The sequence below is a fragment of the Marmota monax genome, unplaced genomic scaffold, assembly GCF_021218885.2.
Source record: "Marmota monax isolate L192 unplaced genomic scaffold, Marmota_monax_Labrador192_F-V1.1 WCK01_AAM20220418_F8-fsc00122, whole genome shotgun sequence".
In the NCBI taxonomy this organism is placed as follows: Eukaryota; Metazoa; Chordata; class Mammalia; order Rodentia; family Sciuridae; genus Marmota; species Marmota monax.
Genome location: NW_026695223.1, coordinates 4,949,271 through 5,462,115, shown reverse-complemented (window position 1 = coordinate 5,462,115; position 512,845 = coordinate 4,949,271). Strand labels below are relative to the sequence as shown.

Sequence of the window (512,845 nt, the reverse complement as noted above, 5' to 3'; positions counted from 1 at the left end):
GCTTGGCATGTTAAAGGCCAGTGTGGGTGACGCAGAGAGTTAGGGAGAAAGGACAGCAAATAAGCTGGGGAGGTGGGCAAGACAGGCCACGAAGATCAGAGTGTGCCTCTCCAGAATATGTGGATTGCTGAGCTGAAAACAATTAAGATTCAGATGCAGGAGAGCTCCCTGCCCTCCCTCATTGTCTTAAAAGCAGGGCACAGATTTACAAAGCTATGAAGTATCCTGACCATCTCTCTCCACCAGGAATTCACTCAGGGGTCTTGGAATCTGGCTTATGTTTCAGATGTCTCTCTTGGCCATAGTGCGCTGAGTTCTAGAGACAAGAGAGTGTCCACAGAGAAGCCAGCAGCAGTCCTGACCACCAGCAGGCAATTTAAATTCTCTGTCCTCAGCCTTCACATTGATGTGGAGACCAAGCCAGCAATATAGATTGCTTTCTCCCCCTCTTACTTTCAAACTTAATTAAACAGCATTCTCTGTGTGGTATGTGGTAGGCTCTGTTGCAGGTATGTCTTCATCTTCATCACCCTTCATGGTCCCTGTCCCCAGAGAGCTTGCAGCCTAATCTCCCATTTCATAGTGTAGGCATGCACCCTGCCTCATCCCCCACAAATGCTTGCAGGAAATGAGTACATCCAATGAGATTATGGTATATTAAAGCATGTTTCACACTCTCATGCTAATGGGGTCACACTGTGGACTTCCTAGCCCTCTCTTCTAAGTTTCCATCTGTAATTTAGGGGACTGAGAAGATCATCAGTTTAAAAACAGTCTTCTAATTCTAAAATGTTATGGTATTATGGGAATGGGAGACAGTTGTTTTCAACTCTTCTTTTCCAACTGTTTCAAATGTTTGTGTTTAGAAGTAAGTTGCAGAACTCAAAGACACCCAGGACTTATTGCTAGATGGCTCAATGGGTAGACTAGCATATGTTTTAGGGATTCAGCAAAAAAACATGGTTCCTGACGATGAGAAAAGCTCAGTGTTGATGAACCTTCCAATCAGAAAAATATTGACAGAAACTTTAAAAAAATAAATCCACATACATTTATGACCATATAAATGTATGCACACATATGCTTTTTGATAGGGCTGACTTTATTTTTGTTTTTGAGTATATGTGCACAGGGAGGACTATACTCATTTATGTTCTTAGGACTTCTAAAGACCAGAATCCAGTATTCCTATAACATCTTCATCACATATGGCTATGAATTTAATTACACAGAATGTTCTAAAGCTAGTAAGTTTCCCTATGATTCTCCCTTAGAACGAGAAGAAACACAACCCTACAGACCCATTTTAGATTTCTGATCCCCCAAACTGTGAGGTAATAAATTTGTGTCATTTTAAACCACTGAGTATGTGGTAATTTGTTACAGTAGCCACAGGAAACTAGTATACACTATCTTAGAATATGCTTCCTGGAGCATATTCTTTCAACACTTTGAGTGAATCACTATTAAAATTAAATTATTTCTGCCTTTCATTTTGCTTGTGTAGGGCCATCTGTGCAGTCCTACTCCCATTTCCAGTACTGTCCTGTAGTGACCACCATTCCTCCTTTCTGCCCATATACTATGATTTGAATGTCCAAAACTCTTGCTGAAATGTCATTGCCACTGTGACAGTAGTGAGAGATAAAACTTTTAAGAAATAATTGGGTCCTGAGAGCTCTGCCCTCATAGATGGATTAATGTCGTCATCATGGGACTGGGTTCCTGATACAGAAGGTGAGTTGAGTCTAAGTTTCCTCTTTTCATCTTGTGCTTTTTGCCCACCTTTCTGCCAAGTTACGATGTGGCACAGTGTCCCTCACCAGATGCCAGCACCATGCTGGACTTCCCAGCCACCAAAAACATGACCCAAATAAACCTCCATTGTTTTTCATCTGTCATATTCTGTTACAGCAGCAGAAAATGAACTAAGACACCAACATTGTCTATGGAGCCTTTCCTGATAGTTACACTGTGGTTCACCTGGCCCTTTCTTAAAGAATGACAGTGCTCACATCACTCACTTTGGCCATTAATCATGTATTTTTATAAGGACAGAAGTATTGAAAATGATGAAGAAATTTCTGCAGGTTCAGAAATGTGTAGGTTATAGTTTGGAAAACCTATACCAAATCTACTCTTTTCCAAATTCGGTTTTACTACCATGTATATTATTCCAAAATAGTCAAGCTCAACTGCTAGCCAGCCTTGAATGGCTTCCAATGGCCCTACAGATACCTGACATTCTGACTTAGGCTGCCGGGGGGAACTTCTGTTGTCAAGGACTGAAGCCTAGTCCCATTTCATGTTAGGGAGAGTCATGAAAAGCATCTTCTGATCCACAATGAACACCTGTGGTGTCAGGGAAGGAGACTCAGTTCTGATACCACAGCCAGGAGATGCCTGGAGCAACCTAAGGCACAATCCCTAAAGCTGGACGGCATGTTTGTGCCACAGGGGAAGCCAAAGAGATTCAGATGTGTACAGCCAGAGAGATGGGCTTGGATTACACTCTTCCTTTCCATATTCTTTCTTCAGTATTGCAACTGCTGAGTGAGGTCCCCAAGGAGTGGAAAAGTAATCCCTAGCAGCTTGTACTGTTAAGGGTAGGAACTTGCATCTCTTTCCATATCTAACATACTGCCACATATGGTACTTTTTATGTACTGAAATAACATATGCATATAAAATATGAATGCCTATGGCCTATAAAATGAATTCACTTTCCCTTGAGGACATTAGAGGAAAGTGACATTGGACATTGGAGATGTCCAGTAGCTCCCAGTATTGGAGAAGCCTCCACTTACATAGCAATATCTGTGGCATTTTCCCAATATGACAGACCATCCTGAGACCCAGTTGCTTCCCATCTGTTCAGGACCGATTCTGAGGTAACATTCTCTTGGTTCAGAAGATGCTAGAGGGGAATAACCTCTGTCTACAAGTAGAATGAGAGGAACTGAGGGGAGTGGCATAGGCAACAGGACGGAGTATTTAAACCCCAACTAGATTGCCCCATACTGTAGAAGAGGGTGAGACCACTTGAGAGTAAGCCACGGGAGAAAGAATCAAGATTGAAGATGGCTCTACATTTTAATTTTTTCCCATTAATAGAATGTAAATACTCAGTATGACCACACACACACCCATACTTGCAAACCCTCTTCCATTGTATTCATCAACAACATAAAGCCAGGCCAGAACAGCAATGATGACATGCCAAATTGTTGTCTGCTGATGACCTGGAAAGGGGACACTGTGTGATCTCACCCCTCAGCTACCTCTCCCTGCCTTTGCCACTTTCCTGAATCCCCTACTGCTGGTCAGTGGTAGAACCCATTGCAGGGGTGGGATTCCGAGTGGCTGGTGAACCCACTGCCCTGGAATCTGAAGTTTACAGATTCAAAACAAAAAGTCAGGAAGAGAGGAAGTCTAGTGGAATAAACAGCATGAGGGTGAGTATAGACTCTTTGAACATTGATTCATAGATGTCCTTGTCACTATGCTGATGTAGTGTACATTTCCTTCTCCAACGTCCATTTCCCACATCTGCTAACATGGACCATATTTTGTTCAGCATCCAGCTCTCTCCTTCCTAGCCCCTGATGGCCTGTGATAGGTAACCCTCTCCTCGTTGATTTACCCTCATTTAAGGTAATCATGGTAACTCCTCTTTCATCGTCAGCCATTAGATTAGGAATTGATCATGTAGTTACACTTAGTTCAAAGAGTCTCAAAGGGAAATCTGCTGAGAAATTTCTACAGGTTTTATTCTTAAAGGGGGCAGGATTCAAAAAAAGAAGAGGTAATCAAGCTTAAAGACACCATGCTAAGTAAAATAAACCAGGAGCCAAAGACTACAAATTATATGGGTCCATTTACATGAAATGCCCAGAATTGGCAAATACAAAGAACGGGAGAATAGATTGGAGTTGCTTAGGGTTGGGGTTGGGAGGAGGTTGAGGAGAAATGGGAAATGACTGCTAATGTGTATGGAATTTCTTTATGAGGAAATGAAAGTGTTCCAAAATATGTGCTATGGTGATGGTTGCATAACTCTGTGAATGAACCAAAAAGCAGTGAATCATAAATGTTAATGGGAGAATTGTAGGTATGTGCATTAGAGCTCATCAAATCTAGTTAAAAAGAGAGAAAGAGATGGTTCCACTTTTTACCCCACCTAGGATCATATGTCCACACGGTGCCTGAAGCGATTGCTGTTACTGCTCATACACGAGGAAAGCCAACTTTAGGCAGAGCCATTTCACAGAGGAATAGGGAGGAAAGAGATGGAAAGAACCCAGGTCCTTGATGACAGCCTGGAGCCAAGTGGTGGTACTGCGTCTGAAGCATGTCCAAACTCTATACACCCTATTATGTACAATAACAAATTCCCTGATGTGTTCAGGAGAAAGTCCTGGGTTTTGTGCTCCTGGGAACCATGAGTACTGACTTGAGAATCCACAAGCCACAAGATACTGGTAGATCGCTGACACAACAAGGACAGTGTTTTAAAATTAATGATGTTGAGATTTTAAGGTGAGTGAAACAGGAGAGATTGGTGGCAGGGGGAAAAAAACTAGTTGACATCGCTGGTATGCTTAACCATTCATAGTACTTGAAATAATTCTCCATTCATTTCCCTGGCCCTTGGACCTATGCTACACTCATTTTCTGTAGATTCTATTATGCCTGGAATAGAAGTAAAAGTTCAGAGGAAAAATGATAGATGCTCCTATTGCCATGAGTAGCCTTAACATGTAGCATCTCAGATGGAATCTGCTTATGGGAACAGATGCTCCAGAGTCAGTGCTTCTATTCTGAAAAATATGCACAAATTCTCTTAACATTCATTTTGGTGTGTTTACTTACTTTATGCATACAGATACTTCTTTAAACTACTTGGTTTCTCCTGAGAAAAAATATGAAATGGTATTCTTGTGATATTTATGCTTAAAATCCTTTCCTTATTATGACCTTTAATATCCTCTGAATCTACTACTACCAGATTGGAAACATGTAAATGAGGCCTTTCAAGAAACCAGTGGCTTCCTAGGAGAGAGAATATTTTCCACATTATTACATAGGATTTTTTAAAGAACCCTCTGTAACACCCATTGTCATCTGGGATCTACACAGCCCCCACCGTTTCCTGAATGTGATGTTTTAGTCAGATTTTTCGTCACTGTGACCAAAATAACTGACAAAAACAATTTACGGGAGGAAAGTTTTATTTTGGCTCACAGTTTCAGAGGTTCAGTCCATAGACAGCCAACTCCATTGCTCTGGGCCCAAGGTAAGACAGAACATCATGGTGGAGGATGTAGCAACTCAGAACATGGCAGCCAGGAAGCAGAGAACACTGTGCTCACCAGAAACAAAATATAACCCCAAAGTCACCTACGTCCACCAAGGACCTGCTTCCTCCAGCCACATCCTACCTACCTACAGTTACCACCCGGTCAATCCATTAGTGGACAAATCCACCAGTTAGGGTGCACCTCTCATGAGTTGATCATTTCACCTCTGAAGATTCTTGGGTTGTCTCACACATGAGTTTGGGGGGACACCTCATATCTAAATCATGCCAGTGACTTTTCTTCTTAAGTGTCTCCTTGTCATCCTTTGTCACTCCTCATCCTGGGTTGAGCTGGCCCTGGTCGGCACTTTCCAGCCAGTTTTTTAATATGAGAGGGAGAAAGAACAAAGGCAATACCCAAGTGAATCCTATCAAGCAAGGTCTCCAATATTGTTTTGCAAAACAATTTCCCTGAGTGATCCAATTCTAAGCATCTGACAGAACGGGAAAATTCTGCCTGTAATGAACTTTAAATTTTTTACTTTGGTGATTGTTTTCACTTTCAGAGAAGCATAGGGCCCATAAATTTTTTTTGATTTATTCATCTCAATCAAAATAGTAATTCTATGATGAGAGGACACTGAGATGAGTTTCAATCAAGACTGTAATTCTATAATGTTATCCTGATTTTTTGCATAAAAAAAATCTGCATCTTATTAACCCCAATTTAGGCAGAGGGCACTTGAGAGCAACAGGCATTTACCATAATGGGATGACGTATTTGGAATTTTGATTCTGGCATGGTAGAGTAGACCCGAAAAGTCTTTGAATTCCAATGCCTAGATATTCTGGGCAAAACATAACAAGATTATTCAAAATACATAACTGAGCTGGCCAGAAAGAAAGGTAGATCCAATAGGGTTAGAAACTAAGCAGGACCAGAAACCTGGGATGAAACATGAGAATGTTGATATAATTGCCTGGGCTGGGGCTGGGGGCTGAGGGCTGAGAGCTCCATCCCAGACTTTAACCATCTAGGAATTTTGGCTCAGCACCCACCAAGGCATAAACCACACTTAGGTCTCCAAAGATGGAGGGTTGCAAGTAAGGTCTCCCACTGAGCTACTAGGAAAAAGCCCTACCCACCAGCTTAGGAAGATGAGGAGGAAGTTGTGTGTCCCTGCCCAAGCTCAAGATGGGAAAAGAAATCCTATGCTAAATCAAACCATCTAACCTGTGCCTCAAATAGGTTTCCAATGTAAATATACACCATGTCAGTAACATGAAAATCTCAAACATAGAAAATTAATACAACAACTGGTCCCAGGCTGATATTCTTTGAAAATCTGGAAGAAACAAATACAAAAGGACCCCGAGGGAAGAGAGCTGTCCCCATATACTGGCCACAAAGGACTCCATCTATTTCCCATCCATAAAATATTTGCTAGTATATTTTACTTGTGTTTTTATTATCTTTTCCAAACTTGCTTTTTATGGTTTTTCTTTTTGTTGTTTTTGATGTTGTTGCTGGGTTTTTAAATTTTTATTTATTAATTTGGGTACCAGGGATTGAACTCAGGGGCACTCAACCACTGAGAATCATCCCCAGCCCTATTTTGTACTTTATTTAGACACAGGATCCCACTGAATTGCTTAGTGCCTCACTTTTGCTGAGGCTGACTTTGAACTCACAATCCTCCCACCTCAGCCTCCCAAACTGCTGGGATTACAGTCATGTGCCACTGCAGTTGGCTTATGTTTATTTGAATTTTTTAAATTTCATCAACTTATCTTAACAGCCAAAGAATAAAATCATTTTAGCAAGATGATATAATAGTAACTGTATCCAGATTTTTTTTACCTTTATCCATTTATTTATTTATTTATTTATTTATTTTTATGTGGTTCTGAGAGTTGAACCCAGTGCCTCACACATGCAAAGCAAGCGCTCTACCACTGAGCCAAAGCCCCAGCCCATGTTTCCATATTTTAAGGCTTTCGTTATCAGTTTGATACATGAATGCTCTTTCTCCAGTAAGGATGATAATCCTTTGACTTATTTGTTGCAAATATTTTCCTAGTTTATTTGCTTTTGTACCATAATGATATGTTTTGATATTAAAAAAAAAAAAAAAAAACCTCTTGAGTTTTCTGTAGAGTTACACTCTTGGAGAATCCTCTCTCCTAGTGATTGGAAATTTATATTTCTTATGAGTTTTCTATGGTTTCATTTTTCTATATTAATCTTTTAAAACTCACCTCTAATTATTTTCTTGCATCCCAATGTACTGAAATCTTTCCAACCTCAAGCTCTTCACTAATGCCGTTCAATTCACTCATCACCTGACTCTGGCTCCTCCTCCCCCTCTCAGTTCAACATTGGCTTCACCCAAGAAACAGTTCCTGTACATCTGTCTAAATGATGTTCCTCAGGGGTGGGGATGCAGCTCTGTGGTGGAGTACTTGCTGAGCATGCGCAAGGCCCTGGTTTCCATCCCCAGCACTCCCAACAACATTAAAAGACAGAAATGAGATTCCTCCTGTTAAACTCTGCTTGTTCTATAAGGTTCATAATAATCTATAATTATATATTTCCTTGTTTGATTATTTTTTCAATGTCTGTCCTAATTTGTTCAGGACTATCCTGAACTCTCTGCCCTCCCACATAAAAAATTCCATGAATATTTCCTCAAACTGAGTACCACACACAGCTTTTCTTCACTGCAGACAAGGAAGAGATTGCTGCCTCCTCCCATCCAGGGCTCATCCATCCACCTGTACTCTAAAGGGCACCTCCTTCCCCTCTTCAAGAAATCTTCCCCATCCGTCATTGCCCCCTCTAGTATTTTCTCAATCCATCTCCACTTTCTTTCCCTCTCAGCAGGAAGCCTACTCAAAACACACCCTCTTCAGCATAAAAATGTACTAATACCTACCCTTCCTCATCCTTGTGCTCCTCACCACATTTAAAAAAAAAATCTATTGATAAATAGTTTACATGCAATAAAATGTACAGTTACAATATTAAATGTAGGGCTGGGGACATAGCTCAGTGGGTGGAGCTCTTGCCTCGCATGCACAAGGCCCTGGGTTCAATCTCCAGCAACACAAAAAATAAAATAAAGTAAAACATTAAGTATACAAATTGATGACTTTTGATAAATGCATACTTTCCCAAAGTGGCCACAGGGAGGACGCAGAACATTCCCATCATTCCTCAAGTATTTCCTGCCCTTCCCAGTAAACCCTCTCACCTCCCTGCAGCACCAGGCAGCCACTCATCTGTGTTCTGTGGCTGCCCAATAGAGTTTCATATAAAGGGAATCTTATGGTATGAAGCTTCTTGTTTCTGGCTTCTTAAACACAGTATTTTAAAGAGTCATCCATGTTGTTCCTCTTATTGGTGATTAGTCACTTATTGGATGGATTTACCATTTATTCATCCATTCACTTGGTGTTGAAGATATAGATTGTGTCAGATTTTTCTATTATGAATAAAGGTGCGTTCAACCTTTGTATACAAGTTCTTCCTGTAGACATGTGTTTGTGTTTTCATTATTTTGGGTAATTAGGAAATTGATGGTAATTAGGTAATTAGGAAAGTGATGAGTGAGTTGTAGGGTAAGTATGTATTTAAACTTTTAAGACTGTCAAATTATTTTCCAAACTGGTTGTATTGTTTTACGCTCTTAGAAGCTGTGTATAAACTTTCCAATGGCTCCATACCCTTGCTGACACTCAAGTCAGTTTTTAAATTGAAGATATCCTAATTTATCTAATTGTCTACAATAAATCTTCTTGGATGAAGCATCTGTTCAAATATTTTGTGCATTTTTAAAAATATGTATTCTTTCTTTTTATTATTGAATTTTAAGAGATTTTTGTTATGCTCGAATTCGGGACCCCCAAAAGACCACCAGAGACCCAAGATCGATGTAAGCAGCAAAGAGGTGTTTATTTGGTCCTCTGCGCGCACACACAGCAACTGGTGACGCTGAGAGGCCCCGAGCCCAGGGTTTGCAGCATTTTTATACATTCTTTGGAGAGGGCAGGGACTTCACATACATTATAGCCTCTTTTAGCAAATCATCACACACCGCGGGAAAATCAAATAACAACTCTAAAACATGATTAGCACATTCACTGGCGGGAACAAGTCGGGTAGGGGTGATTGGTCAGTACAAAAGGGGGATTCATTTGAACTGATTGGTTTAAGCCAAGAGGGGTGTACGTGCTGAACTACATGGTTTTCCAACATGTTATCAACCACCATAAACTACTGGGAGGGTCATCTGGCATCCCAGGTATTTCCCTGTCTCATGCTGATTGGTGGCTGCTAGGGGGCTGCTATGGATCCCCACCTAGCCTGACTGAGTCAGGGACACCTGGCGCAGCAGATATCTCCTGTTATTTGTAGATAAACAACTTAGCAAGGTGGGAATGTGCCTAGGAGTGCTCTGTGGGTTTTTCCAAGGACAAAGGTCATGTCCCTTCCTTGGACAGGCTTTGCTCTGAGGTAGAGGCTGGTTTTTCAATTTCACGTTTTCAAGTTTTGTGTAATTTTTTTCTGAGATGTGGTTTTTTTAAATATTTTCTCCAAGTTGTTTTGTTTGGTTTGGTTTTTGATAATGGGGATTGAACCCAGGGGTGCTTACCCCACTGAGCCATATCCCTAGCCCACCTTTATTATTTTTTTTGAGATAGGGTCTTGCTAAATTGCTTAGGCCTTGCTAAGTTGCTGAGGCTGATTTGTGGTCCTCCTGCCTCAGCCTCCTGAGCCATTGGGATTACAGGCAGGCACCACCATACCTGGCTCCTTTCCCTTTTATTAAAATTTTAAATTTGTTCTAATTAGTTATACATGACAGTAGAATGCATTTTGACACATTGTATACTGTTGGAGGGCACTTCTCCTTCCTCTGGGTGAACATGGTGTAGAGTCATATCCGTAGTGTAATTTTCCTTTTTATAAGTGTACTTTGAAGAGCAACTCTTTAAATTTTGGTGAAATACAATTTAGTAATTTTTTCTTTCAAAACTCATGCTTATGTGGCTGATGGAAACATTTTTTGCTTACTCAAGATCATAAAGATTTTCTCCCATGTTTCCCTTTAAAAGCTTTATAAATATCATTTTTAAAGTTAATTTTTGTGAATGATGTGAGTTAAGGGTTGAGGTTCATTTTTTCCCCTAGAACTGTCTACCTGTTCCAGAATCATTTATCAAAATCACACCATCTTTTCTCCCACTGACCAATGACTGGAAAAATCACTGAATCACCTGTATATAAGGATCTATTTCTGAATTTGTCCTTTTGTTCCATTGGTCTATCCTTACAGGAACACCACGATATCCTGATTAATAAGACTTTTTAGTAAATCTTAAAATTAGGTAATATAAATTGTCAAATTTTGTTCTTTTTAAAAATATTTTTATATATTTTATAAATGTTCTTTGAATTTCTATATGAAGTTTAGAATCAGCTTTTCAGTTTCCACCAAACAACAAACAAACAAGTAAAACCTTTGTGATTTTTATCCTAATCATGTTCAATCTCCAGATCATTTTAAGGAGTCTTGACCCTTTTACAAGAGCTTTCCAATCCATAATCATGGTATTTATTTCCATTTATTTAGATTTAAGTTATCTCATTAATGTTTAAGTGTATAGGTTTTACTCTATATTTTGCTAAATATGTCTCTGTTTATAATATTTTAGAACTATTATAAATGGCATAATTTAAACTTAAATTTCCAATTGTTGCTAGTGAAGCCAGATTTAAAGTTAGGTAGTCAGTGTAGTTAGATAAATCGGGTCTAATATGGAGTGAAATCTAAAATGGAGACCATGCGGAGAATGACTCCTGGAAAACACAGGACAACTCATGGAAGTCCCGAAAAGGCCCTAGGCCAAAGTCCACCTCAAAGAAATGTTAATGAACAGCCCCCAGCAAAAAGGTGCTGACTCAGAAGTCCTTCCTGACCAGATTACTTCTTTGGCCCACCTGTGTCCCACCCCTCGGGCCTTCCAACCTACATTCCATCACCAAAACTATAAAAAGGGGAAACAACCGCACTTCCACGGATTCCACCTCTTGGGTCCCCTTCTTCCTCCGGGAGAAGTCTTTTCTGCTGTCCTTTAATAAACTTCTAATTTCTACTCTGACCTTGCCTCGGCGTGCTTCTTTGGTGTTATTCTTCAACATTGGGGAAGCAAGAACTCGTCACCAGTCAACAGCGGTAACACTAGGACATAGAGACACATTTTTTACCTTCACCTTGAATCCCACAACCTTACTAGACTCTATTATTAGTTGTAATATTTTTTGTAATTTGGGGGATTTTCTAGGTATACAATCATGTCAATCATGTTGTCTACATGTAAAGTTTTACTTCTCACTTTCTAATCTGAATACATCATATCTGTTTTTCCCTCTTGTTACTAAGGGAATAATAATAGATGGTAGGAGTGAATATTCTTATCTAGGTCTTAATCTAAGAAGAAAAGCACTCAGAATTTCACCCTAAGAGTGAAATGTTCTTCATCATGTTCATAAGTTCTCTGTGTTTCCTGTTTTTGTCATGTATGGTTGTTTTTCCCCCCTGTATGTATCTGTGCCTCCTTAATCCTAGACTTAAGGCTGGGATGCAAGTCCCAGGGCCTTAATCCATTTTCTGTTGCTATAAACACTTACACAAGATAATGGATGAAAAAGGGGAAGATTAGTGGGGTTGGGGAGGGGAAGGAACAGGGAGTGAAATGGAGTGGGTCAGATTCCACACATGTATGATTTTGTTGGGATAAAGCCAGCTACTATTATAATCTTAATGCTTTAAATTAAAAAAATGAAAAACATTACATGAAGCTGGATACTTAATAAGAGAAAAGGAGTTCTGGTAGCTGTAAATTCCAAACAGCATGGCAGTGTCTGGTGAGGGGGCCCCTGGCTGACCCACAACATGGCAGAGAAGCAAAATGGGAAATGGCTGTATGCACAAGGGGCATCTGTATGGGCAAGGAAGCAAGAAAACAGAGAGGGGCCAGGATTGCTTTTTTGTAGCATCCACTCTCATGGGCACTAATCTATTCCTATGACACCTGATCCCACTCCAGGGACACAGCATTAATCCATTCAGGGGGCGGACCACCCATGACCTAATTACTTGGACTAAGCCCTGCCTCTTAAAGGGCCAGTCACCTCAACACTGCCCCCCACTGGGAGATCAAGCTCCCAGCATGTGAAATTTCACAGGACCCACTTAAACCCTAACCTAACCATAGGTATGGGGAACACCTAGTCCTCTGACAGAGGCTGAGCAACACAGGAAAACTCAACAGACACATTTCAGGTTAAAGAATCACATGATCTTTTAACCAAATCTACCCAAAGCTATTTGGAATTTTCCAGTTATAGATTTAAATTCAATTATAGATATTCCTGAAGCACAAAAGACCGGTAACATAATGAATATCAACTTGATCAGATTATTTTCCTAACATCAGACTTGTAAACACTGAGGAAATCGGAATGGGTATGAGAGGTAACTTTGAAACTCAAAGCCCACTGGGAAGGGCAGGAAAAGAGGGGCTGCTCCTGTGGAAAGCAACCCAAGAGGAGAGACGATTGTTGAGGGCCACAGCCAAGTCGGGGTGACGCCTGGTGTTTTGCCAGAAGGGAGTGGTTGAGAGGTGAGCCATTGAGATGATGATGGTTATGTTAAGCTTTGCATTCAATTGTATATTAGACCTTTACTGTCCTGCAATAGGGCAGCTCTTGAGTTCCCCTTGAGTTCTCAAGGGTCAGAGAGTAGGCATGGAGCCCGGGGGAGAGCTGGGAGTGTTCCCGGGGAGTGTGTGTGGAGTGCTGGTGGAGTTCGGGCAATAAAGTTTCCTGTTTGAACATACAAGTGCTTTGTGGCGGCTCAGTGATTTGTGTCCAGCCAGACTGCAGCAATGATGAGGAAAGGAAGAGAGAAGCACCACAGACACATTTTACATTTTCATTGAGAACTCTGGCAATAATCATTATACCACTGAAATCCCGTTCTCCTACATTAATTCTTTTTTGAACAAGGATTTGCAAATAAGCATTTCAAAATACAATTATATTCTGAGCTGTTTTGGCAAGTATGACCAAGAAGGTACTCTGGAGCATTGAGTGTTCAGTTCAAAACCGTGTCTTAGTCCAGATCTGTCCAGTTGGACTCTCCAGCATACAACCTTCCAGACCAGCATTCCTCACAGTGGGCTTTATGGAGCATCATTTCAGAGGAAAGTTGGTAGACATGCACACCCCGCACCCCTACACAACAAACACCACTGTGCCAACAACAACGATTCCATGAGTTTGGGAATCACTAGGCTAAGCATGAGTCTTTATGTCAGAGCTTCAATACGCAGACAAAGGGGGTGATTATCCGAAAGGATGTTGCAGTGTAGAGTGGTGGACATAATAAAACAGACTTCTGGACTTTGAAGTGATATGGTAGAAACAATACTAGACTTTAAGACAGAAACCCAGGTTTAATTTTCAGTATTTTTGTTGAGCCTACATCACTGGGGTGGTTACCTACAATTTTTGAGTCTTTGATGTTTCATAAGTATAAACATAATGCTCTAATTTTATCCTATAGGGCTAGTCATGAAGATTAAATGAACTAGTAGATTTAAAATCACCTGGTCAGTATCTAGTGCCAACTAAGTATAAATTCTCTTTTAAAATTCCAATCCATATGTTCATAAAGAAAATTCAGATTTTTAAAAATCCATTGTGGATTATACAAAGAAGATAAAAAATCAATCCATAGTAATCTAAGATTAAAATATATACAGAGAGAGACTTGAAATATATACAGAGAGGGACTTGAAAAGGATATGAATTGACATTATATATAAGATACTTAACATTTATATAGCAAGTCCAATAAACTGTCATTCATATTATGAAAATTGTAGGGAATTCTAGTTCCTGCATGAGAGGCTTAGTGACCCGGGGCCTTTGAGAGAATGGTTGTAAGTTTAGAATAGAATAAGGTTGACTGACCCCTCATTAGGAGACTCTCAATGCATTTGTAGCAAAGCAAAGCAAATATCAAAAAGGGGCACTTTGAGGCATCAGAGCAAAAGGAAAAGAACACTCCACCCAGTTGGTGTTCTTGCCTCATTTATTGGACACTTGACCTTGGGAATTTAATGGAGCCTTAGTCTGGATCAGATTGTCCTTTCTACTTCTCAGCTCCTCATTTCCTTTGCACAGCTTTAACTTTTGATCTTGGCCTCATTGTCCAAAATCTCTCAATGTCCAAAATTTCAAAACGATTTGCAACAAATACAAAATCCTGCTACTAATTATGTATGTAATTGCTGAGATTTAGTTCTGTGACTTTGAATTCTCTGACATTAATCCTAAAGCTCTCAGTTTGCTCGTTGTCACCACATAGTCTCTTGGACCTTAAGAGGAAAGCTTTAATCCTTGCAGCTTTAAACCAGGGCATTTGAGTCCAGGGGCTTTTGTAGTGCAGCCGGCCTGGAGGCTGTACCACTAGGTGGCGCTAAAGATCCAGCTGTAGAAGGTGAACTGGTGAGAAGCTGCACAAGCGTATTTACCTTGGGGTTGGTCCACAGGCAAGCGCCAGGCTGCTATTTCCTTTATTGTCAGGGGTCTTGAGGATTTCTTGGCTTCAGTTGGTGCAAACAGTCCCTCTGCAATGCTCAGCAGTTTGTAAAAGGAGTCTAGGGTTTGGTAACAGTATCTCTGAGGCCTTATGGCAAGCTCATTACAAACCCAGTCTTTTGGCCTCCTCCCTTTCTTTACCTTCCCAACAGTCCCCGGGTCTAGAAGCCTATCCTGTCTTTCTTCAGTCTTTTATGAAAACATCTATTGCATGCAATTTTGTGTTAGGCATATGGCTAGGAATGGTGCAGTTTGAGAGAGAGAGGACTTCACCTTTTTGTTTGTTTGATTTTTAATAGAATATCAGTAGCAAGCACAGGTAGCATGGAATAGTGATTGCTCAGGTTCTGCACTTCGGGGACCAGGCTGTAGGAAGCTGAGCTGTGCTTCAGGGAGGGAACGGAGGGAAACTCTTGTGGCTCTTATATTCAGATACAGCCCATGACCCATCACTCTGCCATCTACACATCTGTATTTACTTAGGTTTCATCCCCCTAGTCCCCCATGTCAAACCGCCCTTCTTACCTTTTCCTCCCCTTAATGTAGCTCTTGATATTTACTTTAATCTAACTCTAAGGCTGCGTAGTCTTTGGCATTCTTTTTTCAGGTAAAATCTTTTTGAGAATGCATCCACATATTGAAATACTATTCAGCAAGGACAATAAATGAACTAATCAAGCCATTCATGAAAGGCCGTGGAGGAACCTTAAATGTATATTGCTGCATGAAGGAAGCCAGTCTAAAGAGGCAATATAATGTATGATTCCAACCATATGACCTTCCAGAAAAGGTAAGGCTATGAAGATGGTAAAAAAAATATCAGTGGTTGCATGGGGTCCAGGGGAGGGAAGAGGAGTTTGGGCAGTGGGGATACTTCATCTGAGACTGAAATGGTGGATACATGCCATGTTTGTCAAAACCCACAGAATATACAGTACAAAGAAGATCACTCGGTATTATGCAGAGATTTACTTGTTGTGCTCAAAGAAATCAAATGACTTTCCAAGGGCACGAGACTAATAAACAGCAGGTCAAGGACTTCCATCCAGGCCTTCTTATTTCAATGTCCAGAGATCTTTTTTCTACATTCTACATATTGGCAGCCAGAGGAACTGGTACCAGTTCTCTATACTTCCTGGTGACTAGTCATTGTTTCTCCCAAGGTTTCGGATTAGCTCTATTCATTAGAGCTATTCTTCATAAATGATCACTGAAGACTTCACACAAACGCTGAAGTGATTCAATGCAAGAATTTAAGAATTCTGTGTGTAAAACAGCATCTACTTTCTTCTTCCAACTCTACCATCAATTCTTTTTCCCAATGTCTTTGGAATCTTTGCTTTCCCTCCACTTGTTAGGAAAATCCATTTGAGCAAGAATCAAAGCACAGAGATCGGCTGAAAGAGACTACTGGTGGCACTTTCTTAGAATTTAGTGCTGAGGATTTGGAATTGTTCTTTAAAAAAAGATAAAGAGAGAAAGAAAAAGAAAAAAGAGATCTTAGTGGTTTGTGATGGTTAGCTGAGCTTTCTAAGAAAGAGGTCTCAGAAAATCAGCATTGGCTGTCAGAGAGCACAAAAGTCTTCAACAGCGGCCCCTTGTGGCAGTTAGGATCAATTGCAGTAGAAAACTGAGGAGACCCTGATTTCTCTCCTTTTGGGCATGGAGACCTTACTGACTCCTCTTGGGAGTGAATGAAGCACCAGAACTCCTAGGTGAGGTTCGCAAGGGGAGTGAAAGCTTCCAAAAGAGGCATCCTTTTCCCTAATTGTGCAACTGAGCCAAAAAAAAAGAGATGTGGCCATTTCTGCGCCCTGATGTTGTGGAGCATTTCACGACGACTGTCCTAAGGAACATAATCTGGAAGAACACATTTTGGAAAGGACTGAAACAGATGTGGAACATCCACACAATGAAGAAACTTGTGTGAGCAAGTGGACAGGTCAGGAGGGTAAAGCAGAGGTGTGGTCCAAGTTTAAGTATGAAGTATCCCCCGAAAGCTCATGTATGAGACAATGCAAGAATTTTCAGAGGTGAAATGATTGGGTGATGAGAGCCTTAGCCCAACCAGTGCCCAATATGATGATGTGGATTCACTGGGTGCTATCTGTAGGCAGGTAGGTAGAATGTGACTGAAAGAAGCAGGCCGGTGGGTGCATGCCTTTGGAGTTTATATTTTGTCCCTGGTGAGCAGACTGCTCTCCCCTCCCCCTTTCTCTCTCCCTCTGCTCCCCGAGTGCCATGTCCTGAGCTGCTTCTTTCCTCCCCACCCTCCCACCATGAGGTAGACTTAGTTAGAAAAAGTAGGTCACTGTGAGCATGCCTTGCAGGGTTTATTCTGTCTCCAAACCCTTCCTCTCTCTGTATCTGCTTCCTGGCCACCATGAAGTGAGCAGTTCGCTCTACCACATGCCCTCTGCCATGATGTTCTGCTTTATCATGAGGCCACAGCAATGGAACCAAGCAACTCTGGACTGAAACCTCTGAAACTGTGAGCTAAAATAAACCTTTCCTCTTTTAAGTTGTTTTTCTCAGGTATTTTGTCACAATGACAGAAAGCTGACACAGAACTGCAGAGATTATTAGTGAAATGTCTTCAGAAGTTTGAGCTTTTCCTATGATAATTTTCCTATGATAATTAAGCCCATGGTTTTAGGAAGTTATAGCAAAGGTAACTTAGTTCCGCATTTGTCCCCACAATTGTTGGGGAACGAGATGAAGTCCCTGTTTTCATGGACTCTATTGCATTATGAGGAAAGAGACAGTCATTCTAATTGGAGCACTGACTGTATGGAAAAGATGTGCAATGTGCTGCTAATTTTTTACCCGGTCTATCTAGCACACCTGACCTCTAACATTGCTATTTCTCAGAACTTCTCTGGGTACTTGTTATGGGTTGAGTTGTATCCATCAAAAAGATGTGTTGAAAGCCAAACCCCTAGTACCTCAGATTCTGAGTTATTTGGAAATAGGGTCTTTGCAGCTATAATTAGGTAAGCAGAGGTCACATGGAATAGGGTGAGCCTTAAGCAAAGTCATTGGTGTCCTTATAAGAAGGGGGGACAGAGACACAGAAGACACACAGGAAGAGGCTAGCCCATGGAGACAGACATGTGGGAGGAGGACGACACCTTGTCCTGAAGGAGGCAGGAGTTGGAACAATGCACCCACCAGCCAAGAACGACCCAGGATGGCAGGCACGCACCAGGAGCCAGAGGAGGCAGAGGAGGATTCTCTGCTGCAGGTTTCAGAGGGAGCAGGTCCTGCTGGTGTCTTGATTTCCATCTCTCAGAACTGTGAAAGTGTGGATTTCTGCCATTGTCACCACTCAGTTGTGGCCCTTTGTCAGAACAGTCCTAGGAAATGAATGCAGCTGTCACCCTGCTATGCTCTCACCATACTGACCACGTCCACTCCCACAGCTCTAAGAACCAGGTGTTGACTCCTAATGCCCAGGAAACAATACCAAGAATTAATAAATGCACAGCATCGAGTTAAAAAGCTTCTGCACTGAAAAGAAAATAATTAAGAGCACGAAGGGAGAGCCTACAGAATGGGAGAAAGTCTTGGCCAGCGACTCTTTCTACAGAGGACTATTGCAGAATACATAAAGAATTCAAAAAACTCCCCACCAAAACCAAACAAATAACCCAATCAATAAATGAACTAAATAGACACTTCTCAAAAGAAGAAATACAAATGGCCAACAAATATATGGAAAAATGAAGCCCACCATGAAGTGAGCAGTTTGCTCTACCACATGCCCTCCGCCATGATGTTCTGCTTTATCACGAGGCCACAGCAATGGAACCAATTAACATTTAGGAAAATACAAATCAAAACTACACTGAGATTTCATCTCGCCAAGTCAGAATGGCAGTTATCAAGAATACAAACAATAATAAATGCTGGGGGGCATGTGGACAAAAAGGAACACTTTGCACTGTTGGTGGGATTGTAAATTAGTACAGCCACTATGGAAATTAGTATGGTGTTTCCTCAAAAGACTCAGAATGGAACTACCATACGACCCAGAGATAGGACTCCTCAGTATTTATACCAAAGAATTTAAGTCCTCATCCTACAGTGATACATGCACACAGATGTCCATTGCAGCACAATCCACAATAACCAAATTATGGAACCAATCTAGGTGTCCATCAATAGATGACGGGATAAAGAAAATGTGGTCTATATAAACATGGAGTTTTATTCAGCCATAAAGAACAAAGTGATGTTATTTGCAGGAACGTGGATGAAACTTGACAGCCAGACCAAAAAAGGTAAGGATTCTATGTTTTCTCTCATATGTGGAAGTTAAAAAGAAAAAAGGATAAAAAGGGTGGGGTAAATTCCTGAAATTGGAGGGGAGACTAGTAGAAGAAGAGGATCAGGGTGAGTAAGAAGGGGAGGGAAAAGAGAGGTACTAGGAAATGAAATTGAAAAAAATACATTATATGCATGTACACATGTTACAGTGTATCCACTATTTTGTATAATTATAGAGTACCAATTAAACACAATTTTTAAAGAGGAAACAGCTGTGTGCTGAGGCTTTCCCGGTTTATACAGTGAAGCTGTGTGAGGTGAACAGTGGATCAACTGTATCCATTTGGCAAATGAAAGAAAAGTCTTACTTTTTCCATGATTCTACTCCTACGAACCAGACTTTGGCTTCCCTGCAGAAGACACTGTTGGGGAGGAGGGCAGGTGGGAGTAGGAGCCACACACAGGGAGAAGCAGCTAATTCCTGATGTGCAAGCTTCTGAAGATGTGTCACAGAGCTACAAGTGGCCTTCAAGGATGGTTTAAGTGCTTGTGCTCTGGCCCTACCTGCTGGCTCTGTAAGTTCATCCTGGGGCCAGCGTGTCTCACAGCACCTGCAGCCTGCACTAACTAGCCTGCTAACTCCCAGCCTGGGGGACTCACCATCGACACATGTTCTAGGATGGCTAGTGGGCATCTCAAACAGCCTTGTTCAAAAATAAGCTCTGCACCTTCCTTCCTCACCAGATTGCCCTATTTCCCCACTGCCACCATGCTCACCCAAGCCATGACAACTTCCCTCCTGGAATTCACTGGAAATAGCCTCATTGCAATCCCTGATTTCATATTTGCCTCCACACATCTATTCTCCACATAACAGTTTGGGCCTACTATTCTGCTTATTATACTCAAAAATCTTCCCTATGTTCCTAGAATAAGCTCTAAAATCCATAGCGTGGTCACAAGGCACCGTGACATCTCCCCTTGCCCACTCTCCAGGCGCACCTTACGTCACCCCTCCCTCCCTCCCAATGCTCCAATCCTCCTGGCTCCTTTCATCCTTCTCACATGTACCAAACTCTTGCACGCCTAGTCGCCTGCCACAGACAGCTGGAACAGGACCCGTGGAGGTGTTCCCAGAGGTGGCTCCTTCTCAACCTCAGGTCTGCAGCTAAAACTTACCTTCTTCATGAGGCCACCTCTACCTGCCTGCTCTATGGCAGGCTCCTGTCCTCCTCCCTTGGCGCCTGTTCTTTCCTGTGGTACTGATTATAATTTGCAGTTAGCTACTCATTTGTTAGTTTCTTCTTTCTTGTCAACCTCAGAAATCCCCCCATCCTACCTACACTATGAGGTCTTTGGGAACAGGGTTCTTGCCTATCTTGTTCATTTGGTATATATTGATGTTGGGCAATAGGAGGTACTCAAAAATAGTTAAAAAAATAAGTGAATGATATTAAAATCTCATAATTGTGGCAAGTATTGGGAAAGACAAATGAAGCTTGCTCTAAGAACAAATAATACCAAGGCCTGACATAACTTGGGATTAACGCCAGGCTGCTCTGAGGAAGCAATGCTTAGGCTGAGACCTGAAGTACTGAATTCAAGTGGCCAGGCAGAAGGGACAGGGGTGGGTAGGAAGCCTTCAAGTTTCAGAGGGAACCATGTGTGCAAAGGCCCTGAGTTAGAAAGGAGCACCTGAGATTGAGCTGAGAGGGCAAGAAGGAGAAAGATTCAGGAAGAGGCTGGTAAGGCTGGCTCAAGTCCACCCAGGCCAGGCTTTCAAGCTGTGCTCAAGTTTGCACTGATGAGAACCATTTGAGCTCAGGACTAACACAGATTGGTGTAATAAGAACAGGGGAGACTGTTAGATGGGGTTGCAGTGGGGCAGGGTAAGGTGTGGATGATGTGGAACAACCGGATGTCCACAGAAGGCCATGCGAGGAACTTGTTTGAGCTGGGAGATGGGGTGGACATGAACAGGCAGTTCCCAGAGATGTTTAGAAAGATGGGCAAATCTTACTCTTTCTAGCGTGGAAAGCATGTAGACTGGCAGAGGACAGAAATCGCAGTAGAAAGAAAAGAAGCAGATGGGAAGAGAAAGGAGTAGGATCTAGTTTGATGAGACACTCAAAGTACTTAGAAGGAAATTCTGGGAGGAAATCTCTGGCAATTGAGGGAGGAAGAAGATCAGGACTGCCCTGCCTAGTGCTCTTAGTCCCATTATCTCACAAACACCCCATATCCCAGGAGCCCCAACACACACCGGTTCCCCGCTGGAGAAAACCATATTTTGCATTAATAGCTTTGGCTTTCGGTCTATCTTCATGCACTTTTCAGATCTGCTCGGCAGATTACATTCTTGTTTGCCTTTTAATTATTGAATTGCTCTTCATCTGCAGCCTCTGACTAGTAACCTTATTATAACAATTGCCCAAGACTCAGAACTGAACGGTGCACAATAAAAGTCCGCAGTAATGAAAATGCTTAAATTAAATAAAAAACCTCCTAACATGTAGCAGAGTGTGCTGGAATGGATTGTGTGAGTCACCGACGGTATGAATGATTTATTTTAGAAGTCATATCAGCTGAAGAAAATCATATTTTGATCTCAACATTCAATACCAGGCCAGCCCTAATACACTCACTCATCACAGAGCCTCTGAATGAAACAGTCTCATGCAGGGATTATTAATCTATAAATAATATCCTAATGGTCTGCTGGTGTTTATGACTTTTGTTCCCCAAAATGCTTCCTGGTGGCTCTATTAGTAGTTTCCCATTCCTTTCCACTATCCCATACATGTTTGTAACATGTTTGAGTGTGTGTGAGTCTATGTGTATGTTTTATGTTGCGAGTTTAATAATGTGGCCCTACTATGACACCCGGGCAAGAATCTGTGTCTGTTTCCTATACTATTTTTAAAAAGAAGAAAGAAAAAAAAAAACTCATGCAATATTAAAGAAAATTCCAATTTGGTGACTTGAGAATGCAGAATAGTTTTGTGAATAATTAATGAGAGAACTGTATTCTAAATTCTATTCCTCCTTAACACAAGAGCAAATAAATAAGTAAATAAGTAAATAGCATACTACCAAGGAAATCCTGTTTTTCCTTCTATACTCAATACTTCTGATGCCAAATGTGTGGGTTTTCCACACCGAGAAGTTCTGCTACTGTCTACCCAGAGTTAGCACAGATGCCACAGATTAAGGACTCAGTCCTACAAGACTGCCCCAACCCAGATGCCAATCACAAATCACGGGGCCCCAGGGAACCCACATTTCTGTCCAACTTGGCCATAAATTGGGGGTTCTTGCAACCTCTTTCCTCAGGTTTGATAATTTGCTATGATGGTTCACAGAACGTGGGGGAACACTTAGGCCTACGGTTTATTATAAAGAATATTATAAAAAATATACATGGACAGCCAGATGAACAGGCACCTGGGGTGAGGCCTGGAGTGGTCCCATGAACCGAAGCTTGTGTCTCCCTGGAGCTGGGTGCACCATGCTCCCAGCCCATAGATGCAGCCAGCAACCCAGAAACCCCCAGAATCCCATATTTCAAAAATTTTTGTGGCAAGAATTTTCATCAGTTGGGCATGATTAATTATTAACTCCATCTCCAGCCCTACCCCACTGCCTGGAGGATGTTGTTGTGGTTGAAAGTTTCAGGTTTCTCATCCTGGCTTGGCACTTCTGGTGACCAGTGACATCCGGCAGCCCACCAAGAGTTACCTCAGCTGAACCAAAGATGCTCCTAACACTCTGGAAATGACAAGGAATTTAGGAGCTCCTGTGTCAGGAACTAAAGTCAAACATCAGTTATGAGCATAAAAGATGCTCATAGCCCCCCATCACTTAGGAAATCACAAGGGTTTTAGGAGCTCTGATGCAGGAACCTGGAATGAAATATATATATTTATTATCATATTGCAAAATTATGCACTTGGAGAGATTTGATCAGGTACTTTACAAGATACCAAACAGACGAAAGTCATGTGAAAAGGTACTCGTCCTTCCTGGTGATCAGAAGAATGCACATTGAAATAGAAACAAAATATCATACAATGAATGATACTAAGCCCTGAACGAGGGGGTAAAGCAACAGATACCCTGAGACACCCCTAATGGGAGTATAATTGGTGCAACCACCGTAGTAGAGTGTTTGACTATAGTAGAGTGTTAAGCTATAGTTTGGATAAGTGTCCCTGAAAGGCCTCATGTTGAAGGCTCGGTCCCAGCTGTGATGCTGTTAGGAGGAGTGGAGCTTTAGGGGGCAGAGCCTAGTGGAAGGAAGTTAGGTCACTAGTGGGGGCAGGGCGTGCCCTTGAAGGGGATTTTGGGACCTGGGCCTCTCTTCTTTCATTTTCTTTGCTTCCTGGCTGCCATGAGGGAAAGAGACCTCTTTCACATGTGCTCCCACTGTGAGGTACTGTGCCACCACAGGCCCAAAGCAACAGGGTCAGGTGACCTTGGACTCAAACCTCTGAAAACATGGGCTTAAATCAATTTTTCCTCCTTTAAAGTTGATTATCTTAGGTATTTTGTCACAGCAATAGAAAGCTGACAATCTATGAAAGATGAACACATGCACATACACTGATTGATTCTACTTTTAAGAATTTAGTTTCATTAACTTCCTTGCACAGCTGATAACAAATTACCATAAACTTTGTGGCATAAAACAATGCAAATGTATTAGCTTGCAGTTCTACAGTTCGGAAGTGGGAAATGGAAATCGAGGTGTCAGCAAGTCTGTGTTCCTTCTGGAGATACTTGGGAAGAGTCCCTTTCTTTAATCACGTCAATTTCCAGAGGTTGCCCACAGTCCTTGGCTGATGGTCCCAAAGCCATGTGGGGGGTGCGTTCTCACATTACATCACTCTGACTTCCCCTCTGGATCCCTCTTCCACATTAAGAACCCCTGTGATTACACAGAGCCACCTGGACATTCAGGATCATCTTCCTATCTTAAAGTCAATTAAGAGACAAATTTACTTCCATCTGCCACCTTCATTCCCCTTTGTCATGAAAGATAACATATTCATAGTCTTGGGGATTAGGACCTAATCATCTCTGAGGAATCACCATTCTGCCTTCTGTGGTAGCCAATGGAAATTTGTCCATGCATCAAAGGACATTTATAAAGTTATTTAGAATAGGATTCTTTGTTGACCAAAAGGTGAAATAGCTCAAATGTATACTAATGGTAGAATAGACTGTTATCTATTTTATATTGTAGCATAGTCACAAAGCAGAATCCTTTACAACAGGGAAATAAATGAGACACAGCTTCATGCTCTAGCTTGAATGAATCTCACAAACATGATGCTAAGTAAGAAGTTAGATGTGAAAAAGTATCCAGTACTCTGTCCATACACAGCTAGGAAAGCATGAAATGTGGAGATAGAAGTCAAGGTAGTGATACGTGTAGTGGGAGAAACAAGGTGACCATTAGGAAGAGGGTGGGGGTTCTGGGATGCTTCTAGGTCATGTTCTATTTCCTAATCTGGTGGTTACATGGATGCACTTTATGAAAATTCATGAAGCTATACGAGTTTTGCACTTTTCATATCTATGTTATGCTTCAATAGGAGTTTTTTTAACCTGATAAGATTGTAGCACTGTTCTTTTTTATTTGTTCTTTTTAATTATATATGACAGTAGGATATATTTTGACATATCATACACACATGGAGTATGATTTCCCATCTTGTGGTTGTATATGATGTGGAGTTACGGTGGTCATGTATTCATATATAAACATAAGAAAGTTATGTCCAATTCATTCCACAGTCTTTCCCATTTCTACCTCCTTTCCCTCCCACATTCCCTCCTGTCCAATCCTGTGAACCTACTATACTCCTCCCTCCCCCTGGCCTATTGTGAATCCGCATCTGTATATCAGAGACAACATTCAGCCTTTGTTTTGTGAATTGGCTTATTTCTATCAGCACAATAATCTCCAGTTCCATCCATTTACCAGCAAATGCCGTAATCTCATCCTTCTTTATGGCTGAGTAATATTCCATTGTGTATACGTGCCACCTTTTCTTTATCCATTCCTCTATTGAAGGTCTCCTAGGTTGGTTCCATAGCTCAGCAATTGTGAATTGAGCTGCTATGAGCATTGATGTGTCCCCATCACTATAGTATGCTGATTTTTAAGTCCTTTAGATATATGCTGAGAAGTGGGATAACTGGGTCAAATGGTGGTTCCATTTCAAGTTTTCTGAGGAATCTCTATACTTCTTTCCATAGTGGTTATACTAGTTTGCAGTCCCACCAGCAACATATGTGTGTACACTTTTTGCCACATCCTCACCAAAATTTATTGTTACTTCTATTCTTGATCATTGCTCTTCTGACTGGACTGAGATGAAATCTCAGTGTAGTTTTAATTTGCATTTTTCTAATTGGAGTGATGTTGAACCTTTTTTCATGTACTTTTTGACCATTCATATTTAGTCTGTGAAATGTATGTTCAGTTAGTTTGCCCATTTATTGACTGGGTTATTTGTTTTTGTTTGTTTGTTTTTTGGTGTTAAGTGTTTTGAGTTATTTATATATCCTGGAGATTAATGCTCTATCTGAGGTGCAGGTGGCATAGAATTTATTCCATTCTGTAGGCTCTCTTTTTCATGTTCTTGATCATTTCCTTTGCTGTGAAGAAGATTTTTAGTGTGATAAAATCCCATTTATTGATTCTTGATTTTACTTCTTGCACTTTAGGAGTCTTGTTGAGGAATTTGGTTCCTAAGCCTACTTTTTCTTCTCATAGGTCCAGGGTTCACTTAGAGTTCAAGTTTTGTGCAAGGTGAGAGATAGGGGTCTAATTTCATTTCATTACATATAGATTTCCAGTTTTTCCAGCATCATTTGTTGAAGAGGTGATCTTTTCCCCAATGTGGTTTATGGTGCCTTGCTAGTATGAGATAACTGCATATATGTGGGTTTGTCGCTGTGTCTTCTATTTTGTACCATTGGTCCTCATGTCTGTTTTGGTGCCAATGCCATGCTGTTTTTGTTACAATAGCTCTGTAGTATAATTTAAGGTCTGGTATTGTGATGCCTCCTGCTTCACTTTTCTTGCTGAGGATTGCTTGGGCTATTCTGGGCCTCTTATTCTTCCAAATGAATTTCATGACTGCTTTTTCTATTTCTATGATGAACATCATCAGAACTTTAATAGAAATTGCATTAAATCTGTATAGCATTTTTGTACTAGGACCATTTTGACAATATTAATTCTGCCTATCCAAGAACATGGGAGATCTTTCCATCTTCTAAGGTCTTCTTCAATTTCTTTCTTTAGTAGTGCTCTGTAGTTTTCATTGTAGAGGTCTTTTACCTCTTTTGTTAGATTGATTCCCAAATATTTTGTTTTCTTTGTGGCTTTTGTGAATGGGCTAGTTTTTCTAATTTCTCTTTCAGTTGATTCATGACTGATGTGTAGGAACATAATTGATTTATGTGTGTTAATTTTATATCCTGCTACTTGCTGAATTCATTTATGAGTTCTAGAAGTTTTCTGGAGGAGTTTTTTGGGTCTTATAAGTATAGAGTCATGTCATTGGCAGAAAGGGATAGTTTGAGTTCTTCTTTTCCTCTTTGTATCCCTTTGATTTCTTTCTTCTCTCTAATTGCTCTGGCTAGAGTTTCAAGGACTTTGTTGAATAGAAGTGGTGAAAGAGGACATCCCTGTCTTGTTCCAGTTTTTAGAGGGAATACTTTCAACTTTTCCCCATTTAGAATAATGTTGGCCTTGGGTTTAGTGTGGATAGCTTTTATAATGTTGAGGTACGTTCCCATATCCCCAGTTTTTCTAGTGTTTTGAACATGAAGGGGCGCTGTATTCAAAGTTTTTTTCTGCATCTATTGAGATCATCATGTATAGCACTTTTCTTCATTAAATGTCTTTACCTGTTGATCTCACCTTTATAGGGAAAACTCATTGAAGGCAATGGTCATATCTTAATTATCTACGTATCCCCAGAGTAAATGCCAAAAAGGATTCATTTCTTGCAAATACTTACAAGGTCGTCAGGGCTTCATCCAAGATGTGTATCACCCAACTCCAGAGTTGGCCGTTCCTCCTTCCCATGCCTCTACATTGGCAGAGCTAATCATCTCCCTGTCCAGTTTCACAGAAATTGAAGCTGAGAGCCTGAGAGACATATTGCAAAATGAGGAAGCAGTTCACATGGTTGGCCTTAATCTGACACTAATCGTAAGTTCAAGAGTTCTCCAAATCACCTTTAGGTCTGATATCCACTAGAAGAACCCACAGGTGTCACGAAAAGCAGTGATACTCAGAGTTATGATTTATTATAGTGTATTACAGATTAAAACCAGCCAAGGGAGGAGATGTATGGGGCAGAATCCAGGGGAGTTCCACACAGAGATTCCACTTGTCTTTGCCTGGGAATGTGCTGTGTGTTAGCCTCCCCACAATGGTGGCCGCCAACACACCTGGAGTACTGTCATCAGAGAAGTTCAGAGAACCCTAGTGTCCAGGATCTGTACTGGGGCTCCACCTCATGTTCATGTAGCTGGCCTAAGTCTTCAGCTCTTCCAGTGTGTAAATATCATGTGACTCAGCCTCCACCATAAATCACATTGTTCTGGAATGACCCAAAGCCCTCAGGTAAACAAGGTGTCTTTGATTACCTGGGAAGTTTACATTTTGTTTACCTGGGAAGTGAGAATTTCCCAGGAGCTGAGCACAGAGTCATAACCTCTCATTAGGCAACGTTAAATTCTTCACTACACACATTTCTAGGGTCACATCTGATGTCAGAGACACATTTGTAACTGGAAGCTTCTGGAAAGGTGGCTTAACACAATGGGGCTCTAGAATCAAAAAGACTAGGGCCCATTTGTTGGTTCTGTCACTTATCAGCTGTTTGAACTTGGGCAAAGCTGTGTTCTTGTCTGCACATAGAGATAATAATATGGTGCTCATAGAGTTATCATGAGCATTAAAACAATTCAGGGAAAGCACCGAGGTAAGTAAAGGGTAGCTGTTTCCCACAAACGCTTGTCAACTCCTGGATCTTTCTCACTGGGAGCTCCCATGCATTTCTCTAGCCCACATGGTATGACCCAATACTTGATGTCACCACAGGGAGCACCTCCTGGCTGCAGGAAAAGATGTAGCCCTTTTCTCTTTGTTACAATGGTGAGAGATGGTTTGTTCATATAAAAATAAGCAGGAATCTCAGCCAGGCAGCAAGTATGCGCGGGGAACTTGGGAAAGGCAGAATAAGCAGGTTGTACCGTGGGGGAAAGTAGCCAGCCTGGCCTCTTGGAGAATGACCCGATAGTGCTTCAGGGTTCGTGGAAAATGGAGGCTTATATCATCTGACTGCCTCCTCAGCAGCAGGACTTCACGTTCTGTTGCTCTGCTGCGGACCTGGTTCAGCTGCACTGCACGTTACCACCCGCTGTATCTTCAGATCAACTGGTGAAGACGGGGAGAGGGTCATTGGCTGGATTCAGTCATTGGCACCTGTGTTGGGCTTCACTCTCCAAGCCTGGGGATTGGATGTGCTGGGGTCAGGGGCCTGCTTGTGGGCCACTCCGCTGCAGCTGGGGAAACAGCATCCACACGGTATCAGGGAGGGAATGTAGGATGAGGCAGCTTCTCAGAGGGCCAGGGCATCCTGCTTCCTGGTGCTCACAGCCTCATTCAACCCCTTCCCTTAAGGGGATTTGCTCCAAGAAAGGCTTGCGCCATAGGGTTGAAAGGTCTGCAGCCTCTGGTTTGCACGTGTGAGGGTGAAGGGCTCAACTGAAGTCTTGGCAGAAGGAAATCTCCTCCTGACTTGCAGGTGTGGAGTCTGGATTTGCTTCAGAAAATTTCTTCAGGCAAAAGCGGTGGCATATCACTTCCAAGACCAGGTTGTGAAATGACCCCCGTTTCCCTCTTGAGCGTTCTCCTCTGTTCTTTTTCTGATCACTCTTTCTAAGGATCCAGCTGTCATCATGAGGCAGTCCACATGTGTGAGTGAAGCAGATTTTCTGAGGCCTGATAATGCCCCCCAGGTGAGCTCTGAGGCCTGTCTTCCCCTGCTGAGCCTCCCATGAGACTGCAGCCCTGGCAGACACCTGTCCTGCTGCCTGGGAGAGACCTGAGCCCAAAGCACAACCAAACCTTTCCCGACCCTCAGCAACTGAGGTAAGAAATGTTTCCTATTTGAATGTTTTCTATTTCTATGGCAAAGTTTGGGGGTAACGTGTGACGTAGTCATAGATCACTAATACAGGAACCACCTTAATCTGTTGCCCACAGCAGAGATCTGGGGGAATCAGTTACTGGGCAGTTCCTACGTCATGTGAAGCAGTGCCCTCTACAGAGGACAAGGGACAGGTTATTGTTCATTCACACGTGTGGTTAAAGAGCAGCAGCACCTTCATTGTACAACAGGTCCAGGTGACAGTGAGCCTGAAGAGTCGTGTCTAGACACCCCTTAGCAAACAGCAGGTTCTAGAAACGAGGCTCACATTGGCTGAGACCCCTGCAGACTCCACACCTGCAAGTCAGGAGGAGATTTCCTTCTGCCAAGACTTCAGTTGAGCCCTTCACCCTCGCAAACCAGAGGCTGCCAGACCTTTCAACCCTATGGCACAAGCCTTTCTTGGAGCAGTTGTTCCAAAGATTGCCTCCCGAGGGCTGGAAGCAAGTGAGTTCTGGGAAGCCACGGCTCCTTTCACCCAGCTCCAAGTCTGGTCCACTAAGTCAGACACCAGGTATCTGCCACTGTTGTGTCCTGCCTGCTGTGCCCCCTATAACCCAGCATGGAGGAGGGTATAACCTCCTGACACCTTCACGCCAGGCCAACGGTTATGTGCCATTGAATCTGGCCACATGCTTTCATGAAGATGTTTCCAAATCCATAACACAGACTGGAGCCCCTCCACCAGCTAGCTAGCATTTTAAAGGCAGGAATTTGGTCTCAAGTACCCATATCTTCTATAGCATTGCAGACAGACGCAGGTGGTTACATGATTCTTGAACTCTTATGAAGAACCACACAGATACACACATGCAGAGATAGGCTTATTGCTATAGTTCACTCAGATATGCCAAGAAAATGTAGCTTTTTAAAAAGTCTCCTATAACTGATCTCTTTATCATCAGCCCCCATTGGGTTACTATGAAGAGGGGAAAAAATGAGAACTTGCTCAGTGTATGTTTTCACAGCTTATTCTGATTTAAATTCTCTTTTTCATATATCACTCGGCCTCTCTGTGGTTTAAAGTTCCGTGTTCCTATAGCTTCCACATCTGGTTCCCTTCAAGGATGGTGCAGAGGACGGTGGAGGAGTCGCTCAGGGCCTGATGGTGGCAGAGATGGGGAGACCAGAACCTCCCTGCAGACACTTCACTCGACAAATATTAACCAGGCCCCAAATATGTACCAGTGGGTTCTCCAGGTGCTGGATTACAGCAGTGAGCAAAGCAAAGTCCTTGTCCTCTGGCCTATGGACCTTACATCTTGGTGCCTGTGAGACAGATAATAGCCTAATAATATATATGTCAGGGTAAGATAAGTGACATGGGGGTGCAGAGGCAGGTTCAGAGGATTGGGGAGTGCAGGGGGGCAGTTGTTATTCATGTAGGGTGGTTGGGGAGGGCCCATTAATAAGAAGACATTTGAAGCTAAGTCCTGAAGAAAGTAAGGGACTGGATCTGAAGGCCTTCCAGGTATGGAGAAGGGCAAGGGTAAAGATAAGAGTGTGCATGATGTTAGAGGAAGAGACAGAAGTCCTGGATGGTTGGACTTGGGGGGTGAGGGCACCAGGATCACAGCAGGCCCAGTGGACCAGGGTGAGGAGCTTCATTTATTCTTTGAATAAGACGAGAATCCACTGGAGGATGTTGATCAGTGGATGTTGAGCAGCTCCTGTTTCGACAGTCTCACAGGCTGCCGTATGGAGAAGAGTCAGTAGGGAGCAGGAGCCGAAGAGGAGAGGTGTCTGAGGAAGATCCCGGTGAGAGAGGATGGCGACTGGGATCAGGACAGCAGAACCAGCAGAGGAGCAGTAAGAATTCCCAATGGTGTGAGCGAAAAAAGAAACCAAGCCTATTCCATGGCTTTTGGTTGAGCAGCTGGGAGATTGGTGTTCCCATATGGAAAAAGGGAAGATGGAGGAGGGGATGAGGGCAGTGAGCCTTGTTTTGGATTCATTGATTTTGTTAAGTAGAAATGTTAAAGAAGGAGCTGCCTCTAATAGCCTGGAGTTCAAGGAGGAGCTGGGCTGGAGACGAGCACGTGAGACTTGTCAGTGGAGGGGCCGTGGGAAGCCACAGCACCGGCTGGCACCCTGGGGAAGAAGTGCAGAAAGCAACTCCAGAGTTTAGAAACAAGAGGAATCGGCAGAGGCACATGAGAAGGAGGCAAGTCCCAGCCCCTTGCCCTGGTCTTAAAGTCTCCGCCCCCGAAGCCCCTTTCCCTTCTCTAAGCCCCCGTCAGCCCCCAGCCCTCCCAGCATCCTCTCTGGGCCAGGTAAGAAGGTCTGAATTGTCCACTCTTGCTGAGCTGATCATGGAGGGCTACAAGTGCTGCCTCAGGACCTTCACCCAGCCCCTTCCTCGTCCTTGTGACTGTCTTCTTGTTACCTGGACAGGTGGGACTTTAGCTGGGGGCTGAGTCTCCTCCAAGGCATGACCAAGGACATGCACCACAGTCCACCCTTCACCTTACCATCTGGAGGTCCCCTGTATCTTCCTCCTCCTCCTCCTCCACACACACACCACACACACACACACACACACACACACACACACACACAGTTAAACAATCTACCCTAGGAAAGAATAAGAATCTGTGGTCTTTCATCCTAACTCTGTCTCTCCTTTATTTTCCTTTATATTAGCAACATTTATTGTGGAAAAGATTAAAAACAGCACTACTTACAATAGCATCCACATATAGTGACAAACTGAACAAGAAAACTGTGCAAACCTAAGAAGATCTAAATGAACAGAGACATATGACATTAAGGTATGGATGCACATGGAATATTCTCTGTCTCCTTAGTCTTCATACCCTTCTTTCTAGCATCTCCAACTCCTGGAGACAGGTCATCTTCTGACATCAAACCTGGTTTTATAAAACTCATCCACCTAGCCAACCAGGAAGGGCTTTCGATCAGTTAGAGGAGGAGAGTCCTCCCCTCTTCCCTTTAAGCACTCAAGACAGAGCTCCTGGGTAAGTAGTAGAGGAAGTGTGACCGACACCCAAAGGCAATTGGTTGCTTCTTACTCCTATAAGGCTCCTGCCTTATGATTCTCTTCTCAACTCAACCATCCATATTCATAACAATTTACCCTTTTGCTTTTTTTTTTTTTTAACTCTCTCTACACACCAAAAATAGAGGGTGGGTAGTAAAGAGGGGAACTGTGAATGGAAACTCTATGGGCAAGTGGTCGGGTAAGTGGGGCAGAGACAGTGAAGGCTTCAGAGAGTAGACAGCCAGAGGGGAGGTGAGAGTCAGCAGCTGGAGAGTGCTGGGAATGCAGGGCAGGGTAGAGGATTCCTCCAGGGTCTTCTCCAGGCTGAGAATGGGCTGAAGAGCGAGAGGGGCGCATTTTTAAGATGCAGGTTGCCCCCCGGAGTCAGGTTCTGAGAGCACCGGAGAGCTCAGTTCTGTGGCTCAGGGAGCCACAGAACTCAGGGAGCTGCTGCTGAGCCCAGCGAGATTGAGCACATTGATTTTTTTCTCCCTTTATTTTTTCCTGGGCACTGTGGTTTGTGATTGAGTGGGGAGGTTGGGGGAGACAGCAAGGCTTTTAAAGGTGCCAATATCCTGGCACAGAATAAGGAATAGTGGCGGCTAGAAGAGCCTAGACGCCCCATTCCACCCTCCCAAGCCTCATCTTTCTTCTCCTCTGTCTTCTTCCTTGGATGACCTGCCTGTCCGCGAGCGGGTCAACAGCTGTGGTGAAGCACAGAGCAGGGGCGCGGGGACTGGCACAGCAGTCAGGAGGCTGACAGGAGACCTCGAGCACACAGCTATGCAGCTCCTGGCTCCTTCCTTCCTGCTTCCACTCTTGCATCCTTCAAATATTCACGGGTTATTTATTATGCACCAAACACTAGGCATACAGCTGTGTCAGACAGACACGGTCCTTCCCGCAAGGAGCTTACCCTCTGCCATAAATGAATGGCAAGAATAGATAGGTGATTCCACGTCACAGGAAGTGCCACTAGAGAAGACAAGAGCACCGCACGGGAGAGAACCACCAGGACAGAGGCTGCCCACTTTAGACGATGGTCAGGGAAGGGAATAGTGAAGCTGGGGCCTGAAGGATGACCTACAATGACAGCCGGATCCGGATCACAACCCTCAGAGATGGTGGTGTGCCAAGGAAAGCAAGATGAATGAGGAAAAGGGCCTAGGCCGACTCCTCAAACCTGACAGAAGAAGGAAGGTTAGGAGCTACTCCCCACATTTTTGTTATGCTTATTCATTAGCATCAACCTGCAAGTTTGCACCTATCAAAGTAAGTCCAATGCCTGAATGCATCCTGCCCTGGGCACGTGCACATTAAGACCCTTGGTGGTATGGGTCTGCTGTTTTTTATTTTTTTTAAAATAGAACTTTGAGGTTAAAAGACCATGTGCATAATGCTATGTTTAGAATGTCAAGTGCTTCTTATAAGCCGTATGGAGATCTTCAGAAAACTTGGAATGGAACCACCATTTGACCCAGCTATCCCATTCCTCAGCATATACCCAAAGGACTTAAAATCAGCATACTATACTGATGCAGCCACATCAATGTTTATAGCATCTCAATTCACGATAGCTAAGCTATGGAACCAACCTAGGTGCCCTTCAACAGATGAATGGATAAAGAAAATGTGGTGTATATATATATATATATACCCAATGGAATATACTCAGCTATAAAAAAATAATGAAACTATGGCATTTGCAGATAAATAGATAGAACTGGAAAATATCATGCTAAGTGAAATAAGCCAATCTCAAGAAAACCAAAGGACAAATGTTCTCTCTGATATGTGGATGCTAACACACAATAAGGGGGTGGGGGAGGGAAGAATAGAAGTAGCTTGGCACAGAAGTAGCAGCCTGGTGGTAAGAGGTAGTGGGCGCTGGACACGTGTTCAAGACAAAGCATACAGAATTCACTAACAAATTAGATATTGGACATGAAAGAGAGTCAAGATGAACTTGATGGTTTCTGGCCTGATATATTGAAAGAATAGATGTTTATTAGGATGGGATAGGTTTAGGGAGGGGCAGATTGGGATCTGGGGATATGGAATGTCCCTGTTGAATTAAATAAGCAGGAGATCATTGGCCAAGGCTGTTTTCAAACTGAGTCCCTGTGAAACAAACTGCAACCTAACTTAGTATAGAAACAAACTGGAAACTCACTTTAAGAGGATGTAATGTTTTCTTGGTAACAGACAGCTAACTCCCAGCCAATCACAAGCAGCTGAACTTGAGTCAATCACAGGCAGCCAACTAATCAGACCATGTCCAAATATGGCCAACACCTAACTGCAACCTAACAAGATATTGCTGTACTTATATTTTTCTCTCCCTACTTACCGTGCACCCTGAGGGCGAAGCTCTCTGGTTCTGAATGTTGCCCAACTCAGGAATCATTCCTTGCTCAGATAAACTCTGTTAGATTTAACAGATTTTTTTGACAAGTTAGATTTAACAGATTTTTTTGACAAGTTAGATTTAACTTGTCAAAAAATAACTTCAATGCTTATAGATCTACAGCAGGAGACATTAATGAGACAAGGGGACTGTGTGTCTGGCACTTGGCAATGCCTCCCTGACTCCCAATATTGGCCAAGTCCTTGCTAGCCAGCCCAGAGTCCTTTCTATCTTGGCCTGGTGCGCCATGAGGCCTTCAGATCCGGGCACTTCCGTCCTCATTCCACACTTCCTCTGGGTTGTCAGGCTCTCCTTCTCTCTGCTTCCAAAGAAAAGATGAACAGGTGATTGGGGAGCCCCCAAGCTTGAAGCATGGCCATTTTAATGCCTCTACTCACTTACCTCCATCAACTCCTTTCCAATACTCCCTCAACAAAGGCAGAAATGTGTGCCTATGCTGCATTTCAGTCAAGGACATAAACCCTCAGGTCTTTGTTCCATTTCCTGCCCACTAAACAAGCTCTCTCTCCCAGGACAAGCCTCCTTGCATACCTTGGTTCAGGGAACAATAGAAACAAATTGTTTTTCCCCTAAAAAGATGTGCTAATGTGAACTTATGAAATAAAACATCTTTATAATTCAGGGTCTTCACACAATAAAAGCTTATTTCACAGTCCAACGTAGTGAGGTCTCTCTCCTGGTGGCTCTCTTCCAGGTGGTGACTCCAGGATCCCAGACCCTCCCCGTGTATGTCTCCCCCACTGCACTTGGACATTGTATGGCTATATCTGGAAGGGGCATAAGTCACTTCTGCCCACATTCCTTTAGCGAGAACTCAATCACATTGTTCTAACTGCAGCTGAGGTTGGGGAGGATAGTGTCCCCATGTGTCCAGGCAGAAGGGTTAGTGAGGGTTAGTGAGCATCTGGCTCATCTCTGCTGCAAACAGTAAATGAATACATTGGCATTCTGGATTTGTCTTCCATTCTCCCGTGTCTATTATAGTGTGACTCTACTATGTGTGACGGCTCCTGGTGAACCAAAAAGATAATGTTTCTGAATCTGCAAAGCTGAACACAAAATCATGCTGACCCCAAAGGACAGTCAGCCCCTTCTGTAGGAAGGCCCCCACATGGGGTGTATTTCAATGATAAAGTGCCTTTTAGATCCTCAAAGCTGGGTTCAACCTGAGAGATTGCCTACTCTGGTGATTTCCTAAGGAGAGAGGAGGACTCAGACAGCCATTGAGGGGAAACTCACGCTGTTCTCATCTGTCGCATCCCAGGCAGGTCGACCAGACAATGGCTCCAAGCCCAGCTGGCCATCAGGATCCCATGGGCGGAGCTGGAACATCTCTGGCTTCTGTATCCTTCCCTTCTCTACTGGAGCTCTCTGTGATGTTAATTTCTTCCAACTCTTTGTCCACTTGATCTTGTGAAGCTTCGTCTGTGCTCCCTACCACACCTTCTTCCTCTTCACTTAATTTCTCAAGATTCTCTGCCCACCGATATGAGTCCCATGCAAGTGCCACAGAGTAGCCTGGACATCTTCATCACTTCCTCTTTACTGTGCACCTTCACATTCTCATTCTTGCCATCCCTAAAGAGACCACCAGCCAGGTAAGTTCTCCCACTATCTCTGTGTATCCAGGTGACACACAGAGAGAGGGTGACTGTATACATTCATCATCAGATGCCAGCTACCACTCTTCCTATGGTCCACTCTGAACCCCTGAGTGTACAAAATGATGTGACAGACACAGTACCTTCTCCTAGGGACAGCTGGACCACATTTAGAGTAATTTATGAACTTAAGAAACCGGCATTGCTGGGGTTACCTCATCACTCACCTCATCCTACAAAAGAGGAAGCCTTCAAGAACTGAGGAGAAGCCCATTTTTTGGGCAGAGTTTTCATGCCTTGTGCTCTCTCTAGTCAGCAGGGTTGGCTAGGGGTCCCTCAGAGAGCCTGATATTTCTCTTGGGGAGTAGCTAATGCACATCTGAGCCAACCTGCACCATAGGCAAAAGACTTGAGGTGCCAGAACAGAGAGACACAGAGACAGAGAGAGAGCACCGTCTCAGAGCAGTGTGCACTGGCCTGAATAGCTGTCCAGTGACAATGTTTCCTGGTGGACCAAACTGTGAAATGGAGAGGAGGTGACCTGGGTCCTCTTCAAAGGGACCTGGCCCATGAGCACTGGCTGGTGGGGATGAATGAACCCAGCAGAAGGCTGAACCCTGAATTTGAGAACTTGAGTGTTGGAGGCTTCGGCAGCCATTGGGAGGAGCCATTGCTTGAGTCATTGAGATAACACTGGAAGGTTCTAGTGGAGAATCTCAGAGAAACCACAGAAGCAAACCTTGAGGGAAGAGTCCACTGGAAAATTTGCCAAGACCAGAGGCCACTAATATCACAGCAGCAAGAATCTGCACCTTTCCCTTAACTCCTCCCACCACCCTCACCAGAGACAGAGATTGCAGCCAGCAGTGATGCAGAAAGACACAAACAGCCACCCCGCCTTTGCCCTGTACAGCAGGTTGTGCAGAGCTGGGGGCAAAGGGACAGCAAAGCTCTAGGTGGCATAATTAATATATGAGGCTGGACATATGAACCATAAAAAGAAATATGCTCTTGTGATTAAAAAGACCAGAAAAATATTAAGACCTACCCAGAATTTGCTGGCCCTAGGGCAAATTCTGCTCTGCCTACAGAGCAGGTTCAAAGGGATACTAAGGAGTTGAGTCCCTCTCATTCAATATAATGAGTACACATATATATGCCTAGACAATGAAGAGCAGTTGACCAGATAAGGGTATATGAAAACGATAATCAGGGGCTGGGGGTGTGGCTCAGCGGTAGAGCACTCGCCTAGCATGTGCGAGGTCCTGGGTTCGATCCTCAGCACCACATAAAAATAAATAAGTAAAGATACTGTGTCCAACTAAAAAAACAAATATTAAAAAAAAAACAATAATTGGCCTCCAGTTACACTTATCAGGAAGGATGTTGGCTTTATATTCTAACTTGGTCATTCCCCCTGCAGATTCTTATGACCAGAGGTTGGACTTACCTACTTAGTAATGGTGGATGCCTTTTTTCTTCCAGGTTCTGGCTTGCCATTAAGTACCTGCCACCCATGAAAAAAGAGGTAACTTGGCCATAGGTTTATAACCCCAACCACTAAGCTTTCTATGGAGTACTGAATAGTATGCATTTCTGCACAAATATACTTTTTGTATACAAATTAAAACCCCCATTAAAACCACCTAGGCATGGATTAGTACTAACTAAACATTAAATTATTATTTTAAGTCATAAATCCTCCATTTCCACAAAGAAAAAAGAATATCAAGATGTTTCCTCTTTATTTCAGATGTTCACATGTACATAAGAATCATCTTAGGACCTTAGGTTCTGAGGCTTTGTGTTTAGAGATGCCAGCTGAATAGTCGTGGGGCAGGACTCAAGAACACGTCTTTTAATAAACTCTGCAAGTAACTGCTGTCTTTCACAATTTTAAAAAAAGATAGTTTTAATTATTGATCATCCCAGTGTTCACTCTAACCCTTTGTTTCCCCCTCGACTTGAATGGAACTGTTTACCATGAATTTTAAAATCTAAATCCTAACACTTTGAGGGGCCTTTCTCTTTAGCAACTTTACCAGATGCTGAGCCTACCAACACTTCTCTCATTTGGGAAACTAACACTTTGCTTCTAATCACCTGCTTTTATTAGAATACACATTTGCCCTTTTAGTGGCTTCTTTTCCTCAGACACAGGAACAAAGAAAAGGACCAGTAAAACTGTAGCTTCTCAGTGGCTTCCCCACCAGAAGCATTGTGCCAATCAATAGCAAACGCTGAGTTTTATTCACTAAACACTTTCCAAAGCAAAATCACACACGGGGGATTAGATACAAGTCTGCTTCCAAAGCAGCTGCTAGAAGAGCTTGGGTTTAAAAATCTAAGTCATCCCAGTCCATTTAATTGGAATTTAACAAGATTTTTAAGCAGATAAGGTAATTTCTTCACACACTCAGAGATCATCAGAAACAGATGCGACTGGAATAGTAAAAATCGAGAGGGAGAAAATCCTTGCAGTTCAAAGCTTTAATCGGAGGCTCTCGCCAATGACCTTTAAGGATCTGTTCGTCTAAGATTCTGCCATTTGTTTTCCACTGTTACATTTCTTCTTGGCTTTGGCCCATCATTCCAGCCTGTTGTGAACATTTGGATTCTTGGTTTTGTCTTCTATCATTTTAACTATTCTCTCAACTTTGATTCATTCTCCAATTTGATTCATAGACCTTTGAAGAGGTTCTTTCAAGCGGGTGATAAAAATTCAGTCCAGGACAGATCCTTAACTTTACTGCAGGGAAATTAGATCCATCCTACAAGCAGCAAAGACTACCCTGCTGGCTCATGGACCATAATATACAACTCTAACTGCACAGAAAGAGAGTGCAGAACAGCAGTAAATATATTCCCTATAGTCAGAGATACATAGAACATGTGAGTTAGGGTCAACATGGGGCAGGGGGTGGTAGAAAGGGAGCCACATGGGGTTGGAAGAAGAGCCTGTGAAGGACCACAGGACACTCATGATAATCAGGAACAATTAAATTAAGCTGCCTTTATGTAACATTGGCCATATGTCCATCAGTGTTTCATCACTGTGCATGCATTATCTCATTAAGCCTACAACTCCTTCAGGAAGGAACTAGTGGCTATAGCATGGGCTCTGGGGCCAAAGAACTTGGATTTGAATCTTTTTTTGGCAGGTGGTACTGGGGATTTAACTCAGGGGCACTCGACCACTGAGCCACATCCCCAGCCCTATTTTGTATTTTATTTAGAGACAGGGTCTCACTGAGTTGCTTAGTGCCTCACTTTTGCTGAGGCTCGCTTTGAAGACGCAATCCTCCTGTCTCAGCCTCCTGAGCCCCTGGGATTATAGGTGTGCACCACCGTGCCTGGCTTTGATTTGAATCTTGACTCTAGAGCTTACTAAGTGTGGCTTTGGAAAAGTTACTTAGCTGCTTGAAGATTCTAATTTTAAAATGACAATGGTAATGAACCACTTGTGGGCTTGCACAATTAGGTAGTGAACTTCAGCTGCTGTGACAGATAAGCCCTTGGATCTTAGTGGCTTAATAAAATGAAGGTTTATCTCTCACACACAGCAGTCTAAGTGGGCGTTTGATGGGCAGCCTTCTAGGTGAAAACTTAGCGACCCATGTTGCTTCTATTTGAGAAATCTGCTAACTGCTAAGTAGAGATCATTTGGGGATGAATGGGGTAGAGGGTAAGGGGAGAGTTTCTGAACCAGACCTAAAGATAACACACTTTCTAGAGTCCCTGGCTCTAGCCACAGGATTACTCCAACTGCATGGCAAAATGGGAAGTGGAGTCTGTCCGTATGTCCAGGAAGAAGAAATTATTTTGGTAACTTGTATAATTGTTGGGAGATTGAACATAAATTTTCTAAAGCAGAACCACGCACACAGTAAGTGCTCAGTAAACCGTGCTGATGGTTGTCTCTGTTGCGCTAGCCTTGCTGAATTCCTGGCGTCTCCCAGCTGCCTGTGCCCAGCTATCTCAACCTTTCTCACCTGTGTTCCCTCAGGCTCTGACTGTCCTGGAGTCTGACACCAGAGTGATGCTCTGTAATTACTGGGATACTTCAGGCATTGCGGCTGGCTCTGTTCTGTGGACGCCATCACCAGCATCTTCTCTAAACCTTAGATCATAACACCAATGGATGCGGGAGGGGGAAAGACAGGAGAGTGTTTTAAGGCGGTGCTGTGACCAAAAGACCTGACGACAATTTTACAGGGGGAAACGTTTATTTTGGGGGCCCACAGTTTCAGAGGTCTCAGTCCCTAGATGGCCAATCCATGGCTCTAGGCCTGAGGTGAGGCAGAACATCATGGGAGAAGGGCCTCAGGAGGAAAGCAGCTCAGGACCTGGCACCAAAAGCAGAGGGCGAGCTCCCCTCACCCCAGACAAAATACATACCCCAAAGGCACACCCAGAGGAGCCCACCTCCTCCATCTGTACCCTACCTGCCTACAGTACCACCCCGTTAATTCATAGGTGTGGGTTAATGTACTGATCAGGTTAAGGCCTCATAACCCAATCCTTTCACCTCTCAACTTTCTTGAATTGTCTCTCACATGAGCTCTTGGGGGACCTTATATCTAATCCATCACAGAGAGCTGTGTGGTCTGGGCTGCTCCCAGAGAATCCAGCAGTCTTTGCATAGCTAAGCCCCCTACCACTCAGCATTCCCAATATGTCACTTCATTAAAGCTAAGGAGGTCTTCACAAAAACCCTTTGCTTGGAAGTGTATGATTTAAAGTTTTGCTGTTTATGCAGTAGATATAATAAACTTGAAAAAGTCAGTCTTGCTTTTGTTAGCATCACATAATAGGATCACACAGATCAGCACTTGAATTCCAGCTCCATATCTTCACTAGCCTTAGTATTGAGGATGAATTACATAATCACTTCAAACCTTGGTATCTTCACCTGGTCAGTGAGGATAACAGCCTCATCACGGAGCGGTTTTGCATGTCACCTGGAAATAGTAAACTCAACAAATGGTAGTTGTTTTTGTTATAATGATGATCTCACACACACACACACACTTCCTTCTCTGTAATGTTGAGGGAGGCACATGTGCTCACCCCCTCCCCCGGCCCCTGTATCAGTCAGCTTTTCATCACTGTGACAAAGTAACTGAAGATCTAGGAGATTCTGACTGCTAGTAGTTTTCTGTTGACCACAGGACTTCTGATAGAGCTTGAGCTGATGAACCATTCTAGAAGAGCCATGGCAAGGGAGCCATCCCCACCTTCAGGAAGAGAGGTCACTTCAGCATAGACGGATGGAGCAAGAACCTTCTACATGCAAATTCTCATCCTGAAGCTCTGGCCAACACAACAGCTGGGGACCCTCCTCCTGCCTCCGAAGCAACAGAATAGATGCTTCAGAGATGACTGTACGAGTTATCTTTCATTCTGTCTCCTCCTATTTTTAACATGGATCAAAGGCATACACACTTATCTCACTGAGATCAGTTCAGTTATTTATTTTCAAGCCTGCCTCTTCTCAATGTAATAGAATTTCCAGTTGAGCTTATGCCCACAACCCTAAGGTCTCACATCCATACTGCCCTTGGCAAGAATCCTTGGAGAGCAGCTTGGGACATACCTAGTGGTAAGCCACCTGCTCTGGCTTGGGGGTGGATCTATTCTAGTCAGAGGTTTTGTGATCTGGACAAAGGAATTGAGCGTGTGCCTGTCAAATTGTCAGGGAATACTAAATTTGGCGGGCCAGTTGAATTCTAGCAGAAAAATCATACAAAATAAGGTTTAGCAATTGGAGAAAATTGGCCCATAAGAAAAACAATTGGATGAAATTCAGTAGGAAGTACACAGCTATAGAATTCTAACTCGAGGAGTACAACTAGCTATGTGACCTTGTAGAATGGGACCAGTCCTCAGATAGAAAATTCAGGGGTATACCACACCAAAATCTTCTGCAATCAAAGGGTCTTTGAGAAGAACTCCCCCCACCCTGACCATTTTATATGCATTAGAAACAAAATATTTCCCCCAACATTAAAAAGGTTATGATTCTAAAAGTTCACTTTCTCTGAGTTTTCCATTGCCCCAATCAGAATTACTTGCCCCCACCCCTCTAGCCCCAGGGGATCCTGTCCATCATCACAGCGTGTGCTTCATTATATACCTTATCTTGTTTATCTGCCTGAGTCCTCTTTGGGTTTGCCAGTACCTTGCCAATAAGACCTTATCTTGTGTTTCTCTGAATTTTCAGAGTGATTACAGTGCTTGACACATAACTGATGGTCAGTAAATCTTGGCTGGTAATAATAAAAATAACTCCCACATTTTTCATGCGTACTCATCACTGGTATCTGTGGAGGATTTGTTCCATGTCCCTTTGTGGTTATGAAAATCCACAGACATGCAAATACCTTACACAAAATGGTATAGAATTTTCACATAACCTACAAAAATCTTCCTGAAAACTTAAGTCATGCTAGATTACTTCCAATATGTAATACAATGTACATAGTCCATGTATAGTTGTTATATTATTATTTAAGGAATAATGACAAGAAAAAGTCTTTACATGTTCAAAACAGATGCAATCATTATAGACCTAATGTTATGGTTTAGATATGAAGTGTCCCCAAAACTCCAGGGCTAATGTGGGAATATTTAGAGGTAAATGGTTGGATTACGAGAACTTTAACCTAATCAGTTCAGCTTGGTTTGAATGGACTAGGTCGGTAATACGAGCAGGCAGGTGACTGTGGTTTGAGGAGGTGGGTCACTGGGGGGTGTGGCCTGGAAGGGCTCATCTTCCCTATAGCCCTTTTCCCAATCTCTCTCTCTCTCCCCCCCCCCTCCCTCCCTCCCTCCTTCCTGACCACCATGAACAGAGCATCTTTCCTCCACCATATTCTTCCACCATGATGTGCTGCCTCATCTTGGGCCCAGAGCAATGGAGTTGAACAACCATAGACTGAACCTCTGAAACCATGAGCCAAAATAAAATTTTTCTCCTCTAAGTTGGTCTTGTCAGGTATTTTGGTCACAGGGACAAAAAGATGACTAACCTACCCAACTACATTTTCTATCTATGGTTGATTGAATCAGTGGATGCAGAATTTGTGAGTGTGGAGGGCCAACTGTATTATGGTCACCATCTTTTCCTACTTCAGATACTCTTTGCTCTACACAGCCTAGTTCAGCAACCCTCTTAATATTATAAAGGGCAGAAAATGAACACAGTTCTCCAGGCCTTGGGCCAGCACAAAATATAGGGATATATATTTGGTGCCCGGATGCCTTACTACCTGGAGAAACACAAGATTGCATTGGCTGTTTTAAAGCCACATCCCAGCAAGTTTGTGGTCAGCTGAAATGCTAAGATGATTTCATGCGGATTTCTGCCAAGCTGCAGCTCTCCCATTCTGCACATGTGCAATTGATCTTGAACTCAAAATGTTGGACTTTGTATCTTTTTAAGTCCAGTTTGAAAAAAAAAATCACTTGGAATTTGATGCTGTCTGTGATCACATTTATAATCCTTCCTAGCCTCAGGTCACAGGCAAAATTGATATCCGTATAGAATTTGTTTTTATCCCACCCTTCAACAATGATGTTAAAGGGATTCAGACTAGGATGAAGCTCTAGTAGTAACCACCTCATTCCACATTGACCTGGACCTACTCAAATAAATTACACGTACCAGTTGCAAGCTGAAAATGCACCCGAAGCACTATCTGACACCCATTATTTCCCATCCTATAGATGACGTTTAAAAAATATTTTCTAAAGAACATAGATAACAGTTTATGGTAGCCCCAAAAACTTGCCAGCCAAGTAATCTATTAAAATATAAATAGAACAAGGCTTATGGTACAATTCCTTAACATGTACATACTAACCCTGCTGGCAACAACATTTCTTTCCAAAGCCTCACAATGACCCTCCTGGCCCCTGCCTCTTAAATCAGTCACCTGTCACTCAACAATGGGAATCCATTCTGATAAATTCGTTCTTTGGGAATTTTGTAGTTGTGCAAACATCAGAGTACACTTACACATGCCTACACAATATAGGCCATATAAGCAGGCTATATGGTGTAGCCTATGGCTCCTAGGCTAAAGAACAATAGGGTTACTGAATTTATTCTAGAGGCAACTGTAGCACAAAGGTAAATTTTTAGGTTTGTGTACCTAAACACCGAGAAATCAGTAAAAATACCAGATGATAGAAATTTTCCCACTGTTTTATAATTTGATGGGACCAGGATTGTATATGAGGTCCATCATTGACCAAAACGTTGTTTACAATGCATTGACTGTAAATCTAACTTACACCACGCTCCAGCATTGATACTGAGCTGACTTTCCATGATTGGATGCAATCTGATGGTCATTTCCAATCTTATTTATCTCTCTTATGATTCCTCAAGAGTTAACAAATTTGACTTTGAAATCACAGATCAAGTTCTTCAAACATCCATTGGTAAGGTTAGTCATACTTGAATATAAACTCTAAAGTCGGCCTTAGGAGCATGGCAGAACCAACTTGGATTCCCCACTTACATGGGCAAGGGTCCACAGTTAGAGATTAATTACTATTGATTCTGACATTTTCCCCATTCTGTAGAATGAGACAATGAAACAGGCTTTGGAACCCTGAACATCTGAAATGCTAAGCATAGTCATGGGGTGAGAAGTTGCTTATCTTCAGCTCGGGAATCTTCAAACCTTTTCCCCAGTTGACTTCACAACATCTTGGTATTTTTCTGACATTTTGATGCCAAAGATATGCAGGCCCTGAATGATACCCATGATACAAGAGGCCACCAAGCTGATTGTCCCAAGGTGCCAAAGGATTAGAGGGTGACATTCCAGGTCAAACATGCAAGAGGTGAAGTTCCCAGGACATTCACTCCTTCTCTGATAATTCCTCAGGTTGCTGTCCTCAGTAGAAGGTGACAAACCACAAGAACTGGAAAATATCTTGATGGAAGAAGTTTTCTTCTTGTAGCATCTGCAGAATGTAAGCCTGGGAGCTGGTGGAAGACATCCTTGTTCTTGATTCCATGAGGTATCAAATATAATGAATTTGATAACACAGCCCATGTTTTGAGAACTAAGACAGGCTTTGTCTTTTCCACCTGACTCTGGGATTCCAAAAGTTTAGAAAGGGGCCAGAAACAAACTCATTTCAGGGCAGAGTATGGAAGTTTGAGTTTTTAAAAGGTAGCTTAGAGATAAAACAGACAAACTCTCTCCTGTTGGAGGTAAAGAAGCCAAAGCTCAGAGAGGTCATGACCTTCCTGAGGTCACATAGTCAACAAAGAGCGGAGCTGGCCCTTGAGCCCATGCTTTGCAGTCCCTGGGTCCCTTTGCTGTAACAAGCTGCTGCTCCTTTTGCTCATGAGGTATAGATTCTCCGTTGTTGAGGGCCACAGCCGAGTTGGGATGACGCATGGCATTTTTGCCAGAAGTAGTGGTTGAGAGGTGACCCGAGCGAGTTCTCGCGGAGTTCCTGTTGAGTTCCAGTTGAGCTCTGGCTCATTGGTTGGGGAAGTGCTGGAGGAGGGATATTTCTGGCTGCTGGTTCCTGGACAAGCCGTGTGGCGTTCAGCAGATTTCTCGGGAGCGTGTGTGGAGTGTGCTGGTAGAGTTCAGAAATAAAGTTTGTGCCACCTTCAGTGGCTCGTGATTTGTGCCCAGCCAGACTGCGGCACTCAGTAAGCCTTTATGTCTGTCCTTTCTAATTAGAAGATGTTTTCTCTTCCTTGACAAAGTGAAAGATAATGGGGATTGAATAATTCTAGCTTCTGCTAATATCATGGTACTTCTCCTAAGAGTGGGAATATATAAGGTGGTAAATTTAGACACAGAGAAGCCAATCATGGAAAACCAGGGTGAGGAAGACCAATTAGGACAGGTGCAAGAGAAAAACACCAGCGAGGTCATGGTTGACCACAGATGAAGGGATGCAGCCATGGAGTGCTATGGCTGAAAAGCCAAAATGAGACTGGGCGGTATTTATAGAAGGATGACATGCAAAGTCCAGGAAGCAATCGTTAGGCTACAATCTGTATCAGTCAGATCTCTATTAAATAGGATGCTCAACTCGTCACACTTCAAAAAGGGAGAAACCAGAGGAAGGAACAGAGTGATAGGAAATCATGACTTTGAGAAAAAGTTAAAAGAATCTGGTTTGATTTCACCCATCGTCTGGTTGCTTGAACAGATAGTAGGAAAGAGAGGTCAAAGGAAAAGGAATGGTCTCAGCTAAAAATTTTTCTCCAACCTGCTGACCTCTTGGCACAGAATTTTAAGGGCTGGTCCTGTGTCCTGCCCTCTGGTCAAGGTTACAAGGCCCTGCCTGCACGTGCAGGACTCGCATCATATGAGTTGCCACCTCTACAGATGGTGACAGGGACTTCAGTGCAAAAGTGACCAAGCAGCCACAGGCTCGTGACTGGAACCCCACACCAGCCACAGCAACCTTGCGGCCTCTGCCTGATTCCTGAGTCTGTTTTCTACCTACGTGTGAAGGATGATCTCGTTCAGTCTTCACCAAAACCCTGTGGGATTGTAAAGCACTACTACCCCACCCTTAGGCACGAGTGCACTTCTGGAAGTTAAAAACATAAGATTCTCCTGATTTGAGACATATTTTACTCAGAATGTGATGATTTTTTAAAACTATTTTTTAGTTGTAGATGGACACAATACCTTTATTTATTTATGTTTAATTTTTACGTCGTACCAGGTTCGAACCCAGGGCCTCACACATGCTCTGCAAGAGCTCTACCATTGAGCCATGGCCCAGGCCCAGAAGGTGATGATTTTAAAGCATTTCTTCTCCGTCATGTCTTTTTTGCTCCTGTACAGATTTTAAACTTATTTTAACCTCTCCCAAGAAAAGAGAAAGATATGCAGGTATGTCATCATTGGGATGGCTTACTAGGTTCTTGCCAGCCAATGACTTCAAGAGGAAAAGTCCCAAGGTTAGCTTTCCCCATCGCTCCCCAGCAGCAGTGGGAGAACTTCAAGGAGCAGAGTGTTCAGTGGCTGACACTGGGTCAGGTCTCCCTGGGCCGATGGCTTGCTTTGGCCCCACAGCTTAGGGGCTTTTTTTTTTTTTTTTTTTTAGTTTATTTGTTCTAATTGTTATGCATGACAGCAGAATGCACTTTGATTCATAGTACATAAATGGAGCACGGTTTTTCACTTGTCTGTTTGCACACCAAGTAGAGTACCTAGGGTAATGATGTTTGTCTCATTCCACCATTAGGGGCTCTTTTTATTTTTTTATTTATTTTTTTTTTTTAAATATTTTTAGTTGTACATGGATACAATACCTTTATTTATTTATTTATTTATTTATTTTTATTTATTTTTTTTTTTAATTTTTTATTGTGGGTTGTTCAAAACATTACAAATTTCTTGACATATCATATTCCACACTTTGATTCTAGTGGGTTATGAACTCCCACCTTCACCCCATACACAGATTGCAGATTCACATCAGTTACACATCCATTGATTTACAAATTGCCATACTAGTGTCTGTTGTGCTCCGCTGCCTTTCCCATCATCCACCCTCCCCCCTCCCCACCTCTCCCCTCCCCTCCCCTCCTCTCTCTCTACCCCCTCCACTGTATAACCCTGAGGGTCTCCTTCCATTACCGTGCAATTTACCTTCTCTCTCCCTTTCCCTCCCACCTCTCATCCCAGTTAAATGTTAATCTTCTTCTCCTGTTCTTCGTCCCTACTCTGTTCTTAGTTACTTTCCTTATATCAAAGAAGACATTTGGCATTTGTTTTTTAGGGATTGGCTAGCTTCACTTAGCATAATCTGCTCTAATGCCATCCATTTCCCTGTAAATTCTATGATTTTGTCATTTTTTAATGCAGAGTAATACTCCATTGTGTATAAATGCCACATTTTTTTTATCCATTCGTCTATTGAAGGGCATCTAGGTTGGTTCCACAGTCTTGCTATTGTGAACTGTGCTGCTATGAACATCGATGTAGCAGTGTCCCTGTAGCATGCTCTTTTTAGGTCTTTAGGGAATAGACCAAGAAGGGGAATAGCTGGGTCAAATGGTGGCTCCATTCCCAGCTTTCCAAGAAATCTCCATACTGCTTTCCAAATTGGCTGCACCAATCTGCAGTCCCACCAGCAATGTACAAGTGTACCCTTTTCCCCACATCCTCGCCAGCACTTGTTGTTGTTTGACTTCCTAATGGCTGCCAATCTTACTGGAGTGAGATGGTATCTTAGGGTGGTTTTGATTTGCATTTCTCTGACAGCTAGAGATGTTGAGCATTTTTTCATGTACTTGTTGATTGACTGTATGTCCTCCTCTGTGAAGTGTCTGTTCAGGTCCTTGGCCCATTTGTTGATTGGGTTGTTTGTTCTCTTATTGTCTAATTTTTTGAGTTCTTTGTATACTCTGGATATTAGGGCTCTATCTGAAGTGTGAGGAGTAAAGATTTGTTCCCAGGATGTAGGCTCCCTATTTACCTCTCTTATTGTTTCTTTTGCTGAGAAAAAACTTCTTAGTTTGAGTAAGTCCCATTTGTTGATTCTAGTTATTAACTTTTGTGCTATGGGTGTCCTATTGAGGAATTTGGAGCCCGACCCCACCGACTGTAGATCGTAGCCAACTTTTTCTTCTATCAGACGGCGTGTCTCTGATTTGATATCAAGTTCCTTGATCCATTTTGAATTCACTTTTGTGCATGGCGAGAGAAAGGGATTCAGTTTCATTTTGTTGCATATGGATTTCCAGTTTTCCCAGCACCATTTGTTGAAGATGCTATCCTTCCTCCATTGCATGCTTTTAGCCATTAGGGGCTCTTTTTAAAGAGAGCTCTAGAGTATGTAAGTCCAAGGAGCATTGGGTGTTGCAGATAATGGCCTAATCCCCAAGTGTGTCCCACCAGAAATTGCAGATCTAACATGTCAGTATAAAAAGGAGAATATACTTTGTGGCCATCTCCCATCCAGGAGGAGCCTCAATTATATTTAAGGAGAAATCCACACACCTTCACAAAATTGCTTGTCATCATCTATAGGATCAAAGGACATGTCTGCTCAATGTTTTATCTTGTACATCTTCCTATACCAACACACAGAGATTGACCTTGATTGTTTTAACCACTGTGGTGTTCCGCTACTTGGCCATATTTATTTTTGTCATTTCCAAGAATGAAGGTCAAGTTGTTTACAATTTTTGCTCTAGCAAACAATGCTGTAATGAATATCCTTGTACAAATATCTGTATATGAATACAGCTGCAGGAAAACTCCCAGGAAGAAAATGTGTGCAAGTGCCTTTAAAGTTTGATACCATCAGACTGACCCTTAAAGGGCGCCCACCAATTCCCCACCCACTAATGGAGCCCATGAAGAATTCCCTCTGACGAGGCACTGTGAAGGAAGGCAGCAGGCCTTCTGAGGAAGGATCTCAACACATCTCCTGTTATTCTGTCACTGTGTCACAAAGCCTGCTTGGTTCTATGGGGGCATCCTTGGATACTGATGCCCCTGACGATGAGGGCACAGTTGTGCCTTTCTCAGAGGGGACATCTGGTAGAATCCCAGCTTATTTTTGGCAATTCAGTGACACGCTCCCTGCACTTCTAGGGGACCCTTGGCTTCCTCAGGAATGACCCATTTGTGGCTGAATAGTTAGCTGGTCTCTGAGTCCTCGTGTCTGTACTGTTATTTTGAAAACCTCCAAATTAGGATCTTATACTATTATTTGGGATGGTGTGTGGGTAAAACCTGGTTTTAATTTTTACTATTCAATACATACAATTTTGTTTGGGGAAGTGGTAGGCATATGTGTAAACAGAGATGCATCCTTGGGCTTCTCCCTGCCTGGCTTCAATGACTGCCAATAACCCACCTTGTCTCTCTGTACCCGACTAGTTCTCCACCTTCTACATGATTTTAAGCAAATCCAAGATATTGTTCCATCTGTAACTTATCGTTTCATCCATATTTGTCTACTTTTAAAATATAAATTATTTTCAAAAGGCATACTCACATTACCATTAACATACATAAAATAAAATAATTTTTAATATACTCAATCCAATTCCTGTGTAGATCTCTAATTGACTCATGAAAATTTTAACATGAATTTTAAATGCCAGTGTTTTTTGTCAACTCTTTTTGCTGCTGTGACTAAAATATCTGACCAGAACAATTGTAGAGGAGAAAAAGGTTATTTGGGAGCTCACAGTTTCAGAGGTCTCAGTCCATAGACAGCTGGCCCCAGTCCTCAGGGCTGGGGGTGAGGCAGAACATCATGGCAGCAGAGTGTGGCTCAGGGAAGTAGCTCACATGATGATCAGGAAGCAAAAAGAGAGACTCCACTTGCCGGATACAAAATATAGACCCCAAATCTACACACCTGATGCCCATCTTCTCCAGCCACACCCTACTGGTCTTCAGTTAACCACTCAGCTAATCCTCATCAGGGGATTAATTCACTGACTGGGCTCTCATAACCCAGTCATTTCTCCTCCACACCCTCTTGCATTGTCTCACATAAGCTTTTGGGGGATACCTCACATCCAAACCACATCAGCAAAGAGTCAGGGTCAGAAGAATGGAGTCTAAGTCTCAGATTCACCTTCTTTCCTGCTGAGTAACTTTAGATAATCCCTTTGCCTCTGTTTCTTAGAATTTAGGGCTGGGAAAGACCAATTAATCTAAATACTTACAGATGATGCTGATGATAATAAAGGAAGAGTCACGATTCCATTGCAAAAACTGAAACTATAGTTCACATTTATATAACTTCTGTATTAGTGACCAGATCAATAAATGTCCACTGAATTCAATAAAAGCCACAAAATCTATCCTCTTTTGTCCTCATGAAAGAGATATGTTAGTGTCAGAAGATCCTTATCTTCTCTTCTTATAGATAAGTGCTTTTCAAGATGAATATCTACAGGAGCTGCTTTCAATTTAAGGCTTTTTTTTTTTCTCTCAGTGCTGGAGATGAAACCCAGGGCTTTGTGCATGCTAAACAAGTGCTCTACCACTGAGCTACCCTCCCAGCCCAAGGAATAAAATCTTTTTTTTTTTTTGAAATTATATATTATTTTATTTTATTTTTTTTTTAAAATTTTTTATTGTTGGCTGTTCAAAACATTACATAGTTCTTGATATATCATATTTCACAATTTGATTCAAGTAGGTTATGAGCTCCCATTTTTACCCCACATACAGATTGCAGAATTACATCAGTTACACATCCATTGATTTACATATTGCCATACTAGTGTCTGTTGTGTTCTGCTGCCTTTCCTATCCTCTACTATCCCCCCTCCCCTCCCCTCCCCTCCCCTCTTCTCTCTCTGCCCCCTCTACTGACATTCATTTGTCCCCCTTGTATTATTTTTCCCTTTCCCCTCACTTCCTCTTGTATGTACTTTTGTATAACTCTGAGGGTCTCCTTCCATTTCCATGCAATTTCCCTTCTCTTTCCCTTTCCCTCCCACCTCTCATCCCTGTTTAATGTTAATCTTCTTCTCATGCTCTTCGACCCTACTCTGTTCTTAGTTACTCTCCTTATATCAAAGAAGACATTTGGCATTTGTTTTTTAGGGATTGGCTAGCTTCACTTAGCATAATCTGCTCTAATGCCATCCATTTCCCTGTAAATTCTATGATTTTGTCATTTTTTAATGCAGAGTAATACTCCATTGTGTATAAATGCCACATTTTTTTTTATCCATTCATCTATTGAAGGGCATCTAGGTTGGTTCCACAGTCTTGCTATTGTGAATTGTGCTGCTATGAACATCGATGTAGCAGTGTCCCTGTAGCATGCTCTTTTTAGGTCTTTAGGGAATAGACCGAGAAGGGGAATAGCTGGGTCAAATGGTGGCTCCATTCCCAGCTTTCCAAGAAATCTCCATACTGCTTTCCAAATTGGCTGCACCAATTTGCAGTCCCACCAGCAATGTACAAGTGTACCCTTTTCCCCACATCCTCGCCAGCACTTGTTGTTGTTTGACTTCATAATGTCTGCCAATCTAACTGGAGTGAGATGGTATCTTAGGGTGGTTTTGATTTGCATTTCTCTGACAGCTAGAGATGGTGAGCATTTTTTCATGTACTTGTTGATTGATTGTATGTCCTCCTCTGAGAAGTGTCTGTTCAGGTCCTTGGCCCATTTGTTGATTGGGTTGTTTGTTCTCTTATTGTCTAATTTTTTGAGTTCTTTGTATACTCTGGATATTAGGGCTCTATCTGAAGTGTAAGGAGTAAAGATTTGTTCCCAGGATGCAGGCTCTCTATTTACCTCTCTTATTGTATCTTTTGCTGAGAAAAAACTTTTTAGTTTGAGTAAGTCCCATTTGTTGATTCTAGTTATTAACTTTTGTGCTACGGGTGTCCTATTGAGGAATTTGGAGCCCGACCCCACAGTATGTAGATCATAGCCAACTTTTTCTTCTATCAGACGGCGTGTCTCTGATTTGATATCAAGCTCCTTGATCCATTTTGAATTAACTTTTGTGCATGGCGAGAGAAAGGGATTCAGTTTCATTTTGTTGCATATGGATTTCTAGTTTTCCCAGCACCATTTGTTGAAGATGCTATCCTTCCTCCATTGCATGCTTTTAGCCCCTTTATCAAATATAAGGTAGTTGTAGTTTTGTGGATTGGTTTCTGTGTCCTCTATTCTGTACCAGGAACAAAATCTTAACACAGTATTTGTTTAAAACCCACAGTCACTCCTTTAATAACCTCATGTTAGTTAGACTGAAAGTGGGGAAGGAATTAATGAAAAAAAGAGGAATTTGTCAATGATTCTGGAAGTGAAGCAATGCCATTGGTAGTTTAAGTGTCACATGAGATAATGGGTGCATAATAAGTTATAAAGTGCCATAAAATTATTATTAGAAAAATGAGAATCTCCAGATGGTTCTAAATTGCACTTAGTATTTTTCCCATTGAATTTCTATTAGCACCAATCATGTTTCTCTTATAAAGAAAAAATAATGTATTCTCTATCAAAATTTAGAAGACAAGATGAAGGAAGTGAAAATAGCCATGTCTTAGGCTGTTTTTTGCTTCTACAACAAAATACCTTTGTAAATACCTAGTCCTGTTATATAGTCTGGATAGTTCATTTGGCTCACCGTTCTGGAGGCTGGAAAGTCAGGAGCATGGTGCATCTGTCGAGGGCCATCTTGCAGCAGCGTGACTAGTAGACAGCTTCATGGTGACACAGAACATGGTGATAACCCATGAGTCCTTTATTTCATTTGTCCATGAGTGGACTAACCCATTCATGAGGGCTGAGACCTTATGATCTAATCCTCCACCATGGGTCCTACTTCCAAATACCTTTGATGTGTAAATTTGGGGATTATTTTTCCAATATGAAATTTTGGAGGCACATTCAAACCATAGCGAGCCAAATGAAGACACATGTTGACAGGAAATCAGAATATTACTTAACAACCTTTGGAAGATTAAAAAGAAAAAGACCACTGTCAATACCTTCTCCTGAATGCCTGCATGTGTCGGGGTGTGGGTGGAGTGGGCAATGGATCTAGTAGTGCAGAGGGAAGAGGGAGGAAATGAACCAAGGTGCACCTGCACTTCTCCTTGGGGTTTGATGAAGGAGAAGGAGAATGGAGACTCTACCTTCTGCACCTGCAGCTGCAAGTGAGACTGGGCTGCCAGGAATGCTGTGCATGCCTCTCCCTCGATGGGTGAGATCTTCCACCAGGAAAAGAGTTTGGGAAGGGCAAGGGATGAGTGCCTTCTCTCTCTTTTGAGTCAGCAGGACCCAAGGTTTGAAGAGGCTGGGTTTCTGCTCTTCTAAGATCTGTGGGGCACACTCTGTCCTTCACCTGAGCTCCAGGGCCCACACATCTACATGTGATCCTTTCACCTAAACGTAGAGAGGACTCTAAAACCCCAACCCTGTTCAAACATCACAGGTGAAGAGTCTGCTGCTTCCTGAGGGGTCCCAAGGAAGGGACAGACTGCAGAGGGGAGCAGGGGTGGGGGTCTCCACATGGACAGTCTTGAGAGAACTCAGGAGGATTTTGCAGAGTCCTGTACCTAGAGCCCTTGGCTGGCTGTGACTGGTCAAGGGCAAGTAGATGAAGATTCACAATTACCTTGACAACCGGGTAACAGAGCCGTTCCTTGGCAGTTTCCAGACTCCCCCTCCCTTCTCCCTGCACAACCACAGAACACACATCCACAGTTTTCCTCTCTTTAATAGGCCTCCAGGATCACAAGACGCTTATATGCGAGGAAATGAGAGAAGATGAGGAAAACAGAGGGATCCCAGATGTGTGGAAGGAGAAAAGGTTTTCAAGCATGGGAGGGAGGTTGTGTCCCAATGGCTCTTCCCCCTGGGACAGGAGGGAGGAGTCAGGAACAAGGCTCAGGTGAAGAAAAAGAGACAGTTGGGAGCAAAGCTGGATATCATGCAGCTCCTTTGTTCGTTGATTTCAGAAACCATGAAAACAGAACAAACGTAGAGGGGCCAGCAGAACTTCTTCCGGCTTCACTACCGTCCCTCCATCCCTCCCACCACTTTTATTATGGAAACTTGCCTTAAGCCATTGGTGCCCACGTGATTCCTGGTACGAGCCACCCTCCCTCTCTTTTAATTGATGCCACATGTCAGGAGTGTGGCGGGCCCTAGAGCCAAGAATTCACAGAGACAGAGTCCCAAGCCTCTTGGGACACAAGTTTTTTTGTGGGGGAGACTAGCAAGAAAACTGAGCTTGGGACTGAGAGAGAAGGACTGGCTTGGAGGGGAGGGGATGAGAGAAGGTCATCTGAAGAGTCATTAAAGCCAAGATCTGAAGGATGATCAGGAAAGATCACCAAAGACAGAGGTGTTGTACTCTGCAGAGGGACCCCATGGGAGGGCACGGAGGCAGGGTCACATGGGGCCTTGCTCGAGGAAATAGAAATGAACTGAGGTGACTTGGTGAATGAGGGTCAGTAGAGAAGGTCAGATAAAATAGGGTCCTGAAGGCCACAGAAGGTGTTTGAATTTTATTCTTAGTCCGACAGCTTAAACCCAAAGTGTGTAAGCCCGAGGATGGTGTCACAGGATACATATTCTAATCTCAGCGTGGCTGCTGGGTGCAGGTGGGACGGGAGGGTGCCAGAGTGGAGGTAGGTGGATCACTTGGTCAATGGTTTTGATCCAGGTGAGAGCTGATGGAGACCAGGTAAGAGAATATATGACGGTGTTCCTGCAGCAGGTCCTGGCTTTCATGTTCTTTTGTGTTTTGTTTGATGATTACCTTTAACTGGAAAAAAAAATCATACACACACCTAAATAAATAAATAAATAAATAAAAGCAGTCAAGACAGATCTGCAGTCCAATCCTCACATCCTCCACTTCCTGAGTGACCTTGCAAGTCACCTAAACTCATGTGTGAAAAACGAGAGTCTTCTCAGAGATTGGGATAATTAATGTAAGGTGATTAGATGCCTGGCATGGTTCAAGGCTCAAAAAATGGAAGCTAATATTATTGGCCATCGAAAACTTCAACTCATGCTGCCCAGTTTCCGCTTTATTGGGCTGAACAGGGAGTGCTTTCTCTCTCCTCAGTAAAAATATGAATCTGCAACAAAATAGGGAGATTTGTATTTACAGAAGAACTCAGAGGGAGCTATCAGAGGGTAATTTTAAATATTTTGAAGTTATAAGCTACATAATGGGAAGAATAGTACATTATGGTCACCAAGGATGAGTTTTGGAGCCAGAGAGATCTGGGTTTTGAATCCTTGATCTGCCACCTGCCAACTGTATGAACCTCAGAAATGTCACATCACCTCACAGAGCCCATTTTCTCATCTGCAGAGGTGACTAATGGCCATGCATTCTGCCTAGGGTCACAGTGAAGAGTGAACCAAAAAATTCACTACAGGTGTTGGCTGGCCTGAGGCATAGGTCCTAGCAAGGGCTCGGCAGATGGAGCCCTGGATAAAGGAGCGAACTTGCACTGGTAAGTTAGGGGTTAGGAAACTCTTCTCCCTCAAAGGTAAAGCTTTTTGAAATGACAGCACTGTCACTGGAGAGCAAAGTCCATTTCACTGTGCTTCTCTGGACACTTGGTGGGTGGGTGTTTCAGTCTGCTAGGACTGCTGCAGCAATGCACCACCTACTGGGTGACATAAACAACAGAGACCTGTTGTCTCCCAGTTCTGGAAGCTGGAAGTTTGAGATCAAGGTATCAGCAGGACTGGTTCCTTCTGAGGCTGGGAGGGAAAATCTGCTCCAGGCACTTCTCAGCTTCAGGCGGTGCCACCAGACCTTGGTGTCCCTTGACACATGGCTATATCACCCTGATTTCTGCCGTCACAGTCATATGGTATTTTCTCTATGTGTGTGATTCTGTGTCCAAATTTCCTCTTTCTATAAAGTCACAAAATTCATACTAAGGGCTGATCTTAATGTCCTCATCTTAACTCAATCATTTGCAAAGATCATATTTCCAAATAAGGTCACATTCTGGGTTAAGGCATCAACATCTTTCTGGCAGGGCCACAGTTCAACCCACAATAGTGGGGATGCCAGCATTGTTCCCAGATAGGATCGAAAAGAGGGTTCTAAGCTAGTGTGAAGATTGGGGAGAAAGTGGGAGCCCCAGACTGATTCTGGGTGTACAAATTATCCTACCTGGAAGGTCCCTCCTTAGCAAGTCAAACACTCCCAAACAGGCAACTGGAATTTGCTCATGTGCAACCAGACAATCACACACGAGTGCACTCTGGCACTTGTAGTAGCTCCTGGACAACTGAGCAAATGTCGGTTTGCATCCTGCTTGGCCTCGAACTTTGCTGGAATTGAGCCTTGGGATTGTGTCACTAGGCCACTGGGGATGTTTTCCAGATTGTGTATTGCACAAATCGAGGGGAGACCATTTACACTCTAGCCTATTTTGTAAGAAAATATGCAGAAATCTTGAGACCACACCAATCCCTACACCCCGGTTACTCTCCTCAACTGATTTTTCTGCTGTTATGTATTTCTGATCTACCATTGGAACTCAGCAGTGTGTGTGTGCGTGTGTGTGTGTGTGTGTGTGCGCATGCGGCGAGTGTGAGTGACAGAGGGGGAGGGGGAGGGAGAGAGGGAGACTGAGACTAGAGGGAGGAAGGGAAGACAAACAGGAGAAGTAGCAAGTCACAGTAGAATATCCTGAATATAATACTTCAAAATGGCTAACAATGGGAAAAGCAAAAGTTTAATGATAGTTCTGACAAGAAAATCCATTAAATGAGGACAAAGAAGCCAACCAGCAGCTTTATTAGTGGAAGAACAATTGTGCTAATTATTAAGAAATAAGAGAGGGAGGAAAATTACAAGTGGAGCTTCTGCTGTGCACTTGACAGCATGTGGGACTTCGAGCTAAGATCTCCAGATCAACCTAGGAGCCGGAGCTCAGAGGCGGGCTTCTTTTCAAGCCAAGGAATTTTTTTTTTTCTTTTTAGTTGTAGTTGGACACAACACCTTTATTTTATTTATTTATTTTTATGTGGTGCTGAGGATGGAACCCAGGGCCTCACCTGTGCTGGGTAAGTGCTCCGTCACTGAGCCCCAGCCCCAGCCCCAGCTGAGGCATTTGATGTTGAAGTAACAAGATGACAAGATCCAAGGATGAAGTATTTAGTGCTGGGAAGAGGGTGCTCCTTGTTTTTATAAGCTGATGTGTCAAATGCAGGCACTGCAAACGCGACATGATTACAACTGTTTTAACGACTCACAAGAAAAAAATACATCAAAACGTTAAGGGTGGTTATCTTTGGGTGGCAGGATATTATGGACCCCTTCTTCTTTCTCTTCCTCCTCTTCCACTTTCTCCTCCTCCTCCTTCTTCATTTTCCTTATTTTCTCAATGAATATAAATTTTAAATCATTTTTTAAAAATTGCAGTGCTTAGTGTAGATTAAATGCCATATCGAAATTTTCCTTCTAAAATGGCTTAAAAGCCATTGCATGTTTTCGTTTTAGAAAAGTCTTTAATGTAAAAGGAACTGGGTTATTCTCAAAGAAAGTGCATATTCCAGGACATGCAATATTCAATAAGACAAACCCACACTTGGCCTTCAAAAAAGCTAAGGATAAGTTTTATTTTCGCTTAGTCCTAATTTTGGTGGAGATGAAGCTCAATCCTTCAGCATTTGAAAGTTATATTAAAAGGCAGACCTCTAGGGGCTAGAAAGCAAATTCTCAGGCTTGGCTAGCCAGTGCACTTTCTGAAGGCCATTTTGTTTTTATGACCATTTGGTTCAGAATTAATGAGAACTACTTTGCATAGGCACCGCTTCACATTCGAAAGCTGTATGTACCTTTTGAGGATTCTCCCACTCACCTTGTAGATATAGATTATCAAAGTTGATTTCTTCTTTGTTCCTAACCTTTTAATGTTCTGGTCTATAAACCTCAGAAATAATTATCTTTTAGGCCCACAATTTTAGAACATCGATCAGGTTATTAAAACCACCTACTGGGCTGCAGGTATAGCACAGTAGTGGAGCACTTGCCAAGGTTCCAAGTTTGATCCCCATCACTCCAAAATATTTTTAAAATAAAAAAAAAACCCACCAGTTATGGTGGCAAGCACCTAAGGAATTTGGAGACAGCTAGAAGGAGCAAGAAACTTGAAAGATGCTATTGAGGGGAAAAAGAAAAAGAGGAAGAGACATGGAATAAAAAAAGTTTCTTTGTCCTGATTCAACACTCACAATTTCACGTCTTTTTAAATGTTTTCTTCTCAAGCAGACATAATCTTATTGTAAACAAGATCCTCAGAAGGCAACTTATAGCAGTTTAAAATTTTACTGAGGTCTTGGTGGTCTTCCTAGTCGCTTAAACCACTAAAATGATTTGTGATCTTTCAAGTGCAGGACAACAGAGTTATGCTGTCATGGATGGAGAACCATGTGCCCTAATCTAGAGGGCTGAGGGCCTTCATGGCCCGTGATGCACATGCCAGACACGTTCATTCTGTTCAAAAGTGTGGTTGAGTGCAAATCTCAGGGGTTTGTACTCAGGGCTAAAGGGAGCCCACGAAATCTTCATTTTACTTGGTAGGTCCAACCCTTACTATGAAGTTGAGAGAAAAACATAAATAACAGCTTATCAATACCACAGTGTGGTGAAATCCTCATGTCAACAGCATGATGAAATAAAGTGGTATAGTACCTCGAGGGGAAGGGAGGTCTACTCACATCATCTTTCCTCCCCCTACCTTGCCTTCCTGAAGTCGGACCCTGGAACACCCTCACCTGTGTCCTTGGAATATGGTTTATTCCCCCACTCTCACCTCCCTCAGGTTATCATAGGGACATCATCTTCTTCACCATTTGAGACCACACCCCGTGGGACTTATTTTTCTCTAATAATTTATCACTACACTGTCTACTAATTTACTTATTTTATAATCTGTCTCCCCTTCACCCACACTAGGCTATCAGCTCCTTGAGGGCAAAGACTTCTATCTGTTTTGTTCACTGCTCCATCCCCAGACCTATAAGTAGCATTGGAGTTTGGGAGTTGTATTGTTTTGCTCCTCTGTGTAATGGAGTCTTATAGCACATGGCCAGAGGAATTCAGGGAGAAGAAGCTAAGGAGATTACCACCTCAACCTGGGTGAATCCCCTCGTTACAACTCAACGGCAGCAAAAGAGCTCTGAAGGAATACTGAAAACTCTGTTCACAGTCATTGCTGCTGCCCTGGGGGTGGGCAAGGTCCTGAGCAGGGCTTTTTATCCCTGCCCCCAAACAGTGGGGAGATTGGGGCACAGAGAAAATACAGAGTGAGTCCAACTTCGGTCCCAGCCATTGGACAGGGGTCAGGAATGTGGACAGTGTCCACAGGGGCTGCATCCCCATCAGTAGTATAATACCCTGATCTGGGACAGGACAGGCCTCAGCCAGTGACCCCAACAGACTCTTAGGCAGACAGGCCCTCCCACGACCTCCAGATACTTGGAACCACCACCAGCTCCACAGTGACGCCATAGAAAATCCTTTCCACTGCTGTCCCTAATGAAAGCTCTATTTTAATGTTTAGCCTTAGTGTCACACCATCTGGAAAGCCATTTGGAGTTCCTTTTTTTTTTTTTTTTAACTAGAGCTTCATAATCATACCTAGTATTTGGGTCCATCCTGACAAACTCATACATGCATGGAATTTGATTTCAGTTCATGATCCCCCCTTTTCCCTCCCATCCTCCTTCCCTGCCCCGATCTCTTCCTCTACTCTACTAGACTTCTTTTCACTTACCTATTTATTTATATTTGATTAGTTCTTTTTACTTATGCACAAAGGTGAAGTTCCCTGTGGTATAATTACATATGCACATAACATGAGTTTTAAAGAATTCATTCTGCATTGCCCGCCCCCCTTTCCCATCCCTCCACTCTGCCATTAGACTTTCAATAGGCCACTTACAATTTTAATTATTTATAAACAAATATGTATATAGTACCTGCTGTATGTCAGTGTTTTAAGCATGTTATTACAGGGATATCATCAAATTTATTTTTTTATTAACATATGTGAATTATGTGAAATATGTGACTATGTGCACAGCAAATATTAACCCATTTTATCCTCACAACAACCCTGCAGGGTAGGCTTATGTTAGCATCCTAGCTAAGGAGGAAGAAAAGCGAGGCATGGAGGTTGGCAGCACGGGTGTGTGGTGCCAGTTTTGCACTCAAGTGGTCTGACGCCGCACTCCTTGCCTATGGCTATGACTACACTGTCCATTCAACTCAGAACTCAAAGTGATATTAGGCGGCTGGGTTGCTAGTCTCACCCTTCAGATCCCCTTGGCTGCACCTTCCAGGGTTTCTTAGGAGGCAAAAGCAAACTCCCCTCCAAACTGCTCTCCCGCGAGGTTTCCATGTGGCTTCCCTCACTCCTGCTTTTTGGGAGAAACAAGGCCCAATTCTGTGACCTTGTTTCCCTGGTTCTTACCCTGACAACCAGTGTGAGACACAGCAGAAAGGATCTTTCTAAGGACATAATTTAAAATGATACCAAAAAAGTCAACCTGCAAGTAGAATAGTGATTGCTAGAAATTGGGAAGGATCATGGTGGAAAGCAAGTTTGCATCTGATAAATGTACGTGTAGGCAAGTATGGATGTATCATCCCAAACCAATTAATAGGTGCAATTCACATATGTTAATAAAAAAATAAAAGATAAAAAAATTATAGCTGCTCTGATGTGGCTTTGACACCTTGGACTGTGACTTATTTTTTTCATTGTACTTTGAAATCTTACTGTGATTTTGATCCTAGATAAAAGATATTAGCATAAATGTTGAAACAAGCTTTCAAACCACATACTTAGGCAAATGAATGCTTCACACCAGTGCATACAAATCACCTTGGGGTCATGTTGAAACACAGGTTCTGATTCAGTGGATCTAGGGTTGTACCTGAGATTCTGCATTTCTAGCTAGATCCCCAGTCATGCTAGTAGAGTTGGCCAAGAAGCACCCTTGGCGTAGCAAGATTCGAAAGCACTTCTCTTACTCTTAGAAAGGAAGAACTCTGCAAAGGGGAAGAGCATGTTCATATTTTCTCCTGAAATAAAAATATTTGAAAGCATGATTTTATTGCTCGGAGCTGTATGCCTGTGTAGGATAGTAATAATAAATAAATGATGGTTGAATACAATAAGTTTTTTTTGCATTTAAATTAGCCACATATCCACTGTCCTTCAGCGTTTGATGTGGTCAGTGAGTGGAGCACCTTTGGGATGCTGAACAGTGTGCACATTTCAGTTCAGAAACTCTTCTTAAGGGAGGAAACGGAAGACCTGCTTCATAAAGAAAAAGGACAAACATCATAGCAGCCGTGAAGAGAGGCTAATGGGTTAAAAAAAATCAATAAAAAAAGAAAGAGGCTAATGGGTACTGATAACAATTTTGAGCCAAGCACGCTCTCATATTTATTTATTTATTTTTTGCTCTCATATTTATTAACTCTTTTGTTTTCTAAAGTAGTTTGGGAGGTAGGTGTTGGAATAATCACTTTCCAAGCACACAGGTTGAGAAGGCCAAGTAACACAACTTGTATGTAGAAGGATTAAAATCCTGATCTGCTTAAGTCTCAAGCACCTGTGTTCTTTCTGTCTCTGGGTTCTACCCCAGCTGCCTGTGTAGGGCAATGGAGATGCTTGAGAAGTAAAAGGTAGAAAGGAGACCATCTGACAAAGAATTTCAAGCTATTGACCTGTGAAGGCCATGGCCAGGCTTGTCTGTAGAGCATCAAGGGAAAGAAGAAGGAATTTAGAATATCTGGGGAGGAGTTCTAGTGGGGACAGGAAGTGGGTTTTGTTTATTCCAACTCATCTTGCAGATTAGTGTGCAATAAGGGGTTGGCTCAGCAGGCCTGGGTTGACCAAAACCTGTATATTCCAAGGAAAGATCTGGCCCTTGGCTGACTCCGGGGAGACATCCTTTATGCCCTGGAAATACCTGCCTTGTGAGAAAAGTCTTTGTTTATCTGGTCACCTTGAGTCAGTCCCACTAGATAGTCTAGTTTTCGTTTAGATCTAGAATGTCCCACAAAACCTCCTGAATTGAAGGCTTGGACCTTCATGCAGTGAGCCTCAGAGGTCAGTTTTGGGGCAGTGATTGGATCATGAGGACTGTAACCTCACCAGTGGATTGATCCATTGATAATTCATAAGTTAATGGTATTATTGGGAGATGGTAGAAATCATAGACGGTGGGCCTATTTGGAAGAGATAAGTCATTAATGGTGTGCCCTGGAAGGGTCTAGCTTGTCCCCAGTCCCTTCCTTTCTCTTTCTCTTTCCTTCTAGGCTGAACTGAGCAGCCTTCCTTCACCATGGTCTTCCTCCATGGTGCTCTGCCTCACCTCAAGCCCAAAGCAGCAGAGTCAGCCGACCATGGGATGAAACCTCTGAAAACTGTGAGCCAAAATAAATCATTCCTCTTTTAAGTTGTTTATGTCACGTGTTTTAGTCACAGCAATGGAAAGCTACGACAGTTTGTATCAACAGTATGATTGATGGTGGAGTCTTGGCTGTGGCGTATCAATTTGACCCCTGGCAGGTCTAAAGACTAAATAACGGTCAGCCACATGGGCACTCCATGTCTACATGACAGAGCACCCAAGATTCCCCGGACACCAAGACTGAGGGGAACTTTGTTTTAACTTTGTTAAACCTTTTATGTGTTGTCAGAGAGTGTGGGAGGCCATCCTCACACTGATTTGAGTTACCTCCCTGGCTGGGTGAGAGTGCTTAGACACAGCTGTGTTAGAGCCTTTCCCACCCTTTCCCAGGTCCGAGGGTTTGTCCATGTGGAGGCGTGCCTGGCCACTGCCCCAAAGACCCAATCGTCGCCTCTGACCTTGGGATGCTGCCCCCCTTTAACTTTCATTGGATGGGACTTTCCTTGGAATTTTTTGTTCCCCAATAAAAGCCCACTCCCTGGCATGTTCTCGCTCTCGCTAGTCTGTTCTGTAAACCTCACCACCGCATTAGATGGCTGGAGGCGGGAGCTAGGAGAAGCCGTCTTGGAGCTGATATTAAAGGTAATGAGAGTCTGTCTCTTCAATTTAAAACTCCCTAGCAATTACTTATGAATCGAACCTTCTTTCAAGAAGCCAGCGCTGGTTGTGTGGCACAAGAGAGCCTCGCTGGAGAATTAAGGGCTGTCCAGTGGAGGTAACACCTGGAAGTTTTGCATCTGGTCTCTCCTGAACTCTGTCCTATGAACATTTTACCCTTGCTAATTTTAATCAGGATCCTTTCAGTGCAATAAACCATAACCCTGAGCATAACAGTTTTTCTGAATTTGTCAAGTTTTTCAAGCAAATCATTGAATCTGAAAGTGATCTTGAGGATCACCAATCACCAATCATTAAGGACCAACTAGAGGGAATGGAAACTAGTTTGCAGACTGGTTTGGTTCAGATCAGTAGGAACTTATTGAGCACTTACTACAAACCAGGCATTACTAGTTATCAGGATACAAAGATGAAGTCAGAATCCCCACTCTTCAAGACAGTTTTGTTCCCAAGGAGATACCAAGGAGAACACTAATTTTTAAGCAAGTGATAAATACACAATACATGGCATGGTAGCATGGGACTAGAGGAAGGTCACTTAACCTGAGGCTGAGGAAGGAAGGCTTCCTGGGGTACCTCTCCAAGGACCACCCTGAGCATTCTGGGGGCTTGGTTACAGATCTTGGAGCTGTCTTTCTGCAATTTAATAGTTCACCGTCGGGATATTTGTGTCTGGAGGCACTGGGTTAAAGTGAAGCCATCTCTAGTTGTATTTTTCACAAACCTAGTTCTCTGCTAAACTCAGCGGATTGCATAATTCATCAGATACCAAAATCAAAGTGGTCTTTCATTGGAAAAAGAACACAAAGAACAGACTCTCTGTGTGGCTTATCCCAGGCTACCTACTAGAATTGGGGGTATTCTGCCTCAGATAACTGCTGGTGTCTCCAAGCACCCCTGAGGTCAGAATGCTGCCACATTAAAGTCATAGGGCCTGGTAGGGCATTCTCCCCAGTCTTATTCACCCCTGTCAGTAGGGAAGAGGTTCTTAAATTCCACCTGTTTTCCTGGAAGGCACAGGGCTGGAAGGTCTTGCTCATTTAAGATCAGGGGTGTTTCATTCTTTCTCACTTCTCAGGGACATTGCTATAAAGGGGGTATATGGGAACAGGATTCTTGGTCTCCCATTTCTTCATGTTCTTCTTTTATAAGTTCCTCACGTCTATTCTATAAGGTGCTAGCCTCTACCCAATACTTATTTTTGAAATGCTTTACTCTTCATTTCCATTATTTCCAAGATGCCTCCTCTCCATGCTTATATCAGTGTGATGTGTCAGGCTAGATCCACACAGGCAATCCTCCTGTATAATGCCCAACAGTGTGGGGATCTTTCCACCGAGGCTACTCCCCATGGCTCAGATCATGACGATTGTGAGTTGTGTCCTGTCCTCTTGACCACTCTTCAGACAAACCACAGAAGTGCAATGATGTACCTCTCATTCAGGAATCTCCCTCTCCCTCCAGTTCTCCACCTCTAAGGGACATCTTTCCTTCTTTGGCTGTCTAGCATCTCTTTGGAGTTCTTTTGCCTACTCTATGAATATTGATGAGAGTCAAAACTCACCACCAAAGAGAAGCTTATAAGTCTCTACACCTATTTCCTTGGCCCCCTTCAATGGTGCACCCACCTGGGATTCTGACGCGAGAGCTGTACCTGAAAAACAAACAAACAAAACGGGAACATGGATTCATCCTGGTGGACTGTAAGATGTAGGCAGAGGCAGCCACATGCATCTCCAGGGCAGGAGCAGAAGCCGGGCAGGTTATACTGAGTCCGATAGCAGCATCCTCAGGATCCCGTCTGCATCAGAATGTGATTCTGGCCACCTGTTACCTCCTAACTGCGTGACAGGTTTCCAGCTATCCAGGTCTGGTCAGGAAATTACCTTTCCATTTCTATCAGGCAGAACCAGTTTCTTTCACTTAAACCTAGAGATAGTGATTGAGAAATAAGACCATTTAAAAAGCGCTTACCTCCTGTCATCTTCCCTTCCCGGGCTTCCGGCTTTCCTAACTAGACGTGAGCCAGAAACTTTTTAAAAGGCAGATGGGTAGAGAGAATGAACTCTAAATTGAGAACAAAGATGCTAAAGATGAGAATTTCTCTCTTCACCGCTAACCAGGAAATAATACAACAAGAGGTTCGAATGTAACTAGTAATTCCAGCTTCTCATAAAACTTTTAAAAATTTATCAATGTCAGTAATAAGGAGAAAAATAAAAAGTTTCCCTCTTTTTGCCTTCTGAATCTCTCTCCATTTTTTTTTCTCCATCTCTTACCCAATCCTCAAAGCATGTACCTTGGGTCTACCCAGGATTGGAATGTGTACTGTCAATTTCCTTTTGGATTACAGCTTTCAGTTGGCTATCTATGTAAGACTTTTACTATCTATTTCTATACAAAACCAGTGAGAACAATATTATTCTTTATCAAATACTTCAGCCTCTGCCCTCCCCATCCCACCCCATCCCACAAGCAGAGAGCAGACACAATCGTTTAAAACACACAACATGATCTTCTTTATTTAATTGTTTAATCAGTTTACATTCCACAACTGACAGATTATTTATTTTATTTTTTTCCATGAACAAGTCATTTAATTAATTACCAGACACTTTTTTTCTTCAATCGATGGAAATACAATATTTCTGCCAATTTGAAAAAGAAAATTGCAAGATGCAGTCAGTTTCAGTGAAGTCCCCAAATGCTCTCTGCTTCCTCAGTCCTTTCAAAGTCACAGGAACCTGGCAATTTCCCTTTTCATTCCCCCCTCCCACTTCCCTGTTAAATTCCTCTTAGAAATCACAAGAGTTTCAAGATCTGGTTTGGATCACCTTTTCTGTAATTAATTAAGTATGAGAAGGAACAGACAGTACAATAGATCTGATAAGATGTAGCATTCTTGTTAAGATTAAACAATACATTTATTCACATCATATCAGAACAAATTAACATAATATTTAATCTTATTTTAGCACCAATAACCACAGGAATTGCTACCTCCAAGGGGAGAGTTGTTAGAATCCTGCAGTATACACCACTCCTTGTCTAACCAATCAGAAAGCACTATGCAAATTAAAGTAAAGGTAAATAAATTTATATTGACTGAGCAATAATCTGGCGGACCATAAACACTCCAGGTGTTCGAGAGTTTTGTCAGCGATGGTCCCTGTCTAATGACCATATATAAAACATACTCACCAAATCAGCTCATTTTCTCTCGCTTGGTAACACAGGGCTCAGAATGTTATATTTTAAACGAATCAAACCTTGTCATACTGGCCTTTTTGAAATGCTTTGAGAATGCCCAGGGGTTGGTTGCTTGTGTTCTATTCTGTTCTCTGCACTAAGATCTTGCTACTTGTCTTTTTCCTGAACAAAAGAGGTTTCTTCAAACCCAAGGAAGGTGTGTAAGCAGAGAGGAGAGGTAGGCAATGGTGGCCTGAGTCACAGTGCAAGGATAGAACTTGTCACTGCCACCTCCCAGGAGACCCAGCCCACCTGTGGCTGCCACTCAGTGTACCTCCTTTTTAGCATTTGATTTTAAGCTAGAAAATTAAGGAATGGAGAAAACAGCTCCGAATATTGGTGAGATGTTCTTAGCAGGCAACTGCACCAGATGACAGATGGTTGTGAGCTCTTTTTTCTTCACAGAGAGAAGGCCTGTCTACCCCTCCCCACTGAGAGATAAAGGACATCATAAGGCAGTGGCTGATGCTCCTACAGCCTAAAAGATCATGACCTGCTTTGCCCTCTAGGATTTGGGTAGGTCATGAGGGTGGGGTTCCCTTACTAAGTAGGTGAAACAGAACTTCCAGAGGCTAAGACAGCAGCTGGACATTGCTCTGTGCTTTCCACTCTCAGCCAACACAGCCAGCCTCCTGCCTCTGTCAGCAGTGATACGATCTTGGTAGTTAGTGATACACAGGGAAGAGTGGTCCGCTCAGTCTCTTAAAGAAGACCCTAAATCTGCCCTGGCCTAGACAGCAGTCAGAAGCCACATATGGCAGCTGGAAATGTGACTGATTCAAATTAAAATTGTTTTGTTTTTCAAAGTAAAATAATTCACACTGGCTTAAGAATATTAAAAAAAAAACATAAAATATCTCAGTGATTTATGTTGATGCCATGTTGAAATGATATTTTTGATATGTTGGGTTAAAATATAGTATGAAAATTAATTTCACCAGTTTGGTTGGGCTTTTGGAAATGTGGCTCTTAGGATATGTAAAATTGCATATGTGACTCATATATTCTGTTGGACAGCAGGGGTCCAAATCACCTACCAGAAACTGGTCCCAGAGATGATCATCATGGATCATCAGAGGAGGATTTAGACTGAAGCTGCCTGTAACCACGGAGTGGAGGGAGGTGCTGTCATTGACCAAGCATGGTGTGCTTCCCCACTCTAGGAAGCTACTCTTCTCCTCTTGAAGGCAGGCAGCATTTGTGCAATAGGATCATCTGTTCCCTGCTCGATCCTGCTTCCTCTTAACTGCAGGGTCACTGCCTTGGGGCTCCTTCTCTGTGCTACGCTGAGGGCATTCTGGTGATTCAGCCACATCTCCATCTGAAAGTCCCCTTCATCTAACCTCTACTCTGGATCCACAGTTTTGCACATGGCCACCACCCCACAACCACCACTGCCTTCTCCATTCCCCTCCGTGGCAACCCTGGGCCAGCCAGACCTCCTGCGTCTGACTTGGAGAGCCACACTTGCAGATCGAGTCACAGATTACAAGGCAACTCACATGCCTCATCTCCTCTGATGCTCCTTCTCCTACCCCGGCCCTGGTGCAGCAAAGCTGTCAGTAGAGATAATAAAATGAGATCGTCAAAGTAGGCGGGAAAAGGCATCTGAGAATGAAAAGGTAGATAAAAGGCTTTGGACTCTGAGCACAAACTGGCTGTTGACTTGAGGTGACTTTCTGAGGAATGAAACTGTGGGTCAATAATGGCCGGGAGAAAAACTCCTGATTTACCTCAATGTAGTAAGTAAGTAAGCACATACCAGCCAGCGTGGGAACAGAGTCTCTAAAAAAATAGCAGCAGAAAGGACAAGGAGACTCGGCATCCCAGGAGTCCTGAAAGCTCCCCCACTCCCTGTTAGGTTGAGAGGACGTGGAGACATGGTGAGGTAACAAGACTCGCCCGAGGCCCCGAGTGAGCTGGTAACAGAGCTGCTGAATAGCCACCTCAGGTTCAGGTCTCTGTGTTGACCTTTGCCATGACCTTGGCCTTTATGACTTTGATGATATGCTCTTACTTTGGGGGAGATAAATTCTACTATCAAGGCAAAACCCTTTCGAACAGAACTCTGACTGCCAGAGAAATGACCAGAAAAATCACCTGTGCCACACCATCCCTCCCCTCAAATGCCACCAGAGTCAGGATTCTAGGGTAGTTCCACCTAAGTCCTCAGAAAACTGAGGGCTACAACATCGCGTGTGAGTAGTCGCAAACCCCTCCCCTTTATTTTCAGTTTCCACTTTTATTGTACATTTTTACAGAGAGTCTTGAATAGCAAAACAGTCACACCGGGGGTGGCGATGGGCAAGGGGGATGGGCGATACCGGAGAGGACTCTGTAAACGGCATCGTCACACTCACGACACAGACACACCGGTACACACAGACGAGGAAGGGTCCAAGGGCCACCCAGAAAGGAAAGGAATGGAATGCTTGGGGTCCAGGAGAGAGAGAGGGACACAGAGTTCCTTAGGAAGCGACACCAGTCCTTGGGAATGAAGAGGAGAGGCTGGCGTCTGTCAAAGGGATGCCAGGTTGAGCTGTGGCCGGGCAATCCCAGGTGTGACCCAGATTTCTGTTTCTCAGCACTGAACAAACACCCCTGAGGCTGGGCAGTTTCCCCCATTCCTGGCTGGGCTATATCAATGGCAAATTTTTGAACTTCCCTAAGAGAAGGTCTCAACACAACATTGATCCACTGCAAAGCAGAAAGTGCACAGACCCTTTTGGGAGTACATTCTTTTCTCATTTAGAATCTAGGATTTAGTTTTTCCCAAACAAGATCATACTTAGAACACGTCCCAGTGTGTGTCCCACCCAGAGGACTCCCTGCAAAAACTTGGAGGCTTCCAATGAAGTCATGGGCTTCTCCAATGGGCAAGAGAAAGCAGGTCCTAGCTCCTTGAAACTTATTCTCATCCTAAACTTAAAAATCATTAAACCTTTCAGAATCTAACTTGTTCCTACCACTTGGGTAGGTACAGCTGGAAATAATGCTAGAATTGGTCAAAACAAACAACTAGGCATTAACCACATGCTTTGATTAAAAGTTAACTGTTTCAGCTCATGGTTTATGTGTTCCATTTTCTCTGGGAATAAGCAAGAGGGACAATAGTGCCCTTTGCAAAACTGGCCTTGGGATGATAGGAAAGAATCTGGGAACATGTGAAGTAAATTCAGGAGCCAATTTCTCTGGAGAGTCTGAATGAAGAAGAGAATCCCATGTGCTTCTGGTGGACAGGTAAAGTCCTATTTAGCAACCAAGATGACCTCTCTCTCTATCCCTTTAACAGCAAGGCACAGAAACTAGATGCAAGAATTCCATTTCAGTGAGGGCTCTGCAGCTGTAGATAACTTGAACCGTGCGTAATTCATACAGCACTTCATGTTTGCAAATGTCACCCTTAGTATACCATGAGGTAAAGTGTTATCACCATCCTCACATTGTAGATGAGGAAGTTCAAGTATGGAGAAGACACAGTGCCCAGAGTCAAATCATTTTAGTGCAGAACAGAAATGAAATTTACAGTAGATGCATTATACAAGTGTAGCTTAATTAGTGAGTTACTCTGGCTTCAGTGCTCTTACACCCATGATTAGATTGAGATGGCACCTGGGGGAAAAAACAACAAGTAGGGGAGATGTGTGTGTGTGTGTGTGTGTGTATACATATATATACATATATGTATTCATATATATGAGAGAGAGAGAGAGAGAGAGAGAGAGAAGTAAATCCCCAAACAGGAAACTTTTAGTCCTGGTCCACCTTCTAGTATTGAGCTTTCATAGGCCTCTTTGTTCTGGGGGCTCAGAACCTGTGCTCCTAATGCCAAGAACAGAGAGTCAATGTGATGCAGAACAGTGTGGTTCTGTAGCCATAAAATGTCCTCATAGTCCCATCTGCCAATCCCGAGAAAACCATGCATTAGAGAGGTTTGGGGCCACGGCCATTATGACGGGGTACACCATAGATGACAGTGTGATGGAATTATGGACGAAATTGTAGCATTTTTGTTTTTCACTTTTATAAGTAAAAAACATGTCTACAATGAGCATGTATTACTCAGGATAAAAAGCTCAATAGCTGATATTAACATATTCTAAGAACCAGAAATCAAGTTTAAGAAACATTTTACACCATGGCAGAATCAATGGAAAGATGCCAAATACAATCCCAGAAGTCAGTGGCTCTGAGAGGTATTAGAATCACTTGTGTTCATCAACTCTGTGGTGGGCTTGCTTAAAAATCTGTCCCCTTTCTCTGCCATACCAACTGGAAGACAGCACCAAAGCCAGTCCAGCTGGTACACACCAATGGTTTCTATACGTGCTGAAATCACCTCTCACTCTGACTCATCACGTTTACCAGGACAGCACTGGATGTATTCACGGGGATGCTTAGTCCCAGGAGCAGACAGAACACTTTCAGAAAAGCAGCTTCACTGGAACTGAAAGAAACAACCGACTGTCACATAAACCACACCAAAGAATGACTAGGGTGTGTATTTCTCCCCACTTCTTCCCTTGGTATCAGTTCATGAACACTCTCAGCATAAGCTAGGTGAATATGTTCCTTTCTAAATGCCTCTAAATGATCTATTTGATTTTTTGAAGTCTGACATTGGCTCAGGTAGACATCTTGGGAATCCTAAACTGCACATTCTTCCACTAAATCAGGACAACCCCACATGATGCTTTCATGCCAGGCCTTTTACCGTAAGTATGGACCAATACTGAGAGACAGTCTCCAGGTACCCTCTCCTCTTGGAAGGAAAGGAAGCACTGCTGGGTGGAAATGCCCAGTGGGAGAATAGACCAACATGGCGCCAGGACCAAGAGTGCTACACAGGGATGTGAGGTCAAGGAAGGCTGGTCTTGATTTGGTGGAGCTGTCCAGTCTTTGTGACTTCATAATCCCTAGAGGTCAAAGGGTAGAGTTGCTGAAACGCTAGGACTTGTGGGAAGGTTGAAACTGGAATGGGTGCAGTCTTTCATTTTTTTAAATTTTGATGCCGGTGAGCCACAGACTTCCTTATGAAACCTAAAGCCACAACAAATAAAGATGGGGGCTACTTGGAGTCTATCTTTACCCTTTCCAGATATGAAGTACTTAACTATTTTAGCTGACTAAGGTAGGTTCAGAGGCAAGTAAAAGAGGGTAGGAAGAGAAGAAACAGAAAAAGAAACCATAACTCACAAAATGAGGGGAGAGAAAAATGGGATCTCTCTCTAGGCAAACATGCCACTTTTCTGAATCCCTAATCTTGGAGGGGAGAAAAAAAAATAAAAGTTGAAATGGGCCCGTGCTCAAGGTTGGCTGGCTTGGAGCTCACAGTGTAAGCTTGATAACATACTTGCATGCACACACCATAAGGAATTTGAACTTGATCTGGATGGGAACTGGGGGTCTTATAGAGGCCACTGACCCTAAGCCCCTCTTTAGGTTTGGTTCTAGTTCAATTTGGAGTTAGCAGCATCTGGCTTTGAAAGCCTCACAGGTCAGGTCTCTTTTTTGCTTCTTCCTCAGCTACCTTACAGTCAGGAGGCTTCAGGAACTGGTCGGAGGGGTGTGGTTTAAATCTATGGTCAAGCCCCTTTGCTGAGAGAATCAAAGTCACCTGGGCTCTTTTCCTATTGGCTAGGACTTGCCTCCTAGAAAGGGGCTTCCATTTTGACCATGTGCCTGGCCATGTTACTGTTCCCAAGCAGGACAGACCCCAGAGTGCTTGTATCTGTACCTTTCTGACCCCAATATCAGAGAGCTAAAAGGCCCTGCTCTGCAGATGTGGAGATGACATAGATGCTCTACTTCCCCAGAGTCCTTCTGACATCTCAGGGATGCTCAGATTTCAAAGGGATGCAGTAAATTTCATTAAAGTTTCAACACAAAGATAAGTACTGGATTGGGCAGATGATATACTTGTAGCAAGTATGTATAGAAAAAGAGGGTATAAATAATGATAGTTCTATGCGCTAGTGTCTTCAAAAATGGTTACTAAAGAAGTTTAAACAGTTGATAGAAATTTGTCCCATTTATAATTGTTTCCCCCACTTTTCTGCAACTGGAAAGAAGCTGGAATTTGCATCTAGTCACAGATAAACCTCTGCCCTAAATGGATGCTCACAGATACTTGCTCTCCCTGTCTAATTCAAGGTGCTTGGTAAAAAGTCACAAGGCCTCTCAATCTGAGATACTATTTTTCACTCTTCCCGTCTCCCAAGTAAGCCATTTCCCTAAAGGGAGAGATCAAACTTTCAAAGAAAAATGAAAATAAAATTCCCAATTAAAAAACTAGGGTTTCCTGAAAATTACTTCCCTTCTCATAAGTCTTAAAAACAATCCTTGGAACCTCCATCAGAAGCCAAGAGCACTTCTTTCTACCCAGCTCTCCTCCATAGCCTGGTACACCCATACCAAGGGCACTCACACACTAAACCTTTTGCAGAAGCTGACTGGGCTCCCTGGAGAGGGAGTCTTGAGTAGGGCATCCACACTTGCGTGCAGGTGTGTACTAACACAGACAAGCAAAATGCACCAGAGATACACACAGCATCTACACTCAAGCCCATTCACGCGCATCAGATGTCATAGCCAGATATGGATTACACACACACCGTCAAGAAGAGCAAATGACAGGCTGGACTTACACGGATGCAAGGTGCCAGGGCCAGTGGTCAGTAGATAAGAAGAGGGGAGAGCTGGTTGGAAGACAGGTGAAGAAACAGCAATGAGGAAGGCAGGCTGCTGAGTGTTGGCAAAGTTCCCAAAGCATATGAGCTATTAAACAGCTAGATTCTCTGCTGCAAGGTTAACTGTGGCTATGTCAGCTCAGGGATTCTCTCCCTGCCTCCCCTGGGGCTGCTGGGCACCAGCAGGGCCCCTGAGGTGACTGAGCTACTCCAGCCCTACAGCATCCACAACTCTGATTTCTCTCCACTCACCGGCACCTGCCGCGCCATTTTGCTCAAGTGGGCCTGAGACGCCGGGGTGGATTTATTTCACCTCTGTTTGGGTGCTAGCTACTAAGACAACTATTTTGGGATTCATGGCCTTGAATATCAAGAGGAAAGGGAAGAAGATGGAAAGTCAAGAGTTCTCCATTAATTTACACAATATCATACAAATTTGAGCCCATGGGTAATGGAGGTGTTCTCTCTGCATGTGACTCATTTTCCTTCATCTGTACAGACGTTACCCCTAGGAAAGGGGTAGATGTCCAGTGACAAAGGACAGCCCCCCATGATGGGGAGTGAAGGTCTTGTTTGGTATACGTACTTGTACAACAGCAACCAGAGGCGACATTCCTTCTCCCTCCTGAACTGTGTGTTCCCCCCTCTTCTCTCACGGCTTTTGTGCCCAGCTGTGTCTTGAACTTCCAAAATTAGAGGACTAAATCCTGTGGCGATCCAGAACTGTAATGTGCAGAGCCACAGGGTCCTCTGGCCCAGTGGTTTTGTTCTCGGTTCTGCTCTCTGGGAATTTCTGTTGTACCAAAAATAATAGAAAAAATGCAACACAGATAATAAAACCTCCCACTCAGGCAGCATCCACCACATATGCGTTCTCTCTCTCTCTCTTTCTCTCTCTCTGTCTCTCTCTGTTTTTCTTCAGGCATCTGCAGCTGCAGCACCAAGTACTGGCATCCATAGAGGCCTGCCTCTCATACTTTCTAGGAATCTGGGCTTCCATCTCAGCCATGAAACCACCATAGTGATAGAGAGACAATGGTCAAAATGCAATATTTCCATTTAAAAGGCGGAAAAGAAATAAAGGAAACCACCCAATGTTCACACACACACATACACACACACACTCACACCTCATCACACCACTACTCCAAGGCTCTGATCTGCCCAGGGAGTGCAGGTGGGGAGGATGGGGTGGCCTCTTGTTAACTGGGCGTAAGGCAGCTGGAAGGTAAGACTGGGCTTTCTGAGCATCCACTGAAGTGTCCTTTTATTGGTGTGGATCTTGCCTCTCAGCATGTTCTCTCCCCTTCCCACCTCTAAAATTTTGTCCGAAAGTTTGGCCACAGAGAGAAAACTTCCTTCTTGGTTTGTTTTCTCGTCTACTCCTTGTGTGTTGCTGGTGGGCCAGGAAGGAGCTCAGACAGGAAGAGCAGGAGAAGTGGTACTGAAAATGGCCTTGAAGATGTGGTTCCGCTCTATGAACTAGGGGGCCGCGCTTCCCTGGGATATGACCGCGGGGTGGTGTCCTCTCCTGCTGGCCCAGTGCGTGGCACTTCCTTCTCACATCTGGGTTGCTCCAGACCACTGCCACTGTCCCTTCCAGCTCCCCACCACATGCTCATGAGTGACGGGGATCAAGATGCTATTGCAGGTGGTGATGTTTGCTTTGTCTTCAAGAAACTGTGAAGCCAAAAGTCAAGAATTGATGGAAGAGCCACAGGATGGGAACACTTTCCCCATCTTGGTGATGAGGCAACACAAAGTCCGGCGAGATGCAGGTGCCTGAGCCAACTCAACTCTACCTTGGCACTGGCATCATCTTGATTTAGTTTTGTTTTATATATGTATATTATATATATATTTATATATATATATATATATGTATGGGTTTGTTTTTTTAGCACACTGTCCCATTCTCGGGTCTGGATTTAGGGCAGTTGGTCCTCGGGACAGGTTGGACAGAAGGGGCCAAGGTACAGAAGAATCCCGAGATTAGCGTGAGGCCCAGGCCCCCCCACGCACAGAACATGGACCATCCATAGCCATGGCTGATGTCATCGGGGAGTCCATACAGGTAGCGTGGGTAGCGTGACAGCTCAAAGTTGATCCCAGCCACACAGGTGCACAGTGAAATGATGCAGAAGGTTCCTGGAGAACAAGGGGAAAAGTTGGGGTGGGGAAACGGAGAAGGAAAGGGAAGGGGAGAGGGAGGGAGAGAAAAATTAGGGTTATTACATTTTCAAGTTTCTTGAGGAAGAAAAATGAGAAGATCCAGGTTAGAGCAGATGATCACAGAGGTCACCATCTGGAATATTCACAGGGAAGACAGTATTAAGGGATCATCACTTCCTTACTCTAAAAATGTCCCAGTCTTGGACAAACTCAGGAAGTCTCTTCTTCTGGAAAACACCCAAAATAACTATCTCGTTAGGAGTTTTGTGGAGGGGGAAGTGAGGCAGGACAGCATTCAGTTCATTTTTCTAAAGCATGTTAAATTCTTTTCCTTTCTTTTTTTAAATAAATATATTTTAGTTGTAGTTGACACAATACTTTTATTTATTTATTTTTATGTGGTGCTAAGTATCAAACCCAGGGCCTCGCAGGTGCTAGGCAAGTGCTCTACCACTGAGCCACAACCCCAGCCCTTCATTTTCTTTCTTTGAAAAGAGAAAGCTTCCCTCTTTGTACTTATTTAAAGTTCTTTCTGATACATAACATCTTATGAGTATTATTTCTCCAATCTATTCACTAACAACTCTTTGGCCAGAAGGAGAAAACTTCTTTCTCAGTTCGTTTTCTCAGATTGCTAACTCCTGGAAGTCATTTTTCATTTCCAATAAGACAACATTTCCTAAAGTATTCTCCATGGAACACCAGCCCTCTGAGACCCTCCTTTGCAGTGTGGGGTGGGAGGGGCTGAGTCAAAACAGTGGGAGCCTGAATATGCTTTTTCACTCAGGAAGACTCACAATCCATGTTGGCACAAGTTCACTCAAATCACCTAGTTCTAAGAGCTTTTTCACAAGCTTGTTTGGTACTGGGGCCTCCTCTTAATGTTATTCATATTGATCATCAATCAGAAGACTGCTATAAGAGGTAGAATAGGATAAAATGTTTTAGAATCAAATCCATTTTTAACCAGTATAAATATTTGGTATACCTAGGATGAATTCAAGAACTTGTTCTCTTATGTTTTTTTAACCCCCAGTGACCTGCAGAAGTATGTACAGTTTGGGAGAGCTGGACTGGGTCAATGAAAGGAGGAAAGAGAGGCATATTTTTTAAGGGGAGGGAACAAAAGTGGTGCATTATGTTTGACATTGACTACACAAACTCCTTCCTGCTTCCAAACAGTCAAGTTTCTTGAAGGTCCAGCCTATGTCTTCCAGAAGATACGTGAAGGACAAAGGGGAAGAGTGGAGTAAGACAACGAGTTTGTGATCATTTAAGTGGCCACAGCAGCTGCAGTGATACCCAGACACAGAGTAAGGGCGTGTGCTGGGAATTATGCTAAGTGCTCAGCAGGTATTGAAACTTTAATTCTTAAAACAACTCTATGTAATGGGTCATATTATTATCCCATTTTACTGATGAGGGTATCAAGGCCCAGAGAGGTGAAGTCAGCCAGACCACGCAGCCAGACCACGGCTTGGGGGCTTCTCCATTTTCTATTTAAGACTGGCCATCAGGCAAGGTGGTCTCTTCATAGAAACACCCTCCCCACGTATGATGGTCCACTTAGGCTCCAGCTCAATGTGGACTGGTGGGCTGTAGTCCTGGAGGGCTAAAGCAGATGGCTAGGTCCCATCCCATAGTCTCAGGTTCACAGGTCTTTGTGCTCTTAACAAGTTGTTGGAGGATGCTGATGCTGAGGGTCAGGTGGCCATACTTCAGAACCATTGGGTTAGGAAAAAGGTTTTATTGAAGAAAGAGGAAATGTAATAGGTCAAAGTTCAGAACACAGAAGCAGAAATAAAAATAGGCAATGAAGGTAAAATTTTACCCATAATCCAAGAATTGAAAGTTCAAAGTATAATGATATGATCTATCAAATGAGTAAATGATATAATCTATCAAATCAGTAAAGTTTTAGTTTGATTTTTGTTTTTGCCCTGTTTTCTAAATGATCATCTCCAGAAGTAGTAAGGGTACAAAAAAGTGGACCCTCCCATAGACTCTAGGGGGACTGTAAATTTGTGTATACAATAGTTATACCTTTGACTTGTGATTTCATTTTAGGTTAAGAAAATAATCCTACCTGGGAACAAAGATCAGGAACAAAAATAGTTTATATGGTGGAGCATGTAGGGAGGAGGGGCTGACAGGAACCCTGATACTGGGATGAGCACTATTTCCTGAGCTAAGAGGTTTGAGCTTCACGTGGAGTCAGTCCTTGGAGGGGTCAAGGCATTTTGATGACTCCAATGTGCATTTTCAGAGACGACTAAGCCAGAAGCGCAGAGAACAATCCAGAGGTAGGGAGACCAGCTAGGAGGCCACTGTGGGCATGAGAAGAGAGGAGGATCTGGAAAGACTGGACCAGAGTCTGGAGATCCTAATGGCTTAGTGAATAATTGCTTCAAGAATGATTAGTTGTAGAGACAACGGGAAGTGATGTGCCAGGACACAAGTGCAGTATGTATATGTGTCATGAATGTCTGTGTGCATGAGTATGTGCTTATGTGTGTTCATGTGTATATTTGTGTGTGCATGTGCATGTATTCCATGTGTGTACATGCTTGGGGGGGCAGCAAAGTATACACACAGCCATTACTTGTGAGAATAGTAAGGATGGTCCCAAATCTGTGGGAGTCGCAAAGCAAATCATTCCCTTGTGTTGTGACTAGTTCTCAGAGTGAATTCTTTGATGGTTCCCAAGGTGGACTAAGTCTCAGCTCAGACTTCCTAAATCCAAATCTCTTGGGGGATAATATGGGCATCATTAGTTTTTAAAAGTTTCACAGATGGTCTATGGCCATACCACCCTGAACGCGCCCAATCTCGTCTGAAAATTTCTCAGATGACTTCTGTAGATCAGCCTTTTGGAACCCTCATGTTGGAGCAGAGGTGCTTTGTACTACCTGGAGACACAGCTCGAGGTAGGAGAGGGCACACGACAGTCCATGGGGTACAGCCAAGGGGAAAGCAATTGCCTGGGTGTGGCAGAGCAAAAGAAAACTGTGTCTTGACATGATTTTCAAATATTCCAAATTCTAACAAACAAAACTGGCCTGTTTGTGTCTCAGATAGTGCGGCTATGTTTCTGACTGCTAGCCTGAGAACCTATCATTGAATGTTCAAGTATAAAATTTGCTAACACATAGATTTAAGACAGAATGAATGTGTGTATGTGCTTGCACACACGTACATACATACACAGTCACCTGCCCAGTGGGGTGAGTTCAAATTTGAGCTGTCCATGGGATGTTCAAGGTACTGAGAAACACGGATCTGGAGCAGTATAGAAAGTTCTGCCTGGAGATGTGGACCAAGTCAGCCTCTTATAACTTGAAGCTCTGGAGGTGATGAGGTCCTGTGGAGACTTTACATAAGCCATATTTACAAAGGACACTTTGTAAAATGGGAACATTTCTTCTCATAGCAGCTGTACTGTCCTCTTCATGAAGTCCAGGGATTTGTTTTGGGGGAGAAGGTCCATCTCAATGGAGTGTCGGCCTTCCCAGGCTGCCTGTGGCTGCAAGAGCTTGATACACACAATTTTCATAGCGTATTCCACCAGCAGAATGGACAAGACACAAAGAATGTGGTTGATAAATTGTGAGTGGAGAGAAGGACCATGTGGACCCAATTTCCAATGGGAAATGACTTCTAGAGAACATACATCTTCTTACGTTATGCTAATGGAGTTAGTTGGGGCATTTTCCTGCCTTCACTTCCTATAAGTTGTACTGTGCCTTTGGAACTTTTCAATATTCCTAAAGATAGAAAAACTTCCATGGCTCTCACTCAAGATGGTCCTCTAAGTTGGTAGGTCTGTGAGAAATGTTTGAGGATAATGTGTAGACCCGTTTCTGGATTTGTCTAAAAGCCCTCTTAATAAAATGCCCAATTAAAAAAAAAAGATGGCCCTTTAAGCCACTTATCTGCACAACTTGCCAGGAAGTTTCCCTGCACAAGAAGAGAAGAGTTGGAAGAAGTTTTGTTTCCACATATGCTACTCTTTCTGTTATGAACAAGGATTTATATTTTTATATACTTCTCTACTAATAAATTCAAACTGAAAAATGTGTTTTAATTGTTAGAAATGGCTAGAATTGGGCATGTACTAGATCCTCAATAAATGAATCAAATGAATAATGAGTTGCCCTTGTTCCTCAGCATTGGATTCTGATAGTTTAAATCACAAGGTGCTTCAACAGATATCAATTGAGTCCTGGGGAGTGGGGGAGGGGAAGACAGAGAAGCAAGGACCCTGCCTGAATGATCTCCATCTAAGGCAATGGGCACAACTCTGCCAGTAAATTGGTGGCTAATCGGGGAGTGTGGGGTGCATAATTCCCCCCAGCAACTTGCTGGGGTTAGGTGGGGGCCTTTGGGAAATTAAACAAAGATGTTAAATGGCTCTGATGGAAAAGATGTCTCCACGAAAGGGCAGCAAAAGGCATCATAGCATGGAAGTTGCAACCCAAAGTCCCATGGGTGGTGGCACAGGGCTGGGGATTGCTGAGGAAACATAAGGGAGATTCTGCTCAGAAAAGTTCAGGTCCAGCCCACTCTATGGGAAGCAGGAAGTAGCAGACATGGCCTCTGAGGCTAGGTCGTTATGCTTGGTCATTTAATTTCTCATGAGTACTTAGCAATAGATAAGTGAGGATACAGGAAAGGCAATAGTAATAACACATGGTACTATCTTCTTAACAATACCCCCCATGGGTTGGGGTTCAGGCCTAACTCTGATCATACTCCAATTCTAATTGTAGTTCTAGTGCAGCAATTAAGTGACAAGAACTCTGCCCACTTGGAGCAAGGCTGTGGTATGTGCTGCAGACGCTGGCTGTGAATCATGACAAGTATGACTCTGGCTAGGGCAATAGTGGTGCTTGTGGTAAGCAATGTCAAGTCTGGGGGTGGGGACAGATTGGCCATGATTGGGTGGAGGGGACAGTTCCTGTGGCAGGGGGCTCCATGGAATTCAGACCAGATAATCAGCAAGTGTTTGTTGAACTTGTATGTTTGTGCCAAGCACTATGCTGGATACTAGGGAGATAAAAAAAAAAAGGAGATGATGAGATGATAAAAAAGAGTTGATAAAAAGACATGATCCCCACTTTTAAGAATCTTTAATTAAATTCTAAAGTAATTTTTTTTTTTTTTTTTTTTACAAAAAACGCTTATGATCTAGTAGGGATAGGAGTCATGCATACCCGAAAAGTCAAGGTTGAAGTGAAGTTGGTGCCAGGCTGGGGCTGAAAAAACCCTGAGTTAATCATCAGTTCCAGAGAGTACATGACTAAAAGGTCCCCTCCAAGCCTAGCAGTCTAGGAAAAGAATGAATAATAAATATCTGGTGGCAAACGGTCAGAATAATTCTGATATGGTAATGCCAGATCAGGGAGGATTTCCCATGGGAAGTGAGTTTGATAGAAGAACAGGATATCTGCAGGCAATAAGCTGAAGGGTCCCTACCTGGTCATTGCCCTAGCTCCATGCCTGGGCTGAGACGGCATGCTGCATGCCCCGACTGCACCTCTCTATTGCAAAATACCCAGTGCCACCACCAGCATCAAGCTTCCCCGTTCCTCACATGAACCACTAGTAACCAGTCACTGGTGTCCTGCCTTCTACTCTTGCCCCATATAGTAGCCAGTGGTATTTTAAATCAGATTATGGTTATGATTCTGTCCTATTGAAAACCCTATAATAACTTGCAATAAATACAATCCAAATTCCTGTATCTTGCCTATATGGCCTTACCTGAGTGGATTTTGCCTACCTCTCTGACCAAATTTCTCACCTTGGCCCGCAACCCCCTACACTCCCACTCTAGCTACACTAGAAAGCTTTCTGTGTCTCAAACTAGCAAAGTGTGTGTCACCTCTGCCTAGAATGGCTCCTCTTGGATCTCAATTCAAATGAATGTCATCCTCAGAGAGGTCCTCCCTGGCCTCTTCTGAAGTGCCACCTTCCCTGGTGGTCTTCAAATCATGTTCCATGGAGACGTCTCGGGAACTGCCAATGGGAAGGAGGAAGAGAACAGGAGAGACTCCTAACCCTCTCTCCTCTCTGGGACCAGTACAGCTCTGTTTTTATTTCTTTCCATGAGAAATTTTGATGGAAGAAAGGATTGTAGTGATGTAAACACTTTCAAAAACCACTGGCCTTTCCCATTACCCATGGGATCTTCATTCAGGTATATCACTGCAGGGACTAGCCTTTGGACAGCAAATCCAATGGCTGTTCTATTAGCGACAAGTCCTTGCCTTTGGCAGAAATAGACCATCAGTCTCAGCCTTCACTCTGGCTGGTCCAGCCAGGAGCCTCAGCCTCCTTAACCCAGTCCTATGGGCAGACAGATGAAACTGGGCAGTCCCAGGTTTCATGACCCTCTCTGTGCCAGGACTCTAGCTGCCATGAGCTCAGAGTTCAGGAGTCCAGTTAGAAGATGTGGCACTGTTCTAGTGTCCCTATCTGTACACTCCACCTGTGAGCAGGAAGCCATGGCCCAAGGGACAATGAGCTGTGTACATATAGGTGCTACCTCTCGGAGGTTCAAACCCAGCACCTGCTTCTTTTGATGACCATCCCACATGAAGCTCTTTCAGGAATCACAATCATGATGTCACCTTTTAACCTACCACCCTGCTCCAGAGCCCACCTCTGTGTGCTGTCAATACCTGCAGGAAGAGGGGAGGGCTCTTGCAGAGTTCTGGGATTGCTTCTCCCCACCGGCCCCCTACGCTCCAGTGAGGGTGGAAGGCAGAAAACTGTTTTCATGCCCAGATTCCCAACTCCTGTTCCAACACCAAATACAGCTTCCTCATCCACTTCCTTCGCATTGCTGCCATCTCTAATTAATGTTTCTTTGGTTGCCAAATACTAGATTCTCGTTTTCTCACTAGTTTTAGTTTATTGGCTGTTGGACAACTTCTGCCTGCTTGGAAATCTCTGCTCTTGGTTTGCAAGCTGCCCCGAGACCAGGCTTCCTGGCACCTCCCTTGCTGCTCCCTCTCAGTCTCCAGGGGCAACTCTGCCTCCATTTACCTTTTCAGACCTGCAGGGCCCTGGCTCTCCTGCTGTCTGGCATCACACACTGTCGAGCAGCACCCTCTTTCTATGGCTGGAATGACCACCAGGACAGGATTGAGATCTCTGCCTCTTTCCTCACCCCATCCCAGGGACACAGCATGTCCATATGTTCCCTGGACACACATTTTCAGTGCTACCCCTATGTTATGTGTTGGAAATTTCACCCACAGATTCATATTTAATGATATTTGAAGACAGGCTTTGGGGAAGTGATTAGGATTAGATGAAGTGATGAGGGTGGCTCCCCCATGATAACGTTAGTGGCTTTGCAGAAGGAAGAGAGAACCGAGCCGGCATGCTTTCTCTTGCCGTGTGATGCTTCCCACCCTCTTATGATGGGCATAAGAAGGTCCTTGTTATATGCTGATGCCATGTTTTGCAACTTCCCAGCCTCCAGAACCAGGAGCCAAATAAACACCTATTATTTATAAGTTACCCAGTCTCGGGTACAGTCATGTGTCACTTAGTGATGGGGATATGTTCTGAGAAATGCATCACTCTGCAATTTTGTGAGTGTCATACCATAGAGGTACATGATGTTCCTTGGAGATAGGACTTTTTGAGCTCCCTCATACTCTTCATGGTTCCCACTGTTATGTATGTCGTCTGCCACTGATCAAAATGTCATGAGGTACAGGACTGCATTTTATTACAGCAACAGAAAAGGGACTAGGACATCCCATTTACCAAAATTCCCTTAAGTTCCTAACTTCTTTTACCCCTGCGGAGACTTACTTTCCTTGTAGGGAGATCAACCATCTCAGTTGGCCTGGGATTTGGGGAAGAAGGTGTCTGAAGTGTAGAACTTTCAGTACTCAATCTGGAGGTCCTAGGCTGAGAAGACACCTTACATACTGGCTTTCTCAAGATCCTGTTCTCCACTCAGGCCACCAGGCAGACTGCAGGGACTGCTATAGTGAATCCCTGCCTGTAGGGTTTAGAAAGTACAATATCTTCTCCAGTGGAAAAACATAGAAAGTTGGATCCTTGGGATGTGTTGTTAATGTTCAGAACTGCCAGGCTGGGATAGCATTGTTTGGGAGCAGCTAATTCTTTTTGTCACCCTGAAAAATCACCTGGGAACACTTAATCAGCAGCCAATAATGATTCCATCCAATGCCATCTTAAAGGTTAATGACCAAGATATTTTTAAGCTGATATTCAGTTCTGATGTTAATTCATCACTCAGCCCACTTCTGAGCACTAATTGCGGGTACATAAGGCAGTCAAGATGGGGCCTCCTGTGTGGTCGTTGCCAGAATACCCTGTGCAGCGAGGGAAGGGTAGAACATGTGTTTCCACACCCTAAGGGAGTCTCAGAGAAGCCACGGCAGTAATGCCACAGCAGTGGACTCTGCGGAGAAATAGCGTCAAAATTTGGGCCTCAGGCTAGGCAGCAGAAATGCTCTTACTAATTCAAGAACCATCTCCTAGGAAACCGAGGCCCTTGTGAGGGTTCTCACAGGGATCCAGAGCAGTTATATATTGTATGCTCAGGCATTTCCCCAAAGATCTATTCCTGATGTGACCAAGTTGGGCCCCAAACTTCCCCAGTGCATCATGTCTCCAGCTTTCTAGAGCTGGAATCCATATGCGGGGCATTTTCGGTTCCCAGGAGTGAGCAATGATGTGCACCTCCCTAGCCCTGGCCTGCTATAGGGAGTGAGGGCCTCTGTGGTGACTGGAAGTCCACAGGTTTCTGTAAAGCTGTTGCTGCAGAAGCCCCGCAGTGAAGCATGTGCCAGGGAGGTCTGGGACAAAGCGTCCCAAGTCTTCTCTCTACCCTCCCCCGCTGCAATCCACATCTGATTTTTAAAACCATAAAGGAGCAAATCAGCAAGCAGGGAAAGAGTCCCTCCTCCAACTGTGGCGCATTCATCCTAGGAAGCTGATGTGTGCTAAATCCTTCCTTTGCTTAGATTAAATGCCCTAGGAGCATTCAGCTCTCAAGAACACCTAATAGCTCTGTTCAGAACTGCACGGAATATAAATGACTGCTGAATTATACACCATTGCATCATCAGCTGCCAACAGGCAGGTCACAGGGTTTTACATCAAAGGTGCCTTAGGGATTCGCTGGGGTGAGGCAAGGGCGGGGCGGGTGTGTTTGGGAAGAGAATACAGGTCCAGGGATGGGACTCTGAGTTAGGGCCAAGTCACCCATCATTCTGCAAGCTGTGAAAATTGGCATAGGCCAAGACACTGCCACGAGTGGAACCTGGAAGCCACACCTCTGGGACAGGCAGGATCTTGTGTTCCTGAAGCTGCGTCTTTACACTACAAGTCTATCCTACATTCTGCCATGTTTATGTTACAATAATGTCGTATTCCCCCAAAAGAACTGGTCCATTCACATAGATTGGCATCAGTGGGCTCTAAAGAGAGTAGACCTAGCCTTTCATGTCTGTGGATTATACAACTGTGGATCTAACCCACCGCAGATCAAAATGTTTGAAAACACAAGATTTTGTCTGCAGTGAACATGTATGTACTTTTGTGATCATTCTCTAAACAGTACAGTGTAACAGTTATTCACATAGCATCTATGTTGTATTAGATATTATAAGTAATCTAGAGATGATGTAAATATATGAGAGGATGTGCACAGGGTTTATATAAATTTCACGAGAGGCTTGAGCATCCAGATTTTGGTATCCATGGAGGAGAGTCCTGGGACCAATCCCCCATGCATACTGAGGGGCACGAACTGTTCATCCAGATTCCTATCATATAACTGAAGTCTTATCCCTTGGTTTTTACATATCCATATGGTGGCCACCAAGTCTAGAAACACAAGTGTATGGACTGAATTATTCCCCTGGAAAATTCATATGTTGAAGCCCTAACTGTCCTTAGTACCTCAGACATGACTGCATTTGGAGATAAGGTTCTTAAGGAGGTAATTAAGTTAAAATGAGGCCATTAGGGTGGGCCCTGATGCAATCTGACTGGTGTTCTTATAAGAAAAGGAGATTAAGACAAAAAAAGAGACACCAGGGCATGCACACCAAGGCACCCTCCTGTGATGAGGCACAAGAGAGAAGCCATCTCTTGTAAAGGAGAGAGCTCTCAGAGGAAACCACTGGCTGGCACGTGGAACTTGAACTTCCAGCCCCCAAACTATAAGAAAATAAATTTCTGTTGTTTAAGCCACCTTGTATGGTTTTTGTTATAGCAGTCCTGGAAAACTAATACAGCAGGTGAATACTTGATAATTGGCTTAACAGCATTGCATCGCAGTATACCATAAAATAAGAATATCTATGTTCCCAGACTCGATGGCCACCCCATAGCTAGAACAGGCATCTAAACAAAACCATATAAAATGGTAGCTGCTGGGCATCTAGTGGGTTGTTTTCTCCGTGTCATCTCTCTTACATATCTGTGTTCACTCCCACTCAACATGTTTAGACTTGATCACAAGGTCACTGGCCACAGTGGCCTCTATACTACACCTAGATCCCTTACAAACTTGTGAAGACATCAAAGGGCTGAGCAAATGGAAGAAAGCATTTATGGGGTGTTCATAGGCTTCATTACAATGGACATTCACCAAGGTCACAATGCCATTGTCCAGCCTCCTTCACTGGACACTGACCTTCCTAACCTCCACCAGTTGACAAAGAGTCCTTGGCTATTGTTTATGATCCATGTATATCCTGAATCTCCTGAAAAGCCTTCCAAAGTATTCCCAGCACAAGCGAATCCACAGTTATTCTGAATCCCTAAAATTTTTGTGTTCTGAATCAAGCAATCCAACAATTAATCACAGAGACTGCCTCTTTCTCTGTTACAGTTTGTGCTTCACAAGAACTGGAATGGTGGCGATGTCTCCTTTGGTGTTACACACCACACAGAGTATAACTTCTGTATCACTGGAGGAAATGGAATTTCTAGTTATGGAGCTGTTAAGTCAAACACGATCTTTGAAGCCTAGAGGAGAATGAAGTAGACACTATGCCTGGTCTTCCCACTCTCCTGGTTCCTCCTAAATTGTGATGTGGTTGCTGAGGTATTGTGCACCTGTGTGTGTGTGTGTGTGTGTATGCGTACGCATGTGCGTGCACGCATGTGTGTGCATGCCCAGGCCTGTATGCATCCACTTTGTATTTCAATTGGTACCTTGGGTTTCAGAGAGTGTTTTTATTTTTGCAGAAATTCAGCATCAGAATAATATCCTCTCTGCAGGATTATTTTGAAGAATGGTAATAATACATGTGAAAAGGCTTGGAGAAGTTAAAATTGCTTTCTATATGTAAGGTATAATATTAGAAATGGCAAGCTTTAAGTGAAATTGAAGAAAAATTGCTCTTAAGGACAAGAAAAAAAATGTGGTTGCTGTTTCCATCTCCATTGGCCACTCCATTGTCATCCAGCCTCACTCTAGGGTAAGTGCTACCCCTGGGGAGTGACATTTCTCAACAAAGACCAGAGGAAGTGCTTGTGCAGGACTCTTCATTCTGTGGACTTCAATGGAACCAGCACCATGGAACCTGGAAGGATCTCAAAATCCACTTCCAAGACAGACCTTCCTTGGAAATGAACTTGTCTTTGAGCAGAAAGAGGTTACAGCCCTCAGTAAGGTCACATGGTGCCCTGGTGGGCTTGTGAAGAGGTTTGTTAGAACTGTGGCTCCACGAGGAAGGGGAAAAGGAATGGTCAGAGGAGAAACACTGGCAATCACTGTTCAACTTGAGTTGGACACCTGTTTTAAAATTTTCATTATTGTACTTTTAATTCATTATCTTCTTAATTGTTAAAAGTTACTGAAAAAAGTTAGAATAAATTTAGGAATGCATGCAATACTTGAAAAGATGTTTTCATTTTCCTGATTGATGTCCCTGCTCCTCCTAACCAATAAATCCACTGCAAACAGTTTGGGTATGTATTTTTTCCACTTCTTAATTTTTTTAAAAATACATTTTATAGGTACTTTTTTTTTCCTTACAAAACCATACTATTTTGTCCCTTGCTTTATCACTTCCTGGAATTTTGGTGACATTCCATATCTAGACATAAAACCTTAACAACCATAAAGCATATCACATTGCATATATGCATTGAGCATGGCCAAACTGAGCATGCCTCCATTGACAAGAGTCTTCACTGCTTCAAATATTTTGTGTTACAAAGAATATTGCCATAAATATCCAAGTTGGGGGGCTTTTAGAAGTGCTGCCACCGAGGATCCAGTCCTGGTTCCTCTGGAATATCGAGGTGGCCTTGATGGGTATCCCATACTGGTTTATTACACAACTGAAATACATTTTCATTGTTTATAGTCTGTGCAGCATATTATCCTTTCTTCTTTTGACTAAAACATAACTGTTTCCCATGAGGAGGCCCCAATTGTGGTCCTAATGATTAGTTCTACCCACTGAGGTTAAGCCTCAGTATCCTATATCTCTTGGGATTGCTGTGATATGTGGATGTGTGTGTCTGTGTGTATAATGTACATATTTTGTATGTAAATGTATTTGTAAACTATACACAATATGTATATATACATATATATGCAAATTATAATGTACATGTGTATTTAAAAGTATGTATATTACTACCTATATATCAAATAAATTATATAATTCACACAGTAATCCTAAGTTAAATTAAATAATTTGCTGGAGATCTCAAATCACATAACAAAGCAAATATTTGTTTTTGCCGTAGAACCTCAAACTATTGGACTGTGGAAACATCTAAGAACTATCCATTTTACTTTCTTCCATTTTTTTTTATTTAAAAAAAAATTTCCCCAGGGGAAGCAACCACTGGCTCATTCCACTTTGCCCACCTGACCTTGGGTATTTCATGCTTCATGGAGCAAGATTTGCTATGCTATGAGTTTTCTACAAAGGGTAGGAAGGAGAGTTCTGGAAAGGAAATGAATTAAGAGTGTAGCATCACATATTTTTCAATGAGAATCTTTGCAGATTCATATCCATCTGGGCCTTGGTTCAGAGCTGAGTTAGTGGGATCCAACTGGCTTCTTAACTAAACTGAGAGTGGCATCTACAGCTGTGCAGAGAGGAACATTCTCAAACTGTGATTTGTGAGCTTCCAAGAGTAAAGCCACTTAGAGCATGCCATCTTCCTGCCCCTGCCTCTCTTTTCTCCTTGTTCTGATGACAGTGGTCCATGCGGTAAACTTTGAGAACATGTAGAGCAGAAGGCAATTCTACCTTTTCTTGCTGGAGATCCATACTTGGGATAATACAAGCCTCCTGCAGACCTTCTCTGGCATGTAGCTTCCTGGTTGCTCTGGTCATTCATCTTCCTAGGCAACATACGAGGCTTGTGCAGAGAAAGTTACATCACCTCCAGGACTGGCACAAAGCCCAGTCAACAGACATGTCATTACACTTGAAGTCCTGTCGCGGTAGTAAGGAGGCTCTTATGGCCCAGGGAGACACTAGTTAGCCTGCACCAGCTTCCTGACAGGACAGTGACAACACCATAGGGATGTGGTTTGGTGGAAAGAGTACTCCACCGGCAATCAGAAAACTGAGTTCTAGTCCCTCTCTGTACCCACAAGTAGGGAAAACATTTCATCTGTCTGGGCCAGTCCCCATGACCATGGAACACAGGGATGGGACCAGATCCCATCTCAGGTACCTTAGAACTCCAGGACTTGAGATGAGAAAGTACCATTCTCACTTGCTCTAGGACTTGCTGGCCATATCTACCCAGCATGAGCCACATGGAGAGGATCCTGCTTTTCACCTCCCGACACTCCAGAAGGGATGGTGGATGAGTCATTAGGCATCAGTATTTGACATCCATGTGCACACGAGGCTCAGCTCTAACATGCCTTGATTTTCAGTGTGGAAGGATGGGGGCCCAGGTGTTTAAGTGTCTGGAAGAAATTGGCTCCTGAAAGAAACCTCTCTGGTTTCTGCCCTGTCTGATCCAAGTCAATGCCATGTTACTTAGGAGAGGAAGCAGCTTGGGGACCACCAAGCCAGAAGATCAGGCGAGACTGCCACCTGGTTTGGTTTATGGTTCCATCCCTGGCACTTTGTCACCTTGGCCCTGGCCTTTCTTTGGGAAGAAAACCTATACCTAAGTGATTTTTCCATGCTGTCACCTCATTGCTGGACTGGTGAACATACACATAGGTTCATGGGGACAAAATGTTTATATGTGATGTTCATATGACAGACACTGTTCCAAGTGCTTTACTTAAGTTGGCTCACTTAATCCTCCAAGCAAGCAACCTTATGAGGTTTAGACAAGGAAATTGCTGAAGGTCACACAGCTAGTTAAGTACTGGAGCCAGGATTCAAAGCCATGCATTATCCACTTATGATGCTGTCATTACGGCTATTTCATGTGCACCTATATTGCCACTCTAGATGGGGCCCTCCAAGGTGCTGGGCCCCATGAACTGGCCCCTCTCTCCATGTCACTTATAAGAGGAAGCAGTCCCTTCTCCTCCTTTAGCAGGAGGACCTCAGAAGCTTAAGTCTGCATTCTCAAAAGTATGGAGTAGCTTCCTACCTTGTGGGCCTTAATGAGATGCTGCAGTAAGCAGAGCATGGCTGGCCAGTCAGCCTGAGCCACTAACTCAGGGTGTGTAAAAAACTGTGACCCAGAGGCTTCTGGGAAATACGATTTCCATAGAACTTATCTGAAAATGTGAAGAGCTGAGCCATAGAAAGCATTTTCATTAATTAGCCATTATTTTAAATAAAACGTAGCTAAGAGTGCAGTAAGATCTCTGAGAAGAGATTGCTAGGTTTTTACAGGGCATCAGGGAGAAGAAAGCATCTACCGGCATTCCTTCCTACTCAGGTCCCAAATTGAGGGATCAAATATCATAGATTTATGTTTCAACTTCATATAAAGTGATCTGACCTTTTAATTTTTTTCCAGATAAAAGGGATATTGCCTCATTCACCAGAGTTCACTTATATGGAGATATTTTAAAAATGCAAATGTATTAGTAACATGTGAAATCCTATATAAAGAATAACAAAAATATATAAAAAAAAACCTTAAATAAATAATAAAGCCTTGCCTACTATTTCTAAAAAGGTGCCAGCTCCGGGGCCAGGAACAGTTTCATTTAATAGACATGAGGAGCCTCTGCAGGGCAAAGGTAAACAGAGGGTGAGTTTACTGATTCCTCCTTCAGCCTCCACCAGCAGCTCCCCTGGGAGGCGGTCACTCTCCCCAGCAGAGGGAGGCTTCCTCAGTGTTCTCACAGTTCCCTCTGTTACGACACAGGCCACCTGCCACCCTACTGTCTGAGTACCCACTGCCTGAGTGGCCCTCCAGGACGGGGCCATGCACATCTTTATTAGCATGTCCCAGAGGCTAGAAGAATACCTAGAAAACAGTAAGCGCCAACTGATGGGTACTGAGTTGATGAGTAACACCGTTAACAAGTGCAATAGGGTTGCTCCAAATATTTGAAAGACGGTTGGAAGAAGTTACTGACTTTAATTTATGTCCCTTTAGCGGAAAGCACCCAAGTGAAAAGTTGAACTACAGAAACCATACGAAGGTTTAAAATAAAGAGGACAAAATGACAACTAGAGCAGCAACAAGGAAGGGACTCCCTGCCACCACAGAGGTTCTGACACATGGGGGAGATAGGCAATGGGCAGAAATCTGCTCTCTAAGCTACTCACAATAGGCAAGTGTCCCCAGAATGATGTAAGTTCAGAGGAAGAGGAAGAGTCTGGACTTAGTTAAGACAATTCAGAAAGGTTTCTGGAAGTTGCTGACTGCAAGTTGAGCCCTGAGGAAAGCCCAGGGCTTCAACAGAAGCAGCGTGAGCGATCTGTTCCAGTGGAGCACAGGACACGTGGCTGAAGGCACAGGACACCAGATTGTGGCTAACACCAAACTTCAGGCTGGGGACACTGGATTTTATTCTATAAACATCAGGGAACCACAGAATATTTTTCATCAGAGAAATGACATGGTAATTGGTGTATTTTAGAAAAGCAGTATGTTGTAAAGGATGAATTCAGTGGAAAGTAGGGAAATGAACATTTATGAAATGCTGATTCTCTGCTAGATGCTTTTGCTCTGTGTTCACTCATTTCATCCGCACAACAGCCCTAGAGGGCAGGCAGCACTATCTCTGTTTTACAGATGAGAAAACGCAGGCTCAGGGCTGGCAACCAACTGGTAGGACAGAGATTTCCACGAAGGGCTAAGTGAGTCCCCAAACACCACAGCAGTCATAAGGGCCCAGATGGAGCTCAAGGCGTGGAAGTGAATGAATGGGCCACAGAGAACACTGCGAAGGAAATATCGGCAGATGTTAACGATTGATGGAAAGGTGAGGGTGAAAATGGAAAAGAGAACAATTACTTGAGTGACAGACTGATCTTCAAGGATGACAAAAGCAGAAGGGAAAAGAGAAGAGCTGACATTGATTGGGAACCTGCAGTAAGTCAGGCATTTAACATGTGTTCCGTCAACATACAACACACGTGTTATGCATGTGTGTAGAGAAAAGACAAGAACAGCTGAAGGCACGTTTGAGATTCCCAGAGGGTAGAGGTGTCCAGCAAACAACTAAAACCGTGATCTGGAGCTCAGACAAGACTGTTCCACACCAAGGTCCAGGCTCATCTGTGTACAGATTGTCTACACCATGAGGGTGGGTGTTGCTGACAGGGGGACACATTTGTAGGGAAAAAGGAAAGAAAGAAACAGAAAAGGCAGAAAGAAGAAGAAAGAACACAAATATGTTGCCTCAGAAGAGAAGAGAGTTTCAGGAACGATGGAGATGGGTGAGCCCTAGGGCTGTCAGGAAGAGGAGGCTCAAGGAGAGGTGACAGGTGGAGTAGTCAGAAGCAAGCACATCTCCAAAAAAGAGCAGTTTCCCTGACACGGTGAGACCAGACTTCAGGAGGTGATGTGGGTTGGTAGTGAACCTCCAGAAATAATAACTAAGGATTATTCTTTTTGCCTCATGAGCCCCAAGCTTTGACTTTTGTATGAGAATATATGAAAAGGTAAGGCCTCTTCCCGTTTCTCTAAGAAGCATTCCATGAACCGAACCAGTCTCCTTTCTGCTGCCCAAGAACAACACCCCTTTTCTGCATGATGAGGTATTTGCATGGGGTTAGCTCTGACTCTACCAGTTCTTGAGTTGTTTGAGGATCATATACATTGGTTGATAGGGGAGAGTGCTGCATGATAATTAAAAGCCCAGGCTTCAGAGTCAAGTGGATTGGAGTTTGAATCCTCGCCTCAGGAACAATGTGCCCTTGAGCAAAGCGCCTGCACGCTCTCAGCAATCGCTAGGAATTGCAAAAAAGTAAGCTGGTGACAAAATGAGCAATTCCAACACAAATGCACTGAGTGCTCACTGGTGCCAGGCTCCGGTGCAAGCATTCTGCACATCGACTTCTTTAATCCTCTCCAGGTAGGTGCAACGTCACACATGGTGAAACTGAGGTGTGTGAATGCTAAGTTTGCCTAAGGTTTCAGAGCTTGGATTCACCCTGACTCCGATGACCTTTGCTTCATCTGGATTTGAGGCTCCTGGGAACATGTAGGTAACAGAAGGGCCTCCCTTTTTGCCTTTCTCTTCCTACCTTCCCACCCCAAGCAAATATCCACCTGTTCCCAGCTGATGGGAGGGGTAGGGGACACTGCGGGTGCTGGTGGACGGATGTAATGGACACTTGTGAATGTCTGCCCTGCTGGTTAAGCCCTAAGGCCTATTTTTTTTTTATCCCAGGTGGCCACTCTCAGCATCCGTTCTTTCCTCCCCCACTCCCAGGAACACAGAAGGAAGAATGGGGATTAGGGTGAAGATCTTAGATTAAGGCCTCACCATATACTTAATTGCATGACTCTCAGTTAGTTCCATGGCTCTCTGGGTCTAGTTCATTATCTGCCAAGTGCGGGTGGTAATACCCTTCTTAAAGGGCAGCTGGTGAGATGGGAGGAGACCGTGCCTAACGCTGACCCAGCGTGGGTGTTCGGCTGATCTCCCCTCTCTGCCTCATCCACCTGCCTTCTAAGGGGGTTGAAGGTCAGTAAGTTCTTACCCTTCCTTTAAAAGCTCTGTGATCTCTAAAGTGCTGCCCAAACCATAAACAGCCCTGTTCCAGGGTTAAGACCAGCACCTTCCCCCTCCAAAAGTGGTAGATAGGTAGACGGATGATGTCCTCTTATCTCACAAAAAGACACAGAATTCTTTTTCTTTTTTATAGTTTGCATTTAAAGGTATGAGCCATGAAAAGGAAAGTAGATAATTTATCACACTAATTGATACGGGTATCTGAGTCCTTTCTAAAGCTGTGAACAGTCCCAAGGCCCCAGTGGGTCTTATTTTATCTTCCATAGCACCCAGGACTTAGTAAGCACTAGACAGCTGGTTGGGCATTTAATGAGTACCGAGCATGGGGCAGGTATGAATGGGTCACTCCAGGGAGGATGGACTTTCTTTTTGCTGTCATAACTTGGATGTCCTTGACCTTTTGATGCTTCTGTATTGAGAGTGCATGAATCTTCAAAAGCCCGAATCAAGACACGAGGTATGGAACACGAGCTGGTTGCGAGAGATGATATTTGAAATCAGGAGAACTATAGAAGGTCAGGGAAGCCCAGCAGGTTTGTACAGGCCTCAGTAGACATGGTTAAGATGCAAGCCACTACCCTCCTGTCCTAGTTGCTCAAATTCTGCTAGGAGACAGACGTATGCTCACCAGAGTAGACTGAATTCACATGTCCAGGACCACAGTCCTAACCCTTTCCCATGTAATGCTCTGAGGTGGCCCCAAAGTCACTCTCCCTTAGGCCTTCGAGCCCCTGTGTAGTATGGACAGCTGAGTGGATTGGACTTTCCAGGCTTCCCCACCTGTCCACAGTGAGGTGGGGTGCAAAGCTGCTGCCCTGGGCCAGGTGGGCCTGGCTGCTCACTGCAGGGGCTGCTTTCAGGCCCTGCCCCTTGGCCCTCTGAGCTGGGCCAGTTCTCTGAGTCTCTAGCACCCAGGAGACCTGGGGGCTGTAACTTCCATTTGTACACACCCATCTGCCCACTACAATAGGCCTGCAGCTTCTCAGGGGTCCCCATGTTGGGCCTGGTCTGGTTTGCTATGATGTCTGGTACCTTGGCTTCAGTCTCTTCCCCAGGTCCTGATGCTTGTTGTGCATCCCAGCCAACCAGAAAGTGGGGTGACAAGGAGCCTCAAGAAGGCAAAGATGTCCTTGGGCCTGACTCTTTGGGGGCACTTCTCACCTCACCCTTACCATACCTGCTCCACCTCTGCGGCCAAGAGAACAGAAATTTCCCCTCACTTAATCCTGCTCCTCCCTCTTGACTACTTCCCGGGAGCAGCTGTTAAGCCTAATAGGAGGGGTCTCCAGCGACCAGCATTTTTCTGGTTGAAAATGACTTGTTTCAAGGGTCAGAAGCTTGCCTGACAAGTTCCCTTTCTCTGAAACTTGCACATCTCTGAAAAAACATCTCAGAAGGGCCCAGAGAGGGGGGATTTTGAAGTCACTTGAGAAATTCCCTGTTTCCATGGTAACAGAGCACTGTGGCACCACCACTGCTTCTTGGGCTTTCATTTCCCCTGGAAGGCTGGTGGAGAAACTCTTCTTCAACCACCACTTGGCAGTGGAGATGGTCGTCCAGTTGCCCTGCCCTCCCCTCCCCTCCTGCCTGTCCCCCTGTCACCTGCTCTTGTCCAATGTGATGAAGCAAGGAACTCCTAACCAGGCCACTGTGGTGTTAATTCTATCCCAGGAAAGACAGAACCTTACTGGGGCTGAGAGAAGGCCTCAGGGTGTCAGAGTCCCAGGCTGGACTGCATTCACTCAATAATTCAGACATGTGACTCTGCTATTCTACCTTTGGAACTGTCCTGCCTAGGTAAATGGCCTAATTAGCCTAAAGTCTACTAAAAGCATCCACAGACTATGTGCCTCTTCAGATTCTCTGAACCCTTTGCTTCTACAACCTCACTTGGCCATTCCCGTTAGTCCCAGATGTTACTGATATATTCTTAGACAATTGTTATGACTTTATTCTTACCCAGCCTTAACCAAATACCTACATTGAAATAATGGCCTTAAACCAAACTTCCAGTTCTTAAAAAGTCCTGGTCCTCCCTCCTCCCTCTGAGATCCCTCAAAGTTTTGCAAGCTGGAGTTCTCTCTTATCACACAAGAAATAAAAGCTTTCTCTTATTGACAGGTGGTTTTCACAATATTTGGGGAGTCTGCTTTAGTCATAAGGAAAAGGGCACACATTTTTTTTGTGATTATTTAGTCATCACAACATCAGACTTGGCCTGACTGAAGGAGAATTAACTATAAGCAGAACAGAGATAGACCTGATATCTTCAGATCCCTGAAGCCCCTGCAGCAAGAAGGCTGCAGGGTTCTGGCTCAAGGTGTCTGAGTGCTTGGGATGATGCTGGAGGCTGAGCTGGCCTCCTGGGAATATGACTTGTACAGTGTCTTCTTGCTTTAATGCTCTGCAATTATACTCTTGAAATTCTTAATAATGTTTGAACAAAGGGTTGTGGTATTCATTTTGCACTGGGCCCCTCAAACTATGTAGCCAGTTCTGGTTGGCACAGAGGGATGCTCCTGGGTACATAGCTGCAACACCTTCTGAGGGTGCATTGTACCACCTTAACCCTAACCTGGTCACCCAAGGCATGGACACAGTGATCCCCTCTCACTGAAATTGGGAGTGGCCATGTTGTACAGAGACACTGGTAAAAGTCTCAAAATATTGAATATTGCCCAGGGGAGAGCCTCAGGACAATCTGTGCAATAAAGGACAAGAGAGAACAGGGATCAATGCCCCCTAAATCAATCAACCCCCTGACCATGGTCTCCAAGGCCCTTCATGATCTGCCCCGTCTGTTTGGTACCATCTTCATCTCAATCCGTATCTACTGCAACTGTCCTCTTGTTTAACTTCTTCAGATCCAAGAAACTCTTTCCCATCCCAGGTTCCTTGCATGTCTCAAGGTTCTTTTTGCAAGAATGATCCTGCCCTAGGTATTCCTCTGGCCTGCTGCTCTTCATACAAGTTCTGAGAGGATTTCCCTCAACTACAATGATGCCACCATCCCTCTCTCTTTCCCAGCCTCCTCTTTATCCACAGTTCTTACCACCTAACCTGTCTCACTCACTTATGGTACCTGCCTTTTGTCTGTCTCTCCAACTAGAAAGTGAGAAGTTAAGCAAGAGGACAATTGCAACAGATATGGATTGAGATGAAGATGGTACCTGGCTTCATGAGGACTCTATCCTCTGTTACACCTGTCACTTACCAGGCAATCAGTATTTATAGAATGGATGGAAGAATGAATGAGTGAGTAGGATAGTGATGAGCTAAGAGACGTGATCTGTCTAAGGATTTCATCTTTCTTACCTCCGTGGCTTGCAGGTGTGTGTGGCATTGGCAGTGCTGGTGTGAGACTGCTCAGAGCAGCTTGTCACCGAAGGGGGCTATTTAAAAAATAAGCTTCTCAGTAGCTAAGATAATAATATCTAAAAATTTACTGAGGACAACACTGGGCATTGTAAGCCCTTCACATGAGTTAACTCTATAATTCTCACAGCTATGCTTGAACTGGATACTATTATTAGCCCCTTTTAATAGATGAGCAAATTGAAGCAAAGCATGAAAGACAGATAAGGAAATTTTCTGCTGTCACATGGATAGTCCAAAGCTCCTTTGGTCCTGGAATAGATCTTCATGAAAAAAATCTGTAGTTTCCACTTTTAACTGGGTGACTCTTCTTCTTGAACAAGAATTATAATCCCCAGTTAGGTGGATGGCAGGTGTGCCAAGGGCCACAGGAGATGAAGGCTGGCTTCCCACACCAGCTCTTCATGGGTAGGATGTCTTCATGCACCACATCCTCCCATTCTCCTCCCAGGCTTTGTCCTGTCTGGGTATTTCATTCTTGCTCTAGAGAACTGTGGCATTGTGGCTTTTGTTTGGTGGGTAGGTTGTTCTGATATGGAATTCACAGACCAGATTTGGGTTCAAAGGACCAAAGCTGCTCACAATTGTCTTCTGAAGCCCACATCTGTAACAGGGGTGGTCCCACTGGGTGGCAAGGATGTAACCTCCTTGGGTCTGTCCCAACTCAAGGTGAAAATGAAGCCTTCTGGCTGCTTGGGTTGCTGAATGACCGATCCTGGCCACTGACTAGACATGAGCTAAACCTAGATGCCATCTACTAATCTCCTAATAATGTGTACCCTCCCCCAAATGTCTCTTACTGACATAAATTTCCCCTCTGGGATTGCTTTAAATGTAAGTATCAAATGCCAATAAATATTCAAATATAAACCTTTCAAGGGGCAAGGTGTATTCCAGGGTGTAAAGGGGCTTATAAAACTCTGCTTAAGATTTTGAAAGATTGTAAGATAAAGAGTCAAGAGAAGAGTTGTGATGTTCTGGTGAAGTCTCACATGAAACCATAAAGCAGATTAGCAGGGTAAGTAGGTGGGTTTTATGCCAGAGTCGCCCTTGCTTGGTCATGATAGATTATGGACACTTCTGTGCTTATCAAAATGGGCTTTACTTATGGTAGATATATGAGAGTAACAACTACCATTTATCATCAGCTTTGTGTCTTGCAAAGTCATTGACCTGCTGAATTTATTCTCCCTGCCCAGGAAGGTCCTTTGCTCCTGGGTTCCCCCTCTGACCCGTGAATCATGAATTCATGATCTAGGGGCCGAATTTCAAGCTTAGGGCCTCCTTACCTTACAGTCACGCTTCTAAGTAGGGCCAGAGCTAGGAACAACATTGGGGAGGGCTTAAGAGGAGCCCCACAAGGAAATCTCTATGTTGTTCTAATTTCTACGACCCTAAAATCACTTTACTGTTCAAATAAAACATCGCCATGGGCTTTGCCTTTGCGGGTTGTAGGTTTTCAAAGTTGGGTCTTCATCAAGGTCTTTTGTGGGGTGCTGTGCGGAGTGTCTGGGTTCACTGCTCAGCTCTCTGCTCTCTGGTGAACCGATGAAGCAGCTACAGATGCTGGCTATGTGGAGTCATTGGTTTGCAAATCACTGCCATCACTCACACCTAATAGCTGGAGCTTCTTCTCCGTTCCCTAAGACTGACTGGGAAGGTAAAGAAGGTCACACTGAGCACAGGTGGGCCAAGAGAAACCCCAATGACTCCCTTTTTCCAATACCGCTCCTGCATATGCCCCCTTTATCTTTCGAGAAAGGAGGAAAAGGAAGGAGGGGACACAATGAGGGGTACACAGGAAGTTGAGGGAGATGGTGGGTGCACTGGCCCCTGCTGAGAAGAAAGAACTGGAGTCAGGCTAGTGTGGAAAGAAGTGTGGCTCAGTGGGGCCCAGGGACCTTCAACAGGGGGTGCTGGAGGCAGCGTCAGTCGGGTGCGCTGCAAGAATTCAGGCTGGGGTCACAGGCCAGGGTCTGGTTCCAGTTCTGCCAGTCACTAGCTGGGTGACCTAGGACAACCTGACATGACCATTCTTATCTGAAACACAAGGAGGTCTAATTGGATGGTGGCTAAAGTCCCTTCCATGTCTAATAGTCTATGACTCCAGGTAAAAGACAGGAAGCTCTTTATGAATGTGGGTGTAATTCATACTCTACCTCCAAAAGAAATTTGAAACATTTCATCACAGAAGAAGACAGACCCTAGGACCTTTCAAATAAAGATAAAAAGAGGAAGAGGAATCTCAGGGAAGTGGAAATGATAAGATCAGGAACTATAGATAAGAGGCTGCTTCCTTGAAGAATAGCTGCTCTATCAAGACAAAAGCAGAACACTTGCTGTTTGTTGCTGATCATTCATTTTTTCAATGTGTGCATCCAACAAAGATTTATTAAGGTACAGACCCTGTTCTCAATATTAGAGATGCCTTTGTGGAGGTGTCCCTTTGCCAAGGCAGATGAGGCTCTGAAGTTTGTGGAGCTTACATCTTAGGGCATGGATAGAGAAAATGATCAAACCCAGAATGGCAAAACCATTTCAGATGCCTACTACCCAGATCTTGGTTTCTAACACCATTCTCCAATAACAAGAAAGAGGGCTCCTTGGAGAGATGGCTGTTTCTAGAACTGGGCTAGGAAATAAACAAGATGAGCCCAGAGTGCCTTGAAGTGCCATAAAGTATTCAGACAAGCAAACAAACAACAAAAACAGTGGAAACCAAAACTCCACATTGATGGGTACATGTCAAAGAGGCACAAGAGCCAATGGAAAGGGCTCTCAATGGCCAAAGACGAAACAAAATTAGGCAGTATTGGATCACAACAGAAGTGCAAAACAAATGCCCATGAACCCACACAGATATGAGTACATGAAAGAAAAAAATAATAAGTGGAGAAGAAACAAATCTCCCATGAAAATAACTGCAGATAATTTATGTGGATAAGAGATGTGGAGATGTGGAGGATCTGCGTCCCAGCACTCCATCTTAACTCCTCATGTGTGGGCTACATGGTGACTTCACTCTGAAGAATATAATTTGGAGGAGAATAATTTTACAGTAGAGAAACCTGACAAACACGACTTCTACCAGGTGATTGCAGCAACCACAGTCATAAATCATGTTGAAATGATGTGATAAAAATGCCACTTTACCTCTGCGATCTCCACCCCCCCACCCACAACTCAGTGTAATCATAAGAAAAACATCAGACAAGTCCCAGCCGAGGGTCATCCTATAATATGCCCAGTGCTCTTTACAACTTCAAGGTCATCAGAAACAAGGAAGGTCTGAGAAACTGCCACAGTCAAGAGCAGCCTAAAGAGACTTGAGAACTAAATGCAGAGTGGATGGAAGCCTGGGACAGAGAAGGACATCAGGTAAGAATAAGGGACTATGAGTAAACTATGGACTTCAGTTAATAATAATGTGCCAATATTTATTCATTAATCATAACAGATGTGTCATGTTAATGTAACATGTTTATAAAGGAGACATTGGACACAGGGGTAGGGGTAAAATCTTAACTCCTTAGACTATCCGCTCACTTTTTTCTTTAAATTTAAAATTGTTCTGAAAATTAAGGGTCTCTAATTAAAGAGGGTCTAGAGGTTAGAGACAGAAGTAGGAGACTCCCTCTCTTGCCAGTCTTGGATAAATAAACTTTTACGAGCTCCACAGCTGTAGGGAAGTGAATTCTCCCCCTGACATGACAGCCTTGGCTGAGGACCTCAAACCTCAGATGAGGCCCAGCCCCAGCTTCAACTCTGATCATAGTTCTTTCTCTGAGATCCTCAACGGAAAACCCGGTTAAGCCAGGCATGGAATTCGGATCCACACAACTTTCGACATAGAAGCATTTATAGTTTTAAGCTGCCCAAATAAAATTAACCAAAATCAAAATATAATAACAAACATCTTAGAATGAATGAATGTGCTGCAGAAAATTTTAGTAATTAAAATGTAGAGAGTCCCTCAGTGTCTTCATGGGAGGTCAAGGGAGCTGTCTCTGAGGGGGGACCTTCCAGTTGGAGTCTGAATCAGGGGGAGGAGCCATTCATGAGATATTATGGGGGAAGCTCTGTGGAGAAAGGCATCAGCCAGCTACAGGGCCTTGAGGTAAAAGTGTGTGTTCCCGAATAGAAAGGCAGTCCGTGTGACTGCAGGGGCATGAGTGTAGGGGAAGGAACAGGAAAGGAGGTCCGAGAGGCAGTATCGGCCAGATTACAAAGGGCCCTTAAAGAAGGGTAAGGAATTTGGGTTTTAAATTCAACTGGAAGCCATTGGACTATTGACAGCAGAAGAGAAGGATATTTGATTTATCGTTGTTGTTTTTCTTCTTTTGAAGTGACGCTAACTTCTCTGTGCAGGACTGATCCCAGAGTGGCTGGAGAGGAGTTGAAGCATCCAGGTAGAGGCTCCAGCATTAGCCTAGAGAACAGATGGAACACTTCCAGCAGGAGGGGTGTGGAGGGCCCTTGCTAGGGCGGGGCATGGCTTGGCTGTCCAGACCTGAGTCCACAAGCTACACCAGCAAGGGAATCACAAGTGACCAGAGCCGTCACATGCCTCCTCGGCTTGCAGTCTTTCCCTGTGTCATCCTGTTCCCGAGCTTCTGCATATCGCTGATGAATCATCAGGACAGTTGCTGCCACCCAAATGGTGCTGTGCCAGTCTGGGCTAGATCCTCCCTGGAGGCTCTGCCAAAAGGGAAACTGGATCCCACCGGCCACCGCCAGCCTCCAGGCTTGACGAAGCTGCCCTGCTTAATTAATTACCTCCTCTGGGTTGAGCATTAATTAAACAATTTGTTGCTAGTTATTACATGGGATGCCAGGTGCCCTCTCTTTAACCCAGAAACAGTGAAACCTTGAATGGAGAAGTGCCCCGTGCAGGCGGCCCGGCTTCCTATGGAAAGGAGACAGGGCTGTGAATAGATTCTTCCGTGTTTATTTCGGCCCTGGCAGCTTCACCTAAAGTCACCTGCAATTCCACCTGTGATTCTTCACTCCAAATGTCCTTTTCTCAGTCTTGCTGCTGCTTCCTTTCCTCCTGCTGGCCACACCCATGCCTGGCCAGCTCCAGAAGCTGCTGCAGGTAGTCCCCACCTGCACATCCCACTTGCAGCCCCATCCGAGCCCTTGGGCACCTGTCTGTGTTCAGCTGCAGACTGTAAAACCCCAACCTGGGTGAAAGCTTAGGCCATGGGGCCTTTTTGTTTCACTCTGTGGGAAACACCTGCAGTTTGGTGACTGATGCTTTGCTGTGTCTGGGAGGTGGCTGTAGAGGGTGGCTTGCTGTTCAAGTTCTTCAGCAGGTTGACAATGGGAGATTAACCCCTAGAGGTGCTCAGAGGGTTGGTGCTGACATGTCTCTGACATACGGGGTTCTGTGGTTCCAGGCCACGCTTCTGGGTTGGCGTCCAGCCTCTCAGATTAGCTCTCACAGCTGATCAGGGGCCCGGAGGCACCACCTTTCTGCCTGGGTCTGTTTCCTCCCTAGTTCCCAACTAAGCCAAGCTCATGGGCCAGCAGATGGCAGCTGCCCTGGGCATCTGGACTCCCAGGTCTGTGTCTACCCCAATTGGAAAGGGCTCTAATTTGAGAAGGATGAGAGTGCCTTCACCCCACCTCCCCAGCGTCATCTTCCAAAGAAGACCATCATTCAAGGGGTCAGCAGCTAATGGCTCTGTTCTCTAGCCCCTTCTGTTACTGCCTGGCCTGAAGGTATCCACGAGCATGTGGACACCACTTCCCTCTCGGCCGCTTGCAGGAAGACACTGCTTTACCTAGGGTCACGGACGACAAAGCTCTAGGGTGAAGTGGAAGCCCAGGCAGCCTTTGGGTCAGATGGATTCACTCTGGCCTGGATGGCCCCCAGTTATCAAGAAAGACCTGTAACAGCAGATCCTGAAAGCTCATTGTCACACAGACACTATCAGAAAGTATGGTTTTGTCATTAAAAAATACAGGGCAAGTCCCACAAAAGCTGACTGACCTGCCCCGCCCCCCCATAATCAGGGCTTGGATGGTCTTTCCAGCAATAACAGGCCCATTAGTACCACCCGATCTTTTGTTGCATAAGGCTTGGAGGAACAATCATGGAAGGCTAGAGAGAAAAAAAAATATATATATATACACACACACACACACATCACATGTAACATATATATATATTTCATGAGAGGCCTTGGCCAACCAGTTGTCCCTAGTACCATACCATATTGGAGCTAGAAAGTACACTAAGGTTCACTTGCTCCACCCATCCCTGGCTCTGTGTGCACAGGCAGACCACCAGAAGCTCTGCTTGGGACCCAATATCAGTGTTTTGTGAAAACTCTTCAGGCAGCTCTGACATGCAGCAGGTGAGCACCACTCGGGGCAAGCAGGAAGCAGGGCTCTCATTCTGCAGCCTGGAGGGAGGGGTTGCAGACTCAGAATCAAGTCTAGCCAGGGCTTTCAGACTGTTTTGCCAGAGCCCCAGGCTTCTGGGAAGTGCCTCAGCAGTGGATGGAAGCTTCCCACTCTTTGTCTCCTCACCCCCTTTGGGAGGTGTCCCAGTGACCTCACCGCAGTCACAGCTTTTGGCCCTTCCACAGTCACCCAGTTCTAACCTGCTTATTGTCTGACGTGCAATGTGTGGCCTGGTCAGAAAGGACAAGCTAGCCAGTTGCACCTGGCTGTTGGTTGCAAGCTCACTGAAGCTGCCCAGAAAGACGTTCTCCAAGAATGGAAAGGCCCCAGGCTTAGCACCTAGGCAAGCTCTGAACCTTGTGCCTACCTGAAGGAAAGAGGACAGTGGAGAACTTGCCCAGGAGCCAAAGAGGAGGAGATGAGAGAGAGCCACCCCTGGGGATTCCTGCTCTGCCTGAGGCCTGTTTGCTCAGCTTTTCTTGGATTCCTGGGAGCCCTCTCTAGACCCTCAGGAAAGCCCTGTTTTACTGGAGCTGTCTTTATATATCCAAAGAAGACTTAGAGAGAGGCATCACTACAAACAGAGCCACTCCACTTTTATCTTTTTACATTTGGAGGTCCATGTAAAAGTTGAATTTCTCTTTGGAGAACCTCCTCTTTCCTTTGGCACAGAATGCATGTGCTTCAAGGGAACGGGGGAACTTTCAGGCTCAAGCTGATCCTGTAATATTCTCCTCCTCCCCCCAAAGCAGAGCTCAGTAGGCTCCAGAGATCTCTGTGTACCAAGAGGGCAAGTTCCCTTTCCCAGCTCGACCTGTGGATAAAGAACCAGCATGGTCCATTTCTCCTCCTCCCACCTCTGCTCAGAAACCCAGAACCTGGCTGTTCTCAAAAGAGACCTGAGCCGGGCATTTATTCGTGTGGATATCTGCAGCCTAGCTGACATCTGTTATCTTGTGTAAGACTCATCTTCCCTTCTTTTCACAAATAATTCCAATTCTCTCTCTCTAAGCCCATTTCCCCTCTACCAAAGTCCACACAATTCATCCACTACCTTTCTCTGAGCATCCCAAACTGTAGCACTGGATGAGACTCAAACCAGGAGACCAAAAAGCACATTCTAGCTTTTCAGAGAAGCAAGAGGCACAAGTAGACACTGGATGAACTTTTATGCTCACAGACAGGATACCTATTCCTATATGGCCATGCAGTCTTCCTGACATACAGCTCCCTTTAGGGAACGATGGTTGGCTCTATGGTTGTGATAATAATAGAGTAAGGGGGACAGAGGCAAGAGAGTGTGTAGCCCTGTCCCACACCACCTCATTGTAAATGGGGGAAATTACGACCATAAGTCAAGGATGAACATAGGCACTTGGAGAGGAAGCTAGCTGCCCAGAGTGCACCCACTTCCTTCATCCACACTGAAGCCCGAGGCCTGGGTGTCTCAGATGCCCAGGCACCTTCTGGGTTCATGCTTCTTCCAGGTCCCAGATCTCTATCTGCCATAACACAAGTCTCATACCATAGTGTGCTTCTTCCACAGCAGGCAGACCCCTTCCCCACAGGGTGGGGGACCGTGTCTTCTTTGCTTCTGCATCCCCAACAGCTGGCTCAGTGGCAAGTGGGAGGGAGGAACTCAGAGAACGTCTGCTGAGCCAAGGGAGGAGTGGGGAGAAGAGCTCTGTCAAGTCATGGCTGTCCTCCATGCCTCTCACATTCTCCCAGAACTCCAGGAACCAGGTCCTTTTTTGTCCCTACCGCATCCCCACCCCTGTGGCCTTACCTCCCATGAGGAAGAGAAGCCCTGCCACATACTGCATAAGGCCTCGGTCCCAGCAGCAGCCCAGCACACCGATGATCCAGCCAAAGAGGATGATGGCCACCGCCATGCCCATGAAGCCGGCCGTCATTCTGCGCAGGTCTGTGGGGAAGCAGGAAGGCAGCAGTCAGCATCAAAGCCTGGGACTCAGAGTTAGGAGCACCCTAGTCCTGGGGTAGGAAGGAGAGTGGTCATGGCGGGGACAGGAAGGAGGCAACCTGCTCTTCTCAGATAGGTTTGTGTAACCCAGCATCCTTGGCAGAGGAGAGTCCCCCCGATGGTAACTCTGACCTGTGCACAAATATGCTAGGCACAGGGAGAGCTCATCATAATACAGTTGTCATTGCTTGGGCATCTCATTGGTGCCAGACCAGTGCTGCCCTCCCCGTGCATCTATCTCAACTTCCAGAGACAGTGCTGACTTAATCCCTCTCTGTACAGGAACAACTTGCTAAAATGCATGCAGGTAGTAAACTACTGACAGAACAGGGACTCAAACTCAGACCCATGTGGCCAACCCAGTATTTGTCAGCCTCTCAGAGAGGTAAGAATCGAGGAGATGGGCTATTGAAGCTGAGCAGGGCCTTGGCAGTCGGGTTGGCCCTGCCAAGGCCTGCCTCCCTGCCAGGGTTTGCTGGTCTCTCTGAGAGGCTGCTGGGAGGAGAAGCTGCTGATTTAGGGGCTTCCTTCCCTTCCAAACTGGCTCCATGGCTTGGTCTGGCTGCAGAGCGAGAGCCACACTGCCTGCCCTCTGTCTGGGCCCCTGGAGCAGTCCCCTTTCTCAGTTCCTCCACCCTTCCACCCTCAGGTCAGCTCTGTATTCAGGGTCAGGACTTTCCCTGTTCCAGGCCTCCCTGACCCATCAGACACAGTCCACAGACACAGATGGAAAGACAGCATTCTCAGCAGGAGGGAGAGGGCAGAGCTTCTGCCATAGCTCAGCTGGCCACTCAGCACCTTGCTCAGCTGGGCATCCTCCCTGGCTCTGCCCTCCAGTCTGCAGAGCTGACCACAGCCATTGCCACGTTCCCTCTCAATGTGCCTGCTCCCCAGCACACTTCCCACTCTTCCCACTCTGTCCCCAGAACCAGGTCTTACTTCCTCCTGGGAAGCACCCCACCCCTGTCTTGCTGGCCCCTCCTTCCACCCAACACCCACCCACAGCTCCTTCTCACCTGCCTACATGGGAGCTCAGACACCAGCCCCAGCCTGCCCCACCGGGCTCCAAAGCGGAGCAAAGCCATTTTATCCACCTCTGCCCCAGGGCACAACTCACCACCCGCCAACAATGCAGGGCAGCCTGGAGGACCCCAGGACAGTCTCCTCTCAAAGAAAGGGTGATGTGTGAGCAGGGCAGGGAAGACACCAGAAGCAAATGATGTCACCACCACCTGATAGGAGCACACACCTCCAGCACACCTGTCTCTTCCCATCCCTGAGAAACCAATGCCCTGAGGATTTCTGCAGGGAATCCCTTGGGGTCTGCTTATCTCTTGAGGGAGATGAGGAAGCCCACCCTCCCCTCCTCCCCCTCTCCAGCCACTCTGTGGAGAACCCAGAGCAAACAAAAAGATCCCCGGCAGAGTTTAGCTTGAGGCTCCTCTGTCTGCCCGAGATCTGGTCTTTTCTTCCTGACATGGAGGATCAGACACTGTGGACCCCCAGCCCAGGGGGGAAGCTGGCTAGGAGGGAGATGTGTGTTGGGGACGGAGACTCCTTTACCTTCCAGGGCTGACCTGCATGCCTGTCCCAGCCACATAGAAATAATACTCGTTACTGTCACCTCTGGGAATTGCCAAGGATGCCGAATTACCATGCAGCACCATACTGATGGCTCCTGTCACCAAATGAGTCATGTGAAGCTTTGTTGGAGCATCCTTTGATTACAATGCTAAAACGTGAGCCCAGCTTCCTGTGCAGTCAGCCACAGCCAGCCCAAAGTAAGGGAAGAGGGAAGGAACATTCCTGCCGGAGAGACTGTCCTGTTTATAGACTCACCCACAGCTGTCCCTTCTCTCCCAGCTGTCCAGATGCACTCACCCCCAGACCCTTGGTTCACCACAGGGACTGAGCTGCCTCCTTTCCCCACAGGTGCCCATTAGACACATGGATCCAACTGGATTGATTCTTGGAAACAGGATACTCTGTGTAACCGATGCTTCTTTACTCTCTACTCTTCAAGGGCAAGGAGGAGGTGGGGAGGGGAAGAGAGGCCAGCTGGTTTCGCAACCTCCCAAAGGGAGGTTTATACCCTCTTCCACAGGAGATGTCAAAGGTCAGCACGTTCTTCTCCTGGGCCCTTCCCTGGGTACAGGAGGGTTTGGGGACAGGGGATCCTGTTCCCTTTGACTGCACTAGCCCTACTGAGCCCCTCTCTGCTGCAAGATGGACTCTCACTTGGCTATGCTCATTGGAAGGCCTCACTGGCCCCCCAGACTCTGCAGATCTGCAGGAGCAATTGAGTGGACAATGGGTCACATCAGGTCACACACTTTGTCCAGAGATGGATGGAAAGGCAGGCTGAGCAGAAAACAAAAGGGAAATGCTAATCAGAAAAAGGATGGAACTGGAGGCTCTCGTGCTAAATGAAATAAGCCAATCCAAAAAACCCAAAAGCCAAACGTTCTGATATGCGGATGCTAACTCACAATAAGGGCTGGGGAGAGAAGAACAGAAGTTCAGTGGATCAGACAAAGGGGAATGAAGGGAAGAGAGGGGGAAAGACAGTAGAATGAACTGGATATAACTTTTCTCTGCTCCTATATGAACACACAACCAGTCTAACTGCACATCATGTACCACCACAGATTGGGAAGTCAGACTCTGTGTATGTGAATATGTCAAATACACTCTACTATCATGGATAGGTAAAAAGAACAAACACAAATAAAAAGGGAGAGTTGTTGGAAGATGAGACCAAAGTGTTTTACTTAGAAGAAAACAGGGAGGAAGGAGAAAGGCGGGAAATGGAGAGAATAATTCCTCTTCCAAAAGTTTGGGGCATCACTAGTTCTCTGGGCTCCAGAGGGACTGCTCCGAGGGACTGCTGCCCTCTCACCCAGACTAGACACACTAACCTGTCTCCCAAGGGATTTGTCAACAGAAGCCTAGGGTTATGCCAAGTTGCTGATCTGGAAACAAGGATGGAAACCAGAGGCCCCGCAGGAGTACTTTCACTGACCCAGGAAGATCCCCACATCCCCCTGTGTGCCTGATTTTGCCTGAGCTGCGCTCGAACAGCTGGCTATTTTGTCCTCAGACCTACAGAGGCAAGCTGCGGCACTACCTCATAAAGCAGGTAGGACAAGACATGTTCCTATTTTACAGATGAGGAAGGAAAGACCTAAAGATGTTAGATAATTTATTGACAGTCTCAAAAGCAGTGAACTACAAGAAGAATTAACAACCGTATTATTAAGTGATGTGAGAAAATAAAATAAAAAATGGAATTAAAGACCTGCTTGGTTACAATAACACATTGAATCAATGTTATCTAGCAGTTTTTCCTCCCAAACCATTTTAAGAGATTTGTTAAAAAAAAAACAAACAGAAATTCACAAGGATGGGGAAAACATTCAGAAAGAAATTGTGACCACCACAAGAACATTGAAGCTCTGGAACTGACAGACTCCATAACTACTTAGTGGAAGGGCCAAATCTAAAGCCAACATCAAGGAGGCTGAAAACCCACCTGCAGAGTCCCCAAAGGTTCACGAAGGTCTCTTGGGATCATGAAGTCAAGCACAGGGGAGGGAGAGCAAACAAGGATTTGGTGGAGGTTATTGGAGAAGAAACTAGATTCCTAGATTCCTGACCCACCTTCCACACCACTGAGGGACACCTCTGTGCCCCCACCCCCAGGGACATAAAACAGAGTACCTAGGAATGGGGTCAACATGCTCAGGTGAGGGTAGACCAGCACAGTTAGGGGTCAAGGTATTGGACAAGAAATTCACAACCAGACCCTCAGGAGGTGTTTGACTATGTGTACACTTGACATTGAACCTCACCATTGAGAGTCCAACTCCTCCACCTTGGCTCCCAGGCCTTTGCCCTCCCTCAGAGATTGGGAGTGACCTCTGCCCCATGCATGGTCCCTCAGACCACTCTACAATGAAGCCCTAAGTTGTCTCGGGATTCCCCAGCCAGCTCAGCGCTCCTACGCAGCTCTTTAGTACCCCGCTTTTAAACGCGAGCACACAACCAATTATCTCCAGATATCTGAGAACAGCCTACAAGTTGGGGGGAAACAACGTGGGAAACTCTGCAGGGAGAATAAAAACATCATTCAAAATTATTATTAACATCCCCAGAGAGACGACAGCAGAAAGATATTGCCTCCATGAAATAAAAACAGAATGCTATTAAAAAGGACAAGCTGGAGAACAAAAACAATACCTTGAAATAAAATAATGGAATCAAAATCTATGAAGTTTATATTATAAATTCAATTCTAACTCACGTATTAATGGTCCTATCATGCTCCAAAATACTTAAGGAGGCTTACAAACTGCTGAAAAATGGCAGGAAAATGAGGAAATGCAGAAAAGGAAGATGAAGCCAGATATTACATTCCCACACAAAACTTGGTCCATCAGCTCGTAGGAAGGTATTATACCTCATATTTGAACTTGGAGGCATTTGTACATTATTTCCATTGTTTTAAAATCTGTTGCTTTTTGTTCGAATTCGAGTGAGTCCCAGCTGCCACTCTGTCTGTGGATGGCCACATGCAGATGGCACCAATGCGGCCCACCTGCCTGGACCTACGTGTCAATCTTCTCTCTTGAGGAGTAAGGAATGACCATTTAATTCTCTGTGCTTTCTCACTGTGCCCAACGCAGTACATAGCTTGTATTTCTCTCCCCCATCCCTTCCTGCCATTCTGGAAAAAGAAGGAGAAAAATAAAAAGGAAAGAAAAAGAAAAGAAGAGGTAGAAAACCCTAATTAACCTAACTCTGAAGATTTGGAAAAATATTTCCTGGGGCTAGCCTAACTAATCCCATTGGAAAGAGTCTTGTACGTTAAGTTTGACTCTGCAGGCAAAGGCCTAGATGAAAAAATCTTTTCACCAGTCGTGTTGGGTTTGAGTCCATTATCTGTATTCCATGACCCTAATATTTAACATTCTAATTTTTGAAATGAGAAAGGTGCATTCTAAACTCTTTTGAATTTGGTTCAGCACTGCGGAAAGGAGTGGGCAGAGGAAGGTTGCTAATGAGGGAGGGTGGAGGAGGAACGGCAAGGAGAACCATTAAACAGAGCCAGAAAAAGCACTTCTCCCTTGTGGAAAAATTTTGATTTTGAAGTTTACACTCCTATTAACATTTAAATTGAAAGGTATTGCTTGCAACTCTACATGGGAAACCAGGATATCTGCATTTAAATAAACATCACTTAGAGAAGGAAAATATATATTGGGCTCTGAATGTCTTTCTATTTGCTCTTTAAAGACCTTGCACAGAAAAATGATGATGATTGGAATTTTTTTCTCTTAAAAAAAAAAAGCAGAAAAGAGGGTAAGTGAGCATTAGGCCTTGCTTCGAGGGTAATGACTGGACCTAGAAAAGGTAGCGCAGTATTAATGGCCCCAGCAGTAAGAGCTCAGAGGGCTGCTTGCAGCTGTATGCCACCCAAGCCATGGTCCTCTGCTGGCCACAGTGGCCTCTCTCCACTCTTCATCACAGAGGCACACAGCCCTGGCTACAAGGGTGGGTGAGGGTTGGCTCTGGGGGGCTGAACACTGATTCACAAAGTGATCAGTCCCCTCTGAATCAAGGTCACTCTGTTGGAGGGCAGAGTGCTGGTGGCCCTGGCAGCAAGCACTACATCATCGAACAGGAAGGGAAACAGGGTTTGATCACAGTTCTTGGTAGAGAGGTTTGCAACAAACTGTCAAGCTATGGCACCAACCCCAGGACAGGGCGACTTAAAGCACAGGACATCACTGCACAGTCATTACCTCTGAAGGAAGTGGGGTTCTGATCCTGGGGAACCATACAGTGATATAACAGGTGGGAATGCAAGGAACCAGGCTGCTCCTGTTCAAATCCTGGTTCTTCCAGCCCCTGGCCACAGAAATGTAAGCAAATTAGTCCATCCCACAGGATCTCAGTTTCCCCATCTGTGTGTGGTGATTACCTAGTTCAAAAAGTTATTAAGAGGATTAAACAAATTAATATGTATAAACAATGCTGAAGGTATAGAAATATGGACAGAAATGGAAGTCACCTCAATTAAAGCAATTCTCTTTTTCATCTGCTCCTTCCTCTGCACTTGACCACAGAAGGAACTGAGGAGCATCCTCCAAGGACTTGATACCCAGAGCGAGTAGTCTTCTGCCTTTCAGGTATCTGGAGAGGTCCCAGGTGTAGGTTTTATTTATGTGTTGTTGATATGGAAATGCATCCACCCCTGAGTGTTGGTGCTGCCTGTCCTCCAAGGACCAAAACAGCTGGAGGCTACCGCACCTAACAGCCGAGGTGCTGGTGGCCACAGAGGCTGTTGGGCCAGAACCCCTGGGCCCTGGCAGCAAGCACCACACCACCGAGCAGGAAGGGAAATCGGTTTTGATGACAGCTCTTGGGAAGATGTCATTGCTTCTGTCCAGAAAAGCAGAAATGATGAAGTATCTGACAGGAGGCTTTACCTAGGACTCTCTTCTAGAGGCTAAGTTGGTTATTTATTTAAGGAACTATTTTTATGCGAAAATAAAATAGTTCTTAGGTTTCCACAAGAAATTGCCTGATGTCAGGTTTTGATCCCTAAAAGGCCCTTTGGATCGTTCCTCTGCATCCCCTGCATCTCCATCCTTCTCCAGGCTCCCCACTGCAGTTCCCTCCTTCCCCCGCAAAGACTCCATGCTCTTATCATGGCTTCCCGCACCCTTCATTTGGCAAGCTTTTATTATCCTTGAAGATTTCCCAAAAAGCAAATGTCTCTGGGAGGCTTCTGTGATACTTTGGCAGCCCCTAAGAACCAGTTACTGGGGCTCCTGTAGCACTTGGTTGACATCACTAACAAATCTTATAATTACTTGTTTGTGCAATTATAATACATTCTAGCGGATTCTGGGCCGTGTTCATGTCTGCTTTTTGCTGTCTTCCTACTCTCTAGCACATTGCCTGACATAAGCAGGTGCTCAACAAATATTTGCAAAATGAGATAACCATGCCACCCTGTAACAATTACCAAAACCTGTGCATATGGAACAACCAGGGTGAGAGGAGCACACCTTCACGACTCAGCCCGCTTCAGTGACTCAAATGTCATCGAGACTTGAAGTCAATTATTCTCCTCGCCAATCTCATTGTTTTAAAAGCCAGCATTAATCATTGCTTAACCATTCAACCTAGTTGCTTATTGTATAAAGGACACATCAGCATGCATCTGGGTTCCAGAGAACACAGAACCATGAGGATTAATAGGCACACACGATACCCCGGAGATTATGAAAGCAGCAGACCCTTCTGCACTGTCCCTCCCCCCGGCCAGGAAAAGACAGTGGGGGAAGGTAGTTGCTGTAGAAACAAGAAGTGGTTTCTGGGTCAGAAGACAGGCTCCATGCTTTCTCCTTCTCAATCCTACCTCCGATTAGAGAGCTGCCATAAATAGGGATATTATGTGACTGCCATATACAAATCACATCCATTGTCAAAACAATGGGAGGCAAATTACAAAATTTGTACCCGCCTGATGAGAGCTGGGCCAGCAGCTAAAGCAAGTGCCTGTAGAAAAGAAAGGAGGAGAGAAAACCCAGAAACAAGAGGCAGAGGCAAGAAGGGCTGGCTTCCTCTGGCGGCACGCTGCTGAGCCAAATGCAGAAAGTACAGGTGGGACCACACGAGGAGAGAAGCAAGTGGCTGCTCAGCCACCCAGGTACAGCTGTAGAGCAGGGCAGGCTCCTCCAGCTGAGAGAAGCTTCCATTCCTGCTTCCTGTATCATGTGCAGACAGTGCCAGAGCACAAAGTCCAGAGATCTGCAGTTGCCTGGCAAGAATGTAACCCAGAGAGTCACCACAAAGCAACCAGAAGATAAGAGCTTTGAAAGAACACAGGCACCTTGGATGTGCTATACAGCCCAGAAAAATGCCGCAGGTGCCTGGGAACCAGTTGATGGTGAAGAATTTGAAAAGGCAGAGGAAAGGGGAGATTGAATAGGAATTAACAATAATTGTCCATTCATTCCATCTAGGTGTGTGATGGGCAATCTGTACAGGACATGTCAATTCCTCTTCCCAATAGTCTAGAAGGTAGATGCTTTGGAAATGGAGACAAGGGGATTTTAACTGACCAAGTTCACATGGCCAGTAAGAGGCAGCTCTGGGAAAGGGTCTTGTCATGGCCTTTCAATTCCTCGGTGCTTTTCATATTCCACGCCACTTCAAACCCCAGAAGAGAACTTAACATTCAATAAAACATAATGGGATATTATTCAGCAATTAAAACCATTCTGTTGAAGAATGTCAATGATCTAGTAAAAGTTCATGATAGAATATTAAGTGAAAAGTAATGCGCAAGACTACACACTACAGATGACCCCTATACTGCAGGTGTGCATATGTGTGCCCACGCGTGTACCCATGTGAGAGGAGCAACGAAGAAATGTACCAAATGTTAACAGGAAGCCCTTGTGATTGTTTGTTTTTTTTTGTTTTTTGTACACTGAGAATATATTCCTTTAAAAATCAGGGGCTGGGGTTGTGGCTCAGTAGTAGAGCATTCGCCTAGTGCGCATGAGACCTTGGGTTCTAACCTCAGCACCACATAAATGCGGATACATAAAGGTATTGTGTCCAACTACAGCTAAAAAATAAATATATATTTTTTTTAAAAATCAGATTTTGAGTTCTTTGGGAGATGTGAGCTTTAGTGATTTTGAACAGTTCTAAGTTCAAAGGAGGCAACTTTCTCTAACAGGAACAATGAGAGAGGACGGGTCTTAGGCTTCAGATTCCTTCTTAGAAGTACTGCCTTTCAAAAGATTCACAGTAGTAACCCCCTTATCTGTGGTTTTTCTTTTTGCAGTTTTAGTCACCTGTGGTCAACCACAGTCAGAAAATATTAATGGAAAAGTCCAGAAATAAATAGAGAAATCACAAGTTTTAAATCACTTGCATTAATGTATATTGTCATAATCGTTCTATTTGGTTATTAGTTATTGTTGTTAATCTCCTGTGGTGCCTATTTATAAATTAAACTTTATCATAAGTACTTATGTATAGGAAAAACGGTATTCCTAGGGTTTGGTATTATCTATGGTTTTAGACATCCACTACAGGCCTTGAAATGTAAGACCTGCAGAAAAGGGGGGATTAGTGTACTGCTGCCATTGAAAATTTTCTTTTCAACAGTGAAAGCTAAAGACCTGTTATGCTTCTCTTTGGCCAACAGTGTGCACTGTGGGCATATTCACTGTTGGAGGTCAGAGTTGACACGGCAGCTCCAGTGCAGGCCAGGAATGGGCCTCCCTGCATTCATAGTACTTTCAGTGAGATATGCATGGTTCCCCGAGTAAGTCTCTCTCACTGTACCCCACACTGTAGGGACAAGGTGTGTTGGGACCCCCCAGAACCTCAAACAAAACTCTCACAGGATCTCTATAGAATAATCTTCTCACCCTCAAATGTCCCTTCATCTACTGGGGTCCCCATGAACAAAGCACAGTGATTTCTGTTTGACAGCATGATGACCTGGGGAAAACAGAACCAAAACACAGAACTTGAGGTTACGGCCCAGCATATGAGTCTGGCCCTGCATATCTTGATTGGAATGCATCGCACAGACCACAACCAAACTGTCTTAGTTCTGAGGCCTCAAAGCTGAGGACAATAGATGACAATCTGCTTTCATAATGATAAAGCTGTGTTGTCCAATATGCTATCCATAGCCATAATCACAAGGATGTTGAGCCCTTAAAAGGGCTATTGAACACTCAAACTGAGACATGTTATAAGTTAAATACATACCAGATGTCAGAAACTCAGCAGGCATGTCTAAAATATCTTTTAATCCATATATATATATATATATATATATATATATATATATATATATATATATTACACGTTGATATGACAATGTTTTGGACACATTAGATTAAGTCAAATATATTCTGAAATTTAATTTTACCTGCTTCTTTTTATGTCTTTAATGAGGCTAATAGAAGATTTTAAGTTGCATATGTGGTTTGAATTGTTTCTAGGGCATGGCACTGTTGTAAAGAACAATGCAGCCCAGGGCTGACCTTGCTACAGGGTGTCTCAACCTTCCTTCCTCTGCAGTTTGTGCTTTCTCTACCTTCAGTTTTCAAAAAACAAGAGACAGGAAGGTTGGAGAAGGAGTCTGGGAAGTGACGCTTTCAGTCTTCTGGGAACTGCATTTCCTTTTCCTCCCAGTGGGGACTTCCCCATTCCTACCCACCTCAAACTCAAGTCAAGGAAAGAGCCCTGGAGAGAATCACTTGGAAAACTGCACTTGGATTCACTGGAGGTTAGAGGATTCAGGGGATGGTACCTATCTGTGGCCTGAGAAAAATGGCACAAGAGGTTGGTTGGAGCTGCCTGTGTAGGTGGAGCTAAGACAAAGCCCTGTAGCCAGAGTTTGCCTGGGGAGGATCTCATGCTGTCTCCACTGGCCAAGCACATGCCAATGGGGACTAACACACGTCAAAAAGACTGTCCTGCAGCTTTGACTGTCATGTTGGGATGACTCCATCAAACATTCTCCATAGGTGGTGGCACCAAAAATGGGAGCTGAGGAGGAAGTGGAGCCAGGTCACCTGGACAATGCCCTGTCCACATCAGGAGACAATAGGGCATTGTCAGTCCCTACAAAGCTTTCTTGAAGGAACCACAAAATTTTCCTACATGAGGCAGAGTCAGCATTTGGCCCTGCGACCTGGAGGGCACCACCTCAGAGAGCAACACAGGGCTCATTTGATCCCTGGGTCTCTCCCTTTCCAAAAATCCAGCCCTGGAGGAACAGGAAATTCTGGGTTAACAGGGAGCAGGTGAAACAAAGATTAAAGAATCTGGACACATCTCTTTTCTTCCTACAGGTTTCCAAGAGTGGATCGATACCAAGCTAGGGAAGAGAAAAGGTTGAAACTAGATATAAGAGTGAAGTTCTGATCTTAGATTTGACTCAAATTTTATTAGCTACAAATGAAAGTTTTTAATACCTGATAAGTTATCAAAAAATCTGTGCTATCTCCCACAGATGTCATCTAGGAATGGAGATGGAAGATCAGACTAGGACCAAACGGGCTTTTAAGGTTATAATAAGAAAAAAAATAAAGTTATGGTCTTTTTTATAAATTAATTACAGGTGACCTTATGCACATCATATCTGAAACAAGAATAATAATGATAGATAATAATAATAATAATAACAATAATAATAATAATAAGGTTAGCATTTTAAATGTTTTATCATGTCCTAAGCAGTATAAAATATACACATGATCATATACATCATCACATTTAATCTTCCCCCAAATCAGTAAGTTCATGATCATTCCCTTTTGCTGATGAGATAATAAGAAACTTCCCTAAGCCGGCAGCTTGGAAGCCACAGTTTAAGGTAGAGAGTCCTGGTTTGACTCCAAGGCTCCTGCTTTTAATCACTATGTTCTACAGCCTGGTAAAGTCATGGATCAAAGCAAATCTGTGAAAGCCCTTTGTAAACTGTAAAGTGCTACCATAAATGCCAGTGATCACTTATGTTGACTGCCAGGCTACAAGACAGGGGGAGTAATACAGTGGACCTCACAGCTATTATCCGTATCATCCAATGTGTGTTTGGCAAACTAGTCTTCACAAACAACATGGGAGATATAATACTAGCAACTTCTTTTTTTTCTTCCCACAAATCATCAAATTCTGCAATTCTGGAAAATTCTGTTTTCCAATTTAGAAGTATGATAGTGAAGGGGCCTAAAAAGCAAGTGCTTACCTCCAGCCACATGTAAGCAGAGATGTTCTCCCAAGCCTTGTGCATGGAATGGTAGGAACAGTCAGTGAGGCAGGATAAAAACGGTACTTTCAAGTTAAACCAAAAAACAATGTGAGATTTTGGTATGTGTTGGCCCAGGGGCTGGGATGGGCTCTGATGGGTTCACTAGTTCTGGTACCTTAAGAAGTCCCACAATTTCTGCATCCATATGTCTAGTTTCTCAAGTGGGGCTAACAATGCCCTTCTGGAGGTCTAGGGGTAGACCAGATGATTCTGTTCCAAGTTATAATTCTCAACACCATTTTTGCAATACGCCAGCCTGTCTGTACCTCGAGAGACAGCGCAGAAGTTGAAAATAAAGAGCTTGTTATTAAAACACTAATAATACATCATGGAGCTGTTTTGGAAGAATGCTGAGGGATCGTAAATCAAGTAGATGATAACAGGGTGTGTACTTCCCACAGAGCTGGGAGTGACTGTGCGTGAGAGAGCAGGGCCATCTCTTCTTCCTCCCTCATGGGAAACACTCCCTTCTCCTGAATGTGGTTCCCTCCCTTCTCGTAACCAGTAATGAACCAGTGACCCAGTCAACCTCTCCTTCCCCAGCCCCTTCTCTGTGGTCCTACTGACTTACTGTCAGCCTGTGACCCAGGCTTCTGTATCAGACAGTAAAAGCTCATTCAAGTAAAAATCTTGCCCAGAAAATGACCCTTGTAGAAGGAAACTAAAGCCTATATCCTATGTCCTGCTTGAAAAATTTTTTTTCCCTTCGGTAGAAATAGAGACATCAAACATTCATTTTATAAATTCATTCAGTGCCTAGTTATCAAGCACTGCAATGTAAGAGATCCTGCAGTGGACAAAACCTGAGTCTTCAGCTCCATAAAATGTGCCCTCCAGGGAGAGACTAACTATATACATGCATGCCTACACATATATGTGTACATGTCAGGTGGGGATGAACACTATGGAGAAAAATAAAATAGGTGATGTGATGGACTTGGGGGGACTGCTATTTACCATAGAGCTCTCTTAATAACATGCCATTCACCTGGGCATCACAGCACACATCTGTAATCCCCGCAGCTCAGGAGGCTGAGGCAGGAGGATCACGAGTTCAAAGCCAGCCTCAGCAACAGCGAGGTGTTAAGCAACTCAGTGAAACCCTGTCTCTAAATAAAATACAAAAATGGCGGGGTGGGGGGGCTGAGGAGTGCCCCTGAGCTCAATCCCCAGTACCTGCCCCCCCCTCCCAAATAAATAAATAAATAAAAATACATGCCATTCAAGCAGATGCCTCCAGTAGGGAAGAAATGGGCACATGGATGTCTGGAGGACAAGCATTTCAGGCAGAGGGAAGAGCAAGTGCAAAGGCCCTGGGAGCAGGAAGGAGGCTACATGTGCTGAATACTCCAGTGTAATGTTTTCACAGAATAATTATTATATATCATGACTTGGACAGTCTTCGTGGTCTTTTGAAAACAAAACAGTTCCTCCTATAACCAGCTGTGTTCTGTCCAGGGAATTAAAACAATTCCAATTTTCCATTGTGATGACTGGGAGCAGAACAGGAGATTGTAGCTTAAAGTGCCTTTGGTGGAGCATTCATTGGCCCATCATTTGCCAGGAACTTCGTATGCCATACCTGGAGTTCAGATTCCATCCAGGTCACAGTGAGCCACAGAAGGATTCTACTCAGGGGAGAAACTGGTTAGGGTTTTGCTCACCCTAAGAAGATAATCAGAGCTGCAGAGTGGAGTGCTAATTGGGAGGGAGGGAATCTAGGGACAAGACAATCCTTTAGAGCGGAAAAATGATGAAGACCCGCACTGTAGCCGAGGACAGGGATGAGAGGAGAAAAATGAAAGGAAAATTATGGCAAAAACATGGCAAGAGCTTTTCAGATTCAGTTGGGGGCCATCAAGGGAGAAGGACTCCAGGCCCCAGGGCTGCCTGGGAATGTGGAGTTTGGACACCTGACGGCAGGCAGCCAGAACAGATAATTACATTGTGCCAGAGACTCAAGATGCATATCAAGAGGTTATTGCTCTGTGGACATTTGTACTAAGTATATATATATATATATATATATATATATATATATATTCTTTTCTGTATCTTCTATCAGTTACACGGCCCCTGTCATACAGCAGCTTGTTCTTTCTCAATTTCAATAAAGGTTCCCTATAAGGGAATTCTTACCACTTTGTAAAACTGCTTGTCCATTTAAGTTCCCACTTCCCTGTCCCTCTTCAAAAACACTGATTCACAGTTATTGGAAACTGTGTCTACCAGACTGCAATTCCTAAGGCCCCAAATAAAGTCTTTTTTAAAAAATTTTTGCAGTCTCTAAGTTTATATTGATCAATATAAAGTAATCAGACTGACAGATATTGGTGACTACATGTGAGAAACAAAGAAATGGGCTAAGCCATTGATGACCTCCAAGTTTCTGGGTTGGATGATAGAAAAACGGCAACATCCTTGACCAAGACACTGAATAAAAGAGGAGACATAGGATTGTCACTGTTTTTCTTGTTCTGTTTTATGAGGGGGTTGCTAAGAGGAAGGACAGAAGCACAAAGCTTGTAAGAGAAGAGGAAGATGTCAAATTCAGTTAATTACTTGTTTAATATTCATGCGTCTAACTGGAGATGCTCACCCATACTGATCTCCTTCTCAGGCACTAGCCCTAGCTGTATGGGTCTAGTGCATGAGAAAGAGATCAGGATTTGAGATACTGATTTTGGTCCCATGTAGTTAAAGCACAGGTACTGAATGCCTGCTCTGACAGAGATATTACAAAAAGTGAGAAGCAGAGCAATTTCAGGACTGAATTTGAGTAGCATTATTGCAGGACTGAGAAGAAGAAAGGAAGAACGAGAATGGATAGTCAAAAAGGATAGGGCTACATCCTACCATGGGGATATCATGGGAGTGAAAGAGAAAAATGAATGGCTGGCTAATGGTGCTGGGATTGAATAAAATCTCAACAAGGATTTTGTGAGCACCAGTTGTATGCCAGCCATCAGGCTAGCCATAGGGAACACGGTTCCTACCATTACATGGATTTGGGCACCAGGAGTTTACCACATTTACAACTGGAAAAGGTCCCAGGTGACCTCAGCAAGGGCTCTTTTAGAGGAAGTCAGTTGAAGTCAGTTAAAGGAGGCTTTCGAATAGCCTGGGATGGAGGTCCAGTTAGGGGGGACATAGTGAGAGGGAGCACTTTTTTGAAAAGTATGCAAGGCTTGAATACATTTCTATGCCAAAGAGAAAAAAAATATGTAAGAGAAGATGAACCTGTAGATACCAGAGACAGCCTTTCACTTGCTCTGAATCTTATCCAAATCAATAAAGCAGACCTACACATAAAAATCAGGAGAGCCCTCCCTGGTTCCACTTAAAAACATGGACAGATGGACAGCAGAGGTTGGTGCTGAAGGACCCTGAATCTGGGGTCCGACTGTCTGGGCTCCAATTCCAGATCGTGGGGCCTAGATAGCTATGTAACCTTCCTGGTTCTGTGGCTCAGTTTCTTCATATTGTAAGCAGGGACCATAATAGCACCTACGTCATCAGATTGTTATGAAAATTACATTTGTATATCACTCAGAGGCTGGCACAAAGTAAGTGCTATGTAAGTGCTCAGAAAGTAAGACACACGCCGTACCCGCACACCCACACATGCACACTCAGTGGTAATTGTTGGCTGAGGGAGGGATAAAGCTTGGTAAATGGAGGGCAGCGGGGACCAGGTGGATAAATTTAGAGATAGAGACATCTTTCCTCTTCCCAGGTAACTCAGGCTCAGCTCAGAGCCTCATCCTTTCTGCATTCTCTCTTGAGTGCTCCTACCCAGAAGTGCCAATCATGGAGCATGGCTGTGGGCGGGCTCGCTCACTTAGTACACGTTCATTCATTTGCTCGCCAGGGTTCGTCTCCCAGCCAGGTGTTATTCTACCACGGAAGATACCAAGTTAGGTAAGACACCAGCTCTTCCCTCGAGAAGCTCTTCCCTGGATCATGGAGCCTTGGGGTTCTACTGTCCTCTCTCTCCTACTGTTTTGCTGTGTCTTCTGCTGTCATTCAGTTGCTTAGGGAACCACCACTTCCTTTTTCTTCTCTGTGTCACTCAGCACCTAATATGAAGAAGAAGCTCTAATTCTCCACAGAGTGAACGGACATGCCCCTTCCATTTGGTAGGAGCATGACTTAGTAGGAGCCCATGGTGTCTCTCCTGATGATCAGTTAGAAAGGGAGAGAGAAGCTGGCATTTACATAGTGCTTAATACGTGTCAGGCACAGTTGATGGTGCACAGTACACAGCTCACTCAGAGCTAGGCGATGAGAAAGGCTTTTCTATTTATTTCGTTGAAAAGTGGTGCCTAATGGCTTCCCTTTTATGTTTTCAAATGTTTTCCATTTTTCTTTGGTGTGCTTTCTATGCTTGAAGTGTCTCACATGACGGGAAACATTTTTCATGCTTCACGTGCAGTCAGTCACTTTTGAATTTTGCTGGTGCTTTGCCGTTGTGTCTTTTGTTAAATAAATACCTGTTATGTGCTTCATGTCGGGTTGGACAAGAGAGGAGCAGCCCCACCCCTTTGGCCCGGGTGTGCCGGTCTCTCCCTCTGCCCTCCATGTTGTCTTTGTTCTGTGGCAGGTTATTGAAGCCCACTCGAGCCAGGTGCTCACTAATGAGGCCAAGGTCATTGGAAGATATGTGAAAACCCAGAACAAAACAGGAAACTTTGGGGCAAGAACTTTTGTTCAGGTCTCCCAAAAGATCAAGTGTTTGATTGACCAGGTTGGAAAAAACACTAAATGGATCATGGAGTTTTTGTTTTGTTTTTTTTAAAGCATGATAGATAAAATATTTGAGGCAAGATGTTCATATATGGATGCCCAGCCTTTTCTGCTCCCAGATGATTTCTGAAGGAATAATAAGCAAGTCATTTATCTAAAACTAATTCATCAGCCACACAACACAATTCTCAAGTTCAAGATTCATTGCTGCCTGTGGAGACACTATCCTGTCAGTGGCGAAGGAAAGGGCGCCAGGGCTTTCTCTGCTTGCAGGACTTGGACACAGAGGTTAGGCAATGTTCCTCAACTCTAGGTGGCTCCTCATGGGTCTGTGAGGAGAGTGGACTCCTGGTGACCTCCAGATGTTCTTGAGGAGGTTAAAGATACGGAACTCATGGTCCTGGCTGCCCTCAGACTAAGCATGAAAGGACACAGGGCAAGATCAAGGCCGTAGAACTGGAAGGATGTGGAAACCTGGCTCCTTCTGGCTCTGCAGCTCCTGACTCACCACAGAATTTGAAAGGAGCATTCCTTTTTATTGAAAGGTGAGGGTTTAAATTTATCTAAACTCTTAATATTAGATCGTACTTCAGCTGCATTCAAATATATGTCACCTACATAAATCAGAATTTAATTTCTAAGAACCAGAGGTCTATTAAGTCTGTCTCAGCAGGGCTGCTTTTTCTCCTGGGCTGCTGGCCTATACCGTCCTGGTTTTCTGGGTGTGTTGGTATGGGTTCTGCACTTCCGGAACCCCAAGGGCTCTCTCTCCAAGTGCTCCTCCCTGTTGATGTTGAGGGATCCCCATTCCCAGGATTCCAAGTCCTGGAGGCGTTTGGAGGCCCACTCCTTCCTGGTCTTCTCATTTCTGGTCATTTCCAAGCTCACCTCATTCTGCCCCCTTGGTACTGAAGGCAGGTCTTCCTCTCATCCCTGGAGACACTGCCTCTGTTCTGGCTCGGGCCCTCCTTCCTTGCCCCTTGGCAGCTCAGTGGAGTCCAATGAGCCTGAGCTTTGGTTTTGTGTTAACCTCTGTTTCTGTCACTTTCTGCCATCTGGGTGGTAGAATGAAAGAATTTACATAAAATGTCTGACTCCTGGCCTGGGACTCAGAGGGGCTTAGTCAGCACCTTTCTCTTTCCTCTTTCTGATCCAGCCCCCCAATCCTTCCGTCCAGGGTTCCTCAACTCTAGTTCATTTTAAGCTCTTCTGCCAAAATTCTCTCACCTCCATGTTCCATCCTAGTGTGGCTTCCCACTGCCTGCCTCAAAGGCCTGGGGTCTAGGTCTTCCATGTCCGACCCTCCTTACCAGCACAACCTCTTTTCTCTCTTCATCTTCACCTGCTCTGGGCTGTGGCCAAGTGAAGGGCTTTCCTTGCCCCATGAACGCTCTCTGCCCTCCTCTCTCCTGCCTTTGCTGGCCCTGAAGTCCTGGGTGCTCTTCTGCACCCTGTGTCCTGTTCACTCAGCCCAACTCCAATCCTTCAAAAAGATGCTCACCTGATAATGACATGGAAGCGGCTGATTTACCTTGATTTGTGGCAAATAGTTGAATAAATAATGATGCACACATAATGATTTACCCAATTTTTGGTACTTTGCAAGGACTGTTGAATTATCAAAGTCAGATAATATTTTTGTTAAGGGGATGCCACTACTAAATATATACATTTGTAGCTCTGTGTATTTGTGGGCATGTGGATACAGATAGATTAAATAGATATAGAACATGGGTAGAGATGGAAGCTAGATACTAGCTTTCTATATAGAAACTTCCATCTTTCTATAGAGTAAATTTTAGAAATAAAAGTCACTTGCACATATTCTCTAGTATTAATTCAAATGCTATAGACTGACCAAACTTTTTATGTGAAAAGCCCATTGCAGATATTAAAACTCTACTGTAAAAACTGAAAACCTTAATTATTCCAAAAATTGGGATATAGTTAAATAAATGATGATTGACTCACATTATGGGCTATTATGCAGCCATAAAGCTGATGTTTTTGAAGAAATTAAGTGATGTTGAAAAAAGAAAGCAGATGCAAAGTTGTATATTTCATCTGCTCCTGGACACATAATTATAATGATTATAAACACTAATGATAATAATAATAAGCAAGAAAAAAATACAAAACAAAATATCCTAAAAGGTTAATAGTGAGGGGAGAGGATTATGGGTGCATTTTATATTCCTTCTTCTTTCTTTGGTTTTTAAAGTCCTAACCAAGGCATGTGTTGCTCTAACATCAAAGACTAAAAGAATTGTTAAAAACCAACACAAAAATAAACAGACTCCTTGTGCTTCGATAAGGAATATAGGGACAGAGGGAGCTCAAACAGCTCTTCTCAGCATTGTCTAGCCAGAAGTTGTCCCTCCTGGAGGCACTTGGTTTCCACAAAGAAGTTTCCTCATCAGCCACAGCAGCTGTGAACCAAACACCATGAGCAGCCGCATACTAAATCCCCCGGTGACTCGACTCTGTGCACGGGCAAGAGGACCCCAAAACACGAGGAAAGCGGATTCAAGGACTTGCAGAAGAGAGTGTGTGCTTCTCCAACACCTCTGTGCATGACTGACAAGGCACACTGGTAAAATCCTTATTTTTATTTATCTACTTTTTCACATGCTTAAGACCAGTCTGCCCTTGCTGCCCAAGGCCATCTTTGACTCAGTCTTCTTGGAGGATCAGTGTTGGGACTGGAGGAGGAGAAAACACTTGGATGTGACATCAGTCAGTTCTCTGTAGGAAAAGAGAAACAGCTGAGCCAGCTGCAAAGTCCTGAATGCCAGACAGAGGAGGGGCGCAGAACATCACTCCAAACATGGCCCGTGCATGCACCCAAAAGGTGCTCGAGTCCTATTCTTGGTTGACAGACGGACACTTTCTATGACATGAAAGATCATAAAGACTTTACCATAAAATGCCATCATGCTTGCTTTTTGGGGCAATGTGAAGCTGAGCATTCTTCCAGAGACCTAAAGAAGACTCAAAGACTTCACCAATCACAGTGAGACTTTTTACCTGCAACTAAACAATGAGAATCTTGAAACCCAGAAGTGTGTGGTGTTAGACTTCTGGGCTAGAGCATTGGCTCTTGTCAGCCATGTGACTTTGGTCATCTCTAAGCCTCGGTTTCCCCATCTAATAAATGGAGCTAACAACGTGCCTTGCCCAGAATGTAAGGATTAGAGAGTGCTATTGTTTGGATATGGTCTGAGTGTGTCACATTTCATGTGCTGGAGGCTTTGTGTCCAGTGGTGGTGTTGGTGATATTGAGGCAGGAACTCCAGGGGTGGGTCCTTAGGGGAGGGGGGTCATGGGGTACGACCCTCAGTGGGGATTAAGCTGCTCTCCCAGGGTGGATTTGTTCTGACAAGAACGGGTTGTTCTGGAGCAAGTCAGTTTCAGGATTCCCTCTCTTGCTTCCTGCCTTCCCATGCCACATTCTGCAAGAGCGCTTGACACTGTCACCAGGAGGCCCCCATCAGAGCCAAGCAGATGCTGGCACCATGCTCGTGAACCTCCAGAACTGTGAAATAAATAAACCTCTTCTTTAAAAGTAAAGCATCCAGCTCCAGGTGTTTTGATACAGCGGCACAGGCTACACCAAGACAGCAGGGATCACGCACGGTGCGCACTGTGCCCTCCATGCCGGCGAGCTATTTGGGGGAACTGAACACTGGTTGAGCTTGACTCCCTCTGAGTTCCACTGAACACTTCCCATTGCTGGCAAAACCAGTTTCTTTTCATTCTCTCATCTGAATCTACCCAAATTCTCTTTAGCAAATGGTTCAGATCAAATAAAACTCAACCTTTTCCAGAATCTAAATGCATTAAGTGAAAGATTTTTTTTTGTCAATAAGCAGCATGAATTGTGTCGTCGACCAGTTCATGCTGCTGCAGATCTCCCGGACCCAGAATTCAAAGGCAGAAATATAAAGTAGGATCATGCTGCTACTGAACTTGCCTTGGTTCCAGGACACATCAGAGCAGGCTGACGGCCAATTTATATTTGAATGAGGCCCATACAGAATTACAACTTTTGTCAGATTTTACACTGGGCTCCTGCATTTCCCCACTCTTATCCTTGGAGTCTGACATTGGCCTGGCTTCTTAACCAGATATGTGCCGAATAAAGCAAGGCTCTACGGACCTGACATTTAATTCATTTTAATCATTATAACAATCTTATGCTTTAGACATCTTGGAGGAACACCCTGCCCACTGGGGCTTCTTCTTATAGGAAAAAAGACAAGTCCATTCAGTCAGAGGGTCTTTGGGGATATAGGAATGAGAGACGGGGCAGGTCACTTCAAGCCCACTGAGTCAGTTTCCATCCAGTCCAACCTCAGAAACCAACAGACCCAGGAAGGCTGCATCTCCCACATGTCCTTCCCTTACATCTTTGCATCAAAAGCCGGACCTGCCTCTTCCCAGCCAACTGAAGGAGACTCACAGACCAACCCACAAAAACAAAGAGATGGTGGACTCCTCAAGTTCAGCAGCTCATTGCCACCTGTAAGAAAAAACATCAGTTTTTTCCAGTTCAACTCAAATTAGTGTGTTTGCACTGATTGGTTTACTCAGCGCTGATCACCAGGTCTCCCCAAGGGCTCCTGGCTGTGCTGGATGGATGGGTAAGCCGTCTAGCTGCACTTGCAAATGCACATATCTACCCAACATGACTTTGTGAACAGCCCACGTTATACGTGATCCATTCTTTTTATATCTTAATACCAAGAGAATGACTTTGAATCAATAAATGGAACTTTCAATGAGTTATTTTTATATATTTTATATTTATGGAGTTTTTTCCTAATAGTCCTTACCCCTTAGAAAATTTTGTCTGTACATAAATTAAAATTCACCATTTTAAGCACTGTTCAACATACAGTGGGTGGCACTGGACTCGTTCATTGTTGTGCCCCCATCACCACCATCTTTAGGACTTTTCATCTTCCCAACTGGAAACTCTGCCACTACGAAACACCAATTCTCCATCCCCACTCCAGGCCCCCTGGCAGCCACCACAGGTACCTCAATCACGGGGAACCATACCACATGTGTTCTTTTGTGTCTGGTTTATTTTATTAGCATCTTTTCAAGGTTCAAATGTGTGGCAACACGTGTTAGAATTTCAGGCCTCTTTTAAAAATTGTGGTAAGAGCACATGCAGAATTGGCGTCTCAGGCATTTCTAACTATACAGCTCCATGGCCACGGTGGTTCACTTTGAACGTGTTAGTCACAGCAAAAGTAACCAGAGATGCACAGTATCTACTCCTAACTTTTCAAAGTTCGATCAGAGCTAAGACAGAGGAGGTCATGGTTGGGCACATGGGCTCTACGGAGGACGTCACAAGGCACCTTGTCTCACTGGCTATTTCTAGGTCTCTCAGTGACTAGATATCAGGACAGAGGATGTGGGTGATAATTACCACCAATTGCCACCCTTAGTTAAAAAAAAATGCCAAGGACAGTCTCAAGGGAAGGAAAGACCGACCAGGCAGCCCTGACGGTGAACGGCCCTGCTGGGGGTTGGGCTGGCGGAGTTCGTGGTGGGTGCACTGGCACATCAGGTGCAGAGAGGGGCTTGTTACCCACCCGGACATCCTGCTGAAGCTCAGGAAGGCATGCCAAGTCAAAGCAGAGTGCTCAGAATAGAAACGCATGTCCCTGGGAGAAATCAGGAAAGTTTCCAGAAAATAGGTGAGGGGGATGTTGGGAAGCTAGAGGACAGCAGACCAAGGATGTGGTGGGGGTGGGGGAGGCATGAGGCTGCTGAGCCCAGGATGGAGCAAGGCCAAAGGGGCAGCCCAGACATGCTTGTCCCCAGGGCTCAGCAGAGAAGAGAGACCACAATTCAAACCCCAAGTGAGAAAGGGCGCATTTGGAAGGAGCTGAGAGCTGGAGCCCACATTGTGTTAATGAACAGAACTGTGATTTGCCAATGAACACGCAGCAGGACCATCACCGCTTGATGGAGGAGCCCAGCTTTCCTGATGGAATCTCAAGTGCATGAGCCATGAAATTACTTCTAAAGCAAAAAGGCAAAGACAGTCAAAGAGGACAAGCACTGGTATTTGTGTACTGGAAGGACTCTAGCTGTTCTCTTTCTTGAAGAAAACAGGCTAATTACAGAGACCAGAGAAGAAACGGAAATATTCAACCATGTCATCTCTCCTGGGAAAGGGGAGTGTGGAGCACTTAGAATGTAGTTGGTGGCATTTTACTTACACTATCCCATGTCATCCTCACTATCACCCACTACCATCCTTATTTCCCAGAGGAGAAAAGAGCAACACAGAGAGCTAATGGTTTTCCCAAGGTCACACAGCAAGGGAGAATCAACATAAACATTCTATCTCCCATTCTTAGACACACAGGAGCACTTATGATTTAAAAAAAAAAAAAAAAAGAGGCCCAAAATGAGATTAGCAACAGTCCCAAATAAAATGCAGCAAAGTTTTTGTCCCTTTTCCCACTGGCCATCTGGCATGCCTTGGCCATTTCTTCATAGGCTCCTGTCATCTCTCACTGCAGTGATATGAGGTGGCCTCGTTCCAGTTCAGAATGTCTGCACAGTCTCACATCTTTCTGCAGTGCACCTCTGGTCTTGCCATTCCACAGCTCAAAATCCTTCAGTGGCCCCCCATTGCCTTAAGGATGAAATCCCAGCTCCTCAATGCCCCTGGAGCCTTTTGCTCTCTAACCCCCTCTCTTCTTGTTCCCGTCTCTTGCCTAAGACTCGACCCGTCCAGCCAGTCATGTCCAACTCCCTCAGTGGGAATTCCCTAACTCATCCCAGGCTCTCAGGTCCCAGGCTGTCCAAACTTTGGGCCTTTTTGCTGGCTGTTCCTTGGGCATAAAGCATCTCCACTTTCTGCCTGGGCCTTCAGAACTGATCCAGGGGCCACCCTCCCTGTGAAGCCTTCTGTCCCCAGGCAGACTTCTGGCTTCTTTCCTTTGGTTCCACACTTCAGTGGTCTTCATGTGTCCCCCAAGTTCCTGTGTTAGAAACTTATTCTCTAACGCAGCAGTGTTGAGACCTTTCAGAGGTGATAGATCAGGAGGGCTCTGTGCTCAGAAACGGTCTAATGTCATCGTTACAGGAGAAGGTTCATTAATTTCAGAGTGGGTTTGTTATAAAAATATGTCCAGCCCCCTCTCACCCATGTGACGTCTTCTGCCACATTGTGACTTAGCAAGAAGGCCCTCACCAGATGTGGCCCCTCAATCTCAGACCTCCCAGCCTCATGATTGTGAGTCAGTAAACTTCTATTCCTTGTAAATGACCAGACAGTGGTGTTCTGTTATAGGAGTAAAAATGGACTGATACAAACACCCTACCCCTATTAGAGCTCTTCCTACACTGAATTGTGATGATCTCTTAATTCACTGTCCACACAGACCCATTAGTCCATCTGTCCATCCACTCACTCACACACACAAGCTCTGTTGAGGACAGGACCTCAACCATCTTGATTAGCTCTCTGGATGTGTCTCTAGTCTCTGATACAGTGGCTCTTGTCCCTGCTATCAGCATGGCCACCTGGGAACTGAGAAATATTATAAATTCAAAATCTCAGTTCCTACCTCAAATCTACCAAGTGAGAAATTCCTGGGGCTCTCCAGGAATTTTAACAGGAATTTTAACATTTGGAGAACCACTGCTCTAACACAAGGTTGGCATGTCATTTTCAGTAAACGTGGAAGGACAGAATGCATGGCTGTCACAAGAAACCAGCCATCCTGGGCCTTGGAGACCTCGGGCTGCTCCATCCTCCCCAAGGAGATGATGGGATTTCTTGGATTATCTCCCCTGTCTCATCCGGAGTTGCTCAGCTCCCCCTATTTTCCACCCTGTGCTAGTCCTGGTGCTGATGACCATTAGCTGGTGACTTGGGACCAAGTCAAGTCAGTGAATCTTTGGGTTATGTGGCCTGGAAATCTACGAACTTCAGAGTCAAGGAACTCAGATAAGAGGCCCCATCCTTGTTCTCACTAGGTGATGTGTATTCTTCTCTTGTCTCCATTCCTCTTCTGAAAAGGAGACGTGTGGCTATCATATGTGAAGTGTTCTCCAAAGACACATGTCTTGAGGGCTCAGTCCCCAGCTTGGGGCTCTCAGGAGCTGGTGGAGGCTTTAAGAGGTTGGGCCCAGTGGAACATCTTCAGGTCACTGGGAGCATGCCCTCAAAGGGGACTGTGGAACCCAGGTCTTTTCTTCTTTTTCAGTCCCTGTTAGGAGGGAAGTCTTGCTTCACCGTGTGCTCCTACCATGATGTGCCACCATGGGCCAAAAAGCAACAGGGTCAACCAATCACAAACTGCAGCCTCTAACACTATGAGCCCAAATAACCCTTTTCCCTTTATAAGTTGACTGTCTCAGGTATTTGTTATAGTAATGGGAGAGCTGACTAATCAACATGCCTACCTCATGGGCTTAGCATGCGTATCAGATAAGGAAATCCATGTGAATGCACTCCTTCAAATTTATAGCACTATTTACATGTTAGTCACTACTGACAAAATGAGATATGCTGGGCTAAGAGTATCCGAGTGCTTCAGTTCTAAAATTCCATGACTCTGAAATCCAGATAAACTCCAATTTCAAGAAACACTATAAAAAGATGTGCTCCTCATAGAGCGGTGGGTCATGATGCAGGTTCAGGCATGAGATTGGATTTTAACCAGCTCTGCTATTTCCAGGTGACATGGAAAAGTTATTTATCTTTTCTGTAATGAAGTTTTCTTATGTGTAAAATGGATCATTATTACCTCCACCTCCAAGGGTTATCTGAATATATGTAGGACTCTCAAAACATGTTGTAAACATTTAGTAAATGTTGGGAAGCATCACTGCTAATGCACTGTTGCTATTGTTAACGGTGATATTTTCATTCCTGAGGGGAATAGCACAAAATAAGAAAATATTTGATCATAAACCATCTATATAGAATAATTTTAGGGAATGCAATCTTCTAAGGATGTGACATCTGATTATGTAGATATATTTGTGATTCAGACTGCGAAGTACTGTCTCTTCTGATTTGGTTGTATTTGGTTGGTTCAAATAACCAACAAGGAAGCCTTTGCAATCTTTAAACACCTCATGGGCGATCACTGCCAAGAAGTTTATCCATGAATGCTAAACAGCACTGTGTCCATGAGCTAGGAGCAGGGGTCAGCAAACTTTCTCTGTAAAGGACCAGTCAGTAATTACTAAAGGCTTCCCAGGCCATGTAGTCTGCTACTCAATTCTCCCGTCAGCACAGACCCACTAGGTAATCTGTGAGCCAACAGGTGTGTGTGTGTCTGGTTCATAAGTGGGCCATATTTTGTTGGCCTCTGACTTAGAGAACCGAGAAGCTAGAGGTAATAGAATAATTTCCCTCTCTTTCCCAGCCTCATTCAAAACATTTTTTTTTCCTAATTCATTATAATGAAACTTGCTATCAACTCTATTCTTTATTCTCTCTAGGCTGGGGGTGTGAGTTCTAGAAATATAAGAGCTATAACAAAACCTCACTTCAACTTCAGAATTTGAGTAATACAGTATTCATTATCAGATTTCTAACTTAACAAATGTCATTTGAAGGTCTAGTACTACAGAACAATACTAGTTCTTTGTCTGCCTACATAGATTATTTCTCTTTCATCCTAGTTAGAATATGGTGGTTGGGTTTTGTGGGGTGTTTTTTTTTTTTTTTTTGGTACTAGGGACTGAACTCAGGGGCACTTGACCAATGAGCCACATCCTCAGCCCTATATTGTACTTTTTTTAGAAACGGTTTCACTGAGTTCCTTAGCACCTCACCATTGCTCAGGCTGTCTGTGAACTCACGATCTTCCTGCCTCAGCCTCCTGAGCTGCTGGGATTACAGGTGTGCACTACCGCGTCCAGTGTAATATGGTGCATTTTTAAGTGAAGATTTAAGTTTACTACATGCATGTCCACTAATCTCTGTCTTTCTAGGAGTTAAAGTTATGGAAACATGGTCCTTTGGATCCAAAATATGTGTGCAATAAGTGTGTAATAATAATGCAGACATTGCTCTCCAGGTGATTGCCAGCAGTTTTGTCTTCTTGGAAGTCGTCAGGACACATGGGTGGCAGAGGAGCTCCCATTGTCACATCAGACTCTGGTACAGTCCGGGAGGGAGGATCAGGGGCTTGGTCAAATGCAGGGTCCAGATGGAAAGCAAGGATCAAGGAATGGGGGAAAAGAAGCAGGAGCTTCCTGACAGCTTCGGGCCTGGAGAAGGGGCTGAAATGCCGGAGATGGAGACCAGAGCCAGAGACCCTCCTGAGAGAGGAAGGAACAGAAATAACCCCTGCACAATGCCAGGAAGTAGACAAATCAGATTTCAGAGGTACTGCTCAGGGCTTCTGACACTCTGGTAATGTAACATTTAACATACAATGTGCAATGAACAGATGTGAGCTGGAAAATGACAGGGTGGAGAGAGGTGGGTGGCAATTTTATCTGCCATTTGAACCTGAACAGCCCAGTTTTAGGAAAACAGATATAAAAAAAAAAACAATAAATAATGCAGCACCCTCCTCTGTGCCCTGTGGCAATGGGCTTCCATTTTAATGAGGCTTGAATGCAACATAGACATTTTGACGCCCTGACACATCCATTAAAATGGAAATCTATCTGTAGAGCCTGTCACAGCGGCTCCTCAACACCAGGAAGCCCCACCTCCTCTCCTAAGGGACCCAAAGGTTTCCATGGCAGTGTGAGAAGGAACCCGAGGGCCATTGTCATGGCTCCTGCCTCCTCCTTCAGGCTAGACCCTCTCTCCTCTGGAAGGTGGGGCAGCAGCCCTTGCCTGGGGCAGAGAGACAGGTGTACAACCTGGTGAAGGAATCCAGCTTTTCAGGAGACCAAGTCTAGATTATGAGGGAGAGGAACTGTGGGGAAAATAAAAAATAATTAATCTTCATGCTTTTGTATAAATCACTTTATCTGATCCTCACAGATTGGGAGACAGAAGCGGAGTATGTTTTTCTCATTCTAAAGTTGGGAAACCAACCCCATGGTCAAAGTCAGGTGGGGTCAAGGTCAAGGTGAGTTTTATAGGTAGCTCACAGCCTGTCTCTGAACTTCAGGAAAGGCCTCCAGGATGGTGAGGCTGCCTCCTGACGCAGAGACACGAGTTCAGTGGTACTGCTCTAGCTAGGCCCCACCCTTGGCATGGACCAGGCAGCTCCCTGTCTCCATGGAGATGAAGTGAGGCCTTTGAAGGCTCATTGGCCAACCAGCACCAGCTGATCAAAGGAGCTACAATTTTTATGCCCAAATTCTCTCCCTTGGGTTAGAACTCAGTGTCTCCAGATCTGGCTGAGGTTCAAGTGCCCCAGTGGACTGGGGAGGGTCACAGAAACAGGTTAGTTTGCATCATAAAAAATCTGCTGGACAGAGCTCCCCAGAGCAGTTAGGAAAGCCTGTATTGATCTCGCCACCAGGGAGAAAGAAAGAAAGGAAGTAGAAAGGCCCAAAACAGAAGGACCACGTGCAAACCTACCACAGGGGAGGGTGCATTCCACCTGCAGCCTTGGCCCGAGGGTGCTGGATGCTCATAGAGGGGGATTCACTTAGGAACCCAGCACAGGACTAGATACCAGTAGGCCTGGGTCCCATCTTGCCTGTGATACAAAGTATTCACACACTGTAGAAAAGACAGGAAACCCGAGTCTTCAATATGGGTGAAGTAGATTGAATTGTGTCCTCCAAAAGATACGTCCAAGCCTCAACCCTTGGTACCTATGAATGGGGCTTTATTTGGAAATAGGTTCTGTGTGGATATATTTTAGTGCAGATGTAACTATGTTGAGGATGTAAGGGACAGCATCCTGGCTTTGGTGGGCCCTAAAATCCAAAGACTTTGTCCATATAGGAGAAAGGAGAAGAAAAATTTGAGGAGACCCAAAGATCCAGGGAAGAAGATCATGTGAACAGAAAGAGAGAGATCATAGTGATGCAGCCACAAGCCAAGGGAGGCTGCAAGAGGCAGGAAGGAGCCTCTCCCCACCCGCAGAGCCTTCGGAGGGAGCACGACTTTGCCGACACTCTTATTTGGACTTCTGCCTTCTAGGAGTGTGGGAAAACAAACTTCTGATGTTTTAAGCCACCCAATTTGTGGTAAATTATTACAGCTACCCTAATAAACTAATAAAACAGGGATAAACAGCTTATCCTGCCAACCTCCCAGGTTGGCCATGAGCTCCAATGTGAATTGTAAATGACCAGCCTTTATGAACTGCAAGGGACATAGTTGTGAAAGGATCCATTTCTGGGAGACTCTTTGGTCCCTCTGGAGAATGGCACATCAATAGTAACTACAGCATCCCCCTGGAGATAAGGAGCTGTCAGAGGGTGTGATTCCCCACAGCAATAGACAAGCTAATAATGACTGAGGTGACTACACTCCAGACACTGAACCAAAATATTTGATGCTGAGTGGATTATCTCACTTAGTGCTTTCACAACTCTCTGAGATAGGTTCCATTAGTATTCCCATTCTACAAATGAGAAATGAGAAAACAGAAATTGAGTACCCAAGATCAGGGTTAGCAAGTAACAGAGGCAAGATCCCCACAGGACTGCCTGAGTTCTGCCCCATCACTGGGTGAATAATCACCAGGCGCTCCCCTCCTGTAGGGCTGTGTCCCCCCAAACAGGCAGCTGGAAGCTCTGACACTTAACTAAATTCTGCTACGAGCATCTACACTCAGCACTGGAAAAGGCTCTTGACAAATTATCAGATGAAATCATAGCAGCCTTAACCCATCCATTTACAGAAAACAAACCGAAGGGTAAAATTGATTTCTGGGATTGCACAGCAGGATCCTACTAGGTCCCTTTGACACCAAACCCTTGCTCTTTACATCACACACAGATCACACAAGGCTGTGTGCAACACTGCCTGCCGGTCTCCCAGAAGTCCCTTAGGAAGACCAGGGATGGAATGGCTCTGTTATGGTGTCTTGCTTTGGCCTTAACAGCCATATAGGTTTATCTCTGGGGTTTCCATGGTCCCAAAGTCGTCTTTTTTTTTTTTTTCTCCTTTTTGTGCCAGGGATAGAACCTAGGGATGCTTAACCATTGAGCCACATCCCCTTTTTTTTTTTTTTTTGGAGACAGGGTTTTGCTAAGTTGCTTAAGGCATCCCTAAGATGCTGAGGCTGGCTCTGAACTTGCAATCCTCCTGTCTCAACCTCCTGAACCACTGGAATCATGCACCACTGAGCCCAGAACCAAAGTTATTTTTTAAATAGTCACAAACCTAGGGCAAATGAAATGTATACCAGCCACAAAGAAAAGAATGACAACATTCCCATTTCTTGTTTGGAACCATCCTCCTTATGATTATAGAAAACAGCATCTGATGAGCTTATCAGGGGTAGTGGGCTCTGTCTCATAGGTGCTAAATAAAAATCAAAGGATCCTAATAATCTGATTGACTCCTCCTCTTGTGCGGAGCCCAGAGCCCTCAGCAGATCTGCGGCTGCTGTCAACACTCAGGCTTTGGAAAGCTTCACTGCCTCGGGTTCACCTTGGCATGGCTAAGTGCCTGTAATAACAGACTGGTTGGAGCTCAGCTAATTACAGACCCAACTAGCCAAGGTTGTGACATTCATCTCCCAGAGTCCGTCCGTCTAGCTCACTCCACATCTGTCCACCTGTCTCCAGGCAACTGCTCAGACACTGGCTTCCCTCCTCCCACCCTTCATCTCTCCTCTCTGCCCCACGCTTGCTTTTGTCTTTGCACGGAGCACTGACACGCTGGGTCCTAGGCTGCTGACGGTGTGGCACTCTGAGTACCGCCGCAGCACCCTGTGGATCACAGTGTTTGATCGCTGCCAAGATGCAGCCCCCAACATGATGGGTGAAATGTCGGCAGGCATGACAGGCATGGGAGGGAAGGAGGAAAGGATCACAAAAGAAATCTGACTCCCTTCTCTGCAGAACCTGCAAAGAAGGGCGCCTCTGTCTCCACAGGCAGACAGCAGACACCCACGCCCCAGACGCCAGGAAAGGAGGTTAGCTAAACCCACAGGCGTTAAAGGAGCTTCCCCAAGAAGGCTGTTCGTTCTTCCTTGCCAGGGTGCATTTTTCTCCCCCCAGAACTTGAATACTACCTGTGCACTCCTCCTTTTAACCCTTCCCTGTAGTGTCATTTAGTTCCTGATCATCACCCTCTGGGGGAGGAGGTGGGGGCGGCGGGGGGGCGGGCAGGACTGTGTCTCACCTTCCTTGTGACTCCACTGCAGAGCAGAATTGCTCGCACATTGAAGAGCTCAATGAATGTTTGCTGTTGTTACTAATAAAGAATTAAATTCCTAGGGCTATCTTTCCTGGTGTTCAAAAAAGTGTCCAGGATATGAAAATGGAGCAAAGGAATTCTTGTGGGTCCTTTTACTAGGGCGTTGGAAGTTGTCTGAGTTAGCTGATTCCTTAGGGGTGTGCACTTTGGGTGGATTTGCTATTTCCTATCGATTAGGATATTTATAACTTGTCAGAATGTAAATGTTGGCTTTTAGAAAACTGATAGTGAAGTGAGTGATTCTGTCTAATAGGCAAAGGAGAACAGTGTTGTAGAGACACAGGTGATTTCTGTCTGTAGAAAAGAACCCAGTGCTTACTGTTTGTTGTCCTGTGGTCTCTTACCTAGAGATCTTAGTCTTATATATTTTAAAAGTCTTTCCCTACAGAATATATAAATGCCTATTCTTCAATGACCTTTGAATCAGCTTTACTATCTTACTGCTTCCTTCATTAATTAATGTTATGAAAATCAAGCTTTGAGCTATTTTAAAATTATTCTTTGACACTGGATAGAATTAGGGGAGGTGGACTTATTCCATAGTGACCCTAGACAATCCACTACCCATGTGAGACTTGGATCTCTAGTGGCACTCTAACTCATGCTTTGGTCCCCTCATTGGTGTTCTGGATGGTCTTTCAGGAGGCCTTCAGAGAAGGTTTCAGACAATAAAAGAGAAGAAAAACTAGACTATTGGGACAACTGGTTACCATCTGAACTGAGGGCAGAGGGGACAGGCCAGGGGCCGTGACAATGACACACTATGCCCTTTCACACTCCCTGTTTCTTGAGTGCCCCATGGGTGACTCCCATACTTAGAATTCTTTCCTGCTCTGCCACTCATACCTCAGGGCCCCATTCAAAGGCTGCTTTCTCCTGAAGCCCCCCTTGAACAGCTGTCCCCCAGGAAGTGCAGGCAGCAGCTTCTTGTTAAGGAGGCCCTTATACTCCAAGAGAACTTACACACCGTTTCTCAAGATTGTGTGGAAGACTTAACTCCAACGTGAGGCTGCGCCTGCCTTAAATGAGAGTTATGGGTAGAAGACACTATTCTGGGAATGGGTGGGTGTAGTCCCAGCCTCAAATCAAAAAGAGGAGATGGAAGGTTCTGGGAGAGAGGGAACAGCCTTGGAGAGGGAAGAGTAAATGGGATCCAAGCTAAGCTTCTTGTCCATCAGGTCCAAACTGAAGCAGTGGGACAAGGCAGAAACATGCAGTTGTGTCTGCGAGAAAAACTGGGCCCAAGGATCCTGGAGCCAGGGAAGGACAGGTAGGGGATGCGGAAACTCCTCTGCACTTCTGAACTCCAGCCTTGGTTAACTTTGATATATCTCTGTTCTTGTCATCTGGCGAACAGATTTAGGAAAGATAAAAAATAGATCAGTAAGCTCTACTCAGCTTGGTCTGAGACGTTAGCGCTCCTAGAGTGCCAGCAGGAGGGGGCCTGCGGGGGCGAGTGGTGACCCCAGCCCTTGGAATGCCGTGTTCTGATTATCTACAGCCATGCTCATTGCTGCCACTTGACCGTGGACTACTAGAGATCAGATATCGGCTTATGCCGGTCTTTGTGTTTCCAGTAGCCGTCAGAGTTTGACACACAGGAGACTGTATTTAAAGTGATTGAATATATATTTTTGTTGCCCACTAAGTTTTCTTTTCAAATAGAGAATACCTGTGCTGTTATTTTTAGATATAACAAGGAAGGAAGGAGAAATGAAAATCCCAAGACCCGAAGTCAGACAGAACTTTAAAATGGAAAGTAAAACAGAAAGTGCCTGGGGCTAGGGAAGGAAGAAAAGGATCCTCAGAGATGTAGTCCTTCCCTGGATGAGTTGGCAGACCGCAAGGCACAGGATTCTCCCTGTGATGTAATTCAACAGGTAAGCAAAGAAGAATGACAAACCAATGCCTAAAAACTATGTCCCGAAATGGCAGGAACACACATCTAGAAAACAGGTAAGAAACTCCTCATCACGCAGAGGCTAAGGGGACTAGCAAACTTAGTTAAAGTCAAATCACTTGCCAATGACATTTTTGACTATCAGGAACATTTCATTACCATAAACTCCAAAGAACCCGCACAAGTTCTCACCAGGCTAGAATGCTGGGTAAAGAGCCCAAGCCCGGAGTCAGACAGCCTGAGTTCTTTCCCTGTCTTCCCATCAGCAAGTATATTCAAAGATGATCCCACCAAACCCCGTATTCCCCAGCACCTCCCCCAACATGCTTTTGTTGACACTTGGGCACAGTGTTGCCCACGTCAGAGACAGACTGAGGCCCAGGGACCCTCTAGATGGCTGAAACTGAAATCTAGGAGGAAGGAGAAAAGTCCTTCTTCCACTGGCTGCAATGACTTGGAGAGGGAAACAAGGTCAGAGTGTTCACATGTGGTAGGCACCTTAAGATGAGAATCGAGAAAGCCAGAGGAAAGTCGGATGGAGGAATTAAATCTGGTCGGCATTTGCATGGATGTTAAACCTTTCCAAAATTAAAAAGAACCTCAAAGAAGGCAAACAAGCTGTTGCATATTTAGTGCACGGTGATTGCAATTGGGTGCTCTCTAATTTGGGACACAGGGTGGTGATGAGCCTTTCTGCTGATGAGAAGGCCCTATGCATGGGCTCTCCTCCTTGCCCCTTGCTTGGAAGTGCACAAGAAGTATGGGTAGTGGCAAACACTGGGGTCAGTGTCCTGCTCCTGTCATTGCCTAGTTCTGTGATCTCAGAGAACTCAGCTCACCTTTCCAGGTCTCAGCCTCCTCGTCATTAGACTGAGAGGGTTGGACAACAGCCACTGCACTGTCAGCCAGTGCTGAAAGTGCTCACCAGAGACAGAGCACAGCTCAGTGGAGCCTTCTGTAGCAGCTCCTGCAGCTTCCAGAAAGCACGGGTTTCTCCATCAAACCATCCTAGCAAATCTTACTTTATGCTTCCTGCCTAATAGTCTAATTTGCCTCCCATGTGCTCTTGCAGATGGCCCAGTGAAAAGACCAAACTAGCATCTGAGGCTCCAAGCCTTGGGGACAAGAGAAACCCCACTGTGGTGGGAAGAGGCATGGAGAGAGACAAATGAGGGAGGGAAATGAGGTGGGGGATGGGCTGTTAGCCTCCGGGTGTTTCCCAGACTCTCTGGCACAGTGGCTGGGTCCCAGCTGCCACCCCAGCAGTGCTACAAAACCAGGGCCCTCTTGGTCTTCCATGTACCTGGGTATAAGAGGTTTTCTAGAAGCTCTGGCATGAAGAGGGCTCTTCCTTTTCAAAATGGGCACACAAAACTTGACTAGACTCCAACGTTGGTTAGACTCTCAGAGTTACTATGAAATTTTAGACTTTAAAAGTCAAGCAAAAGTCTCAAATATCCCAAGTTTGGCCTTTGATAACACACCTCACCCTGGGCAAAACCTCCTTACTGAGTGAACAGAAAGTCCTTCTGTACACCCCGTGGCACCCTCCCTAGCTTGCCCTAGTGACCTCTTGCCCACCCTCCCCATGACCACCCATATTTCCTGACAAAGAACCCGGGTCAGCCAGATTGGACCCTTTCTCATTTCCCTGCTTCCAAAGGCTAACGCTGTGGCCCAAGCCCTCCTCAGAGACCCAGTTTGCCCAGAGCTGCTGCAGCCAGGCCCTGGACTGCCGGAGACAGAGAGGACAGAACCCTCGCTTCTGCCCCTCATTGGGCAATTGGAATACTCATTGGAAACTGGAATACTACTTCCATGGGAGTATTTGTAATAGCATTGCAATTCTATATTATTCAATATAGATTAATAGTAAGTCTTCAGGTGATAAAATCCAGGGCAATAGCTAAATGACTCGCTCCCAGTCACACAGGAGCTAATGGAGGACGGAAACAGAGCCAGGGCTCCCTGCTCCCAGCTCCGCAGGGGATGGGCTCAGCAGGCTCTTAGTAACTGGCTGGGGAACCTGCCTACTATTTATAGCATGGCTCCTCTCATCAAATGTGCTATGAGTTCCAAATCAGCATACTACAGAGAAAATCAGAACGGGCTCCAAGTGGGAGGCCAGCCTTTCTGTATACGGGCTGACAGTCTCAGGACCTGCTGGAGGGTCCAGCTCAGGGAAGTAGCATTACTCCTGGCTGATCTGCCAACAGAGGGAGGATCACAGCCCGGATTCCCTCAGGACAGTGATGTTAAAGAAAGTCCAAGAATGACAGGGGAGAAGGACCTTTTCTAATCTGCCAAGGCCATGTTTAGTTTGATTGTTTTCCTCACCACACTATTTCTAAGGGAAAGAAGCAGAATACAACAGTTAATCACTATGATTATGGACAGAAAATTCCACAGGCTTATGGTTTCAAGCGCCAACTGAAGTTCATCTTCTGTTTGACCCTCAGCCCTTACTGAAGGCAGCCAGAATCTCAGTGCTCCTGGGGTAATGGTGGTGGCCACAGTGGCACTGTTCCCACATCTCCTTTCCCCTGGTCAACACATTCATGGGGGACAAAAAAAAAGTTCAACTTGATGACACCTTGTCCTCCTGGCTCTCTCTTTCTCTTCCCTGAATGACAACAATCACAAATGTCTTAGAGAGTTATTGTCCCCATACAAAATTGATGGAGAGACTTCAATGACACCTGAATTGCAGTGACTATTGAAGTGGGCTTTTCCCTGGCTCCTTCATCACTTCCTCTCTCAGTGTCACTCTGTAATGGTGACCTTCTTTATGATCATTCTGTTGGTATCATGTGGACTTTTAATAGCTGCTAAGTGGTCACTACACCGACTCTCTCTCTGTTAAAAAAAAAAAATTGTTCCTAGAACCTTATCTCACTTTTCTCTTCTTTAAAGCCACAACAGGAGTGCTCCCTTGCCTGTGAACAGATGTGGCTACTAGGAGGGTGGAGGACAGGTGGTGGGCAGCTGGGTGTGACCTAAACCTTTTCTGTGACCAGTCCCACTGCTGATCTTTCTGAGGCTCTTCTCAAGACCTCGGAGGCTCTGCAGGACCAGGGACTCCTTGAGGAAGAGCTGCTGAGTCCTAAGAGATGCCTCAGCAAACAGGCAGGCAGGCGTGGATATTGAAGATGGAAAAGTGGTGGTTCACTGGCCTCGTCTGACATAGGAAATAGATTCTTGGTCTTCTTCCTTTGGTTTTGGGCATCAAACTCCTTGGAGGCATGCAAGAAAACTGGGAACAACTTAAGATGACACATGGGTGTGGCATGCTGGCTTGAGAATGTCACTCTTTCCTCCACCCAAGATACTGCCTCCCTCTTCACTCCTCCTCTCTGGTAGGTATCCAAAGATGTAGGTGCCCCCAAGCCTCTCATGGCATCCTGTCCCATGGGGCGTGGCTAGCCACACAGCTGGGAGGACCCTGAGTCTCCACCATGATTAGAAGGGTGAAGATAATCCTATTAGCCGTAATAGTATGTTGTAAATATTCCATCTCTGCCTGTTAATTAGTGCCACCCCTTCCCTTTCCTCCTGAACGTGAAGCTATGCTGTGTAATCATGGCATTTTGGGGGTGATGCTGTTTATTATATGTGATATTTTAGTGGCTTGTGTGGGAGAAAGAATTAATTATAGCGCTCTGGTTCCAACCCTTTCCCAACCCCCAGCCCTGTCCCCTCTCCCATTCCCCTGATATAGAAACCACAGCAGAGTAAATATAGAGCTGATCTGCTGAGGAGGAGCAGAGCATCACGGAGCAAGCATTTAGCTAGTGACGTGGGCTCAGATTCTGGCACCACCGTGACTCAGTAGAGAGGGTCACTGAATGTCACTAAGCCTCAACTTCTGTGTCCTATGAAGAAAATGGCAAACCAGCCATGCTTCTACTCCAAGCTGGGTGGGAGGCTCAAAACGATGACATCCTGGAGACTGCAAGACTATACATGTGAGGTTCAGCTCCTGAGGTCCACTCTGTGCTCCGCTGGATTCCTTCTGTGGATTCTTCTGGAGGATGTCTTCGGAAGCCAGGTTTCTTTGAATTCTGAGGAGCTAGAATTTAAGGTTGTTTGGAGGATTACAAAGGATATCAGAAAATTCCTCATCTTCCAGAACATATGATAACACAAGCCAAATCATGGCCCCTGCTAGAATACGAAGCTGTGGCACTTCTGTCCCAAGGCTGCTGTCCCTGATATCATCTTCTGCCTCCCCCCGCCCCGTGCTAATGTAGATACATGGTATTTGCAGCAAGTTCTATCATTTTCCATTTTGCATCTATGCTGCGGTTAGTTTGCATATTCTCAGACTCTATGAAGATCTAGATGAAAGGAATGACATAAACAGTTCTTTTTATATATCTGCATGTATTTTCTCCTCAGCCATATCTCACCCCAAATCCTCCTTTGCCTCTCTGCTCTGAATTTCTTCTCGTGTCGGTTCCATTTTGAAGTTCTTGCAGTGTTTCACGAGGGCACTGCCACCTGTGGTACCTCTGACCTTTTGTTCTCTTTCAGCTCTTGGCCAAGCCCCAGCCTCCCACTGCTTCACACCCACTGTGTCCCCCTTACTCATTGCCACGTCCTGACCCTGAATGGCCCACACCTCCATCCCCTTGTTTGTATTTAATTGCTGCTTCAGTCCAGTCTTTGCAGGGTCACCTGCAACATGCTGGGTGCTACTGATTATTAGAGGGAAACCTTAGCCCAAACGTGTAGCATCACTCCGAAGACAAAACCCCCTGGAAATGCAACTGTAAGTCAAGAGGAAGACAAGTGACAGAGCTTGCTAATGATTTATTGAGACTAAAAGAGGCATTCCCTCCACAGCATCCAGTCTTTTGAAAGTAAAGAAATCATAAATTAAAGCAAGAGAGGGTAAACTCTAAAGAATTAAGCTGTCCTTCATGTCCAAAAAGAAAAGAAAAATTCTAAGCTAATCACGTTCTTCCTAAATTAATGTCTTTGTATGAATTCCCCAAAATGGAGTGCTATCAACCTGAAATGAATTTGTCTGGTTGGCCCACTGGACATTCTCCACACCCTACATCCAGCTCCCTAAGAACTATGCACATGGTCTGGGATGCCCACCAGCACACACAATCAGGAGGAATAAAACTAGGTTTCCCTGAGCATACGAGAGCATCTTTTCAGGAGATTCCTGAACATTTTTTGTCTCAGGGGCCTCTCTCTTTGCAGCACCAGCTGCTGACATGTCCCTGACGTGGAGCACCTCCATGAGGAGCACTGGGAGGCAAGGAGAAAACAGCTCTGATTCCACCGTGCTCAGGGCGGGGAATCCTTCCCCTGCTCCTGTCCACACCCAACTCATCCTTCAAGACCTTCAGCCTCCATCTCTTCTCGGAAGTTCTCATGCTCTTGTTCCTCTGGCCCATCTTTGAACATCTGCTACCTGATGTCTTCTTGCTTGAAAGCACTGATTTTGTAATTATGATGCTTTTCTTCCTTCTCTTCTGGTTTTGAGTGCTTTATCTTTCCTCTGACTCCCCTTCAGGGCTGAGTACATAGTTGTCACTCAGTAAACATACTGCTGATTCAGTGACAAATGAAGAATTTAGGGGTGCTTGGTTTTGTGGTAGGGAAGGTAAAGGTGGAGTGGTCCTCAGGGAGAAAGATACCCCACTCAAGCCCCAGGATGGCATCTCTCCCCGGGAACACATTCTCTTTACCAAAGAGGCACGGAGGAGTGCTGCAGAGGAAAATGAGCTACGGTACAAGTTGTGAATTCTCAGTATTAAATGTGCCACAGAAGCACAAGCTGAAATTGCTGCAACTGGCACATTATTTACTTAGATAACAAGACTTGGAGATTGTGAAGGCAGAACTTCTGGTTGCTTGGTAATGACTCACTGTAAGTCTTTTTTTGTTGTTGTTTCAGACATGTTGAAGATTTGGCATAAATAAATGCCAGATGAAAGCCCCATCAGAATATGTATCTGGTCCACCCCAGAGTAGGGAATCCACCCTTCAGTAGCTTTTTAAATCCCCCTCCCCAACACAAGAAGCACTGAGGATCACATGGCCAGATTTCAGTTTGGGTCTTGCCTCTCCCTGCTCAGAACTTCCAGAGATTCCCTTTCACCTCGGGACAGAGTCAAAGGTCTGTGATATGTGATAGCTTGTGATTAGATTCTGGTTTGAAAAGAGGCATCATAAATGACATTTGGGGGACAATTTGGGGGACTCGAATATGAACTATGCATAGATATTAGGAAATTATTATTAATTTTTTTGGATGTGATGTCAGTGTGGACATGTAGGTACACTGATGTATTTAGGGATGAAGGGTCATGATATTTGCAATTTACATTCAAGTGATTCACTAAAGATCAAACATTATTGATAGAAAGATGAAGAGAACATGGCAAGTTATTTACATTTGTTAGATTTGAATTATAGTTGTTCCCTATTGACTTCTAAGGCAGGGAAGCAAAAGTTTTTAAGTAAGTATCAAAACATTGTACATGATATGGGGTTGAGTGCTAAATATTAGAACACAGGAATTAAGATCCACATCTCTCAATTTCCAAACTATATGTATCAAATCTATCGAATGGCATGCTAGGGCTAAACATTTTGAGACTCTTACTTTGTTTGGAATCTAAGTGTTGAGTATATGGGTATTTGTTGTAGTTTTCTTTCAACTTTGTGACTATCTCAAATTTTCATAATACAAACGAGGCAATTTCTCAAGAAATTAAACATAGAATTCGACTACTGAGTATATTCACTAAAGAAGTAAAAGCAATGACTCCAACAGATACCTGCACACACACCATCATAGCAGCGCTATTCACAGTGACCAAGAGGTGGAGCAACCTAAATGTCCATTAATGGATGAGTGGACAAACAAAAGGTGTATGTGTGCTTGTGTGTGTGTAATGAAATATTACTTAATTCTTAAAAGAAATAAAATTCTGACATATGCCACAACCTTAAAGACATTCTGCTAAGAGAATAAGCTAATCACAAAAGGATAGCTACTGCATGATTCTTTTTACTTTTTACCTTTTTTACTTTTTACATGAGGTACCTACATCAGTCTAACTCACAGGGACAGAAAAGAGTGGTAGTTATCTCAGGTTGAGGGAGAACACTTGGGAGCTGGTGTTTAATGGGGTCAGAGTTTCAGTTTTGCAAGATGAGAAAGTCCTAGAAATGGATGGTGGTGATGGCTGTACAACAATGTGAGGGTACTTAAGGGCACTGAGCTGTATAATTTAAGTGTTAAGGTTAAAATGGTAAATTTTATGTTATGAATATTTTGCCACAATAAAAAAAATTCAAAATAAGGAAGTGAAAGAAAGAAACTAAGCACACAAAAAATAAACCTGCCCTCCGAGGCTGCTGTTCTCCTAAGCGGCTCCTCCCCAGCCTCTTCACCCTTTCTTCTTGCAGGCACTCCTCTGAAGTCTCTCCTCCTTTTCACCTGCCAAATCCCTTCCACTTTCAGAGTCAAGCTCAGACGCCACCTCCTTTTTCAAACCCTCCCCAGTTCTCCTGATCATTCTGACTCCTTTCTTCTCTAATGCCTTCTGTACATTATTTGCATTCTCTAAAATGCTTTGTTAAAAACACAATCAATGTTCAGATACTGATTGAGATGAGTACATTGTATATATAGATCACCTGAGATTCCCTTCAGAGGTAGTAGACCATAAATTTTTCCTTTGAGGAAATATGCACATGAGAAAGGTTATGGGTCTTGTGGGATTGAGAGCTAAAGGTCAGATCTGAGAAATTATGATCCCTACCCTCAATCCCAAGCCCTTCATAAAACTGCTAACCAAATGTCATCTCAGAATGAGCCAGGTAATTTGAAAATTTCTGGTTTTGAAAACACAGAGGCAAGGTAAGCTCAACTATAGACTAACTTGCAACTTAAGACCCCACTGGGATACCAGCTGGCCCTGTAAGGCTTGGGACAAGGCTGCCCCTTTCAGAGAGACGATTCTTACCGACAAGTAAAACCGACTTGGTTCTGCTTGGGAGTGGATCCTTCTCAAACTATGTTAATGTATTTCTGTGGAATGAGATATACAGCACATGGAAACACAAACAGAAACTCCCAAAATGTGGGCTTGGGCTCAGAGCCCACAGTGCATGTTATGAAGAAGAGCACAGAACCATGTTCTAACTTCAAAAACAGGCACTCCCCTCAAAACCCTAAGAAAGGAAGGTTGCAGAGAAGCAATGAGTTACCCTTTAATTCAACTTTGCCTTGTCCTCTCTCCTGCTGTCCTTTAAGCCTAAATGATATTCTTTCTTCCTCTTTTTCTTTCTCTCTCTCTCTTTTTGAAGGAAGTTTTAACCTGAAAGGAAATGGATTTTAGAGCTTGAAGTATTGCTAGGTGAAAGGCTAAACTGTCTCTTAGTAGTAATTGCTTGGGCTAGAACAAGATGTTTCCAGTGTACGCTCGGTCCCCAAGGCGACCTCCTGTAACTTCCTGCTCACTTCCCAGAGCACCTGTAGTTTCAAAAGAACAGGGGAGTTTCTTCTTATTTTCTAGACATTCCAGGCAAATCTTTGGGGGTGCTCATGGCAGTTACCCCTCTGAAACACAGAGGTCTCTGGAAATATCATTTCCCCAAAAAATCTCTGAACAAATTCCTGTTCAGATCCACAACTTCCTTGTAAAACTACACAATTTTCTCTGTCTAGATTCATTTAGACATCTCCCCACAATTAATGCTTTTGAGACTGATCAAGGACAATTTTGAAAGCAAAGGGGATTGTCACTCTATTGATGACTTTGACAGCATGGTGCTGCCTAGTGACAGCTGGTATAATTGGTGTGCTGGTGTGTTATTATTGGCTAATCAGAGATTTTAAGATCAGAGGAACATCAGGGCCTCCCACACCCATCAATCTTTCTGAGCTCTAAGTGGTAAATACATAACAGCTATCACCACTGTGTCTTTTACTCTACTATATTAAGTTGTGTACAGCTGTACGCTCTTTCTTCCATTTGGCTACACAAATGGATGTCCAAGCCTGGATATGACCCAGTTTCAAAACCAATTTATGAGAGAGACCACTGTAGAATCCAGAAGGGGCTGTTAGGAGAGCAGATATGGCCTACTCATGGCAAGCTGGTAATAGAAAAATAGATACTCCTTCCCTTTTAAGTTATACATGCCCGTATAATTGATAGAGAAAGCCCAGAATAGCTGCCCATGTTTTACTATGAATTTCCCACTTATACCTCCTGGATCTGATGTGAGCAGTGGTATCAAGAAAACCTGATAAACTGGCTGGTGTGCACATGGTGACTGTGTCCAGGGTAAGGAGTCTGTTTCTGCCTGCTACGGAAACCTTGTTCAGCCCAGTTCCCAGGCCCTATTGCTCAAGAAGTGGTGATACTCTGCTAGATTCAGCTGGGCTTTCGGGACCGAGCGTATACTGGAAATATCTTGTTCTAGCCCAAGCAATTACTACTATGAGACAGTTTAGCCTTTTGCCTTGTGAGGCGCACAAGACAGTCTGTGGACTGTCCCCATACAGTCATGCAGATATACATACAAAATACATATCTAAAACATCCGTAACTCTTTATAAAAATTCCAGAAAGCCACGGGGTGTTTGATTTTGCTTGTTTGAGTAGATTATTGGAAATGAGGGCAAGTCTTCCTGACCTCTCCCTAATCATCCCCAAACTAGTCACACAATTTCTAGCCCTGGGAAACTTTAGGGCAGCAGTGGAGCTGGGAACACGGGGATGCTCTCGTGCTGCAGTGGCTGATGGGGAAAGCTAATGCCAATCTGTCGTAGCTTCTACTCTCATTCCTTTTAAACAGCTCTCAAACCATTTTCGGGACTGGGTTTTGTATATGATGATATGACCCTTCTGATATGCAGGAGGAATGTGGGGAGGGCAAAAAAATAATAATTCAGGGGGGAAGAAATAATTAATTTTCTTTCTTGTTGTTTAGAAAAATTCGGCATAAATTAATTGAAGTGATAAGAATACTTTTCATCTAGGGAAAAGTAGGCCAACCTCCAGTGAGTTTACCTTATGCTCACAGCAAACCAGGTAGGCAGTTATATTAGTGATAGTCAGTGTCTCTGTCTCTCTCTCTCTCTCTCCATATATATATGGCTTTTGTTGTAGCTGGACACAATACCTTTATTTAATTTGTTTATTTTTATGTGGTACTGAGGATTGAACCCAGTGCCTCACATGTGCCAGGCAAGTGCTCTGCCACTGAGCCACACCCCCAACCCATTGATAGTCTTTCTGAAGCAGAAAAGCATGCTCTCATTTATCTCAGGCAGACGTCTCCATGCGAAGCCTGATGGTTTAAGAAACACACCTGGGGTAGTGCATGGCAAGTTCTCACCGAGTATGCACTCCAGCCTGGCATCGAACCAGGTCTGGAGGAAGCAAAGACACACCTGACCTGCTTCCTGCTGAACTCCAGGAACTCCAGAGTCACCTGATAGCACACTTGAGCTAAAATAATTATATTCAAGTTAAAAAAAAATGCTTCTGACTGGCAGAAATGTCCTATATAGTCAGCTAGATGTACCTAAGTGCCTTGGTGGACACAACCACATGCCCACGAAGGTGCACATCCTTGGCTGAGGATCTGAGGTTGTGTGGCTCAGCAGCTAGAGCAAGTCATCACAGGTAAGTGAAAGAAGGCAGGTTTCAACAGCAGGTGCACAGAAGGTGAGAGAGCAACTTCCTGTAGAAAGCAGGAGTGGTCAACAGGATGGCCCTGGGGGGAAGAATCTGCAGGAGTTTTGGGTTATGTGACAGAAGAACAGAGCAGGAGTGGGTGGCTGAGAGTCCCAGAAACGGAACAGTTGTGGGTGTGGCATGTGGTGAGGCAAGACAAGTGTGAGGCCACAGGGAGACGCAGCAGGAGGTGGGCGGTGGGCAGAGTGAGGCCACCCACGGTGTGACAGAAATGGGGGCATGCAGATACCAAGGCTGAGCACTCTTCCCTTTATTAAAAGGATTCTGCTAAATATAGCTTCTCGGCATGAAAACCTCTTCAAAGTCCTCATATGTAGTGTAGAAGAAAAGATGGGCTTCAGGGGGATTTGTCTGTCCCGAAATCCACTGTAGGTGAGGACAAAGTGTCATTCTGTGGTTTACCTCTGATGTATTTGGATCAACTAGAAATCAGATTTCGATCTCCAGGAATTTGGAAGGTGGAGTAGAATTTCTTCCCCTGACTGCAAAAAGTTATGAGGACCGGTTGTAAGAAGCTTGGGGGAGCCCAAGCTATCTTGTTCTCTAGTGGGTGGTTTAGTTTTCTTATCCATAGAATAATAAAAATGGTCATATGCGTTTGTCTTATGTAATTACTACAAAAATAAGATCAGAGTGCATGCAAACTATTTAGCCTAATGTATAACACATGGTAAACATGCATTAATCCAATATAAATATTAACTACCATCCAACTCTGATATTCTCAGATTCTATGAATTCTGTCCAAACAAGTTTTATGTTCTTCCAAAGCAAAAGGACTGGATGTCACAAAATTACATGCAAAGTTCAAGGAGACATGCCTGCCCAGCTCACAAAGATTTTCCGCATCACTGGAATGGTCTCATGCCACACATTGTCCTCATGAGCATCCCACCACCCTGGAAAAGTGGACAGATTCTGACTTAGGCTAGGACAATTAACTTCTTCTCCTGGGGTTTGGGACACATACAGACACTGGGCATTATCTGGGCTGAGTTATTGAAGAGGAGTCCAGGTGAAAACCTCCCAAAGGCCAGTTGCTGATCCCAAGGGATGGCCCTGGTTCTTGCCCTACCCTTGTCTAGGCTGCTTATTTATCTTTCTGAATCCAGGAACAACCCCAGAATTTACATTAGCCAGAGCTGATTCCTCCACTTGCAAACAAAGGGCTGCTCAATGATAGCATGTGTACACATAATCACATTATTTGAGAAGACAATTCACAGCTATTATGATAGCTTCAGAGTATTCCTGACCACCTCTCACCATGGTGAAAAACCCAAGAATTCAAGACCTTCATGTAGTGAGGTCATAGAGAGAGCTCCAAGGAGAACCTAACTAGCACTTCATTTGATCAGCTGGAGAGCAAAGTTCCTGGAGCAGATCTTAATGCTTCTGACTTCTCCCATAATTTGGAGTCCAGGGAACGGTGCTGAAGATCCTGCCAAGTCCCCAAATGGCCCTTTGTACTAGAATGCCACCAATAAACAGATAAGATTTTTAATCGAGTCATTACCCTGGAGAGAAAGGAGCTGAAGGAGGAATTAGGGAGCACTAATTAAACCCATTGCAATCCAGATCCCAGAGATGAAGATAAAATTTTAAAGCCACCTCCACCCCTAAAAATTCTCACACTTTTTTAGAGGCTACCTGCTCCAGGGGACCAGGTTTCTGGTCCACCTGACTTTGATGAACTGATGCTGAAAGGCAGGGGGAGGCTGTGGGAAGTCCAGCCTCACAGAGAGTCTTGACATCATTGTGTGATGAGTTCGAAAGAGACTCCAGAAGAAGGCCCCATCTCTTAGTTTTACAAACAGGACTGGGTGGGGGCCAAACTGGGAGTTTGGGTCATTTTTTAGAACAGCAGAGAATAGAGGGAAGGGGCGAACTTTTTACAGCCATGGGAGTGGAGCTTAGGGTCTGGTAATAGTTGGTAACAGGTCTCCAGGCCACAGCTGATTAAAACCAGCAGGTGGTCCAGGGATAATGGGAGATATTCCAATGGGGTAAGTAGAACGTATGCCTTACAACATGGCTGAAAATAAGTAGGACAGGTAGGGGACAGGAGGTGGATAAAACAGAACAGTCAACCTCCCAACAGAAAGCATTATGGAAAGCTGCTCATAGCCACATAAACATTTGTGGTTTGCTTTTACTAGAAGTATTTTCCCGCTATTCACTCTAAAGTACGAGTTACAATAACGAGAGTCAAAGTTATATGTAATGTGTTTCTGATTTATTGGAAAAAAAATTATATAAAAAGTCTAAATGGCTGATTTGTGTGAAATATCTCTTCAAATCCTAACTGGGCTTACAGAAAGTCTGCCTGTCTTCCAGAATGTTCTAGAAGGAACTATTGTATGGTGGAACATCTTTATATATGTAGTTCTAAATGATCTGGCTCAGCTTTAAGGGTTTAGTCTTATGACATGCTATTTTATTTCAGTAATGGACATATTACACATGCTGAAGTTCTGACATAATCAGGGATCTGGTAACATCAGGAATAGTGTCATGAGATGTATCTTGAAAATACAGAAAGTAGCAGGAAAATTCTTTTTAGTTGAAAAAATAGGGGACCTTTGTAAAAGCCTATATAAATTTGAGTTAGGACACTGACTTGGAGCAACAAGTGTTCAGGGTTTAATTTTGAATTGATGGAGTCATAAGAAACATAGAAGTGTCAGTTTATCTGGGAACAAAGAAATTTGGAAATTGCAATATAAGGGTACCAGCATGGTCTTTAAGAGGTGAGCAGATGAATTATGTATGATGAATTGCTATACTACATCGATTATCAAAACACCAAATGGTCAGTAAGATCTCAAGTACAACTTAACCTACAGAAAGTGGATCCCTGAGAACATATTTCAAAACATAGAGAAGGATGAATAACTATGCTGGAAAAGAATCTCCTCCACATGTTAAAAATAAAATAATTCTGGAGCAATGGTTTGATGTTCAGGAGTAAACTCAAGCAAGGGAGGGCACCAGAGGCCACCAAGGAAATAAAGGTCGGGCGGCAGCCTCTTGCCTTGGCCCAGGGCTGGCACAGCTTGGGGTAGCCATGAGTTTGCTTGCCAAGGTCCAGGTTTCCAAGGGGAGTGAGTGGGAGGACGGGGCAGTGGTGGTAAGGATGGAAAGAAGATGGTGGGAGGGGGCTTCTGTGGGTAGAGGGTGTTGTGATGTCTACAGTTTTCCAGAGACTCCAGAGACACAGAGGAGCTCAGTGGTCTGCTGAGACAAACCTCTGAACTGTATGCATCATAATGTTTGTGGGGGACTGAACTGCCTAGCCAGAGGGAAAGGCTAGCCTGTCACTTGGCAGGGACACATCAATGTTTTAGTTTTGTTTTCCCTTTGTTGTTACATATGTATTGACACTCATAAAATGACTATTTTTCAAAATTGTCTTTTCTGTGAAAAAAAGGTCCATTAAAAAAAGCCAATTGCTAATGCTGGTAATAAATGAGAATAGGTCTTAGAAAGTGATGTTTTGCATAAAATTAAAAAGTGGGATATTGAATCTGGCAGCAGATCAGACATGTGAAATAGACAAGTTCACTTACATGGAGTAGGGAAATTAGAAAATAAAATTTATGAGTGTTCCAGTCAGAGCAAAAACTGATTTATGGGGGATTTTTAGTAGGGCAGTGATGTTCACAAATTGGTAGATTGTCAGAGTTCTCGAGACCTATCTTTTCAGAACTCAGATTCTCAGTTGCAGGAGAGCAGACTTTGTCTAGTCCTTTACAGAATCTTTGGGCCTAGAGTGGTGCTACCACACAGGAGGTTGACGAACCTTTAGCCAAGACCCCAGTACCTAGTAGGTCAGATGTGGCATTAGATATTGATCTAAGTGCTGTGGGAAGCATCCAGGAATTTTTACGTAATTTTGACATAGCATGATTTCTGTTTTAAAAGGCCACCCCGCTCACCATATGGAGAACAGGTGACAGGAGGAGCACTGGTGGAGGAGGTAGGGCAGGTATGAAGGGGTAGACCAGATCTCCCTTGGAGAAGGCTCCTAGAAGACCCCAGGTGAAGGGTCAGAGTGGCCTGAATTAGAGCCAACAGATTTACTGATGGACTAGGTGAGGGACTGAGGAGAGAAGGATAAAGCATAACTCGGGCAACAGGATGGGTAGTGGTGCCACTTATAGAGATTGTCAAGACTGAGGAAGAAACTGGTTTGGAGAAGAAGACTCTGGTTCCGTTGGGGCATTTCAAATTTGAGACAGGTGTTAAACACTGAGTGGAGATGTCACTAAGGCATCCATTAGAAAGCAGAGGTGTCTGATCCTGAAACTCAGAGAAGGAGGTAGAGCTGGAGACTTAAATATAAGACTGAAAAGGAAAAACAGACGTATCAGGTCTACTCTCTGTATTAAAAATAGAAAAGGTTCTAGCAAAGACAAAATAGAGGAGTATAAATGGATTCCATTTCCCTTAGTTAAAGGATAAAATGTATTTTCCTTGTGGGGAAAAAGGGGGAATCTGAGTTGTCACTATCCTGAGACATGTAAGTCCCTCCTACACTTGCCAACCTACCCTAATTACACAAAACTTCAAAGAGGTAGTTAGGATTTGTTTTGTTTTAATGTAGGAAATTTTGACTACTGAGGTTTTCATTTTCTTGATTCACTTAAATATATTTGAGACTCTTTATGTCCTAATCAGGCAGGGATATCTGGAAAGAAAGAAAAATAGAAATAAACTTTTTAAATAATAATTCTTAAACTGAAATATTTGAAACTCAGGAAAGAAAAAGAATATAAAAAATGAGAGTTGCTTCTTCTAAGGAAGGAAAAATTTCACATAATACTTGTGTCTCTGGTAAGCCAAGTGTAGCATAGGAAAACTCAATAGAAATTATTTCCTCTACTATAACAGGGAGCATCTACATCTTTATTCTGAATGGGAGACTGGAATTATGCATTATTCAGCTAAGAATCTTGAAGAACTTAAGAAGTGTGAGCAAGGCCACAAGAAAAAAATCAGGAGAAGCCATTGCCAAATTGACTAGAAGAGTCAAATGGTGTGTGTTGAGGGCACGTCACTGAATTACATGTAAAGGTCATAGTCACATAGATGCTGCACTAGCCCTGACTCCTGGGATTGGGAACTGCCACCCACCCACCTCATTCCCTGTAGCATGGGACAGTGACCTGTGTGTGCAGGTAAGATGTGCATTGTGTTGTGGTTATGAGAAGGGGACAGAGGGTGGAGATGGTGATGGGTCTGTCACTAGGTGCAGCAGCTACAACATTAGCCTCTGTAATACCAGTTACAGGTCTGCTGTCTTCTAGATTTGTATATTTGAATCTGAAATTTCTTGATAGACTGGGAGGTATACATTTCTTTTCGAAGATGATATCCTGCCTCTAAAATGCAGAGAGATTAACAAACCCAGAGGCCTTCACTTTCCATAGGATGATCAGCTGAAGAGCTTTAACAGAGCTGAAGATGATTACAAACCAATGACCTTCTTAAGGAGTAGATGATAAATGCATCCAATTAATATTTGTTTATACAAAGGCACAGGATGCTCCTCCAAGCAAACACATATACGTATACATAACATTGCACAATAAACAGCTGGATTTTCACTGTCAGAAGGGCAGAAAACAGTGCTCCCTTTTAAAAAAATAAATACTGGGCCTGAACATGGCACAAAATAATCTTAGCAGTACACAAGATATTCTATTTGAGTAAGGTACTTGATAAAAGATGTATTCAAAAAAAAATGTATTCCAGTCAGGAAGGCAAAAACACAGATAACCTAAAAAGTTGGGTATGAATCCCACTAAGTGTTGACATTACAAAGAAAGAGTGTGGGGTATCATTTTCTTAAACTGTAGAAAGGTTCCCATAATTAAACATCAACAGGATGGAGTCTCCTATTCAACTGCCTTAAAAAGGTCTTCACAAAAAGTAGGATATGATTGAAAGATTCCATTATTCTCAGTGTTTTGCTATCAATATAAAACATGCAGGTAAATCACATTGTGCACAGTCAACAATATTGACATAATCCACTTTCTCGCTGCTTCCCCACCCCACTAACTACTGTAGGCAGACATAAGGGACCATATGGATCCATGAAGCTCCATGTTGGTGGAGAAGACCTCAGCTGGGTATCATAAAAGGATCCTAGTGTTTCAGAAAATCTAGACTACTGAAGTGCTCAGCAGAAATGTGGAGACTTTGATCAAGTATTCCCTAAAATACACATCTAGGCCTAAAAAGTTTGCCATTGAAATATAGATTTACAAAATTCAACTAAATTTGTTTTCAAATTTACACTTGTGGGTGGGGATGGGGCATTAAGTAATTTCTTAGTCTATGTCTAGAGTGGTAAGAAGAGATGGGTGTTTTAAAAAGTCATTTAATGAGAAGTTCTGTTAGGTTTACATTCCTTTTTAAACTTTCTAATGGGAAAAGAATTTTCTGATAGAATTATAACACACTCGAACAATCTCCCAATCTGAGAAAAAAATCTACCAAAAATTGTTTCAATGTTCTCTTAAACTGGAGGCTTTTGTTTCTCATATAATACTATTTGTAATGGACAAAGGAAGAAAGGGTAAGAAGGGAGATAGATGAGAAAGAAGGAAAGGAGACAGATGTAAGGGACCACGTGGATCTGTGAAGCTTCATGTTGGTGGAGAACACCTCATCTGGATATCACAAAAGAATCCTAGTGTTTCAGAAAACCTAGAAAAAGACACAAACTCTCTAGTGGTAAAGCAGTATAAAAGAGCCGAAAGACTTAGGATTAAAAAATAGTAATAAGCCAAATAGTTTCATACATAATATAATGTGAATGTTGTTGGTTTTCTGGTGATGCTCTGACCATTTTAGAAGGCTCAGGAATGCCCTGTTATCTGGTAGTCTAACAGAGCTCACAAACTGCAAGCCTGGCTGAGCAGAAGACTAGAAACAAAATGGCACCCGCATGGTTCTCTGATTTCAGTGTAGCTCTTCTTGGTCTGCACACACCTTGGCAGAGGATGTTTCTGAGACATTCATGTCTCTGCCCCTTGGTGTTCTTGTGCACTATTTAATAGACTGTAATTGTGTCAGGACTGGAGCCTGAGATAGAAATAACTGAAATGTCGCTTGGCTAATGGCAGCATAGCCCACTTCCCAAGAGTGAAGGGATGTCCACCATGCAAGAGAACTTGGCAGGAAGCTTCCTTTTATCCTCACCATCATCCCCTTTTTTCACTGCTACCCATTTTCCAGTCAGAGTGAAGCTCCGTAGAAATTACATATAGCTCCTATAAGGAAAGACCACTGCTCTAATAAAATGAATCCCAGATTTTTCAAGTTGAGCATGGGATGGAGAATCTCCAAGTTTGGGGGAGGGTCCATATGGAGAAGAGAGGCTAGCCAAGAACAAGGCTTTCTAAGTGTCACCTTTTTCCTAGGCAGCTCTCACTTCACCTCCATTTCTACCAATGTCATGACCCAACTGTCTGTGGTTATCAGATGATGTTCTTTCAAAAGTGGGCAAAAATTAACTCGTCTTAGCTTAGCTAAAATTAACTAGTGTTCTGGTTTACTTGGTGGGGGGTTTCAGAAAGAACCATATGGACTGGATTTAGTAACTCATTTCTAGAATAAACTATGGAATGGGAAAAATAGTAACTAACAAAAAGTAATCAGAAAAATAGGAGAGATGTGACAGATATTACCTCGATCCATTGATCAGGGGTCAACTCTCCCATTGCTAAGTTGTGTTGTTGACCCCCTAATGTAAGACAATAAGAAGGGCACTTGATTTTCATGGAATTCTCTCATAAATCCTATAAGCCCAGTCTGATTACAAGAAAAGAATCCAAAAAATCCAAGGAACATTCTACAAAATACCTTGACAATATTCTTCCCAACTGTCAAGGTCAAGAAAAATTTTAAAAACTGGCAAAGACAAGAGGAGACTAAAGAGATCTTAATGCAACGTGGTAGAAAGAACGTTAGTGGAAAAAGTGATGAAATCTGAATGAAGCTGGGAGTTTAGGTAATGAGAACATATCAGTGTTAATTTCTTAGTTTTGACAAATGTATTTAACATTAGGGGGAAAACACAACAGTGTATTCTTTCTATAAATCTAATATTACTCCAAAATAAAGTTTATTTTTAAAAATAAGTTCCAAAAGAATGGATAAGTCTTGATAGAAAATGAAATCTTAATTCCATTTTGATATTTTATTTATGATGATTTCTTAAAATAACAGAAACAGTCTCATGCATTATAGAAAACTGTAAAATATAGACAAGTAGAAAGTAAAAGTCAAAATAAAACATCACATTACTACCACCTGGAAGTCAGCTGTTACTGCTGTCTTGGGCACATTCTCTTTCTGACTCTTTTTCTAATATTTATGTACATATATTTTTACCAATAAGAGATATTAGAGTACAGTGCCCAGAGTCTTTTTTTTTTTTTTTTTTTTGGTCAGTGATTTCTTTTTTTCGTTTCAGTAAGTTTTCACCATTTTTTAATCCCCACCCCCATTTCCTTACAGCTAGTTTATTCAGTCTTTAATCCAAGGTGGTAGTACTTTTTAAATCTGGCAAGCTCTCCCTTTTGACCCTGGTTTGTGAGGACAACAGGCAAATGGGCCGCAGCACATCTCAGCTACTGGATCTGTATGTTTACTTCCCTGTAGTGATGCTTAACCTGTTCCTATATTTCTCCTAGAAAGATCTATCCTAAAGGTCTGATGGGTTGATGTCTAACCTTTGTGTCCTAAGTGATGCTGCAGAGTTGTGCTGAATTACATCAACGACATACGTACCCCATCAGCCCCTTATCCAACAGTGGTATTAGGATTGGCTACCAGATTAGGGTGATGATAATCTCTTTACTGTGTTGCATACTTAGTGTGTTCTCCTCTTGGGATCAGAAAGAAACATGTAGCCAATATAATTTTGGTAGTATAACAAATGTCCTTTCCCTCATAACTATATATCTAGTGATTTTCATAACAATAATATTTGCCTGAATCAATAATTTCATTGGGATTGGTGAAAATGTTTTTGATACCTCCCATTATTATTAGCTGTAAAGCAGAACTCAATGGGGCTATTAGGTTACTATTAAATACATTCCTTATAGAAAAGACAAGAGAAATGCTGGCTTTCAAAAGATTTAAGCATTTTAAAGATTTAATGGAGAACAAAAGGTACTACAAAAATGTTAAAGGTACTACAAATAGAAAATAGGAACTTACTTTGGCTCGTGAAGATTATGATAGGTGCCCAAAGGACTGCTATAACTTTAGGGTCACCTTGCCTTTGTCTCTGGGTTGCTACACCTGGGCTCCTTCCCTGTGGTTGGTCCCATCTAAACTTGACTTAAGGCCAAGAGGACTACCTACTGCTGCTTACCCAGGATTTGCCCTCTCTGTTTCTATTTTATGTCTAAGAATCTGTCCTTTTCACCAAGAATGGCCTCTCTGTTTAAATGAGCCCCACTGTGTCCTAATTAATACAGTAGAGCATCAAATTTTTACATATCCATGACATGGCCATTTCTAAATACACTCTGAGAACTGTGTCTCCCAAATACAATAGAATAACTGTAGCATCCAATAACAGAATTATTCAGAGTAACCAGGGGGCTCATTTCCTCATGGATTTCTTAACAGAAAATGGTAAAAGAACCCCTGGAGTCAAATTATTTCCCCTGGAACACAACTATTACCTACTGTAATAAGAAATAGGGTATGATACAGTCTACTTCCAACACAGATGTTAGTCCTGTCTGCTAAAATCAGCATCATAAATGGTTTCTACTGTATTTTTAACTCCTTGTCTTTTTCATTTAAAAATAAGAGTCTTTGACAACCTCTATGCAGGTGCAGTCAAGGTAGATGTAATGGAAGGATTCACTTCTTGCAATCCACATGGCACATCAGGATGACCCTGAAATGATGGGGCCAGTATTTGCAGGCTGCAAGCAGTTTCAAATATGGGTCACAGTGAAACCTTTTCATTGTATCAAAGTCTGCCAAAATTATACAATCATAGACCTGATTTGCTCCTGTTAATTATTAAAATCAGGGGGAGATGGAAGAACATGTAAATAGTTTAAAGGAACAAATGAAAGCAAAGAGTCATACTCATCATTCAATATATAAAGTGAGAGGGTAATCTGCCCATCAAGTCTGTAAAATTGTGAAGGAAAAGGATCTGTCAGCATCCAAGAATACATTAAATTATAAACAGGATGGGAAGGCAGACTCTCAAATCCCAGCCAGGGGACATGGGGACACACAGCTTATGACAAATACAAAGGGCATACTGAGTAGAATGCAGGAGGTGCTGAGTGCCCTGGGATTCTGGAAATGCTGTAGGTACCCTGCCTCATGACATCTGGCTCGGGTCAAATCAGGTATGGAAGGTCTCTAGTAATGATCTAGTCTATTAGATTGAATGCTCACAAATTTAGTTCAGATATTGGAAATGAATCTAGAGTCAAACAGAAAACTGCCTGCAAAAATCAACACTAGAGTAAAAATCAAGTGCAAGTTGTTGGTTTGGGAAAGGAAGTCCCATGAATACTGAGGTAATCATCATATGAGATGACATACACAGGAGCACTAAGAAAGGGGCAGTTCCACAAATGACAGACGCTTATAAGGGGGTTTCTGATCTGTACTACTGGGCTTGTTCTCAGTCCACATCCTCCTTTCAGAACCTTATCTCCCAGGAACAATGGCTCTTCCTCACCCACCTACATGCTCTTCTCTCCACTGCAATGCACACAGCGAAGGAGAGCTATGAGAAGGTTGTATGCAGCAGAGCATCTGCAAGTGTGGTCTATACCGTATATCTGTATGTGTGCCTACACAAGTCATGGTTTTAAAGGTGTACCTGGCACCCTGGAGCAATAGGAAACTGTCTGAAAGATGCCACAGTCTCTCCTCTTGGAGCATTGGTGTACTGGTGGAGTCCTGTTCAAATGCTGATTTCAAATCAAGAACATGTATTAAGCACCACCTTAGCACCACAAGACTATGGAGATAATGTAGTCCTGGGGTGTTACAGTCCTGGGGCTCACATCAGAAGTACTAGGAAGAGCTGAGGTCCTTGGTAACCAGTTCAGGGTTCCTGTATCACCAGCTACATAGTAGACCTGGGCTTTTCTTCATAACCACTCATTAAGGCATAAAATTAAATAAGCAGAGGGTCCCTTAAAAATCATAGCCATTTCAAACAAGCCATTAAAAAAATGAAATTCTATCCTTTGCAACAACATGGATAGAACTGAAGATCATCAAGTTAAGTGAAACAAGCCAAGCACAGAAAGACAAATGCAGCAAGTTCTCATATAGAAACTAAAGAAACTGATCTCATAGAAGTAGAGAGTAGAATGGTAGTTACCAGAGGCTGGGAGGGGGAGTGGGGAGGAAGGTATGGAAAGATGGTAGTTATTGGGTACAAAACTATAATTCATAGGTGGAATAAGTTCTCGTGTTCTATAGCACAGTAGGATGACTATAGTTCACAATAATTTATTGTATATTTCAAAATAGAAGAAAGGATTTAAATGTTTTCAAATCAAAGAAATGATAAATGTTCAAAGCAATACATATGCTAATTACCCTAATTTAATAATTACACAGTGTATACATGTATCAAAAATATCACATGGTACCCCATATATATGTACAATTACTGTGTCAACTGAAAGTATTTTTAAAATCACAGACATTCCCTTCCTTGTCTGTTAAAGTCAACCCAACAGAGAAAAGCTTAATACCTAACTAAATGTTTGACCATGTAAGGAATTTAGTGACACAGAGTTTCCTTCCACAAACCTCAAGTCTATGTCTGGACTCTGGTGGAAAAGGGAATTCAGACCTGGATACTGTAGTGCACTACCCAGCTCTCCCCTCAGGACTAAGCCCTCATTCACCTTGTTACAGGGAGTCTTGGCTGTCACATGTCCACAGTGGGGGTCTTCTCCTAGAGTTGCCAATGACAGAAGTAAGCTGCTTCACCTGAGGGAACACCCACTCCCTGAGGAAAGCTGCATCCAATGACAGGTCAATGGAGGTAAAGGGTCCAGTCCCCTAGACTCAACTGGTACTTCTCTGAAGAGTTCTAGAGCACCTCATAAGTTGGCAAAGTCCCTGGTTGCAACTGCATGGCTCTCCAACCCTTCCTTAGCAGGTGTCGTTCCTGAGAGCATCCCAGATGGTCTCCTACATACAAACCTCAGAGTCTCATAGTCAGTTTCTCAGGAAAATCTGACCTACAGCAAGCTCTGCTACCAGCTGCCGCCCTAGGATTTGATCCTAGTCACAGGATTTGTTGTTTTGTTTATTTGAGCCTGACGATCACTGACATGGCCACATCCTTAACCTTTCTCTTACCATCTGCTCTGGCCTCTGTCTGTTCTCAGGGTCTGTGTAACAGCAAGAACATCAGAGTTCACATTTCTAGAACACTCCCAATATGCTGGAAACTGCTGGAAGCACCTCACATGCACAATTTCATTTAATCATTGAAGTCCTGTGGGAAAGGCACAATTAGCCCTATTTTATACACAAAGTAACCAAGTCTCAGAGAGATCAAAAAGCTTGCCTCAAGTCACACAGCTACTCAGTGGCTGAGCTATAGTGGGACTCTAGGCAGTCTTGACTCCAAATCCAATGGTCTCAACTGCTAAACCATTTCCTTCTCTTACTTTTTCAATGCCTCTTTAATAACCTTTTAATTTTTTTATCACCTCTGCCCCATTCCTCATCACTGCTGCCCCAAATCTACGCAGAATCCTGCATTGCTCACGTGTCTAACGGTTCTCCACTGTCGGTACGCCAAGTCTGGTGCTCTCACATTGAATCTAATCACCAAGTTTTTATATTTACTTGGTATATTTCCTTTAGGGTATACAAAACATGATTTTCAAAGCAGCTCTCTGCATTTTCAAAGCAGTTTTCTGAAATTTGGTCCATATTTTTAAAATAATTAAAACTTACATTCCATATGTGAACATAAGACACCTCTAGCAACTTCTCATAGGTCTCTTCTAAAACTCATATAGATGAGGAGGGAGGTTCATCTGGGATTGCAGAGCAATGGATTCTCATCAGGGAGAGGCAATGATCTTTGGGAACCAAAAATGTACCTGCACATGTACATTTTATAATGTAACTACTGCATGAATAGTGGCCCCTAAGAAGGTGATATTTGATTAAAGACCTAAAGAGGTGAGACAGTGAGCCACAGAGCTCTCTGCAGAAAGGAAATATCTCTAAGAAGGTCCTGAGGCAAGAGCATGCCCACCCTGCATGAGGAGTGGCCAGGAGGTCAGGGAGTCCAAGGTAGAATAAATGAGAGGAGAGAAGATAAGAGATGTAGCCAGGGCTCATCAGGTGCAGGGAATGATCCATTCTGCTCAATGAGGCAATAGGCCAGGTGAGGGGACTGAGGATTGACTGCTGGATTGGCAATCTGGAGGCTACTGGCAACTTGTCCAGGGGTAGATTTTGTGAGGTGAGAAGAGGTGAGAAGAGGTGAGTGGTGAAAGTCAGACTAAAGTGAGCCTGAGAGAAAGGGATAAGTTAGAAAGAATGAGGAAAAGCTGACCCTTCTTATACAGCTTTCCCAACAAGGAAAGATACAAGGGACTAGCTGGCAGAGAAAGGAGTTCAAGAGGAAATGGTTTTAGAATGAGAAAATAACAGATACCAGTATGTTCCTGAGACTAGTCCAATGGATATAAAGGAATAAAGAAGAGCAGAGAAGTGGAGAATTGGCAGAACAATGCGTAGACAAGTCACAGGACATGGGACGGTTGGGGGAGAAGGGGGAAGGGGAAGGCAAGTTGTGTAGACATGTGGGCAGGTGGGCTGAGGTGGCTTTGGCCAGTGGACACACGGCACCCTGCTGCTTTAGTGTTCTGATGTCAAACATCTGGTCTCATGATCAGACATGGCTGAGAGATGAAGATCCTAGTTTGTTTTTGGTCTAGTGCCATAGCCCTTTTCCCTTCTAGTCCTACTTGCTCCATGTGCACACAGTAGTTTCTATTGCTTATAATTCACCTCTGCTCATCAACCTGCCCACACTGAGAAAAATTTAAGATCTGGTCACATGAGCTACTTAATATGCCTACCCATGGGACCCTTAATCTGTCACCGTGAGTGTACAGTGCGGCTCTGTTTCTCTGTCGGTCTCCTGAACTTGGTAACTATGCACCCTTCTCAGGACAGATGGATCCCTTCCCAGATCGCTGACAACTCCACTTTCTGAGCCATGCAACTGAGGGCCATGTCCAGAGATTCAGCAGCAGATGCCCTCACCCAGTTGGAGACCAACATGCATGTCCTCCGCATTTGTCTTGTGCAAAGAAGAAAGCTCTTTTTCCTAACATTTATGAACAAGTAATCCACTGCTAAGAGGTCATGCTGGCAAAAAACACCCAACCACCCAATTGCTCTGTGGCAAATGTCACAGAGCCAGAATTTGAAGTACCTTGTCTTTCCTGTCTCGATATCATTCTCCTCCAAGATGTGAATCTTCTTCCTTTCCAGGAAATCCTTTCCAACTGTTAAAGTGCATCCTCCTGCTGAGCACTAATGGAACTAACTCCCTATCTACTGCCCGCCCTGGGACACTTCACCACACACTGTTTTACACTCCACCTGTTGGACATCAGCCTCCGTAGCTGGAGTGAAAGCTGGCTGAGGGCAGATGCCATGCTCTATACCTTTTTCTCATCTTTCTCAAAGCTTAGCAAGGTCCTGCAAGGCCTCTCCTGGGATATGAGATATGCCCTGCATAGCCACTTGGCAATGCCTTCCCAGGACATGTCCTCTGCTCCCTGGCATCACTTCCTACACTGGTGTCCAGGGAGCAACCTGGACTCTCATTCCCCTCTTGCGAGTCTCCTGGCCTCCAGGCTTACCATCCTAAGACTGGGTCTTCTCTGATAATGAATTTCTCTGAAGCTTTCCTCTCCTCCCTGTTGCTATGTCTACTCTGGCTCCCTATCTCTCTGGGGTTCCTTTACAGCTCCCCCTGGGCCCAGGGCCTTCCTACCTGGGCAGACCCTCCTTTCCTCAGTCCTATAAGTGCAAATCCACATGAAATCCATTTTTATTTGGGATGACTGAGGTCCAGGTTGGCCTCTTGCTGAGAGAAAGAAGGACAAAATAAGCACAGGTTTGTTCCTTGCTCTTGCTTTTATATGGTTTGTTTGTTTGTATTTCTCTATGTTGTACGTTCTGTGAGTCTTTTCAACTAAAAGAATATTTTCTCCACTTGCCAGGAATATTTTCATTTTATGGTTTATTTAAAAGTCATGTTTAAAAAGTCATTGTGGAGATGAGGCAGGAAGCAATCCTGGCTCCAGGGGACAGATGGGATGACCCACTGGGATTGTGCCATGTCTGTCCCCAAGAGAGAAAGTGGCAGAATGTATTTGTCTGAAGTGAATTTCCTTCAACCTGGGCTCACAGCCAATCTGCAGAGAGCAAGCGCCATTAGTAATGCGCAGTGGAAGTGCTACCCTGCTCAGCATTCTTGCTCCAGGAAAAAGCAAAACACCTTCCTTTGAATTTTCCATTTTGCTCAGACATACAAACAAGGAAGTAAACAGGAGCCAGCCATTTTGAACAGCTGAAGAAGCCCAGAAACCCAGCAATGTGTTGCTGCTTTGAGGGAAGGGCAGAGCCAGAGATCAACAGAATTATTCCTTCTCTAAGGTGATACACACACACACACACACACACACACACACACACACTGAGAGAGAGAGAGAGAGAGAGAGAGAGAGAGAGAAAATTTAGAGGAAATTCTTAGACTATATCATTTGAGAAACTGCATCTTAATAATTCAACAAATACTAAATAGTCTCTCCTTATGGGAAGGATGGGTTCACTGTGGGAGAAAATAGCAGAGGGAAGCAATCAAGAAACCAAGTTGAGGTTGTTTTAGTCAGCTTATTCACCACAGGGACCAAAAGACCTGACAAGAACAATTTTAGAGGAGGAAAAGTTTATTTGGGGGATCACAGTTTCAGCGTTCTCGGTCCACAGACAGCCAACTCCATTCCACAGCGCCCAACGTAAGGCAGGACGTCATGGCGGAAGAGTGTGGAGGAGGAAAATGGCTCAGGACATCACACCAGTCCCCTCACCACTGACAAACTATATACCCCAAAGGCATGCCCCCAATGGCCCATCTCCTCCAGCCGCACCTACCTGCCTACAGTTAACAATCAGTTAATTCCTATCAGTGGATTAATGCACTGATTATGTTGAGGCTCTCATAACCTAATCATTTTACCTCTAGACTTTCTTGCATTGTCTCACAATGAGTTTGGGGGATACCTCATATCTAAACTGTAACAGAGACTAAAGGGGTGTTTACATCTTTCTACAGCTTGGAAACCTCTTTAAGTAAAAGTCTATTGGCAAGGGTGAGCAGAGGCCACAGACCTTGCTCCTGGCTCAGCCCCCAGGCAGGAGGAGGTGTCCAAGCCTCTCACATGATGTCAGGCACTCACTGACAATCCCTAGCTTAAGAATGTTTCCTTGTTCAGACTCAACTGTAGGGAAGTAAGTGTGAGTCCTCTCATGAGAGAAGCAGGTAACAGAAACCACCAGATGAAGATTCAGGAATGCTGTCACACTACTGGAAATCTAGAGCAAAACAACTCACCTTCCTGCAGTTTGGCAATATGTACCCAAAGCTCTACTATGTTCACACTTGTTTTACTTCTAATATTTCTATGAAGATAACTAGACATGCACCAACATTTACACACCATAATCATCAGTGCACACTGCAACAGGGACCATGAAGACAAAAGAAACATATACAACAAGGAATGGAGAAGTTAGAAGACACCCTGTGGCAGAACGGTAGTCTGTAAATCTCATATTCTTGAAGCACTTTCAAGGTATTCAAAATTGTTACAATGTTGCATTGAAAACAGAATCACAAGTTGGTAAGTACAAAGTCTATCTGTGTAGAAATCTAGTGAGATACACACTTCAGATAAATGCACTTTAAGTACTTTATTGTATATCTCAGAAAAGTTCAAAACATGTAAATATAGTATGATACCAATCCTGAAGAATGGCTTAGTAGTATTTCAGATGACTTTCCTTTTTATATTTTTTAGCATTTCCCTGCTTCACCAGAGTAAGCGTGGCCTCTGCCCCGCCTTGGGTCTTCAGACCCTGCTATCCTGGTCTTAGGTCCTGCTGGTCTTCAGATCTTCACATGCCCCAAGCTCTACCTGCCCTCAGGGCCTTTGTATCAGTGGTCCCTCCATCCCCTCTGCCTTTCCTTGATTGGCTCCATCACCCCTCAGCTCTCAGTTCAAGGTTACTGCCTCAGGAATCGGCAGTCCCTTCCCTCCACTCCATTCCATGAGGTCAGGTGCTCAGCACAGCCTGAATGACACAATGTTTCTGTTATTATTTGTGAATTGACCAATAAGATCTTCTGGTTTTAGAGGAGTGTTTTGCCTAACCTTATGCTCCCAGCACCCAGCTTGATGCCTGATCCCTAGAACAGCTCAAAAAGTAATTGCTAAATCAACGTATGGAATCTTCCCACCCTATTATCAAACAAGTGGTTTGTAAAAGAAGTTCAAACCTTCGGAGACAGACAGTGTCTTTCCCCTACCCTCTCCTGGTACAAGTGGCTGGTTTGGGGGGTTAGTGCTGCCTCAACACAGCCTGGGGGGAAGGCAGCCTTTCCTCTTCCCTCCAGTCATGTGGTCCCCCCCCTAGAGGTGAGGCCCAGAACCTCAGCAGCACAGATCAACCAAAAAACAATAAAGGGACATAAATAAAAAGCTGTCTATAAAGGAGCAGCCCTACCACCAAAACCCTTTGGATTCAATTTAGTGTCAGCAATCTCCTTTAGGGGGCAAGGAGATTGAATAGTTTTAAGGTCCATAAAACAGATTATAAACTGTCACAGAAGCGTGGCAGAGTATATTGTGGGCTGAGCGGCCTACAAGGGCCTTAGAATGAAAAGAAAGCTGAGTTGAGCCCAGGATCTCGTCCAAACCTGATTAAGAAAAGGATGTGAGTGGGAGAAGGGAAAGGACACTTATGTTCTTTAAAGAGAGCAAATGTGAAGTGGGAAAAGGGAAAGGAAAATGGGGGAGGAATATGGAGAGAGAAGAGAGATTTAAAGAAGAAAAACAATGGGAAACCAAACAAAATGGTGGCATAAGGAGAATAAGGGGGAATCCAAGAGAGGCTGGGAAAGGCTGCCCAAGGGCATTAAGGGGCTGAGATGCCCAGAAGTCTGTGCACTTTCTTTTTCTAAAAATAAATGACCTCTGCATGCAGTTTTTACCTTCAAATTTCAGAAATTTGTAGATGTTAAACACAAGGGAATCTATCCCTCTGGCCGATAGGCCTGCGTCTGAAAGCGATACCTTGAGACTAATTTGCCAAGATCCCTGTGTGGCATGTGTTTTCTTTGACAGGGGAAACGGCACCGTCATTTCATTTTCAGGACAGAACTCATGGACATGCTTTCAATGCAGGAAGGAGAGGGGTGGGTCAGGAGAAGTAAAAATGAGAAGAATGTCCAAGGATTCCATCAGCAGGCTCCTTGGCCTCCAGGGATCCAGTGAGCAGGTTATTAATAATAAATACTACAAGCTTTTATTTTTATGATAGCTCCAGAGGAAGGCACACGTTCAACAATCATCATCTCTGACCTTATCACATCCCTTCCAGGGTGAGAGCAAACTACTCTACAGTTACAAAGTGCTCTATGCTTTACAGAAGGATTTCCCTGAATATGAATGCATCTGATCTGCCAAACAACTCCACGAGATGGGAGATGGGTGAGGCACAAAAGACAGACGTGGCATTCCAAGGGTTAAATAATCTGCTGAGATCAATGCTGTGGGTTGAACTGTGTCTCCTAAAAAAGTATGCTGAAAACTTAATCTCTGTACCCTGTGAACGTAAGCTGATTTGGAAATAGGGTCTTTGCAGATTTAATCAAGATATAAGGTAAGATGAGGTCACACTGGAATAGGGTGGGCCTTTAATATGGCTGGTGTCTTTATAAGAGGACAAGAGACAAAGAGACAGCTACACACAAGAGGAGAAGGCCATGTTATCTAATCCCTAGACCATCCTTACAAACTCCAGTGGGGATCATCACTATCCCCATTTTATAGATAGGAAAACTGAGGCTCAGAGGGGTTAAAGAAATGTGCTCCAGTTTATGCAGGCCCTAAGGAGCCAGCATGTAAATCAAAGGACCTTGATCCCAAAGCCCATGATAACCATTACAAGGCATGCTGCAAGACCATCAGATCAGCAGCAGCCAGTGAAGGCCTTCAAGCCTGGCTGCTACATTTTACAAGTAAGGAAACTGTCCTTTATCTTTGCCAAGGTCACTCTAACTTAGACTTTTACCATGAGGGCCAATTTGAACTGTTACAGTTTAGATATGTGGTATCCCACAGAAGCTCATGGGTGAGACAATGCAAGAAGGTTTAGAGACGAAATGATTGGGTTATGAGAGCCTTAACCCAAATCAGTGAATCAATCCCTTGATAGGGATCAACTGAGTGGTAACTGAAAGCATGTGGGGTGCAGCTAGAGGAGGTGGGTCCTTCGGGGCGTGCCTTTTGGGTATATATTTTGTCCTTGTTGAGCTGGGCTCTCTCTGCTTCCTGATGGTCATGTCCTGAGCCTCCACCATACTCTTCCACCATGATGTTCTACCTCACCCAAGTAATGGAGGCTGCTGCCTATGGACTGAGACCTCAGAAACTGTGAGCCCCTAAATAAACTTTTCCTCCTCTAATTGTTCTTGTCAGGTCTTTTGGTCATAGCAACATAAAAGCTGACTAAAACATGAACCCATAACGTCTATAGAAAGGGTTTGAAGACAGCAATCCAGTTGAAAAGGGGGAGTTTCAAAGCTGCATCCACCTAGTAGTTTATGTAAGGCTGAGAAAGCACCAAGTGTCCCTATAAAAGAAGGGAGTTGGAAATTCTGAGATGGGCCTGCAGCTCCACATACCAGGCCTTGGCACTATTGCTGGGCCACAGATGTAGTATGTTTAACCCAAATGGGTTTAAATTTTTTAATGAGTAGTAACATCAAAATGTCAGGAAACATTACCTTCAACTTTTGATTTCCAGAAGATCTGACAGCATCAGGTCCACATTCTCACACAGCATCAGGAGCTGAGGCTGAGAAGTGGCAGAGCATGTTATCCTCAGTTTCCAAAACTCCCCATGGCTCCACACAGGAGCTGAGTGACAGCTGCATTTTACACCCTTCTTGTGGGGCTGCTTTTGTTGTATCTGGCCCAATTCACTCTTTGGGGTTGCCTACTTGCCTATGGAGCGGAGCTTTTAATATGTTATCACTAGTCCAAATTTTTAATGTGTTCCCAATATTTGGGAACAAATAAATGGGGAGAGATATTTGCTTTTAAAGGGGGTATGACCTGGGAGCACACCACAAATTAATGAATCTCTAACTGTACTAAGATGGTACCATTACTGGGAAATTATTTTAGGGCAATAAAGGGAGATTGTTCACCTTGTGCAGTAGGATTTGGAAGAATTAGTTATAGGACAAATCAAAAGAAGTCACTGTTTTTAGTTTAGGCAGAAAACATATCAGTCAATTAATTCAAGAAAATATAAAGTTCTAACTGGATCAGGAATGGTTGATATACATCCATGGCTGATAACCACATAAACATCTCTCAGGAGAGTTGAGGCCATTCCTGGGGACTTATTAAACTGTACATAGCCTTGGGAAGTCGGCCACCACATCCCTTTCTTCCCCTGGGGTTACCTTTATTCAAAATAAAGGTAAGGCATCATAGGCATCGTGAGCACAGCATTTTACTCTGAGGCTTGAGAGATGATCAGGCTACAGCGATGTGTCCATATATTTCAAAACCAAAAAAAGATCCCCTTTGTCATGACTGTAGTTGCTTATTTTCAAATGAGCAACTACAAGGGACCTAACTTCCACAGAAATCTCCTTTTGCCACTCCTGCATATGAAGGAGGCAGGAGGGGTAACTCTTGTGACACAGGCAATAGACCCCGGGATGAAAGTGTTGTGCAATTGCATTTTGCAAAATTAATTTGGCTCTTGATGTGAGATCCAACAGGAATTCCTGTTTACTAACCCAGCAACGGCGAATCCCCAAGGTTTCATGCCAGCCCCATTCATGAGTCACAACATTCTGACTCATATTAAGATTTGTTCACTCTTTTTTTTCCAAACATTAACGAGACACTCTTTTCTAGGCCCGTAGGACTTTTCTAATGATTGTGTCCCTCTAAATTTTCTGCCCTGCCAATTCTCCAAAGTCCATTGACATGGGAGCATTTGGCCTGCTTTGTCCCCAGAGGAGAGATTCACGTTTGCCTTCCCAGCACTTGATATACCTGCCCAAGCCATTTTCCTCTTTTCCTGCAGGCTCTGGCCATATCTGACTTCAATGGAGTCTTTGCCGACGTCTGGGCAGATAGCGGCCTGATCTGGATGGCATGCACTGCCCCCCGAGCACTTGCCTGGGTGGTTTCCTTGTCACCTCCCCTATAATTTTCAAACTGCTCTTGTATCTCTTCCCAGCTAAGGTGAGGGAACTTATAAATGCTCTCCCACCTACTCACAGGTGTCTGGAAGCCAGGCCTCAGGCCAGTCCTTCAGCCAGAAGGTCGGCAAGGTTACCACACTGATGTCCAAAGCACCAAAGGTCCCACAGAGTGCTCCCCACTCTCCACAGCCAACAGATTTGACACTGATCATAAAATTTTCTAGGCCTCCTAGTTCCAGAGAGCTCTTTTCTTTCAGTGGACAAATTAATAGTCTGGCTAATTAACAGATCTTTAAAAAAAAGGTACACACTTTAAGCTTTCAGCTTAGGAGACAATGAAGAGGAAAGCAGCGGTTTCATAGGCATCGTGAGCATAGCATTTTACTCTGAGGCTTGAGAGATGATCAGGCTACAGCGATGTGTCCATATATTTCAAAACCAAAAAAAGATCCCCTTTGTCATGACGCAGTGCCATATGTTTATTTCCTTGAACCGGAATTGAGTGACTTTTGTCCCAGCAAATGGCCCTGGCAGAGGCTAGATTGTCGGTAGAAAGTAAAGGTCCTCCTGCTGACATCCAGGACTGTCTCAGGGCCAGGGCCAAGATTGCCTGTCATGTCTTAATCTGCGTGGCCTATTGAAAAGCACTAATTGTGATCACCAGATAGTGAGTTCCCTCCCATGACTCGGTACACTAATTAGCAATGACATTTGTCAGACTAGCTGTCTTGCAGCAAGGGTCTGGAAAGCTGAATTAATTTAGCTATTGTCGTGCACTAAAGATGCCTTGCCTGTAAGAATAATCAACCTTCTCACCCTCTCTCTTCCAAGAAGGATGAGTTTGAAGGTGTCATGAAGACAAATTTCTATCTGTGGTCTGGACTACGGTTGCAGTGGGTTTGCAAATTCTGAGGCCTACAGGTGCTGGTAGGCAGCTAATTTTAATGATGAAGTGGGCCTGGTATTAGAAACCCACAGCCTACTCTGTCTATTCTTTTGTTTTCCTACTCTTGAAAGAGACAGTCTCTATTATGAGAAAAATAACAAGAGCGATGATAAACTAGCACAGCCTCAGTGTCACAGAGACATTAGAGAGGTGACAGCATAAACAAGAGCACATGTCATGGGTCAAGGGTCATTCTGGTCCAACCAGAGTGCCATGCAGAATTGCAGGCCTAATATTACCAGGATGGCTGACTTTTTAAGAGAGGCCAGACATACAGAGTTTCATATGAAATCTCCTGATTTTTTTATCCACTGGTAACCAGTCTCTTGAACACATAATTGATCAAACAATGTACGTCTTACTAAATCAGGACCTATAGAACTGTCTTACCCTCAGGCTCGGGCTGGTCCTTCTCTTGCTGCTCTCCCCCATCTGTGCCATGGATATAGAAAAATAATAGATTTTTTTCTATGTCAAAAACTTTTTAGTACTGATTTTCAAGGACATCCTTCAAATTATTTGATATTCCACTTGGGCTGCTCATCTACGTCCCACTTCCTCACCCTAAATCCTTGGAAGGATGGTGGAAACAAATGGTCCCGTGGTGCATTCAAGCAGAGGAGTGAGAACCAGCGAAGTCACATGCCACATCGTGAGCCAGTGGCAGGGCTGTCTCAGACCCAGGGCAGGGTTCAAGACCCCACTCCAGACTTCCTCCTTTGAGATAGTTCCTTATTCTGGCACACGACCCTGGAAAATGTCCATGAGAGGCATTGTGTTTCCCTGGTTAACGCATTTTGACCTTTTCCTCTCCTCTGTCTGCTTGGAGAAGCTCCATTCCTTGATTGTTTCTCTTCTTTGAGGCCTTGTCTGGATGAACTGCCCGTAGTGATTAATGTTCTCATTGCTGGCTGCCCTTGTAGCTCCAAAGAATCATCAAACCACCTTCCTTTTTCTTCTCCCAAGGAGGATTGGATGTTATTTTGCTTCCCAAACATCTTCTACCATGTTCGATTTTTAAAACTACATCTGAAAACTAGATCCTAGAATTTGATTCTAACCTGAAGCCCAGACAGAAAAAGTGGTCAAAACACAGTATTTTAAGCCCAAATCAGTGAAGAATGTGTTTGGCTACAAGTATCAGAAATCTGACTCAGGAGAAGTTGATTATTTATCTTACATAATACTTAGTCTGGAATTGGATTATTACAGCCTTAGTGCAGGGGCCCAAGGCTGTCGGGGGCTGGGTCAGCATTCTGCTTCCCATGAGCAGCCCATCCTGCTTGTAAGACAGCTGCAGCCACAGCAAGCAGCATGCATGCACAAAGGAACGGTCAGAGAAGGAAAGGCTTTCCCCTCAGGAGGACTTGGGCTTTTATTTGAAATCAAAGCCATTTCCAGAAACCTCCAAAAGATGTCTCCTTTTCTCTTACTAGCCATAAAAATCCCATGGATGCCCCTAGATACATGGGAGGCTGTAAAGTGGGGGTATCATTTTTTTGTTGTTGTTTGTTTGGTTTGATTTGGTGTTTTTTTTTTTTTTTTGATACTCATGGAATATCATCATAGTTACAGTCAATCATTGCTCATCCTCCAAGATTGTTAAAAGAAACTACCTTCTCACCTTCCCCTCCCCATCCTTATCTGAACAGAATTAGGGTTCCATTAGCAGGGAAAAAAATGGTCACACTGTTGTCATGGGCAAAATGTGAAACAAAACGAATACACATTAGTTGTCAGAGTGAAGTGACATGTACCCAAGACTTCTGAAGGAACTCAAGAATAAAATTGGCCAAAATACACAGCTGACTCCTGTAAATGGCCACCTCCTCTGAATACTGCTTTGTTGAATATGCATCCTCTATTCATGAGAACCCCACAGTGGACCTGGAGAAATGGCTAACAGAAACTATAATAAGTAGATATGAGCCACTGTAAGCCAAATGGTTTCAGTAGCCCTTGTAAGAGCAAGTTATCATCACAATTGTTTACAGACATTATGATTAGAGTAAACGAAAACTGAGTTAATGGTAATGGGTGAATTAGGAGATGCTGGGGTGTGGGCTTGAATAGAGCAAATCTGAGAAGCTGGAGAAGAGCATGGTAGATACTATAAAAAGACGGCAAAGAGAAAGTCAATACAGAAGTTTGGCAATATTTCCAGGTGTATTAATTATGCAAGACCCAACTGCAAGGAGGGAACCAAGCTGGTAGATAATACCCTGGGGCAAAACTGAGGAGTACACCTCATGAGACCAGATGCACTCCAGAGAGGCAGGAAGAAAACAGCATCAATAAAACACTAAGATCATCAATAAAACAAACCATAAATAAAATACTCGGAAGCATTTTTTTTAAAGATACTAGTGCAAGATTCCTGATTCCTGGATTTTATGTGAAGGGATCTCCCCACTTCTTGGCACCATTCCATTCAAACAACAAATGTGGCTATTATTAATTATGGTAACTATGAACAGTCTGTCAGGAATCTGTGCAGAGGTGCATGTATACATGTATGTAAAGACTGAACATTTGGGATAATTGATAAGGCTCTTTAAAATCAGAATTCCACATCCATTGGTGTTTTGTCTAAGCTCTAATATTTATAAAAACATTTATAAATAACAATATTCATTTTAATGCAAAGCTATGAAATCTAAACACTCCCTATTAAGGGAAAAGTCACATGGTTCAAACAAGGGAAAACTCATATCTGCCTCCTTAGAATTCTTTGAGGAGAAAAGTAGAAATGTAAATAAAAAGTGGCAAAATTTCTTAGCCACTAATTAATGGTTCCTCCATTTAATGTTTTTAAGATCAGTTTAATGAATTATTATGGGGCTGAGGAGATAGGATAGGGTTGTGGGTTCATATACAAATAATTGGTTTAAGGAAAAAGAATATTTAAAAAAGTGTCTTTCTCTGCACAGAGAAGTATAAAATGAAGAGATTGGTTTCTCAGAGATGAGACCAGGCCGGTGCTGTTCAGCAATTTTATAAAAGATGTTGAGAAAAGACAGGATTGTCTTGCAGATAACACCAAACTGATGTGAAGAGAGAAGGTCCAAGTGATTGAAAAAGGATATAGAAAAATCCTTACAAGTCTATATACAAGGTAATACTTTTCAATATAAGTAATCCAAACTTCCCAAGTGGAATAAAATACTGAGTATAAGTTAAAGAAAGGATGGTTTCCTAGGAATCCTAGGTCAGTATACTGCTAAGAACTAAGGTCAGTAAAATGTTGATCACCATCAAAATACATGTTGGAAATGAGGCAGAATGGCTTACCTTTTATATAAACTGTGACATTTCAGTTTTTTAAAATGTTATGTTCAATTCTGTCTTCAGAAAGTATATCACAGATCTGGATTTCCAGGTAAGATCAGTCAAAATGGTTTCCAAAATATGGAGCTGTGTATGAAGATAGAATTTCAAAAAGCTTGGTAATTTCAGTCTATAAAACCAGGATTCCTTGCCCTTTTTGTGCCATGGGCACCTTTGATAGTCTGTTGTGCTTGTGGATGCCCTCTCAGGATAAGTTTTTAAATATATAAACTAGATCATGTTGTTAAGGAAACTAATTATGATGCTATCCTAGTTATCAAAATATTTAAAAATAAATTATTGATATAGAGATATATGTGCTTCTTTATTAGCACAGAAAGTAATCAGGGCTGATAGAAGGTATAATAAATCTATGACTTCAAAGTGTGATAAGCATAAATAGTGTTTTAATCTATCAATATAGCATGATATAAAAATATCTGTGGTATCTACTGGTGGTATTTGTAAGGGAAGAAAATATCAAATTTCAATTCAATGTTAAGGAGATTAAAGATGTAAATTTTTTCATCCAAATTCACAAACCACCTGCATTTCTTCCAAAGTTCTCTTGGAGGTTTGGAAACCCCAGGCCAGTACTCCTGCTATAACAGCAAGGGCTGAGAATGACTACACTCTATGCTTATCATGTAAAGAGTAATGCAGAGGAAACAAATCTGTGCCACGTGTCCACAAACATGAAGACAGGGTGAGGAAAGAGCATAAGAACCATGAGTGAATTGAGTTTAGGATCAAAAAGGCAATTTTACAACAAGCTTTATAAAGATGTATACCCTTTATTTCCACAGGTGGTACTAACTGGAAATATGAAAAGATTCAAAAAGGTATGGACAAATTTGTCAATTTTTGGTGAGAAAAGCCTCCTAAGAGATGAGAGCTGGAGGCAACTTAACCTTTAATGGTGACATTAAGGAAGATATCAGAACCTTCATTTGAGGGTGTCATTTGTAGCAGAAGACAAAGCTGGAGACAATGGGTCTGAAGCAATATTGCAAAATTTCTCTCCTAGAAGAGCCCACTCTTGTTTCGAATTGTTTCTAATCTTCTCAATTAAATTACAATACCACCTATAATGGTTGTGTAAGTGCAATTGTTCACAGACCTTGGCTTCAGGTACTGAGCGCTAACACCTCCTCCAGGTGTTGATTTTACGGACCACAAAATACCATATTTGCAGTGAGATTGGCAAAGAGTGATTGTAGGACCCAGAGAAGAAGTTGAGAGAAGAGAAGGCATGTGGTCCACTGGCAAGAGTAGCAAGATTCCAGATTCCAAGTCTGAGACAAACAGGATAAGACTGAGAGGAAGGGGATCTGAAGGCACAGAGGGTCAGCACCTTGGACAGTTCGGTGCAGGTGGAATCCTTTCCCCAAATAATTTAAACCTGGGCAGAATATCCACCTAGGCATCCCCATGTTCTTACTATCCATCACATACCCACCCCACATCACTCAAGAATTAAAAGACTTTGATGTTGTTATTAGAGTTTCTTCCCCACTTTAAGAAAATCAGCAATCTTCATCTGTTCTAGATTGCTCATGGCAGAGCATGCGTCATGAACGTATGGTTGGGAGTCCTCAGGGGTCCCCGTGGCAGGGATGGGAGCCTGTCTGGCCATAGTTCTGTTTTTCTCACAGATTTTCTATCTTTTTGACTCCTTTTATTCCCTGAGTTAGTCACCAGGTCTGAACAGCAGCCAAATCCCTGACAATATTAGCAAGAACATTTGATTCCATTCAATAAAGTTGGAGACAGCCCTCAACAATAATCAGTATTCACCCTGGAACTCTCTCTGCCTTCCCAAGGGACAGTCTTCATCCCTTCCACCCCTTTCATCATAATGCAAAGGGCCTGGTTGAAGAAACTGTTTATTTCGGTCTGGCTGCCTTTACTGAAGTTTTTTTCATTAACATGAATAATTTTGTTTCTTCTAAGCAAAACAAAGTAAAAAATAAAAATTCAAAGGGGAAAACTGTTGATCTTATAGAAAGCACCTAGAATCTCTTAAGTCTGCAAAGATATTCAAACCCAGTTCACAGAAGATATGGAGAGGGCAGAAGACCTGGAGTCTCAAGGAGATGAAAGAAGAGAGAGAAACTCAGAGCAATGTCTCAGGAGGAGGTGATACAAGTGGCAATAGCTCAGGAATAAAGGATATAGAAATAGAGCTGAATGAGCTGCACAAATAAGAACCACAAAAACCACCAAAGAGAAACTAGGAGGAATGAGAGAGATGTAAAGACAGGCTGCTATAGTAAGTGACCAAAGCTTTAAAAGATTTGAGTTTTGAGGTTAATAGTCAAGGGATATAAGTGAATAGGTAGGAAGGGGATATCAAAGAATACAAAAACCTGTTCCCAAATGAAAATCACTTAATTCTCAGGACTCACCTTCTTGTGCACACAAACACTTAAATTCCTGAATTCTCATTTGCCTTAACCATGATGGGATTAATAGTTGCTTCATTATTTTGTCAAGACTGTATGCCATGCCAATGTTGGCATGATGTTCTGGGGTTGTAATGTAGGTGGATGAGAGCTTACTCTGCATAGCATAACCACCACAGCCCCAGAGACACGCCTACTGAATACAGCACATTTCCCTGACACCATAAGTTCTTTAACATTCTTTGGGGATAGCTTATTCTTTAAAAAGCAAAATGAGATAAAAGCAACAGTATTTAAAAGGCAATATTAAATTCAAAATATTTATTAGTACTCAAATTGTATATATTTCTGCTGCCTCCTAGAGACTTTCTAAGCACAGACCATGAATTGTAGAGTGAGAGTCAGGGGAGAGAGACCATCATCTCATTAAAGCCTGCTGTGAGAATTTTGGATAGTTCTCAGCTTTGCTCTGCACATAATTCAATGCTTAATTTCATTCTTCCACTTTATCTTCTATGAGGTAGGAAGAGTAGGTTTATTCTTGTTTAACTAATGAGGAAACCGAGACTACAATGAGACTTCCTTCAGGTCAAATTGCTATTAAGAGGCAAAGCAGCATGTTCTGTCTTGAAGTCCAATGACCATTATATGATACTTTGCTGCCTATCCATCAGTGTAACTAAAACAGACTTCATATCTTACACTTTTTTGTAGTTTGATTTCATTCATTCAATTAATACTTATTAAGTGCTAGTTGCTGAAGAAAGAAGGTTGAAAAGATAGGGTCACTCTCTTAAAGGAGACTACCGAAAATGAAGAAATCACAGAAGAGACCATGATAATGCAGAATCATCCTAGTGGGAAATGAGGTAGGCATAGAAGTCTAGAGTCATCAGAGATAGCAGTAATCGCTGTTTTGAGTATCATGTGCAGTTACTAAATAACACAGACATCTTTTTTGAGGATAACCTGCCCTCAAAGAAAGTTACAGTCTTTAGGCAGACAAGCAGGAGAGGGATTGTTCTTGTCACAGGGAACAAGAAATATATGACACAACATTTGCCGAACATTGGTAAGACCAAGAAACTGTCAATGGTTCGGTTTTTCTCAAGAATAAAATGTAAGATGGTGGAGTGAGAAGATGCCGGCTCAAAAAGGCTTTGCGTGACATGAACAGGTCTTTTGCTATAAGCCTTTTTGCTGAGGGGATCCATGGAAGGACACTCCCAAGACAGTGTCATGGCCAAGTCTGTATGGTAGGGGCCATTCTGGCAGCAACCAGGACTCAGCCAATAGCTTAGCAGAGCAGGAGGGGTGGAGGTGGGGAGACCAGCAAGAAGCTTGCACTGTAGTCATAGCAACAGATGAAGAGGACTGAACTGAGGGGGTGGTGGAAGGGATCCATTGAAGAGGCATTTAAAAGCAAAATCCACAGGACTTTTTGTTTGAATGTAAAATCGAAGGAGAAAAGCCACCTAAAACAATGCTAAATAATTTGAAAACTGGGAATGCCTCCAAAACAGAGACTGTACGATGTTTACCTTCGTTTCTCTCTTTTCTCAAGCCTGACACATCTGGGGGTGCTTGACAGAATTCTGTGAGATCATATTTGTTCTTAAGTTTCTTTTTTATTTTCATTCGCAATAGCGCCTTAAAGGTAGAACACATCCCCGAATTGTTTCTTATCCATAGGAATGACTAGTTCAGGGACATGATGTTAGGAGGTGCCCAAAATTCGATGAAATTAGGAATTTTTCTAGGTTTTCAAAAAATTATGTGAGAAGGAAAAGTAAAGCAGACAGGTAGGTGAAGAAGTGAAATGGTGAATGGTGTCTGTCTCTGGGCAGATTGTTTGCAAAAATGGCCACACCTATTGTCCTTCCTCCTCCTATCAAGGGGGTAGAGTCGATTTCTCCACCTCTTCCATCTTGGCTGATCTTGGGACTTGCTCTTAGCAAAGGAATGCAGCCAAAGTGGCCTTGACCTTGCACACTTTTGCACGGCATGCTGTGGCTCTTCCTCAGAATCCTGCCCTGCAGCCACCTACCTGCGGCTGGGCTGGCCTGCTGCAGAGTGGGAGACCATGTGGAGCAGCGAGCAGTCATTCCAGCTGAGGCCATTCTGGACCAGCCAGCACTTAGCCAAGCTCAGCTGACTGCAAATGCTTGAGTGACTCCTAGAAATAAAAAATTAGTGAGGTCCTAAGCAACTCAGTGAGACCCTGTCTCTAATAAAATATAAAAAAGGGCTGGGGATGTGGCCCAGTGGTTAAGCACCCCTGGGTTCAAAACCTGGTACCAAATAATAATAATAATAATAATAAAAAGAAGCCACTAGAGTTTGGGGTTATCTGTAGCCATAACTGAGAATAAACTCTCTTTGTTAAAAGAACATATAAGGGGCTGGGGATGTGGCTCAAGCGGTAGCGCGCTCGCCTGGCATGCGTGTGGCCCGGGTTCGATCCTCAGCACCACATACAAACAAAGAAGTTGTGTCCACTGAAAAACTAAAAAATAAATATTAAAAAAAATTCTCTCTCTCTCTTTTTTTAAAAAAAAACATATAAAATACTCTTCCCTGACTCTCTACTTTTCTTTCATTCTTTCTTTTTTGACGGGGGTGGGTGGCCGGGGAAGAAGTTGAATCCAGGGCCTTACACATATTAAGCATGTGTCTACCTCTGAGCTACACCACAGCCCCAGCTCCCTACTTTGAAGGGAATCAATGCTGCAGGAGTCAAGTTCCAGAGATAGAATCCTGGTCGTCACATAGCAAATACCACTTCCTGCGGCACACTGCTCTATCTACCATCCAAAGAGTGTTAAGATTTGCTCAGAAGGATACCAGAGAGTAAGCAGGTCATGGAGAGCTAAGAGGGGTTCCACTTCAGCTAAAAGATAAGGGACATTCTTTGCAGGATGGACAAGACCTTCATAGTTTTTAAGAGAACAGAAGCTGCTTGTTACTAAGTTATTGTTATTTTGAATGTTTTGGCACTCAAATATTCTGGAACCTTCAAGGAAGAGATTGAATGTCTGCAGGAAAAATAAAACAAAAAATCTTTGTTAAGGGTATATATGGAAAGTTTACCCACTATTTAAAAACTATAATAATGATAGTATTTTAGATACTGTTCTGTTTGTCTGGAATATTTCATAGAGTAAAATTAAAATTTTTAACCTGGTAAAAATATATTTTCTTTCTGTAATAACATTACTTTCACCTTCTCCCTTATACTGTCCCCTGGGGATTCTACATAATATTATTTTTTCTGCTCACCATTGTACAGGTCACCAACACCCTATTTAGAATATTCCTCTTATAATATTTTATTTATTTATTCACTCTTTAAACAATCTTCATAAGCATCTTTTACATACCAGGTATTGCTCTAGATAATAAGGATACAGCAATTAACAAAGCAATATTTTCTTTTCAGAGCTTACTCTTTATCGAAGGAGAATAAAATATAAATAAAAATTTACATTGCTGGTTGGACTGCAAATTGGTTCAGCCAATTTGGAAAGCAGTATGGAGATTCCTTGGAAAGCTGGGAATGGAACCACCATTGACCCAGTCTTCTCGGACTATACCCAAAAGACCTAAAAAGAGCATACAACAGGGACACAGCTACATCAATGTTCATAGCAGCACAATTCACAATGGCTAGACTGTGGAACCAACCCAGATGCCCTTCAATAGATGAATGGATAAAAAAAAATGTGGCATTTATACACAATGGAATATTACTCAGCACTAAAAAACAACAAAATCATGGCATTTGCAGGGAAATGGATAGCATTAGAGCAGATTATGCTAAGTGAAGCTAGCCAACCCCTAAAAAACAAATGCAGAATGTCTTCTTTGATATAAGGGGGGCGTCTCAAAACAGAGCAGGGAGGAAGAGCATGAGAAGAAGATTACCATTAAATAGGGATGAGAGGTGCGTGGGAATGGGAGAGAGAAGGGGAATTGCACGGAAGATGGTAGGAGACCCTCATGGTTATGCAAAATTACATATAAGATGGTGTGGGGAGAAGAAAAAAGAGAGAGAGAAAAACGTGTCACAGTAGATTGGGTAGAAAGAGGGGAGGGGAGGGGAGGGAGGATAGGAAGGGCAGCACAATACAATAGACTCTAGTATGGCCCTATGTATAAACGTGGCTGTATAACCAATGTGATCCTGCAATGTGTACATGTGGAAAAATAAGATTAAGATTACGTACCCCATTTGAATCAAATGTGTGATATGTCAAGATCATTGTAATATTTTGAGTGACTAATAAAAAAATTTAAAAAAAAAATGTAACACCATCAGAGTGGCATGTGCCATAAAGTAAAGCCTGGGTCATCTATTACGAAGGCCTGGAGGAGGTTCTTCTGCATGGGAAGGCGGAAGCAGGAATGTCTGAGATGAAGCCGAATGAGGGGCCACTGGGGCAGAGCTCTGCAGCGTGATCTCTGGTTTCCTTGCCTATGTATTTTTTTTCCCACTGTGACATCTTGGAAGTAGAGACCATGTCTTCTTCTTCTCTGCCTCTTCAATTCCAGTCCAGTGCCAGGCACAGAGGAAACACAATCTTATTGGATGAACAGATGCATGGGTAGGTGGATGGACAAACAATTGGTCTTCCCAAGATTCCACCAAAACCAAGAACCCAGTCAACATTGAAGGGACTATCACGTCTGTGAGCCTTGCCCTCTCTGTGCTCTTTAATACCACATTCTGTCCCAACCCTTTGTCCTGCTAAATCTTTCCTTTGTTCCACAGCAATGATCATCTTCTGCCATCCCAGTGGTTGATCAATTTGTTTTGTTTATTTGTGTATTTTGTTTGTCTTCATTATCAGAATGGAAGCTCCTGGAGGACAGGGCTCTTTTTCTGTTTTGCTCATTGTTGTAACCCAGGTATGTTGTGCAGGGCTCAGCACACAGCAAGAGCTCAAAACGTAGGTGTTCAGCGTCTGAAAGTGACCTTGTCCATCTTGGTTTATCTGAATCTTGATCTGAAGCCTGCCTGGGTTCCTTTACTCTCTTGAAAGGTGTCTGCTTTTAGGATGATATATCAGTCATTTTTCTTCTACCCAAAGGTTGGAGGTTACTCCTATGAGTAACTGACATTTAAAAGCACATAGAATTTTTTTTTTTTTTGGGGGGGGGCAATCCAAAAAGTCAAGCAAGCTCAAGACAAAGAGAAAATGCATATCAGAAAGAGAATACTTTAAAAGTACACAGCAGTTCTAGTTTATAAACATTAAGTTGTTTGTTTATGAGCCAATAATAATATCAATTAACTATTAGATAAAGTGCAGAGGAAATGTTTGATGAAAAAACTGCAAAAATATATTCAAACTTATTATTTGTTGACTTTTTTCCTTTGCGGTGTATCAGTCACTGTGGGCACGTTGCCTGGTCTTGTCAATCAGTGATACCCTGCCACCAGGACCCTGTCATGAACTCTGCCTGTCACTCTCCACAGGATCCTGACAGCTTCCTGAGTGTCAGCGCTGCCCACTAATGCTCTGATGTCTTTGTAACCTAGTTAAGGTATCATTAGCTTAACTAGGCTAAAGATATTCTTTTACAGACAAAATCAGCCATCCACCCAGGGTGATACACATTAACTAAAATTGCTCCTTTTCTTTACTGGTCCATTTCAAGCTCCTATTCCGATTTCTTGGTAACGTAGTTAAGGTTTCATTAGCTTAACTAGGGCTGGAGATATTCTTGTCCGTGAAAATTTGCTCTCTGCCTGAAATTATATACACTCTTTTGGAAATGGCTGCATTCTTCTCAGTCTAAATTAGATCAGTTCCTTTCAGACTGCGCTCCCCTCCATCACAATTTGCCAAGATGGCCCAGACATGGTCTCTTTCTCCCATACACCTGTCTTTCTTCTACCACTTGACTCCCCACCCTTCTCCTCCTGCCACCCACCTGTCCTCAGAAAAAGTCCAGCAGCTTTGGACCACATGCATGCTGCCCAACTGAAGTGCAAGTTAAAATGCAACCTATCACAAAACTTCTTCAGCAAAGAATCAGAAAATCAGCACAAAATTCGAGCTTTATTACAGATGAGACTTCATTCATTGATTTTGTGATCTTATACCTTTGTAAAACAAAACAACTACAAAATTTAGAAGCAAATAAGCAAAAATCAATTTAAAAAACCCAGTATGGCAAAAGTCAAGATTTTAGGTAAGACAAAAACAAAACAAAATAAAATGATCTTACTGATAAAAAAAAAAAAATCTCACTAGGAAGCAACAGCATATTTAACATTGTTGCTAAATGTGGTTAGATCTGTTCAAATCCTTCCCCTGCCATCTAGAGAATATTGTTTTTAAAGGTTCTGTAGTCATAGATGCAGACCTTTGGAAATTAAATTTTGAAAGGTTTTATGACAGAGGCTGTTTGTGCAATCGTCTTTCCTAGGTAACTAAGGAGACACAGCAAGACTGTCACAGCAGTTTGTCCTGGGGTTGTGTTCATTACGTATGCTTTCCACTAGAATGGATTCCACAATTCACAGGGATGGTAGAGGAGGAGGGGGCAGACAGGGGAGAGAAGGATAAAGAAGGCAAAGGAGAAGAGGAGGAGTGGAGGGTAAGAGAGACATAAACCACAGGTAGACCAAGTGCTTGTGCAGAACTCCATGCAAAGAGCAGAAAGGGACCAAATGAGGAACCATGAACCAGTAGTGGCCTGGAGGCTTCCCTAGTTACCATGGTTCTCAGCTATGAGTATCTTGCTGTACTAAGAATGATGCTGGTGCTTAAAGACACATATTTTTCTACAATGTGGCTGCTGTGGTTGGAATATGCTTTGTCCCCTCTGAAACTCATGTTGAAATTTAATCCTCATCATGAGATAGTAAGAGGAGAGACATTTAAGAGATGATCAGGGCTCTGCCCTCATGAATGGGTTAATCCGTTCATGTGATTAATGGGTTATCTGGAGCGTGGATCTGCCACCAGAGCCAGCTTGGCTAGGTATCTCACACTCCCTGTCTCTTGCCAAGCAATGCCCTGGGCTGCCTAAGGACTCTGCCAGCAAGAAGTTCATCACCAGATGTAGCCCCTCAACCTTGGACCAGAACTACTAGCCAAGATAAACCTCTTTTCTTTATCATTTACCACATCTATGTAAGTGATTGCACAGGCTCCGATATTAGCAACAGAAAATAGATCAAGACACTGGCTCCTAAACCCACGCCATTTGTATCATCTGATGTTCAGCTGATCCAAGGGTGGTCTCTCCCACGCCGAATGAAAACTGGCTCCACTGGGGGTGCTAAGAGACTGTGTGCTGGTCTCCAGTGTGGCACAGCCCAGAGGCATTTCCAAGGAAGTAATTTCCATCTTCCATGCTGATTTTCATCCCACATCCTAGCTTCAGAATCTGTACTCAATCTCATAACCCTACTGCCCACTATATCTGTATTTTATGGAAACTTAAGTGAAACCTGGTCTAGAAGATTCTTTATAAATAAGAAATACCTCTTATTTCTTTGTTAGTAATTTACTTTGTAATGGAAATTTACTTTCTAATGGTAAAAAAATGTAATTCTATTAGTGTGTGACTATTGTGTGTACACTGCTAATAAATACTTATCTGTGTGACTTTCTTTCTTCTCCTTTTTCCATGTGGAAGAGAAGCATGGTGGACTCCAAAGACAGTAAAGAATTAGATGAGTGTGTGTAGGCAGAGGGGTGTGTGTAGAGTACATATGGTGCACACACTAGCCTATAACTGGGATGGCTGGAGTTAGGAAGCACAATTCTTATTCATAATACATCTAATACAAAGCTGGCCGTGAGTCAAGTCCTGGAGGTGGGTCAGGTCCTAAAAGGCACTGATTTTCCAGGTGACATCTTAGATAAATTAAGAAAGAACGAAGTCTGGTGGTAATAGTAGGGTTGATAAATATTTTCCATGAATTTTTCATTGATTTTGAGATCATGAAAATGATCTCAAATTGTACCTAAGTTTTCATTTTATTTGTTATTATCTCTTTATTGTTTAGAATCTCTCTACCCAATTTTCTACAGCATTATTTACTCTTCCCAATATTTATCTCTTTTGGTGAAGAGCTTTTATTATTATATAGTAAATAAATAAATAGAAATTTGATAGGTAAGATCTGTCTTTGAACACCTGGTGACCATATGCCTAAATTGAATTGTATGTCAATTTTGGTTAAAAATTCTTTTAAAGTTTAAAGGTTAAAAATGTCAGCCCAAAGGAAAAAAAAATGGTGGTTAATAGAAAGCAATCAGTAAGACTATTTTAAGTGAACATTTATAATTTAAGGTGATAATTAAACTATCCTCTTTATGAGATAAATATTAATTTCCTGGCCACATCAGATCTTCTTTTGCATTTTTTAAAAACACCAACCATCTGTGCCAAACTCATTACTTACTGAGGATAATGACAAAATCACCTAATACTTGAACATAAAAAGGATAGCATGACCCTAATAAACATCCCATAGCTTACTCTGTGACAACTTTGTCATTCACTATAACAGTGTCACCTTCACTGTGGCATGGTGAGGAAAGAGAACAAGTGTTCTAATAATGAGGACAGCAAATGAAATTAAGGTAGAGGCAGACATCCTACTTTTCTAGAATCTCACTGAAAAATCTTTACTACCAATCTCAGATTGTTGACATTTGGGTGTAAAGGTTTTATTACCGAATTATTAACTCCCTAACTTTCTTGGTAAATTTGGGAGAATTTGATAAATAACCTCTGATTAGTTCAGGTACTACTTACTGATAGTGAGCTTGTTCCAATTTGACCAGAGTTAGCTTAGAATGTGACGCTCTTCTATCTATAAATGGAAAAGTTGGTGTTGGTGGTGGGGTTCCTAAGCAAAGTAGTAATATAAGAGAATGTATTTTTCACTTTTTACTTACTTTAGGACATAATTTCTTTCCAAGCTCTTTTTCATGACACATTTGTATGCAATGACTAGCTTTAATCTCTTCATAAAAGTAGAAACTATTTCTTTACTATATTTTGTTAGCCATTAGTTCGAGTTCATTAATCAACTAATGGTTCCTCAGCAGAGACGTGATAGGGCCCTGTTTATCTCTGTAACTTCACAACTGAGACCATTGAGTCCTACAGAGTTTCCCGATTTGTCTCCAGTCCCACAATCAGCTGGTGGCAGAGTCATGGCTAACGTCTAGGTCCTCTCATCCCCAAAGTTTGACCTCTCTGGTGGCTTTCACATCAATCTCTGAATCTCTAGGGATCTGAGAGGATGAGGTGCTAGGTCTTCTGGGCCTACTTTATTGTTCTTCCTTCTAAGGAGTCTTTTTGCTAAATAAATAAAATCCATGGCTTAATAAAGAGTCTTAGAATCGTATTTTTAAAACATTTCAAAGTGAACAAACTGCCTGAAATATACTGGGAATTTATCATAACTCTTCACTGTAGAGTGGAATTTGTAGAAGCTGGATCTTTAAAATGTCATCTGAAGAAGTTGAGTGACTAAAGGCACACAGGACCAGAGATTCTGAGTTCAGACTTTGAAGTCAGAGTCCTGAGACCAATACCTCCAACTCTGTGAGGACAAATTACTTCACCACTCTCACCCTGGTGTCTAATCTATAAAACGGGACTTTATAAAATCTTATAGTATCAGAGGTTAAAGGAAATAATCCATGTTAATGGCTCCTGATGTTTATATATCCTTATTAAACAATATGTTAATACTGGAGAATTTAGATCAGCATATAATAAGGGACCAATATACTCTATATTTTCAAATTTGCCTCAATTCAAGTTGCCCTTTCCTCTGCAGTATGAACAAGTAGTTTCATGTTACTCCCAGGGAGGTTTGAGAACCTCAGGCCAAAATTATGGACCATGTAGGTTGCAACAGAAGTCCAGGGCTGGAGCAGCACAGTTGCCTTGAAAGAGCAAGTTGAGGGAGCACAGAGGCTTGAGAAAGTGTTCCCATCACAGCTGCAACCTATGACAAGCTTGATTCTGAGCTAAGCAGCTGCAAGAAGGTCAGCAGCCTGGACACCAGTCTGGCCTTATGTTCTGAGGTTGCAAATAAGTCCAAAAGCAGGCCACGGATTTGGGGAGTGCCAACCACAGGCCTCTCTGGGGGGCCATCTGGCTTTGGGAACTCAAAGTCAGTATCTCAGAACCAGTCTGAGGGCACAGAGGTGTCTTGTTTCATTTGCCCAACTCAACATATTTACCATGCATGGCTTTGTCAGATGAAAGGCCAGGATTACAGGACAGGGCTGAATCAGTTCCACGTGGTCCAGTGATGTGGGTGACGTTCGATCCCTGGACCAGCAACATAAGCATCACCCAAGAGCTTATTAGAAATGCACATTCTCAGGCCTCAGCCCATCCCTGCTGAGTCCTGAACCTTCTGTGCTTCGGCAAAGTCTCCCAAGTCAGTCCAGTATTACTGAAGTTGGTGAACTAGTGGTATTGGATGTGTTTCAGAGGAGCAGCTAGACATGAGCAATGGAAAACAAAATAATGACAGGCAGTTGGCATTCCGTCAGAATAGATATCACAAAAACCCCATAGCATGAAGGACCTAGCAGCGGTGGGCAGAGTAGTCAATCAAGCTGAGAGAAACTGAAGACTGATGCAACGTGAGATAGGTCAGAGAGTTTCACACCTCGCTGACTGCAGAAATTCAAATGAAAAAAAAAAAAGCCAGAAGTGATTGAGTCATCCATATGTGAGAAGAGTTTTGCTTAAAGTAGATACTGTGCTTGCTCTTCTCCCTGTCCAAGAGAAGTAGATTTGCTTAAACTTGCCTAAAAGATATTCCTTGTCAACCAAGAGGCAAGCCAGCAGCCAAATGAGCATCAAGCATCATCCTGAATGCTCCAACCAACCCGAAGGTCATTGAGAAGACCTGGGCTAGAAGAAGAAACTTGATCTTAAGGATAAAATGAGCATTAGTAAAAAGAAGTTGTTCTTTAGGCCCATTGCAAAGTCCCCACTCAGAAGGTCTGAGAAGGGGCTCCCTGAATATGATTTCTTAAATATGCATTTTTTAACAAAAGATTTCACCTCTTCTGGCTCAGGTGGTCAAGCTTGAGAAATACTAGTTAGCAATTCAGTCATCCAACAGCAGGGAGGTTGGAACCAATGATACAGAAAGATCTATTATTCTTCATATTCAACATGTTTATTTTGAAATCATATTTCAAACGTAATGTGTGCATTTCTAGCAGAAGTCAAGACTAATTTCTGAAGTGGAAAAAAGTCATTGGAATTCCAAGTGCAGGAAGTTATCTTAAGTCAAGGTTGAAGGGGGCTGGTGAAATAGAGTGGACACTCCCTGAGTTTTTCCAAACAGGAGGCTTGCCATCATTTCTGGTTTTCCAGTTATAAAGGAGATGCATTTGATATGCAGTCCCGTTTCCCCTACGTCAAATGACTATAATGCTTCATCTCCGAATCACTAGGCAGGAAAGCTGGCAGAGACCTCAGTGGGCATCTACATGGCCTCCCAGCTGCTGCAAGCGGCCACTGCTTGGCCTCAGGAGATGGAAGCCACCCCAGTCAGAAGGCAGGCATTATTCTGGCTAGACACGGCCTTCACAGTGAGCCAGAGAGTTACATCTCCTCTCTTAGAGAAAAATGAGAGTTGGGCATAGATCTGTGGTGGATGCTTCTCTTTCTTAAGAGAAGAGGGGATGAGGAACTAAAGACTCTTAATTGAATTATGCAGAGAAAACAGATGTCAAGACAGAAGATAAAACCCCTGTCTTTTTTCTTCTCACATACCTTGATTTAGTAAACCACGGCATTTACTAAGTCATAGTGGCACTGTGAGGAGAGAGGAAGAAAGAAAACCCCATTTTTTTTAATCCTTACATGTCATCTTATTCCTTCATTTTTGTGGCCTTTTGTCTCTGCCAGTTGCCATAGCAACAACAACCAGCAAGCAGTTTGCATCTCTCTCCAGCTTGTGCAGAGATAACTCCAAATGGGGTCAAAAACAGCTCTGGGTTGAGGAAGAAAGTAGAAGATGCATTTCCTCCTCGTCTACTTTTATGGGTGGATTTGTTGGGAAGATGCATATATGTTTCTGTGCATTGATCTCACTCCATATTTTCTGGCCACAAATGGTATTTTTTTCAGAGCTTGTCTTGATTTCTGATCTAGGGGAAGGGAGCAGTAATTATCACATTTAATGACATAGTTAAGAACACAAAGATACCTAGTTAATACTGAAAAAATCAGGAGTAGCAAATGATCTTGCAGAAATAAGAGGCTACAGAATTCTAGATGCATCTGGGAAGAGGGAAATTATTCTGAGTGTCCTAGACACATGTAATATTTATAAAACCCTCAACGACCCACTGAACTATTATTAGGTACAGTTTCATGTCAAGACATGATATTTGCTTAACCTCTACTTTGACTTGTTACTTGAATGTTTCTTATTGCAATTCTCCTGGTGTTTTGTGCTTTCCTTACATATTTTTTCCTAAAGTGAAAACTGTGTTCCTAACTGTGATGGTATGGCCACAATTAGGGTCTGCTGAGAAGCAAACAACATTTATTGACATAGAGGATTTGGGGCTAAGCATGATTTTATTCCTTTTCAAGACATAAATCCTTATTTAAACACAATGTGATTAATATGTTATACATACCAAACTATAATAATAACAGAATTTATGGATGGATGTTCTAGACCAAGCTGTTAAAAGAAACAAATACCTTGGGGAAAAAATGGTACCAGAGTTAGTTTTCTATTGCTGCTATAACAAATTATCTCACAACTCTATCAGCTAAAAACAAAACAAATGCAGTATTGTACACAAAATTTGTAGGTTAGAAGTCCAAATTGGGTTTCCCTGGACTGAAATCAGTGTCAGCTGGGCCACACTCACTCAAGAGTCACTGGGGAAAATCTGTTTCCTTGCCCTTTTCCAGAGTGAATAAACTGGCAGTATTTCTGGGTTCATGGTCCCATCCCACGTCTTCAAACCAACAGCGTAGCTTCTTTGGCTCTCTCTTAATGTAATCTCATCTCCAAAGTCCCTTTGGCTAGTAAAGTGACACATTCACATGTTTCAGGGGTGGAGAGGTGTATACCTTGGGGGACTATTATTCCATCTACTACAGGATCTCTTTCATCAAATTATGCCTAAAAATAATCACATTTAATTTGATCCTGATCTCATTCCCAGACTCACAAAAGGGCCTTTATCAACTTTCCCTAAATCTCATTGTACAGTGAAATGTGCTGCTCTTTGACTTTAAGTCAGGTTCCCAGCAAAAATTTTGCAGTTTCTACTATCAAAAGCCTGTCCATTCAAGGGCAGTCTGTGGCTGTGCCAGGTTTTTCCCTCTCTTCTCCTTCTATCTATGTTCACCTGCATCTCAGATAGATGCTCTCCACTGCATGTCCCCATATCTATAGCATTTAGGATTGGCTTCTGCCACAATGGTGACAAACCCTCAAAGAAGGGGTGAGAATTTGCATAAATGTTCCAATGTTTTTTTTCACATAGCACACGAATGCCTGGGTTTTCTATTTGATTTTATATTTGTACCTTCAACTTTTTGAATTCCCAATTTTTTAAAAAAAAAATCTCCTTTGCTAATTTTAAGTCCTGTGAGTTGATCTCTTGCTGAAGTCCAGTGTTGGTTTTCGGACCTCCTGCATCACCTGACATCTGAAATCCATACCTCCTCTGCTAGTTTTGGTAGCTATTCCCTGATCTAGGCCAATTTCTGCACCTGCGGACTGCTCCGCTCTGGATGCCATGCCCTGGGCCTGCACACTTAGCACACTGCCTTTCCTCCTGGCCCAGTCTGCTGAGTTCTACCAGAGACTGCTGCCTTACCCATCCAGCTACGTGAGAAATTATAAAGAAATGATCTGTCTTTAGCTTCAGACGCTTGTCCTTGGAACAATCACCTGTCCATTCCTGAGTGAGAAGAAAGCCATAGAATGGGGCAGTTCTGGGGCATCGCTATAGCTTTCCCCAACTTGGTTATAAGGAGACTGTCTTACTGAGATTTACAATGCACTTCTATATGTGAAAACCACATGCACGCACGCGCGCACACGCACATACACACCCACCCCCAACCTATCTTCTCTCCCAACACCTGCCACAGAAGTCCCCATATGTTTCTGAAATAACTATTTACATTTTAATTGGTAGCTCTAGCTTCTGGGTCAGAGGTAGATTTCCACCACACAATTATTTATGATGGGTGAGAAATGTACCCAGAGAAAACATCCTTCCAACGTCCTGCTTCTTAAAATGCAAAACAGTGTGACTTTTTATGCAGCAATGTCATCACTGACCAGCCTGAAGTGGTTCTGATATGTGAGGGAGGAAGGATGATCATGCTAGTCCTGTCACAGGGGGCTGCACCCTATCAACCACATGGCCACAGGGGAATTGGGCTACGGCTCTCCCTCCCACTTCCCTCTATGGCAAATATCATGACCCCACTCACAGAGCTAGCAGTCCAGACCTGATAGGCCATGTGGAACTGGGGCCTGGAATCACTGAGTAGGACTTTTCTTTTTCTTTTGTCCCAAGCAAGGTAACAGTCATGAAAAACTTCCTTCCATCCATACAATGTCAAATAGAGGGCAAGCACTCTAGGGTTCCAGGTGTTTCCTTTATTAACCATATTAATGAGATGTTTCTGGCCAGAATAAGAGTGTTCTCCAACTTGAACCTCAAAGATTACTTTTATATGCTTCTTTGATTTCCAGGGAAAAAACAAAGTTAGGAATGAATAGAATGAAAGGTTGAAAGAAAGTTCGATTATATAATTGACTAATTTCTGGCATTTTCCACTGATTATAATTACTTTTAAACAAAATAGACTTATTAGTGAAGGTTTTAACTGCATTGTAATGAAAATTTTACTGCCCTTCCCCTCTTTTACACCTCTACTGCTCTAATTAGTATCTATTATAGGATTTTTTTAAAAAAAGAGCTTGTTTTTTAAAATATCTAACTATCCTGTGGAATATGCCGGGTCTCTCTCAGAGAGTCTCTGCCTCTGTTGTTTGCAATGAATTAAAAAGCTCCCAAGACCTCCTCCTTGTCAAAATGCCAAAGTATGTACTGACCTATATAGAGACACGCATATACACAGACAGAGAGAAAAGCACACACATAAATAACCTGAAAGATGTGGCCAAAAGTGTAGAACAGAAGCTCCATCACCTTTTATTAATTCTGTGACCTTGGGCAGGTTACTTTGTGTCTCTGAGACTCGCATTCGTCATCTATAAAATGAAGGTATTAACATTGAAAAATGAAGCTAATAATATTTGAATATTTCATAGAGTTTTGGTGGGAATTAAGTGAATAACCACATGGAAAACATTTAGAATAATGCTTGGCATATAAGTCCAATAAGAGTTCTTGTTGCTATTTGGTGGGGGGTACCAGGGATTGAACTCAGGGGCACTCGACCACTAAGACTCATTCCCAGCCCTATTTTGTATTTTATTTAGAGACAGGGTCTCACTGAGTTGCTTAGCACCTCCCTTTTGTTGAGGCTGGCTTTGAACTCGCAATCCTTGTGTATCAGCCTTCTCAGCAGCTCAGATTACAGGCTTGTGCCTCTGCACCCAGCTCTTGTTGCTATTTGTATTGGTGGTGATGGTGGTGGTGGGGGTGGTGGTAGTGTTGATGGTGCTGGTGATGCTGATGGTGCTGGTGGTGAAGATGGTACTGGAGGTGGTACTGGTGGTAACAGTGGTAATGATGGTGGTAATGGTGATGTTCGGAGAAATGACAGTAATAGTTCCAGAATAAGTACCTCATTTCATAAAGGAGTGGAAGACCATACATGTGCACAATCTATATTATTTTTGAAATATAATGTCTCATGAATATAATGCTATGATAAAACTGAGATTTTCTGAGCCAATCCCTGGGTTAGAAACTTTACAACACTGGCTCTAGAAATCACAACAGCCCAAACAGGCAGGCATTACTAGATTCATTTTACAGATGTGAAAACAGAGACCCGTAACAGGAAAGTCAATACTGAGGCCACACAGTGCACAGTGGTACCCAGGATTCTGTCATGGAGCAAAGATTCTCCTCCCTGCCAGTCTCTCTCCAAAGCTTAGCGCTTCCCATGGCCTGTCCCTTCCAGGGAAACAGATAGGCAGGGTTCAGACTCCCAGTGTTACCAGATGAGGAAATGGAGGCAGATTCTCTCTCAGAGGCTGGGGAGCTAGGATAGATGCAAGTTGTGGGAGGGTGGGGACCTGGGGACAGGCACGGGTAGAGCAGCTGAGGCAAATGGAAGCCAGTGAGGAGGAGGAAGAGCCTCAAATGAAGTCCTACAGCCTTTGAGAACCAGGGTGTGTCCAGCCAGATTCTCTGCTCGGTAACAGCAACTCTCCAAGTCTGCCTATGGCAAGTGATGATTACTCTTTTTCAGTTGAAAAGACCGTCAAACATTTTAAATTACAATTGTCAGTAGTGAGATGGTGTTTCATCATGTGAAATGATCTAAAGCTGCAAAGCATAAAGCCTTCTTTAAACAGCCAAGGAATGGCTCCCTGCAGAGAGCTAAACCTCAAGCACAGAGCAGGCTCTCTTCTCCCGGAGATACTGGGAGGAAAATTAGCAAGTTTCCCCAGAATGGGAAAATAAACAAGATGGCCTAGGAGCTGCCAGGACACATGCACATCATTGTCCCAGCTTCTGGGGAACCTGCCCAGGCTGCTCACCTGTTAGGCCAAGCTGGCCCGCCAGCAATGGCCATGAAGCTCTGCCGCACACGTTTGGGGAATGCAGACGAGATCCCACCCTGTTGTGCCAACGGGGGAGAGGTGAGGCAATGAGAAGCTTAAAGGGGGAAAAATAGCAATCCCAAGCCACATGCTGTATTGCAACTGTGTTCACAAGCTTCTCTCACCAGACAGCAGTTACTAATGAGCAGCAAAAGTGTCTATTTGTGGGTTCCTTTCTTCTGTTCTTCCATAACCACTGAAGGTGCAAATGAGCCACAAATCTGCAAAGTGCCAGGCAGCAGGAAGAAAGAGAGTGAAGGCAGGCCCAGGATCTGCTGCAGACCCAGACGGTGCCAGATCCCCACAGTCAAGCTAAGACCACGGGGAGAAGACTGAGGGAAGCAGAAAGCAGGGAGGCCAGAGACTGGGATGGCAAGAGGAGGGTGAGCCACAGGCATCCGTTATGTTACCCAGGGCTGCTCCTGAGCTCACCTCTTTCCTGGACACCTGTCCCTTTGTTTCAGGTTGCTCCTTCTGTCCAACATCCCAGCTGCCAGGAGGTTTTCAAATGACAGGAGGCACTTAGATGCTAGGTCCCGATGAATCACTTGGCATATGGGTCAACAGGATTTTCTGAAATTTCCCAAAGCTAAGATAGCCCTTCCTCTACCCAACCCTCCGCTCCACCTGGGAACCTCCTTAGAATAATTAAATCCAGGCAAAGAAGGAAGGAGTCTTCCATTCATATAGCAAATACTTATTGAGCATCTCTGATGTGCCCAAAACTGAGGATACTGCCGAAAATCAGACCACAAAGGGGAAGAGAGAGCATGAACAGCAAACTTCAGCCAGTAGGAGGTGGAGGAGCCAGGGCACTCAGGCCGTCCCCTCAGTTGTGCCCCAGGCTACTGTGCAGGTCCGGTGGGACAGGACCAAGACTATGAGGAAAATCCGGGTCTCCCTTGGCCTCACCTCTCATCTCTGTTCTCAAGACTCAGCTGACTGACATATCAGCCGCCAACACTATTTCCAGAGCAGTCTCTAGGCTGGGGCAGCCATGGGCCCTGGAGGTGGGGGCTGGTGGAGGCAGACAGGACCAAGTGCTCAGGTCAGGTGCTCTTGAGGCTGGGGTAGAGCTGAAGGTCTGGGAAATTTCAGAAAATTCTGTTGACCCACCATCCCCTCCACTCATCCCTAAATGAAGCCCCAAGTCCCCTGCAGCTAGGCCAGCCTTCCTTGGTCCCCTGAGCTCCACTTCCTTATTCAGCTCTGTCCAGGCTGCTCAGCTGGAGTAACCAGCTTGGATTAGAGTCACGGGAACGGCGCTAACCAAGCAGCTGATGTCATTGTCTGCTATTGATTTGGCAGCCCTGAGAGAAGTCGTGGGCACCTTGAAGGAGGCAAAGACAAAGGTGAAACAAAGATCCTCCAGATGGCTTTTTTCCCACCTCTCCTAGGACCTGGCCTGGACTGAGAACCATTTTCCAAATCTTTACCAGCTGCCTGGCAGCTTGCCACAGATCAATAAGTCTTCTTCAGAGTTCCAACTTGCAAAAATATTTACTGTACATAATTTAATAGAACCCTCTCCTGGATAAGGAGCTGACACTTTTAATTACCTCCATCAAGTGCTCTCCTCCTATAGGACACGGCATGCATGTGGCTCGGAATGCCAATTACATGCATTCCTGGGGCTTTGGCTATTGTTGAATTGTAAGAGAAGGAGGAAGAGGGGCCATGGGATGCTGACCTCTATGTGGGCCACAAAGGGAAAGGGTAGCCAGAGGCAGAACTAATGACCTTTTTTTCCATACTGGAAACTTCAAAATACTATCCCATTTCCCCCCAGCATTTTCTTTCCCTATTTCCTATCTAGATCTTTACTCACTCAAATACAGAAAGATCCCCACCACCACCACCTGTTCCTAAGGAATTTGGTTGTGCATCTTTGGGATTTTGCTGGTGAGTTGGTCCCAGGATTCATCTTCTTTGGGTCCCCAGACACATGATCAAAAGTGTACAGCAAGAGCCATAACACATTCTGTGGGTCGGCTACAGTATCAGTCTCTCAAAGTACTCTATTTCTAAGCTGAAAAATAGGCCTGCATGGAGGTGATATTACACCTATTTTTCAGATGAGAAAAAATGAGGCTTAGAGATGTTATCTACCTTATCCCAAGGTCACCTTCTAAGAATTGGTTGAGTGGATCTCAAGTACATCTCAGCTTGACTAAAAGCTGGTTCTGCATCTCAGACCATCCTGAGGAGGCCCCATGCATTTCCAGGGAATCTCCAGAAAACTTCATTCATTTCTATCCCATGGTTGTGCAGTGTAAGGCTGAATAAACACTGGACAATTGAGGAGGCTCTTCTAGACTCCCCTCCCCAAGGGCTTGGCTCTTTCTCTAGCCCTTCACTTTCTGGGGCCCAGAAAAGATATCTCTCCAGCACAGTGGACAGAGCTGGGTCCAGCCTCCACCCAGATGTGGCCCATTCTGGTCAATGTAAGATATCTTGTTCTGCTGCCCCTCCATCCCCCCTGTCACACCCGATATGGCCAGTCAGTCACTGGAACATGGGCATTTCTCCCAAATGCTAATTAATTTCCTTTGGCATCTTAGACCAAAGTAATCCCCCTTTATTGCACCTAAAAATTTGTGGGTGTACAATAAACATTCAACGCCCAACAATTCCCACACTTGCTAATGATCATGTAGGTGCATTTGGTTTCACAGTCAGAAAGCCAAATAACAGACTGCTGACACCCAGAAGTCGCTGCTATGCTGTGACAAAGGGCTGGTGCTGGGGAAGCAAAGAGGGTGGAAAATGGAAACCTCAACACCTACATAAATCATGAGTAATCCCAGGCTGGCCAAGGCCCGCCCACTAATATGCAATGAGCCAAAGCAATGTTCACATCTAATGTTGTTTTCAACACCATAGCATTTGAGAACTGGAGATTCAACTGAGATGCCACTGGGACGTGGAAAAAGTAGATGTTAATTCTGGGCCACCCCTTGGGACTGCTGACACACTAGGAGCAGGGAAGGGTTAGGATAAGGAGGACATGATGGTAAAAACACTTGGAAACATCCTACATATGGCATATTCAAACTGCATAGGGATAATTCTTCTGTTGAGGGTTCTATGATGTGAGCAAAAGAAGAGTCCTGTGACCTATTAAGGTTGGATCATCCAGCAAGAGGGAAATGAGCATCAGCTCAGCAAAATACATCAGTTCTCCAAATGCTGAATAAAGCACTCGGGACAGTTAAATGTAATTTAATTTGCAACATGCACTACAAGGTGGTGAAACACTAAGCAAACCTGACACATTTTTCATCCACAGGTGAGATGGACAATAGACACATTTGCAAGGACGAAGTTACAGGCAGAAAAGAAGCTGGCCCAGCTCTATTCTCTAGGCACACTCAACTGTGAAGTACCTGTGCATGCACACACTGTTATTTTCTCTAATTTGAAAAAAAAAATGCTTACAAGAATGCTTGAAAACCTTCATAGACATGCATGTGACATTTGTGTGTGTCTCTAAATTGATGATACTTCTCTGACAGGAGTTGAAAGGATGAAGAGGGAAGGGAACTGTGTGCAGAGGGAGGGAGGGGACAAAAGCTCAGGGAAAGACGGGGTCACAGTTGACACAGCTCACAGGACTGTGGATTGGTTTGAATGGACAGACCACGTGTGTGTGGTCACATGGATGTGTCAGTACATACATGAAACAAGCTGTTAATAGCCACCAGAGAAGGGTGATGAGCCTAGAGAGGAGATTTTCCTTTTATATACTCTAATTTTTTGCATATTCTAATTCTAACAATATATTATTTGAATAATTAGAAAAATAGATGTAATATTTGGAAGATGAGAAAAATAATTACCACCTAAATTATTTATTAGTGAACAAAACTGTGTGTAGAGATGTGGAAGAGGGTCTTAGACCCTAGGCATCAACATAAGATTATTCAGAACCACGAGTGAGGCTAGGGTTGAGTTGGAAAAGAGATGTGAAGGCCAGAATGATGAAGATGGGGAGTCTCAGACAGGAAGTCATCTCCCTTCCTTTGTGGAAGGGTGCAGCTAAATGTCCTGAGGACATAGGGGAAACCCCTTGAGAGGACACAAGCTCAGGGGGAACTGTTCCAAAGGGAGAATGAGAAGGTCCTGAACAAGAAAACAAATGGGTTAGACCAGAGAAATGGTACAGACATAGAGCATTACAAACAAGGAGACCACCAAGAAAATCCCAGTCTCACTGGTGCAGAAAGCCATGCAATAACTGGCCCCAAATAGTCACCCTTTTCTAAGTTTCAACACATAGTCCATAACCCCACCCATAGCATCTCCACCGAAACTGTGTCCATCAAATACCAGTGACTTCCTTGACCCCCTTCCACTCCTAACCACCCCTCCCCATTTCTCTCCCTCCCTTTAAAGCAAAATCCTTCAAAAGAGATCTCAGTAGTTATTATATCCAATTTTTCTTCTCCCATTTTCTCCTGATACCAGTAGAATCTCAGTTTTCTTCCTCCACTTCCCCAAAACTGTCTTTATGAGCTCCTGCTTGCATTTTGTGCTGCCTAAATCCAATGGAAACTCATGAATCTCTTTTTCCCACCCCATCAACAGCATTTGTGACAGTCTGTCATTTCTTACCCTGGAAACGCTTTGCTCACATGGCTCCGCACGGGTGGGTTTTCCCACTAACACACAGGACACAACTTTTTCCATCTGCTTTGCTCTTTCTTATTCCCTTGACCTCTTAACTTGGATGTGTCCCCAGGTCTCAGTCCAACACTTATCTTTTCTACTTCTATTTACTCCCTTGGTGATATCATCTCGTCTGTGGCTTTAAAGACCATCTAAATGCCAGAGTTCCAAATTTATGTTTCTAGTCTTTACTTCACATTGACCTCAACATTTGTAATCCTCTTGCCTACTTAATATCTCCCCTGGGATATCCCAGACACATATCCAACTTAACAAATCCAACACTTCCCCATAAATCCAACCTGATCTCATCTTCCCCATCTCAGTGGATGGAAATTCCAACCTTGAAGCTGCTCAGGCCCAGAGCCTTGGAGTCAGCCTTGCCTTTTCTTTCACACGTTACATCTAGTCTCTGAGCAAGTCCTATTGGCTCAGCCTTCAAAATAAAGACAGACTTTAACTATCTCTCACAACCTCCACCACCACCTTCCCGTCAAAGCCTGTCAGCCCTTGCCTAGATTATTGCAATAGCTGGTCCCTCTGCTACTGCCCTCTTCTCACCCCCAATGTATATTCAACACAGAAGCCAGAGCGATTCTGTTGAAACCTAAGTTGTCATTCTTCTCAAAGCCTTCCAATGGCTTTCCACATCATTCTCCATCCAGAAGTCAGTGTGAGCTGAGAAATTTGATAATGTTCCTCTTCACCCAAAAGTCCTTGGGTGGGGTCCTGCTGCTCTCAGGATGCAGTCTGAGCTCCTCAGGGCCACATGGCCTTCTTGGTGAGCTCAACCCATCTTCCCCATGCTGTGCAGTGGCAGTCCCAGTGTCTCTCTCCACCATGGGCCTTGATAAGCTCATTTAACTAGCACTGATTCGGTGCATACTCTATATTAATTAACCTGTCATTAGAATAGTTTCTAATGAGCTGCCCTTTTGGGGTGAGTTTGATCTCCCCAACCAGGTTGTTCTTAACTCTTCCGAACTAGGATCACATCCTCTATTTCATTTTCTGTCCCTCTGCCGGCTCCCTGATTATAGCAGTTCACTTGATTCTTGTCTAATTAGCAGGGCAGAACAGACCATATAATGCATAAAGAGGATGCTTGGTAAGTGTTTCTGGGCCATGGGTTGATTTTTCTTCCCCCGACACACCTGAAGTAGCTATTATAAAATGTTCTGTAGAATGGTTGACACACTAGCCATTCAATACAACTAGTTTTCAGTTCCTTTGGGCAAAAACACCCAGAACAAATGACTTTACCTGAATATGTTGCAATGGCAGAAAAGCTTCATCCCCTGGGACAAAAATAAAAGGCAGCTCTGCTGACCTGATAAGTATCAGGACAAAAGGAGGATGATTTGAAACAGTGGTTCAACAGGCTGTTTGCTGGCTTGTAGAATCTGTTACACAGTCATGGGAGGGAATTGGTAATGAGGACAGCAAACACAACACCACGGAGCCAGAACCCCAGCTTCCCTCTTCTTGTCTTACATAGAACAGCACCCAACCTCTGCCCACAAATGCTGCTACACATTTGCACCCTAGGTGAGGTGGGGAGAAGGTATGAGGGGAGCTGTCACTCCACTCACCTTATCATGATATGATTAGCAAAATTCCAAGGAATGTCTTGCAAGATATCTCAAGTTGGACTAGTAGGAGAGCATTAATAGATATTGCATTCCTTGGAGAATTTTAGAAAATCCAGTGTCAATGCCTCAAGTACTCTGCCTCCTTGTTCCAAAGCTACATTTGGGGGGTGGGGCATGGGTTAGTAGATAGAGAACCAATCTGGGAAGAAGGACAGCATGTCAAAATGATCTGCTAGTTACGAGCCCTGATCCTAACCATTAATCCCCTAAGTCACCTTGAGCTGGGCACAGAACCTCTCGGAACCTCATCTGCACAAAGAAGGAGCTAGAAGTACAGCTGATCTTATACGAGCTGGTCTCCAGTGAACGTTGGGGGTCAATGAGCCTAGATTTGTTATAAGGAAGGAAAATGAAAGCCATCTTTGGCCTGGATCATTTAACTTCAGGATGTAAATGTTGATGGCCAGGCTCTTTGGTCTATGCCAAAGAAAATTCATGGCCATAGCTTCAATCTCTCCTCCTGAGCAGAACACAAACTTTATGCCAGGGGTCTCAGGAAGATACAGCACAGGTTGAAGACAGAGCAGTTCACAAAGCAGAGTGTGAGAACTCAGTGAAACTCAGTACACCTCTTCTTTTATTCCTGGCTTAGACCCAGAGGGCTTGAGTGGCCCAATAACATCTTAGTGGCCCAGGTTTATTGCCTCGCAGGCCAGAGCTTTCCTATCACATTTCCTGGTTTCTATGGGCTTGGAACTCTCTCTCGACCTCTAGTCTCCCCCAGGGACAACAAAACAAAGCCCATTTGTTTCTCTTCTTATCAGTAGATTCTGTGTCTCATAGTCTCTTCTGAGATTGTCTATTAAAAAAAAAAAAGAATTAGACGTAAGATGCTAATGGCAAGAACCATGGACAGAATCCCCACATGGCATTCCTCTCCACCTCTGCAGCATGTCACCCATATCTCCAGAAGAAATAAAATCAGCAGAGAGAGAGAAACATGTACTGCACAATCTCCATCAGAAGCAACCTTACCCTTTCCTTCTCCACTTGGGAAAGAGAAATGAGTGTGAAACTGAAGGGCTCATGGCAAACCCACTTATGAATGACATGAGGCCCAGGGAAGATGCACAGTTGTCTTTTTGTTAATACCTGGTCATCTGTGAAGGATTCAGTCTTCCATTCCGCAAGCTGGTTGGCTGCTGCCAATGGTAAGGAGCATATGGGCTCCATGTCCCAGGGCATAGGAAGGAGCCTGGGGGGAGATGGCTCCCTTCAGTGTCTCTCCAAGGTGCTATTAACTCTCACTTAAAAGTTCATGTGGATTACACAATTCTCTACTTTATACAAGTGTGGTGCTGGTTTAAAAGCTGTTTCAACCAGAACTACAACGTTAATAGACTATCTTCTATTAAAAATAGAACTGTACACAATAATGCCTACCAACATTTGGGCCCAATTATGTTCATAATTTAGGATGTATGAGCTTCATAAAAATTCCATGACAGAAATAGCTGCAGTTAAGTTATTGCACTTTTACAGATCACCTATCTCCTATGCCAGTTTCATTTTGCTTATACCTCATTTCAGCTGCAAATGCATTAAAGACACTGAGTAATATACCACCAAGATCTCTAGTAGTAATATAACAAAATTTAAGATCATTCCTGAAGGGCACTGAGATTCTTACAATGCCCTTCCAGTATGCTGCATTAATAATTAGATATCAGAAGGAAAGGAGTAGCTGGGGCTAGATGATATGAGATCATTACCAATATCTGAGACTCTGAGTTTAAAAATTGGTCTTTTTTAAAAGACAAAAAATTACAGCATGTTGCCTAAAATGGTGATCCTATGGCAAAGCCACATAATGTGTGTCATGGCAAATAGTAAATGGTGCCTCAACCTTGGGTTACATGCAGACAAACTGGAAGAGGTCAGATTCAAAGGAAGCAGCCTACTGATGTCAAGGTGTTGTTTAGGGTGAGTGGTACTAAAAGTGTAATCAGTTTGGAAATAAAAGCTTTGTGAGCTCAAACAAGAACAGTAAGCACACCTAGAAATATATGGCTCCCAAGAAAACCATGGCTCTCTGTTAGATCTAAGGGATGTCTATCAAGAAAGCACCTGAGACAAGTAGAATGAGCCCAGATCTTATCCTTGACAATCGTGTGTGCACATAGTGGGCAGAGGATGCCTTAAGAATATGAAGCTCCTATGCACATATGTTCACCGCCCACCTCCAGCTTCCAGCTAAGGAGAGGGGTTCAACATTGTTAAGAGCCGGGTGCAGTGGCACATGTCTGTAATCCCAGCAGCTTGGAAGGCTGAGGCAGAAGGATCATGAGTTCAAAGCCAGCCTCAGCAAAAGGAAGGCACTAAGCAACTCAGTGAGACCCTATCTTTAAATAAAATACAAAATAAGGCTGGAGATGTGGGTCAGTGACTTAGTGCCCTTGAGTTCAATCCCCAGTATCCCCCCCCAAAAAAAAGTAAATAAATGTTTTTCTTCATTCTCTTCTCTCTTTTTCAGGACCTCCTCTATTATCCTCAGCCTTCAACCTGCCTTCCCAGTTCTAGCCCCAAAGCTGTACTTTTAGTTATGATTTTATAAGGCATTGTGAACCTTACCTATAAATCAAAGTTTGGTGATTGAGTTACACATTGTCTTAGTCTGTTTCATGCTGCTATAACAAAATATTACAGAGTAGGCAGTTTACATTAAACAGAAATTTATTGGCTTGTGGTTCCGGAAACTATGAAGCAGCTCCCAAGGGTTTCTGGCTGCATCACCCCATGGCAGAAGGGCAAAGAGAGAAAGGGGGATTGCACTTGACCTTCTGTGAGAAACCCACTCCTGAAGCAACAGCATTAATATATTCATACAGGCAGAGCCCTCATAACCTAAGCACCTCTTAATGCTTCCAGCTCCCAACACCTCCACACTGAAGGTCATTTTCAACCCCGAACTTCAGGGGACCATTCAAACCACAGCACACATCTTGTCCTTCCCATCCCAAGGGGGATTGAAATATGTCTCTCTACATTTTTCAAAATCTATAGTATGCACAACACCAAGAGGGAACCCAAAGTCAACTCTGGACTTTGAGTGACAATGGTGTGAAGGTGTTATCTTTAACAAATACACCTCTCTGGTGGGTGATGTGGATAGTGGGGAGGCTGTGCTTGTGTGGGTAGAGAGGATATATGGGAGTCCTCTGTGCCTTCTGCTCAGTTTTGTTGCCAACCTAAAGCTGCTCTAAAAAATAAAGCTTATTAATTTGTTAAAATGGATTTTACCTCTTTCCTTATCCTCTGTTCAACATTCAATAAACCCTTCCAGAAAGTCCTTCTGTCCCATGGTGAGATTCTGAGTAGAAAACTTTATGAATTCTGTATGTTGTAAAAAGAGGCCACAATCTACCCAATTTACTATAGTTACAACAATAGAATGATGTTCCAATCCAGAGAGTTTGGGGAGGATCCAGAGAAGAGCATCCAGATTAAATAATGGCACAGAAAACAGGAAGACAAACCCAAAGAGTTTCAGGGTCTGGTCTGGAGTTATTACCCAATGAGTAGTCAGTTGCCACATGAGACTGTTTATATTCAAATATGAATTAATAAAATTAAGTTAAAATGTCAGTTCCTCTGTCCCATGAACCACATTTCAAGGATTCAGTGGCTACATGTGGCAGGAGGCTGCCCAGTTGGACATCACAGATAGGCAGGGTTCCATTGTGGCAGAACAAGCTCCTGGACAGAGCTACTCTAGCACAGGGCTCAGCACACTTTGTGTAAAGGGCTCAATAGGTAAATGTTTCAAGGTTTGAGAGCCAAAAGCATCTCTGTTGTAACTATTCAACTCTACTTTTGCAGTGTATAAACAGCCAAAAACAATGTGTACATGAATGGACATGGCTGTGTTCCAATAAATCTATTTACATAATTGGAATTTAGTCTTTAAGCCATGTTTACCAAGCCCTGATCTAGGGGCACCATTCCTAATCTCGGGACATTCAGTACCCATAAAGCCTTGACTACTGCAAGGCATCTACCCATAAGCACTACAAACCATTGCCCAAACTGAATAAGCAATGTGTCCAGCACACCCCTGGCTCTTTATTTATCAGAATACCTCTATATTATTATGAATGATAAAATACAAATTCATTTTGAATCATTCCTACTTTCCAAGGAAAATTTGTCATTGTATATTATTCTCAAGAAATGAACCATGAATTTTGTCTATTTTATTGTGTTTCTCTAATACAAGCAATGTGCATTTGGTTTAGAAAAATGGGAAAGCAAGATTAAAAGAAGAAAAAAAAATAAGAAAGGAAAATCAAATTACCTGAGTTCCTATTCAGATTTTCAACCACTTTATTAATATGTAAATATAAACACATGGTTCCTTTGTTCCCTGCTATATACCTAGAACCTAGGACAGTGCTGAATACATTGACAGACACAATAAATATTCATCAAACGAAAAAAAAATGACTGAATATTACAAAAATAGGATTGTTCATGGATGGACTTCAAGAAATGTGTGGACTTCCTGGCTGCATTAGTAATGCTGGGTGTAGTTTCTGCAGTGGCTGACAGTTTTTGTTGGATTAGCAAAGGTGCCTAGACATAAAAAAGCGAAGAGCGCCTCAGTCATCCCTAGACCTGAACCTACGAGCCTTTACATTTCTGTGTGTCGATGGCCGAGGTCCCTGGAGAGGCAGACATTATTTTCCCAGGCAGTCTTCCATGACTAACCAAAGTCATCTATCTGAATGCAAACCATCCCAGGTGGAAAAGACACTTGGCTTGAATATCATTCACTAGGGGACACAGAGAAAGGGGCTTCTGATGTGGTTTTTCCGAGTCTGAGAACATGGACTCAGCACATAGAAAAAGATCCTCCGTGGGCTTCCCAGGAAGTGCAGGCTGAGTTTCCCTTCTCTGGGCTCTGTCAGTTCAGCAGGCGTGAGCTGTGATGCTCATGAAGTCCAAGTATAAACCCAGTTTCCACAGGATCCAGCTAAAACAGAGGTGTCACCATTGACAAGAGAGGGCCAAGCTGCAAACCCAGGCCTTGGATCCCCAGGACGGTGGGAGGATGAGCAAGGACTTTTCTAGGGTCCTTGGGATGCCCTCAGTGTGGCAGGCTGTGTCTGCTGTCGTCAACAAGGAAGTGAAGAGTTAACCCAGAAATGCTGGGACATTTCTTCCTGATGATGCGTTTATAATCTGGGGGGAAAATGACTTGAGATTTATAGAACCTATTTAGGGTTCCCTCAGGCATTTCACCTGCATCTGTTCCCTAAGATGCAAGTGTAGCTTTCTTTTCACAATCTTCCCCATACAGCAGTCACATCAGGGCCACCGACAGCTAAGTTTAAAGGCCTTTCTGATGCCTAATGAGACCTTTAGGACAGCAGGCTCCTCGGAAGCAGTCTCATTTACAGATCCCCACATTTCCTGGCCTCCTTCTCAGGGAGCACAGGTAGGAGGCAACTTTTTATTTCTGAGAAAAATGACCATCTGCCCCTTGCACTTATTCTACACCTGGAAATCCTAATCCCAACTGTGACATCCTAATCATCCTGGAGAGCAACCACTATGCTCCCACAAAGAGTGGATTAGGACTTCAATGGGAGAATATGGCGAAGAGCTAATCATCATTTCAGAAACAAAAGGCCCTGTTTTTATGTAAATAGACGTAGTTATAAAGAATCTGCAGAGGTAGCTGTCCAAAAATGTAATCTATGGTAAACAGTTTTATGGCTAAAACAAGATGTGTACACACACACAAAAGTAGCAAATGGTTCTTGAAAGAGATGTTATACTCTGATTTAAAACTATGATGAGAAAATCCCTTAAAATCAAACAGTTGCGTTTCTCAAAACTGGGAGCCAACCTGTGACTTAAATGAGACACAGCTGTAAGGAGAAATAGTTCCAAGGCACACTGCATCTCCAACGTCCTTCAGTCTGAAACGCAGCTCCCAACGCCCCTCCAGCTGTGGTTGGAACATGGTTGGCCCCCTCTGGATCTCACGGTGGTGGGGATAGAAACTTAAGGCAACTTTGGTGTTTAGGGGCCTTTGGAAAGCCATTAGGATTGGATAAGGTCATCCAGGTCAAGGCCCTCTGACTGAATGATGATGCCTTTATAAGGAGTGAGACCGACCAGGGGGTGCACACGTGCACACACATATATACACCTGTGTACAAGTGCCCAGGCTCCCATGGGACACCCAGCACCATCCCAAGACTGCCAGCAAGACGGTCATCTCCAGCTACAGCCAGTCCACCTCTGACCAGCCCTGGGAGCCAAAATAACCCACTTTTCTTTATAACTCACCAACTCTGTGGTGTTGTGCTGTCATCCACGAAAGTGGACTAAAACCAACCCCTGCCCTTGCTGTTGGAGTATTTATCCCCATCTCTGTTAATGGCAGCTCCGCCCTCAGGTGCTCAGGACAAAACCCTGGGATCCTCTCCTTGGCTCCTCTCACACTCCACCTCCAACCTGGCAGCAAATCTTGTGGAGTCCAAGTACATCTAAAGTCCTACCACTTCTTCTTCTTTTTTATTTTTAATTAATTGATTTATTTACTTTTGCATTACAATTCTTAATACACCTTTATACCACAATTTATCATATCTCTGATTATACATAAGGTATGTTGACACCAAATTCACATCTTCATACATGTATTTTGTATCCTACCACTTCTTAACATGTCCCCTGCCATCACCGTAACCCAAGCCACCACATCCTGCTACCTGGAATATCTCAGTAGCCTCCCGCCTGTCTGCCTCTGAGCTTGCCCTGCCTTCACATCATGAGCCTATAAAAATGTAACTCACATGACTCCTCCAATCAGAACCTTCCAATGGCTTTCCTTCTAGGAACAAGGGTCTAAATGACCTGCCTCCTCCCTTCCTCTCTTATATCATCTCCCACCAAGCAATAGCTCACTCTGTCCCTGACCTCCAGGCAGTTTCTTGAACATGCCAGCATCTCAATGCCCCCAGGGCCTTTTCACTTGCTGGTCCTTCTGCCTGGAACTCTTGTCTCCTGATATTTCCACAGATGGCTCCCTCATATCAATATCCCAAAGTTCCCCTCTTGCTGAGGCCTTTCCTGACCACCTTTCTCTGACCACCCCACCCAATACTTCATATCCTTTTTCACACTTTTTGTCTTGCTTAGCCCTTATCACTCACTACCCAGCATACTGTATCTTTTATTTATTATCTTGTTCATTGTCTATGCCATGATCAAATTTGGATTTGAGATTTCTGTCTTCTTCTGTGAATGAATGGATCGCTGCTATAGTGCCTAGCCCAATATCTGGCATTCGATAAACACTAGTTAAATATATAAACACTGAAAGTAGAGTAGTCAGCAGTCCAACTGTTAATTACAAGGAAATGACAAAATGTAATTGGAAGAAAATTAGAAACAGCTTAAAGGTCTATGAACAAGAAATTGGTTAGATAAATAATGATGCAGCCATTTAAAAATACACAATGAAGCCTTAAAATAATGATGTAGAATTTACTAATTATTGCAGAAAGATCATCACAATATATTAAGTCAAATAAGAAGTTTGAAATATTACATACATGTGACATACATATGCAACTTATGTGTTTACTACAAAACTCCATTTGTGTGTGTATTTGAGTGGATGAATAGATGATAGGAGATAGAGATGTTTGTATGAGAGAGGGAGAGAAGGGAAAGACAGATCAATCAAGAAAAAGAAGAATTGTAGAAGAGTTTTGCTTTTTTAAAATTTTTTCTGCCTTGGATTTTCTACAACAGGCAGCTTTTGTTTTGTTTTGTTTTGTGTTTTGGTACTGGGGATTGAGCCCAGGGGTGCTTAACCAGTGAGCCATATCCGCAGCCCTTTTTATATTTTATTTAGAGAGATGGTCTTGCTAAGTTGCTTAGGGCCTCCCTAAATTGCTGAGGCTGGCTTTGAACTCACAATCCTCCTACCTCAGCCTCCCGAGCTGCTGGGATTACAGGCGTGCACCACTGTGCGCCTGGCCAACAATGAATTTTTAAACAGAATTTCTTAAGGGGTTTTCTCTCTAACGTTAGCAAGGATTAGCTACCTGCCGAGAGTCTGACGAAACCTAACATCCCATAAAAAGCACCATTCAGACCATTTCAGTTCAACCTTCCAGAAGCTATTTGACAGCTTGTTCTTCAGAATTCCAAAGCACGATTTACCTCCTTCCCTTAACAAAAGGGCATGTAAGGAAATGGTAAAATACAAAAGAGAATTTTAAAAATCAGGACCTGTAAAAGCCAGAAGTCTAGCTCACTGCCTAAAATGTCCTTAGTCCCAAACCTCAAAGTACAATAGAAGAGGGGAGTACAGGGCGTGGGACCAGGCACCCTCACAGGGAACAGCCCTCCTTTCTCAGCCACCTGCTCTCACTCCCCCTGCCATACCTCCCCCCACCTCTCCCCACGCAGCCCTGGGGAGGGGACCCAGGGCTCAACATGCCAGGCACACACTCTACCACTGAGCTGCACCTCCAGCTCTCTTACCCGCCCCCTCAACCTCAGTTGAGGACCTGTTTTAGGCAGGGCGGGGGGACTGGGTTTGCCAGATACCTCATGCACTCTGTCACCTTGGAGTCTTGTTCTCAAATTGTTCTGCCTTGACTGTCCCCTGTTCTTCTAGGCTTTCTAGAATCCTCTTCCTCTGCAAAGCTTTTAGATTCCAGACTCTCAGGATTCTACTCTCACTGCATCTCTCATTACCACTGAAGACAAATTCCTTGGGATTGTTGTTTGTCACTATTATGGTTGTTAATAAAAAATAATAAGTGAGTTACATTTATTGAGTGCCAGTGACACTGACTGCAGGGGTGAGAACACATGAGATGAAGAGAGAGCTGGCCTACACCCCGGTCACTCAGGTCCCTAGCCAGTCTGTTACCTCCCTGGTAACCTGGCCTTGGCCATCTACAGATGCTGAGCCTCATCCAGGTGATGGCACAGGCTTCAGTGTGGTCTCAAGGGCCACAGGGTCCTTGATAGAGAGCAGCCTACTTCCAAGAAGCACATTTTCCTAAGAAGCATGTGAATGGGACAAGGTCCCACCAATGACCTTTGAAGTCTATTCACAATCAAGGACTCCTGGAGATGCCCCAGGTGGGCTAGAAGGGGGAGTATGTAAAAAGCATCCTAAGAAAGGGCCAGTCCTTATCCTGCCGACTCACTCATGCCACAGCCAATGGATTAAGAGCTGGGGTTGACCAGAATGCCCAGTCTCCTTCCCAGGCTACTTACCAGCTGTGTGACCTGGAGCAAGGTACTTAATCTCTCTATGCTTCAGTTCTTTCTCTGTGAAATGGGGACAATTATGAGAATACCTCTGTCATACATAGGGTGTTTTGGAGATTAAATACAGGGTAATATTCAAATAATTCAAATATTCAAAATATTTAACAAGTATTTTTAGCAATGTGCTAAATGAATGAACGAGCACATAAATTGCTGATGATTGAGTCAGCGAGGCCGTCCAGGATTAGTATAGGATGGAAGTGGGCTACATTTCCAGGAGTGAGGGTTTCCCTAGGCTGCAGGAGACAGCAACCAGAGGGGCCAAGGTAGGACAGAGCAGCCACTCGGGCCTGGAGAAAGGCATGACCTTTGAATGCTCAAGGCTTGGGAATTCTGAGTCCTGTTTCTCACTCCAGCCACCGGTGCTCTTTTGACTTTTCCAGTTCAAAAAAATGCAAACCTGGTGGAGTCTTCTGTCTGTGGGCCCAAGCTCAGAGCTAAAAATGGCCAGAAGCTTCCAGGGCAACGCTGTCCAGTGTGTCAGAGAGGCACTATCTTCTCAGAGAAAACCTAATATAAACCAAACCATTGCTCTTTGGAACACAGTTTCAAAAGTCAATTTATTTCTAGAGTGACTCTTCGGTATCTTTATTCTAAATACTGTGATTCACTATCAAATCTCTTAATTTTATGCTATTCCTAAGCCTCTGCTTTCCATTCTGCTTTTTTTGGAGTCAGCCAGAATCACATTTTGCAGTATTTGACAATTCTCTCCAACCATCACAGTCACTTTTTTTTCCAATTGCTTAAAACTTGGTAAAATTGTTCATTTTTTGGCAGAAATGTCTCATATTCAAGCTTGGATCCAAGGTAAGCATTTCTGGCACATATGGTTTTTTTTTTTTTTTTTTTTTTTTAAAAAGATGTCTTTAACTGAATTAAGATAGCATGGGAAATACACATTCATTTAGCCCTTTTCCAAAAATTGATTTCTAGCAGTTTAACAATGTTTGACAGTAAATGATGCACAAGTATTCTCAGCATATGTGATGGAACTGTTATGTTGCTCCTTATAAGATAACATTTTGAAAGATTGAGATGAACCGCCGATCAGACAGACTTCACATAGCAAAGTTCTAGGTGTCCTGTCCAGGCTTCTGAAGCGGTCATAGATTTAGTGATCAAACAACTGGGCAACATGGCACAGGCTTGAAGAGAAGAGGAATATTTTTATGCCCAGTACATCTCTATTTCTTACCGAGTGACATGTCATGTCTGCCCTAAGTGTGGGTGAAATTTTTTAAATCAGATAAAGCACATATTCAAAGAAATGAAGTTGAAAGGAAAACTCGAATGATATTGTGAGTCCACACACTTGGGCTTTTTTCCTCCACTGAATGAATTCAAGCTGGCTTGGATATGTAGACACCCAAGCCTTTCAGCATTAAAACACCCAATTGATTTTTCAGCCCCATTCTCATCCTTAAAATGAGTTGTAAGAAAAGATAGCCAGCCATCATCATCTCTTATGTGTACAGACTCAACATTTAGTAAACTTGTGTATCATGTATATAGGGATTGTCATATTGTAAGCTCAGTGAATCATTACTAGGTGGATGAATAAATGGATAGACAGGTACATGGATGGGTGGCTGCTCTCACATAACATCCCTGCAGCCATGACCACAAAGTCTGAAAAGAAACATATTCAATTAAGAGGTGATTTGATTAAACTTAAAATAAGTCTATCCACCAAACACTATCTTCACTTTTTAGTATCGAAATCTAATAAAATAATTACAAATAAATCTTTTTTTCAAATAAATATTAAGTAGTAGGTAAATGCTTTTGCATTTTACACTTATGGGTATTAATAAAAACCACATCCTGCAGCTATAACAAGCTATTCAGCTATCACAGTTACTAGTTTTTTAGTTGCTCAAGGTACAGCAACTGCAATCTGATATTTATCATTAATCCTTACTTGTTGGCAGCCCCAGACAAATTTTACCCCTCAATTCTGGTAAAATATTCCATTTTAATTCACTCTGAGTCACATCTTGAAATGAAAGAACTCCAAGAACTGGGTTAGGGTTCTAGAGTTTCCAATCAGCTTTATGCCGAAGTCTGGTTAAAGCACCTCTTCCTTAGTCACACCAGGCTCTTCATCTTGGCATCTGATCATTCCTGGGCAGACATCCCAGGAATCTCAGCTCCAGACTAAAGGTCATCTTGGCATTCAAAATCCTCCCAAGCGGCTCCCAAGCCCCAGGATTTTTTTCTCCAGCTCCCGTGCCCTTGCCGCCTGTGTTAAGTTATTCACGCTAATTACAGATCCAGCTTTTGTCTGCCCTTCTTGCCTCCTCACCAGTTAGAAAAGGTCTGCCATTCTGCCATTCTCATGGACTCACCTGCAGCCAGGTGTGGAAGGTACAAGGGGTAGCATTAGCCCCCATGGAAAGCCGTTCTCTACTCCAGCATGAAACACTCTCATTTCCTTGTTCCCACTCAAAAGAAGGCATCCTCCCACTCTTCTCCCAAGAAAAAAGAAAGTCCCCTCCCTCTGGTGTCTTCAGTAATAGCTGTGCTACTAAATGCCACTTTCAAATACAACGGTGCTTTACAGTTCTTTACAGTGGTGCTTTACAAGAAAGCAAAGGGATGGGAACTTCTGCCACTGCCTGGGCCACAGGCAGCTTTAACAAGTTTCTCCCCATTGCCATGGGACACAGAACAAAGCCAAGTTTCCAGAGAGATGCAAGGCCAACAGTAACCACATTCTCTCTGTCTCTTGTATTAAAGGTAAGAATGGAAATATTTGGGTTGGAAAGTTAGAGGATCTTCCCTGATACATCCGAGATGATAAAAAAGTAATCAAGACCTAAGCCAGAATTGTAAGGCCATGGCCCCCGGACCTGTTACTGCTATATGTGCACAAGTAGAATGCCATCCAGAAATGGAGGAGGGGTTAGAAATGTCACTTCCAAAAATAAGGTGACACAAAATTAATGACATCAGCCAGTTTTATAAACACATCAACTCAGTTGATTTTTAAGACACAAAGGAAATGGCCATCTGCAAGGAGTTAGGAAAAAAAGAACTGATGAATAAGTTTTTGTAAGTTTGATGAATACCAATTTCTCCCTCAGAAAAGATGGTGAATTGTTAAATCAAGCCCAGTCTCATCAGCCAGCCAATCTCTCTTTAAAAATCCTTTAATGTAAGTCACTGGGTTCAAGTTGGGTCTGAATTACATTTAGCAGCTGCTGCAGGCAGTATTGCTATTTCCTTCCTTCTCTGGGGTTCAAACATGTGACCACAAGCAATAATGCACCCTGAGCATTCCTCTCAGGCTCATTAGGGAAGAAGAAATGACAACATGTCTTTAAAAACAAGGATCACATTAGTGCATCTCAGCTGTCAATCATCCATAATCAAGCTCACAAATAATAAACAGAACATTTTTTGATGAGTAAAATTTTATTTTTACATATTAATGGCAAGTTGGGGGTAGATAGGTTAAGAAATAATTTTGTAGAGAAAAATAAAATATTATTTTAAAAATAGATCTCCTTGATTAAAATAGAGTAACCTTAAATGTCACTCTGCATTCCAGTGCCTAGTGACTCCTACGTGCTAAGCTTTAATCCTGAAAATGTAGCAAAGCACAAGAAAAAAATGGACAGCTCCTGCCCTCAAGGAGCTGATAATTGTGTCAGAGTAATAAAACATGCCATGAAAAGAAAAAATTATAAATCCATAAATAAAGTGGAAATATCAATAAAAACAACATAATAGACACCAAAGAAGTATATGATTGAGTGTTAGTGCAGAATATGAGCATTTACATGATGGGGATGGGGTTCCTTAAGGCTGGAATATTTATAGGAAGTTTTGTGATAAAAGTAGATCCTAACCTAGACCTTGAACAAGGGGTAAAATTTGAAATGGGGAGAGCAAGAAGGTTCTGGATAAGGAAACCAACACAGGCATGTGTGGGGGGCAGGAGTGCTCTTTTATGTTCTGGGCACGTTTGTCACTCACGTTGGATGCATGGACTCACACTGGCCTGGAGAGGGAATTCTTTAATGACAACCTGAAAGTTGTAGACTTTAGGCTGTTGACAATGGGAAAGCATTTGTGCACAGGATCTGGTGGAGGAAAGAGGTATTCTCGGGGAATTAATCTGAGAGGTATACTGAATCGATGAACAGATCAAAAACTGGCAGCAAGACCAGCTCATGGGCAACAGCAAATCTTCAGGTGTAACTGGACTGAGACAAAGTAAGGAACATAGGGACAGATTGGAGGAACATTTAGGAAAAAAAACTTTCAGGCTTGGGCAACTGATAAAATATATGCCCCCAAATAGAACCCAAGTGGCAAAAAAAAATGAGCCTTAGCTTTTGAGATTGAGAAGCATTAGGAAGAAGGGTCAGGTGTGTATGGAGAGTGACTTGAACTTCAGGAACTTCGATTTCAGGAAGACGGGGTCCAAGATAACAATGTGATATCTGGGCAGACACAGCCATCAAGCAGCTGATCCATATCTGTTGGGACTTCTTAAGAATGAAGTGTAGATGGAGAATATCTGGAGAGCCAATACCTGGCCATTATGGTGACTGAGATTCCAGAGGGAGGACAGTCAGCATTAAGGACTAACTAAGCATCTAGGAAAAGGGAAGAGACCCAAGAGCTATGGATGGAGACAGAGAAAAAGCAGTCACTGAGGTAGAAGGAAAGCCAGATCAGATAGGAGTGGATGGCCACGGCAGCAGCATCAAGCATTGCTGAGCCAGAGGCTGAGCAAGGATGCCCAAGAAAAAGGATACAGGAAGCCATTGGTTCACAGAGTATGTCAACTCAGTAAGACTAGTGAGGACAGAAGCTGAGAGTCCCATCCCAGCACCGTGGGGAAGAACACTTTGCAGCCCCCAGTGGGATACAGACAAAAAAAAAAGAGCCTGGCTCTGCCCCTTCCTACAAGGGCAGCCTTGGATCTCACAAGCAGAAAAATACCTCATGGTACCAATGGTGTGCTAAAGACCTGAAGCCCGCCATTGTGTGAGTGGAGCCAGCGGGCTGCCCTTCCCTCCCTGCAATGCAGATTCCAGCCGGCAGGGGTCGAAAAGTTCCAAGAACAGGAGAAAAGGAGTCTCCTGGGCTTCCCAGCAAAGAACCTCTGGCTGCTGCAACTCAATGAAAGAGAGGTGGGTGAGGGTGACACTTGGTGGAGACAGAGGCTAAAAGGCCCGCGCCACAGGCAGCCAAAAGTTTTTGCTTTCTTTGTTTTCACCTCATTGCTTGCAGATCTCAGTGGCATCGTTTAATGGAAGCTCTATCTGGTTCCTGTCTTGCTCCCTATGAGGAACAGGATTTCAATCAGTGATTTCTGCACTTAGTGATGCCTTTGTCTCATCAGGGGGATCCAAAGCCAAATGTGCCTCTATAGCTTTGTGAAAGAAGACCCCTCCCCAAAGATATGAATGAATAATGAAGAAAGTACAAATGCAGACCCATCTTATAGCATAAAAATGTCTAGAAGGCCTGTATTTGCCCACTGAAAGACACAGTGACATTCTGCTTTCAGGCTATCAATTTGCAGAATGAACTCGGTGGCAACAGCTGTAACTGTGGAGGGCAGCAGAAGCTCAGAGAATGGAACAAAGCATTTAGCCAAGGTCAGTCATGTTTGGAGCCCAAACCTCCTTTCGGATACAAAACATTTTTAGTAGTTGTGTATGAATTAGTGTCCTCAATGCCAAGGATTCATAAAGTTTCCTGGAAAGAAAATGCTTGGGAGTTGATTCCCACAAACTTGCAGGAGGTATAGGGGGATTATGAGGAAGCACTTAGACTAGAAGTTGAGCCTGACAGTATCCTAGCAAGATTGAACTCCACCAAGTGGAAGGAGACAGATAATTATTTGGGGGAAGGACAAGAGGCATGTGGGCAAGAAAGAGCCTAACTTCCAGGGGAAGCCATGAGGAAAAGGGGAATTTTTCATTTATTTATTTATTTTGGTTTGATGAGCTCAGTGGTTTCCAGAAACAGCATGATGAGGACAGAAAAGAAGAAATCACAGCAAAATCTTCTATCCCATCCCTTAGTAACTATAACAAGGTCCTTTCCTACTCATTAAGTGCTAGCATGAAATATGATATTCTTTCATTTTTTCTGATTTTTTTAATGACTCCAATATCTCAAAGTGGATATAAAGCTTCTGTGCTTTATTTTTTTTTCTCTCTCAAAGATTAGACTAGACTAACCTGGTTAAAACTACTTTTACTTGAAGCTTTATGATACTATGGCCCCAGTCGGATCAACCAGTTGTGTTTTCTGTTAAAAAAAAAAACACAATTAAGAGCCAATTCTGCTCAATTGAGATGTTTGAGGAGCTTCTCCCTAAGAGGCATCCACCTGCCTTAGCAACTGCATTTGTCACCCTCCAAGGGCCACCAGGAGAGGATTTAAATTCTGCTGCTAGTTGTTGCCCTACATGATCTGCAGGTGCATCTTCTTAAGAATGCAAATCATAAAAGCAAATTTAGAACCTGTTTTGGAAGAGGTGACCTTTGGAGACTGAATTTGCAAGCTGAAGATGGGGCAGGTTATTTACAGAATCCTTACCCTGGAAGAATCTTCAGAAACCTGTCTCCTAAATACCTCCCAGGCTATTAAAATATCCAGAGCTTTATTTCCCAACTCAGAGAACATCATCTGTTCTATTTCAGCTTTCCTGGGAATCTAGTACTTACTCACCCTCAGCCACAGAACATCTTCATGTTTACTCTGCTTCTCACTGAGGTGTGAATCCATTTCTTCTACACTTACCTTTCTAAAAGTGGTGCTCAGGTGCACCTTGTTAGCAAGCTTACTAGGTGAAGAATCCCTGGAAGAGGGGAAGGTGGATTTTGGGTGGAGGGACACAGGAAGATGATGTGGCCATTTTAGACCATGCTGCCTGAGGGATGAGACAGCAACCTGTTAGTTGTTGGATATATTTGCCTCCGTTTCAGAAGAGAGGCCCAGGTGAAGATAAATACCAAGGAGTAGAGTCCCCAGCATGTCACAGGTCACTGAAGGTGTGGGAATAAATACAATCGGAGGGATGGCAAAAAGCCAAGCAGCCATCTTTCAACCAAGGTTTCTAGTTGTACTTCATCTGTGAAGATTGGTACATCCTCTGGGGACTCATCACTTGATTCTGAATGTCCAGTTGCACAAGCATGCCTCCTCTGCCTAAGTCCTCATTACATTCAGGTAATGTTCCCTCACCCCCAACTTCATATTTTTCCCCTGCCTCCACCCCCAATTCAGCCTCCCCGCCAGTTCAACAGAATAATTAATACCTCCCAGGCTATTAAAATATCCAGAGCCAATTCACAAAGCACTCAGATACTAAAAGATAAAATAGGAAAAAAAAATCTTTAAAATAAGAGTCCATAATTTTTTATTATAGATTGAACAGACATTCAAAGATAATACTCAGGCTAAAAATTTGGAGAAAAAGAAATTTACATATACTTCTGGCCTATAGTAACCCAATAATCCCATTTCTCTGAGTTCATCCTCAAAAAATTATGTAGATAAGATTTATGTGCAAACATGTTATATGTAACATTATTTGTAATAGTGAAAAAATTGTAAGTAATTTAAATATACTACAGTGGAATAGTTAGATAAATTATAGGCTTTAATTATATATTCAATATTTTCACATAGATGCAAAGAGGGAAGATTCATGTATTTAATCTACAAAGAACCTTTATAAATCAACAAGAAATCAGTAAGAAATGAGCAAACATGGACAGGTAATTCACAAAAGAATAATAAATAATCGACAGTTTTTTAGTTTATCAAGTAATGAAAGAAGATAAAATTAATATCTATTCCTAATCTATCACACTGGAAAATATGCAAGCATAAATAATATAATTATATTAAGAGTGCCTACATATGAGTAGAGGAATAAAGATTAGAATAATATTCACTAAAAATGCTAGCAGTAGTTATTTCTGGATACTGAGATTATCAGTGATTTTTAAAATTTTCTTCTTGAAGCTTGACCATAGTATCCAAACTTCTACAATAAATACATACTACTTCTGTAATGCGAGGGATGGTGTGTGTGTGTGTGTGTGTGTGTGTGTGTGTGTGTGTCTGTGTCTGGTAACAGAGATTGAACCCAGGGGCACTAAACTAAGACACATCTCCAGCCATATTTTTTCATTATACACAAATGGAGCACAATTTTTCACTTCTCTGGTTGTATACAAAGTAGGGTCACACCATTCATGCAATCATACATGTACCTAGGGTAATGATGTCCATCTCATTCCACCATCTTTCCTATCCCCACCCGCTCCTCTCCCCTCCCTCCCCTTTGGCCAATCCAAGTTCCTCCACTTATCCCATACCACTCCATTATGGATTAGTGTCCACTTATCAGAGAAAAGATGGACAGAGTCTCTCTGAGTTTCTTAGGGCCTCGCTAAATTGCTGAGGCTGGCTTTGAACTCGTGATCCTTCTGCCTCAGCCTCCCAAGCCTCTGGGATTACAGGAGTACATCAACACACTGAGCAATATTTTTGGCAATATATTGGTGAGAATGGAAAATGCACATGCTATAGTGTTATAAACAAAAGGCATAACATGAAACAACATATAGAACAATTTGACTCCACTTAGGTACATCCACATTACTTATTGGAAAAATAATGGAAAGAGATACGGAGGCATGCCAAGCTTTGACGGTATGTGTCTTGGTTGTGGGAATACGGGTGATTTATTTTCCTCTTTAATTTTTTCTATATTTCCTAGTTATTTTAAAAGGCAAATATATCATTGTTGTGATAGTGAAAAACAAAATTGTGAGCGGCAGCACTTTCCCTCCCTGACAGCAAAACGAAGCCTCGCCTATTTCAAGCTGAAGCTCTGGCTCCTTTCCTCTAGAAAACTCACCTGTTCCATTCTCTCAGTTCTCCCCTGAGCCCTGATGTCTTTCCACCATGTTGGTTTTACTTGTGCTCTCAGGCTGGTCTGGAATGTTACTTTTGTGGGGTGTAGATGAGAAAGGTGAGCAGTCACAATCTGGCCCCTCAGAGGACTGAGTGTTCACTCCACTCCTACCCCTCCTCACTGCCCAGCCTTGGGCAGGTCACACACCCTCACTGGGACTCAGTTCTGTCTTCTTTAAAATAACAAGGTTGGCTGGAGGCATGGTGTCCATGTCATTTTGGGGGGGAGCTGCTACAGAGTGAGTAGGAGGGGGTTCAAGGCCCTACCTTCCACCTTCAACCAGAGCAGCTCCCCACTTACCCACTTTACAATGGGATTCCACATAAAACGGTGTTAAAAAATAAAGGGCTCTTGGAGTTTAACAAAAACAGATTTGACAACTGTGGGTGGAAAATCTCCAACACATTTCCAGTGTTTCCTATCTCTTCCCGCCCTACCTGGGAAACCAGATTTGTCTCATCTGCCGGCCTGGTCCATAAATCTGAGGAGTTAGAATTATTTCTTTCTGCTGGAGTTCTACTCCATAAAAGGAAAACGGAAGGAGTGTGGGTTTTAGAATCAGAGAATCTGATTTCAAGTCTTGGTTCTGCCTCTGACATTTATTTGATGTGTAACTAGGGACAAGTTATTTATCCCACTCATCCCTAGTTTCGTCAACTCCAAATGAAGATGCAAATTGGATCTCTATCATAGAATGTTATAAAGATTCCAGAAAATACCCCAAGTGAAAGTGCTTTATACAAAACGTCTGATGTACAAAGTTAAGTCATGCCCCGTAAAGGACTCACAGCCTCCACACTTGTGTCAATCATTCAAGGATCACTTAATGATCATCTGCTCCAGGTGGTCCTCCTGTTCCCATCAATACCACCAAACTGCAAGACCTTGCTGTGCTTGCATTCACCACGAGGACTAAGTGCGTAGTGCAGCTGGAGCCCTTCCCCAGGGCTGGAATACAGCAGTTAGCCCCTCCCACCACCAACAACCCCTGAAAATGGGGTGGGCTTCCTAGAAAATGAAGAAGAAATTGAGAGCAATGTTTCCCTGCATCTCATTTATCCCATTTTTCAGGAAGGCAAATCTGGCCCCTCTGAGGACAGTCAAAGAACACCCCACACCAGAACGGTGCTCCAGTTCTGCCTCTGAAATGCTAGATTCTGGTGTATAAGTGCCTGTCAGTGTGTGCATGATGGAGCTCCTGTTGGGCTGGGGCCAGGAACTATAAGAGAGGATTCCTACTGAGGAGAAATGGATCCAGAAGATCCTGTGAGAAGCCGCACTCTGCCATGTGCGGTACCTGGGCCCCAGTCGTGGACTAACACCTTTGACAAGTTGCTAAAATAAGCCCTGTAGGAATTATTTGTTACACAAATAATAGCCAGTTAGTTAATGCTTGCTAAATTAATCCATTTAGCCTTTAAAAACAAAAATACTGCTCTCTTAACTGTAGGAAAATAAGATTTCAATAGTCAGCTAAACCAAGCTATAGTATAAGCATTATTATTCAGAATGAATCAGGTTAAAAAAAAAAAAGATACTGACATCCCAATTTTCCACTACTTAACAAATTAATCAATATCTAAAAGGAAAAAAAAATCTATGTTGTATAGTTTCAATTGGTCCAAAGAGCTACTGGGCCAGAGAAGAAATATGTAGTGAGGCCATTGTCCCCATGAAAATCCCAGTCCACATAGCAGACAAGACCCATATCTGACAATGAATAATAGCATATGAGAATATCACTGAGGGTAAAAACTGTGTTACAGACACACATTGGCAGAAATTTGGAAAAGAGAAATGACATCACTGTGGATTGGAGAAGTCAAGGAGAGCTTCCTGGAAGAGGCAGAAGTTGATCTATGGCTTGATGGCCCAGCCCTGAGGCACAGGTAAGAATATGGTTTAAGTTGGGGAATCCAGAACCTGCGGCACGGTGGCTGTATAGAAGGGATGGCACAAAGAGATCCGAGTGCAACAAAGATGAGGCTTGTAGAGGAAGCCAAGGTGGACAGGAACAGCTAAATTAAGGAGACCAGAGAGACTAAGGGAAAGACACAGGCTCTGGGAGGTCAGGGACCCCCAATCTTGTACTTTTGCCTCCAACCCCTTCCTACTTGAAGCTAATATACTTGCAAGAATGAACTGTGTTAATACTGCTTGATTCTCAAAACTAAGTAAACAGCACAAGAAGGACACGCTCATGTTGAGGACACCTTTTCTAGATACAGAATTTCTCCCCTGCTACTTGTGGCATGAACTTGTACCTTCCGGTCCCATGTGTGTTATTAGCACAGCCACAAAAACACATCCATCCTCTGCTTCCCCTCCAGCAAAGGGCATCCCTCCACCAGGCCCCTCCCATGTGTGGCTTCTAAAGAGCACAGATAATCACTGAATACTGATGAGCCAGTGAGAGAGAGGACTCTGTCTCAGCTTGGCATCTTTATTCTTCCTAAGTTGATTGGGTTTATCTAGCCTTTCAGCTAGAGGGACTAGGCTATGGAAATGGCATTAACCACAGCCAAGGAATCTGGAATGTGTCCTACTAACCTCAATCCAACTGACCAAATACATCCAGCACCTACTATTTGCAAATACTTGCTACATGCTGGGGGCAGGGGGGTGCAGATCCAGAGGCGACAGTCCCTGCTTCTCCAGGAAACCAGAAAACCTAACCCACATGCACACATGCCTGCAACATCTGGCCGAACATGATGAGCTCCATGAGAGAGAAGCAGAAACAAAGTGAGCCCCTCTGGTGGGAGGGCACTGGGAACACAGCAGAAGGACAGGGCACCTGTGACAGCCCCAAGGAAAGGGTCAAGTTTACACTGGAGAGGTACGGGGGACAGCTGGACAGGGGAAGAATAAGAGAAAAGGCTCCTGCGAAGGAAAGCAGAGAGCGTGGAGTACACGGGCAAGGGAAGGATTTACAGAGCAGCACTACTCACCAGTTATGAGAGTTAAATGAGCTCATCTATAAAGCGCTTGCAACAATGCTCGGCCACAGAAAATGTCCTATGACCACCAGCCACTGCCTGTACTGCTGCTGCTTTACTGCTATTCCTAGGATCACTACAAAGGCTCTTACTGCTCCTTCTATGTTGGGTTTTAGTGAGGTGATATCAGAACATGAGACTGAGGTGGTTGAGGATCGTAGTTTGAAAAGCCCAAAATGTCCCAGACCATAAACCATTTTTCACAGAGCTTGTGTGATCTGGGTTCTACTTTGGGAGCATCAATCTGGCAATGGGATAGGAAAATGTGGAGTGAAAAGAGGGATGGCAGGAGACCGGATAAGTTATTCTTCTCATCTGCTGAACATGGCCACAGATCAGGACCCAGGGATGCTCATGATGTGAAAAACCCCGGGGGACTGGGGAGGTCTGCGGCAGAGATGCCGAGTGCATAAAAGGAAGGGAGGATGCTAGTGACAGTGAAAAAGTAGAAGTCATAGGGCTTGCAACATGCTAGACAGGAAGGTAGGCGGAAGAGGTGCTGAAGAGGACTGGACAGGAAGGCAGCAGTCAGGGGTGGGGAGGCCCAGGTGCTAGAGCAAGGAGTCAGGGAGACGGGGACTGACAGCGGGCTGGCTCAAGATGCTGAAGGGACTGCCCCACAGGGAGCATGGAGCAGGTCTAGAGACCAGGGGTGGGGCTGCTCATACGGAAATGAGTCGCCCAGATGGTACTGGTCACGGTGGTGGCTGTGGTGGCAGAAGCCAAGTAGTGCATGAGGGCCCTGGAGAGAAGGGTGTGCAGGAGAGGCAGTTTGGAATGCAGCTTTGCTTTGGGAATGTCCATGTGTGGTGGACAGAAGGCAGGAAGAGGAAGGGGGGATGGGGAACAGTGCACAGAGCTGGTGGAGCAAATTCACTGCCTTTGTCCCCAGAGAGCCTAGATTTGGTTCAGAACAAGAGTCCTGCCATCCTGTGGGGACTCTACTCACCTGCCACTCAATCACCTGCCTTTCCATGCTCCTCCACCTCCATCTCTAATCACCAACACGTCCAAGTGTGAAAAATCTCTTGGGTGGGAAGGTGTGCAACATTCAAACAAAACTAGTAACCACATCAATGGGCCTCACTGGTAAATTGGACTAAAGGCAGTGTTTAGGTCTTACAATAAACCCCAGTCCATGAGCAGCTGTGCCCTGCTGGAAGAATATGGACATTTACACCCCAAAATCTGACTGGAATCTTGTGTCTGTGATTTACTGGGCTGTGTGATCTGAGAGAAGTCACCAAACCCCTCATTTCTCTCATCTGTCAAATGGAGACAATGATCCCCACATTCATAGGGGAACTGTAAGGATCAAATGGAGTAATACGGTCAGAGGGTTTACTTAGACAGTTCTTGGAATATAATAAGTAATAGCTTTGGTCTGTTATTAATATTAAAGGAGAACTCGACAATATATACTTTGTCCCCTCCACCACCACCCTGGCTTTAGAAAGAACATCCCATTTTCTCACCCCAAGACTTTCAAGGTCTTTTCTCCCACCAGGTGATGGGGGACTGACGGAGGAAAAAGCAGGATCGTTGATCCTAAAGCTCTCCCTTCACCACAGACGAGCTGCACATCTTGAACAGCAGCAAGGGCAGCTGGGGGATCCCCAATGAATGAATGAATGAATGAGGCCCCTTCAGGGTGGACTTTGGTGCACAGCAGGGTCCTGATGAGTTCAGAGCCCATGGAGTGTGGGGAGGCCGTCTCCAGAGGGCAGCAGGACATGGGCTGGTGGTGTGGACCAAGCTCACACAGGAGGCATCTCACAAGGATGCGATCTGGACAGGTTCTGAATCTCCCCTTAACTGAAGGACAATTGGCCCTGACCCATCATAACTCCTCATGGAAGACCCTGCAAACATGGTGTTTGGCCTTGTAGCCTGGAGGCTACAAGAATCCTGCTAACATGGGCGATTCTTCCAGCTAGACATGTTTCCAATCCCACAGAAAAGCTACAAGGTCACATGATGGAAGAGAAAGGAGGAAGGGTAGCGATGGGCAAAGGCTAGCTAACATCCCCATGACCACGCACGCATCCACAGAGCAGCCTGGCTCCTGGCAGGAGGGAACAGGACGGAATAAAGATGCAATACCTCGAGGAAGAACCTCGTTGCAAATTGGTTAGCCATTTAAATGACCAAATTACCCAAGACATAATTAGGACAGCATCTCTCCCCCTGGAACTCCTATATGTGAATTAATGGACCCTCCTCAGTAAGCCAAGCTAGCACTAATAGCATTTTCTTTCGCTCAGACCATTTAAATCATTAATCCCTTTCCAAGCTGGTGTTTGTGTGGTGTCTTTCATGCCCAGAGGTCAGGTCTCTATCAGGTTGCCTTTTGCTCTCTGGCATGCAGTGATGGTGGGCATCTGTCAAGACAGGAGAGTCCTTCCTAGCTCCTGTGTGCACTGGGCTCCCAGGAAGGTAGTTAACACTAATCGAAAGAGCGCTGGACTGGGACAGTACACAGCTTTGTTGATAGCTTGCAATCTGCCAGGTTTGGGTTTTTTTTTTTTTTTCTATTGTGGTAAAGTACACATGACATAAAATTTTCCACCTTAACCATTTTTAAGTGTGCAGACCAGTGGCATTAAGTGCAGTCACATTATTGTGCGACTATCACCACCATCCAGCTCCAGAACTTCTTCATCTGAAACTCTGCACCCAAATAGTAACTCTCCCTTCTCCCTCCATGGAGTTCCTGGCACTCAACATTATACTTTCTGTGTCTATGAATTTGACTATCCTAGGAACCTCCTTTAAGAGGAATCATACAATATTTGTTCTTTTATGATTGACTTATTTATTATCACATCTTCAACGTTTTTCCTTGTTGGAGCATGGATCAGAATCTCCTTTTGAAGGCTGACTAATATTCCATTGTTTAGACAGGTAGACAACATTTTGTTCATGCATTCATTTGAATTTCTGCCTTTTTAAATGAATGACTAGAAGTTATAAAATTGTTTTCATTATAGTAAAATATTTATAACATTTAACCATATTTTCAGGGTACAGATGAATGGCATTAAATACAGTCACAGTGCAGCACAACTATCACTACCATCTAGCTCCAAACCTTTTTCACTTCCCCAAACTGAAACTCCATACTCATTAAATGAGTATGCCTCCTACTCCCAGATCCTGGCAACCCTGCCAAGACTTCTTTTTTTAATTTATTTTTTTTAGTTGTAGAGGGACACAATACCTTTATTGTATTTACTTATTTTTATGAGGTGCTGAGGATCAAACCCAGTGTTTTACACATGCTAGGCAAGTGCTCCACCACTGAGCCCCAGCCCCAGCCCCTACCAAGACTTCTTCCTCATCGTCATCACAGCCTTGGACCCAGCCATTGTTTGAGTGCCAGCTGGGTCCTGTACACTCAGCTCGGGCCTCCCTTCTCTGTGGGGCAAGGACTCCCTGGTGTCCACTTTACTTCTCTTTCTGGGCTGGTGCTTCCCAGCAGTCTTGGTGGCAGGTGAATTTGGAGGACATGTGGGAGCACACACAGGTCCCATTTGCCCCAGGAAAAGGGGCCAATACTTTCCCATGCGTGAAGGAGCAGAGCTGCCCCTAACCTTTACGCACTCCTACAACCTGCTCCTGGGCTAATTAAACACACTCAGCCCAAGGCTGGGGAATTAGGCACAACAGGAACAATCTAAATATAAGTTCCCATTTGTGGTTTTCTTTTTTTTTTTCACTGCAACCTTTCTGGACCTGAACAAAAAAATTTAAAAGGGAGAATATGTTTTGATTACTCATTGCTATCTCCTATAAGAGGGGGGGAAATTATGAATATCACCCACCTGGTGGTAAAACACGAACACACGAAACTACCATCTCCTTAAAGAGAAAAAAAATAAGTCCCTATTCAAATTAAAGAACTCACTTTTGGCAACAGAGCCAGTTGCAACTTTATATATTGTTCATGTTTATCAGAGTTTAACAAAGAAGAGAAATTTCATGTAATTAGTCACCAGAGGATACCCACACAACCCCATAAATGTAACAGAAGCATATTGACAGCAGCATAAAAGGAAACGCTAATTAAATCCCAATTTCCTCCAAACACTGCCAGATTTTTCAGGTATCAGCTCACTGCCTGGGCTGTGGAGCAGTCTCTCTAATGTCCTCTCTCTCTGTGCCTGGATTTCAGAGTGGGTGCCGCAGTACGCAGAAGAATCAGGAACAAAGCGTTCCGTGAGTCAAGTGTCCCTCCACAGTTGGAGCACACACCTTGCAGGAAAGGTGCCAGTAGAATGGAAGCCAAAGAGGGATGGGGGGTCCTCAGGAAGAGTAGGGCCAGCTGAGGAGTTTTCTAGAAAGACAGACATGTATGAAATTAAGGACAGGAGCGAACAGACAGGGACAGAGAAAGAGAAAAGGAGTGTGGGGCATGGTGAGGTGCGGAACAGTTGGGGGCCCAGGATAGAGTGGGAGAGCTGGAAGGAGCAGGACACCGGAACCCTGTGCTGTCCTGTGTGGGTCAACTCCTGTGGTCAGTGTGAAAATAAAAACTTTTCCCCAGCATCCCCAAGACATCCCTGACACCAGGCCCTGAAATGAACTGTTATGTGCACATGGTGAGGAATGGAAAGCTCCCAGAAACACGGTGGTGGTGATGGTGGTGGTGATGGAGGAGGAGGAGGACGACGACGACAATGACAACCTTGAGGACAGCCAGGGTGACAATCCTTACTCCTCTCTCATGGTTCATCAGAGATTCAGTAGACTGGACGTGAAGGAGCCTAGCCTCATTCTAGTGGACCAGGTGCGCGGCCCACACTGTTTCTCACTCATCTCTCCCACACTGAGAGCTTGCCAGATAAAAATAGCCTTCCCACCTGAGACCGTCATTACTTGATCAAGAGAGTATTCGAGACCCTGAGGATGTGCCCTGAGAGCAGCTCAACGAAACCCACTGGACCATCCTCCTTTCTATTGGCTTCCACGCTTGCCAAGTGAGGCAGGCAGTGAGAGCAACAGAGGCCAGGTCCCGAGACCCTGACCAAAGAGGGGAAATGCATCCCATAGGGAGCAGCCTGCACTTGGCTCTTCCTATTGGCTGCATGAAGAGTGAGACTTTCATGTGTGTAGACAGCAGGCTGTGCCCTGCTCTAAGTTACTCTGTGATGTACAGAGAGTAGTTTTCAGGCTGTGTCTCACCCTGAATCACTCCATCCTCTTATTGTCGGTCTTATGGCAGTAGTTGCCATAGGTTACTCCACGTTGAGTACAAGTGCCAAGGTAGAGTGACTGTACACCTTGTTTGTATAAAGAAACAACCACCATCTGCCCAGCACAACCGTAAGGCAGAAATCGATAACACCAGACGCGGGAGCTTATCAACCTCACCAGACACAATCCCCTAACCTAAGACCCATAAAGGGAGGAGTCCCTCCAAGACTGGACACACCAGCACTCTAATCCTATAACCGGGTCACCTGTCACAAGCCTTGGCCAGGAAAATCCCCACAGCAATGAATCCCTTCAGGAACAAGGACACAGAACACTATCATTCCTCCAGTTCATGATGACAACACATAGGCCACCCCAAGCTGACACTTCAAATTGGTTCTCCAAGCTGACACTCTGAAACTGCCATCTGTCTGGACTCTCTTGACAACTTTGTGGAACTGATTCATTAAAACCCTTATCTGACCACCTATGGTGACTCTCCAACTGTGTGCACTCATATCTCTCTCTCTCTCTCTCTCCTCTCTCTCTCTCTCTCTCTCTCTCTCTCTCTCTCTCTCTCTCTCTCTCCTGTACTTTTAGCACAGCATCCTGTACTCCTGCAGCCATCTTAACCCTTTCTTAGTCTTTCTGTGACCTCACATATCTTTGTGTGAAGTATGATGTGTGACTTGAATGTTATCAATGTTAGAAATTAAGATTGGAATTAAACAGAAAAACTCCTGATTGCCCCACTTATGACCATCAGGTGACCTGTGAGTACTCCATGAATTGCAACCACCAAAAGTGGTGTAGTTTGGGGATTTATTGTTATTCAAAAAATTCTGACGTTGTGGAAAGACACCAACATATTTTGTCTATGTTGATGGCATAGCTCCCTCATGACAATGTGAAATCTGCTCAGTGTTGACAGTGAATTTAAAACACACAAAAGAAGCCACTGAATTTCTGACCTCCAGGTGTGTGGCCAAGAAAGGACAGAAGAGAAGGACACCTTCATTTCTCCTCCTTTCCTCCCCTCAGCAGAAATTCTGACTCAAAGGGCAAGATCAGGTGGGGGTCGTCCTATTCTTGGAGCAGGGAGAAGCCTTGAGGAGAAAGACCCAGCAAGAAGAAGGAAGGACCAGGCCTGACCAAGGGCAGCCTGGGGAAGGAGGACATGAAAAGTCCCCTGGGGGAAGCCTAGGGATTTGGGAGGTGGGGTTCCAGTCCTGCCTCAGGGGAGGCCTTGGGTGTAAGGAGCCACATTTTGGAAACTTTCCAGTAAAATGGTTAATGCAAAAGACCACTGTCATGAACATAAAGAGGCTTGTTCTCTAGGAGAAAGAGGCTGTGGATAAGACGCTGTGTCTTATCCACAAATACAGCAATCATTTTCCCAAAATTCAATCTTTTCCAGTGACATTTTTCTCACCCGCTCCACCCAGAAACAGCTTCCTATTCCCACCTCCTGTAGACAAAAACCCAGCCGTGCCTACAAAATTCAGGTGTGAATTTGTCCTTGCTGGGAGGAGGACAACTGGGAAGAGGGCTGGAGTAGGAGTCCACGTCACGTCTTGTCAAATGAGGTGGTCTCTCGGCATCTTTCTCGGCTTCGTCAGTCTCTAGTGACCTGCTCCCTTGACCTGGCCACGGGCATCGCACGTCTGCAGATGGATGCTACCTGGTGCTTCCGAGGAGCTGCTTCCCTGTCTCCACTTCGACTTGTTGACTGGAGCCCTCCCCCAAGCAGTCCAGAAAAGCTTATTTCGTCCCAGTCCCTCTTCTGATCACCATAAATACCAGATTAGTGAGATAAGAGCCACTGGAGATGCAGTCACACAGATTCAAGAAGCTTCCACTCCTGGCGAATTCTACCCAATATTAGTCTATACCCATTACGACCCTAGACCTCTCCTCCCTGCCCAGAGTTTTTTCAGAGTGCCTACTAAAATGCTTCCATAAAGACACCAGGCCCCGAGGGAAGAGGGCAGGCATGTGCATTGAGGGCACCAGAGTCCCCATCTGACATTGCCCCCACAGCACTGCTCTTGAAAGTCCACCATTATCCATTTGCTCCTTTGTTGAAGGGGAGTTAAAGACAGGGTTGTCGGGTTAGAAAATCTTGGCTCTGCTATTAGCAGCTGTGTCACTTAACCTCTCAGTCCCTGGGGAGATGGTGACAGAAGTATAGAGTTGTCTTGAGAATAAGATACAGCGACACCTACAAAGCCCAGGCAGAGAGGCCACAGCAAAGGCTCAGTCGTGTTACTTACACTATAATAATCCCTATTCCTCAGACTCCTCTTAAGCCAATAATTCTCAGCTCCCTGGTGATGCAGCGTGGTGCACACGTAAATGCTGAGAAAGCAGTCAGGGCTGAGAGCCGCCATTGTAGCCTTCCCCTCTTCAGACCCGCACTCGGGACACAAAAGTCCCCAAGGCAATATCAACGTGTTGACTAATCCCATGACTTTCATTCCTTACTGCAGAGACCTGCAGCGTAAAAACCTGCAGTACTGAGGTGAGGAAGATTCACTTGAAAGGAGGAAAGAAAAAAAGGGATGGGAGACAGCACAGAGAAAAGACACTTGAATACACCAAAAGGTCTGCCAGATAGTACTACAGTGACCCAGGATGTCACCCTTGGGGAAACTGAGTGAAAGGAATTTATCTATGGCTTTTCTTGCAACTGTATGTGAATCTAAAATAATCTCAAAATAAGAAGTTTTTCAAAAGAAGTCAGCCAGAATCCCAAGTGTTTATGATTCTATTAAAAAAAAATAATCTGTATGCCCTCAAAAGGCTGGTTCTCCTGCCACACCCACTCTGCCCAGGGATTCCTGAGAGTAGGGGCCATTTCTTTTCGTCTCTGTCTCCCCAGCCTAGTACTATGCCTGGCATACCACAGACTCATAAGAAATGTTAATTTATGCAGAAAAGGATCAATCCTCTTTCCCAAATCCCTTGCCCCTAAAGACAAGTCAAGAGTTCCCCTTCACCTTTGGCTACAGCACAAACGTATAGGGGTTTGTTACATTTCATTTTTTCTGTCTTTGGAAACCTCGACTAGAAGAGACATGTGTGCGTTGCTGTCAGTGGCAGACGCCAAGCCAGGAAAGGTTAACAGGAATGCAAACTAGCCACCATTAGCATCCGGAGGTTAATGGTACCAGGGCTGCGGCTGGACCATCTTCAGATTTCTGGAAATGTGGGACAAAGGTTAGCCTCTCTTCTGAGCTTGTATTCCCTCTCGGCTCTTCCGCCTGCCTTGGGTTTGGCAGCCAAAATACCCACTCTAATTTCATTCCCTGCTCTTGGCCGTGTGCTTTGTGAATTGCTTCTCTTGACACAAGATAAAGTGAATGAGCAGAAGAATTGGCCCCCTGCAGAAACCAAAGGCAAGGCCAAGTCTGTTTGCTAAGAAAACACTCCCTGCTCACAACCACAGCTTGACAGGTAGCTGCCGCTTTGGCCTCTTCGCAGTGCCTCATAATAACCCTTAAGCATCTGGGCCCCACCAGCCCCTGAGCTAAATGTGCTCACAGATGCCAGTCATCTTCTTTGTGGGGGTGGGAGTGGGAGGAATCACAGCAGACCAAGAAACAGTTAATACCCAGACAAGCCAAGACAAACACATCTTGGTCAGAGGCTCCAGGTTGGATGTCCCTTCTTCCTGTGGGCCTGCCCTGAGGGTCTTCTTTCTTCACCTCTGTGTACACCTTTCCAAGCCAAATAACTCAATTGACAATCCATAGCTATGATGGGGGAATGAAGATTCACCCCACAAAGGCACAACATCTTCTGTAACCCCTGTTCCCCCTCCCAATCTGTATTTAGGTTCTTGGGATCTATTTGCTTTTTCTACCCATGTCTAGTACCATCCAGCCAGTGTGCAGACAATGCCCATCATCTCCATGGCAGGCTCCCAGGTGGGCAGCTCCTGCAGACTGTGTGACCTCCACAAAAGCAAAGACCATTTCACCCTATCATTTCAGACCTGTATCAAGGAAGCAGGGCTGAAACAGTTCCTCCATCATGTGGTAGTAAGACTGCAAAAATAGATGTTCAAGTGGAGTTCCACCAATTGGGGCAGATTGAAAAGGGTCCATGTTTGACTGACATCTGTTCATAGGTGACTGCCCTGATTGACGTCTGTTCATAGAGGACTGCTCTGTCTCTGGTGAGGGTACATCTTGCCAGGATTCAGAACAAATGAAAGAAGAAAGGCCAGGTTTTGATAAGGGGTTCTCAATGAGTCTCCATAAGAGAAAATTGAGAGGAAGTGAGTGATGTTTGGGATGGGTTTTCTCTCATTCCCTTCTCTACATTCTCTCAAGGAATCTGACCGCCAGTGGGAGAAGCATGTAAAAGCCTCTGTCCCTACAGAAACCAAGTTATTTTCTGTTGAATCCAGCTGGGAGCTTGGGGGACCACTGGGTCTATCAAGGAGGAATCCCTGGACTCAGTGTGTTGTCCCCACTTACAAAATATTTAACTGAGAGTCTTTGGTTAGTTCACCTTGTTTTGAAAGCTGTAGTAGTTGAGATGGGGATGTTCATCCTGAGCCTGAGTCAGTCACTTTTAACTGCCTCTTTTTGTTTCTTTCTGTTAAATACCCTTACCTGCTACCATGTCCAAAACAGACCTGTGAGATCCAGAGGCTGTCAGAGGGACAGATGGCGTCCTGCTCCTTCTTGCTTTGGGTCTCAAAATAAAAGGCATGACTTCCTCAAAAGGGCCATGTTCTCTTTTCTGGGTTCAAGTAGCTGAGATCAGCAAGGTTGGGAGGAAAACTCAGGGACCCGGAAACTACACCTTTATTGCTGGTAGTCATCGCAGCTACTACTTGTAAACCAGTTTCCTCCTGTGAGGATCTTTAGAGCATCCTGGGGGTGGGTAAGACCATAACCCATAGTTTACAAAGAGAAGTAAATATGCCCAAGGTCTCCCAAGGTCTCTACCAAGTGGCAAACTGGTAGGATTCACGTCCAGGTCTTCTGATATACACATGCTCTGCCCTCCCACCACCATGCAGCCCCTTCCACTGACTTCAGACCTTTTGGCAATGTCAAACAGAAGAATCTTGACACCTTCCAAATCAAAAAGTTAAAAAAGAAACCATATAACAACCTTACACCCTTTCAGATTTCCTAAGCCTGAAAACCCCAATACAGTATTGAGATGTCAGGTATTATTACAGATTTATCAAGACTCTTCCTCCTGGCTTCTACATGCCAGGCATGGGGCTAGATACAGGTATGTAACTTGACAAGTGTTACACATAAAACCTTCCTGCTGTTAACAAATAAAACTGCTTCCTTTGCTCTCCCAATAACAAAATTAGGGAGAAGCAAAGAGAACCTTCACTGTCCATTATGCAAAACCACATCAAGCAGTTTTGGCAAATGCCCAGCTAGAGACTGAATCTGATAGGGCTGACACCCTCCTCTCTCCCCATGGTCTCAACCTGCTTTCCTTCCTTCCCATTTCCACTGCCTGTACCCCTGTCTTCAACTCCATTCCACTTCACCCTCATCATCAGGGGCGGCAGATGCAGTGACTGTGCCTAAGCTCCTCAGTCCTTCCACCCAAGTGGTCTTTTTCTTTTTTTTCTTCCTTTATTTGCACAGAAAATATAAATAGACATCAACCACAGCCAACAAGGCAATCAGGGATCTTAATAGAAAAGCAGATTATCTAAATGAATGGAATGTCAGAGACCATACTCTGAGTGAGTGTGTTCTCCAGTGGGAAATGCAATCAGGTGAGTGCCTGGAGGATGCTCAGGTCTGCAGGTGCCTGGGAAAGGCAGAAGAGCCCACAAACGGGACTTTTCCTAGTGGACCCCAGTATGATAGACTGAGTTCAGGTATGTTGAGGGCACAGGAATTCAGTCTAAGGTCTCTGCTGATATTTCAAGTTTGTTTCACCACCTGAGATAAGGGCTCCTCCACAGATAGATAAGAGTGATTTGGGACCTCCCCAGTCTTGCCTCCAAAAATAGAACAATCACTGGGGATGAGATGGACCTACAGGTCTCTGGAACACTGTTTCACTTACTCTTTTGCCATGACCCTGGCAATGCCAGTATTGCAGGCTCGACCCTTCCCATAAACAGTGTTCAGAGAACTCAATAAAAAGAAGACCTGAAAGCAAACTTGAGGGGCCAGCAGGGGCTGGGGGTGGTATTTAAAGATGAAATACAGAGAGGCTGCCGGGAAGGACATTGGTTCATTAGTGATGCGAGCACAGGGGCACTCATCTGTGACTTTCAGGACATGTGCCGGTGCCCTCTTGTTGTCCTGCCTGGGGATATGAGCTTGGGAGGACATGCTCCTTTCTCTGTTCCCAAAGATGAAAATCACTTGAGGAAGGATTCTTTACAGTCTGGCTTATTAGACAAGATAAAGGGCTTCTAGACAAGATGACAATGAAAAGATATTTTGGAGAAATTAGAATAAAACCAAAGATAAGAGGGGATAATGTCAAAGAACATGACACAGTAGGTCAAGGGAAGGAGGAGAAATCCAATAACTTTGCAGCTCTGTTCCAGAGGCATCAATATTTTGGATCTTCTAAATAAAAATGGTGTTCTTGTGCTCCAGTTAGTCAAATTCTTGCACAAGTAGAAGGAAGCTCATTAGTGCCCCAGGGGGAACAGGTACAGCAGGGAGCTCCAATGCTCCCTGTGGAGAGGCACAGGGTGGCCGTTTGTACCTGACAAAGCAAGCAGAGTTGTGGTCTTTCTGGAATGTGTTTCCAAGATGAAATAACAGAGAGCCAATAATGAAAGGGAAAAGAACAGGCAGGGCTTTGATATTTGAGGAAAAAAAATATTTCTGTGAGATACACAAATGAGGGTGTAGAACCCCAGGGGGCACCTTTAGATGAGGACCAATGGAGGTGACAGGTGAGTGGCCAAAATGCTAGCTACCTTACAATGTACTGGACAAGACTGATTTTTTTCTTTCATTGTAATGAGATGAAAATTTCAGCACCCCCCCCAAAAAGAAACTTGGCCAAAAGTTTCTGATTTCCAAGTAACTGGAGGTGGGATTCTTAGATAATCTCTACAATTCTGGGCACAGGCCTGGTTCTTGCTCTGCTTGGTGCTGGAGGAAGCCAAGGAAAGCGAGTGAGGTGCTCTTGCCTCTTTTATTACCTCCTCTTGGGGCAGGAATGGTGAGCCCTTGATGTCAATTTTCTTCCTCATTCTGGACAGTGTGTGGTACATTTCTCTCAACAAAGAAAGGAAGCCAGCATGATTACTGAACAAAGAGAGCTTTAAAAGGAACCTTGCGGCCATTATGTGTTCTCACTCAACGTGGTTCTGCCCAGTTTTCCTTCCATTAAAGGGGGCACGAATCTTGGTTTAACCTACTTAAGAATAACAGACAATAGGCACCGTCTGTTAATTCCAGCTGCTTCTCATAAGAAAGGAAAGTCTGCTACACGGTGATGTCAGAAGGCCTCAGGATCATGAAAAGATTTCCCAGAGGGTCCCCTAAAATAGGCCATCTGACCAGAGTCGCTTTGGTTGAGGCAATCGGGTACAAAACCCTCCTCCAGCTTTCCCAGTATAAACGGCAAAATGTTCGCCGAATCCAGCTACAGCAGTGATATCAAGAATCCCACTATCTCCTGGAGGCCCAGCTCTATTACGGGGAGAACATCAAACAGATCCCTTCCTCGTCCTGCTGACAATTTTATCTCTCAAAAGGTAGAGAAAGCAATTAGGGAAACTGCTATTCATGACACAATTCTGACATCAAGGAAGAGCAGCTGGCACTGCGTAAGTGGCAGGAATCTCCTAAGTGACCATTTTATCTTGGAATAAAGTAATAGCTTGGGAAGGGACACTGCATACAGGAGGACGTGGTCATCATCCATAGCCATCAGCCACGAGCAGAAACTGGCGATGGAAGCGCCTGCCTTCCAAGGGCTGCCAGTCTACTGAGACAATAAATAACATCCCTTGTCAGAGACAAGGAAGGGTAGAAGGGGCAAGGTTGGAGAATAGAAGGAGGAAGAGTATCTTGTGGTTGGGATGAAATGGGAGAAAGGTCGCTACAGACTTGAGCTGACTTAGGAGTGGTGATGAATTAGAGTGAGTGGGGGTGTGTATGTGTGTGTGTGAGAGGGAGGAAGGTATGCATTTTTCACACCTGGGCAGTGGCACACCTTTCTGGACTGGGATGAACAGGTGGCAAAGGCTGAACCAAAAGCCTTTCACTTTCCCCCAGGAATCTGGACTGTCGGCTGGTCAGCTGCTCACTGAGTGCAGAAGCTCAGGAGCTCTGGGGCAGAAGGCAGTCCACGGTGGGATAGGACGCAGACAGACAGAGCAGAACAGAGGTGAGTCCTCAGGAAGCACAGGACCAAACCCAGCCCCTTTCTTGAACTGCTCCATCCTGGTCCTCACCCCACTGAGATCTGCTGCTATCTTTGCACTGGAAGCCAGGTTGCCTGAGCTCTGTGACTGCTCCCAAAGTCCAGGTCATGGTATGTGCCAGGCACTGAGCTGAGCACTTCCACAGATTCCTCTCAGTGAGCCCAGAGGAAGAGGCTGTGGGTTCTCCATAACCTGAATAAGCTCCTAGGATGGTGGTGGGGCCAGGACTCGAACCCAGATGCTCTGACTTAGAACTTGTCCCCTCAAACCCGTTGCTCCTTTTCCCTGAGCCTTGCAGAAGGCATGTGCTCTCCAACCAGAGTTAAGAGCAAAGGCTTTGCACTGGTTACTTCAGATAATAAAAACAGTGGAAGATACTTAGGCAAGGGTGGTATGTGCAAGGAGCAGTCTGTACTTGGGAGGAAGATCCAGGCAGTCAGGAGAATTTTTCAGGGTTATCTGAAGATGCATTGGGCTTAATTGGGAAAGAAGCGAAAACAGAATTGGGAGGAGAGCCAAGGCCGTTAGCCCAGAGGGACCAGATATGTCAGTCTGATGGGGGTGGGGGGAGTTTGAGGAAAGGTTGGATGAACAGCTAGGTCAGTGGTCAGGTAAGACCAGGCACTGGAGCAGAGGCAAGGTAAGGAAGGACCCACACAGGGAGGCCAGGGGTCTCACTTGCCCGCAGAGCCTGGTGGGAAGCAGCTCTTTGGCAGAACCGCACTGGAGATCCTGGCTTTAAAGACCTTGGGAGGCCAGAAGTCAGTCTGCAAAGGACCAAGGAGAGAGTGGAGGGGGGGAACAGATGACAGATGGCAGGAACATCAAGCCACATGCGTGTAAACTTGAAAGGAAGGGGAGAAGTGGGACAGTCGCTGGAGGGAATAAGACAATCAAAGGAGGTTGCTTTCTTTCCACCTTTCTTCTTTTCTTTCATTTTAAATATCTCTCTCTCTCTCTCTCTCTCTCTCTCTCTCTCTCTCTCTCTCTCTCTCTCTCTCTCTCTCTCTTTTTTTTTCTTCCTGAACAGGGAGGCTCTGCTTATCTATGCAGGCAGCAGGTAAGGAGCCAGCAAGCAAAACAGACGCTGCACCAAAGAATAAAGGATGGTGTAGCATCCCAGGCAGGCACCTGGACTTTTAAAAAAAATGCGTTGAGAACATTGTTGGCGAGAAAGAGGAGGCACCATGGCTACACAGCCCAACCAGTAAACCACCCATGCAAGAAAGAGCACAGCTATAAAAGGTAAAATCCCAGCAGAATAATCACAAACAATCCCAGAGAAGAAAAAGAGTGGGAGACATCTAAAGGAGGCCACACAGTCACCCAGACAGCTGTCCCCAGAGCCAGAGCATTAAAGAGACAGGTGCAAACATGGGGAGGAGGGGCCCAGCCACAGAGCACACAGCTCCACGAACCACAGGCTCCACGGCAGGGGCCTAGGGTGTCTGTCAGTGGAGCCCAGGGCTCAAAAAGTGCTAGACAGGGGCTGGGGCTGGAGCTTAGTGGTAGAGCGCTTGCCTAGCACAGGTGAGGCACTGGAGTCAATCCTCAGCATCACATAAAAATCAAGAAAGGTATTGTATCCATCTACAACTAGGAAAATACTTTTAAAATTTTTTAAAAAGTGCTAGACAATTTTTAAAAAGACTTTTTGAGCTACGTTTGAAAGAGAAACAAGCAAGAAAAGATGAATCCACTGCTCAGGGAAGATAATTTAATGTTCACAGATGGCAATAAGAAGGCAAAATTCCCATTTTGTTTGCCTTTCCTTAGGAAAATGATCTGGAGAGGGAGGAAGGTAAAGTAAACATCATAAAGAAATAAGTGAAGCGCAAAAGACTGAGAAGATAATAAGGAAACAGTTGGCTTCCTTAAATGAGTTCACCACTCAGGCCCCGACGAAGCCCAGCCCCAGCTTCGAAGGAAGGAGTGCTCACAGGTCCGTGTCTGGGGACGTTTCCGAAGAGATGCCAGCCGACTGAGGAGGATCAGCTGTTGTCCCGATCAGGTGGGCAGAGGAGGAGCTCAAACATCTTCTAAAGCTCGAAGCCAAAAGAGATGCTGTTGATTAACCAGCCTCCAGGACTCCTCAATTGTGCCAAGTTACCTCATTTCACGATTTTAAGAGGGAGAGGCAACTGGATTGCTGTTTGCTCACTGATGCCCCATCTCCTTCCAAAAAGGACTGAAGGTTGATTAGAGGGACACCCAAAATCCACCAGGATATTGCAAGTTACAAAAACATGAGAAAGAAAAAAGAGGAAACAGAGGAAAGGAGAGGTATAAAAACAGAGTGATAAATTAAGACCGATATTAAAATGTGCAGCATAGCGCTGTATCCACTTTTTAAAGTGGATTCTATTCATTTGCTAAAGATGGACCACTGATTTGGCTCTAAGTACTCAATCAAGCAGCAACAAAAGAGAAACCTGATCAATTATCTATTCTACACCATCTACAAAATTTAGAAAAGGAGGTAGGAAGTAAAGCAGCAGCTAAGGGAGGAATTACAGAAGGAAGGAGGAAAGACAGAAACAAGAAGCAAAATTATTCCCAAGACCGAACCCACAAGAAGTTTCTCTGGGGGATCCTCAGAAAGGGTTGGTATATAACTGTAGTAAACAAACACTTCAAGGACTCTCTAATAGCCAGCTGTAACACATAACCTCCATGAATCCACCTAACTCTATGATTATTTGTAATTAAAATTTGAGTAAATTTCATTAAAAATCCTGGTATTCTCAGCCTCCAATGTTGGCCTGATTACTGAGAGCAACATGCAGCACAGATCAATTATAGGACAAAGCAAGTACCAACACAATACACTCTAGAGGACTCTCCAGCTTCTCTCTTTTTTTAATATTTATTTTTAGTTGTAGTTGGACACAATACCTTTATTTTATTTATTAATTTTTATGTGGTGCTAAGGATCAAGCCCAGGGCCTTGCACATGCTAGGTAAGCACTCTATCACTGAGCCACAACCCCAGCCCCTCTCCAGCTTCTCTTGAGCTGTAGCTCAGGGTCACACATCTTGTGTGTTTTTCTGTCTGGGGCACTGCTCTGGGAAGACTCAGGGGCCTCTCACCCTTGGGGACTTGGAGTAAGGATGTTCCCTCTTGGCTGGGCAGGTGATTTGGACAGTCAGCAATTCATGGTGGGAAGGGTCCTGGGAAGCCAGCCTCCCTGCCTTCCAGCAATACTAAGGCCAGGCCTCTTCTACCACTCAACAGTTCTCTCCAGAGGGCTCTGCCAAGTCATCATATTAAGCAGAGAGGTTTCGTGTCAGGAGCTGCCCTGGATGCAGACACCTTTAAGTCCTGATATACCAGGTTCTGAACAATTAGACTTAGCAGGGTAGTGCCAGGTCGCAGTAACTTGGGCGTTACCCCAGCTCAGATAACAAGTCTTGGCTCCAGGTGTAGGTGACACCCACTGGGGCTGAGTTACACTCACCTGTTCCTCTGTAATTCTACCCCTTTGCCCTTTTTGGGATAGAATATTCCAAGGAAATTCCCCCTTGTGTGTCCCCTATATAAGAATAAAGAATTCAGTGGCTCCATCTGTTTCCATGGACCCTTAAGGTCTCAGAGCCATCCCTGGATAATTAAAAAGGTACTTCTGTGTGTTTGTGTGGTTTCTTTGTCGTTTTCTTAAGTTATTGGAATAGTCAGATTTTGTGAACCCAGCATTAGGTCACCAGCTAGGAGAGATGGTGATAAGCGAAACAATCACAGGTGTTTCGATTGTTGGGATCAGGGCATAAAATACCAGGAAAACGCTAGACTAGGAAGAAAAGTTGGGTCCCGTTTCTATATTTACATTGATGTGAATCAGTCTAAGCATTGAACTTTTTGGGGGGCCACCCTCTGTGAAACAAGCAAAAGCATCATATACTTATATGACTATTAAGCATCCCTTCTAAGCTAATATTCAATAGTTTAGGACTACAAAGTGAAAAAATGTGCTTAAATATGTTCCATAATCATCAAAGACAATATAGACATTGCTGCTTATCTTTTAAATGTCTTATATAAACCATTTGATTTACAAAAATCCAATTTGCTATGCATTCTTCAGAAAACTGGTGATACACAAATAAACAATGCAGTTTTAAAAAGATGGGGCAGGGAGAAGATGCTGCATAGGTACTGTTCTAACCTGGCAGACTTGAACTTTCATTTCACAGCCAGTCCCCCCCAAAACTGTGAGCCTTAGAATCCTTATCTCCAATGTGATCCATCTTTCTTGACTGACCTTGACCTTTGCCCTCTGAACTATTCCCAACCAGCCTGGCACCCAACAAAATCCCTGCATACAGCCATGTTGCCCCTGGAATCACAAAGTCCCAACCACCCTGATAGCCTTGAGATAATACTGGCCAGCCCAGGCCTTACGGCCAATGGTCTGACTCACCCTTCATATTGGATGGGAACAGAGAGTAGTATTTAGTGATCATTTCCTTATCTAACAAGCCTCCCTGACCTCATACTGTACCTTGTATTATTCTGTCCTAGGACACTTTGGAACAAGACCATGGCATTCTATGATAAATACAGCTTTCATGCTCAATTCTTGCTAAAAACAATAGGATCAGAAAGATCAAGAAAAGGGCAGCTAAAATCAAAAAAGTCTTGGAAAGGGCTGTGGGGGAACAGCATAGACCAAATTCCAGAATACCAGACTGAGGCATTAACCCTCAAATCTTAAAACAGACAAATTGAGGGCAGTTAGAAAGAAACAATAACAACAACAACAAAACTCATGACTCTGAGAGATGGTAAAACTGAAATGAAAATTTAAGGGAGGTTTAGGTAAAGCCATGAAGAATCTATGTAAAAACATTAAGAGGAGATCAAACATCTCCAAGTATGGAGACAAGTTCAAATCCATATTGCTCAGCTCACCACCAACAGCTGAGCTCTCCTAACTGTTGCAGCTTACAAGAGTCACTATTTCTTTAAGACTTTGTGTTGCTCCTGTGTTGCGAGAATCATCTGTGCAAAAGTGTGCAGCTCAGTGCCTAGTACACCAAAACTCATAAAAAGCGGCAGCAGTAGCCGTAATTATTATGTAATTCGACTGAATGAAGTTGGATCCCACTCGAGGTAACAGTTCTTCTGCTGAGTCATTGTTGTCTCCAACACATCCACAATTGCCATTTTTCAATAATCAGATTCTGCTGTCAGGTCCTTCTTGGCTCAATACTTCGGATGGTTCTTGGGCATTCCAGATAAAGCCCTTTGACAATTAGGAAGATGATCCAGACATAGAAATTTTGCAATGTCAAGATCATTCTGGTCCCAGAGAAAATGTTTTTGGGAAGAATAAAAACACGTCAGACATTTATCTTTTGACATGAGACATAATAAAAGTGAAAGATAAAAAATTAAAAGGTGACTAATAAGAAAAAAAGGTTTCTAGACAAATGGATGGAAAATTAATAGCAGCACAGTATCCATGCTGGGGAAATGGCCCTCCTCACTGCAAGAGACAATGTAGGAAATATTTAAGGAGAGGGAAAACATGGCTGAGGTCCCTCTTTCTCTACCTCAGGCCAGGAAAGCAACTCCCAAACAGTGGACACCTGTGCCCTGAAACTTGCCTTCTGTTTCCCCGGTTTGGGAGACTGGTATGATCACCTTTAGTCCCACTGGTCATAAGGCACATTAGCTGGGTTCCCGGGCCAGGTACAAAGGCAAGCACAGAAAGAAAAAGCTGTTGAATTTTACAGCCAAAGAGCTTTTGTATGGTATTTCGAACCAACCTCCACCATTTGCTGATAAATAAGCAGAGGGTCACTATATTTAATTTGAATTTAAGCCTGGCTCTTCTGACATGGTCAGGTCTGCCTGAGTCCAGGGGTCATGACAGCTCTGAACCGGCCTCCAAGCTCCTCAGTGCCAAAATGGAGATAATAACAGTTCCTCCTTCATAAGCTGTAGGAACCATTGGATGAGATTGTTCACAAACTGTACTTAGCACAATGTCCAGCACCACCTAAGCACACACGATATGTTAACCTATTATTCGAGTTCTTCATGGTCATTTCCTTTCCTCCTTTCTCATCTCCATTCAATTCAGGAAGAAGAATGTACAATGAGAAAACATTTAGACTATCTGCTGTCTGCTGTTCCTGCATTTTTAGGCATTCCTTGACTTAAAAGGCTATGCCTTGATTACAGTCCTACATGGGTTTGAATTTACATTCACAAGTATGTTTGAATTTCACTAGCATCCTTCTCCAGGGACTCATGCTAAGTCAATACCTCTTATCTGATAAGGCTTAAATTGGTGTTGTAAACTACCACTTGGACTCAGGTAACAGAATTGCTAATGGGATGATAATTAATGAATTTTCCAATTATTTTCCTCTATTCCAGATTTATCTTACTCTGCATCTTCAGAGTTGTCTTTCACCCTCAAGAATATGGCGCGGAAATAATGGGCAAAGAGCATAAACAGGGAAAGCCCCATTGACTACAGGCAGGTGATTTAATTCCACAATCTATTCTTCCTGGTTGAGTAATCCTAGCTTCCTCCCTTCATCTTCTGTTCAGCCACAGCGATGTACTTCTCCCAACCCCAATAGATGTTTGAAAACTGTCCTTCAGGGCAAGCTTATAGAGGCCTCGTAACTGGTAAACCCATGGCTAATTTTCAAGACTTACAACCATTTCCTTCTTTAAATTTTCTCCTCCCTTGGTGCCTGGTCCTTTCTCTTATTCCTCTGACCATGCCTTCTAGATCTACAGTGTCTCATTTTCTTGTACCTCTAAAGCATCTCATCTTTGGTGACCCAACTTCATCCAATCCTCTGTCACTGCTCACCTAGACTGCTGCCATCTTTGTCGAACAGATTTCCTCGTTAACCCTACACATCTTCCAATACCATCCCCATTCCACTGGCAAAATGGTCATTTGCCAAAGCAAATCCAATCATTATTTCTTGTTCACCTACAGAATAACATCCAGTTGATTCCATGTATCCAAAAATCTGCTCTTGATTTAGCCCCACCAGGCTCCCCCGTGGCATTTCCTAAGGCTCCCCCACATTTTTCTCCTGTTCCACCAGCTCTCCACAATGCCATGTCTTTCCCCTGAGCACATGGAGTTCCTTCTTCCAGAGGCACCTTTCCCCCTCTTCTCCACTGGCAAACTCAGACTGGGGGAAGGCTCAGCTCCAAAGTGATTACCCAGCATGGCCACCAGGAACCACACTTGACCCTGCTGTGCTTGTTCTCCCACCTTTACATTAGGCTTGCAGGCCAGGGACCATGTGGGACCCACTGTGTACCCAGCGTCAAGCCCTGAAGTCCTCGGTCCCTCACAGGCAGATGGTGCGTGTAAGCTGCTCAGTACCCAGCCAGAGCCATGATAAATGACTGTGAGGACAGACAAGTATCCCTCCACAGAGGTATTTTTAAACCCCAAAGAAGAAAAGATGACAGAAGCCCTGTGTCTGCTCACGTGAGTGGCGCTCGGCAGGGCCTGCAGGAGGAAGAAAAGCCTTGTGGGCCTAACTGATGGCACCAGAAGAACAAGCCTGTCCCTGAGGCGCTATTTAAATTCCACTCAGTGATTTTCTTTCTAATTCATTTTTATTCCAGGTGCAGCCCTGCAGCTATTTTAAAACTGAGACTTAAAATAAAGTAATACTAATAGCTGGAGTTATCACAGGCTCCCGCAGTAACAGGGCGCCTTGAATCCCCCCAAAAAAGCCCTTTACAGAGTTTTCACAAACCCCAGTATCCCTTCCCCAGGAGAGGGTAGAGAGCGAACAAAAGCAGGCTCCTCATCAAAGGATTGTGCTTCCCTCTGCAAAAGCATTCACTCCGAGACACTGGGAGAGAGCTCTCTCGGTACCTTTAACCATTCCTTGTCAGAATGAAGGGAAGATGAGAATGCTGGGAGGAACACAGAAAAACACCAAGCAAGACACGCATCCTCCCGGATTGGCCAACAAACCACCTGTGACAGGCACCTGAGGCCCGGGCACAGAGCACAAATGCCAATTCCAGGCCCCACCTGGTCCTGAGGAGTCCAGACCTCTGCTGGGAGGAAGAAGTGTCTTTTCTGGAAAGAGTGTCTTCTGGAGAGCGAGTCCCTGCTCAGGGACAACTGCCTCAGGGAATGGAGTTGGGTGCCGGGTGCCCAGAGACACAGCCCTGCCCCTGGCCTGCTTGTGTCAGCAAGAACCAGGCTTGTTTCTTTCAACTCAATAATGAAAAACACCATGCTTTCATTACTGGCCTCAGCCAGCAGGAAGTCCACCAGATCAATGCTGCCTGCACAGGAACTTCTCCAAACATGAAATACCAGACCCTTCCCCTTCTCCCAACATGGGGGATTCCTTTCTCCTTATCTCTGACCCAAATGCACAGCACAAAGGAGAGAGGACAGTTGGCCTGCCCTCCTCAGCAGGCAGCATCATAGTGGAAGGAAAGGCACTGGACTCCAGCCAGCACCGAGCGTTCTGCTCCAGGATAAGCGCAGGACAGTGGTGGGCAAGGCCCCAGACACCCTCCACCTTCCTCTCCCATGCTGTGGAAAGGGAGCTCGTGACTTGACTGAGTTTACCCAAAATTGGTTTCTGTCACTTGCAACCAAGAAAACCCTATGTATCACGCAAGGTTACCCAAGTTAAACGGGAATCCATCTGAGTGTTGACTTCCAGGATCTCAGAAGCGAATCAAATGAGAACAAAGCCATGGCGGTGTAACGCAATGGGAATCCTTCAGTGGCTGAAAGACGGCCACCCAAGAAGAGGTGACCCTGCTATTTGCTCACAGCCAGCTTCCCCAGCCCCAGGGACTATTGGTAAGTTGGTCACTGTTGTGAGACTCAGGCTGGGGGCCTCCCTAGCAGCACCCTGCTGAGGCCTGCCCACTGCAGAGGCCCAGAGCAGCCTCTCTTCCGAGTCAGAGTGCACATCTCTGTCTCAACCTTTTTTCTTTTTAATATTTATTTTTTAGTTGTAGTTGGACACATACCTTTATTTTACTTATTTTTGTAATGTGGTGCTGAGGATTAAACCCAGGGCCTCGGCAGGTGCTAGGCAAGCGCTCTACCGCTGAGGCACAACCCCAGCCCCACTGCCTCAATCTCTTTAAGGGAACATGTCCTGTTGCCCGGGATGGGAGTGGCCATCTCTCCCCTCTATGAATTTCCACAGCAGTTGTTCTTTCTACCACTCATTTGGCTCTGATTTAAAATCTATGACAGCCTTCAAGTCAGAAAGAGAACCAATCACACTATTTCCCAATTTTTAAAATTTCCCAGGCCTATAGAATCCCATGAAAGACTGCCAATACAGTCTCCCAATAAGTAACATGGTTTTAAAAATACAACTCAACTCATTAATGCCATCCCATCAAAGGACATTCTCATACCAAAAAAAATAAAAATCACTTGAAAGATGATCTCAGAATAAATGAATTAAAGTTGTCTCTCTTGCTGCCTCCTGCTTTCCTCCTCCTCCTATTTTATTTTCTCATTTTGGTTTGGACCAGAGGAGAAGTCCTCTCAGACCGGCCCCAGCCTGCCTGATCAGCAATTCTGAGCTACTCACCGTGGCCATTCTCTGGCCCCACCATGGTAAGGGTCCACTGCTGTGTGGCCTCACTCTGCTCATTAGCAACAAAATCTTGCCTTGGTAAGAAGTTTTAAGGTTACAAAGCACTCATACATGCTTTTCCCTCATTTAATTTTGTTCCCTTCCCATTACAAGACTATTGTACAGATGGGGAAGCTAAAGCCCTTGACTGCTCTGTCACAAAGTTCTCCTTATTTGGGGGCCAGGTCTGCCTTGCTTTAGTGTCCACTTTTCAGCCCCTATTTTACCCTTTGGAACTTTCCTGCTGCATGGTTGTTTTTGAATTTTGCCCTTACGTGCTGTTTTCCAGACTCACTAGGCTCCTCCTGGAGTTTCTTCAAGGACGGTAAGCTTCTGTCTAAACCCTAACACATTCCACAGCACGGGTTACAGTGGAGACACTCAGGAAAGGTTTGTAAAAGAGCAGGCAATGAACCCTTCCTCATCCTACATGATTTCGGAAACCCTGCACTTCCCTGGCCACGCCCCTCAAGAGGCATTTCAAGCTTTATGCTTCTTATGGTGCCCTGCCCAGAACTGTGCCAGGGGCCAGATGGGCTCAGCTGTGTGGCATGCCAGGGCTCCTGGGCCCTCCTATCCTGAGTACCAGCCTTTATTCTGAAGCTTGAGATAGTTTGTACTTGCTTTTCTGGAAATCAGTTCACACTCCAGCTCCTAGGAAAAAGTAGTTAACTGAAGTTCTTGGATGTTCCCAAGTCTGGATCTGTTAATTTTAAATCCAAGATCAGGTCTTTCACATTTACCCCTATTGTGTTTCTCATTGTTATTTTGCAAACTCAGTGTCTTCCCTTCTCATCTTACTCTCCCATCTTCCTATCTCAGCTCTCCAACTAGATTATAAGGTTCTTGAGGTAGCATCTTATATACTTTTACAGTAGGAATAAGCATAAATGTTCAGCATGGTGACAGACAATAGATATTTGTTGGTTCATCGAGTTCTACTTTTATCCTAGTATCCTTCTGTTCAGGATGTTCAACTTGTGAAGACTCACACCTGTGTCCCAGGAGCTAGACCTGAACCCGTGTGTCACCTGCCCTTTCTACCCACGTACTGCAGCTGGGACTCCTGCTTGTCTCCATAGGACTCAGATGCCCTAGGGTGGTGGCCGCCTCCACCCACCTATGCCCTGCCCTCCCCGTGTGACCGTCCCTTCCTCAAACCCACCTCACTGAGCCTGACCACAGCACCGCCCCATGTTCTCTCAGCCTCTCCAGCACAATTCATGTGCAAGAAACAGCACAGGTAAACATTTAGTTAATCAAAACAGAGGACAAATCACTTTCTTTAAAATGGAATTCTCTCTGTACAAGAGGATTTGCCATGGAATTTATTTTTATGAAAGACCCCTTTAGTGTATTTGAAATATGACTTGATGTGCTCATATGTGGTTAACATGTAGCTGTCCATGAACACATCCATTGTAGAGGAAGAAGTCTCTGGACCATCACAAATAATTGTTCCCTGCAACAATACTGTTTCACACACCAGCCGATGGCCTTGAGGAACATGCTGTCATTGATTGAGTATAATGAACTCTGTAAAACAAATAACTATGGATGTAAGTAAGTAGTGCTTTCCCTGGACTCAAAATATGGCATTTTTCCCCCATGAACCTCACAGGGAATTAAAGAAACCATAGAGTCTTATATCTAGAAGGGACCTTGAGTATGCACATGAAAGGCAAGGAGAGCAGAACTAAGAATTGGGGTTTACAACTACAGGCGCTCTTGGACTCATGATGGGGTATGTCCCCACAAATCCATCATAAGTTGAAAATGCACTTAACATGCCTAACCTACCAAACACCGTAGCACAGCATGGTCTAACTCAAACATGCTGAGAACACTTACATCAGCCTACAGATGGGGAAAATCACTTAATACAAAGCCTATTTTATAATAAAGTGTTGATTAGCTTGTGTAACATATTGAATACTGTGCCGAAAGTTAAAAAGAATGGTTGTATGGTGTTGCACCATCGTGAAGTCAAACAATCATGCTGAACCATTGTAAGATGGCACCCATCTGCATCACTAACAATTCTTCAATGAAGAACTGAGCCTGTGAGCGCCTGTGAGCGCCCCTAGTGGAAGCTGAAGTTGGTACTCACATCCTTCCCCTACAGAGTTCAAAGATTCTTACCAATTAGTATTTCATAGGAGAGGCTGGAAATCAGTCCCCCTTCATCTAAAGCTTCCATAGACAAGTGGGGTGTTTCATGGCAAACTACTCAATTTTTCAACATTCCATTACAACAAAGTAATCTGGAGGCCTTGTGGCATGTGTCATAAAAACTTTAGTCACGTGTACCTTTATTTATTCCAATATTGCTTTGAACTTGCCTTCTCTTGGGAGAGGCACCGTACTTGGCTAGAAGCTTCTTGGGACCCTTCACAGTTCCTAGGACAGACCAGGCACAGGAATTTTGGCAGACCTACTTGCTTGCTTATAACTGGAGCTAATGAGGGAACGAAAACATAATTATAATTACTGCTCAACATACTGAAATAGTATCAGTTTAGATGGCTAATAATCCCTGTTCTGTTATTTCTAGAATGCTGCTTTGTTTGGGTTTTTAATTATGTCTTAAGTCAGTCTTTCATTTGCCTTAATGTATTTTCAAAAATGCCTCTATTTCTCACTCACTTATTATGTCCCAAGGATCCCAAGAGTTTGAAAATGTTTCTGTAGTGTTTTTTTCTAATTTAATTGACAATAAAGACTGTATATATTCAAGGTGCACAATGTGATGGCTTGGCAATGTGTACATTGTGTAGTGATTATCACAACCAAACTAACTTACACGCCCACTACCACCCCTCTGTACATCAGTGCACCAGAGTTTGTTCACTTTCTAATGAAAGTATGTACCCTTTGATCAGCATCTCCCCACTTCTCGGGCTCCCCAGCCTCTGGTGACCGCCATTCTACTCTCCACTTGTATGAGTTTGTCATCTTTTTTGATTCCACATATAAGTGCCTTTCTGTGTCTGGCTTATTTCACTTTGCCTAATGCCATCCAGGTTCATCCATGCTGTCATGAATGGCAGAATTTTCTTTTTTTATGGCTGAATAATAGTCTACATTTTCATTATCCGTTCATTTGTTCTCAGACACATAGGTTGTCTCCACTGCGTATTTGCTATTGTAAATAATGCTGCAGTGAAGATGGGCATAAGGATATCTCTCTGAGATACTGACTTTATTTCCTTTGGATACAGAAGTAGGATTACTAGGTCATATAACACTCCTAATTTTAATTTTTCAAGGACTCTCCATGCTCTTTTCCAATATGGCTGAAATACAAGATGCTGTTACTTTATCTGAAAATCATTTTTAAAGATGCATATGCTGCCCAGGGTAGGTGGCAAGGGGAGCCTGCTGGCTGCTGGACAGAAGGGAGATCTCAGAATCTATGGGTTTGAATCAGAAAATATATTATACCTTCTTATATAATCCCCAGCACCAGGCTCTCAGGACCTCTGGTGGAACAACCCAAAAGTAGGCTTCAAAATGGGGATTGGGGTTTTTTTTCTTGTTAAATAGTATAGTTGAGGGGCTGCGGTTGTGGCTCAGTGGCAGAGTGCTTGCCTCACGTGTGTGAAGTACTGGGTTTGATTCTCAGTACCGCATATAAATAAATGAATAAAATAAAGGTCTATCAACAACTAAAAAATATTTTTTAAAAAACAGTACAGTTGAGACTGGGTGTTATTTGTAGTTTTGACTTGAGCAGACTTAACCATTTTTCTTATTTCCAATGGATCATTTCATAGAATTAGCCACATATTATTCCTTCTTTGTTTTAGAGCCAAATTACTTATTAAATAAAGAGGGATTGGAAAAGTGAGTTATGTTAGCAAAACTCTCAAATTGCTTCACACAACATCAATCCAGTGAGAAGGATTCCTGCCTTCATAGGTAATGGCCCAAACTTAAAGTAACATAATCAGAAACCAAGATTTGTTGGACGTATACCACAGGAGAATGTATAGTCATCACTGTGGGAGATGCAAAAATTGAAATTGGCCTCTGAAAACATGCCCCCCAACTGGAAACAGAGACGTGGAAATGAACTACAACATCGGGCTGTGAATGGCAAGTAGTCGGAGCTACGTGCTCTACAGAGTCCATAGAAGAGCTGACTTCTGTCTGAGGTCTTGATGGAAGGGGTGGGATTTGAGCTGAGCCGTGAAGTGCAGAGAGAAGGTAGCCACATCAAGCAAGGGACAACATGTACAAGAACATGACGGTGAGGCAGCACAGGGCAGTCTGCATGATGGGAGAGCAAATTTAAACCCTGACACCTAGGTTCTGTGTGACCTTGGGTTTCTTGACCTTCTCTTCTCCCTATAAAAGTGAGACTCTAGAGGAACCTCGCTCACAGAATCCTGAAGCATCAGGGAGATAATGCAAATGCAGTACCTGGTTTCCCCACATTTGGAACTGAGGGAGCCCTCAGGAAATATTAACTCTCGTTATCTTGGGTTGAACTCTATACTGGAGTCAAGATCAATAACAGAGGACCTTGTTTTACAACATCCACTTTATGGCCAGAGAGAGTAAATGGGCACAGAGCTGTGGGGTGCCCGTCATGGAAATGAACGAGAGGGAATGACACAGGGAGAGGGGTCCCGGTCAACACCATCTAACTTGCCTTGCACTGGGGCCACCTGCCAGCAGAGTCCATGCATTCTTGCCCTGATCCTCAACCACTACACTCTTTAAACCAAAGGAGCTTGCAAGAGGAACGTCAGGAGGAAACCAGCCCAGAGAGACCCCTGGGAAAGGTGCCCTGCGAGCACCACTCTTCACTCCCCATCTCAGGAGTCCACAGGAAACCAGAGTTATTGAAAGCAAAGATGACTGGGAGAAAATGCTGGAAGGTGGGGAGCACGGACCTCCTCACCCCAGCCCCAGCCTCTGGCAGAGACACAGGATCACAGGAAAGACACTCAGGGAACAAGATACAGCAGCTTGTTTCATCCACAGCCACTGCAGGGGCAGGACCTTCTCTGATACAAAGGGCAAAGGGCAAGCTGAGGAGACAGCTGTCCCTTCAAGGGGAGGCTTCAAGAGCCCGTATCTGCTGTATCTAGCTTAGAGCGAGGGAAGCAAGAAAGCCTGCAATGCAGCTGCCTGTTGACCAGGGCCAAGAGCCTCAGTGATAAAGAGGGCATGGCAGAAACATACAGAAATGAGAGAACCAGAAGCTCAGGAACCACAGACAGGGGGCTGAGGGGCTGACCATGCTTGGGCTGAGCAGGTAGCCGAGTGGCCAAAGTGTGGTGACATCTTCTTTTCTGATACTAGAGATGCAATGGCAAGGTTCCTGAGCAGGAGGGAATGTTCCACACCGAGGGCCAGCAGGAGTTGTGGCTTTGGTTTCTAGAAAGCTTATAAAGACAACTTGCCTTTCTTTGTGTCATTTTGAATAAGCTTCCACTTGAATTGTGCAGTGTTTCTGAAAAAGTCCATGTTTTAATTAGAAATGATGCTTCAAGCAAGGCTGGCAATAATAGCAACAAGAAAATAACTGAGAGTAGTGAAATGACCCCTGGTGCACACGTCTGACAGACAGGAATGTGCTCGATATATCTGAATATTTCTGCTGAATATATCTGTTGCTAAACTGCGTGAATCTTCAGCATCAAAGAGAAATCTACCCAAAGAAAATCTCTGAATGCTGTTTCTTTTTGTCACAGGGTCTCCTTTTTCTAGAGCCTGAACCACATGCCTCCCAGAGTCACAGACTGCCCACGCAAAACTCACAGGTTGAACCAGGTGCCTTCCCAAAGGTCTTACTCTGGCTGCTAGATCCTAACACCACACAATTCTTATAGTACTTCAGGTACCATAGTGCTCTACTCAAAAGACACAAAGCCACTGATGCCAGATGAACCTGCCTTACCATGAAAGTCTAGTTTCATATTGTCACTGGTTTCATATTGTTGACAAGTGAAAAAGCTGAGTCAAAGCGATTCTGTAGCTCCATAGAAACAGTGGTGTGGCAGGCAGCACCTGAAATGGGGCGAAATCAGCCTTGTGCTTCCTCATCAGGGACACTGACTTTCAGGGTCAACTTTGAGACTGTGTACTAAGCATGTGCCAAGTACAAGCACCAGCTAGGGCCAAGGAGGAGATGGCTATCAGCCTGGCCCCTCCTTTGCCTGCCACAGATAGGTGAGGAGTAAAGAAAAGGCCAGAAAAGTGTAGGTGGTCTCTACAGAAAAGCTTCATCCAGTCAAGGATGTGACATGAATTAAATATAAGGATATCCCAAATGCTGGCGCAGGAAAGTTGGCCAAGCCCAGGGAACAGCGTGGCAGTGCCAGCGAAGCCTGTCTCTGGGCTTTGTCACCACTCCAGCATCTCTGCAGATGGGCTCGGCTTCCAGCCTGATGCGACTGTCAGTGAAAGCGTGGAGGCCCACCTTTAGGCCTGAGCCCTAGAGGAGGTTGGTTCCAAACCAGGGCCAACCTGGCATGAAGGACAGGAGGCTGAGGGGAAGTGACAATAGGGTGGGCTAATGAGGGTCACCTAAATGTCTTCCCATCTCCACGGCCTCCAAACCCACGGGGGGCTGGTCCTTATTTTGAGTTAAGCACTGTCTTCTCTTTTTCAGTTCTTTTAAAAAGCAAGAACTATATTGTGAGTGGAAATCACTACGTAATGCTTTAGGTAGATAGGAATCACCCTCTTACTTCAGTGCGAATGAATCTAATAAATAATTCAACTCCTTGTTCATAAAGATGGGGAAACCTTTGGCATAGACATGAGGTAAGTGGAGGGACCAGAAGCCAGATGAAAAGGCCAAGGGAAGTGACAGAAAAGGGTTCCCTTCCTGGCCGCTTTGGCCTGGGTTGACCACACCTTTACTCCAGGTCAAATATCAAGGTGGAATTTTTTCTGTTGCCCTTCCACTCTGTACTCACCACTTTGGGGAGCAAGGAAAGGCAGGTGACATACCTGGGGTCCTGCTCCTGTTACCCTGGCCAGGGAAAAAGCTCCCAGGAGCATCACCTGGGTTCAGTGAGATGAGAGGCAGGTGCCATGGACTTGTGGACAGCATTCTGGAGAGAGAGCCTGGGCTAGCCACAACTTCAGAAAACACTGTGTGTGCTAAAAACTTTAAATAACCCTAACTCGGGCTCCTGTATCACAGTTCATAGACAAATTTCTCCTGTAATTGACAATTTAGACATTATCAGTGAACAAAAACGCAGTACTTTCTCAAAGACTGTCTTGTAAATAATATCCACCTCTTAAGGGCTTTGCCCTATCCAATTCATCGCCAGTCCCGAGTCTCCTGAGGAGACTAAGGGCAGCAGTGGCTTACAGAGGAATCGTGACCCATGGTGCAAGTCCTCTTCACAATCAGCAAAGGCAGCCCCTCACCCACTAGAAGTTTCCAGGCCTTCGCCACACGGAAGACCACTAAGAACCTCCCTCCAATTGCCCCTCTACAATAGGAGTACAAAGAGCCAAACCCACAAGGAATACTGTGTTGACACAGGGTTTTTCATGAACAGCTCTGAGTGTACAACATTTACTGAGAAAGGAGTACACCTGGTGAATTGATGGAAATCCCAAACAAGTTTCCTCTCTCTACTCCACAGTGCGGGTGATTGAAGAGGTGTCTACTCTCAGATGCGCCCCCTACTGGTCAGGAAAACAGTTACTGAATGTGGTCCAGGCAGCCTTAGAAGGAAGATGAATGAAATGATCCTCTCCACAGAAGAAAGCTCAGATGAGTCACACCATAAAAGAGGCCACTCAAGGCTACAGCACCCCTGGGGTTTCAAGTTCCAGTACTTTCTTAAGGAACTTAAGAGAGCCTTTGGGATACTTTATCTCATCTAGTCCTCTGTGGTCAAGGTCTCCACCATCACGAGCCCTGGCCACATTTCACAGTAGACTGGGTTATGGAACAGGATGAACTGCATGGGATGGAGGAGCCCCAGACTCCCCAGGACAAGCTCACAAGGGGCCCCAACCCCCAGCAGGCACCGCATTCAGGACCAAGGCATTCTGGTGAGCTTTAGTCCAACCAGAAAAGAATCCTCAGCTGGGGGAAACCCAGACCTTTTGTCCCAACAACACCCTTCCAATCAAAGTAATCCTGCAGTCAGGAAAGAAGAGTCGTTGGCCATGACAACAACCATGTTCAAAGTTGGAGGAACATCATCATAACCTGTACCTGCCACCATCTCTGGGGTCCTAGAGAGAGCACTGGGTCTGTGGTCACAACATCTTTGTCCTCCACATTATGTGGCCTTCTGCAAGCCCTCACCTAATACCTGTGAACCTCAAGCCTCATCTAATGATATGAAATGGATACAATAAAATTTAGCTCCCACAGACGTTGTAAGAATCAAATGAAAGCACCCTAAAGCTATGAAGTGCCACAAAAATGTCAAGAATTATTCTGAAAGTATTTAGGAGCCTTTTGAAAACATACCGAGGGGTGGAAAAGCTGATTCTGCTGCTTTAGTCTTCATCCGACCCAATCCCAGAAAAGATATGCCTGCAGCTAACTGCCCTACATAGCTATGCATTCATTTATTCAGCAAACGTTCATCAAACATCCATAGTGCCCTGCATTGTGCTAGATGCTTGAGACAGAACAGTAACAAGACCTCTGTCTTGCCATCAGGGGGCACAACTTGAGAATTCCAACACTGTTTATTCCCACCTCCATTGTATATTTTTTCTCTCTGTTTTTTAATTTGTTCTAATTAGTTATCCATGACAGCAGAATGCATTTTGATTCATTGTACACAAATGGAGCACAATTTTTTATTTTTCTGGTTGTACACAATGCAGAGTTGTACCATATCTGCAGTCATACATGCACCTAGGGTAATGACCATTGTATATTCCTCATCTGCAAGTCCCATCCCACCAAGATCTTTTTTCTCAGGAGCAAATATACACTGTCTCTTCCTGCTGTAGATGAAAGGGCCTAAGTAGGCAACTCTACCCTGTGAGCCAGTGTGTCCCCTGCAGTTAAGTCTGCACCACTGTTGTGAAGCCATGAAACTCAGCCTCCCCAACCCCACCCTTCATTGTGGTCCTTTCAAATCCTTTCTATGCCAAAACCTGAGGGTCCTGGTGCACCCAGCCTCAGGCTTAGCTGAAGCCCTACCCTTTGAAGACATTTTTGAGGAGTACTAAACCATAAGTCAAAGGCTTATCTCTATTGCCATGTCCATCATAAAGACTTGCAGCACCTTAAGTATAAACATGAAAGTCACAAGGATCTGGGTTTGAATCTTGGCTTCATCACCTGCAAACCTCCCAGCTAATTGATGGACCAGTCCAGCCCAATTTTCCAATTCATTGAACTCAGTCCATAATACCTACCAATCAGTGATAGTGAAACAACTAAACGTGATAATGTTGGTAAAGTACTTAACAGTGCTTAGCACTTGGAAGCACTCTGTAAACGGCAGCCATCATTATTTACAATTTTAACAGTATGATTGACATGCTCACAAAACAGCCCATTCCATCCCATGCCCTTGATATCTATCTCTACGTGTGTGTGTGTGTGTGTGTGTGTGTGTGTGTGTCTACAGAAAGCAAAACTTCCATTGACTGCAGAGCAAGTTAGTTCTAACCTAATTCATGGACCCCGATTCATCTTGCCTTTTTGGCAAAAATAGCTCAGCCCTGAAGGTTAAGACATTATTTATCCTTGGTTTAATACCCACTTGATGGACAAAATGAAAGAATAAATCACAACCTAAAACAGTATTTCACTTACCAACAAATGCATTGGGTTTCACATCTCCTGCTCCATTCATATACACTATTGCAGAACACATCACAGAGATCCCTTCCTTGCCAACGACAGCTTTTTCCTCACTCCCCACCTCCCTCATTTGTGGTTCTCTCACCTCCACCTCCACTCTACCAACTCCAGAACCCCCTGCCTTGACAGAACACATGCCTGCAGCTGGTGAAGGAAGTCCCAGAGGAGATACAGGCAGTCAGAGAGAGACTGTGTAGAGCATTAACCTTGCCCAAGAGATTTTGGCTTCTTCCCTGGGCTTCTGAGAAGTCATCACTATGTCCTTGGAAGGAAAATGCCTCACAGGAGTGTCTATGGTTGTCTGGGGACCTTGAGTCATGAAGTAGAGTATAACAATCTGATGTAGAGTAGGGGATTTGGTCTTCCTGGGTCAGTTCAACCTCTGAAGGGGCTGGAGATTGGAGTCAACCTCTCCTACATGATGGAGCTTGCTAACCAACATCCCCCCCAAAATACCTAGACACCAAGGCTCAGGTGAGCCTCCCTGGTTGATAAGATTCTATGCAAATGGTCATACTTTGATGTCAAGAAAGTATGCCTTTCCAGATAGAAGACCATTAGGGTGGAGGAAGGGGATCAGGAGGAGGAAGGATGGGAGGAGAAGGGGTAGTATTGGTGAGTGAAATTAATCAGATTGCATTATGTGCATGTATGGACATAGCACAGTGAAACCCCCTATCAGTATAGTTAATATGCACCAATTTAAAAAATTATAAATACATAAATAATTTTTAAAAGAAAGTATGGTTTCTATAACTCCAAAAGGAGAGGAATTCTATATTTGGAATTCTCCTAGACTCTGCCACTCACTTGTGCCTCTTCCCTTGGCTGGTATTATCTGAACTCTTTAACTGAAACAAAGGGTAACCATAAGCATAACTGCTTCCAGTGCATTCTGTGAGTCGTTCAAGTGAATCATGGAAAGTAAGAGTATCTTGGGGATTCTTGAACTTGCAAACGGTATCAGACGTGGGAAACTTTCTGCAGTCAGGCAGCCAGGTTCCAGTGCATCCTAAGGAACCCTGTAGGAATTGAACAACCACAGCTTTGGACCAGTCCCTGTCATCATATAGCAAACTTCAAAGCCTAGTTACTCTATATCCACTTCAAGACCTGGGTGGGAGTAGGCAGGAACACCAATGACTGACACTCCCTGAACTGATGTGTGCACCTGGGACTTCCCTCACCTGGCCCTCTCTCTGTTCTCTAACCTCCATGCACAATGTGGGAGAGATCCTGCCTCTAGGTCATTTGAGATTTGCAAGTCTGGCATATCACAGTTGGTGAGATTGGAAGGGACGTCATATGGAAGACTGTACATGGGAAACTTCCATCTGTGTCCATGTATCCCTTCTGCCTGGAAAACGTTATAGCCACCATTCCACTGAGCTTAATCCTCAACCCAGAGGACAGAGGGAGAGAAAAGAGGAGTCGGAGTAATGCATGGGGAAACCAGAGGTCAGCAAGGGTGCCATCACACCAATGTCTAGAATCTTCAGGAATCATGCCTGTACAAGGACACCTTCCCCAGGTTCCTAGGCCCCTCTGCTCAGGAACAAAGCTCTTTTTTGAGGTTACAGTGCTATCTGGAATGGTTTGGTGTCCAGATAGCTGGAAAGCAAAGAGGTATATTCTTAAGTCAAGACTCATGGGGAAAATATAGGAAGAAGAAATGTCAGCATTTAGGTACCAATAGAAATGGAAAATCTCAAAAATAGCAAAAAGGAAAGAAAATGTACTTTGGTGATAGTGGGTCTACAGTGAGCGGAGGCTGGCTGAATGCTATATTGGATCTGAACTAACCACAATATCTTCCTTTGTTAACCTTGAATCCCAGTCAACTGCCCCAAGAATAGCGAGTAAATTGAGGGAACATACTGAACCCCATATGTTTAAAATGAAGAGGTTTCAGGGCTGTATCAGTCACTTAAGCCTAATATTTGGATTTCCTTTAAATTGCATTGTCGTCAACGGCTGTTCAGGCTGAGTTGCTTAGACAGTAAGTTCTGGTTCTAGCTGCCATTTCACATTATGCTAATGTATGTGAGAAGCTGTCTCCCTGGATACCGTAGCAAATTGCTAGCTGAATCATAGAAATGCTGTCACCTTTTTTTTTTTTCAAGTTTTCCATTTTTTGCTTTGCCATTGTGTGTAGTCAAGAGAAACCAGGAAAGACACATATACATTTTTTTTCTTTTCTCAAGCTTCCATTGGATTGGTTTTGCCTCTTTAAGAAAAAAGCCATAGCTTTCGCCCTTGTTTCTGAAGCAACCCAAATGCCTGCCTCCATTTTATTTGAAATTTGTTTTTTGACTCAAATATCCCCAAATATTCAGGGAATTAGCCAGTGAGCCAGCAGAGGGCACCGAACTCTGATTTCCTATGGATTGCACCCAAAATCAGAGTTGGAACAAATGGACATTTGCTGACCTCAAAGAGAAATATGCAAATCAAATTGATTCATTAGGTGAGGGTATATTTAAAAGACGGCCCAGGGCTCCTGGTGTGCTGCAAACAACCTTGGCTTACAAAATGGTTCAGTTTGGGCACTATTATCCTCTCTCCTGGGATAACCCAGCTGCTGTGAACAGTTCCTTTGTAAAGTAGAGAAGGGACCTGGATGAGCTATGAGGTCCTCATGGCTCTCCTCCTATCCAAAGTCCCTAGAGCTCTTTTCTGTCCTGAACTGCCCGTGGCACTGAGGATGACTTCTTATTATGTTGGACGTGGTGATGGGCCTGAGAGCTCAACAAGTTTCCATCTAGTGAAGCTTATAGAGCAAAATGGGTGTCACGGTTTGGCTCCAAAATGTCCCCCCAAAAGCTCATATGTAAGGCAGTGAACAATGTTCAGAGGTGAAAAGACTGGATTGTGAGGATTCTGACCTATAATTCAGTGGATTAATACATATGGTGGATTAATAATTTCAACGGACTTACTGGGAGGCAGTGAAAATGTTAGGCATTGTTTAAAGAAGGAGGCCGTTGGGGACTGCACATCACTGAGGGCATGGCCTTGGGAACTAAACCTGTCCCTGGTCCCTCTGTCTGTTTCCTGGATGCCATGAGGGGAACAGCTCTCCCCTGCCGTGTCCTTCTGCCCCACTGCTCCGCCTCACCTCAAGTCCACGGCAATGGAGTCGGCCGAGGCCTCTAAAACCTCTAGACCAAGATAAACTTTTCCTCCTCTAAGTTGTTCTTACTGTGTGTTTCTGTCACAGCAACAAAAGCTGACAACACAATGGGTCATCTCCACTGTGAACAGATGACAGAGGCCACTGGTACCTGCAAGGGTTAAGGACCGAGCCCTCGTTCTGTCTCCCTGCTTCTTCACCTTAGGACTCCAGCCCAAAACACGTGCCCTCACCGGCCTCTTTCTAGTGAAGCTTATAGAGCAAAATGGGTGTCACGGTTTGGCTCCTGGGAGTTGTGATGGGGGCTGAAGCACCAGGGGACAGCCTGGACCAGGCAGGAGCTGAGTCTCTGGGATCCCTGATGATAACCACATTCACTTGCCACTCTAGAAACTCTCTTGGTCTCAGACTCGCTGTCCTGATGGTGTGTTAGCTCTGGAACAATGTGAGATGGAGATTCCTGCCCTGGAGACTCCAGTCCACGCCACAGTTTCTTTGCCCAGTCCCATTTTTAGCCAACCAAAAGTTCCCATGCCCCACAGTCCACTTGTCCTGAAAAGATTCTAACTTCTGTTTCATCCTAGACCTCACCTAGAATTCTAGAAATTCAAGGCGGCAAATTCAAATGGTTTGGGGAGACAATCAAGAAAACTAAACATGTCAGGTTGCCCCGTTTGAAGCAATAGGGAGAAGGACTAGAGCTCAGCAGAGCACACCCCACACACTCACAAACAAGTCATTCAAATGGAGTTTTCACAAACCTTGTGCCTGTGGGCTGGATGTGAAGCTCAGAGGTAGAAAGCTTGCCTTGCATGTGCAAGGCCCTGGGTTCCATCTCCAGCACCATAAAACCGAGCTTTGTGCCCCAAACAAAATGATTATGCTCAATTTAGGCCCCAACTCTGGTTTTTTTTTGTTTGTTTTTTTTTTACTTCAAGCGATCTTCTTAAACGTGGATTTCTTTTTAAATATAAGAATATAATTGCATGGAGAATTTACGATTCTTTGTCAATGACTAAATCTCAACCAGGGTAAGCATTTATATTATTAAAAATAATTTTTTAAATTTAATAAATTCCAAGATTTCTCACTATAAAGCCTGTCTGATCTTTTATTAACTTTTAAAAATAGAGTCTCTATAGCTGTTCTGTGATTTTTCATGAAAATACTCCTGGAAATGAAGTTATACATGTATAGTGGCGCCCAAAGTGTAACCATTATATGTAAAATTTCTCAGAAGTCTTATGGTTTTACCTGAAATGATGCAGTATTTCTGTGAATTTTACATTCTACTTTATATCTGTGTTTAGTTTGAAAATTAATGTTTTTAAAAGTATTTACCACCCACTGAATTCTTCCCTCCAAATCTTCAAGCAGAACGAATATTTCTAGAAGATACACACACTTATTCTGTGATGCCCCAGATGGGACCCAGGTTTCCCTGTGAAGCATAAAAAAAGATTCTTTCTTCCTGTTGCTTGCTTCCTAAGGATGAGGTCGAGGCATGGGTTTACACACCGTGGCAGATTCAAAGATGACCAAAAGGTGAATGTCAGTAGCAAGTTTAGCAAACCTTTCCCCAAAAAAATCAGTTGAAAAAATGGTCATCAGCAACAGTATGAGCATTTGGGTCATCAACCAAAGACATACAGCAAGTTAAAAAAAAATATTTATTCAAGAATCACTAAATCGGGGCTGGGGCGGTAGCACAGTGCTTGCCTGGCATGCGTGAGGCACTGGGTTCAATCCTCAGCACCACATAAAAATAAAAACAAATAAAGGCAGTTTGTCCATCTGCAACTACAAAAAAAATTTTTTTAAAGAATCAATAAGTGGGATGGTATCAAACTAAAAAGCTTCTTCACAACAAAGGGAACAATCAAGAATGTGGACAGAGAGCCTACAGAATGGGAGAAAATCTTTACCACCTATAGCTCAGATAAGGCATTAATCTCCAGGATATATAAAGAACTCAAAAAACTTAACACCAAAATAAATAAATAAATAAATAACCTAATTAACAAATGGGCAAAGGAACTGAACAGGCACTTTACAGAAGAAGAAATATGAATGGTCAACAAATATATGAAAAAAATATTCAACATATCTAGAAATTAGAGAAATATAAATTAAAACTACACTGATCTGGGCATGGTGGAGCATGCCTGTAATCCCAGTGGCTCGGGAGGCTGAGGCAGGAAGATCACAAGTTCAAAGCCAGCCTCAGCAAAAGCGAGGTGCTAAGCAATTCAGTGAGATCCTGTCTCTAAATAAAATACAAAATGGGCTAGGGATATGGTTCAGTGGTCGAGTGCCCCTGAGTTAAATCCCCAGTATCAAAAAAAAAAACAAAACTATGCTGAGATTCAATGTCACTCCAGTCAGAATGTCAATTATCAAGAATACAAGTAGCAATAAATGTTGGTGAGGATATGGGGGGAAAGGTTCACTTACACATTACTGATGGGACTGCAAATTGGGGGGCAACTACTCTGGAAAGCAATATAGAGATTCCTCAGAAAACTTGGAATGGAACCGCCATTTGACCCAGTTATCCCACTTTTCAGGTTATACCCAAAGGACTTAAAATCACCATATTATAATGATGCTGCCACACCAATGTTTATAGCAGCTCAATTCACAACAGCTAAGCTATGGAACCAACCTAGGTGAATGGATAAAGAAAATGTGACATATATACACAATGGAATAAAAAGAATGACTTTATGACATTTTCCAGAAAATGGATGGATCTGGAGACTCTTATGCTAAGTGAAATAAGGCAAAAAAACAAAGATTGAATGTTCTCTCTGATATGTGTATGCTCACACACAACAAAGGGGCTTGGGAGAGGAGGAATTGAAGTTCAATATGGATTAGAAAAAGGGGAAATGAAGTGCAGGTGGGTAGGACAGGAATAGGAAAGACAGTGGGATGATTCTGACATAACTTTCCTATGTACATATATGAACACACCACAATGAATCTACATCATGTATAACCACAAGACTGGGATCCTGATTAGAATAAGATATACTCCATGCTTATATAAATAAGTCAAATTAAACTCAACTGTTATGTATCACTAAAAAGAATAAAAATAAAAAACAACACCAGAACCATGGGAGACAGCCAGGTGTTGGCCTGGGGATGGTCCCATTCCTGCCTCTAGAACCAAAGATGCAGCATTTCTATTAAAGTAGGCAAGACATGAAAATCATCAGTTTGGCTGATGGAAGTGGCTGACTTGATGGGGTACGGAGTACAAGACATGAGCATGCACATACATGTGTGCGTGCGCACACACACGCACACACGCACATCATCCCCTGAAGATTGTCCATAACTATAGTAATCTTGGTAACAAATGAGGAAAGTCAATATTTAAGGTAGCCTGAAGTTGCTATCCTGGTTGAGGCAAGCAATTAAATCAAGCTAGAAATAAAACAGAGAGGTCTAGAGAATAAAGCATTGATGGTAGATCTTAGTATGTGCCCACATAACCTTAGTATGTGCCCATATAATCACCATCAATGCTTTATTCTCTAGACCTCTTTGTTTTATTTCTAGCTTGTAAGTATTTGCAAACCTACACATGAGCCCAGGAGAGTTTGGAGAGAGCCTAGCTGTCTACATATCCCTGGCTGAGTGTGAGGCCTGTACCCATACAGAAGAGACACAAGAGGGCCTATGGGAAAGTTAAAGCTGTGGAGACTCATAAACTGACTGAACTTTAAGGGTATGCCCCAATCTACATGCATAGATGGAAGCTTTATCACATCGAGGTGTTGAGGACAAACTCTGACCAATCTTTGGCAGACCACTAGACTGTGCCAATCCAGAGATGACACCTAGAAAACTAGACTTAAAAATTAAAGTGAGAATTCAAGTAAAAAAAAAAATGAGCAGAGATATCAGCAGCTATATATTGTGGGGGAGACAGATAGCCCAGACAAGTTACCAAACAAACAAAAAGCAACAACCACCACTCCAGGGGAAAATCAGAGCCCAGAGGTGCTATATTTTCCAAATTCTCTAGTTTTCATCAAAAATCATGAGACATGCAAAAAATAGGAAAATGTGACATACACTTGGGGGAAACATAGTCAATATAAAGTATCTCCAGGGAGCCTCAGATGTTGGAATTAGCAGATCAAAGTGACTATTTAAAATATGTTCAAAGAATAAATGTAAACCATGCCTAAGAAATTTTTTAAAATATGACAACTATGACTCATCAGATAGTAACAACACAAAATATTTTTAAAGGGGTTTCTGGGATTGAAAGATACAATAACAAATGAAATTTCACCAGAAAATGTAAAGAATATTTGAGGTGGCAGAGAAATTAACAAATTTAGAAATTAGGATAATAGAAACATCGAATCTAAAGATCAAGAGAAATAAATATATTGGGGCTGGGGTTGTGGCACCACATAAAAATAAATAAGTGAAATAAAGGTATTGTGTCCAACTACAACTAAAAAATTAATATTTTTTTAAAAAAGATAAATATAAATGAAGAGAGCCTCAAACATGGGTGGGATACCATCAAGCACACATGTAATGGGAGTTCCAGAGAAAGAAAGAAACAGAAAAGAACATCTGAAGAACTAATGGCCAAAGCCTCAAAAATCTGATGGAAAACATTGAACACAACATTCAAGAAGCTCAATGAATTCCAAGTCAGATAAACACAAGAAGGTTTACACTCAGACTCATTAAAGTCAAAGTGCTGAAAGCCACAGATAAAATCTTGAAAGCAACAAGATAAAAATGACTCATCATATAAAGGAACAATAATCTGAGCAACAGTGAACTTCTTATCAGAAACAGCAGAGATCAGAAGGTAATGGACTGACATATTCAAATGAAAAAAAATACAATCTTTTAATGAAGAATTCTATATCCAGCAAAACTATCTTTCAAACTTGATGGCAAAATAAAGACATTTCCAGATAATTTAAACAAAGATTTCACTGCATCAACCCTGCCTTACAGGAAACAATAGAAGTCCTCCTGACTAAAAGGGAATGATACTATTGAATATAACTTGAATCCACATTAAGAAAAAAGAGCACATAAAGGTAAATGCATAGGTAAATATGAATGCTATTTTAATTGTCTGTCTTAATAGGTTTTAAAGGCATAAGATTTATTAAACAATAAAAACTATGTGGGGTTTAAAAAATGTGACTATGGAATATATATGACAATAATAACAAAGGAGAGAGGAAAAAAATGGAGTTTTATTGGCACAAAGTGCCTCCATTTTACCAAAATTAAATCAGTATTAATTTTATGTAGATTATGATAAATTCAAGATCATAATGTAATCTCTAGAGAAACCACTAAGAAAATAACACAGGAAGATACAGAAATGTTTTTTAAAAGGAATTAAAATGGTACATTAAAAAAATCTACTTTGGGGCTGGGATTGTGGCTCAGCGGTAGAACGCTCGCCTAGCATGGGCGGGACCCGGGTTCAATTCTCAGCACCACATAAAAATAAAGGCATTGTGTTATTGTGTTGTGTCCATCTACACCTAAAAAAATAAATATCTAAAAAAAATCTACTTAGCTGGGCATGGTGGCCCATGCCTATAATTCCAGCCGCTCTAGAGGCAGAGGCAGGAGGATCTTGAGTTCAAAGCCAGCCTCAGCAACTTAGAGAAGCCCTAAGCAACTTAACAAGACCCTTTCTCTAAATAAAATATTAAAAAGGGCTAGGGATGCAGTTCAGTGGTTAAGTGATCCTGGATCTAATCCCCAGTATAAAAAAAGAATCTATTTAACACACGCAAAAAAAAGGGACAAAAATGAGGGACAGAGAAAGAAAAATGATAGGAGACATACATAAAAACAATAGCACAATGGCAACCATGAATCAACCATATCAATGTCTACATGAAATGTGAACTGATGAAAAATTGCAATCAAAAGGCAGATACAGACTAAATTTTTAAAAGGATATAACTAAATGTTGTTTATAAAAGATATACCTTAGATTCAAAGACATAAACAGATTGAAAATAAAAATATGGAAAATGATATACTACCCACCAGGCTCCCAAACCTAGCACAGGACAAGAAGCCTTGGAACCAAGGTCTTCCCCTAACTTTCTTAAGCACAAATAGAACATCTTGCCCAGCGGACATCTTGCTTCTCCAGCTCTGGCTTTGCTGTTCCTATAGCACACATATCAGGAGCTGAGGGACTAAAGGGGAAACCTAGAAAGAGCTTTTGCATCAGAATTGGAATAACTATAAAGTGCTCTATGATCTGGGGATGGGATTTTAAGACTTCAATGTCATTTGGTTGTTAGAAAGAAGCAAACTGCAGAACCTCAACATGTCCCAAGAGACACTCCTGAGAAACCCGATGTAAGTTGAACCCAGATATTCAGGAACACAATTCCTACACGTGTTTGGTCAACTTCTATAGCAAGAGGTATTTGGAGTACAGTATGCCCTGAAACTGAAGGTGGTACCAGGAAGCAAGGGAGTGTGGGGCTTACTTCCATGGTCATCAGGAGAGTATTCACTGGGGCTGAATTCTCTGGTCCTGAATTTCCATCTTTCCCAGCGGTTCTGTCCATTTGAAGCACTCGACCACTCCCTCCCCACTTCTTGAAATGCCTTCTTGGGCTTCTGCACCATCAATGTCCTGGTTCTCCTCCTGTATCACTGGACATTCCTTCCTGGTCCCTTTTCTTGGATTCTTCCTGCATCTCAGTCTCTGTTTCTGTTGGTACCCTCCTGAGACAGTCAGTTTTCCATCATTATAAACAAAATACCCAACAAGAACAACCTAAGGGAAGAAAGGTTTATCTGTGTACAGTTACCACCCAATAATCCATTGAAATTATCAATCCCTCAAGCCAATTAATCCACTGGTTAGGTGACAGCTCTCACAATCTAATCGTTTATAGCTCTCATAATCTAATTGTTTTTCCTCCTGCATTAACACAAGAGTTTGGGGGGGACATTTCATATCCAAACCATAATACCTCCCTTCCTAGGGGATCTCAACCAGCACCAGTACTACTACCAAACACCATGCCACACTACTGACTCAGGTGTGGCTCATCTACACTCAGAATCTTCATCTGGATGTCAAAAAGGCATTTCTTGGTGCTGCACATCTTAGAAACTAGCATCCCTTTTCCATACCCCATATCCAATCCTGTTAGCAATATCTTGAAAATACATCCCCAGTCCAACTTCTTTTTAGCATTTCCACTACGGCCTGGTCCAAATCACCACCATCTGTCACCTGGCTAAGTACAGTAGCTCCAAACTGTCTATCCCTCTTCCTTCAATTCTCCTCCTAGTGGTCAGAGTAGGACTTTTAGGCATTGATGTCAGCTCCTCATGCAGAACTCTCCAGGTCTTTCCCATCACAACTGAAATGCTTATGAAGGCTGACCTTGGCTTAAGGTTACATGATCTTGACCTTGGCTACCCCAGCAAACCTGCTCCTTTCTTCTGTCCCCTTCAGCCATTGCACTCCAGCCACATTCGTCTCCCTGGAGTTACTGCATATTCCAAGCACCTCCTGCCTGAGGGCCTTGCCCTTGCTCTTTGCTCTACCTGGAAGGTTCTTCTATCAAAACCCATTTGATTTCCCTCATCTCAGCTTAGAAGGTTTTTCTATCAATTGTGAATAAACTTTTAGTTTTGTTTTTTTTTTCAGAACCCCATTACTCCTTTAATTAATTTTTTACTTGATTTTGGTCTTCTATTTCCATTGGAACATAGGAAAGCTAAAAATGTCTATTTTGTTCACAGCGGAATCCCCAACATTCAGAATAAACCCTAAAACAGGTAGGTACTTATTAAATACTCACTGAATGAATACATGAATGGCTGAGTGGATGGATGAATGGATGAAGAGCTGGCCAATCTCATCCCCAGGCAGAGGAAATATAAGTAATATCAGCAGAGACCCCCAGCTTCCTCAATGACTGGTTTGTCCAAAACCTTTGCTTTAGTTAAAGTCCCCAAATGCCAGCCTTCAGATCCATGCAGGTATATGATCAAGTTTTCCCTCACCCTGGGGGTAGGGGCAGGGTAGAAAAATAATAAGAAAAATAATAAGAACAATGTGCTGGATTTTTCCATTGAGCAAAGTTTTATAACTGCTCTTTATTCTGAGATTGTCCTCCTCCTACTAGAGACCCTGATAAGAGCAGAGAAAATGAAAAAAAGCAGGCGGAGCCTGACATTAAGCTCCTGAAAACTGTGTGTAAAATAAGCCTTTGTATATAAAATCCTGTCTTCCCATTGACCACATAGTTACTTCTCTTCTTTCAGGGTTGCATTTCAAAAGTCCGTGTACCCTAATAGGCGAACTTTTAAGTTCCTCTCATCTCTACTGAGAATCTGTGGTTTGAAACACTCAGGGAGATAAGAAACTTTTCATATTATAAAGTGAAAAATTGTTTCATATGGAGAAAGACTGCACTCTGGTTCATATATTTTATCAATCTACATTGTGATTTATCAGCTGCTGTTAAAATTGGGTCACCTTTCCTTAGATTCTGGAATCTAAGGACTCTGCATACTGAAGATCACCACACGATATCACTCCTTTTCAATTCTGCTTGCAGTAAACAAGCTTGAAAAAAGACAAGGGGAGTTGAGCGGCCTCTCTGGGGGACCTCGAGGTAGTACCTGCAGGCAGTGGCAGTCATCTCAGTGATGGAGCTGCCTGGTACTCAGGCAGTCTCCTTGACATCACCTGTAGGGGCTTATCTCCAAAAGACTTTGCTTGGCTGAGGCGGTGGCGCACGCCTGTAATCCCAGCGGCTTGAGAGGCTGAAGCAGGAGGATTGTGAGTTCAAAGACAGGCTCAGAATCTTAGCAACGCCCTAAGCAACTCAGCAAGACCCTGTCTCTAAATAAAATATACGAAAGGGCTGGAGATGTGGCTCAATGAGTAAGTTCCCTGGGTTCAATTTCCAGTACCAAAAAAAAAAAAAGAGAAGAAAAGAAAGAAATATCATTGCCCATTGCCCACCCATACTGCCTCTGTGCTTTGGTGGGATTACCTACCTTGAGAAGCCATCCAAGCAAGAGAGAAACTGGTTATTTCTTTCTTAAGAAACAAAGAAAACTTAAATAACTGTTTTTCTTTTCCATAGAGAACATTCTTTTCTATTTTGCTAAGAGTCCAGGTAAGCCCCCTTTTGGAAATCTTTTTGAAAAGCAAAAATCCAAACATAAATAAAAAGTTGGAAGGTGGAGGGGGAGAGAATAAGGAACAGGAATAGGGAGGCATAATTTCCTTTACCAAAAGAGTTGAAACTTTGTGCTCAGGTACAAAGATAGGTCTTATTCTAGAAGGAGGCCCTTTTTTTCTGTTCAAGATGGGATTATAGGTTCCTAGTTTGGGAGCCACTGTTCATTGGAGAGCCTTCAAAAATGAAAGAAAAATATGTATCTGAAATGAAAATAGAAAAATAGGAGCTCAGCTAATAAATGCGTTATTGGGGAAGGAAAAGCGTTTGTCAGTTAGGATCATGAAGTACAGAGAGTTAAATGAACAGAATTTAAAGAAGAGGCTATGCAGACTTGTGCAAAATCAAAGGAATCAAAAAGGGAGGCGAAGTACCCAGGTTTGGGTAATAAGGGGGAACTGTTCCTGCTTCTGCCCTTGAGGAACAGAGAAGGAATGGTGTGTGCCCAAAGTCTGGCAAGACCCAAAGCTACAGTAGAGGGGCCTTCCCCAGGAGCACAGCACTGCCACACTGAGCAGAGGGGCGCAGATAAAGATGACCTATCTTTGTACCCGAGATGTAGCTCAGTGGGTAAGTGCCCCTGGGTTCAATTTCCAGTGAAGAAGAAGGAGGAGGACGAGGAGGAGGAGGAGGAGAAGAAGAAGAAGAAATATCATCGACCTACGGTATACTACCAAGTAGTAGAATCCCATAGTTTTAAACCTGTCTTCTGGTCCTCTGGTGGTGCCCCTCAAGGACCAAACCAAGTGGAAGGCACACAGAGGGGAGATCAGGCAATGCAGTCCAGCCTCCCCAGACACAGCGTACAGAGCAGAGGCAAACGCAGCAAAACCAACAAAGAGCTCTGGACTGAGGGCCCAGACACTTGGGTCCCACTCACCACTACTGACTTGAGTCTGGACAGCCCTCGACACAGCTAGACCTTTAGGAAAGAGACTATACTAGACGGAGTCTATGGTCTCTTTCAGTTTTCACAACCTGTGAGTCGGTTTATCCTAGAAATGATGTAGATCTGAGGAGTATCCATATCTAAGAGATACGGATAATTAGTAGTGACACTTTAGCTACCATAGTTATCATAAGGCTTTAAGCCAGAGCCCTTCAATCCATGAAACAGTCTGTTTACCATCTCCAACATCTAGGTAGATATCAAATCCATGGGCACAGAAATACTGGCCAAAGGAGGTCTCATCTCTTGGATCTCAACAACTTTGTCACCAGAGCTACATTCACCTCTTGACTAGCTTCCCTTTAGCCATCAAAGAGTCCAGAATTCCATGTGACCCATGGTCCTTTTGAAAACAGCAAATCTGCGTCTATTAAAAGAAGAGGTTTGGGCTGGGGATGTGGCTCAAGCGGTAGCGCGCTCGCCTCGCATGCGTGCGGCCCGGGTTCGATCCTCAGCACCACATACAAGCAGAGATGTTGTGTCCACCGAAAACTAAAAGAAGAGGTATCATAGACTCCAGAACCCCTGAGGCTGTGTGTGCAGGAGAGAGGGTTCAGACCCCCAAAGTGACAGAAAGGGACTAAAGGTCCAGTCCTAAATGTCACAGACAGCCCCTGCCATCACAAAGCTCCCAGGACCTTGCACCCTTTTCATCTGTGGACTGGTGACTGTCCCCTGCCAACCAGCAGGGAAAGAATCCTATGGCCTAGAGGGTCACACCCCTTACCTCTAACCAAAGGCCTTACCTCTAACAAAAGGCCTTCTGCTTTTCCGTTGTCTCATTACTTATTTCCAACTTCAGTTCTATAATTTTACAATAAAATATTTATCTTGTTATCTCAAAGCAGTTTGGGAAGGTATACTACCAAGTAGTAGAATCCCATAGTTTTAAACCTGAAGAGAGCTGAGAGAAATCTCTCTTTTAAGGAGAAAAAAAAATAAGTGATGAGACAAATGTTGAATACAATTTCAGAGACATGATTTCCCTTGTCCCCCAGGAACACTAAAATGTGTTTTCCCTTATGTGACTGGTGAGGTACTATTGAAAACCTCAGGTGAAAAGCCAGGGGAGTATCTAAGAGAAAATACAGTTTAAAGGCCAAGGCTACTACTAAGTTAAAGAAATGACAGCCTGTTAACCTTGCACAGAGGGCCCTGGGTTAGGACACACCATGACAAACAGTTAAGTACAATGTAGGACAGATAAAATATACCTGGGTAATAAAAGCTCAAATTTTGTCTTATCAGTTTACTATGGAGTTATTAGTGTCATTATTTTACTTAATAATTACGGCCTAATGGGTTGACAATTTTTACTTGTGCAGGAATCTTGAGGGCTAACATAGTCACCTGAGGACTCTGCATCATGCACCCAGCAGGTCCTGGCAAAAAGTGTTAATTGTGACGTTTGCAGCTGCGGAGCTCTAGAGGCCCTGAGAGCGCCTTGCTCTTTCCTCACTTCTTGTGCCCCTCAGCCCTGTGCAGTGCACGGCCTCTCTGTGGCCCATCCTCAGAGGCACATATTCTATGTGTCTCTGCACATCTGTCCACGTGCATTACCCAGGTCCTTCTGTTTGCTGTTTTTGAAGGCACTTTTCTGACTCTTGTAGGTATGTTGATCATTTGTTTGTTTTCACCTCTGGTATAGAAGTTTCTGCCAAAAAGACTGCATCCCCCTAAGGAATCAAAGACCTCACACCAGTTAGACTGTGAGCCTCTGAGATGAAGGGCTTCTCTTACCCATCACTTGTCCTCGGGGCCTAGGCAAGGGCCTGCCTAAAGAAAGTGTATTAAGCTAAACCAAGTTCTAAGTCACATGGAGCCCAGCTGAGCCTTCAGGGAAACAGAGGTGAATGCAAAGTCGAGGTCCAGGAAGGGAGCTTGGAGTTCTGAGAAACGCTTTAGAGTGAGGTGCTGTGTGAGATATTGGACCCTGTGGGATGTGAAACCAGCTGGCGGGAATGATGGGATGGGGCTGATCCGGGCTCCACTTGGTGGGAATAGTAAGAGTAATGAGGACAGAAAAACTGATTCAATGCATCTTGAGGAGGGGGGATGAGGGACGAGCCCAGTGCGGCCAGGTGCTCAGCAGGAGCCTCTTGCTGGGAGAGGCTGATTGTGATAAATGTCAAGATGCCTCAAGGAGATTAAAGGAAGGCCAGGGCAGAGCTCCCACTTTGCCCACGAGTGCGACAAACACTTCATCCTACACTTTCCTTTGAGTTTCTGGAACGAAGTGGCTCTCTCTACTCCATCATGTTTTTCCTCCTTAGCGATACATTACCTTCTGGTCCCATCCCAGTTACGCAAGCAGGGACCTACTGCAGTGGGAAAGAGCACTATTTCTGGAGCTAGACTGCTTAGTTTAAACCTTTCCTCTGCCACTCAGCTGTGTGACCTTAACAAGTTATTTAACTTCCCTGTTTTTCAACTTTCTCTTCAATAAAATGGGATGATAATGAGAGTACCTCCTCCTAGGGTTTGTATGAAGAGTCAGGAAACAAGCGCATGCATGCTGTGCAAGTGGCTTGGAAGCTCACTTGTCCAAGCAACTCCTCAAAGCTCAGTTTCCACAAGAGAAGTTGTGTACCACTGGCCAGCTAATAGCAGCATCTTGCAGAGCGTTTTAGAAGGGTATAAAATGCTAGACATACAGTGGTTGCTCAATGCACAGTAGCTACTAGTATCTTACCAACTGTTAAGTGTTTGGGCCTGAAAAGTCTTTAATTTGGGGAGTTTTATTTCTTTAAAAAGAATGCTTGTGGCATTGGTTCCTGCTATGATTTGAGCATGCTCTGCCCAACACGACTCATGTTGTGGCTTGTTGCTCAACGAGGCAGTGTGGGTGAGGCCTAGTGGGAGGTGTCCAGGTCATGGGGGTGAACCCTCATGAAGTGGGTTTCTCCCATGAGTGGGTTTCTACTCTCCCAGGACTAGGCCAGTTACTGTGACAGTAGCTACTCGTGCCCTTCCAGCGTGGCTTGTTCTCCACTCTTTTTCTATAAGGAACAGGGAGGCTGCCCTCCAGCCCAGCCCTCATGTTTTACTCTTCCACACACTGCCTCATGCCCTTCTGCTTCCCACCGTGAGTGGATGCAGCACGAGGCCCTCACTAGAAGCTGAGAAGATGCCGACAGCATGGTCTTGAACTCCTCAGCCTCCAGAACTGTAAGTCAAAATAAATCTCTTTTTTTAAAATTTTATTTTTTAGTTGAAGTTGGACCCAATACCTTTATTTTATTTTTTTTATTTTTATGTGGTGCTGAGGATCGAACCCAGGGCCTCACACGTGTGAGGTGAGCGTTCTACCGCTGAGGCATAACCCCAGCCCCAAATCTCTTTTCTTTGTAAATTATCCAATTTTAGGTATTCTATCATAGCAACAGAAAGAAAAAAAAGAAAAGGAAAAACTAAGAGAGTTCTGGTAAGTTTAAATTTTGCTTCCTTAAAGCAAAGAATATGTGTTGTTCTTTTGTTTGTTTGTTTGTTTGTCTCTTAGTTGCTGATGGACTTTTATTTTATTTATTTATATGTGGTGCTAAGAATCAAACTCAGTACTTCATGCATGCTAGGCAAGCACTCTACCACTGAGCCCCAGCCCCAGCCCTAGAACATGTGTAGTTAAAGCCTGAAATTGTCCCTGAAAGGCTCGTGTGCTGAAGGCTTGGTTCCCTAACACAGCAATGTCCAGGGCAAGGCTTGTGGGAGTGATTGAATCACGAGGATTCTGATCTCATCGATGGAGTAATCGATTGATGGGTTCCTAATTGAATGCACTATTGGGAGGTGGTGGAGACTGTGGGAGGTGGGCCTACTTGGAGGAAGTAGGCCCCAGGGGACGTGCCCTGGGTTGATCTTGCTCACGCTTCCTCTTTTTTTCTCAGACTCCTGCCATGAGGTGAACAGCCCTGCTCCACGCACTCTCTACCGGGATGTTCTGCCTCAAAGAACCAAAGTGAGTGGCCAAGTGGCCACGGACTGAAACCATGATCCAAAATAAAGCTTTTCCTCGTTTCCACTGAGTTTCTCAGGTATTCGCCACAGAAGTGAAAAGCTGACTAACACACCTATGTTGAATTAATAACTTCCACTGGAGCCTGCCTCTGAATTATCATAATGATATTAGATGGAGGTTAAGTCTCAGATTCAATACCGCCACATGCAATTTCTTTTTAAAATTCTGCTATTCTGAAATGCGTCTCCAGGGAAAAGCTGAAATGCTATCAACAACTGTTGGAATGGAAGAAGGTGAACTTCCCATTTAGAGCAGAGAAAGGACTGTAAGTGGGAGTCTCCTGCCATTTTCCCCTGGCCAGGCACATCCCAAGGGGGCTCATTTCTCATCTCCTCCCCTGTGATCACCAAAGGCACAGAGTTCAGCACCAGTGTCCAGCCTGCACCTTCCCTGAACTGGGCTTGCTTCTGTCCTTCTAGCATCAAGCCTCTCTTGCCCTTGCGGCCTGGCTTGTTCTCTACTCTTTTTCTACAAGGAACCACTGATACCCAACATTATATGCAACTCAGAAATCTCAGAAGAAGCTCCAAAGCCACTAAAGAAGAGATCCCAGCTCTGTGCACACAGTAAAATTCCCATGATCTAAGAAACAACTCGCAGTGTGCTATAGAAATGGGTTCAAAGGAAGGAAAGGCAGAAGACTGTCACATGCATGTCAACAGAGGACTGAGTTAGTACATGTGATGGTGCCTCTGGGGTTCCAGGCGCAGACCCTTCAGAGGGTCCTGAGATCCGGATTAAGGTTGCCAGATTTAGAGGAGAAAAAAGAAAATGCAGTAAACTTTGAGTTTCAGATAACAACCAAAAATCTATGTCCCAAGGATACTTGAGTCATACACTAAAGGATTATTTGTCATTTGTCTGCAATTCAAATCTCACTCGACATCCTGTACAGCATAGCAACAACACTTCTGATTACACCCTCGTATTGGCTGCTCCCCCCTCTGGAGAAGCTGCTAGAAGTTCTCTCCCAATCACTCCTCCAGTGCATTCTCCACTGGAGACAAAAAGGCAGATAAAGCATGTTCCCATCCTCTTTCCCTTTTCTCACAGACAAAAAGAATAAAGATTCTAAAGAAAAACCCTTCCCCAGACGACAGAGAGAGAAATGAAGGATACAGCATTCCAGAGAGCGGAATTCAAACCACTTGAGCAGAACATGTGATCTTAATCACATTTCAGGGTCTTTCATGGGTCTGGGCATGGGTGCAGGGGTGTGCTTTGGGTAGATGTGTCCTCCAGAGCTCATGTGTTGGAAATGTAACCCCCAGTGCAGCCCTGTTGAGAGATGGGACCTGTGAGAGGTGATCGGGCACTAAGCTCTGCCCCCCTGTGTTGCTATCACGGGTGTGGCTTCCTTTCTACAAGATGGAGTTTGTTGAGACGAGTGAGCTCAGCCCTTTCTAGTGCACTTGCTCTCTCCACTGTCTCCCTTCCCCTGTCTCTCTCACCCCTTCATGTGCTCATGCATGTGCACATGCTCTCTCATTCTTACACCACGGGATAACACAGCCCAAGGGCCTCCCCAGATGCTGGCATTTTGATATTGGACTTCCAGCCTCCAGGACTGTGAAAAAATAAATTCATTTGTTTTCTTTATCAATTACCCAGTCTGTGGCCTTCTGCTATGATAACACAACACAATCGAAGGGTATTTGGCCAATCTACATTATGTGCAAAAATGTGCAAATGCGCATTTCACAGGGATGGATAAATCCCTGAGAGGGAGGCGGAGAGGGAGAGGTGACCTGTCAGGGTTTGTTCCAGATGCTGGGAAGGGTCACACAGGGAATTAGATAGACAAGGTCCCTGACCTCATGGTGCCCACATTCTAGCAACAAAGAGGATCTGAAAAGAAGTAAGCAGATGAACAGCTGTTTATTTCAGAGAGCAACAAGCTCTATAAAGAAGCCACGCTTGGTAATGGAGGTAATGGTCATTGGCCTATATGCACATCTTTCCAACCCTCAATATCTTTTCAAGTTTTAACCCTACAGGATCCACACCATGATCCACCTCCTCCGGAAAGCCATCTCTGGTCACTGTGTCACTTAATAATATTCAACCTCCTCTGAATTATTAGCTTGTAGGCTCCAGCAAAAGTGCCTTACATGTCTGGATTAATTATTTCAAAATCCTTTCTTCAAGATATTATCTATCTACCTATAACTTCCTGTAGAATGGTTACCATTCCAAATACCCTTTTCTAGTTTCAAAAACACCTCACAATGCACAGAGTCTAAGAAAGAAAGGAATTATGAATGAAAGATTTGCCACTTGCATCAATGTGGGGAAATGGGTCATTACCCTGCAAGAATTTTTCAATTCCATTTTACTCAGGGAATAATAAATATTTGATAATATGATTTGATTTGAATTAAAATAAGCATAGCTCCATTGGGAAGAATATCAACAAAAATGAACCCAATTTACTGTTTTCTTCAGTAGCTGTCCAGGACTTGGAAGAGATCTGATTCTTACCCAGAATCATTTCCTCAGAGACAGATTTGGACAGGATCTAATTGTGTTAGGCCTAAGCTAAACATGCTTTTACTAAGTCCACAGATATCTCCAGAAATTATAGGTTTAATCAGAATTCAGAAAACAAACAAACAAAAAATTGCCAAATTATTATTTCCATCCTTACCCCTAAAATCTTTCCTAGTGATGGTTTCTGAAGTGTGGTCCAAATAGTGCTTATCTACGTGTCATGTAGATTTATATCTGTGTTCATATAGTATTTTCTATCATGGATCATAATGAAATTCAGAGGATAATTTTTACAAAGCAAAGAACATGGGACTCGGGAAATGTTATGATTTAGATAGTAGGTGTTGCCCAAAAGCTCATGTGTGGGACAATGCAAGAAAGGTTAGAGGTGAAATGATTGGGCTATGAGAGCTTTAACCTAATCAGTGCATTAATCCCCTGATAGGGATTAACAGGGGGTAACTTCAGGAAGGTAGGGTGTGGCAGGTCACTGGGGGTGGGACCTTTGGGGTAGATATTTTGTGAACTGAGCTTAGTCTCTTTCTGCTTCCTGGTGCTAAATCCCCAGCTGTTTTCCTCCACCACACTCTTCCACCATAATATTCTGCCTCACCCCAGGTCTGGGAGATTGAGGTCAGCCATCTGTGGATTGAGATATCTGAGACCAGGAGCCCCCAAATAAACTTTTCCTCTCATATTGTTCTTGTCAGGTCTTTTGGTCACCGCGACAAAAAAAAAAAAAAAAGGTAACTTAAACAGGAAAGGTCTGGAAGCAGACCTACTCACCACATGCTGACTCTTCTGTCCCTATTTCAGTGGGAAAATGTATAGACATTCCCAAACCACATGGAGCTCCAACAGGGGAGCTGGCTTATATACACAATGTGGCTGCAGTTGAGCTTGAGGACAAGTGAAAACATATGAGCATTATTACAGAAATGAGAGTTTGCAGAAGAGGATCCTCCAAGGGGAAAGGAAGCCATTCTGAGATCTTGATGATCTCTCTCCTTGCTAGAAACTCAATAGGCTCTCAGACACTTTTTTGTGGTATTTTTCTATTTTGTAGAGTGTTCTCAAAAGAAGACCCAACCTCTATAGCAAAAGTTTAACATCCAGCCTCTGAGCAAGATTATCTGTAAGTATAACATGAACACATCTTGATCCACAAATGTCCTTTCCTACTCCTGCAGAAGCAAACTGGGCTCTGCTTTGGGCCTGTCTATGCTTCTGGTTTTCCTCTCTTCCCCAGCAAGCTGCCCACATGGAGAAATGGCCCTGCCGGACCCCTCTACATGATGCTTCTTTCCTTTCCTCCAACCTCTCTGGCCAATCCTTCTTGTGCCCTTTGCTGACCTCTTTCCCACACGGTAGCCTGTGTGCACATAAGCCATTCTGGCCCTCACTCTGTGATGCCCTCTATTCTACAACTCCCCTCACCCAGTTCTTCATCACAGTCCAGTTCAGGAGTCCAGAGCATCTAACCTCATCATCACAAGCCCTACCTGCCCCAACTGACTCATTATCTCTATTCTCACTGCTCCTCCTAACAGCCTCCCTTGTTTCTGTCCCCCAGACTTGAAAGTCTGGAGTCATTCATTTGCTCACTCAATATGTGTGTCTTTTATTTTCTATGCCCTTTGTGGCCAACCAGAACCAAAGTTTTAGCCCATATTATTCTTACTCAAAATGCTATCTTCCTCCCTCTCCATTTATCCCAATGATGACTGTCTTTAAGAGTTAAAATTGTCTCCTGTCTCCCTTCACTGAATGTTAGGGGCCTTTATTCACCATATTATCATTTGGGAACTTAATAAAACATTGCCTTGGGCTGGTACCAAAAGATATTTCTTAAAGAATCTTTTGTGAAAATATACATTGTGAGTTACTTTACATATGTATATACTTGCAAGCTTCTGGTTAACGGGCACTATGTGATTTTTTTTTTTTTAAGAATTCATCAACTCATGAGAAGAAGATTAACATTAAACAGGGATGAGAGGTGGGAGGGAAAGGGAGAGAGAAGGGAAATTGCATGGAAATGGAAGGAGACCCTCAGAGTTATACAAAAGTACATACAAGAGGAAGTGAGGGGAAAGGGAAAAATAATACAAGGGGGAGAAATGAAGGTCAGTAGAGGGGGCAGAGAGAGAAGAGGGGAGGGGAGGGGAGGGGAGGGGGGATAGTAGAGGATGGGAAAGGCAGCAGAACACAACAGACACTAGTATGGCAATATGTAAATCAATGGATGTGTAACTGATGTGATTCTGCAATCTGTATATGGGGTAAAAATGGGAGCTCATAACCCACTTGAATCAAAGTGTGAAATATGATATATCAAGAACTATGTAATGTTTTGAACAACCAACAATAAAAAATTTTAAAAAAAGAAAAAGAAAAATAATTGGGTATTAAATAATAAGAATTTGTGTATATAAAGGTTATCTAGAGAAAAAATATATATTACAGGTTAAAAAAAAAAAGAATTCACCAACTCTAGCACATAGTGAAAGAGCTGACCTAGGTAAGATGGCTATTGTGTCACCTGTTAGAACAAAAGCCTAAAACTAAAGGCTTGGAAAAAGTAATGATAAACACTTGGTATATTGAGTGAGACGGAATCACACAGGCTAGGCACAGTAGTGCATGCCTGTTACCCCAGCTACTTGGGAGGCTGAGGCAGGAGGATTGCAAGTTCAAGGCCAGTTTCAGAAAATTTAGGAGACCCTGTGTCAAAATTAAAAGGGCCAGAGATGTAATTCAGTGGTAAACACTCCTAAAGTCAATCTCCGGTACTGATCACATACACACACACACACACACACACAATGCTTCCTCCAAAATCTATAGCCCCACTTCTGCCTCTTCTACCAGTTTTATGGAAAGCTAGCAGCATTAACGGGTCATAACTGGCCCAGGTATTCTAGAGAACATGAATACACGTGGGCACTTAATGGCAGATACATGTTTGGGTCTTGGCGGATCAAGCCAAACAGACTCATACAGACTAGAACTATTTGTTAACTGAAAATGGAACATGGAAGTTTACTAACTACTGTTTCCTTCCCTGGGTGCCTTCCTGGCAATGGGAATGGCAGTTCTGACCCATGGATCTGAGGCCAGCACAGTAGAGAAAACATACACAGTGCACTTGACAAGGAGAAAGTAAAGTGGGGCCTGGTGGGGACAGCCACTTTCCCAGGGTCCCACCTCTACTGGCCCAACTTAACCTAGGCCTCTGCCTCACCCCCACCCTTCCCCACCTCCAGCCGCCATTCTGTGATGCACCCAGCCTGGCTGACTCTCCCTCAGCCCCATAGCACCTGACCTCCTCTGCTAAAATGCTTTTTTGCTACCTCCCAGGGCAGCCATAACCCCACCAAGAAGAGGGAGAAGTGACTTCCTTCTACCCCTTGCAAGAACAAGAACTCAGAGCCTCCCATGATCTTGGAAATCTCCAAACAGAAGCTAATTGTTAGAGTCTGACACCAAAACAAGTGACAGACCTGCAGCCCTCAGCAAAATGCCAGAGTCCCCAGCTGACCTCCCCGGATTCAACAGCAGGGACATTTTCCCCTTCATCTGTCAGGGACCCGAAAGCAAAGGAAATCAATCCAGGGTCACACACGTTTGGTTGTTTAGGTTGGTATAAATTTTACTTTAGACTGAAAAGTCTAAACTGACTCTCTTTGTTTATTATCAGGAATTCAACATTTAAAATGCATCAAGTATATCTGATATAAAAAAAGAACGATTTTTAAAAATACAGACTGGGGTTAGTTCATGAAGAAAGCCAGCTGTGAAAGGAGGAAAAGGAAGCTGCAAGGTTAAACGGAAGGTGAAGGGGAAAGTGACCTCAGAAAGGAAGGCGGCAAGCTGGGTACAGAGGCACATGCCTGTGATCCCAGGGGCTCTGGAGACCCAGGCAGGAGGACAGCAAGTTGAGGCCAGCCTCAGCAACTTAGTAAGACCCTAAATTAAAAATTAAAAGAGTTGAAGTGTCACTCACTGGTAGAGCACCCCTGGGTTCAATCCCAGTACCACAAAAAAAAAAAAAAAATGAGAGAGGAAAGGAAAGGGAAGGGGAGGGGAGGGGAGAAAGAGGGGAAGGGAGGGAGAGAGGGAGGGAGAAAAAGGAAAGTGGGTTACAAGATTCATCACAATTAAAAGACAGAAACTTGGGCTGGGATTGTGGCTCAGCGGTAGAGCACTCCCCTAGCATGGGCAGGACCCGGGTTCGATTCTCAGCACCACAAAAAAATAAAGGCATTGTGTTGTGTCCATCTACACCTAAAGAAATAAATATTTAAAAAAAGACAGGAACAGTAAACAAGGACTCAGGAAGGCTACTAGCAGAGGTGCAAATGTGAACAAACTAGTCATATAGAGAAATATTGATAGCAGATCAAAAGTGCTGTTCTGTTTATATTGAATTCTTTTCTATTTAACACTACTTTAAAATATTCCAAAGAAGTCCCATGTGGTTATATAGTAGCTGAACTATGAATGAGAAAGTGAATTTTTAAAATTTTAATTAAACATAAATTTAAATTTTAAAATTAAAGCAGTATAAAGTCTTTTCTCACTGAGCATGACTTTATTTTTTGCTGTGCTTCAATGTCAAATCAATTCTTCTAAAAAGGTAAACTAGTTTTATTAATATGTATGTGAATATTAAAGAAAACTATTTTTTGGTAATCAGTATAGTTATTGAAAAACTTTTAAATACTTTTGGAACAACTTGGATATGTAGATCCACATTTCCAATGTTAAGTTTTATGAACTCTACAGATCAAGCATGTCTGATGAAACATTTGCATCCAATTCAGAGGTGCTTTAAATGTAAAATACCACCAGATTTTAAGACTTTGTACCAAAAGAGAATGTAATATATCTCACCAGTAATTTTTACCTTGATTAATTGTTGAACCAATCCTTTTTATATAGAGAGTTGAATAAAATGCATTATTAAGTGTAATACCTTTTTACTTTTAATGTGGCTGCTAGAAAATTTTCAGTTAAATCTGGAGCTCACATGTTTCTACTGGACAGCATTGCTACTCTTAAAAGGTCTGATAGAAACTAACATCACCACAGCACCCCAGGTTTTGCTGGAGCCTTGGTAGCTGAGGAGCCAAATAAAGTCTAATGAACACGCAATGCTGGCTCCTGGCTAAGAGGAACCAGGAAATACGAAACTTCTTCAGATCAAAAGGGAGCCCAGAAGTGACAGTGTTCTCCACTCCTGGGCAGGGCTTCTGCTGGCTGCCCACCAGGAAGAGCCACTGAGGCAGAAAGTCCAGAAGTGCAGCTTGGCCAGCACCCACCTTCCAAAGGAGGAGAGAGAGGGAGACAGAGAAGCAAAAAGAACACAAAGAGACCCAGAGCAGTGGAGAACAAGGGAGCACTGCTTTGTATGAATGATGGCCAAATGGTGCTTTGGGCTGTGCGCTTGAGCCTGGAAAACTCATCCTGGTGTTTGCCAAAGGCAAGGATAGTTTAACTGCCTTCTAATAGTGTTCTCCTTGGGGTGAAAATACAATCCAATCAATTAAAAATTTTGTCCCAAAAATGTGTAAAAGCAATATTTGTAATCACAGGAATTCTTGTCCTCATTTACAACATGGAAAATCATTAACTTTCTACTTTGGGAAAGTTGAGGATATTGTCACCTACAGAAGACAGAGAGTATCTTCTACTTTTGCAGCCTAATCTAACATCCTGAGACTTTTAAAGGTGCAACGCTAACATTATCAAGTCCAGTTGCCACCATGTGTTGGTTTTGCAATTAGTCAGAAACTCTGTCACCTCTGGAAACTGGACTGCTGAGCTGTAGGATTGCCCCCAGCCAAAGATGGCAGCTTCACCAAGTTAGACCTTTCCAAGCAGCACCCTGCTTTCAATGACAGGTCCAAGGCCTGGCATTTGCCTCAATGCAGGAAACTCAGAGCTAGGCCAGCTCCAGAGCCCCTTGGGCTGGCTGTGGTCTTCGTTGCAATTCCACTGCCCCTCAGGCATTCTCTCTCCTGGCCCTGCTTCCCCCAGGAAACTCCCCAATATACTCCTGCGTGTGGTGCTCTGTATCAAGGTCTGCTTCCAGGCCAAACCACCTAATATCTCCAAATGTGATGAACACATTACAGCAAATGAGTACGCACCTGCACACATGTGTGTGGGAGACACAGGCACACACACAGAGGGTACTTTATCTACTCAGCCTTGGGGCCCAGAAGTGATGTCAGGATATTTGGGCCAGCTACCACACAAAAAAGCAAGCTGCTACCAGCTCCTGCAGGCTCCCTGAGTTGGGATGATGACTGTGGTACGTTTGCCAGTCCCTGCTCTGCTAAGCAGAGAAAGGAATATACCCAAGTGCTAACTCCCCGTGCAGCTGGTCATGGTACCTATTTACAACCCTTTGCTAATAATTAGCCCAAGGTGTCAACTCCAGCTATCTCAAGGGGGCCTATTACTTTCATTCTCTTCTTTGACCACAGGCTGCATTCTTAGGCACACTCGTTGTTGGTCACAGGGAGGCTGTGTGAGAACACAAGCTTGCGTGGACACAGTGACCAGGTCAGGTGCGTCTCACAGGCACACCTCCACAGGGGCTGCCCAGCTGTGTTTCTACTGCAGTCTCTCTAGTTCACCTGCTGCGGCTTCACGGACAGGAGAGATTTTTCTCCCAAGCGTGACTCTTCTGCGTTCCCCGTCCTTCTGTTTGCTCTTCTTCACTGGAACATTACTTCCCTACGTGGTCCGCTTCAGTCCTGATATTTTCTCTAAAATATGGAGGATCTTGGGGTGCAGGTGAAACACAGTTGAGACCTATACAAGTGTGGCCTTTTATTACACACTCTCAGACCAGGTGAGCCCAAGAGACTGTCTTCCAGGTCCCCCCCGACAGCACATTTTCTCAGGTCCTCAGGGATCCTATTCTCACTTGTCCCAATACTATCCACCTCCGTTGCTGCCTCCATTGCCTTGATAGAGAATAGTAGGACCACTGTAGTCTGGACTCAGACCTGATGCTTAGGTGTCAGGCTAAGATCTTCCTCTTGTCATTGCCTGCCCCTCTCTTGAGGCTTGGAGCCTGAAGACAGTGACATGATTTGCTAACTCAGCTCCTGAGCATGACCCTCCCCCAAATCATCCTGATCCCCAACTCTGCTCTGACTGTGCCCTCTACCTCCCCCTGTCCTTCCCTTCAAAACAAGGAATTTGGTTTTGTTGTTGTTTTACTGCAGTGACTCACCTGCTTACAGGTAAAAATGCAAACAAACTCTTAAAAGTTGTTCAGAACTGTTGACATTTTGGTTTATTACCTTGCAGCCCTTTCCCATGCATGTGTATATGTATTTCTTTATAGAATTTTAGTTATTTAACTCTACATGCAATTTTGCATTCTGCTTCTTTCGATTAATATTCAATATGTAAGCATTCTTACATGTCTAAAAATTCTGCACAAACATCACATTTAATGGTTACAGCACACTCTACTGTATAACTGAATCATAATTTATTTAACTAATACCCCCATTTTTGAGCACTAAGATCATTACCAACTTTTAGCGCATGATTTGAATATTAAACTTTCTGTGTATTTCAGGTGCTTTCCTTAGGATAAAGGCCCTTAAATGAAATTACTTCCTCAAAGAGTATGAACATTCTAAGACTCAATAAATATAGCCAAATTGATTTCAAGGAAGGTTATCAATTTAATGTCCCACCAAAACACCAATAAGGAATGAGAGTTCTCTAATTTTGTTAGGAAAAAAAGACAAATCATTAATATATATTAATTGTCAGATTAGACTACCTGGTAAAACTGAATTTTTTTCATGTTTGTTGGAAATGTCAATTTCTCTTGGCAACCTGTTCACTCCCTTTAGGAATTTGGTCACTGAATTCTGTATTTATTTACGTGGCCTCTTAATACATTTAGAAAGTTAATATCTTTCTATCTTGATTGTTGTAGGTATTTTCCCTGTTTCTTTGCCTTTTATTTTTTATTAATTTTTGGCCCACACAATTTTTAATTTACAAGCAAACAAATTTATCAGTCTTTTCCTTTGTCATCTTCCTTAAATTTAGAAAATCTTTTCCCCCATCAAAGTATCAGGGGGAAAAAAGGACTGTTTTGTTTTTTTTCTACTTTAATAGTTTTCTATTGACTTCTTACTCCCAAGGCATTTCTGGTCAGCTTCTGTCTGGCCTTCCCTCCCTCTGGATTATTTCATCCCAACTCCTCACCCATCCCATGAGCTGTAATTGTTCTAGGAGGAGGAATAGAGATAATTCCTTTTAAATGACTTCATATGTTTTGGGGAAGATGCTGGCTTCAGGCAGTTGGTGACCAGGCTCTGTTGTTATCTTCCAGTATTGTGCTCAGTGCCCCAGGGCACTCTAGCCTTCAAACACTGCATCTGTTGTGGCCCTCAGTCTAGGAGGGAGCAGGCACAGGGGTTACTACTCAGGGCTTCTGGAGACCCTTCTTAGGGCCCCTGGGAGCCCACACACCCATACATACACTCATAAATACCTGCTTCCTCCTCTTTCCTATCTGTCCCTTTCTCTGCTTGTCTGCACTAAACATTTGTAACTGGGACTGGGGAGCCTTCCTACCTGGGGCCCACTCAGTACAAATCCACCCTGAGATCAGGGAAGCCGTCCACCCTGTCCAGAAGCTGGAATCGAGGAACATCATAGCAGCTCTGGCTGCTTCTCTTGCCCCAGCTCTTGCTGGAGATAGCAGGGAGGAGAAAATCCCTCTTGTATGCTTCTGTTTGCTCTTATGAGAAGAGTAAACAGAGGAAAAGCTTAAGAAACATCACACACCTAAGGCCGAGCTGGGTCAGACCACACTGCCCACAGCCAACAGAAAAGCACTGTGTACCTGGGGATCAGTATAAGATCCCAAGGGCAAGGACCACACCCTTCTCGTTCACTGTACCCCGAGGCCTTGGGAGTGCTGGGAATTCTTAGAGCTCAGTCAAGAATTGTTACAGAATGACTAGGAACATCCATCCTCTCCATCATGTACGTACCCCTATAAAGCACAGTGACTAAAACATGTAGAGGGACAACTGTTATCCAAGAGGACTTTCTGGATTTTTGTTTTTCTGTTTGTTGGGGTTTTTTTGTAAACAATGTACATTTTTCCCCCTTGGCTAGCCCATGCCCTACAAATACACTTTGAGCACTTCATCTTCAAGTTTCTTAACTTTCTCTGGGCCTCATCACTAAAATGATAAAGTTAGATTAAATAATCTCAAATGTCACTTCCAGCTATAAAATTCCATGATTAAATTAATAACTTAAAGATGAATGCTTTTATTGATGGTTATAAATTCTGTTCTGTCTACATATGGGCTTAGAGTACATGCCATAATTTACCTCTGACTGTTCTTTACTGGAAACTGAAGTTCAAAAGGGAATTAGAAACATGAACGACTTTTCCTAGCCTACTGTGTTCACTGCAACATGGCCATAGAAATTATGCTTTGAGAAAGCAGTCTTACACCAACCAGGAAACCATTACTAACATAATAACATATTCTTTACTATAATAAATCAAAAGCCCTATTCAATGGTTCTGAAATTTGGGAGCAGTTATTCTCGGCTTTATGAAAAATCAATGATAAAGATGTACAGATTGGCGGGGGGGAGGGGGGTGGGGGTTGTGGCTCAATGGTAGAGTGCTCACCTAGCATGTGTGAGGCCCTGGGTTCGATCCTCAGCAACATATAAAAGTAAATTAATAAAAAAATAGGTGTTGTCCAATTACAAGAAAAAATAAAATATTAAAAAAAAAAGATGTATGGATAGAAGCCCATTTGCCATAGAAGGCTACCATGATGGGAATCACTTAATTCTGACCTTCTAGAATGTTCTAACTAGTATTAATGTAAGTAATTAATATTAAAATGAAAATTGATCATCTGATTTTCTTTTACATGGCCTTAGAGTTTGGTGGCATGTGTTTAGAGATGCCAACTCATTTGAATATTTGCCTAATTAGGAAGGTAAATCTGCTGCTCCCGCTGCCAGCAATCATGTCGTGAGTTTTAAAGCCAAATATAAATGCCTTTGTATCACCCACTGATTTGGATTATTCACCTCCCACGTCTGCATAGACAATGCAGAACTGACCAAACTGTTCCTCTTCTCTGTCTTCTTTCTCTCCAAGGCATGGCTCCAACACACAGAAAAGACTACAGATGCCACAGAACTATTTTTGAGGACATGGGGTATGAGGAAACACATGGGAGTCGGGATTTGATTAACAAAGTGCGAGGACATGTGACGGTCAAGCCCCTGGACCATGTTCTGGACCAGGGGATGTGATGATGATATCCAATCCTGCCAGGAAATATTGACTTGAGAAATGTCTGGTGTGCCTGAATTCTACCCCTGCTTTGGTCTCTTCTATGGTGAGGCCTTCAGCATCCTCCTTTCTAGCCACAGGTGACTCCTCCCTGCCCCTCAGGCACCCCTCCTTCCAGCCTCCTCATCTCCAGGACTTGACTAGAGCTGTACATCAGTCTAAGAATATTTTGTTTCCCACATCTGCCTGGGAATTGCCAGCCATTCTTCAAGGACCACCCAATTTGACCCCCACCTCCCATCAAACTCTCACTGGGTCATCCTAACCTCAGGAAAATGATTTCTCCTTCTTCCCACCCTTTATGGCATGTGATTCGCCTCAGGGTGCTCTTCACAGAGGTGATTTATGTATAAATGATGGTACTTTAAGTTTTAAGTAACAGAGGACAGACAGAGGCATTATCTTCCTGATATTTTTTGCTAGGCCATGCCTATCATAATCATTACATAAAACTACAGACCAGCAAGAAGCAGGCCATAGAAAGAGAGCAGTTACCTCTTCTTGATGCCTCTGGGCAAGAGAAATTTTAGGAGTATCACAGAGGCCCACTGCTTATAGGGAGGACATGCCCTAAGTCAGGAGTTATCCAACTTTAGCTAGCACATAAAAGTCTTCAAGACTTGTTAAAATGCAAATTCCTGGGCTGCTTAAGATCTTGATTTGAACTGGCAGACTAAATTCTGCCTGTGTTTAAATGTATAGGAACCCCTGAGAAAGACCAGCCCAAAGTGGAAGAAGAACTTATGGTCACATGTGGCTTTCCACCACTGGGAGAAAGATTCTCAGGGTTAATACGGAGAAAATTCATCCTCAGAACAGCAATATCAGTTCTACCTTTGGCAATTCCCTGGGTCTGTACTATTGTGCTTTGAGCTAATCTTGTATCTATCAACTACATTCTCATATCTTTAATTTCTTTTAACGAATTAAAGAAACATCTCTTATGCCTACTATGTGTCAGACATCATACTAGACCTTGGGATTAAACGATGAATAAGACATGTTCCTTGCCCTAGGGTGGATAAGCACAGCATTAAATAACTGTACCTTAAGTAGAAAGTATGCAGATAGCGAAACACACAGGAGGTGCCCCACTCTACCTGGGAGAGAGAAGGATGGAAGACTGAGACCCAATCTCAGAATTGATAGACTCCTCCAGGATTACCAGCCAGGAATCAATATGAGCTCCCTCCATCTTGCTCAGTTACAGAAGAATTTTCCAACTAAAGGAACCAACATCACCTATTCCTCTCTGGTTATTAGGGAGGGCAGCTCACAGCTATGCTCAGATGAACTCCTCAATCTTTCTCATTTGGGCTACGAAGCCTTCATTACTACCCCTGCTCCTCAGGCTGGGCCCTGACTGGTGAGTCCCCTTGGATGTTGAAGCAGAGGACTTAGGTTCCTAGTGGTGTATGGACCTGCTTGCCATTAAGGGGAGGTGAACACCCTACAGCTAGGGAAATTCATACAAGTTCATTATGGTTAATTTATACTTTCACTTTTTTAAGATTAAGAGTTAAGTTATATAGAAAAAGCAATACTGACTCCATCATGTGGTCAATTACCTAAAGCACCAGCCAGCCACAGAACTGCCTGACCATGAGAGCCACACTCCTCTGCAGATCCCAGAAGGTAGCAGCAGCTCTCTACCTTGCAGACAATGTAAAAGGGCCCTTTGAGCTTTCAGGAAACAGCCCTTCTACCCCTAAACAGGAATGCTGCAGAGGCGACGCCATGTCAACTATAAAAAGAAAATAGAGAAATGGCTGGCCCTGAGTGTGGGATTATTTTACTAAGTAAGTGTTTATTTTTACGAGGCATCTGCAATTTTTCTTAAGGTTACATACTGAGGAACTGCAATCATTGACTACATTAATGGATTACCTCTGGAGAAGGAATCTAATTACATTTTTGCACAAATTGCAAAATGTAGATTAATTTCAAACTTCCTTGGCAACCCTGTTGTTCTTTTCTTGAGCTCACTGGTGGGGCACTGGGTCAGGAGACCCAAATCATGGCAAAGAAGCTGGAACCTTCAGAAGGCTGTGTTCATTCACACAACAAGTATGCACTAAGCTCCTTCTGTATGCACCAGCTCTGTTCTAGGGGCTGAAGGTACAGATGCAAACAAGACACTGTTTCACTCCTGGTGGAGTTTCCCAAAGTGTTAAACAGCTTCAAGAGCCATAACACCTGCTGGGCTTTATTTCTCAGCACCAGTTAAGGTTGATGCCTCTAACCCAGGGTTGTGCACCTCCTTGTCTCTGAGGGGAAAATCTAAAAGAGTGGGAAAAGGACTAAATAGGAGAAAATGGAGAAGGGAAATGTCAGAGGGCACACTGAAGCCTGACTCATTTACTCGGAAATGGCAAAAGCAAGGTGACAGAGAATCAAGGACAAAGCAAAGGAAGGGAGGACTTTAAAAAGAAGAAATGCAGTCCGGTGGTAATATGTCCAAGCAAATGAGCTTTCCATATGGTGCATCCTGACATGTATTTATTCCACTTTTCCTAGAAATAAAATAGTGAATGTGATGATACACTAAATTAAGGTTACAGAACTGTGAGTAGAAAAGAAAAAGCTCTGAATAATCTTCTTGACACTGCCTTCAACCCCTTCAGGACCCAAGGTGATAAAGCACTGTAGATTTATTTTAATGTGTAAGAACCCTGCTCTGTTCCCCTGGGAGATGGTAAAGAAGACACTGGGAAGCTCAGGGATAGTTTATATTTATCAGGTAAAATGCTCCTTCTCTATTCTAGGATGTGTTCTAAGGAGAGGCTGAGACTGCCCAATGTTCCTAGGTCCAGGACTGGACTAGATAAATGAAGTTCAAAGCTATGTCAACTAGTGACCTAGGCCCTTTCTTCTACCAAAAAATACCAGAATCATGACAAATATCTTCATGGTTCTCTATTTACCTTGAATAGCTCAGATAATTGTTTTAACCCTACATTTCACTTAATTATTAAAAATCCATTCATTGAAAAAAAAAAAAGAAAGAAACTGTATTTTCGCTGTGTGGATAAAGGGAAACCCTCTAGTTTTTGGCATACTACCCTACTTTCTCTAAATAAATAATTACTAGGTGAAAAAAAAAAGAAGAAATGCAAATGCATAACAACCATCTCTTAAATTCAGCCCTTCTCATGATCATAGAAATGAAAATTTCAAAAATGAATAACTCCTCTTTATCAATCAAATTAGCATATATTTAGAGGAAAAGGATTCTCATTGCAGGTGAAGCTGAAGAGGACTATAAACTGGTTCAGCTTTTCTAGAAAGCAACTTGATATTATCTATCAAGAACCTAAACTGGCAGGGTGTGATGGCACATGCCTGTAATCCCAGCAACTCAGGAGGCTGAGGCAGGAGGACTGAGAGTTCAAAGTCGGCCTCAGCAACTTAATGGGGCCCTAAGCAACTGGGACCCTGTCCTTAAATAAAACACAAAATAGGGCTGGGGATGGAGCTCAGTGCTCAAATGCCCCAGAGTTCAATCCCTGGTAAGGAGGAGGAGGAAGGGGAGAAGGAGGAGGAGGAGAAGAAGAAGAATCATCTAAACTGAATGTTTATATCTTTTGAATGAGTTGTTCCTATTCTGGGTATTTATCCTAAGAAAATTGTCAGAAATATCATAAAAGATTTATGTACAAGAATTATCACTATAATATTATAATAACTCAGAACTAGCTAATATAAATATTTAAGTTGAAAGGAAAGGTTAATTGAATTATGTGTATCCATTTGGTAGAATATTATGAAACCATTAAAATAGTTTATTAAGAGTTTTGATGACAGGGGAAATGTTTATCATATCATTATAAACAAAACTTGGGACACCAAATCATATGTAAAGAATTATTTGTACTGTGGGGAAAAATGCAAAGGATACACTCCACTAGGTCATTTATCTATTGATGGCGACTAGTTAGGTGACTTTTTCCCTGTACTTTTATGCTTTTCTGTCAGATTTTTCTATAATAATTATGGTTTATCTTAATAAGCAGGACAAATAAAATAGGCTGATGAAAAAGAAGAGATAATATAAAAAGAGGGGGAAATGTTAATATAATGAGGAAGAAAAGCAGATGTCTCCCCTGCTCCATGGAACTGGGATTGGTGTGGGTGGTTTTAGAGAGGGATTGAGACCAGAGGCTTGAAGAATTCAGACGATGGGCAAATGCTTGCTGTCCAGAGTAGCACTTGCTGATGTCTGTTTCAAATTCCTTTCCTCATCTCAAAATTAACTGGATTTACTGTTAGGTTTCAATCTCTCTTTTAAAAATTTATTTATTTACTTATTCTAATTAGGTACATATGACAGCAGAATGCATTTTGATTCATTGTACACAACTGCAGCACAACTTTTCATGTCTCGGGTTGTACATGATGTAGCGTCGCATCATATGTGCAATCATACATGTACCTAGGGTAATGATGTCCCTCTTGGCAACTTGTAAATAAACTTGGTCTGAGTCTATGGGACTCTAAGTCTTACTTGGTTCCACCATTTTCGGCCCCAACTTGAATTCTAGTTGGATCTTTGAACAATATTTTGAAAAAATGAAAATGTTTCAGAAGAACTAAGGCATTTTTCAAAAAACAATCCCTAAGTGTATAATAAAAATTTTTCTCAAAAATAAAAAAAAAAAAAAGACAGTAGTGACTGTAATCAATTGACTCTTAGATTCTTTCTCTGGAGATTCCATCCCACTGAGGGAAATGAATTAGATCGTCTTGGAAAGCTTCTAAAAAGGGTGCCCCATCTGTTCAGCACTTACCTTTCACTCAGTCAACCATAAATACTTAATGATGAGGCCCACAGTGATGACTAAGTTGATCAATAGTGAGCATGGGGGCGGCCTTCCGTCTCCCTGCACTCCAGGATGGACGCCGGAAGCTGGGGAGTGGAGGAGACCGCACTTAGAGGAGACAGCCGGCTGCTCCTCCGTGGCTCTCCTTCGCACACTGGTCATTCCCCACCCCTGGCAGCTCAGTGGCCTCAGAGCAGAGTGCTGAGGTTGTTCCAAGATGTGCTGGAGGCTCTCACAGCCGACATGGAGCATACCTACCATTTCCTCACGAGCATCCTTGGCCCATGCAATTTTAATAAGCTCAACCTCAAGAAGGGAAAAAGGAGCCTGGGACCATTATTGAATTATTCACCACTCCAACCCAGCAGGGCAGAGGAACCCCTCTTCCAAGAGTAAGCGATAGCTACTTATTGATTTCTCCTCCTCATGACCCCTAGACAAGAATCCAGTTTTAAAAATGAAAGAAGAAAAGATGTCTTCTTAAATCTGAGTTTGTAAATAATTAGTGAGTTTGTGAATTGTTACAGGTGACTTTTTTTCTCAAGAATAATTTTGTTACTTTAGACTTGATTAGAAAGGCAAAAAGAAAAAGAAGTAAGGACTTTGAACCCGGTATGACTAAATATAGCACATATACACATATATGAAAACTAACTTTTATGCATTAATGACTATGATAAAAGTGGACTTGTTTAATAATAAAATAAAAATGATGATTAGCCTTGAGATGTATATGCTAAAATGACATATGCTTCATGCACTTACTAGATGCCTATCTTACTCCATTTTCTTTGCTATACTAAAATGCCTAATATTGGGTAATTTATAAAGAAAAGAGGTTTATTTAATCCATGGTCCAAGAACTTAGAGACCAATGAAGGATTTCATGCTGCTTCAAGTTGTAGCAAAAGTGGAAGGGTAAATGGGTTCATGAAAAGGAGACAAAACACAAGGGACTCACTTTTTAACAACCTACTCTTGTGGTAACTGATCTACTCCCAAGAGAAAGACATTAATCCCTCTTAACATCCTCTCTCAAAGGCCCCCATCTCCCAGCACCATCACAATGGCGACCAAATCTCAACAAGAATGTCAGAGGGGACAAACCATATCTAAATGCCTGGGTTGAAATAGCTTTCTAATGTAATAATAAACAAATGCACACACCTTATTTCAGTGTATGGAAAGAGAAATGTAAGCCCAACCAAAACATAGTTATTTATTCCCTGTGCTTCAAGGAGCTCTCACTTTCTAGAGGGTTTCCCATATTCCATATCCACATTAATGCTGATAAGTGTTGTTCCCAGAGATAAGGACAACACAGGAGCAGGCCAGAAAACAACCACAGAAACTGAAAACAACCCTTATCCACAATCAGGATCTCAGCTTCCCACGAAACTCATCTGTAAGCATAAGGAGGAAGGTACACTTACACCTCCTTATTCTATCAAGTCACACATATCCACTGTGGCAAGTCTCAGCCAGAACTGTTATCCTACATCTAGAATACCACGGGTCTTCACAGAGCCCAGACTCTGCCCCCTCCACCTGTCCATCCATCCATCCATACATACTGGCTGAAATGAATTCCCTAAATAAAGTCCTATTTCTCGTGCAAGAGGTTCTTCCATGAGTTATTTAACCTCTGTTAGCCTCAGTTTTCCTATCTGTCAAACAGTTAATATGGACCTTATGGCACAGTTGTGGTTAATGTGAAATAATGTGTGTCAAGGACTTACAACAGCCCAAGGCATATGTTAAGCATTTGTATTAGTTCAACTTTTGTGACCAAAAGACCTGACAAGAACAATTTTAGAAAAGGAAAATTTATTTGGTACTCATGGTTTCAGAGGTCTCAGTCCATAAATGGCTGACTTCATTGCTCTGCACCCGAGACAGAACATCAGAGTGGAAGAGTGTGGAGGAGGAAAGCAGCTCAGGACATGGCAACCAAGAAACAGACAGAGCTCCACTCACTAGGGATAAAACATAAACCCAAAAGCATGCCCCTGTGACCTACCTCTCCTACAGTTACCACCCAGTTAATCCATATCAGTGGATGAATGTACTCAATTTGGCTATCATAACCCAATCATTTCACCTCTGAACTTTCTTGCATTTTCTCACACATGAGCTTTTGGGGACAACTCATATCTAAACCATAGCAGCACTCAATACGTAGTAGTTATTATTGTACAAGAATACAAGCTCCATGAGGCAGGGATTGTTGACATTTCCATTCACTGCCTAAAACAGTTCCTAATGAGTCACAGGAACTCAACACATTTCACTTGAGTAAATGACTGAAGTATTTAGGTCCATTTCAAATGCCACCATTCCTGCCTGTCATCCTGCTTCCTTCTCTGGAAGCTGCCAGTCAGCGTTGTATTTTTCCACATCTTGTTTTTTTTGTTTGTTTGTTTGTTTGCCATTGGTCCCCAAAGTCCTGAATTTGTGTCACTGCTCTGTGAATCAGGAGATTGTGGCTCAGTCATCTCACTCACTCCTATCCCCAATGTGATACACACCCAGATCCTCAGAAAACACCAGGAATGAAGGGCAAGGTCATTGCAAGGACAACCAAAGGCAACCCCTCACTAACCAGAACCACAAAGCTCTAACCGGGACTGTAAACACTCAGAATCCCTGTCCCTCTAATTCAAGTTCATGAGGGAATGGAGCTGGGTTAGTCACTTTTTTTTTTTCATTGCATGTTTCTGTTAGCTCAGCCAAGCTAAATAAGAAACTGAATTTCAACTCTTACCCATAAGCCAGAGGACTCTGCTCACTTCCTAAAAATGAAGAGCCCCCTTGAGGGTGGGAACTGATGGCAACACAGGATGGGGCATAGTGGCATATAGTGCTCATGTGACATTCAGTCAAGGCAATGGATGGGAGAGGGATGGGATGGGAGCGCTGGCACTTGGTTTCAGCATTACACTTATCGACAACTGCCTAAACGGATCCCTTCTTCCTCCTTTACCTGTTCTCCCAGGAGGATGTACCTGTGAGCCTTGAAGAAGAGGTAACCTGTATACAATTGCTTTTCCTGGTCTCCTTGGCAACAGGGCAGCATCTCAAAGCTCCAGGAGCGAAGCAGTGGGATGGGGTGGCATATGGAATATAGATGCTAATGTCAGTCAAATGTGTCACCTCCACACCCATGTTTAGCACCCTCTCAGCTTCAGAAGTTTACACGCACACCTCTAACTGCTCATTTCTAATTTGGTGCCAGGTGCCCAAGCAAAGAACCTCAGGGAAATGTTACGTAATTAGTCTCATTTTACTAATGTGAACTAAGGCTGGGGCCTGAGACGGAATGATCCCGAGTACCAAAGATGCTTGGTGTCCTCTGGTTGGATTTGGGGATTTCATACAAGCCTACACAAGGCACATTAGGAACATTCATTAATTTTGTATCAGCAGCTAGTTATGGGCCGACAACAAGAGACAGGGTGACTCAGCTTGCGCCATGGGGGTTGAGGGTATCAGATTTGGGGGATCCAACCTAAGAATAACAAATATAGGCAGAGTGGGAATGGTAAGTCCATTCAGAGGCCACATTGCCTAGAAAGTAGAAAGATGTAAAGTCTCCAGCTTTGAAAGGAGTTCTATTCTAAAACCTCATTTGTGAGTCACTTATTTAGAATTCAGAACCCATTTCCAGAGAAGTCATGTGGGTTATAAATGATGATTGGGTTTTTAGGCTAGTCCACAAAAGCCTACTTAACTCATAATGTAGATGAAATACCATACATTTGCAATGAAAAGCAATAGAAAAAATCCTGTTGTGATACCAGTAATTAAATGAAAAGAAAACATAGAAGTGGGAAATAAATAGCCTTCTTTCACTTCTTTTGAACACTAGAGCTCTTGGATGGAAGGGTGGCTGGCCTGACTGCTCCTGAGGGGAGGGTTCCTCCTGTACATTAGGTGATGGGATGGAGGTGAGCAGCTATGGCAGGGGAGGGCTGGAAGAGGAGGCTGATCCTTGGGGAAAAGAGATGGAGAGTGGACCTACCTCAAGTTGTACATGGGATTTCTGGGTGGAGAAAACACATGAATTCTACAGTCACAACAGCTTGAACTTTAGTTCCATTCCTATCTCCTATAGCTTATAGATTATACTAGATCTCTTGATCTCAATGACCTCCCTACCTGTTGGCTTCCGGCATAGGCCTGCACGTGGTGCATAGGGCAACCTCACTTCATGGAAGGACTTGCTGCTCAGGTTCCGGGAGGGCTGTGAGCCTCCAGTGGCCGACCCCTTTAGGGATGACTCAGAATAGAGAGCCACACATCCAAGGTCACCCACTTTCATGGCCCACATTGCAAGAAGTTACCAAAGTGGAGAAATAAGGGCCTCACTATTTCAGCCTAACTCTGGAAGCTCTGAAGGGCGGCTGTTGAACCAGAGCCCTCCAAGGGGTATAACTGCACTGCACCCCAGACTGGCTTCTCCACCTGCAAAGTGCTGCTCCCTCCCATTCTCTTCTACAATGTAGATCCTGAGGCTGTCCCCAGGCAACCCAGCCTTCAACAGCCTGGTTAGATTAGCTACTGGTAGATGATGAGAACTTCTTCCTGCTGTCTTTCCTTACCTGCACAGGACCAAATTACCAAAATAGCCTACTAACACCCAAGGTGGCTCTGGTTGGTGCAAGCAAAGATCCGGAGGATCTAAAGAATTGTGCACATCTGTGCCCCTAAAGATGGCCCAAGTGTATGGATAATCTATAAGGTTGTATTTTTAATGTACACATGTTCAAGAATAAAGAGTTTGTAATTTGGAAGCCAAATCTATATAAGAAATAGGAAGATTGATTGTTTAGAACTGTTTAATATAGTAGTCACTGGTCATGTGTGACTATTTAAATTTAACTTAACTTATAGTATATAAAATTTGAGATTCAATTTTTTTATTGAAGTTGTCATATTTTAAGTGCTCAAAAGCCACCTGTGTCTTGTAGCCACCATGTTGGACAGTGCAGGTTTTTATCATAACAGGAACTTCTATTGGTCAGTGCTAACTGGAACATTGAGTTGAAACAAATCTAAATATTTTTAAAATGTATCCTGTACTGACCTTTCATGGAAGGCTCCTCTGTTATATATGCATGGAGATTGAAGCAAGTGCCACTAAGGTTTCAGTGTCTCAAGCTCTCCCCAGAATCCTAGGCAAAATCCCATGGAGAAATACATCAGATAGTCAGGATGACACAGAACAACGAAGATCTCTTTGCTTACTATGCCCTCCAAGCTCAACAGAGTTTAACATCAGGGAAAGATAAAGAGTGAGAATAGCAAAGAACATCAGTCCTAAAGCCCAAGAAGAAGATCAGCTCCCAGAAAGATCCATGGAGGCACCTATGATATGTCCCCAACACTTGAGCCCCACCTGGTAACTCCATCACTAAGATGGTGCCAATAAATTTTCACACTGAAAACTCAAGCAGCTGTTCTTCTCATTCATGAGCAGAGAAACCTGTTCTACTAAAAGCCAGCACTGTCAGTCATGGTGACTTGATGACCAACAGCCGAGTCTGCAGCCTCAGCAGTGTTTCATGGTCCCTCCAGGTGACACCACACACTCCCCTGACCTTCATTCACTTTGGATCTGGTTTGGGCCTCCTGCCCCTCTGTGGATCTGCACTTCAGATTCACCTTGCTTCCTTAGAACAAGGACTTAATTTCCTTCTCTCCCACATGATTACAGCTGCAGCAGTCCCAATAGCACTCGGGTCCTGCCCTGAATGCAGAGGGGTCCTGTGCAGGCAGAGCTGTAGCCTTCCTCTCCCCCAATGGATATCTCATAAGCATCCTTCAGGGAAACCCATCTTTCTGCAATGCTTGGTTCTTCTAACTTAGCTACACAAAATGGGTAGAATCCATGACCACAACTAGCAGCAGCCAAGGGACCCCTGATGGGAGGTGAAAAGAAGACATCCCCTTTCCTCCGATACATAATCCACTGCCACTGCCTACCCCAAACACAGCTGCTTTCCCCTGCCTGGACCCTGCTTGCTATATGCCCCCTACATTCTCCCAGGACCCATCTTTGGGATGTGTTTTTTACTTCTAGACAGAAGAGGATCTTTTCGTAGTACATATTAGAGACCACAGGCTTCCCAATAGGGCTGGGCTATAACAGTTAGGAGAGATCTTCCGCCACTTCCCTCAACACTCTCAGTATAAATGCATTCACATTGTATTTGTCTTCAAAGCTCTGAAATGTTACATTTTAGACACTGAGTACATAAATCTTCTTTTAGAGACTCCTGTTATTGTCTAAACAGTGTTCTTATTGGACATAACTGATAAATTAGAGGGCTGCTTCTGCGGCTGCTATCCCACTGAGGATCTCAAACACTGATGATTTTCTGCTCTGAAACTCCTTTCACAATATGCCACATTGTTGCCAGCAAATAACACTCTCAGCCACTTTCTACTCCTACACCATAAACACCTGATGCAAGCTCCCATCACATACACCTGTGCAGACAGCAAACCAGCAATAGGCCCACCAACACACACAGTCACATACAAGCCAAACTCACCTGCATGGGCTGTACAAAGGAACAAGAAAGTCCCTGAGTCAATGAAGAGTCAATTCATAGACATTGCCCCCAGATCCCGTGCATTGCATATTTTAGCACCAATGTTGGTTGGCTCAAAACTTTGAGGAGTTACCAAGAATTTTGTGGGAATTATTTTATTCCATTTAAACTTTATAATCACTCCCAAGACAGGTATTGTGACCTCCATTTCTCAGATGAGTGTACTGGGTTCAAAACACTTAAGCAGTTTGACCAAGATCATACACCTAGAAAGAAGAGCTGAAACTCAATCCAATGTCCCCTGTCCTCTGTTTCTGAGTGAATGAGTACATTGGACTCAGAAGATAGAGATTTGAAGCTATGTAACAAGACAATGCTGTTGGTTAAAACACACAACACAAAAAAAGGAAATTCACCTCACTATTTCCATGCTGTTTTATTCAACTAATAAGAAGAAATGTGGATGAAAGTTGAATTTCCAAAACTACAACTAAATAGAAACAATTAACAAATAAAAGCTCTGCTTCTGTGTAAGAGGTTGTGTTAAATGCAATATTCCATCTCCTGGTTCTCACCCAAAGTCTATCCAAGCTCTCTCCTGCCCTGAGCCTTCTTTGACCACAACAGTCCACATCAATGCCCTCCATATCAAGGGTTTTCAAACTTTAATGGGTTAAGAATTGCACAGGCTCCTGGGCCCCACCAGTAGAGATGTTGATTCAGTATGTTTGGACAGGGGCTCAAGAATTTGCATTCCTAACAATTTCCAGATGATACTGGCTACTAGGCCATGGACCAGTTAGTAGCCCTGGTCTTGATGCTCATAAGACCTTTACTACACAATGTAGAACTTGGGTACTTCTTCTGTTACACCATCCTGCTCCCCAGCTGCTTTCCCCCTTCCTCTCCATAGTCCCTCCCATATTGAGAACCCCCACCCCAAAGCCCAGGACCATCCTGAATCCAATTTTGGAGGGATACTCGGACCATAAACAAAATGGCATCCCATTTTGTTCTTGTTCTTGGCATAGTACTCCTGCCCTGCATGCTTCCAGTCTCATAATGGGGCTTCTCTCTTAGCCTCTGTTCTCTGTTTCTCATTCCCCCTCCCTGATACTCCATATTTCTTCCTTCCTTTAGCCAACCTTCCTCCCTGTGAATTGTACCATAAATTCCTGAATCCCAAAGTAGCACCTACTATCCTCTTACCTGCTGCCCCACTGCCTTGATGTCTACCCAGACACCCATATCTCACCTAGCCCATGAGCTGTCCTTGCCTACTGGAACACTCAGCTCCTGGTCTTGTTCCTCCTCTTCCCTGAAGCAGTTTGCCTGGATGCCAAGCTCTGGATTGTCTGAACTACTGGAAAGAAGAATCACCTGCCATTTTGAGCTTCCATTTCAGCACCTATGGCTTGGACAGTTCCCCTAGAGGGTCAAGATAGGCAGCCCCCAGAACATCCCCACTTTTTCCTTATTCTAGAAAACAGAGCATGTCTCTGTGATATGGCAGTTTAGTGTTATTGTTTGCTTTTATTTCCCTCATAATGCATCCTTGATGATTTAAGTATGGAAGTTGGGACCCGTGATGTGTACAAGTTGGCAGCATTAGCTGTACTCTCCGGGTAGTCAATAAACATTAAGCAACAACCAGTTTGATCCCTTGCTTGGTTGGCACCTAGAAATATATCATCCAATTTGGAAAGCAGAATACCTTTTAATATCCCCTCCAGCACCTAACATGGGGGTTTTCACAAAACAGACACTCCGTGAATATTGAATGAATAAATGAACAAATGGATGAAGGAGGCCAGTCAGGTTGTTCCCAATTCTCCATGGTGGCATCCAGATCAGTATGCTCAGCCAGAAAAAAACAACTTCCAATCTGCAGAAGCTGAGAGAATGCCTCTAGGCGAGACTTCCAACTAATTCCCAGCACAAAATTGGACCTGCACATTCAGATGAATTGTGGCTTGAAGAGCGCAATTACCCTAGCACATAGTTCTCAGATATTTTTTTCAGTACATGAATGTCTTTAATACAAAAGATTGCACCATATTTCACCCCACCCCTACTCTAAGCCTCCTCTCTTCCCTGCCCCTAAGGCCTTCTCAAAAATAAACTCTCCCTGTTGCCCACTCCATTTTCATCATTGACCCCAGCCAGGCCAGCTATCTAAGTGCTGGAATCAATAGCTGCATGCGTGTTCGTGATTTTAAGCTATCTCTATACTCTGTGTATCAATTACCTCCCCATTATTTCTTTGGACGTAGCTCCCAAAAAACAAAAAATGCTACCCAGAGAAGGATCAGCTATGAACACCTTAGCTCAAAAGGTTCATCAAACTAGTGAACCTATTCACTAGAAGAACTGGGGGAGTTGGACAAAACAGAGGGAAGTTTGGGGAGGAAGGAAAGATGCACAGAAAAGGAAATGTCCCTGCCAGAGTCACTGCAGCAAAGGTGGCAGGTCCAGGTATCATATCACATCAAGGGATTTGTATTCTCTGCTGGCTTGCTGCAGGAACACCAAGTGAGCTCGGGAAGGACAGGCACAAGGCAGCCTCTGGGCTGCGGTTGGAGTGCCCCAAAGGTTTACAATGTTCCCCACAGGAGCTAAAGCAGAGAGATGTGGGATGGTTTGCAAAAAGCCAAGACTTTTGGTTACTGGGCAACATATGGCAATGCTGTGTTGGTGAAGTTTCTGGGCTACCAAGCTTTCCCGGTTCTGGGGATGGTTTCTTTCTACTGTTGACCCCCATGGATGCCAGTCTTGCAAGCAAGAGGCAGCTCATGACAGATTGCACACAGTGAGAGCCTCACACTGGCTGGGCTTAGAGCGGAAGCAGGAAAAGGAAAATGGCTGACACTGCAGGGGACCTAAGCTCCTAATGTCTGAAATGTTTACCTCATTAGGCTGTTTTACATAACATCAGCCAAAAACAGAAAGGAAAAAAAAATAGATGGAAGCCCAATGATCAGTCTTACATTCTGAGTCCTCATCCTCAGGCTCCTGTGAGGTTGTGATGGGATTGCTGGGCAGCCCCTTCCTCCCTGGCCTGTTTACATTATCTGCAAACAAACCATAACAGTGCAGACTGGGCTCCCGGAGGAAATACCAAGTCACCCTCCTAGTTCCAGGAAGATTACAGCCAATGTGAACAAAAAGGAGGTTTGCCATGTCATTATTACTGGTGGTCTCATCCCAAGTCCTTTGGTCTACAACATTCATCTTATAACCAGGATGGCAAGGACAAAAGGGACAGGAATCAAGGCTACTCTGTGCTAAGGGGAAAGGTCTGAATGGAAAGAGTCCAGAGAACAGCCAGCCATACATGAGCTGTGCAGGCTAGGAGCTGCCGAGTTAGTTCCCTGGGAAAGGAAAGGCTGTGCTATTAGGCAAAGAAACAACATAACCACAAGGCCAGAAGGCTGATGCCCGTGGGGTAGGACAAGGAGCCCCTAGGGCCCAAGGGATGGGCAGGACCTAGGGCAGCTAGAGAGAGACTGGGGTTCAGGGCAAGACCCTTTAACTCTGAAAAAAAGGAAAAGATAAGGAAACGGACATAGGAGAGGACAGATTAAGGGAATGATTAGGGTTTGGCCAAGCAGGATAAGAGTCCGCCCCACCATCTGCACTGCAGAGTCCAAATGTGCAGGCTTCTTACCACACACCAGCCTGGGTGGGTGCTGGGCCCTCAAGACAGAGCTAATCTGCAGGCAAGAGTGAGAGATGAAGAACTTCGGGGAACTGAGAAGTCACTCAGGTGTCTAAGCAGGCAAGATGGTTCTGGATTGTGATTTCTTATCCCTCTTAGTGGTGGGTCCACTCAAATGTGCTTGGTCATCCACAAAGTCTCCATTTCCACCACCCCCCACCCCCTCCAATTTCTGCTCCTCCTTCTTCTGGCCAAGCTAGACTTTCCCATGCTCCTTTAACCCAGCTTCAAGATGACTCCTTGGTACTGACATCCTCTGCCCCACTGGTAACAGGACAAAGGGGCAGGACTCTCCACTCCCTTACTGTAGAGGGAGGCACCTGCTCTGCTTGGTTCTGTTTCCTGCTGGGCACACCTGAGGCACCACTGCAGGTCTGCCCTGTGAGCCTGCGCTGGGTGTGGTTGCAGGCTGGGACCAGGGAAGTCACGAGAGGAAAGCACACCTCTCTCTCCCCGTCCCTCCCTCCAGTCCCAAGCCAGCTGGAAAGGTGCCCTGTGACCACCCAATCTAATTTGTTGAACCCTCAATTCTGACAGATAGAGACTTAAAAAAAAAAAAAAACAAGAACTTCCAGCATCCTTTATTTGCAGCTTCTCAAAAGATAAGGGAGAAGCTCTGACCGCAGGAAAGTGGAGCCCCAGGTTCTGGATTCTCATGGCCAGGGACTATCAGCTGCGGGCTAAAACCTCCATCTTGCCCTCACCAGGCAGAGTGAGAACCCTGAGCTCACAGCATGGTGACTGAGTCCAGGGCTCTGACCAGGGATCCTTAGTTACAGCTGCCCTCTGTGTCCCTGCCAAGCAGATCAGATCAGGGCAGGAAGAGCCACCCTCCTCACACCTGAGAGCAGGTGTATGCCCTGCAGCCTCAGACAGGCTCTGTCGCAGTGGCCCTGTCAGCCCACCACAGCTGCCCAGTCCCTGTCACAGGCCACCCAGGCTCCCCTCTCCCACTTGCCCTGTCACTGATCCAGTGTCCAGGCCAAAGGATGCTGTGGCAGCTTCCTGAACAAAGGCAGAGCCACTTGGAATGGCCTCCAGGGCTCTTGGGGTTGCTCGAGGACATAGAATTCTCCAAACAAGGGCTGCTACCTCAAACTGAGCCATAGGTTATGAGAAGCCTGTGGGGACACAGCTAGTGAGAGGAGAAGCAGCGCCACTTCCACTGCCACTGCAGGGCCAGCCAGCTTCCCTGCCCTGGTGACCAGTCTTCCTCATTCGAAGCAAATCAACAACCCAGCCAAAGTGTGGTGTCTGCCAAGTTCACCTCCTGAGGCTTCCTGTCCCCTCCTAACTGGCCAGTGATACTCTCCTGTCCTGCTCTGGCCCTGGAGATGTTAGGAAGATCTGGGCAAGGAGATCAGAGCACCTGCAGCCCCCCACAGAGGCACCCACCCATCCCTGCTGCACACCTGTGTCACCAGGACTAAAGGAGGGCAGCAGTGAACAGCCAGGCCTGGGCGGATGAGGACATGGATCTCACATCTGGACACTCTGCTTCTCCCAGGGAGGAAGGACAAACAGGCCCCCATGGTACCTCAGCAGCAATCCCTGTCCCAGCCAGGGTCAGAACCCCTGGTCACCAGCTCACCCAGAGAACTCAGCATCTGAACCTCGGACACAAAGATCACTCCCTTCCCGCTCCCACCCTCCCCAACAGGTGCACAGCTCTGATCCTCAGACCTTTGGTTCCCATGGGTTTAATTCTGCACACTTGGATTTGTAAGCCTAGTGGTCTACAGATCATTTTATTCTCTCACCTTGTCTTCACCTGAGCATGAGGTGATTGAATGCAGCAGTTGAGACTGCAAGTGGTGGGGTTAACTTTTCAAAAATTTTAACATAGTTCAAAGCCAAATGTGCTTTTCCTATCTAAAAATGTTTTTTTCTACAATAGTGGTCAGACTATATGCAAATTCCTGATAAAAAATTATGCAACCAAGGTTAACCAAAGTCCAAACATTTGCCATATAGAAGTTGTTTCACAAGAAAACAAACAAACAAAAAACCAACAACCCTCAAATTTCCTTCCTTGGGCAATCATTATCTACTGAGAAAAATTATAGAATGTAAGATATTACCAACCTAGTATCAAATGAATTTATTTGATCCCACTTAAAGAGCACAGGACTCTCAAAACACATAAAGAAATCAGTTTTCTTTTCATCTTCAATACTTGACCATAGGAGTTTGCTAATTTTTAATTGCTTCCACTTTATTTCAAAGCCAGCTTCTGTGCCCATTTCCCACCTCATGTCATCACTGCTTGACCTTTGAATTCTAACATGGATACACACTGAGCTTCGCTATCATTCAAGCATTCCTAATTATGCTTGGTACCAACTTCAATTGTGACAGATGCTCACCTGCCCTCTGGCTAAAAATAGCTGTTATCGATGTCAAACACAGCAAATGTTCTCTGCCTGGTTAACAACCTGTTGGGCAACTTTGTCAAAGAAGCAGATGAATCCCTCACCAAAGGGGAGCATGGGCTTCACCCGGCACCATGTGCCGGAGACCTTGACATGTATCAATGGTTGACATAGCTTTTATCAGTTAAAAATAGATGTTAGCACCTCAATTCGCAGCATAAGCCGCACACTAGACTTTTCAGAACCCAACAGCACTCTAGCTGGAGAATGAGCACCCTGGAGACACAAAGAGGACCCCACAAAGCTCTCTGTCTTTGCTGATGCCATGTGACATGTTCCCAGTGATGCCTCCATGGGTAACCTCTCTGAATTCCAGACATCTACAGTGTATACAGCCAAAAGAGTTCTACCAGGTTTCCCTTGAAGTTTATTTGTGAAATCTACACTGAAATAATTCTACCTCCTGCTGAAAAAAAAATTCCACAAACTATCTTAATTGCTTGAAGCAATTCTACTATATTGTAATTATCTCATTGCCTTGTAATTATTTGCTTTGTGAATGTTTCTCTCCAACCCCCCACTTCTCCACCCCCGACTCGAGCTTCTTAAAAGAGCTCCCTGTGGCTTTGCTATCCACTATGTGCCTGGTACATAGAGAAACTCCATAACTCTGGTTAAACTGAGTTCATTTGAATTGAAACCACAGTGTCAACAACTTCTTCCTTCTGAAATTCTGAATCCTCTTGTGAACACCATAATCTGTTATTTTTAGATGGTTAATCATCAGGACTTATGTCTCTTGAACATTGCATTTTGAATCCTATTAAGTGGCTATACTAGACCAATGCATTATGGGAAATAAGCAACTATTATATTATTTCTATTTGGGTGTGCTTACAGATCTACCTCCAAAAAGAAATTAACACCCCTAATTACTAAACTTTCTAAGGCAAATCTCACATTAAAATGAAATAAGTATGTGGCATGCTTAGCTCAATGTCTAGCACATGGGAATGCTCTTTAAACATTAGCTCTGTGTCCCCATATGCTGGTTAGTGTCCCTCCTAATAGCTATATCTCATAGGAGCAACAGTAAAGCTGTCCCATCTGCTGGCACTGCTCTGTCATTTCAGGCCAGAAGCATTGAATAACAATCATCTGGACACCCAATTTTTTCCTGAGACTAATGAGTGATCATTCTGTTTTAGCTTTATTTATCTCTCCCACCTCCCCACTCTCCATCCCCAAGTTAAACCAAACACTGGTGACCCCCACCCCCCCCCCACACACACACAAATGATACCTAAACAACAATAAAGAGAAGAAAGATGCTTTGGCCTGAAGAGCTGCCTTCTTCAAATCTCATCAATTAAGCGATCCTTAATACAAGGAAACAATAAAAGAATGCACCTTCTCATGAAAAATGCAATCTCAACTTTAACCTTGGTTAAGGGCCTTGGGTGAGAAAAAAACAAATGGAATAGGAATGTCTAACAAATGGAACAGAGGTGGCACAGTGCCTACTCATAGGATGAAGGGGTTGGCATGAAGAGATGTGCCAGCGACAAGGGAGAGCTCTCCTGCCACAGACAGGCAGCAGATCCTCATGGAGCAGAAGAGTAAAAATAGCCAACTAGCTCTGTTTACTCATTAAGTCAGCCATCAGCCTCTCACTGTAATTTAAGTCTCTGGGTATCTCTGGCAAAGAAATTCCCTAACCAATGGACACGGATAATCTGACCTATGCTGAGCAATCACAGGTGAGCCAGGCCCAATGTCTATCATTCAAAATAGGGATGTGACAGAAATTTATGAGGCCAGGTCTACCTCTCAGTGACCCTACCCAGGTGCAAATCCCTGCATCCACTAGCCACTCTCACTCTTTACAAATGATGACACAAGGGACTAGCAGGTTGCCACAATGATGTTCCAAGCAACGTGGAGACATGCTGGAGTGAAATCCCAAGAGCATGTTCAGTCAGGTAGGTGAGATCCTAGATGCCTACCAGGACAGGGACATAAGGACACTGTCTAACTGCTAGTGATTTGCTTTTGGTTTGGTTTGGTTTTTTTCTTAATTTTAGAAACAAACCCCCAAATTTCAAATGCAATCAAAACCAATTGAGGCAATTTTGACCTCTAGATATCAGCACGTAAGGACCCCCACAATGACCTGAGACTATCCACAGATCCCAGAAGGAGGTCCCTCCAGTCTTTTAATCCCTCCAAAAGTGACCTCACAGCACAGTCACAGGCAAAGACACAGGTGTACTTACGCAGGGCATGCCACTCGTCCTGACGGATGGTCTTGGTGATGTTGAAAGTGAGGTTCCTGGGGATGGTTGCTGAGGAATAGTGGTACTTGATGTACGTGCAGCGCTCAATTTCTCCTGGAAAAGAGAGACGGAAGCCAAATGTTAATGAGGCAGCAACCACTTCCGGAGCAGTTCTGGAATCCATTTTTTTTCCATCCTGGAGAAAGAGATTTGTTTTATATTGTGCCCCGTGATACCTAGAGTCTATACGAAGTGATAACTGGACTCAAAAACAGCAAGAGAGTGTAACCACAATCAAACAGCATTGATTTAGACAGAAAAATGTATCTCTGGGGTCAAAGCAGAGGTGGGAAGAGCCAGACTATAGGCTGCTCGAAGCTAGTTGTTCAAAAACAACACCCAGAGGAAGGTCCTCACACTTCAGATAGAGCCCTAATATCCAGAGTATACAAAGAACTCAAAAAATTAAACAATAAGAAAACAAATAACCCAATCAACAAATGGGCCAAAGACCTGAACAGACACTTCTCAGAGGAAGACATACAATCAATCAACAAGTACATGAAAAAATGCTCACCATCTCTAGCAGTCAGAGAAATGCAAATCAAAACCACCCTAAGATACCATCTCACTCCAGTAAGATTGGCAGCCATTAGGAAGTCAAACAACAACAAGTGCTGGAGAGGATGTGGGGAAAAGGGTACTCTTGTACATTGCTAGTGGGACTGCAAACTGGTGCGGCCAATCTGGAAAACAGTATGGAGATTCCTGGGAAAGCTGGGAATGGAACCACCATTTGACCCAGCTATTGCCCTTCTTGGACTTTTCCCAGAAGACCTTAAAAGAGCGTACTACAGGGATACTGCTACATCGATGTTCATAGCAGCACAATTCACAATTGCTAGACTGTGGAACCAACCCAGATGCCCTTCAATAGATGAATGGATAAAAAAAATGTGGCATTTATACACCATGGAGTATTACGCAGCACTAAAAAATGACAAAATCATAGAATTTGCAGGGAAATGGATGGCACTAGAGCAGATTATGCTTAGTGAAGCTAGCCAATCCCTAAAAAACAAATACCAAATGTCTTCTTTGATATAATGAGAGCAACTAAGAACAGAGCAGGGAGGAAGAGCAGGAAGAAAAGATTAACATTAAACAGATACATGAGGTGGGATGGAAAGGGAGAGAAAAGGGAAATTGCATGGTAATGGAGGGAGACCCTCATTGTTATACAAAATTACATATAAGAGGTTGTGAGGGGAATGGGAAAATAAACAAGGAGAGATATGAATTACAGTGGATGGGGTAGAGAGAGAAGATGGGAGGGGAGGGAGGGGGGATGGTAGAGGATAGGAAAGGTAGCAGAATACAACAGTTACTAATAGGGCATTATGTAAAAATGTGGATGTGTAACCGATGTGATTCTGCAATCTGTATTTGGGGTAAAATTGGGAGTTCATAACCAACTGGAATCTAATGTATGAAATATGATATGTCAAGAGCTTTATAATGTTTTGAACAACCAATAAAAAAAATTAAAAAAAAAAAAAGAAAAAGAAACTCTTTCCTTCCAAAGAGGAAGATCAGCACTGAAAGCCAGGAACAGATTCCACACAGGGACCAGGCCTCTGCCTCAGTGGTGTTATTTGTGCTGTTGGTACACAGTCTTCTGGAACAGTGAGCTAAGGGGGCTTCTCCCCTTTTCTACCTCCTTCCTTTTCAACCTCACCTCTGACCAACAAAGCACTCAAATCAATCGGTATCTATCTCTTGGAATCAGTCCTTTCTCAGGTTTCTTGAACAAATCTATGGGCCCTTAGACTCAACATCTGGTCCACTTTCTGACAAATGGTTATGAACCAAAGCATGATTTGCTGGTCAAATGATCAAAATGTTCCCATATCTTAGGGCAGAGATTCGCAAAATGTGGTCCCAGATCCAGTAGCAGTAGTATCCTCTAAGAGCTTCTAAAAATGCAACTTCTGAGACCCAACTCCAAATCTACTGAATCAGAAACTCCAAATAAAACCTGGATGAATCTTTTTAAGCCCTCCAGACAATTCTGTTGCATGCTGAAGTTTGAGAACTTGGACTTCAGGGAATCTAAAGAACTGTCAATGCATTCATTCAAAAATCCACCATGTTTGCAAATTCCAAAAGGAAAGCTCAACTGGGAAGTTTTCCCTTGTTACTTTTGGTCTCCTGCAAGCATTTCTATTGACGTTTGCTTATCTGAAGGATATTAAAACTCAATGTCAGGGCATTGTGAAGAATCAGGAAAGGGGTGTTTTTTAAAGGTTAGGGGTTTTTGAAATTTGGTTTTGCACCTGAATGGATTTTGATGGTAATCCATTTTGCACCCCACTGATTTTCAATTTATAACCAGTGGCACCTGATTGAATTGTTTGACCCCCTGGCCCACTGTCAGCAAGGAAACTGGCAATTGGTGAGGTGCAATAATTTAGACAGTACCTCATGCAACTGATGCCTTATTGTAAATCATAGCTGGACAACCGCCCACTTGCCAGTTATTGGCAGACATTCCTCTAATAGGACAACACTATCCAAAGAGATAAAGTTCTAGAAAGTAGTTTGCACTCTCTTGCTTATGTCCAGTTTCTCAACCCTCTACCTCTGTCCCCTTAGCCCACAAACTCCTGCAGCCTCTCACGTGCTCTGGTATTTCTCCTGTACACACCTTGTCACACCTGTGTCCCTCCATCCTCCTTCCTTGACTTGCTAAACTTCTGGAACAGGTGTCCACCAGTCCCCACTTCCTCTACTCAGATCCACACCTCAAACCTGCACACTCCAAATTCTCAGAAATTTCCATTAATAGCATCACCTCCATCCAGTCTACTGTGTCGACCCCACATCTCCTCCTCCTCCATTCTGCCTCTGCTTCCTTTGGAGACATCAACTGGTCTCAAATTCTGTCTGTTGTACTTCAGAGTGTAGTCTCTCCTCTGTTCTCACTTCCACATAGTAGTTGTCCTGGTATAGCCACGTGTGGCATAACGTTTCAGTCAAAGCCAGGTGCATATAGGATGGTAGTCTCTTAAGATAACATCACCTAGAATATACTATGTAGACAACCAGAGATATGAAAAATTGTGCTCTATGTGTGTAATAAGAATTGTATCTCATTCTGCTGTTATATATATATATATATATATATATATATATATATATATATATATATACACACACACACACACACATAAAGATTACATCACCTTTTAATGCCACAGCCTCCCACTCGAAGTGTATTCCACAAAGGAAAAGCAACCACACCATCCCTGCTCAAAGGCCTCTGGTGGCCTCTACTGCATGCAGGATGAACCCCACACTCCTCAGGCATAAACCCCCAGCCTCCCATTGGGCCCCAACCTCCACACACCCTAGGATCCAGCTGGAAAAACCTTCCCACCACCTGTGATGTGACCCATCTCGCCACCTCACCTGTCCTCCCTGCTGCCTTCCCCTGAACACTGGTGTTTGGTCTTGTCCTCATGTACACCTCCTATAGGGCGGCTCCAGGGCAGCTCCTCATGGGCACCTGGGAGCGTCCAACAGCAGCACGCACTTGGGGCTGCTCCGTTCTCCTCCTTGCTCCCTGAGCTTCCCCCTCTGCAGGGGACACGTGGAGGGGCTGTGATTTATCCGTCTACGCACTTCGCTCCCTTACTCGATTGTGAGTTTCTCAAGGGCAGGGATGTTGTCTTATTCATTCTTCTTGATCTTCCCGCACAAGGTAAACACAACACCAGGTGCTTGGAAGAAAGGATTGAGAAATATGAGGTGCCCTTGGCCAAGACCGCCGTGGGCAAAGAATCCACCTGCTTTCATTACATGCAAGGATTTAAAATAACCGAGGCCAGCTAGGACGTAGTGAATAAGAGGAGTTGATTGCCGCAGATCTCTAGGAGACTGTAGCAAAGACCTCTACCCTGGCTGACTTAACAATCACACTGAGGTAGAAGAAAACCACGTATGATCACAAGACAGTGTCTCATGTACGCGGCAAATGTAATCCAAGGGCAATGGTCTGGTGTGGGGGGAGGAGAGTGTAGAAAAGAAAAAGAAGAGGAAGACATAAAGAGTAGAAATAGTAACAAAAATACATCAGCAACTGCCTTGGACATGTACAGTTGGGCATGTTGTACCCTGCACAAGGGCCCCTCCTGGGGATAATTGGGTGTTGAAATTTAGCACTGCTGTGCTTGCCAAGCCTTGCACTATGGTGGGGTGTGGGAGGCTGCTTTTGGGAGAAGGGCTGCCTTATATAATTTTTTTAAAAGTGCCATACAAACTAGCAGCAGCCCTCTGTGCAATGATTTCAGGATGGAACAAAACAGTCCCTGGACCTATCTTTGGAGTACAAAACTGGATTCCACTCTCGATAGCCTCTAGGATGCCTGTCAATCGTGTCTGAGAAAAGTACCTGGTTTTTTTGCTCTCAACCTCAACACACTTAACAAGTCACCACAGGTTCCAGGTGAGCTGCAGACAGAACCTGTAGCCTCTTGCACTCAAAGCCCTCCCAGCCAATGAGGGCAGAGGCCACTGGACTCTGGGCCAGAGCAAGAAGCAGAAGAAGGGGCAATGCAGGGGCCGTCAGGGGCCAGGGGAGCAGCCCGGCAGCCCGGCTGGAGGCCCACACTATTCGCTCTGCCTCAGGGGTGGTAAGCATCCTGCCTTTGACAGCAATTAAATTTGAAAGACTCAAATATTGCCTAAGAAGAAAGGCAAAATATTTATCCATGTGTCTGCAGGTCCTGTCAGTGTGGTGGGCTTTTGTAAATTCAGGACCATCTGGGCACCCAATACGTGTGCCCAGAATATGGGCTTCCAGTCCAAACAGGTTTTCCTACAACACAAGATGCAGAGGGGTTACCTGGAAGGCAAAGAGGAAGCCCACAGCCTCACCTGGAAAGGAGCTCAAACCCCCTACCAACGCCGTATTCCAGCTCACTCTCGCAGCCCCCCCGCCCCAAGGAAGCCACAACTGGAACTGGGTGGGGAGCCTGGGCATAGGCCCCTCCTGCCGCCTCAGTCATGCTCTGCCTTCTGAGCTGGTTGACCCTCCTAACCACATGTCAGGGTCTCAGCAGGACACAGGACACTCAAACAGGTAACCAAGGCTTTAAAAGATGACAGCCTAGTTCAGTGGCATATAATACAATAACCTGATTAAAAGTAGAAAAGGGGTTTGAACGGACCTTTCTCCAAAGAAGACATTTAAATGATCAACAGGTACACAGAAGGTGCTCAACATCACTAATCACCAGGGAAATGCAATTCAAACCACAGTGAGCTATCACTCTACACCTGTTACAATGGCTACTATCAAAAAAAAAAAAGACAAAAGATAACACATGTTGGCAAGGAGGTAGAGAAATTGAAATCCTTGCGCTCTCTTAATAGGAATGTAAATTGATACAGCCACTGTGAAAAACAGTATGGAGGTTCCTCACAAGGTTCTACTTCTAGTGTAAAACCAAACGAATCACAATCAGCGTCACAAAGAGATGTCTGCACTCCTGGGTTCAATGCAGCATTATTCACGACAGCCAAGAAAAATACCCACAAAGGGGGAATGTATAGACAAAATGTGGTGTGTGCATACAAAAGAATATTATTCAGCCTTTAAAAAGGAGATGCTGCCACACATGACAACAGGGAAGAATCAAATTTGGCATAATTCACTTCTACAAGGGGTTTAAACTAGTCCAACTCATAGAAGCTGCCAGGGACTGGGGGAGGGGAAATGAAGAGGTATTGACACAGGCATAAAATTTCAGGCAAGATGAGTAAACTCTAGAGTCTCCTGTGCAGTGTGTGTCTAGGTAACAATACGGTATCACACTAGAAATCTGTTAAGAGGGCAGATCTCGTGTTAAGTGTTCTTTCCTCAATAAAAAAAAAAAAAAACCATTGGTGGTGGAGGACAATTTACACAGCTGAGCACAGGATATGAAGAGACCAGAGAAGGGCTGTACAAGGGACCTAACAGAGGCTCAGCTACTGGAATAGCCCTGCGGCTGGAGGGCAGAGGAGGGAGCTGTCGCCAGAACATGGAGGGGGTGGCCATGTGGAGGGAGGGTCACAGCCAGCCTGCGGTGAGGGGCCAGGGAGGAAACACCCAGCCTCTCACTGCTCCCATGTCCCGTCTCCTGCCCACTCCGCCCAGGACTGCAGCCCCTGGGAGCCAGAGTGCAGGTGAAGGTGCTCAGAGCAGGTGCAGAAGGCGCAGGGCAGGCAGAGGGGCAGCCGGAGCTCTTTCCCCTCGCATCTCCCTGGCCCTCACCCCTTCCAAGTGCATCCCTCCAACTTCCCGGGAGTCCAGTGCTTCCTCAACTTCCACCTCTCAGGGTCACCTCGTGGCCAGGGGAGCCACGAGGAAGCAGAAGTGAGGAGAGGCCACCGTTCCTTTTTCTCCGCTGCAAGCCCTTCAAGACCCCAGGCGCCAGCGTGAGAGCCCCCATCCAGGGCCCAGTGGAGGTGCCAGACATCTGTGCCGTGAGCTCTGAAGAAGCAGCTCTGGGGAGGGGCCAGCGACGGGCAGGAGCCTGAGTGCTGGACAGAGGGTCCTGGGTGCTGGGCACACCCCACAGCAATACCAGCAGGCAGTTCCCCTCTCCCTGCATCAGCTCTCGACCAGGCGTGGTCAGAGTACTGTCAAGGCGTCTCTCACGGAGGGTGACACACAAGCAGGCCCTTCCTAGACAGAGCGGATTGAGAGGCAGGGCTGGGGCCTGATCACCCCACATAGACTCATCCTCCCTAGACAGGGGCCACGGTCCTTCAGTCTCCCCTACAGAGCACTCCCTCTGCGTCCTATATTGTTCTCTTAGCCTCTCATTTCCAAAGCTTTTAAAAATCAGTCTGAAGGGGCAATCCTGAGTTGCTAACCTCTAAGTGTGAATGAGATTCTAAAACCTCTTCCTCCAGGCCAGAGGGGCCCTCAGCTGCAGAGGACCCCTAGAGAAAAGAGATGCCCAGCAGAGCCTGAAGGATCCAAGGTGGCTCTGGAGGAAGTGGAAACTGTGATCCACAGACACCTGCACCTGGGGCTGCCCTGGGCAGCCTGAGGAAGAACCCAACAGAGGACCCCGCCCCCTCCCCCACTCGCTCTAAAAGGGATGAGGTGGGCTGGGCATGTGGTGATCAAATGTGTTTAGAAAAAAATTGTTTAAAACAACTTGTAAAAGGTTTACTTATTGCAGGATTCTAAGAAATATATATTGTGACTCCCCCAAACAGGGACAGTTACACGATGCAGACATTCCTAAACTCATTTAACCCCAAATCATTTTTCATTCCAACAGCAATTTGTAGCCCTGGACTGTGAGTTCATCAAAATCGGAAACTATGCCTCTTGATTACCTTCCGCCCCAGGCCAGGCACAGCAATAGGCACATGGAAAGTCCTCAATACACATCCGAATGGATGAAAAATGAACCTCAGGATTTGTTACTTGATCATGTGGTCTACCTGGGAAATTAAATAACTGGCTCCAAGTATCTGCTGATCTTTCCTATGAAGCCATGTCTGGGAGCTACCAGCAAAGTAGCACCAGGGTGTCCACTCACAAGCTGTGTCGGCAGGACACCTTGAAATGAGCATGGCATGTCTGTGGACAGAACTGGAGCCTGCACCACAGCCCCACAGCCCTCCTGTGTTTCCGGCTACAGCTGCTGCTGCAGTGGACGCTCTGGGGCAAGCTGGTGGCACCCACCAAGTCTCCCTCCCTGTCTAGAGGACCTAAACTAAGAACAAGGACTCAGAGGACAGTAGCGGATTTGGCTCATATATGTGAAAACCCTGGGAGTGGAACCTAGTAAAGGAATTGGTGCATTTCAGTCTTGGGGTTACTTTGAAGGGTCATATCAGCACCAAAGAGAGGAGGGCCCCCTCCTTCTTTTCAGTTCCACTGTGTTCTTTCCCCCTCTGATGTTCACACAACTCACTGACACCGAGGAACTGGCCCACTTCTGAGAATCCATGTATTTACTTCATCCCAAAGTTGTGTTCTTGAAGCAACAACAACAACAACAAAAATGAATCCATGCCTAGCAGATGCTAGATGCTCTCATAACATCCCATGTCACCACAACAGCCCAGGAAGAAAGCATGACAGTACCATCCCTACCTGACTGCAAAACAGAGAGAGTTTGGAAAGGTGAAGGCCCTACCCAAAGCCACTCAGCCAACAAGGAGGGATGCAATTCCAGCCTCCCTCACCCCAGGTCTCAGACATCAGAGCCAGGATTCACGCTTGCTGGAATTGTTGCTGGGAAATAGGATTCTTTTTGTAGCCACAGCCCTTGCACTCTGAAGGAACCCCTCCTCTCACTGATGGAGGAAGACGAAGAGGGCGGATGGGCAGAGGAGGGAAGTGACATCAGTCCTGCCCTGCATGTGGCTCCCATTTCCCGGTGCCCCAACCCACCTGGGCTCTCCCGCTGCCAGGCCCTGGCCTGCCCCCAGGTCAGCCTGGTAAGTCTCACCGTCACATCGGTGTCGCCCACTGGGCTGACAGCCTGAGGCCTAGCTAAGTGCTCTGTGCTTAATAAAGAAAGATTAAATAGAAAGCAGAAAGAAGCCACGGAAGGAAATGGAAAGCCAACAACAAAAAGAGATGAAACCCGTTGGAGCTTCAAGACTCCGACTTTGTCTCCTCTTTAAAGAGCATTTTCTCCAAGGGGAAAAAAAAAAGTCAAAATTACATCTTAGCAGGGAGAAGAAGCGGGGAGAGTTTTCTTTAGTAAATTAGGAAAGCCATTTCTCATTGTGTCGAATTCTCAAGAAGGCCACAAAGTGGGGGAGGGGTGGAGGAGCAAGGCGTTCAGGGGGTTCAAGGTTTGGGATTAGAAGCAAAATCTTGTCAGTGATGAAAAGTGCAAACCAGGGCCATTCCAAGAGCCCGCAACCCCCTGGGTGGCGAAATGGGAAGAGGCAGGGAAGGCGGTTGCAAGCTCTACGGACCAGCAAGACCAGGGACTCTGGCAAGGGCTCTCCTTATTGAAGAGGCAACTCTTCACAAAGGCTCATTATAAGAAATCTCCCTGTCACCTCCCCCTGTCTTCTCTTTAGCGCCTTCTGCTCCTCCCAGATGTTCTGAGATGAAAAATTTGCAAGGCTTATAGCTGCTGCAGGCCCAGCCAGAAAGAATGTTTTTCTTCTCCTCAGTTGGAGGAAAAGTGTTAGCTACGTTTTTATTTTTAATGCCTTCAGAGGCACTCCATTTGTGGGCGTTGTTGTCTGTGCTTGTGGAACCGGCCGGCCTGGTCTTTTAATGTGCTTTTGCTTGCAGTGCGTAGATGGAATCCTGAATATTTAATTCCCTTCCACTCCATGTTACATTAATGTTTGTCATGAGTAGTGTTCAGGGGACCCTCCAGATCAAGCGCACAGAATTTCACTTCCTAAACCGTCACCCCTCATCTGCACTGCCACCCCCTTTCTGACCCTTCACCTAAATGCCTTCTGCTGGCTGCTGTTACAATAGTATAGTTATTTGTTTATGAATCATGTATTTCTATCTATAGAAAAAGCTTTGAGATAGAGGTGCTTTTTCATCTTTGTCCTCTTGATGGCCAACACGATATTTTCAGTATTGTCACTCATATTAACAATGGCTGCTGTTACGTGAATGTTGTCTGAATTAGGTACTGCACAAGGTCTTTTATGATACATGTTCTCACTTAATCCTAAAAGCTGGGCACTGTTATTAGCCTCATTTCACAGATGGGGGCATAAAGGTTTAGTGAGGTACCCTGCTCACGAGTGGCACAGCTGAGGTGGCAAAGGTGGGGCTCCAACCTGTGACCCACTTCTATGCGCTCCATGACATTGCATGTGTGAAAGAGATTGGGAAAAGTCAAGCTCTTCTGAAGGGAAGTGGGGGACCTTTCCTAGGTTTCTATGTTGCCTTTTATACAAAGCAAAACTTTTCCATCTGCAGGGATTTTCAGCATCTACAGATTCTGCTGCTCTATTCAGAGTAAGACAAAGATGTTTTCTTCCACAGCTCCCCAACCGGCTGGAGAGAAGCTGGCTCTGTAGTAACACAGAAGTACAGAAGTGAAAGACAGCTGACAGTGTGTTTGCCAGCCCTGCACAGGATGCCGGGATCTCAGCCACATCCCAGTCCACACTCCCAGGACAGCAGGGGCCTTTGAGGGAGTTGCTCAACCACTCAGGCCTCCATTCCTTCATCTGCAAGAATGCAGATAATAATAGCACTCAGCACATAAGATTGATGAGGAGTAACAGATAACCCTTGGAAAGCCTGCTCCAAAATGAGCATTCAATAAATGCTCACATCATTTATTAGTTATGCTGCTGGAGTCCCACACCTCTCCCATGTGACAGCCCATAAATATTTAAAGACAACTGTCGTGTACCTCCCTACCCCCAAATCTCCCTTTCCTCTAACTGAACACTCCCAAATTCTCCCAGTCACATGGTCACACCCATCATCACACGGTCATTCTCAAGGTTCAGACCATGAGCCACAATCTCTCCCAGTGTCACACAGGATACTGGCCATGGTCATTCCCATGCACAGTCAGACCTGTGCAAATCCACAGAGACATGGGCTCCTGGGTCTGGGTGGCATCGCTCTAGGGACACAGCCTGGCTCCCTCTGACAAGGCCTCATCACCCAGAGCTGAGAATGCCACAGTGGTTCCCTTTGCAGGGGCTCTGCCCCATCCTGTGCTTAGGAAACTGTCTTTTCTCGTTTTTTGGTTGTTTTTATCTCTTGGTTAGTTCCAGCCCCTGAAGAAATGTTTAGATCATGATCTTGTCATTCTACAAATTAGCAATTAGTCCCACATGCCGCATCAGCAGGCCATCCCCATCTCGTTCCACCGTCACTACATCCTCCCACACACGGGCGTTGAAGGCAGAGCTCTGCCCAAGCACACACACCGCCACTAGGAGAGAGCTCTCTGGGTGTGACCCTTCAGCCTGCCTTGCGTCCGTCTCCTGACCTACCTCCTGTGGGCCCACTTCCCCATCTTGTCCATACAAATATCATGAGAGACTCTGCCTACATAGCTCACCCCGATCGACATGGTCCCCAAAAAGGGACCGAGGAGATGTGGCATAGTTTGTTGGTTCCCTTGGCATCACGGCTTCTTTGCTGAGCACTCACCTGCCATCTGGTGAAGAATCCCCCTGGACGGTTTTCCACAGTTCCTTCTACCTGGCCGCTTGCCTGAGTCCACAGCATTCCCTGATAGTCTTCTCCCTCTGGGAAACTCAGGCCACAGGGACCTGACTCCAGGCTCCCAGCCCCAGGGAGTCCACAGCTCCCTCTCACCATCCTGTCTCCCTCCATAAATAAGATGGCCATAGTGGAAAAACCACCTCTCATGTATCTGTCTGTCCACGTCATCAGGTGGTCAACACTCCAACTAAGATATCAAAATGAGGCCCGCTCCAGGTGACCACCATGCATTTCTCTCACAACAACTCATTACGCCACAGAGCACCGTGTCCACTCCTCTGTCTCCTCGTTCTGTGGCTAGCCAGGCTCCTCTCATCACTTTACCAAGAGACTTTCCTTGACTAAATATTGTAGCACGTAACATTCTGCAAGTTTCCGTGCTGAAGATCCTCTCATCTTTTGTGGAGCTACAACATTTTTAGTCCTAACTTCTTCACTCCTGGATACTGAATGTCTTTTCCCTTCTCTGAGTCTTTTTGTATGTTTTAAACAAGACATTTTTTAATGTCATTACATAGTCGCTTCCTCACAAAAGGAAATAAAGAACGAGCTGTCACTGAGATTGCCCCATCGTCCCAGCTAGCTACTGGCTGCTTTTCCCCATTTTGCTCATGAATTTTCCAGCTCGAAACAGATTTTGTGGCAAAGAATGAGAAAGTGAGGTATGACTTAAAATGACCGTTTGGGGTATAGTAAATAATCTGTTTCCTTATTCACATCACATCCCTAATCACCTTCCAGAAAGTTCAGAGCCAAGAGCCGCCATGCCCTGACCGCGGCCCCCTCCCCACCATCGTGCAGACACCCAAGGCAGGAGTCTGCAGCTCCTCCAGGTACAGTTTCCACTGGCGGAAGGATCATCCATCTCCAAGCTCTGACAGACAAACGAGGCGAGAAGGAGGCCAGATCTGGTTTTTCACTGGAAAACAATGAGCTCATGCTTTCTCTCCAGGGACAGAGGAAGTGGAGACAGATCTGGAGATGGGGAGACAGTGGTGGAGGCAGGCAGGAGTGATGAAGGATGGGCCTGGAAGAGGAGGGAGGCCAGACTGGCACTTTTTTAATGTCACTTTTGATAAGAATCCCCAGCTCTCAGGCCAGAGGGAAGCATCCATTTTCCTTAAATTAAGGATTCAGCATGAGGCAGTCATCCTAAAGGGGAGGTATGGGGAGAAGATAAACAGAGTTGGAAATTCGTCATTCCTGCTTCTTCAGACAAAAGTAAAATGATGGTTCATGAGTCACCAGAATTGCAGATGTCAGGACAGAGACAGATCCATGGTCTCTCCCCCTGCTGCCTCTGGTGTGGGTAAAGATGCAATGGTGGATGGCTGGGCCATGGGGACCTGCCTCTCTCCACTGTGCTTCTCTCTGAGGCCAAGAGTTGTCCAGACAGCTGCCCCAATGTCTCCAACCAAACTTGATGTCAAGTGGGGAGAAAGATATCCAGACTCCCGAGTTTTCCACTTTTCATTTGCAAAAGGAGTTATATAACACTGATTTCCCTTTTTTACCAGCTAATTAAAATAGAAAGAGACAGAGAGTACACACATGCATGTGTATGTGCTCGGGACAGGACTGGGGGAAACTGGGTTGTATATGAGAAACCAAACTCAGATTGACTGATTCTTTTCTCTTCAACCTGTTGTATGCCTTATTAAAAACTGAACGGAATAAAAAGATCACAAGAAGAAGGGAGAAAGTCCAAATAGATGAATTATGCTTGTCTTTAGTCCTCTGCTCCCAAAATTGTCTACTTCCATGCTGAAGTTAAATAGCTAGGTTAGAGATGTTAATTGAAGAGTTAACTTATCCTGATTCCTGAGTTGCTTTCAAAAACAGAAATGAAAACAGGACTGGTGACTCACTCACTGTTTCCCTACTGTGCTAAGAAGCATTGTGCCGGGGTCAGAGCATGAGTTCTACAGCAGGCTTGTCTGGGCTCAGATCCTGCCTTGAGACTTTCTGGGTGTGTGATCTTGGCCAAATGAATGAACCCTTCTGTGCCTAAGTGTCTTCACTTCAAAGGAGTGTGGATACGAGTGTCTATCCTTGTAGGGGTGTTGTGAATTAACAGAGGTAAACAGGGTGAGCACTCCCTGTTATTATTGCTATGGTTACACTGCACCACCATAGAGCACACACATTTGTTATATATGTCAGACACGGGAATGTCCTTTAACACACACAGCAAGCATGTATCTGGCTGGTTTAACAAAAGAAATGGATGTCCCAGGAGACAGCTTCCTGTCCACCTGTCTTCCTCTTGACCCGTGGACTGATTCTCAGTTTCGTTCTCAGCCACGTCCTTGACATCTTTCCCCTTTCCCACTCCCAGCTCAGGAATCTCCCCTTCCCCCATCCTTGCTTCTGGCTTAAGGACTGAGCCCACTACCCCTTCCCATTTCCACCCCCTTGAATACCAGAATCGTGACTTCAACTGTGCAACACTAAGTGTGGTTTGACATTTGACACACCCAGGAAAGGAAGGATGGAGGCCTGACCTTTGACCTGCAAAGATGATACTTGGTAATTGAACACATGTTCCCAAGCCCCCAATCCAGCTGCAGCCTGACGAAACATGAACCCAAACCAAATGAAACTTCACCTCCTTCCAACTTTCCACCTTCCAAACAAAACAGAATTGGGGTTATCAAAGTTTGGTAAAGACACTGGGGGAAACTGGGTTGTATATGAGAAACCAAACTCAGATTGACTGATTCTTTTCTCTTCTGTTGGATGCCTTATCAAAAACTGAACGGAATAAAAAGATCACAACAAGAAGGGAGAAAGTCTAAATAGATGAATTATGCTTGTCTTTAGTCCTCTGCTCACACAGGAAGACAAAATTTCAGACACTGTTTGGAATATAAATTGCTACAAACACCTGACAAAATCAAGTAAAAGAGAAATATATACACTATGGCCCAAAATTAGACTCCTAGACAGAGCCCTGAATGTGTGCACAGAAATGTGTTCAAGAACATTCACTATAGCCCTACTTGAAAGAAAGAGTGAAAAACAAATGTCTTTCAATTAGGAAACAGAAAAAAAAACCATGGTCATATTCACATACTAGAATAGTATCTGATAGTTTAAATAATTGAATTATAACTGTGCATATTAATATACACAGAAAGACCTCAAAATACACAGGATGGCAGGTTGAAAGAGTCTGTGTATGTTAATTTTCAAGCAGAGAAAGCAACTCTATCTGCTGCTCAAGGGGACATCACTATGAGAGAAGCATGAATGTGAAGGACATGGACGGGGTTCAGGGAGTATCCCTGCAGAGAGGAACTGGAGAGGTACTCGAAGACGGCTTCAACTGTGCCTCCATGTTTTCTTGATGCTGAGAAACATTAGCATGGGATGAATCTCCCCAGCAAGTACAATAGTATTTATTATATTCTTTGTACTTTCATGTATTATAAATTTTTTCTCCTACACAATACGATCCCTTGGGGCCAATGAGAAAGAAGCCAAACATTTCTCCAAAGAACTGCACTTACTCCCTTCACAAAATCAAAACCTCATTCTTCAAGGTAGGGAAGGGCTTCTGGGATCAGAACTGACTCTCTGCCCCTGACCTTCCCAAGGCTTCTCACCAGCCCCCTCAGAACCCTCCACTCCTCACCTAGTGCCATGTGCGCCCAGGCCCACTAGGTGTGCAGTTGTGGCCCTAGAGGGATGGATGCCTAGCAGGATGGGAGACAGGAAAGCTAAGAGAATACAGGACAGGGTGGGTGCTGCATGTGCCAGGGAAGATGAGGGTAGAAGGTCACAGGTGGCTTACGAAACCAGGGAACTTCAGCTTGGAGGAAGTGGTACCCCAGGGCTAGACCACAAAGCCTGGAGGTCTCTGTGAAGACTTGACAGGAAATGGGGTTTCTCCAAGAGCCAGAGCTGGATGGAGTACTGCAGCAAATAGCTGGTGGGGACAGAGCATTGAGGGGCCTGGACAGCAGCTGTGTGGCTGTCCAGGCACCAGAGTGGGAGCTGAGTACAGCTGGAGAGGTGGGCAGGGAGAACACATGAGAGCCCTTCTTTGCATGTGGCTTCCTGGCCCCCTTGAATTTGACCTGCCCCTTGCAGAGACAGGCCCAGTCATGGTCTCCTGCACACTAAACCTGCCCTCTGCTGCTGCTAGTCAAAAAGCAGCTCTAAATTCCTGCGTGTAGGAGACAGAGAGGTGACATGGGTACCTGAGGTCCTGGGCATCCAGACTGAGTGAGTGGAGAGGATCATCTGGCTGGGGTAAGCCAGCTCCTCCGGAAGAGCCTGGTTCCTGTTCTTTCAGGCCCCTTAGCAACTGTAATCAGGGCTTCACTGGAGTTGGCAGCCAGCAGAGAGATAAGACAGACAGCTGTCTCTAATCTCGTTTTGCAAGGCCTCAGGGAGCCACTCCGATTGCTGCAATGAACAGAAATGGTGCCACATCGGCCTGGCAAGGAAGCTTCCTCAAGGGGACCTGGGATCCAGGAAGCAGAGCCAAGAGCAGGAGTGGTTCAACGGAGAGGCTAGAGGTGGGGAGCCTAGGGGCAGGGCTGGGCTGAAGGGTTGGCCAAGGAGTTGGGGGACAGAAGGTGGGGAGTTAGCAAGGGTGGGACAATGAGGTGGAGGAGAGCCTGGGGAGCTAACACTGGAGAAATTTCCATTTACTTTTATTTTTCCTACTTAGAAAAGACAGCATACATGACAATTTTTTAAATACAAATAAATATCAAATAGTAAGATGCCATCCCTGGAGGGTTGGTACTCCAATATGTACATCACAGAGATGTTTTTGGAATACAGCAGCAGATAACAAGCCATCAAAGCAACTGAGCTCCGGAGACAGACGAAGCACACACCCAAGAATGAGGACTCTAGCATGGACAGTCCCCTTCTTTACTTCTTGACCACTTGCAGCAGCCCCCAGATAGCCTCAGGATATCTGTTATAGGGCTTCCTTTTGCTGCACAAGCCACCCTGTCTCTCCCTTCCCCAAGTGATGTCATCCGTGTCCCCCTATGCCTGGCCCTACTGTTCTACTCCCACCTCACCAGCATCTCAGCGGACCTCGGCTCCTCCCTGCTCACTTGATACCCTCTGCCTCTCCCCTCTCCACAGCTCCTCTATGCTTCCTTTTCCCAACAGGATCCACTCTCCCTGTTTTTCAGGAGGTGAGCAAAGCAGCGTGGTACAGAACTGGACCAAAACTCAGAAAACCCAGGTTAACCCCAAACACCTGAGAGTAATAGCAGGATCTCAAATCGGGAGGGGAAAAGATGGTTTTCTTCAATAAATCATATTCAACTAGGTACCTTCTGGAAAATAAAATAAAATTGAAGTTGTGTTTTGCAATTTAAACAAGGAAAAATAGCTCAAATATTTGTTTGAGGGGAAAAAAAAGAAAGCTAATTCACAAACTATTAGAAGAAACCAAGAGAAAGTCTTTATGTCACCTTAGAGAAAGCATTTGTAACTGTGGCCCAAAGTCCACAAAAGAAAATATTGACAAATTTAACTGAATAAAAATACAAAATTTCACACAGAAAACCCACCATAAGTATAATCAAAAGACAAACTGAGGGAAAATTTGCAGCTCGTGTTGCAAAGGATTAATTTGCCTCAAACATAAAAAGTACCTTCAAATTGATAAGAAAACTACCAACCAATCCAATTTAACAATGAGCAAAAGCTACGAAGGGATAGTTCATGGAAATAAAAATGTCTCTTAAACAAATGAGAAGATGCTCAAGAGCACTCAACATAAGAGAATTACAAATTACATCTGCCCTGTGGTGCCATTTGCAATTATCATTTTGACCAAGGCCCAGAAGTTGGATAGCACACTGAATGGTTTGGGTATGGAGAAACCAACATTGTCACAGGTTGTGGTTGGAGTGCAAATTTTGTAAATTTGTTCAACCTCTCTGGAGAGCAATTCATCAACATCTCTCAAAATTACAAAGGCTCAACTTGACCCAGAAATTCCACTTTTAGTAATTTGTCTAAGAGATGCAATCTCACAGGTGTGAAATGACATATGGACAAGGTTATTCACTGCCACTTCGTTTAAAAGAGTAACCCAAATTTCCATCAATAGGAGACTGATTAAATAGCTTCTAGGAGATCTGCACAATAAAAGCCAATATAACCAATTTTTAAAAAGACAAAATTCTTTATAAAACTGATATGAAAAGCCTTATAAGATAAATTAAGTGAACACAAGCAAGGTGCAGAATAGCATGTAATATATACTACATTTATATAGTAAAAGGGGGAAAGAGATGATAGAAATAATAGAAATGTAGATGTGGGTATCTATTTGCCTATATTTAAAACATCTCTGCATGGAAGCATAGGGAATATTGGCCGTCTGTGGTTAGGCAAATGGGAGGCAAAGGAAAATGCGAAGGAAAGAAGTATGTATATCCTTGAGAACTATACAAATGTATTGCCTGTATTTAAAAAAATTCAATTATAATGCTAAAATCAAAACAAGGTAAAATTAACATCATTTAAATATATATATATATATATATATATATATATATATATATATATATACACACACACACACACACATATATATATAATTTTTTAAAAATTTAATATCATGTAAAAAAAATAAAGGTAGCATCTGTCATAGCTCCTCCCAGGAGGATCTGGGGGCAGCCTTACCCTCTCTAAAGCTCAGAGTTGTATAGAGCCTGTGTCTTGGTGGTTCTTAGTGGAGACCTTGCCATTCTGAGGGCAGAACTCAGAGCCCTCCTCTCCCCACAGCCTAAAAGCAGGACTGACCTTTACCGGAGAGACTTTAGAGTTGCTGATATAGTCCAAGTGCAGTCTGAGACTGAGGTAGGGCCAGGACCCTCGTTCCCATGCTCGCCAGTCCTGGTAAATGGGCCTCTGCCTTAGTCACCCATGACTGAGCCCAGATTGTGACATTAGCTGGAACCCCCAGTTCCTCCAAACTGAGGACCCCACCTCTCCCTTGCCAGACTCCAACAAGGCCAGATTCCTGGCCCCAGATGAATCCTTGGAGGCTCAGTCACTGGCGGCCAGACCTCCTGCGCAGTAGACAGTACCCAGCAGTAGACAGGCTGTCCCTCAGATCCTGAGCTCTGTCTGCTGTTGATGGTCTTGCAGGACGGGCTGGCCCAGGTGGACTTATGTTAGTGGCTGCCCTTCAGGTGGCCCTCCTGCCACTAGTTGGGAAAGCTCTGCTCTTGCTAAGATGCCTCTCATGGCCAACACACTGAAGCTTTGCTCTTGAAAATGGCTCTTCAGGTCCTGCCCTCTGGCACTGTTCTAGTACATTGTCTGAGGGATTCTCTCCCATCCTCTGATGTTCATTCTCAGTTACATTAAACAGCTCAGCAAACCTTTTGTGATGTCCTCAGTGCTTGGGGACCATGTTGTCTAAGGATAAGACAGGGCTTCAGGATAGATCTACAGAGCTATGCCAGATTCACCCACCTGACTTTCCAAAAGACACAGAAACCACCTCAGTTTGGGCTTCCAATTTCTTGCCTTCTAATTCAAAATCATGTCTCATGGCCCCAAATCTTCCTCAGGGAGCAGGATCCAGGTTCACCTTCCAGCTCAATATTTCTAACAAGTAACTCCAGCTATTTACAGGGTTTCCTGGGTTTGGGCAAATACGTGAACTTGATTCTCTCCAGGCTTATCTTCAATCCACAGCACATCCCAGACTTTGCAAAGCAGCCTGTAATTTCTGTGTGTCCTCTTGTGTGAGTACTTCAAGGTCACAATCACCAGTGCAGAGCAATCAGCTCTCAAATGACTGTCTTAATGGATGGTGTTTGCAGCTTATCCTAACTAGAATGTAAGCTTATTTCTGTTTTATCTCTCATAACACCTAGGGAAGCACAATGTTCTGCATGCAGATGCATGACACAGGGCAGGAAGAGGCTCAGGACTAAAGTCAGAAGGCCTAGGCCTGAGTCTCCCACCTGCCTGTTTTATAACACTGACAAGGCTCTCAACTTCCGACTCAAGTTTCCTCATATGTAAAATGAGAGCAATAATACTGACTTCACAGCTCCACAATCCAGTGAATTCAGGTAGATAAAAGTGGGTCTGGCCATTATATACAACCCAAAAGCTGTATGGATTCATGCACTGAAAGTCATTGTATAGGCATCATCTCAAAGGAGCTGTTTCAGGAGATATGAGCTCTGTGTCGTCCACAGGCCCTTGCACTGCCTCTCCCTGTCCACTGTTACCAAGAGAACCCCTCTGCAACAGTTCCCACAGTCCCATCTCCTAGAGGACAGAGCAACCATGCCTCAGCCACCCACAACATAAGGCCAGCACGAGATACTGGACCAGAACCTCCCCCAAAGGAAAATATACCAAAACACTGAAAGAAACAACTGATGTGGACAGTGTGCCATGATATTAAGCCCGCACCAAGGAAAACAATCAAAGCAAGTAAAACCCCAAAAACTCAAAGTTAAAGTTATGAGGGAGACAGGCAGGGAGGACTCTAGGTCCAAAGAGCAGATGAAACCAACAAGGTGGTGCTCACCTGTAACCCTAGCTACTCAGGAGGCTGAGGAGAGGGGATGTCCAGTTTGAGGCCAGCCTAGTGAGACATCTCAAATTAAAAGAAAAAAGGGACTGAGTGGTAAAGCACCCCTGGGTTCATCCTCAGTGCCACCACCACCACCACCATCATCATCATCACAATAATAATGCAGATGAGGAGGGAGAAGCAGAATCCCGGAGAGGGAGGACAGGACCCAGGGTGTCCCTTCCCTTGGTTCCCAGCTCAGGTGTAACCTTCCGATCAACCCTGTTCATCTGATGTAATCTTGTGGGTTTCCTGATACCAAGCCAGCCAGATTCAAAAACTTCTGGTACCCTGAAAATGTAGCCAGCTTCCGAAGCCAGCTTCCTCTCTAGTCCACAGAGGCTGGCACCTCCCTCTCAGCGCTTGGCACCTACTTAGACCCTGTAGGATCAACACTGGTTTCCACAGTGGGCAGGAAAGAAGACAAGTTAGTAAGGATCTAAAAGATTTCAAGAAGTTGATATTTCGAAAGGAAAGAATTGCCGGAAAAGCTGATCAAGGACCAAAGTCCACACTAACATCAATTAAGATCATCTTTGGTGCAGCCCTGGTCTGTGCAGGTGTATGAATGAGGCACTAAATACTAGCGCCCCCCAAAAAACAGAGCAAGCGCCCCTGGAGCTGCCAAAGCCTGGACTGCCTGGGGCTTTAGACATGTCTGGGCACGTCGGGGGGTCAGCGGGGCAGCTGCAGTTTAGAGCTCGGCAGTGCTGAGTGGAATTCAGAATAGCTGCAGTCTCGTTCCAGGATTACCTGCTCTTCCCCTCTCTGGGCCTTCCTGAAGTTTATGTGTACCAAGGACCAACAGACTACAGGGGGAATATCCATCCTGAGAAAAGGGTCACTGGGCAAGCTGGACCCAAGGTCAGAGGTTCAGAGTGAGGGGAGGGTTGTTCCAAATGCAGAGGGGTGCATTGCTCTGGAGTCGCCAGGCTCCTGGCTCCAGGGAGTTGTGCCAGAGCCCTGGGGAAGAGAGCTTTAATAAAATACACAAAAGAACAACTGCCTGTAAGACACTGACACACACAACCAAGGCAGCACAAAGCGAGCAGTTCTTCCTCCTCTATGAACCGAGAGCCAAGGACCTGGAGGCCAGGGTGCGGCAGCAGGCCGGAGTGGCCTAAATCCAGAACAGCTAGAAGAGGCTCCCACACAGACAAGAGTACAGAGGGACAGCCTCCCAGCACCTCCCAGGGCAGGTGTCCCTGACATTCTAAAGGAGATGTCAGAGCCCTCCAGCCAAAAGCACTTGGAAAGCCATGAGACATTCCTGGAGATTTCTTCAACCCCATGGGAGGAGATGCAGGGTCCCTAAGGAACAATCGTAGGGAGGAAAGACAAGAAAATGAGGACAACCCAATCCACACTGAAACCTTGAATGAAAACAATACAGCAACTGCAGATCTACCTCTCACAGCAGTAGGTAAAATTCAGTCAAGAACCGAACCACTGTGCAAAATAGCATGCAAGACAATGGAGGAGAGATGCCTCCCGGACCTCACCATACAACCAAGACCCCAGCGTTTTCTTTAACCTTTAAAAGTAATCACTGCTCTCCTTGGTCATGGCTAACAGTCTGTGCTTTTGCAGCAAACCCATGAAGCAAAGAAAACCCCCAAGAAATCCACAGGAGGGTCTCTCCTTTGGGCAAAACCCTCCAAGGGAAGGGAAGAGTCTCCATGAAGCACCAGTGTTAGAAGCCCAGCTTAGAGAGTCACCAAGCTGGAGGCAGGCCTCGGAGAGGTCTAGTTCATCTAATTCATCTTGTCTGAAGGTTCAAGATGTCTTTGTCTCAGCATTCCTTTGCTGAGGCCAAAACTGTCTGCTCTGCAGACCAAGGAATCCAGCATGTGGAGCTAACTCAGCCACAGACCCCCTCAATGGCCACTTCCAGAAAACCCTCTTGTTTGTTGAGCAGCCTAATCTTATTATGTTCATAATTATCCATCATTCACGTCTTCAGGTATCAGGCACAGCACAAGAATTAACAGAGCAGTGTTGGTCTCTGCGTTTATAACCTACAGTCATGTGCCATTTAACAATGTACAGTCAACAACCATGTGGACCATGGCAGTCCCGTAAGATTATATCGCCTAGCAACCTTGTAGCCATCTCAGTTGGTGTAAGTACACTCTATGATGCTCACACTAAAAAATCACCAAAGGATGCATTTCCCAGAATGTCTCCCCAACCTTAAGCAATGCATGACAATCATTTGCTTTGAGGAGAGCAGAAAGGTGGGTGATGAGAAAGAGGGAGAGGAAAATCAAATCTAAGGAAACCTTGCTTTAATAAACATAAAGAACTATCTGGTGACTCATATATGAGTGATTAGGAAATAAATCAGTGCTTCTAAATTGTTTGAAATCAGAAAATGACACCTATGTTTCTAATACATTCAATTATTTTTTCCTAGATACCACAAAGAAAAATCCCAATTCCAGCCCTGTCTGAAGAATGCGGAAGTCTGACTTAATAAATACCAATTTTTACCATTTACTGAGTTAATTCCATGTTCATTTTCAACAATTAAAAACAAAACAAAGTCTGGAAGTTGAAAGCAAACATTCAGACAGGGGGTGAGCTGCAAAGGAGCTGTAGGTTGAGAGATGTCTCTTCCCACCCTTGGCTTTAAAACCCCAGGATGCTGAAAGATTTTGCTCTGGGAAGAGGTCAGAGAGGACACAATATTGACTCTGAGGCTCTCTGGCCTCTGTATTATGATGTAGAGTCCATATTGTATTTACGGTCAGGAGTTTCAGCTGGCTGGGATGCTGCACAGATTCATCCATTCAAACTAATAATTCTCTGGTAAAAAATATCTGACAAAATTAAGGCCTGCAATGTCCTTTGGACCTATCATTTCCCTGACTTATTTCAATGCTTTGATGAATACCATTTCAACATGTTGACCACTCAATGCCAAGGTCCACATCATCTTTTCCATTTCCCTCACTGACTCTTTGCCGTCAGGTGACCCTTTTCTTTCCTCTTACCTGCATGATTTCCAGTGGACCATGCATGCTCTAGAATTGAACCTGAACCCAGAAGAAAGAGTCTGGAAAGCTTCCTAGCTGCCCACAGAGTGTCTTTAGTTGTACAGGTCTTTTCAGTATTGAGACCACTGTCCAGCAAGCAGGCCTGAGTCTCTCCTGGTGTCCAGGACACTTGCCTGGTTCCAAAACCCTGACTTCCCAAGCCCCCAAAACCTCTACTTGCTAACTCTTTCTCTGTGTCATAATTCTTGTAGGTCCAGCTTCAAGACTTCTGGAATAAATTAATTGGGAAGGGTGTGGATGAAGAAGAAGCAGGTCCCGTGGAAAGACTACCCAATTCAAGGTCTAGGCTACGTAAGAATAACCAATGGTCCAACTATCACTGTCTCTAGTGTTCACTAGATGGTTAACAGGCAAGGGAACCAAGTACTGGGGTGGACTCTAGCAGCAGGACTCTGGACTGATTTGAATCTCCTACTTGGACAGCTGATGGCACCATGATTCTAGAGAAAGGGATGTAGATCGTGGACAGGATAGTGCCCAGGAAGGAAGATTTGCCAAGAGTTTAGAAAATAAGGACGTAATCTAGCATGATGAGGCCCAGTGGTAGAAGAGGGATGCTTGCTGGTCCCCACTCCTGGCTGTGAACCTCAACATACGGTCACCCTCAGTATTGGCATTGACAGTTAAGACAAATTGCAGATTTGAAATGACCAGTACATTCATTTGCAAAGAAAAGCAATGTTAATGAGTAGCATCCTTCTAGAACTAGAGTATGGGATACAACCTCCCAACCCACTCATCTCAAAAATTTTTTCTGGGAAACCAGTCTACACTGAGTCCCTCCTGTACCATCCTACATCTACCCTTCCCTAGTCAGCAGGTCTACACTGGTCACCCCTGTATTGCATACGCCTACTGTATATACTTTATCATGAGTTTTAACAAAGTATGAAGAACTTATTGTGTGTTAAGGTCTCAAAAGGTCTACAATTTAATTATAGGTTTAAAAGTACATTTATGAGCACATCATTACAGTGATACAAACTTGAACGATTTTCTAGCCTACTGTATATCTCTAATTTTATCTAATATTAATAGTAAATTCCATAGAGAAAGGATCATACCTTCTATGACTTTCAAATTCTCAACATCCTACCCTAGGCAGTTCACTATCATTTTTGCCATGTGAGAAATGGGTAGGAGGATGGTGGGTCCAGGTAGATGGTGGATGGGTGGATGGACGGATGAATGGATGGAATTTTCCTTATGTGGAGCCCTTTTGAAATGGGATTTAGAAGCACCAGAAAGCCAGGCATAATAAAATCTAAAATGTTAGTTGGAATTTATCTTAAAGATATTTGGTTATATTTCTCATTTCATAGACAAAGAAACTGAGGGTCAGAGGAATTAGGTGATAAGTCCTAGACTACACCAAAGTAACTCTTAATTACAAAATTTGGGAGCTAATAGAGACACTATTATCCTTTACAAGATAGTATTAGAAATATTAAAAGTAAAAGGATAATACTTCCAGTACAACCCATTGCATTTGGATATACCAAGGTAAAATCATTCCTAAAGAATGACCAAGTCTCTCAATTTGGCAATTAAGTCCACTGATACAGTATTAATTTTGTTGCTGTGAAGAACTAAAGGAAGAAAGAGAACATGGCCTCCAGGTGCAGCACGCAGAGCACCAGGTTGGAATGACCGGCATGCTTCTGCATACATTTATTTTCTATTAGATTCAAAAGTTTAAAAACCACACAGACTTTCTCTCCCCTCTACCATTTTGACACACTGATAAGCACGAAGGAAAACAGCACACCTCCTCCATACATTTTCCAGGCTTTGCTTCATGGAGAGTCAAAGCCCACCAGCTATTTACATGTGAAGTCGGTTTAATTAGGTTATTTTCCTCTTACAAATGGGCTGAGATGGGAGGAACAATGGTGATGGGTTAGCAGCAAAGGTCACCAAAAGTGTGTGTGATGATGGGGGTTTAGACAAACCAGAGGGACCAAGAGACAAAGAAGGAGCTGGTGGGAGAAGAGAGTAAAGTACATTAAAGGCTAAAAGCACAAAATCAAACTTCATCTCCTTTGCAAATTGGCCAAGGGTCAGCCTGGCCCTGGGCTCTCATGTGGCCCTGGGGACAGAGGACACTTGTGCAGGAGGCCTGCTCTGACACCAGCATTAGAAAGGCATGCCCCTCAACCTCACCCTTCACACCTCTCCCTGTCCCTAACCACTTAAATCCCACTCCCTACAGCCCTTTCTCTTTTAAAGGTCATTTTAAATTCTAAATGTTGTCAAATAGAACCTGAACTGCAACTATTTCTCTAGACCTAATCTTTTGCTGTCAGCAAGTTCAGAGGGAAAAAAAATCAATAAAGGGATTAGCTGCAACTGACATTGCATATTACAGCATTAGCACCTTGCGTCCACGCTGAAGGACTTGCTGGCTGACTAATATTATGCAACCATTTCAAATGAAGACTTGTTATCAAAAAGCCTCTCCTCCCCTCCTGTCCCCCAGAAGGAAAAGAAAAAAACATTAATTTACCAAAAGAATGCCTTTTTTCAAAATGTATTCTTTTTTTTCCATTTGACAAATGCTTCCACTGGGTTGCCTAAATTATTATTAACACTTCATATCCTGTATTAACTTTTGCAATTTTCTGATAGTCATACAGCACTTTATCCAAGAAACTGAATCCTTAGATTATTGAGGGGTGGGTTGGAGGGGAGTCTTTTCTTCCAAACTTCTGAGAAGCTAAGCACATTCTAGCAAGTAGGGCTCCCTCTGTGGCAATTCCAGTCTGGAGTCTTACTCTCTAAACCAGTGGTTTCCAGTTTGACCTGGAGGGCTCACTCACAAAATCAGTCAATGGCTTGCAGCCCAGTAATACCTCAATCACCCGGAGGCCCTTACAGAGAAACCTCAACTAAGCAAAAGCCAGATAAGAACCCAAAGTGGAAAGAGGCTCCAGAGTTGCTCTCTAGACAAAATTCTAGCAAAGCTACCTTATATGATTTCGGAGGGCACAGGAAATTATAAACAGAAAATGACAAACTAAAAGAACTACTGCTCAAGGCTGGCAAAGTGACTGCTGCCATCAAAGAAGGATTCAGGATAAAGACCTGAACAACATGGAGCCAGCCAGCGCAGGGGCGAGCAGCCCATGCCAAGAAGGACATTTGTGTTACAAAGAAAATGCAATGTTTAACCCAATGGTGGTGACAACGCGTCACCAACAACACCTTAAATAATGGCTGGAGCAAGCTGCTCACAGAGAAAGAGGATCCTGCAATCCTGTCTACAATTATTTCCACATTTTTTTTTAAGTTTTAAAATAAAGCTTAAGAAATCTGGAAATTTATATTCCAGTTCAATTCATACCTCAGTGATTCTAGAAGAAATGATTAAGTATTTCAAAGTGAATACTGCTAGACTGGTTCTGTTCCTATGTCTTCCCCGATGCATAACTTCTTTCTGATAATTAATGTGTTTCAAGAGAGTGCTTCCAGGAGGAATATCTTCAGAGCCTATTCTGTCCATTCCCTCTGATGAGAAATGTTTTGTGATGGGAAGTTGACTGATGAGGGAGGTAGAGACCAATTCTCCCACCTGCATGGTCTCTTTCGCTTATGTGAATTGGGGACCAACACATCGCCAGGCCCAGCTACCCAGGATATATTTCTTTACCCCTAGATATGGAGTTAAGGCAAAAGTAAGGAGTACGGGTTATGTTTAAGAACTCGGATATTTATAAGAGAATGGATAATGTGTGCTAGAATTGCCACCAGAGCCCCCCACAGACACAGCATAGTGAGCATGGCCAATCAACCCAGCATCATATAAGACCTCGGAATCCTTCCCTCAGCACACCTTCTAGATTGACTGAGGCTGATATTCAGAAGCAAATGATCCCTGGACTAAGTCATTGCTGAATTATGGGAGGCCGACTAGCACGCGACCGTGTTTGTCTCCTCTTCTGATTGGTGTGGCATCGTTGGTCCCTCTGTGATCTGGTTGCCTAGGTAACTCAGGCAGTAGCCCCGATCTTTAGGGTCTAGCGACTGTGTCTTCGTGCATGGGCGTGCCTCCCTACATCCCCATGGGTGGAGCTACGCTCACCTGTTCTTTTGTGATATTACCCCTTGCCCTATTTGGGATCCCCTTCTCTTACTATGCCCTTGGGGTGGCCTACCTAGATGTCAGTCAACCTGCTGACAGCAGACATCACGAAGCTAGACTCAGCCCCCTAAAACCTGACCCTTGCCTCATTTGAATGGCTTCTCCTCAATAAAAGGAGTCAGCTCTCTCTCTCTCTCTCTCTCTCTCTCTCTCTCTCTCTCTCTCTCTCTCTCTCTCTCTCTCTTTAGTGTGGTTATTCACACAGCCCAGTTCCCCTGGAGTGACCCCTGAGTGTTTTAGTCGCGAGCTACCCAGCACTGAATGGCTTCCAATAAGTGTTGTGAGGATAGCAAAGTTTTCACATCAGACAAGCTATCTTCTTGGTATCTCCATGTCCCCAGTCACAACCATAGTCCAGTCTTTAAGATCCTTCTGAAATACCCCCTCCTCAATGAAGCTTTCCCTAAAAACCTAAGACAGGTAGGCTTGGAGACAGGGTGACAAGGGAGTAAGCGACTGGTTCCATTCTGTTTCCACATGTTATATATTATCATTCAACTCAATCAAGAAATAATTATTGAGGATTAACTTAATATCAGGAACTGCTAGATACTGGAGATACAAACTCACTCATGACATTACCTTCAAGGGACTTACAGTCCACATTACAGTATCCACCTGTTTAGAGTTTCATACGTGGAAAATCTATATCCTATTCATCCCTGGATCCCCAGGGTCAAGTGCAATGTGGGAGACTTAGCTGTCCCCCACTTCAGGGCTTTAATGGTCATACTGAATCTAGACTTCAGTAGTCATATCAGTGTGCATAGGTGCTCGCACACACGAGCTCATACACACACACACACATACCACAATACATCTGTACACATCTCATCTATAAAAAATACCACAAGGAATAATTCAACTAGGATTTAATGAGCAGAACAAAAGAATTAATTGACAATGACTATCTCTGCTTTGGGATGGAACTCACACATAATTATGTACAGCAAACTAGCAGCACTACACCTTCCACATCTCAGAACCACCTCCCCCTCCCCTTCCCCCCAAGTGGCCGAGGGGGTAGGTAACTGTTCCTGTGCCCATACATCCGGTTGTGCCTTCTTCCCAGGTCCTCCCCTGTGGACCTCCACAGGTCCTTCTACACTGCTGGGAGGCAGCAGAGTCTTGGCAGTGACATCTGAGGAGGCTCGGCAACCAGCCCTTCTCTCCCAATTAGGGGCAAGCACCGCTTTCTGAGGTTGCAGGGCCCTGTGTGTCACTCTTGCTGTGTTTCAAGGGCCACTGTTCAGCCCTGTGCTCTCTGCAGCACTGTGTGTCTAAGACAGTTTTGTTGGTTTCCTTTCAAAAAAAATAAAATAAAATAAACCTCCCAACTTAAGTTCAAGTTTAAAAACACTTCTTAACACTCCCCTCATGGTATTTACTATGCAACGTTATTAATATCCTCCCTGGAGGCAGTGAATCAAAGGTTACTCTTTAACCCAGTGCCTAACACTGCGGCTGGCACCTAGCACAGGCTTTCAATACACATTTATGAATGAATGAATAAATGAATGAATGAAATGAGGGAATAAACAATTTCATGCTCATTGTCCTATTAGTTAGACTCTTGCTTCCAACTCTGTAACTCTGAGGCTGGTATTTAATCTTTCTAGGCCTCATCTGTAAAAGAGCAATGCGTTAACTTACAGCATTGCTTAGGAAGAATGGAGACAAGGTATATAAACACCTCCTGAAATACTCAGAATAGAGCATGCCCATAGCAAATGGTCATAGTCCCAGCATTAGCACATAGTAGGTACTTGACAATACTTATTGAAACAAACAAGTGATAATTGCAGGCACATATTCCCCTGGCCCACATTCACATATGTGCACACTGCCCTCCTCAACCAGGTGCACTCTGAGCCCATCACCTGGCTCTCCCCGACACACAGCCCTCCCCTCTGCATGCAAGCATCTCTCAGAAAGCAGTATCACAAAGGAGAATGAGGCCCAGCAAATGTGGTCATGTGTCCCTGCTTCAAACAAGTTGTGGGCATGGGTCTGGTCAAGCCCAGCCTGAGACTCAAAAGAGCTGAATATTTTAAAGACCTGAGTTCTGCTGGGCACAGTGGCACATGCCTGTAATCCCAGTGGCTCAAAAGGCTGAGGCAGGAGGATCTCAAGTTCAAAGTCAGCCTCAGCAACTTAGCAAAGCCCTAAGCAACTTATTGATGCCCTGAGAAACTCAGGGAGACCCTGTCTCTAAATAAAATATGAAAAATGGCTAAGGAACTGGTTCAGGGTTAGGTGCCCCTGGGTTCAATCCCCAATATTCCTCAAAAAAAAGACCTGAGTTCTAACCCCCCTCCATCAATTGCCAGCTGGGTGAGTGTGGGCAAGTTCTAGAGCTCCCAGACTGTTTCCCAATCGATAAGAGGGACTCCATAGGGCTGCCTCGTTACAGTACTATCATTCGGATAAAATAAGATAATGCACATAATACAATCACATAGTGAAAACGCTAAAACATTAGTTATTTTAAAGTTGACAATATTAAGGAGCTAACAGTAGACTAGAAGATTAAAAAGGTAAAGAGTTATACTTTGAACATTTATTTCATATTTAGAATGTGTGAGTGTATGAAGGCTGAACCTGTAATAAGCACTGGCCCATTCATAAGTTATAGATTAGCCACTTAGAGAGTGAACTAGAAAGCAATAAGACATGTGGCATTGATTGACAGATGAATGCTGACTTTCCCTTGTGTGTGAGGGCCCAGCACGGGACCTGTGATAATGTGGGTAATTAGGGAGCCATGCTGTGAGATGAAGGCCTGACCAACAGGGACTGGTCTGGGATTAGTTCTATCCTAGGCACTTCCAGACCTCTCCCCATTAGCATATGCATCGGCCTCCACCCTGCCATCTCCACCCTGGTATAGCCATGGACTGCAGAGTCCTTGTCAGCTAGTGAGGACTCGGTGGCAGTCATTCTAGGAACCCAAGAGGCAATCAATTGCATTGTCTATAATGGCTTCTTTTTGTATCCTCTACAGAGCAATTCCATGAGTTCTCTTGTTCCATCCTCAGAGTGACCCGAAACAACTGATGCACCTCATCTACAGATGAACAACAGGAGGTGCTCTCAGGTTAGGTCACTTATTCCCGATCTCATCCTTGGTCACCTCACAACTGAGAAAGAATTGAGAAGAATTATAATGAAAGGAACGAGGTTCAATCTTCCAGAAGAGAATTCCTTGTTATAAAAGGAAGGGACCCTACCCATGGTCAATTCAGGTCACAACAAATTAACTCACAATAAATTAATACAACCATATGGATAACAATGTGATGGTATCTATCAAGAACCACGAAAATGTTCAGTCTCTGACCTGGTAATCACACTAGAGGAAACCCAGACCGAGGAAATAGTCCAAAAGAATTTGAAAGTTATGTGCAAAAATACAATGTTTATTGTAGCTGTATAATGGCAAAAATGTAGAAAGCTAAGTGTCCAGTAGTAAAGGAGACAAAGCACACAAAACAGACCCACAGACACCTGGTTGTATCTGTGCAACAATGTGAAAAAGATTTGTATAATATTGAAGAAAATCATAATTCATGCAAAAAGAAATTATGTATTCATGTGGACACAAAGTGGAAGAGAACATGGGCTATTATAAACAGCTTGAATTGGCAGAGAAAAAACTGTGGGTGAATTTTTCTTTCTTTCTTTAATTCAGAGTTATACAAATATTGCTAAACATTACTGACATACCATGCAAAAGTTTAAAAACCAAAATGAGGGAGAATCGCTGGAATCTCTAAGGTTTCTAATAGCTCCGATAATCTTTGTGAGCCTCGGGAGACCAGGATGAATGTCATTTTCATGTTTGTATCACCAGCATTTTCTGCAAGTGACTGGACCTCAATAAATCTGAAGAAATGTAAGAAGCAATCATGCAAATGGTTCTTGGCTGATTGTGGGAATGACTGGGTCAGTCAGAGCCCACATCACCCCAAAAGCCATGTGTCGGGATATTAATTAGATGAATTAAAGGTTCAAGAAAATATCCCAGAGGGACTTTTTTTAAAAAGAGGAAATCAAAGCAAAATCTAAGGAACAGAATACTTGATTCAAAGTTCCTCAGTTTTGAATTACAGTTACACATGCTACAGTCCCCAAGACCAGGTACACAAGCAGAGTAGCTCTGGTTCCCATTCTCTAAGATCTAGGGACCTTCTCCAAGTAAAGGCCATGAAGTTGAATTCAAGGTCACCAGAAGAACTAAATTGCACCAAGTCAAAAGTGGGAACTGTCAGCTCTCCTAGATTAGAAGACAGTTCTCTAGGTAGAGGACCCTCTCCACTAACATACACAAAGTGCATGACTTGCCTGGGACTCAGATTCCTAGTCTCTGTCCTGGCCATCTCATTGGATGTCATAAAAAACAAACATGTAATGAAAATATATGTGGAAAAGATACCTTGACTTCAAAGTGCTCTCTAAGAGCCTGGCCACAGTAAGTTCTCAGAGCAAGTGGGTACACAAAAGAATGAAAGGAAGCCAAGGGATTTTGTGATCTTTACAGAAATGTAGGGGTAAAACGGTAGGGTAAAAAGCTGGTCTGTGTTCCGAGCAGCAGGACATATCTGTTTCCCTGGGGCATGATGGGAAGGAGCCCACAGAATGCCACTAAATTGGCCTTGGCAGAAGCCACCCAAGGTGCTCACAGCCCTGCCAGGGCTGCACTTCTTCAGGAATCCAGCTACACCGTATTCATTAATTATGCATTTGAGGACAGCACAGACATGGGCATTTTGCAAAGTGTTTTCAGTTTAAGGGATTGGAAGAGAGCCCGTCGTGAGAGGGCATGTCAGGCACCTTCTGTGATCAAAGGTATAAAACAGAGCAAGAGACGTCAGTGACATAGATCCAGGAACCTTGTACGTGGTGACGTGATTAAAGGCACACATGAGCTTCAGAGTTGGCATTTCAAATAGAACCTGACCTGCAGACGTACGGGAAGCAGCACTCCTGGCACTGAGCTGAAGGGCATTGTGGGTAACAGATCATGGGCAAGAAAGGTGATTTCTTAAGCCCGCATTGAAGGACAGGGTGCAGTGTTCTTGGGCAGCTCTGGATACTGTGTCAGGCGACTGGGTCCACGTGCCCTAAGTGCAGGGCAAAGAGCCCAGAGCTGCTTTTGCTGGAAGGGATGGCCATGGATCATGTGGGTCAACACCCTCATTTTACAGAGAAGAGATGGGTGCCCAGAAAGGTTAAATGACTAGCTCAGGGCCACAGAGCAAGCTACTGGCCACGACCTTTAACACCATCACTCTCCAAACAGAATATCATGTGACAGGTATGACTCTGCCAGAATTAACTTCAGGGGGGCAGCCACGGCCAGGCCGGGCTCCAGCTCTGATTGCAGGGTTGGGATCCCATCTGCCCTTGGTTTTTCTCTTTGTGTTTGCCTTTCAAGACTGAAAACCCAGACAGGACTTGAAGTGATCTAGCCCTCGGCCCCTGTTCTTTCTTAGCCCCTCCTGTCAACAGAGGATACAGGTGGCTCTGGTCTTCTCCAAGCCGTCCAGCCCACCCCATCTCTCATGAAACCATTCCAAAGGAGCCGCCTTCCCTTTAAAAAGATCAAAGGTTTTAAAGAAAGTCAATATGTCAGACACTCCCAAGTGGACACAATGCTGCTTCCACCGACAGTGCTGGATTGAACCCTTGAAACCTGTCCCCACTGAGGCACAGAGGAAAGCTGAGTGCCCCCCACCCCTGTGATCGAGTACAGCCAGCGACACCCTTAGTTCCTGTGACCTCTTAGCTCTCTTCTGGTGCAGCCTGTGCTTCTCTCCTGGGCCTAGAGTGACCACTTGGAGAGCAGTGTGGATCCTGTCCAAGGAGATGCACACTTGGGAAAAGTGATCATACCACAGTCCCACCTACTATCAGTCTAGTGGCCCAGATCTTGAGTGCCTATGGCAGATGCTGCTGGCTGTCTCGGAATATCCAGTCTGCCTTTTCTTCCTTAGTAACAGCATCTCAATTTTTAGCTAGCTGGGTTTATTGCTTCCTAGACTTAAAGAAAAAAAAAAAAACTAAATGCCAGCTTCACTCACAGCTAAATGTGGCCATAGTATATGATTGTGCCAATAGCTACCAATCGCAGCAACTGAGTTAAGCTCAACTTGAATCTACATACGGAACTGACTTGACCTCATGATAACCTGTGAGAAGCAGAGTTATTATTCCCTTTTTATTTTTAAAAGGCAAACTGAGACACCAAGAAATGAAGTGACTTGCCCCATTCATACGGTTAACGTGGCCGAGCTGTGATGTGAATTCAAGCGGCCTAACCCCATAAAACTCTTCCCCACTCATCACGCTACACTAAATCCTTGCCACCAGAGCATAGGTTCTGTGCAGCACTTCCAGGGCTGTGACTTTCATAGGAGGGGGCTTCAGGTCCTGGCACTTAGTCCCCCTTCCCTGGAGTATAAGTCAAACTTAGAGACTGACTTGGAACCAGGATGGCCAGAAATGGGAAAGGCAGTTATTTGACAGTAGAGAAACCTAGCAGACACCACCTTGGGCAAGTGATCAAGGTCACTGTGATCAGCCATGAGACATAATAGTATGTATCTTCAATGACAGGGACTTCACCTCTATGTAATTCTGCCCTCAAACCAATAAGCCAGCCTCATCCTGAGAGACCATTAGATAACCCAAACTGAGAAACTTTCTAGATAATACCTGACCAATACTTTAAAAACCTATGAAGGTTATGAAAATCAAGGAAAGATGAAGAAACTGTCACAGACTGAAGAAGACTAGGAGGGCGTAATGATCAGATGAAATGTGGGATCCAGGACTAGATCCTGGAACCAAAAGGAGACACTAGTTTAAAAACTGGTAAAATCCTAATAAAGACCACGATGATGAAGGTTATAGTATCATACTGTTTTGATCAACATATCATGGTTCATAGAAGAGGTAAATGTTAGGAAAAGCTGGATAAAGGATGCATGAGAAAAGTGTACTATCTTTACAACTTTTCCATAAATCTAAAAGTATTTCAGAATGAGAAGTTTTTCCAAAGGGGGGAGACAAATACTTTATCCTCTCACCCCAGTTTCTCCCTGTTGCTGACTTTTTAAATGGCAATGATTACTGGAGCACCAGCAGTCATTTTGATCCCTGAGGCAACCTTGAGGTCACCTTGAAGGTGAAAGTCATGTCCTGAGAATGACAGAGCAGAAATGTAGAAGTCTGGACCTGATGACACTCATCTCCATCTTATCACCCCTTGACTCTGAGTTCCAAATTTCTATTTTTAAATGAAAAAGATAAATAGCTGTTACTTTATATAAATCATTTATCTGAGGATATCTTGTCAAATGCAGCCCAAAGTAATCTTTATTTATAACAGTGAAAATCCGTGTAATTGCTCTCACTGATATAAAAACTAGAATCTTATCTTAAAATTGATCTTAGAGTCCATCAAGCCCAACCCATCATTTTTAGGCTGAGTAAAAAAGAACCAGAGAAAAACCAAGCACCCAAGCCCACTGCCAGCTGCCGGTGGCAAAGCAACAGTAGAACCCAGGTCCTGCCCCAGCTCGGCTTCCTCCTGGGCCTCGCTGCTTGGCAAAGGTCCCCAACACCAACACTGCAGCATTGACACCGTCACACAGGGAAAGTCAGGGCAAGATGCTGCAATGCAGGTGCCTCCCGGCCGTGGCACGGAGCTGCCTCCCTCAGACAGTAACGTGCTTCTGTTGTACACCTCTGAATCAATCACCAAACACAGCAACACATCTGAAAACGACATTGTGACTCTGAGCATCTCATATTTTACTTTCATGAACAACTTAGTACTAAAAATGATGCTGCTGTTATGTTTTCTTGATTTTATTAAAGGGAAAAATCACAAAAGAAAATATGAACTATATGAGTACTGTGCCTGTGAAAGAGAATCATACTCAGAGAAAAAACAGGGCTCCAAGGGTACAGTCACTGGTCACCTAAGGACCCTGAGCAAGTTGCTTCCGTAACCTGAGCTGCAAATTTCTTGGTAAAATTAGAGGTTTAGCTAGGATTTGATTTCCTCTCAGTTTCCTTCTAATTCAGATCATGCCTAATTCCAAACACTAAACTGTCACTTGATTTCACCTCTGTAAAACTGATTGTCTCAGACACATGCGGAACACGCTGTTGCCCAACCAGGAGTGGATTCTTTAATGGTCCCCATTCGTCACTCCCTCCCTTGCCATACAGTCCCACATCACTTAACAACAAGGATAATTCCGAGCAGTACATCCTCAGGCCTTCTTGTTGCTTTGCGAACACCATAGACGACACTTACACAAACTCAGGCCGAGGGGTACAATGGCTCACCCCGCCTCTTGGAACACTGGAGAAGAGTGGCAGACTCAACTGGCATAGCACAGCAATTTGTTATCAGCAGAAAGAGGGAACTCTAAAAGCACAAGAAAGTCTACAATGGCAAATACATAAGCCAGCAACACAGTGGCTTCTTGGCCTCCTCAGGTGTCACACACCACACCCAACCCTGTGTGCTCCAGTCCTCAACAACCGGCAAAGCAGATTTTCTACACCAGAGTAACACGTGGTGCTACAATAGACGATGGCTATGACATCACTGGACCATAGGAGGTTTTCAGGTCCATTGTGATCTTATGGGACCACTGTCATAGATGCAGTCTGTCACTGATGGACGCATCATTAGATGATACGTAAGAGTGACTCTGGAGTCTCCCTCATGGAGAAAGCAGGCTAGTTCCTCACCCCTTTGAATCTGGGCTCAGTCGTATGACTTGTTTGAGCCAGTGTCATGTGGCAGTTTCGAGCCCAGACTTCAAGAAACTTAGATGTTCCCATGTGGGCTCCTGCATCTCCATCCCTGCTGTGGGGGGTAGCAGCCAGCTTGCTGGTCCTGGCAGGAAGAACTGTCCCAGACATGACACCCCAAGCCAGCCTCCCTCAGTCTACAAATGCAGGAATGAGCCCAGCCATCCAGCTGGGCCCAGATCAGAGCCACAGCACCCCAAGACCTTAGAGAAGTCATGATGATCAAAAGCCACGGTGGGCTTTATGGTTGGTCATCCCGCAGCAAAAGCCAGCTGACACACTGCTTTAAAACCTCGACTTTGAAGGGAATCTATTTCTGGCAAGAACTGGCTGTGTGAATTTGCCATAAAACGCTCTGCAGGAAATGGACTTGGTTTGCTAGTGAAGTGCTGCATCCACACGCCTGCTGGGCAGCACGCTCACGGCCAATCCTTCACCCACAAAAAGATGGGAAATCTGCCTCCCCTGCGGATGCTCTCTGGAGCGCCATTCTCCACTCCTATGAAAACACATCCAAATGCTGAGTTAGCCACACAATGCCGCCTCTTAAAATCATGATTTCAAAACCGGTCCCCATCTTTTGCAGTGACTAAATTCAACCAGATGTTGCCCATTTTGATTAATGAAATGAAATGCTAGTATTGGTGCCACGGGAACGGTAAGATTCTTTTCGAACTCCACATTGGTAAAAAAACGAAATTAGATGTCAACATTCTATAATGGGCTGAGCATTCCCCGAGTCCCCTTAGGCAGTGGTGGTAAAAAAGCACATGTATTTAGCTGGGCTCAATTTGCTTGTTTTTAAAATATTCCGCAAGTACTTATTAAGCATCAACTCACTCTGCACAGACTGCTCAGGTGCCAGCCCAGGTGTGGGCAGCGGTTGGAACCAGAAAAGCCCAGGGTACATCACGTGGTGGCAGCAGCGCAGACGAGGTGCCAGCAGGCCCTGCGGGGGTCAAAGGACAGCCAGGCCACGGAGCCCAGGGACAGCTGAGGGATGTTCAACAAGAACAGAACAAGCGGAGAGGTGGCGGCTGGAGGGAGGGACAGGACAACAGCGAGCAGAAGCTACAGGGCATGAGGTGTCATGCGTCAAGCTCCAAAAGGAAATGACTTCCTGCTCCCGTGCCGGGTGGCTCCGTGGTTCCTGCAGGGAAAGGGGAATCCTAGGGGACCGGGCCAAGCCCGGCAGGTGGCAAGGGCGGCTGCTGGCACCTGACTGCAGGGAAGCTGGAGATGAGCTCCTGGCAAGGGAGCCGTGCTGCTGAGCTCGGGAAGATCCCTCCCCTTCTGCCTGCATTGCACACAAACACACACTCACACCACACACTCGCACATCCACAAACACGCTCACACACATTCTCATGCCCAAAAGCATATATTCACACTCTGACACACACACCACACACTCTCCCATGCTCACACACTCACACAACCGTACATCCTCACACACACACTCTGACACACAGACACATTCACACACTCACACACCACACACAGACATACCCCAGACACTCTTACCCAACCACACATTCCCCCACACTCTGATGCACACAGCACGCACACACCCTGATACATACCACCCGTTGTCACTCACACATACCACACGGGCACATGCATATGTAGTCTCGCTCTCAACACATACACACCCTCTCACAAACCACACTCTCATACACACACACCACACACACCACACTTCAGCTACAACACTCAGACACAAGCACGCACCTCCTGCTCTCTCACCATCGCACGCTGTCCACACAGACCTGTCAAGCTTCTCCAAGGCACCTCAGAAGGCCCTCTCGCCCTCCGCCAGTCCCTCCTACCCAGGCCACGTCCCCCTCTCCCTCTTCACCAGAAGGGCAACTGGGTCTAACTGGGGCACTGCCACCAGCCTTGCCACCCACCCCGCCACCCACCTGCCATTCCCAAGTGATCTTAGTAAAGCTCAGCTCCTATCTCATCACCCTCTGCTCCTGACCACCCCAGGGTTACTGAACGCTGGCCATGCCATGAACAGGCACTCCAAGCCCTCTGCTTTCTGGCTCCAAAGGACTGGCCCTACCAGGTCATCCCAGGCACCACTGCGGCCTGCCCTGTCCTCCCCGTCCACATCTCCAGGTTTGCTCCTGTGTCACCATCCAGGCATCCCCTACCTGGCAGAATCCCCCCACATTCTCCACTCACCTCCCCGCACAGCCTTTCTCTGGAGCCTTTCTGGAGGCTGATGGTGGAAAGCATCACCCGCCTCGCTCCAAGCCCTCTCATGCCATTCGCCACCACTGCCATCACCATGGCCTGGCTACTCACATCTTCATTGTGTCGAACTGGAAGAAGTTCTTTGAGGCAGAACCTGTGTCTCATTCATCTTCATAACTCTCTGCCCCTTCCCTAAGGCCTCAAGCATAAGAGAAATCCAATAAAAATATGTTGGATTCCAAGTTAATAATTTAATCCTTAGGAGGGTCAATTAATTTTGTTCGTCTCACATGGGGCCAATTTCCATCGCTGATCACAGCAGACTGGACCAGAAATCAAAGCTGGGTCAGCCTGACCCAGACCCACAGTGAGGAAGAGCTCAGTGTGGTGCCCTCTCTGTAGCCACCCAAAAATAGGCACCAGGAAATACTTCGCCCAGCAGCTGGGGGGCACCTGTCCTGTGGCAAGTGCTCCACCCACTGCTGGGGGACAGGTTAGGGACACAGACAGGAACATAATTCATCTTAAAGACAACGAGATTCTGAAAGCCAAATGGGGTAAGTAGGACAATCAGGGTGGTGACCTCTGAGCTAAGACCTCACCCCTGAGAAAGCATCAGCCATGCAAATTTTTTTTCTGGGAGAAGACATGAAAAGGCCTGTGGAACCACAAATACCGAGAAGCTTAGAGCCCTCAAGAAGGAGAAGAGAGGAGCTGGGGACATGGCTCAGGTGGTCCAGTGCCCGTCTTGTATGCACAAGGTGCTGGGGATTGAACCCAGCACCACCAAAAAAAAAAAACGAGAGAGAGACACTCACTAGGAGAGGGCCAGACCAGGTAGAGACCTGTAGACTGAGGAAAGGATGAATGATTTTTTTTAATCGTGGGAAGACATGCATGACATAAAACTTATCATCTTAACCATTTTAAGTGTACATACAGTTCAGTCATAGTTATTCATTCCCGTCATGGCATAACCAATCTCCAGAATGCTTTATGTCTTGAAAAACTGAAATTTTACGCCCACTAAACAAGAGTCCCCCTTCCTCCCTCTTCCCTGGCACCTGCCATTCTACTTTCTGTCTCTCTGAATTTGTCCTCTCTAAGTGGAGCAATTATTTCCCTTCATGTGAGCAGAATCACACAGCATCTGTCTTTTGCGACTGGCTTACTTCACTTAGCATAAGGTCCTCAAGGTTTCTCTATGTTGTAATGTCTGAACTTCCCTCCGTTTTAAGAAGGGAAATATTCCAGCAGGTGCAATGGCCACACCCAGAATCCCAGCCTCTCAAGAGGCTGAGGCAGGAGGATGGCAAATCCAAGGCCGGCTGGGGCAACATAGAAAGACCGTGTCTCAAAATAAACAACAATGAAAGAAAAGGCTGAGGATGTCACTCAATGATAGGGTGCCCCTAGGTTTGATCCCCAGTACCCACCCCACCCTCCAAAAAAAGAAAGGAAATGCTCCATCGTAAGCACATGGGGCATTTTGTTTATCCATTTACCCACTCATGAGCACTGGGGTTGGGCCTCCCTTCTGGCTATTGCAAATAATGCTACTTTGAACCTGGGTGTATAACTATCTCTTCAAGACCCTGCTTTCAGGTCTTTGGGCATATACCCAGAAGTCGAATTGCTGGATCATACGGTATTTCTGTTTTCAGTTTGGGGAGGAACTGCCATACTGTCTTCCATATTAAGGAGTTTGGCTTTTATTCTAGGTAAAACTTGAGGCCATTTGAGGGTTTTGAGTGGGAGAGTGATAGAACTTTATTTAGGTTTTTAAAACATCAGTCTGGCTTTGGTAACACATGGAATGGGTTGTAGGGAGGGAGAGGAGCTGCAGGGGGGCTCTGTAGCTAGAAAGGCATTGTGGGAGCCCTGAAAAGACATGAGGGAATGGACACAGGTGAATCTCACACGAGGGACAGAATGGGGGGCGGGGGTAGGAGGTGGCACAGAGGAGAGCGCTTGGGTCTGGGGCCTGAACTCCTGAGGGCAGAGTGATGTCATTCATAAAGACAGAATAGAGCCAGGGACATAAGTATCTCTAAATAGTTCACAAGAACTGCCAGAGCTCTGTCCTCCTTTCCTGTCCTCCCCGCCTCCAAATTTTTACAACCCTAAATCTTGATTTAACCTTCACCTCTCAGACCTCCCTGTCTGACTCCTCCCAAGAGGTCACCCTCAGGACCAAGCTCTACAAAGCGAGTAACTGCTACTGTAGAAGGGGCTGGCCAGTACACCAACTCCAGACCAGACTCCACAGGCCTGCAAAGCCAGTCCCTTTGGCATGCAGGCTGGCAGGAAGTCAGACAGCATGCACCTCCAGACAGGCCTGAGAGCTGGCCAGTCAGTGGTCTAGCAGCTTATCAGCAGTTCCTCATGCACAGGGGGGTCACCTGAGACCACATCACCAGGACCAGGCTCCAGTGGAGAGTGACCTTGTGCACAGGTCTGGTCTCTTATTCAAAGAGTCCCCGTGAGTCTTGTTCTTCCTGCTGGTCTTCTTGTCCTTGTCATATCTCATAGATAAAGGACAGCTTGGCAGAGAGAGATTCGTTTTTAAAAGGTGTTCAACAAATACTCACTAAGCACCCAGAAGTTCTTAGCAATGTGCCAGTGGAAGGAATAGAGATGGATCCCACATGGATCTTGCCCTTGAATAACGCCCAGGCCCTTCATCCACAGGCAATATGAAGCCACACTCAGTCAAATGCCAAATGTTAAAAGAAAGGCTCATCGAGGGCTGTCTGTGAGCACAAGAAAGTGGGACTCCTGCTAGTCTTCAAGGAAAAACACAATTTGGACAGAGAAATAGGGAAGGAGAGGATGCACCAAGCTTCACCAAAGACGGAGAAACAGAAAAAAGCAGAGCATACAAGGAGGGCCGCAAGAGGCAGGGTGGAGGGTCAGACAGGAGACTGCTGTAGCATCCAGCCAGGAAAGAGAGGGGCAGAGAGGGGCATGGTGGGAAATGTCCTCCTGATGCCTACTTGTCCCAAGCATGGAGCTGAAGCTTCACTGCCCTCTCCCTGCTCAGTCCCCACAGCCACCTGAGGGTGAGGTTGGGGGTATTACCCCCACTTCACATCTGTGCAGCTGAGGCTTGGTTACGACTGAAAGCATTTTGAGACAAGATTTCCAGCTTTAGGACTTGGCCTTCAGCCACTGAGAGAGGCCAGGAAGCAGCATTTACTACACAAGCCACAGCCCTCCTGCCTGTGCTCCGACTATTGTCACCGTGGCTGGACTGTCTGGGTTTTGCCTGCTTGCTAGTTGGTTGGTTGGAGTGTGCAGGGCCAGAAAAGAGGATCGACCTGCTCTTTTCTTTGTTCCTTGCCTTGAAGCCGTTGTATAGATGAGAAGGACTCCTCTCCTAGGACCACAGCATGAGAGAAGGAAGGTATGGTTCTCTCTGGGAGCTGCACTGCCCTTTCCAGTTCTTCACCCCTCCTACGGTGGTGACTTTGCAGTTTGTCATGAGAAGTGGAGCACGCATCCCTGCTCAGGACTTCCTGATTTGGCCAAGTGGCTTGCCAAAGCAGTCACTTGCCAAGCAGAAGTGGCAGTGAGCCTCAACTCGGCTAGATCTCCAGAGACATCGCGTACTTCCATTCCCACCATTGCTAAGAGGAAAACATGCTCAGTGTCACCCTCCGATCCCAGAAAACCAACACCAAGAGCCAGATGGAGCACACCTGGACCCATCTACAGCAGGGAGCCTCGACCCGCCCAGATCCTCAACATGAAGAAATGCCCCGGTACTTCCCACCGATCTATCCCAAATCCCTCATTTTCCAATAGATACATGAGGCCCAGACAGGAGAAATGGCGTATTGGAGTCTTACAACCAGATGGAAATTGGGTCTCCTGATTTCTAATCCACTGCCTTTTCATTGTACCTTCCCTTCCCATCAAAGGGATTCCCTGCAGACTGCAAGAAAATAGAGGAAATCTGAGATGTCAACCAGGTAAGTAATTAAGCAGAATAGATGCATTCAAAAGCATGAAAGCAAGATTTAACCTGGATAATCCCTCTATAATTTAGAGTTGATCTGTCTAAAAGAGTTCCTGTTGATTTCCCAGGAGGATCTTTCATCTCAAGCTGGAGCCACGGGGACCATAAGAACTAAATCTATTAACCCTATCATCGTTCAACCTGTCAGTCTTTTGGACCTAAGAAATGGGGCCTGTTTTTTTTTTCTTTTGGAATTTGTGTTTATTACTGAGTTCTATGTTACTCAAAAATAACAGCTCTTTCCCAGATGACTTTGCATGTTCTTCTTGGCTTCACACAGATTGTGAGCCAGCCTGAACACTGCCTTAGTAATATCATTCCTATAAATATTGCTGTCATCCAGAGAGTCTTATAATCCTGGGGAGTTAGGGCTGGAAAGGAACTCAGAGATCATCGGTCCTCATCTTGTCATTTTAGAGATCAGAACACTGAGGTCTGAGGGGAGGGAAACTGATCTTCCCAAAGTCACACAGCTAGTTAGTAGCAGAGGGCAATCAGTGCCAGGAGAGAGGTCAGGGGCCCACTATAGAAAAAAACAATCAGCTCCACTGTTCCAGGTTGTCACTGAAAGTGGGTCACTCCACATCTGTTAAGATGCCCAGTTCCAGACACCCGCTCAGGCTGGGAAAAGGCTGAATCACAAAAGAAAATAACCCTGAAGAGGAAGAAACGGAGACGTCCCCTGAAAGGCTAGCAGGTCACCAGAGCTCTACTGAGCTCAGGTCTGCAGAGCAGCTCAGCCCTACCATCTGACATGGGCTCTGCGAGGCCTTCCAGAAGGTTCTGCCTGCCTTCAGGGTGCCACAGCCAGCTCCCTACAGCTCCTGAGAACCAACAGCTGAACCTGTGAAGCAGCTATTCATCCTGTGGTATGGTAAAAGGCAACCAGGTGGGAGCATTCATACCACAGAAATTGGCAAGTGCTACAAATAGAGGGTGTGGTGATTGTTTCCTAAAGCACACCACGGGGTACTGTCCCTCTGCCAGGGACTGATGGCCTCCCCTAAAACTAAGAAGACCCTTCCCACAGACAGGAATACTCAAAGGGGAAAACAGAAATACCAAGGATAATAAAGCTATTACCCTTCTATGGAGGAAGTGCCCAGTGTTTACTGGAAAACTCATGTGAAGAACTGGCCACTGTGACTCAGAAGGTCAGGACTCTGAAAAAGAGCCCACTGTATAATCAGCTTAGGGGGCGGGTACTATACTGCGGATCTTCAGTGTCTCCCCAAAGCCCACGTGTTAGGCTTACTCCCCACAGTGGTGCTAATGGGAGGATGTGGGACATTTAAGGGGTGGGGCCTAATGGGAGGTCTTCAGGTCATTGGAGGTGTGCCCTTGAAAAGAATAATGAGGGCACAGCCCCTTCCTGTTCTGTCTTCTCTCTTCATGACCATGAGGCAAACATTTGGCTCCACCACATGCTTCCATCTGGGGGCCACAGGCCCCAAAACAATGGGTCCACTTGATCATGGACTAAAACTTCTAAAACGTGAGCCAAAATAAACCTTTTCTCTTTATAAGTTGATTTTCTCAAGTATGTGTTATAGTAATTGAAAGCTGACTAACACAAGCTTTCTCATCTATACCAAGCCACCTCTGAAAGATCAACTGCACAGAGAAGAAGCCAACCAATGACTCCAGTGGCTGCAGCCTTGTGTGTATGGTAAATGAGGGCCCATACCTGCCCTCCAGGGCCAGCTTCAGGAAGGAGGGCCTTAATGGCCCCTGTGCGATGAGCCAGCCTGTGGCCAGGGCCCTTGGATTTTACAGCCTCGTCTCTTGATGATATATCTTCCACTGGGACAGAAAGCCATCTGGCTCAAGCTTTAAAATGCTGGTTTGATTACAGAATTCTCTTCTTTATCCTTTCCTTCCATGGAAGGCAGTGTTCAGTGAGCCCCAGCTGACCTAGTCAAGAAAAAGCATCTTCATAGAGCCTTTTCTGTTACTGTATTTAAAAATACATTTCAGATAGATGGAAAAGGCAAATAGAAGAGAGAAACTTGACCTGTTTACTTTCTTAAGTGTCCCCAATGCCTAGAAAGCTTGAGGGACAGAGTGGTACTCAACGAATATGTGTCAAACAAATGACTTAAAAATGAGTAAAAGAATTCATTGTTATAAAAGGAGGGTACCTCTAACACCCTGCATAAAACCAAAAGAAAAAACAGTAAAGGTAAATATTGAAAAATTTGATTACCTAGAAATTCTTAACTTTCATATGTTAAAAAATTATAAGCTAAATGTGCATGTTGTACATCTACAACACTTATAACAAAAGGTTCATGTCATATGTAAATAGTTTATCCAAACCAACATCCTAATAAAAATAAAAGCAATTCACAGAAGAACAAGGGACCAATAAACATGCAGAGTCCAATGCCATTAGTAATCAAAGAAAAATGCTTTTCACCTGAGAATACTTACAAAGTTTAAAAAAAACATGAATTACACAGGGTTAGCAAAGTCGTGAAGAAGTGGGGACTCAGCTAGTGGGAAAGAAAATTAGTGCAAACCTTCTGGAGAGTGTTTTTGCAATCACACCAAAAGCCTTTAAATGCATTTGCCTTTTGAGGCAGAAATAGCACTTCTAAGCATCTATCCTCAGGCAGTCTTCTGAGTTGTATGCAAAAATGTCTGAACAAAGTTGCTGGTCATGGCGTTATTTATAACAACAAAATTTATAAGCATCCTAAAGTTCTGCTAATAGGGAGAGGTTTTTGTAAATTATGGATTCCTATATAATGAAATACTTTGCAGCCATTTAAAATCAAGGTGTGGGAAATATTTGTGGGAAACATTGGAAAATAGATTCAAAATATAATGCAGAGTGGTGGAGAGAAGCAGTCTATAAATCAGTACTTAAAGTAACTTCATGCTTTTAAAAACTACACATACACATACGTAGAAAAAATATTAACGGTGGTTATCTGTAGATAGAGAAACCATGGATGATTTGACTATTTTTGACTTTCTGTGAAATTTTTTTAGAACATACAAGTTGGCTTTTCTTTATGTTTTGCAAATTTTCTGCCAAGCGCATGGTTTTTTTCTTTCTCAGTTGGAGGCAGCACAAGTTAAGCACTCAGACCTCGTTCCACAATTTACCAGCCATGTGACTTAAAATTAGTTATCTACTCTCTGCACCTCCATTTCATCATCTGTGAAAAAGGGATTCTGGTATCTAGTAATGTCGACCAGAATTCAATAAAATTATCTCTGTGAAGTGCCTGGCACACAGGACCGTCTGGTAAACATCAGCTACTGCTATTAGGAAGAAGGAATTGTGACTAGCATTTAAAAATGGAAAAAGAACATATTTTAAGGTTTGGCCTTGAGCTCTATGGGGCACAACAGAATCTACCTAATACCCTGTCCAGTCAAAATTCCAGCTGTGTCCCAGGGGAGAAAGACCCCCAACTGGTCAGAGGACCCCTGCCAAGTCACGCACTGGAGCCATGACTACCTAAGATATTAAAAAATAAATAAATAAAACCACTGCAGAACCTTCTAAGTATCCTAGTCAGGACAAAGCCAGTCTGGTGACATAGAAGTGATATGTGGGGGGCTGGGGCTGGGGCTCAGTGGCAGAACGCTTGCCTAGCATGTGTGAGGCACTGGGTTCAATCCTCAGCACCACATAAAAATAAACAAATAAAATAAGGCATACTGTCCATCTACAACTAGAAAAAAAAATTTTTTTAAGTGCTATATGGTCATACGGTTCCCTAGGGTCTCAGGACTCATGGAAATCTATTGTCTGTAAATGAGCATTAGGAAACAAAAAGAGGCAATAATTATCCTCAAGGTGACCCCCATTTTGTGAAGTCTGGAAGTCAAGTCAGCACAATTTGTCAGAACCTTGAAGTGCTCCCTCCGAGAGACAGTGCCCAACACCCCATGCCACAAAGAAGGGGTTCCCTACAGAGAGCAGCCCACCCTGGGTGGGGGTGGAATGCTCTACACTGGAAGGGCATGCATGCCCAGCCCAGGCCAGGACTGCTCTCTTCTTGGCCTAACTCAGAACAGCAGCTGCTGGAGCGCCCTCCAACTCTCAGGGTGCCATTCCTTCCAGCACAGGATGACTCACTAGCCAAGGAGCCCCTCTTTCCCTAAGAGTCACCATGACATGCAAGCCCTCTTTCTGTCTTAGCTCACAGCCCCCACTGTAGCATGCTGTCTGATGGCTGGGACACCACCTCGCAGGCTTGGCTGGTGGAACCCAGCTGCCAAGTCCACACTATGGAGCCTGCAGGATGCAGCCGTCATGGCCAGGAGGGGCGAGGGATGAGGAGCACTATAAGAAGTGAGGAGTTTGACTCTGAAAGAGATCCTCCCCCTGTGGCAGACACCACCACCCACATAACTATGCAATAAGAAAATGTCCCAGAGTGGGGCAGCCCTCCTGTTAAGGGCTATTTGGTCAATGGAGGGGCTTTCAAGATGGCACAGATTAATCATGAGTATGGATCTGCCTGACCTCTCCCTCCCTGCTGAGGTTCACCAGGTGCAGAGCGAAATTAAGAGTTATATCTCCACAATGATTATCCATTCTCCTTATGCTAACTGCCCACCTAGTAGAAGAACTCCATCTGACCACAGGATCCACCAAGCACAATCTAGAGCCAGGTGAAGAATTAGTGGTCAACAGAAACCCTGGTGGAAAGAGTATATAAACGTAATGGTCAGGCACAGCTGGCCTATCCCTTTACAGTTGTGTGTGATCCTGACCCAGCCACATACCCTTTTTAAGACTTGGTCTCTATTAGTTGCGGTGGTGCACACCTTTAATTCCAGCTACTCAGGAGGTTGAGGCAGAAGGGTCATAAGTTCAAGGCCAACCTTGGCCACTTAGCAATACCCTGTCTCAAAAATAAAAAGGGCTGGGGGTGTAGCTCAGTGGTAGAGCACCCTGGGTTCAATTCCCAGTATCATAAAAAAAAAAAAAGACTAAGTTTCCTCCTCTATAGAATGAAGCATAATCCCTACATATAGTTGCGATGAGGTTTAAATAAGAAGATGACTATAAAGTATAGGACATCCAGGAAGAGATCAGTCAATGGTGGCCATTCTTAACATGAACCACACTTCCTATCTCCAAGCAGCCCCACACACAGTGATACTACTCAGTAATAAATCCCAGGAGTCAGTGACAGCATTTGGAAGTATTCATTTATTCACCTCTGTGTCCCTCACCTACCACCCCGTCAAGCATATTATAAGCACAGACCCTTAAACATTTTTTGAAGGAATAACTTAGTGAATGCCATTTGGTCTCTGAAATGTGCCTTCTGTATTTTATCATTTCATGAATGATGTATTATTCCATGACCTTTTGGATTTCCATTTAATCATGCTTCTAGGTTAAATCCTGATTTATTTCTATGACCCTGAACAGCATACAGTTCTTTTCCTCCATATTATCCATGGATACAAGCTCTCCACCAAGGCATCCCTTTGTATAACCAACCACCCTGAAAATTCGTAGCTTAAAACAACAACTGTCCCCGCAGTTCTGTGGAACGAGTAGGCGCTCTTTCTGCTCCTCCCACTTGGACTCGCTCATTTCAGTCAGAGGGCAGCCAACAGGCCTGGCCCAAGATGGCCTCACTCTCGGCTCTCACTTGGGCCTCTCCCTTATCCTACAGAAGCTGAGGCCAGGCTTCCTTACATGGCAGCAGAAATGGAGAGAGGGCAAAGGCATAAGCTGGAACCCTCTGGAAGCTCAGGGTTACTCCAACAACAGTCCTCAGTGGAAGCAAGTCCCAAAGCCAATAGGTGTTTTAAGGGGTGGAGTTTGGAGGGAGGAACAGACTCCACCTCTTAGTGAAACTTCAGAATAGTCTGGCCAGGTTTTCAATTCACATCAGGTAAAATAAATACACAAAAATTAACACAATCCATGGAGAGCTGAGGGAGGTGCCCACATACCCACTTGGTTCCACAGCCAAGAATACCTGACATTGGAAATATGTTTTCTCCACACAAGGGCTTTTCAAGGCCAGCCAGAGATGCCTGAAACTTCCTCTCCCTGGGTGATTTCATTTACTCTCATTATTTCAATGCCATCTATATGCTAATAACCTTCAAATTTTACCTCCGGCTCAGCTTCTGACTCATAGAGCCAACTTTTGATTTCCCTCCCCAAACTTGCTCCATCCATACATAGTCTTTTCCATCTCCAAAAGGAGAATCATCAACCTCCTGATGCTCAGGCTACAGATCTAGTTGGTCCTCAGTTGCTCCTTTTCCTTCACCTCTGGCTTTCAACCCATTAACGAATCCTGGCAGCTGTATCTCCCTGCCACCGCTACCCACCTCCACTACTGAATCAGTTTCCTAAGATTGTGTTCATAACAAACTTCCTCAAGCTAGATGGCTTGACACAACAGAAATGTATTGCCTCACAAAAGTCCAAAATCAAGGTGCTGGCAGAGCCATGGTCCCTCTGTTACCTATAGGAGGTAGGTAACAGACAGCAGCTGATGTGGCTTCCTGGCTTCAGGTGGTGATCTCTTCCTGGCTTCGGGTGGTGGCCTTGACATTCCTTGGCTTGTAGTTGCATCTCTCCTGATCCCTAATCACACAGTGATCTCCCTGGGTATCTCTGTATCTATGCAGCCAAATTACCCTGTTCTTATAAGGACATAAATCATATTGGATTAGGTCCACCCTAACCCAGTATGACCTCATCTCATTACATCTGTAAATATCCCATATTCAAAATAAGGTCACATTCACAGGTACCAGGGGTTAGGACTTCAGTGTATCTTTTTGGAAGATACAATTCAACACCTAACAACTACTCTAATCCCACTCCAAGTCAAACTGTCTCTCCAACATGTATGACTTCCTTGCCAGGCATTCAAATCCCAAATCCATGACCTTCCCAGTCTTTTCCAGTCTCATTCCCTATACCTCCCTCTTTACCCTCTGACAGACACACTGAGTTCTTCTGTGTCCCCAAAAATCTAGGATAGATGACCCCACCCAAGGGAGAGTCTTTTTCCTAGCTGCCTCCTGGAATGGATGGAAGCACGATGCACTATTAACCCAAGCAGGAGACCTAAGGACTCCCTCTCTTGCACCCCAATGTCCAGTTGATCTCTAAGCCCTACATGTAAAATGACTCATTCCTGTCGGTCAGAAGTAGGCTTAGATGTCACCTCTTCAGAGATCTTCCCAGTCCTTCTCTTTCACACTTGTCCTCTGTTGATTCCTCACAAAGCATTTTAACTATGTGATTCATTGCCTGTCTGTCCCAACCAGGAAGTGAACAAGACTGGGCCTCCATTCCTTCTATATTCCTCACACCTAGAATAGTGCCTGGCACAAAGTAAATGTTCAATAAATCCTATTGAATGAGTGCATGAATTGCTTCTTGATTGTCAAGTCCAATGGAGATTTTTCAATTTTTATTTTGCAGAACCTATTGCATTTGACAAGAATGATCACTCCCTCTTAAAAATTCTGAATCATCTCCTTCTACCCAAGGCCATCTCCAATTTCAAGGTCATGGTCTCCTGGTTCTCTCTACTGTAATTTCTCTGCCTGATTTGCTCACTCCTCTTCCTCTTCTGTGTCTTTAATGTTGGTAATCCTTGGGGTTCTGTTTGAGTTCCTTGTGGAAGGCAGAATAATAGGCATCCAAGGACATCCTTGTCCCAATCCTTGAAACCTCTGAGTATGTTCCCTTACCTGGTGAAGGATCCATACTGGGGAAATTATCCTGAATTATCTGAGTGGGCCCAATCCAATCACAAGGATCCTTACAAAAATTAGGCAATAGAATCAGAATAGAGAAGATGTGATGACAAAAGCAGATGAGTAGAGACCAGAGGAGTTAACAAAAGTGGCCACGACCAAGAATATGGGTAGCCAACTGAAAGGGCAAAGACTGGGTTCTTCCCTGGAGCCTCTAGAAGAGATGCACTTCCACTGACACCAACAAGACATATTTCAGACTGTTAACCTCCAGTGCGTAAGACAGGAAATTTGTGTTGTTTTAAGCTACTGAGTTTGGGGTAATTTGTTACAGCAGCCATAGGAAACTCATACTGCTCTCTCCTCGTCTCCTTCTACTCATTCTCTTTAGATAATTATATCTTTACCCATAGCCTCAATGATCACATATATAGATACTTCTCCTCTAAAACTCGGACTTCCATCTCCAACAGCTTATTTGACATCTTTAACTGGATGTCCTATGGGCACCCCAAACTCAACCCATCCTCTGCTCAATCGCCCTCCTACTCTGCCCCAGCCTATTTCTCCCCGGTTCATTCAGCAGATGGTAGCATGATGCACTATTATCCCAAGCAGGATACCTAAGGATACCTACTCTCTTGCACCCCAGTGTCCAGTTGATCTCTAAGCCCTACTACTACTTTTATCTCATCAGCTTGTCGCCTCCCTTCATTGCTTCTGTCACAGCCCTCTCCACCTCCTGCTTTAATTTCCTTGAAGCCGCCTACCTGGTCTGCCAGCCTCCACCTTTAAACCCCTCAAATCCCTCTCAGTGCTGCATTTCTCATTTTAAAATGCAAATATCTCATCACATCCCTCGGTTCATAGATTCCTCTGTGATAAAAGTCAAGTTGCTAAACACAGCCTACCAGCTCTCCTCAGTCTGCCTCCCGCCCCCATCACCCCAACCTCACCTCCTCTGCACCAAAGCCCCGGCTTCCCACTACCCAAAATGCACTCCTCTGTTGGAAGACAGGGAAGGGAGAGGGGAAGAAAGGTTGCTTTCCCTAACAGAACCTTCCTTCAATCACTGTGCCCCCTAAAACACCAATCTGACTGATTCTTGATTCAAGGGGAATAGAAACACCCCTCCATCTCAGACACTTGCGCACATATATCATCTCTTATATGTCCTCGTTTCTCCTCCATGCACACCCAACAAAAGCAAAATCACACTCCCAAATGCAAATTCATGTACTATTCATTCCCTTATAGATATGCCCACCCACGGAAACACACACCCAGAAAACACAGACAGCTGCTCATCCAACTGCAAGTGCCTTCCCATAACCTCCCTCAAAACCCTTTTATGCAGACGCAGCCTGAAATCACAAATGTCCAAAGTAGGAAAGCAGAGAACTTCCATGGGTGAGGGAGAAAGAAAGCGAACACAAGAGGTTGACAAAGATGATAGAAGGCTGAAGGGAAAGGGGGGTGGGTGTGACTCTAGAAGAGTCACCTGGGATATATTCACTCACTAACTTCCCTGAGCCCCAGTGAAGCCAAGTGTCAGCTGCTAAAGAAGAGGCATACAGAGATCCTTGTAGTGGTAATGGTAACAGTACCTAACAATAGTGGTCCTTATATACCAGGCGCTAAATGGTGAACTTTTGTTAACTTCTCTAGTGTCCACAGCAATCTCATGAGGTAAATATTATAATAACCCTTAATTTATACATGAGGGAATTTGGTACAAAAAGTGAAGTGACAGGTCCAAGGTTTTTGCCACCCAGGGTGCTAGGTTCCAGACACTGTGTTTCTTACCCCCCTCACAATACACAACCCTGCCCAGGAGTAGCTCACAGGCCACTGGGCACTCATGTGCAGATACGGGCGGTTTGGTGTCTTCTTTCCTTGAGGAGGAAGCATGGGATAGAATGAGGCAACAGATACTAGTGGGATGGCCACTGGCCTGAAAGTCTAGTGGACCTGGACCCAAACCCTAGCTCTGCCACTCACTAGCTATGGAATTTCAGACAGCTCCTTGACCTCTCGGAGCACCAGCTTTTTAATCCATATGTGAAGATTCTAATACCTACTTCACTGAATATTGCTAGAATTAAATGAAATACTGTATGGAAAGTGCTAAGTACCGCGCTTAACATCCAGTAAGCACTTGATAAATAAGTGAGCCCTTCCTCTTGTTGCTCCAAAAAATAGTTTTTCCTCAACTCCCCAAACCTAATGATTTCCAGAAGCATTAGAAGAGCCATTGCAAATTGTAGCCCAGGGACATGTACATTATTGGACTAGTAGAGTACTTTAAATGGCACAGTAACGGGGAAGAAGTTATAATGACCACAAAACAAGCAGCTCAGCACCTTGCAGTTACAGATGGTCTCCCCCACCCGCAAAAGGCAATGCAGTTCTGAACTTCTGCATTAGAATCAAGGCAGCCAAAAAAAAATTGGCTGCTTCATAGAATAAAATAAGGGAAAGGCGAAGGGAAGGGTCAGATAACATAAAGATAAAGGGAAGATCAGTAGTACAGAAGAAGGAGGTCGAGAGGCAGAGTGGAGGGGTGGGAAAGGGAGGCAATACAGAATGAGTTCTTAAAAATCATGTTATGTGATGTATACATGTATATCTCCACCTTTATGCATAGGTAGAAAGAGCCAATCAATATAAACAAATAGATGAGCCAAAGGAAGTCTAGGAGAGGCAGGAGAAGGGAAGAGGGGAAGGAGGATGGGAGAGGAAAGGGAGATCATGAACTGAAATGGATTTCCATGCATGTGTGACTTTGTCAGGATGAACCCAACTATTTATGTACAACTATAAAGCTCTAATTTAAAAAAATAAAATGGCTGCTTCCGACCTACAGCATCACATTTTCCCAGGGAGGGTCCTGGATGCACTATTTAAATTCTTGTCCAAACTCACATTTGAGAACCACTGAATTAGAAAGAGACACTGTGTTTTTCAACAAGATGCATGGCCCAGGGGTGAATGAGCTGACCTACAATGCTGCCAACATTGGATGTTTCTTTTACCCAAGACAAGAAATAAACAAAGACCATTTTTTCTCTTCCTGGAAAGAAACGGCCCTCTTAAACTTAGACTGTCCAGGAAAATGTCCAGGAGAAGTAATTGTATGTCCCTTGACAGGTTCCAGAAGCCAGGAAAACTACACACAGCAGGGGCCCAAGGGTTAACTCCACCAGGCCTGGCCCTGGAGGGAAGAGGTAGATCTGAGGGAGGAGAGAACAGAATCCCAGACTGTGGAGCCAGAGTGGGAAGGGAAACTGCTCACTCAACTCCTCTCAGGAGCCAGGAAGGGAACTCTGGTGACCCAAGGCTCCAGGAGCAGAGCCCAGGGGCAGCCCAAGGGTCTGCTGGGCTTGTTGAACACAGGTATTTCTGTTGCACAGGAACAAAGCTTTGAGTCACAGCATCCCCCCACCCCCACCCCAGCAAGTCTTGCTGACTGACTCAGCATGCAGCCTAAAGTGACCTTAAATCATTTCCTCTGAAAAGTAATTATGCCAGAGCTAAAGGTCAAACAGCAAACAAACACCCCAGCCTCAGGCTTACATTTCCCCTCCACCTAGAGTTAGGGTCGAAGACCCTGGCGCCCCAAACTGCCCTGAGCCTGGTCAATGATAGGAATCAATTAAGGTGCCCTGGTCCAAATGGGCGTGGAGTCTTGAGTCTGCCCTGCAGGATCCAGCCCTGGCATCAAGCCCTGGGCCCTGGCTCTCATCTTGAGCTCCATTGCTGGTGAATGAGTCCCTGCTTCTTTTGTATCCAGGCCTCCAGGCCCGGCTTGCCTACCTCTGCCCCTGTCCTTGAAAGAAGAACTATTCCTGAGCCCCTTGGCTAAATTGGGGGCCTTGCTCTCCATAGGCAGAGAAGACGTGCAACACCTAGTACTCACACTTTCCAGCAGTGTTTTTGTCTAGGTTCTGCACTATAAGAATAGGGTGCTCTCCTGGGGGCACTTTCTCTCATGCTGACCTCCAGGAGCCTGAAAGCCTTCCAGTTCCAGCCCTTGCACCCAGAGTTCCTGCATAAGCGCCCCACCAGCCCCACCCAGCCTGTCCCTGGCTTCTGCTTATTGTTGTTGTCAGCATAAGAAAAATCTTCTGTCTTTATTATGCCTACGAGCAACTAAAAATGCATTTCCACTATCCAAATATCTCACATAGAGAGAACAACACTCAGATAGACTTCATAGATACCTTTTCCTATCATAAAGCTTAATTAGCAAGCTGCTATCTGCATGTAAACATGAGCACAATTAATGAACTTGTAAGTGCTGTACATATAAAGGGAACCCTCAATTTCATATACTCAGCTTTTTGCCAACCTAATCTTTAATACTTTGTACGTAGAAACCCCTAAAATGTTAACCACTGCTCATACATTAAATTTGGGCTTTAATTCATTAACTATTGGATGAACTTTGAAAGCTCTCCCATGAGAGTCCTGCTTCCCTGCCAGTAATTTATTCATTTTGTCTTTCATAAGTGTTTCTTGAGAGCTAACTATGTGTTAGGTACTATGAGTGAAATATCACATCTGACCTCAAGCAGTGACGACATAGGTAGAAAGATAGACATATAAATAAGAACCAAACAAATAAATCGTAACACACTGTAAAATTTAGGCATGAATGAAAGAATCTGAACACTACAATAAAATTAAATGGGAGCTGGGTGCATGGCACATGCCTGTAGTCCCTTGGGAGGCTGAGGCAGGAGGATCACAAGTTCAAGATACGCCTCAGCAACTTAGCAAGGCCCTAAGCAACTTAGTGAGACCCTGCCTCAAACTAAAAAATAAAAAGGGCTGAGAAATGCCTTAGTAGTAAAGCACCCCTGGGTTCAATTTCCATTACAAAAAAAAAAAAAATGTAAATGGGGAATACCCCACCCCAGCAGCAACAAGCATACTTAAGGCCTAGACCTTGGTTTCCAATCCATTCTCTAATCACAGGAGAAATGACTGATTCTAAGACCAGGTCAGGAAACATACAAGACGATTCTGGAGCATTATGTAGTACTAGAAAGTAAGAAGATGCTTTAAATTAAAAAAAAAAAAAAAAAAAAGGTGGGGGGGGCGGATCAAGTCAAAAGATCAAGGTAAGCAACTGAAAGAGCTCCCAGTAGCCAAAGTTGGAACAACTGGAGCAATGAAACAAAGTTATATTGAATTATAATCCAAAGTATAAATAAATATGCATGAGTTCATACCAATATGAATCAATGATTGAACAGATTAGTAAATGGAGAAGAGACAAATACCTCATGCAAAAAATTCCAAATAAGTTATGAAAATACAGGATGGGGCTGTGGCTCAGCGGTAGAGCATTTGCCTCTCACATGTGAGACACTGGGTTTGATCCTCAGCACCACATAAAAATGAATTAATTAATTAAATAAAGGTATTAAAAATGAACTTTATTTATTTATTTATAAAGATACGCCAACCTAAGGGAAGGGGAGCATAACCTCCAGCTCCTTAGGACTAGGACATGCCTAGTGACTTCCCTCCTAAGAGTGCACTATGGGAAGGAAGAGGAAAAAATAACTGTATGGTAAAGAAATCTGACAGACATGACTGCAGCCAGGTGGCCAAAGTCAACCACAATGGTTCATCTGTTGACAGGACACACCTTTGACAATAATGTATTGAAAACAGCACTTCCTCTCAAAAACTGCCAGCCCATTCGAATCACAAGAAAAACCTCAGATAAGTTCCAAGAGAGGAACATCCTACAATGTTCCTGACCAGTACTCCTCAAAACTGTCAAGGTCATGGAAAACACGGAAAGTCTGGGAAACCATCATAGCCCAGAAGAGCCAAGAAGACATGGGAAGTAAATGCAAAGTGGTGTCCTGAATGGGATCTCCAAATCAAAGGAGGATCTCGGGTGAAAACTAAGAAAATCTGAATAAACTGTGGACCTGAGTCAATATTAATCTTTCAGTGGTGGTTTGTTAATTGAAACAAGTGCAACACGTAAGACGTAAACAATAGAGGAAACCAAGGGCAGGGACTCTCTGGAAATTCTCTATACTCAATTTTTCAGCAAATCTAAAACAGTTATAAAAAATAGAGTCTATTAAAATAAGTCAATAAAGGGAGAAGGGAATCTAAGTAGGGTGTTCTGAAAAATGCCCATTGAGGAGTTAACTTTAAGCCTGAACTAGATAGTTTGGGTCCTGAGAAGAGAAGGGAAAGAATATTCAGAGCTTGGGAAACAGTATGTGCTAAGACCCTCCAGCAGGAAAGAGTTCGTCCGTCAGAGGAACTAAAAGAACATCAGGTGCCATTAACAGAGGTAAATACGGCCGAGGGAGAGTACAGTGAACAAGGCTGAGGGCATATGCAGGGGCCAGAACCTTCCAGGCCTTGGCACTGCCTTATGGAGAAGAATCTCATTCTGAATGCTATGGAATTATCAAAGGAGCAGCATTGCAATAGTACAGTCCTCTTACGGAGTAGTGCAATTATGGAATATTTTATTATAATCACTCATTGTACAAAAGTGAATGGGAAATGATAGATGGAGATAAAAACTGTAGCTCTCATAAACATATCTGAGCAAAGATAGGAACCATGAAGCAAACTGAAAAGGTAAAAAACTAAAGGTGAAACCAAACTCATCTTCTTACATTCATTGAATTTAAGCTGATTGTGTGATGGTGGCAAAAGGAAAAAAAATAAAGAACATCTAGAAAATGCTCAGAAGATTTCATTGAAGATTATTTCTAAAAGGTAAAGTTTAACTTAGGCTTTCATAATTTGTTATCTCTGAGAACAAACTCCTCTTGAAAACATGCAAGTCATCTTTTGTACATGATTTTAAGAATTAAAGAAACTAGAGAGCTGTTTTTATATTTTCTACACACAAGTCTTATCTTTAACAGCTTGACTGAATTTTGAAACAGGTCATTTTTTTTTCAATGCCTTCCCTCCTGCACTGTGCTTCCCAAGTTCTGCATTAAGTTCACATTCACCTCCCAATCACACCCAGATGCAGCATCCACCTCAGACAGACAGACACAGCACACCCCTCCATCCTCACCCTCTGAATGGTGAGGCCCCTGGTCGAACCCACCTGGGCCCACTTCTCATTTCCTGTGTGTTCTTTCCCTAAACCTGATGAAGGAATTGGCAGTGAAATTTGTTAAACTAATTCTCTATAAGAATGCATGTGGATTTTTCTCAAAAATCTGAATTTTAAAAGAGATCTCATGAAATTAAGAATACCTTAAGCCAAGAAACAAGTCTTGACTAATATGAATTTCAGGAGTTCTGCCAACCTGCTGGGAAGGATATACTGTAGAGGAAATTTGTAGCAGCCCTATTCCGTTGTACCACATGGACAACCAAATACCACGCCAATACAGAGGTTCCATTTTATCATTAGTAACATCAGTTGTTTATTTTCTTTGGTTTTTCCATACCCTTTTCACAGAATCCTATCCATTTTGTTTTTAAGGGAAAAAAAATTAGCTTTGGCAACTATCAGAAACTCCTAATAAATAAATTGCTAAATGTTGATTACAGTGTAAAATGTTGACTTTCATAGTTTTAAAATATATTCATTAAACAAATATTATTACATGCCATCACTGTTCTGAAAGCTGAGGATACGCAGTAATGATGATCACTACAGACAACGTCTCTACCCTTACAGAGCTTATCTTCCAGTTAAATTTGGTTAAAGTCAAAAATCCAGTAGAAAATGGCAGCAAGGCCTTAGAGGCCCAGTAGGACAGCTGGGAGGTATTAAGAGTCTTATTTTCTTAAGCAAAGAAGACTGAGCATGCAATGAGGTCCCGGAGAGAAAGAGAAGAAAATCCTTAGCATCACTCAAACAAAAGTCCTAGGGCCACAAATAGAGGCTCAAGGTCTTCGTTGAGAGAGGAAGAGGAGGGGGAACCATCCAACGCAAATGTTGGAGCAAGCTGTACGACAATACCAAACACCAGTAAAGATGCGAGATAGCTGAAACTTTTATAAAGTAAAATAGTTCACCCACTATTGAAAACTGCCTGTTTCTTAAAAAGTTGAACATACACTTGCCAAATAATCCCACTCCTGGGTACTTACCCAAGAAAAACAAAAACCTACATCTACAAAGAGACTTGTATTAAAATGTCTATAACACTGCCAGGCACAGTGGCATGCAACCATAGTCCCGGCTATTCAGGAGGATCACCGGAGCCCAGAAATTCAGGGCCAGCATGGGCAAAATAGCAAGACTCCATCTTAAAAAATAATAATTGATAATAAGTGTATTCAAGTTATCCAAAAACTGGAAACTATCTAACATCCATCAACAATGACTGTTCACATAAACAAATTGTGAATTATTCATACAATGGAATATTCCTCAGCAATAAAATGCACACAAGGGTGAATCTCAAACACCATGATAAGCAAAAGAATCCAATCACCAAATAGTACATACTGTGTTTCCATTTATACGTAGAACAAGAGCAGGTAAAATCAATCTAGAGTGAAAGGAATCAGATCTGCGGTTGCTTGAAGTTGGGACAAGGTAGAGAACACATGAGGGATTATATGAGTTACAGAACCATTCTGCATCTTGTTTGGGGTGATACTTACACTTAACTGTCAATACGTCAAACAGAACACTTAAGATCTGGGCATTTTATGTATGTCAAAGAAAACTTAATTTAAAAAAAAAATTAAGCTGCTGAATATCAAGCTTACAATAAAGTGGGGGGGGGGGGAATACAAGCAAACAGCTGAGCTGAGAGAGGTGATCTTGTGGAAGCTCAGAGTACAAGAAGTCTTGGTGGGGAGCCTCAGCATTCAGGTCAATTGCAATAGGTCCAGTACACTGCTCCAAGAAAACATTTTGCAAATGTCTTCTGATATTCAAAAACAAACTGCTTACAATTAATCTTTTAGAAAATAGCTCTCTTGTTAGTAAGAATATTCACTAAGAGTCTATCAGGGCCAGGCAGGGAACTGGGTGCTGGGAACTCAGCCCCAAATCTGATGAGCTCCTATTCTAGTCAGGGAAAGAATGGCAGCGAGGATAGAGGGTCAATTATAAAATAAACAAAAAAGTTAAAATTAGGTCATTCAGATGCTCACTGATTGTACTCAATTTGTACTTAAAAGATCATCTTGCTTTTAAGGTTTTTCCAATTAAGGTAAGAAGTTGGAAGACAGATGGCTAAGCACTGAAAAGGATACCCAAGATCTGGCTGTAGTGCATTTACTTAATTGCTCACTATAATTCCTCACACACAGTAAGCTTCCAATAAGCCTCAGTTGTTATTATTATCATTATTATTTCTCTCTTCTCCCTCCTTTCTTATAAGAAAAACATGAATTTTGAGAATATATGTGCAATTAAAGATACAAACAAAAACATTCATAATAGTTTCATTCATAATAGCCAAAATTGGAGACTACCCAAACAGTGGAATGGATAAATAAATCATGGTATATTCACACAATGGAATACCTCCCTGCACTAAAAGAACAAACTGCCGCTACACAGCAATTAATAACTTGGATGAATCTACAGATGTAATACTTAGTGAGAGAAGCCAGACATGAAAAACCATGTATTACATAATTTCATTTATACGAAGTTCAACAACAGGCAAAACCAACCTATGTGACAGAAGTCAGAAGAGTGGTTATATTTGGCAGAAGTTGCTAGCTGGAAGGAGGCACAAAGGAAATTTCTTGGGAGTTGGAAATGCTCTTTATCTTGATCTGTGTGACATAGTTTTACATGTGCAAAACAGATCTGAGTTCCTTACTCTTATGTATCTTATACCTCAATATCAAATTTTTTAAAGAACATAAATGCAACTAAGCAAAATAAAGAAGTACATTTGGAAACATGAATATTTATGTTAGTGCCTCAATTATTTTCAGGCACTGACAGATGCAGTGAACGGGAGCACTGGACCTCCTCTGTCATAAACAGCTCATTCATTCAGTACACATTTCCTGAGCATCTCCCAACTGCCAGGACCATGCTAAGTGTTTGGAACATGTGACTGAACATGACATCACAATCCCTGCCCTTGAGGGCATCCCTGAAATGGGCAGTCAGCCATGTAACCCATTGCCCTAAGGCAACTGGTGGCAGCTTCTCTACATGTGGCCACAGGGTCTTACAGGAGTTCACTGCAAACCTAGACTCTAATTCTAATCCAGTAACGAAAATGTCATGCATAGTCATCTTCTTCTGAGGAGGAGTATGGTTTATACATCTCAGATCCTGGTGTTTAATTGCAATGGACACTTCTAGGTCATTGGAAGTGATGGCAAACATCCTCCTTGAAGGCTTCTTTGGTTACAACAGCAAAGGCAAAGGGGTTAACATTAGAGAAGTAGCCCATATTCTATCCTAAGGAGGAAGATCCAACAGAAAGTTTTTTTTCCTCTTGGCAGCAGTAGTGTGTGGGAATCATGAGACAATGTCACTCCAGCCACTCTCACCAGCCTCATCATAAGCCCTGGGATCTGCAGTGCACAAGGTTCCAGAGGTAGCCTCACATGATGTATTAACACATGAGACATGGTAAGTGCTTCTGCTTCTGGCATAAAGTAAAATCTGTTTAACATATTCTGGGTTTTGTCTTTTCCAGGACTCAAGTTCATTGCTGTTGTGGACAAACCAGCCTGATTTTCTTGCTCACTGTAAAGAAGCATTTTTATAATGCTGACTGGTAGAAGTGGGAACAAGTAAGGTGGCCTCTTGTCCTGCCATGCCAAAGAAGTCTGAAGGCCACACAAATCTGATAACTCCTGAGCTAAAAAGAGACCTGCAGAGAGAGCAAGTGTGCAAGAGGAAGGGGATTTGAAAGGCCAACGGTTCCACAAACATTGCTGCAGGCCTGGCTCCTCCTGATAATTGCCAAGCAAGAAATTATTCCTAATTTTAATATGGACAGGACCAGAGGGGAGGCCCAACAGGTCTAGTATTCAGGACCTAAACAGGACCACAAGAAGGGTGACCAGATGTTCCAGTTCTCCTGTGACAGTCCCAGTAAACACCTGTTATAAATACAACAGTGCACTCTTTCTGAAGAGTCCCAATTTGAACAATAAATTATATGTCAGCTTATCAGTAAGGGAAGCAATAGATGGTGAGCTAGAATTGACAGTCTTTTGGGGAAAGAGACCAGATCTGCTTATATTCTGTGATTTGCCCACGGCCCACACAGATAAGTGCAGATTCCAGGACCAACAGCCACTATAAGGAAGCAAAATGTAAAAAGAATTGCTCTTAAAACATAAAACTCATAATCTTCAAGCATGAAAAACCTCACAGAGAAAGAAAAGTAAAAGCTTCTAGAGAAACAAAGACAACTCTGCAGGGTGGCTAATGAGGCTTTGCCACAGAGAGGAGAGGAGGCTATACCCCATGATTGCTGCATTAGTTCTCCAAGACTACCAACTGGGTGCCTTAGAAAAACAGAAGCTTATTCTCTCATAGATCTAGAGGACACGCGTCCAGAATCAAGGTATCAGCAGGGATGGTTCTTTCTGGAGCCCCTAAAGGAGAATCTGTTGCAGGGTCTCTCCTAGTCATGCCCAGCACTCTGACACTTCAGTCTCTGCCTCTGTCTTTAGATGGATTCCCTTTTGTGTGTCTCTGTGTCTATATCCTCGCTTCTTCTGGGGACACTGGGCTATTGGATTCAGGGCCCACCCTAAATCCAGAATGATCATCACAAGATCCTTAATTACATCTGCCAAAACCATTTTGCTAAAGGAGGTCACATTCAAATGTCCCACAAATTAGAACTTGGACATAATTTTTCCGACATTCAGCCATAGACACACACACACACACACACACACATATATATATATATATATATATATACAAAAAAATTATATCTTGGGGAGTCAGAGTTCACCAAATATTTTTGAAAATATTAAAAAGTTTTTCCAAATTAAGTTTAAAATAAAAATAAAAAGATCTAGATGCCCTGCAAGAGAGAGGGCATAAGTGAACCAAATGCCCAAGGAATGGAGACACTTTTGTGGCCACTGTGTCCAGGGAGAACTGCTGGGATGGCTGGAGGTCACTCCCCACCTCTAGCTAGCCAGGCCCTCCCTGGTTCACTCTGAAGCTCAGCCACACATAGGATCACAGGTGTGAGTGGTAAATCTGGCACAAAACTGTGTGGCCCTAAAGCCTCCACACTTCCCACTTTTTGATAACAAAAATATCAGCTGGCCTCCCACGCATACTTTGGGGGATACCGGAGAGGAAATGGGACTTCCTCCTCAGGCCACATCTGTCAGGAAAGATAGGTGACTTCAATCTCAAAATTTCCCTGGGGTTCTTCTATACAAAGATCCCACCAACCGTGTCATTTTCACAAGAAATACCAATCCAGCTTAGGATGTCTAATGTCTTCCAAATGCCTGTGACTATAAACAAGACAAAATTAATAGAAATTGAATTTATAAATAAGTCATTGTGTAAACATCCTCCAAGACATGTCAGTCCCTGCCAGCTCATGTCCCTATACCCCTTGCTATACAACAGTATTTTCTCAATGGTTTTCCATTAGTTCCAGAACAGGATTCACACCAGGAAAGGGGGGGCCTTGAGAGAGACACTGCAGATTCCTACAATACTTCTACCCATTTTTATGCAGCAGTCTTCCATGTAAGTTTCCATTTTAAGGAAGAATTCTAAGGCTAAATAAGGAAGGAAGGAAACTACTGATCTAAGGCATCAAGATCTTAGCCCCAAATGCAGGGATTTTAATAAATCAGCCCCCTGCGCATCTCACCTGCCTTAGCTGTCCTCAATCCCCTGCTTTCACCATGCTCCCACCTACACCATTGTGCCCACACACACTGTCCAGCTGTGGCACATGCGATTCCTCAGCCTAACATGTTCACCCCAGTCCTTGTCACCTACCTGCAAACCAGGGATGCTATCAGGCTTCTTCCGACATGATGTCTTCTCTCTCTACTCCAATCCATAACCACCTCTTCCTTCCTGAACTTCTGCACACTGATGATCTGATCATTCATGCCACACAATCCGGTCATCTCCTGAAATGTGTCAAGCCCCCTCCTGCTCCTCCTCCTCCTCCTAAGTACCTCAAAGCCCTTTAGGAAAGGGAGTTCTGAGCACCAGGCACAGTGGCTTCCCCTTAGCGGTCTCTCAATAATGTCTACTGACCAAAGACAAGGTTACTTGAGGGTCTGGGAGAAATTCCAGAGCTGGGCTTTAATAGGTAAGTATAACTTTGTATTTGGCTCATTCTTATTAATTTCCTGAGCTTCTAGTGCCAAAAGAAATTTTCTAGCAAGCTGACTTCCCTCACCTAGAGAGTTGTAAATGCCAACAGTAATTAAAATAGCAACTTCATTTTCCAGTAAGTTTCAAATGACAGGTGGCACCGGACTTCACTTCCAAATAGTTAGAAAACAAGTTGTTTAGTGGTTTGTTGTTGCTGCTATTTGTTTGTTTTAGTTTTTATTGTTTGTGAGATTTTATAATAGCTTTCTTCCTCCAAAAATGATATATGGCACGTCTGTTTAAACCAAAGGAAACTAAAATTAATTTCACCATGAGAATTTTTCAAAATGTTTCAACACCTCTTGAGCTAATTGGAAACACCTGAGAATGTCAACTATCAAAACTGGGTTAAAGTAGGAGAGAGATTGTCTTCTAAATCAAACACAGACATTCTCTCAGAAGTATTTTTTAATTCCTTGTACAAAAAACAACTAATTAACATCCTGATAGGGGGCCTTAGATATCCCTTTTATCCTTGGTTAACTTCCAACAAACCAAAGTACAAAAAAGACAGAAAAAAAGAAGTGGGGTAGGTGGCCTTGGTGATTCTGGAAGCTTTTTTTATATTTTCTCTTTTGATTCTGTTTAGTGAGACAAAAGGACTTGAAATTCTTGGGAAGGGGAAAGTGATGAGTAATGAGAAAGAAACCAGCTTTGTAATCTTCTTTGAAAGGTTTTTATTTCACACAGTATTTTCCCCCCTTGGGAAAAATAAAATACAATACTCATAACCCTACCTTGCATATGTTGCAATTTCAGACATTCACAATACTCAGAATGCCATATGTTTGGCATTCAATTCAACAAATATTTATTTCTTTTTTAGCACTGCACTAGGTGCTAGGGAAACAAGATTAGTAATAGGTGATCAACTTTCAGCACTATGGACAGATCCGAGGAGCTCTCCAACACCAGGCAAACAGGAGCCTGCCCCCGCGGAGCTTGCAGTCTAGGGGACAATGCCCTATCAATAGTTTTAAAGGGCAGGAGGAGAAAAAAGAAAGCTCATTGCATCTACTGTTTGGTGATTTTTATCACATAGACTAATCAGTGTCCAGAGACAGAAGTTCATTTCTCTGAAACTTTTAAAAATTGAATGCTTCATATCACTTTAAGAAAGAACTAACCGGTATGCAATCCTAGCATGTACACTTGCCTCTAGCTTCAGAGTATATTCTAGTTCAAAGAACAGAAGCAACCTATAGCTCCACCATTGCACAGTCAAAGAAACCAAGTCTGCCTGAGTTCACAGCCATCACCATTGTGGACAAGGGTCTGAGGCAGGTACACCATCACTAACAGCTGCCCTAACCTCTATGTGATGCTTCTTCCCATGGACTCCAGGAGCTCTGGGCTGATGTGACAGGATGAGAGGAGAAAGAGCCACTTTTTCTCCCATTGTCTCCTCCATCTACTGCTGAAGGACACCCACAGCAGCACAGCCCTTGGGGAACCTTCAGGATAACCGAAATAACACCATTGACACTAGTCATAAAATAAGGAAAGAGGGACCTCTGTGTCACCTGAACACCCAATCTGTCAAAGCTCAGTTCTCCCAGACTTCTCTAATTCTAAAAGTCTCTCTCCACACAATTTGGTCGTAAGTCCTATGTTTCTGTCTATTCCTGATAGTGCACCAAGAGATGGAGAACAGCCAGACCAAGGCAGTGAGACAAGCAATCACTACACTCAGAAGAACCTTAAAACAGAGAGATGATAATAAAAATAATTAAAGGAGAAGAAGCAGAGCGATATCAGAATGTTGATCATAGAACAGAGTCTGAAACTGGACTGGAATTTTCCTGGCTGACCAAAGCTAGAACTTCCCAAGTTTAGATGGTCCACTTTCTGACCAGCTGCCTTGATCTGCCGGCAAATGGATGAGAAATAACGTGTTTGGTTATGAAATCAAACGAGCTGTAATGGGTTGCCTTTATAGCACAAGCAAACAAGCTATTATGGTTATCATTCATTCAGAGCCTTCTGATTTACAAAGAGGAAACATAGTAAAGAAATAAGAAAAGTAATGGACAAGATGAAAAAGGAAAAAGCCTTTATCCATAATTTCCTCCCTTCTATCATGATATATTACCCTCAGGTAATCATATCTAAAGTTAATCCACAGGCGCCATACAATTCATTCACATGGCACTGGACCCTGTGTTTCATCTTTCATGATGCTGGTCTTTTCCTCTGATGAATGTGAACCACTCTTCCTAGGACAGGTGAAATTTATTTTGCATAATCAATATGCTTTGTTTACAACCCTGTGTTCTTAGGGCCCTCTGGGGCCAAAAGGCACAGAACTCTTATATGTTACAGCACTTTTTTTAAAAATGCTATAATAATGGCCCATTGAAAAATCCATTATCAATAACAATTTCCTAATTCACAATATCTGCACCACCTGCGTTAGACAGAACTGGATTTCAACCTTTTTTCCTTCTTGATATGTGACTTAAAGTCCCTCACTGGGCATGGATGGGTGTAGATCAGGGGTGGAGAGCTTGCCTAGCATGTAAAAAGCCCTGAGTTTAGTCCCAACACCACAAAACAAGACAACACCAAACAAAAAAATCAAAGTCCTTCTCTGAGGCCCGTCTTTCCCACTGAGCCCTCTTCCTTCATTCTTCCATTTCTTCTTTTCCTTTGCCTTATTCTGCCTCTTTCTCTTCTTACCCAGCAAGTCTTATTGACTTGAAAGACCTTGACCTTTACAGTGAAAGACGGACTATATTACATTCCAGTTTTTCAGGAAGTTTTTCAGGCTGTTCTCAATTATTTCTAATAATAAAAACTTTCTGATTGGACAGAACAAATCAAATAACACCTGTTTTTCTCCTCTCCACATGAACTCCTCCAAAGTAAGAAAAGGAATTAAGAAAGAACAAAGTCTACCATCCCACAAAGACAAAGACAGCCAGAGTGGAGACATCAACAGATGACAAATTTCAAAGGTTTTTGGGGAAAAAAGAAAAGACAGTACCCGACTGAAGAGAGCAAAGGAAGTTAGGACCTTGGCAAGTCAAAGGGGATGTTAGAGCTGCACACCCCAGAGCCAGGAAAGGCTCAAAACTTGACAGCACTAAGTTCATAGCGGGGAAAGAACCAGGTCTCATACAAAAAAGGATGTCACATCTGTCACTACTCGGAAAATAACCTATTAATGCTTTCAAAATTGACATAATTAATTTCAACTTAGAATTCTTCCCAATCAAACTATTAGCCAAGACTAAGGGAATAATAGTATTTTCATGCAATCAAGGACTCAAAATTGCACACCCTTTTTAAAGAGACTACTATAGGATGTGCAACGGCCAAAAAAAAATGGAAGTAAACTAAGAAGACATAAGATAGCACCAGGATCTAACCAGAAGAGTGATCCATGAAAGCCTAGGATTACAAGACTGCACAGACAGCCTAAATCTTGACAGCTGATTATTAAGTTTCAAAACCAGCTTGAGCAGGAGTGGGCTCTCAAAAGGGGAAATGAAACTTACAGATTAGCTGACATGTTGGGGTGTTTGGAGAACAATATCAAAAGTATTGGACAAATCTACTAGAATCTTTGGGGAAGTTTAGCAATAGATAGACACATAAAAAGTTAAGCACAAATTTTAAAAGGCAATTACTATCCTAGAAAAACAAAATAATGCACTAAAAGTAAACATAACCATAGTTCATAATTTGGCTCAGAAGTAAATGTTATTAGTGAGAGAAGGAGATCAGGAGGAGGAAGGAGGGGAGATTAAAGGAAGATTCGGGGGTGAAAGCCATTGTTCTGTATAATTAAAACACACTAAAACCAATTAAAAAATAAAATAAGCAAATAAATAAATGCACTGTCATAATAATGTACATTATTATATTTACACTGTCATAATAATGTAAAAACTGGCAAGGAATTTATCCAAAAACTGTGATATGATTATACTAAGCAAATAAGAAGGAAGTGGCTGAAGGGTGGTAAATAAGGGCTAAACAACTGTCAGAAAGTTAATATGCAATATCTAAAGCTGTCCAAGAAATAGCAGCATGACTATTATTTTTAAATATATGACATATCAGAAAACAGCCAAAAACCTCCAAAGAGACTGCCTCTAAAAAGCTGGCTTGGGAAGTAGAAGTCACGTTATGTTTTTTTTTTTCTTTAAGACACCTTTAGTTGTATTTTACTAGCACTATTCTACTTGATTAAGAAGTTTAATAGAAGTAAAGCTAAATTTTTAACACTGAGTCCCATTAATATATACTTTGAATGAACATTTTATAAAACCTGCAATTATCTTGAGAGCAGCATAACTGTATTATATTGCAACATTTTATTAAAAGCATTTTATTAAATGTAAACATTAAATATTCCCCCATTAGAAAAATTACATAGATATGAGTGCTTTATAAACAGATTCATTTGCTCATTTAATCTTCACAATCATCCCTTTACCCCTGGTGACAGCAGAGCCCTGTCCTGCCCCAGTCCTCCAAATACCAGGAGGCAAGGAGAGGCCACAAGCCCTCTGTGGCCTCCCTGCCTCACTGAAAGCTGCACGTAGAGGAGACCCAACTTGAGGACCCCTCACACTCCAGGAGCCTCATCTGCCTCTTTCAACGGCCAAACCCTGGCTCTGTTCCCCAAGCCCTCCTCCATCTCACCCTGCCCCAAGACTGGACCACACAGGAAGACGGGGATTCCACCCAAAAGACATTTAGCAAATAGGTCCTCAAGCTGCATAGAAGTATGTTCATATAAGTGTCTCCAAGTGCCACCCTAAGGTGTAAGTATTGCACAGAGGAGAGACTGATAGTCTGCGTAGTTAGCCATCTACATCAGAGGACACATTTTATAATATCCCACTCCAACATTCTAGTCTAGAACAGGATGGGAGCCCACGTCAATGCCAGGCCTATGTCAGTGCCCTGCCCATGTCCCCAAGGGCTCCTCAGGCCTCACAGGTCTGTCTTATGTCTGTCACCTCCCAGTACTATGCCTGAGAGTTCCCTCTGGCCACCAGAGCCCACTGGGACCATGCAGGACAGACTGGAAGTGTCAGGCAGTTAATGCCTCGACCCACAACAGGCCTCAACAAATGACTGAGCAGAACGATTGGACAAGAGGATAAATAGCCAGTACCTTCCCAGGTCAGCTTCACAGTAACTCAATGAGTTTTCTGCATTGCCACCCAGAGTGCCCCAAGGGACGGAGCCCCAGATGCCCATAGAAGTAATCTGCTCAACTTCACAGCTCCTGGCTCCCTTCCTTCCCAGGCCCCCTCCAGAGCTCCCTCCATCCTACTTGCAGGACTTCTGGGGAACTCAAGCTACCACAGGGCTGTCTGACTCGGCAAAATGAGAGCCAACTGTGCCAACTGTGCCCAAGAGCATCTTCAGGGAGCTGCTGTAATAAATAGATAAGACCAACAGATAATCAGCACATCTGTTTTTAATGCAAAATAAATATTGTCAGAAAGTAAGACTCTCTGAAGTACCTCAGACAAAGCCCTTTTAATTTTGTTTACACTGTTATTTTCTTCACATCACTTCTTCATTACCCTTTCTTCTCTGCAAAGGCAAGCTCTGACCACAAGGTCCAAATAAGCAAATTAACCAGGTCCGAAATAATGAGTGGTTTTAATCATAAATATATATATATATATATATGCATATATATACATACATATATATATATGCACACATATATATACACTCGCATATGTGCATGTGTGTGTGTGTACATATATTTATGTGTGTGTGTGAATTTTCCGGGTACTGTCTCTTTGTAGAGTCTTCTGAATGGTCAGCCATTCATTGCTCCTGAAGAGCCTGTAAAGACTGTACAGAGCAGGCCCAGAGCTTCCCCTGTAGCCACACTTCCCTGAGTTAGCTGCCATCATTGCCACCATAATTCTCTGTCATAGCCCTTACTACACGCTGGGTGTTCCAATCACTTCTCACACATTACACATTTCATCCTGTGAAGTAGGCGTGATTAATATCCCCATCCTACAGATAAAGAGACTGAGGCACAGAGTTTAAAAGCAAGTCCAATGTCGCACAGGAAATGGAGACACAAGATTGAAACCCAGGCCACCTGAGCATGGATCCTGGGCTCTCGACAGGCACCCACACTAGGGTCTTGATTTTAAGGGCGAAGGCAGACTGCAGCCTGGGCCAGAGAGAGGCCTCCCCAGGTCTAGAAATCAGCTCTTGGTCACCTGGGACCAAGGCAGGTGCAGGACGGAGCAGCTGATGGAAGCTTCTGTTGTGCTGATCAAGTGCTGTCAACTCAACTTTACAACAAAACTCCATCAGAGTTTGTTGAAATACAATAATTCACAAAATGGTACAAGAGATAGTAAATAATGTAACTTCTCACCAATATTTTACCACCCAAGGGATTCTGGTCCCCTGATCCAGAAAAAAGTCAGAAACTTAATGATCAAAAAATTGGCTTCAGCTCTCCAGCTAAGTAAGTACTTGACTGCAGTAACCCTCTTCATCCTGGGAGATGCCGTGGGTTCTCCCCAGGCCTCTTTCTTCCTCCCACCTCCATCTTGGAGTTTCCATCCAGTGCCTCCTTCCCACCCACTGCTGAGCAACGTCAGCATCTACTGCTGCCTGTACCCATGGCTGTGTTAGCATAAACAGCAGCGTTTTCATTGTCTCTGCTCATGAGAACAGAACAGAGGCGCTTTAATAGGTAAATAACGCGTTCAGCCACAAACAGCTGTTCAGACAAAGGTTTCTCCATGGCTCAAAGAGAAGAAGCCAAAGAAGTCACGGACAGCCAGGGACACCCTGAACTCCGAGTCAAAGCTCAGGCTGCCAGGGGCACACTCATTTGCCAACAGCAATTTCATTTGAGCAAAGACCATCATCCATCACATTAAATTAATGTTGTTAATTTGAGTTTTATTGAGTTTTGTCATTTCATTTGTTTTTAATGTTGTAAATTTCTTTTGGTTTTATGGATAGATAAGAACTTTAATTGCTAGAAGTTTACACCTAGATTTATTTTAGACATATTTAAATAACATTATAATAAAAATAATTTAACTCTGAGATCCCTATGAATTTCTTCCCTTCAAAGCTGCTTTAACCTCACTGGGACAAGCCTTTTTCCTGCAAACCGGGTGCCCCTTGTTAAGGTGGCCTCTCTGAGTTCTCCACGGAACATTGCTCCCAACAGATGTTTGATGACCTTTCCAACTGAATGGGTCACTGAACTTGGCGGCTTACTCACCTGATCCCTACTTTCATGAATTGGAGGTTTCTTATCCCTTTCCCTTCCTTCCCTAGCCAATTCTCCAGAAGTTTTCAAATTCCACATATTAGTTCTTAATTTTCCTCAGATTAGGGGGAAACCCTAAATCCTATGAAGTCCTGGAATTCAAGAGTCCCCGCAGTGTGGTAACTCCAAACATGACTTTCACTCTTCCCTTTATTCTCCCTGTGCCCAACCCACCTTCTGCTCACTCTTCCTTGACACCCCTGGAGCTTCCTCTGTCCTCCCTCCCCGCCCACTCAAATCTCCAGACCCTGAGCACCTCACCCAGCCCACAAGCTCCTCCCACACTTCTTCTTTCTTGGACAGCCCTCACCCATGAATCGCCCATTTTAACCTCTACTGCACATTCTACAGTAGCCCAAAGGCCCACAACACTTCAAATCAAAGGGTAAGCTCTGGGGGACAGAGGCAATATCTTGTTTATTCCCTGACAGCCTGGATTCCCCCCAAAGAAGAATCTGAGAAAACAGCATCCGTGGGGCAGGGTGTCTAGGTGGAATTCCAGGATCAGGAGTGAAGCCCTAGAGAAGAACACAAGAGGACAGCCAGCCAGTGTAAATCATTTTCCTTTGCTCACCTATGAATACACGACCAGCGAAACTCCACACCACCTACAACCACAAGAGTGGGATCCTAATGGGAATGGGTTGCACTCCACATAAGTATAATTTGTCAAAATACACTCTACCGTCACGTATATCTAAAACCAACAAATAAAAATTTGATGAAATTTAAAAAGAAAGAAAGCCAATGTAAAGGTGCTTTTATAAGCTGGTGACTGTGTGGCTGAATGTGACTCAGCCCCATTGGGACCTTTGAAGGAAATGAATACTATATGCCTCGGAATCATCCACCTAAGGGACAGAGAGAAGCTGTATTTTATTGTCAACTCCTATCCCTCATGAGTCAAATGTTGGCCCACAGGCTGCTGACCTTCACAGGTAGCACATGCATGAAGGAAGTCCATGGGTGTCCCAAGGATAGCTCCCGGAAACCCTGGGGCAGAAGGGGAAAGAGGGACCGAGCAAGTGAGAGGAGGTGCCATCCAGCCGCACCTGTGCAAGGCTGGTTGCCCAGCAGCGGCCAGAGTGAAAGATGACACCGAAATGCCGAATGCCTCAGCAACTAGTGCACATTATACCTAAAGGAGTAATGCTTGGAATTCATTCCACCCTTCCTCTCAGGGTCTTCACACACTAATCAGTTAACAGCTGTGGTCATCCACCTTCAAACCCAGAAATCTCCAGGCTTCCTCTTTACACCAATTACAAACGGCTTTGATCTCCATACTAAAATGCCCTTAACTGTGAAAACAGAAAGACAATGCGACCATGACTTTAGATTTTTAAGTAGCACTTCCATACACTAACCATATTATCTAAATAACCTTCTCCCCCTGCCTAAGGGAGCACAATTACCATATTCAGAAACCTGAGGTTATACAGCTCAAATGATAATTAAATGGTGACCAAATAAAATGGTCACCTCAGTTCAATTCTGCAAACTTTTGCTGAATCCCTCTGATAAGCAACAAGCCTTGGTAGGTGCTGAGGGGAGATTAACAATGAGTGTGTCATGGTCCCTGGCCTCAAGAAGCCTGCCTTCAGCCTGGCAGTGGCTCAGCTCACTGCCCAGGTACACACCAAGGGAAGCCCCAGAGAAAGAGATGTATAAATGAGTTCAGAGGGAGGGGGGACTGGGAATGGCTTCCTGAAGCACAGGGTGCTAGGTGGGCTCTGGCTACCTGGAAGTATCCTCCCAGAAAGACACACAAGAACAGGAAGAAGTAAGGGTCCCAGCAGTTGCAATTGGCCAGGAAATGTCCTGGCCTGAGCTCTCCACACCCTTCTAATCTAATGATGTTCAAGTCCAAGGGTTTCAAGCTGTGTGGTGTGCAGTCTCAGGATCTCAGGGAATAGATTTGACAGATGGGACAAGGTACAAGGGCTCTGAAGATCCCCCTCCCACTTCAACTGGAACAGCTGAATTAGAACAAAATGAACTCCACTGCTGAACAGCATTTGAGAAGTAAAAAGCTCACTTAGAGTTAAAAGCTTCAGTCTGGGAGTTAGTGAGACACCTCGGAGTCTCACAGGGCCAGGATTTCTCCCTCTCATCCTTCAGCTGCTCTCAATTCACCACCGATGAATTGTTGGGCAGCTTGAAGGGAATCCACTTAATATTTGGATACCTGGTGAAGGATTTACTGGGACCTTGTGATGTCCCTCTGGCTAAAAGACAAAGGAAGTTCTGAGTCACAATAGATTTCACCTCCTTTTACTCCTCTTCCCCACATGAGGGGCTTGAGCAGTAAGATAAATGAAATACACTTCTTGGCCACTCACCTAGCAAAAGCCATTTATCATCCTGACCAAGGGGGGTGAGTGGCTATTTGCAGAACCGGACACATGGTTTGAGAACATCCAGGTGAATTCTCTCCTCTCTGATAAATGAAAGGAAGGCCTACCCTGTGCTGTGGCTGGCCACATTCACCCCGCTGGAGTTGCACATTTGGAGAGGATGGAGAGAGGCCCTCACTAAATGTGCAGGAAACAAAGGAACTACTGGTCTTCTGGCCACTATTAATATGTGGTGAACTTACAACCCAGGAATAAGATAGTCAGTGAGGTGGTTTCTGAAAATAAACTGCTTTGAGGTGAACAAGTCTTCCTGATTAGAATTAACCCAAAAAGCCTATGAAAATATGCCTATGTGCATTAATTCTTCCTATGTGCTAATATATGTATATTTTTGCATACATATGTGCAAAATTTAAAGATCAAATATAAATAAATAGCAGGAAAAACATTTATTGACTTCATAAATTGTGCATCCTTAATACTTCTACTCTAGAGACCGATGCTTCTAGCTTTGTCATGAAACACCAAATTTGTTAACTTCAGCTGCTTCTATAAATTAGCACACAGACTTTAGTTTATTGAGGGTATAATCAGAATGAAAATATTGATATAAGCAAACACTCATTTCTGGCAATAGAAAAGTAAATATAAACACAATTCATGGCAGCTTTGATCTGTCCTGCGCCTTCTCCTCCCGGGATTTTTATAAAGTGTTCTCACACGATTTTATCTGAAGACAAGATAGAAAGTCTTTTCAGTTCTGATCCTTCCTCCCTCTATTTTTCTTTAATCTAGAATTAACATCAGCAAATCCCTCCAGCCTTTTAACATTTGTCTTCTCTGATCTAAGCAAGCCGGCTCCTCATAAGGCAAGAAGCATCAATCCATATTTAAGGGACAATTCCTAGGCCAATGAACTGTCAGCAAAGACAACATTTTTGAAGCAATTTTTTAAAACACAAATGGAAAATTAGCACATTAGATAAACAGAGGTTAACAGATGATACATTCTTTAAGTTATAGACAAGTTTCCCAGTGCCTGCATTCGTCGGCTCTCTGCGGATTAAACCACAGATATTTTCTCACAGCTCTACAGACTAGAAAGTCTAGGATCAAGGTTCCAGCAGGATACATAAATCTACTAGGGGAAATTTCACATTTATGTACAAGTAAAAAGAACCAATCAAAAATCAATAAATAAGTAGATGAACAAAAGGTAGCCCAGCAGAGTAGAGGAAGAGAACAGGGGAGGGGAAGTGGGGATCCTAAAATGAAATCGAATTCCATGTATGTATGATTTTGTCGGAATGAACCCAACTACTATGTATAACTCTAATGCCCTAGTAAAAAACAGAAAGAAAGAAAAAAGAAGGTTCCAGCAGGATTTCCTTTCTGGAAGCTTCTCTCTCTGGCTTGTAGGTGGATGCCTTCTTACTAGGTCCTCATCTCCCTTTCCTCAGTGTGTCTGAAGAGCAAGAGGGTAAGCTCTCTGGTAACTCTTTTCATAAGGGCACTGATCTTATCAGATGAGGGCCCCACCTTATGACCTCATTTAATCTTTATTACTTCTCACCCACACTGGGGATTAGGGCTTCAACATATAAATTTTCAGGTGAGGACATACATTCAGTCCAGGTCTACGTCTACTTCAATGTATATGGGGAAATTTATTATTCTCTGGAATTCGGGTAAATTATTTACTCAGACAGTGAACATTTATTCCCCACTGCGCACCAGGCATTTCCTTGATGGGGAAAGAAAGAGAAAAAAGGGAGAAGACGTATTTAGAGGAATAAGCATTGATATCCTAACTACTACCTCTCTTCTTCAGATCCTTTGTATGTTAGCTTTGAGTGTATGTTTATTGACTCTCAAAATGTTGGCTTTACACATCAGGTATGGTGCCTCAGGTGGAAGCACTACAATTCAAATCAATACTTCTTTGTTCTTCCCAAATTGTGATGCTACTATATATTCCAAGTTGTGTGCTTTAATTTCTACTGCTTATTTATCAAAAGAATTATTTTTCCAATCAGTTATTATAATCTGTAAGCCTTGAGGACAGGGGCTTTGTCTCACTGCACTGAAACCCATAGCTACATAGTATCTGATTACATAATGGTCATTTGTAAAACTGTTGAAAGAACAAAGGAACAGAGAGAACCATACACAAAATTAAAAGATGTTATTTTGAATAAAATGATTAAGGAAATAAACTCCTAAAATCCAACCACTGTTTTTCCTACCTGTTCCTTCTTATTCTCATAAAATCAGCTTTTAAAAATATATACAATTCTGTCTTTTAATGAGTAGATGAGAAACTGCATAAAATCCCATTTGATTTTTGCTGTAAAGGGCCTGGGATTGTAGCTCAGTAGTTGAGCACTTGCCTAGCATGTGTGAGATTTTTGCCGAAGAATCAATTTTTGATTCCTGTGTTGATGACATCAAAAGCCACAGCACCCAGGTGAACAGTGTCTACCCCATTTCCCACCACAGGTTCCTTTCAAATTAAACACAATCAGCATGTGGCTTACTTTTCATTCCACAATTACTCATCAAGCTTCTGCTCATTGCCAGGCACTGTCCTAGACACGGGGGTATTAATGATGACGAGAAAAGACACCGTCTCTGCCCTTGTGATACTTACAAGCTATTGAAGGAAACAGTCACACTAACTAATGTGTAATTACAAACTGAATTAAGTGTACTGAAGAAAGGAATGCAGGCCTTTGAAAACTGAGAATAAGGGATCAGCTAAGAATTCAAAAGCCTTGTCTCACCAATGACTGTAACTCCTCCATAATCACAATTTTCTATGGCACACTGTCCACCACTTCATGAGTTTCCAGTTAACTTGCTTCCTCCACTGGTGCATCTCCATCAGTCCTTGGATCCTTCCAAGATTTGCAATCCATTGATCCCATCACCTTCATTCCACATATCCCAGCCTAGAGTCCACTGCCAATCACCATACCAATCTATTCCTGTGCCTCTCTTTCACTCTTCATACTCTATTCTAGCAAATTACTGGTTAACTCCAACTCTCTGCCTTCTGCAAGCATTTGTCCATGCATTAGAACACTGCTAAAGAAAAATACACAATCAGCCAAACTAGTCTCATGTTCAATTTAGTACCACAAGTCTTTAAATCAGCCCTAAAGCTTTCCCACAAGGATATTGTAAGTCCAAGTCCACTCACTTGCTCATGCACCTAGACAATTATTTCACACTTCTTCCTTTCTCTTCAGCCCACCATTACCTGTGTACCCATCCTCTCTCTGGGGTGATGATCTTCTATCCTATATCACCAAGAATTGATGCAGTTGACAGAATTTACAAACTTCAACTACATCTACCTACCTACTAACCCAAGTCTACACACAGTATGCCTTCTCTCCTACAGACAGACCTCCCATACACCTGCCTAATGCACACTTATGCACCAGATCCCGTGCCCTATGCGTATGCAATGATACCATGCTAAGAATTCTCCCTTTCTATCACATCAGAAAATTCCCCTGTTCTATCGGACCATTCCCATTATCACTAAACATGGTATTAGTTCTCCCATCTCTGAAAATCCCTCTCCTAGATACCTGTATGATTCCAACTAAGGCTCCATTTTTCTACCACCTGTATAACAATTGCCTTTGAAGAGTTCTCTCCATTCACTGTTGCCAATATTTCTCCTTCCATCCCCCACAAGCCTACTCCATCAGGCTTTTATTCCTCTACCACCACTGCCAGCAGTAATCTCCAAATTGCCACATCCAATGGTCAAATATCAGTCCTCATTCACTCCACAAGTGATATCTGACCCAGACCACTTCTCCCCTCCCCAAGAAACCCTCTCCTCACTCGATTACAGAACACCATAAAATCTAGCACATAATCCATCCTTCTTAGTCTGCTTTGCTGTTCATTTTCTTCTCCAGGACCCTTTGTGTTGTAGCACCCCAATCCTCAATCATTGGCCTTTAATCTTCTCTCATCTACTCCCTTGACAATCTTCTCTAATTGCAGCTTTAAATACCATCTGTGCTAAAAACTCTCAAATTTCTATCTCTAGGCCAAATTCACTCTACATAACTGTGGGCACATATATCCAAGGACCTACTCTTGCGGTACAGCAAACATCTTCAGCTTAACATGCCTAAAATCAAACCCTTTATCTCCTCAAAGCTTGCTCTGACCATCGTGGTCCCCATTGTGGTTGATGGCAATTTCATTTGTGGTCAAGCAAAACTGTGGCTCCTTCCCTGAGTCCCTTCTTTCTCTCACATTCTCCACATCCATCAGTAAATTCTGTTCACACTGCCTTTTAAATATCTCCAGAGTCAAACCACTTCTCCTTCCTCCACTACCAAAGCAGTGACCTACCTTTACCCCTACTATCTGCTGTCAACACAACTACCATAATGATCCTTTAAAAAACAGAAAGCAGATTATATTACTGGTCTTCTCAAAATGCTCCAATGGCTTCCCATCTCAAAGTCAAAGCCAAAGGCTTTACAATGGCCCTGTAGGAACATAACCTGCTCCTTCTCCGGCCCCACTTACTCCTCTCCATTCTACAGCCCTCCCAACTATTTCTCAAATAGGCCAGGCACAATCAGCTTTAAATATTTTGGATAGGCTGTTCTCACACTCTTCCTGATCTTTCCCCAGAAATCTATATTTTTTAATCCTTTGTTTCCTTCAATGTCATCTTCTCTGTGACATCTTCCCATCCAGCCTATTTGAAATTGCAAAGCCAGTGTCCCAACTTCACACTCCGTATGTCCCTTACCTTGCTCTTTTTTTCCTGAAACACCCATCAGCTTTAGATGCGATACATTATTCACATATTCTGATTACCATTTCCCTGTTAGAACATGTTAGAACTTAACTCAGGGAGGGATTTTGTTTATTCTAGGTAACAAGCATCTCAGATACCTAGAACACTGCCTGGCACATTGTAAGTATCCAATAAATACGTGCTGAGGGAACACGTTCAATAAGAGGCAGTAATGTCATCATAAAAAGTCACAATTAAAAGGTGCATAGTGTTTCCAGGAGTAAAAATGGGAATGGTGGGAAAGGACTACTGTGTTCCCATTAACAGGCTGGTATTTATTAGCACATTTACACAAATGTGTTTATCAAATTATCTGGTTGCTATTTTGGAAAGTAGCCCAATGCAGAAAAAAGGCTTCCAAATACCTAATATCTCTGAGAGAGTATGAGTGCTTCTAAAACTTTCCTATAATCCCTTAAGCTCCAAAGATTAAATGATTGTGAATGTATACTCAGGGCAAATGAGGAGTGGGTATATAGCACACCAAACCCTAACTTTATTTAAATAATCATGTTTTAGCTTTAAAAGTTATATACAGTTTTCATTCCTCACTATAATATAGCTATTTATTGGGTTGGGGTTGGGGTTGGGGTTGTAGATCAGTGGTAGAGCACTTGCCTAGCTCGTGTGAAGCACTGGGTTTGATCCTCAGCACCACATAAAAGTAAATGAAGGTATTGTGTCCATCTAAAAAATTTTAAATATAGCTATTGATTTTAATACAGAAATAATATTATAAAGATAAAGGGAAGACCAGTAATATAGGAGATCAAGAGGCAGAGTGAAGGGATGGGTAAAGGACTGCACTGCATATTATGTGCATATATAAATACACAACAGGGAACTTCACCTTTATGCATAGGTAGAAAGAACCAATCAAATATAAATTAATAGATGAGTGAAAGAAAGTCCAGCAGAGTAGAGAAAGGCGACTGGGAAAGGGGATGGAAGATAGGAGGGAAATGGGGAGGAAAAGTGGGGGGGCATGAAATGAAATCAAATTCCATGCATTTATGAGTTTGTCAGAATGAATCCAACTACTATGTTCAGTTATAAAGCGCTAATAAAAATAAATAAATAAAATAATCACAAATTATTTAACTACTCAATTCATCAACTTCCCAAACAATCATACAGTAAACTATGCAAGTCAGAAAAGGGTTCCATGTTTGCTCTGGGAATCACACACTCCCTAAAAAGGCATGAGAACCCCAGTTTGAGACTCACTGGACATTTTTGAACTACCAAACAATAATTATGAATAATGAAAAACGCAAAGCCAAATTGAAGCATAAATATCAAACTCACCTATCTCACAATCTTTAACTGACCCTAACTAATCTTTCTTGAAGGTTTTATTAAAACATACTGAATTAAGTGAACTCTATGTAAATTTCTGACTTTGCTTTCATAGTCTTCTAATGACCAAACACTTTGTTCAAAAACTATTTAGACGTTTTATGTTTTATGTTTTTTATAACATCCTTAGCATTTCTAACTTGGAAGAAGTCATTACAAATGATGAGAGAAATTAGAGAGAAAAGTATTTTAATGAAAACGATATTAATGTGCATTTCCACTTGTAACTACATATAAAAAAAGAAATAAATGTTCTATCTTTTAGATAGAATCTTAAAGTGGAGGGAGGTTGAACTTGAGAATTATAGTTTAGCCAGCTAGCCCTTCCTCCCTCGTACTGATTCCTACTTTTAGCCCTCTTTTCTCCCTCCCTGTTCCATCCATCATGCCTTAACTTTTAGAGGAAAGGCTACATTGAGGTTAGGATTAATTCTTTGCTATTGGTGGGTTTAAGTCAAACCTCTGACTCTCTCTCCTTGGAAATGTTCTTAAATCCATGAACAGTTCAGACTTTCAGCCCATTTTATGGGCTGGATGGTGTCCCTCAAAACTCTTATGTTGACATCCTAACTCTGGTGCTTCAGAATGCAGCTGTATTTAGAAATAGAACCTTTACAGAGTTAATTAAATTAAAATGAAGTCATAAAATGGGGCCCTGATACAGTGTGTCTAGTATCTTTGTGAGAAAAGGAGATTGAGACACAGGTACAGAAGGGTGGCCATGTGAAGACAGTGGGAGAGACAGTCATCTATAAGCCACGGAGAAGGGCCTTGGAAGAAACCAACCCTGTGGACACTTTGATCTTAGACTTCTAGTCCTCCAAATGAATTGGGATTGGAAAGGAGTGAAGGTTGTTGATGACAGTGCTCACCAGGCAGACACAGAACAGCAGACAGAGGGAGAATAAAATCCTGAAACTCTGATTGAATTTTTAGACCCCCCCCCCAAAAAAAAAGAACTCTGACTTTGTTATAGATAAGTTAGTTCTGCCTTGGACCCACTAATGTATCCTTGCCATCTGGGAAAGAATCTCACCTCTCTTGCTGACAGAAGGCTTTCCAGGGCTCCCCCAAGAGCCCACACTAGTTTCCACAGATCACTATGCATGAATTACAGGTTGAAAACAGGTCCCTTGGCCCCTCCAGCAGGAGCCCCCACAGCCCACACCCCAAGCCTCCAGGTAAATAAAGCAAAGGCTTTGTCAGCTGCCCAAGATGCAGCTTCTGCATCTCAGGAGGACCAGAAAAGCAAGTCCTGTTTGTTTCACATTCAGAACCAGTAAAATTTCTGACCTAGATCAGATTAACTAAAACACTGGTAGCCAGAGCTCTAAAAATGCATGAACGTGTTTTTGATTGCATGTGTCAGGGAGTAAGTGGCAAAGAAAGAAAGTAGTTTCTATTCTGCTAAATAAAACTAAGTTGCCCCAAGTGAAGTAGTGTTTTTTTCAACAGTGATTATGTGGAAGAATTGGTTCCTGAAAGGATCCTGAATCCAATCAACTCTGTTTTCTTTGCAAAGATAAGGGTTTACCAGAGAAAATCCATAATCCTAGCTCTAATACAGTGTTACTAAAATCGGCCAATAAATCTTCAAAGAAAATGTGTCAGCAATGCTGTTATTAAAAAGATGGGAAAACATATTACATGGTACAAATTCAAATAATGCACCTCATTATTGTATAAATTCAGGTTTCTTCCAGGTCAAATTGTATTCCCTAAAGTGACGTGGAATCCAAAAAATAGTCCTAGTCCTCCTTCCAATCCCAGTGTTAAAAAGTCGTTCAGTCAACCTGCACTTACTGAGTACCTATTCTGTGCCAGGCAGGGTGATAGAAATGGGAATAAACAAACATATAAGATATGGTCCCTACCTTCAAAGAACTCATTATCAGGTAAGACAGATACATAGATCAATAGGTTATAGAGTAGAACAATACATGCTCAATAGAGGCAAAGTGAAAGAAAGGGTGCAAACTGAAAAAGGTGAACCTTATAATTGTGATTCTGAAAGGAATGGATTTTAACTTCTGATTAGAGAAAATGTAAGCCATAAATCCTGCTGGTTTTAATGCTTTATAATCTCAACTCAGGCTGATAATCAATGTCCATAAGCAAATGTTCCTCTCTTCCTGCCCCACAGCCTACAGCACAGCTGTGATTTGGCAGGTCTAAACTGACCTCTGCCTTTTGAAGACCTCAGAAGAAAAGAGGGAGTTGGGGAACAATCTTTCTCTCTATATCTCTTTATATCTATATCTATCTCCATGTTTGAAAGAAAACAAGGCAGTGGGAAAATGATAGATATACAGTAGAGAAAACCCACCAATAACAAGAAATGCTACTCTGGGTTTCTTTGGGTTCCTGGATCTAAGTGCCCTCATCAACACAGGCCTTGGGCGCAGTAAGGGTGGCAGCGGCCATGGAGAGAGTTACAGGTGGTGACTCCAGAGACCTGATTCTACCCACCTCAGCCACTTAACTGAATGCACTGGATTTAATCCTGTAAATGTCAACCTTCTCCTCTGTAAAATAGTGTCATCTCTCCGACCCTGCTCACCTCACAGGAAGCTTGGGAAATCAAGGCAACTGTGATAAATGAAAATGCTCTTAAGCCTTAAAAGCATTGTGCAAATATAAGAGAAGGTTATAATTAACCAGTTACAAAGCTGCCTTAGGGCTTGATTAAAATACACTGTACCCCTCTGGATCGACAAAGTGTGAATATGGTTAAAAAATAGGGACAGCTACTCCTAAACAGAGACAGTTGGTGTGTGGGCAAAGCCCCATAAGCATTTTCTATGCCAAGAAACTTGCATATGCTTAGAAACTATCACGTTTCTGTTGGCCTTATAGCAGCAGTGTAGGAGAGCTCACAAAACTAAATCTGTAACAGGCAGCACCACTGCCAAACACAACTGTCCCAACTCCCAAGAAATGTGTTGAACACCAACCCCTGTCAATGGAATAAAATACACCCTGCATAGTAGGCAAGGGAACCCCAGGCAGCAGACAGGCCCTACAGACTCAGGCAAACAAGGCCTCCAGCAGAGCATCTGTGGCCCAGACATTTAAAGCCTATGAGTAAAAACCCCTTTTAATGAGAGAAGCATTCCAGATAGGCAAGCGCTTTCCCCAACCTGACAAATGATTCACAAAAACAGTACTTTTTCTATCTGATTACAGTAAATTTTCCAATACAATAAATGCTTTGTTTGGCTGAACCATTTAATAGTCATTCACACTCTCTAATGAAACTACTAATTACAAAATCTCTGCATTGCAGGCAATAAAAAAGGGTTGCTAACCTCTTTACAGTGCTTTAGTTCTCCCATTAAGTAGCAATTACTCTTCCAAGGCCCTCCCTCTTTTTCACTGATTCTCACCTCAAACATCCCAATCACACCTGCTAGGGAAAAAAATGTACTCATACACATAAGTAAGCACAGCACACATGTATGTACACACACACACACACACACACACACACACACACCCTCCAGGAACTTGAAGAAGAAAAATAGGGTGTAATGACAAGGACCTAGTAGACCTCTGGATTCAGACTGGTTTTACAATGGCTAATTCAGCAAGAACAGGGTTTCAGCTCACTGCACACTGGAAATGTGATTTCTAATAATACAGCCATTAAAACTAAACTCTTCCACAACAAAAATATTTGATACCTAATGGAGTTGGTTGTATAGAACACACTACATATATTTTTATTCATAGATAGATAGCTGATATTGATCAGTCTTTCCAGCTGCTGTCACCAATCAAAATAGAGGGAAGCTCTAAGGCAGCATAAGACATGCTTGTCTCTAAACTATTACCAATATGGCAGCTTCCAAGCCAGCAGAACCCTTATAGAGTAGCCAACATCCCATTACGCAAGCTTCAGTGCCATCTTCACCTGTACCAGAGAAAATAAAATTAATCCCTTCAACCATTCCAACTAAGGCTCTTCAACCAGTAGTGAGGGCTGCGGCTGAAGAAATCAACTTTCACCAGAAAAACACAGGCAAAAAGTCAGAAAGAGGTAAAAAAAAAAAATCTATTATTCTAGGTTTTAAAGATTAAAGAAAAAAAAAGCAGAAAGACTACATGAAACATTTTTGTTGTAGTTCATTAATTAATTAATCAAAGCTAGTCAACAAGCAACAGATTTAGAGTAACTTTTGCCAAATCCAAATTAGGTTCGAAAGAGCCAAAACATTTTTTCCCAGATTCGTAGGTGATAGGCTTGGAATTTGGTGACTTAGCAAATGTTTCAGAGGATGTACCTCAAAAGGTTATTTTCAAAATTTAGAAAAACATTCAAATCAAGCTTTTAGAAATTAATTTTTCTCCTCTTCAAAGATTTGTGAAATATAGTAAGAGCTTTGAAAGTACCTAAGTCAAAATACATAGCCTACTAAGTAGACTCCACATAGGGCATCTATTTGTTTGAACAAACAACAAAAACGTGTACATTCAGCTGAGTGGTCCTCATAGACAGGCAATGATTTACATTTGAGGTCTACATAATTCTTCCACAACTCAAAACACATTTGGAATTCTGAGATCATTTTTAGAATTAGTTTATGAGCTACACAAAATCAGCTTATTGTCACACACTGTACATAGATATGCATGTGTACAACACAGTCAAACCTCATTTATGTCTGTAGAAGAGCTTGAGAATCTAAAAGTAACTTCTATTTGGTTGAACATGCTTTTGGGTCTTATGTAATAATATAAGTATTTTGAAACTTTCTGTAAATTTATGTTAATTAAAATAACACAACCACATTTGACAAGGGAGCCAGATTGAATCAGGAATATCCAGGAAGCTAATCAGTTGTCCTGTCTCTCTCCACAAAAGCCATTCTGCTCTCTCTGCCAAGCTGGTTATAGAAAACGCTAGCATCTCTCATACTTCCCAAGGAGAAATAAAACGTGACAGTGTTTATGCTTATACAGAGCACAGAATGAGAACTTGCAGGGAGAAAATGCCCACTCAATGAAAAGTCCCAAAGGAACTTAAATATGGATCTATCCAGTAATTCCCAATCTGGACTTTTATAGAACTTCTGACTTAATTAAGCCCTAAATGCTATAGTTTAAATACTGAATGTCCTCCAAAGGCCCATGTATTTGAGAGTTTGTCCCTAGACTGTGGTTCTCCTGGGAGATGGTAGAACCTTGAAGGGTAGGACCTGGTGGAGGGAAGTTAGGTCATTAGGGTTGTGTACTTAGAAGGAATATTTAGACCCTGGCCCCTTCCTGTATATCCCTTTGCTTCCCAGCCATCATGATATGAGTCACTTCCTTCACTATGTACTCCATGGTGATGTGCTACTTCCCCACAGGCATAGAAGCAGCATGGTCAACCAACCATCCATAAGCTGAAACCTCTGAAACCATGGGCCAAAGTAAACCTTCCCTTCTTAAGAGTTGTTTATCTCAGATATCTTGTCACAGTGACAGCTTACTTGCACACTGAATTAGAAGCTGATTTTTTTGAACAGTAAATGCTGGCAATGATAAGGGGGAAAATGAAGCTTTATACACTATTGGTGGAAATGTAAATTAGTACAGCCACTATGAAAATCAGTATGAAAGTTCCTCCAAAAAAAATAAAATAAAAAAAGAACTACCATATGGGTATATCCTAAAGGAATTAAATTCAGCACACTATAGAGATACCTGTATAGCTATGTTTATTGTGGCACACTTCACAACAGCCAAGTTATGAAGTCAGTCTAGACACTCATTAATGGGTAAATGGATAAAGGAAGTGTGGTGTATATGCAGAGTGGAGTATATTCAGCCACAAAGAAGAACAGTTTCATGCCATTTGCATAAAAATGGGTGGAACCAGAGTTAAGTAAAATAATTCAGACTCAAGAAGACAAGTATTATGAGCTTTCTCTCATATATGGGATCTATGTGGGGCCAGAGACTCTATAAAAGTAACAGGGAGGGCTGGCTGGGGTTGTGGCTCAGAGGTAGAGTGCTCATCTAGCATGCATGAGGCACTGGGTTCAATCCTTGCACCACATAAAAATAAAATAAATGTATTGTGTACACCTACAACCAAAAAATAAATGTTAAAAAAAAGTAACAGGGAGACTATTAGAGAAGAAGAGAATAAGAGGGAGTTAGAGAAAAGATAAAGGAATGGTAATGAAGGCAGAGCATATGATCAAAGTATATTATTGCACATGGAAATATGCCACAATGAACCCTAATATTCTGTTTAATTAAAATGCACTAATTAAGTTATTTTCTCTTAAAGAAGTAAAATAGAGCCAGGTGAAGTGGTGCATACCTGTAATCCCAGCAACTCAGGAGGCTGAGACAGGAGGATCATGAGTTCAAAGCTAGTCTTAGCAAAAACAAGGCACTAAGAACTCAGTGAGACCCTGTCTTTAAGTAAAATACAAAATAGGGATTGGGATGTGGCTCAGTGGTCAAGTGCCCCTGAGTTCAATCCCTGGTACAAAAAAAAAAAAGTAATATGGAGGTCTGCGAATCTGTATATCCTCAAGCTGCCCAGGTGATTTTGATTGCAGCCCAAATTAAAAGATACCATTTCCATTTTACAGACAGAAGCTCCAAAGAATTTAATTCCTTTAGGATATACCCATATGGTAGTAGGAGTAGGAGTCAATGCTTTGACTCAACCCAGCACAGTGATCTTTCAATTAAATGTCACCAAACCTGTGATTAAGGACCATAACACATTAATTCAGTAGATACATATGGAACTGTGATTTATTAAAGTTCTACAATGGTACAACTCAAGCCCCTGTGTTCAATCAAGAGATCAGAACATTACTAGGTATGGCGCTTTATTCTAATCTGCATCCCTCTTTGAGAGAACTCAGTCTAAGTTCTATAACAATAAATTGCTAGCTACATTTAAAGTCCATTTAGCAAATTGACAACTCAATTCAGAACTAATTAATGTGTAAACCCTTAATCAGAGCCAGTCATGTAAGAAAGTAAAAAAGGTAGCTATTTATAATATTAGAAAGAAATGTGTGGCCACAAAATACTCATCCAACCTAATAGTTAAACATTCACAACATAAATGTATTACTTTACCTTAAATCTTAATCTCCATATCTGAAGCAAGAACTCCCAGGAAGGGACAGGCGTTGAGCCTCATTGGTTATTTATAATTGAAAGTAAAGGATCTGCTCAGATTCTTTTTAGAGATGAAGGACTGTGTTTGGAAGGAAGACAGAAAAGTGTTCCAATTCACAAGAAAGTGATTTTATCAAAAGAAGAAAAGATTCTGGTACAAGAGGATGGGATCTCCAAAGACAAACTTCACAGCTGTCCCTCGATGCAGTTCTGCCATGGGTGATGATGATGATGGATGCTCAAACTGGCTTAGCAAAGTCACAAGAGTTTTACTTGGGGGAGAGGGGGAAGAGATTTTTTGTTTATTTTTGGTTTCATTTGATTTTTGTAAATAAAGTTAGCCAAGACAGGCCTAAGACAGATTATTCAAAAAACAAACTTCTAAAAGGTGAAGTCCCAAATCTCAAAAGCTGTTACAACTAGGAATGTGGACATAGGTCAGTGGTAGAGCCTAGCATGCACCAGGCTCAAAAAATAGAGGGGTGGGGGTGGAGAAGGAGGAGGAGGAGGAAGAGGGGGAGGAGGAAGAAAGAGGAAGAGGAGGAAAAGGAGGAAAAAGAAGAAAGAAATTACAATTGGACACTTTCATGCTTACCCACAAGACACTGCTAGCAACAGAAAACATTTGGCAACTATCTAATACAGAGACCTATATATAAATTGTTCTGTTCTCTCCAGTCTATTTTCTTGTGATTTTTAAAGATTGTGATAGTATCAGTCTATACTTACCATGCATCAGTGACTGTTCTAATTCATTCAACTATCACAACAAATATAAGGTAGAGTACAAATACAATTTGTGTTTTACAGATAAAGAAACTGAGGCATCTTAGTAATTTGCTCAAAGTTACACAGAGAGTAAACAGTGATGCTGAAGTTTGAAAGCAGTAACTCCAGTGTTTACATTCTTAATTACTCATACTCTACAAGATGATATTGAAAACAGTATCCTAGACCAACCACTTTATACATAAATGTTTTAAAATGCAGTGATGCTGAAAATATTTTAACATCTTCATTTTTATTAACATGTATCAATTGTACATATTAATGATGCTCAGTGTGATATTGAACACCTGCATACAGCACATATTGATCAAACCTAATACCCTTTTATCTACCCTGCCCCTACATTCCAACCTCTACTAATCACTATTCTATATTCAGGTCGACTGTTTTTTAGCTTCCAAATATAAAAGAGAACGTATGGCACCTGTCTTTCTTTGTCTGGCTTTTATCACTTAACATAATGTCCCCAGTTGCATCATTTTGCTAAAAATGACAGGATTTCATTCTTCTTTATGACTGGGTATTATTTCGTTATGTATATATACCACATGCTCTTTATTCTAGGTTGATTTTAAGTTTTAGCTATTGTTCATAGTGCCACAAAAAAAAAAACATGGAAAAGCAGGTTATCTTTTTGGTATGCTGATTTCATTTCTTTGGGAAATATACCCAAGAGTGGGACTGCTGGATCATATGGTAGATCCATATTTTTAATTTTTTTAAGAGCCTCTATACTGTTTTCCATAATGACTGTAGTAATTTACATTCCCACCACTAGTGTGTGAGAGTTCATTTTTCTCCATATTTTCCCTAGCATTTTTTATAAGTCATTCTAACTAGGGTGAGACAGCATCTCATTTGTAATTTTGATAATAATATTGAATTTTTTCATATATTTGTTATATTTCTTCTTTTGTGAAGTGTCTATCAGATAATTTGCCCATTTTCTAGTTAGGTTACTTGTTGTGAGTTTTTTTAGATCCTTTGTTAATTGGCAAACATTTTCTCCAATTCTATAAGTTGTCTCTTCACTCTGTCGTTTCCTTTACTGTGCAGAGGCTTTTGAGCTTGGCATGATCCCACTTATCGACTTTTGTTTTAGGTTCTATCTGTTTTCTTCTAATAGTTTCAGGGCTTATATTTTGATCTTTGATCCATTTTGATTAATTTTTGTAGAGGGTGAAAGCTAGGGGTCAAGTGTCAATCTTCTGCATATGGATATCCAGTTTTCCCATCACCATTTCTTAATACATTTATACATTATTTCTCTAATGTATGTTTCTGGTGCCTTGGTCAAGAATCAGTTGGCTGTAGATTTGTGGGTTTATATCTGAGCTCTCTATTTTAGTCCATTCGTCTGTGTGTCTATTTTTATGACAATGCCATACTGTTTTGGTTACTATGACTCTGAAAGTATGTCTTGAGACCAAGTATTGTGATGTTTTCAATTTGTTCTTTCTGTTCAAGATTGCTTTGGCTACTGAGAATCTTTTGTGCTTCCATGAGAACTTTGAAAAAATAAAATACCTAGGAATTAGTTTGAGCCAAGGAAGTGAAAGACCTCTAAAAATGAAAATTACAAAATATTTATGAAAGAAATTGGAGAAGTCACACAAAAATGGAAAGACCTTCATGTTCATAGATCTGAAAAAATGAATATTATTAAAGTTTCCATACTATACAAAGAGATTTACACATTCAATGCAATTTCCATCAAAACACCAATGACATCATTTACAGAACTAAAAAAAATACTTTCTAAAAATTTTGTTCTTACAAGCCTGATAAACCTTGGATTTAAAACTCTAAGCCCTTTCAGGGAGTACTTCTGTATTTAATCTGGTGTGAGTGATTAGGATTCCAAGAACATTTTCCTACCAATATTAGAGAAATGTTCCAAATCAAAGTTTCAAGTGGCACAGACTCTAACTTTAAGTGAGTATAAGTAAGTGGTAAAAAAGGTAATAAACTGGAGGAAGTTTTCTGACAGGAAAAAGTCATAAGGATTCACACTGCTGGTAAGAAAACTTGTAGCATGCTGCTCTTTTGGAAACATGAATAGAAAACTTTGGCAAGCTCAGATGAAAGAAATGAACAGTTATTTAAGAAAAAATAACCAATCTATAGATATGTTCTATTAATAGAAGTTTCATACATGCCAAGGGTGATAAGGGTTGGAAGACAGTATAATAAAGCTAACAATAAAATGTTAACACTTATTGTTGTTTGTATTCTTAATAGCTGCCATTCTAACTAGAGTGAGATGAAATCTTAGAGTAGTTTTGATTTGCATTTCTCTAATTGCTAGAGGTGTTGAACATTTTTTTCATATATTTGTTGGTTGATTGTATATCTTCTTCTGAGAAGTGTCTGTTCAGTTCCTTTATTGATTGGGTTATTTGGTTTTTTGGTGTTCACATTTTTGAGTTCTTTATATATCCTCATGATTAGTGCTCTATCTGATGTGCATGTGGTAAAAATTTGTTCCCAAATTGTAGGCTCTCTATCCACCTCACTGATTGTTTCTTTTGCTGAAAGGAAGATTTTTAGTTTGAATCCATCCCATTTATTGATTCTTTATTTTAATTTTTGCACTATAGGAGTCTTATTAAGGAAGTCAGGGCCTAATCCCACATGATGGAGATTTGGGCCTACTTTTTCTTCTAATAGGTGCAGGGTCCCTGGTTTATTTAACTCCTAGGTCCTTGATCCACTTTGAGTTGAATTTTGTGCATGGTGAGAGATAGGGGTCTAATTTCATTTTGTTGCATATGGATTTCCAGTTTTCCCAGCACCATTTGTTGAAGAGGCTATCTTTTCTCCAATGCATGTTTTTGGCGCCTTTGTCTAATATAAAATAACTGTAATTGTGTGGGTTAGGCTCTGTGTCCTCTATTTTGTACCATTGGTCTAAAAGTCTATTTTAGGGCCAATACCATGATGTTTTTGTTACCATCACTCTGTAGCATAGTTTAAGGTCTGCTATAGTGATGCCACCTGCTTTACTCTTCTTGCTAAGTATTGCTTTAGCTATTCTGGGACTCTAATTTTTCCAGGTGAATTTCATGACTGTTTTTTCTATTTCTATGAAGAATGTCATTGGGATTTTGATTGGAATTACTGCCTCACTCCAGTCATAATGGCAGCTTTTAAGAATATAAACAACAATGACTGTTGGTGAGGATGTGGGAGAAAAGGCACACTTGTACATTGCTTGTGGGACTGCAAAGATGGAAAGCAGTATGCAGATTCCTTAGAAAACTGGGCATGGAACCACCATTTGACCCAGCTATCCCCAAAGGACTTACAAACAGCATTCTACAGGGACACAGCCGCATCAATGTTTATAGCACAATTCACAAAAAAAAAAATAGCTAAACTGTGGAACCAACCTAGATGCCCTTCAGTAGATTAATGGATAAAGAAATGTGGCATACATACACAACGGAATATTATTCAGCATTAAAAGAGAATAAAATCATGGCATTTGCAGGTAAGTGGATGGAGTTGGAGAATATAATGCTAAGTGAAGTTAGCTAATCCCAAAAAAACAAATGCCAAATATTTTCTCTGATATAAGATGGCTGATTCATAGTAGGGTTGGGGAGGGGAGCATGGAAGGATTAGATGGACTCTAGATATGGCAACAGGGAGGGAGGGAAGGGCGGGAAGGGGAGGAGGAATGAGGGTAGGAAAGACAGTGAAATGAGATGGACATCATTACCCTAAGTACACGCAAATGGTGTGTCTCTACTTTGTGTACAACCAGAGACATGAAAAATTGTTCTCTATATGTGTACTATGAATTGTAATGCATTCTCTGTAATATGTAACAAATTAAAATTAAAAATTAAAAATATTAACACTTTCATGACCATGGACAGCATCCATAGAGCTCTACTAGCCACAAAGTCTCAAGGTAGGTTGATCCTCTTCAATCTTGAAATAATAACCAGGATTAGGTTAAGCAATCTTTGATAATACTTTAAAATTTAGAGGGAAAAGTACTTAACTGATCTTTCATTTCTTTAAATCTTGTTATAAATGCACATAGATGAAAACATATATAAACAAAAAAATTACAAAGTTGCCATTAGAAAAAGGATCTAGTGTTTATTGTGTTAACCTGTAGAGAATTTATATGTTGTCTTAAGGGTAGCTTGCAATATAGATTTCCATATTGGAAAAGGAATGATTAGGTTATTATACACATGAATAAATAATAATACACTAGTTACTGTAACAGACTCTAAAATCTCACTGGCTTAACTAAGAAGTTTATTTTTTGCTCACTAAAGTCCATTTTGGTTCAATTCTCAGTACCACAATAACAACAAGATAGAGGAGGTCACAGTTTCTTTCATGCCTTGCCTTCCAATGTCACTCCAAGTATTAGCATCCAAACAGAAGCTATAAGAAGAAACTATATCACACAGAAGGATTTTTTGAGACAGACATGCAGGTAGAATATACCACTTATACTCACATATCATTGGCCAGTCACATGGTCATGGCTAAGTACAGATGCTGCTAGAGAAAACAGGCTGCTGTTTACCCACAAAGAAAAGGAAATAGGTTTAGTACAGCAGACAGCCACTGTCTGTTCAATGGACAATCATTTGACCTCAATATAATTTAAAGTATAATGCAGCAGAATATTTATACTGGAATACTACTCTGTCAAACTATTTTTCCCTCAAATTGGTGGAAATGCCAATTACAATAAGCAAGAGAAAGAATCTGGCCAAGAAAATAATCATGTTGTATCTTCCCCTCCAGACACCATGTCTAAGGCCATCAGTACCAGTGAAGACATAGATTGGTTGTGCTGGACTGTCATCAGCACTTACACTTCCCTTCACACACCTAGTCACTCCTATGGAAATAACAACAAAAGACAAGTGTATTAGTTAGCTTTCCAATACTATAACGAAATTACTGAGATTATTAGCTTATAGAGAAAGGGTTTATTTTGGCTCACAATTTTGGAGATTCCAGTCCAGGATCAGGCAGACCCTTTACTTTGATCCTCTGATGGGAGTGCCAAATAGCAATGGCAGAGCAAAGTGCTACCCCATGGCCAGCAAGCAAAAGAGAAAGAGGAAGAGGCTGAGGTCACACAATCCCTTTCAAAGGAATTCCCCAAATGAATATGCCCCAAAAGGAATATGGAAGAGGCACCAGTCCTGATCTGGTTCCACCCTTTACCAGCCAAATGACTGACCAAGTTTTTAGACTCTTGGGTCCTCCATATGTAAAATGGGAACAATCAACTTCCTCCACATGCCATACATATTGATAAGATGTTAAAAAAGGTACTAATGGAGGGACATGATTGAGAAAATAAGCAGATTCTGAAAGAGAGAGCAAGTAGGTGACAGAAGACTAGAGAGGAAAGCACTCTATGAAATAGGCCTATTATCTGTGGTGGTTGTAGAAAAAAAAAAAAAAAACGCAATAATGACAAGGAAAAACCACAAGTTAAAATGTTTCCAAGGGGTGAAAAAACTAAAGTTGGTCACAACCCCCACCCAAAAAGACATTTTATGGAATTTCAGAACATATATGCTGACAGATAGAATCAAACATATTTTTAGACACAAACTAGAAAGGTAAAAGAAAAGGTCAAAAGTTAGGAACAACTGCAAGTAAGAGTAAATGACTTTTCTCATGAGGTTTCCAAATTAGGACTAGTTCCCCCCACACCTATATTTCTGATTAGGAGGCAAAGGTGAAATGATATCTCCCTGCTCTTCTAACAAGAATCTATTACTCTGTCTTTAGAACTTACAATGTTTCTTAGAATTTTGAGTCCTTATAATCCTCAGGGACGAAATAAAAGAGAAGAATGACATCTACACCTTTTCTTTAAAAACTGCAAAAAGATTGCCTATAAATACGGTCCATATTTTTTGCACAATTGCCAGACTTTGTTTTTTTTTTTTTTCAAAAGAAAAGGAGTGTTTGTGCCTTTAATTCCTGCATTCATTGTAGAAAATATTTATTGCTGAGAGGTTACCAGAAATTCTTGGGGTTTGTTTTCCAGAGAAACTTACAGTATAATAGACAAAGAAGACTAATTCTGTACCACCACAGGTCTTCAGCCGTTTAATCAGAGCCTCTGAAATGCAGGCACAGCACAGCATTTTTAGGATGACAAGGCAAGAATGTGTCTATTCAGCCTGAAAATAAAGCAGCTTTATCTCAAAAAAAAAAAAAAAAAAAAAAGACCTGAATGTCATCAGAGCCACAGTACCCTAAAATTCTAATTAGAATGATGCTATTAAATGAAAAACTACAGAAACTGTTGGCTAAAGAATCCCTATAGGAGGCTGCAACTAGTAGAAGAGGTTTGAGGATGAACTGTCCTATCTTTTGAAAAATGAAACATTTAAAAAACTTTTCAGAGCACCACACATCAAGCCATAGCACATCACATGCCAGCAAAGACCTGAGAGTAAAATGACTCATAATGTCCAATCCAGCTGTTTGGTGCTTAGAACAGCTGGGCTACACTGACCAGAATTCCAATTTATAAAGCAGAAAGCAAAAATAGAACATAGTATGGTTAACTCTTGAATCCTGCTTTCTTCAGAGGACTCCCACTAAATACTACATCATCATCATCATCATCACCGTCATCATCATCAATGGAAACTCTCTACTAAAAAAACTATCCCTCTTTGCTCAAACTATCCCACCAGCTCATAGCAGAAGATAAATGCAACTTTCATCAAGAAAGACAATCTCAGACTTTTCCTCCCCGACTCTCCTAAAACGTGCTCCTTCCTGGGCCATTTCTTTCCTTTTTTTTCTACCTTCTTTCCTTCTTCAAACTTTCCAGCAGTTGCTCCAAAAATTCTCCCCTTTTTTTTCGGGGGGGCCTCAGTTTTGACCTACAAATATGCTTTTATTTCTCTAATCTAGAAAGAAAAACATTTTAATTCTCTCTCCACCTAACTTTCTCAACCCAGCTACCATTCCTTTCTTTACACCAAAACTCCCTTTAAAACTTGTTTACAGTCATTGTTTCTAATTCTTCTCCTCCTCCCATTTACTCTGGAACTCACCATGGTCAAGTCTGGGCCCCAAACACTGAAATCAATGGCCTCCATGTCATGAAATCCAAAGTTCAAGTCTCCACTCTCCCTCACTTGCCCCAGCATTCCACATCGTTGACCTCCTCCTCTCTAGGGCTCTTGTTTCACATGGATCCTAAGACAGCACCCTCTTCCCTCACTGGCTGTTCCTCTCAGTCTCTTTTGCTGATTCCTCCTTATCTCCTTGAATTCTATAAAGCCAGTGTGCCCCAGGCTTAATCCCTAAACAGCTTCTCCTCTCTGTTACTCACTTTCTGAGTGATCTTATCCAGTCCTGGAACAAGATACTATGAGCTCATGACTACTCTGTTTGCAACCCCAGTGAGACTTCGCTCCTGAATCAGGCCTATAAATCTGAATGAGTGTTGGCATCTCCACTTGAGCATTTAAAAGTCTCTCAAAGTAGTATGTTCAAAAGGGTAAATTCCCAAAACAAGATCCTCCTCCAGTTCCTATCCATCATAGTCAATAACAATTCTGCCTACCAGTTCCTCGTGTTTGAAAACCTTGGGACTATCTTTTGATTCTTCTTTTCCTCGCCTGCCCTGTATCTGATCTCCCAGTCAATCCTCACAGATTTCCATACAAAATAGATACAGAATCCAGTCTCTCCTCCCATCATTCAAATCTAGCCAACATCTACGTTGGCTGGCCTCCTTACTTCTCAACATGCTACACTGTAATCTACCTATCAACTCAGCACACCAAGTGACCCTTTTAAACCATAAATCTAATCATATGGCTCCTCCTCTCAAAATCCAACAAGTGCTTCCCCTCTCACCCCTCCTGTGACCCTCAACCTGTGTAAGGTGGTTCTTTATTTCTCTGATATTGTTTGCTTCTTCAAGCCCCCTCGTTTTGCTCTACCCATCTACTCCACCATCCTCGTCATTTTTCTAATATACTAGACATTCTCTCACCTCAGGGCCACTGCTCTTGTTATTCCCTCTGCCTGAAACCCACCCCCATAGCCCTGTTACTATTTCCTCACATCCTTATGGTCTTTACTGAAAAATCACATTCCCAGTGAGATCTTCCCTGGGAATGAACCCACTGCTTCATGCATTTCCCATTCCTTTCCATGCTTTGTTTTTTATCCTTAGCTATTCTCTACCTAAGGCATTACATATTTTATTTACTTCTGGGTGATCCCGTCTATTTTCTCTCATTGGGATATAAGCTCCAAGCAGAGAGGGTTTGGCCTACTTGGTGCTCTACTGTAGTCTAAACTCCTAGTAGAAACCCTGGCATGTAAAGTATTCACCAAATATTTGTTGAACAAGTGAATATATATCCTATGCACTTGATGCATGCATCATGAAGGAGAAACACCAGAGTAGAAATGGCTACTTCACTGGAAAAATCCACCATCATCTCTCATACAAAATAGAACCTCACCTGGGCACAGGTAGATTCTATGTATCCTCAGTCTTCAAGTCAAGAATTTTAGCCAACGCACTTTGCACTATCTTCTGTAAGTTTCCATCGCCCTTGAACTCCATCGACATCACTTTGTTGTCGAATCCTTTACCTTTGCATGTTCTTCACTGATGCTGGACCCAAGCCCACCCAAGTCTTTTAATCAGTCTTCAGATAATATGTTATTTAACTAATAGAACAACAAAGAATAACTATAATCCAGTAATGTTTGGAGCCAAGGGAACAGATCCTGTCTTTCTCTTCCTCAGCTAAACTTTTCCAGCTATAACAGTGGATATAAGACCTCCTGGAGTATATATTTAACATGTTAAAGTATTTCTTATAGGACTCATCACCTTGGGAGAGTCTACTTCTTTCCTCTAAGTAATAAGGATCTAGATACTGGAATATCATTGTTGTTATCCCTAAATGCACTTCACTACCTGGAGACAATCTGTCTTCGGTGAAGAAGCCATTACGGTCTCTGATGCATCTCCCTTTTTAGCAACTTATTGATCTACAAGCACACATCCAGCCACCACACCACTACGGATATGTGTAATAAAAGTTGATACAGGCATGCCACTGGCATAGGAGCATAAATGTCCTCCTTTGAAATGTTAACCACTCTGCTGACCCAAAGAGATGAAATGCCACTTTCAGTTTGAAATAAGCCTCTGGGCTTCTATTGGTTTTATTTTTAAAATATTTTTTAAGTTGTAAATGAACATACAATATCTTTATTTATTTTTATGTGATGCTGAGGAATGAACCCGATGCTGAGGAATGAACCCAATGCCTCACACATGTGAGGCAAGCGCTTTACCACTGAGCTACAGCCCCAGCCCCCCTATTGGCTTCAAAATAAACACATACAATGACAGAAAGTCTTTTCAGGGTAAGTGTTTCCTACCATTTTATAACACTCATATTGCTATATAACTCATCAATAATTTTTACAATTGAAAATTACTCAAAACACAAGCTTAATTGAAATGCAGTCTTAATTTTGATCTGTAGCACTTTTTCTTGAGCAGAAAGTGCTAGAAATTATCTAGCTTAATTCAGCACAGACTTAATACAACCCCAGAAGCTATAATGGTCATAGATATTATTTCCCTGATGTTAATCATTCTTTCAATCTAGTCTAGGGAACCTAGCAATGCAGTTGCATCTATATTTACCTTCTAAGAGCAAAAGAATTACTTATCCAAATTAGATGGAAATGGGCTATGCCCTTGGCAGATTTTATGGCTAAAGGAGAAGACTTTAAAATACTAACTGTGGGATGATCCCACCTAGAAAATAGTCACTGTCATTTCTAAAGATAATCTGCTTGTTTGTGAAACATTGAGGGGTGAGTCTCTCATATTCATTGTCAAACTATAACTTGGTGGTCTTCATAAGTCCCTGTAGGGAATGAATGCTTTGTGAGTAATGTTTACCAACCAAGGGGGCTATGGTGAGAATTACAGACCTTATTCTGATTGATAAACCATGGAAGGGATTTTTTAAATTTTTTATTTATATATGACAGCAGAATGCATTACAGTTCTTATTGCACATATAGAGTAAAATTTTTCATGTCTCTGTATACAAAGTATATTCACACCAATTCGTGTCTTCATACACGTACTTTGGATAATAATGATCATCACATTTCTAACCCCATGCCCTCTCCCTTCCCCTCCCACTTCTCTGCCATAGAGTTCATCTATTCCTCCCATGCTCCTGCTCCCTATCCCAACTATGAATCAGCTCCATGGAAGGGTTTTTAGCAAAATGATAACATGATTAGAGTTGCAGTTAATAAAAAAAAATCACTCTGAATAGGAAGTATTGACAAGAGATGAGATGAGAGAATAGGGAAACCAATCGGATGCTGCGCTCCCTATGATCAGGACCAAGGACAGCAGCAGCAACCACCTAGAATGCACCAGAGAATGGAAGAGACTCTTGGCAGTTTGGAAAAGTGAATGGAAGTATGAACCAAAAAGGGGCAATTATAGTAGGCCCAGTCTATTTTCTAGTCATTATCTCACCAAAATCACTATCAGAGGAAATAGGAGGAAGCTGCCCTAAATAAACAATTAAGAAGGAGGACTCACTGAGACAACCTGAAAATGTTCTTGATGATAAGTATTAGAAAACCTGGAAATTAGTCCCAAGAGAATGGTCAGACGTGCAACAGAAGACCCAGAAAGAAGTGCAAATTCTTTAAACCACGATAGAAACATAAATGGAGATAGCCTACCTTTATCCAGTAATGTTCTGGATAGGAGAACCAATCTGGGAAGGAGTACAGAAAGTGGGCAAGATCAAAATGAGGAGGTCTAATCCATGCTTCAAATTCTCCTCTTATGAATCAGAAATATGAGTGCTTTAAGAAACTACAAACCTTAAAAAGAAAACAAATTGAAGTTTGTCATATGTATTACAAAACAATTCATGATAGGGTTCTGTTTAATAGTGATTTCCCCCAGCCCCATAAAGTACAGATCTTTTAAAGTGAAGGTTCTAGATCTAGTGCATTCACTGAGGCGAACATCATTCATTTAACAAATATTTATTAAATATCTATTATGGCCCATGAATCGCATCTATGCATTATATAAAACTCCATGGACAAAAAAGACAATAAAAATAATTCAAAAATTGTCTAAAGGAGAAAAACAAGCCAGGTTCAGTGGCTCATGCCTGCAATATCAGCCACTCGGGAGGTAGTTTGAAGTCATTCTCAGCAACTTAGTGAGACCATGCACAGATTAGGAAGATCCTCCCTCAAAATACAAAATAAAAATGGCTGAGGATGTGGCTCAGTGGTAGAGCATCCCTGGGCTCAATTCCCAGTATCACACAAAGAAAGGAGAGAAACATGGGATAAAAAATAATAAATATAACAAAATGTCACTGCTGGTAGGAAGGAATGTGTTTGGTGTGTACCAAAGCCTAAAAGAGGGGGAAGGCAATTCTACCATGGAAGTAAAGATGAGAGAACACTGAGCAAGACCAGGAGGACGGGGCATAAGCTGATTCCTAAAGGGTCAGCAGGCACTGGCCAGGCAAGCTTGTGGTGGGGCAGAGAGGGGAAAGACTTCCAGACAAAGGGAGCATCGTGAAGAAAGGTTTTCAAAACATAAAACAGATTCACCTGTTTGGGAATCCATCATGGCTGGAGCAGAGTATACTGTTATGGAGAGAAGGCACGAAAAAGAATAAGATTGCAGGGTTGGGTATACTAGCTCAGTGGCAGCACTTGCCTAGCATGTACAAGATCTTGGGTTCAGTCCTCAATTCTGAAAAAAAAGAAAAAAAGAATAAGATTGCAAAATGGGGAAGGGGACAGGCTCACTGCCAGACCTGTGGGGCCTTAAGTGTCGTGGTGAGGATATGGAACCTTATTCTGACTGGTAAACCATGGAGAGCCACTGAAGGGTTTTAAACAAACCCACAATTAGAGTTGCATTTAAGAAAATGCTCTCTGAATAGAAGGCATTGACAAAAGATGAGATTAGAGAATAAGGAAGCCAAACCAAGAATGCTGTGAGAGTCCAGCACCCAAGGACAGTAGCAGTATTAGGAACAGCCTGGAGAGATGGGTGGAAAATTTATTAGGAGTGACTTGTTCATTGCATGGATGAGGAGGGCAGGAAAGAAAAGAGCCTTTAGAACAACCTGACAGTTTCTGGCTTAACAAGGAGAGAAGAGTGATGCCACATCCCAAGATGGAGAAAATTAAGGAGAGATGAATCTGGGGACAAAAGGATAGAATAGGTCCTTTGGGACCCATGGATGATCCCAGTGGAGATATCCAGTCCTCAAGATGTTTAGACAGGAAGTCTAATCTGCTTATACACCGTGCAACTACTCATAATCATAAAAGAAAATGGCCCTAGAGATTGATCAAGGAAACAGTGAAGAACGAAAAGAGAAAAAGAAGAATCCTGGAGAAGATACACACAGGCTGAGAACGAAGAGCCCGCAAAGGAGAGGGTGTAAAAATGGAGCTGTAGCAGAGCCAGGAGAGAATGATGCCTCAAAAGCCAGAGGAGGCAAAGTTTTCAAAGAGGAAGAGCAGTTCCAGATGGGAATGGGTGAGGGAGCCACGCACACAGAAGGTAGACATGAGGAAGAGAAGAAAGCAGGCGAGGAGGGAAGCCACCACTAACAGGCACTCCCAACACACCAAAGAAGAAACAAGGAAGAGGAGGAACAAGCTGAAGATACACACGCCAACCTTTTCCAAATGGAAGGTCATTCATTTGGAATGGAAGTGCGATGTGCCCACGCCCTACAGAGTGCACTGAGTCTGATAGTTCATTCTGGCACCCTGTTCAGGGCAGATCTGTCCAGGGCTGCCTCTAGGCATCTCTTCCAGTCCCTTGGTCACTGAAATACAAACATGGAAGTCATTCTGCTCCAATACTCCTGAAATCCCAAGGGATTTTCATGATCCCATAGTAAGATCAGGCCCAGTTTTGGTTTTTGAAAGCATTGCCAGGTGAAAATGGAGCCCTTGATAAAATTTGGATGGGATTTTTCTGTTCCAGTTTGTGTAAGTAGAGCAGACATGATATAATCATACCACAGGGGCTCTTGGCTGAATCCATCTTCATAATTTCAACAACAAAAAAAAAAATACACACACACACACACACACTGTTCATCAATAATAAAATTAAAGTTTTAATAACATTTTCTCACCAGTTTCAAAAGTGTTATTAAAACCACTAGGAAAACTTCTGATCTTTTTTAACAGTACTAGGTCTCAAACTCGGGGTCTTGTACATGCTAGGCAAGCCCCCTACCACTGAGCCACGTCCCCAGCCCTCTGATTCTTTCTAAATCAGTTCTTAACCTTTTTCTTTACTAGTTCACACTGAATTTTTTCCTTGGTATTAAAATGCCCTCTGAGGAGTTTGTGCTGAATCCCTGGTTTGTCCCTACATTCAGTAGCTAGTACACTCTATCTTGGTGCTCTGTCTTTTTAAAGTTCAATGTCAGAACAACTTAATTGAAGGGCTGGCTTTATGCTAACTTTTTGGCCCTTGGAATTCTTGCTTTTTCTCCACAAGGCACAGGAAATTTAACAAGGGGGAAGTGACTTGTATACTAGTTTCTATTTCAGCAATTATAATCATATCAAAACACTGATTTCCTCTTCTTATACTACATTGGAAAGGAATACAACTTAATTTTATTCTAAAATCTCTTTACTAGTAACTTCAGTGAAACTGTTAGTTGCCAGTTACCTGATTCTCCTCTTTTCTAAACTCCTCACAGACAAAAGTTGCCTCAAAGACAAAGTTTTTCAAGAATTTTCCTTAAAGAAGTGCTCTTTATACACTGAACAGTAGGGTGTGGATAAGATGTTAGCTTTTCTGTCAGAATGATAATAATCTTTCACATAGTTTTAGTGTGCCTATATGGATGGCCATGTTTGCCTCAGATACTTTTATTTGTTTTTAATAAATAAAATACCACAGATGTTTATTAAACCCCCTGGTACCCTTCCCAACTCTATTTCTCCCCTTTCTTGAGAAGAGTAAACATCATCTTTCACTTCATGTTTACTAGTCCCACACATATTTTTATTCATTCAATGCAAAATGTTCCCATGAATGACACCTAATGTTTTACCTATCTTGAATGTTATGTAAATGTCATCCTGCCTTCCATTTCATTATGAATACACTTATTTCACTCAAATTTATGTTTATGCATTCGGAAATATATAGATCTATTACATGTATTTTAAATATACTGTGATAGTTTCCGTTGTACTGATATACCTTACCTCATTATCAGTTTTCTTATTAATGGATGCTTATACTTTTTATTTTGCCTATTTACTTTGTACACAGCCTGGAACAGAAGTACCAGGCTACTAGGTACACGTTTTCAACCTCTCGAAATCATCTCCACCCGCTCTCCTGTGTTGTGCCAGTTGACCTGCACTGTCACATAAGCACAGAGCTTCAAGATAAAAACAACCCTGCCCCTTCCAGGTTTGCAAACTACTCCACTGCCTTGGGGAACAGGAGTTAGGTTGCCTAAATAGAATTGCTATTATAAAGATGAAGAGGCATTCAGGGCAAAACTGAATGAGAGATGCTCCAGAGAAAATAAAGTGTCCAACAGAGTGAGGTTCTGAATACGAAACAGCAGGGCATTTTAAAAAGCAGGAAATGATATAAATGTAGGAAGATGACCTAATATAAAGTAAATTGCCTTTTCTTGGCAAAATACTTTGACGCCAAAAAAATCAATTGATATAATTCAGATACTGCAGTCTCCTATAAAAGCAGCAAATCTGTCAAACTCCTTTGAATGCCAACAGCTTGTACTCAGACTAAACATCACCTGCAGACAATTCCTAGAGACTCCTAGAAGGGTCCTTTAAATGCCATATTTGTGCATACAAATTTACAAAGATAAACATTTTTCATCCTTCAGTCACCTGTTCACTGCCTGCCTTCTATGTATATGTGCTGTTTCAAAATATTGTAAAACAACTACCTCTAATATACATATGTGAGTATACATACATATATATGAGTGTGTGTGTGCGTGCGTGTGTGTGTGTGTATAATCGAGGGTTGAACTTAGGGGCACTAAACCACTGAGCCACATTCCCAGCCCTATTTAATTTTATTTAGATACAGGGTCTCACTGAGTTGCTTTGAGCCCCGCTTTTGCTGAGATTGGCTTTGAACTTGAGATCCTCCTGCCTCAGCCTCCCAAGCCACTGCATTACAGGCATGCACCACCATGCCTGGATTCTGATATAATTTATGAAGAGCTGGTAGCAATAACTGTCTCTTAAGAGAAATGTCAAGGAACCTGGGTATAAGGAAGAAGGATGAAAGACTAAACAAGAATTACCTGGTCAGAATCAGTTAGTAATTTTTAAATGGCATTATGATTTCACCCTATTAATCCACAGATGTTTAAGAATATCTTAGGATCTCATGTTTGCTTTTTTGCAAAGCCTGCCCACACTGTTCTGAAATGGCACCCCATTGCCTGAGCCCCCAACACATAAATCTCTCATAGAACCATGGGGCTTGTATTTGTTGTCTACTCACATGCCTTCTCCTTTTTTTAGCTCCTGGAGGACAGGACCTATGAATTTCACTCAAGATCCTCCACTCCAGGTTATGTACATGGCATAGTTGCTATTCAAAAGATATTTATAGAATAAGTACAGTGAAATGTTCTTTATCATTCAGTGATTTTAAAATGACCCAAGGAAATTATTCTTTACTTCTACTTGTTTTGCATATTGGTGCTCTTTAAAAGTCTTGCTTAGGGATGGAGGCCCAGCTCAATGACAGAGTGCTTCCTACCATGCATGAGGCCATAGGTTTAATCCCCAGCACCTCAAAACAATTTTTTGTTTAGAAAAAGAAAAATCTAGTGCTCAAAAATGTTTAAATGTAAGCCATATAAGAGCAGGAATTTTGTCTATTTCATTAACTTCTGTGTCCCAAGCATACTTGGCCTACTGTCTCACACAAAATAGGTGCTAAATGAGTGAAAAGCCTTGGCTATGAAGTATCTATATACAGAACAGATCCAATTCCTTGTTTTAATTTCTTTCTTTCTTTATTTTATTAATTGAAGGATGCCATAGTCTGTATCTTGAATGTCCCCCAAAAGCCCATGTATCAAAGGCTTGGTCCCTACCTCAGGACACTGTTGGAAGGTGGTAGAATTATTAGGTGGTCTTTAAAAGGAGTTAAGTCATTGGGGGAGTGTCCCTGAGGGGTGCTTATGACCCCTGCCCCTCCTCTTTCCCTCTTATTTGCTTTCTGTCATCTAGAAGGTGAGAAGTTTTCTCTGCCACAGGCTCCCACCATGATGTGCTACCTTACTGACTCTTATGGTCAGGAGCAATCAACTCTTATGGTTTGGATATGGATTATCCCCCAAAACTCATGTGTTGGAAGCATGGTCACCGATACAGCAAGGCCTAGACATGTGGCTTTTAGGCAGTGATTAGGGCTCTGACCTCATCATTTGCTGAATTGTTCCACTGACAGATGAAGAGACTACTGGGAGGTGGGACCTAACTGGAGGAAGGAAGTCAATAGGGCCATGCGCTGGAAAAGTGTGTCTAGTCCCCCGCCCCTTCTCTCTCACTCTGCTTCCAGGCTGCTATGAGCTAAGCAGCTTTCCTCCACCTTCTTCATGATGTTCAGCCTCACCTGGAGCACAGAGCAGTGGAGTTAGGCAACCATGAACTGAACCTCTGAAATCAGAGCCAAAGGAAATCTCTCCTTCTCAGTTGTCCTTGTCAGATACTTTGGTCACGGTGATGAAAAGCTGACTGATACACTGACCATACACTGAAACCTCCAAAACTGTGAACCAGAATAAACCATTCTTCCTTTAAGTTTAAATCATTCAATGATTTTTAAATGATCCAAGGAATTTAGTCAACACGTCTACTTGTTTTTCAGGTTGTTTAATATGGGGCACAGCTCAGTGATAGAGTGCTTGCCTACCATGCATGAGGGCCTGGGTTCAATTTCCAGCACCTCAAAAAAATGTTTAATTTATAAAAAGAAAAAACTCGAATGTTCAAGTATTTTTGTTTCAATAACCGAAAGCTGACTAACACAGGTGAAACAGACAATCATCAGATCTTCTGTCTTAACCATTTGAAACGTGCAGTTCAGTGGCATCAAGTACATTCACGTTGTTGGGCAGCTGTCACCATCTTTCTCTATTAGTTTTTTAGATTTTCAACCCCAAATCTGCAAAATAGCATTTCAAGTCATTAGAAATAGAAAAGGGTAATTTTTCACATGATTGTACAATGGTAAGAAATTAGCTGCTTGGTTTTCCACCTTTTCCTATTTCAAATTAGTGCCTGGGGATGATCCATCTAGAAATCTCTTTCTCTTCCTACCTGTTGCACTCTCTCTTCCCCTCCCCCATCTTCCCATTTCCCTCTTTATATGCTCTCGCAACCATGTTCCTATTATTTATTCTTTTTTTATTTTTTTTTAGAGAGAGAGAATTTATTTATTTATTTATTTAGTTTTTGGTGGACACAACATCTTTGTTTGTATGTGGGGCTGAGAATCGAACCCGGGCCACACGCATGCCAGGCGAGCGTGCTACCGCTTGAGCCACATCCCCAGCCCCTCCTATTATTTATTCTGCACCTAAATTTAACTTTCTTATCACATGTTAGAGCATGAAAGGACTTGGAGGTTCCAGAATCCAAACTCATATTTACATATGAGGAAACAAAGTCGTATTTAAGAATGTATGCAGTCTCTCAAAACCAACAGATGTCCAATGAAGGCACAAGAATAAGTTTTCTGGGACTGGGGTTGTGGCTCAGTGGTAGAGCACTTACTTGCCTAGCATGTGTGAGACACTGGGTTAGATTCTCAGCACTGTGTATAAATAAATAAATAATAAAGGTCCATCGACAACTTAAAAAAAAAATTTTTTTTTTAAGAACGAGTTTCCCTTCTGTTCACACACACTTCCTCCTTTCTCTGCATATTTCTTGGAGCAATAAGTTTGAAACGTATCTGCATTTAAATAAACATTTATGATTCTAATGTCTAACACCTAGAGTGGATAGGTGGTTTTGGTGGTGGTGACGTGTGTGCAGAGTCAAACTAACCAGACTCCGTTTAGCATTCTGACAAACTATATACTAAAAGTGGAGAAGGGAAAAGTATGTTTTAACTGACAATCCAAAGTGGAATAATACAGATCGATCCTCTAATTGATCCTCACCAACTCTACAATAAAAGAATAAGTAAACTGACCTTCTGGAATAGAAATATGGCCCTTGACTTTGTTGACTCAATAAAAAGAGCTCACCCCTGCGTTCCCTGACCAGTTGTTTCCTGATACAGTTGATACAAATATGACCTCCTGAGAAAAAGCCCCATCCACTCACACACAACCACCACTTTGGGAAACTGAGCCAGAGTATAAGCTCCCTTAGGTCAAGGATCAACTATACCTCTGTTCTCCTGGACACCTAAGAAAGAGCTCTGCACACTGCTCCAGAGCTCTATTAATCATCAGGCCTCCCTAGTACACTGTGTTTTAGGCTGATTGAGGACAACAGTGTGTACACTCATAGCATATCAGCACCCAATTAACATGTAGGCATAGGGGTGTATGTCATGTGTAGAAGACCATGTGTGTTTACATGGGTTTATTTGTGAACAGGTATGTCTGGGGTTCAAGATTTATAATCAATCAGAAAACAGTGTTTCAGGACCTAATAAATACAGAGACCCACAAGTTTTAGAAGTAAAACCGTTCCTGGCCTCTGGGAATGTATGAAACCCTCTCCAGTCTATGGAAGGCTTTCCCCCTCTTTTTTCCACCACACCCAAAGTCTCCTTCAACTAAAACTCATAACACCACCTCATTTTTTACATTTGCTTTTCCCTTTTGTGCACTCACTACCTTGTGCTATATTATACCTTGATTAGTTTTATTAGATCTTATTTTTATTCCACAAATAAGAATTTATTGTCTTTCCCATACCCCCACCCAGAATGTAAGCTTCTCCATTTTATCCAACACTGCACCGATGGCCAGCCCATAGGCCCTCAATAAATAACCGTTGAATAGTGACTATTTCCTTCATGTCTATAAAACTTGAGCATCTACTACAGTGAGCAAAGTAAATACCCAAAAATTATATGACAAAATGTATAAGAGCTTCTCTCCATGGAGCTCAAAACAAGGTGTGTAAGCCATTCTAATTGCCTTAATTTAGAATTAAGACTCTTCCATTTTTAAATTTTGAAATAGGGTCTGGGCTGAGTCTTGCAGGCCAGGCTTGACCTGTGACCCTCCTGCCCCACAGCCTCATGAGTGGCCATGATAGTGAGTTGTTTTTAATGGAATCAGGGAAAGGCAAAGAAGAGAGAAGTATGTGAGAATTCTGTGAGTCAATGATGGAAAATTAATAAAATACAGATTTAGGATAAATGACCATGAACTAAAAACCTTCTGCAAACATTCCAGAAGCAGTTTTTTCCTAAAGTATAAAATAATAAACTGAATTTTGAGCCCAAATTACCATGCAAGTGTTCTCATGTGAAACAAAGAATGTGCCTGTTCTTTTTAGAGGCTTTAGACTCCATGTGGCATGGAATCTACTGTAAATGCTCACTGTAATCTGCACTGTCCAATACAACAGCCACTAGCCACATGTACCTATTATGTAGTTGTAATGTGGCCAACACAACCAGGAAAGGAATTCTTAAATTTTCCTTAATTTTGGTTATTTTAATTTTAATTAGCCACATAGGGCTACTGGCTACCCTACTGAGCAGCACAGCTACAGGGGGTTTGATATATAAGCTCCTTGACTGGGTCCTTGCCTGTTCTCTAGCTCCTCTTCTGCTCCTCTCCCTCCCCACAGAATCAACTCTTGCAAGGCCAAACTGCTGTTTCATACCTCCATGGCTCTGCAGACGCCAGCCCCTTTGCCTTAAATGCTCTCCCTATCCAACTGCAAATTTCATCAAAATCTCATTTAGATTTCGTTCCTTGGGACAACTTTCCCTAACCTCCCTATCTCAGCCCACTGCTGCCACAATCCACCATTGCCTCCTCTGTATTTCTCTGAATCCATTTCTGTTACTATTCTCATTATCCTGTAGCTGTAATTTGTTTTCTGTGACACCAAGGATTTACACTAATTTTGAAGGCAGGTCTTATTTATCCCTCCATCCTGGTCATGTGTGGGCCCAGCCATCATATAATAAATCATATAATACAATACATAGTGTTTGCCGACAACATTATTCATTTTTGATCATGCATAATGTTCTATGAAAATAATTTTCTGAGAATTGACAACCACTTTATGGTTACTTGGGCCAATATTTATTAAAAGGCAAATCTTCATACTAATAAAAAGTTCTTAGAGCAATAGTTAAGGGTCTACTTAACTCAAACCCTATCAACATAGTAGTTCAGTAGAAACCAAGAATATAGATGTTCCCTAGCACAAAATCCTACCAATAGCTCCTCCTTCTTTTTTAAAAATATTTTTTAGTTGTAGATAGACACAATACCTCTATTTATTTATCTTTAAGTGGTGCTGAGAATCGAACCCAGGGCCTCACACATGCTAGGCACATGCTCTGCCACTGAGCCACAACCCCAGGCCTAGCTGCTGCTTCTGATGTAAATCTCTTGGATTTCAGAAACTGATCTTGCCATTGATCTGTCCCCAGTGGCTAAGGTGACTTTTCAGGGAGACAGGGAAGAGGTTCAGAAGCAAAAAAAGAGGATCTCATTTAAGACTCTCCATGGTCATGGTCATGGGAATTTAAAATAATCTATCTTTGCTGCACCCCCCCCATCCAATCCTACCTCCAAGAAGGAAATAATTAAAATCCTTTTTAACATGAAAAATAATGACTTTGGGTGATGTGTGTCCATCCAATGACATGTTATCCAAAAGGAATTGTGTGTTCTCCTAATTTCTTGACAAAGATTTTACTCAAGAAATCTTCCTAAAGGGTATCATCATGCATCTTTTGTAATGTTATCTGGCTCAATAGCCACACTTTTAAACTCATGATTTTCCAACTAATTTTTTATTTGGATTCCCACACAATTATTCCTATAGAGTCAGCTCTTGGTGAATACATTGCTGTAAGCCTTGTTTGTATAATTCCCAAATATCAAGCATGTGTTAAATATATCTTACAAATGTCTATTCTTCCTGCCCTCCAGGAAGGTACCGTTCAGTAATGCAAACAAGGAAGTACACAGTGAACAGATACATGCATGCTTGTGGGCACAGCAATAGCAGCAGGCATTGAAGAAAATGGATTTCAGGAAGAATATGAATCCAAAGGACCATATCTTCAAAGTAGATATAAATTTGACTTTTGTTTTATTAATTTGGCAGTTTCATTTTCTTTTTAAAATGCACAAATGGTACTTTTGAATGTAATGAATGATGATTTAATAAATGACTCAGGGCTGTACAATCATTTAGATAAATCTTACATTTTCCCATAATATTAGTAGATTTTAAATAATCTTTTTTCTGGTTTTCCTTTTCCCTTGCCCAAAACAGATCTCCCAGAATCTTAATAGAACGTGTTTCAAAAAGACAAAAGCCAAAGATATCTTCTGAGGATCCTGATGAATAATGTGAGATAAGATGTCCTAAATTCAAATATAGGGACATCAATTTCTTTTTTTAACTTCCTTATAAAATCTGCTCACCTAGGAAAAAAACACTGATTAAGTCTAAAAATTATGTTCTACATTTTATTGGAATTGCCAGTGTATTCTAATATAAAATGCACTTATTTCCAAAATGTATTATTGCTACTTGGAAAAGGCAGATCTGGTTTTCAAAGATGATGCTTTAAGGTTAAAAATGAAGATAGTGACCTCAAATCTCTCACAATTTGTAAGGCTGGCATGCCATCTATCTCAATAATACCTAACAAGAATGTCAAATGGACAGAAACAGCCATGGTAAGCAGGTGCTTGAAGCTGACAGTGATTGCTGTATTTGAGGTGATGGGAACAGCATTTCCATTAGTTCAAGTGAAATACAATGCCCTGCCAACCCTAGGTATCAGTGTATTCAATCCCCCTGCTGTGGGTGTCCATTTTCTGTTGCTGCAATTAAAAATCAGTTGATACAGAGTCAAAATGTTGTACATTCTTCCCCTATCCCTTTCCCTGTCACTGTGTTTCCAGCTTCACCGGAAGAACATGTCACTATGGTAACCAATCCCTCTGGTGCACAGACCAAGTCAACCTTTCTAGTCAGGTTGCCAGGCAGAGTAACACAGAATCAGAGCCCTGGATGGACCCACCAGAAGCCTTGTCTCTAAGTGGAGTTAACTCATGCCAGAAAGAAGGATATCTGTCTTGTTCTAGAAGGTGTTCAAGAATATCCTGCCAGTATTTGCCAGTCATTATTAACATGAATTCTCCCCATGTTTCAGCTAACTTCCTGCTATTTCCATTTTAAAGAAAGCAAAAAGAACAGATAAAATAACACTTAAGAAATCTGAAAACTGTCACCCGTTGTCAAAAACAACTCTACCTCCTTCCTCGTTTTCCTACTTTCTCAATCCAAGCCCAAGTTGCTCTCTTCTGAAATCCCTTAACATCCTGTACATCTTTATAAAGTTGTAGAGCTCCAAATGGGTCACCTGGCTCTAATAAGAACCTGGTCATGAAGCAGATAGGATATCTGTAGTATGAACACACCCGTAACTAAATCAGCTGAAATCCCTAGTCATTCTCAAGAAGCTACAAAGCAAACACCAAGATGGATTCTCTCTCTGAACCCACCTCACCTCCTAAATGTGAACTGGTCTCCTAGACTGTACCCGCTGTCTGTCTTTTTCAAATAATTGACTTTTTAAATTAATTTTTTCTAATGTTTCAACACTTTTGTAAATCAAAGAACATTGGTTCTTACAAATGCTATTTTAAAACATCAGTAACCTCAACAGCATTATGATAGGATACATTAAGAACTGCTTTATGTCCTGGGCTCAAAGCATCTTGCAAATAATAGCATCATTGTCACCTTAGTATCAATATTAGTAGTTGAAGTCAATGAAATATTGAGGAGGGGGCATGACTCCCAAAATCTGCATATCTTCTCAGGCTGCAGCCCTGATATTTCTTCAGATCAATATTAACACACATCACATCCAAAGAATATTTCAGTGGGGTGATGGTATAGGATGGTTCATGACATATAAATCATACAAGATTTACAAGTTGCATCAAATAAGGAGAATTTTTCGTTTATGCTATCATGTTAATGTGTTGAATAAAATGTTATCATTAGCAAATGCAGCTTGTTTTCTGTTTTGGTGTACTTTGTATATTTTTCATGTAAGTCCTCTGAAAACCACATTTTTTTTCTCTGAAATTCCAACTTTGGTATTACTTTTGTTGTGCTTATTAAACCCTGCTGATATTTATTGCACATAACTCACTTTTTTGTCAACCACTTTTTCAAAAGGAGAAATTTTTTTAATTGTGACATGCTACTACCCGGCCAACAGGTTTTGAAATGCTATACACAAAGGTTGGTGATGTATTGATGTTTATATGACCAATGATTTTTCCCTCTGTTTTCCTTGTTTGGATCAGTTCGACATCTAAAAGATGAAGAATCCGAGTCTATTACACGGACAAAGCAGTCTTAGAAGAAGGGCTTCTTCAAAGAACAACGATATAGATTCCCTTCCCTCTCGGAGACTAATGAAGCGTTATCCTGGATAACAACCCTGGACCATGAGATTTCACGCGAGTCTGGACACACAAGAGCAAGACAAGAAGCCTCCACCGCTTTCCATTACTATCTATGGGAAGGTAAGTTCGGGCACTCGGAAGTGCAGACAGGCCTGGGTAAATGGACAGCTGGTGGCCGGGAGCAGAGGCCAGGGGCTGCAGGGCCTACCCAGAGGCGCCAGGCTCTCTGCAGCGCCACGCCTCGCGCCTCCCGCTTACCTTTCCGAATGAGGGCAGCGATCTCCGGGTCGAAGCCCTGCCGGTGGCACTTCCTCCAGAGGCCCATGTTGGTGGAGTTGTACTGTCGGCTGCACTCGTCCGCGGGGCTCATGGCGAAGAGCTGCCGGCGATTCCGGGCCCGGAGGAGTTTGCCCTCCCAGCGGTCCAGGCGTGAGCGGCTGGCCCGGAGCGGCAAGTTGTTGTTGTTGTTGTAAATAAAGCCAGGGTCAACCCGGCGAGTATTGAAGGCCTTGCACCTGTCCCTGTGCTTCCTAGCGTCGGTCTCGTACCAGTGGTCGGAGCAGATGGCCACAGCCAGCATGCCCAGGGCGCAGAGCGCTAGCGAGAGGCCCGTGTAGAGCAGTAACCTTCCGGCAGCCATGCCTCCGCTTCGCGGCTACACCATGGGCATGATCCGCCGCAGCCTCGCCTTCCCTCCGCGCGCCCGGAACAAAGCGGCGGGCGGCCGAGCTGGGGGATGGGGACAAGAGGGGGACTCGCGCCGCGGCGCCCCCTCGGCCCCTGCCTACCGGTGCACGGCCCGGGGACTGCGGGGATGGGGGCGGGCAGCCTAAAAAGTTCTGATCCGGCGAGATTCCTGCGGGCTCCTGGGCATCCTCCGGGGCAGGTGCAGCCTCAAGCGGCGGCGAACTCCACACAGCCGCTTCCCGCCCCCTCCCCGCAGCGCAGAAAGCTACTGCTCCAAGGCGGCTGCCTCGGCGCTCAGCCGAGTTTCGGGCGCCACTGCCCTCGGCCGGGAAACTAAATGCCAAGTGTCCGCAACTGCGGTGGAGCTTGCTGGGATTTCTTTGTGCAACGTAGAGACTGGACCGACTCTCCTGATTTCTGGGGAAGATGAGGGTGGGTGCTGTCAAGAGGAGCCACTAGTCGACAGGATGAATTGAAACACCCCCGATGTGGCCGCCTGGCGAAGGAAACCTCCAGATGCCAAGGACAACTGTCCTGAGCCTCGCCCGGGTCTCTCTCTCTCTCTCAGGGACTCTCCCCCTTTCCGGTCCGTAAGCAAAGACCTGGGATGCGCACCCAGAAATGTTCTTCCTCTCTGGGTCGGGTCTTGAAAAAAAAAAAAATCCGTTCCCTGGTCACCAGCAGGTCCCTTGTTCCTTCTGGCCCACGCGGGGCTCTCAGAAGCGGGCTTCCCACGGACGCACTGTCTCTGCCCACCTTTCCCCGCGAGCTCCCGTGTTGCCTGCCTCTGGCCTCGCCATTCAGGCGTCCCCTCCAGCGGACGGCGTGGACACCCGAGCGGCGTTACGGGACGAGTTCTGGCCTGGGGTTTGCGGAGACTGGGCGGTAGCTGACTGGAGCGGGGGGCGGGCTGCGCAGAGGAGGGCGCACAGCGCTGGGCGAGCAGCGCTGGGCGCTCGGAGCTCCGCGCACAGCGCCTTCAACACCATGGACAGGGTCGCGCAGTCGCTGCGCGCTGTCAGCCCCTCAGCTAGCCCCCGGGGCGTCTTGCTGCTCTCTACAGCGAGGTTTTCTCCTTGGAATGTCCACCGAATGCTTCCAGACCCTCCTCTGCCTCACTTCATCTGGCTTCCCGCATCCCCGGAGCGAGCTGCCCAGGTGCACAGAAATTGCTGCAGGCACGGAGGAAAACCTGGTCCCGGCTCCTCAAAACAACCCGCCCCCTTCTGCCACCTGAGCCCTGGTACTCTAGCACCGCGTCTGCTCTGTCCAACTAGGGTCAGCCGCTCTCAGATTGCACCATTTTCTTCGCAGCCCACTCAGACGCCGACATGCCGGCTCACTCGCAAGCGTGCACAGAATCCAGTCCAAGCCTCGGCGTCCAGCAATCAGGCTCCAGACGCACGATGGTCGCGGAGGTGAATGGGGCGGGGGGTGGGGGAGGGAGGCTGGGTCGCTGGTCTTCCCCTCCCAGCTTCCTGCTCTAGCGGCTGCTGCTCCAAGGCCTCCCAGGCTCGGATCCCTGACTGCGCCCCGGGGGCTTGAGAAATAGCATCGCCCGGGTGTGGGCGCCGGAGGAAGCCGCTGCCGCGCTCGCTTGCTCGGGCGCCGGGCGCTGCAGCCTTGGCTAAAACCCACAGACGAGAACACTGAGCGCGCAGCCAAAAGCTAGTGATGTCATCCGTGCAACGTGAGCCTCATCTCTTATTTTTCTAGCCTTCTTAAAGATAAACTGCACCATTTCCCAGGCACGAAATGTCTAAGCCTTATTCTTTGACCAGGCAAGTCAATGGTGTCTAGGTAGGTATGTGCCCAACCACTTCCATATGTATGCACATATACATATGTGTGGCATGTAGCATGTTTACATGTATATTATAAATTTAGGGATGCTCTTTTTAACCATGGAAAATTCCTTCAAATCCAACACAGTTCTTTGAAGAAAAGACTGCCTATTGCAGAATCGGCTTTTATAGGAGCTGGGCAAGCTCCTGCGTCCAGGTTTCAATAGCTGGTTTGCCTTTGATCGTTGTCTTCTCCTGGGAAGCCACAGGCACTACCTTGCTAGCTACAGGCGTTTCCACCCAGAGCTGAGCAAAGAGTGACCGCCGGGTTCACCGCCCAGCCCTAGTCCAGCCCCAAGCTAGCGCCCCGAACCCCAACACACACACACCTACACCTGCCCTCCCTCCTCGCAGGAAAAGAAAGAAGAAATTTGATCTGTACTTTCAAAACCAGAAAAAGAATTTTAATAAGAGGGGACGGTTAGAAAATATTTTGAAAATGTTGGGGGGCTTGTGCTTTGAGGGGAGGCAGGGTTAAAGGCAATCTCGATGCAGGGTGTGTCATTTTCTGAGAGTGACAGCTGGGTCTGGGTTCTGCAGGGGCACTGGGAGGTAATGCTGGACCCCAGACCTTGATCGGGTGGCCCTCAGGCAAGCCCGTTTCATCCCAACCCCCGCCCCTTCTTCGCTCACGTGAGACCAAGCCGCAAAGGCTGGGAACCTCCCTCCAGCTCCAGATACTGGGGTTTTCACTCTTAACGCTCACCATTCTTTTTCACACTCCAAAGCCAAGGTCCCGCACTGCCGAGTAAAGAGCTGTCCTGGGGGAAAGAGAGTGCCAGGCAGCCTGCTTTGCACAACGGGGATTGCAAGTCAAAATGAGCACACCTCCACCATATTCTTTTTGTCTTTTTTTTTTTCCCCTGCTCCCTGCATTTTAAAAATCGCGAACAAGGCGTTTCAGTGCCATCTAGTGGGGGAGGGGCGTGCCTTGCTTTTCGCTCCCGAATTCTGCAATGGGATTTACTGAAGGGACAGCAGAGCCTCAGGATGTTGCTGGCTTCTTGGGTGCCAGACACGTGCCCTGTGCCAGTCCTCACCCTCGAGGTTCCCTAGGATGTCACTGCAAAGCCAAGTGACTTTGGCCACAGTGTCTTCTCACCTTCCTTTCTATCTCCTCTTACCAATTCTTCCACCCCCTGCCCTGGCCCTGAAAATAGTGAACCACAGCGCACACACTGGGAACACATGAGGCCATCGTAAATTTCTGAAGCTGTTTTCCTCCCTAAAGCCCAGAGCATTTTTAAGGTAAGAGGGAACCTGCATACCATAACAGGAAAGAAGAAGAGGGGTGAAATGACACCTACAAGGTCACTTGGGAAATTCCACCCAGTCAGCATTACAACCTCAGTCTTCTTGTTCCCGACTCTCCCCGCATCCTTAGAACCAGCTTCTGAGACCTTCAGCAGGCAGGCCAGGCAGTGCCTACTCAGAGTAGGAATACCTGCTCATTTGTCACTGACATTCCTCCCTCAGTGGTCAGTTCACCCTTTCTTGGTCTTGCTTTTTAACTTCCCTCTGGCCTGTACCTTAGGCCTGCTTCCAAGGATGTGCCTTGTGCTCTCACCCATGGATCTCAGCAGGCTTGTGTTTCAGTCTTTGCATGGAAAAGGGATCTAGAGGGACATTGCTCTCCTCTTTTCAAACATCACTAACATTCCAGTTTTTGTCCTTGGTGAAATCCTGAAAATCCTGTGAATGATGTTAATCGAGATCTCCTTTGAAGTGCAATTATTTGTGGCCAGCCTTATACCATTTGGGGATGATCTTGGTCTTTGGGGCTCAGAAGATGGTGGATCCTTCTGTTAGGAGATAGGGCACAGGGAAGGGACTGCCCTTTAGGACTCTCAGCCCCCCTCCCCAAAGCCCTCAATCCCCATCCGATAATCTACCAAGCTCCTTCCTGACAAGGGAAACTGAGTCATCTGGAGGTAAAGGGAGGAAGCTAGAAGACCACAAGGGGAATTTCAGACCATGAAGAAAAAGTCCCCTATCTTCTGCATGTGCAATAGCCCAAGGGACTGACCTAAGTTAACTTGTAGCTACTTGACATTTAACTTATCATTAACACTGTGGTTTGCTCCCCCTCTGTGCTTTGGGGGAGGGTTAATCATGTGTAATAGAGAAGAAATTGTGTTAAATTCAGCTGTCATTCAATGTGCCAATCAACCCCACATCCACTCAGACGAGAAGGGGGAGTACTAACACAGTCCAATAGTAGTGAGCTGTATTATGTGGACCTGGCCTTGAGCTACTCTGCAGCTCATCCCACTCTGCTCTCTCAGAGTGTTTTCTTTCAAGTTTACTCCATTCTTTGCGTGGGATGCCAAGAACCTGGACAGGGAACTCCCTGAGGAAGCTTGCCCTTGTGCTAGTAACACTTGCTCTATACTATAGGAATGCATGGTTCTTTTTTCAATTGACTGATCTAGGTTTCTGCCCTCTCTTTTCTTCCATTTCCTTCCACCCTGTTATTACAGCTTCACTGTCTCCATGTTTCTAAGCCATTCCTTCCCACTGACACCAACACTGTCCTAGATCATAAAATCTCAGAATCAGAAGAGACTTTGGAGTCTGCCATACAATAATGCATAATTCTCTCTCAGAACATTTCCCAAAAAGTGAATGGCCAGCTTCTGCTTGCATACTTGAAGAGATGAGAAATTCACTCTATCAGCAAGTGGCCCACTTCACTGTCAGACAGTGTGGATGGTAGTTAGATAGCTCTTCCTCATACTGAGCCTTATTCTAGGTCCCTGTAACTCCTACCCATTGGCCTTATTTTTACTCTCAGATGACACTGATTCATCTTCCATAGAATATTCCTTCTGATACTTGACATTAGCCATCAAAGTCTTCTTTCCTCCATGTCAGATGTCCCTTGCTCATCGATGCCTTCTGCTAACTTGTCTATGGTTTGTGATACCTCCTGTGGTCCTTTTAGTTAATACCTCCTCCATCTCAAGTCATGTGAATCCATGAAGAAGAAAATTTGATCGGTCTGTCTCATTTATACATGACCCATGTAGAGTTCTGATGATCCTGTCTTCCTCTTCTGGAAGCCCACAGTCATGCCCTTTGTATGCATCTTAGAATCTTATCCCAAAATGGCATTAAGATCACTGATCTGATATATGAAGAACTCAAAAAAAACACCAGAAAAACAAACAATAAATGGGCTAAGGTGCTAAACAGACAATTCTCAGAAGAAGATATACAATCAGTCAAAAAATATGTGAAAAAATGTTCAATATCTCTAGTAATTAGAGAAATACAAATCAAAACCACTCTAAGATTTCATCACATGCTAGTCAGAATGGCAGTTATCAATAATACAAGCAACAATAAGTGTGGGCGAGGATGTGGGGGAAAAGGTACACTTATACCTTGCTGGTGAGGCTGCAAATTGGTGCAACCAATCTGGAAAGCAGTATGGAGAATTCCTTAGAAAACTGGAATAGAACCACTATTTGACCTAGCTATCCCACTCCTTGGTTTGTACCCAAAAGACTTAAAAACAGCATACTATAGTAACCCAGCCACTTCAATGTTTATAGCAACACAATTCACAATTGCTAAACTATGGAAGCAACCTAGATGCCCTTCAATAGATGAATGGATAAAAAATTATGGTACATATATACAATGGAATATTACTCAGCCATAAAGAATGGTGAAATTATGGCATTTGCTGGTAAATGAATGGAGTTAGAGAATATCATGCTAAGCCAATCTCAAAAAACCAAATGCTGAATGTTCTTTCTGATAAGCTGATGCTGACCCATAATTAGGGAAGAATGGAAGAACTAGGCAAAGGGGAGGGAGGAAAGGGGAGAGGGAATGGGGGTAGGAAAGATAGTGGATTGAGATGAACATCTTTACCTTAGGTACATGTATGACTGCACATGTGGTACGACTCTACATCGTGTACAACCAGAGAAACAAAAAGTTGTGCTCCATTTGTGTACAATGAATCAAAATGCATTCTGATATTATGTATAACTACTTAGAACAAATTTTAAAAAGCAATACTAAAACCTTTTAATAAAATTGTAATGTGACTTTCAAAAAAAGATGACTGATTTGCTGTTTGTGAAATCTAGATTTTTAGATTTTTTTATTAGTAATTCTATTTGTTCACATGTACCTTTTTTAAAAGCAATGTTCACATTCTGCAAGCTCTATCTAGGTTCTCCAGCAGAGGCTGAGATATTGAAAGCTCTCTACATTTCCTGGTTCACCTAGAGCAAAGGAAGGCTGAGCTACAGTTTGTTCACTCATTCATTCTGCACTGTCTTCATCTACCATATTTACTCTACTCCACACTCCACCTTCAGTCTGAAAATCCTCTTTGACATTGTCAATTGGAAGCAAACTAAAAGTCGATAAAGAATGCTCCCTCTTTGCCATTTATCAATATACTACATGAGTTTCCCAGAGAAAGACCTCCTACATATTCTTATTGTTGTTTTCATAATTGACTTTGCCCAGTTTGAATGTTATGTGTAACCCAAAAGAGATGTTGAGCTTTTACCCTTCCAACACAATTCCCCAAGTCTGTGGCATGCTAGTATCTATGCTTGAGCAGGTACACATCTTTCTTTACAAAGACCTTCTTTCTAAATCTCAGCTTATTAGTCACATTGCTTAGCTTCCCTCCTTCTTTTTCCCCCATAGGATCATTTAAGCAAAAGGCTCTTTTCACTGTGTTCCTGGGCATCTAGATCTATTCCTTGTTTTTATTTTCTTCTTCTGCCACCATCCCACCATATTAATCTCCTTAAATTCTACAGTTATCTTTTATTCAAAATTCTGCATAGTCCTTCTGCCTGCACAACAAAGCCCCAAGCCATTACACCCCTACCAGACCCTGCCCAAGTCTTCAGCCTGTTTTCTAAAGCAAACCTCCACACTAGACACACCCTCCAACATGTCTGAAAAGCCTCATGCTGGCATCATTCCTTTCGCCCATAAATATTTAACTGCTCTGCTTTTTAAAGTTCTTACAATTACAGGTGCCTTATATCAATAGGTCAAAGAAATATCATTTGATCATCTCACTAGAAGCTGAAAAAGCAACCAATTAAGTCCAACAAATATGCTTGATATTTAAAAGCTCTTTCTAAACTAGAAAGAGTTTAAAGTGAATAAGATCATCTCCTGCATACAGAGATATTTCAAATTAGTAGGAATAAAACAAATAGCACAACCTAAAAACAGGCAGAGTTTATTAGAAGACAATTTACAGAAAAGAAAATTCAAATGGAAAATTAACATTAAAAACAGCCTCTCGGGCTGGGATTGTGGCTCAGTGGTACAGTGCTCGCCTCGTGTGCATGAGGCACTGGGTTTGATCCTCAGCACAACATAAACATAAAAAATAAAGACATTGTGTCCACCTAAAACTAAAAACTAAATATTAAAAAAAAAACCTCTCTAGTAAATCTGTAGAATAAAAAAATTTAAATACAGATTTTACCCATCAGATGGAGAAAAAAATGTACATGTATTAATATCAGGTTTGGGCTGGGCATGTTGTCATGTGCTTCTGTAGGAACATGAACCTATGCGGCCACTCTGGAAGACAACATGTAGTCGCTGCTAAGATGAAAATGACACACGTCTTTGACTCCGTAGATGTGCTTCTAGGTATCCAGACTATAAGAATTCTCACACAAAGGCTAACAAAGAGTACCTTTAGGTTGCCATCTGGACTGTCCCCTGGGGCTTCTAGGACGAACTACCACAAATTACATGTAATAAAACTTCAAAAATGTATAGTCTCACAGTTCTGGAAGCTAGAAGTTCAAAATCAATAAGTTGGAAGGGCCATGAAACTTGTAAGGGAAAGAACTTCCTTGTCTCATCTTACCTTCAGAGTTCACTGGCATTTCCTGCCATTCCTTGGCTTAGAGGTAGATGCTTCTCTCCAGTCTCTGCCTCTGTTGTCCCATGACTGTCTTTTTTCATATGTCTTCACATCATCTTCCCTCTGTGCATCTTTGTTCTCCAAATTTCCTTCTCCTCATAAGGACACCCACTGTATTGGATTGGGGCCTATCCTGAAACAGAATGACCTCATTTTAACTAATTACATCTGTGGTGTTTTAGTCAGCTTTTTCACTGCTGAGACTAAAGGATCTGACCACAACAACTATAGAAGAGGAAAAGTTTATTTTAAGGCTCACAATTTCAGAGGTCTTAGTCTAGAGAAGGCCGGCTCCATTCTTCAGGGCTCGAGATGAGGCTGAACATCATTGTGAACTGTGTGGCAGAGGGAAGCAGCTCACATCATGGTGATCAAGAAGCAGAGAATCTCCACTCTCCAGATACAAATAAACACACCAAAGCCAAGTCCCAATTCCCACCTCCTCCAGCCACACCCTACCACTTCAGTTACACTCAGTTAATCCCTATCAGGGGATTAAATCACTGATTTGGTTAAGACTCTCACAACCCTATCATCTCTCCTCTGAACCTTCTTGCACTAACATGTGAGCTTTTGGGGAACACCTTACATCCAAACCATAACCTTTGGTTAATGCTACTTCTAAAAAAGGCCACATTCTGAAGTATTATAGGTTAGGATTTTAACATATCTTCTGAGGGGACATTACTCAACCCATAATTCTAGAAAAAAAAAGGGGCATAAAGAAACATACATGTATTATGATTTATGTAATATGAAAGAATAATGTGAGACCAAGAATCTAAGCAGGCAACAGGAAGTTGACAGCAGAAAGCCACTACCACCCTGGGCTGAGGTCAGACTTACCAGCAACATTCAAAAAACCAGTGCAAGCTCATAGAGGAGGCCCCACATATTGTAGGTCCAAACATTTTTTAAAAATTTTTTTAGTTGTAGATAGACACAATACCTTTATTTTAATTTATTTATTTTTATGTGGTGCTGGGGATTGAACCCAGGGTCTAACACATGCAAAGCAAGCGCTCTACCACTGAGCTACAACCATCCCATGTCCAAATATTTAAAAGTTGTAGGTCAAATGACAGGCTGTTAAATAAAAATATCTCTCCACCCCATACACAGATTGCAGAATCACATCAGTTACACATCCATTGATTTACAAATTGCCATACTAGTGTCTGTTGTGCTCCGCTGCCTTTCCCATCCTCCACCCTCCCCCCTCCCCACCTCTCCCCTCCCCTCCCCTCCTCTCTCTCTACCCCCTCCACTGTATAACCCTGAGGGTCTCCTTCCATTACCATGCAATTTCCCTTCTCTCTCCCTTTCCCTCCCACCTCTCATCCCTGTTAAATGTTAATCTTCTTCTCCTGCTCTTCGTCCCTACTCTGATCTTAGTTACTCTCCTTATATCAAAGAAGACATTTGGCATTTGTTTTTTAGGGATTGGCTAGCTTCACTTAGCATAATCTGCTCTAATGCCATCCATTTCCCTGTAAATTCTATGATTTTGTCATTTTTTAATGCAGAGTAATACTCCATTGTGTATAAATGCCACATTTTTTTATCCATTCATCTACTGAAGGGCATCTAGGTTGGTTCCACAGTCTTGCTATTGTGAACTGTGCTGCTATGAACATCGATGTAGCAGTGTCCCTGTAGCATGCTCTTTTTAGGTCTTTAGGGAATAGACCAAGAAGGGGAATAGCTGGGTCAAATGGTGGCTCCATTCCCAGCTTTCCAAGAAATCTCCATACTGCTTTCCAAATTGGCTGCACCAATCTGCAGTCCCACCAGCAATGTACAAGTGTACCCTTTTCCCCACATCCTCGCCAGCACTTGTTGTTGTTTGACTTCCTAATGGCTGCCAATCTAACTGGAGTGAGATGGTATCTTAGGGTGGTTTTGATTTGCATTTCTCTGACAGCTAGAGATGTTGAGCATTTTTTCATGTACTTGTTGATTGACTGTATGTCCTCCTCTGAGAAGTGTCTGTTCAGGTCCTTGGCCCATTTGTTGATTGGGTTGTTTGTTCTCTTATTGTCTAATTTTTTGAGTTCTTTGTATACTCTGGATATTAGGGCTCTATCTGAAGTGTGAGGAGTAAAGATTTGTTCCCAGGGTGTAGGCTCCCTATTTACCTCTCTTATTGTTTCTTTTGCTGAGAAAAAACTTTTTAGTTTGAGTAAGTCCCATTTGTTGATTCTAGTTATTAACTTTTGTGCTATGGGTGTCCTATTGAGGAATTTGGAGCCCGACCCCACCGACTGTAGATCGTAGCCAACTTTTTCTTCTATCAGACGGCGTGTCTCTGATTTGATATCAAGCTCCTTGATCCATTTTGAATTAACTTTTGTGCATGGCGAGAGAAAGGGATTCAGTTTCATTTTGTTGCATATGGATTTCCAGTTTTCCCAGCACCATTTGTTGAAGATGCTATCCTTCCTCCATTGCATGCTTTTAGCCCCTTTATCAAATATAAGATAGTTGTAGTTTTGTGGATTGGTTTCTGTGTCCTCTATTCTGTACCTGTGTATGGGGTGAAGGTGGGAGTTCATAACCCACTTGAATCAAAGTGTGGAATATGATATGTCAAGAAATTTGTAATGTTTTGAACAACCCACAATAAAAAATTTAAAAAAAAAAATATCTCTCCACCTTACAAATATCTTCATGATGACAAAATTTTGAACTATCGAGTTATATTTTGTGTATGAATAGTTGTTAGTAAAATGTCAACCAAATTAATTATAACTGTTTATGTGTTACTAGGCCAGCAATATTCAAAGAGTAATAAAATAAGGGAAATAGGTTATTATGTATATTTCATAAGACATTTTTCTTGACTTTTTTAAAAAAATCATTCATTCTATTGTTATAATCACAATATTTCACATAACTTACATTCTATTAATGGTAGTGCCAGATGTTTTTGACAAACATTTTAGTTTTTATATAGTTTTGTTATTTAAAATTAATTTCCACTTGGCAAAACTTTACTGGGGCATAAACATTTTCATTGGAAGTGTCAGTAAAATTCTTAAAATAATACTTATATTTGGAATTTTATATGTTCTGTTCAAGCATTATAACAATCACACATGAAAAGTTGTTATTAATTCAGAAAATACTATATCTCACTTTTATTATATAAACATTATCACTTGTATCACTATTTTTACTATCTCTACATCCATACAATATTTCTAAAGTTCTTATAAATATTTCAAGTCTGAAATAAAGAAAACCCAATACTGGAGTATATTGCTTAATTTGTCCTCAGCTCTCTTCAATCAAGACCATATCTTGATCTATAATGATTGGAAAATCATTTCTATAGACATTACTTTGAGATTATGAACCTTCCTTAAAGTCATTACAGGTGCCTTGATTTTCTTTTTTGTTTGTTTGTTTGTTTTTGCTTTGTTTTTGTTGTGGGTGCTATTGTTTGGAACAGGGTCTTGTACATTGTCTATCCTGGCCTTGAACTCCTGGACTCATATAACCCTCATGCCTCCCTCCTGAGAAGCTGGGATTATAGGCACATGATTACGTACCTGGCTCTTATTTCATTTTTTAAAAATATCACTTTGCTCTCATAGGTAGTTTATTTTTATTTTAAATTTTTTCTTTAAACTTTTAAGTATCTTTCTAAAATTATTCTCAAGTGATAAATTAGCATACTTGGGTCTGTTTTTATTTACATTATTAATAGCAAGCAATAATTCACCTCAAAGAATTATATATAGAACAAATCCTAGATTAATTTCATTTTCCACAGAAGTTCACACTTTGCTCTGTATTTGAGCATCTTCGGTTATCTCATTTAGATCTCCTAGTGCATCTTATATCTTTTCTAAATTAAATTTCATGATGTTAGAAGCATTTAGTCAGTTTTTCCATCAAGTATATTAAAATGGCTAACAGGTCAAATTTAAATGTTTTTCAATCAGTGAATAGATTTAAGATATATCAGAAAAAAATTCTTTTCGTTTTTCAAAAAAAATTCATGACTATTGTTTCAAGTTGAGACTACATCTCTAGTAACACATTCAAATTATGTACCATATGTGGTGTTAGCATGTTTCTAAATTTTAAGCCAAAATTCAGGTTAGGTCCAGAAATACACTTATAGGTAAAAGCAAAATGAATTGTTTAATATTGCAAGACATTCCTTAGTTACTGTGTACAACGGTTGTGAAATGCCACCCTACTTTATGTGTAACTCCAGAACTGTGAATTGGAACACAAAAGGAGGAAAGACAATGGATACTCTTCACTTCTGGAAAATGATACTTCCATATTCAAAAATCTTCTGCATGCAGAGCAATCTGGGAGGAAGGAATGACAAGTTAATTGTTTTGTCTTCTCTTGTATCTAAGTGCTTCTACCCCCAGATCCTCTCAGCACTCCAAAGCAGTGTCAACCCCCAAGATCAGCAGCAACGCAACCCACTGAAGTTAATGGCATTCACAAGCAATTGTCTTTTATTTGGAGGACTCAGGATGAGAGGTGTCCCAAAACATTTCCCTTGGACCTGTACTATACTTGCCAGAAGAGCAGATATTCAGGGCCTACAGCCATGGTGTGCCAGCTCTGATGCAGGATCCAACATAAGAGGCAACCATGAATTCTTCAGTAGTTATTTAGTATATCTCTGTGATATGTGGGGCCCTCTAAAATGTGGAATCTGGGGCAGAGGCCTTCTTGCTAGGGCAGCCTAGCTGGAGAAGCACGAAAGGGGAAGGGGTATTTCCTGAACCCAGGGATTAGTTTTCCCACAGAAGCTAGGACCACAGAGACACCCATCTGGCCAGAGCTGGAGCTATAACATGCATGCAGCTTCTTCTGGATTGCTCTCTGTGGCAGAGAATAGGGAAGGAATGTCCTGGCTTCACCTTTTCCTCTGTCAGGATAACTCACTGGCTGCCCCCTGCCAGAAGCCAGCAGACATGGGAGCCTTGGGACACACAACCTGCAGAGTTCAGTTCCCTGTAGTACAACAGAGCAGGGAAAGACAAGGAACAAATCTGAGGAGGACACACAGACCAGAGCGGCCTTTAGAAGAAAGGCCATTGAAACCATAGAAACATTCCCCAAAAATTACAACCAAATTTGCTCTACCACTATAATTTAATAATTGGAAGTCAAGAACATGGTGGGAAACAAATAAGAATCATAGGCACTGGAAAAGAGAGTGCAAAACTATTGTATATGGATAATATGACTGAAAACTCAAAAAATAAACTAAAACCAAACAACCGTACTAATGAGTTCGGTAAGATGGCTTAATACAGGAAAACCACATAGATAACAATACTTTCCAACATAATAACAATTAATTGTTAGAAATATATTGGAAAGCTCTTCCATCACAATTCCAACAAAAACTTTAATCATTAAAGAATAGCAGTAACAAAAAGGGGGACGGTATGAAGGAAACTACAAAACTTAATTATTGAGAGACATAAATGACTTGAAAAGAATGCAGAAACCTAACATGTTCCTGAATGAAACCACTCAGTACTATAAAAATGTTGATGCTTTACAAAATCCTTTATGGTTTTAAAACAGCTCTGATTGAAATCCCAATATTTTTATTTAGAGTATAAGAAAATAATTCTGAAGTTCACCTGAGAAAAAAACTAGCTAAGATATTATGAAGCGGGCTGTGACTGTGGCTCAGTGGTGGAGTGCTTGCCTAGCACATGTAAGGCACTGGCTTCAATCCTCAGCACCATATGAAAATAAATAAATAAAATAAAGGCAGACTATCCATCTACAACTACAAAAAAAATTAATATATTATGAATTATAATTTCTCATCAGTATCTAAATATTTCTGTTAGGCACAATATTTTAAATAGTATGGTACTTACCTATACTAGGAGCCCCAGTAATTTTTATAAATAAAAAGGGGTCCGATCTAATCATTCATTAAAAATCATGTTCTCCATGAATGGTATGAAATTAGAGCTCTTAGTGACTACATTTCCACAAGATCTAGAAAAGAGATGAGTAGACAGCAGCCTCCTAGACAGGCTCTGACCAATGTGAGTGTGCTGTGGCGTCACCCGGCTATGTAATGTCCCAGTGGCCTGAGGAGTCATGTTCTACATGAACAGTGTCCCTTTCTACTCCCCCTGGCATCTCATGAGTCTGGACCCTTAGATCCACATGCTATACCATCTGCTTTGGACTGAACTGTGTGTCCCCAAAATTCATATGTTGAAGGTCTGATGCCCAATATGACGATGTTTGGAGATGAGGCCTTTGGAGGTAATGAGGTCATGATGGCAGGGCCTTCATGATGGGATTAGTGCCCCAGAAGAAGAGGAAGAGACACTATAGCTCTCTCTCTGCCATGTGAAGACACAGGGAGAAGTTCTTTTTCATGCCAGAAAAATAACCCACACCAGAATCAACCATGCTGGCCCTGATCTTGGACTTTCAGCCTCCATAACTCTTAAGAAATAATTTATGTCACTAAAGTTGCCAGGTCTATGATATTTTTGTCACAGCTTCCTGAGCAGACTATGACACCATTGCTCCCACAGTAACTCAAAGGGACACACATGTGAACTAAAATGTGGGGTTTCTCCCCAGTCCTGTTTCTAAACAAGGGATCAGCAGGTTCCTGAGTAGGAGAATGTCGAGGATATTAAATGTGCCCAAATATGCTGAAGGCTTGGTCCCCAGCTGATAGCACTATTGGGAGGAGGTGGAACTTTGGGAGGTGGGACCCAGTTGCAGGAAGTTGGTGATTGGATGCATGCCTTGAAGAATATATTGGGACCCAGTCTCCTTACTCTTTCTTCTCTCTATCCCTCCTTTTCCCTCCCCACCCACCTCTTTCTCTCTCTCTCTCCTTCCTGAACACCATGAGGTTAGCAACTTTGTTTAATCATGTGCTTCCTGCCACAATGTTCTTCCTTACCACAGGCCCAAAGCAATAGATCCAGCCAGCATGAACTGAAATACTGATTTCCTCCTTATAAGCTGTACATTGTCACAGCAATGGAAAGCCAGCTAACACAGATAGCTCTCCATTCCCCTTCCTAGATATTCAATACTTCTTGAAGTTTTCCATATTTGACTGTGGCAGTTAATTCTCTCCCTTCTCCCCACTTTTTTTTTCCTTGCCTTGACCGTCATGGTTGCTGACCTCATTCATTCATTCTACTCTTCTTGGCTCTTGGACACATTCATAAAAAACAAAGACTCCTACCCTCATAGAGCTTATACTCTAGCAGTGGGAGGTAAGTAATAACCAACTTCATAAATAAAAAATCACCTAATATTTAACTTCTGGGGGATACTGAAGATTGAACTTGGGAGCATTTAACAACTGAGCCACACCCTCAGCCCTTTTTTATATTTTATTTAGAAACAGTGTCTCACTAAGTTGCTGAGTCTGGCTCTGAACTTACAATCTTCCTGCCTCAGCCTCCCAAGTTGCTGGAATTATGGTGTGTGCCACTGTGCCCAGCTCACCTAATATTTTAAAAGATGATACATCCTATGGGAAAAAATAAATCAGAATATAAGAATGTTACAAATCAAATGTTTATGTCCCACCAAAATCCATAAGTTACAGCCTAACCCTCAATCTTACTGCATTTAGAGGTAGAGTCTTTAAGAGGTAACTAAGATTAAATGAGGCCATAAGAGTGAGTCACTGATCCAACAGGTGTGGTGATCTTAGAGTGAAGAGGAGGAAATAATCTCTCTTTTTCTCCTAGTCTTTTGTCTCATTCCACATGAGCACAGAGGAAAGGCCGTGTTGGATCCATCAAGAAGGCAACAGTCTGTGAGCCAGGGAGAGTCCTCACCAGAAACCAAAGCCTCTGGCACTTTTATCTCTGCCTTCTAGCCTCCAGAACTGTGAAAAAATAATCATCCGTGGTTTAAGGCACTCATTCCATGTGGTATTTCATTATGGTAACCTGAACTGGCTAAAATGAAAATGGAATCATCCAGGAAAAGACAGAAAATTGTGTAGTCCTTGGAGGGTATCTGACAATCTCACTGGCAGAAGACTCGATTTATCTACCCTCTTTCACACACACATGCACACACCCACAAACACATCCTGGCTCACCACAACAGCTCTCACCCAGCCAACCCCAGACTCAGCTTGGCAGGGAGGGCCATTCTTACTAAGGAGAATGTTGGTTAGGGGTATTTCTCTTTCTCCACCATTCCTGCAGATGCTGGCCTTACTTAGAAGCACCCCACTAGAAAAAAGAAATTGTTTGTCAATGAAGGCAGGTGCAAGCCCTGGAGTACAACCTAGGGCATCACTTTAGGGGTATACCATGGTTGCAGCCTACAACAGCTGACCTAGGCATAGATAGTAACTCATTTATAACACACCAGAAGCTGCCTTTGGTCAAGTTTACCATTTCATAGGTATCACTGGTACCAGAAGGTAATAGAAGCAGTCCTGTCATAGCAAATCCTCCACTTGAAGCATCATTATCATTTAGCCCCATTGAAGTTGACCTTGATGATGCTGCCTAAATATCAGCCAGGACTCAGGCACACTAGGGGAACTTGGAAGTATAAAGTGCAGAAAAGGAACCTATTTTAAGAGTGTAATTGGATAAGTACTCAAAAATGGAGGATCAAATATTTATAGTGAAGTGTTATTTGCAATAGGATTCACAAATATCCAACAACAGCGGTTAGCTGAATAAATCATAATATAGTCATTCAATGGAATTATAAGCAGTCATTAAAAATATCATCTTGGAGGAATGATTAAGAATATAGTAAAAACAAAGCCAGGCACAGTGGCACATGCCTGTAGTCCCAGCTACTTGGGAGATTAAGGCAGGAAGACTGTGAGTTTGGGATTAACCTAAGCAACTTAACAAGACCCCATCTCAAAAGAAAAACTTTAAAAATACATATATACAATATTTATCTATTGCATATATACACATATATGTGTATAAACACTCAGCACATACAGGTAAATATGAAAAGAAGGATATAAAACTGTGAATGAAATGTGATCCAAATTTTGTAAAGAAAAATAAACAGGAAAATACAACAAAATGTTAGGATTTTTTCTAGGTTATTTTCTCTTTAAAGGTTTTTATGTTTTCTAGGTTTTCTATAATGAGCACGTATTATTTAACTGTCTAAAAACAATTCCCATATTAAGACAATAAAGGTAATCAATTCATACATTGTATGATTAATTCTCCATGCAAGGAGACCTCCCTAAGTTCCAAAGGAATAAATTCATTCAAAGGCACATAATCTATAAAACAGCCTCTGACATCCAAAATTAAAAGTACTCTCCTTAGAGATAATTCTGCTTCTAAGTGCATTGAACTGTGTATTTTTCCCTCGCTCTTTTCAACAGTGAAGAGTTTTTTCAGTAGAAAAAAAAATGATAATTTTTCCAGGGTTCTCTCCTCATTGCTTTAAATTTTCCATCCTTTCATGACATCCTAAGTAGCTAAGGCCATCTCCTCCGTCAGCTAGATCATTGTTTTGATCCTAAGGGCACATGCCAAAAAGAGGCACAGGTACACTATAGGACCATGACTTTGCCAAGGTTACAAAGCCAGCTATGGAAGAATTTGATGGAGGCAGAGCTCAAATTTGAGCCAAGTTGGGGCAGGAGGGAGAGTAAATCACCACCCCAGAATTAGTGAAGTCCTAGGAACAGAGTCAAGAAGCAAAATAATGAGATGAAAAACATTCACGACATAAGGAAGAAAAAAATAGGACAGAGAGGAAGCAGGAATTTCAGGCAGAATGCAAGATTCTGTAATAGCACCAGGATAGTTCTGCAAAGAAAATCAGAACCCCTGGAACCAACTCAGCGGGCTGAAAGGAAGAAGGCAGGTCAGCAGAACAGCAAAATTGATTAAGGCCATAGGAAATCATAAGTTATATGTACAGGCTGTGTGGAAATCTGAAAAAAAAACTAGATTAGTCAGAATTGATACTATAAATATCTAAACTTTGAACTTTTGGCAATATAAACTTTATGTGTGTGTGTGTATGTGTGTGTGCACGCACGTGTGTGTGCTTGTGTGTGTGCTCATGTGCACACATGTATAACCAACTTATTCTATAGGTTCACTTACTTAGGATGATGAAAAACTTACTTAGATCTTAAGAAAAACTGCTTTTACCATTGATATCAGCAATTATCAGAGTTTATACAAAATGGGTCAATGGGGATGATGTGGGGACAGGTTTCTGCGTTGTTCTGTCTTCTGAATTTTGCCCGCACAATGGAAATATCAAGCCACCTGAACACTCTACTAGGTCAGGGCCACCTGGACACTCTACTAGTGTCCCCTCAACAGGACACTAGAAAACTTGTGGATTTACCCTCTTTAGCTATTTCTTATGTTTGTTTTTTTTAAAGATATGGTCTTTCTAGCTAGGTGTAGTAGTACATGCCTATAATCCCAGTGACTTGGGAGGCTGAGGCAAGATTACAAATTTGAGGTCAGTCCCAGCAACTCAGCAACAACTTGTCTCAAAATAAAAAATAAAAAGGGCTGGAGATGTAGCTCAAAAGTAAAGTGGTCCTGGGTTCATTCCCAATATCACCAAAAAAAAAAAAAAAAAGAGTAAAAGATCTCATTTTATTGCCCAGACTGGCCTAGAACCCCTGGGCTCAAGGGATCCTCCTGCCTCAGCTTCCCGAGTAGCTGGGATTATAGCATGCAGCGGTGAGCCTGACTTACCTGTGGCGTTACTGCTCCTGTCGGTAGACCCTCGCCAAACCAATAAAGGATTTTTAAAGTCATTTTTTAAAAAAGCATTTGCATGCTTTTTTTTTAGAAAATTTTATAGAATACTTAGAAAACTCAGAGAAGCAAGAAGAAAAAAAATAGAACTCATCTGCCAGCACTTTTCTGTATAGATTTGGAATAGCTAGATATAAAAATAGATATTTATAAACTGCAAAAAATCATTCTCAATGTACTATTTTATCAAGTGTTTTCTCTGCATCTATTTATATGATCATATGATTTTTCTTCTTTAGCCTGTTGAGGTGATAGATTATATTAATCAATTTTCAAATGTTGAACCAGCCTTGCATACCTAGAATAAATTCTCTTGACCATACTATAGTTATTTTTATGCACTGACAGATTTAATTTGCTAATATTTCATTCAGGATTTTTGCATCCATGTTTATGAGACATGCTGGTCTGTTTTCCTTTGTCCTCTGCCTTTTTCTGGATTGGCATTCTTTTTTAATATACACGTTCAAGCCTGTATATTTCTAAGCATGGCTCTCACTGCATTCTACAAATCATATGTTTGTTTTTGTTTAGTCCAAAATATTCTTTCTTTCTCTGAAGACTCCTTCTTTGACTAATGTGTTATTTAGAACTGTATTAATTTTCAAGTACTTTGGGATTTTCCAGCTATCTTTCTGTTTGGGGAATTAAAGAATTCCATTGTGGTCTGAGACCACACATATGATTTCTGTTCTTTTAAGTTTGTTAAGGTGTGTTTTGTGGCCCAAAATGTAGCCCGTCAAGGTGAATATTCCATGTAAGCTTGAGAAAAAAGTACATTCTGCTGTTGTTAGATGCAATATTCTATAAACATTAATTAGATTTAGTTGATTAGGATGAATTCAACTGTGTCCCTACTGACGTTTTGCCTGCTGGCCTGCTGGATTTGTTTCTTCTTCTTCTTCTTCTTCTTCTTCCTCCTCCTCCTCCCCCTCCTCCTCCTCCTCCTCCTCCTCCTCCTCCTCCTCCTCCTCTCTCCTCCTCCTCTCTCCTCCTCCTTTCTCCTTCTCCTTTCTCCTTCTCCTTCTTTTTTTGTACCAGGGATTGAACTCGAGCCTCATCCCCACTCCTATTTTGTATTTTATTTAGAAACAGGGTCTCACTGAGTTGCTTAGCACCTCACTTTCACTAAGGCTGGCTTTGAACTCCTGCCTCAGCCTCCCAAACTGCTAGGATTACAGGCATGTAATCACGGCGCCCGGTGATCTGTCTATTCTTCATGTAGATGTTCTGAAGTCTCCAACTACCATAGTGGATTCATCTACTTCTCCTTGCAGTTCATTCAGTTTGGGGCTCTGTTTTCAGGCAGATATAGATATAGATATAGATATAGATATAGATCTTCTTGGAGAGTTGACTACACATTAAGTATTGTTACACCTTCTTGGAGAATGGGCTATTTACTATTATGTAATGCTCCTCTTTATCACTAATAATGTTGTTTGCTCTAAAGTTTACTCTCTGAAATTAATAGAACTTCTCCAACTTTCCTTTGATTAGTGTTAACATGGTATATCTTTCCCCAAATCTTTACTTTTTAAATATATTTATGTGTTTATATTTAAGGTAAGTTTCTTGTGGGAAACATGGTCTTGTTTTTTTAACCCACTCAGTCTTTGTCTTTGAATTGGTGTATTTAGAACATTGACATTTAAAGTGATTATTAATTAATATCCACCATATTTTTTTATAGTTTTCCATTCATTATCATTATTTTTTGTTTGGCTGGCTTTTTGTTGTCTTCCACTTTTTACACCCTCTCTGGTTTTAACTGAGCATCTTATGAGAATTCATTTTATCTGCTATCTAAAATATCAATTATACTTCATTTTTTAATTTGTGTATTATAGTTTTGCCCTAGCACTTGAAATATTCACTTATAACAAATACAAGTCCACTTTAAAATAACACTCTACTGCTTCACTGGTAATGGAAGTACCTTACAACAAGAGTATTTTCAATTCTTCCTTTCTATAACATTAACACTGATCATTTCACTTATTTATAAGCCATAAATACATTGTTGCTTTTATTATTTTGAACAAACTGTCATCAGTTAAACCAATTAAGAACATTTTTTATTGTATCTTTATTCCTTCTCTAGCTCTCTTCCTTTCCTTGTGCAGGCCCAAGTTTCTGACCTATGTCATTTTTCTCTTAATGAAGCATTTCTTTAAACGTTTCTTGCAAGGCAGGTGAGATAAAAAGTTGTGGGGAATGGGAGCACATTCTGTAGTCCTATGATTAGGTCTCATTCTCTGAGCCTGACCTCCTCAGCTGTGCACTCTCCAGTGTCTTTCAGAGCTGACCCCAACATACACACACATGAGACAGAAAGACTAGAGCACGTGGAGAGGGGTATTTTCCTTCCACCACGTCAGCTAGGATCTGGTTTTCACCAAGGCGGTTATGCACTGGTAAGACAGTTTCCCCTGACGGTGGTTTCAGGAAGGCCTCCGGTTAAGGAGAACAGAAGTCTCTGGGCACATGTCAAATGGTTAGTTTCCCCTTCTCCTGCTGAAGCCCAAGGGTATTTTCCTCTGATCTATACCTAAGAACCTAGTGAGGTTCCCAGAAGTAAAACTTATTAAGAGTGAGGACCCCCACAAACTGGAGTTTTTCACTTTCAAACTTGTCCAAACCAAACCTCTAGAAATTTGTCAATTGCCGCTTAGGTTTTCTTACCCAGATGCTGGCTTTGGAGGCAGACTTCTGCTCTTGGGCTACTGCTCTGGTAATCTGTAGTTCTCAGTCTTCACGTGTCTCCCTATTTCTATGGACAGTAGTTTGCCCTATAACCTAAATTCACTGATGAATCTAAGAATTATTGATTTTCAGTTTGTCCCACATTTTTATTGATAAAAGGATAATACCCAAGTTCCTTAAACATCAGAACATAAGCCAAAAATTATGTATTTTTGTATCCATATTTGCTTCACTATTACCATGAGTATTTTTATACTGATAAAAATCCTTCAACAATCTTCCTTTTAATGGCTGTATAGAATTCCAGTAATAACAAAGAATTAGAAGCTGCCTTTCCTAAAAGTGATGACTCTTCACTTAGGCCTGCAGATGCCTGACAGGTGACTAAAAGCAAGATAAAGCTTGGTATCTCTGCCTTTTTTTGTATGTGTCTTCAGATTCCTGCTCAGCTTTGCACATAGGCATGTTAATCATTTAAGGAGCGATCATATAAAAACTGGAAAGACAAGGTTTATTAGCCCTAAGTTACCTAACCTATCTCATCCTTCTTCAAGACTGAGGCAAAATTTGCAAGGACTTTTTTACAACCTCCTAAGACCTCTGAAGCATCACCTAGAAGTCTCCAGTCATTGCTCTACAACTTCCAGAAACAGCATCGCCTAGTAGGCACAGCATCCCCTACAATGACACTACTCCCCTAAACAGGAATAATACTCTCATGGGAACCAATTGCCCTGTTCCAGGATGACAGGGTGCATAGATAAATATCCTAAGTAGCAAATGGAGATTGCCCCTGAAGTGATAAGGAATTTTCCAGAGCCACTTCACAGAACCAGAACTGAGATGATTATCAACCAGACCACACTTTGAACAAGACTGTTTAATTGTGCATATACCTCTTGCCCCTGCCCCAGTTCTTCTACTTAATCCGAAAGCTCATGTCAGCACCACAAGGCAGGACTGAGATGATTGATCTCACTTTGCCATCCCAATACGGTCACAGTGATCAACGTCCCTTTGCTGCTGTTCACCATTATCTTTCCTGTTTGGTTTCTGGGGTAAGTGGCCAGATCCTGGAGTCAGGCCTCTGGATATAACACCTTAATGGATATACCACAGCTTATGCAATCAGGTCTGTATTTGCTGTAAATTTTCTTCATAAATGTTTTTAAATAATTTTCTTTTTGGCCAGGCATGGTGATACAATCCTGGTGACTCAGGAGGCTGAGGTAGAAGAAATGCCAAATTCAAAGCTAGCCTCAGCAACTTAGCAAGACCTTGTCTCCAAATAAAAAAATAAAAAGGGCTGGGGACATAGCTCAATGGTTAAGCACCTGTGGTTCAATCCCCAGTACAAAAAAATAATAATAATAACTTTCTTTCTAAATATTATTACTGTGATGAACATCCTTTCGCATGTCTTTACATACATCTCTGATATCTCCTTGGAATAAATTCTGTTTATAGAATTGATGAATGAAATAAATGATATGCAGAACCCAATAGCTGTTTAAAACTGTACTTGTTTCATACAAAACAATTGTAAACCAGCCGGGTGTGGTGGCACACTCCTGTAATCACAGAAGCTCGGGAGGCTGAGATGGGAGGATCACGAGTTCAAAGCCAGCCTCAACAAGGGCAAGGCACTAAGCAACTCAGTGAGACCCTGTCTCTAAACAAAATACAAAATAGGGATGGGAATGTGGATCAGGGGTTGAGTGCCCCTGAGTTCAATCCCCATAACCCCCCTCCCGAAAAAAAAAAAAGCTTAAACCAATTTTGATTCCCATGAGAGTTCTTAGTTCTTCCTACCCTTGCCTATCCTGAGTATCTTTATAACTTTTTTTCTCTACGATACTAGGGACTAAACCCAGGGCTGTGCACATGCTACGTAAACACTCTATCACTGAGCTACATCCCCAGCCCTCTTTTAAACCTTTGTCAACTTGATTGCTATGGAGAGGTGAGGGAAATCACATAAACTGTTACACATATCATATATAATGCCAAGTATGACTATTTCTCATTCATTAGAAAGCATGAAAGCCAACATCATAAAAAAGTGTTTTTGAAAATATGGGTATACAGAAGAGAGAATATATTCTCATTTAAAAACAGAATTCTCATCAGTTAGTTTAAGCAAAAAAAATTGATTTATTAAAGGATAGTAACAGTTCACAGAATCATTTGTAGAGGCTACAGAAACCATCTCAGGGCTCAGCTCTGTCACACAAAACTGGACTTCTGAGTCATCTTTTGCTACCACCACCCTCTAAATGCTAGATGAAATTCCTGATCTACAATTATTAAAGCAGGAATAGTTGAAAACATTTTTTAATTCAACTTGAATCAACTTCTTCTCAGAATTGGCATACTGGCTCTTCCACTGGCTCAAGCAAATCATATGAGCAAGTCTGAAAATAGGGTAGAGTAAAATACTTCACCTTTAGGCAGGCACCAGGCAAAGGGGACAAGCAGGGATAGTAACCATCTGTGTTAGTCAGTGTTCCATCACTAAAATAAAATAACTGAGGCTGGGAAGTGTATACAGAAAAAAGGTTTATTTGCTCACAGTTTTGGAGGCCGAAAGTCCAAGACTGAGCTGCTTCATTTGTTCAGCCTCTGGTGAGGACTCTCTTGATTACCTCACAACATGGTAGATCACATCAAGGTGGGAGCACATATGAGAGGCAGAGATCATATAGTGAGACAGGAATCCAGAGCCACAGGAAGGGCCAGTTTAGCTCTTTTTATAACAAATAAGTTCTAAGAACTGACTCCTTGAGAACAATGTTAATCCTTTCTGAGGACATTGTCCCAATGACCTAATCACCTTCCACTAGGCCCCACTCTTTAAAGTTCCATTACCTTTTACATCAATACACTGGGGACAAGCTCCCAGCACACAAACCTTCAGGAACACACTCAAACCATATCAGAACCCTATCATCCTCTCAGAGAAAAGGAACCAAAAGGGAAGAGTTACATAATCTAAAAGCTATTACTAACTACCACTAACCAGACAACTGCTAACGGGATAAAATACTTATCTTTCCTTGGCTTCCACATTTTACTTAGAATTCTAAGTACAATTTTACATATTAAGTCAAATAGTTCACTCACTAAGGAGAATATTAATAAGAAATATAAAGGAAGCTTTGTTTGAAGTGAAAAAATATTTTAAATGCAAATAATCTTTCCCTCAAATAGCCATTTCATAAATCTTACTTCTTAAATACCAGCCTCTCTTAAAGTGAAATTTCTTTAAACATTGCTGTTTTTCTATATCTATGAGTACAGAAAATCTAAAATGTAAATGTCAGTAAACTAAGAATCTTAGGGAAAGATCAAATTTTGTTTTAAAATAAACAAATAACTAGAAGATTTCCAAAATTTTCATTTTGCTTTAGTGATCAAATATATTGGAACCATAATTCACTCAGGAGCATGGATATTAGATATGAAAGCTTTCAAAAAATCTGACTTGATGAAATGCCAGGGAAAGGAAATAAACTGCAATAGGACTAATGATGAAATAATGAAAGGTAGTTAATCCTTGGCACTGGGGATTTCACACTCAGGGGTTAGTCTACTATTTAATGATCATTAAATCCACATCATGTAATAGTACAAAATTTTGCTAAAACATTATTTTCATAATCCTGTGCCCCAAGTATCTAGTGCATGACCCCCAACATTCACATCTCACTACAGACATTTGCCCTTGACTTGTTGCTATGGCCATATTCACTCTCATATGCACTTGGGAAGGAATTATATGTTATAATGTCAATTAATTAATTAATGATTCATAAAGGTCTCTGGAAGGTCTCTAAAACCACAAAGGTTTAGTATCTTTTTTAAGAAAAAAATAAGTAAAAAAATTTTAATATATATTTTTTAAGAAGTAGGTGGAGATTCTGGGTTCGAGACGGGGAAGGAAGCAGTCCATCTCGGTTCTCCACACCGGTCAGACCACAGAGGAGGCCAGCAGCCACCATGTTGGTAAACTGACGTCACCACACCTGTTTTTGACTGACCGCAGCTCATTCAGCCATAGAACAGGTAATTTCAGGCTGCAATTCGCCTGCGGCTTGCAGACAGATTGCTAGGGTTCAGCGCCTGGGGGCTTCTTAAAATCTGATCTTATCGGAGTGAACACGGAGCGCGGGGCGGCCGAGTCCCGGCTCCCGGAACCGTCCCGGAACCGCCCTGGCTCCGGGCTGCGGAGCCTGCGGAAGCTGCTTCTTGGACCCTGCTAATATCAGAGCAAACACGAAACACCAAGAAGCCGAATTCCAGCTCCCGGAACTGAGCCCGCGGGGACTGCTTCTTGGAGCTTACACTTATAGGAGCTTACACCGAGCACAGAGCGGCCGAGTTCCGGCTCCCGGAACCGTCCCGGAACCGCCCTGGCTCAGGGCTGCGGAGCCCGCGGAGGCTGCTTCTTGGACCCTGCTACTATCAGAGCATACACCAAACACTAAGCGGCCGAATTCCGGCTCCCGGAACTGAGCCCGCGGGGGCTGCTTCTTGGAGCCTACACTTATAGGAGCTTACACCGAGCACGGAGCGGCCGAGTTCCGGCTCCCAGAACTTCCCTGGACCGGGGCTAGGAGCCCGCGGAAACTGTGTCTCGGTCCGGGTCCTGCTGAGGGCAGGTCAGGACTCACCCATTGCTTGGGTTGCCTGGCAAGGGGAACGAAATGCTGCCATTCGCATAGGATACCAACATGGCAGAGATCTGATGTCAGCAGAAAGCGGTGGAGGAGAGATCTTCATCAATACCAGCGGTGACATAAGCAGTTGGTCTCCTGGTAAGGGGGGTGAGGCTCAGTCACCCGAGTCTCCTCAATTTGTCCTCGAGCCAGAGGGAAGGAGCCGGGCCGCCGCCAGCCCCCGGAGCAGGCCCAGCGGCTCGCCAGCGTGGTGACCGCGTGACCCCAATTGGAGAGGGGGCGGAGCGGAGCCGCCACCCACACCCGCCAGGTGGGCAGACCCACGACCCAGTAGTACATGGGCGTGGTAGGAGGGGCAGGGCAGAGCCGCCCTTCGCGCTTGCAAGGTGAACAGACCTGTGACAGCCTGGCGGGTCAGGCCCAGTGGCCTGCCAGTGTGGTACACACGTCACCCCAACTCGAGTAGGGGCAGAGCAGATCCTTATCCCACGCCCGGATCAGGCCCTGCCGGTGTGGTGGTCACGTGACCCCAATTGGAGTGGGGGTGGAGCGGAACCGCCACCCGTGCCCGCAGGGTGAGCAGACCAGTGATCAACCTGCAGATCAGGCCCAGGGGTCCGCAGGCGTGGTAGGAGGGGCAGGGCAGATCCGCCGCCCGCGCCTTCAAGGTAGGCAGACCTACAACAGACCGGCGGATCAGGCCCAGGAGCCTGCCGGCGGGGTACAAACACCACCCTAATTGGAGTAGTGATAGAGCAGAGTCGCCTCCCTTGCCAGGAACAGACCCAGCATCCTGCAGGCGGGGTAGTCACGACACCCCAATTGGAGTAGGGGCAAAGCAGAGCCTCCACTCGTGCCCGAAAGGTGGGCAGATCTGCGACCGACCAGCAGGACAGGCCCAGTGGCCTGCTGGTACGACAGACACGTCACCCCAATTGGAGTAGGGGCAGAACAGAGCCGCCACCAGCTCCCAGAACAGGCCCAGTGACCTGCCGGCGTGGTAGCCACGACACCCCAATTGGAATAAGGAGAGAGCAGAGCCGCCGCCCGCACCTGCAGGAAAGATACGCAAGCAGTATGAAAAGACAAGGAAAGAAAGGACCACAAGCAATGCAGGTCAACGCAACTTTAGAAGAGGTAACAGCTGCAGCAGATGGAATGTCAGATAAAGAATTCAGGATATACATGCTTCAGATGATCTGGAGTATCAAGGAAGACATTAAACAGCAAAATCAGACAATGAAAGATCACTTCGACAACGAATTACGCAAACAAATCCAGGAAGCAAAGGATCAACTATACAGGGAGATAGAGGTTATAAAAAACAAGCAATCAGAAATCCTAGAAATGCAGGAAGCAATAAACCAACTTAAAAACTCAATGGAGAATACTACCAACAGAGTAGAACACTTAGAAGATAGAACATCAGACAATGAAGACAAAGTATTTCAACTGGAAAAGAACATAGACAGCTCAGCAAGACTGTTAAGAAACCATGAGCAGAACATCCAAGAAATATGGGATAACATTAAGAGACCAAACTTAAGAGTCATTGGGATGCAGGAAGGTACAGAGCTCCAAACCAAAGGAATGAGCAGTCTATTCAATGAAATAATACAAGAAAACTTCCCAGACTTGAAGAATGAGACAGAATCCCAAATCCTAGAAGCCTACAGGACGCCGAATGTGCAAAATCATAAGAGATCCACACCTAGACACATTATAATAAAGATGCCCAACATACAGAATAAGGAGAGAATTTTAAAAGCTACAAGAGAAAGGAAGCAGATTACATTTAGGGGCAAGCCAATCAGGATAACAGCTGATCTTTCAACACAGACTCTGAAAGCTAGAAGATCCTGGAATAACATATTTCAAACACTGAAAGATAATGGGTTCCAACCAAGAATTGTGTATCCAGCGAAATTAAGCTTCAGGATGGAGAATGAAATTAAAACCTTCCACGATAAACAAAAGTTTAAAGAATTCGCAGCTAGAAAACCATCTCTTCAAAACATCCTAGCCAAAGTATTACAGGAAGAGGAAATGGAAAATAACAATGAAAACCAACAGTGGGAGGTAGGACAGTAAAGGGGGGGGGGGAAACAATCAAAGAGGAAAACAAACAATGTTTAGTAACAGAAATAAACAAATATGGCTGGAAGAACAACCCATATCTCAATAATAACCCTAAATGTTAATGGCTTAAACTCACCAATTAAGAGACACAGGCTAGTAGAATGGATCACAAAACAAGACCCAACAATATGCTGCCTACAGGAGACGCATTTGATAGGAAAAGACATACATAGGCTGAAGGTGAAAGGTTGGGAAAAATCATATCACTCATATGGACTTCGGAAACAAGCAGGCGTGTCCATACTCATATCAAATAAAATAGATTTCAAGCCAAAGTTAATCAAAAGAGATAAAGAGGGACACTACATACTGCTTAAGGGAACCATACACCAACAAGACATAACAATCATAAATATTTATGCCCCAAACAATGGTGCAGCTATGTTCGTCAAACAAACTCTTCTCAAGTTCAAGAGTCTAATAGACCACCACACCATAATCATGGGAGACTTCAACACACCTCTCTCGCCACTGGACAGATCTTCCAAACAAAAGTTGAATAAGGAAACTATAGAACTCAATAACACTATTAATAACCTAGACCTAATTGACATATATAGAGTATACCACCCAACATCAAGCAGTTACACTTTTTTCTCAGCAGCACATGGATCCTTCTCAAAAATAGATCATATATTATGTCACAGGGCAACTCTTAGACAATATAAAGGAGTAGAGATATTACCATGCATCTTATCTGATCATAATGGAATGAAACTGAAAATCAACGATAAAAGAAGGAAGGAAAAAGCATACATCAATTGGAGAATGAACAATAGGTTACTGAATGATCAATGGGTTATAGAAGACATCAAGGAGGAAATTAAAAAATTCTTAGAGATAAATGAAAACACAGACACAACATATCGGAATCTATGGGACACATTGAAAGCAGTTCTAAGAGGAAAATTCATTGCTTGGAGTTCATTCCTTAAAAAAAGAAAAAACCAACAAATAAATGATCTCATACTTCATCTCAAAATCCTTGAAAAAGAAGAGCAAAACAACAGCAAAAGAAGTAGAAGGCAAGAAATAATTAAAATCAGAGCTGAAATTAACGAAATCGAAACAAAAGAAACAATTGAAAAAATTGACAAAACTAAAAGTTGGTTCTTTGAAAAAATAAACAAAATCAACAGACCCTTAGCGATGCTAGTGAAGAGAAGAAGAGAGAGAACTCAAATTACTAGCATACGGGATGAAAAAGGCAATATCACAACAGACACTTCAGAAATACAGAAGATAATCAAAAACTATTTTGAATCCTTATACTCCAATAAATTAGAAGATAGTGAAGGCATAGATAAATTTCTTAAGTCATATGATCTGCCCAGATTGAGTCAGGAGGATATAGAAAACCTAAACAGACCAATATCAATTGAGGAGATAGAAGAAACCATCAAAAGACTACCAACTAAGAAAAGCCCAGGTCCCGATGGGTATACAGCAGAATTTTACAAAACCTTTAAAGAAGAACTAATACCAATACTTTTCAAGCTACTTCAGGAAATAGAAAAGGAGGGAGAACTTCCAAATTCATTCTATGAGGCCAACATCACCCTGATACCTAAACCAGACAAAGACACTTCAAAGAAAGAAAACTTCAGACCAATATCTCTAATGAACCTAGATGCAAAAATCCTCAATAAAATTCTGGCGAATCGGATACAAAAACATATAAAAAAAATTGTACACCATGATCAAGTAGGATTCATCCCTGGGATGCAAGGCTGGTTCAATATACGGAAATCAATAAATGTTATTCACCACATCAATAGACTTAAAAATAAGAACCATATGATCATCTCGATAGATGCGGAAAAAGCATTTGACAAAGTACAGCATCCCTTTATGTTCAAAACTCTAGAAAAACTAGGGATAACAGGAACATACCTCAATATTGTAAAAGCAATCTATGCTAAGCCTCAGGCTAGCATTATTCTGAATGGAGAAAAACTGAAGGCATTCCCTCTAAAATCTGGAACAAGACAGGGATGCCCTCTCTCTCCACTTCTCTTCAACATAGTTCTCGAAACACTGGCCAGAGCAATTAGACAGACGAAAGAAATTAAAGGCATAAAAATAGGAAAAGAAGAAATTAAATTATCACTATTTGCAGATGATATGATTCTATATCTAGCAGACCCAAAAGGCTCTACAAAGAAACTATTAGAGCTAATAAATGAATTCAGCAAAGTGGCAGGATTTAAAATCAACACGCATAAATCAAAGGCATTCCTGTATATCAGCGACAAATCCTCTGAAATGGAAATGAGGACAACCACTCCATTCAAAATATCTTCAAAAAAAATAAAATACTTGGGAATCAACCTAACAAAAGAGGTGAAAGACTTATACAATGAAAACTACAGAACCCTAAAGAGAGAAATAGAAGAAGATCTTAGAAGATGGAAAAATATACCCTGTTCATGGATAGGCAGAACTAACATCATCAAAATGGCGATATTACCAAAAGTTCTCTATAGGTTTAATGCAATGCCAATCAAAATCCCAATGGCATTTCTTGTAGAAATAGAGAAAGCAATCATGAAATTCATATGGAAAAATAAAAGACCCAGAATAGCAAAAACAATGCTAAGCAAGAAGTGTGAATCAGGCGGTATAGCGATACCAGACTTCAAACTATACTACAGAGCAATAGTAACAAAAACAGCATGGTACTGGTACCAAAACAGGCGTGTGGACCAATGGTACAGAATAGAGGACACAGAAACCAATCCACAAAACTACAACTATCTTATATTTGATAAAGGGGCTAAAAGCATGCAATGGAGGAAGGATAGCATCTTCAACAAATGGTGCTGGGAAAACTGGAAATCCTTATGCAACAAAATGAAACTGAATCCCTTTCTCTCGCCATGCACAAAAGTGAATTCAAAATGGATCAAGGAACTTGATATCAAATCAGAGACGCGCCGTCTGATAGAAGAAAAAGTTGGCTACGATCTACAGTCGGTGGGGTCGGGCTCCAAATTCCTCAATAGGACACCCATAGCACAAAAGTTAATAACTAGAATCAACAAATGGGACTTACTCAAACTAAGAAGTTTTTTCTCAGCAAAAGAAACAATAAGAGAGGTAAATAGGGAGCCTACATCCTGGGAACAAATCTTTACTCCTCACACTTCAGATAGAGCCCTAATATCCAGAGTATACAAAGAACTCAAAAAATTAGACAATAAGAGAACAAACAACCCAATCAACAAATGGGCCAAGGACCTGAACAGACACTTCACAGAGGAGGACATACAGTCAATCAACAAGTACATGAAAAAATGCTCAACATCTCTAGCTGTCAGAGAAATGCAAATCAAAACCACCCTAAGATACCATCTCACTCCAGTAAGATTGGCAGCCATTAGGAAGTCAAACAACAACAAGTGCTGGCGAGGATGTGGGGAAAAGGGTACACTTGTACATTGCTGGTGGGACTGCAGATTGGTGCAGCCAATTTGGAAAGCAGTATGGAGATTTCTTGGAAAGCTGGGAATGGAGCCACCATTTGACCCAGCTATTCCCCTTCTTGGTCTATTCCCTAAAGACCTAAAAAGAGCATGCTACAGGGACACTGCTACATCGATGTTCATAGCAGCACAGTTCACAATAGCAAGACTGTGGAACCAACCTAGATGCCCTTCAATAGACGAATGGATAAAAAAAAATGTGGCATTTATACACAATGGAGTATTACTCTGCATTAAAAAATGACAAAATCATAGAATTTACAGGGAAGTGGATGGCATTAGAGCAGATTATGCTAAGTGAAGCTAGCCAATCCCTAAAAAACAAATGCCAAATGTCTTCTTTGATATAAGGAAAGTAACTAAGAACAGAGTAGGGACGAAGAACAGGAGAAGAAGATTAACATTTAACAGGGATGAGAGGTGGGAGGGAAAGGGAGAGAGAAGGTAAATTGCACGGTAATGGAAGGAGACCCTCAGGGTTATACAGTGGAGGGGGTAGAGAGAGAGGAGGGGAGGGGAGGGGAGAGGTGGGGAGGGGGGAGGGTGGATGATGGGAAAGGCAGCGGAGCACAACAGACACTAGTATGGCAATTTGTAAATCAATGGATGTGTAACTGATGTGAATCTGCAATCTGTGTATGGGGTGAAGGTGGGAGTTCATAACCCACTAGAATCAAAGTGTGGAATATGATATGTCAAGAAATTTGTAATGTTTTGAACAACCCACAATAAAAAATTAAAAAAAAAAATAAATAAATAAAAAATAAAAAGTAAAACTTTGTAATTCAAAAAAAAAAAAAAAAAAAAAAAGAAGTAGGTGGACACAATACCTTTATTTTATTTTTATGGGGTACTGAGGATCAACTCAGTGCCTCACACATGTTAGGCAAGCGCTCTACCCCTGAGCCACAACCCCAGCCTAGTAAAAGTAGTTTTTAAAAAAAGGAAAAAAAAAAAAAAAACAGTAGCACAAGCTACTATGGATAACACAAACCCATAGACTGATTGTCAGATGCAATAGCAGTTAAGACTCTTCCTGTTGCAAGTGACAGAACCTCAACTCAAATTGTCGTAGGTAACTGGTTTGGGCCTACTGAAGAGTCCCAGGAAGAGTTTCAGGCCTGACTTTATTTAGGAGCCCAGGTGATATTGTCAGGACTCAGGTTCTTTTATCCCTCAGCGCTCTCTCCTATCCTTTGCTGGCTTCACTCTCCTTGTCAACCTACCAGCTCTCATCTGTCACCTGCAAAATGGGATAAGAGCAAGAAAAAACCCGGTGCAGTGGTACACACCTGTAATCCCAGCAGCTCCAGAGGCTGAGACAGGAGATCACGAATACAAAGCTAATCTCAGCAATTTAGCGAGGCACTTAGCAACTCAGAGAGACCCTGTCTCAAAATAAAATATAAAAAAGGCTGGGGATGTGGCTCAGCAGTTAAGCACTCCTGGGTTCAATCCTTAGTACCCCCCCCAAAAAAAAATAATAATAACAAGAAGAGCTCACTGTCTCCTGGATAGGTCCCTGGATCCACATGGACAGATAGATCATGGGTCCCCTGATCATTCCTGATTGATCAGGCCTTCCTCATGCATGATGCCTATGAAGAAAGGAGTCCCATTCATTCCAGGATCCACATGAATGGAGTCAGAGAGAAATAGTTCTCAAAAGGAAATTTGGGGTATTCTGACCCAGAAGAAAAGTAAATGAATAATGGATACCAAAACAGTAAAATTTGCCTGCTGATATTTAAGACAAAGCTGAAAAATATCTGCAGCTTCAAAGTATGAGGGAGGGATTCTAAGCAAGTGCAATTTCAGTTTCAGACCCTCCCCATGTGGAAGGGAGGGTAAGAGCCCAGGGCCCTAAGAAAGAAAAGCATTCTGAGAACTGTGGCAAAGTGTGGTTGCTTTGTGGCTCTCCAGAAAAACACCCTTGAAATTTGTTAGTATCTGTTTCCTCTTTATGTTCAGAAATTTAACAATTAATGTACTTGTCAGAAAAACCCTGCCATCAACTCAGTATTCTATGCCTGAATTCATAACCTCAGTTTCCACTGAGCTAGCCTTTAGTATTTCCAATGTGTTTATTTTTTTGTGACTAGCAAAACCCAAGAGTGCCTACATTTGTTAGATATCCATTTTTTAGTTCTTAACTATATCTTGGAATAAACAGTTCAACAGATTTCAGCAAAGAGACTTATTTTGTGCTATTTAAACTCTTGAACTAGAATTAAACTTGGAAGAAGATTGACACTATGCATTCAGTGTCTCTGTCTCAACTAGAAAAACAACCAGGGCATGTACACTTTAAAGAGAGTCCACCTTTATCTCAAAGAGATCAGTGACTAAAAAAGTATTCAGAACCACCAGCTTAAGCCCATAACTCACAGAGCACCACTGCATCCATCTCAAACAAGACATTAAGAATGGTGGTGATATGCAAGAGCTATGAGGTAAGTCTCAGAATTCAAATCCCGGCTCTATTCTGTGACCTTGGCAAGTTGGTCTCTGTCTCGTTTTCCTCATTGGTAAAGAAAAGGTAATAATCACTCCTACCTCAAAGGAGTATGGTAGAATTAAATGAGATAATTTGTGTTAAGCATTTATATCAATAGCCAATCTGTAGTAAGTATTGAATAAATGCCGATTATTAATATAATAACTACAAACATTTGGTCTTCATGTTCCTTTTCCCTGAATTTTCAAACTCTGCTATAATAAAATTAATCCATGGGCTGGGTTGTGGCTCAGTGGTAGCGTACTCACCTAGCATGCGTGAGGCACTGGGTTCAATCCTCAGCACCACATAAAAATAAAGACAATAAAGTCCATCAACAACCTCAGTTTCCATTGAGCTAGCCTTTAGTATTTATATATATATATTTTAAATATAAATTAAAATAATAATAAAATTAATCTATAGTTCATCCAACCTGAAGAGGTCAATCACCTACCATTTATAATTACATATTGAGGACATTTCTCCTGAAACTATCATGGAGAGCACTACTTGTGTTTTGAGACTATAACTAAACACTTTAGTATCAATCCTAATAATAATCCTGTTGGGTAGGTTCTTTCATTACCTTTCACTTACAGATAAGGATGTTGAGCCACAGAGAAATCAGATAACTTGACTAAGGATACAAAGCTGGTAAACATTAAATTAAGTAAGAATTTGAACTCAGTTTTCCAGTCTGCTTCCAGACTCTAGACTCTTGGCATTTTTTTTTTAAGTGGGGTCTCACCATGTCGCCCAGGAACACTGAATTCGGGTCTCAAGTGGGCCTCCTGCTTCAGCCTCCTGGAACTCCAGGCTGGCGCCACCACTCCCAGGTGCCTTTTGCTTTTCATCTCTGCTGTTCAATTGACGGAGAAGGAAGAGATGGAAGAGAGAGAAGACAGTCGTCAACTCCTGTCACTTATTCAACATCTACCATCCTTTGGCTTTCACACCTAATCTCCATTAATACTTTTAAGGACAATCATTAAAAGATTTTTAGAGAGCACTTAGAAGCCAGAGATTATTTCATTTAATCATATAATAGCCCTATGAAGTAGATGCTGTTGTTATTGCCATTTTACAGATAAAGAAAGTAAAGCTTAAAAAGATTAAATGACTTGCCCAAGGTCAAGCCAGGCTGTCTGGCTCTAGAACTCCAGTGTTTAACCACAACACTCTCCTGACTCTCTGACCCCACAGCATGTGTATGATGCTATTGTTATTAATAAATCACATGAATCTTTATGCAGACTCCATTCAGAAGACACTGACCACTGACACTATATCTATCACTTTGAGGATGAACCCACAGAGACAAGGGATCCTAGAAAGCTTCAGTGAAGCATCAGTCTAGTCACTAGAAAAGCTAACTGCCGGAAAATTTGTGAAGCAAATGAATGTTTCTCCTTTGGGGTTTCCAGACTCTCTTTCAAACCTCTTTCTCTCATCCTGGTAACTATGATTCCCCGTGGTGCTACTGTAAAATAATATATTCCCTCTAAATTATTATGACTCAATTAAGAACTCAAAATGGGTTTATATAGAAATACAAATGTGAAGTTCTCAGAATGCTAATGCTGTCCATAGAAAGTTCAAAGCACGATGTTTCAATAAAATAAGAATTTCTAACATTCTTAATGTATACCCAAGGACAAGAACTCTATGTCATCTGGGGTAGAACTATGGAAACTTTGAGAGACTTTGGATTCATATATTAAGAAATATGGAGAACAGTTTAAAAGCAGATAACTCGGGGTCTGATCTAATGTTAATGAATGCCACAGATAGTTTAATTTATAGAATTCTAGTTAAGTATGGAGGTATGCACCTGTAGTCTCAGATGCTAAAGGTAGGCTGAGAGAGGATTGCTTGAGCCCAGGGGTTTGCCTGAGCAACATGGTGAGTAAAATATAAATAAATAAATAAATAAATAAATAAATAGATAGATAAAATTATATATATATATATATATATATATATAGAGAGAGAGAGAGAGAGAGGAATTATTATATAATGGAATTTCTATTGGCCAGATCCAGAGATGTTATGGTTCAGGTAACTCCTAGGAGATTTAACCTAAAATTGAAAGGAATGTCTAATGGTAAACACTTCACGTAATTCACATATCGTGCTCATTAATTCTCATAGATGATTTGCAAAGTAGCTATGATCAACCTGTTTTATTGATGAGGAAAAGGCTAAAAGTATCTAAGTGTCTTGGGTAGAAGAAATAGAATTCATACCTACTTCTGATTCCAAAGAGCTTTTTCTTTTTCTTTTTTCCCCCTTTCACTATGATGCCCCTCTGGAGAAGAAAAAGAAGACTTCCCTTTCTCAGGATTGCAAAATCCACCCTGATCATGGGACACAAAGGTACACTACCAAAGGTCAAGGTGAGAGGACCCAGTCTAACAAAAAAGTATGCCTATAATTTACATTTAGCATCATGCCCCTTAAATGAGAGCCCTTCCAAGTGACCTACTGGCTCTGCTAAACTGTGCTAATCTCTGGGACACTGCCTCCTACCCAAGAAATCTGGACGATAAGATTCCTCGACACTGATGGGGACACATTTTTCAATGACATCAACATCTTTGTCTGGATCCTTTTCCTGTGGTATTGGTAGGTGACTTTGTTCTGTCAGAATCTTAAGTTCTAAGATTTGAGTTTGGGTTTCAAAGTAAAAAGGCCACAACATGTCAGATATCCAAATTCATGAACCCTCAGACAAAAGTACCAGGATAACGTTACTCTAATTAGCACTAATTACAAGGTCCCAACTAAGCTAGGGATTTTTTGGTTTTGCTTTTTAAAAATAATACTCGTAAATTATAGATAAACTTTATTTTTAAGAGCAGTTTCATATTCACAGCAAATTTGTGAAGTACAACACCATATAACCCCTCCCCACACATTCAGAATCTCCATACCAGAGTGGCGTATTTGTCACAACTGATAAACCTAACTGGCAAATCATTATCACGCAGGATCCATAGTTCACATTGCAGTTCACTCTTAGTGTTGTGCATTCTGTGAGTCTGGACAAATGTGCAATGACCTGTGTCCACCACTGTGGTATCATACAAAATAGTTCCACTGCCCTGAAAATCCTCTGGACTCCATCTATTCATCTTTCCCTCCCCCCAGTCATTGGAAAGTATTCATCTTTTTACTGTCTTCATAGTTTTGCCTTTATTTTTTTAGTTTTTAGGTGGATACAATATCTTTACTTTATATTTATGTGGTGCTGAGGATCAAACCCAGTGCCTCATGCATTCTAGGCGAGCACTCTACCACTGAGCAATAACCCCCGCCCATAGTTTTGACTTTTTAAGAATGTCTCATAGTTGGAATAATACAGTATTCAGCCTTTTCAGATTGGCTTTTTCACTCCATGTTTATAGTTTCCTCCGTGTTTTTTTCACAGCTTTATAACTCACTTCCTTTCAGTGCTAAATAATCATTTCATTGTCTGAATGTACCCACAGTTATTTCTTTATTTATCTACTGATAGACATCTTGGTTGCTTTCCAGTTTTTTTTAAAATAAGAAAAAGAGTCCAGATATTTTAGACATGTGCACAGAAATCATGTGTAATAATATTAATGATATTAGAAGAGGGAGCCACTGGGGAAACATGAGTTGATATCAGCTGGGAGTTGGTGAGAAGTATTTAGGGATTCATTATTTCTTTTATATTTCCTTTTTAGTTGTAGTTGGACACAATACCTTCATTTTATTTATTTATTTTTATGTGGTGCTGAGGATTGAACCCAGGGCCCCGCATATGCTAGGAGAGCACTCTACCATTGAGCCACAACCCAAGCCCAGGGATTCATTATTAAATGATCTTCTCTACCTATACATATGTTTGAAATTTTCTATAATAAAAACATTGCCTGCCACTAAGTTTTGGTTTATAACATTCTCACAGCCACTAAGTTTTGGTTTATAACATTCTCACAGCCTGCTACACACTTCTGTTCCTCTCCCTGAAAACTCAGGTGTCATCTTCTCCATGACTCCTTCCCTGCTGTCCCAGCCTGCAGCCCCCCACTTCCTTAAAAGTCATCATTTCTTTGAATGCACATATTAGGAAAGAAGAAAAATTGAAAATCAATATGCTAAGCCTCTATGTTAAGAAGTTAGGAAAAAAGCCAACAAATTCAACACAGAATAGAAAGAAGATAATAAAGACAGATGAAAAAATAAAATAGAAAGCAAACATACTGTAGAAAAGATCACGTAGATCGAAAGTTGACTGTTTGAAAACTGATAACCTATGGCATATTGTGCCAAAAAAATTCTAGAAAATATACAACTGCCAAAATTGACATAAGAATAAAGAAAAATCTATAGTTAGTTTTAGAAGGGCAATGAGTGGAATTACAAAAATAAAAAATTAGAATAATAATGATTTTAAGTGAATCTATAATTTAAAACTTTCCTACAAAAAAGAAATGTAAGAATAGATAATTTCAAATAACCAGTGAATTCTACTAAATGTAGAAGAAATAATGCTAAATAATCTCAAAACTACTCCAGGACACAGAAGAAGGGAAACATGCCCTGCATTATTTTATACGTTAGCTTACTTTTACACCAAAACCTGGTGAGTACATTTTGAGAAAGTAAAATTACATATTAATTACATCCCCAATGTAGATGCAAAATTCCTAAACAAAATATTTGCAAACTAAATGCAGAAATATACAAAAATAACTGTATATCACAACTGGTTGTGTTTATTCTGGGAATAAAAGGTAAATCATTCATTGTAATTCATCACATTAACAGAAAAAGTCATATGATCACCTCAGCTGACAAATAAAAATATTTAATAGATTTCAACACAGATTGATGATAATGATATTGATGGGTTAATGATAATGTTGTGCTTCTAGAAGTCCTGTGAGCATACAGGAGCCAGGATTTACATAGAAGGGCTGTGGTCATTATCCCATTAGTGACGTATTAAGGAAAAAAAAAAAAAAGACGTGAAAATCCTGAACCAGTGTGTGCATGGGAAGAATCTATGATCATATGGTGCCTGATTAACAGAAACTGGCTCAGAACCCAGAAGCAAAAAGAATTGTGTTGATGGAATTAGAAACAGTTAGAGAAAAATATTTTTTTCAGTCAGACTAGCTTCATTTATTCACTCCTTCAATTCAAAATTTTATCATGGATCAGGCTGTATACTAGTCTTAAAGCATATAATTACAAACAAAATGCACATAATTTATAGCCTAAAGGAGCCTAAACTGCAGAATTTATAAACAAGAAATAATAACAATATAAAGGAAAGAATGCTGCTAACATTTCATGAGCTCTCATTTTCTGACACTGTCCTAAGCCTTTATATTTATATTAACTCCTTTGGATTCTCACAACTTTTTTTAGGGAGGTTCTGTTGTTATTTCCATTTTACAGGTAAGAAAACTGAATTATGAAAAAGCGAGTTTGCCTGAGTGACACAGTTGGGAAATGTGTCTGTTACCCAGCACTCTTGAAGCGCTGACCACAGTTTGTACCTTCATTCTGTGCTGGCCCTCTGCTATAGCCTGAAAATGGTTTGTTCCTTCTAAAACTCATGCTGAAATCTGGTCCTTTGTAACAGTATTACAAAGTGGTGGGAACCTTAAGAGCGGATTGGGTTATTAAGAGGGTTAATGCAGTGCTTACAAGACCTGATTAGTTACCATGACAACAGGCTGTCATAAAGTGAGGGAGCCCCAGGGTTGTGCCCTGTTCCCAGGCACTCACTGGTCTTTCCATTTTTCTCTGTTATTGATGCAACTCGATGGCCTCACCAGATGCCAATGCCAATCTTGGACTTCTAGCCTCCAGAACTAAATAAACCTCTTTCCCTTACAAATTACCCATCTTGGTTATTCTGTTACATACCCTCACTACTACACACACACACACACACACACACACACACACAAAGTTACCAAACATGTTAAGAGCATCAGAAAAGGCCTCCCCAAACTGGAAATCCATATGTAACAAAATAAAATTAGACCCCTATCTTTCACTCTGAACAAAATTCCACTCAAAATGGATCAAGAACCTAAGCATTAGACCAGAGACCCTGCATCTACTAGAAGAAAAAGTAGGCCCAACTCTCCATCATGTCAGCTTAGGAGCTGAATTCCTCAACAAGACTCCTAAAATCAAGCAGTGAAATCAAGAAGTAAAATCAAGAATCAATAGATGGGATGATATCAGACTAAAAAGTTGCTTCACAGCAAAGAAAACAATCAAGAATATGAAAAGAGAGCCTATAGAATGGGAGAAAATTTTTGCCACCTGCACCTCAGTTAGAGCATTAATATTCAGAATATGTAAAGAATTCAAAAAATTTGACACCAAAGAAACAAATAACCCAATTAATAAATGGGGAAAGGAACTGAACAGACATTTCACAGAAGAAATACAATCAATCGACAAATATATGAAAAATTGTTCAGCATCATTAGCAATTAGAGAAGTACAAATTAAAACTGCACTGAGATTTCATTTCACCCTAGTCAGAAAGGCATTTATCAAGAATATAAGTAACAATAAATGTTGGCAAAGACATGGGGAAAAAAGGTACACTGATACATTGCTGATGGGACTGCAAATTGGAACAACCACTCTGGAAAGCAGTATAGAGATTTCTCAGAAAACCAGGAACAGAACTACCATTTGACCCAGTTACTTCACTCCTCAAGGACTTAAAAATCAGCATACTATAGTGATGCAACCACATCAATTTTTCATAGCAGCTTAATTCACAATAGCTAAGCTATGGAAACAACTTAGGTGCTCTACAACAGATGAACAGATAAAGAAAATGTTATACATACACAATGGAATATTATTAAGCCATAAAGAAGAATGAAATTATGGCATTTGCCTGTAAATGAATAGAACTGGGAACTATCATGCTAAGTGAAATAAGTCAATCCCCAGAAAATCAAAGGCCAGATATTCTCTTCTATGTACAGATGCTGACTCACAACGGGAGGAGTGAGGGGAGGTTCACCAGATTGGACAGGGTGGAGTGGGTAGAAGGCAGGTGGGGATAGGAATGGGAAAGACAGTAGAATGAATTGGGTATAACTTTCCTGCATTCTTATATGAATACATGACCAGTGTAACTCCATAATCAGGTACAGCCACATAAATGGGAAGTTATACTCCATGTATGTATGATATGTCAAAATATATTCTGTGATCATGTATAACTAAAAAGAACAAGTAAAAAAAGACAAGGCCTCTCAAAGAAAAAAAAATAGTTTGAGAACAAAGGGATTAGCCAAAGGAGAAAAGAAAACAAGTGTTCTAGGCACAGATACATCCTGAAACTGAAAGTGGCTCACTAAAACTGGAGTGAGGATTTTGATGAAGGAGTGGAGAAATATGAGGCTGTCAACATAGAGGTCAGCTTGTGAGAGACTTGTAAACAGTGTGGGTGGCGGGAAACAACTGGGAATATTAGAGTAGGGGTGAGAAAATCAGATTTGTATTTCAGGGAGATAATCATTGCTACACTGAGGAGAATCAATTGGAAGGGGGTACACTTAGGGAGGAGACCAGGGTGGAGATCCTATAATATTATGGGTGAGAAATAAGGATGACAAAGATTTGGAGGATGGATGTGGGGGAAAGGGGAAGAGAATTCAGGGGTGGTACCCAGATTTCTGACTTAAGCATCTAGAATAATAGTGGTGTCACTTACTGGGATGGATAACAGAGAAGCAGCAGAAGCCAGGGATTAGAAAAAGGAAGAGGAAGATAATGAGGTAAGTGATGCACAATTTTAAGAATCACCCAGAATAGGCATTTTAGGTGTTATTTCTCCCCAAGCTTGATAAATATGAACATATGAAATATTAGGTGTGGAGAAACAGGAATATTTATACATTGCTCATGGGATATAAATTGGTCCAGTTTTGAGGTGGTTAGAGATGCCTAATTGAAAGTCATGCCCTTTAAACTAGCAGTAACATGGTTAGGTGCCTCACCCAAAGAGACTCCGACAGGCAATTTGCAAAGGTTTGTTCATTAAATCATTGTTTCTGAAAACGAAAGGCCAAAAAAAAAAAAAAGGAGACAACTGTCCCCTTAGTGTAAAAATGGTTGAATAACCATAATTTATTCATATAGAGGAATACTCTACATAAATTAAAATGGATGAACTGTATCTGTATATATTAACATGGATGAATCTTAAAAACACAATTTCAAGTGATTAAAGCAAGTTGCAAAAGACACAGAATAAAACCATCAATGTAATTTTTAAATAAAAAATAGTTGTTTGTGTACTATTTATGGATGTGTAGATATGTCCTATAAGTGAAAATAGACACATATGAGTTATACACACCAGCTACAAAACAACTGTTATCTCTGGGAAGGGGAAAATGAGAGGGACAGTAGAAGGATAAAGCTTTAGCTAGATCTGTACCATTTTTTACAGAGCACAATCTAAATTTTAAAAAGAAATAAGGAAGCATTCATTCAAAAAGCTATAAAAGAACACCTCTTATTTTAAAATTCTGGTTTATTTAGGTGTAATTTACATACCATAAAATACAGTCTTTTTAGGTATGCAGTTTGATGAGTTTTGACAAATATGTACAGTTGTGTGAACACTAATAAAATTGAAAAACATTTCAATTACCTAAAAAAGTTCTCTCATGGCTCTCTGTGGTCAATCCCCTCCCCAACACAAGCCATTGGCAAATACTGATCTGTACCTATAGTTTTCAGTCACTGTGGTATACCTTTTCCAGAATGTCATATAAATGGACTCATTCGGCATGTACCCATTTGTGCCTGGCTTCTTTCACTTAAGGTAAACACTTCCCAGATGCTTTTGAAGCTTACCAATGTAGTTGTATGCACCAGTATTTTATTACCTTTTATTACTTAGTAGTATTTCATTGTATATAGGTGCCACAATTTGCTTATGTTTTTAATCGGTTGATAGGCATTTCAGATGTTTCTCAGTTTAGACTTGTACTATAAGTAAAAATGCTATAAACATTTGAATAATACATCTTTCTATAAACATTTTTTTTTCATTTCTATTAAGGGTAGTGAAATTATTGGGCCTCTTGGTAAGTATGTTTAACTTTATCATAACCTGCAAATTGTTTTCCAAAGTGGTTGTATAATTTTCTAATCCCATTAGCTCCATGGACATCCATTCTAGCATTTTTACTGTTTTAATTTTAGCCAGTCTACTCAGTACATTGGCTTTAACTTGCATTTCCTTGATAGTCTATGACAGTAAGCATCTTTTCATGTGCTGATTTACTGTCTATTTTCTTTAGTCAGGTGTCTCTTCACATTTCTTGCCTCCATTCTAATTGGGTTGCTTGTCTTCTTGAGTTGTAAGAGTTCTTTGTATATTCTGGCTCTAAGTCCTTTATTAAACATATGTGTTGCAAATATTTTCTCCCAGTTGTGGCCAATCTTTTCATTTTTTCAAGTGTATTTCAAAAAAAAGTGTATTTCAAAGATCAAAAATTTTTAAATTTTGATAAAGTATAAATTACCAATTTTTTCCTTATGTTTGATGTTTTTTCATGTCTCATCCAAGAAAATTGTGCCTTTTCCAATGTTCTTATATGTTTTCTAACAGATTTTTTTAGTCTTAGAACTTGTATTTAGATTTATGTACAAGAACTATCTGAATCTAGCCAAGCTGATTGCCTGCTAAAATACACTAATAAAAATCATCATTCTCCAGAGAAGTCTAACAGCCTTGAGACAGCTTTTAATATCAAAATTGTCCAGAATACCATCCACAATTACTCAACACACAAAGAACCAAGAAACCAAACAATTCTCAAGGGAAAAGGAAATAAAGACAGCACAACCTCAAGATGACCCAGATGTTGGAAAAGACAAAGACTTTAAAGCAGCTATTATGTTCATATTTCATGAGGAAGGTAAACACTTCCCAAATGGGTAGAAATACAGACATTATCAGCAGAATAATAACAAAACTCAAATGTAATTTTTTCTTTTTGTAGCATCTATGTTTCAGTTAAAGGTGGACACAATATCTTTATTTTTTATTTTTATGTGGTGCTGAGGATCAAACCCAGTGTCTCATGCATGGTAGGCAAGCACTCTACCTCTGAGCCACAACCCCAGCCCCTCAAATATAAATTTTAGAACTAAAAATTACATCTGAAAAAGTCACTGGGTGGGCTCAGTACCAAAATGGAGATAATGACAAATGAGTCAATATGAATTTAAAGATAGATTAATCAACATCCAATCAGATGTCTCTGTTCCAATCAGAACAGAGAAAAAAGAAAAAAGAATAGAATACTATCAAATGATCTAGTGTTCATTTCATTATAGTCCTAGGACAGAAGTATTGGTGCAAAAAGAACACTGGAGAAATAATAGCCAAAATGTCTCTAATTTGATGAACTACATAAATTTACAGATTAAATAAATCCAGAGAATCCCAAAAAGAACCATGCAAACAAAACCATGGCCAAACATATCAAAACCAAACTTCTGAACATCAGGTTACCCATGCTGTAGAATATGATAATATCACCCAATTCTTTGAATTTCCTCTGAGTTACATGCAAAAAATATATATAGAAATCTATTACAAAAAATATGTATAATGATCTGTCAGTTGACAGGTTAACTTGTGTCTTCTTCAATTTTTCTGAAAACGAAAAATTGTTTTTCATCTGATTTTTAAGAGTCCAGTCATCATAGTCATTTACTTTCACAATGTCTGGGAGAGTCAAAGCAATGCCAAAGATTTGCCAGATCTATATTTGTTTTGTTTTCATGAAAAAGTGTCTTGTTTTAGCTGAAATAACTCTTGAAGAGTTAGCAAATGGAAATATTGTTAATTTTGATACAAAAAAAAATTTTTTTGTAGTACTTGGGCTCAAACCCAGGGCCCCACACATGCTAGGCAAGCACTCTACCACTGCTCTACAATGAGAGCCTACTACAAAATACTTTTTATAAAATCCTTTAACATTATCATGGAATATATTTACATATTACATATGTACATACATACACACCAAACTGTGGAGTTGCTATAGATATGGCTTATGCAGTTTATAGAAAATATCCTACTAATCACATGATCTAAAGTCAATCTTGATTGTCAAACCAATCATCTAGGTCAGATTCACATTTCAAAATGAATTGAAAACTCCATTTTCAATTCAAATAATGTATTAGAATATGTATTTTGAGGTTTTTATAAACTGGGAAACAAATTATCAAATGTATCTTATAAGCATAATTATTAAAAAGCAGTAACATTTAAAATGATATCAAAACAAATAGAATAAGGGTGGGGATATAGATCAGTGGTAGAGTGCTTACTTAGCATGCCAGAGGCCTGGGTTCAATGCCCAGCACAGCAACAACAACAACAAAAAAACACTAATAAAATGTTTGGGTTTTTTGTCCTAAAATCAAGAATAAACGTTTTGGCTTTTTCATTACTTAAACCATAATAATAAAATATAATGTATCATTAAGATAAACATTATTTATGAATTAGCCTATAAATTAGACAGTATTTCTTCAGTAAGTGTGTCTATGTGAAAACTTTGGTTTTCAGCTTTTAGGAACAGGTAAAGAAGAATTGTATATAAAAATTCCAGAGTAACTCTAATCAATTGTTTGAAAATCATCATTCAAACCATTTCCTATAAGCCAGGTGCAGTGGCACACACCTGTAATCTCAGCGCCTCAGGAGGCTGAGGCAGAGGGATCTCAAGTTCAAAGCCAGGCTCAACAACTTGGTGAAGACCTAAACAACTCAGAAAGACCCTGCCTCTAAATAAAATATAAAATAGGGCTGGGGTTGTGGCTCAGTGGTTGAGTGCCCCTGAGTTCAATCCCCAGTACCAAATATTTATATATATATATATATATATATATATATATATATATATATATATATATATATATACATACATATATACACTATATATTTAAAGGAAAAGAAAAATAAAGTGTCATTAAAAAAATAATCAATCCAGCAACTAAAGCATAATTTTATTTTTGTTGATAAGAGACAATATCATACTTATTAAAAGATGAAATAGGGGGCTGGGGATGTGGCTCGAGGTAGCGCACTCACCTGGCATGCGTGCGGCCTGGGTTCGATCCTCAGCACCACATACAAACAAAGATGTTGTGTCCGCCGAAAACTAAAAAAAAAATAAAAATATTAAAAAAAAAGATGAAATAGGTCAGAATTGAAGAATTTATGTATTTCAAAATAGAATCTAGTCTAAGTGTGCCATCCCAGATAGGCTAGGACATGAGGCAATGACCAACAACAAAGGTGCATGACTTAAAAGAGCAAAGGCTTGGGGCTGGGGTTGTGGCTCAGTGGTAGAAGCTCACCTAGCACATGTGAGACCCTGGGTTCGATCCTCAGCACCACCTTAAAATAAAGGTATTGTGTCCAACTAAAACTAAAAAGTAAATATTTTTTTAAAAAAGAGCAAAGCTCATTTTTAACCTAAGCTATATTTCCATCATGGCTGGAAGAAAAGGAGCAGACTCTCATAATCTCTCTGGAGCTCCCGCTGACAGAGCAGTAACTCTCATCTTCAGAGAGGAAAGAGAACACTGGAGTTTACTAAGGGCATAACTGCACTAGCCAGAAGGTGACACTTTGCTTCTGCTCATAACTGTCAGCCAGAAAGAGTCACATGGCCTTGCCCAATCCCACCATCAGGGAGGGAAATGGGAAATACTTCACTGTTTCAGTGATTATCACTATACATTTTGATCTTTATTGGACAACACAGCAAATTTAAATAAAATTATGTATGATTGTTTTTGCAGGTAATTCTAGTGTAATGCTAGGAAGGTTCCTAAAAATAATCCATATTACATCTATAATTAACAGTGTCACTAACCTCCTCTACTTCAGCTGTCCAAAGCTCTGCTTTTATTTCCAGATAATGACACATCCTGTGGATAAATACTGAGAATGGATGGAAAGAACTGTTTATATTTAAATTTCTGGGGGAAAAATCCCTGGCAGTTCAATACTTTATTCCATGCTGTCTTTCCTTTGTTCTCATCAGATTCTTCTTAAATAACTGTGCATTGCTTCACAGAAAATGGAAAAGAGGTGGTGATTAAAGGAAAAAAATCCCATTACTAACACACAGTATATCTGATTTCAGAAAATCACAACAAATATCCAATTACCATACCTCTGACAGCCACACTTCACCCTTAACACGTGAGTCGGGAAGAGAGAGGAAGCTTAACAAGGGTTTTCAGTTGCCTTGACTGATCATTCATGGGAACTTCCTCCAAAACAGTTTGAACTGCCCTTTTATTTGTCATCTGGAGGGTTTCATACACTGGGTGAGAGATGTACCTTTCTTTTGTAAAGTGAGAGAACTATAGTAAATTCAAAAGTGGAAAGAACCTGTATAATGCTAAGTACTTATAGAAACAGAAGATCTATAAATTGATTTACTTAAAGCAATAACCATCCACCTTCACCAGTATTATACCACATAATAAGAACCTGAAGTGGATGTGAGCTGTAATTCTTGCTCTGCCTAATAGCAAGGAACATTTTCCACAGAGAATGATGAATAATGAAATCACATATAGCAGATGCTTTCCACTTCACCACAACCAAGAGTAAGAAGTATATTTACACCATGATTCAATGCACACATGCATATTGTTTCATGAAACAATAATTATCCACACTACATGCAACACTCTCTGATATTCCTACTATACTATCTTTTAATTCTGATCTTGGCCTATTGAATTGATTTCATTATCAACTTATAAAGAGAAAGTTTTATTTTCATTCACAGTTTTAGAGGTTTCAGCCCATGACTGATTGGCCCCATTGCTTTGGGCCTATGGCAAGGCAGCACAGCATGCAGGGAGCATGTGGAGGCACAAAGAGCCAATTCACCTCATAGCTTGGATGGGAAAAAGGAAGTGGAAGGAACTGGGGTCACATTATCCCCTTCAAGAGAATTGTGTTAATCAACTTTTCGTCATTATGACCAAAATACCTAACAAGAACAACTGAGAGAAGGAAAAGTTTATTTAGGGCTCACATTTCAAAGGTTCAGTCCAAAGTCAGTCAGCTCCATTGCTCTGGGCTTGAGGTGAGAGAGAACATCATGGCAGAGGAAAGCTATGCAGCTCATGACAGCTAGGAAGCAGTGGGAGAGAGAGAGTTCTGCTCACCAGGGACAAAATGTAAACCCCAAAGGCATGCCCCTGGTGACCTGCTTTCTCCTCCCACACCCTACCTGCCTATTACTGCCCAGTACAGTAGTTCTTCCAAAGTGTTAATCCACCAAATGGAGATACCTCATATACAAACCCTAACAGGCACACTCTCAATGACCTAAGAGCTCCCACTAGGCCTCACCTCATCGAGGTCCCACAACTTCCCAACAGCATCTAGCTGGGGACTAATCCTTTAACACAAAGAGCCAATTCACCTGATAGCTTGGATGGGGAAAAGGAAGTGGAAGGAACTGGAGTCACATTATCCCCTTGGCAGACATTCCAGATCCAAACTATAGTACCAACTCATGATCCCTAGCCCACCAATGAAAACCATAGATGACTGAAAACAGAAATAAATAAGGCAATATCTAAGTATAAAGCAATTTCTGACTATAGTAAGTATTCTTAAAGAAATATGACTTGGAGGTACAAGTGGGTGAGCCAAGGTCTGGTGTAGTCAACGTCCACAGAAAGCTAAATTTTATTCTATTACATAGTTTTTCCACCTATAATAGCCCAACTTTCCTCTTGGTCAGTAACAATCTTTGGACAATTTCATAGACTTGCTACTTCTAACTCCATGACAGGCCAAAAAATGTTTCCTACAGATATCAAGTCCTGATCCCTGGAATCTTCAAACTTTATACTATATTGTAAAAGGGTCTTTAAATATGTAGTTGAATTAAGGATCTTGAGATGGAGAGAGTGTCTTAGATTATCAGGTGGGTCCTAGATGCAATCACACGTAACCTTATAAAAGGAAAGCAATAGGAGATCTAACACACACAGAGGAACAAGCAATGAGAAGAAGAGCCAAGCAAGGTTTGAAGATGCTGAATTTGAATACTGAAGTGATGTAGCCACAAGCCAGTGAATTCCAGAGGCCACCAGAAGCTGGAAGAGTCAAAGAAAGAATTCTCCCCTGGAGTCTGGAGGGAGCACAGTCCTGCCAACATCTTGACTTTGGACCAGTTATGTTATATTTGAACTTAGAACCTCCAGAAATGTGAGGAATAAATTTCTGTTGTATTGTCGCCAAGTTCATGGTATTTTGTTACAGTAGCCTCAGAAAACTAATAAGAACCATGTGAACTTGACTCAATGAGAGTCACAATAGAAAACACCTCGAATAAACAACCATCTGTAATTCTTTATAACTTCTGCTATGATTTGGATATGGTTTGAGTGTGTCCTCCAAAGGTTCATGTGTGGAAATGTAATCCTCATTGTGAGGTATTAAGATGGTAGAAACGTAATTCAACTATAGATACTTAGAGGGGAAGCCTTTAGGAAATAATCATTAGGATTCGATAAGGCCATCACAGAGGAGTCCCCATAATTGAATAGTGGTGGTTTTATAATAAGAGAAACCAGAAAAGACAGGCAGACACATACACATACCCTGTCTCCAGCCATGTGATGCCCTGTACCATCTTGAGACTCTAACACCAGAGGTGGGGCCTCACCTTTGGAACAGAACCATAAGCCAAAATTAACCTCTTTTTTATTTATAATTTAAGGAATATGTTACATTGGGTTGTTAACAACAGAAAATGAACTAATACACCTTGCTATTCTTCAGGAAACATTTGTGGTAGTTTTTGGAAATTCACCAAACATGTTGTTAACACAAATAATAAATAGGCCAAAATGAAAAAAAAAAACAAGGATAGATATAGAACAACAAGGTTTATGTGACCATAGCTGGTCCTCCATAACTACAGGTTTTACATTTGTGGATTCAACCAACTATGGATCAGAAACCTTTGGAAAAAATATTGTTTCTGTAATGAACATGGACAGACATTTTTCCTGTCATCATTTCCTAAACAATACAGTATAACAACTCTTTACATAGATTTTACATTAAATTAGATATCTTAAGCAAACTAGAGATGATTTAAAGTTTGTAGGAAGCTGAGACTACTGTGGGAGGTCAAGACCAGAGGTCCAGGCTCACAGTAGGCCCAGTCCACCCCTCCCCCTGCGGGGCAGACACCTGCCAGAGCCTAGCTTCTGGTGCAGGACCACCCCTTCCAACCAGCAGACTACAGGGGGAGGTCAAGCCCGACAGCCCAGATCTACCCATGCTGACTTGCACAGGACCCAGGTCCAGGATACGGTAGCATACAGTGAGGGACACCAGCAGGGTTTGGAAGCCCAACATCAAGGTGAGGTACAGACAATCTGCATAGGTACTACTAAAATATAGGGAAGAAACTGTAATATCTCAGGTCCACATTGTAAGAAAGGAAGACACATAGACAACATGAAAAAACAAGGAAGGAAAGTGCCCCAAACAAACCAGGACACTATAATAACAATCCATGGAGAGCAAAGTTAATGAAACATCAGAGAAGGAGTTCAGAAGGTTCATAATTAAAATGATCTGTGAATTAAAGAATGACCTAAATGAGCAAATACAGGCAAAAATTGATCACTCCAACAATGAGATAAGACAGCAAATACAGTAGCAAAAGATTACTTCAAAAGAGAGATAGAGACTCTGAAAAAAAAAGTCAGAAATCCTTGAATTGAAAGATACAATAAATCAAAAAAACTCAATAGAAAGCATAACCAACAGACTAGATAACTTGGAAGAAAGAACGTCAGATAATGAAGACAAAGTATACAATCTGGAAAATAAAACTGATCACACAGTGAAGATAGTAAGAAACCATGAACCAAACATCCAAGAACTATGGGACAGCATCAAAAGACCAAATCTAAGAGTTATTAGGATAGAGGAAGGCACAGAGTGTCAAACCAAAGGAATGCACAATCTCATCAATGAGATAATATCAGAAAATTTCCCAAGCATGAAGAATGAATTGGAAAACCAAATACAAGAGGCTTACAGGACACCAAATGTACAAAATTATAACAGATCTACACCAAGGCTCATTATAATAAAAATGCCTAGCATACAGAATAAGGAGAGAATCTTAAAAGTCGTAAGAGAGAGAGGCATTAGATCAAATATGGGGGAGACCAATTCATATCTCAGCAGATTTTTCAACCCATATCCTCATAACAAGGAAATCATGGAACAACATACACCAAGCTCTGAAAGAAAATGGGTGCCAACCAAGAATCTTATATACAGCAAAACTAAGCTTTAGATTTAATGACAAAATAAAAACCTTCCATGATAAACAAAAGTTAAATGAATTTACAACTAGAAATCCTGCACTACAGAACATCCTCAGAAAAATATTCTAAGAAGAGGAAATGAAAAACAATGATGAAAATCAATAGAAGGAGGTGTTACACTAAAGGAAAGTCTAATCATAGGAGAAACCAAGTCACGTTAAATAACAAAAATGGCTGGGAATACAAATCATGTCTCAATAATAACCATCAATATTAATGACCTAAACTCACCAATCAAAAGACAGAGACTAGCAGATTGGGTAAAAAAGAAAAAAAAAGAAAAAGACCCAACAAGATGCTGCCTCCAAGAGACTCATCTCATAGGAAAAGACATCCATAGACTGAAGGTGAAGGGTTGGGAAAAATCATACCACTCACATGGACTGCAGAAACAAGCAGGCGTTTCCATCCTCATATCAAATAAACTAGACTTCAAACTAAAGTCAATCAAAAAAGATAAAGAAGGACACTACATACTGCTTAAGGGAACTATACACCAACAAGACTTAAGGATTATAAATATATATGCCCCAAACAATGGAGCATCTACGTTCATCAAACAAACTCTTCTCAAGTTCAAGAGTCAAAATGACCACAGAAAAATAATTTTGGGTGACTTTAACACACCTCTTTCATCACTAGATAGATCTTCCAAACAAAAACTGAACAAAGAAACTATAAAAATCAATAATTCAATCAATAACTTAGACTTAACTGACATATATAGAATATTTCATCCTTCAACAAGAGAACACACTTTCTTCTCAGCAGCACATGGATCCTAAAATAGACCATATACTATGCTACAAAGCAACTCTTGGCAAATATAAAAAAGTAGAGATACTACCCTGCATTCTATCAGATCAAAATGGAATGAAATTAGAAATCAATGATAAAATAAAAAATAAAATCCACTCCAACACTTGGAGACTAAATAATATGTTACTGAATGAACAATTGGTTGCAGAAGACATCAAGGAGGAGGTTAAAAAAAATTTAGAGGTGAATGAGAACACAGATACAACATATCGAAATCTCTGGGACACTTATGAAAGCAGTTCTAAGAGGAAACTCCGTTGCATGGAGATCATTCCTTAAAAGAAGAAAAAGTCAACAAATAAATTACTTAACATTACATCTCAAAGCCCTAGAAAAGAATAACAAATCAACACCCAAAGCAGCAGAATACAGGAAATAATTAAAATCAGAGACGAAATTGAGACAAAAGAAACAATTGAAAAAATTGACAGAGGGCTCGGGATGTGGCTCAAATGATAGCGCGCTAGCCTAGCACGTGCGAGGCACTGGGTTCAATGCTCAGCACCACATAAAAATAAATAAGTGAAATAAAGGTATTGTGTCCAACTACATCTAAAAAATAAATATTTTTAAAAATTGACAGAACAAAAATTTGGTTCTTTGAAAAAAATAAATAAAATTGACAGGCCCTTAGCCATGCTAACAAAGAGGAGAGAGAAAACTCACTAACAGACATGATGAAAAAGGAAATATCACAACAGACACTACAGAAATACAAAAGAAAATTAGAAATTATTTTGAAAACTTATACTCCAATGAAACAGAAAATATCAAAGGTATTGACAAATTTCTAGAGTCATATAATTTGCCCAAAATGAATCAGGATGATAAACACAATTTAAACAGATCAATTTCAAGTGATGAATAGAAGATGCCATCAAAAGTCTACCAGCCAAGAAAAGCCCAGAACTGGATGGATACACAGCCAAGTTCTACAAGACCTTTAAAGAAGAATTAATAACAATACTCTTCAATTTATTTCAAGAAATAGAGAGGGAGCACTTCCAAACTCATTTCTATAAGGCCAATATCACCCTGATTCCAAAACCAGGCAAAGAAACATCAAAAAAAAAAAAACACACTTCAGATCAATATCTCTAATGAACATGGATGTAAAAATTCTCAATAAAATTCTGGCAAATCACATACAAAAACATATCAAAAGGGCTTGGGATGTGGCTCAAGCAGTAGCGTGCTCACCTGGCCTGCGTGTGGCCTGGGTTCAATCCTCAGCACCACATACAAATAAAGATGTTGGGTCCACCGAAAACTAAAAAATAAATATTTTTTAAAAATTCTCTCCCTCCCTCTCTCTCTCTCTCTCTCTCTCTCTCTCTCTCTCTCTCTCTCAAAAAAAAAAATATATCAAAAAGATTGTGCACCACGATCAAGTGGGGTTCATCCCAGGGATTCAAGGTTGGTTTAACTTCCAGAAATCAATAAATGTAATTCATCACATCAATAGACTTAAAGATAAGAATAATATGATCATCTCATTAGACGCAGAAAAAGCATTTGACAAAATACAGCACCCCTTTATGGTCCAAACACTAGAAAAACTAGGGATAACAGGAACATATCTCAACATCATAAAAGCTATCTATGCTAAGCCCCAGGCCAACATCATTCTAAATGGAGAAAAATTGAAAGCATTCCCTGTAAAAACTGGAACAAGACAGGGATGCTCTCTTTCGCCACTTCTATTTAACATAGTTCTTGAAACACTGGCCAGAGCAACTAGACAGATGAAAGAAATTAAAGGGATACACATAGGAAAAGAAGAACTCAAATTGGCACTATTTGCTGATGTATGATTCTATCCCTAGAAGACCCTAAAAGTTCCACAAGAAAACTTCTATAACTAGTAAATTAATTCAGCAAAGTAGCATGATTTAAAATCAATACCCATATATCAAAGGCATTTCTGTATATCAGTGACAAATCATCAGAAAGGGAAATGAGAAAAACTACCCCATTTACAATAGCCTCAAAAGACACACACACAAAAAAAAAACTTGGGAATCAACTTAACTAAACAATTTAAAAAATCTATATAATGAAAATTACAGAACCCTAAAGAAAGAAGTCAAAGAAGACCTTAGAAGATGAAAAGATCTACCTTGCTCTTGGATAGGCAGAATTAATATTATCAAAATGGCCATACTTCTAAAAGCACTATACAGATTTAATGCAATTCCAATCAAAATCCCAAAGAAATTCCTCATAGAAACAGAAAAAGCAATCATGAAATTCATCTGGCAAAATAAGAGACCCAGAATAGCTAAAGCAATCCTTAGCAGGAAGAGTTAAGCAGGTGGCATCACTATACCAGATCTTACACTGCCCTTCAGAGCGATAGTAACAAAAACAGCATGGTATTGGCACCAAAACAGACTACAATGGTACAGAATAGAGGACACAGAGACTAACCCACAAAATTACAATTATCTTATATTAGACAAAGGTGCCAAAAACACGCACTGGGGAAAAGATAGCCTCTTCAACAACTGGTGCTGGGAAAACTGGAAATCCATATGCAACAAAATAAAATTAAACCCCTAAACTCTCACCATGCACAAAACCCAACTCAAAATGGATCAAGGGCTTAGGAATACAACCAGAGACCCTGCATCTAATAGAAGAAAAAGTAGGCCTTAATCTCCATAATGTTGGATTAGGCCCCAACTTCCTTAAATAAGACTCCTGTGGCACAAGAATTAAAATCAAGAATCAGTAAATGGGATGGACTCAGACTAAAAAGTTTCTTCTCAGCAAAAGAAACAATCAATGAGGTGAATAGAGAGCCTACATCTTGGGAGAAAATCTTTACATGTCACATATCAGATAAAGCACTAATCTCTAGGGTATATAAAGAATTAAAAAAGCTAAGCACCAAAAAAATAAATAAATAAATAACCCAATCAATAAATGGGCCAAGGACCTGAGCAGACACTTCTCAGAAGATGATATACAATCAATCAACAAATATATGAAAAAATGTTCATCATCACTAGCAATTAGAGAAATGCAAATCAAAAACACTCTATATTTCATAATCTCACTCCATTCAGAATGGCAGCTATTATGAAGACAAACAACAATAAGTGTTGGTGAGGATGTGGGGAAAAGGTACACTCATACACTGCTGGTAGGACTGCAAATTGGTGCAGCCAATATGGAAAGTAGTATGGAGATTTCTTGGAAAAATAGGAATAGAACCACCATTTGACCCAGCTATCCCTCTCCTCGGTCTATCCCCAAAGGACTTAAAAACAGCATACTACAGGGACACAGACACATCAATGTTTATAGCAGCACAATTCACAAAAGCTAAACTGTGGAACCAATCTAGATGCCCTTCAGTAGATGGATTTAAAAAATGTGGCATATATACACAATGGAATATTACTCAGCAATAAAAGAATAAAATCATGGCATTTGCAGGTAAATGGATGGAGCTAGAGAAGATAATGCTAAGTGAAGTTAGCCAATCCCCAAAAAATAAATGCCTAATGTTTTCTTTGATATAGAGAGGCTGATTCATAGTGGAATAGGGAGAAAGAGCATAGGAGGAATACACTCTAGATAGGGCAGAGGGGTTGGAAGGGAAGGGAGGGGGCATGGGGTTATAAACGATGGTGGAATGTACAGATCATTATTATCCAAAGTACATGTATGAAGACACGAATTGGTGTGAATATTTTATATACAACCAGAGATATGAAAAATTGTGCTCTATATGTGTAATAAGAATTGTAATGCATTCTGCTATCATACATAAATTTTTAAAAATTATGTAAGAAGCTATGTGTAAGTATATGCAAATACTATACTTTATTTAAGGGACTTGAGCACCTCATGACTTGATATGGTATTTTGATATCCATGAGAAGTCCTGGAACAAAGCCCCACTGAGCAATGACTACAGACATGTATACACACACACATATATATATATGTACATACCTGACTGTATATGTGTGTGTGTGCGTGTGTGTATGTATATATTTCTTGCCACAAGTCAACTACAAATTTAGCTTTAAACTTTCTAAAAGTCAACACATAAAAGAGGTCTTGTTTATATAGCACAGTGAATTTCAGATAAAATGAAGCCAACTCCACAGAAACATAAAAGACAAGGTAAAATTTTCTCCCAGAAGTTCTGTAACAAAGGATATCTTTTTTGAACTGTTGTTATACATAGGATTCTCATTACCCTCAGTGTAAATATTACTATAATCCCTAGATCCAAGGTGATAAGACTGATACTGTGAATTGATACCATATCAAAACATAACTTCATAAACACAAATTCTATAGAAAGGAAGACAGTGTCAAATGAATATCTTCTTAGTATTCTACTTACTGATTTGCCTTAAATTACAGGGTAAATTTTAGAGTATTTATGAAATACTTGAATAATGCTCAGAAAATACTGTTTTTCTCAACTGATCAAACAGTCAGTAAGTGCTGCAGACAATGTCTATAAAATGTGGCTTGCTTGGAAGCAGATTTAGCAAGGAATGAAATACTTAAGAGTTTCTACGATCTGCCAAGAGAGGTCTAGCTCACTACTGAGGAGACAGATAATGCTCCATCCCCACCCCTTGAAGAAGCTTCTGAGCCAAAGAAGGACAGATGCAGAGAACAGAGCCCCTAACCTAGCCAATGGCAGGTAGGGCGGGGGGCGGGAGAGGGGCGCCTCTGGGGATAGAGTTCAGTTGGCAGAATCTTGCCTAGCATGCACAAGGCCCTGGGTTCAACCCCCAGCACCACCAAAGCAAACAACAAAAAACCTAGCCAAGCGGGAAGCACAGGAAGGTCTGCAGTAGCTTAGAGGAAGAGTAGCGGGTCGGAGGAGGGGAGTGGCACCTCAGGGGAGTGTGAAAGCCTCTAGTGTCAAGTGATGCCTTGGAACACCTAAGATCTACGGTGGATGGGGGGGGGGGGGGGGGGGACAGAGTGGAATAAGTGGGTGACAAAAGAAACTGCATTTTATCCTCCCATCACAAAGCACACGCATCGCCATTGCTTCAGAGCTTATTGAAGCCGCTTTTTAGACATTCCCCGCAAAAACGAAACTGGCAGATCCAGCAGGACCTTCCAGGAAAACCAACTACCCGGACCCTTCCCACCTTCACAGTACTCCCTACAGAGGCGCTAGCGTCAGTGCGCAAGCGCTCTGCATGACCTAGAAGGCCCCGCCCGGAGAGCGAAAGCTAGTAATTCCGGGTTGTTACCAGAGTTCCGCTCTAGCCGCCAAGCTTCCGTTTCTCTACTGCTCTCCGTTGAAGATGCCCGGAACTGGGAAGCGGCTGGGGGCGGGCCATCCGGGACAGGGGCGCGTGGGGGAGGCAGGTCAGGACCAGGTAAGGCTGTCGGTGACTTGTGGGGCTCTGCAGATATAGCGGCGATGACTCGGGAGGTCCTGCGGGGTCTCCAGTCCCAGGAAGAGGACCAGTCCATCTCTCTAGTGACCATTTCTCTAGGTTTCTCGTGTATCTCACAAACACCTCGGCCTTTTCTGGCTCCTGTTGGGGAATTTACCAAATGAAGGACGCCAGCGTTTTTGCTGCCGTAATTTCCTCTCCGGCGCAGTTAACTCTGTGGCAGATTAGTTAGCAGATGCTTGGTTCGCTTTCTCTGCTCTCCAGATCGCCGACTGCATCGCAGCTTGGCGGGTGGGTGCTGATTATTTTTATTACCCTTTTAGGAAAATTTTTGTGCACCACTCCACTGATCCAGGTGTCAGTTGACCTGACACTACTATAGTTTCCATCCCAGGGAGGGGCGATCCAGTCAGACAGAGGGGACTCAAGAGTTATTCTTGCTGAGTTGAATAAAGCCAACATATTCACTGCCGTCCATGCCACTACGATTTAGTAAAATAATAGGTACCGGGCACTGCGCGGTCGCGCAGGCCGGTAATCCCAGCTGCTCGGGAGTCTTGGGCAGGAGGATCGCAAGTTCAAAGCCAGCCTCTGCAACTTAGCTGGGACCTAAGCAACTTAGCGAGACCCTGTCTCCAAAAATAAAAAGGCGGGAGATTTGGTTCAGTTATTAAGCGCCCCTGGGTTCAACCCCCCTGAACCTAAAAATAATACAATCGGTACTGGGCATTAAGAATAATAAAGCATTCCCATTGGGTTGTTTTTCTGTGATGACACGTGAGCACAGTGTGTGCACGTACCTGGGATCCCCATGAGTGAGCATTGTGCCATACATTTTGCATTGTCAGCCTCACAATTCAGAGAGGTGCCTGATGGTCGCCATTTAGTAGGTGAGAGAACCGAGAGACTAGGAATAAGGACTACTATAAAAAGACATGGCTAGGCAAGAGTCCAACTAGCTGGTGCTAAGCAATAGTTTTTGAGAAACTGGAGAAGACTTTCTTCCCAGCAATAAACACACGTGCACATTTCAGCATACAACTTTAAATATTCAAAAACAGGCATATCCAGATTAAAAACTCCTGCACTTCATTTTCACCTTTGAAAAAGAAAAGTCTAATTCAAAACCAGTTATTAAAATAAAACTGATGTTTTAAATGCATCAGACTTATTGAAAGATCAGAGCATCTGGCATTTTTGTGTCAAAAATATGGAAATTGTCTTGTGTGGACCTAAATTGTTTTGCTTAGCATATTTGAGTGTTCTTTCTCAGCCTTTTCAATTCCGGTTATTTTTTTCTCCATACTGTAATTTTCTTTAGATCTCATTTAAAGAAAAGTACCATTTCAAAGTGACTATTTTGTATCCCCAAAGAATGGTTTTATGTGAATCAAAATATAATTGACATGTAAATTATTTGCCTTTTATTTTAATATCAAAACAGGGCCATCATATTCTTTATCTTTTAAGAGAATTTTGAAAGATTCTATAAGGAATCATGAGGGTCCTAAAAAGGACCAAGGCTTTTGAATTTTTTAATATTTGAAGCTAGTAAAAAGCGGCAATTTGTCTTAGGACCTGTACTTATGCACAGCAAAACCTTTTATCCTGTTTGTTTTGTTTAAGAAGTATACCAAGCTCCTCTGTCATTCTCCATCAAAGATGTGTATGTTGGGCTTTGTGGATGAAAACTATAAGGCAGTGGTCATTTTCTCCCTGTTTTGCAGGTGATTCTTTGCTTCCAGTAAAGGACCTAGATTTGAAGAGGCTTATTCCCTTTTTCTGTCATAAATTTTTTAGGATTTAGTTTTTGTTATATAACTATGTACCAATGGATTATAATCTGACATTATTACCTATGAGTTATGTTTCCCAGTAACCTGCTTCGTTGTAAAGTGGGCATGGAGATAACAGCCTTCTGTGATAACTTAGCCTCAGTAAGTCCCTGCCTCCTCTTTGCTACCTGTCAGTTTACCAAAGTGCTGGTCCCTCCCCTTGTTTCTCTGGCTGTCTGGCTTTGTAAGTGAGGAGATCATTCCAGGGAGGTACAAGTATAACAGGATGGAGATTTTCCCCCCATGATTAAGTGAGGACAAGTAATCAACAAAATGTGTGTGTGTGTGTGTGTGTGTGTAATAACACCAAACTTACTAAGACATTTAGAGTTTTTCCTTTTATTTTTCTTTTTAGTTACTATTTATTGAGTGCCACTGTCTTACTCATTTCTCAATCTTGCAAACTTTGTTTTCAGAAAAAGGGAACTCAAATCTAGAAAAGATAGTACCTGTTGAGAATAACCCAAGTAATAAATGACAAAAGAGTCAGTCCTCAAACCTAGGCCTTGAGACTCCATGCTGCCTTGTTTAAAAGTAAAGTAATTTGGCATTCAGACCTTGTTTTCCTGAAAACATTCTAGCAGAACAATAGTTCCCAGACTAGCTTCCAAGTTATCTATAGAAATACTGAGTAATTAAGAGTAGGAATCTATTCTGATGCTCTAAGGGTAATTATGCAAAACAAGGTAAAGTTAATGAAGAAACTGTTGTTTATTAAACTGGTGTTTGGAAAAAGATTACTTTAAAGATGGAAAGAGGAGAAAAGGAACTTTTTGCAGCTTCCAAAAGTGACTTTTGGATATTTGCAAGGCCTTGAGAGGTTTATGGCACTGACTTGTTATCTATTTTTCTATTAACATTAAATTGTTAATGGCCCTTTTTTCTCATTGATAAAAACATAACCTTAGTCCTAACAGGTCCAATCCCAACCAGTCTTCAACCACATAATGCAGCAAGAGTTGGGAGAGAAGTGAATGGAAAAGGGAAAAGGAAAAAGGAAGAGCAAGGCTTGTAGGAGATGTTCAGACTGGGGGCTAGGGAAACCTTGGATTCAGCAGTTCTCTCCTTGCTGGCCTTCAGGTGGCACTATTAACCCAAGATTGCTTGGCTGGTGTTCAAAATGGTAAATGGTTTGAGGTTGACATTCTGCAACTGGTTTAAGGTCAGCCTGTGTTCTTTTTATGGATCTTGAAATGGGCCTTAAAACATGTGAGTTTGTTTATTTTCTTGCAAGCGTGATTTTGAAATTTTATCAGATGAACAGAGCCCCTGCCCCTCACCTGATGTGCCTCTTCGCTTGTGTGTGGGAGCTTCTTTTCTCTGCTGGTGGCAGTTCTTTGGCATTCTAATTTCCTCCCACTCTCTTGGCATTTTCATTTTTGTACCCTTTTTGATAATCTCATCTAAATAATGTGTAATTCACCTTTAAGAATCATGTGTGAAAATTTGAATAGCTCTTTTAGCACATTGCTGTTTTAGAGTTGTTAGTTCTTCAAGATAAATATGCCTTTTTTCCTTTGGAAATCAGCTCCTTTTTTTCCCAGCTGAACTTTCCCCTAAATAGCCTTTTAGTCAGCAAAGATTCTCATCTCATTATTAGAATTTCACATAAATTGGAATATTCTGTAAGCAGTAACCCACATCTGATTTAGAATACAATCACTTTATTATTCCACCAGCAACATTCTTAATTTTTATGTATCTCCTATGTACCTTTTGATGTCCTTTTTCTTTGTCTTGTGAGAATTGACCCCTGTGGCACTCTACCACCAAGCCACATTCCCAACCCTTTTTATTTTTATTTTTATTTTGAGACAGGTCTACCTCAGCCTTTCTAGTCACTGGGATTACAGGCATGTGCCATTGCACCCAGCTTTGTCTGTTAGCTGTAATTTTTGCATATCATATTATCAGGTGTGTGTGCATGAGCGTGTTTTGCTAAGGATTAAAGGCAGGGCCTCATATTTGCTAGGGAAGCTTTACTGAGCTATGTCCCTATCCTCCTGGTTATCATTCTTATACCCATTTCAACACTCTGTGCCTCTGAGGAAAAAGTTTTTCAGCTAGTAATAACTTAGCTAGTTTTCTAAGTAATATCACCGTTCCCAAGTGCCTTCTGTTTAGGAATAAAATGAATCTTTTGAAATGTTGATCCTTATTTGAGCTGTTGAACTTTTATTTCTGTAGGACTACTATCTTTTCCCCAAGTGGCTCTCAGTCTCTAGGCAGAATTCAATCCAGTAACCTAGAGGCCAAATGACCTCATAACTCATTAACAGTTCTCAGAGCCATCTGGTGCCCTTGAGGAGAATAGTGTTCAAAGGCCTGATAATAAAGACGACAACAGCATAATTATTTCTCTGCCATGATTGCACCTTTAGATGGCAAGCAGTCAGCATATTTATTTGCAGATTGCTTAGGTGGTGGTTTTTAAAGGTGTAATAACAAAGCTGTGGTAGAATGACTTGTTTCCCTATCCTCTTCATCCATCCTGCAAAATAGATAAACTATAAGCAAACACCTACTGAATCACAAAGTAGTTCTCATTTGTAAAAAGGGCAGTACATTAAAGAAATGATATTTTGTGAATACAAAATGTGAAAATTCAAAATGAAAAGCATGCAAAGGAAACAGCTGTTTGGGCTGTGGATGTTTCTCAACTCCAAAGCATGTCTTGCCAAAAGGTGATTCATGAGTGGCTTGCTATATCTTCATTGTCTAAAGCGTTCATTAGATAAGCTCAGAATTTCTTACACTAACCTGTTTTTCTTCTCATTTTCTGTAGGGAGTCTCCTAGCTGCTCAAGAAATGTCTTCGCTTTCAGAATATGCTTTGCGCATGACTCGTCTGAGTGCTCGGCTCTTTGGTGAAGTTGCCAGGCCAACTGATTCCAAATCCATGAAAGTAGTGAAACTATTCAGTGAGCAGCCACTGGCCAAGAAGAAGGAGACTTACGACTGGTATCCAAATCACAACACATATTTTGGTCTCATGGGCACACTGCGTTTTCTTGGCCTCTACAGGTGATGACAAAAATACACAAAGAGGACCCTGTGAGAGATGCTCTTAGCGTATTATCAAAAGAAAAAAGTCAGCCTTTCAGCTAATAAGGTGGCCTTCCTATCCTTATATTTCTGTGGTTCTTACAAGAGAGCCCAGATAGTTCAAAAGGTGTACTTAATGAGAACAGGTTGCTGTCAAAATATCTATGAGCAAACCAAAAAAGAGGAAATACATGCTTGTTGGCAAACAATTAGGCCTAAAACATGACTGATATAGAATTTATAGTGAGCTGTAGAGAGATTTTTAAATATTCATTAACCTAAGAACACTAAAAAGAATGCAGAGAAAAACTGGTCCAAATTCTGAGGAAGAAAACCCCAGGAGTGCCACAGTTGTCCAGGCAGCAGGTTCTTGACGAACAGAGTCCCTGCCCCACACCTGATCTGCCTCTTGGAGGGTGTGTGGGAGCCTCCTTTCTCTGCTGGTGGCAGTTTTGTTGGCATTCTCTTTTCCTCCTACTCACTTCTGACATTTTGTACCTTTCTGATATATTAATTTGATCGAATTAAGCTGTAGTTCACCTTTAAGGATAACGTATAAATCACACGGGCTGTTAACACTATGCATTTGTACATTTGGGTAAATTCAGGAAGTGAGTGCTTAGGATTAGACCTCTAGAAAGAGAAAAGATAAAATACCTATGTAATCATTTTTCCTTTTTTTGTTAAATATTTTTAGTGGTAAATGGACATGGTACCTTTATTTTATTTATTTACTTTTTTATATGGTGCTGAGGTTGAACGCAGTGCCCCACATGTGCTAGGTGAGCGCTGTACCACTGAGCTACAACTCCAGCCCCTATGTATCATTTTTCTTTACCAAAAAATATATGTTCTTGTTACAAAGAATTAAAACATAACATAATTATATAGCATTAAAATACATAGCATCTTTTTAAAAATTTAACCTGTTTTAATTGAACTTATCTTTGGGCGACAATACAGAAATTAATTTGAGACCATTCTTTCAATTGTGATTAAAATTTTTAGTTCAGCATGATGTTCATTCCAGAGAGCTGAAGGTTGGTATATTCATTAATCCAACAGGTACATCTTAAGTTACATGTTCAGGTACTTAAGATGAGAACTAAGGGAACAGCAGTATTCAAAATGGAATTGGTTTTCTTAGTTAATATATTAGAGATTAGAGTTCATGATCTATTTTTAATGTCTGGAATTGCTTGGGACTATCTCCCTCGCCATTAGTCTGAGCTCAGAAAATAAAAACTAATCTTATTAGTATATAAAATAAAATATTGGGAGCCAGATCTTCTGAGTACAAGATTATAATCCATAACAAGATCACATTTTAATGTATCTGTTGCAGCTGTTCCCATTTGTTTGAAGAGCAAACACCTGGCTATGTTTAGAGACAGGAAAAAATACTTAGCACTTAGTTTTCCAAGGAAAAGCAACATTATTTTCATGTATTTAGTCACTAGTTATAGTAAACGGCACCTCTAATGTAGGCCTCCTGTGACACCAGGCAGGATTAAACTACACGGTCCCTTTAGTAAAGAAAATCTGATTCAAAGGCCTGCAGAACAGGGAGGGAAGCACAGGTTCCCAGAAATAATTGGTTCAGTTAATAGGTGCTGGGTTGTATCATCAACAGAGACAAACCTCCCTGCCTTTGTGGAGCTGTCTTTGTCTCCAGGGGTTGACAGGGATGGGGGAGGAAAAATAACAAGTAAGTAAATTATGTGATATAGTACAAAGTTAAAGACAGAGCTGGCTGAGCAGGATCCAGAGGGCTGAGAGGGCCCTAGTGGGTGGGGAGAGGCCATGTTACAGCATTCAACAGGACAATCAGGGTCAGCTACATCAAGGAGATGAGATTTAGGCAAAGGCTCAAGGATGGTGAGAGCTGAGAAGAGTTTGCAAGGCAGAGGCAAGAGCAGAGCAAAGGCCCAGAGGTAGGAGCATATTTAGAATGATCCAAGAATATTGCAGGCTAAGGAAATAGTGGGGAGGCAGGAGACAGGTCACGGGGTGGGGGGTGGTCTCAGCTCCTGTGGGTGCACAGGAGGCAGGTGACAGGAGTCTGTGGGTTTTGCTCTGGATGAAAGGGGGAGCCATATGCAGGAGTCACATAATCTGACATATTTCAGAATTGCCCTGGCTGCTGTGCTGAAAATTATTTGGCATTTTTAGCTAATCCTGAAGAAGTCTGTTGTATGCTGTTCATGTTCACGGAATAAGACACTGAATTCTGTAAAGCCAATCTATTTTAAAATAGTCTAGAGAGTTGAAATTCAGGCCCAGCAAACCCTTCTAACATTTAATTCATATACCATTATTATTCATAGTTTATGGATGAGGAAACTAAGGTGTAGAGAGATAAGGTCACTTATCCAAAGTCACAGAGCACCAAATGGTGACGCTGTGATTTGAACCCAGGTTCCAGTGGGTTCCACAGCTTACATGTGTAAGCACTATACTCTTTTGGTGTTTGGTCTTAAGATATAGGCATTTTAAACAGTTTAGCCCATATGAATAAATAGTTGTAGCAGCCTTGATTTCTATAGTATGTTTTTTGATCTGGCTTCCTTCTCCCTGAGCCTTTCCCAGCAGCCTCTTTATGTGAAGTATCTACTGCCATTAAAGCCACTTCCTCCAGACCTCTGCCCCTTTTTTAGAAGATACTGATTCCTGGGGCAGTCAGGGTCTCTGTGTAGCTACTGAACTCTATACCTGATTTCTGTTCCTCTGATTGTTTAGTATTAATGTAGGGAAATTTGAAGTAGTTACTTGTGAATATCATAATTACATAGGGTTACCTGGGCTGGCCTGGAAGATCAACTGCAGTTTATGGCATTGTTTCTATGAGGGAAAACTCACTTATAAATGAATTTTTAGAAACAAGGGGAACCCTTGTACTTTATTCAACAAATTGAACATGTACCCTGAAAAGTCAAGAATCAATAACCAGAACAATCTGAGAAAACAGTGAAATATTGGTATAGTTTTTCAATATAATAAAAAATAACAAGTTGATTATTTTTCCTTCATGCAGAGATGAGCATCAGGATTTTAAGGATGAGCAAAAGCGTCTAAAGAAGCTTCGTGGAAAGGGGAAGCCAAAGAAAGGAGAAGGGAAAAGAGCAACAAAAAAGAAGTAGTGTTGGCCCATCAAGAGAGAATTTCTTCCTCAGTGATTATGAGAAGAAAGTACCATCTTTCCATGTATTAGAGGAATGTACTCTGCCTCAGTGAAGGTTACTTGGAGAGACACAATCCTCCCTGTATTGAAGTATAATTCAATTAAATGGTGACTGGTAGCCAGGTGTGGTGTAGCATACCTATAATCCCTGTAATTTGGGAGGCTGAGGCAAAAGGATTGCAAGTTCCAGGCCAGCCTCAGCCACTGAGCAAGACTTTTTTCAAAATTTTAAAATATGAACAAAAATAAAAGGATGTAATTCAGTGGTAAAGTACCTCTTGGTTCAGTCCCAGGTATCAAAATAAAATTGTGACTGGTTTCTTGAACACATTCAAATGCTGCAAATGTCCTTGGTTTTGTAATCTGATGTTTTCTTGATTCTCTAATGGAATGAATACATAAACTATTGTTTAATGACTTGTTTGGGTGGGGATGGGATGTTGAGGGAGTGGAAGGGAACCTCATTAAGTGAGTGTCCTGCAGTACCCTCATCCCTCCCTCTTATCCGCCCCTAAACTTCTTTCATCTTTCTGGCCACTCAGCCACTGTCTCCACCACCAAGCTCACAAACTTTATATGCACCTCTACCTGCTAAGTGGGATAAAAGGCCATTATAGGAAAGGGAATATTGAGTCCCTACTGTACACAAGGTACTAGAACCTGGGTAACCCCGTGGTTAACAAGAGAGATAATCCCTAACTCAGGAAACTTGCAGCCTTTTGGGGGAAGATTAATATAATTATATACAGTTGTATTAAGTGATACAAAGGAAAAGTCTGGACTCCTCTGAGTGGGAATGGATGTGGATCCAGAGAGACTGCCACAGGCCCAACCTTATTAGGGAACTTAAAGAGGGCCTTCCTAAAGAAATTATTTTTAAGCTGAGCCCTGAAGGATAAATAAGATTCAGACGAAAAATTATGAGAAAAGTTTTTGAGGCAGAAAGAACACTGTAAAGCCCTAAGGTTAGAAACTGTCTTGTTAAAAATTGAAAACAGACCAGGAACTGGTTCGTGATTGGTCATAAGGAACTAGAGGCCAGACAATAAAGGACTTGCAAGTCTATGGGAAATCTCAGATGTGACCAACTTAACTGAAGATCAATTTGTATAAGACGTTATTCCTATTGGAGATGACTATTGCACATATCTGGGTATTTTATTGTATTACTGAGTATCCAAAAAGATTAGAAGGGCCTCTGGTTTTATTCCTCCAAAAGTTGTCCTGAATCTTTAGCATTGTCCAGTAAGTTTTTAAAGTTTTTTTCTCAGTTGAGATAGACAGATATAAATATGTAACAAAATTTAGCATCTTAAAAGTATTAGAATTCAAGTGAATGTCTAGAACCTGACCACCAACCCACCAACCCCGAGATTGCTCCTCATCCCCAGGTTTCCTCAGGAGTGTGGGCTGCTGCATTGCAAAGGCTCTACTGGGGGAAACATACAAAGCAGTATTGGCATGGGTAGTGGTGCATCTCAGATCATTTATTCATGCCATGTAGTAAGTGATACTTATCTAAGGGTATAACAATGTACTATGTTCCCATTAACAAAGCCTGCTTAAATTTACAGGCAGACTGACGATTCTGCAAGCTGGCTAATGATGACCATGAGCAGGTGCAGGACTTGAACCTTTCAAAGCTTTACTTTTATCAGCACTCTTGATTTTATAAACAATGAAGCTCATCAACCCCATTCCTACCCAAATCTCTTGGTAAACCTGGGTATAGTAGGGCTTCAAGTGGATCCAGTCAGTAGTTTTTAATAATAGTTTGAAGCATCTCAGCAGAACCAATGGCTAAGACTGCAAAGCCAACAAACCATCTCAACCATTTTTAAGTGAGCAGTGCAGTAGTGTCAACCTGTACAACACATTGTGCTAAAGTACTTTTTAACCCATTTCCACCACTAAGGCAAAGAAAGCAAAATGCACAGGCTAGAGTCCATATAGCAGCTACTCTACCTACAGTTGTCTTTCCCTGCAACACTGAATGACTCCTGATCCCAGTACATATGTTTACACAAATATTACTTTTAAAAATGCATAATCTAGATTGTATGGCTATGGCTTATATTATAGCCTGTTTATTTAAATAAATAAATAAATAACTGCCAGGCAAATGATGCACACACACCCATAATCCCAGCAGCTTGGGAGGCTGAAGCAGGAGGATCGCAAGTTAAAGCCAACCTCAGCAACGCAGTGAGGCCTTAAGTAACTCGGCGAGATCCTATCTCTAAATAAAATATTAAAAAGGGCTGGGGATGTGGCTCAGTAATTAAGCGCCTCTGGGTTCAATCCCTGGTACAAAAAAAAAAAAAAACCTACCTAAAACTAGGTGATTTGTGCCTGATAGAAGTGAATTCAAACAGAAGACTGAGAATCCATTGGTTTAAAGCTCCTCTCTGAGCATATGCCATGTATGCCTGACACAACAGTTGTAGAGGATATAGAAACTAATAGATGTCGTCCATATGACTGTGTGAATGAATGAGTGTGTGGTGTCTGTGTTTTATAAAGTATTAGCAAGAATACTTGGGAAGTTGCTTAGAAAAGTGCAGATACGTTATTATTGGCCAATGCAGCTGAATCAGGTATGGATGAATTGGGCTGAGGAACAGGATCTTAGCCTGAACCCAGTATAACTAAGTGATTATTCTGAATTATGTCATATTTTGAAGAAGGCATAAGTGCAAGAAGTTAGGAGAGTTAGCATGATTATTGTAGGGTAACTGTACTAGATGCCAACAGCAGACCTGAGTCAGGAAAAAATTAAAGAATCGGTATACTGGTTTAGCTGATGGAAGGAAGAGTCTTCAGTGAGACTCTCATACCCTAAAACTGCAAGAAGCCTCAGCAGTGTTTGATGGGAAAGTTTGTAAGTAACTGAGCAGAAGATGAGTGTGGCCACTGCTCCATGCTAAATATCAGAAACTAAAGCTAAAATTTATTTGAACATAAGTTGTACCCTCAAACCAACTGTGAGAATACCACACAATTCAGCCTACAGTGAACTGCAAGGTACAATCAAGAGAAAAAAAAAAAATCTCTAACCCCAGGTTTAGACTAGCCAGATTGTTTAGCTGGAGTTTTAGTCAAAACTTAAACTATGATTTCCCTTCAATGTTTGGTGCTTAGTGTGCATGGAAGATTTTGCTCTTGATTTCAGTATGGCATAGTAAAAAGAGGCTGGGTTTTTTATTCAAAAAATCATGGGCCTATGACAGTGTACTTGCTGTATGATCCTACATTACCTTCTCTGAATCTCTCTGTAAAATCACAATAATACTTCGCTGGATTATCAAAATGTTCAGGTATTTATGAAAAGGACTATGTAGTAAAAATTTACTCACACGTTTTTATGTAGAGTATTTTGTGTGACTAGTAAGAACTGCTCTTCTAGCAGATTTTTCCAAGGTAATATTGACAGATATCTGCTAAAAATATATAGCTCTTAGTGCTGGGGGTTCAACTCAGTGGTAGAACACTTGTCTGAGCTTCATCTCCAACACCACACACACATAAAAATAATTTTAAAATATCTTTTTTTCCTCTACATTTAAATGCAGCTTGGTAGGTTCTAGAAGAGAATGTAGGTTAGAAATATTTATATAATTGTTTATAGAAACTCATTTTTTAAAAACACAACATACATAAGTAAAAGCATAATAATAATGCTTTAATTTATAATACATTTTCAAAGAAAAAATACAGCAAAATTTTAAATTCTACTTTCTTGTAAGTGCCTAATGTTAGAGATTTATTGCTGGTAACAAACTTCAAGAGCAACAGATAGGATAAAACATCTTTTAACCTGCCAACCCTATTAATGGCTCTTTTTCATAATTACTCAAGACAAATTAAAATTATTTATTTACAAAAATATTGAAGCTGGACAGTGGCACACACTTGTAATCCCAGAGTCTTGGGAGGCTGAGGCAGGAAGATTGTAAGTTCAAAGCTAGTCTCAGCAAAAGCAAGGTGCAAAGCAACTCAGTGAGACCCTGTCTCTAAATAAAATATGAAAAAGGACTGGGGATGCAGCTCAGTGGTTGAGTGCCCCTGAGTTCAATCCCTGGTACCAAATATATATATATGCACTGGAGGTGTAGCTCAGTGGTAGAGCACTTGTATAGCATGTGTGAGGCCCTGGGTTCAATCCCCCAGTACCCTCCCAAAAACAATGAAGCTGGAAAGGTGGCATGCACCAGCCTAAGCAACTTAGCAAAACCCTATCTAAATGCCCTTCAATAGACGAATGGATAAAAAAAATGTGGCATTTATACACAATGGAGTATTACTCTGCATTAAAAAATGACAAAATCATAGAATTTGCAGGGAAATGGATGGCATTAGAGCAGATTATGCTAAGTGAAGCTAGCCAATCCCTAAAAAACAAATGCCAAATGTCTTCTTTGATATAAGGAGAGTAACTAAGAACAGAGTAGGGACGAAGAGCATGAGAAGAAGATTAACATTTAACAGCGATGAGAGGTGGGAGGGAAGGGGAGAGAGAAGGGAAATTGCATGGAAATGGAAGGAGACCCTCAGGGTTATACAGTGGAGGGGGTAGAGAGAGAGGAGGGGAGGGGAGGGGAGGGGAGAGGAGGGGAGGGGGGATGGTGGAGGATGGGAAAGGCAGCGGAGCACAACAGACACTAGTATGGCAATATGTAAATCAATGGATGTGTAACTGATGTGATTCTGCAATCTGTGTATGGGGTGAAGGTGGGAGTTCATAACCCACTTGAATCAAAGTGTGGAATATGATATGTCAAGAAATTTGTAATGTTTTGAACAACCAACAATAAAAAATTAAAAAATAAATAAAAGAAGGTTGGGTTCAAACAAAGATACCCCACAAAAGGTGGGGAATTTGAAACCAGAGGCAAAAAACTATGACTTTTGGCCAGAGTGGATAATGTCATCAAAGTTCCTCAAAAATCCAGCTGGGATCAACCATGCCACAAGTCACTGAAAAGTGATCCACCTTGGTTGTTCATTCCAAATCAGTGACATAAAATGATCCAGGAGACACTGGGTAGCTCCAAGAAACCCACTTCTTCCATCACCACAAAGTCATGACATTTAAATGACCCCACTCCATGCTACTAGGAGAAAAAGACAAATGAAACAATGATCATATACTTAAGCCATCTAAGCAGAGAATAATTTTCTTTAAAAAAAATGACAGGTTAAACTATTGTAAATAAAAGAGTCTATGGTGTTGAAATAAGGATAGTTATTCCTTCTCTTTACCTTTCCTTCCCACCCATTGGTGTGAGAGAGTAGAAGTGAGCTCATGCAGAAAATTAGGACAGTTACAAAGAAATAAATATTAAATTGCTTTACAAAAAAAAAAAACCTATCTAAAAAGAAAAACAAAATCAGACAAATAAACAGTGATACATTCAAGAAAACTTAGATAAAACAGAAACAATAAAACCCTAGATATTGAGATAACTGGAAAAACAGTAAAATATTTATGCTAAACTTAAAACAATAAGAAGTTTTTTAAATGATACAGGCAGCAAAATAAACAGAGAGGTCTTAAAACTGATGTGAGGACTGGCCAAAGAAACTACCCAGATATAATTTCCTAAGTCACCTGGAGATGTGGCAATAATATAGATTCATGTTAACCCATTTTGTCCCATCGTCCTGGATATGGAACATCTATAAAAACTTAAGTATAGTATGTAATATAATTATATAATGCATAATGTAATATTAAGAATATAATTATAATGTAGTAATATATTAATTAATATACATAAATTCTAGATTATTATCCATCCTATTTTAATGTACCTTTGTAAATTTTATTAAAATAGTTACAGAACTGAGAAGTCGGGACTTGATGGATTGAAGTAGAAACTAGAGTTAAGCCAAAGTAGATTCTAAGATCCTTTTTCATTCAATTTAATGTGTTTTTTGAGAGAGAACAGATTCATTTATGGAGAGCTTTCTTTATCCCTAGTACAGAAGACCTAATCTCCTCCTAAAATTGTCTCAATAAGAGAATTTAAATTGATGCTCAGTGCAGAATAATCTTCTCAAAAAAGTCATAAAACTATCCGTTGGGCCACTGCGGTTAGAATACAAGTAGCATTACTTTTATGCTAAACAGATACTGAAAGTCTTGGAGAGAGCACAGCTTAATCTAAAAAGAACTCCAAGTGGGCACAGTGATGCACACCTGTAATCCCAGTGACTTGGGAGGCTGAGACAGGAGGATTGCAAGTTCAAAGCCAGCCTCAGCAAAAAACGAGGCTCTAGGGACTGGGGTTATAGCTCAAAGGTGGAGCACTTTCCTCACACATGTGAGGCACTGAGTGTGTGAGGTACTGGGTTCGATCCTCAGCACCACATAAAAATAAATAAATAAATATATTTTTTAAAAAGTGGCTCTAAGCAACTCAATGAGATCCTATCTCTAAAGAAAAATACAAAATACTGCAGTGGTTCCGTTGTTGAGTGCCCCTGAGTTCAGTCCCCAGTACCAAAAAAAGAAAGAAGGAAGGAAAGAAAGAAAGAAAGAAAGAAAGAAAGAAAGAAAGAAAGAAAGAAAGAAAGAAAGAAAGAGAGAACTCCAGTCTAAGAGTATCCGCAAGACTAGCTAGTGCATTAAGCACCAAACTAGTAATAAACAAGTTAATATAATTATTGAATAAAGAGGTTCATGTGATTCCCATGCAGGGAAAGTAATGAATCCAAGTATGTCAAGTTTTTGGAGCACTTATCACATTTATGCATTGTGCTTCATAGGCCATTTTATTTTGTGCCTGCCAGTGATAAGTGTCCCCATTTTACAGGTGAGGAATCTGAGGCTTAGGTCTTGTGTCCAAGATCACACAGCTTCAAGTGTCTAGACTGAGCTTTTAAATTCAATCTGCCAGCTCCAAAGCCCGTATCTTTGATCACCATACTCATATGTAGGATTTTTCAAGAGCATAGAGAAAAGTTTATAGCAAACAGCATGCACAAAGACCCACAAACAACCATAAAACCTCATGTTGATGATAATGGGCACGGCGTGGCAACCTTACCAATACTTGGTCTTCAAGTTCCCAATGTCCTTTCATGACCTGATAATGTAGCTCTGATCTCTAAGTCTCAGAATTATTATAATAATAATTACCATTTGTTGAGTGGTTTTCCATTTGCTAGACATTCTACTAAACTTTTCCTACAAGTTAAGAGTTAGCACATAATCCCTACAGCAGCCCAGTGAGATTAAGTATCGTTCCCCCATTTTATAAATGAACTTGAGTTTTGAAATCATATTCAAAACTCTGGTTATACATTAGAACCACATGGGAGAAGTTGGAAGATCCCTGTTCCTGGTCCCTTTCCAAGCCAATCACAGTTGGGCAGGGAGGGAGAAATATCACAGGCACTGGTATTTTTAAAAAGCTCCTTACGAGGCTCTGATGTGCAGCCAAGGTTAGGAAATATGGCTGTAAAGCAGTATTTCTCAAACATAAGTATTCCTCAGTATCATCTTGATGGCTTGTTAAACACAGATGACTGGGCTGCCCAGGGTGTTTTTTTAAATTTTATTTTGTTTTATTTTTGGTGGGGCCCAATAATTTACATAGGAATGGGTTCTCAAGGGTTGCTGATGCTGTAGATCTGGGGACCATACTTTGAGAACTGGTTTAAAGTAACTTGACCAAAATCCCCAGCAAATAAATTATTGTAAAATTTCTAGCCATCCTGTAGCCTCTTCCTAACCAGGAAGGAGCAAGTCTTTAAAACCTGACAGCAAATTACAAGATGTCATGCTTAGGATTAATATGAAAAAGTTTATGAAACTAGTGAGTGTTAGGAAATTTGAATAGACATAACATATACAGGAAAAGAAAGATTAAATATTATAAAAATAACTGTACCCCCAAGCAGGCTGCCCATTCAAGCTGCTTGCTGCTGTGAGGAAGGCACCCATCTGCTCCTGCAACATCCCCATGGCCAAAGCTGTTGCTGATGCTATTAGAATAAGCCTTGGACTACAAGGAATGGATAAAATTATTCAAGATGCAAAAGGTGATTGTGACCATTATAAATGATAGTGCCACAATTCTGAAACAAACGCAAGCATCACATCTAGCAGACAGTATGCTGGTGAGCTGCAGAAGGTGTGATATACAGAAGCAGGAGATGGGGGCTAAGGATGTAGCTCAGTGGAACAACCTACCTAGCACACATACAGCCCTGTGTTCAATCCCTAGTGCCAAAAAGAAGCAGCAGCAGCAGCAGCAGCAGCAGCAGCAGGAGATAGCACCATATGAGTGGTCATTACTTCTGGCTCTCTCTTAAGATTCCCTACTTAGCTGCTTCTGAAAGGGAGAAAGGCATTTTTCTGGAGCTGGGTATATAGCTCAGCAGTAGAGCACATGGTTAGCATGCCTAAGGCCCTCGGTTCAATCTCTAGCATTAAAAAAGAAAGAAAGAAAACAAAAAGGAAGGAAGGGATTCATCTAAGCATTATTTCCAAGTCATCCCAGGAGGCTTTGGAAAAGAGTATCGAAATCTTGGCTAACACAACTTGACCTGTGGAACTGAGTGAAGTAGTGCAACTTCATAAAACTCAAAGGCTGGCATTCAGAACTCAAGTCAAGTTCCTCTAATGAGTATAAATGCAGCGATGAAAGTGACTAACCAGCTATTGCTACTAGTATGGATATGAGAAGTACTAAAAAAAATCAATAAAGTTGGTGGGACAATTAATGACTTGAGTTGGTGAAATGGGTGGTTGTCACACAAAACATGGCAACTTCTGCCGTAACAGGAGTTGAAAAGGCTCAGATTGGGCATATTCCATTTTATCAGCTCTCAAAATAGATGTGAATAATCAACTAACAGTTTCCCACTGCTTCTGGATGGCTCAAGAGCTGTGAGAGAAGAGAGCCTAAAATTGGTGTGGCAAGTTTAAAAGATGGAAACTAATGTCCTTCTCATACAGAAGGACTCTAAGAGATGCTCTTAGTGATCTTACATTACACTTGCTGAACAAAGAGAGATCATGGTAATTTAAGGATACTGAGAAAGAAGACATGGAATTCACTTGTGAAATAACTGGAACCAAGCCTGTCACTTATATTGACCAATTCATGCTGGCATGCTGTGTTCTGCTGCACTGGCTGAAGAGGTCAATTTAAATGGTTCTGGTAGACTGATCCAGATTACAAGCTGTGCCAGCCCTGGAAAAAATCATAATTGTTCATGTTCTAACACATTTGTATTGAAGAACTGAGCCCTCCATTCATGGTGCCCTATGTGTTATGTGCCATTTGGTGAAGAGACACCTTATTGTAGGAGGTAATACCCCAGAAAAAAAGGTGACCCTTTGCTTAACTGAATATCTGTGGGCACTGAGTGGTTTGGGATCCTACTGTGTTCCTATCTTTTAGATGCTATGCAGGTCATTCCATCTACACTAGATGAAATTGCTGGCCTGCCTCCCATTACCACGGTAACAGAACTAAAAAATCAGCACACCCAACCGGGAGGAAACTACTGCATTAATATCTAAAAGGTAGTATTTCCAACATTTAGAGAAACTGGTTGTCTGGCTTTTGTTTATGTCAGTCAGGGGAGCAAGCACTCCAACACTGAGCTATACCCCCAGCCCTCAGTGCTTTGGCCCTAGCAAATGAAACTGGAACATTCTGAAAACTGATGGTGTAGTAACCACTTGATAATCTGGATAATACTTGCTGACCAGCACTATTATGCAATCTAATGGTGTGATTGAAGCAGAATAAGATTCCTTGTTTGGAAGGTTGTTTCCTCTACAAATTCCTGAGTGTAGTTTTTTTTTTTTTTTTTTGGGGGGGGGCGTGGGAGTACTGGGGATTGAACTCATGGGCACTCGACCACTGAGCAACATCGCCAGCCCTATTTTATGTTTTATTTAGAGACAAAATCGCTAAGCTAGTTGCTTAGCGCCTTGTTTTTTTTGCTGAGGCTGGCTTTGAACTCACTATCCCCCTATTTCAGCCTCCAGAGCCACTGGGATTACAGGTATGGGTCGCCACGCCCAGCCCTTAAAGTGTAGTTTTTTAGGTACCATTTGCTTGAAATTTTATTTCCATGATTATTTCAATGTATTAATAAAAGTATTTTAAAGATAATGTTTAAATTTAATTTATATCATTTATTTGATAATTCTATCAATATTTCAATAGACATTCTTGGAGTGTGATAAAATCATTTAAATTTTCAAAATCCATTTCGAAGAATAAATATGAAAGAACACAAGAGAAATTCTAGAATCCAAGAATAGTGTGGGACCCATATCAGACCTGAAAATATTATAAAATTAAAATTGATTTTCAAAATACTGATAATCAGTGATCTTGAAGAGAGATTTGTATACCCATGTTCATAATAGTGTTATTCACAAATAAATAAAAAGTTGAAGCAACCCAAGTCCCTGATGATGGATAAATAAATAGGTAAAATGTGGTACTACAAATATACAATGGAATATTATTCAGTCTTTAAAAAGAAAGAAATTCTGACATACTCTCCAATATGGATGAACCTTGAAGACATTATAAAAAGAGAAATAAGTCCATCACAAAAAGGAAAATACTTTATGATTTCATTTATATGAAGTACCTAAAGTCCTCAAATTCATAGACAAAATGTAGAATGGTAGCAGGGCTCTGTGGCATACATCTGTAATCCACAACTCAGGAGGCTGAGACAGGAGGATCCAAGTTCAAAGCCAGCCTCAGCAACTTAGTGAGGCCCTAAGCAACTTAGCAAGACATCTCAAAATAAAATATAAGAAGGACTGGGGATGTAGCTCAGTGTTAAGTGCTCGCAGTTCAATCCCTGATACTAAAAAAAGAGGGGAAAAAGGGCATATAATGGTGTTTGCCAGGTGTTGAAGTAGGAAGAATGGAATTGTTGTTCATTGGAAATAGAGTTTTTCAGAAGATAAAAAGAGTTGAGATTGGTTGCCTGATAATGTGAATGAGCTTTATACTACTGATTATACACTTAAAAATGGTTAAAATGGCAAATTTTACGTGTATTTTATAATTAAAAAAAAATAGATACCAATTGATGCAAGAAGATAGCATTGGAAAGAAGATACAACAGAAATAGTCTCTACAGTTAATAAATATTAATGTAAAGGTAATAAAGGCAATAAGTGGCACATAAAGGTAATAAGTGGCACTGGGACAATTCATTGGAAATTGAATAGGAATAAAAAAGCAATTTTGGTCATTACCTCATACCATACACCAAATAAATTTTGGATGGCTCAGTAATCGAACAGGAAGAAGAAACATCTAAAATGGAAACTGAGTTTTTCACACAAGGATACTTCTCTAACTTCAAAGTAACAAAATAAACCCAAATGGAAAAGCAAGATGATTCAAAATAGGTTCTTAGGAAGAGGATTCCAGTAAGTGGCATCAGGAATCTGTCTCCCCACTTAGAGGACAATTGTACAGGCAGAATCCAGAGTCTGAAGGCTTGCAATGTCCAAGGGCAGGCTTAGATGGTAAATTGCAGTTAATCTGGGTCAATTTCAGCTCTTGGTAGGGTAGCAGTTACCCAGCCCCACACCCCAATCCCCTGGCAGGCATCTGTGTAAATGTTCCTAGAAAACCTACACAGAATTTGCACAAACTATTGTGGTCAAAAGGATCCTGTGCTTCAAATATCTGTACTCTGATCAGTGCTTCTGAATACAGTGGTGCAGACAAAGAAGCAGGTAGCATTTAGCCCACTGTTACAAGCTCCTCCCTGTCCAGCCAAACTCCCAAAGAATTTAAAGGGCTAGTGCCCTCCCCCCCACCATTTTCACCTTGTGGGATTTAGACATTAAAGACTAGCACATTGAAAAGCAACTGCATATATAGGGAAAATTGGAAAGTGGCCACATATGCCCAGGGAAAGGCACAGGGTCAGATGTAAATGGATTAAAATTTTCAAATAAAAGACATAGATTAGCCAATAAAAACACATGATCTAACTATATGCTACGCGCAAATGTCTCACTTTGGATCCAAAAGTACCAATAGATTGAAAATAAAAAGATGGAATAAGAAATTCCATACAAAGAGTAACTAAAAGAATATGACCCTGCTGCCTAGAACTTGACTGAGTTGATATCACTGAAGTTCTTTTGAATGAGTGTAATATCCATACTGACTTGAATCAGAGAATAAATGATGTGCATTTTTTTCTCTTATATTAGAAAAAAAGAAAGCAAGAATAAAAAGTGGGGAGTAGAGGGAATGATAAAGAAATATGAATGAAAATTTACCTGAATTGACAATAGGATTAGTAAAACTGAAAAATTGTTTGCAGCAGTGTATTTGGTGTAATCTTATTCAAAAATAATCTAGTGCTGGGTGCAGTGGCACATCTCTATAATCCTAGCTACCCGAAAGGCTAAGGCAGGAGGATTAAGGCAAGTTCAAGGCTAGCCTGGGCAACTTCACAATAGCCTGTCTCAAAATAAAATTTAAAAGAAGTAGGGATATAGCTCAGTAGTAGAATACGTGCCTGGCACATGTGAGGCTCTGGGTTCAATGCCTGGTACCAATTAATTAATTAATTTTAAAGAACCTGGCAACTTATATATATACTAAGCCATTTAATAACATCCATACCCCTTGATCCCAAAACACAACTTAGCTCAAGATCTTGATTCCTAAAAACAATTCTCCAACAAAAGGAATCATGTCTCCTTGAACAAACAGTGGGTTCCAAGGCTGAAACAGGAAAGAAAACAAGTTATGCCAGAAAACAAGGAAGACCCCCTCCCCTCAGAAGAGGATGGAGGACTTACTGAAAGAGCACAAGGGCCAACCTTAAAGAGTTCCTAACTTGAGCAACAAAATTTTAAAAAGATAATATTTTATTAAGCATAGTACTGTATTAAAATAATACTAGATTAAAGTCCAGTGATTAAAATAAATAGCATTGGGACTCTAGTGTATAAACAAATAAATTGGGGAGAAGGGAACACTTTACAGAAGAATTCTAACTTATAATGTAAAGATTGAGAGAAACAGAAAATAATCATCAGAACACCACAGTAATAATTGCTACTGGAGGCTAACATTGGTGGACAAAAGTTTAAGAAAGCCAGATATCTTCCAAATAAGTATTATTAGCAAAGAAATAAAAGTTACAACTTCATAGTGGAAAAACCAAGCAGACATCACCTTAAGCAACAATTCAAGAGGTGCTAATAAGGTAAAGATAAATGTGGGTTACTTTGGTGATTATTCTACTCATGCATTTGCCCCTCACCTCCTAGAAATTCCCTGAATCTTGAGAGAAATTTTTTTGGATTATTATTTTCAGGATAGTGCAGACCCTGCCTTGCCTGGTTTTCACTGGCATTTCTGCAGACCACACATCTCAAAAGGCTGAGCTAACTTTCCCAGACTCCCATCTCCTGGTGTGTTATCTCACTCCCATAGCCCTGATGGCTAGGGCCCTTTTTAACTCCTGACTTTGTAATATGGCTCTTAAACCCATAAGACTAAGAGCTGGCTTGGCTCTTATTTTCTTGTGACATGTCCCTTCGTCCTAAGAAATACCGTTTTTCATGGAGATACCTGACTGGGTCACCATGAACATGATTTGTCTGATCCACGAGATATTTTTAGAAACTATAGGTTTGATAACAATATTTAAAATCAAGGAATCTTACATAAAATCCAGCTACCTAGCTTCTATTTTAAAAAGAAGAAACAGAAGTCATGGGAACCCTGGGTCTACATAGCTGCCCTCTGGAGGGAATTGGAGCTTTCCAGTTCTTCCAGGACAGAGAAGCCAGTGGCCACCTCTGTTTATTATTGGGCTCTTTCCCTGTCTACTTCTCTCATTTCTGTCAACTTCTAGGCTTTCCTGTAGACTTTCTAGTCTTTAGCCTTATCTCAGGACTCCACTGAAACATGACCAGGTGGACAGTCTAGGCCTGAGGTGACAGGTGTCTGTCCCTGATCTACTTGTTGTCAAAGGAGCAGGCTCACGAGGGATGCTACTGTGAAGCCCTCAATACATCCAAGTTCCAGTTCCCACAATCCCTAATGTTAGAAACTGAGAAAAGATAGGAAAATGTGTCCTGAGGAAGGGACAGCAGATCTGGATGTTTTCTGCTCTGTCCTGAGCTCTTCTTCTCTAAGCAGTTAGACATCTCATTTCCTCTTCTTTGTTCTCCAGCATTTTGTGACAGTGAGGTAAAAAATATGACAATAGGGCTGGGGCTGTAGCTCAGTGGTAGAGCACTTGCCTAGCATGTGTGAGACACTGGGTTCCATCCTCAGCACCGCACAAAAATAAATAAATAAAATAAAGGCATTCTGTCCATATACAACCACAAAAAAAATTTTTTAAAAATAAGACAATAGGATCCAGTAGACTTTTTATGGAGAAAATGGACATGTGGGAGGACTGGGACCGAGGTGAGAGGACTGTGTGTCTCAGGACAGATGGCTGTCAGGGAACAGAAGCTTGTGGACGTCCTGTCTGGTGGTGTGAATGTGCATCTTACCTGCTCTGGTAGTAAATACAGGTCAGATTGCTGGCTGTGGAGCACAGGTTCCAACTAAGAAAGTCTTCTAGATTCTGCACAGTGACAGCAGAACCCAGCCAGGTAGGTGGGTGGCCACCCGACACAGGGAACTGGTCTGACAAGTAGTGCACCCTAAATGAGTAAACAGGGGCTAGGTCAGTCTGGGTCTCCAGCCCAACTTGACAGGTCAGACAGGGAAAATTCAGTGGGACAGACTCAGGGAGAGCGAGGCCCTCAGGCATCAGAGTGACCCCCAGAAGTCACTATGTGGAAGGGAGCCCCCAAGTGAACCAGGGCTCTGCTACTGCAGAGCAAAGGGCAGTGCACTTGCTGTCGGTCACAGGCAGTTACATTCTGGGTGGAGAGGCGAGATGGAGTGGAAAAAAGGGAAGATGAGGGCTGGGGATTTAGCTCAGTTGGTAGAGTGCTTGCCTTGCACGCACAAGGCCCTGGGTCCAATTCCCATCACCACCAAAGAAAAAAAAAGGGGTGGGGGAAGATGATAAAGTCACCCCCATGTGAACATCAAAAGTGGATATGACTCAGGAGGCTGAGACAGGAGGATCATGAGTTCAAAGCCAACCTCAGCAATAGTGAGGCACTAAGCAACTCAGTGAGACCTGTCTCTACATAAAATACAAAATAGGGCTGGGGATGTGGCTCAGTGGTTGAGTGCCCCTGAGTTCAATCCCTGGCACCACCAACAACAAAAAAAGTGAATATGACATGTTAGGATTTAAGCAAAGGGAAAGTAAAGATGAAATCTTACAAATTTGATTTATACAGTAGTCTTCTGCTCATGTTTGGGGGATACATTCGAATACCTCCAGTGGATGCCTGAAACTATGGACAGTAGCAAACTCTATACTATGCTTTTTCATCTACATAACAGCTATGATAAAATTTCATTTATAAACTAAGCACAGTAAGAAATTAACAATAACTAATAAGATAATAAAATATAAACAAAGTATTATAAGTTATTTTAAACTTATTAATTTTTTATTTCTGCTTTTCCTATAGACTCTGTTTGACCATAGGCAACTGAAAGTATGGAAAACAAAACTGCAGAAAAGGAAAGACTAATTTACCCAACTTTCCAGAAGTACACTGTGGAGGGGCTGGGGTATAGCTCAGTGGTGGAGTGCCTACCTAGCATGTGCGAGGTGCTGGGTTCAATCCTAAGCACCATATAAAAATAAATAAATAAAATGAAGGCCCGTGAACAACTACAACTAAAATGTATTTAAAAAAATAAGAAGCAGTCCACTGTGGAGAGCAGGCTGAGTTACTGCATTTTGTAAAGCAAAATACTACTTTATAAAATGCTTTTTTTTAAAAAAATGTTTTTTAGTTGTAGATGGACACAATACCTTTATTTTATTTATTATTTTTACATGGTGCTGAGGATACAACCCAGCTCCTCACATATGCCAGGCAAGTGCTCATCACTGAGCTACAACTTCAATGCTTTTTTGAATGCAAGTACCAAGGTAGAATGACTATACCTTCTTTGTATAAGTAAACAATATGCCCAGAACAACCATAAAGCACAAATGGATGAATAATTTGTTCATGCCAACTTATAAAACTAAATCAGGAGCATCCCAAATCATATCAGAGACACGAGACACGGGAGCCTAAGACCCATAAAAGAAGGAGTCCCCCAAGAAAGGACAACATAGCACTCTGACCCCACCACCTAAGCAGCTCAGTGCAGCTTCTCCTGCACAATCTATTCCAAGAGGAAACCTCAAGTTGACACTCCAAGTTAATATTCTGAAGCCACTCACTGTCTGGACTCTTTGCCTTGATAATTCTGTGAAATTGGTTCTTTAAAACCCTTATTTGACCACCTACTGTGACTATGACTCTGCATCATATCTGCTCTCTGCCTGTGCTCTGGGCACAGGAGCCTGTAATTCTTTAGCCATCTTTAACTCTTTTTTAGTCTATATATATATATATACATACACACACACACATATATATATATACATATATATATCAGAAATTCACATATGCTTCTAATATATATGATATATTTGTGAAGCACATGTGACTTGAATATTATAAATATTAGAAATCAAGATTGGAATGGAATAAAAGAATTTGTGATTTCCTAGCTTATGGCTATCGAGTGTTACAGTGGTGTAGTTTGGGAATTTATTGTTATTCAATGAATTCTGACACTACGGAAAGACACAAACGTGTTTTTCCATGTCAATAACGTAGCCCACTAATGACATAAACCTATTTTGTAAAAGTTGAGGCTATCTATTCTGTGTTTTCCTTTCTCTGGACTTCTTCTCTTCACTGTGCTTAGTTCTTGGTGGGAATAAAAGCATGACTTCCTTCTGGCAAAAGACCTACACTGATTCTTTTTTCAAAGTACCCAATCAGTGTGTATCCAAAAAAGCGCAGAACACCCTGAGGATGGGCTCAACCACCTCCATCAGCATCACTGCCAGGTTCTTCTCTGAGTCAGTCAGCTAGGATGCAGCCCAGGAATCTACATTCCCAATGAGTTCTTCCAAATAATGAGTGCATACTCCAAAGCAGGAGAATCCCTGTTTTTGAAATTCTAGTGGAACCACAACTAGAATTTCAAAATTTCAAAAGAAACCTCAGTTCCAAGGAGCTTCCTTAGTGAGCCACAAGACATAGGTGTCCAGATAGATACCCTGGTTTCTGACCTTGTGCTGGGAACATATCAAAAGTGTCTTGAATTCACTTTGCATTGTGATGTCCTCATTACCTTGTCTCCTTCAGCCTCTGATTTTATCATTCTCTCCAACAAGCTCAAACATCTGTCTGATTTTATTCTTGGTGAGTCCTTGATGTTAACAATTGCTTATCATTCTAGAATGATCTCACCTCTGCAATGGTCTCTGTGTGGGTCGTGTTTAGCATCCAACCCCTGGTGCTAAATTCCAGCCATGTGGTCTGCTCCAGATCATCTGTGGAAGGCGTAAACTTCATTAGGGAAAGGAAGGCATGAACAAAACTACCTTTCTTGTGAAAAATAATCACTTGATCTTTCTTCCTCCTTCATTAGTCTTATGAAGTCTCTCCACTACATTTCACAAACAGCAGGGAAGATGAAAGTGAAGGAGAGCTTAGCGATCTCATTTGGAGATCACAGTTTGCCTCTAGCATAGCAAGAGCCTTCCAGCTTTTCCCTGACCGCAGGTTCTGATTGCCACATCCACAAACCCACTGGTGCCAGAGCTCCAAGAAAGGAGGGCAGGGTAACAAGGAGAGGCATGGAAAACTAGAATAAGTGGAAATTAGTCCAGACTAATTATCAACTGTGACCACCCCGAAATGTCATTTATTGTCAAATGTTCTGCAAAGAACAAATATAACTCCTATGATAAGAATAAGTTATTTTTAGAAAGAACAACGTCATTAATTCAAATCAGGCCATCCCAGGTTGTATAGCTATTTTCTCAATAAAAATTAAATACCTGAGAAAATATCATCAAAATAACTCAAAATGGTTATGTTTTCTTATCTTTTTTTTAATTTAATTCTTTAAATTTTTTAGTTATATAGGTGAACATAATACCTTTATTTTATTTTATTTTTTTAATGTGGTATTGAGGATCGAACCCAGTGCCTCATGCATGGTAGGCAAGTGCTCTACCTCTGAGCCAAAACCCCAGCCCTCTTTTTTCTTTTAAAGACTCTTTTTTTTTTTTTTAGTTGTAGATGGGCACAGTAAATAAAATTTAAAAATGTTATTTATTTATGTGGTGCTGAGGATTGAACCCAGTGCCTTACGCATGTGAGACAAGCGATCTACCACTGAGCCACAACCCCAGCCCTGGGTTATGTTTTCTTAAGTATTATTATTCACAAAGACCTCCTACCAGTTTAAAAACATATGACAATCCAATGTGTCCTTCTTTCCTTCCACTTCCCACCACTGCTCCCAGACTAAGGATTTCAGCACTGCCCAGCTATCTGGATCCAGGAACTGATCTAGCCAGTCTAAACCTTTCCCTTACCTTCCTTACAGTGCCAGCCCCTGTGTTACCTGGGCAGGTGACCTACAGGATGAGTCACTCTCTATTTACGTCCCTGGCTGGTTCAGGTACAAAGAATCTGAAATGCTATAGTCTCAAAAAGCCTTCAAATACTTTTAATTAATTTGCTCACAGCAAAAGGCAAAGGTGTTCTCTCCATCTTTCTCTTAATCGTGCCAGCTAGCAGGCCCCGCTGAAATAACAGTTTAATAATAACTAACTGTGCTTACAGCCTTTCTACTCCAAGTGTGGTCTGTGAACCCCTTGGGAGCTTGTTGGAAAGACAGAATTGCAGGCCTACCCCAGGCCTTCAGAATCAGAATCCACATGGTAAAAAGACTCTTAAGATGGTTTATATGCATATAAAAATGTGAGACCTAATGGCCTAGGATTTTTACCAACCTTCAGAGTTCTCAGAGGTCACAAGTGTACCAGGTACAACTGTACCAGGGATCCAACTGTTGTCTTTCTGGCTTCACTCGTGCAATTCAGTATTCTCTCTACCTGTAAATGTCTTCCGTTATGTCTTATCAACCTAGCCAACACCTACTCATCCTTCCATGCCCAGCCCAAAGATCATATCCCCATCAAAACATTGCTGGTACCCTGCATCAAAATTAATTATTCTCTCTTCTCTCTCTTAAATTTTACATCTATATCCCAATAATTTAGAGTCAAAGAATAAACATTTTGCCACCTGAAGATTTTCACACTTTAATCTTCCATCCTTTAAAAACCATTATATTTTATATATTTTAAATTGACACATAAAATTTTATATATTATGGAGTATGATTTTTTTTATGTATTATGGAGTATGATGTCTTGATTGATACATGTTATTATACATTATTTAATGTTCAAATCAAAGTAAGGTCATTTATTTATTTTTATATTTTGAGATGGGATTTGCTATGTTGTCCAGGCTGGTATTAAACTCCTGAGCTCAAGTAATCCTCCTGCCTCAGTTTCCCAAGTGCTGGGACTACAGGTGTGCACCACTGCACCCAGTTTCAGCGTGAGCATATCCTAGTTTACAGTAATCATTCAAAACACTTCCGTTGGCCTGGAAACAATCCCTAAGCCTTTTCATTGGGGAAACCATTTCTGCCCCTGCCCTTGAATACACTCCCCTCTCCCAAAGCACAACAAATTCCCTGCAGATGAAAAGCTGGCTGACAGAGCCGATATTTTTAGGGAAGACGATGGGTGGCATAACAAGAAAAATTATCATTACATTTATTCATTTATGTTAAGCCTTTCTTCATAGCTTCAATATTTTCTTGCAGATATATAGTTGATTTTATTGAATCAGTTGTGAATAAAAGACAAGAAAACAGCAAAGAGAAGCAAGTAAAATAGAAGATAAGTAGTGATCCAAGAGTCACAATAATTAATAGCTGCATTCTTAAACACATCAGAAAGCATGCAAGTAATTAAGGGCACTTAACAGGGTTGTCATAAACCCCCAGGTTAACAATGAACTCTTGAGAGACTGGAGTCATGTATCAGCTTGCATGAGAGAACACCACCAGCAATGCTCTCATTAATACACAAGGGTGGCAACCACGGCTCTGTGCTGGTCAGCAGTGCACAGTTGTAAGCAGATCGTGGGCCACATGAATCATTCGAATGGCCCACAGATTGGTCTTCGCCATTGTTCACATACTCTGTACATATAGTTCTGGCACTGGTAATGAAGAAGCTATTTAGGTAAACTTTTGCCTTCTTAAGTGGTCCTTGCCATATTAATCAATAGATTAACTGTGAATATCCTCTGACTCAGGAATTCCATGTCTAAACCACAGAAATACTTGCAAATACACAAAAATGTCAATCACTGGGAGTTTTTTAATAGAAAAAGGAAATAAAAATTTACATGTTCATCAAAAGGAAAATTACTAAATAGATTGTACTACATCTACACTCTGGAAATAATATACAAAGCTTAAAAATTAGGTACATGTATATATGTACTGATGTAAGAAAATAGCAATAATACAGAATTTAAAAAGTTAGGTAGCAGGATATTTTATTGTAGTAGTTAAGTATGAACCTACTAAAAATTACATGTAGAAATACACAGAGAGATACAAACATATGCATATAATTGTATATGCATAGTAAAAATTTAGAAGGCTACTCACTAAACTGTTCAATGTGATATTTAAGGAAAGAGAGCAAAAGAATTAGAAATCATTTTCCATTTTACAAAAGGTACACTTTTATATTAAGTTTCGTAAATTTTTATTGTGACAAAATGTCAGATTTACACTACGTTGCAAAAATAGTATAATTTTTTTATATCCCCCACCCCAGCCAGACTCCCCAGATATTAAAATTTCTCCCCCACCCCCTTTCTCTTGAATCTCTCTCTCCTTGGGTGTGTTGGGAGGGTATGTGTGTAAATTTTAAAAACTGAGAGTGAGTTGCAGATGTGACTCCCCTTTACCTCTGGGTACTTCAGCATGCATTCTCTAAATAAAAAGACATTCTTTTACATAACCATGACATGTTTACCAAAATTAGGATATGCATGAAATTAACATTGATAAAATACTATTAGCTAAAAACCATATTTAACCCAGACAAGATGCAGCATACCTATAATCCCAGCTACTTGAAAGGCTGAGGTAGGAGGACCCCAAGTTCAAAGCCAGCCTCAACTACTTAGCAAGACCCTATCTCAAAAATTAATTAATTAATTAGAAGGGCTGGGGGTGTAGCTCAGTGGTAGAGTAGCCCTGGGAGTTCAATCCCCAGCACCACAAGACAAATTAAATTGTACCAACTGCCCCAATAATGACTTTTTTAAGAAAAGAAAATCCCAGGGGTTGGGGTTATGGCTCAGCGTAGAGCACTTGCCTAAGACACGCGAGGCCCTATGTTCGATCCTCAGCACCACATAAAAATAAATAAAATTTAAAAAGTGTTGTGTCCAACTATAACTAAAAATAAAAGTATAAAAAAAATAAAGAAAATCTCAGATAATGAACTGGATTCAATTGTCATATCTCTTCAGTCTCCTTATGTTAGAAAAAATTTCTCAGTTTTTCATTATTTTGGGGGACCTTGGCATTTCTGATCAAAACAGCTGAGTTATTCTAAAGATTGGGTTTGTCAGTCATATTATCAGTTTGGGCAGCAATATCTGTGAAGTGATGATACATTCTTACTGCTTCTGAACAGGAGATGCATCTCATTTTGTATATATATGTAAAGTGCTTGGAACTGTGCATGGCATACAGTAAGTGTAATATTTGCTCTCATTACTAATATTATTTCCCTACCATTAACAATGAAGTAGAAAGGAGCTAGGCACAATGGTTAATGCCCGTAATCCCAGCAGCTTGGGAGGCTGAGACAGTTGGACCACAAGTTCAAGGCCAGCCTCAGAAACTTAGTGAGGCCCTAAGCAACTCAGTGAGACCCTGTCTCAAAATAAAAAATTTTTAAAAAGGCTGGAGCTATAGCTCAGTGTAAATTGCCCCTGGGTTGAATTCTAGTGAAAATGAGGTAGAAAAAGTATGATATTAGAAATATTCAAAATGTTAATAGTGTCTACTTTGTTCCTGATGATACCATTATAAGTAATTTTAATATTCTTCATGCTTCTTTGTGTTTTCTAATTTTTCTGTAATCATCATGCATTACTTAACTAAAATTGTTTTAAAGACTAATAAATAAGGGCTATGAATCAACTGAAAAAGTGGATTTTTTCTTTTCCAGGACATAGATGCAAAAATCAAATTTTCAGTGTCTCCAGACCCAGATTCAATGGCAATGACTTGGTGATTAATAGATAATAATTACTTTATATATTTAGTTACTGCCTTGATTAAATATAAATTTCAGAGGCCTATTTGGGACTATAACATTTATTGTCACTTTCCAATTTCACTCAAAAAACTGAAATTTTATGTTTTTTAAACAGTATTTACTTTTTAAAATATCTATTTTATTTACTTATATATGGTGCTGAGAATTGAGCTCAGTACCTCACACATGCTGGGAGGCAAGATCTCTGCCGCTTAGCCACAACCTCAGCCCAAATTTTATGTTTTTCCTGTAATTAGGCTGTGTACCACCAGGTGGCAGTAGTGCCTCAATCACAGCTGGTTTATCTGCCTAATAAGAATTTTACTGCAAGAGGGTGTTCTAGGGGCAGGGAGTGTGGTTGGAGAAAAGTTGAAATTATTTCTTTTTAAAAAACACGGAGGTTCTGGAGGCATTGATCAGTGGTAGAGCACTTCCCTAGAATGTGTGAGGTACTGGATTTGATCCCCAGCATTGGAGGGTTGGGGAGTGGTTACACATGTTTTATTCTTCACAATACATTATTTTTATTAAAATGTTTGAATTTAATTGAATATGGTAGATATGTCTTCTGTTTTTTAAAAAGAAAACAGAAAAAAATATATAAAGGTCACAAAAAGAAATAACTTCATAAAGTCTTAGTGATGCCAGTTGGGCCATTAAAGCTTCTTAAAGGCACAGCATTTCTTTGTCTTTCTAGTATTCTACAGCTAAGAGGTTCTGGGCTTCTTCTCATGGCTCTCTTGATTTGCCATTTTCATATGATTACAGAAAGGAAGAAATGCTATGCTTATTAGTCTCCTCCTACTTGCAGGATTTTTAAAAATCCAAGTTTTAAAGCCCCAGAGCTTAGCTATTTAGCCAAAGCCCCCATGTTACAACTGACAAAATTGGCATATCAAGAGCTAGATGTTTTGTCCAAAATCCCTTGAAGAAGCAGAACTAGACCCAAGTTATGTAGGACTCTTGACAAACATGCTCAAACAGGCACACATGTCAACTTGTGAAATTCGTGGTCACTTCATCAGACCAGGCTCACAAAGCCAGCTCTTTACAAGTGGTTCCTCTTAGTCACAAGGCTTGCAGTTCAGACAGGTTAAAGAACAAAGCCTACCGAGTAGCTGTGAGACCAGTCAATTAGGATTTTTCCAAAGGAGAATGTTTACAGGGATATATGTTATATTTTCAACTAAAAAACAATGTGCTTGCTGAATGTATAACCAATGCAAATATTTAAATAATCAACAATGTCAAAATAAAAGTAAGCAGGTCAGCTTTGTAGGCTTCACAACTGCACAGCTCACTTTCTCCGTCCCAAGACTTGGATTTTCCATTTAGTGAGCTGCTGGGATGAACTTCTGAGGCAGCTTTCCTCCTGTTCTTTCTTTTCTTTGCTCTCTCTGCCACTGGGGATTGGAGCTCGGGTCTTCACTCTTGCTACACTAGTACTCTATCAGCCCTCCTCCAGTTTTTAAGTTCCTTTTGAAAATAAGCAACCCTGTATTCTGCAAACCACAGCTATCTTACATCATCATTCCATGGTTACTACAAATTTCTTCTAGATACAAAAAAAGAAGAGAGAGAGAGAGAGAGAGAATGGAAAACATGAGTGTGAAAGTTTGTTTCTCCAGGATGACCTTAATTTTGGGAAAAGAATTCTCCAGCAACTTCCTTCCTGTCACCCCCAACTCTTCATGATCAGCAATTCAATCCCAGTAATGAGTGTTTTGCTTCTATTGGAATATGCAGTCCAACTGGTTCCTAGCAAAGGACAGCTTGAACTTCTTAAGGAATCATTACCTTTGCTTTCTTCAAGTTGATAGTGATATACTCAGATTTTGGGGGTGGGTATCTTCGTGGGTTTTACATTTAAAATAGTTTATATATACACAACTAAAGAAAATAAAAAGAATCCGGGTGCAGTGAGCATGCTGCAGTTCCTATGACTTAGGAGGCCAGGAGGCCAAGGCAGGAGGAAAGCAAGTCTAAGGCCAGCCTTAGCAACTTAACAAGCCCTGAACAACTTTGCAAGACTCTCTCAAAGGGCTGGGGATGTCGCTCAGTGGTAAAGCCCCCTGAGTGTGATCCCCAGTACCAAAATACAGAAATAAATAGAAAGAAAAAGAAAATTTCATTAAATCTCATAACTTTATTTTTTGTAGGGGAGGTACCAGGGATTGAACTCAGGGCACTTGACCACTGAGCCACATCCCCTATTTTGCATTTTATTTAGAGATAGGGTGTCACTTAGTTGCTTAGAACCTCGCTTTTGCTGAGGCTGGCTTTGAACTCATTATCCTCTTGCCTCAGCCTCCCAAGCCACTGGGATTAAAGGCATGTGCCACCACAACTTTCTAAAGCTAAAAATAACAAAGGGGTATGAGGGTATAAATCAGTGGTAAAGCATGTGCTTAGTATGTATAAGGCCCTGGGGTTGATCCCCAGCACTGGAAAAAATAATAATAATAATAAAATTAAACAAAAGAGCAGGGAGTGTAGCTCAGTGATAGAACACTTGCCTAGCATGCTCAAAGCCCTGGGTTGGAACCTCAGCGCTACAAAAAAAGAAATGAAAGATTGAAAATCTTTATATAAAATGTTCAAACTTCTATGCATCAAAAAGATATATGTATGAAATATAAGTAGTCATTTGAGGGGAAATACTAAAACTAATAGGACAGATTAAGAATTAAGTGAGTTTATACAAATAAGTCAGATAAAAAACAACTCTAAATTCTCATTAGATAATGGACAAAGATATGAATAGACAGTGAACATGCACCTGAAAAATAAGCATTTGGTAAAATGATCAACTTCACTAGTAACCAAATAACTGAGAATTAAAACTGCAAATATATGATATTTTGCCTATCTACCAATTTTAGCAAAGATGCATTAAAATGAAAATGTCCCAAACTGACATTCTTTCATATACTGCTACTGGTGGAAATAAAAATTAATATAATCTTGGGGCTGGGGCTGTAGCTCAGTGGCAGAGCACTTGCCTAGCATGTGTGAGGCACTGGGTTTGACCCTCAGCACACATAAAAAACAGAACAAATAAAGGTATAGTATCCATCTACAACTATTTAAAAATTTAAAAAATATTAATATAATCTTTTGAAATACTAATTTCTCAGTGTGTTTAAAGAGGCTTTAAAATGACCAGTGTGGTGGCACACCTGGAATCCCAGTGGCGTGGGAGGCTGAAGCAGGAGGATCTCAAGATCAAAGCCAGCCTCAGCAACTTAGCAAGGCCCTAAGCAATTTAGTGAGATCCTGTCTCAAAATTTAAAAGAAAGAAGAAAAAAATTAAAAGAACTGAGGATGTGGCTCCGTAGTTAAGTGCCTCTGGGTTCAATCCCTGATACTAAAAAAAAAAAAAATTGGGGGTGGGAAGAGAGAGACTTTAAAATATTCTATTTTCTGATCCTGTCATTCCAGATTTTAATAATCTATACTAACAAAGTGACCCAAAATATGCACAAATATTTTTACATTAAGATAATCAGTGCAGCATTTTTCATTTAAGTCAAAAATGATCAACTTAACATGTAATAATAGGGGTCTGTTTAGGCAAATTCCATAAATAAAACATTAGTTGCCCATTTAAAATGGTGGTTACAAATAATTTTTAAATAAAAATGCCTACCCTATACTACTAAGTATAAAAACCATAACTATTTTTTTACATTCATGGGAAAAAAGACTAGAAGGGAGCACAATTTTCAAAGGTTAGTAGTGGTCATGACTGGGAGTGGGATTGCAATTTTATTTCTGCTTCTTTATGCTTTTCTGTACTTTACAAACTTTTTATATCCAGCCTGTATTATTTTTTTCAATGAGAAAAAAGAAGATATAAAAGGAGAAAAGTTAAAGACAAGATAAGGATTAACAAAAGTATTTTGATTTTCCCATCTTCCTGGGGAAAAAAAAAAAAGTTCTTCTGAAGACTCTACAAAGCCACCCTGCAGGTAGTGCTCATTGGCCTGATGTTTACAGAGAGGAGTTGGTTTATTGCAATATTAATGTGGTAAATTGAGAAATGCCCTAGTTCCTGCCACATGACTTTATAGGGTGCTGAGCTCTCTGCAATAACATGCATAATAATCTTTTTAGCAATCCCTGCAATCAACGGGTTGCCAAACTGGAATTGTGACTTTATTTGAGACAGGTACACACACACATATGCACACAAACACAATAGCAGAAATGCAGAACCAACTACCCCCTTGAAGAAAAACAGTATAATTAGTTCTCCTTTAGATGAGAAGATATTCAACAACCTAAACATAAACAGCTTGGTATTTTCTTTTCCTTCAGAAAAATACAGATTACCGATTTTCACCACATGTTAGACATGATACCATCTCTCTGCAATATCCTAATGCTTTGGACCTTGGGACAAACAAAATTGATGACTAGTAGGACATAGAGACCCACTCAACTTTGGAGTTCAATAAGCAGTGAAGGAAGTTCTTAAGCTGCACCGTGAGAACCAGTTCTCTCAAGCAGAACTTAATTACAAGTGTACAATTATCAAAACATTTATGGAGAATGCTAATCTTACACCCACTGCTAGGTTTCTGTTAAGCTGATTTCCTTTAAGTGAATCGTTTCCATCCAGTGTGTGAGTGTGAGTGTGTGTGTGTGTGAGAGAGAGAGAGAGAGAGAGACAAAAAAAAGTTGCGATTACTACTATTTCTGCTCATTATCAATAACAAGGTGCCTCTCCCACCCTGCTTGTAAAGCCAAATATTTTCTCTCTGATGAGAATTCAATACATTTTATGGAACATACAATACTAGTCCAGCTTTTGTTTTAAATACAAGAAAATCACTGCTTCCAAAGTTACACAGCTTGGGGCTGGGGATGTGGCTCAAGTGGTAGCACGCTGGCCTGGCATGCGTGTGGCCTGGGTTCGATCCTCAGCACCACATACAAACAAAGATGTTGTGTCCACCGAAAAACTAAAAAATAAATATCAAAACTCTCTCTCTCTCTCTCTCTCTCTCTCTCTCTCTCTCTCTGTCTAAAAAAAAACAACAACAACAACAACAAAAAAAAAAAAAACAAAGTTACACAGCTAACTAGTCGTGATGATTTTATGGGAACCCAGGTATATTCCATTGTTCCATTGCCTTAGCTGTGTGGTAGGTATCTTTGGATGGTTTCACCCCTACCACAATCAGCTGCATAAAGACACAATATTTAGATGTGACTTTGAGTAAAAAGAAAAATAGATAATTAAGACAACCAAGTAATTCTGTATGTGTGGGGCAGGGGCGAATCACCACTTGTGATATGAAGGCATCTCATTGTTCTGGGGTAATCGTCTTGTGGCTGATTTAGAGATGACTTCTTGCTGGGGGTATAGCTCAGTGGCAGAGTACTTGTCTAGCATGTGTGAAGTCCTGGGTTCAATTTCCAGCACTTCTGGGTAAAAACAAACAAACAAAAACACAAGTGATTCTTGCACCAATGATCACAGTCCATACAAATGAGGAGGTCACACCCTTGCTAGGTCAGGAAAGAAAAGGAGCCATGACCAGGTGAATGAGGATCAAGGAAAATCAAATGATTTGGGGGAAAGGATGGGAGTAGGTGCAAAGAATGGAGCACACAGGTATCAAGCATTGTTTCAGCCCAGTGCATTATTTGGAAATAGGGTTGTGGGTCTTTAGAAGAACCACAGGAGGCAAGTGAATGAGCACTAATGAGCCTTTTCAGCACTTGTAACTGGACACATGCGCGTGCGCATGCACACACATACACACCAAGGCATCTCTGCCTTATAGCAATGCTGATAGGCAAACACACCCTTTGGCCTCTTTCGTTTCAACATGCGTGTTTCCTTTATTGCTCTGATCTGAATGACTTTTACTTGACTCAAAACCCTTAATTCAACACTTCTTTAAGAAAACTTTATCTGAGCTCTCCCATTCCCTCTGCCCTCACCCAGACTGGATTATATATTCCTCTGGCTCTCAAAACAACATAGATATGTCCTACAAAGGAGTTTTTCAGACTGCATGGCAATTGTCCATTCATTGGTTGGTCCCCACTAAAGGAACCATAAGCTGACAGAGAGGCAGGGACCTTGTCTTTCCACTTTATGTCCCAGATTGGAACACTGGGTCTATTACAGATCATTGAGTAAATGAATCCATTCATTCAACACACGACCGCTGAGCACGTACCCTGTGCTAGGCTCTGAGGACCCAGTGAAGGCAGGAGGAGGAGGAGGTCCTTGTCCTCACCAATCATGTATTCTGTTAAGGGACCTTAATAGTCCAAAAGTTTCTCTGAAGAAATTATAGTTAATATGATGGACAGATGTCAGATCAGTCTGACATAGAATATATAAATAAATTCCTATTCCACAGCATTTTTACTTCAATTCAATAGATATAAGAAGAAACCCTTACTATGATTAGGGTTTTTTTGAATAAGATAAATTTTATAAGGAGTGCTGACAGAAAGATAACACAGATAAATAGGCCTGAGGCTGGTGTTCCATAGCAACACCCCAAAGACTGGCATCATATTCATATAATAGAAGAAAGACAGTCACACTGTCAAACCTCATTTCATTGAATTCTGCTCCCCTACTCCCCCCACGGTGCTGGGGATTGAACCCAGAACCTCCTGCTTGCTAGGCAAGTACTCTACCACTGAGCCATATCCCCAGCCCTGAATTCTACTAATTTTAAATTGGTGAATTACTCACTTAGAAACTTGGCTGACATTGCTGTATATTTTGACATTGATTTAGAGAATCCAGTCTCCAGAGATAATCAATAATAACAATGAACCCTCAAATAGCTCTTCAGAGATTATAAGTTTTCAATAAAAATATTTGGGGGGGGTGCTGAGAATTGAACCCACAGCCTTGCACATAATAAGCATGAGGTTTACTACTGAGCTATACCCCCAGTCCCAAGTCTTTGATATACATTATTTCATTTACTATTAAGACTGTAACTACTGCCACCTCTGAGATCTTGTGAGTTCTAGCTATTCTGAGTAGGATGTATTAAAGAAGGTCAAGTGTGATAAGTCATGTCCTTCTTACAGTTTGGATGCTGAATGTTCCACAAAGGCCCATAGGTTAAAAACTTGGTCTCCAGAGAGGCACTATCGGGAGTGGTGGAACCTATAAAGAGGTAGGGCTTATAAGGAGGTCTTTAGGTCATTAGGACCATGCTCCCAAAGGGGATGTGGGACCCCTAGCTCCTTCCTTGTTTTCTCTTTTGCTTTCTGGCCATGAGGTCAGTAGTTCTGTTCTGCTGAGTCACAGGCCCAAAACAACAGAATCACTTGATCATGAACTAAAACCTCCAAAACTGTGAACCAAAATAAACTTTTTCTCTTTATCTCAGGTATTTTATTGTAGTTAAAGAACAAAGACTAACACAGCCCTACCCAAACTGAGTGACCTGGTTATCACTCAGGTAGGAGTATTCATTTCAAGTGACGATTCAGGTATTGACTCCATCCTTACATCATTTGCAAGCATCCCAAGAGTTCCAGTTTGAAATATTATGTTTTTTTTTTTAATGCAGATTCCTTACCTTTAAGAATACAGGAATCTTGTGGCTGGAGTAGTGGCTCAGTGATAAGCACTTGCCTGGCATGCGTGAGGCACTGGGTTTGATTCTCAGCAACACATATAAATAAATAAAATAAAGGTCCATTGACAACTAAGAAAAAAAAATACAGGAATCTTAATTTACTACTTATTTTCTCTTACCAGACCCAAATCTGAGAAAATACTTGATGTCAAAATGAATATTGAGACAGATCATCCTAAAGGTCTATATTTGAAACTGGTAGCATGATGTCTCTTAAAACTCCTTTACCCACATTGAGAGCATAAAGAACAAACTGTTGAAAGAATTTTCAGAAAAATTTATTTGCATAAAACCACGGCGGTGTTGTCACTCCCCTGTCTC

General features: G+C 42.6%; 2 protein-coding genes, 1 long non-coding RNA gene and 1 pseudogene across 3 annotated transcripts; 1 reads left to right on the top strand and 3 right to left on the bottom strand.

Moving 5' to 3' along the window:
- Positions 1 to 66,598: 66,598 nt before the first annotated feature.
- On the bottom strand, positions 66,599 to 418,131 carry Tmem178b (transmembrane protein 178B). Its single transcript, XM_046434207.2, has 4 exons — positions 416,269 to 418,131; positions 305,343 to 305,456; positions 105,934 to 106,071; positions 66,599 to 76,189 (listed from the first exon to the last, which is right to left on the bottom strand). The coding sequence occupies exons 1-4, from the start codon at positions 416,648 to 416,650 to the stop codon at positions 75,939 to 75,941; spliced, it is 885 nt and encodes a 294-aa protein (XP_046290163.1). The 5' UTR covers positions 416,651 to 418,131; the 3' UTR covers positions 66,599 to 75,938.
- A 33,386-nt stretch (positions 418,132 to 451,517) lies between these two features.
- LOC131423813 (uncharacterized) lies at positions 451,518 to 463,768 on the bottom strand. The gene is made up of 3 exons (XR_009225867.1): positions 463,699 to 463,768; positions 462,909 to 462,978; positions 451,518 to 451,616 (listed from the first exon to the last, which is right to left on the bottom strand). It is a non-coding gene; the product is annotated as an uncharacterized LOC131423813 (long non-coding RNA).
- Positions 463,769 to 474,326: 10,558 nt separating this feature from the next.
- Mrps33 (mitochondrial ribosomal protein S33) lies at positions 474,327 to 482,813 on the top strand. Its single transcript, XM_046434218.2, has 3 exons — positions 474,327 to 474,402; positions 479,044 to 479,281; positions 482,337 to 482,813. The coding sequence occupies exons 2-3, from the start codon at positions 479,067 to 479,069 to the stop codon at positions 482,440 to 482,442; spliced, it is 321 nt and encodes a 106-aa protein (XP_046290174.1). The 5' UTR covers positions 474,327 to 474,402; positions 479,044 to 479,066; the 3' UTR covers positions 482,443 to 482,813.
- Positions 482,814 to 484,079: 1,266 nt separating this feature from the next.
- On the bottom strand, positions 484,080 to 484,266 carry LOC124086052 (ATP synthase subunit ATP5MJ, mitochondrial-like; annotated as a pseudogene).
- Positions 484,267 to 512,845: the final 28,579 nt, after the last annotated feature.

What these genes read in the sequence shown, in the direction of transcription:
- Tmem178b (XM_046434207.2), bottom strand. Translation starts at nt 416,650, where the DNA reads ATGGCTGCCGGAAGGTTACTGCTCTACACGGGCCTCTCGCTAGCGCTC. An exon ending in GGACGAGTGGCATGCCCTGC is followed by an intron (nt 106,072 to 305,342) that starts GTAAGTACACCT and finishes GCTTCCCCACAG; the next exon opens with ACCTGCGCAGAATGACGGCC. An exon ending in GCTTCTCTTCCTCATGGGAG is followed by an intron (nt 76,190 to 105,933) that starts GTAAGGCCACAG and finishes CTTGTTCTCCAG; the next exon opens with GAACCTTCTGCATCATTTCA.
- Mrps33 (XM_046434218.2), top strand. Translation starts at nt 479,067, where the DNA reads ATGTCTTCGCTTTCAGAATATGCTTTGCGCATGACTCGTCTGAGTGCT. An exon ending in CGTTTTCTTGGCCTCTACAG is followed by an intron (nt 479,282 to 482,336) that starts GTGATGACAAAA and finishes TCCTTCATGCAG; the next exon opens with AGATGAGCATCAGGATTTTA.